Source organism: Eretmochelys imbricata, chromosome 4 (assembly GCF_965152235.1).
Source record: "Eretmochelys imbricata isolate rEreImb1 chromosome 4, rEreImb1.hap1, whole genome shotgun sequence".
In the NCBI taxonomy this organism is placed as follows: Eukaryota; Metazoa; Chordata; order Testudines; family Cheloniidae; genus Eretmochelys; species Eretmochelys imbricata.
This window is the reverse complement of record NC_135575.1, coordinates 112,076,362-112,615,317: the sequence shown is the minus strand read 5'-3', so window position 1 is coordinate 112,615,317 and position 538,956 is coordinate 112,076,362. Positions and strand designations below refer to the sequence as shown.

Sequence of the window (538,956 nt, the reverse complement as noted above, 5' to 3'; positions counted from 1 at the left end):
GCAGAAGAGGGGGTGCCCGTTTAGTGGATGGGAGAGGTTAAAATGTGAGAATCATGAAATCTCCTGACAATGTGTACTTTTATATCAGCATGTTAGCAAAAGAAGCATACAAAAAGTGTTTATCTACCCTTTTCCAGTATTAATTTTTTTGTAATATAAATGTTAAGGGGATGATAAAAATAGATTATTGATGGATAAATTAGTAATAATATGGATTTTTGTTTCTCTGAGTTCTAAACAGCTCTATACAGTATTCGGTTTCATTGAGAAATATTTATTGTATCAAAGTACATTGTACTTAACCTTTTTAGGCATCCCTTTTACTGTTTTTCAATGCTTTAATATATATTAATTTATATTTGTCCTGATATTTTTGTATTTTGTTTAAAAAAAAAAAGAAAGACTTAAAAATCAGGATTTTTTGCAATAGAACTAACATAGCATGTCATCTTGGGGTAAATGTGTTTGGTCTGTTTTTTTCTGTTTTGTTTTTGGTTTTGTTTTGTGTTAGCATCTCACCACTTGGTGTCTGAAACGGAAAGTGATAATAGTCTGCAGTTTTCACGTACAGCAGACAGTCAGGACACCTCCTGAGAACTTGTAACGTATGAGAGAAAATGTCTTTACACTAGATGGCAAATGTATAGAAGTGAATTTTCCCTATATATACAGTACTTACAGAAAATAAAATGGTGTGTAGAAAATGACACTAGAAAGTAGACCCTTTACAAATTAATATTCCTCCTGGACCCTCTTTACCTTTTTAAAAAAAAGAAAGAAAGAAAAAAGGCTGTACTATCACGGACTGTGACTTTTTCCAAATAATAAAACTACTTTATTGCCCTAATGTTCCCCATGTTACTATGTTGCTGCTAAATGACAATGTAGAACTGGTAATGATTCATAGTGGGTTGTATTCTTCTTTCAGTAAATCCCAGGATACCCTGTAAAAAATGCAGATGTTTTTTCAATTTTATTTTTTTTTATATTTTTTTTTTTTACAGAAAAAGTTAGATGTACATGTGTAATGCAGTGTGCTTTGTCTTATTTGGACTGATATCAGTAATACTACTGATGTTTGTAAATTAAACAGATATTTACTTCATTAATAGCTCTTCCTTGTGTTCTTCTGAGGAGTTAAATTGTTTAACAGCCTTTAATTAAACATCTGTCATTGCAAAGAATATTTGGGGAGAAACAAAGTAAAACCCAACACCAATCTAGTGTGTTAATTGCTATGTATTCTAATTTAATAGAGTGCTATGTGTACGCAACAATCGAGACAAAGTTCTTGCCCCACAACCATGCAATCTTAATCAGACTGATACAATACAGAGTTAGTGTTAAGCACAAGAAGCCTGTATTTTGATCAGCAAGGAGACCTGAGGTGAAAAGGGTTTTTGTTTGTTTGGTTTGTTTTTTGGGGTGGTTGGTTTTTTTTAAAAAATAAGTAAATTTGAAAGTGGACCAGGGAAGTGAAGGTGTATGGCACAGAAGAAACAGAATGCTGTTTTACGGTATGGCCTGAGACAAGACAGCATAGGAAGTAGTTATGCAGAAGACTAAGAGCAACACGGAGAGTAGGAAAACAATTAGGAAGCAATGAGAGCAGAGATGTGCAAAGACTGAAGTTTGTCCTCGGCTCCAAGCAAAACACTTGAAAATGATGTACACAAAGGAAGGAAGCCAGAGAAAGGTCATGGGAGAGAAGGCATGATTCTGAGCAACTAGAGAATTAAAAGGTCCTGGTTTTATATCTTACTAGGAAAATATCATAGGTACATAGATTCTAAGGCCAGAAGAGACCATTGTGATTTTCTAGTCTGACCTCTTGTATAAAAGAAGGACTAAAACTTCCCCAAAATAATTTCTAGAGAACATTTATTTAAAGAAAATTAAATCTTGATTTAAAAATTCAGTGATGGAGAAATTATTCCAATGGTTAATTACTCTCTCTGTTAAAAATGTATGCCTTATTTCTGATCTGAATTTGTCTAACTTCAACTTCCAGCCATTGAATCATGTTATACCTTTCTCTGCCAGATCGGAGTGCCCATTTGAAAATATTTGTTCTCCCTGTGGATACTTAGAGACTGTAATCAAGTCACCCCTTAACCTTCCCTTTGTTAAGCTAAATAGATTGAGCTCTTTGAGTCCATCACTATAAGGCATGTTTTCTAAGCCTTTAATAATTCTCATGGCTCTTCTCTGAACCTTCTCAAAGTTATCAACATTCTTCTTAAATTGTGGGCACCAGAAATGGACACACAATTCCAGCAAAAGTCACATCAGTGCCAAGTATAGAAGTAAAATATCCTCTCTATTCTTATTTGAGATTCCCCTGTTTATGCATTCCAGGATTGCAATAGCCCTTTTTCCACTGTGTCACACTCAGAGTTCATGGTCAGCTGATTATCCACCATGACCCCCAAATCTTTTCAGAGTCACTGTTTCCCAGGATAGAGTTCCCCATCCTGAAAGTATAGCCTACATTCTTTGCTTCCTTGATTATATGGGGGGTTTAGCCATATTAAAATGCATGTTGTTTTCTGGCTCCCAGTTTACCAAGAGATCCAGAACACTCTGAATCAGTGACCTGCCCTCTTCCTTATTTACCACTCTCACCATTTCTGTCATCTGCAAACTTTATCAGTGTCGATTTTGTTTTCTTCCAAGTCATTAATAAAAATGTTAAACAGCATGGGGCCATGAACTGATCTCTGCGGAACCCTCCAAAACACATCCACTTGATAATTCCCAATCTACAATTCTGTTTTGAGACCTATCTGTTAGCCAACTTTTAATCCATTTAATGTGTTCCATGTTACTTTTATATTGTTCTAGTTTTTAGTCAGTATCATGCTGTACCAAGTCAAAGTATATCACATCAGCTGTACTCCCGTTGTCAGCCAAACTTGTAATCTCATTTTTAAAAAAAACAGACATTAAGTTAGTTTGACAGGCTCTGTTGCCCATAAGCCCATGTTGATTTGCATTAATTACATTATCCTTCTTTAATTCTTTGTTAATCAAGTCCCATGTCAACTGCTCTATTTTCTTGCCTGAGATTAATGTCAGGCTGACAGACCTATAATTACCCAGATCATCCCATTTACCCTTTTTAAAAATTGGCATGACTTTAGCTTTCTTCCAGTCTTCTGGATCTTCTCCAGTGCTCCAAGACTTATTGAAAATCAACATCAACAGTCTAGCGAGCTCCTTAGCCAGCTCTGCTAAAACTCTTGAATGCAAGTTATCTGGATCTGCTGATTTACAAATATCATAAGAACAAAAGAACTCCCCTACTGAGTCAGAGCAATGGTCCATCTAACCCAGTATCTACGCTCTGGCAATGGCCAGTAACAAAGCTTCCAGAGGAATGTAGATAACAGGGCAATTTTGGAGAGATCCACCCATCTTCTCCTCCTGGCTTCTGCCGTCAAAGGTTTAGAGCATAGGGTTATATCCCTGACCATCTTGGCTAACAGACATTGAAAGACCTATCCTCCATGAACTTATCTAGTTCTTTTTTTGAACCCAGGCCATCACAATGTTCAATGACAATGAGGTAAATTCTCAGGTAAATTGTGCATTGTGTGAAAAAGTATTTCTTCTTGTATGTATTAAACTTGATGCCTACTAATTTCATCAGGTGTCACCTGTCTTTTGTATTGTGGAAAAGGGTAAATAACACATCTCTATTTACTTCTTCCAAACTATTCATGATTTTATAGGTCTCCCTCTGTCATATCCCCACTTGATCATCTCTTTTCTAATCTGAACAGCCCTAAACTTTTCATTGTCTCCTCATATGGAAAGCCATTCAATATCCTTGATCATCTTTGTTGCTATTCTCTGAACCTTATCCAGTTCTACTATATCTTTTTTAGAGATGGGGTGACCAGAACTGGACACAGTATTCAAGGTGTGGGTGCCCCATGAATTTATATAGTGGCTTTGATATTTTCTCTTATTTTCTAGCCCTTTCCTAATAGTACCTAACATTGTTCGCCTTTTTGACTGCGGCTGTGCATTGAGCTGAAGTTTTCAGAGAACTATTCATGACTTCAAGATCTCTTTCTTGAATGGTAACAACTAGTTTAGAACCCATCATAATATATACATATTATTTTTTCCAGTGTGCATTACTTTGCATTTATCCATGTTGAATTTCATCTGCCTTTTCTTGCTCTGTCACCCAGTTTTGTGAAATCCCTCTGAAACTTCACAGTCAGCTTTGGACTTAACTGTCTTGAATAATTTTGGATTATCTGCAAACTTTCCCACTTCACTGTTCACTCCCTTTTCCAGATAATTAATGAATATATTGAACAGGACAGGTTCCAGTACAGATCCTTGGAGGACCCTGTTTTCTTTCTGCTCTCCATTTTAAAAACAGACCATTTATTCCTACCCTTTGTTTCTGATCTCTTAACCAGTTACTGATCCATGAGAGGACCTTCTCTATTATCCCATGACTACTTTGTTTAGAGCTTTTCATTAGGTACCTTGGCAAAGATTTTTCTGAAAATCCAAGTAACCTGTATTGACTGGATCACCCTTATCCACATTCTTGTTGATACCCTCAAAGAATTCTAATAGATTGGTGTGAGCCAAGACTTCCCTTTACCAAAGTGGTAGGAGGAAAGCTATTCTAACCAGCCAAACATTCTCAGAGGTGAACAACCCAAGCATACTTACAAATCCTGGGAGGACCTTGGATGATGATTGGCTGCTGAAAAGGTAATAATTTATAGTTGACTTCTTATCATGGGAGTCCTGGTTATGTGAAGTGTTCAGTATTTTGCAGGATCAGTCCTTTAGATTTTTGTCTTCTGAGATGCCAAAGCAAAGACAGAAGTTCCAGGCTCCAAAAAAGCACAATAATTATCCACAAAGGAATAACTTTCCCAAATTGCAGAATGGGTTAGTATTTTACAAATAATATCTTCATCTGGGACATTTTACTACATGCTTGATAGAATCATAGAAATGTAGGACTAGAAGAGACCTTGAAATATCATTAAGTCTAGCCCCCTGAGTTGAGGCAGAACCAAGTAAACCTGGACCATCCCTGTGAGGCGTATGTCCAAGCTATTCTTAAAAACCTCCAATGATGGGGATTCCACAACCTTCCTTGGAAGCCTATTCCAGAGATTAATTACCCTTAAAGTTAGATTTTCCTAATATCTAACCTAACTCTCCCTCGCTGCAGACATGGAGAACAGTTGATCACCAACCTCCTTATAACAGCCTTTAACATATTTGAAGACTGGTATCAGGTCATTCCTCCGTCTTGAGTATTTAAGAAATTCTTGGTTTCTTGAAATAAACTATGATATACTGCAAGACGTATTTTGGAAAGTTAATCTTTAAAAACCAGCTTTACTGGTTAGTTTATTTGCATGATTTATTTTAAAGTTTCATTTAGTAGTACTTTGCTGCCAAAAAAGTGTTTGAAGAATGACATAGCATAATGCAGAAGAAGTCATTTCCTGTGATGTGGTGTGTTGTTCCTTTTCTTCTTCTTACTGCTCTGTGTGTGATTGCACAGGTGTTGCTACATTTCAGCAGTCATGCTTAGTTGCAGCCAATGTTATTGGAGACATTTCCTCTGCACAATATTTCCTCTATATTATTTAATGTGTAATCAGGAGTTAGAAACCCAATAGCAAGGTTCATTTCCATCTGGTATAGTTATCATGGAGATTAAACAATTAGCAATTTTATCAAGAATTTACATTTCTGTCCACAAGCATGGACTAAACAAGATTAACACACACACACATTTTCTGATCCTTTTCATTAGGATGCCAGAAAAATGAAACTTTAAATGAATTTTAATGAAACTTTGTTTGTAATTTCTTCTTAAAAGTTGTAAAAGAAAAAACAAATAGATTGCTAAAGGAACAATGCTGCCTTGCCTTCAAAGTTACTCCTCATGGCCTTCTAGGGATGCTGCCATTACCAGAATCATCCCATTTGTAGTGGCCTGATCCTGTGTCCTCCAGGGACTTTCTGCAGAATGTTCTATAGGTCCTACAATTAATATGAGGGTGCTCAGTGTACAGCCCTGTATCATGGTGTTTTTATGCAACAGCTTCATGGAAAAGTCATGTCATGAAGGCTGTTTATTTTTCTGGAAAGACCGAGAACACACTTTTTTTTTTTTTTTTACACAGCAGCAGAGACAACCTGAAACTCTACAATGGACCTGATGGGAAATCAGCAAAGGTAAGAAATCAGAGAATCATTAAAGGGGAAGATTGGAAGTCACCATGTCAATCTTGAGGAATCATTTAAAGAATGGAGCAGGATTGGGGATCAGGTCAAGTGACTAGCAGACGAAGTGGAGTGTTTGGGGAAGGAACTGGTTGTGGAAAAAGAGCTCAAAAGTTTTGTATAAGTATGTGTTAATGGCTTTTCATACTACACTTTCAGCCATCATTAATAGAATAGATGTATTTGTAAAAAGTCTCTCTGGCTACAAGGGTTCACACTTGACTTTCCTATATTTTGTTAACATAATTGTTTAAAGAAAAGCTTTTTATTGTAAGAGCCATTCACAACCATATCATTTATTGCCTTTACTTCTTTCTTTTCCTCTCTTTGGGTACTCTTACTGGTACTCGCATTCTTTCTGTAGTCATTAGGAATGTGAGAGTCAGTGCCTGAGCATGACCATCTTATAAGGAAGAACCTGGAATGTGTTTGCAGTTCTCATAAAATAAAATCCCTCAGTTGATCCATGCAAGACTCTTGGCTCTTAAAAGAAACATTTATACACCAAGTTTGTACCTCCAATCTACTTAAAATTCCTGGAGTGGGAATAAGAAACATCCTTGGTAGTTGTGACTGTGCAGAGGCTGTCAGGAGTAAAGTAAAATTAAAAGCCGACTCCTTTACTATGTACTGTACTGTCAAGGTTCCTCCCCCACTCTGAACTCTAGGGTACAGATGTGGGGACCTGCATGAAAAACCTCCTAAGCTTATCTTTACCAGCTTAGGTCAAAACTTCCCCAAGGTACAAAATATTCCACCCGTGGTCCTTGGATTGGCCGCTACTACCACCAAACTAATACTGGTTACTGGGGAAGAGCTGTTTGGACGCGTCTTTCCCCCCAAAATACTTCCCAAAACCTTGCACCGCACTTCCTGGACAAAGTTTGGTAAAAAGCCTCACCAATTTGCCTAGGTGACTACAGACCCAGACCCTTGGATCTTAAGAACAATGAACAATCCTCCCAACACTTGCACCCCCCCCTTTCCTGGGAAATGTTGGATAAAAAGCCTCACCAATTTGCATAGGTGACCACAGACCCAAACCCTTGGATCTGAGAACAATGAAAAAGCATTCAGTTTCTTACAAGAAGACTTTTAATAAAAATAGAAGTAAATAGAAATGAAGAAATTCCCCCCTGTAAAATCAGGATGGTAGATATCTTACAGGGTAATTAGATTCAAAAACATAGAGAACCCCTCTAGGCAAAACCTTAAGTTACAAAAAAGATACACAGACAGAATTAGTTATTCTATTCAGCACAATTCTTTTCTCAGCCATTTAAAGAAATCATAATCTAACACATACCTAGCTAGATTACTTACTAAAAGTTCTAAGACTCCATTCCTGGTCTATCCCCGACAAAGACCAGCATATAGACAGACACACAGACCCTTTGTTTCTCTCCCTCCTCCCAGCTTTTGAAAGTATCTTGTCTCCTCATTGGTCATTTTGGTCAGGTGCCAGCGAGGTTACCTTTAGCTTCTTAACCCTTTACAGGTGAGAGGAGCTTTCCCCTGGCCAGGAGGGATTTCAAAGGGGTTTACCCTTCCCTTTATATTTATGACATGTACATATTACGTTTCTGGGAGAGGGGGAAGGAGAGCAGACAGTAATGTTCATCCTTTCAAAAGCTTCTGAGAGTGGGAGATCTTGTACAAACAAGTTGTCTAAACTAGAAATGGGTGTCTCTGGTCTTTAGCCAGGTTGGGCTATGTATGTATACCCGAAAGTCAATCAACCAGGATCTTGGATACTAACAGTGTTAAAGTGAATAGAACTCATTCTGTTGCACAGCTTCTCTTCTCAGTCGCTACTTTGGGTTAATGCCCCTACCTGTGGAATTCGGAGGCAATCCAGAGTTGTTGCCGGAGATTCTAGCAGTAAGGTCCACCCATCAGCTCAGGCCACCAGATTTTCTGCCTCCAGCGGTGGAACAAGTTGGCGGCTAAGTTTCTGTCAGTCATTTTGTTATAAAACATTTTATTTTTATTTGTTTTCATGCATTTGTGATTTACAATCTTTCTCCTCCTCCTGCCCAGATCAGGTAAATAGGAGCGTGGTGGTTTTAACCATCTGGATCTGCCACTGCAGCGCCTTCTTGCAGACTCCTCTGCCCACACTGCAAACTGTCTTGCAAACACTGAGCTTAAATCTAAGCAGTTCCCTATATGAGGCAGCACTTACAGGCTCCACAGGGGGTGAATGATACCCTCACACTTCCAAGGTATGGGGCTTAGAGTCACACAGGCAGGTTGGGTCCCTACCCTGCCCCAAGGACCCATGACTCCAACACAGTGAAGCCCAATCAGGAGCTTCTGTGTTTTTGGAGAAAGAGGACAAGGAGGAAGCTAGCTGGCTTGTGCAGGGGTTGAGTCCTGCAACAGAACTGGATTAGAGTAGATTAGGGGAGAAACTCTGGAAAGATCCAATCTCTGCCTCCACTACCAATACTGAAGTGGGTCCTCTGGTTCCTGGGGAAGGAAGCAAGACTCCTACACAGCTCTCCTTCCCACCACTACGATTTAGCAGAGTCTCATGATACTCAGGTGTAGGTCCTGCAAATCCCAGAGACTCCCAAAAAGCTAAAGTAAGTGTGTCCTTTGCAAGGCAGTTAGTGAACATTGGGCTAAACCACTTCTCCTTTACCTTGTCCCTCTGCAGGAGTGTTTGTTGGGGCTTTTCTCCTGCACCATGTCTTTCTCTCTGTGTGTGCCCTGTACCATGACCACTACTCCTCCCCGACCCTGAAGCCTGTCTGGGCACACCAAGACACCCGTGTCTCCTATGCAGCCCTGCCTCAGGCTGCAGCCTAATGGAAATTGTGCCTGTCTGGGTCTCAGCCCTTGAATCTTCCCTCTGTCAGGGAAAGGAGGTCAGATTTCAGACTGCAGTGGAATGGAAGTTTTCTTATGGTCATCAGCCATAAACCCTGCTCTGCCAAGGAAAGGGGCTCAGACTCTGAAAGATGGGAAAGGGGACTTCCTCTCCATCCCACAGGCTCCACAGGTTGGCTCCACACTAAAGTCTTACAAGCACTTCAGTTCTGTGACCAGAACTAAGGCACATGAGGTTTCCCCTCCCCAAGAAGCTGCAGCTTCAGATTACAGAGAGGTATGTGAGCAATCCCTTCCCATGTTCAAAATGATCCAGATTTACTGACTAAGGCCCCAAGCAGTACAAGGTTGAGCCAACAGTACTTTGGTGCTAGCCATCCTGGGGAGCAGGCAGGCAGCCTTTCAGGCTCCCAGGGACATCTAGCAAGCTACTTCTGTGGCGGAGGTATGTGTACAAGTACTTCCCCTCATGTATGGTCCCCATGCCAGAATGAAAATGTACCTCCCCTCCCTGTGAACAGCCAAGGGAAGAAGTACCACACACGCCCCCTGCGTGCACACACACACACACACAAGACCAACATGGGACTTTTCCAGGCTGGAATGGCAGTCAGTGGCTTGCAAGGAATTAATTAATATTAATAAAATAGTTTAAGCATGATTAGATATGTTTTTCCATTAATGCCTCCTTTAAGATCTTCATAAGATCCAAATGAGGACATCGGATCAAACTAAAATTAAACTAAAATGTTTGTATAAAACCAAAGAAATTTCACAAATGTTGAGAGCCTAAGGTTGGTGCAGCAGTTGCTCCACCAATGAAAGACATTGTCAGACCTTCAGAAGGGGACTTCCTACCAAAAGAATGATGACACACTGCACACTAATTTCAAAGCCTTACCCATGGCCTTTCAGACCAAAGGTTTCATATATTTAGCCTACTTTGTAACAAACAAGTGGCTCATTATTTAGAGGTATGATCCTTGCTTAGAAAGAGATGTCTCAGGTTCTGTCTTGGCCTTCGTGTGTTATGTGACTAGCAACAGATTCCAACTTGGTGGCTCCAAGGAAGCCATGTAAGGGGAACAAAGAGGTTCTGGGGAATTATAGACCAGTCATCCTAACTTGGATACTTGCAAAGATACTGGAACAAATTAGTAAACAATCGATTTGTAAGCACCTGACGATAATAGTGCTAAAAGAAATAGCCAGAATGGATTTTGTCAAGAACAAATAATGCCAACGCAACCTAATTTCCTTCTTTGACACTGTTACTGGTGTAGTGGATGCGGGGAAGCAGTAGATGTGATGTATCTTGATTTTAGTAAGGCTTTTGATATAGACCTATATGACGTTTTCATAAGGAAATGCGGTCTAGACAAAATTACTATCAGGTGGGTACATGACTGGTTGAAAAGCTGTACGAAAGAATAGTTACCAATGGTTCGCTGTCAAACTGGAAGGGCATACCACGTTGGGTCCTGGAGTGGTCAGTCCTGGGTCTGGTACTATTCAATGTTTTTATTAATGACATGAATAATGGAGTGGAGAGTATGCTTTTAAAGTTTGCAGATGACACCAAGGTAGCACTTTGGAAGACAGAAGTAGAATTCAAAGTCAACTTGACAAATTGGAGAACTAGACTGAAACCAGCAAGATTAAATTCAAGACAAGTGCAAAGTACTGTACTCCACTTACGAAGAAAAAGTTAAATGCTCTACTACAAAGAGAGGAATAACTGGATAGGTAGTAGTAATGCTGAAAGAGGACCTGGGGGTTATAGTCGTTCACAGATTGAATGAGTCAATAAGGAGATGCAGCTGTGAAAAAGATTAATATAATTCTGGGGTACATTAACAGAAGTGTCATCTGTAAGACTCGGGAGGTAATTGTCCTGCTGTACTCATCACTGATGTGGCCTCAGCAGGAGCAGTGTGTCCAATTCTGGGTGCCACACTTTAAGAAACATGTGGACAAATTTGAGGGTGTCTAGAGGAAAGCAACAAAACTGAAAAATAAAGGTTTAGAAAACCTGATCTATGAGGAAAGGTTAAAAAAAATTGGGCATGTTTAGTCTTGAGAAAAGAAAACTAACAGGGTACCTGATAACAGTCTTCAAATATAGTGGGGGCCGGGTATAAAGAGGGCAGTATTCAATTATTATCCATGTCCACTGAAGTCCAACAAGAAGTAATGGGCTTACTCTGAGATTTCAGTTAGATATTAGGAAAAACTTGTGCAATACAAGGATAGTTAAGCTCTGGAATAGGCTTCCAAGGGAGGTTTTTTAAAAATAGCTTGGACAAACACCGTTCAGAGGATAGTCTAGGTTTACTTGATTCTGCCACAGTGCAGGAGGCTGGCCTTGATGATTTCTTGACTTCCAGCCCTACATTTCTATGATTCTATGTTATACCCATGAAAAGTCATCACGCATCCTAACCAGGTATCTTGTGTACACAAACTTGTAGCTGAGGAGCTACTGGGGGAAACACTTAAGAAATTAGCAGCTGAGATTGCTGAGAAGCCTCAAACTTCACTGTCAAAGCCAGCATAGCAATCTATTGGTTGCTACTAACACTACGGTTGGGACTATTGACTGGCAGAGGGAGAAAATCTAGAGCAGAAGCTTCCAAAGAAGCCTAGATACATTTTTTTTTCTCAACCAACAACATCCTCAGCATGACAAAGACAAAAAGAGCATGTGTGTCTGTGAGCTCAGAATTCCTGTGCAAGACTCTTCCTTCATATCCACCCTCTCCACCCAGAGTCTTAAGTGGCTGATGGTAGTCACAGCAAGAGATAGGTTGCCCATTGTGCACCTATATCCTTGCATAGACGACATGCCAATAAGTATGCTGTCAACAGAAACAGACCCATTCATAAATGAACAGTTGCTGGAAAGGACTCATAGCCACCAGTTCTTCAAAATTAAAAGCTTTAGATCCCAGTGCAGAAAATTGCTCACCAAAGATCAAGAAAGCCATTGGTCTGTCTGTAATTTTACCATAGTGGTAAAAACTTGCAAAGATCCAAAACTTCATTGCATCAATCATTTCCTGAGGGATCATGAGTAGCCATTTATTTTCAATGGCTAGATTTGGTGGTGCTATGCATCAGTTTCATCCCTGGAGTGTTAGGGAACTGGAAGTGAGTGGCTGGGCTAGTGATCAGAGTAGCCACTGGGAGAAGGGAAACAGACCTGAGGTCAGAATAATGGAAAAACAATGGAATCAGAGTCAGAGGCCGAATGGCAAAACGAAGGGTTAATCCAGAGCCAGAGCCAGGAATTTGAGCCAAGGGTCAGAATTGGATTATCTGCAGCCAGAGAAGGCAGGAACAGGGCTGGGTCCGAGGTAGGAGTGAGGCTGGGACAGGGCTGTGTTGCCTATAGGTATAGGTATTTGCTAGGTAAGATATGGGCATAAGTTAAGGCAGTAAAGCAATGAGCCTACAGACCTGTATCTTGTAATTTATTGGTTTAAGCTGTTAGCATAGGCCTTGAGGTCTGTGAATTGTGGCATAGTTAAATGGCCTGATAGTCATCTTGAGTTTTGGAGAATTGGGAAAGGTATGTTTAAGAGGAAGTTTATACTAGGCAACCACAAGAACATTGAACTCATACCAGCTTTTGGACAGAAACATCCGCAGATGTCTCACTACAAGTGAACCATGGCAATGAATTGATGTACATGATAATAATTTCAGATCATTAATACACTAACATATAGGATACAGGCACCTCACCGTTAGTAGGATGAGGAAATACAAATAAAGCAGAGGGGAGACACACTTACTAAATATGCATTAGACATAATGGCATCAGTATAACCCATTATAAAAGTTGTATCCCAGCCTGTGTTTTTTGGGGAGGTAGAGATGTAGAGGTGCCAGGATGGTGGTCATTGGTGATGGTGATGAGGAAGATAATGGCCAACATTTCAAATTGTTCTGCAAAGGATGGTATGAATATATGAATGTTCAAATGTACATTCTGTATGATCTCTATCTACCTTCCTGGGTTACAGTGTTAGTGACTTTGCTAACTGTACTAATAAAAGCTATTACAAATACAAAAGGATTTTCCTAAGTGTGAGTTGTTCAACCGTGCACATCGGGGTTCCCAACCGAACAGTAATTTTAATAATACTGGGCCTGATCTTGAGACAAGAACCTATCAAACCTTAGTGTGTTAACTGGGAATTCATAAGTAATCAATATAATAATACACAATCCATAGATCTGGCAATAGCTGGAACAAGGCAGGAATGGGACTGGAACAAGACATGAACAGAAGTTAACACAGCTGTGGGTGAATGCTTTGAGCAGCCAGCACTCTACTAATACTGCTTGTATTGGTGTAAAAGACTCAGTTCTGAGTCTGTGACCACCAGATGCTGGATTTCATGATATACAGTTACATTCTCTCTCTCCCCACTATTTTAAAAAAATTATAATATTACTTCTTAATGGTGTCCCATTCTCCTAATGCTCTTACCAGGTATTTTAATGTAAACTTTGTTGCTTTTAGGTGTCTGAGTTTCTCATAGGAAATCCTCTTATCAGTATCACATCTTTCCACTCCCAGAGGATGTGATCAACTATTTATTTGACCTTGTATGGCTCACACAGCCCATCTTTGTGTTTGTTAATTAAGGCAAAGTTACTATTTAAGCCACAGAATCTGGTAGAAGTCGGAGTAGAGCTCAGTTACCTCACTCTCTCTTTCAGGTTCTTGCAACATTTTTAGAATTTTTTATTCTAGGACATGCATCTGAGCATTGGCCTGCTAAACCCAAGGTTGTGAGTTTAATTCCTGAGGGGGCCATTTAGGGATCAGGGCAAAAATTGGGGATTGGTCTTGCTTTGAGCAGGGGTTTGGACTAGATGACCTCCTGAGGTCCCTTTCAACCCTGATATTCTATGAAATGTGATTCTATGAAATCTTTTCTCCCTTGTTTCATTTATCCATACGTCCTGCCGCTCCTTTCTTAGCTCATTTTTAATTAGAGCTTTAAATTCCTGTTTACTTAGAGCGATCTGTGTGTCAGTTTTCATTTTGTAACAACATTTTTGCTTCTTTGTCAGCCACCTCATTTCCTGCTATCCCAACATGCACTTGGAGCCATGCTATTTCAATGTTTACTCCCATCCGTGCCAGTTCTGTAGTTAGTAACCATATATCATTCATTATATCATTTCTGCTCTCTGAATTTCCATTTTTGATAACCAGTAGTCCTGATAGGGAATCCGACAAGATGACAGTGGAGGTAGGTCACGTATCCAGTATAACACCAATGTTATTCCTGCTAGTTTAGCCATCATAATGGCTAAAACATTGATAGTTTTATGGATTTCTTTATTCCAAGTGTTGGGATGCAGAATGCTGTCCCCACTCTCCTGGGTTGTTGTTTTTTTTTTTTTCTTTCATCTTTAGACCCATCTGTAAATATTTGGCAATGTTTTCCCCATTTATCACATATATATCAATTTGCTAAAAAATACATTTAGCTCTTCTTTTCCCCCTTTTAATTTCATTATATAGCAGGGGTGGCCAAACCATGGCTTGTGAGCTGCATGTGGCTCGTTTACCATTAAAGAGCAGCTCGTGGAGCCCTCCCCATTCTCCATTTAGCAGATCGGGATTGGGGGGAGCTTGGGACCTCTGTCTTGCAGCAGGGTGGTGAGGTAGGGTTTTCTGCCCAGTGGGGACCAGGGTCTCAGGGCTTCAGCCCCGTGAGACACATCTGCCAGGGCTCCAGCAGGAGTGGGGCTGAAGCCACAAGCCCTGGCAGGTATACCCTGGTTCTTGAACTTCTGAAGATTGTTGTATGCAGCTCGGCGGGTCTGTAAGTTTGTCCACCCTGGTTATATAGTTCCACATTTACATGAGGGGTTGTGATTTTTCCACCCATAATGCAATTTCCCATGGTGATTTATGCTCATTTCTTTTGTCTTTCTTTTCTCTGAGCTCCTTTGTCCACAGTTTAATCCTATTGACATGAAGCATTTTGAGGGGCTTTCCCCACAAGTTGTCCACTGAATTCCCAGCATTCTTTGTATATTTGTTTAGTGTTTCCACCTTCACTGTTTCCTATAACTTTTGCCCAGCAGGTGAAGTCCAATAACTTCCTTCTTAACACTACTGGCATCTCACCAGCAGCTGTCTGCATTACACAGGTGTTGTGATGCAGGCACCACATGCAATGTGTAATGCCAGGGTTTGGGTTGAGTCTAGCTTCCTTAGGATTCTTTTGATGCTGAACTAAACTCTTGGCATCCATACTCAATATCTGGTATTATTAATGCTCTATAAAGCATTACCATTGCTTTCTTATCCATGGCCTAAATAGTTCTGGAAATACTTTTAAGTAGATTGAGTTTACTTTTACGTTTATCTCTAGTATTTTCAGTGTGATCCTTACATGTTAGTTTGCTATCAAATGCCACACCCAGGAATTTGTAGGTTTTAACTATATCTCTTTGCTCTATTTTTTCTTTTTTTATCCATAGAGAGACAGTTTATGCTCTTTTTTAATTTTTCTTTTAGTGAATATCATTCCTTTAGTTCTGAGAATTGAAAAGTTGAAGTCCCACATGTTTCCCCACTCTACACTTTTCTAAGTGCTTCATTAATTTGCTTCTCGCCTGTTTTCTGGTTTTAGCCCATAAGGCACAATCATCTGTAAATAAGGATGCACCTATTCCTGCACTCATTCTTTTTGGAAGATCATTGAATAAAATAGGTAGTGCCATTTGTGATTGTATATATGCTAGAATAGACTTTCCCTTCTCTTACCTGTGTAGTTCTTTTACTTAAGAAATCCTTTATCCACCTATACAGTCATCCTTTTATGCCCAGGGAAGCTATTTTATGCAATAATCCCTCTGTACATAACTTGTCATATTCTTTTTCAATATCTCAGAAAGCTATTATATATTTTTTATTTCTCATACATCTCTGTGCCTTGGTCTCTAGTCTTACTATATGATCCAGTGTACTCCTTTCCCTCCTGAATTGTCTTTGCCAATTTTGTCTATAAATCCCTTTCTCTCTAGATTTGTTCTTAATCTTTCAGTCACCACTCTTTCCACGGCTTTACTCATGATGTAAGGGTAATTGTCCGGTATGCCTCAGGGCTTCGTCACAGCTTCCCTGGTTTCCATACTGGGACTACAACCACATGTCTCCACTCCATTGGTAACTCACCTGGTCCCCATGTACTGTTTTATAGGTTTACTAGTATTTTCAGACTCTCTTCATCCGGTTGTTTTAGCATTTCATTGCATATGCCATCCTTGACAGTGCAGCGTTTTTCCTTTTATCTGTAGCTTTTTTGAAGTTCCCTCATCTAGAAGTTTTTGTTTAATATTGTAGCCTCTTTTTCCTCCCACCTCTTCCAGATCTTATGATTCTCTTTAATATTTTTCCCCTCAGATGGATTTCTATATTCTGACTTTCATCATTAATAATGTGGTGGAATATTTTTGCTAGAGCTTCCACTTTTCCTTCATTTCAGCTTTTTAATCCCTTGACCTTCTATAATGAAGCCTGGTATAGAATTGCTGTTACTCGGTATTCCATTCGTTTTCCGAATCTGCAATTTCCCTTGATGTTTTAGTAGCTTTATTTTCCCACAGTACTTTCTCCAGTTTTCTTTTCTTCTTCTTTTTTTTTTTTTTTTGCTTTTTTAATACTCTTTGCACAATTGCCTTGTTTCTTTTATATTTCATTAAGTCGTCACCATTGATTATATATTTTTTTCCTTTCTTATTGTTGTATTTGTTCCTTTCTTTAATTACTTATTTACACTCTTCATTCCAGCGTTGTATATGGTTTCCACTTGTGGGGAGATTTGATACCTTAGGTATAGCTAACTTTGCTGCCATCACAATTCCCTCAGATATAGTGCTACTAAACTCCGATGTGTCATTATTTATACATTGTTCATTAATATTTTCATTACATTTGCTTCTAAACAGTTTCCAGTTTGCTTTTTCCATATTCCAAGTAGGGGAATTCTCCATCTCAAGCTTGCTTTTACCTTGATAAACTATAAGTACTGGGAAATGTTCACTTTCCATTCTCTCCGCTTTACTGACTTCCCAGCTGCATTTGCTTGCTATACTACTTGACACGTTTCCGAGGCCTAGACAGGAGAGATTTCCATTGGCTGCATTAAACCTAGTGGGTGTACCATCATTCAGTATTACTAAAATTTTTTCTTCAATTAATTGTTCTAGACATTTGCCATTCTTACCATTTTTTCCACGTCTGCTCAATCTCTTCTGGCTGTTTAGGTCTCCACATATAATATATGGGCCTGTTGCATACTCACCTATATCTGTCAAAACTTTCATCTCCAGTTTTCCACTGGGCTTGTGTATGTTCAGATTTATTCTGCATTGGAATCTTGATAGCGTTATACTCTACATTAAGTTTCTTCACTTCAATTTCAAGATAATTTAGGTTTTCCTTAAGGAATGTACAAACTTCCTCTCCCCTTCCTACTTCTCTGTCTTGCCTATAGATGCCATATTCTGGGATTCTGAAATCTAGTTTTCTTATTAACCATGTTTTCTGTATGCAAATGATAACAGATTTAGTATCCTTATCAAGAATATTTTTCTTTACTTTCTATCCATGTGCTATTAGATTATATGCATTCCAACAGTCAATAATTAGTACTATTCTATTTATCTTTCAGGATTTCCTTCACTTAAAAAAAGCATGGAGTCTCTCTACTCATAAGTTGCTAACACTTAGGTACTTTGCTGCTACTTGTACTTTAAGTACAATTTTCATTTTCTCTGTTTTTTTTTCTGTCTGTGATGGGAAGTTTTATTACTTCAACCTCTCTTTGTCTATACACAGTGTCTTCTATTTTCATTGTATCACTCATATTGTCCTTTGATTTATTCTGTTGTGTATTTAGCTCTTTCTCCTTACTGAGTTTCCTTTCCTTATCTCCTTTTAGTCTTAGATGTCTCCCAGTGGCTTCCACATATGATATTCTATTTGAAATTTTTGTTTTTTTGTAACGCTCTTGCTTGTTTTGCTGCTATAAAACCTCCAGATGCTGCACTGTGCTTTCCTCCACAATTGCTACATTCTAATTCTGTCCCTTCCACACAATCGTCACAGGAGTGCTGTTCTCACCATTTACTGCATCTAATGTTCCCTTTATATATATATCTTCCACACAGCCAAACCTTTGGCATCTGTAGAACCTCACTGGGGGTGAGATATATGGTTTTGTCAAAAAAAAAATCTGATATCCTATTGTTACCCTATCTGTAAGGGTTTCTCCTTTAAATGCAATTAACACAACTGTTGATGTCTCCCCCCCCCTTTTGCTAATTAGCTAATTAGCATATAATACCTTATCATCCCGTAAGCCTTCCTTTACTTCATTTTCATTCATTTTGTATGGCAACTCATATACAACTTGTCTTGTCACCATAAACTACTTAAGCAGTTGGCCGCTTAATTTCAGTTTTCTTAGAGTATGTCTACACTACGAAATTAGGTTGAATTTATAGAAGTCATTTTTTTTAGAAATCGGTTTTATATATTCGAGTGTGTGTGTCCCCACGGAAAATGCTCTAAGTGCATTAAGTGCATTAACTCGGCGGAGTGCTTCTACAGTACCAAAGCAAGTGTCGACTTCCGGAGCGTTGCACTGTGGGTAGCTATCCCACAGTTCCCGCAGTCTCCGCTGCCCATTGGAATTCTGGGTTGAGATCCCAATGCCTGATGGGGCTAAAACATTGTCACGGGTGGTTCGGGTACATGTCGTCAGGCCCCCCTTCCCTCCCTCCCTCCGTGAAAGCAAGGGCAGACAATCGTTTTGCGCCTTTTTTCCTGGGTTACCCGTGCAGACGCCATACCACGGCAAGCATGGAGCCCGCTCAGCTCACCGTCACCATATGTCTCCTGGCTGCTGGCAGACGTGGTACTGCATTGCTACACAGCAGCAGCAACCCATTGCCTTATGGCAGCAGACGGTACAGTAGGACTGGTAGCCGTCATCGTCATGTCTGAGGTGCTCCTGGTCGCCTGTGTGAGGTCGATCAGGAGTGCCTGGGCAGACATGGGCGCAGGGACTAAATTTGGAGTGACTTGATCAGGTCATTCTCTTTAGTCCTGCAGTCAGTCCTATTGACCCATCTTACGGTGAGCAGGCAGGCAATACGGATTGCTAGCAGTCCTCTTGTACCATCTTCTGCCGGGCAGGCAAGAGATGAGGATGGCTAGCAGACCTATTGTACCATCTTCTGCCAAGCAGCCATGAGATGTGGATGGCATGCAGTCCTTCTGCACCGTCTGCTGCCAGCCAAAGATGTAAAAGATAGATGGAGTGGATCAAAACAAGCAATAGATCAGATTTGTTTTGTACTCATTTGCAACCTCCCCCCATTCCTCTAGGTCACATTCCTCATTCCTCTAGGTCACACTGCAGTCACTCACAGAGAAGGTGCAGCGAGGTAAATCTAGCCATGTATCAATCAGAGGCCAGACCAACCTGCTAGTTCCAATAAGAACAATAACTTAGGTGCACCATTTCTTATTGGAACCCTCCATGAAGTCCTGCCTGAAATACTCCTTGATGTAAAGCCACCCCCTTTGTTGATTTTAACTCCCTGTAAGCCAACCCTGTAAGCCATGTCGTCAGTCGCCCCTCCCTGCGTCAGAGCAACGGCAGACAATCGTGCATCTGAGTTGAGAGTGCTGTCCAGAGCAGTCACAATGGAGCACTCTGGGACAGCTCCCGGAGGCCAATACCGTTGAATTGTGTCCACAGTACCCCAAATTCGACCCGGCAAGGCCAATTTAAGCGCTAATCCACTTGTCATGGGTGGAGTAAGGAAATCGATTTTAAGAGCCCTTTAAGTCGAAATAAAGGGCTTCATCGTGTGGACGGGTGCAGGTTTACATCGATTTAATGCTGCTAAATTCTACCTAAAGTCCTAGTGTAGATCAGGGCTTAATAATTTAATCTTGAGTTTTCCCATTTGTTCTTTGCTTTTACGTTTGATCAAATGATCTCCTCCATATAGCTTTCTAGCTCTTTCTATTTCTCCAGCACTTTTTTAACCCACTCTGCCACTTTCAGAGGGTTTATATCCCCTAGATTCACATCCTTGACAAGTGTTTTTATTATTATTACAGTTAGATTTTTCTCTTTACTCTTTCCTGTCTTTCTGCCTGTTGTTTCTTTGTTTAGCTCTAGCATGTCCACCCTTTTCTTTTTCCTAACCTGTGACCAGTCTTCTCCTCCGCTATTTCTTTCATCATTTTCTAGACTGGTTTCAGTATTCTTCTTTACATCTTCCATCTCCTTCAGACTGAGCCAAGCCCAGCCAGCACACTGCTGCTGCTGCTGCTGTTGGTTTTAATAGCAAGTCTGCTGATCCCCTCAGCCAGTGAGGTGGGTTGGCTAATCAGGCAGCTCAACTGGGGCGTCGTTGCACTCATTAGACTGCCTGGGGGGGTTAAGTTTGCAGGTAAGCACACTAGCTGCAGTCCTTACTTCTAACATTGAGTTGGATTTTCAAAATGTACCTGCTGAAAGTCCTTCTGAGGACCTAGAACTATGCACTCGGTGCAATACAAAATTAGGCATCATTCTCATACAACACATAAATACTTTTTTGTGGGCGAGTAAGTTTAAACTACATGCTGAAAGCCAACCAAATTTCCACTCTAGAGCCTTGCATACGCTCTATGAAGCAAGCATACTTAGAAAATATGCAAAATTTCACAATACACATCCTTTCACTTCATGTCAACACACCTCTGTCAGGGCATGTCTTAAGAAAAACAAAACCCCACAACCATGCACACAGGGGATCTGACTAATTTGCCATCTAGTCCAATATCCTGTCTATGACAGTGACCATTATCAGCTGTATGAGTAAAAGGTGCAAGACACCCAAGTAGTGGGCAATTATGTTGCTTTCAGAGAAGTTTCCTTCTGCTTCCCAATAGGGGTTGGCTAATGACTGAGGCATGAGTGTTTATATTTCTTCCAAAACCTAGGAGTAACCCGAGGTCAAACCTTTGCCATGGCAATGGAAATAATGTCCTGGTAGAAAAGAATCTGCCACCTTTCAAGACAGTTCATATATAGCAGCCGTAGCTTGTGAGCCGCATGCAGCTCTTTAAGGGATCAACTGCGGCTTGCAGAGCTTGAGGTTTTTCCCCGTGGGGGAGGAGAGGAGATGAGCCGGCACTCGCGGCTCCAGCTACATGGTGGCAGGGGGTGAGGATTGGGGTTTCCCCCTGCAGAGGGGCGAGCCACTGTTCGTGGCTTCAGCCCCTTAGCAGGGTGGCAAGAGTTGGGGCTTCACCCCTGTAATGGGGCACCAAGACTAGTGTGTGATTCATTTCAATTTTTGGTACAACATACTGCTGTGAATTGCTGTACTCTGTGATGAAGTTCGTAAAATCGAAACATCGTGCAGTCCTTATAAATCAACATCCAAACGAGCTCCTCCATACTGCCTTGACAACATATCAACCAGATTTCCAAAGACTTTTTACCAGGATGGAGACCCACAAGGCCTCTAGTTCTAGCAGTAATTAGCCGTGATACAGTAAGTAGGATGTTAATATTTTTTTAAATGCATGTGTAAAGGTTGTTTGTGTCTTGCAGCTCTCAAACTTCCGAAGATTATCATATGCGGCTCAGAGGGTCAGTAAGTTTGGCCACCCCTGATATATAGAATACAGAAAAGAGGAAAAGGGAGAGTTGTTGTCCTCCTTTTAGTCCTCCACTGGCCCAGAAGGCACTTTGGACTTGCTAGACAACCAAGGATCCCAGGTTATACCTGAAGAAAACAAAGACCTCTTGAAGAAGGGACTCTGTCATCCAGACTGGGAACACCTACAGTTAACAGCCTGGGCATTGGAAAAGAAGTGTAGTTCAGCATGGAGTCTCCATTAGCCTGTCATATAATTTGGTATCCAGACAGAACCCAAACAGGATTTCATTCATTGATCTGGTAAAATTTACATTTCAGGTGTGAGAAGAAACAAAAAACTCATTGCAGTGCCCAGCAAAATGGGGGCCTGGTCATGTTTAATCACAATGACAAATTAGACAATAAGATGTGGCTGGCCTTTCTAGTTGCCGTTACCTCCAAAAGGAACATTTTGGAATTAGCTTCCATCATCTTACAAGAATTTCACTGCCTTTGTATACAGAAAAGGTTATTCATATAGCTCCAGAAACCTTTCTCGTCAAGATAAATTCCTCTTTCCACAATTCCTGGAAAACAGTTCTCCAGTCATTTTGGTCTAACTCTTGGAAGGTTGTGGCATAAGTGGACATTCTTAGAGCTCTAAAGAAGCATCTCAAGCATATGGAATACATATGCCAGTTGTATCCTATTCATCTCATTCTATCCAAAATGCCAAGGCCTTATGGCCTCAAGGTTGCTGATAGCAAGATGTAAAAATCATACACCAGCTGGCATGCTAGGCATCTGGGAAACTATTCACAGCAGTCCTTAGAGTCACCGGAAGAAAAAATATATGAGCCTGATCAGACAACATTTTGTAAAGTTACCATTGTTCTGCAAAGGCATCCTTTGATAGGAAGGTGCTTCCAGATTCCAGTTCCCACATAACTCCTTAGTTTACAAAGCTCTTGCTTTATTTGCGGGGGGGAGGGACTTCCATTCCTGCCTATTATTGTAGTATAATATTTAAACTCTGATTGTCCTTTCCCTCCCTACTTCCAGATTCATTGCTTGCTTCTTCCCATGGGTAATGAAAGAGGAGTAAAACTGCAACAGAATGAGAAATATCTTGCCTGGTAATTTTTTTTCTTTTAGCACTTCTCTCTGAATTCAACCCACCCTGATAGTCTGGTAAATGATCACAATAGAAAATTTCTTGAAAGGGAGAATTATATACAGTTTTGCATAGTGTTTCTTCAGCTACAATCGAGCTCTTCTGGTAGTCTGAGCTGAAGGGAGGAGCCTCCAGCAACAATGGACTGCCTCCGAATTCCACAGTTGGGGGCTTTAGTCCATGAGTAATGAAATTGGGAGAAGCTGCTAAAAAAGAAAATTATCAGGTAAGAAATTCCTCACTCCAGTGTAATAAAACACAGATGGGAAAAAGCAACCCAAATAGAGAGTTAACAGCTATATTCACTATTCTCATGAGATTAACTCAGGGTTGCAGGTTCCTGCTGCTTCTGTTCTGGCCAGTGTCCATGGGGTGATAGCCAGCAAAAGAACATGTCCCCAGGAAACTTATTTGGTCAGTGCTGAAAGCCATTTGTCAGTCTGAGAAAAAACTGTCATCCCTTGAACGGCACCCCGACCTGTGGCTTTCTAGCATTCCCACAGAATTGCTCCAGGTCTGCAGAGTGATACCCATGCTGCAGGAATTCTCACCCCTGAGAACAGGCTTCAGAATTGCTTCCCAGGTGCATAGCTTCATTTCAGCATGCTGATCTTTTCAGTGTTTTCTGCCCTCTAAGTTTTGCAATGTCTTTACATTTCATTTTGCCTCAGAGGTAAACCAGCCAATGAGAGTGCTGTACTGAGCCTCCCTGTTTAATTTCATTAGCTGCCTTACAGTAAATTCAGGACGTCCAGCAAAAGCAGTAGAGACTTTTATTTATGCTCTTTTTCCAGGGTGCACTACCATTTAGGGAACAGAGGACTTACCTTGGGGCAGGGGGAAGAGAAGGAGTGCATAGCTCAGTTGACCCTCAGTTCCAGCTATGCACAGTAGCAGATAACATGTATAATAGACTAGAATTCTTTTTCTTCTTATAACTAGGAAGGCAGTATATTAACTCTTTCCCAAGCATTTTATTTGTGTCTATCAGTGCATATTAATATATTTAAAAAGCAAAAAAACCAAAATGTAAAGTCCTACAGCTCACCAAGATGCTACCTCTCGTTATTGTTTCTCACTATTCATTAGGAGTCTCTCCCTCAAAGTCCTTACTAAGTCTACTACTCTCTTCCTGAATTTTATTAAGAAGGCATAGCATTGATTTGGATTCCCCAAAAGATTTTTTCCATTTTGTAGCACATGTAGTTTAGCTGTGGAAAAATAAGGAGACTTCCAGAACTACTTCTCAAAATTGCCTTTTTTGCAGCACCTAGTTTGTATCTCCTGCCTGTGCACTTGTATCAGGGAAAATTTTGTTCTATGCCCCAATATATTAAATCCCTTTTCTGTTTTTAGCTTTGTTACGTGTTTTCCCTATCTTATAAGTCAGGTAAAGATATAATTCATGTGCTGTGATTGCTTATTCTCTCATTAACGTCAAACACAGTCAAATACATTCTTTATATATGGGCATAAGGAATAAAAACCAAAAAGTGAAACAAATTATGGGTACCCACTACAGATCAGCAGGAGAAAAGGAAAATGAGAATGGGGGAAAGAGGTACACACTCTAAAGATACTTCAAGCTACTGCATACTGTACTCATGAGGGAATTAACCACCAGGCTAGCTGTTGGGTAATAAATACAGCCAAAGAGTTCCAAGTTATGCAAAAGGCAATTTTGTTAGGTTTCAGAAAATAGCACCCTGAGGAGAAGCCATCCTAGATCAACTTTATATTGATTGATCAAGAATAGAGAAATTAAAGGAACACTTGGAACTAGTGACCACAAGCTATTTGAATTCCACAAGGTAATTAATAAGCTCATTAAATACAGAGGAACCAGGGTATTAAGAACAAGGAAATAAGAAACCTAGGGTCAGATTCACTAGCCATACTCAAGCTGCTTTGAGCTGCTCCAGTGATGCAAAGCAGCTATGAACCCAGCTTAACTTGCCAGAAACCACTAAAGTTTCTGTGTGCTAGAAGCTGAGTTAAAGTAAAGATTTCAGTGTATACAACTGTATGCTGCTCCTCCTGGTAGGGTTGCCAAGTCTCCAGGATTGTCCTGGAGTTTCCAGGAGTTAAAGATTTAATCTTTAAAGATTATGTCATGTGATGAAACTTCCAGGAATATATCCAACCAAAACTGGCAACCCTACCCCCTGGGGATCCTCAACTGAAGATCTTTTTGTTGCTCCACTTTCAGAAGACTAAAGAGGAGGATCATGCTATCCCCCGGTCCTGGGGTTGCCTAAGATCCCAGGGAAGCGAAAAAAAGAACATGCTTCAACTTTGTTGGTCCTTTCCAAAGGAGTGAAGAGGTTTTTTGGTGTCCTGCTCCAGGAATAGGGGTCAAAACGACACTAAATACTAGAGCAACTTTAAGGGGAAGTGAGGGAGGGTAAACAGACTCTACTATAGTGAAATTGCTTATAGTGAGGTCATTTTTTAAAAATTAAATAAAAAAAGGACTTCACTGTGATTCAGTAATAAATGGTTACAGAAAACAGATTGTCCTTGTAATATCATAACTCTCTCTAGTTATATTCATATCAGGGTGGAATGTTCACATTTATTTTTCCAGAAGTGAACTTTCATGCTTTTAGATTTCCCTGAGTAGGTCTGAACAATAGCAAGTATGATTAGATATTCAAGATAACTAGGAGTCCGGAAGTTTTACCTAATCCATCTTGACTGTGCAACATTTCTGTGTAGAACACACTGTAGTTCACGCTGGGTGACAGCATATCTATTTTAGTTATATAAGGGATCAAAACTGTGTAAAACCTTCTGTAATGAATGAAACTTGAAGACTTGTGTAATGAAACTAATCTAAATTCTCTCCTGATTTCAAGCTTTGCTATAAACCTGAAACTTGGGCCAAATTTGTCTATATTTGCAACCCATTTGATGAACCTGGAATGATTTATGATTTCAGTTGAAAAACAAAAAACAAAACAAAAAAGGTTTTGCATGGTTTAGACTCAAAAGCAGGTATAACAGTAGTTTCGATTTAGTTTCACTTTGGCTTTTTAGGTTTGTTCAAATCCAAAACTCTAAGCAAACTTCAGCACATCTGAATTAAAACAAAATATGTCTAGCACAAGTAACTCTACAATGTAAAATAGTCTCACAGAAAACCTCCCCATCTTACATTTTCTGAATTTAAATTTGAATTTAAATTACAGAAATATGAGGAGTTTGGAGAGAGGGAAAAGTAAGAATAAATGTAGTAAAAAACTTAAATATATTCAAATATAGTAAAAATCTTAAATTAATCAAACTGTACCATAAAATCTCTATGGATAGAAGTTCCATGCTTCAATAATAAGAGTATAGAAGTAGGAATATACTACCAAACACCAGGGTGGTGACAATGACTGTGAAATGATCAGGCTGAAAAACCAGTAATGGGGGATTTCAACTACCCCCATATTGACTCGGTACATGTCACCACAGGACGGGATGCAGAGATTAAAATGTCAGGACTCTATCAATGATTACTTCTTGGAGCAACTAGTCCTGGAACCCACAAGGGAGAAGCAAATCTTGGGTTTAGTCCGAAGTGGAACACAGGATCTGGTCCAAGAGGTGAAAATAAGTGAACTGCTCAGTAATACCTATCATAAGGTAATTAAATTTAACATCCTTTGGGGGGGTAAATACCAAAGAAACCCACAACAGTAGCATTTAACTTCAAAAAGAGGATCTACACAAAAATGAGGAAGCTAGTTAAATGGAAATTAAAAGGAACACTCACAAGAGTGAAATGCTTGCGAAGTGCATGGACACTATTTTAAAATACTATAATAGAGACTCAGATGAAATCTGTGCCCCGATTCAAAAAAAAAGTAAGAGGACCAAAAAAAAGTCACAATGGCTAAACAGCAAAGTAAATGAGGTGGTTAGAGGCAAAAAGGCACCCTTTAAAAGTTGGAAGTCAAATCCTACTAAGGAAAATAGAAAGGATCATAAACTCTGGCAAGTCAACTGTAAAAGTATAATTCAGCAGGCCAAAAAAGAATGTGAAGAGCAACTAGCAAAAGACACAAAAACTAACTACCAAAAAATGGGTTAAGTGCATCAGAAGCATGAAGCCTGCCAAATAATCAGTGGGGCCAGTGGACTATCAAGGTATTAAATAAGCACTCTAGGAAGATAAGGCCATTGCAGAGAAGCTAAATGAATTCTTTGCGTCAGTCTTCACTGCAGAGGATGTGAGGGAGATTCGCACACCTGAGCCATTCTTTTTGGATGTCAAACTGAGGAATTAGCCTGGATTGAGGTGTCAATAGAGGAAGTTTTGGAACAAATTGATAAACGGTACAAAGGATAACAGTCAATAGGACCAAGGTTATTGAGGTTATTATAAAACCAAGAGTTCTGAAGGAACCCAAATATAAAATTGCAGAACTACTAACTCTGGTATGTAAGCTATTGCTTAAATCAGACTTTATACCAAATGACTGGAAGGTAGCTAACATAATGCCGATTTTTAAATAAGGCTCCAAAGGTGATCTCGGCTATTACAGGCCAGTAAGCCTAACTTCAGTACCAGGAAAAATTGGCTGAAACTATAGTAAGGACAGAATTGTCAGACATATAGATGAACACAATATGTTGGTGAAGAGTCAACATGGCTTTTGTAAAGGGCAATCATGCCTCACCAATCTCTTTGAATACTTTGAGGATGTCAACAAGCATGTGGACAAGGGTGATCCGGTTGATCCAAGTATACTTGGACTTTTGGAAAACCTTTGACAAGGTCCCACATCAAAGGCTCTGAAGCACAATAAGCAGTCATGGAATAAGAGGAAAGGTCCTCTCATGGACAGGTAACTGGTTAAAAGATAGGAAACAAAGGGTAGGAATAAATGGTCAGTTTTCACAATGGAAAATGGTAAATAGCAGCGTCTCCCAAGGATCTGTACTGGGACCTAAGCTGTTCAATGTATTCTTAAATGACCTGGAAGAGGAGGTAAACAGTGAGGTAGCGAAATTTGAAGCCAAGGTGCAGTGGCAGTCAAAAAAGCTAATAGAATGTTAGGAAAGGGATAGGTTATAAGACAGAAAATATCATGATGTCACTATCTATATCCATGGTATGTGCACACCTTGAATACTACATGCAGTTCTGGTTGCCCCCATCTGAAAAGAAGAGAAGGGCAATAAAAATAATTAGGGGTATGGAACAGCTCCTATATGAGGAGAGATTAAAAAGATGGGGACTGTTTATCTTGGAAAAGAGATGACTAATGGGGGATATGATAGAGTTCTATAAAATCATGACTGGTGTGGCAAAAGTGAATGAGGAAGTGTTATTTACACCTTCATGTAACACAAGAATCAGGGTCACCCAATGAAGTTAATAGGCAGCAGAATTTAAACCAAACAGAAGGAAGTACTTCATTACACAATGTGCAGTCAACCTGTGGAACTCGTTGCTAGGGGATGTTGAGAAGGCCAAAAATATAGCTACATTCAAAAAAGAATTAGATAAGTTCATGAAGGATAGATCCATCAATGGATATTAGCCAAGGTGGTCAGGGAGGCAACCTGATTGCCTGGGTGTCACTAAACCTCTGTCTGCCAGAAGCTGGGACTGGATGACATGATGGATCACTCAATGACTTGCCCTCTTCTGTTCATTCTCTTTGAAGCCTCTGGCAATGGCCACAGTTGGAAGACAGGATTCTTGGGTGAATAGACTATTTGTCTAACCCAGTGTGGCCATTCTTATGTTCTTATTAACAACATTCTCCTCCATGTTCTGAGAGCTAAGAACATTGTTCTTTGTTAAGAAGATAGAGAAATAAAATCCATCAAGTAGCATTTTATTCATGGTATTCATAAGCCTATTAATTCTCATTTATCAGTTCTTAAAATGGTGATGAGAAGCATCACTAGAGAGCCAGTTTACTCAAAGGAGGAGTAATGTTCAGATAAATCAATTTTGAGTTGTAATTGAAGATAAGCGAGAGTGGCTGAAAATACTGCATGGAAATGTCAGCTATCGATTACAGTAGCAAGGTTTCCTACCTTCCCATTTTCCTGCCACATTTTTTTTGAATCAGTTTTAAAATCTAGAGATCATGGATGCTGGATGTCATCTCCCACAGAATAATAGTGATTGCAAAGAGCTCTCTACATCATGGTTCTGTACACTTGGATGTTTCAAGGAATGCCTTTTGATTAGTTATAAGGAAATTTAGTGCCAAGTTTTCCTCCACCTCACTCCCTCAGACTTCTTGATAGTTCTAGATGTAAAGACCATATTCTAATGCAGATGCACAAGGGAGCAGAAATACTGTTGTGTCAGCAACCTTAATTTTGTACCTCAGCATGCAGTAAGATGGGGTGCAGGACAGAAGTGGGATAGAGCTGATGAATCTATAGTCACACTGGTTCATTCACCATTCCCCAATCCCACAAGAAAGAGTAGAGTAGTGGCTGCTGAGCAGATTCAAATGGGAGGAGGGTTCCCATACAGAGATCTCTGCTGAGCACCTTGGACAGTCAACTGATTCCAGGACTTGGCCATAAAGAATGATGTAAACATTCTAAACCAGATTATTTTTAATGTAGGATTTGGTTTGGTTTTTTTACTCTCCAATCTGTGAGAATATTCACTGAGACTGCAGTAATTCTTCTGTAGATGAAAGTCTTCTGTATACACAAGTGTGGCCTCTGAAATTTTGGCCTAAAAGCCTGAAAACAATGTCACACCTGATTACTTTATCAAATTTTAATTAATGGACTAATGCAGGGGTTCTCAAATGGGGTCATGAGGTTATTACATGGGGGTCGTGAGCTGTTCGCCTCCATCCGAAACCCTGCTTTGCCTCCAGCATTTATAATGGTGTTAAATATATTAAAAAATGTTTTTAATTTGTAAGGGGGAGTTGCACTCAGAGGCTGGCTATGTGAAAGGGGTCACCAGTATAAAAGTTTGAGAACCACTGGACTAATGGGACTACCTGTACCCCAGTACATGAGTATTCAAACACTGAACTGATTTTTGTATTAAACAAGAGATGGGTGCTCATATGCACTAGGAAATGTTTTCTATTTTTATCAACTATATATATTGTCAGTGTTTAAAATAGACTCTGTTCAGGCTAAGCTAGCTAGTCCTAAACCCCAACCCCAGCCAATAACAGCTAGATCATGCATAAATCAGTTTGGGCTACCTATTTAAACACTCATGAAGCTTTTCATTTCACTCTAGATTAAAATGCTGTTCTCCTCCATCCCTAGGATAAAAGTATATCTAAGAGGTTCTGAAAAGTGGCTCATAATTATCCTGGTTGGATGTAGAGTTTCTTACTATCTTTGATCTATAATGTAGTAACGTGTCAGCCAGACCAAAGTAGTTTTATGTGTAGTAAATAAGACAAGCTGAGTAGCTTTATGGTTAATTGATTAAAATGTTCTAAAGAAGGTGCAAGATCAAAGAGCAACTTAATGGTTTTATGTTACTTTAGAGAACTGTCAGTCCACTGGTCTGACAAGGGTGACCTTGGGCAATGAGGTAACAGGCAATTTTTAAAAAGTCCCAAAACTCATATTGTGTTTATTTAGCTTTGGCACCCTTATTTCCTTTAGAGGAATATGTGTGTTTTGTTTTATTGCACCAATGCTGTGTGACAGGTTACATTTCGTTATCATTTTAGGTGATGCAGCACAAAAATACAATGAACAAGACTGGCCACTTTCCATATGCTTTCCCTGACAAAATCAGATTAACAAGCTGCCTCATCATTAGTGGAAAACAGTTTTTAAAAAAACACAGCTGAGGGGCAATATCATCATACAGGGCCTGATCCTGTGAGTTGTTGAGCCTTCTCAACCAACCCCATTAGAATCAGGCCCATAATGAAGAGTACTTTGGGGAGAGGGAGATGCCCAAGGGTCATTTACTTGCTGAGCATCAAAATTCAACATGCTTTAATGGCATCATTCTTTGGCTCACGGATCTGAATATTTTAGGGAGGAAATTGTTAAAATAGCTCAAAAAAAAAAAGGAAATAAAAGAAAATCACCTAAAAATGTGTCTACTTAGCTACTTATCTGACTCCCATCATTATAGAACATGAGCACCTCACAATCATTATTGGATTTTGTCCTCACAACACTGTGTGGTAGGGAAGTACTATCCCCATTATACAGATGGGAAACTGAAGCACAGGATAGCTTAAGCGACTTGCCCATGGTCACAAAGGAAGTCTGGGGCTGAGCCAGGAATTTAACATATGGTCCCAGGCCAGTTCCTATCCATTTGACCATCCTACCCTCAGCCAGTTCATACTTTCCTATCAACATGAAGGTAAGCAGATATATAGTTAAGGCACAAGATGGCTTTCTACACCAAAACAATATAGGACTCCATTCCTACTTAGTGTTTCCCATGCTTGGGTTTCTCAAAAACTGCACTTCCTTGCTGTCAAGTCAAACACACATACCCTTCTTAGCATCTGTGTTACTAAAATAACACACTTCAAGTATCAACTTAAATGAGAAAATGTCTTGTTCTGACTCTACAGTTTCTCCAGCCCCTTGTTGAGGTCAGCCTTTTTTTTCCAAACTCCTGGTCCTGCTGCCTCGCATTTCCACAAGCCTCTTTCTCTTAAATAGGGTGACCAGAGAGCAAGTGTAAAAAATTGGGATAGGGGTAGGGGGTAATACGTGCCTATATATGAAAAAGCCCCCCAAATCGGGACTGTCCCTATAAAATCGGGACATCTGGTGACCCTTCTCTTAAAGCTCCTGCCCCTCACTGCAGGTATCTCCAGCGAGGCCTTTCCCTCAGTTTTCTCTAACCCAGGATTCCCTTCAGGTCTCTCTCCTCCTCAGTGATGGAATAGACTCCTCACAGGAAATCCAGCCCTCCCCCCGCAGCTATTATCAGGAGATTCCGGTCATCTGACCCACCCACCCCCCAAGCCTAAATTCATCATTTGGGGCTGGAAAATGAGGCATGGGTGGGACTGATCCCTATTCCCTAAAAGCGTGAGTCCTCATTGGTACAGGCACCCATGAACCTCTCCAGCACTCAGATCCATAGTAATTAGAGCTATCCCCCCACTCTTGGAAAATTGAGCAGTCTTCCCAATCACACATGGCTGATGATCGTGTTCCAGTCTTAGTATCATACTTTGACTAGACTCTCTTCTATTTATGTGAAGATATCCATCTCAGTTCATCAACTAGCCAGATCTTCCTGTCACTCCACACTTAAAAAGAAAAAAAAAGGCTAACATCCCACTTCATTGCTGCTCCTCCCACTGAGACCTTCATGCTGTAGCACAGTGGTTCTCAAACTTTTGTAGTGGTGACCCCTTCCACTTAGCAAGCCTCTGAGCGCGACCCCCCTTATAAATTAAAAACACTTCTTAATATATTTAACACCATTATAAATGCTGGAGGCAAAGCCAGGTTTGGGGTGGAGGCTGACAGCTTGTGACCTCCCATGCAATAACCTCGTGATGCCCTGAGGGGTCCTGACCCCCAGTTTGAGAACCCCTGCTGTAGCACAAATAAGGACCTAATGCTTTCCAAGGTAAGAGAAAAACAGCCTATTTGAGCTGACCCATTGGAAGCTTTGCTATGTAACTGATCGTCTCTCTTTCCTGGGGTCACTGTGAACTAAGAACCTTTGAGTAAGGGGAACTGCTATGTTCTGGGATAATGCCTTCTGAGACACTTCCAGGTAGGCCTTTGTTTGGAAAAGAAGAGTTTTATTCATAGTCTCAAGTCAAATAAAAACTCTTGGACAGTCAAATCAGAAAAAAAATAGTTTCCCTTGATTTTGTCAAGTCCCTTGGGATTTGTTTTACTAGAAAGGGTTATTGTACAGTAACTGAAAGTTGATTCTTCTGGAGACAATGTAATTTACACTACATGCAGAAAAACCGAGCTAAAACCTTTGCTATTCAAATAAGGACTTTGTCTTAGAAAATCTCTTTACTTCATACAAATCATAAATATGGCTTTTGGAGGTGTCAAGTCCTTATTTTGCTCTGTGGTTAGACTTTGGGACTTCATATTAGTGATTTATGGTTTTGAAAATACAAATAGCAAAGAATTGTGGTGATTTAATATTCAATGCACACACTCACTTTATTCAAGTACAAATGGTGCCTAGAGGTCCATAAAAATCACTGAATTAGGCCCCACAGAATCTGTTTTATTGCATTCTACCTTGAAGATACAATTACTTGCTTTAATATAAAATGGTCATACTCCATTCTTCAAGGTGATCAAGTGTAGTTTTGTGGACTGCAGGTTCCTTTGTTGCTAAGAACTGTATCAAAGCCTCTGGGTTTATCACCTTCCACTTTAATCACATTTTTTTTACTGAATGCTTTTTTCTCCATCCACTCTCCCCTATACAGATCTCTCAGTCACAATCCCATTTTGAGTGTTGGGCCCAATTTTTCCATTGCCTGAAATGGACTATAGTTAGCTCATTATGTGCAGTTTTCATGTTGTAAAGTATTTTTTAAAATAACTCACTAGAATTTGTATTTCATTGTTTATCTTTCCAAGTTAGGAGTGGTTCCCAGTTTATGTCCCATGTTCACCTATCAGAATGTGCTTACTGATCATTTGATTTCCATCTATATTATTGGTATTGAGTCTTTCTATATTTTGTAATGAATCTATGGCTATATATTTATCACTCAAGCTGTGTATACTGCATGTGACACTGGCAAATAGAACTGAGGCCTTTATCACTTTAGTTACAGGAGATTGCGGTGTCTCTCTATTTACATTTTTCTATACATCGCTTTCCAAATTATGCCTATCACCTTAGCAAGAGGTGCCTCATTACATAAACAAAAAAAAAAATAGGTCTAACAAAAAGGTCTATGTAACAATGTTCCCTTAAAATGATCAGGTGAACTAGAACTTTCCTGAACACACATACTTTATGCTTCAAACAAGGGCTGTGGTGGATAGCCCGTGAAAGCAGATTGAAAAAGCAAAGAGCTAAAGATATAAAAGCAAACTTCAAGAATTTCTTAGGTATATCACAAAACAAACAAACAAACAAACCAAGAAGCTTGCACAAGAATTGGTCCACTAAATCACCAGAAACTAAAAGGAAAAGTTAAGGACATTGATGGGAAGACCAAATGATTTATTTGCATCACTTGCACCATGGAGGATGCTGGGGAGATACCTGTTCTTTCCTAGTAATAAAGATGAGGTACTGTTAGAAACTGAGGGGTTGCAAGAAGAGGTACTAGAGCAAACTGATAAATTTAAAAAAACAGTAAATCACCAAACATAGATGAGATTACAGTAAAGAGTCTGCAGAAGTTTTAAGTATGAATTAGCTGAACTGCTAGCTAAAATAAGCAATCTCATTAAAAACAGCTACTATACTGGTGTTTTGATGAGTAATACAAATTGCACCTGTGTTTTAAAAATGCTCCAGGGGTAATCCAGGGAATTAAAGACTAGTAAACCTTACATATGTACCTGGTAAATTGGTTGAAACAATAAAGTAAAGAGAATAATAAAACATCTGGAAGATCATAATATGATAGGGTTTAACCAGCAGTTCCTGCAAAAGGAAATTCTGTCTGACTAATCTGTTACAACTCTTTGAATGTGTCAAGGTAGTGGACAATGGAGAACCAGTTGCCACTTATTTAGACTTTCAAACGGCCTTTGACAAGATCCCTCACAACAGGCTGCTAAAGAAACAGAGTAGAAAGAAAAGGAGTACTTGTGGCACCTTAGAGACTAACAAATTTATCTGAGCATAAGCTTTCCTGAGCTACAGCTCACTTCATTGGCTGCATTCAGTGATGTTAGCTGTAGCTCACGAAAGCTTATGCTCAAATAAATTTGTTAGTCTCTAAGGTGCCACAAGTACTCCTTTTCTTTTTGCGGATACAGACTAACACGGCTGCTACTCTGAAACCTGTCATTATGCAAGAGTAGAAAGACACAGTATTGTTTTTGGATCAAAAACTGGCTAAGAGATAGAAAACAAGGAATAAAAATAAATGGTCATTGCCTTTTCAACTTAAATAAATAAATTATTACATAGATTTCTAACTGGTAACGTCGTGTCGCCTCTAACAGTTGCAAGCCATCATACAATCAATTATGTAAAAACTTTCATTTTGTTGGACAATGATGCTGTAAATTACTTTCCTATTCATTTATTTAGATTTAAATAATAAAAAGATACACCTACAAGTCTCTAGACATTCTAATATATAATCAGTAATAAACAAAATCACAATAGCCTTAAAATAATCATTCAACAGGAATTCAGCCATGCATCTACAAAAAAAACTACTTTCTACTCCTTTACCATTCTTGGAAGTATACCCTCACCCCTATTAAACAGATATCTTTTGAAGAGTGCCTGGAAAATCACCCATGTGTTTCACATTTCATATTTAATTTACAACTTAGTTCAATCTTCATCAATTGCTTCACTTTACATATTTTAATTATTAATTATTTGCTGAATTCCAACTATTTAAAGTACAGGACAGAGTACCATTTGCAAGAATGATTTTACCTGATGGTTTACATGATGAGTTCAGAATTACATCCATTATTTTAAAATTGCTCCAGAATACTACAGATTGTGCTTCTGTGGTTTAGCTCCTAAACACCCACTTCAATGTAGTTAATGTTAAGTTAAACTGATAAGTCATGAATGGAAAAGTACTCAAAGGATCATTCCTTATTGCTTTTGAAACAATATGCTGTTAGTAGTACACATTGCTTAACTGACTGCACTTGTAATTACTATACTGTTCTCATTTATGTGGATGTAAATTTACAAATAAAACAGTTGATGTGAGAATACTTAGCAGAAACTCTTGGAAGACACCATCAGGGAGGAAGACCTTGGGAGACATCTTCTGAGTTGGCTAAAATTATTGATTGCACCAGAAAAATACACAACATTCATAATTCAGTATATACTGGTCAGGATTGTGTTGTATTAGCCATTTAGGAAAGACACCACCATGAACAGAAGTAAATTGTCAGCAAGATTTATCTAAGTTAATATTATGAATTGTGGGAGTAAAGTATGGAGATTTAAGGACAGAAATTCAAATGTAAATAGACAAGATGTCCCAGTGCAGTCAGGGCCAGAAATGGGATTTTGGAGAGGGCCAACAAGATGTGCCCTCATTGGTCCCCTCACCTAAAAACTAAGCTGGTTCCCGGTTATGGTGAAGGTAATGCCATTTCAGGAACATTTTCCTGAACTTGATTCTGATGTAGTGTAATTGAATTTAACTAGGGCTGTCAAGTGATTAAAAATATTGTGATTAATTGCACGATTACAAAAATTAATTGTGATTAATTGCGTTGTTAAACAATAATGGACTACCATTTATTTAAATATTTTTGGATGTTTTCTACATTTTCAAATATATTGCTTTCACTTACAACACAGAATACAAAGTGTATAGTGCTCACTTTATTATTTATTTTTATTACAAATATTTGCACAGTAAAAAACAAAAGAAATAGTATTTTTCAATTCACCTCATACAAGTACCATAGTACAATCTCTTTATCATGAAAGTTGAACTTAAAAACGTAGAATTACGTACAAAAAAATAACTTCATTAAAAATGAAAACAATGCAAAACTTTAGAGCCAACAAGTCCACTCAGTCCTACTTCAGCCAATTGCTCAGACAAACAAACTTGATTACAATTTGCAGGACAGAATGCTGCCTGCTTCTTGTTTACAATGTCACCTGAAAGTGAGAACAGGCGTTTGCATGGCACTATTGTAGCCGGTATTGCAAGCTATTTACGTGCCAGATGTGCTAAAGATTCATATGTCCTTTTATCTTCAACCACTATTACATAGGACATGTCAAATCTGCTGTGAAAGTGTTCTTAAAATAAACGTGAGCTGGGTCATGATCCGAGACTGCTATAACATGAAATATATGACAGAATGTGGGTAAAACAGAGCCAAAGACCTACAGTTCTCCCCCAAGGAGTTCAATCACAAATGTAATTAATGCATTATTTTTTAATAAGCATCATCAGTATGGAAGCATATCCTCTGGAATGGTGGCTGGAGCATGAAAGGGTATACAAACGTTTAGCATATCTGGCACATAAATACCTTGCAACGCCAGCTACAAAAGTGCCATGTGAACACCTGTTCTCACTTTCAGGTGACATTGTAAATAAGAGGCAGGCAGCAGCATCTCCTGTAAATGTAAACAAACCTGTTTGTCTTAGCAATTGGCTGAACAAGAAGTAGGACTGAGTGGACTTGTAGACTCTAAAGTTTTACATTGTTTTGTTTTTGAGAGCAGTTATGTAACAAAAAAATTTACATTTCTAAGTTGCACTTTCATGATAAAGAGAATGCACTACAGTACTTGTATGAGGTGAACTGAAAAATACTATTTCTTTTATCATTTTTACAGTGCAAATATTTGTAATAAAAATAATAATATAAAGTGAGCACTATAAACTTAGTATTCTGTGCTGTAATAGAAATTGATATATTTGAAAATGTAGAAAAACATCCAAAAATATTTAATAAATTTCAATTGGTATTCTATGTTTAACTGTGCGATTAAATCACGATTAATTTTTTTTAGTTAATCATGTGAATTAACTGCGATTAACTGATAGCACTAAATTTAACTCAATGCTGTTACTTGTAAAAATTACAGAGTATCTTTTCTAATACTGAAAAAGGAGCTCTATGATGACAACGCAAACATTATGTATATTGAACTATTCTCTCTTTCACGCTATCTTTGCTTCACTGTAGAGCTTCTTCCTAGAACCTTCCCCAGCTTCTCCTGTCTCTAGTTTTCTTCTACAGATTTAAAGAAACAGTACATAGTCCAGGGGTAAAAGTAACATAGAAGACTTACCAGTATGGGGGCCTGGCTCCAGGTCCCCAGAAGGGGCAGGGCCTCGGGCGGAAGGGGCAGGGTTGGGGGTCAGCCTCCCCCAGCCAGCTGCCTGGCCTTCCACGCTGCCTACCCCACACCACCCGGGGCTCCGGTGGCAATTTAAAAGGGTCTGGGGCTCCAGCCACTGCCACAGTAGCAGCAGCAGCAGCCCGGAGCCTCAGGCCCTTTTAAATCACCTGGCCCGAGGGCAACTGCCCTTTTTACCCCTCGCCCCCCACCCATTGCGGCCCTGCTGGTAGGGTCCATTAAACGTTAAAGTGCTGCCGTGGTAGCGCTTTAACATCATCTGCATACGGACTGGTGCCAGCAGCCACTTTCACCCCTGACAGCATCTCACAGTTGAAGGTATATAGTGTAAAGCCAGAGTAAGTGAAGTCAGAATAAGTTTCCCTATGTGCATATACTGGGGACTATGGCCCCATGAGGAAAGAGAGCTCCAACTTCATGAATCCTGGGGCCTCCACTCCCCTTGGAGGGTCAGCCCATCAATTTAGCTTCCTGTCCCCTATCCGGTGTCCCCACCTCACCATTGCTGTACTCTCTCATTAATGTTCATAGCAGCATGTATTTTGGCTAGTTCCCCATGTAGAAATACTCCTTGTTAGGCATAGGTTTGCCAACTGTCTAATAACGCAAACCCAAATGCTCTTGCCCCACCCACTGCTCCGCCCGTGCCCTGTCCCACCCCACTCTGCTCTGAGGTCCCACCCCACTCACTCCATCACCCCTCCCTGCATCACTCAATCTCCCCCACCCTCACTTTCACCAGGCTGGGGCAGTGGGTTGGGTGCGGGAGCGGGTGTGGGCTCTTGGCTAGGGCCAAGGGTGGTGCGGGTGCTGGCTCAGGGTTGGAGTTTGGGTGCAGGAGTGGGCTCAGGACTGAGGCAGGGGGTTGGGGTACAGGAGGGGGTGAGGGCTCCGGTCGGGAGGCACTTACCTCAGGCAGCTCCTGCTTGGCAACTCAGTGGGGCTAGGGCAGGCTCCCTGCGTGCCCTGGCCCCGCACTGCTCCCAGAAGTGGCCGGCACGTCCCTGCAGGGGGCTTGGAAGCAGGAGCCCTGCTGCAGCTCCTGGCCAATGGGAACTGCAGAGTTGGCATTCGAGGCGGCAGCAGCACCGCAGAGACCCCTTGTCCCTGCCCAGGGGCCACAGGGATATGCTGGCTGCTTCTGGCAGAGGCGTGGGGCCCGGGCAGGTAGGGAGCCTACCTTAGCTCTGCTGCGCTGTTGGACTTTTTGAGCCTAAAATCTCCCGGTTTGGTTTTAGTAGTCTCTGGGAGATAGAGCCTGATTCCGGGAGACTCCCAGCAAAACCGGGAGGCTTCGCAACCCTAGTTAGGCGGGGAAGCATGCCATGCAGAGCAACAACTTCCCTGCCCTGCTCACTTCCTGCCCCCAACATGCTATCTTCAGACCCAAGAGCCCTGGCCACATGGATTACTTCTAGCACTGGGGAGGGATGGGCTTTCATGGTCTCCTATGAATGGACAAAGCATTTATTTCCCTGTTTATTATTACTTGCATGCAGGGGCCATAAAGTTCAATGAGCCTGCCCTTAATCAGCATTTTATATGTCATATATGCTCTGTTTCCTGGTCTGGGATAAAATTGGAAAAAGATTTGTCAGTAAATAAAACAGTTTCTCGGGCAATTGAGCTAGGAAATGCATCTCCTTCCTATTCAGCAATCTCTTCTATTTTGGCACCTTTAATATGTGAATTAACAGTTTGGGGAATTGAACACGGAAAAAATAAAATCTTCTGACAGCAGCAGCAATAGAAGGATGAGCAATGGGTAATATTACACAGAGCTAGCACAGGAAAAGTAATGAACAAAAGACAGTGAATCATCACCACCAAGTGGACAAAATACAAAACTGAAAAAAAAGTACCTCTGTGGGCTACTTCTTTTTCTGGCGCTCTGTTAGAGAAAATGTATCAGACCAGACTGTACTCACACTATCAGCCTAATCACCAACTGTAAAGAGATTTCTATATCAGTTGGCTTAAGTAGTGTGTAAACTACATTCCCTCTGACGTCAGAGTATCAAGTTTAGAAGAATATAAGGGTGAATATGACAATTAAAAAAAACAGTCTGCAGTAATTTGCTAGTTAGAGCTGACCAGCTCAATCTTCAATAACTGTAGGAAAGTAATTTTACCCAACTAGTAAGTATATCAGATGTGAATACCTGCCTCTAAAGCATACAGCCAGCATCAAAAGCTGTTTGTGCTGCGAGTAACAAATTTTGTACTACCGAAATCTGTGGGAGCAGGATCAAAGGTAAAGTAAGCAGGTTTTTCCCCCCATAATATACTAAGGTATGTTCTAAAGTAACAAACCTCAAATTTGAAATAGCAATCAAGCATTTCTGAATGATCCAATTAGAGAAATGTGTGAGAGAAAACCAAGCATCTCTGAATGTGCAGACAATATCTCAGATAGTTTGATTAAACTAGAGAATTTGGAGTTGAGAACACTGGTTTCCTGTTCTTAGCTCTGTCACTAATTTGTTTGACTTTAGGTGTCACAAACCTTTCTGTATCTGATTTATTGTGATGACAGGCATAATCTAATCCCCCTGTGCCTCTGTTTACAAGGATTCTAATAATATCTGTGAACCTTCACAGGTTTGGTATAAGGCTGAATTAAAGAATGTTTATGAAGTGCCTTGAGGTCTCTGGATAAAAGGCACAATAAAAGTTAAAATACCATTATTGTATTACTATGGGTTTCTAGCTTATTTGTCATCAGGTAGCCACTATGTTACATGGGACCATACTAACAGCTAAAATGGTAGGGTGTTAGGAGTGCTTGATAATGACATACCTAAAGCTCACACATCTAAAGTATGCCACATGAAATGACTACATCTCAAGGGGGGAAGGTCCCAGAGCCCAGGCTCCAAACTGACCCTGGATGCCTACACTGCAGCCCAAGCCCCATGAGCCTGAGTCCGCTGCAATGTAGCCACACTACCTTAAGGCATAATGGCCAATCCTGACTAGTTTGCTGTTGCGAGGCTGAGGCAATTATTATGAGGTCATTCAGTAGCTCTTAGAACTGTTAGGATAGTACCATGCCATACCAAAATCAGAAGGGACATGCTATTGAATTTTAAAAACACAGACAGGACATCTCTTGTGCCTCTGGAGCTCCCTATTTTGGCTTCTAAGCAGGTATCACACTCCATCTATTTCGTTCCTGGAAGATTTCAGAGTAGCAGCTGTGTTAGTCTGTATTTGCAAAAAGAAAAGAAGTACTTGTGGCACCTTAGAGACTAACCAATTTATTTGAGCATAAGCTTTCATGAGCTACAGCTCACTTCATCGGATGCGTTCAGTGGAAAATACAGTGGGGAGATTTATATACATAGAGAACATGAAACTATGGGTGTTACCATACACACTGTAACCAGAGTGATCACTTAAGGTGAGCTATTACCAGCAGGAGAGCGGGTGGGAAAAAAACTTTTTCTAGTGATAATCAAGGTGGGCCATTTCCAGTAGTTGACAAGAACGTCTGAGGAACAGTGGGGGGTGGGCGTAGGGGGGATAAACATGGGAAATAGTTTTACTTTGTGTAATGACCCATCCCAGTCTCTATTCAAGCCTAAGTTAATTGTATCCATTTTCAAATTAATTCCAATTCAGCAGTCTCTCCTTGGAGTCTGTTTTTGAAGTTTTTTTGTTGAAGTATTGCCACTTTTAGGTCTGTAATCGAGTGACCAGAGAGATTGAAGTGTTCTCCGACTGGTTTTTGAATGTTAGAATTCTTGACGTCTGATTTGTGTCCATTTATTCTTTTTACTGTCCAGTTTGGCCAGTGTACATGGCAGAGGGGCATTGCTGGTACGTGATGGCATATATCACATTGGTGGATGTGCAGGTGAACGAGCCTCTGATGGTGTGGCTGATGTGATTAGGCCCTATGATGGTGTCCCCTGAATAGATATGTGGACACAGTTGGCAACGGGCACTAGTCCCTTTTTAAAGCTTTTGGCCCAATGCTCTACTGCATTACACCTTGTGTAGTCATGTACACAAGGGCAAAGTGAGTGTAAAACACTACTGTTTTGATTTGGCAGCATCCTCCTCTCCAGCCCCACCCCTCCACACACACTCTGCAGAACCAGCAGGAGGACGGACCAATGTGGGAGGAGGAGCACCTGAACACATGCTGCCTGCTGTTCACGCTCTGCTAATCAACTGGGCAGCACTTGAATTTCTCCTGGGTGGCTGCCCAAGCACGCAGCTTACAGGGAACACAAGTCTGCACTCCTGCTGGGATTTAACACCCCCCATTTGCTGAAGATTATAAAATCACATATCTCAAAAATCCTTATATAGATATTTAGATGCACAATCTGAGTATTTATCTTTAGCCTTAAATGCTCAGACTGTGCATCTAAATAATCTTCAGCACCACACTCATGAAATATTTTTAAAGCTAATTTTAAACTAATGTCCCGTAGACAAACATGTTCTGAGTAAATATCATAGCAATGCACAACTGTTTTTGTCAGTAAACTCAACAGCCCTTAAACTTCTCATTCAGATCTTAAATCTGTATGTGTGTCATACATGCATGTACATTTCTTAATTTGCCACATTGAAAGAGTAAAGTATCACTATGGGTCAATTTCCTCCCCAGGAATTTGCCTCCTGAGTTTTATAAGGGACTTTGATCCGCTAATCCAAAACTCTCGTAACATCTTAGCCACTCAATCAGGTCATACCAGCTATATTATTGAATGTTTTAGGCAATCTAATAATACCCAGGGACTCTAGTCATCTAGCATTGCTCAGCTAGAATGGCATTTTTCCTCACCAATTTTCCTTGAAGATTTATATTCATATTCACAGCTCCACAAATTTTGAACAGGTGCTGAACTGCTTGATACTGTGTTTAAAGATATATGTGCATCTAAACCTTTGCACAATTATGTGCCTATATTCTATTTTTTAGTCTCAAACTACTGTGTGGTTACTCCAGGATAACCATGGTGAGATGAGATTTGAATGTGACAAATAAAAATAGTGTTACATTTAAATCAATGCATGGCTCCTGAAGCTAGAGAGAATTTTTAACTAGGTTAAAAAAGTGTGTTTTCTCTATAAGAACTGGGGAAAAGAGAATCAGGGAATGATGGAGAGTGGTGGGAGTTGGGAAAACGTATTTGGCTCTGTTGTTCTGGTGCCTTGAGATCCCAAAGAGGTACTGAGGCCAAATTATGCTAGGTGCTGTCCAAGCAGTCTCTCCTCCCCCGACACAAAAAAATGTAACACATATGTAAATTCATATAAAAATGTTGTAAGCATATTTTAATGGGTGAGAAAATTACAAATAATTTTTTCCCATTGCCTTCATTCTTGATTGTAAAGGGAAGATGGGCTGATACATTTTCATGACAATTTTGCAAGGCTGGACTTTAATATGTGTTGTGTTACTTTTTCCCATTTTTTGTGTGTGTGTATGGAGAGGCTTGCAGGATACGTAACTTCAATAATTTTTGGAAGAAAAGTTGTTTTAAGGCTCTTTAACATAATGTGTAAAAATATAGTTTTAAATGGAGTATTACAAAATACTGTAACGCTTGACTCTTGCTAGTGAAATGCAGGCTGTGCTGTGCCTCCAACCCCACAAAATATGCTCAGAGAGTGGTAAAATGGCCAAGCTTCCTGTACTCTCTCTTCTGATGAGTGAACTGAAGCTGAGCCATCTTGGAAAGGAACATGGCCAGCACACCACAAGGATGTACTGATTCAGTATATCTCTCAGGTAATCTCCATTAGTGGGATTTTTATGGGTCCCTGGCTGTAAATTACTCATGTTTTTCCTTTGCAGAAGGTAGTTGTGGTAGTGCTTTCTTCAGTAGAAGACAGTGTATTGAATCCCCACTCCAGTGCAGTTGCCCTCATGGGTGTACAGGTTAAATTAAGAGCACATTTATTATTGATATTTGCAAGTTGTGTCCTTATTGACACAGTTTATTTCTACTAGAGCGAATGATTGTCTACGATTGTACTGTATAGGCAGTTATTGGTCACTTTAAGTCTGGCCAGATATCTTATTCATTATGAGAAAGCAAGTAAAGCATTAGCCTGCACAAAGTAAAGAGTTGTGTACATTAGAAGTGGCTCGCGTGCTGAGTTGCATTGGCATGACTTCTGTGTGCATGCATACCCCTTCCCCCCCAAGAAGATTACTTGCAATTATTCATATTCCCATCTTTTTTCCCCTAACTCATTCTCCTCAACTTTGCAGAGATATCTACCAACCTCAGTTAAATGTAACATTACCCACAGTGCATTCACATACCCAAATAGGAGCTTTTTTAGTTTGCATACTTTTCAATCAGAGAGACAAATTGCAGTTCCTCTGTCAATTGCTATATTTTGTAAGCTCTTCAAGGCAAAGACAGAGTCTTTGGAGTCCATCCTGCCCCTCCCTCACACCCTCACTCTTAAAGCAATGGCTCACAATTCCAACACAGTCCTCAATATACCACAGTAAAGATCATATGTGAAGAAACAAAATTGTCTGAAGGCATCCATGTGTGTCCTCCAAACATTTTTCTGATTCATGAAAAATAACATAGATTAGAAAAATATCCATAAAATATAATGGCTTTGGAATGCAAATGTTAAAGAATGCAGGTAATTTTATAAATAATTATAATCTATTCTAAAATGAGTGCAATAAGAATTCCCACATGACCAGAAAATAGTCATAGCACAATAGTTATCTCTAGCGTTGTTGATGAGGAAAGCTGTGTTGTGCTTTAGGCAGAACCTCAGTGATCCTTTAGATTTCCTAAACACGGGATTTTAATTGAAGTTTGCCTTGCCTTTTAATAAGCAACTTTCCCTTTGCAAGAGGGATTGTATACCTATAGATGGTAGTGTCACCTCAAGCAGCTGTTACAGAAATAATGCTGTTCAGAAATATATCACCAACACCAAGCAAAAAAGAATAATGGCTCAGAAAGGCAGCACTGGTGACTCTTAATGAGGATAAACACTTAAGCCTATATTTTCTAGTAGCAATTCTGGGTGTTCAAGTTGAGGCATTTTAAAAAAATCTAGTTTTCAGAGAGCAGCTGCTTACTATTTTTGAAAATTTAGGCGTCAACTTGAAATTTCACTAAATAATGTGGAGTCATGAAGCAGTTACCTGAAGTTATTAGACTTTCTGATTAGTTTCAACTAAACATTTAGGAATTGGAACTTTGGGATGGACCATTTTATTTTTATTTAGAATTTTCATCATCTCCCTCTTCTGTATAAAAACCTCTCCTCAGCCAGTGTGTTTTAAATGAGTTAAAAAGACGTGTCCCTATGTTTTTCTCTCCAACTTTCAGTCACTGGAAGATATAAATCATTTGTGTTGGATAAAGCTTATTCCAAAATGCCAGTGCTGACCAAAATCTAGGGCTTGTGTTAGTTGTCAGACAGACCATAACTAGGTTTCAGCATTGCTATTGCCTTTTCCCATCTATTACTTCAGAAAACCAACTGAATAGGTTGTCTAATCCAATTTCTTTTTAAGTCCCATAAAGTCCCTTATTGTGTATTACTGATGTTCAAAGGAATAACACACACCTTTCACAATTTAAGCAATAACAAAAAAAAAGTTTCCTATTTGGGGAATTCACTGCCATGTGTTCAAAAGAACAAATGTATCTCTTAAAGAGCAGTGAACATGCCATAGCTAATGAGGTCTGTTGGGAAAGAAAAATTGTAGTCTTCACTGGAAAGGTTACTCACTACACAGGCTTACCAGCAAATATTGTTTAAAACTTATAACTGTCAGATGTTGATACACTGAGAACTGTTAGCTGGAAGATAAAACTGGTGGCTCAGATAATATCTTTACTGGAATGTTTTTATTCAAAAGTACCTGCAAATAGAATGTGTATCCTGGTCTGCAAATTGCTACTCTGTAGCTAAAAAATAAAATTAAACTAAAAGCATTTCCCAGTCACTGGTGTTATCTTCTCTTCCTACTGGAGAAAAAATGGGAGCTTGGCTTTATCAGCCTAATTGAAGTTACAACTACATAGCACAGCACATGTTGAAAGTCTTCCTTTTTCTTTTCTTTAATCTTTCTTCCCATAGGTGTGCATCTACAAGCCGGAAGCCAAGTATTTAAGTTTTGATTTGTTCAAGATGCATCCTCTGTTCCTACATACCACACAGACTATGCTGACAGCTTGTGCCACACGCTCTCAAAGAAACTGCGGAATCACCTGATCAACATCCTCTACAGCAAACAGAGAAAGATTAAGAATGAGCTCTCAGAACTGGATACTCTCATAAAAAACCAACCTTCCACACAAACTTCCTCGTGGCTGGAATTTACTAAAACTAGACAAGCTGTCATAAATATAAAGGGAAGGGTAAACCCCTTTGAAATCCCTCCTGGCCAGAGGGAAAACTCCTCTCACCTGTAAAGGGTTAAGAAGCTAAAGGTAACCTCGCTGGCACCTGACCAAAATGACCAATGAGGAGACAAGATACTTTCAAAAGCTAGGAGGAGGGAGAGAAACAAAGGGTCTCTGTCTGTCTGTATGCTGGTTTCTGCCGGGGATAGACCAGGAATGGAGGCATAGAACTTTTAGTAAGTAATCTAGCTAGGTATGTGTTAGATTATGATTTCTTTAAATGGCTGAGAAAAGAATTGTGCTGAATAGAATAACTATTTCTGTCTGTATATCTTTTTTATAACTTAAGGTTTTGCCTAGAGGGGTTCTCTATGTTTTGAATCTAATTACCCTGTAAGGTATCTACCATCCTGATTTTACAGGGGGGATTTCTTTATTTCTATTTACTTCTATTTCTATTAAAAGTCTTCTTGTAAGAAAACTGAATGCTTTTTCATTGTTCTCAGATCCAAGGGTTTGGGTCTGTGGTCACCTATGCAAATTGGTGAGGCTTTTTATCCAACATTTCCCGGGAAAGGGGGGGGTGTAAGTGTTGGGAGGATTGTTCATCGTTCTTAAGATCCAAGGGTCTGGGTCTGTAGTCACCTAGGCAAATTGGTGAGGCTTTTTACCAAACCTTGTCTAGGAAGTGGGGTGCAAGGTTTTGGGAAGTATTTTGGGGGGAAAGACGTGACCAAAAAGCTCTTCCCCAGTAACCAGTATTTGTTTGGTGGTGGTAGCGGCCAGTCCAAGGACAAAGGGTGGAATATTTTGTACCTTGGGGAAGTTTTGACCTAAGCTGGTAAAGAGAAGCTTAGGAGGTTTTTCATGCAGGTCCTCTCATCTGTACCCTAGCGTTCAGAGTGGGGAAGGAACCTTGACACAAGCCATTTACAACGCACACTTTGCTTCTCTACAAAAGAAAAAGGACACTAAACTTTCTAAACTACTACATGCTACAAGGGGCCACAGCAATGGTTCCCCCAACCCACCCAGCAATATTGTTAACCTATCCAATTATACTCTCAGCCCAGCAGAAGAAGCTGTCCTATCTCGGGGCCTCTCCTTCTGCCCCTCCACCCCCACGAACATGATACAGTTCTGTGGTGACCTAGAATCCTATTTTTGACGTCTCCGACTCAAGGAATATTTCCAAAATACCTCTGAACAACATACTAATCCACAGAGGACTCCCTACCAACATTACAAAAAGAAGGATTCTAGGTGGACTCCTCCTGAAGGTCGAAACAGCAGACTGGACTTCTACATAGAATGCTTCCGCAGACGTGCACGGGCTGAAATTGTGGAAAAGCAGCATCACTTGCCCCATAACCTCAGCCATGCAGAACACAATCTCATCCACAGCCTCAGAAACAACTCTGACATCATAATCAAAAAGGCTGACAAAGGAGGTGCTGTTGTCATCATGAATAGGTCGGAATATGAACAAGAGGCTGCTCGGCAGCTCTCCAACACCACTTTCTACAAGCCATTACCCTATGATCCCACTGAGGGTTACCAAAAGCAACTACAGCATTTGCTCAAGAAACTTCCTGAAAAAGCACAAGATCAAATCCGCACAGACACACCCCTGGAACCCCGACCTGGGATATTCTATCTACTACCTAAGATCCATAAACCTGGAAATCCTGGGCGCCCCATCATCTCAGGCATTGACACCCTGACAGCAGGATTGTCTGGCTATGTAGACTCCCTCCTCAGGCCCTACGCTACCAGCACTCCCAGCTACCTTCGAGACACCACTGACTTCCTGAGGAAACTACAATCCATCGGTGATCTTCCTGATAACACCATCCTGGCCACTATGGATGTAGAAGCCCTCTACACCAACATTCCACACAAAGATGGACTACAAGCCGTCAAGAACACTATCCCCGATAATGTCACGGCTAACCTGGTGGCTGAACTTTGTGACTTTGTCCTTACCCATAACTATTTTACATTTGGGGACAATGTATACCTTCAGATCAGCGGCACTGCTATGGGTACCCACATGGCCCCACAGTATGCCAACATTTTTATGGCTGATTTAGAACAACGCTTCCTCAGCTCTTGTCCCCTAACGCCCCTACTCTACTTGCGCTATATTGATGACATATTCATCATCTGGACCCATGGAAAAGAAGCCCTTGAGGAATTCCACCATGATTTCAACAGTTTCCATCCCACCATCAACCTCAGCCTGGTCCAGTCCACACAAGAGATCCACTTCCTGGACACTACAATGTTAATAAACAATGGTCACATAAACACCACCCTATACCGGAAACCTACTGACCGCTATTCCTACCTACATGCCTCCAGCTTTCACCCTGACCAACCACACGATCCATTGTCTACAGCCAAGCTCTGCGATACAACCACATTTGCTCCAACCCCTCAGACAGAGACAAACACCTACAAGATCTCTATCAAGCATTCTTACAACTACAATACCCACCTGCGGAAATGAAGAAACAGATTGATAGAGCCAGAAGAGTTCCCAGAAGTCACCTACTACAGGACAGCCCTAACAAAGAAAATAACAGAACGCCACTAGCAGTCACCTTCAGCCCCCAACTAAAACCCCTCCAACGCATTATCAAGGATCTACAACCTATCCTGAAGGATGACCCAACACTCTCACAAATCTTGGGAGACAGGCCAGTCCTTGCCTACAGACAGCCCCCCAACCTGAAGCAAATACTCACCAACAACCACATATCACTCAACAGAACCACTAACCTAGGAACCTATCCTTGCAACAAAGCCCGTTGCCAACTGTGCCCACATATCTATTCAGGGGACACCATCACAGGGCCTAATAACATCAGCCACACTATCAGAGGCTCGTTCACCTGCACATCCACCAATGTGATATATGCCATCATGTGCCAGCAATGCCCCTCTGCCAGGTACATTGGTCAAACTGGACAGTCTCTACGTAAAAGAATAAATGGACACAAATCAGATGTCAAGAATTATAACATTCATAAACCAGTCGGAGAACACTTCAATCTCTCTGGTCACGCAATTACAGACATGAAGGTCGCTATCTTAAAACAAAAAAACTTCAAATCCAGACTCCAGCAAGAAACTGCTGAATTGGAATTCATTTGCAAATTGGATACTATTAATTTAGGCTTAAATAGATACTGGGAGTGGCTAAGTCATTATGCAAGGTAGCCTATTTCCCCTTGTTTTTTCCTACCCCCCCCCCCCCACGACGTTCTGGTTAAACTTGGATTTATGCTGGAAATGGCCCACTTTGATTATCATACACATTGTAGGGAGAGTGGTCACTTTGGATGAACTATTACCAGCAGGAGAGTGAGTGTGTGTGTGTGTGTGTGTTTTGGGGGGGGGGGGAGGGTGAGAACACCTGGATTTGTGCTGGAAATGGCCCACCTTGATTTTCATACACATTGTAAAGAGAGTGGTCACTTTGGATGGGCTATTACCAGCAGGAGAGTGAGTTTGTGGGGGGGGCAGAGGGTGAGAAAATCTGGATTTGTGCTGGAAATGGCCCACCTTGATTTTCATACACATTGTAGGGAGAGTGGTCACTTTGGATAAGCTATTACCAGCAGGAGAGTGGGGTGGGAGGAGGTATTGTTTCATGGTCTCTGTGTATATAATGTCTTCTGCAGTTTCCACAGTATGCATCCGATGAAGTGAGCTGTAGTTCACAAAAGCTTATGCTCAAATAAATTGGTTAGTCTCTAAGGTGCCACAAGTACTCCTTTTCTTTTTGTTAACGTAGCTTGACAGACAACACAATTAATGACAGGTTTCAGAGTAACAGCCGTGTTAGTCTGTATTCGCAAAAATCCTAACACGGCTGTTACTCTGAAACCTGTCATTAATTGTGTTGTCTGTCAAGCTACGTTAACAAAAAGAAAAGGAGTACTTGTGGCACCTTAGAGACTAACCAATTTATTTGAGCATAAGCTTTCGTGAGCTACAGCTCACTTCATGGGATGCATAAAAGTGGAAAATGCAGTGAGGATGTTTTTCTACACACAGACCATGAAAAAATGGGTGTTTATCACTTCAAAAGGTTTTTCTCCCCCCACCCCACTCTCCTGCTGGTAATAGCTTATCTAAAGTGATCACTCTTCTTACAATGTGTATGATAATCAAGGTGGGCCATTTCCAGCACAAATCCAGGGTTTAACAAGAACGTCTGAGGAACCGGGGGGGGGGGGGGGGGGGACAGGAAAAAACAAGGGGACATAGGTTACCTTGTATAATGACTTAACCACTCCCAGTCTCTATTCAAGCCTAAGTTAATTGTATCCAATTTGCAAATGAATTCCAATTCAGCAGTCTCTCACTGGACTCTGGCTTTGAAGTTTTTCTGTTGTAATATCGCAACTTTCATGTCTGTAATCGCGTGACCAGACAGATTGAAGTGTTCTCCGACTGGTTTATGAATGTTATAATTCTTGACATCTGATTTGTGTCCATTTATTCTTTTACGTAGAGACTGTCCAGACTGAAACCAGACTTAAACTGTGAGCAGTGTGTATTCCTTCTCCCCCAAATGTGGAGTTCCCCCAATCTCACACCTCCTGGAATACCAGTATGGGCAACACCCGTGACAACTTTTAAACTGTGATAATGTAGGTTTAGAAAAGTTGTCACGGGTGTTGCCCATACTGGTATTCCAGGAGGTGTGAGATTGGGGGAACTCCACATTTGGGGGAGAAGGAATACACACTGCTCACAGTTTAAGTCTGGTTTCAGTCTGGACAGTCTCTACGTAAAAGAATAAATGGACACAAATCAGATGTCAAGAATAACATTCAAAAATCAGTCGGAGAACACTTCAATCTCTCTGGTCACTCGATTTCTGATCTCAAAGTGACTATCCTTCAACAAACAAAATTTGAAAACAGACTCCAACGAGAGACTGCTGAATTGGAATTAATTTGCAAATTGGATACAATTAATTTAGGCTAGAATAGAGACTGGGAATGGTTGAGTCATTATAAAAAGTAACCTATTTCCCCTTGCTTATTCCTTTCCTTAAACCCTGGATTTGTGCTGGAAATGGCCCATCTTGATTATCATACACATTGTAAGGAGAGTGATCACTTTAGATAAGCTATTACCAGCAGGAGAGTAGGGAGGGGGGAGGGAAAACCTTTTGTAGTGATAAACACCCATTTTTTCATAGTTTGTGTGTATAAAAACATCTTCTGTATTTTCCACAGTATGCATCCGATGAAGTGAGCTGTAGCTCACGAAAGCTTATGCTCAGATAAATTGGTTAGTCTCTAGGGTGCCACAGGTAACATAATTAATGTATCTAAAACTGCAGGATAACTTCTAATGAGACATTGGGCTTTGGACACGGAACCAATGCGCACAGCAATGGCTAGTTGGTTCAACTAGCAACCTACCTTCATCCCATTTAAAATTGCCATCTGGTCTCGTGGAACAAAGTGGTGGGAATAAAACGAGAATCCCAGGCCCTGCGTTCACCCATTTTGACTTCCCAGCGGTTCTCGTTAGCGGCAGCCCAACGAGTTTTGCATGGGCACAGGGGCTCTTGCCCAGATCCTTGCAAGGTTAGGACCTCGGGGAGAGTATCCTACTGCCAGTGATTACGCTTAGGAGCCCAAAGGGGAGCTGCGAGGCTGGTGGGGAGAGGCCCGAGTCGCCCGACTGAGCGAGGTGCCATTAGCTGCCAAGGTCAATCCCCTGTGGCGGGGACAATGATTGCAATGTAACAGTCACAGCTGAGGAAAGGACACGGGCGCCCTATTCCCAGAGCCAGGCCAAGGCTTTGCTGAGCTGGTGGGGACCCTGCCCAGTGTAGACGGGTCAGCCAGACTGTGCCACGCAGCGATCCCCGGCCCCACCAGCACAGTGAGCGTGGGCGAGCAGCCCAGCCACGCGGCTACGACGGACGGGACTATAGCACAGAACTGGGGGGGGGGAGGAGATTCGTGACGGAACATCCCCCGCCCCGCGAATTGCCGAGTCCCCCCACATCCGCGCATGCTCCCCAGCCCCGCCTGCAGTCTCTTCGCGGGAAGTTTGGCCTTTCCGCATCCCGTAGACACAGCGGAGCTTCCTTAGCAACCGGCGGGACTGGAGGTGTCGCTGAGAGCCAGGCGCTGCGGAGCCCCGGCCTCTGACGGACCTGGTAAGAGTGGCGGCGGGAAGCCGGGAAGGGGCTGGGCTAGGGCGGAGGGCTACTTCGGCGGGCCGGGGGCTTCGTCCGAGAGTTCCTCCGCCGACAGGCTGTAACCGCCAGAGTTACGGACCGAGACTCGCTCCTCCTCGGACCTGGGGCCCCGCACACGGCCCCATAGACTAGAGCCGCAGCAACACCTCAGAGCCCTGCCGACGCCCCCCGGGGACTCGAATCCCGCCAATACCCCAGAGCCCTGCTGCTGACACCCCATCGCGGCCTGGAAGCTGCATCCCACCCAGAGCCCTGCAGATGCCGCCATGGACCCACGTCCCGCAGAGCCCCTTAAAAACTACTGAAGAAGTGAGGTTTTTCCCCACGGAAGCTTATGCTCAGAATATATCTGTTAGTCTTTTTAAGGTACCACCGGACTCCTTGTTGTTTTTTTAAAAACCTCCGAGGGACCCGAACCCTGCATCCTCCCCAGCCCTGCAAACACCCTCCATGGACTTGACCGCACATCTGCTCCAGAGCCCCGCAAACACCTGTCCACACAGACCCACTTCTAGGGTGACCATCTTTCCCAACGGGAAGGCGGGACGCCTCACGAGGCCCAGCCCAAGTGCCGCCCGTGAGGCTGTCCCAAGCTGTTCGCCTGAGCCCCGCCTCTGCACGAGTCTGGCGTTGCTGCTCGCCCAAGCCGTGACTCCTTCCCTGCGTGGAGCTGGTATCGCAGCTTGTCCCCCAGCACATTCCTCCACATCCCACCTTTTTTGACAAAAATGGGCATTTGTTTTGTTTGTTCTTGCCAGCTGATCAAGTTGGCAAGAGAAAACTGGACAAATATCCACCTTTGCCAAAAATTCAGAACGGTTGGAACAGGGCTTTAAAAAAGGGACTGTCCCTGCCAAAACAGGACTTTTGGTCACCCTACCCATATCCTACAGAGCCCTGCAAACATCCCCACAGTCCCAAATTCCATCTCTCTCCTGAGCCCGACATACATCCCAATTGGTCTGTACCCCACAGACCCCTGAAAATGCCCCTTATAGCTCTGTAACCCTGCATACCCCTTTAGAGCCCACACGCAGCCCATGGACCCATGCCACACATTCTCCCCTGTACCGTGCATACACCCCCACCTGCCTACATTTCCTATTCAACCCTGTACATAGAGCTATACTTTCCATAGAACCATGCAAAAATTTCGTAGACCTATATGACACATATGCCCCCAAAGCTCTGCTTACATTCCCATTGATGCCCTTGCTGATTTCCTCATATAACCCTGCATGTACCTCCCATAAATCTATAACACTCAAATATGGTGTATAGAGAGTGCGTACTCATTTCATAATCCCCTGTATGTGCACTCCAGAGACCTTAACTTCTTCATATGTTCTATATACCAATAGTCCCGCCTCTGTGCCTCCAAAGAACTATAATTCTCCACCTGACCTTATAGGTTCACTCCTCTGCATATACCACTCCTAGACAAAAAGCCCCACCTGAAGCATCCCCTTTCCATCTGATGAATCTTCTGTGGCCGATCAAGTGGGAGTCCTGCTTTGTGAACCACAGAAGGTTCTTCAAGTGGAAAAGGGTGGAAAGCAATACTGCTTCCCCCTCTGCCTCCACTTCATTTTCCTGAACTCCTGAAATCTTCCTTAACTTCCCTCACTTCCAAGATTATTAGGTTACTATTTATGAATAGGAATGAGGGTGTAGATAGCCCCTGTGCTAATGTTCCTCCTTCATATTTCTACAGTGTCCAGAATGTGCCTGAGAGTAGATTCCAACAGTTTTGTGGTAGCTCGCTAGAGCCTCACTACTACAATTCTGCTCAGTACTTCCTTTGGGTATTTTAAAGAAGCCAGTGTTGCTTGGGCCACTCTGTTCCTTTCTTTCTATAGCCTGGCTAATGGCTTCCAGTCCCCACTCGTGCAAGGAGAATTCCTACTTGTGATGGGTAAAGGAGCAAGTTGGTATTTGAAGCCCTGGATATTGTGATTCTACCTTTCCACAAGTCTGTGACTCTAACTCTCTCTTCTTCTGCTTTGAAACCTTTCCTCATGCTTGCTTGTTTTATTTCTGTTTAAGGATTTTTAATTTAGGTCTGTTTTCTGCCATTGGGATGCTTTTATTTCTAGTTTCAATCTTGAACATCACTTCTATGCATCTCACTGTACCTCTGCTCTCTGATCTCTCCTAAATGTGTGTCATTTATACATTTCTATTGTGCAGTCGACTCCTGGCTGCATGAATATCAAATTCAGTGGTAGACAGACTGAAGTCTTCTTGGGTAAAGTACTCCCCCTCCCCCCCTTCTTGTAATTCTAACTCTGTTACTGTCTTCTTTAACTCCTATCTTGATTTGTCCCCAGGTGCTGACATTTTTCAGTTATCCACAGCCACATATTTTATTTTAATTTTTGTTCCTCTTTGCTGGTAAGGTCATTATATCTGGAATATTAGAATTTGTTGTTGACTACTTTCTTCTCTGCTGAAATCTTTATCATGTGGCTTTATTAATTCTCAGAAGAGAAACTGATTTAGAGTGTCTTACTATGGATGACCATGCTAGTTATTACATTATAATATTTTTCTTCTAAAATGTGCTCTTCCAACAGTCTGTAAGCACATGTTCAAATGTTAAACTAATTAACAATATTAAACTAAATGATCTGTGCACTATATTAAAACAGATTGCAGATACTATATTTTCACTATGTTTGCTACCTAGTGGAACATAAGAATGGCCATACTGGGTCAGACCAAAGGTCCATCAAGCCCAGTATCCTGTCCTCTGACAGTGGCCAATGGCAAGTGCCCCAAAGGGAATGAACAGACAGGTTATCAAGTGATCCATGCCCTGTCACCCAATCCCAGTTTCTGGCAAACAGAGGCTAGGGACACCATTCCTGCCCATTCTGACTAATAGCCATTGATGGACCTATCTTCCATGAATTTATCTAGTTCCCTTTTGAACCTTGTTATACTATTGGCTTTCACAACACTCTCTGGCAAGGAGTTCCAGAGGTTGACAGTGTGTTGCATGAAAAAATACTTTCTTGTGTTTGTTTTAAACCAGCTACCTATTAATTTAATTTGGTGGCCCCTTGTTCTTATATTATGAGGAGTAAATAACACTTTCTTATTTTCTTTCTCTATACCACTCATGATTTTATAGACCTCTATCATATCCCCACTTAGTTGCCTCTTTTCCAAGCTGAAAAGTCCCTGTCTTATTAATCTCTCCTCATACGGAAGCCATTCTATACCCCTAATAATTTTTGTTTCCCTTTTTTGAACCTTTTCCAATTCCAATATATCTTTTTTTGAGATGGGGTGAACACATCTGCGCGCAGTATTCAAGGTGTGGGCATACCATGAATTTATATAGAGGCAATATGATATTTTCTGTCTTATTATCTATCCCTTTCTTGATGACTCCCAACATTCTGTTTGCTTTTTTTGACTGCCGCTGCACATTGAGTGGATGATTTCAGAGAATTATCCACAATGACTCCAAGATCTCTTTCTTGAGTGGTAACAGCTAATTTAGATCCCCTTATTTTATATGTATAGTTGGGATTATGTTTTCCAATGTGCATTACTTTGCATTTATCAACATTAAATTTCATCTGCCATTTTGTTGCCCAGTCACCCAGTTTTGAGAGATCCGTTTGTAGCTCTTTGCAATCTGCCTGGGACTTAACTATCTTGAGTAGTTTTGTATCATCTGCAAATTTTGCCACCTCACTGTTTACCCCATTTTCCAGATCGTTTATGAATATGTTAAATAGGACTGGGCCCAGTACAGATCCCTGGGGAACACCACTATTTACCTCTCTCCATTCTGAAAACTGACTATTTATTCCTACCCTATCTTTTAACCAGTTACCAATCCATGAGAGAACCTTCCCTCTTATCACATGGCTGCTTCTAATTATGTGAACTTCCTGAATACTTTGCTGAGGAAAATAAATTCCACATTTCTCATACTAAATATGGTTTCTTGTTTTATTGCTAATGTTACTTTTTAGCAAGAAGACCATCATTATGGCTGAATGTAGATTTTGAATTTTGGCACCAACAGCAATACTGAATTGTTTGCCTGACATATAGTATAATGTTAATCTTAAAGTTTGTTGTTTTACTATTTGGAGCTTTTATAATATGGAAACCATTCAGAGATCAATTATTCTGGCATTTGGAGAAATACATTAAGTAAGTATGATGTGGTAATAAGAAGTTTGGTGATAATAAATTTGCATTAGCAAGTTACAGTAGAATCTCAGAGATACGAATGCCTCTGGAATGGAGGTTGTTCATAACTCTGAAATATTCGTAACTCTAAACAAAACGTTATGGTTATTCTTTCAAAAGTTTACAACTGAATATTGACTTAATACAGCTTTGGAACTTTACTATGCAGAAAAAAAAATGCTGCTTTTAACTGTCATACATTAAATGAAACAGGCACAGAAACAGTTTCCATATCTTGCCAAATATTTTTTTAAACTTTCCCTTTATTATTTTAGTAGTTTACAATAAGTAAGTTAACACAGTAAGTAAGTAAGCACTGGCCTGCACTCCAAGCCCTGAGCCCCCCACACCCAAACTCCTGCTGCTGGTGCGTGGGGGGCCCACTCTAGACTACCCCAGCAGCAGCCAGTGTGACTGGCCCAGGGGCTGCTCAGGTGGCTCCCGGGGCTGCTGCAGAAGTCACGGAATCCGTGACTTCTGTGACAAACATGGAGCCTTAGTCATGGAATGCTACAGTTCTGAGGGGGGAAAAAAAGAAAAAACATGGAGGAGAATCCAAGGTGTAAATCAAGAATAGAATTGATTTTGATAAATGTTTTCTCAGTAGACAGTGACTCAATGATTGAGTCATTTAACAGTGTACACTGTGAGCAAGGGAACTTGGACTATCCTAGCAGGACCAACACAATTAATACAATTATTTAATTCAAAATTAATTTGTATAACTCATTCAATCATCTTAAATATTTTTGTAAAAAAACCCCACCATGTATCTCTGAAGAGCTTGTAACTCTTGTATCTTTCTTTAAGTATGAGGTGATATCTGAGACTGTATATCTTTCCTCAGTAGTAATCTGGGCTCTTCATTAAAGTTTCACACTGAAGATTTGATATGTTACATTACAAATAAAATTTCCCCTGTTAAAAGGATACTAGAGTTGTGTTTTCTGCATTATAACTATTTTTTCTAAACTTTGAATATTTTGTTTATTTAATACACTATATGTACATGTTTTCTAGTTGTTAGTTTTTAAAGTGTTCTGTATTCAAAAAGTTAAAACATTTGAAATCTTTTTTGAAATCTTCTTTTCATTTTCTGTTCTTTTCCCATTTTGTCTTTCACCCTATTTATTGTTCTCTGATTTTGCTCTATTTCAGAATATTTTTGATCACTCCTTGCACTTAAATTCTCTTTTTTCCCCATCTTTCCCATCCCTTCCAATATTTTGCTTCCTCTTCTGTTGTATTTGTACCCATCCTCTCTCCTTCCCTCCAGAGAACAGCTTTGCGCTTTAAGTGCGGCACTAGCAGCAGAGTGAAACTGACTAAACTCAATTTCACTTTACTGCAGGTGTTGCTCTAGCAGAGTGGTAAAGGACAACAATGCAGGAAACAAAGAGATGTGGAGGCGTGTGTTTGAAAAATGGAGTGATTGGTATTTACCCTGCACTGTTTTGGGTGTTCAGCAATACGTGATTTATATGCATTGGTTCATATTTCCTGCATTCCTTGCACAACCTAGAATGTGAGATTTGGGTACAACAAAAATCAGGATTAAAGTTCTTAATTTGCTGTCAAGCGGGAATGAGAACTCTGTTTTTAGGTTTGTTTGCTTTTTTCATTCTAGGAATTTATGATAAAAGAATGTCATCAGGTTTCCAAATAAAACCAAAGACTGCAATACAGAAAAGCAAGACATCTTCATCTCCTTCATCTAGTTCTCCAGATCTTGCGGTTAAGCCACAACCAAGGCCCAGTGATAAACTTAACCCCAAAACTATTGATCCGGTATGTAGAGATGGTATTTTTCTGTACCAGCATAAATGAGTAGGGCCAAACAGAAAGTGAGAGAGTCACAAAAAATATGGCATTCAATTGGGAGAACAGAAATCTTTGAGCACAGAAGATCTATGGTTTTCTAGGGCTTAGATCTTCTTTTATATTGTCCTATATTTTCCAGAAATTAAACTTTTTCAAATGTAAGTTGCAGGCCCTTCAAATTGCAGAAACAACAGTGGATCTATTTATGATATGAAGGTTACTAGGTCTTGTTCACCCAGCCTGAAAAACTTAAACCAGGGGTTCTTAGACTTTTGTACTGATGACCACTTTCACACAGCAAGCCTCTGAGTGTGACCTCCCCTTATACATTAAAAACACTTTTTAATATATTTAACACCATTATAAATGCTGGAGGCAAAGCGGGGTTTAGAGTGGAGGCTGACAGCTTGCAACCCCCCTGGAATAACCTCGTGACCCCCTGAAGGGTCCCGGCCCCCAGTTTGAGAACCCCTGACTTAAACAATTGTACCAAGATATGTTAGAAATTCCACTATTTTTTTTACTGGGTTATTGATTTTGAACATCACTACCAACATTGATTACTAGTTTGGTGCTGACCTACTGGAAATATCTATCAAATGTGTTTGTCAAAACTTGCTGGACATAATTGTCAAATTTTGACACTGCATTCTTTTCAGTTAATGTTCCTGAAGAAAGAGGTTGCCAATTCTGAACATACAAATAGTTGAAGTAATTGAATTTTAATACAGCTAAATATAAATGTGTACATCTAGACACAAAGAGCGTTGGCCATACTTTCAGGATAGGGGACTATATCCTGGGAATCAGTGACTCCAAAAAAGATTTGGGGGTTGTGGTAGATAATCAACTGAACATGAGCTCCCAGAGCGGTGGCCAAAGGTCTCATGCAATCCTTGGATGTGTACAAATAGGAATCTCAATTAAGAGTAGAGAGGTTATTTTGGCTTTGTTAGGCACTGATGTGGCCACTGCAGGGATACTTTGTCCATTATTCACTAAGAAGGTTGATTAAATTGGAGAGGGTGCAGGAAGAGCCATAAGAATGATTAAAGGCATAGAAAACATGTTTAGTCCTGATAGACTAAAGGAGCTCAATCTGTTCAGCTTAACTAAGAGAAGGTTAAGAGGTGACTTGATCACAGTCTATAAGTACCTACATGGGGAACAAATATTTAATAATGGGTTCTTCAGCCTAGCAGAGAAAGGTATAAAACAGTTCAATAGCGAGAAGTTGAAGCTAGACAAATACAGACTGGAAATAAGTGGACATTAATAGTTAGATTAATTAACCATTGAACAATTTGCCAAGATTCATGTTGAATTCTCCATCACCGCACATTTTAAAATCAAGATTGGATTTTTTTTCTGAAAGATATGCTCTGGGAATTACTTTGGGAAAGTTCTATTTTTCTTGAAGTTAGATTAGAGATTACTTTTTTGTTTTAAAGCAAAAAAGATGTAGTGCCAATATACTTAAGATTCTTGTCTTCACTGAACTGTCAGCATTAGACTGACTATAAGTGGATAAGAAACTATGATTTTTTTCTTTTAAAACCTTCAGCCCTGACTGTTCTGAGGTAGCATGAGCTAGAAAAAGTGGGCAAAGCTATTGTGAGTATCCGCATCATTTTCAAGACTTTCTTCTTCCTAACTTGAGAATTGCTGTAGAAAGCATTTTGTTCCCTAAAATATGTTTTCTATGCTTGGAGACACTTCATCTGATTTGTGAGTTTAGATTCTTAACTTTTGTTATTAATCATTCAGTCTCCAAGGTCTGCAAGACCTAATGCCTGAGGTAAACAGTATCTAATTCCTTATCCTTTTCACAAGGGTATTTGACAGCAATCTCTCCATTTCTAGGATTGTTTTTTCTATATAGAAATACTTCAGTTTTCACCTATTTTTTTTCCTTTTAAAAAATAAGATACACACACAGGCAAAGGGCTAAAGGGTTTTCAATACAAGGTAGTTGTCACTCCTTTTAAGAGGAGATGGGTCTAGCCCCCTCTGACTGATCAGCTGCCTCCCAGCTGAGGCAGAGATCAGGTGATAGCTGGAAGATCATCTAGTACTCATAAAAGTTGCTGGTGACAGTTGTCAGAAGCAGGAGTCCCTGGCAAGAGAATCCAGTTCATGTGAAATCTTCAGGTAATAGTCCTGTAGAGTGTAATCCTGCAAGGAGCAACGTCTGAATGAGATGGGAGCAGAGAAGCTTGCTGTGACTTGGTCATGGCATGGTTAGACCCCTGCAGAAGACTCTGGGTTAGTGGAGAGGGAAGCATTCAATATACTGAACTTATGTTGTTTTGAAGAAATAAAGCCAAAACCCTGAGGAAAAAGGGATTGAAATCTTGTGGCTGGAGACTGTTCTGTGGTGCGTGGGCTGATGAGTTAGCTTACTGGTTTGCAGTAGGTAACATCATAGGCTGAACGGAAAGCCAGTGAGAGACTGTAAGCATAATGCTTATGAAAGGTGCCATCTTGTCAGTACTAAAAATTGAAAGCTTCAGTCAACAAGGAACAGTTTTATTAAAACAGAATCTCTTTTTGTGAAAAAATATCATGGTTTCATCAATTCACTGTTATCCAAGCCAACATACAGTGAAATTACACACACAATTATGTTAAAATTTAATTAACATTGCAAAATCAAGCACTCGAGGTAGAAAATGGGAGACTGCAACCTTAATCAGACTCCTGATGTGTATGCTTTATGATACAATCTTTAATTACATGATTGCATACTATTTTTTTTCCCACAAGACTCCTGGTTCATTCAGTGCACAGAATGGATAGTGTCATTGAGTGAGCAGGTATTTGATATTACTTTTTAGTCTTGTTGTTAAACATGTGACACTAGACTTTCTCTATTCCTCACTATTCAAAACCCTGCTCTGAAGTAAAAATTACTAACTTTCTCAGAGACTTTTCTGTGGTTCTCATCACTATAGTATCTGAGAGATTCACAAACAGTAATTTATTTTCACAACACCCGGTGAAGTGGTATTATCCCCATTTTGCAGGTGGTGAATTAACCCCCAAATTTCACCCTACTTAAAAACTACTTGCTTACAAAATCAGACATAAAATAAAAAAGTGTGACACCACATTATTACTGAAAAATTGCTTTCTTTCTCATTTTTACCATATAATTATAAAATAAATCAATTGGAATGCAAGTATTGTACTTACATTTTGGTGTATAGTATATAGAGGAATATAAACAAGTCATTGTCTGTATGAAATTTTGGTTTGTACTGACTTTGCTAGTGCTTTTTATGTAGCCTGTTGTAAAACCAGGCAAATATCTAGATGAGGTGATGTACCCCCTGGAAGACCTCTGAGTACCCCCAGGGGTACATGCACTCCTGGTCGAGAACTACTGCTCTATATGATCAAAACACAGCCCCCATTAACTTTAGTTGCAGCTGTGAGTGTATAGCATTCCAGGGTCTCAGGTTGTGTACACATAATCAGTGAACACACTGTCAGTGAACATCTAGGAAAAGTTTTGGCTTAAGCGATTGGTTAGCATCATCATATAGGAACTCTCAGGAATAGGCAGGGATAGAATCCAGTTCTCCAATGTAGCATTCAACTGCCTTAACCGTGAGACAATCTTTTATCTTCTTCTAATCTTCTGTATCCTTCACTACATTTCTGAAAAAAATTAGGCAGGGATCCTACCTCCAGCCTCCTTCATTGCATAACATTGCTTCATCTCCACTGAAGGTCCGTTGTGTGTACTGAATGAGGCAGGGGTCATGTGGGGAAAAATTGTATCACAGCACATATGCACAAGGCGGCCAAATTATGGTTGCACAGCAACCCCTCCTCAATTGCTCAAGTCTTCTTGCCCAGCCGGTCCCAGTCTCCTCCCTGGCTCCTCATCAAGTTCGTCTTCCCACCCTCACTGGCTCCCAGTCTCCTTGTTCCAATATCCTCCTTCTCTTCTCCTCCCCACCAGTCCAACTCATATCTCCTCTTCAGTCAAGTCAGGCTTTGTGATGTCTGTGTGCCATCTGGGGGAGCCTGGAGAGCCCAGGAGCCATGCTCCCTCCCCACTTATGTGAAGAGACCCCTCCATCCCCATGGGGCCATCATTGACTTTAGTGGGACTACTTGCACGAGAAAGTAGAAAAATGGGATGGGAAATGAAAAGTTCATTAAGGATGAGCATATTTACTTATTTTTCTTAACAAAACAGTAGTAACATACTGCTGTGAGGTTACTTTATTATTTAATTAAATGTTAGAATTCTTTTTCCATCCAGTCTCTGCAGTATCTTTACAGTTGTTTTTTGATCACAAGATTGTTTGTCACATTTCTCTCTAAACTGCAATACTGAAGTACATTTATAATGGTTATAACTGAAATATTATGATAGTGAGTAAATAATGCATTTCACTTTTTTGTCCACCCAGTTTGGGGATCATTCAAAAGCTCCTTCTGCATTTTCTGCCATTTACTCTAAAGGTGGTATACCTTGCAGGTAATGAATTTTTAAAAACAATTTAACTGAATCTATTCAGACAGTAGTCTTAGGTGCAGTTAAATAGATCAAGACTCATTTCTTTATTACTGTTTGTGTAGGATGAAAACTATACACTAATTTGTATGTTCTCTGGCTATTTGATTTTACTGATCTCTGAAGGTGCCTCTGATATTTAATTCTTCTCAAAAGGAAGCAAAAACAACGAGGAGTCCGGTGGCACTTTAAAGACTAAAAGATTTATTTGGGCATAAGCTTTCGTGGGTAAAAAACCTACTTCTGCATCTGACGAATTTGTTCCGATGGAGTTGGGGTGTACTTCACTGGTGAAATTTTTGGCATTTTGCAATCTTGTGGTTTGCGACCCAATCAGCTGAACAGAGATTGGCTGCTGGTTCACAATCTGCATTTGCAGGGAAGTCCATCCTTTTAGAGTTCTCGTCCTTAGGATTGGACTTAAGTCTGCCCAGCCAGGCTCTGTTGTTCACCGCAGTTACAACCAGGGAATTTGGGGCCAGATGGGAGAAAAAGCCCTTAGCTCCATGCAGTGGGAAAAAGTGTTTCTCCAAGCGCTTTGTGGTAGGTGGTATTGAAGCTGATATGCTCCAAAGAACCTTTGCAGGCTCTAGGAGTGCATTATTAATAGGGAGGGCCACTCTCCCAGGGGCAGATGGCTGCAGGATATCCAACAACTTATGGGTATTTTAGAAACTCTGCCTGAATGCCTAGGGAAGCCACCACATGCTGCAACAGGTCCTGCTATGTCTTTAAGTCTAAAGGCACTGAAGGAGAGGAAGAGCCAGGCACTGCCAAATCGTCCAGGGACAAAGAAGAGGAGCCAAGGCCAGATCTTCCCCCTTGTGGACCCAGATGGGATGATTCCAGAGGCTCCCTGGGGAAGGGGAAGGCTCTCACTGGTGCCTGAATCTGTGGTGGATTGGCAGTTCCCGCCACCATTCTGCCCGGCGTTCTCACCTTAGAACGAGATGAGGAGTGCGACTCTCGCGACTGAGGAGCATCCCACGGATTCCATGGAGGCCACTGGCCAAAAGGATAAGGCATTAGTGGCCAACAGGTGCAGGGCCAACCTTGAGACAAGTGCCTATCCTGGTACTCATGGTGCTCCATGAACAGCCCCCCGTGAGCCAGGCAATGGAGAGCGGGAGAAAAAAGATCCTGACCTTGATGCTGAGGAGTCTCAGGTTTCTCGGGATAAAGGTGGAACAAGCCCTCAGGGGGTGAGCAACCAGTCCAACTCATCCATTGCCCAAAACAAGGGAGAGACTGGTGCCGACAGTGGGAACAATACCACAGGCACTGAGTTTGCCTCTGTTGTGCCCAGTGCCAGGAGCAATGTTGAACCTGAAGTCAGCGTTGGTACTGAAGTAGCTGATGGTCCTGAAGTGGAAGGTGGTGAAACCACCACGGTAAAATGGGTGGCACAGGATGCACTGATGCCGAGGAGGTCCCTTGCCCTGAGCTCAGCACCGACTCCACTTCCACTGACTGTGGAAGGGAAACATTGAGGTGTGGTGCCAACACAAAGGTTAGAATCATAGAATATCAGGGTTGGAAGGGACCTCAGGAGGTCATCTAGTTCAACCCCCTGCTCAAAGCAGGAACAAATCCCCAATTAAATCATCCCAGCCAGGGCTTTGTCAAGCCTGACCTTAAAAACCTCTAAGGAAGGAGATTCTACCACCTCCCTAGGTAACGCATTCCAGCGTTTCACCACCCTCCTAGTGAAAAAGTTTTTCCTAATATCCAACCTAAACCTCCCCCACTGCAACTTGAGACCATTACTCTTTGTTCTGTCATCTGCTACCACTGAGAACAGTCTAGATCCATCCTCTTTGGAACCCCCTTTCAGGTAGTTGAAAGCAGCTATCAAATCCCCCCTCGTTCTTCTCTTCCGCAGACTAAACAATCCCAGTTCCCTCAGCCTCTCCTCATAAGTCATGTGTTCCAGTCCCCTAATCATTTTTGTTGCTCTCCGTTAGACGTTTTCCAATTTTTCCACATCCTTCTTGTAGTGTGGGGCCCAAAACTAGACACAGTACTCCAGATGAGGCCTCAGCAATGTTGAATAGAGGGGAACGATCACGTCCCTCGATCTGCTGGCAATGCCCCTATCTATACATCCCAAAATGCCATTGGCCTTCTTGGCAACAAGGGCACACTGTTGACTCATATCCAGCTTCTTGTCCACTGTAATCCCTAGGTCCTTTTCTGCAGAACTGCTGCCGAGCCATTCGGTCCCTAGTCTGTAGCGGTGCATGGGATTCTTCCGTCCTAAGTGCCGGACTCTGCACTTGTCCTTGTTGAACCTCATCAGATTTCTTTTGGCCCAATCCTCTAATTTGTCTAGGTCTATCCCTACCCTCCAGCGTATCTACCTCTTCTCCCAGTTTAGTGTCATCTGCAAACTTGCTGAGGGTGCAATCCACACCATCCTCCGGATCATTAATGAAGATATTGAACAAAACCGGCCCGAGGACCGACCCTTGGAGCACTCCACTTGATACCGACTGCCAGCTAGACATGGAGCCATTGATCACTGCCCGTTGAGCCTGACAATCTACCCAACTTTCTATCCACCTTGTAGTCCATTCATCCAGCCCATACTTCTTCAACTTGCTGGCAAGAATACTGTGGGAGACTGTGTCAAAAGCTTTGCTAAAGTCAAGGAACAACACGTCCACTGCTTTCCCTTCATCCACAGCGCCAGTTATCTCGTCATAGAAGGCAATTAGATTAGTCAGGCATGACTTGCCCTTGGTGAATCCATGCTGACTGTTCCTGATCACTTTCCTCTCCTCTTCCTTGAGGACCTGCTGCGTGATTTTTCCAGGGACTGAGGTGAAGCTGACTGGCCTGTAGTTCCCAGGATCCTCCTCCTTCCCTTTTTTAAAGATGGGCACTACATTAGCCTTTTTCCAGTTGTCTGGGACCTCCCGCAGTCGCCATGAGTTTTCAGAGATAATGGCCAATGGCTCTGCAATCACATCCGTCAACTCCTTTAGCACTCTCGGATGCAGCGCATCTGGCCCCATGGACTTGTGCTCATCCAGCTTTTCTAAATAGTCCTGAATCACTTCTTTCTCCACAGATGGCTGGTCGCCTCCTCCCCATGCTGTGCTGCCTAGTGCAGTAGTCTGGGAGCTGACCTTGTTCGTGAAGACACAGGCAAAAAAAGCATTGAGTATGTTAGCTTTTTCCACATGCTCTGTCACTAGGTTGCCTCCCTCATTCAGTAAGGGGCCCACACTTTCCTTGACTTTGTTCTTGTTGCTAACATACCTGAAGAAACCCTTCTTGTTACTCTTAACATCTCTTGCTAGCTGCAACTCCAGGTGTGATTTGGCCTTCCCGGTTTCACTTCTGCATGCCCGAGCAATATCTTTATACTCATCACTGGTCATTTGTCCAATCTTCCACTTCTTGTAAGCTTCTTTTTTGTATTTAAGATCAGCAAGGATTTCACTGTTAAGCCAAGCTGGTCGCCTGCCATATTTACTATTCTTTCTACACATTGGGATGGTTTGTCCCTGTAATCTCAATGAGGAGTCTTTAAAATACAGCCAGCTCTCCTGGACTCCTTTCCCCCTCATGTTATTCTCCCAGGTTCACAAGGTTCAGCAGTCTGCCCAGCCAATGGGGCTATAAATGATGTAGCCCTGGTAAAGTCTTGGACCAAGGGAGAGGTCGGGAAGGAAAGGCAGAGGTGGTCCTTTGCTGCCTGATATGCTGTCAATGTGGAAACAGTCCGTACTGGCATTGTCCTCATTGATGCCGGACTCAACAGATACGCTGGGGCCAGAACTGGTGTTGACAGTACAGCGTCTCTAATCTTCCTGTGCAGTCCCGGGAAGTGGTTAGAGGCACCTGTGCCATCCTGCATGCTCTTTCTGGAGGAAGCAGAAGAATCTCCACGAGACTCTTATGTGATCTTTTCCTCTGTGCACTCAATGTGGAATGGCTCCGCCATCGTTTTAGAGAGGCCCTGACTCCAGAGCACAAAACGACAGCACTCTGAGAATCTAAGGATGACCTCTGATCCAGCATGGGCCTCAGTGCTGGAACAGGCCACATGGCCTGTTCGAGCAGATGTTGCTTTGGGAAAAGGTCTCTAGCCACCTGAGTCCATTTTGTGAATGATTTACAAATTGAACACCACTCCTTGACATGGGCGTTGCCCAAGCACAGCAAGCACTGGGTGTGGGGATCATTCTTGGGGAGGCCATCCCAAGGAAAATAATTAGCTAAATTAACTAACATTAAATTTAACTAATACTAAGGTTACTAACTAACTGTGACTTTTTTCTAGTTCTATATATAGAGAGAGATTGTGAGGTTAAGAACCACACAGAGCTCCAACTCTAGCCACGGAAGTAACAAGGAACTGAGGAGGGTCAAGGTGGTTCTGTCTCATATAGCCAGAGGAGGGGCTTTGAGCAAGAGGCGTGAACGCCGCCTTCTGCTGGTATTGCTAGGCAAAATTCTCCAGCTCTGGTGTCCTGAGTGCATGCACATCTAAGTGGAATACATGATTGTATCTACTTAAAGAAGAACCAATTAGATCTAGCATAAATACAGATAGACTTAGTTTAAAAAAAAAAGTTTGATCTTGTAAATATCCATATAAACAGAAAACTTTTGTTTTGATAAATATCAGTACATTAAGTATCAGGGGGTAGCCATGTTAGTCTGAATCTACAAAAACTATGAGGAGTCCAGTGGCACCTTAAAGACTAACCGATTTATTTTGGCATAAGCTTTCAGGGGTAAAACTCCCCCACTTCTTCAGATTCATGGAGTGAAAATTACAGATACAGGCATAAATATACTGGCACATGAAGAGACGGGTACCTCCACTTGTAAGGTAACTAACTCCCTTCTCTTCATGTGCCAGTATATTTATGCCTGTTTCTGTAATTTTCACTCCATGCATCTGAAGAAGTGGGGTTTTTTATCCATGAAAGCTTATGCCCAAATAAATCTGTTAGTCTTTAAGGTGCCACCAGACTCCTCGTTGTTTTTATCAGTACATTAAGTTTGCAGGAAAAACAGTTGGTGTTGATATATATATATATATGGGAAATACAATGTAATAATTATTATTTACAGCTATTTTATTTTTAGCCTCTATTTACAGGTTGTTGAAGAATTTAGATGTTGCCTTTTTCAGGAGTTGTAATGTTGTGTCAAAATGCTATAGCGTTCTGCCCAAATAGGGCTGTGCATTTCACTGGGAAGGCAGTGCATATTAGATGGGTATATATACCTTTATAGTGATTTTTTCAAAACATTTGTGGATCTTTTGGTATGACTAGCATGTTAAAGAAATTTACTGTTATATGCTGTTTGTTTCTCTGTACCATTTACTAACTTGTGTTCTGCATGATAGGTTGGTTCATGGCTCAGTAAAACACAAATTACAGTGGGAATGTCTTCCTGAAACTCTTCCATTTGATCCTCTTCTTATTACTTTAGCTGAGGTAAACTTGCTTTTCTTGAATAATTATAGAATAATACAAAGCTTTTTTGCCATGCAAAGGTCAAAAAATGAAATTGGCATGCATTATTCAAATAGGTGGGTAATTGAATGTTGATAACTACAATAACTAAAACAGTTGTTTACTTATTACTTCATATGTCAAGTGCCAACTCACGCCGATATCTAGAAACTGTCATGATTGGTGGTTTTCTGGAGACCCAAATTCAAATCTTACACAGATTACAAGAATAAATAATATTAAGATGTTGAGCATTTAAAGGCAAATCCAGTTCCCAGTGTCCAGACCAGCTGGATAGTGGGAACCTTCACGGGAAGAAAGATGGGGAGGAACAGAGGACCTGCATAGAAGCAGATACTTTGTAGTCCTCCAAACACCTCCAAGGAACTTGAACACTTATTTTACCCCTCTTAGTTTTATTCCCAACTGTTATACCTCATCTTTACCTCAGCGTGGAATCCAAAAAGTTACATTCCTTAGGGGTTGTAGCTAGTAGATCTTTCTGGATTACTGGATGAGCTGCGTCTGGTGGACATTCACTAGTCTCCTTTATCTGGATCCAATCATTGGATCCCAGGTGCTCGTAGGCAGGCTGAGACTGGAGAGAGTCTGGGTGTTGTCTATGCGCACTCTACGGTCCTTTTGCCTAGGCCCTGAATCTTCCAAGCCTCCCCCATAGCTTTTTCATGTTCCTAGAGTTGTACTGAAGTTGTGGATCCATTGGATTACTGTTCCCCTCTTCAGCAAATAGAGCACAGTGAAAGCAAGGGGCATACAAACTTTGCAACAGAATTGCTAAATCAGTTGTACTTTACTCACAAACAAAGCACATGAGAGACACCTCTATAGAAAATAAAAACTTTTATGCAAAACTCTCCTTCCAGTGCCCCCACCACTCCAGGAGTCCTTTGGTCAGTCCTTTCAGGGTCCCATTGTTGTCTTCTCCTACTCCCTCCTTCCCTGTCCGCAACAAAAGTCAGTGAGAGCCTTCCCATTATAAGGTTGCAGTCCCCCCTTTCAAGTGACTTTCCTCAGTGGCTTTGAGTTCCTCATCAGGTGATCTGATGGTTGGTTACAGACTCACCTAAGAGAACTAGTTACACTGGGTAGCAGCTAGCTTATTGTCTTAGGATGTTTCCATTTGAATGGGAGACCATCCAGATTAATGACTCTTGATTTCTGTGCTTTATTAGCCCTTTACTAACACTTCTGGAATCCCCACTCCGAGATGGAGTTTTGATATAGCTATGTACAGACATACACTAATCCATCACACCTTCCAAAGCGAAGGCCTAAGGGATAGGTTTTAGTGGCATCGGCAGAAGCCTTTCTCTCTATCCTTGGGCTTTGGATCATCTTGTCCTTCTCTTCATCTTCCTCCCAGCTCTCTTCTTTTGCATACTCTCTGCTACACTAACTAGGAAAGGCAGAGGGGAAAGAAGGTGAAGCACCTAATGGCTGCTGATTAGCAATTGCAACCAAAAATGCTAGTGGCTAGAGGGAAAACTTCAAGTAAAACCACCTTCCCAATCCAGTATGAAAGGAGAAGTGAAGCGGAACAGCTGTTCATTCTTTCTTCCTTTCTACCCTTTGCAAACATCACATGAATAGGATTCAGTCAGAGGGTAAATCAAGAACAGAAAGGACTGTTATAGTATAGCGTTTTTCTTGCCTATAGAGGGCTGTAGCTTTCCTTCCCATCAATCTAAGAACAAAAAATAAGCATGTTAGCTAAATGTTTCTGTGGAAAAGAACAGTAGTTAATAATAGTGGTGTTCAATTGTCATTATGTTTCAGAGGCAACTTCCCCTTGAATCCATTTGTCTTTGTTTTATCTGTATACAAACTCGGGAAGACAGGGATTTACTAGTTCTTATTTGGAAGATTTTCTTCACAATTATAAGGGCTAGAAATCTTAAATTGTGTACAATCTTATTCTATCGAGTTAAATTAATACATAAACTCCCAGCATATAGCCACATCTGGCCTATTTTGAGTATGATTTAGAGATTAGAGTCTGTATTTTATGCATTGTACATCAAATGGTGACAATGCTGTTCTGTAATCCGTTTAAACTCTCCTTTTGACCTTATATAGGCCCAATAAATACTTGTCCTAATAATGCTTTCTGAAGAACTGGAAAATTTCAGTATAGCTCTTTATGGAGGTTGTGATAATGTATTGCTCTATTTGAATAGTTTTGTGTCTTAATATTATTTTAAATTGTTCTTGGAGACATTTCTCCCAGGGAATGAGAACTCTGTGATGGATTTCCAGCAATATTTTAAGAGAATTAATATTTTGAAAGCGAGTAAGCTTTTAATAAACCCACATAGATATTGTAAAATGTCATTGTTAAAAGATAGTACATCCCTAGTGTGAAACAGACTTTCAGCTGAGGGGTAATGTTCAGCCAAAACAGTTATTTTTCAGTTATCTTATTACAATTAGTCACTGTCAGTTTCTATAGATATTTGTTTTTGAGCCCTCAAAGATCTCAAATTGGAGTGAATTACAGCTCCCAAGAAGCTAATCTAACTAAGTTACATTCCACAGTGATAAACATAGTATAAACAAAGATAATATTTGAAGATGGTCAATCAGTTTGAGCAGTTGAACATTTTTTAAAAATAATCTTCCTCTGTAATTTGGGTTATTGGAGAGAGTAATGGAAAGTTGCTGAACAAACAAGAACCAAAAAGATTTGTGGATTTTGCTGTTCATAATAATACTTTATTTTATTGGGGAGTGACCACTATAATTAAAGTTGCATAGGGATTTCAATTCAAATCCTGTTTTCAGTCCCTTTACAACCTTTCAGCACTTTCATTCTTAAGGCCTGAAATATTTCAGACTAGGGCTCTGTCCAGTGGTAAATTTTCTAAAATACTGAGCAAAAACATCCTAAAATTTCAGATGTTTACATCTGAAACCATGAAATTGACTATTTAAAAAATCCTATGACAGTGAAATTGAGCAAAATGGACCGTGAATTTGGTAGGACTCTAGAAGTGGTGGGTGAAATTCTGTGGCCTGTGTTGTGCAGGAGGTCAGACTAGATGATCATAATGGTCCCTTCTGACCTAAATATCTATGAATATAGCATTGTGGTGTGAAGAGGAAGGCCTTTGGCATATTTGCCAAAATAGCTCATCCAGAGCTGAATTTGGGTCTCAGAGCTCCAGCTCCTGTAGAGAATCCTTTATTCTTTTGTGGTTTCAGATATTCTCCTGTCAGTCACCAGTTTCCTGTGTGTAAATAAATTTAGGTCCATCCCAACTATGTAAAGAGAACCTTCTCTTCAGTGAGTTAATCTTACTCACTGGAAGTGGGGCCTTGTCAATCAAAATGAATTACAGTCAGTAAGCAGCCAGGAAACCTAGTCGAAAATTATGCTCAAATTTATCCTTACCTTCTGCTCTTTGTACTGGTCGCTATAAGTTACTTTGTGTCCAGTCTTATTTCCTGTTTTCCCAACATTTGGCAGGGAGTTTGCCTGAAAAGACATTCCAAGAATCTCTACAAACTTAAATTTAGGGCATCTCTACATTTGAAATTCTACAGCAGCACAGCTCCAGCGCTTCAGTGTAGACACTATCTATGCCGAGAGGAGGGGTTCTCCCATCAGTGTAGGTAATCCACCTCCCAAAGAGGCAGTAGCTAGGTCGACAGAAGAATCGGGTCAGTTTAACTACACCGTTCAGTGGTGTGGATTTTTCACACCCTTGAGTGATGAAGGTGGATAGACCTAATTTTTTAGTGTAGATCAGGTCTTAGAGTCCTGTATCAGACGTGCTAGGCTGAATCTGAGCTATGTTTAGATGCTTTTGAAAGAAAAAATAATCTCTTAATATTTGAAGTGGCTGAGGGACCTTCTCTCACAGAACAAATCAAAGATTTCTGCCATATAGATTGTGAGTTCCTGTGATTCAGGACATCACAAGCCTGCACCACTTTAAAGTGTCAGCCTTGTACTGCATTCTGTTTTTCATTAAGAGCAGGGGAAATCCCTTAGAAATGTCATCTATTTTCTGTTCATGGGGCTGTGGAGAAATTACTTTGGGAAGATGGAATGAAGAGAAAGAAGTACATCTGTTGATGAAAATGACCATATTAAAAGGGTAGAAGTATTCTTTCACGTATCAAGGAAAAAACCTGAATATTTAGTGAGCAGAGGTATACTCAATGAATCCACATGGTGGAGTAAGTGTGTTTTTATGTTTTTGAATGGCTGCTGCAATAAAACATAAGCAATATATTGCTACTAGAGGGAACTTTTTGATGTTTTAATGTAGTGTTGTGTTAAAAGTTACATATTAAGAAAAGATATTTTCCATATATAACAGGGACTAAGAGAGACAAAACACCCATATACATTTGTATCAAAGGAGGGCTTTAAGGAATTACTCTTGGTTGAAGATGCTACTGAAAAAGCAATTCCCTTGTTGCCTCGACTCGTTCCAGTGTTAAAAGCTACTCTGGTATGTTTCTCTTATTTTTCATTTATTATAGTCTTGGATTCTTTTCTTACAAAGAAAAAAAGTCACAGTTTGGTACACGTGTTGCAGATGGGAAACTATCTGAGTCCTAGGATGACAGAAGCAACCCATGAGAAGTGGGGCAGCTCTCGAATGACTCTTCAGGCTCTGAGAGAATGTCTACACTCAGTGTAAGCCTGTACTTGAGCCTGGGCTCAAGGCTGACCACTCCTTGCATCTACACTGCAATTGTGTTAGCCAAGGGCTGGGACCCAGGAGGGTCCAAGCTCAAGTCAAGCAGGGTCTGAGCCCTATTACTTTGCAGTGTAGTCGCTACCCCACTTGACTCAGGTCCTGGGAGTCATTTGGAAGTATCCCACAATTCCATGGGACATCTTCCTTAGTCCTCTCTATCCCAAGAATCTGCACTCTATTGAAAACAGAAGTCCCTTCCCTCCCTCCCCGTTGGCAAACGGAGGCAGCTCAGGTCAGCGTTAACTTATTCTGTTCTGAGCACCAATTTGCAAGCACATTATCAGAGAGCCTCCTGGGTGTGCAAAGGAGAGCAAGTCCATCAAGCCTTTTGCAAAGTGGGGTGCTTCCTGGTAATGTGCAGGGTGGGCAGTAAAGTTTTCCTCCAGTGCATCATGTTCCTAAGGCTAGAGTGACCACATTTTGGGAGGGGGAGTGCTCTAGGGACTCTGAGATATAATTACTTTGATATGGCTCTGCACACTGCAGTGTGAACACCAGAGCACTAGGTTCGAGCACAGGTCAGAAAATTCTTAACCTAGGGTTAAAATATAATGTAGACACTCAAGCCTAAGGTTCCCTAACACAGGTCAGCTAACTGGATTCCCATTAACCTTGGTCTTACGTTGCAGTGTAGACATACTCAGAGTGTGGGAAATAGGCACCAGTAGAACTTCAACATCATTGTGCTTTATGTATAATATGCATATAATCAAAGGTAAAGGGACATATGAGGTAAAATGCACAGACCCACAGCAAATAGATAAGACTATTTTATGGAAGGATTGAAATAAAATTAAAGGGGTTCAAAGGATGAAATGGAATAGATCAAGGGGGAAAGACGAATAACATTAGAAAATGGGACTAAGCATACTTTTTAAAAATGTGTATTACAGTAATTCATTTGAAGGAATTGAAAGGTTATGGCAAGGCAAAAGTCTTAGGTTGGAATGGACCTGTATGGGGACTCTTAATACAATGGCCAGATCTGAAAAGATGCTTAGGTACCTAAATTCCAGATTTAGGTTCCTTTGCAATCCCTAAAACCCCCCACTTGGCTGCCATCCAGCCCTGTAGGAACCTAAACTCAGTGCTGAATTTCCACTAAAAGTTCCTTAGGCATGTAAGTATCTGCCTCTGAGCAAGCACACTGCTGCCTCACTCTAGGTATCTGGATTCCTCTCTCCCACCTAAGCCTTATTGTTATCCATGAGCCAGGGGAAGATAGGCGGAGGAATGCCTGTTTTGTCTGTGGGGCCTGATCTGGTAGGCATGCTCAGAGGTTCAGCATTGCAGCACCTAGCTCTCTTTATGGATCTGTGTCCAGGTCTCTTTTCAGGATTATATTTCTGGTTTTCCCACTGACTTGCTGTGTGAATTCAGCCAAGTTAAATTATTTGTTAAATTACTTATTATTTTGCTGTGCCTCCGTTTGTTCACCTATAAAAGGGTAGTAATTGTTATTTACCCCATGGGTTTTATGGGGATGGATTAATACTCGAGAATTCTTTGAGATCCTCACGTTATGGGCACTACAGATGAGTCAAGTAATATTTATAGCCTTTATCAGTTCCCTGGGCCTATTCTGGTAGTTCTAGTTATTCAGACTTTTTCAAATTTTTATCCTTTTTGTCTGAACTTTTTCCCAGTTATCTTCTTACAATGTAATGCTGAAAACTAAATGCATTTCTCTAATTGAGGCCTAAGAAGTACTTCATATACATCCATTACTACTACAATCCAGTATAACAAATAGTGGATCCTTACACAGGACAGTCATTAGTGTTCTGTAACACATTTTGTTAATGATCCACAATAGATCCTGGCAGGGACCTCATTCAATATCTTCTTCCAACCTAACACTACCATTAATAGTTACTCTGGGTTTACCAATTTAGTAGCTAAAATTACTTACTATACTATAATTGCAGCTAATCCACGTTTCTTGAATGCTTTTTAAAAATGTTGTAGGGTAATGTAGTAAACACCTGACTAAAACTGAGATTCTGTAGATGGACTTGTCACAGTTTGAGTAACTGCACCTGTGTTCTATTCTTCATGTTTCACTTCAGGAGTGCCCAGTCAGGTCTCAGGTGTGCAGCCATCACCAGTCTCTGCGGGGGGACCCTTGTCCCACTCCCATCTGACATGGTGTTTTAAGCCTGCACATAGCCCTGCCTTATACTGGGATATCCCCAGCAAGCTAGTCTGCCTAATGGCCAGCACCGGTAAAATTAATTTCTCTCTCCAAGGGCTATGAACAATGTATTGCCAGCAGTGACAAGTTACCACACAGCTCTTTCTAAGCAAGCACATTTATTTTTAAGGTGAAAGCATTGCAGAGAAGACATAATGAAAACAACAAACTGATTTAAACACACATTAGACATACCAGGAGTCACCCATCAGTCTTATGGGGCCCTAATAGGCCAGAGTATTTTGTATGGTTCGGGCCCCTTTTTAATTTGTGAAGGAGCTGTGGTAACCCTCCCCCAGGAAGTAGAACATAATCACATTCCCTGTCCCACAGGTTACATAAATGTAATAAAATATGTTCCCCCAAAGATACTGCATGCTGTTACAATAACAGTCACATTACTATCGTTTCTTTAACTACCTAGCTTGCTCTCCATCAAATAAATAAATGATTAGTTGTCACACTACAGAATAAATTAAAGTCTGTTTCATTCTGAAAAACTTCTGAAACTTGCCATCAGCATCCAGTATTGGATGCTGTGTTGGGTGTGTTTCCCTTTTCCCCCCTGAAAATACATTGGCATTTAAATGACACATGCTTGATATTAACATATTCAATAATGCTGTACTTGTGTTTCTAAACCTCTTCAAACATTAGTTTCAGTGCTTTGAAAAGGTAAAGCACTGTGTAAGTACTAATTATTCTACTCAAGAGATTGCTGTTTTAGTGAGCTTGCACATTTGATCGAGAATTACTGTTTGACAGCAGTTTATTAATTTTCCCCCCTCCCTTACAAGGCCCATTCAAACAGTGAAGTATTTGAAAGAGGATTGAATGCTTTGGTACAGCTGAGTGCCATTGTTGGTCCTGCTCTTAATGATCAGCTGAAACATCTACTCACAAGCGTAAGTACAAAAAATTGACACAGTAACTGTGCCTCTTCATTTTTTATGTTACTTTTGTTTAGAGACTTCCTGTCATTTCACACAAAGATGATGGAACTTTCAGCTGTTCCATGAAAGGCATTTCTTGATAAGCTTTAGCAGAGAGCCATAGTCTTATTATAATATATGGTGAATTATAGAGCTCTAACATTCAGTATATGCTACTAGACCAAAAGAACAATTTGTACAATAAACCCCCCTAAAGACTGAGACATATTAGTTACTGTGTTTTGAAGGGACATTGTTTATTATAAAATTACCTGTGAATTTTAAATATTAATATTTAGTAACAAAACCCATTAAAGTTGCTGTGATGGGGAGGACTAGGTCCTGAGGCCCCCTGCTGGAGGTCTTATGTCCCTGCCACACCCCACCCCATAAAAGGGCAGTAGAGAGGTCTTCCAAGCTGCCTAGAGTGGCTTTGTGGGAAGCAGCCAATCAGGGCCCAGTAGGCTAATAGAAGAAGAGCTGCAAGGCCACACTGAGGAGAGTGGATGGTGCTCCAGGCTGGCTGCTGGGACTCCACGAGGACCAGACCCTGAGATTAGGGTGAAGAATGTGCGGGAGCACGGGGAAGTGGCCCAAGGAATTATAGCAGCAATGCAGTTTATTTAAAGGGACATTGCAGACGGCTGCTATCTATAGGGTCTCTGGGCTGGCACCCAGAGTAGAGGGCAGGCCCGGATCCTCACCAGCAGCTACTGGGAAAGTGGCCTGGACTTTGAGGCACCCCAGAAGTGGGATTGAACTGTAGTGGCCCAGCTGAAGAGCTGGAGCCAGAAAGGCCCTGAGAGGATGAAGACATTGCCTCCAGGGAAAGAGCTCTGGAGCACTGCTCTATTGCGGAACAGGGACAAACAGAGAGAGACATTACGGAGGGCACTGAGAGAGTACCCCAAAAGGGGGTTGCATTGCTTTTATCTCACAGACATACTGTGTATGACTTGGCTGGAGGGCTGAGTCAGTGAAGACCCACCACAAACGGAGAGAGAGAGAGAGAGAGAGAGAGTGCAGGCACACGCAGTTGGCCAGGGGGCACTTGCGAGAGGTGAGTTCAACCACTTTACACTGGTACCAGAAGTAGGATTGTTCGGACCAGCCCCTGCAAACAAGGGGACCATGGAAGAGCTGATAAGAGCTGTAGGCCAGCAGCAGCAAACTGTGGCAGCTTCAAAGCCTCAGCAAGCCACCCAGCAACAGCACGGCAAAACCCGGGAGGGGCTTCAACAGCAGCAACTCCAGGATCACCAGTCTTAGGCTTGGCAGGGAGCCTGGCAGCTAAAACAGCGTCTACCCAGGCCCGGCCGCTGCAGGTGCCACAGAGGAAAGAGTCAGAAGACACCCCCCGTGGAGCTTTAGGTAGTATGGGCAAGGGGGTCAGGTGAGATGGATTCAGCTTGATACAAGCCATGGTTGTAAGTCCAGCCCGGTTGCCATGAGGGCTGCTGGGACCAGTGAAGGCCAGGTGGATAAAGACACTCAGCCACGAATGGCTGAGGCCCAGGCTATAGTTAAGGCAGAACAGAGGACTGTCGGGACTCAGTTTAGGGCTTGGAAGGCTACCCACGGATAGTTTTGTTTCCATTGTGGGGAAATGGGCCACATAAGAAGGTGTTGCCCCCCCTAACTCAGGAAGTCAGTACTGGTACTATCATAGTCCCAGGACTCCCTGTAATTTGCAAACCTGGTAGACAAGGAAGGACTGAAGCCCATGTGATAGAAATGGGAAAGCAGTTGTGTGTCTTGAACAACCCTTTTTCTGAAGGGAAGACCCAGCCTGCAGTGTCTGTCCTGAGGGAAGAGAACATGGGGAATGTACCTAATGTGTTGCAGGAACTGAAGCAAGGCCAGGGCCCTGAAATGACTTCTGTGGAGAAGAGCCCAAAAAGAATCTCTGAGGGATAGCAGGGTTCCTTGACAGGAGGTGTTGGAGACCGAGGGAAACTTGTTTCACAGGGCCTGGGAGCTCAGAGAATGACGGATAGTCAGGACTCTTGGTTGGGCACCAGGCACCCCTGCAACCTGCAGAACCAGATGAATGCTCTCTGGTATGAACTAAATAACTGGCTAAAGGCTTATGAGACCCAGGTCCAGGGAATAGAACAGACCCGTTTTCAAATGGTGAAAGAGCTGGCCAAGGAGCTGGGGACAGACCAAGCAGGAGACAGCTGATCTTGAGAAGGTGAAGCTGGTGCTGGTGGCCAAATGTAAAGAGGTATCCAAGGCAAGCAAAACGTATCTGCCTAGTGAGTGAGACACTGGCTACACAAAAGATGATAGGCAGGTGAAGGAGGTGAGCTGAACCGAAACCTGGAGTAGGAAGTCTCCAGCCTAAAAGATAGAAGGAGTTGGAGCATCTGCTTGTTTTGGAGAGGGAATGCTCTGCCTATTATAGAGACCAGTGGGCCCATACAAAAATAGAGATACAGAAGAGAGAAACCCTCTCCTTGAGCAGAATTCTGAAAGAAAGCCAACAACAGAAGCTGACCCGAGAGAGGACCCAGCAAGCCTTAGAGGAGCAGCTTACCATACTGGGAAAAGAGCCAGAGACTAAGACCAGAGATTACCCCAAGGCTTGTGTGGATACCGGTGGATTGGCTGATGGGCTAGGCACCCAGAAAGGCCTCCTGAAAGGAGTGAGTAGCAGTCTAATAAAGAAGTGGGTGTCCTGTGCCATAAACAGTAAGTTCCCATGTACAACAGAGGCTGCAATAATAGCAGTAGCCCCTCAGCTACACAGCAGACCTCTACTGTAAAGGACTGGGATAAGCTAGAAGAGAAGGCTGCTACAGCTGATCGGAACAAGGCTGAAATCCTGGAACTACGGATATAGGTAGCTTAATACCAGCAGGAGCTGGAAGAGATCTGCTCTTCATGGGAAAGGATTGTAGGGTAAGCACTAAAATAGGAGCAAGAACTGACCCATCTCAAAGTTGAAAAGGAGACAGCGGACCAGCAGTGCTTACTACTGCAAAAGGAGCTGACCAAGCTCCAAAACCTGATCAAGGTCCAGCCAGGGTCAAAGTCCAACTTGGCTAAGGAGAAAGCTGGGGTTTTGTGGACTGAAGCCAGTACAGAAGGAAGATGGCTTGGATAGGGACATACAGCCACCTGATCATGCGTCTAAAAATCCAGGATCATGATATAGTGGCAAAGCAGGGCAACAACTGGACCTCTGCTAAAAAGAAGAGCTCTTCTTGGAGGAAAAAGGAAGCTAAAAATGGTCCTAACCTGCTGAATGTTATCCACACGATAGTGTGGGTATAGCAAGAACAAAAGTGAGTGTTGCTAAGCCAGGTATTGAAAGCAGTGGGCAAAACAGTACAGTCCCTGGTCTTTGGAAGTCCTGGGAGCGATCTGAGCTTGGATAGAGAGATCTTTTAACTCTGAAGGGTGTACGTGCAGATGCATTCAGAAGGACTCCTCTCCAGATCAGGAGGCCACAGTAAGAGAGTTTATTTCTGGGGAAATCCTGGCTTTGTTAACCAGCCTAGAGGCAGTAAAAGGCTTTTACCATCTGAATGCCCCCTATGTGGTAAATCATGACATGTCACTGACATGGAGGGTTACGTGCACTGTATGGGCTACCTACAAAAAGGGGGACCTCGGGCTATGGTCACTTCATATTTCTCTGAGGGAGATAAGGGTACTGCCAAGGACCTAGTGGACTTCCTAATGTCAGCCAAACAAGAAGTCCGTCCCCCTCCCCAGCTGAGAAACATGGCTAAAGGGTACCTTTGGTTGAGCCTACCTTTTGAGATTGGTTTGTTCTGAATAGAAGGAGCTCCCAGAGAGCCTGAACAATGAAAACCTCTCCAGACAAAGAGTTCTGAGAGGAACCCTAACTAGGGCAATGAGATATTAAAAGCTCTCCAGGTAGAGAGGCCTGGGAGAGAAACCCTGAGAACCAAGGCAGAAACTACCATGAATAGCTCTCCAGGTAGAAAGGCCTGAGAGGGAACCCTGCTAAAAAGGAGATAAGCCCTGCTAAAAGGATTATAAAAGCTCTCCAGGTAGAAATGCCTGGGATAGAAGTACTCTGAGGCAGCAGTGCAAAATTAATAGGTGTGTCACAGAGCTACTTAAGGAAGGAGCCTGAATTGGAAAATCTCTCCAGGTGAGAGAGGCCTGGGAGAGAAGTTCTTGAGCAATCAGGGCAGAAAGTGAATAACTCTCTGAGGTAGAAGACACGCATCCATTGAAGTGAGAAACTGCCAAATCTTTCCAGGCAGAGAGGCCTGGCAGGAAAACCCTGAGAAATCAGGGCAAGGACTACTAAAGCTTCCTGTGTAAGAGACCAGGGAGGGAGAGTTCTAACAAACAGGGGCACAGGCAAAGGAACTCTCTCCAGCCTATTCCCAACAACTGTTTCGTATTCCTCCTGGTACTCTTGTTTTGCATCAAAAATAAAAAAAACATACAAACATACAAACAAATATAAAAGCTATCTGTCTATGGATTTTATACTGCCACCCATCATTGCAAAAACTGGGCATTTCTGCAAAGCTATGTTTTTTGTTTCAGAAAACTTTGTCTTCCCCTTTTGCTTTTGACCATGTGTCTTACTTTGGCATTACCTACTATGCGTAAAGTAATGATTCTTTTTGCTTTCCCTTTCCTGAACTAAGGTGAAGCAGTATTCTAAAGCAAAAATAAATGTGGTCGGTTTTCATACATTGTACTTCAATCACCTTTTTTCCAAGTTATATTTATATTTATTTTATTCCAATAGATTTCAAAGAGGTTAATGGACAAGAAATTCAAAGAGCAAATCACTGTTGCATTACAAAAGCTAGAGCAGTATGGTGGAAAGGTGAGTTGAACAGATTATTCTCTGTATTTTACATTTTGTTAAAAAATATAAAAATATACGTGAATTTAAATCATGTCAAGAAAACTTTGATTTCAAGTCTCTGAATCCTTCAAGCTTTGCTCCTGCAAAGACTTATGTATGTGCTTAACTCTACACACTGGAACAACTGTGTGTAAAATTAATCATATGTGTAGGTTTTGCAGGGTTGGGGCCTAGTGGTGTTGTGTAGTGATTCATAATGTGAAAATAGCTTTATTTTTCCTGTATATGAATTGTGACACAGAAGAGAAATAGAATCTACTTCATGTAATACAGTCACTTATGGCCTTTTATTTTACATTTCTATAGAAAATACTTAAACACCTAAATTGTCAAACATCCTCACACTAATTTCTTGTGCTCCTTCATAAGAAACTTAGGTGCACACCTTAACATGACATTCCAAGGATCCACACCTACATAGGGATCCACACAGCAGGCCTCTTAGTCCCACACTGAGTCCCCTTCAGTGGGACTCCATTGAGAAGTAACTGCCTATCCACGTAGATGCCCTTTGCAAGATAAGCGTGTAAAACATTAAACTGTTTCTGCTAGGAGGTGTGTGCAACCTTACTGGTGAGACGGAACATTTGCTATTCTTTTCCTCCCTAGACACCAGAAGAGCTCTATAGTTCTACTTCCAGGACTTGAAATTTGTGAGGAAAAAAGTTTACCTACTGCAGTGACATGTAATGTTTTTAAAATACTGGCTTTGTTAGCTAACCTAAAGTATTGAAATGTCCGACAGTAAGCATCAGTTTGATCCATGTTCTATCTGTAGTAACATTTTGTCTTCCCAAACAAACAGGATTTTTTCCAAATCAATAATAAAACAATTACTAAGAAATACTAAAATTTTGTATAAAAAAGTAAGAGATATTTTATACATTTTTATATTCAACTTTCTGATATCCACTTCTCCCTCTCCTTCTTTTATCCTGTTTTCTACCCTCTCTTCCTGTCCCCTTTTCTTAAGAGAAATTCTTAACCAGTATTGCACCCTTCTTTAAGTTCTCTCATTCCTCCCTTGTTGTCTTTAAATGATCTCCTAACCCTTATCGAGGATTAATTCTGCCTTTGTCAAACACACAGCTTCTATTGATTTAATTGAGAATTACATACGTAAGAAGGCTTTCAAATTGGGCATTTGATTTTCTTTCATTCACCCTCCCACCTACCCCACCCTTCTTCGGTACTCACTTCAAATATTGAAGAGGAAAATAATGATGCCCCTTAAATGGTATTATTTAAAAACAATTTTCCCAGCAGAACACATGGCTTATGGAATTTTTAAACCCTGTATGTTTTTTCTGCGAGTGCCTTTTAAAAGAAAAAAAAAAATTATTCGAATGAGAGCAGCAAGAACTTAGCGGTAGTTAATAGATAACCCACAAGCCATTGGTACATAGAATCTACCCTCCTGTAGTTCTCCCATCTATTTTCTTCTGTTATTTTACCAGTTCTTTGCATGGTTTTTTTTTTTAAAGTTATTTGTCTCTGCTACTTTTCCTATGAGAGAGAGAGATCTGATCTCTCTCAAAATATTTAATGTTTTTCTGTCTTCAACTCTCTTCTTTTGATAGTTTAGTTTGCATGATGGGTGTTTAGATATGTATAATTATAAGGAAATGTTGTAACACAGATTGCCACTTGGTTGCCTTCAGAACTAAGTGCTTCTTACTGTGTAAACTTCATTTTTATCAACAGGAGAGTGTAACTATCATCAAATCTAAAATTCCAACCTATTGTTCCATCTCCTTTTGAATGAGAGAACCATATAGTCATTTACACTGCGTAGTGTCGTTGTGGGCATCAGAAGCTGACTGTGGATGCTGTTGGAATTTCCTTATGGTACAACTTATTCTAGTAAAACTAACCACAAACATTCTGTAATCTGCTTGGGAGAAAAAATGAAGATTAAGTGAAGTGTGCCCATAACATCTTGTGAAAAAGTGTAATTATGGCAAACAGTTAATCATTTTTATTAGATATCTTTTTGTGTATCCAGTCTTATGTTTACAGTTACAGTCAATAATTGGTTATCTACCATCCATTTTTTCAGCTGTAAACAAAGTAAATGTTAATTCATTTTTGCTGTACATTCCTATTTCCTTTAATAATTCTGCCACACTTACTGTGTTTATCAAATGTCACATAAAAGGTAGAATTTGATTGTAATTATTAATTAAGGAGTAACTAACTCACTGCTAAAGTGCATATACATATTTATTTTATACGATTTCTTTCCATGATGAGTGTTAGAGATGAAAATGTGAGTTTTCTGTTACAAAAGAACTGATTTCAAACTAGTTGTCCAGTGTTGCTCTAGTAGCGTAAATAGGATAAAAACACCAGGTGTTGATATTGGAATACTGTTTTTCATATTCCATCCCAGTAACCCTTCATTTTGAAAACTGTCACATTGGGAACTTAAATCTTAGCACAGTACTGAATTAACAGTTAATTTAGGATGCGTGTATTGAAACAGTAAATCCATTTGGTTAAAGAAATGCCTGTAGTCTAGTATTTTTTCAAAAAACAAAAACATTCTGCTTGTTTTTCTTTCTTGTATTTTATTTTTATATATATATATAATTTTATTTTATTATTTATTTATTTTTTTACAAAATGTGCACATTTAGTTTACGCAAACATGCTACAGCAAATTTCAGGTGTACATGTATTGTACTACTCTTATTCCTACACTGGTGATAGCAGAGCAGCCTTCAACATTCCATCTCTACACCAGAATAGATACCTGATTTATTTTTGCAAAAATAATGGTTGCAGCATTCTTTCTACGCCAGTAGCCCCTTCACATCCTTTGTGCAGAAATGTCACAATAAAGATTGGCATATCTTCAGTAGCGTTTCAAAGTATTGGCCTGGAATCACTCAAAACAATAGTACAATTTTTATTTCTTAATTGTGATGGGGAAAAGATAATCCATTTTAATCTTTCACATCTGTGCACTTATGGTTTTTTAGGTCCAGAATTAAAGCTGTTCCTACTTTGATAGAATTAATGTTCCTCAAGAATGTAATAGTAGTACTGCTTATAAACAACACTGGTGTATAGCTAAAGTTTCTGCTTCTTTTTTACTCCCTTTTCATAGTAAACAGACCATTGAAACAGATATTAGACTGTCTAGATATTACTGCATTCTGAGCACTGAAGTGAGATTGAAGCTTCAAAAGACCATTATCTCCTTTTTCCTCATTAAAACCGGTAAGACACATACTTCTGGAAATAATGGTAAAACTAGATTTTCTTCACAAAGAAATTTGAACTTAAAACCTTTTCAGGTCCTTAATTTTGAGCAGAAAACTTTGCTGACAGTCCAACCAGAATTACACATACAATATATAAGACTTCAGGTACTCATTTCATGAAAAATTCATAAATGCAGATTTATTAGGTAAGGATGATCTGTTTAATACCTACCAGTGGTACATGTCTATCTGAATCATAAAAATTTTTATTATAAAAAAGATTTCTTCCTCTTATGTAAGTTAGCTGGGCTTCAATCAAAGAGGAAAGAAAGCCAAATAAAATTGGATGTTGTTGTAGGAGATATGTATTGCTCATCAACTGTAGCAATATTTACTCAAAGTATTATGTAAAAATGAGCATTACACCATACAAATGTGAAAAGGAAATGCAGGATGATTTCTCTGTAAAAGAGAGGCTAAGACACTTTTTAAGGATTTTTAAGACACTTAAAATCCAGGGGCTGAATCCAATACAAACAAGTATCAAAAACAGCTATTTCTGATCTCCTTGTGTTAAAGCCTCTTTTATCTAGGGGTTGGAATGGTAATAAAGCTGTATAATGGCAGATGCTGTGCTGTTTTGGGGAGTTGTGGGGTAAAACCTAATACTTTTAGCATATCCCATTCGATAAAGGACAAATTATTACATCCTAACCTTTGGGAAATCATTTTTGGGAGGAAGGTCTTTATAATAAAACAAAACTTATTTGCATAATACATGTCTCAGTGTAAAGCTGAGCAATCCTACATATGGTAAATGTGGCAAATCCAGCTTTAAGTAATGTTGCAGAATAGTTCACATTTGTCCATTAATTGCAGACTAAACCACATTGTTAAATCACATTTTCAAAGAGCTGCATGGAACGCATTATGTTTTCATCCTGTAAGAAGAAAAAAAATACGTCAGATTATTTTATATTTCCTATACAGAAGTGTATAGAGGGGAAAAAAGTGGGTAGAAGTCACCAATGTTAGTTACTGACAGCAGCAACTTGTTTGGAAAAATTAATAAGTGATGATAAAATTTAACACTGAAACTGGTACTGATTTTAGAAAAAAATACCAAAACTATTAATAAATAATTACTGAAATTAAAAAAATTAAACTGAAAAGAGCATATTAAATTAATTTGTGTTTTTGTTGAAACTGTCTACACTGTTTTGGAGATAATCAATTGAACTCTTGAAACTCTGTAAAAAAAAAAAAAAAAAAAAATTAGTATATAAATATGTGGTAACTTCCTACGTGCAGTTTGAGTACAGTCAGTAATTTCCATATATTTGAAATTGTTGCTTGGCACAGCATATTCTCCCCAAAAAACCCTTTGGCATTATCGGAGACTATTTTGTAGATTCAAGAACAATTTAAAACTGAGTCAGCACGTGCATGCAGCACGATAATTCTCCCAAATACATTGTTAAAATTGTTGACTCCTCAGCTCAGATTTTCCCCACTGGCAGTACGACATAGCAAGTCTTCTCTGATTCTACTGCTTGTTGATATTAAATAGGGAACTAATTTAATCCATTTTTACTTAAACTTTTAGCAGTGCCCTTACACAGTTACACCTCTATCCCGATATAACGCGGTCCTCGGGGGAGCCAAAAACTCTAACCGCGTTATATCGAACTTGCTATGGAGGGCCGGGTAGGGAAGGCTGTGCCTCCCCAAACAGCCTGGCCCTGCCCCCTATCCGACCCCCCACTTACTTCCTGCCCACTGACTGACCCCTCAAAACCCCTGACCCATCCAACCTCTCCTATTCCCGGTCCCCTTAACACGCTGCTCAGAGTAGTGTGTCGGAGCCAGACATGCTGCCGTCCTAGGCGCCGACTCCGTGGGTGCTCCGGGGCTGGAGCACCCACAGAGAAAAATTGGTGGTCACGGAGCACCCACCAGCAGCTCTGCGCCCTGCCCCAGCTCACCTCCGCTCTGCCTCCTCCCCTCCGCTTCTCCCCCCTCCCTCTCTCCTTCCAAGGCTTGCCGTGAATCAGCTGTTTGGCGCGGCAAACCTGGGAAGGGGGAGAAGTGGAGCAGCGGCACACTCTGGAGAGGAGGCGGAGGTGGGTGGGGAGTGGTTCCCCTCCCCGCCCCGGGCCCTCCACGCCCACCCATCCCCACCACAGCTCACCTCCGCTCTGCCTCCTCCCCTGAGCGCGCTGCTGCTCGGCTTCTCCCCCCTCCCTCCCAGGCTTGCGCAAGCCTGGGAAGGGAAATGCTTTACCGTGTTATATCCGAATGTGTGTTAATCGGATCACGTTATATCGGGGTAGAGGTGTATCTCTCTCGAATCATCAGAATGTACTGGTCATCCCCCCCACTAAATAAATATACATAATAATGATGACTCACAGCTGTCACAGTAAAACTACCCCTTAACCTCCACCTCTAAGAAAATAATTTGGTCTTGAATTTAATACTACATCTTTCTCAGTAGTGAGTATCTTTTGAAGAGTGCTATCTCCTAGACCAAGGTAGCTCCAGCTCCTTTTCCACTGCTTATTTCAGCTGTGATCTCTCAAGTAATTAGGGCTCAAATCATTCAGGGCTTTCTTAATAGGTTAAAATCCTTGCCTTGAATTCCACCCAGAAGCTTACTGATGATAAACTCTCAGCATGAAACTCCACCTAATAAACTAGCCCATGTTCTTCCCTAGCTCTAGTTTCCAAGTGGTCTTGTCATGTAGCTAATTACCATAAACCAATCTCGAGGCCAACTGTAGCAAGGGACACATCGGAGTGAAAATGGTGAATTTGTCTCAGCAAATGCAGCTGGAAGAAAGTGTACTTGACCAAGTCCATAACCTGGGCATCTAGGAGCAATTGAGTATCTTCTTAAAACCACATGGTTCTGCAGCTGTATTTAACAAATGGCGTTTGTACTCTCTCACTGAAGGTTGTCTGTATAATCATATGGCTCCTTCCCCCAAACATTTTCTGTCTTATATGGATTGAACTGCAGCCAATAGATCCTCCCTCCACTCCCTTCAATAGATTATTCGTTCTACTCTATTAATGAGGTCAGATGTGATAAACAGTAGTAAAATACTTCATAACAAATCCAACAACAAAACCTATCTTCACATGATGTTCTAAACAGAATCAGTAAATACCAATTACCTACCAGCAAAAAATGTTTCCACTACTAGAGTTGTGATGCTGTGTGGAAGACTGTCCAAATTTCCTCTCTAATAATAGGATAGAACACCAGTCTTCGTAATGGTAGCAAGCCCATTTTTTACCCACTGGACTGTACACCTGTCCCAGTTCCTACAGTCTCTTTTCAGGAAAACTTTGGGCCTGACAGCTAATCATAGGTTTAGCCTGTGTTTTAAAAGCTTCTTTCAACATCTTTTTCAGTTCCAAAATAGGAAATGAATCTGTTCTTAGTCTTCCTATTCTATCAACAGTGTGATGTTGCTTTGTACTTCAACTATAAATCAGTAGCTGTTTGAAAGAATTTATTCAATCTGAGCTAGTAACAATCAGATATTGGGTTAGGCAACTGACATAGTGCTAGTATAGGTTTTTAGGTCAATGCAATTAAATCTACTGATACTCTTGGGCTCCCTTTACCCATTTTATCCTTTATGCAAGACCACAGACTCTGATATATTGGAATTGTAATCAGTGCTATTGGCCTTGGAAGCTACAGGGTTTTTTTTAAGTTCTAGTGTGATAACTAGTGTAGAAGGCTACTAACTACATTAGTTTCTTCTATGTACAATTATCCAACTACTAACTAGTTTGCAAGTGTAGCAAACACAATTACAGTACCAACTCCTAAATTATGGAAAAGTATCAGAAAAACTGCATTTCACACTGTGTGCATATTAATTAACATATTAATCTTGGTGATATGGGCTAATATATACACACACACACACACAAAACCATTTATAAATAAAACAAGGACCTGGTACTGGCATTTGAAGGCTGATTTTGATCCTGCAATAATTGTATTTCAGGAACACACTGTAGGAAACACAGTTACACAGAGTAATTTTGCGGAAGAGAATTTCTCTCAGCTTTTGGTTCATTTTATGTATTGTTTTATCTCTTAAATTGATGAATAAAAGATACCATAGTGAACCTATTGCAAGAAGTAGAATGAGCACTGAGAAATTCTATTGTTTGATAATAAAGATAGAATCTATTAAATTAAGTCTGGCTACAATACTGTAGATGTTATATACAGTTGGAAATTAAAAAAAAAAAGATGTTTTTTGGCCAAGCGTGATTAGATGCTTGACGTGTCATCTTCCACGTTGCCACCTGTAATTTTTAGTGTTGGCCTAAACAAAGTGTCCATATCTAACCCAACCATGCTTATCATTAAGCTCTCTTTGAGTAATCTGAAGCTCATCAATGTGGGTTTTTAAGGAGTCAGGGGAAAAACAAAACACTGAGAATATCTGCTTATAGTCTTGAAAGGCCAAGTTCCAGGCATTGATGCCCAACACACATGAACAGCCACGGCAAGATGTAGGAGATGAGTTTCCAAATCATTGGGTCCTGAAGTATGTAGGGATTTAAAGGTTGTCACTCATGCTATGAATCAGAGATGGACTACTCAGTGCCAACATATCTGATTACTCAGAAACAGCAAAGACTGTAACAGCCTGCTGAAGTTGTGAATCATTCTGGAAAAGAACCACATTGTAGCCCTTACTGCACAATACCCCTCCATTCCTATAGATGAATTTTCCTACCCATCTGCATCATTGCCAACTTGTCCAGATTCCATCTGTAATTTTACACCCAGACTTATCCAAATCACAGTTAGGCACGGAGGAAATAGCAGAATTGGCATTTAATAAGAGGGAGACAGATGAATGCCATCTGCCTACTGGTGATCCATCTGCCTGAGCAGCCTTCCAGACATACTGAACAAGAGAAGTGACAAAATAAAACCCTACAGCACCCTATATCGGCTCTCTCCAGGAAAGAAAACTTACTCAGCAACACTGCAATCTTAGTATTCTTTGCAGTGGATCCACTCCTGTCTATCGATACTATGGTCAATGGTATCCAAAGCTTATTAGCCACCATGAGAAGTGCTATTAAGAATAGTACATCATTGGCTAGGTCTCACTGTCTCCTTGTCTTTGATCCAACAGGAATTTCCAATGGAATACCTAGAGGTTCAAGTAAAAAAAACTGACAAAGTCCGTACCATCTTTTATATTTCCTGTGCAGCTTTCGGGCTACAAGGTGTTTATAAATTGTTGCTCATGGATAGACATGCTTTTCCTAGTCTTGCTTACCCATACCTGTATTGCGAATTCTTGTCTGCTGGCCCCCTTTTCATATATACCAAAAGGGCAAAACATTGACTCTTATTGTTGATTTTCCTAATCTCCTTTCCCCTATCTAAGACAATCCAAATAGAGCTGGTATGTCCATTGAAATCTACTGTATTTTACTGTATTTATTGTTAGACAGAATTGATGGTTTTAGTTTGAGAAAAGAACTGTCAATGGCTACAACAATCTGCATGATCTAATCAATTGTTGCTAGCCCTTTTTCCAGTTTGGATCTCAACACCTGATCTAATATAGTATGACACCCTCGGTATGTACCATGCTCCTCTAGTAGCTTGTAACCTTGTACAATGTACAAATAACAAGAAGCTTTGGTGTTTAATTTTTTCATAATAAAATTGCAGAACTTATTTTTATAAGGCTGTCTTGTCTAACTGTAGACAAGTTCTTAAATAATAGCTCATTCAGTTATCCTACAATGAATAAATGTGAATTCTGGCAGAGATATACCCAGCACAAGACTCAAATATTCACATAACAATTTGTCTACTACATGGTAGTTTTGCATAGGAAGAGACTATGCAAACACACTAGTGGAACAGGTGAACATTAGCTTTTCAAAAGCTATCACCTCTATGAATACAAATATTGTATATGTTCGCACATGTAACTGACTGTTTTGTAGAACAGGTCGCCAGACATACATTTTTGTAAAGGTGCCTAGAAGTGTAAGCTACATCTTTACACCCAAATCCTCTAATTGGTAGTACCATGTGACAACCATTTAGCCAGCTGATAGGAGTAACTAAATATCTTACATTTATCATTACTTACTTTTTGGCAGCTTTCAATGAATTCATCTATGGTAACTACCCCATCTTTATTCTTGTCCATTTTCTGTCCAGAAAGATAAGAACATTTGCTTAAATCATGTTAAAATCCTACTTAAAAACACTGAATTTATTTATTACTTATTTCAGAGTTATATTGCAGGCTGGTGGCCACCCAGGTCAGGGTATCATTTTACTAGACACTATAAGTACATTACTGTCAAGGTTCCTCCCCCACTCTGAACTCTAGGGTACAGATGTGGGGACCTGCATGAAAAAAAACCTCCTAAGCTTATTTTTACCAGCTTAGGTCAAAACTTCCCCAAGGTACAAAATATTCCCCCCCGTTGTCCTTGGACTGGCCGCTACCACCACCAAACTAATACTGGTTACTGGGGAAGAGCTGTTTGGACGCGTCTTCCCCCCAAAAATACTTCCCAAAACCCTGCACCCCACTTCCTGGACAAGGTCTGGTAAAAAGCCTCACCAATTTGCCTAGGTGACTACAGACCCAGACCCTTGGATCTTAAGAACAATGAAAAAGCATTCAGTTTTTTACAAGAAGACTTTTAATAAAAAATAGAAGTAAATAGAAATAAAGAAATCCCCCCTGTAAAATCAGGATGGTAGATATCTTACAGGGTAATTAGATTAAAAAAACATAGAGAACCCCTCTAGGCAAAACCTTAAGTTACAAAAAAGACACACAGACAGAAATAGTTATTCTATTCAGCACAATTCTTTTCTCAGCCATTTAAAGAAATCATAATCTAACGCATATCTAGCTAGATTACTTACTAAAAGTTCTAAGACTCCATTCCTGCTCTGTCCCTGGCAAAAGCAGCATACAGACAGACACAGACCCTTTGTTTCTCTCCCTCCTCCCAGCTTTTGAAAGTATCTTGTCTCCTCATTGGTCATTTTGGTCAGGTGCCAGCGAGGTTACCTTTAGCTTCTTAACCCTTTACAGGTGAGAGGAGCTTTCCCCTGGCCAGGAGGGATTTCAAAGGGGTTTACCCTTCCCTTTATATTTATGACAATTACAGTCCCTGCCTCAGAGAGCTTCCAGTCTATAAAAGTCTAGACATAACAGATCAGTTGGACGAGTAGGTTGGGATGGGGGAACAGGGAAGATAGAGTAACAAAAATAATAGGATGTGCCAGTGAAAACATGGGAGTTTTCTTGTAGACCATCCTTTTTTGTTGTCTTGCCCTACCTGGAAAAATGTTTCCACATGTTGTCTAGGAGCATCCTCTTTGAGAACAGGATAAGTGCATTTTCCCATCATATCATATATAGCTTTCATAATATCAAGCATTTCCTGAAGAGAAAAACATGTTTATGTAAATGTTTTAGAACATGCTCAAAATCTTTTGAGCATTTATAGTTTAGAAGAAATATTTAAGACTGTGCCACAGTCAAATTGTGATTGAACAACTTCATGAGTATAATGCACATGGATCACTTTGAAATTTAAATTAGCTACTGACGCTATGTACAGACACTCCCTGGGTTACGCAACCCAGACTTACGCAAATTCACTGGAAATAGGATTTTTGAGTTGTGAAAATTTTTGTGTAACGTACGGGTATACGTTTCTGACTTATGCAAAATTTGAGTTACACAAGGCTTTCCAGAACGATTGTGTAAGTCGAGGGGCGTCTGTAACTGAAAACTCTTAAGTAGATGCAGATTTATGCTTCTGAATTTAAATACTTTACGATATCTAAAAGTCCAATGATATTGTGGAAAGAAAGCTCCAGTGGATCAGTAAGTGGAAACAAACCAACAAAAATTTGTAGCAGAAGGTGATTGGGCAAAATCACATCGCCTTCCTGTGTGTGAGTTTCCCCAGCTTTTGTAATGTGCTTTGAGATATGTTGCTGAAAAGTGCTCTATAAGAATTATTATAACCATGTAATTCATCTGCCAATACGTTGAATAAAATGCTGTATTTTAAAAAAAACCAAACCCTTTGTAATCTTTATGTAGTGTCTTGCTGAAACTGTTAGTGCCAGTACCATTTACAGTAAACACATTGAGTCTGATCTTGCAAAAACTTATGTGCATGCTCACTTCACATTTGAGTTGTCCCATTGACTTTGATGAGTAAAGTTCAGCATATGCCTAATCCTTGCAGAGTAAGGCCCTTTAGAAAACAATAGCATTTTAAAGTGTTCACTTGCATTTCTGGATACACATTTTTATGTACAAGTACCCTACACAGTTCTTGAAATTCTGTGGGCAAATGTAGGTATTCAAAGGCATGCCCATTGTGCCCATTCCTTAAGAAATTTGGCCAGCTATGTCTTCTATGACTACTAATAAAATATAAATTTGTGGCTAGTTCTTTAAAAAAAAAAAAAGAGTTAAGTTTATATAAAATACATTTATTTTAAAGTTGGTGGGAAGAAAAAAAATTATCTAGTTGTTTGCTACCGAACTCAGTTTTGACAGCAGTTTCTCTAAAGCCATGTTCCTTTCAAACCAAACTCAAAGGGACACGTACATGCTGTGGTTTCAGTTATTGTGGCTACAAAATGAATTCTTACCTCTTTAGTTATGTATCCATCCTTATTTATATCATACAAATTAAAAGCCCAGTTGAGTTTTTCTTGTACTGTCCCTCGGAGTAAAATTGAGAGACCCATAATGAAATCCTAGAAAGAAAACAAAAAAAAACCCTAGGTAGTTTGAAGCTGAACTATATATTTCTAAATATGCAACTTTCAAATCCTGGACTCCAATGTGATAAATTCTCCAGTGTAATACCAGGCTGGAAAGAAGGACTGTTGCTTCGTCTTGTTTTTGGTAATTAGTCGTATGTTTTAAAAATACATCTAGACTTTTTAGGTAGTACTGCCAATTCATGGTGGATTGCTCTGTTATACAAGCAATAATCAGTTTTCTAGCCTCCTTCTGTTAATGGATTGAATGTACTGTAGCCTATGACTTAACCTTATAAAATGCTGCATGCAAGCCGTTCCTGTTGAGGTCAGTGTGGGGAGAAAACACATCACTGCTGTGCACAGGTCCAGAACAAAGTCTATGTACTTCTTAAACACATGATTTAGGGCTTAACTGGAATTTAAATGGTAATAACTTATTGTGGAATGCTACATGGGAGTAAATGTCACACACGAGAACAATAAGAAAGGTAATATTCTCAGCTGCAGAGGTTTTCTTCAGAGGCTGGCTGCTCTATGCATTGGAGCTCAAACAAAAAAAAGGCAATTATGAGAAAACTATTCATTAGAGAAACGTAACTTTATTTTTACCTCCTCTATATGAAACACAGTGATAATTGTAAATTAAAATATTGTAGAGAGAGTCTACAGAAGTAAAACAACAAAATCTGAATCCATTGCTTTGATCCTTGGTGGTAGAGAACTCTGACGCATTAACATGTAGTGAGCTTTCAGAGAATGAAATTAGTCAGGCTACATTACTTCCCTATAGGCCAAGAAGACTAACGATTAATAGACTCGTGTTACACTAGTCCTAGAACTAGAGTTGTGTTTCAGAATTAATATGGTTTTATAGCAACATGAACCTCATTCAAACGGAGAATTGACAAAAAATTTATTAGTTGTATTTCGTTCATATTTTTAAAGAGACTTGGTGAAAGCAGGGCTTTATCATTCCCAGTCCCTTGTTGGTCCTGACCTGATTTTGTGACATCATTGTTATTGCCATAGGGCTCATAACCAAACGTTGTTGTAAAGGCTCAAAGTCCTACCATAGCACCAAACCCATTGGCTACAAGGGTTAAATAATTCTGTACTGACACAGGCCAGGTTTACATGTTTATTCAGAGTTGAAAAAAAGCCAGTATTTTGGGGAAAACAGCCAATGGGGTTGCATCAGGGACAAAGAGGGGCTGATGCATCATGTTTTAGTTTTTTTTCCTGTATGGCCATTACAGTTACCCTTCCAAGTACCTACTGAGGACAAGCTCAGCTAACGCCGCACAGCTCTATTAAAGTCCTGTCTTTCTTGACTAGTGTGCCCTGGGGCTTGCTGACGTTGTCATAGTTTCCAGTATTAATGCATCAGTGCACTCGCCTCATGAGGCATCTTAAAGATATGAATCCTGAAAAACATTTTACTGACCTTACTTATAGCTTCAGCATCACAGGGCTAAATCACTATACAGCTCTTTGATAGCATACTGCCGAATATTAAACCATTATGCTTCAGGAAATTCAGAAAAAAATTGATCATATACTTTTAACAATCATCATTCCTATGTTGCTATTCTAAATCTTGATGGATCTTTTCCTGAAAAGTCTAATGCTGTAGTGTCAGCTTTCATGCTGGCATTTCCTCCCCATTCTACGCCTTTCTGGTGCTTCACCATTCTCTTGTTTGCGCTCCTTCACCGGCTGTACTCAAGCTACACTTCCTCAGAGGCCAAGCAGCAACATGGCTGATGACCAAATTAGCTATCCATTTTGGGAGCGGCAGAAAAATGTTCCTCTTGCTTTATCTTCCCATCTTAAATAGTTGTGCGTTCAAGGCTTAACGGCATATTTTGGAGCACCTCCTGCATGGGGCTGAGTGCACATTGAGCCTCACGGGTGTTGCCAAGACTCAGCTCTCAGGATGTGCTCCACATCGTACAAGATCAGCCCCTAGCTTGGCGTCATATTTTCAGCTCTATTACCCTTGGGACTAGTAGACACTACTGTGAAAGTAAATTGCTTTTTCGTTGAATGTTCACCTTGCCCTAAGGTATAAGTCCATCTCTGAACTGCTAATAAGGACTAACACTGGTAGGAAGTTGTGACGTGTTGCCTAAGAACCGAGTTTTTTTGCTATGTATATGATTGCTGTGTTGTGGCTATCTGAAATTAAAGCAAAGCCTAGAGGGATGAAAAAGCTGATTCATCTTTTCCATTTAAAAAAAGTATAATTTATCTTTAATAGCGTACATTTTTAGCCTGCTCATGCCAATCTTCACTGTATATATTATTTATTTATGTAGATTTCAGTCTAAAAACTTGAGGATGCCTATCCAAACTCTGGGTGCCCTTGACATACATAATATATGAGTTCAAAATATAAATCACTCAAAACAGTAGCATTTCTTCTTCCTGACCTTTCATCCATCATTTGTTCATGGAGGCCAATCCAGTTTAAAATTACTTCCTATTAGTTTTATTTAAATTGTGTGTATGCAAAATTTAGTGCTTTGGGAAGCAGCCAAGTTATGAGTGCTGGAACATGAAATCCATTATTAATCCACATAAGGAGGAATACAGGCATCCATGTAGCTCACCTGTGTCCTTGAGAAACTATTTTGGTAAGAAGAAACTCTCTCTCTCTCCACCTCCTTGGGTTTTCAATTAGTGCCCATCCCCATAGTATCTAAGCACTGTCACCACGCTAAAGCTATCAGCAAAAGTGCCAGCTGCGACTGTGGTCTTCTTGAGGTGAACCACAGAAATGGAAGAATACCATCTATAGACCACCAAACAAGTTCCTTTTGGGTATGAGCCACAGACACATCCTTGGAGTCAATTCTGCAGCCATTCCATGCATGTTATTTTTTTACATACAGTGGCTTTTTATTAGTATTATTAAGTGCCAGTGTTGCATTTGGCCCAGTGCCAGGTTGACAATGGCTCCATGGAACCAGGCCCATGCTCAGACGGGGCCCCAGCCTGCTCCACTTTTACTGTGCCCCAAGACTTTCCTGACTCCCCTGCCCACCACTTGCTCCTCTTGGCCTGTCCACTGGCTGGCCAAGGGTTCCTCTCTGCCCCCTGGCCCCATCCCCTGCTCCTCTTAGCCCCCTGGCCGGACCCCAGTGCACCTCTAGCTCTGGGCAGTCTCCGCTTCCACCACCTGTGGACATAGGAAGTCAGGGGGTATTGTGCAGGGAAGCTGTGTGGTGTGGCATGGGCCTGTCCCCGAGGGAAAGGGGCATGCTGGCAGCACAGGGCCGGGCAGGCCACTGTGCGTCTGGCAACTGCCGGTTTGTAAATAGGGCCCTCACATTGGGTGGAGCAGGGCCGCCCCTGCCATGCCATTCCCCATTGCCTCTCGCTGGCCCCTCGCTCCGGGGACTGACCTCCCTGCACCATGCTCCATTGCCCTCATGGGGGCCCACAAATATGTTTGGTGCCAGGCCCACAAAAGGTTAATGCAGCCCTGAACAAAATACAGAGGAAGACATGATTAGGAGCTTTACTTTTCAGTTCCCCTAATTTTGAGTTTATGTTAGCACTCTTAAGGGTGTTACTTAATTGATTAGTTCTCCTCAAGGAATAACTGAGACAAAAGCAATCAGAAAGTCATTGACAACTTTGTTAAGAGATAATTAATCATCTTTGGAAAAACAAATAAAAGTTAAGTTACTCATAGAGCATGCCCAAAGGCTTTAAACAGCTCTTTTGCAGGTAGGGCTAGCTCCACAAAGGGAAGAACTTTTAAGTACCCTATACAACATATAAGGAGCTATAGGTGCATAAGCATGGGAGCCATAAAAGCCAGCATGCTGAGCTGCCTAGGTTTTGACAAGAGAGGTTGGTCTACACCTGCCATTCTCAGGGAGATAAGCACCTAACTCCAGAGCTTCTCAGCCATAATCTTTCTCCTGGAGTTTGGCATGTTAGCAGTGCTTATTTCGGGGCTGAGGCCTGGCACCTCTACGCTGGGCAGTTCATAGCCCCAGCACCTCTGGGCTTATCGCGTCAGTTATGAAAGTTTTAAAAAGTTGCTTGACCACCCCCCCCCTTGCACCTAATTGCTCGAGCCCCAGCACCTCTTTCCTTACCAATTAAGCCCTGCGTGTTAGCTGGTTTGTTTGTTTGATTGTTTGGGGAGGAGGGAGGTGTTACAAGAAATGGAGATGGCGGCAGTAAACCCCTTACAGACTTTAACCCAGTGGTTAGGGCATTCACTCAGGATGTGGGAAATTCAGGTTCAATCCCCCCAATGTAGAGAAGGGATTTGAATTTGGGTGTCCCATCTCTAAAATGAGAGCCCTAACCCATGAGAGATGCTAGGATAGCACCCTCTCAGTCTCACCTGCATATTCTGGTGTGGGGCGTCTTCTGTTGACACAGTTCCACTGTCTAATTAACTATGCAATATGCCAAAGAGAGAGTCAGAATCATTCTACAGGCCAGTGGTTTGGGCATTTGCCTCAGAGGTGAGAAACCCAACTTCAGATCCCTTTACTACATCTGGCAAAGATGGGATTAGAACCTGTCTCTCCTAACTACTATACTAAGGGGGCTACCTTTTTCTCCCCATCACCTCCAGCAATTTTGTGAGGATTTAGGCCAGCTCTGAGCATACATAACAGATCAGGCCCTGCAGATCAGATACGCAGAGGGAGCCTACTTTGAGGAGCCCACTGGGGCTAAAATGTGAGATAGGCACCCAGCTTGAGGCAGCAGTGCCCATGCTCTCTGGCAAAAACGTATGCCGCTACAGGATTAGGCAGCGGTTGAGTGGGGTCTTGGAGAGTCTCAGTGTCACCTAAGGCTATGTCTACACTTAGAGTACAAAAACTGCACACACACCCTAGCATGGGTATAAACAGCGAAGTAGATGTATCGTTACTCTGCTCCCCTAAGCAGTGTCTCACCCCCAGAACCTACAGGTATGTACCCTACACAGCTTTCTACTCATCCAAGCTGTGCCTCCGATGGCTATTTTTAGTGCCCCACTGCTGCCTCAATGCCAGAGCCTTTCTCTGCTGCCTGCCCCTGCCCTGCCTCACCAGAGCCTTTCACTGCAGTGTCCAGCTGCATACCCTACCACATACCCTACCAACCACAACCAGTGAAGACCAGGCCACTGGGTACCCAAAAGGGCATTTGGCTACCTAAATCTTTGTGTGGATCTAGTGCACAACACCTCAGCCCTGCCAGTGATGAGTATTACTTGGAGGTTACTGAGTGATCTCAGTGCCCACTGGCCCAGATCCTGTAAGTTGCTGAGCAACATCGTCTGCCCATGAGGATGCTAGAAGTCATTCTAGGTCAGGAGCACTGACTTCAATAAGCATTGAAGGCGGGTCCTGATATTTAAAGGTATTTACGCATTGCTCTCCTCTGAGTTGCAAGGGCTAAGGCACGGATCCTCCCACTGGCACTTAAATACCTTGGAGAATCTGGGCCTAAGTGAATTAGACAGCTAAATCCCATTTTCAAAGCAATGTAGGCAATTAGAGGAGGCAAGTCTCATTGAAAACAATCCATGGAATTTAGGCTCAAAAGGTCCAGATTCATATAGGTACTTAGGCACCTAGGACCAACATTTAGACATCACTGACATTCGCAAAAAACCACTGCTCAGCCACCTACTGCCACAGGGGCATAAGGTCACTAGGTGCCAAGGTTTCTGCTGGTGGGCAGGTGCAAAGCTGCTTAAGTCAAAGCACACTACAAGCTCAGGCTCTACACAAAAGACAAAAATGGAGGGTGTATGCATACACCCAGACCTAATAGCTCAGTGTTTAGGCACTAGGCTGTGGGAGACTTAGGTTTGAATTCCCCTTCTATCTCATCCAGAGCAGGGACTTGAACTCAGGTCTTTCACCTCCCAGTGAATGTGCTAACCAGCAGGCTAGTCTGAGATGGGTATGTCTCAGTCTCTGCTATTAGTGCTGTTCCGCTTTGTATAAATAATTAAATATTCACTGGGCCAGTGAGAGAAGAGCATAGTTTCCTGTGACACCCAGGTTCCAGTCCCTGCTCCAATAAATACTTCATTATTTATACAAAGTGGAACAGCTTCAACGAGAGCATTAAAAGACACCCACCCCAGCAGTTATGTGGGAGGCAGTAGACCTAGATTCAAGTCTTGCACTATAGTAGGTGAAGTAGGGATTTGAACCTAGGTGTCTCACATCCTGGGTAAGTGGTCAAACCACTGGGATACTGGGAGTGCTTTTGCTAGCTGTGTTTTCTGCAGGGCCCAATCTGGTAAGCAGCCTCTGAGCACTCCTACCAGATTGGAGTCCATGGGCAAGCTAGATGAGGGGAATGCACAGTTAGTGAATCCCACCTGGGCTTAGGTATGAGGCACTGAGATGCTCAGAGGTGTCAGGACTTTGGCTGTACACATAACCAGCAGCAGAAATTCAGATGCCTAGGGGAATTTCAGGTGGCTAGGGCCTGAATGCTAGTGAAGCCTAAATGTTGGACTCAGGCATCTAAAGTGTTAGTTAGGCATCTAAGTTTCCCTTGTGAATCTAGCCCAAAGAAACTAATCTCAAGGAAGCAGAAAGGGTAGGCTCACTGCGCTCCAGGAAGTGGGCGGGCAGAGCCTGCCCACTGCTAAAGGCCCTCCCCCTAACCTAAGGATCCACAGGTCCAGGATTCCAAATAATTATGGGGGACAGCTAACGAGATAACAGGAATGGGAGTGAACAGGAACAGGGCTAAACGAAGGGAACCTGAAGGGGACACCGTGCAGAGAACCTGGACAGTGCGCACTGCTCCTCGAAGGTGTCAATGAAGCCAGCGGATGCCGCCTAGAAGAACTCTGCCTGGATGAATGAACGGAATAAGGAACGGAAATAGGCCCCACAGTCACAGGAAATCCCATCGGCCAACCTCTTCTCTCTGGTTTTGTAGATGGCCAGGAGGAGGTTGACAAGGAGGTCCCGTGACTTTGTGGGATCACGGATAGGGAGCGCGTAGATGAACAGGTGAGGGGAAAAGTGCAACCAAAAGCATAAAAATATATCCAAGAGGAGCCGGAATAGGGGCTGCAACCTGTCGCACTCCAGGTACACATACATCAGGGTCTCCCTTACGAGCAAAAGGGGCAGGTGTCTGGGAGGGGAGCGAACCGCGGCAAGTACATGCCCGTGCTCACAGCTCCTTGAAGGAGCTGCCAGCTGATGTCCCTGGCAGGCCTCGGCACTAGGGTGGAATATAGGCTGGCCCACTGGGGCTCCTCACCCTCCAGAGATGGCAGGAGGTCCCGCCACTTTGTGCCGGGGCAGGACGTGAGGGTGAAGATGTGAAGGGTGTGCAGCACGAGCATGCATAGATGTGTCCATGGCGCGGTCCAGAACCGAACCGGCTGCAACTCGTGCAGCTGGCTCTTGGTAAAGGGACGGGATGGCCGGTAAGGTCCACGGGGCAGGGGCCCAATGAAAAGGTCCAGAGGGCCTGGGTTGGAGGGTGGGCAGGGAGTGCCCTCTCACAGGACTCGGTTGAGGAAACCCTGAGCAGTGGGCGGTAAAACGGCCCTAACCTCCTGAAGTACGCACCAGGGAGTCTGAGGCCTGGAGAGCCCCATGCGCCGAGCGAGCATCAGGGGATCCAGCCAGTCTCCCTGGCTGTAGTCCAGGAGGTCTCCGGCTCTGGTGATTTCTGCCAGGACCAAGAGGCGGTTACTTACCTGTAACTGGAGGTTCTTTGTGATGTGTAGTTCCTATTTGTAGTCCAAATGTGAGCAAAGGAAGTTTTTCAGCAGCAGTGTCCTTTGACCCTCATGGCCGCCTGCTGTTGCCACATGTTCCCTGCAAGGTTATAAGAGGCCATGCAGGGTGACGTGCCTTTAGTCTCCTTCTTACCACAGCATAGAGCATCTGCATCAGAGGGAAGGTGTGTGGGCACTGAAATACAAATAGGGACTACACATCTTGAAGAACCTGCAGGTACAGTTACGGTGTCACACTGGAGTGCGCATAGCATTCTGTAATGCAGTAAGAGATCCAACTGCATGTGTGCTGCAAGGAGAGAGCCTGCCCTCTTGACTGTTCCGTGATGGCAACGAAGAGGCATGGGGAGGCACAAAAGGCACAAGTTCCGTCCTGCGGATGTCCAGGGAGTGCAGTGTGTTGTCCGCGGGAGTGGCGTGGGGTTTAGGATGGAAGACCAGGAGATGGATGAACTGGTTGAGATGAAACTCAAGATGCCCTTTGGGAGGAACTTAGGGTGAAGGTGCAGGGAGACCTTGTCTCTATGGAAAACGGGTCAGCCATCATGGCCACCAATTCACTGATCCACCGGGCAGAGGTGATGACCACCAGGAGGAGGACCTTCTTGATAAGTGGGCCAGGGAGCATATGGCCAGGGTTTGAATGGAGGCCAGGTGAGGGCAGACAGCCTGAGATTGAGGTCCTGTGGGGGCGGGGGCATGGTGTTAGTACCGGCAGGAAGCAGTATGTCAGGCCCCTCAGAACCTAGGTATTGGTAAGATGAGCAAATACCAACTGGCCATCCAGGGGAGGGAGGAAGGCGCTGAGTGCCACAAGATGGACATGGATCAACCTGAAAGCAAGGCCTCAGTTCTTGAGCTCCAGGAGGTAGTCTAGGATGATGAGAACAGAGACAGCATGGAGGGGGAGATGTCATCATTGTGCCCAGAAGGTGAAACACTTCCATTTTGCAGCATAGCATGCCCTCATAGACTCCCATCTACTCTGTGTAACAATACAGTGGACGGTAATGAACAGGCATTGTCTCCGGCTGAGCCCGATCCAAAAACCAGGCCGTCAGTTGGAGCAAGCCCAGGTTGGGGTGGAAAACCCTGCCATTGTCTTGGGTGAGAAGGTCTGGCCAGTTGAGGAGGCTGATCAGTGGGCAGGCCAACAGTCTGAGTAATTTGGGAAACCAGAACTGTCGGGACCAGCGCAGCGCTAGCAAGATGACTGTGGCCCAATCTCGGCAGATCTTGCAGAGGACCTGGTGGAAAAGTGAGACTGGGGGAAAGCATACCACAAGCTGCCATACACTATGGAAGAAGGAGGGCATCACCTCTGGAGTCCTGACCCCTAGCCACCCTGGAGAAGTAGAGCGGGAACTTGAGGTTTGCATGGGTGGCAAAGGGGTCCCATAGGGAGGTGCCCCAGGTCCAGAAGATGGCGTGGATCATGGGGTCATGGAGTTCCCACTTGTGGCTGAGGTACCAGGTTCTGCTGAGTGTGTTCACCAGAGAGTTCTGCACCCCTGGGAGGTATGCTGCATGGGGCACAATGTTGTGGCAGAGACACCAGTTCCAGAGGTGGATAGCCCCTGAGCAAAATGACCGGGATCTGGTGCCACCCTGTCTGTTTATGTATGCCATAGTGATGGTGTTGTCTAAGAGGATCTGAATGTGCCAGCCACGAAGAAGAGGCAGGAATATGTGGCAGGCCCATTGGACCGCATGCAGCTCCAGTGCGTTGATGTGTATGCACACTTCCCTGAGAGTCCACCTTCCCTGCGTGATGTGGCCTGCCAAGTATGCGCCCTATCCCACCAGGCATCTCTGGTGAGGATGGTCATGGGGACGGAGGTGGCAAACATGGTGCCTTGGAGCACTCTGGTAGGATTGGTCCACCAGGTGAGTGATGCCTGGACCCAGCTAGGAATGGTCAAGGCTGAGTCCAAGTGATTGATATGGGGCCTGCAGACCAAGAGAAGCCACAGTTGTAGGCAGCACATATGGAGGCATGCACACGGCATATGACCGAGGAGACAGAGACAACAGTGCACTGTCATGTGCGGGTTTTGGCGCAGGGTGCCGTGAGGGTGGCAAAGCGGTCTGCTGGATGAAAGGCTTGTACTGTGATTGAATCTATGTGCACTCTCATAAAAGTATTGAGTAAATGGAGATTGAGGATAGGGTGGAGGCCCCTGTCTTTCTTCAGGATGAGAAAGTACAGGGAGTCGAAGCCCCTGCCGATGAAGGGGGTTGGCAGCAGGGTGTGGTGAGCAGAGCTCCCGGGGGGGGGGGGGGAGGCGCCCTGGTGAGGTCGGAATGTGAGGAATTCTATCGAGTAGCTGTGTCATAGTATCTCCAATACCCGTCCATTAGTGGTGCTCTTCCACCATTGGTAGGCAAATACAGCAAGACAGACCCCAAAGATGCCACAGGGGGCTGCACGTAGTGACATGGGGGGTTCACAGCTCTTGACTGTCACATCAAAATTGGGCCTTCTGCTGGTGGCAAGGTCTGGCAGCGGAAGCAGATGGCCATGGGTGCTGGGAGTGAGGGCACCAGCGGGCCAGCTCTTGGTACCTAGTGTATGGGGGTTGGTATGGCGGGTACGGGCGCGGCCGAACTGTGGCTTAGATTGTCAGTGGTGGGGCCGGGGGTGTAGATCCAAAAGGACCAGAAGGTCACCCATGAGTCCTTTAGTGAATACAGGGCCTCATCCGTTTTTGTGGAGAACAGCTAATTCTTGTCGAAAGGGAAGTCCTCGATGGTGGATTGGACCACCCTGGGAAAACCAGACAACTGGAGCCACACATCACATCTCATTGCCACCCCGGTGGCCAGGGACTGGGAAGACATTTTTACCTCATCCACTATTGCCTGGAGGCTGACTTTGGCCATAATGTGGCTCTTGTCCAGCAGGGCCTGAAACCACTGGTGCTTGTCCTCTGGGGTGTCCTTTAAGAACTCTGCCAGCTTGGTATAATTGTTAAAAGTGTACTTCGCCAGCAGAGCTTGATAGTTAGACATGTGGAATTGAAGGGCCACAGAAGAGTAGACTTTGTGGCCCAGGAGATCCAGGCGTTTCACTGCCTTATCCATGGGGGTGGAAGTGGTGGAGTGCTGGCACTCCTGTTCAATGGCTGCATGCGTGACCAGCGAGGCTGGAGGAGGGTGGGAAAGCAGAAAGTCAGCCCCCTTAGCTGGCACAAAATACCTGCATTCTTACCTCTTGAGTGTCGGGGCACAGGATGCCAGTGTGTACCACACCACTCACGTGGGTTGCAGGTTGGCACTGTGAATGGGCAGAGCTACACGCATCAGGCCCCGGAGCTGCAGAATGTCCAGCAACTTGTCTGGTTGGTCCTGGACCTCCTCCAGGGGGGGCCCAAATCAAGGGCCACCCTCTGTAGCAGCTCCTGGTACTGATGGTGATTGTTAGGAGGCGAGAGGATCGGTGGAATCAAGGCCTCATCTGGAGAGGAGGGTGCTGCCGTTGGGACCGGTGGTGCCGGATTAAACTCCAGATCCTCCTTTTGGTCCTAAGTGATCAGAGCTGGCAGAGGGGTTAGGGTGGGCTGTTATGAGGCCAACTGATGATGGATATGGGCTCCAATAAGGGTCCCACGTGGGTCAGTGGTGCCATGAGGTCGATTCCTGATGGTACTGCAGGCCCCATGGATATGGGTACCACCCAGACTGGTGGGCCAGAAAAAGTGGGGATGCCCACAGTCCGCACTACGCTGGGAGACCAGGGAGAAGGACAACTCTTCTGTTGAGGAGACCTCCGAGTCTGAAGAAGCCTCCAGAAGTGGCAGAGCCATTGGTGCGGGTGGTACCGTGACCAGCAGGGATGGGTCACAGCTGAGGAGGAGTGTCTCATCCGCTGGTATAGGTGGGCCGGAGGCTAAAAGAAGCGGCAAGGGCAGGGACGATAGCTCAAGGTGGGATGTGGGGACCAGTGGATCCGTCTGGTCCAATGTCCAGGGCACATCACTTTGTCTGCTGCTCAGAGCAGAGGATATGTGGAGTGGAACCCGAAGAATCCTGCCGTGGCGGAGGAGTGCACACCAGCGGGCTGTCGGGATCCTCAGTGATTGCAGGAACCGGCAGTGCTGGTGGATCTCGCTTCTGATTCGCCTTGCCCCCTGCTTTAGAGGGTGGCCCAGTGGGGTCGTCACTCAACATCTCACCCAACTGAGCCCACCTCAGGGAGGAAACGCAGTGCATCACAGCGGTCTGCGATGGGGATCTGCAGTGGCGTTTGAGAGAGCACTTGTGACTGTCCTTGTGCACCTTCTCAAGTCTTGGTGGTGCCAATGGATCCAGGCGTGAAGTCAAGGGCAAAGCACTCATTGCCAGTGATGGGCAGTGAATCACCAGGCACCGGTCCGGGATCAGACTCCACACAGGGCCAGAGTGCCTCCGCTATGAGGCACTTGTGGCGGCACAAAAGTTGAGTGTCACAGATCCTTGACGGGAAGGACTTGCAGATATCTCAGTGGGTGACAAGGTGTGTCTCGCCTGGGCAGTACAGGCAACGTGTGTGCTCATCACTCACGGAGAATGAGTGAGGGCATGAGGCGCAGTTCTTGCACCTCGGAATGCGGGGCAGAATCCCCCAAAGGGGTCGGGAGAGGAAGAGGCTACTATATACACTAACGTATTACAGAAGTACAAATTAAAAAGGAAACAGAACTATCTACCATAGTTCTCGTAGAGTGTACGAGTGTAAAGGGAGGATTCCAACTCCGACCAGGCGGTAAGAAGGAACTGAGGGCACGTTGCCCTGCATGGCCTTTTATAACCTCGCAGGGAGTATATGGCAACATAAGGCAGTCATACAGGTCAATGGACACTGCTGCTGAAAAACTTCCAGCTCCAGTGCATGGTGCACATGCGCACCTACCTTTGGAATTCATATAGAGACCATCACTCGAAGAAAAAACAATGTTTTAGATTCTTGGTTTTGACTCTTGCACCTGTCATGAGCCCTACACTCATTTAAAACTTTGCAGGGTTTTTTTTTTCCTCTCAAATAAACTCTACTTGAACCTTTGGCAGAGCTCCAAATTGAAAGAATTCTAAAGGTTTACCACATGCACATTTTTTCTGGACACTTCAGACTTGTTTTCAGATGCATTGTTCAGGAGCTGAAGACAGGCACACACTGCTTTTGCTGGGCTGGGTTTGAGGCTTTGGGAAAGGAAGGCTATAGTTTGGTGCCTCGCCTTTGGGAGATAAGCCATGGCTATGAGACAAACCCAAAGTCGGATCAGGGCTGCTCACTCAGCTATAACTCAGACAATTTGGGCCCTAAGGCAGCACAAAATTATGCATGTATTTAATTTCAAGCATACAAGTAGTTCAAATGAGTTCAAAGTGACAACTCAAGGGCTTAAAATTTAAGCATGTACATAAACCTTTGCAAGACTGGGGCTCAAATGGGGTGTAATACATAGTTATGCCATATCCTCACTCCTCACTGCAGCTGCTGGTTGCAAAATGGAGTGAAAATGCCTAGAAAAAGTTGGAGCACACGATTGCTTTCTCCCTTCTCCACAATTCCAGCAAATCCATGTTTTTTATTATATTCTTACAAATTAGGTTGGTACAGGAGAACATAGCAGAAAGGAAATTGCACTTCTTCTGGCTCTTCCTATACCAATCCAGACAGCCTATTTACATAAAAGCCCATGTGATTTGTTCTTGATATGATGAGGTTATAGATAGCGAGCATTTTAGCAGTAAATACAGTTTACTATAGATGGTGACAAACGAGTATTTATGCTCCAGCTTTCTAGAGCTTTTCCTCTCTGCTTTCTTTACTGAATGGAGGACAGCCATACCTACGATATGAATCGGTATAGAAAAAACTTGGCAAAGTTGCAATTTATGAGTAAGAAAAATTATTCTTTCTAGAATCATTTCTTCACACTGCCTAATGAATCTACATGCTGTCTATAGTTAACTACTGGGTAATATGTTTAGAAATTGTTTACACTACTTTAAAGAATAAAAAGAATTACTTAGGTATTCATATTCTGCAGTTAGTTTGTAGGTATTATGCTGCTACATATTAAAAGAACGTTGGGCCAGTTTCCATTAACCGCAATAAAGCTACTCTGGTTTTAACACCAGTATAAATGAGATCTGGATCACTCTACCTAGGTTAATATTGTACAAAATTGAACCTGAAAACCTATGCTGGAAATGAACAAAACAGAACCTCATTTTTGTTTTTCTATTTCCTTTTTTCAAAGCCCTTAGTGTACATCGTACTTCCCTTAGGTGTGTTCAAATCCCCTACAACAGAGGTTCTCAAACTGTGGTCCGTGGACCACCAGTGGTCTGCGAGCTCCATTCAGGTGGTCTGCAGATAGTTCCCTCTAAGGTGCGTGCCTGGGTGGTCGCACACAAAAAAATGAAGGGCCACCCACCTAATAGTGGAGCCACGCAGGCATGGCTCCCCAAGGCCACCATCTCACGTTATATGTGCGTCTTCTCCAGGGTCCAGGCACCTAATTAGTTTGGAATTTGGGATGTGCAGGGCTGCAGCAGTCAGAGAAAGAGACGACCTTCCCCAGCTCCAGGGCTGTGGCTGCTGGGGAGAGATGGTCCTCCTTCCCAGCCCTAGGTTGGGGGCTGCCGTGGGAAGGGAGAGATGGTACATCCATCGCATTAGAAAGGTAAGAATACTGATATTAAAATATGAGTTGTGTGCTTTCATTTGTAGAACAAAAACATTAATTATTATAATTTTTTTTATTTAGCGCTTTTATCCAAAGTGCTTTACAATAGTTAGCTAACAGTATAAACAACATTTGGAAAGATCATTAAGTGGTCTGCCAGACCCTCAGCAATTTTCAAATGGTCTGCGAAAAAGAAAGGTTGAGAACCACTGCCCTAGAAACTATAACAGAATAAGGCCAGACAAGCCCTGCCTTTTTTAGGACTTATTTCATACATGATGAAAAAACAACAAAATGGCATGGGAGAGATGCAGGAGCTCCTTTTGCTGTGACTTTTTTCAACAAGAGACAATAACAGCAGAAATGTGGCTAGAAAATTGGTACAAACAATTCTTTGCCAGGGTTGTCTGTGTTGAATAATATTTGCTAATATTATAATATGCATTATCCACACCATATTAGTATACATTAAGCACAAATAGCATTAAGCACAAATATTATAGCAGTTATATTGCCTAAACTGGCCTATGATTTTTTTGAAACCTTGCTCACTTATAAGTTTTGCGTAACTCAACACATAGTCAACCTGTGGAACTCATTGCCAGGGGATGTTGTGAAGGCCAAAAGTACAGCTGGGTTCAAAAGTGAATTAGGTAAGTTCCTGGGGGATAGGTCGATCAATGGCTATTGGCCAAGATGGTCCGGGACGAAACCTCATGCTCTGGGTGTCCCTAAACCTCTGATTGCCAGAAACTGGGAGTGGATAACAGGAGATAGAGCACTTGATAACGGCTCTGTTCTGTTCATTCCCTTTGAAGCATCTGGCATTGACCACTGTTGGAAGACAGGATACTGGGCGAGATAGACCATTGGTCTGACCCAGAATGGCCATTTTTATATTCTTCCCTTGCATTCACTGAAATAAGTTTTGTTTTCAGCAAATAGGTAAGCTGTCAAGAGAAGGACAGATGAGTGCTTTACCATAGTAACAGAAAGGGAGTTACTCTCACAAGCCTGTACAGGAATGTCCCAAAGGAAGAGGACAAGACATCTGATTGTTCTACCCTAGTACAAACCGAGGCAGTGCCTTCATGTCCTTTGGTACCTGAAATACATGTGTTCAGAACAAAGAGATAAGTACACCATGGTACCAGAAAAACAAGATAGAAAGCTTATCGGTTAAATCTAGTTTCATATGATGTACATAGTTCTTTTTACTTGTGAACAGGTAGGGTATAAAAAGATGGCTTTAGGGGTGTAACCTGGGGAGTTCACCTTTTGTGATGTAAATGTAACAATGCAACATAAGAAAGCTTCCTAGAGACTGGCATCACATAGAACCTGTTTCCTGTACTATATTATTATTATTGGCTTATAGCAATAAAGCTGACTGACATGAGTTATTTGGTTTCTTGAGTATATTTCGTAAAGAACCAAAGTGTGGTCAAGCAAATGACTATGCACTATCAAAACCTCTTCTGTAGTCAGTTTGAGGAGAAAGGAGGAGCAACCCATCAGTCCATGGATCAAAGATACAGATTAAGGCCCTTGTTCTGCTATTGGCACTGCACAGAACCTCCTTGACTTCAGTTGACTGAGGTTCACCTCATGAATCCAGACGCAGAATAAGGGCCCATGTGTTTTCAAATAAACCTAAAGCCTAAACAAAATCTTGTTGCTGTTTTCTTTTTAAGTATAGGAAAATCCCAATGAATTTGTTTTTTACATACAGTAGTCACAGAACACCTCCTTGGCAAAGGCACCTGCTTCCATGTTATTCAGATTACAAGCACGCATCAATAATAAAAGGGTGAAAATATTTGTAAAATCACACATCATTGCCAGACTCTGAGAGAAATTATTCTCTTACAAACTTGCACATGTGAGAAATTTTAGACAAATTTAAAATTGGGCTTATTTTAGCTAATCATGACCTTAACGGTGAAGAGAATAGCAGCTCTCCATGACGGACGTGACATAAAATAAATACAGTCTTTAGAGGTGAATTGAAAGGCTTTTTAAATTCCATGACTAAGGTCATGGTTCTTGTTCAATATTTGATGACACACGTCACTACTGCAAAAAACACACCAGGGAGTTGTGCTCTTTACCATGCTGTTGATGATGTCATCTGTTGTGGCAGGCAAAGTGCAAGAACCTTGAAATCATGTGTCAGAATTCAAGCAGAGGAAGAGCTTATTTTAAATGCTTATGTTGTACAGTACATTTGCCATGAAGCCACATTTTATAAATATAAAGCTTGCTCCTGGAAACTTCTTGTGCATGCGAGTAATCCTTATTTATTTGAGTAGTCCCATTAACTTCAATTGGAGTTGAGAGCACTTGTCATCTCACAGGAGGCACTCAAGCAAGATCAGATGTTCTTATATGTCACTTGCATCTAATTCAGGTTGCCTTTTAAAAGAACATTATATCAGCAGCACAGTTTGAGGTACAATGCTGAGAGATGCCCTTCTAAAATAATAGTGGCTATTGCCAATGCATTGGAAAAACTTGAAATCTGGACCACAGCTAAAAAAGCTAACCTGGTGAGCAAGAGAGGAAAATACATTCAGTCCTAGAATTAAAAACGGATAAAAGCACTTACCTCAAAACTCACAGATCCATTGTGGTCAGTGTCGAATGCATTAAAGAGAAAATGTGCATAGGTTGTAGAATCTAAAATTTAAAAACAGAGTGTTCCTTAGTAAGTGCATTTTAAAAAATTATCTTGTACCGTAAAGCATATTTTCTTTAATTTTCTACAGTGAAAATTTTTAGCCACCAACAGAGCTAAACGTTAACTCCAGCCTTAATCAGGTTTCCCTTTTTGCAGGAACAAAATTGTTATTATTACACAAATAATCACACCCTCAAAAATAGTCTCAAAAACAGAGGCTATGTTCTAAAAATCTGGCTCAGACTATCCTTATGTACTCTCATCATCATAAGGGATCATTCACTGTAGTGTGACTTTATTGTGACTATACAATATGCTCAGTATTTACGAAAGAGTCTGTATTTGCTCAGGGCTCTGCTCATCAGATAAGGGACCATAACTGGGCTGCAGAAGAAGATGATGTTCACTTGTTCACTTCTAAGGAAGAAACAAAGTACAACTGTCATTGCATTTGGTGGGTTGTTTTTATTTCGAAGGGAACCATGTTATCCAATTTGTAACTGAACTTGCCAGCAGGCTTCTACATGAATGAGCACTGGAGATGGACACTGATTTTCTGGTGTGATCAGTAAGTTAAAAATATGACTGAGCATTCAAACAAGTGATCCATTTATTAAACAACTGTTTTATTCTCCCTGAGTTTCGTGGCTACTGCTAAATTGACACGCTTTGAAAAATAAATGTAGAAAACAATAAAAATGTGCCAAACCTCTCAATATTTACATATGGCTGTCTCCCGTTAGGGACTGCATAAGCTAAAAAGTGGAGATTGTTTTATTTGGAGGATTTTCTGTGGTATTTGTCGTCATAGCACCTGAGCACAAGCACTAAGGAATTTGTTCTGACAGCTTCTTTGTAACATAGGGTAACATCTTCCTCTTTTTATCAATGCAGAACTGAGGCACAAAGAGCTAAGAAGTCTCATTTTAAGAGATGAGCGCTCCTGTAGCAAAAAAATCAGATGATATGTGACTCAGTTTACCAGAGTCCTCGTCTACTGCCTTAACCATGACACTAGCCTTCCTCTCTCTGAGCTCCCAAGAGTTCTTTGGATTTCCGTTCCCACCCTAACACACACCCAAAACCTGTGCTAGAACACCATGCAGGTTAATACTGCCTGAGGTATTATTTACTTGCCCTACTTTCCTCTCCACACTTTATATATGTAATCCCTCCCTGCTTTTTGTATTTGCATTGGCTTTTCTATAGTGCTCATTACCTTAATAACTAACAACCTCACAAACTTGCATTAATTTTAGTCTCAGAAAATCCTTGCGAGACAAGGAAGTGTTATTATTTTATAGATGAGGAACTAAGGCAAAGAGAGCTGGAAGCTAATTGCCCAAGGTCATGCAGGGAAAACCAAAGATGAACATATCCTGGGTGTTCCTCTGGGAGAAGGGATGATCCTGCCTGAAGGTGATAAATTTCTGCGGCCTCATTGTGGCAGGTGCAGCTCATTAACTCCAGCCTGGAATAGGGTGAGTGGGGATCTTGGGGGAGAGTGGAAACTAGGAAGTTAGGATATAGGTCCTGGAGGAAACCCTATGGATAGCCACCTTAGGGAAGAATTTTAGGCTCAGTTTTATGTTGTTATTGATCCAGACATATCAGCGAGTGAGGACAGGCATAGGGATTGATTTTAAGCATCAGACCACAACTTTATTAAATACAGGGGATGGGCGTTGCACCCTCTGTCACCCAGACTCTCATAGTAGGCTTTTTACGTGGTTCCAGTGTGGGAGTTGCAGGGCTCCTACCATACAACCCATAACTCGAGGGAGACTCTTCTCAATCTACCCCTCAGATTAGCTTTCTCTACTGAATCCTTTTGCCCCCACTATCCCCAGGACACAGATAGAGGGAACTAAAAGCAGGGAAGGGACATGGGCCTGCTAAAGCCACAAGTTGTCTCCCTACTCCATGAGCACAAGGCCCATCAGCAAAATCCCATGTCTTTTACTTTGGGGAACTGGCCTTTTAACAGCACTAGTTCTGATCCTCCTTTGACACTGTTGACCATACTCTTCTTGAAATATTCTCCACCCTTGGCTTCTGTGACTCTGTCCTATCCTGGTTCTCCTCCTACCTCTCTAATCAATCCTTCAGTGTGTCTTTTCATCCACCCTTATAGGTTTCTGCGGGGTTCCACAGGGCCCTGTCCTTGGTCCTTTTCTTTTCTCCCTGTACACCTTAGCTCTGGATAATCTCACTTGCAAGCAGAAATCAACCACCATCTGTATAGGGATGACTTCCAGAGCTACCTCTCTACTAAAGACCTGTCTCCTTCTGTTCAAAGTAAAATCTTGGCCTCTCTTGGCTTTTGGATATTTCACCATCAGCTCAAGCACAACATGGTTGAAATTGAGCTCTTAAACTTACCCCCAAGTCATGCCTGCTGCCTCCTTTCTCAATCACTGTGGATGATAGCACCATTCTGTCTGTCACTCAAGCTTGTAACGTTGGTATCATCTTCGATTCAGACCTCTCCCTAAGCCCTCTCATCCAGGCTATGTCTAAATCTTACCAAATCTTTTTGCAGAATATCTCTAAGATATGGCCTTTCCTATCCAGTGACACAGCTAACATGCTCCCTCATCATGTGTCTTGATTTCTGCAATATCCTTTACTCTGGCCTTGACAAATGTAATCTTATCTGCTCGGATCCACTAAGGGTATATCTAAACTGCAGCTGAGACCATGTCTCCCAGCCCAGGTAGATACACTCGTACTAGCTTTACTCAAGCTAACACATTACAAATAGCAGTGCGGATATGTGGCATTTTGAGCTAGCTGCCTGAGTCAAAGCCTACCCAAACTCCTGGGTTCATGTTTGGGTAGTCCAAAGTGCCACCCAGGCCACAACATCCACACTGCTATTTTTAATGTGCTAGCTCAAGTGAAACTACTGTGATTCTGTCTACCCAAGCCAGCAGACACTCAGGAGCTGCCAGCTGCAGTGTAGACATATCCTCAGAATGCTCTTGTGGCCTGTCGCTTTAGACACCTGAACCCTTTGCATCCCTCCATTGGCTTCCCCTTCAAATATAAGCTACTTGTCTCATTTTCAAGGCCTTTCATGATCTATTACAGCCTACCTACCATGTCTGATTCACTATCAAGAGATTGACTCTTGCATCCAGTCAACCCATGGTTCCAGCCTCCATTATCCCACTTGTTAACTTTTCAAACAAGCCCATTTGCGCTTTCTTCTATGGTAGGCTGCTGGTGTGCTGAGACTATTGCCTATCATGCAGACCAATATTGTCTCATTGTTTCCTTATACTCCCCTGGTGGTGTGTCTGCATTCATCTGCTGTCTCTTTTCTTATACTTCAGTTGTGAACCAGGGACCATCTTTTTGTTCTGTGTTTGTGCAGCTAGCACAACGAGGTCAAGGTCCATGACTAGGTTATGACAATACAAGTATTAAATAATAAAATAACAAGAACATCTTGGAGTCTGTGTACTCTACTGGGCACAGGGTAGGAGCTCAGCTTGGGCACTCCCTCCCTCCAGGACAGAAGGAATTGTTAAGGACTGGAATTGTGTATGTAAGCAGATTGTAAAACTAAGCGATGGGTAAACTTGTGTCTGGTCAAGTACTGACAAGTTAGGGTGCTTATCAAAAGCTTATTCAGCCTCACTCCCAAAGGGACTTGCAAAGACTATGCAATCCTGTAAAAGCAGGATCTCCTCTACCTAATTTTGATCCAGCCAATCCAGAAATAGCACGAGGAAAGTGTTCTTTGCTGTATTTTGGTTCTTCTGGTCCTGGCAATAAAGTGAGTGCAGAGGCGTGCACCTTTTAATCACAGCTATCCAAAGTTTTCCAACTCCCAAATGATATTAATTTGGAGGGAATGTTCAGATTTTTATTTTTCATCTGCTCCACCTTGTTCATCCCTAATTAAAACCATGAGGGAGTTTGTGGAATCTCCATCATTGGAGATTTTTCAGAGCAGGTTAGACAAACATCTGTCAGGGATGCTCTAGATAATACTTAGTCCTGCATTGTGTGCAGGGGCCTGGATTAGAAGACCTCTTCAGTCCTCCGATTCTATGATAGTAACCCTCTACACTATTCTGTTACCCTCCTGTTTCATCACCTTCCACATCATATCACATCAGAATTTGTACTCCATGGCACATCTTCTGTCGTTAGTGGCAGCACTCCTGAGTGGCATGCTTACAGAACAACACAAGGTCTTATCAGGGAACAACCTTGTTACTGCCAGAGAAGTCCTTTTCTGTCTAGCAGGATCTACAGGGGACTAAACCACTGGCTTCTGTGTGCACTATTTGCATTCTGTGTTATCAAAATCATATTAACCTTGAAAAGCTGGTCACTATGCAGGGCCAAAACAATCTTCTTGCATTGGATCTATCAATGGCATTTTCTTTAGGCCAGGGGTTCTCAAACTTCATTGCACTGTGACCCCCTTCTGACAACAAAAGTTACTTCACGACCCCAGGAAGCCTGAGCCCACCTGAGCCCCACTACTCCGGGTGAGGGGGGCCAAAGCCTGATCCTCACCGCTCTGGGTAGAGGGGCCAAAGCTGAAGCACAAGGGCTTCAGCCCCAGTCAGGGGGCCTGCAACCTGAGCTCTGCTGCCCAGAGCTGAAGCCCTCAGGCTTTGGCTTCAGCCCTGGGCCCCAGCAAGTCTAAGCCAGCCCTGGTGATCCCATTCAAATGCAGTCCCGACCCACTTTGCGGTCCCGACCCACAGTTTGAGAACCACTGCTCTAGGCTGTATCATGCACTCCTAATAGAGGCAAAAATCCCATTTTGAACTAAAAATACTCGTGACTTTTATCTGAATAAGGACTGCAAATAGTCTTAGCCTTATTACAATATGTTAATTTGGTATTATATACATTAATTATTGTAAGAACAAACCCTGAACTGTTTGAACATATGTTACTAATGCATTTTCATTGAATTCAAAAAGAACATACTGTTGAGACACAGGAGACCACAACACTGGATGGATGGCTAAGTACCACCCACCAGTTAAATCCCCATTTTAATTTATTATTTCTTTATTATTTCTGGTATTGGAAGTTTGAAGACTCCTAAATAGATCTGAGATTTTAATACGCAAAATTTCTGGAATGTATTGAGAGAAGATTTGTTGTGCTGTGGAAGGTGCTATGGGAACTGTCTGCAGTAACTTTTGTTTATTACAGAATTATAATTGTACACTGTGTACAATGAACACTGATTATTTAATAAATTTTCTCACTATCATGGTAAAGTGTTCCTGTTTATTTACTGTCTGTTTAGAGTGAATATAAATGTGTTAAAGAAACGATTTTCTATGGTTTACAGCCTTGTTCAGACCACACATGGCTGAAGGGACACAATTCTATTTTTAATTCTCATTTGTATCAAGATATATGAATAAAAATAATCCCATGTTTGCAGAATCTTTTCTTTAGAGTGATCTGTTTGTATATTTAAAAGTATTCTTTAGGTCCCTGTTCCTGCAGTCCTTGTGCAGGTAAAACATTGATTGAGGATGACTGGAATTTTGCCTGAAAAAAGACTGCAGAGTGAGGTACTTTAATGTTTTAAGTAGAGCTACTTAATGCGATCTCTTTCCCACTAAATCTTGAATATTATTCACTGCAGACAGAGCTTGACTTTTTAATGAAATACAGTTTCTCTTCAATGCCCAGGAATCATAACTAGTAGGATACATTAACATTTTGGCAGGTTGCAGAAGGGACAGATATAAAAGTCATAATTTGTTTGAGATTCATATCATGTACCTTAAAACATCTTAATTATACAAACAGAAGGGGTAGCTACTATGCACCCACCAGCATCCCATTGAACATCAAGGGTAAACAATTTAATAATGGCCCAGTGAATCCACTGTTATCTGTGACCTGAAAGGTTAGGGATCAAGTCCTAAGTTATATTTTTGGTGGCATGTAAACACAACCGTTGAATTGAACATTGAATGCTGGGAGGCAGTGCGCCCCCCTTCCTTCACAAATACTGCAATGATTTTCCTATATGCTAGAGAATTTAATGCAGCTACCTTAATTGAGTGCTTTTATAATGTAAAAAGCTTTTCTGAAAACTATTTTTGCCTTATAAAACATGTTCATTTTACTATAGTTCTTCATCATCCATTTGTTATTCGGAACCCAAATCACTCTCTTGTCCCCTTTCTACCCCTCCTTCCCACTTCTCCTGCACTTTAATGAAATGACTTGCCTGGTAACATGTGAAACTAATGTCCTGAGGACTGGTGGAAGTTGCTTGATTACTGTACAGAGGAAATGTTACACCGTAGCTGGCTTCCTCAAATGGAATGGGATGATCTAACAAGAAGTTGTCTCATTTTTTGTATTGTTTACACCGGGATCGGCAACCTTTGGCACGCGGCCATCAGGGAAATCCGCTGGCGAGCCAGGAAGGTTTGTTTACCTGCAGCATCCGCAGGTTTGGCCAATCGCAGCTCCCACTGGCCATGGTTCGCTGTTCCAGGTCAATAGGCACTGCGGGAAGCGGCAGCCAGCACATCCCTCGGCCGTGCCACTTCCCACAGCCCCGATTGGCCTGGAGCGGCAAACCGCAGCCAGTGGGAGCTGCAATCAGCCGAGTGGGACGCTGTAGGTAAACAAACCATCCCAGCCCGCCAGTGGATTTTCCTGACGGGCCATGTGCCAAAGATTGCTGATCCCTGGTTTATACTATATGAGCTGCTGATGCACATAGCTACATATAATACAGGAATGATGATTTTAGGTGTATACCACACCTATTTCTTTATAGTTAGCTAATCAATGTATTCTTTTGAATAATCCGATATACATAAAAACAATCCAAGAAAATTTAACTGCAAACTAACTGAAGGTCTCAAATGTGGGGTTAGGAGGAGAGTAGGGCTCAGCAGCCCTGGGCGAAATCCCTTCCGGTTTATGTCTTATGTTACTAAAATCTCATGCTTAAGGGTTTCACAGTTGGTCATCTGCAGGAGTCAGGAAGGAATTTTTTTCTCCAGTGTATTCTCAGATTTTTTTGGTCTTCTTTCTGTGAAGCAGCAGAGAGGGCCACAGCTAGAGGTGGGACATTGGACAGGGTGGGATGGTTCTCTGAGATGGCATCCTGCTTTGGCTGGTTCTTGCTCACATTTAACTGATTGCAATATGTGGGGTTGGGAAAGAATTTTCCCCAAGGTCAGATGGGCAGTGACCTCCTCTGTGGGATGCAGGTCACTTGCTGGGATCATCGAGGTATAGCTCACTCAATCAATTCCCTGCCACTGCAGGGACCTCTGGCATTGATGCACCTCAGTCCCTCCCACGCTCTGCGTGTGGCACATAACAATTTAGTCTCCTGTGAGCTTTAATACTTGGTCTAATTTTAGTTGTTAGGTTTAGTGTGCTGGTGCTGGGTGGTGTTGGTGGCCTGTGATATGCAGGAAGTCAGACTAGATAATCTGGTGGCCCCTTCTTGCCTAAACCTCTCTGACTCTAAATACATAGACTGTTTTGGCGAGACTTTCAAAAGAGCTCAGCACCCAATCTCGCCCTTTGTTTAGGAGTTTACATCTGATAATCTGGATCAGTTTAAATGTATGCATGGTATCTGTAAATTATTGCACTAACAAGGCATCTTGAATACCTGAGGAGCAAAGAATTGACTTTAGTGTCAGTCCCACACAGAGAACTGCACAAGTCAACCCCTGCACCTGCACAGAGCCCAAATAAAACCAATGAACCTCCATGCAGCCCTTGTGGCTCTCTGAGTAGGATCAAAGTCTTTATTCTAAACTACTGGAAATTCCTAATACAGCTGAATGTTGTAATCCTAAGCCAAGCAAATCTCTGTGCAGTTTTCTGCCCGAGTAAGGATTACACTATCAAATCACTATTTTTTCCTTTGTATACTGATATAATTTAAAAAGAATGAAAATATTCTTTCACAACAAAAATTGAAAGGGAGGCATGAATTTGTGTTGTACCTGCTCTTCTAACATGCATAAGTATTTTATCTCTGACTAGAAGAATAAAGTTTCAGTAGACAGTCACTGATGAATAGTTCACTTTTTTAATACCAAACTACTTTTAAAAATAATAATTAGGACATTGAGTCTTCTGAATATACAAAATGTGAGTGTAAAGGGAAGCAAAATGATATTCTTTAGTATGTGCTTCTTGCAATGAAAATTTGGCTACATAACTGGCCTGACTTTTGTAAATGAGTGATGTTTCTGTTTGGGATTTTAAAAAGCAACTCTGCATTGGGCTAACTTGGCTCCCATTGAAATCAATGCCAGTTTTATCACTGGCTTTAATGGGAGCAGTTAGGTCAATGCTGGACACTTTTAAAAATTCCACCTGCCATGCACTGAAATAGGAACATATATCCCCAAATATGACTGACATATCGATCACTATCCTTCCTATATACTTTATAAGAATTACTTGAATCTTGCACGTTAACAATATGATAGCTCTAATGAAGAATACAATCAAGCATATTAGAACTGGGAACAATGAGTTTAAGGAAATTATGTATGTGGATGTGGTTTATAACGGAGCCACTATTAACAATGTCCTCAAAGAATCTTGTGGTCTCATTCATACATTTGAACCTCTGTTCAATGTGAAGTGCCCTAAGAAAAGAGAAACATCATGGGACAGATTCTGAGCTTATTGACATTAGTGCAAATCATAACTAATTCCATAGGAGTCAATAGAGTTACACTGATGTAAAACTGGTCTAACCAAAAGAAAAAGCAGGCCTTATATGCTATCTTCTCTCACAATCCCAATAGATCATATACTAAATTTATGGTGATAGCTGTTCACGTTTGAATTTTTTTTTAATTAATGTAATTTATATTCCTCCTGGTTCAAGGAGAATTATGAGCAGAGATATGAGAGGTAGAGAGTGGAGTTACAATCATGAAATTCTGATGAACTGCTATAAAAACCTCTGAAGGATAAACACATTATTAGCTCTCCATAACACCTCCTACTATTGATGAATGAATTCACTGGATTTGATACCTCTATATTTGTCCACATTAAAAGATGATATTAGTATATGTGGAGCCCCTTTGAGAAATATGTAGAAAAGAAGTTTCTCAATTCAGGAAAGCCTACATGCTATGGGTGAGAGCTTTGCCATTAACTTCAGTGGGGTCAGGATTTCACTCCATGTTCTTAAAATCATTTGGAACTGAGAATGCGCAGTGCTTTGCAGTAACAAGCCCTATATGGCTGTAACATTTGTTTCATGTATTTTACCAACATCATATGAAGCAAGAGTAAAAAAGGGTGAGTTCTGTTATATTGGTCTAGATTGGAGAATGCCTATTAGTGAAAATATGGAAGATAGGATGTTCATAGTTTCTTTCTTCTGTTGCTTTAACTTGCTAAAGCATGTGGGAAAAGCTACCTTTTACAAACCAGGATAACTTATAACTGATACTACAGTTTTATACTGATTGGAATAAAAAACTAGACAGTTAGACAATCATCAGGCAGTTCTACTCTTCTTAAATGTTTTGTTCTTCCTTTTGAATGTTCCTGCTTGCTGTGGGTTTCAACAGTGGTAACCCCTTTACTTGGGTTTACTACCCCTTTACCTTCTAGTTTTTTATTTAAAATAAAACTAATTGGGAGTTTTGGTTGCTACTAATTAAGGTTTTACATAAAAGTGAAAAGCAACAGCCATTGCCAGGTAGCTCCATGGAAATCTTCCACTCTCCAGCATTTTAGGAAGAGATGAACAAGGAGAACTGAATAGAAAAGAAGTGGGGAGGGAACAGTAGAAGGAAAGCAGGGGGGGGGTGGGGAATAAACACTAAAGGAAAATCTGAGGTTCAAGAAAAAACATTAGTCATAAGTGATTGTGTACTTTCATTTCACTGAAATATGGGGAAGATTGAGAAATTACTGAACATCACTGGAAACTATTTCACTGAATAAAGAGGATGAAAAAAGACCTGGAGTAGGGAAAGAAATCCCACTGACGTTAATGGGATTTCACCCTCTTACACTAGATTTGAATTTGGCCCACACATTTAAACTACCTCCTACACAAATTCCTATTGTGTAAGATCTTGGGGGGAGGGGACAAAGAGTAGCAAAGACATAGCTGCATTAAAGCTTACAAGGAGATGACATGCTGAGAAAATCCTGATTTTCAAAGATACTCAGATTGTGTATCACAACTATATCCTGACACCTTGTAAATACCTCCTCTTCTTGATTACTGTCATACATGCCTATGAACACTTCTATTCATTAAGATACTTACAATTCTCTACAGAACTTTATACAACAGTTTATTAATATGAACAATGGGCTGATAATCCAATTTAGAAATTCACAAGCGCAGTTCTCTGTAAATGCTAGCAATGCTAATTATGTCTGCAAAGTACTCACCTCCCTGTGGAAAGAACTGAGAATAAATCTCTTTGAAGGTCTCTTCATTAACAATCCCACTGGGACACTCCTAAGGAAAGTCACAGACAAGACATATGAATAAACTGTCCATTTACCTCAGTGCAAACAAATCAGTTGTTCATGAGATCATACAACCAAATGATAAAGCTGATATAGGTGAATCTGGGATATTAAAATACCAAAAAAACAAAATCTGATTCTTGCATTTTAAAACAAATATTAATAATTTATCACTTTAAAGCCACTTTTTAATGAACTTCCCATGGGATGAGGGTTCCTTCTATGCCACACCTAAACTTTTCTATTCACAGAGCTGGGTGACTGACACAAGCAGCACTAAGCTCTGCTGCAGTCCTTCCTCTATGGAGCTGTCAGTGTAACCTTTGGCCATAGGCTACCTCACAGCTGTAGACAGCTCTCATGCTGAATAGAAGCCAGCTACACAGCACTGAGGCAATATTTCCTTCAGACTGCACCTCAAGGATAAAGGATGTGGCCACTGAACTCAAAAGAACACAGCACAGAAGAGGAAAATCAAGCCCTGAAGATCCTCCTGTCCCATTATTCCTTGTGTGTGAACCAAGTTAGAGAGGGAAACAAGAGGACTAGAAGGCAGATTAGGAGGAAGGCAAACTAGGCAAGGTGAAAAAGAAAAATAGAATGGTGATTTTATAAAAATGATCACTGGAGACAAGAAATAGAAGGTAGATGGTGTTATCTATTGGCTAGTGCAGGCAACTTAGACCCGAGAGATCTGTGTTCAATTCCTCACTTTGCCAGTGACTCAGTGGCTGACCTTGGCAATTCACTTAACTTCTTTGTGGCTTAGTTTCTCCACCTATAAAATGAGGCTAAGAAAACTGATCCACATTGCTAAGATGTTTAAGATCCTTGGATGGAAAGCACTATACAAACACACAGTATTTTTATTAAACCGAAAGGAAAGAAAAGCAAAACTTTGACATTAACACATTTAATTTTTATTTATTCATGTGCCTACGATTTGGAGTGATGGGACATTAGGAATTCATAGACCTACACTAAGGAAAGGGGACATGTGAGGTATTGGAGGATGAGATGAAGGTCATGAACAACGTGGTTTTTCCTGTGGGCTCATAAAAATCAAAATGGAGAACACTGAATGCATTCATAGTTCTAACAATCCATCCTAGATAGCAAATACAAGTTCAACGATAGCAAATAGGAGTCTGTAAGCTGATTTCTCTCCCTTTTCTTTAGTTTATAGAGAAAGACATCCAGAGTAAGCCCTTTGCACTGAATGTGCAATCTGCTCTCTTTTTGGTAGTTCACAAGAGGCATAGTAAATATTAGCAACTCCAGTTACATCAGTCCTTAGGTTAGGCTAGACAGAAGTGTCAGGAATAAAACTGCCGTTTATGACAGCATAAAACTTTACATGTTAACTGTTACAAATAATGCTGTCACAGAGAAGATGATTCAAATGTACCCTGGAAAAACTTGTCTGAATTATATTTTATGTTAGCGCAATTATAAGTTAGCAACTGCCATGCAGCTTGGGTTTTGTGACATGAGTCAATTACCATAGATAACAGGATTTGTCCATGCGTTCTCTAAAACTGTGATACTTTGCTTTGACACTTAATGAATTAACGTATTAACACACCGGTTGAAAGAAATACTGTTTGAAAAACAATCCATTTTCATGGAATTGTTTAGCAGTAGAGCCAGTAATGACCACTTGGGTCACCTAATCTGACCCTCTTAATTTTGCTGGGCTCTTCACTACATCATTTCCATTAATGTCTTATTGCTTCTGTCTTTGGATATCTGCAGTAATGGCATCTTAAGCACAGCCATTCTACTGGCCAGTTGTTCTTGTTAAAAACTTTCCCTGTCAGGTCTAGCCTAAATATTCCTTTCCTTAGCTTAAGGCCACTTCTCCTTGTTCTAACATTCCCTGAGTTCGTGGACAGTTCTGTTCCTTCTTTAAATATCTTTATCTTGAAAATATTTATAGACAAAGATCATGTGCCCCCTGAGTCCTCTCTTTTCTAGACTTATAAATTTAGCTCTGTTGTGTTAAGGGGGTGTCTTTGACCCACCAAGGGATAAGTATTAAGAAGACCCTTGTTTACTGTTACAACATTGAATATGTCTGTGCCATATTATCGCTGGTTTATTCCCATTGTAACAACCACAATTAAAAATCTTTTAAACCTTTTATTAAACACACAGAAGGGGAAGGAAAACAGCAAAGCATTTGAAACTTAAGAAGTAAAAAAGCCTTTCATCTTAACGATTTCCTATATTCTGTTTCCCTTTAGCTCTAAGGACTTTTTTTATCAGAGAAAGCCTCTGTTTGATAGTCTTTTCAAATTGAATGAATGATGGTATTAACTGTTCCTTTTGGGGATAAAAGAAAGTTCATTCAAATGGTCTTGAGCTGTGGTCATTGAAGTCAAATCCTGTTTTCTTTAAAAGAAAACAAGATAAACTCACACAAAAGGGGAGACAAAAGAATAGCAGACATAGAAAATACAGCTTCTGTCTCCGACAATCACTCTCAATTGTGAAATTACAGGTACAGTTCATGGTCTTATCAGACACTCCTAAACCTGGCAAACTTTTATCAGTGTCAGGCCGTCTAAGGCATTGCTTTCAGCTGGTCTTTCTGGGCCCAGGCTCACAGCAGTGTTGTAAAAGGGGGAGTTGCCTTGTCCAACTAAGGCAGGCTCTTTTTAGCCAGAAGGCAAAAAAAGAAAGACAGAAAAGAGGAGAAATAAGGAGAGGAAAGAAAATGACACATGAACAAGGGCATAACAGTAGGCACCTCAGGTTCACATTTTAGATGTTGTTCAGGAGCTAGCCGGAGCTGGCGGAGGTGCTGATGCCATTAAGCTTCCCTCTCTATGGCTTTGTCTGGTTAGCACATCTTTCAGGATCAGGATAATAAAGGCCCAGTGGTGTTGTCATGGATCCTGGGGCCCCTAGAAGTGATAAGGATAATGGGAGCCATGATGATGAACTTGCTCCTTCCAGCCCACCCATCCCACTGGCCCTTTCAGTGGCTCCCAGATAAACAATATCAAGAATGATGGCAACCTCAGCCCAATAAAATTAATGAAGCCAAAAGCACTTCAGTGAGACATTACTTCCCATTTCTAGAATCTTTCAACTTGTTGCTAACCTAAAAAATCCAATTAGTACCAGTCTGTTTATCTCCAACTTTTGTTTACTTTTATAAATGATGGTATATGATTGGCTGAGTTGGACTTTGTACCTTGGATAATTTAACACAATGGCTCTCTCCATCTCTCCTCACGTGCGTTATTCACAAACCCTTGAATAATTTTGTTTACCCTGTTTTGTTTCAGGAATCTGTTCATGTCCATTTACTTAGAAGCTGTGCATGTTTAATTTGTTTCATCTTGTCCCTCTGTGTCTGTTTTCATTTTCACTGAAAACTTGAATTTAGTATATACTATTATCCCAAAATATAATGGAGAAACACCTGTATATGTCTTTTATTCTGATTCTTCAAATAAAAAAAATGAATTGGTTTCTTAGGGCCCAACCAACTCCTAATAAAGGCAATGCATGTTTTTCTAATGGAAAAACAGCTGTAATGGGAGCTGGATAAGATCTTTAGTCTGATACTTATAGGATGAGAGTTTAACAATGAACTTTCTTCTAATATCACAGATCAGACAAAAACTGGATCTGTCATTCCAGATAAACGATTAGTTATCAGCTTTCCAGCACAGATTAGCCCAGAGATACTTGCTGAAGCTCCATCTAGGACCTTATAAGCCACAGAAGGCTCTTAGAGACTTGTAGAGTCCACAGATCTGAATGTGGCTCCTATCAGGTGGAACACACTCTCTATGTTGCACTGATATAGATGGGGAACACTGATCAAATTCACCAGAGGCACCAGGTTCCCTACCATCCACCTAAGCAGCCGCGGGGGAAAATGTGTAGTTGAAAGTAGTAAAGTGAGAGGAAAAAATGTCCTTCTCAGAAGGCAGAAAGAAGTGAGGAACAGGACGGGAGAGAGGAGGAACAGTCTCTCCCGCCCATCAACCAGGTAGGTGTGAGAGGAAAGGAAGAGTGGGAGAGGGGTGATAGTGTTGAATGGAGTATATGAAAGTCACAGATAGACACATGCTGACATTCTGACATTGGTTTGTGCGATTTGTGAGCAAGCATCATCATGTACTGATGCAGAGCTGCAATGTCATGACTAAAACATTGCACCACCATATGGACACTGCACATCAAGTATTTTCCAGTTCTCTTTGAATCTTTTTGGCTTTATAATTGCTAAAAGTCACATGTAGCTGTTCTAACCAATGGGGAATCATGAAGGGGCTAATCATTAGTCATCTTTCTGTAGAAAATTCTTTAGGTGTTGGTATAAGTTATGAGGAGCAGAAGAGAGGAGAATAGGGGAAAAAAACTAGAGCAAAAATGATGATTAAGCTGCTTTTCAGCCAAGTGAAAGAAATCGATTTACTTAATTAATTCAGAACCACATGGAAGAGTATCACTAGAACTAATCTCCATAAAGTGCTGAAAGAGCCCAAACGAAACTTAAACTGAAAGGGAAAACTATGTTAAACAAAAGTAGATATTGCTCTGTGAATTATGCTCCATGGATCTTTGTTCTGATTATCCTTATAAAACAGTCCATTCAACACACTATTTGACACTTTACAGCAATGAGGGAGGAATGGAACTTGACCATTTGCAAAAGCTGTCCCGTTCACATTGGCTTTCCTATGCATACTTGTCCTGTACGGGATATAAATCTCAAACAGTTGAAATAAAATAAAATAAACTATGAAAGAATGTGCCAAAAGAAAAAATAATTATTCCAATATTGTATTACTTTATCAAAATATTTCATGTCGATGAGAAAATGTTTCACTGAATAGTCAGCTAAGAATCCAGGATGAGAAGAAAGGAGAAGGTTGTTATAAAGGACATGAGAGGCGAAAAAAAAGAACCAAAAGATAGAAATAAAACCTGTACCTTTTGCGAGAGATTTTTTTACAATTCAGGAGTGAAAACCAGCTCTAGAATATAGTATTTAGGGCTTGATCCTGATACAATTGAAATGAATAAGAGCATTACCACTTACTTCAGTGCAAGCAGGACTGGACTCTAAGCAGGTTACCAAAGAATGCTTAACTCTTGAGTCTTAACACAGAGCAAAAAGCCAAGCATGTCTGTCTCTATTTCTTTATTAGTCTTTCTCCCCTCACCCTCTATCCATCCCTGAACTGCAGTGCCTCCCTTCTTTTGTATCAAATTAGAAGTCTGCTCCAGTTCCCCCATACCTTATCTGCATTCCTTTTTGATCACTGCTACCGCATAGTTCCCTCCAGCTCTCCAAAAACCACTAACACAGTACTTGCCCATCTTTAAAAAAGGGAAGAAGGAGGATCCTGGGAACTACAGGCCAGTCAGCCTCACCTCAGTCCCTGGAAAAATCACGAAGCAGGTCCTCAAGGAATCAATTCTGAAGCACTTAGAGGAGAGGAAAGTGATCAGGAACAGTCAGCATGGATTCACCAAGGGCAAGTCATGCCTGACTAATCTAATTGCCTTCTATGACGAGATAACTGGTGCTGTGGTTGAGGGGAAAGCGGTGGACGTGTTGTTCCTTGACTTTAGCAAAGCTTTTGACACAGTCTCCCACAGTATTCTTGCCAGCAAGTTGAAGAAGTATGGGCTGGATGAATGGACTATAAGGTGGATAGAAAGTTGGCTAGATTGTCGGGCTCAACGGGTAGTGATCAATGGCTCCATGTCTAGTTGGCAGCCGGTATCAAGTAGAGTGCCCCAAGGGTCGGTCCTCGGGCCGGTTTTCTTCAATATCTTCATAAATGGTCTAGAGGATGGTGTGGATTGTACCCTCAGCAAGTTTGCAGATGACACTAAACTGGGAGGAGAGGTAGATACGCTGGAAGGTAGGGATAGGATACAGAGGGACCGAGACAAATTGGAGGATTGGGCCAAAAGAAATCTGATGAGGTTCAACAAGGACAAGTGCAGAGTCCTGCACTTAGGACAGAAGAATCCCATGCACCGCTACAGACTAGGGACCGAATGGCTCGGCAGCAGTTCTGCAGAAAAGGACCTAGGGGTTACAGTGGACGAGAGGCTAGATATGAGTCAACAGTGTGCCCTTGTTGCCAAGAAGGCCAATGGCATTTTGGGATGTATAAGTAGGGGCATTGCCAGCGTATCGAGGGACTTGATCGTTCCCCTCTATTCGACATTGGTGAGGCCTCATCTGGAGTACTGTGTCCAGTTTCGGGCCCCACGCTACAAGAAGGATGTGGAAAAATTGGAAAACATCCAGCGGAGGGCAACAAAAATGATTAGGGGACTGGAGCACATGACTTATGAGGAGAGGCTGAGGGAACTGGGATTGTTTAGTCTGCGGAAGAGAAGAATGGGGGCGGGGATTTGATAGCTGCTTTCAACTACCTGAAAGAGGGTTCCAAAGAGGATGGATCTAGACTGTTCTCAGTGGTAGCTGATGACAGAACAAGGAGTAATGGTCTCAAGTTGCAGTGGAAGAGGTTTAGGTTGGATATTAGGAAAATCTTTTTCACTGGGAGGGTGGTGAAACACTGGAATGTGTTACCTAGGGAGGTGGTGGAATCTCCTTCCTTAGGTATTTTTAAGGTCAGGCTTGCCAAAGCCCTGGCTGGGATGATTTAGTTGGGGATTGGTCCTGCTTTGAGCAGGGGGTTGGACTAGATGACCTCCTGAGGTCCCTTCCAACCCTGATAGTCTATGATTCTATGCCCACTACTTCCTTTCCATGCTATCATTCATCTGCAGGCTGAAGAAAATTATAGAAAGACTTTGTACTTTTAAAGTCCTTTCCATTTGAGGACTTCAATGTGCTTTACAGATTAAGCCTGACAGCACCCCAGTACAGTAGATATATTGGAACATGGTTTATCAGTGAAGCAACAGAGGTTAGCATCTCACCCTTACGTGACACAGAAAGTCTGAGACTGCACTGTGAACAGAACACACATTTCCTGGCTTTAGTGTTGTGCCTTATCATAAAACTATCCCTCCAGCTGTGTGAGTTGAAAGAAACTGAAAATAACTGGGTATTGTCACAAAGAATAGCAATGTTGAGTGTAGAAGAACAGGTGAAATCTTTATGATCCTAGAACCTCTGCCTTTAACTATATCACTGGTTCATCTATAGGAGTAAGGTTTGTAGAACTGGCCCCTTAATTAACTGACTTCAGTTAACTGGGTTCAGTGGGACTACTCACATGCATACATCTTCATATCTGGTCCTTACTTTGTTCAACATATTGAAACAGTTTGTAGGAATGATGCTATATGTAATAAAATAGGATTAGATATAATTTATATTCAAGATAAAATATAATCTCAAATAGTAATTTTTGTAAATTGCAATTTAAAAATTATCAAGAATTTGATCCTGACTGATGCTGCACATCTATCATTCAACTCCCATTGTAGTCACTTATTAAGATCAGGCACTTAAGAGTTTTCTACAAAGATGTGATACCCTCTGATTGTATAGATACAACCAGATGAAAGAATCTGAGCATGACTTAATTAGAGACAGAATTAGATGAATATTTTTTGTATACTCAAACTTCATTTGTGGACAGATCTGTTCATGTAACACTCTTTGTCTGTCTTGTCTATTTAGCTTAGAAGCTCTTTGGGGAAAGGTACTATATAGCACTTAGCCCTGATATTAGTTGGAGTCTCTGGTTGTTACTCTAATAACAACAATACACAACATCTTTCATTTAAGAGTGAGGGATTTTTTGTTTGCTTGTTTGAAACTCTAATCTCCTCTTGTATGCAATTTCACAAAACTAACAGCTTTTTTAACATCTTTAGTAATGTTAAATACATATAATTGAGCAGAATTAGATTTTATTAATTTATATTTCTGTCTGATGTGTATTGCTATTACCTGGGGAGCCTGCTTTAGCTGAAACTGATATTGAAAATATATCACCATCAAGGTTAAAGACCCAGTGGTTTACATGAAAAGATAATTAAAGTCAACTTGATTATTATATTTCAGAGTAGCAGCCGTGTTAGTCTGTATTCGCAAAAAGAAAAGGAGTACTTGTGGCACCTCCAGACAGCATTTTTGCTGTACCTTTAATGGTTTTATCGTGCACATCCTTCTAGGAACTGGCATTAACATAAAACATTATGTTGTATAACTGTGTGCAAATATCATAATGGAGTCCAAAATGCTGCTTGAATACAAACTTCAGATTTGAGAATAGTGAGCTGGAGTTTAGTTGCAGTACAAGTGAAATTACAGTCACACAGGCTGAAGTGACCAAGATGACTACAGGAATAGCATTATAATTTATCACTGTGACAGACTGGATTCAAACACCTTGTTCGACTAATTGTATATGGAATATCATTCTATCTCATCTTAGCAGGGAAATCTCATTCTAGTGTCAATTTAAATGGGGAGACAGGGTACCACCTTTTAAATGTGCTCTATATGAAACATTGATGAAGCTGAATCAGAAATGGTATTGCTAAAGGTTGCCTCTTGCTGGAATGCTCTTTTTCTATAACAGTGACATGTGACAATCAAAAATGTGCAAGTGACAATACTCAAACGATCAATGGGACTATGCAATCCATCCGCCATGTAAAGGCCAGTTTCTGCCCTTGTGCATGCAGGTATACCATACACATCAACTGGAACCCTGTGGGAGCATACTCAAGGGCAGAATGTGGCCTTCTTTTGTTGTACACTCGGATATCCAATATACTCTTACTTATTCTTAAATAGATCCAATACAAGTCTAATTCTTCAACTCTCCTAAAACTTGGTTCACATGGATAGAATCTGTTTTAGAAACTTGCACTGGATAAGCAATACAGATTTACTGGAGGTAAGTACAAATAACGATGGGGCAGGTCCAACCTCTGTTTTCTCCTGCGGGCAATCTTTAAATAATAATGCTGCGACAAGACAGCAGTAATGTGTTCAGTAATGGACTTTTTTCAAGAGTGTCCGGTTCTAATTTCCATTAGTCTAAGAATTTATTACTGCCACATATACTCTGTAAGGCAATCATGATCTAGCAATCCCATCTTAGGACAAGTAGTTCCAATATGAGCTTTTGTACACTAAGTACTCATGATAAGATACTATCTCACCTAAATAACTATTATCTATTCCCTCCTTATCCCTTGGCAGTGTAACTTTAAAACTCCCAATTCTAAATGCTAATGAAAAGCTACAGTAGGGACTGGTCCTGCAAAGGGCTGAGTGCCACTTTTAATATGCTGAATACCTTTAGATTCTTGTAGGAGGTATTCAGCTCACCATAGCATCACAGAAATGTAGGGCTGGAAAGGATCCTGAGAGGTCATCTTGTCCAGTCCCCTGTATTGAGGGATCATCAAGTACACCTAGACCATCCCTGACAGGTGTTTACCAAACCTGTTCTTTAAAACCTCCAGTGATGAGGATTCCACAACCTCCCTTGGTAGCCTGTTCCAGGGCTTAACTATCCCTATAGTTAGAAACATTTTCCTAATATCTAACCTAAATTTCTCCTGTTGCAGAGCAAGCTGATTACTTCTTGTCTTACCTTCAGTGGACATGGAGAAGAATTTATAGCAGCACCTAATATATTGGAAGACCATAATCAGCCCCCCCAATCTTCTTTTCTCAAGACATGCCCTTTTTTTAACCTTTTAATATTGCATGATAAGGCTCTTAGGGCCGGATTTTTAAAGGTATTTAGGCTCCTCCCATTAAAATCAATGGGAGTTAGGTGTCTAAAATACTTCAGAAATGTGGCTCTCAGTCTTCAGCAGTAAGGAGTGACAGATGCATCAACACCACAGGCACACAAGTGCTCGGATACTACAGTGATGTGATATTATTTTTTCCCCAACAAATAACTAGGAACAGTAGCATGGTCTCCATAGAAGTCTGCAGACTACATTCTACAAGTCGAACTCTGGACATTCGCTTGTCTCTGATGACTGGCCCTTTACTCTGGCCTCATCCCCCTCCCGCCCCACATGGCTTTCCACTGCCAGTCTCACTTTCCCTGCCCTACATGATCCTCTCCAGCTTCCTTCCATCCTTCCTTCCCTCACTCCTCTCCCCCTTTTTCCTTCTGTCCCCTTTCCTCCTCCTCACTTAATTTCTTCCTTCCCATTTCCTCCCTTTTTTCCTACTCCCATGCTGTTCTCACCAGATTACTTAAACACACCACATTAGTACAACCTTTGCTCTCCCTTTCTTTCCCCTTCCTTCCTAACCTGTGTCACACTTATTGCTGTGTCTTTTCTTCAATTAGGTTGTATGCTCTTTGGGATAGGGACAATGAATTCCTATGTGATTGAATGGTGCCTAGCAGTATGAGACCCCAATCTCGGTTGTTGCCTTTGGTTGCAATTGAAATATAAATAATAATAGATATAAAGCCAAACCTTACCTAGCTTTACTGCTGTGGATTTTGATGAATATAAGTACTTGGTCTTCAACATCAAGTCCTTATTAGAACCTGCCCTTCAATGCTCATATTCTATACCAATGGCTAATAAGTTAATATAGGGAGCCAGTTTAAGTTTCAGTGACTATAGCAGCGTAAGTATTGCTATACCAGAATGAATTAATGATCTGTCAAGTCCAATATCTCAGTTCATCTGGACAATATGGAAAATTGCACAAGAAATTATAACCCTCATCCAAGTCGTTCAAATGGCTCAGCAATACTTTTCTCAAAAGTTTTCAACCAAAAAATTTTCCCATTGAAAAATAAACTTTCATTGGAAACTAATTTTTTGTGGGAAAATATTTTGACAAAAATTTTAAATGGGAATTTCTGAATGAAAAACTTTATTTTGAGTTAAAATCTTTTTTTTAATAAAAAAAAACCTTTTTTGAAATATGGTTATTTCAAAAGTTTAGATTTTTGTTTTTTCAACTTTTCCTCACTGGATGAAAAATGACATATATGGAATATTTTTCCACTTTTTCCTTTTTCTCTTTTTATTTTAATTTTTCCTATTTCTATTCTATAACTTCTCAAAATTTTTCCAACTTTGGAGTTACAGAGTGGCAAAAGGAAAAATTGAAAACTCTGTAACTTTGCCACTTTAACTTTTCAAAAGTTAAGGAAATAAAGAAAAGTTTGGATAATCTCTAATTATATTTTTATACCTGCAGTGAATTTTTTGTCTTCGCTTCTCCCAAGGACTGGTTTATCTCATAAGAACATAAGAACGGCCATACTGGGTCAGATCAAATGTCCATTTAGCCCAGTATCCTGTCTTCCGACGGTGGCCAATGCCAGGTGCCCCAGAGAGAATGTCGCCCATTCCCCGCTTCTGGCAAACAGAGGCTAGGGACACCATCACTGCCCATCCTGACTAACAGCCATTGATAGATCTATCCTCCATGAATGTATTTTGAACCCTGTTATAGTCTTGGCCTTCACAACATCCTCTGGCAAGGAGTTCCACAGGTTGACTGTGCATTGTGTGAAAAAATACTTCCTTTTGTAGGGGTAAAGATCAACTAAGTAGTCCACAAGTAAAGACTCTAACTCAGTTGGGAAAGGTGATCATCTTATTCCTTGAATTAATAATATTGATTTTGTTATAAGTGGTGACCTTAAAGGCTATAAGAAACAGTGGGTCTGAGGCTTGAGACAGAGGAGCCTGTGGTCTGTTACTGAGAGGGATCTTGTGCTTGGTTACAGTCTTTTAAGCTTTTTCATGTTAACTAGACTCAGCTTTGAATCATGTGTTTCTAAACTTCCAAATCTGCATGGTTCAGGTACTTGCTATATCTGAAATGCTTCAAGAGACTAGAGTAATGATAATTTGTATAATTTTCCTTCCACCTCTGACTAATTTGAATGAAATACAGATGCCCTCATGATTTTTATATTTGCAATATACTGAGCCAAGTGATAATTTTTCTATTCACAGAACTTTCTTACTACACCAAATTCATCGTCCAACTAGGAGTTACAATATTAATTTTTATTTTCTGATTAAGCATCCAACTCTAATTTTGCTCAGAAATAGACTGTTCTGAGTTTAACTGGTCTACCTTTGCATCATGGTAAATTTGCATTCAGATTCCATGGTGAAGGATCAGTGGCTGTTTAGGAGAATAATTATCCTCAGCAAACCATTGGTCAAAAGTTTCTCAAAACTTTTCTCCCTCCCCTCTCCCAATATCTGATTCCAGTAGCCAAACTATTGTCGAACTGTCTCTCTTCAGAGATAAAAAAAACAGAACTGTGTGAAAATGGGAGCACACCAAAGCCAGAATAGCACATTTTATCTTTTAACTGATTTAATGAAAAGGCAAAAATTTGGGCTTTTTGTAGGGAAGAATTTTTTGTCAATTCACTTCAGATAATAATGTCCCTTCTTCCCACTATCTCTAATAGAGGTCATGGCTTTGCAGGACTAGTCATGTTTCAATTTTGAAAATATAGAAAGATGAGATCCTGACAGCAGAAGGCAAGTAGTGAGAAAGGAAGAAGAAGGATGGGGAAGAGGGAGGAGTTAACCTGACATCAGATTAAAAAATAAAGTGGGGTTTGCTTTGAGTTTTAGCCATAATTTTATTAGATACCCAGAGGCATTTACATGAGGGTGCAATAGATCTAAATATTATTATTGAGGGATGGGTGTAAGATGACTCTGAGTCTTCCTGTTTCTGAGGCAATCTGACCTTCAAAACTGTGCATTCTCTGTATCCAGATGAAATTGTTAACTACCTGACCTAGTGAGTGAAGTTATAATGCATGAAGTTAAAGTTTAAATAGGAAAAATGGATACTGAAAAGTTCAAATACACAGAACTAGAGCACACATTAAAAGATTGTTTGTTACTGCAGTAATTTGTCAAGATTTCTGGAGTGTTCCATTTTTTTTCTTTCATCATGGACATAGTAGAATCTTGACTCATCTGGTGTCAGACTCTGCAACCACCTCAATTTCCTTCCTTCATCAAACAAAATTACTCTCCCTTCTAGGGTCTGGTTTCTTAACATAAAATAACAGTTCCACTCAAAGCTAGACTATCCTAGCCTTCTTTTTCCATATACAGCATTCCATTATGCCCCTCTTGGGCTCCTAATTCCCTCTGAAGCGTTTTGCTCTTGACCCTGGCTACAGGCAGCTCCAGCCATGTCTTTCCCTCTGCCAGGGGAAGGAGAGCTTCACTCCTGGTCTCCTCTGACCCTCATTCCCCTCTAGGTGCCTTCTTGCTCCCTGAAGGAATCTCTCCTTTGCACCTTTGTATCAGAACCCCAGACCTCAGTTCCCCAGGTCCCTTTGAGGAGGGGTGCTCTACCAGGCCCAGTCTAGGCATCTCCAGAGAGGTCTCTTCCTGGTCTTTCCTAGAAACAAATCTCCCCCTTGCTTACAGAGCAGGCTTCTTCTTTTAGGAAGCCCCATCCACAGGCTACCAACACGTGATGCCAGGTCACCTGACCCACTCACAAGCCCATGCTAAAATCCATGCCATCACACGATGCCAGGTCACCTGACCCAATCACAAGCCCATGCCAAAACCCATCACCTAGGAGGCAGATAACTAGGCACAAGCGGGGTTGAACCCATCTGTCCCTAAAGGGCCGCGTCTACCCTGTAGCATTCTAAGAATCCTCTTTTGCATCCTTATTTGAGTCAAATCCTGCTGTCTGGGTGTAGAACGCACAAGGAATGTTGCATAGAGAGCCTCTTCCCTGTCCACTGTAGCAGAGCAGGATGCAGCATGTGAGGGAGCATTAGTAAAACAGACTCACACTAGTGATGCTCTACAGTCCCACAGTGTGCAGCAGGTCAGTCTGTCCAGTCACCATCTACCCCATTTGCTAGCCAGGAGGGAACTGTTTATACTAACTAAGCAGCTTCCCAGATCACTCTACTGAATCCTACACCAGTCAGCAGGATCTCTCAAGCAGAGGAAGCACTGCTTAGCATTCCTTCCGGTGCCATGGCAGGATTTCACTCTTTATGAATTTCACTCTATACACTCTTCAGTTATGAACACAGCTGGTTTACAGATGACAAGGCATGAAATTATCTATTCACCGAGTAAGTCATTCAGAGAGTTTCCAAGTCTCAGGCAGGATAAAAAAACTAAATGCAAACGAGTCAGTTAATAAGCCAATCATGCAACATAGATTAACTCATGGTTAGTTAAAGATTTTTGCACTTCAAGACAACACCCTTAAAGGTATATTCCTCAATACTGTATTAGGTTTATAAGGGTATTAATGAGATACTTGTCAAGTACTTTAAGCTCAAAATTTGATGTTCCTTAACACTGTAAAAATCTAATAGAGAATGTCCGCCAGATTCTAAATACCTGATATTTTTAATCCACTACTCTGTTAGCTATATATTACAGCCTTTGCCTCAGTAGTTTTGTCTGGGAAAAGATATGTTGCTTGCTCCCCTTTAGGATAGCGATACTGTGTGGGACTGAGATATTGGAGGTGGAGGAGGGTGACCAGATAGCAAGTATAGCAAGTATGAGAAATCAGGACAGGATGTGTTAGCGGGGAAAGGCACTTATATAAGAAAAATCCCTGAATATTGGAACTGTCCCTAGTAAGTGGCAAATCGGGCAAATCGGGGAAAAATGTTTGAGAAACTTTTGACCTCTGGTTTGCTGAAGATAGTAATTCTGCTACACAGCTGCTGATCTGTGGCCATGGAAGCTGAACGTAAATGAGCTGTGATGCAAAAGTGCACCCATTAAACTCAGAATAGTATATTTCTAATAGTGTAAAAGTAGAATTGGCTGCTTAATCAGAAAATAAAAATTAATATTGTATCCCTTGTCAATACTGCCACATTCTTGGGGTAACGGCTTGGGTCATGACATGGATATTATCAATAGAAGATTAGAATACAGATCAGAAGCACAATTTTGAAAGAACATCAAAAGGCACATAGGTGCTGGAACTAGAAGTGTTGGGGACTGCTGCCGCACCCGCTGGCTGGAAGTGGTTTCCATCATACACAGGATTTACAGTTTGGGTGAATGGCTGTCAGCACCCCCATTATACAAATTGTTCCAGCACCCTGAAAAGGTAGGAAAAGAAACACCAGAGAGTACAAGAATGATAGCATCCTGGAGATAGTAATTTTGAAAAGACATTAGGGAAATCATGGTTTATTATTATTAGAGAAGAGGATATTTTGAGGTCAAGGAAGTATAGAGGAAAAGAACATTTAGTCTGGATATAGGGAAAATTACCTAGAAAGGAGATTCTATATATCACCTGTACAATAACCTCTCAAGGAAAGTAATAGAAACGCTATCTCTTGACACATTTGGTTGAACAAAACACTAAAACATACCTTCGCCTTTGCTTTGTCCCATTAGTCACAGCCAGCAGCTCTTGTGCTCCATCTCCAACCATTCCTGTTGAGTGCGTCTTCCACAGGTGACTGGTAACTGCTGATGGGGGGGAGGGGCAATGGCACCCTCCCCCACCACCACCACAGCTACAGTCAACTTCCTGGTGACTGCCAAGCAGGGCTGGCTCCAGGCACCAGCGAAGGAAGCAGTTGCCTGGGGCGGCCCATAGAAAGGGGCGGCACTCCGTCAGTTATTGGGGCGCCACGTCCGGGTCTTCAGCAGCAAGTCCTTCATTCCCTCCCTTCCATTTTGGCAGCAGCTCAATAATTTTTCTTTTCCCCCCTCCCGCTTGGGGTGGCAAAAAAGCTGGAGACGGCCCTGCTGCCAAGGCACCCTCTAGCAACACCTTCTTGACCACGACATGCCCCAACCATGGTACACTGGGAGGTCGCCCGCATTGCTCATCCTTAAGGCCAGCCTTGTCAGGGTCAGCCTTAGGGAAAATGACACCCTGGCAAACTTGTATTTTGGCACCCTGCCCCCTGCTGCTTCCCTGGTCTCCCAAGCCGCTGGTGCCTCCCCAGACCTCCACTCCTCCCCATCGCCCCTGGCTCTTGAGGCCTCCCCCAGTTCCCTAACTGAGGCTGATCTTTCTTGTGCCTGAGGGCTGAACCTTGGGTAAGTGCAGGAGGTAGTCAGGACCCTCCTGTTCCACTTGCCATTCATGAAGTCTGGTGTCCATCTGGATATGTAGGTCCATAAAGACTTCTAGACTGGTGGGGGAGGAGTCCACCTGTGCCAGCTTATCTTTTAGTTCTTTGCAAAGACAATTTTGAAACTGATGGAGAAGAGCAGCCTTGTTCCCGGCAGAATCTCTGGCCATGGGCCTGAACTAGGAGACATAATAAGGGGCTGATCCCTGGGTTTGCCAATACTTTCATAAGGCAGTCTCTACCATGTGGTGTTTGTGAGGATAATTGAAAATAGTAGCAAATGCTGGTAAGAATGAGTTCCAATTAGTCAAAAGGGGTGACCCTACTCTAGAAGGGGAGAGGTCCATGCTAGGGGGTTCCCAGTAAACACAAGCGCTGTACCAGCCCCACCTTAGCTTGTTCTGTGACATAGTCCTGTGGCTGGAGCATAAGCTGCATTAGGTAAGGAACCAAGGAAACTTACTGCAAGAACCATCATATCTTTCCAGTAAAGGGAGTCTGGGGCTGAGCAATACTGTGGGCCTGGGTTCAAGATCCATGGCTCCTGACATGCTTCCACATTGTGGTGAGCCTCATGGGAATGAGCTGCTCCCTCTACAAAAAACTCATTACTCAGCCTGATGTGCTATTTCTGCAGTGCTATTTCTGGTGTAAGATCAACTGCTTCAGATGCAAGTGGTGAGGTGTGCAGCAAATGACCACACCTTGGGACTCATAACAGCCTTCTATAGAGCGGTGGTGTGGTTGAGGATGCTGCACAACTACTAGATGACTGCTCATCTTGTGCTGGACTTTCCAGACTCCACACTGCAACCCCAAGGCTACTGAATGACTAAAATGTATGATGCCTACCTAAGCCCCTTTGGCATTTTTCTTCCTTTTTGACTTATAAATCTATGTTCTACCTCCCTACTTTCTATTTTGAACTTTTTTCCATCCTTATTGTACCACTTGTTCCTTCACTAATAATCATAATCATATCACAGAGGATTCCTGTCAACTCCCACCTTTTGCACCAACCACTCTTTATGCGACTCCTAACATCCATATCCACATTCCCATCATAGCTCAACTCTGAACCAAGGTATTTAAACTGTCACATAGACTTTAACTCTGTACCACTTAGTTTTACTAGCTTCTCTTTGTCCCTCCCAAAGAAGCATCACATGCATTCCATCTTTTGTCAGTTTATTCATAAACAATTTTCTTCTAATGTATTTTCTTCTAAAGCACTAAAACATATAATCTGTGAAAATTAATTCTCCATTGGGAAAGGGATGAACACAAAACCACAAATCCAAACACAGATGCCCTGACTTATTGAGTTCTGTGTGATGGAAATGGCGGCAGGTCAGATTTGGGGACCTGGAGTATGCTGACCTCTTGTTGTATTCTAAGGGCATGTCTACACTTACCGGGGATCAATGCTGTGGCGACTGATGCACCGGGGGTCTATTTAGCCGGTCTAGGGAAGACCCGCTAAATTGACCAGAGATCGCTCTCCCATCAACTCCGTTACTCCACTGGAACAAGAAGCACAAGGTAACTCTATGGGAGAGTGTCTCCTGTCGACCCAGCCTGGTGTAGACACCACAGTAAGTCAACCTAAGGTAAGTTATTCACCTAGCTGGAGTTGCGTAACTTAGGTCGATTTACCCCTGTAGTGTAGACAAGGCCTAACAGACCTTCCTAGGCATGCTGAGGTGTTACAAGAAGATCGTACTTTTCTTAGACTCCCATTTTTTGGCCAAGCTCCAAAACCCTAAAGTGGGTAATAGACCTAGAGGGCCAGATCCTGAGTTACTGTAAATCAGCATTGTTCCATTGACTTAATAAGGCTATGTCAATTTACACCAGTTGGAGATATAGCACAAACACTTCTTTATCTCCAAGAGAAATAGGATAGGTAAAATATGTAATGTCATATGATCTTTTTTGTATCTGAAAACACACAGAAGGTTTGCAGTATAAATACTGCACTTCTCCAAGATTGCTAGCAATGTTTATGTACAGAAAATACATGCTGTAGGAACAGGGATTATTATACATAACCAAAAAAAAATTAACATGCAATCATCATACTTAGATTTCCCTTTCCACTCCCTGCTCTAATTCTAGAAAAGGTAGTAAGAGAAGAAGACATGGTTTTACTGTTATACACATATAACTCCATTGTAATCAGTGGAGTTGCACCTGTGTAACTGTGAGCAAACTTTTGTCCATCATATTTAGAAGTTAATAAAACTTAAATAAGTTATTTCTCATCAGCATCAGAAGTATCTACCCTTTTTCTTCCTTACAGACAGAATTTTCTCTGAACTCTCTCTTTGAATATACCTTTCCATGTACTTGAACTGCTAACATTTGGTCCCTGAGTTTAACACCTCTCTTTTTGAAGTTAAATGCACAAGAGAAATATTTAATTTCCTTTTTCTTGACAGATCTTTCAACTCTTCCACATCAAATAGGAGTTTTGAGGATGATCTGGAAAAACTGGTACATGTGTGAGGTGGTTGCAATGACTGTAAAAGAGGTTTCTGCTTTTGCTTTTCTCATAAGTCAGTTATATTACTTCCCCATCCCCCTGTTTTTACGGAACTTTTCTAATTGCACTCTATGGGCCTGATTCCTAGTTGTTCCCAAACTCCACTAAGTATGTGAGTTATATCTTTATGCCATCTTTACATCTCCCAAGAGCAGCCTCAGCTCTTCCATTATGTGCATCTATCTACCTATGGCTATAAGGAGCCCCTAAGGCAACTGGAGATGACTGTCACAGAGAAGTATGCAGGCTGCTCTCCTTACTCCAGTCATGCCCATACACTAGAGATTGGGGGCAACTCAGACACAGAATAACTATGCTAGAGGAATTCCCTAGTAGCTATTTCTGCTTGATTTATGGCCCCCTTGCACTGGAAAATATAGCGTACAAAGGCAGAAATGTAATGGTGAATCAGACCCTGTATTCTTGCCCTGAGTCTGTGAAAATAAATGCCCTAGAGGAAACTAAATCATTAAACTTCTTTAATATAATATAACCAATAGGCTATATTAATATTTTATGAAAACCCTACAAATCCCAAATGCCTGTTCTTTCAAAGCTAACAACAACTATTAGAGTTAGTTAATGATTCCAGGCCTGCTGGAGGTTTTGGTCACTGTGTATCTCTTCAATGTAATTTTGATCAAAATGTTTAATGTTTGTTTAACATAAGGGATAATTGCTATTGCTAGACCAAACACCACTGTATATAACAGAGCAAGTATAAGTCACATGACCAGCTAAGAATTTGCACATCTTACTGTTTTTATTTGCTAACCCATCTCCCCATCTTATCATGGTGCATTTGTTCCATCTACTTGCATTTTGCCTCCTGGACTGTAAGCTATTCAAGATAGGGACTATTATTTATTATATGTCTGTACAGTGCCAAGCACAATGGGGCCCAACCTAGTTGTGGCTTTTAGGTGTTACCATCATACACGTTTAATGATGATGATAACTTCTCCAATAGAGCTTTTATCTGTGTAACCTAGGCAGTATTTGGGAAGAAAGACCTTCAGTAAGTGTCCTAACTTACAATTTTTATAGAGCCAGAGGCAAGAGGCAGGGCTAGGAACAGGACTATCCAAGACACACGTTTCCCTACACTCCCCAAGTCTCTGGTAGCCCAGAGCTCTAGAGGTCCCAGAAATTTGTTGGCTGGGCAGGGGAAGATGAGGAACAGCCTGTAATAGAGGAAAGAGAAGCTGTCTTATTCTTCAGTATGGTAGCTGAAAGTACAGTTTCCTATGGGAAGCTCCTGCACCTTCTGGCTGATACTTCAGATATTCAGGGGACCCTGCTGGGAAGAAAGTCATCATGGCTGTTGAGAAGTCACATCTTCCAGCATACAGGATTAATGCAAAATTAAAGAATTAGAGTTAGTTTAAGTTTGGTTAAGAAAATATATGTGTTGTAAAGAAAGGCCCTGACTAGCAAGTAAAAGGAAGCCCTTGATGACAATGAATTATATGGCCAGAAGGAATGAAGCAGGGAGGATGTCTGGTTCAAAGAATGAGACAAGGGAAAGTTTCTAAAAGGAAGACCTCTGACTGATAGGGATGACTGCAGACAGTTTTAAATAAAACAAAGATAATCTGTCTTAAAATGAGACAACGTGGCCCTTCCCAACCCACATACCCATGTTAAAGCCTATGTGAACCCAGGTGCAATGAAACAACTGTTGGTGAGCAAGGAGGAGGGGAGGAAAGGCCTTGGGCAGACAGGAGGTTGTAAATCGTATCTGGAGTAAGACTGGAAATAAGGAAGAACTGTCTCAAATTGGTTTTTAGCTGAAGTCAGTAAGTGGCAATGACATCACTTGTTTGTTGAAGGGTATAAACATAATACCTTAAAGGGTTAATTGCTAATACCTGCCTGACCACTTTGGAGCTAACCAATATGGGTCTGAGCAGCTCTGAGTTTAGCTTGTTTGTAAGTATCTTGATCAAATGCTTATAAATGTTTTGTTACTGTATTGGGTGCAGTGACTGCTTATTTTTAGGCTGTTAGACACATTTAGAACAATTGTAGAAATACCATTTAGCATTTGGATTTAATAAAGGAATTTATGGTTAAATTAATGTTGTGGTAATACCCTGCATAAATATTAATAATTCTAACTCACCAGGACTGCTGAGACACCATTCATCCGCTACCCAGATCCTCTCCTTCCTCTCACCCCACTTCTCCCTCACTTTCCTGTTCAACCCCAGCCAGATCTGCTTTTAACTTTGTGTGCCACCAGAAATGCCCTTCTCCACTCCAGGAACTAATTATGGTACCTACAGAGGTAGCAGGTATCTATATTGCTTAGGATGTTGTGGGTAGGATAAGCAGCAGTGCCATGGAGCACTTAAGATTTATTATTGAAGGATAGGCAGTTTGAAGTTGTGCTTTGGGCCAATACATGAATCAATAAATCATCCCAAGGTATGCAGCTGCACAGGGACCTCATCTTCCAGGCATTCCACATAACACATAGCCCTAATCTACCAGCCAGAGCACCTCACCCAATGCCTTATCTGCAGTCCTGTCTAACTCTGGACACAGCTTGCCCACCTTCCCTTCTCAGCTCCCTATTTGTAAAATTATGCTTTGCATTCACTTCTGGCTTTCCATACGGGTCACCAGAGGTCACAGAGCTTCAAACAGATTTGGGGTGGTGATGTTGAACAGGTGACAAAATGAGAATCATAGGCACACAGGAGGTGGTATTGGTATATAGGAAAGGTGAAAAAGCACACAATCAAAGCTGGAGAGAGAGCTAGATGTACCCACCACAACATGCATCACTAACAACCACCATATCTCCTCCCACTTGCTGGACTTACCTACATCTAAATTGAGCCTAACTCACTGTTGTCAAGCCCAATCACAAATGTCCAATGTCCAAATACTTTCCCCAGCAGTGCCAGTCCCAACACTCAGCGGTTGAACTCATTCACAACCCACCTGCTTTCACATTTCACTGGTGATGCTGAAAAATGCAGTCCTGTTGTCTATATGGTTTATAAGCTTTTGCTGAATTTCAGCTTTGTACAAATCCACTCTCAACCTCTTTCCTCCAACCCACCCAGTATCTCCCTCATTCCCACTCCTCTTCCCAGCTGGAACTGTGAAAGGTCTCGAGCCTCATTATGTCCCATTGTTGGAACAGGTAGACATTACCATGACTAGCACTGATGTATTTGGAATGGCTGACCTGTAGTATTCTTTCATATTTTATGTTAGTGTCTAATGGCCTATCATTGACCTCCTGAGAGCAGATAAGAAATGAGACACTTTAAGGGCTATTGAATGCTCAGTGAATATTCACAGTAGATCAGTGCAAAGTTCCTTGGCACAGATGCCTAATCACGTCTAATACAGTCCTCTAATTATGATTTATTTGAAAAATCCACTGTTCAATGGCCCTCTAACACTTAATTCCACTTCCTGCTATAGATTTTTATGATGAATTATGAAGTTTTTCAAGAAGCAGAATTCTCACCATGAGTGTTTTATGGTAACATGCTCTTTCACAGAAGTGAAAGTAGATCAAGATAGGAGAGCGAGTTTTTGTGTCTGTCATCACAGGTCTTGACATCATGAGGTTATGCAGCATTGAAGAAAGTTACAGAGGTGGGATTCAGCAAAAAGGAAAAATGGGGCTAAAAGAAAAAAAGTCAAGCATGCCAGGTAAAACTAGATGTATGTACAGAAAAATCCTTGGTTATTTCCCACCCCTCCCCCCATTTCTACTAGGATTGAGAATTTGATGAGGATAAGGAATCTGTATTGATGCAAAAACAAATACAATTGTGAGGTCTCAAAGGTTGTTTTTCTCCCTTCTAAAATTTTTGAAATACCCCATAAAAAGTCATGCACATTACAAGATTTTAAGACAAAACAAAAGGAATATTACATAATTTAGCTTCTCACCCTCACATTTCCAAGAGAGAAGTGGGATACTGGGAAGAAGGGGTTGCTATTCTTCCCCTCTCCCCCGAGTGGGGATGGATTCCAGCGTTAAAAGATCTGACCCCCATCCTCCAAAGAGAAGGTGAATAGGTTATTACCACCTGGGACACTCCTTCTCCCATGAGATACCGCTGTGTTCCATCTACTAGAAGGAACTAATGGGAAGCCCAGAAACAACTTGTCTGCTCCGATTTATGATTCCCTCCTTATTGAGTCCTCATTGTACCAGCTATGGATGAGCACGAGTTCTAGGGAAATGAGTTCCTCCAAGCCAAAAGAGACAGGGAGGGCAGCACTCTCTTTGCTTTTAGAAGAAGAGAAGCAGTTGTGCTCTTCCATACTCCCCATTATTTTAACATTTGCTCTTTTGAAAATAGGGCCAGATTCAGCCCGACTGATACATACCTAGGGGAGGGCAGGTGATGTTTCTATTACAGATTTCTTTTGGAGTTTCATGCCAGGAGAACAGCTTTAGTTTCTCTCCACAGCAACACCACCAATTTTTGAGGCAGTTTTGAACCCTAGCAAGTAGGGAGATGTGGACACTTAAACTTACTGCAGTCTCTCCTTTGGTGGACTTTCCACTTATAGGGCTCTGTACTGCATTTACACCTACAGAAGCAGACAATCTGGAGTGAATCTGGCCCCTTGTCTTCAGACATATCTGCCCTAACTTTTCAAATATGTATAGTGATTCTGGGAGCCTAAGTTTTTGGATGCTCAGTGTGAGACACCTTAAAGGAGGCCTGATTTTCAGAGGACAGGTACTCAGCAATTTATGAAGATCAGGCCCCTTTCAGATATCTCAGTGCGAGCACCCAAAAATCAGCTGAAAATTCAGGCCACTTATTCAGAGAGGAATGCTATATTTCCTAACTGGTACAGAGGTTAGTAAGCTAGTAGCCTGTGCTTCTAACTAAATATAAGTAGTACTATATTCAAGTAATACTTAATGTGGCAAGGGTGAGAAATTCCTACTAGTGCATACAACATTCCAATTTACCAACACAACTGTTAGAACAAAGTTTTCCAAAAACCTCTTCACTTGGTTGCAAGTTTGTGAAATTGGTTATTTCATCTACTACTCAAGTAAATAAGCTTTCTTGATTATTTAAGGTTTACCTAAACTTGATAAGGATGTCTTGGATGGTGGAGAGTAAGTATATTAATTTAAGCCATCATGAAAACAATCCTATAGTTTACTACTAATCACCACTGTTCTACCAGTGCTCCTTCACAAAGATATGAGAGAGCATTGTAATTTAAGTGGTACCTTCTTGTCAAGAAAAATATAATCATCCACACAGTGGAATCCATCCTTGTAAAATGACTAAAAGTTCTGGGACTGCTGAACTGAGTACAGGGAATGCTTCAGTATTTTCTTTAAAAGGATTTAAAGGGCATGGTTAAAATCACAATAGGACTTTTAATTCAAAATTGTTGGGTTTTTGGGAAGAAGGTGATAGAGAAGGGGCTGCTGTAGCTATTTCTTTTGGTAAATAGAAAAATATTACTTACCCTTACAGTAACCATGGTTCTTTGAGATGTCTTGTCTGTGCATGCAAGTTCAGAACTTTTTAGAAAGCGGCATCTGTTGGGGCAACACCTGTTCCCTACACATCCTCACCCTCCCTGTGACAAGGGCATAAAGGACCCAACCAACTTTCAATTCCCTTGCTAATTTGGAATCCCAGAATAAGGACTCCAAAGGAACAGAGCTGGTGATGGAGGGTGATATGTGGGATCTACATGGACAAGACAGCTAGAAGAATCTCACTGTAAGGTAATTAACCATCCTTTCTGCTTTGAGTCTTCGTCTATATGGATCCCACTATTGTATCACTGCTTGCTAGTCACCACACTGGAGGGAGAACTGAGAAGTCTTATCTAAATAACTACGGAAGATTAACTAGTCAAAGGGAGAGTTGAAGAAAGCCCTTCTAAACCTAGCATCAGGTCTGGCAGCCAGGTCAAAGGCAGTGGTTAAAGAAAATGTATGTGGAGAGCTCCACATAGCTACTTTACAAATCTCTGACATGGGAATGTTTCTTGAGAACTCTAAGAATGGTTGCCTGAGCCCTAGTTGGATGAGCCCTAATTCCCAGAAGAGGCATATCTGTCAGTTTGTAACAAATAGACATGCAGTGAGTAACCCACTTGGAGAGGAACTGATGCAGATAGCCTGACTTTAACTGCTTACTATCTCCCTCTCAGCCCTTTTTGAGGTTGTAGGGATTGAGGCCTGTGTCTACTATAAGTTATTCCCTGGCTCTAAGGGGGAGGGATAGCTCAGTGGTTTGAGCATTGGCCTGCTAAATCCAGGGTTGTGAGTTCAATCCTTGAGAGGGCCATTTAGGGATCTGTGGCAAAAATTGGGGATTGGTCCTCGCTTTGAACAGGGGGTTGGACTAGATGACCTCCTGAGGTCCCTTCCAACTATGATATTCTATGATTCTACGAACACTATATAGACAGCCAAGACCAGTCTTGGCTGGTATCTGGAAGTGGAGAATGTTGAAGAGCTTATGGGGTCTTTTCTGTGTCTTGAGTGTCTCAGGTATTCTCCCAACCAGGTCCTGGAAAGTCCTACAAAAACCTGAAGGTGGAACTGGAGTTGGCGAGACTGTCTTATCAGGAGCTGATGAAAAACAAACCACTGCTTGCTCTGTCACTGCATCTCCAGGATGGCTGGTGGAAGCCTCTTCTTCATATTCAGGCTCTCACTACAAGTCTTTCTGTGCTTGAGAGAGGCTGATCTTTGCAATGAAGGGGATCTTGATCTCTCTTTAATTGAAGGTGCAGGGGAATGAGACTTAGATGTGCACTTGGTAGGTCCCTAGCATGCCCAATAAGGCCACGTGGGGTAGAAAAACTGAGAGGGTGGTGGAGAGCCCAGGGAGGAGTGTTCCAAGCCTTTCAAACCTATAATTGGGGAGGGAAGGTACTTTTCCCTAGGGTAGACTGGGTTGATAACCTTACCTGGACTTTTAAGGGCGGGGGAATGCTCTCTGCTGGAAGCTGAGGAGAAGGAAGGGACTCGGGAGGAGGTGCTGATGGAATCAGTGCTGGGGAGATTGGTACCAGGGAGGAAGGGGGTCAGCACCAGAGTCCCACATGCGAGCTGCAAGCAGCACTAGGATGATGTCCCCAAGACAGTGTCAATCTTGAAGAATTTTATTAGTACAGCAAATCAGAGCTCAAGGAGTGGAGTGGACTGTCTACTCATAGGACCACTGGGGTACGTTGGCTTGGGAACACTGTTTGGAATTCAGGGAAGGTCTCTTGGACTCTGAGGTACCCCTCATGGACTGTTCTAACAGGTACAGCTTTAGGGGAGATTCCCTTGACTTTCTGGTCCAAGTAGGAAAGGACCTTACAGATTGAACCATGATTGGAGATATGGGATTCCCTCAAGCAGAAAAAGCATCTGTTATGGCCATCAATTAAACAGATCAGTTTGTCACAGTAAGGCAGGGCTTAAAGTCTGCCTTGGGGTGGTGAGGTACAAATGCCTGAGGAGATTCACCGGCATAAAAAGGGACAGGACAAGCTGCCAAAGGGGCAGAAAAATTGCTAACTCACTATAAAAACTACTAATCTAAATCTATGTATAATCACTGATTAAAAAAAAAACACCTGTGTGACTAGTCACAAGTGAGAGGACTTGTGCAGAAAGGACACTGCAGTTCCAACTCACTGCCATGGGAGTTAAGAGGGAACTGATGGTCGATCAGGTCTGTGTGTCCCTCTTTGTCCTCAGCTGGGGGGGTATGAGGATGTGCAGGGCATGGGCATAGCCTGATTGGGCATTGCTTATTAGAAAATTCTGAAATTGGGGGAATTCACACAAAAAGTGAGATCCTCATAGACAAGGACTGAAAGAACATTTGAGGCTACATTCTTGTGACCCAGGAACAACTGTACATTTTATGAAATCTCATTTTTTAATGTCGGATATTTTGCAAAGCTTTCCCCCTTGCTTCACTAGAAAGACACAAAGCACACAGTTTAAATGGGGGTGAGCCCAGCCTCCTCTCCTCTACTAGAAGAAAGAGAGAGCTCCCTGTCTTCACCCTGGCCTGAATAAGCAATATGCTCTACAGCTTCATCTCCTCCTTTACTGTTGCAGTGAATGCTTCCCCTCCTGTTTCAATCTACTTTAAGCAATGAACACAGCTCTATGTTTGCCACCACTGATCCATCCATAGAATGTGCCAGTTGATTTTCTCAGCAAGGGAAGGAAGGGCAGAGAGAAACTCCACAGCCAATTTCAGAAACATGTTTTCTCTGTACTACCCATTTATGAGATTTCCTTAGATAATTTTCTGTGCTTTTTCTAACTTACCTAATTTATATTTAAATTATTTTCAACATTTAATTATATACCCTCTAAACTCATGAGGTTGGTAAACGGTCTTAAAAAATGCTCAGTGAGATTATTCTCAGGTGGGTTGATGCACACACAGAATTATCTTTAAAGCTAATAGCTGGTAGGTTTTGGTGTGCAAGATATGCAGTTTTGGACCCCAAGTGGACTTTTGTTCAGATGCAACAATGCTAATTTCACAGTTAAGAATCCTCCTAAAGACCCTGGGCAGATCCCCACCTGGTATAAATCATCCAATTTATGAGATGTCCCATAAATCATCTGATTTATACCAGCTGATGATTTGCCCCTTTATAGCCATGTATATTTTATCCTGTAATATTATTTTATTATATTATTATTATAATATTATATTATTATTATAAACTTATTATGATACCATAATTCATGCCCCCTAATTATATTAATGAGTCTATTTAAAGGAAAATGTATCCACAGACTAGCAATTAAAATGTAGTTACAGCTGAAGGGATTTCATTGAATTTTGTATTGCTAAAGCAGCTTCCTACTGTAAAAATGAAGATTACCTAGAATATTAGCAAAGTACTTCCCTGCTTCACAGGAGCCCAGTTCATTAATGTGTGTAAAATACACTGAAGTTCTGAAAAGGAAGGAATTATATAAGTGCCGAAATATTAATTTTTATTACTTTGTTGCTTTAAATAATGCTCCTGAAGTTTGTAATTATAAGACCAGCATTAATATTCTTTTCAACAGTGTGATGTTATCCCAGCGATGTATAAGTATATACAGTATATATGAGAGTGTGTTTATAATGATCTGGCTCTATATTGATGGATTTTCACTAATTCTCCCTCTTGAATAATTTGTGTTTGATTCAATTATGTTGTAAACCATTGGTGTTTTTAATTTCAATTAAATTCTACTTGGAGTGTTATCAGGAGCAATAGAGCTATTAATTTAATCTCCTGTTTAAACTGAATTATTTCTTGTTTTCTTCTTTCATGTTATCTTTGCCAAGACTGGGATCTAAGGAAAGCTTTAACAGTATCTTTGCTTTGCCAAAGGGTTCTTGTTTTTGATTCTTTTTTTAATAAACTGTGCAATCATTTGGAAAGATGCTTTATTGCTAACCTACAGAGCAATGATGAGCACATGGACTCATAGAAACATGTTTGGCTGGTCAGAGATACACATGGTTTGAACCAATACCACTGTAGACTATGGGCTAAATGCTAGCCCCACTGAAGCTAATGTCCAAATGCCTCTTAACTTCAATAGGCCAGGATTTCATCCCAAAAGAGCTCTGCCATTGTCTTCAGGAGATACAGGATCAAGACCGTAATTTATAGAGTGCTTTTTACATATTTTCCAACAGTCTATTTTCCATTTTAAAGTATTATGTGCTCATTATGCTTTTTTTCCCCAGAGATGTCCCATATTTATTCAGAACCCCGTCCTCTGCTATCTCCCTAATGCCGAAACGACCATTTTTATCTGATACCAATGCTTATTTCCCACAGTATTGTTACATGAATACACAGAAGCAGAGAATTTGCAAGTGAGGTGGCTTGAAACAGCCTGAAATTAATGAAAGTCTATGCCTTCTCATAACCTCACTGTCTGCTTAACCCTCAGAGGAAGTAATCTGTTCTTCTTAAGCACATTCCCACCAAAAAGGTCCTCCAGCAGATCATCACTGAGCTGCCTGAGGACCACCAGCTTCACCATCCAGGCAGGCCCCCCCGCCGCAGGGCAGTATCTCTTTCAGGCCACCTTTTAAAAGTCCCCATTCTTCTTGAAGAGCTGTAAAGAGTCCAATCAACCTGTAACGGGGCTTGCTCTATTCACTTGGACTCACTCTCCATTCATCACCTATTTGGACTAATGAGCGCCCCCTGTCCCATCTCCACTGGTGTTTCCATTCTCCTTATTGCCCTTCTCTCTCCACTTCCCATGTCTGTACCCATCCAGCCGTTCCGCACCTTCATCCCAGCTCTCCTACCCTCCATCTTCAGCCCCTCCCCTCCTGCTCTCATATTCCCCACACAAGCCCCCGCAAAGAACTCCCCATCCTATTTAACTAGAAAATACATAAATGTATTTAAAAACTTAGATAAGAAAGTGGAACCAATAATATTTGTCTATCCTAAAACCTAAGCAGAGACATTTCATGGTTTTCACCTTAATCCTCTCTTCCTCTACCTCCTTATTTATGGCTTTCTCCCTTCATGTTATACACAATGTCTGAACTGACACGTGAACCTTGAAATTGGATAAGCTAATGCAGTCCTTTGTGCCTCTGCAGAGTTCTGCTGAAAGTCACTGAGGCAGAACCTCAGCTATGACAATTTACACCATCTGAGGATATGTCCCAATATGTCTGCACGGATATACTTGCAGACCCACATGCAGGATTGGGGCCTTACACTATAAACTCTTCAGGGCAGGGAATTAAATATATATTTTTGGTTACTAAACTACTAATCATAAATAATAATGAGAGAAGTCAGTCTTGTATGTAAAGAGATAGTAGGATGCTTTGACTTCTGTTTCACCCCATCTCTCGCTTCAGAGAATTGGTAGTATTCTTTTGTGAGGGCTCTTATGTTACTGTAATTGAACCTTCTGCAACAGACTGCCAGACTCCTCTTAAAGAGAAGTTTATTTATCTTGATTTATCAAAACAGGAATGTACACAGACACAGAAGAAAAATGACCAACAAAAGAAATATAAAACCAAAGGGAAAGTAGTACAATGTCTGCTTAGTCCAGGGATTAGCTAAACGGGGTTGGGGTCTCCATTGCTTTGCACCTTTTAAATATTCATTTACGTCAGTGGAAAATGTGTATTAAATATTGCAAAATCTAAATAGTAGCATTTTATACACACTTTGCACTGCTGTAAGCGATCGTTCCAGGTGCAGGTCAATAGTGAAGTTCACAGCTCTACCACTTATAATTTGTGTGATTCTGAGCTCACAACATTTATACTACTCTGACAACAGTATAAATCAGCAGTAACTTAACTGAAGTTAATGGAGTTACACTGGTATAAATGAACCATCCTTCTTCTCAGACCACCATCCAGCTGTGAAATATTTTAAATAATTTTGTCCAGGTCCTGTGTCTCCCTGGCTAAGCCCCAAAACTTCTCTGTGCCTCCTTTTATCCCTCTGTGTAACAGATATAATAATACATCCTGGAATACGGTAAAGATGCATGTAATATTAGGACAGGGTTTTGAACCTTCCTATGCAAGGCATTATTACATATAGAAACCTGCTCCCACCCACTACTAATGACTACAAAAGCCTTCTACAGTCTCAAACCAAAATAAATAGTAACAAAGGAACTGGTTCACATCCATCCTGTGTGACTTGATGAACTAAATAACAATTTTAACAAATTGGCTACAGGTACCAGCAATGTTTTAAATCTGTGTTGCTCTTTATGTAGAAGTGCAAGCCAATTAACGCAATTTTAGTTACCTATTATTAGCGATGGCACTGAAACAACTGTAATCAATTTGGCTTACAATTTGAATTTAAACCAAAAAACCCCCAAGCCTGCCAAACTTTGTAGGCAAATCTATGGGATCCAAATGGTACTTGAAATTTTTGTGCTTGCTCAGCAACACAGGAGGGGATTCTATGACACTGACTTTAAGAACAGAAAGATAGGCAGGAACTATTATTAAGTTTAATGTAGCAAAAACAAGGCTCCCAATGGATTATGTGATTGTTTCTTCTGTAAACACATTGCTAGTCACAGGCCACTTAGCCTCAGGGGGAGGGGAATTTGTACTTGATGCTAACAATTCAAACACCTAGAAGATAATAAGGTGATAGGTAACAGTCAACGTGGATTTGTCAAGAACAAATCATGTCAAACCAACCTAGTAGCTTTCTTTGACAGGGTAACAAACCTTGTGGATAGGGAGAAGTGGTAGATGTGCATATCTTGACGTTAGTAAAGCTTTTGATACTGTCTCGCATGACCTTCTCATAAGCAAACTAGGGAAATACACCCTAGAAGGAGCTACTATAAGGTGGGTGCATAATTGGTTGGAAAACCATTCCCAGAGCAATTTATCAGCGATTCACAGTCAAGCTGGAAGGGCATATCAAGTGGGGTCTCATAGGGACCAGTTCGGGGTCCAGTTCTGTACACTCTCTTCATCAGTGATTTAGATAATGGCATAGAAAGTACACTTATAAAGTTTGTGGGTGATACCAAGCCGGGAGGGGTTGCAAGTGCTTTGGAGGATAGGATTAAAATTCAAAATGTTACCAAAAAAATAAAAGCAAACATTATTCTGGGATGTTGTGACATTATCTGATTATAGAATCATAGAATATCAGGGTTGGAAGGACTCTCAGGAGGACATCTAGTCCAACCCCCTGCTCAAAGCAGGACCAATCCCCAATTTTTGCCCCAAATATGACCATGCAGATCATAGTTGCTACCACTGTTTGTATAATTGCAACAAATCTTGTATGAAGTATGTCATGTAAGAGGTCTATGGAGTAGTTATGATTTGTTGAATATGATTATGCTATTTGCATGCATATATCACTTTTTGTACCTGGAGTTATGAATATTGACTATGTACCTGTATTTCAAATGTGTTTGCTCCTGAGTAACACCCACAAGGTATTTAGCTTGCACATCATGAAGGGACTATTCAAGTTAAATGGCCCATCAGGGAACACTTAACTCACAATGGAGCATGGAAGATGCCCATCCATACCTGATGGACTTTCCTGTGATGTTCTAACTGGAGTAGGGGTAATGGCCTCTGCTATGAGGCATGCATGGACATGTGACTTGCCCATGTGACAGCAAACTCCATCTTGTTACCTGTAATTTCCCACAAACTAGAACAATGGGTTTCCCTTCACTTGGCAGAAGCTATAAAAGGTGCTGGAAACATCTCCATTTTCCCTCTCTCCTGCTCAAACCTCTGGACTATGGACTTATACTAATGGGAACATTCTAACCAAAGGACTGAGGGCCTTCCAATGATTTGGAAGCAACCAGAGACTTAACAAGCCAGAAGTTTATTCCACCACTGCTACAAGTCTGATCCAAGAACCATGCATTCGTTGTATGTATTTGATTCCTTTAACCAATTTTAACTCTCACCTTTCTTTCTTATAAATAAACCTTTATATATTAGATACTAAAGGATTGGAAATAGCATGATTATTGGATAAGATCTGAGTTATATATTGACCTGGGTATGTGGCTGGTCCTTTGGAATCAGAAGAACCCTTTTGTTTGATGAAATTAGTTTTAAATAATCATTCAGCATTAAGTCTACTGTCTGGGCGTTGAATCTAGGACTGGAATACCTAAGGAGGCTGCAATTCTGACTTCTTGTTAGCCAGTGCAGTGAGACAGAAGTTGACTTTTGTTGCTGGATTGGTATATTTTATGGGAGAATAACCACCAGCTTTGGGGTGTGTCTGCCTTATTTCTCAGCAGTTTGTCCTGAATTTGGTATTCTCAGTTGTGACCCACTGAGAAACAGTGACAGATATGTTAGCAGGAGTGCTGTAAGTAAGACACAAATAGTAATTCTTCCACTCTACTCCACGCTGATTAGGCCTCAACTGGAGTATTGTGTCCAGTTCTGGGCACCACATTTCAGGAAAGATGTGGACAAATTGGAGAAAGTCCAGAGAAGAGCAACAAAAATGATTAAAGGTCTAGAAAACATGACCTATGGAGGGAAGATTGAAAAAAAATTAGATTTGTTTAGTCTAGAGAAAACAAGACTGAGAGGGGCAATGATAAGAGTTTTCAAGTACATAAAAGGTTGTTACAAAAAGGAAGGAGAAAAATTGTTGTTCCTAATCTCTGAAGACAGGACAAGAAGCAATGGGCTTCAATTGTACTAAGGGCGATTTAGGTTGGACATTAGGAAAAATTTCCTGTCAGGGCAGCTAAGCACTGGAATAAATTGCCTAGGGAAGTCATGAAATCTCCATCATTGGAAATCTTTAAGGGTTTATTAATCAAACACCTGTCAGGGATGGCCTAGAAAACACTTAGTCCTGCCATGAGTGCAAGGGACTGACTACATGACCTCTCAAGGTCCCTTCCACTCTTATGATTCTATGTTTCTGTGGCATTCCGTTCAAACTTAGCCCTTAGCCTGAATGCCTCCTGTTACTCTTTTATTAGAAAAGTGAGTTGTAGGTTGGGAGCTTAATTGGTGTTTTTATTTTAGTTTGACTAGCTCTATCTCTTGCACTATTTTAAATGAGAGTGGACAACTCACTAGAGAAAAGACTGTAGGGAACAACCCTGCATGGAACAGGCAGAGAAGTTGTAGAGAGATGGCTTCATTTTTTAGAGCTGTCAAATGGGCACTTTTTATTATGAACACAAATCCATATCCACCTTTTGAAAAGATCTTCCCCATTCAGCACAATGTGTTTCCTAGAATGATACTAAGTGGATCATTGTTGGCAATTACAATGGTGGTTTTTCTGATACAGACATCGGTGTACTAGGAACTAGACAGATGCAGATATTTGTTTGTTTTTTAGGATTTAAAACAGAAATAAACTGAAAGTGTTATATACTATCTAAAATGTTGTTTAGGCTTTTTGTATCTGGCAGACAAACATATGTTAGTAGCTGGAGTTGCCACACTGAATTCAAATTTTATCATTTCAATCCTGAAATACAAAATACAATGAACAGGCAATTCGGGTTTAATGAACACATCTATATTTACAAAATGTTTGTTTTGAAATTGTGCCAGTGACAGAGTCTGGCTATTATCATCCTCATGTTATTTCAGAACGTTTCAAAGAGCAATCATTCTTTGTTTCTCAAAGAAGTTCATTGGTAGAGGAGGAAAAGTAAGTATTTAGTTAAATACTAAACATGAACAAATACAATTAGGAAGCGCAGCTGTTAGAGAATATAGTCAACTTGCACAAATGAAAAGAATAAAAACCAATCCCTTTGGGAAGAAAAGGGAAACAGAGTTAAAACTATGCCATAGGGCTCGCAGTTTCAATATTGTACCAATTATTTATTCAAAGATAAATGTCCCAAGTATAAATATCAGACATAAAGCACTCCTCCTCCTCAGAGCTCCTAGAAACATTTCCTTTGAAGAGCAAGGGCTTGATCCTGTAAACCCATATAAATGTGCAGGACTTTAAACATGCAAGTTACAGAACTTAGCTTGGAGTTAGCACTTATAGGTGTAAACTAGAAGTAACTGAAAAATATTGAAGTCAGTGAAGTTTGCGTCAAATTGGATGGAGAAAAAGAGTGGACAATTCCAGCTGTCATAAAGAAAAATAATTCATCATCCAGATCATATATGATCAAGACCAACAGTGGAGAGTTCAACAGAAACTGTTGACATCTAGTTTGTTCCTCAGAAAAACAATCAACGAAGGAAACTCTACAGACGTGGACGCAGAACAAGACGACGACAACTCTTTACCCCACCCAGTGGGTGAGATGAACTCTGCAGATGAACCTCTGAACACTAGGTCTGCACTGACCAAGGACAGCAACTGTGAATGGGGTGAAGAGAAGTGTCGAGCATGTGAAAGGGACTTTTGGGTTGCTGGACTTAAGAACCTGAGAGGAAAAGGATACTGCCAAACCTACTTGGGGGTGGATCTTTTGGTCATGGTTTATGTTTATGAACCCTGTTTGCGGCGTTTTCCCAAATTAATGTCGAGTTACTTCCCTCCTTTAATTAAACGTTTCTTTTCTATATTCAGACACTGTGCTTGAGAGTGGGAAAGTATTGCCTCTCAGAGGCACCCAGGGTGTGTGTGTAAATTTCGCAGATTACCAGGTGGGGGCGCGAGCTGGTTCTGTGTTCTATCAATGGAAAGGAACCCCTAGATATTGAACCCGGCCCTGGTTGCTGCTGGCTCCACTGGCAGAAGGGTTACTTTTGAATTACAGTAACACTAACTGAGACCCCAATGGGTTGGACACTGTAGAAATACTTACTAAGAGATAGTTCCCTACTCTAAAAACTTTACAATCTAAATAGACAAGGTGGTGTGTGTGTGGAGGGGGAGAGGCGCAGAGAGGTGAAATGGCTTGTGCAGAGCCAGTAACAGAACCCAGGTCTTCTGATGCCAAGTCTGTCCCACGTACTACAGACCATATTTCCTGGTCAACTAGAGCTAATGCTTTCCCCTTTGCAGCAGCACTCCTCCCCACCAAGATCTAACTGTCTAATCTTAGGCAAAACTAATGCACTCACAACTTGGTATCTACATGCAATCGATAACAAATAAAATGCCAAATGCAAACACTGCTATAGCCAGTTGTTGGTGAAAATTATTCTTGATCACTTTTAGACATTTACATATAATTTGCATAATACCACATAAGGGGATATAATTACAAAGGAAGAATCCATACCTGTCAAATAGAAGAAAATGTTAATTGAAGCAAAGAAAGGTTAAATATCTTGCTTAAGGTCCTACAGTTTATTCATACTGGTACTTGTGGTACATACTCATCACTACAGACTCTCCCAAATACTTAAAGACAGAAATAATAATAATGAACGCTTTCTTCTTTCCCAGCCTGTATGAAAGTAGCTGCATTAGCTTATTGTTAATTTTTATATTATAAATGATATAAAATTTAATATATGTGTATGTGTGTGTGCGCATGGGTGAGAGTCAGAAATTTATTAAGGGAAAGCAAAGATAAAGACCTGAACTTTTATTTAGTTCCTAGCACAATGAAGTTACTGTTCATTCTTTTCTCTTGCATGTGTGAAGATACTGGTATAGATCCTGCTGCAAAGAAAGTTCTGTTTCCCATGCTCACAAGTGTCTCTCTGTTGCGCAACAGAGGAATATAACCATCATGGGAAATTGGATCTCAGTTAGCTCAGGCCAATCTCAGGGAGGACTTTAAATATCAGGACAGAAACATTATATTAGACTCTGTTGTCAATGGAGAATCAGTGCAGAAAGCGGAGAACCCGAGTAATGTGCTCATGGCCACTTGTGCTGCTGGACAGATGGTAGGCTTTGTTTTGTGCCAGCTGGATATTTTAAGGTGTGTGGCAGGCCATAAGTCAGTGGCAGAGTAAGTAATAGAATCTACGTCTTCTGACTCCTAGTCCTATGCTCTATGGATGTAAGCAGAGTCAGGATGAGCTCCACCCTGACATCTGGTGGTGAGGTGTGGCAAGTTGTGGAAAAGAACTTCAGGGCTGATCTCATTTGCATAGGCACACCCACCCCGCCTAGAATGAGGCCATAGCTGCCCAAATGGTCACTTTGGCTGCTGTGGAATCCCCAGTGTCTCTGTTATTGGGCAGGAATCCCCCCCCTCACAGGCACATTTTTAGCCAGACTGGGGCGTAACACTCTGCAGATGAACTTTTGAACTCTGGGGCTGGACTTTGGGGGATTTTTTGGATTGCTGGACTCAAGAGACTTTTGTGTTGTGGGACTCAAGAACCTGAGGGAAAGGATGTGGCCCAATTTGCTGGGGTGGGTCTTTGCTCATGGTTTAGTTTATGAACACTAGTTGTGGTGTTTTCCCAATTTAATGCGATGTCGTTTACCTCATGTTATTAAAGATTCTCTGCTACACCGAGACCTTGTGCTTGCGAGAGGGGAAATATTGCCTCTTTGAGGCACCCAGGGGGTGTGTAGGATTTTCCCAGGTCACTGGGTGGGGGCTCGAGCCAGTTTTGCATTTGCTTTGATGAGAGGGAACCCCTGTGTACTGAACCCGGCCCTTGCTGCTATCAACTTGGCCTGGCAGAAGGGTTACATTTACTTGATCATACTGTCTCCTGAGTTTATTTGTTACATTATTATAATCATCCTGTTCAGGCGTCTATAAATTTATTTTATGATGTGATGTTAGTTTTGGATAAATGTGTTAACTTTAAAATTGGTCACATGCAAAGAAATGGAACAATATGAGAATCTGAATGTAACAAAAGTTGAGCAAAGAAATGAGGAATAGTGGATCTGTATCTAACAGAGTTCTGCGGTTTTAGATTTGCACTCGAGTGAATCCAGGTTGGCTCAATACTCGAGTGATACAAGTGTAGATCCTGGGGCTTTGGAACTTAGGGCTTGCTTGTTTATTTCACTATTTGTGTTTTTCTGTATTTATTTTTAATAGAAATGCAGAACAACTAGAAAGATCCTACCTGACAGTGTTTTTGTGGAATTCAAGAAAAGATTCTGTGAGGAGGGCTTAAATCCTTTATGAAAAAAATTGAGATGTATTTGGCTTTGATTAAATGAGATCAAGCTTTGACGAAGACTCCAAAGTTTCTTAGAATTTCCAGTAATACATAGGCACTGATCCTTGGGTCTGGTAGAGCTGCGCTTAGCCCATAATCCCAGGAGGGGGAGAAGGTGGTGCTAAGCCACTTTTGCATTTCTCAGTTGTCAGAGACAATTTAGGCCACATGCTCTCAGTTACACCAGCCACTCAGGGATTACCACAGCCCAGGCAGTGCCTTAGTGATGAGCAGACTGGTATCAAGATAGTTCCCGTTAATAATAAAGGGTTTATGTGCAGAATGAGATAACAAAACTTTCTACAACTCTGTGTAGCTGCAGCCTCTGCCTGCCCCATCCTAGGCTTTCTTGTTCTGCCCCAGCAAACCAAAGACCTGCCTCTATGGTATACAGGAAGTGGGTCATCTCTGCGTTTGCTGGAGGACTTACTTTTTAGCACAGTGCTTCTCAAGCTATCTGATGTAGGGGACTGGCAATTTTTTCTCTCACTGTGCGTGCAGACTGGCAGCCGATGTCTCGCAGGCCAGCACCGGTCCCCCACTTTGAGTAGCACTGCTCTAGCACACACAGTACACACCTGCCTAGGCTGTATTATCTTTCCAAAGTAACTTCTGTAAGTCTGGTGGGGAAAAATACATGTGCCCTAGCAGCATCAGACTATACTTCCCCACCTGCATAGATCACAGAACCACAGAGTGCATTCTGTATGGTACTGAATAGGGTGAGGTATCACAAAAGGAACTGACCTCATCCTTCCTGTGTGACGCTGGGGCGGCTCATGAATCTGAGTGCATGAATCTGGGAGGCCTAATGCAAGTCAAGGTGTGTTCGCTCTGTTTTAGTGTATAGAGTTGATCATCCACTCCTGCTTCTATGGATATAGCCCAAGGATGTAGACTAGTGGTTTCCAACCTGTGGTCTGTGAACCCCCAGGGATCTGCAGACTACTTCTAAGATTTTCAAAGGAGTCCACACCTCCCTTCAAAAAATATTAGGGGTCTGCTAATGAAAAAAGTTTGAAAACCACTGATGTAGACTAAAGCATGTATATGTGTGTGTGTAGATGGTGAGAGAACTCCTTCCCTTCCTTTCTCTCCCTCCCCCCACCCCTTCTCTGCACAAACCTGATTGACTGGGGGAGACTGTCAATCAAACACACAGAATTAACTCTGATCTTGGGAGGGTATGAGCAAATGAGCAGAGAGGATAGGAGTGAGATTCCTATTGGGCTAGCTGGAGGGAGCCTCCCTCGTGGAGGTGCAGACCTGGTCAGATGACCAGAATACTACCAAAAATATTTTTAAATGTCTACTGTGATTTATGGACTCCTGCCACTTTCCCACAGATGCAAGAGTTCTTTGCTCAAGCCCAAAAAACTACTGAGAGACTCGGGGACTTTGCCAATAGCCTGCCCGCCCACCACCCCCACCCCCCTTTTTTTGGGCAAACAGGGGCTGCTAACAGAGAGTTTTGAGAGGGAGTTCTCCAGGTGAAGGAGGAACAAATACAGGACCCTTGGGGTAAGTGGCTGCCTCTAGTGTGTGTTTGTATTTGGGGGTTACATGCTGTGCTTGTCTGTCTGAAGTACTGTGAGCTGCGGCCGGCTGTTGAAAGCTGTGAGCTTCTAACCAAGGTTTGAAATCTAGAAGTATCTGTTCATTGGCTGAGTCTTAGTCGGGGGCGGGGCTATCAAGGAGGCCAGGGATTTATAAAGCCATGAGCCAGCCATGAGAAAGCTTTGCGAACAGGAACTGCTAACAAGGAGTTTCAAGAGGGAGTTGGGAAGGGGACAAGGTACACTTGCCATTCTTTAAAGCCTTTACACTAAACTATAATCAAAACTTCTTGATTTAAACAAAAACCCTCTCATTAACCTAGATAACTGTAGGAGAAAATGCAGACAGAAGCCCAGTAGCAGAGTGGGGGCTATCCTGTTTATTGTGCTCAGTGTAGCGTGTATGATTACCTGGCCTGTGGCGTATGTGTGCACTTGGTGCAAGGAGCTTCTGGCCCTCAGAGACCATGTACGGGCTTTGGAGGCCAGGGTGGCGGAACTGGAGGAGCTAAGGAAGGCAGAGAGGTATGTTGAGGCTTTCCGGGACACTGTAGATTTGTCCCACCTCCGGTCAGACAGCCCCTCTGCTGTTAAGGAGGATGAAAGACCCAGAGAAGGAGAGCAGTCAACAGGAACAGGGGGAAACCCTCCCATAGTTGGGATCCTCCTTTAAGATGATGTTAGGGTATCCTCTCGCACTGAGGTTACCTCCCTGGGGAAGGGAACTCCAGTCATTAGGAAAAGGCAGGTGTTAGCTGGATTTGTGATGACCGGAAGAACTGTATGGTGACTTGCCTGCCTGGTGCGAAGGTTGGGGGAAACTCTCCAGCATCTAGATAGACTTATGTGTAGTGCTGGGGAGGAGCCAGTGGTCGTAGTACATGTAGGCACCAATGACACAGGGAAGGGTAGGAGAGATATCCTGGAGGCCAAATTTAGGCTGCTAGGAAAGACTGAAATCCAGGACCCCTATGGTGGCATTCTCAGAAATGCTACCAGTTCCACGCACAGGGCAAGGTAGGCAGGCAGAACTTCAGAGTCTCAGTGTGGAGAGGAGAGGTTTAGATTTATTAGCAACTGGGGAACTTTTGTGCTAGGGGGAGCCTATAGAGGAAGGATGGGCTCTGTCTAAACTAAAGTGGATCCAGACTGCTGGCACTTAACATTACAAAGGTTGCAGAGCAGTTTTTAAACTAAGAGATGGGGGAAAGCCGATTGCTGCAGAGGTGCACGTGGATCGCACAGAGACTTGTCTTAGAGGAGTTTATTGATAGAGATTCTCTAGGTTTTAGTCAGGAGGAGGGGATGAAAGAGGACAAAGTATGGGCCAGATCAGATGAGAAACAGTCGCATGAAGAATCTGACACATCAGAAAATGGCAGACAAACAGTGACTAGTTTTTAAAGTGCTTGTACAGAAATGCTAGAAGTCTAAATAATAAGATGGGTGAACCAGAGTGCCTCGTGTTAAAGGAGGATATTGATATAATAGGCATCACAGAAACCTGGTGGAGTGAGGATAATCAATGGGACACAATCATTCCGGGGTACAAAATATATCAGAAGGACAGAACAGGTCATGCTGGGGGAGGAGTACTATATGTGAAAATGTAGAATCAAATGAAATAAAAATCTTAAATGAATCCACATGTTCCATAGAATCTCTATGGATAGTAATTCCATGCTCTAATAAGAATATAACAGTAGGGATTTATTATTGACCACCTGCCCAGGACAGTGATAGCGACAATGAAATGCTAAGGGAGATTAAAGAGGCTATCAAAATAAAAAAAACCTCAATAATAGTGGGGGATTTCAATCATCCCCATATTGACTGGGTACATGTCACCTCAGGACAAAATGCAGAGACAAAATTTCTCGATACTTTAAATGACTGCTTCTTGGAGCAGCTGGTACAGGAAGCCATAAGGGGAGAGGCAACTCTCGATCTAATCCTGAGTGGAGCGCAGGATCTGGTCCTAGAGGTAACTATAAACAGGACCACTTGGAAATAGTGACCATAATATAACAACATTTAACATTCCTGTAGTGAGAAGAACACCTCAACAGCCTAACACTGTGGCATTTAATTTCAGAAAGGGGAACTATGCAAAAATAAGGAGGTTAGTTAAACAGAAACTAAAAGGTACAGTGATTAGAGTGAAATCCTTGCAAGCTGGACGGACACTTTTCAAAGACTCCATAATAGAGGCTCAACTTAAATGTACACCCCAAATTAAAAAAAAAAAACCACCACACAGTAAAAAGTAAAAAAGAGCCACTGTGGCTTAATAACCACGTAAAAGAAGCAGTGAGAGATAAAGGCATCTTTTAAAAAGTGGAAGTCAAATCCTAGTGAGGTAAATAGAAAGGAGCATAAACGCTGCCAAATTAAATGTAAAAATCTAAGAAAAGCCAAAAAGGAGTTTGAAGAACAGCTAGCCAAAAACTCAAAAGGTAATAAAATGTTTAAGTACATCAGAAGCAGGAAGCCTGCTAAACAACCAGTGGGGCCCTTGGACAATCGAGATACAAAAGGAGCACTTAAAGATGATAAAGTCATAACAGAGAAACTAAATTAATTCTTTGCTCCAGTCTTCACGATTGAGGATATTAGGGAGATTCCCAAACCTGACCTGTCTTTTGTAGGTGGCAATTCTGAGGAATTGCCACAGACTGAAGTGTCACTAGAAGAGGTTTTGGAATTAATAGAGAAACTTAAGAGTAACAAGTCACCGGGACCAGATGGCATTCACCCAAGAGTTCTGAAAGAACTCAAATGTGAAATTGTGGAATTATGGTTTGTAACCTGTCCTTTAAATCAGCTACTGTACCCAATGACTGGAAGATAGCTCATGTAATGCCAATATTTAAGAAGGGCTCTAGAGGTGATCCTGGCAATTACACACCAGTAAGTCTAACGTCAGTACCAGGCAAATTAGTTGAAACAATAGTAAAAGAATAAAATTGTCAGACACATAGAAGAACATAAATTGTTGCGCAAAAGTCAACATGGTTTCTGTAAAGGGAGATCATGTCTTACTAATCTATTAGAGTTCTTTGAGGGGGTCAAACATGTGGACAAGGGGGATCCAGTGGACACAGTGTACTTAGATTTCCAGAAAGCCTTTGACAATGTCCCTCACCAAAGGCTCTTATGTAAGTTAAGTTGTAAGATAAGAGGGAAGATCCTTTCATGGATTGAGAACTGGTTAAAAAGACAGGGAACAAAGGGTAGGAATAAAATGGAGAGGGGTACCCAGTGGTGTTTCCCAAGGGTCAGTCCTAGGACCAATCCTATTCAACTTATTTATAAATTATCTGGAGAAAGGGGTAAACAGTGAGGTGGCAAAGTTTGCAGATGATACTAAACTGCTCAAGATAGTTAAGACCAAAGCAGACTGTGAAGAACTTCAAAAAGATCTCATAAAACTAAGTGATTGGGCAACAAAATGGCAAATGAAATTTAATGTGGAAAATGTAAAGTAATGTTGGAAAAAATAACCCCCACCTATAAATACAATATGATGGGGGCTAATTTAGCTACAAATAATCAGGAGAAAGATTTTAGTGTCATCGTGGATAGTTCTCTGAAGACTACGTCCACGCAGTGTGCAGCGGCAGTCAAAAAAGCAAACGGGATGTTAGGAATCATTAAAAAAGGGATAGAGAATAAGACGGAGAATATCTTATTGCCCTTATATAAATCCATGGTACACCCACATCTTGAATACTGTGTATAGATGTGGTCCCCTCATCTCAAAAAAGACATACTGGCGTTACAAAAGGTTCAGAAAAGGGGCAACTAAAACGATTAGAGGGTTGGAACGGGTCCCATATGAGGAGAGATTAAAGAGGCTAGGACTTTTCAGCTTGGAAAAGAGGAGACTAAGGGGGGGATATGATAGAGGTATATAAAATCATGAGTGGTGTGGACAAATTGAATAAGGAAAAGTTATTTACTTGTTCCCATATATAAGAACTAGGGGCCACCAAATGAAAATAGGTAGCAGGTTTAAAACAAATAAAAGGAAGCTCTTCTTCACTCAGCACACAGTCAACCTGTGGAACTCCTTGCCTGAGCAGGTTGTGAAGGCTAGGACTATAACAGGGTTTAAAAGAGAACTGGATAAATTCATGGAGGTTAAGTCCATTAATGGCTATTAGCCAGGATGGGCAAGGAATGGTGTCCCTAGCCGGTTTGTCAGAGGGTGGAGATGGATGGCAGGAGAGAGATCACTAGATCATTATCTGTTAGGTTCATTCCCTCTGGGGTACCTGGCATCGGCCACTGTTGGTAGATGGGATGCTGGGCTAGATGGATCTTTGATCTGACCCGATATGGCCATTCTTATGTTATGTTCTTCAAGTGATCTTCTGCTCCATCAAAAGATGACTGTCCCTGGTTCAGGACCTGGCACAATGATTGGCAGAAGGGGCCTGTGATCCTGTTGCTCAGCTGGCTTTGCACTCCCTTCAGGTCCAATACCCCGATATGGGCATTGAGAACTTTAAAGAGAAGGCTGTAGATGCAGTTGGGTCACAAACACTTGAGAGCCAGGGCTGGACTGCCACCCACATGCTGGGCTTGGGTTACCTGCACCTGACCCTTGGGGCCTGATTGGGGATGGACTGAAGTTTCCCAACCAGCATAAAGACCACATCACCATCTCACAAGACACAGAGGCAGTGGTGGTACAGCTTCCCACACTGGGACTAGCGCTCTCCCCTCCACCTGGACCTGGGACCCACTGGCCAAGGGACCTATTGGCCAAGTTGTCCAGACACAGAGGAGTTGAGCACACAGACAGTTTGTCTGAGGAGATGCTCCCAAGGGACAGTGGCTTTTAACCTGGGGGCCTCAAACCCCAAAGGGACAACCAATAGGTCCAAACCCTTGACTGGAAATTATCCAGATTCATCAAGTGCTCGTTCGTTCCCATCATCCTCCATGATGTGTAGATGGATGCCTTGCTGGACACTGGTTCCCAAGTGACTACTATCCAGAAAAGGACATTTCTCTGGCACTGGTAGCTGCAGGACTTACTGAATCCTTCCAACAACTGGATCCAGCTAGCTGCTGGGAACAGGCTCAGCAACCCGTATGCTGGGTACATGCTTGCTGACATACAGTCCAGGGCTCCAGGACCCTTTAACAATAGGGGATCGTTGTAAGCAACACTGATGTTCTGCCCCCTGTTCTAGGCATGAATCTGCTTCAGCAATATTAAGATGATGAACTTCTATAGGCACAGTGGGCTCACAAGCCTCAGTTACTTCCTCAGGGGAATAGAGCGTGCACACCACCATTAGACAAGTATGCAAGTACCAGTGCTTTGCCAGCACTCACAAGTTCCAGGACACCGGCTGTCTGTGGATAGGACCGAACCCCAAGACCATCATCCTGTGTAAGACAAAAATGGTCAAGGATTGTACTGTCCATACCCTGGCACTGTGCAAGCCTGATCGTGGTGGCCTGCAGCTTGGTCACTACCAGGAGAGTAGTGTTGCCAGTGAAAGCCCTGAACCACACCCATCAGCCCATATGGCTGTACTGCAATCACATCATTGCATGGCTCCTCTACTTTGAGTGGAAAGATGTGGTGATCCCCACAGGGAGACCAGACACCAGGAGTGCCCCCATTGCCTTGCAGAGCAGTGTTAGTGAAGGCTTGGGAGAGGCCAGCTCCAGGAAATAGACATAGACTGTAGTGTGCAGATTACTACAGAACAGAGCGAGCATCTGACCCAGCTGATTTGAAAACATTCTGTCACCTTCTTCCAGCACTAGGCTGACTTCAGGTGTGAAACCCCCATCCAGCATCACATCACCACTAATCATGCCCCGATCAAAGAGAGGTTCTGGCTAGTCCCACCTGCCTTATCCCAACCAATGGAAGATATAGTCAATTAAATGAAGGAAGCAGGTGTCAGAGAAAGCTAGAGTCCATGGGCAGCTCCCATTGCCCTGGCAAAGAAAAGAAAAGATGGGAAACACCACTTCTTTGTGGACTATCAGAAACTCAACCAAGTTACGCATAAGGATGCATATCCACTCCCCTGCATGGAGGAGGCATTGACTGCCCTCCTTATTTTCCACCATTGACCTCGCTAGTGAGTATTAGCAGATACCAATGGGGCTGGAGAACTGGGAAAAAAGGGCTTCATCACACCCATGTATGTGTCTTTTGGCCTCTGCGATGCTCCAATGACAACTTTGAGATGGTTCTCCTGTATCTGGACGACATCACTGTATATCTGAAGACATACGAGGAACACCTGAAACATCCAGACTTGGTGTTCACCCAACTGAATAAGGTCTGAAGATTAAACCTTCCAGGTGCCCCTTGCTAAAGGGGCAAGTGGTTTACCCGGGCCAGAGAAGGTGCAGGTTGTTGAGACGCGTCTGACACCAACCACAGTACAAGACATCAAGAACTACCTGGAGTTTGTTGGATACTGTAGATGTTGCATAAAAGATTTGGCCAAGCTAGTTGCATTCCTACATGCCCTGTTATGAGGGCTGTCCAAGGAAGGGGCTGTACAGAAGGGTATTCTGAACTAGGATGCAGGTTGCCAGAGGGCCTCTGAATGCTTGAAATCTGTCCTGGTAAATGCACCAACAATGGCCTATCCAGACCACACCCTCCCTTTCAAACTGTATACAGAGGCCAGTAACCAGGGGTTCAGGGCTGTACTCTCTGAGGACCAGGACAGGCAGAAGAGGATGATTGCGTATGCCTGCTGGGGACTGAATGGAATGACGAGCATTACAGCTCCTTCAGATGAGAATTCCTGGCCCTGGTCTGGGCGATCACCTAGAAGTTTAAGGGCTACCTGGCAGCCATTTCCCTCATAGTGTCCATGGACAACCACCCCAGGAGTACACCAGCTCTGCCAAACTGAGACCACTAGAACAATGCTGGCCATCAAGACTGGCCAGCTACAACTTCTCTGTGGAATTCCAGTATAGCCAGAGCAACACCAAGCTAATGCCCTGTCCAGGCTGCCAACAACAGACCCAGAAGCACCTGATGACAGTGAGGAATCAGAGATGCTACCATTTATGGCCATCCCCATGGAAGTGGTCCAGGCATGCTGCCAGGCAGCTGCAGTCACCCCTGAGGCTCATGAGGAACTCCTGGAAGGTTTGAAGAGGGTGAGGCATCTGGGTCCAGATCCAGGGACACACAGTCTTTTATTTGGAGAGTATTGGAAATCACCAGGCAAGGCACTAGGCTTTCCGCCATGGACTGGAGTGCTTTCCCCCGGAGAGTAACCCAGCTGCTGAAGCAGTGGGCCTATCTATGTGAGGAAGAGGGCAGACTTGTACATAATACCACAGACCCTGGGACTAATGAAACTATCACCCAGATGGTGCTGCCCCAGACAGCAGGCGAGATGGTCCTCCAAGCCTACCATGATGTTTTGTGCTACTTTGGGCCCCAAAAGACTGACATGAATGTCCACAGAAGATTTTACTGGATGGGGATTGCCCAAGCCATGCAGAAGTGGTATGACAAGTGCTTGGTTTGCACCATCAGAAACAACCCTGAAGTAGGGGACGGGTCCTGCTCCAGCCAACAGAGACAAACGCACCACCCTTGGAGTTGGTCTCACTGGACCACTTGAAGGTGGAACCAAACCAGAGCAGTGCATCCTACATCCTGACCATAGAGGATTATACCAAATTCTGGTCACTTCACCACTCAGGGAGATCATGGCTAGAGCAACCACAGAAGCAAAGTAGTATGCAGTCTATAGGACAGCCTACAACCCAGCAGGCAATGGCCTCTGTGAGCGAACCAAACAGATGTTGCTGGAGGGACGGAAGACTTTCTACCTGCTGGAGCTGATCTATCTATCTATATAGAACACGGTGCACACCACCATGAAGTACACCCCCCTACTTTCTGATGTTCTGCAGGCATGGCCAGCTGCCAATAGACAAGACCCTGGTCATCTGACAGGGGATCTCAAGGAACCAGGGTACTGGGACCCCAGAATGGGTCCATGATCATCACCGACGTCTCCATGAGACAGGCTAGACTGTAGCCTTTAACATGGGCCAAGCCTGAGACAGACAAATGGAGCTATGACAGACATGCTGGTGCCAAACCAATAGCATGGGGAGGGGAAAAATCAGGTCCTACTCAAGCAGCAGAGGCACTCCAAACTGGACACAGCCTGGAGCCCTGAACAGTCCATTATCTTGGGCTTCTGACCTCCAAACGGCTGGTGTACAAGATCTTAGCAGGGGCGCCATTTCAGATTTTGGTTGTGGGGTGGGCAACTTTAACCATGATTCCAGGGGCTACTTAAGCATCTGAAAACTTTGTTTTTTCTTTTCCCCAGGTAATAACTTAGAAATTGGCTGATGGAGCACTGTATCTAATTCCTATATATAAAAAAAGAGAATTAAATAAATATTACTATTAGAGCTGAGTGGGTCTAACATGTTCTCATGTCTTGTGTCAATTCACTTGAGAGACAATAGTTAGGTTTAAAATTTTAATGTATATTCTTCCTTTGTTACTAACTCCTGAACACAAAAATTGAAACAATTGTAGAAAAATCTAGATTACTTTCTATCACTTTTTTGCAGTTCAACAAGTTTGGAATAGATCATTTAACTTTGGAAACATCCCACCAGGGCAAGGCTCCATGAGTTTTTACTGCACATGCCTGGGGCTGTAAGGGTTTTACCTCACTACAAATAATAGACTAGAAACAGACCTTAAATAGGAGTGAAGCTGACATTTTGAAGTCACTTTGACTGTAGTGCCAATCCCAAATGTTCAAAAATCATGGATCAGGCACACCAAAAATCATCCAATTGGCTTTAAAATCCCAAGATTATGTAAAAACAGATTTGGTGTTCTTTTATTTGCCTTCTGCTTTTTGAGTCACATTTTGAAGCTTTCTCCACAGCCACAAGGACTAGAAACATCTTTCCTCTTTAAGAATGAAGGCTAAAATCATCAGATATCCACTTGACTCCACGAGCTGGGGTTTTAAGGAACATAAGTATCATGAGACTCATGACAAATCATGAGAGTTGGCAACACTGCTTTCACTTCTGTTTAAAAGGCTAGTTACTTTCCAGGAGGCTCTTAAAACACAACACTACAATTCTCACAGGAGAATATTTAAAACCAAACACCAAGAAAATTCCACATTTTAAAGTTGAGAAAAAAAATTGAGACTTCTGCAGTATATCAGGGCCACTGCAGGCAGGAAAGGAAACCAAACAGGCACAGGAGCTCCGGGCAGCTCTTCCACTTGAAAGAAACTTGGAGGGTCAAATCTTCTAGTCTTTAATCCAGTAAGACTTCTATTGCTTAATAACTATACACTTCATACTTAAATATCTGAGCCATCTTACCCAGGGCTACACATTTTTATACACATTGGCTCAGGGACTACGTTTTCTGGCATATTCTCAACAGTGCTGAGCACACAGATGGTGCCTAGTGAGTTATACAAATCATGACAATAATTGTTGACTTTATGGACTCTGTGGATGCAATTTCTGTTCTTTGTTCTGGAATTGTCCTGGATACAGCTGAAACCCTAAGCATTTGAGGCATAAACACATGTGATACTAAGAAAGTATCATAGGACTCCTTTCTTTTTGCCAGCTCAGAACAAAAAAATGACAAAACAAAATGGTTTTCAGTTAAAATATAAAATGGCACAGCAGCCATTGCTCTACAACCCAGCACGGTGCAGAACCTGCCACCTCTTGGGAGTTAAGTGATCTCTTCTCATCTGCCTCTCAGTCTCCATCCTTCCTGACCTCTGTGCTGCTTTTTATGGTGTCAACCATGACATCTATCCCAACCTCCTGGGACGGTTTGCTGAAGTCTCAGAGAACTGGCTGCCTTGCTTTTGTTCCCATCTATCAGAGTTCTCTTTTTTTGCAGCATGCAGCTGAGAGACTAGTCTGCTGGATAAGGAGCTAGCCCTGAAAGATCTGGGTTCTACTCCCCACCATGGGCTTTCTGTATGACCTCAGGCCAGTGCCTTAAAGACAGAGTTTCAAAACCTTTTAGGCACCCAAAGATGCAGCTAGGCATCTAGTGGGGTTTACAAAGCACCTAACATTCTAGGCACTTTTGAAAATTCTACTGAATTCTACAAAGGTGCCTAAATACCTTTGAAAATCTGGCTTTTAGTCTGTGTGCTTCAGTACCCCATCTGTACAAATGGGGATAACAGCACTGAGTCTCCTGTGTTCTATCTAAAACAACCCCTCCTCCCTCCCCGCCTCCACAGAGGGATTTCTGTTTTACACAATAAACTTCCAGATCCTTAATTTAATCACAAACCCCTTCTTATTTTAACCACCCTGCCTCTGTTTGTAAACATAATACTGACTTCCTGTCCCGGGGCACCTCTCAGCTGCAGAACTTATATTTCTCACTAACGCTGTGCTGTAATTAAGACCTCCATCTGAGAGCTCCACTTGGGAGCTTGCACACCTCCTATATGAAACTCGGGCGGGGTGGGGGCTTCTGCCCCCATGCCCTCCCTAAATGACACCCCTGCTGAGCAGAGAGATTGCAGATAGACTAGAAAAGGCAGTTCACCAGAACATACTCAGGCCTTGCCACTTTGAGCCTGAGCCACAAAACAGCATGTTTGTGTGTTGTGTGGGTGGGGTGGGGAAGGAGATTCTAGTCCTGGTAGCCAGGAGGCAGGGCTGGAACGAGTCACTGGGCTCCCACTAGTGGGGTGGATCAGACAAGGGAGATCCCCACCGGAGGCACCCTACACTGGTCTTGGCCCCAAGGCAGAGGAAAGGCAGAGTGAGGGGATCAAGGGACACATGGAGGAAATACCCAAGGCAGGCCCTGAGGTGGGGAAGGAGCAGAGCAGGGAGGAGGCACCCAAACCTGACCCTGGAGGGCAGGGACACACAACAAAGAGGCAGGATCACCCCAATGTTCTCAAAGGCTGAAGGGGGAGTTCCCCCTATTGGACTGATACAGCAATGCTGAGAGTGGCCAAGCCATGGGGTATGCCCGCTACCTGGGGACAGGTGTGTTTGCATGGTGGTGGACGTGGAGCTGGTGAGGGAGCTTCTTCTCCCCCTCCCAGCTACTCTGAACCACCCAGATTGTCTGGCAGTCCCACCCAGCCAAAGATACAGAGTTAACGCTGACCGTTGGGAAGGTAGAAGCGAATGAGCAGATGGGGGACTGGATGGAAGACCAGTCCAGGAAATTTGGAAAGAAAGCAAAAAAAAAAAAAGAGAGCCCGGAGCAAGGAGATAGGGGAAGCTGCTGGGAGGAGAGGAGCTTGCAAAAAGGGACTCTTGTAAACTCTCAACCTGGAAGTGACAGGACAGCTGAGACCACGTAACTGACACGCCATTTTGAGTTCAGACCAGCACCAGACCAGAACACACGGATAATTGGACTGACCCAAAGGATGGAGGGGATTGCACAGGTGTGGGGCAGAGTCTGCGTGTGCCTGGCCAGGCATGAAGTGCGGAAGAGCTGTTTTGTTGTATGCCATCCCAGGAGTGAGAGAGTTTGTGTACCCCCTGCTAGAGATCTTGGCCTGGGTCAGTTCCTGGCTCTTCTTGGGCTAGATACAAGTGTTGTTCTTTTATTAAGTGTGGTGCTTGTTTCAGGGGTTAACCCTGACCCCACTAAGAGGGAGGGTTGGTATTTGTGCTGAGGCTGAGATCTAGGCTGTGCTGAGATCTAAGATCTCTTCCCCAACCATGGGAACCCCACCTGACCATTGTCTTTTCCTCTCATTTTGTGAAAGGTTTGTTTGTTGCTGTTTTTATAGCTGTAACAAATGCTAATTTAAGAAGGCAGGATAGAGACTCACCCTCAAAACCTGTGCCTAGAACATCAGAGGAATTCAACCTCTCTAGCATCATTCATTTTTATTTTTCCTCTAACAGTCAAATGCCATTTTCCCTTGTTATGATCAGCTTTTAGCATTTGACAAATATAATGCTAAGGGACACATTCTCTATTTATACTACAGTACATAAATTCTACTCAAGAAACAGATAGTCTTGGAGACCACACTCGAAAGGGAGAATGAAAATTATTGCCTATTAATCACTGGTCAGAGTGGTTATACAAACTGAAAATTGCTTTAAGGGTGAAAGTCACCCCTGTGAAGAGGAGAAACATAAAGCCTATGTACCACTGAAATCTCACTTATGTCATCAAAATGACTCTACCCTGGGGAGAATTTCACTCTAGAGATGTAAAAGAAGAATTAGTTGATCCTAAAATGTAATGGACACAGATCAGATTTACTTTTTACCTTAAAAAAGTATTCGAGATAATACAAACAAATGTGAAACTTAAACCTTAAAACTTCTGTAGGGAGGTTGAGGTATTTTTCTGTCCACAAAAAAAGGACACTGTATAGACTGCCACCCAGACATCAAAAAGTTCACACCAGATTCCAAATATTAGGCACACACCTCCACCCCCAATCCTCAAAAAACAAAACAACCCCCCCCCCCACACACACACACAGAGAAGAGGAGACAGAACAGGAGAAAGACTTTATACCTGTTAAAAAGAGTATTTTCATCACTGGTGACCCCATCTTCTTACCTCTGTACTGCTACTTTAAGTCCTTCTGTCCATTTTTTTCCATTTTATTTTCTTTAAAGAAGGAAAGATATTCCCTTTTTAAAATATTTTGAAAACTTCTGATGTAAAACAATGACCCAACTTCAGGTGGGACATCAAAAAACGCCGGTTGTTAAGAAAACATGGAGGCCTAAGCCCTATTCTTGGCAGATAGTTTCAGGAAGAATTGATTTTCAAACATTTTGTTTTAAACTGTAACTGTATTTGTAATATTTGTATCTATGCATGTATATTCTGCTAACGTTAGAGATATTGTTTTTCTTTAAATTACAAATGCTTCACTGGTTACATTTAAGGGGTCATGTTTCAAATTCTGGTACACATGTAATCTGTAGGTCACCTTGTCATTGATCAAAAAGGAAACACTGAATACATGTATCTAGGTTCTTATAATGCTGCCCATCACTGTAGCGTGAGGGCACCATTAATAAGCTATAACTGAAATCACAATAGATCAGTGGTCTAAGGACAAGGCACCAAAAGAGACTTACACCAACGTGGGACATAAAAGGCAAGAAGAAGAAGGTTTTATAAATACATTAGAAGTGAGAGAAAGGCAAAGGAATGTGTAAGTCCACTATGTAGTGGGGAAGGAGAGCTAACAACCGATAACGTTAAGAAGGCTGAGGTGTTTGATGCCTATTTTGCTTCTGTCTTCACTAAAAAGATTAATGGTGATCAGATATTTAATAGTATCTTTAAAGCAGCAACAAGGGGAAAGAACACAAGCCAAATAGGGAAATAACAGGCTAATGAATATTTAGATAGTGGATAAAGCCTGATGAAATTCATTTTATGGTACTTGTGAAATTAGCTGAAGCAAACTCGGAACCATTAGCAATTATGTTTGAGGATGGGTGAAGTTCCAGAAGACTGGAGAAGGTCAGATATTTTACCTATCTTTTAAAAAGGGAACAAGACCTTGGGAATTATATACTAGTCAGTCAGTCTAACTTTGATACCCAGAAAGATACTGAAACAAAATTATTAAACAAAATCAGTTTGTAAGCAGCTAGAGCAGGAGTTCTCAAACTTCACTGAACCACAACCCCCTTCTAACAACAAAACTTACTACATGACCCCAGGATGGGGGACTGAAGCCTCAGCCCACATGAGCCCCACCACCCCAGGTAGTGGGGCCAAAGCTGAAGCCCAAGCCCTGCCACCTTGAGTTGGGGAGGCAAAGCTGAAGCCTGAGCCCTGCCACCCCAGGGGCTTTCACCCCAGGCTGTGGGGCTTGGGCTTCGGCTGTGGCCCTGGGCCCCAGCAAATCTAACACCAGCCCTGGAGACCCCATTAAAATGGGATTGCAACCCTCTTTGGGGTCCCAACCCATAGTTTGAGACCCACTGAGCTAGAGGATAATAGGATTATAAAGAATAGCCAGCATAGATTTGTCAAGAGCAGATCATGACAAACCAGCCTAATTCCCTTCTTTGAGAGAGTTACTGGCCTAGTGGACCAGGGGGGAGGAGTAGACATGATAATCTTGATTTTAGTAAAGCTTTTGATACAGTCTCCCTTGAAATTCTTATAAGAAAACTAGGGAAATGTACTCTAGATGAAATCACTATAAAGTGGTTGAAAAACATTCTCAAAGAGTAGTTTTCAATGGTTTGCTGTCAAACTGAGAGACTATCTTGTGGGGACTCACAGAGGTCAGTTCTGGGTCCTGTATTAGTTAATATTTTCATTAATGACTTGGATAATGGAGTGGAAAGTATGCCTATAAAACTTGTAGATGACACCAAGCTGAGAGGGGTTGCAGGCACTTTGGAAGACAGGATTAGAATTCAACAAGTTCTTGACAAATTGGAGTATTGGTCTGAAAAACAAGTGCAAAGTATTTAGGAAGGAACAATAAAATGAACAATTACAAAAACAGTGAATAACTGGCTATGTGGGAGTATTGCTGAAAAGGATCTGGGGTTACAGTATATCACAAATTGAATATATGAGTCAACAGTGATGCAGTTGCAAGAAAGACTAATATTCTGACATGTATTAACAAGAGGGTTTATATCAGACACAGGAGGTAATTGTCCCTCTCTACTGAGCACTAGCAAGGCCTCAGCTGAAGTACTGTATCCAGTTTGGGGCACACCACTCTAGGAAAGATGTGGAAAAATGGGAGAGAGTCTAGAGGAGGGAAAAAAAAATAAAAGGTTTAGAAAATTTGACCGATGATGGAAAGTTAAAAAAAACTGGACATGTTTAGTCTTGAGAAAAGACGACTGAGGATGGACTTGAAAACCATCTTCAAATATATTAAAGGCTGTTATTCTCCATGTCTGTTGAGGGTAGGACAAGTAGTAATGGACTTAATCTGCAGCAAGGGAGATTTAGGTTACATATGAGGAAAAAAAACTTTCAAACTATAAGGGTAATTAAGTTCTGGAATAGGCTTTCAAGAGAGGTTGTGGAATCCCAATCATTGGAGGTTTTTAAGAACACGTTGGACAGACACCTGGCAGGTCTTGTCCTGCCTCAGCTCAGGGGCTAGACTTGATGACCTCTCGGTTTCTTTCAGCCTCACATTTCTATGATTCTACATCAAACTGGATGCCTGGCATTAGGCAACAAAGATGTAGCTGAAAAATTCTTCATAGTCATCTAAGATTTGAAGGGTCTCTTCCTCTGCTGAGATTGAGAGGAGGAGTGTTGCTGCTGCTGGCATGGTTATGTTTTTTTGGTGTAGTAGGAAGAGGAAGTTGGATAGGACTTCCTATGGAATCTAAACATTTGGTCTGTTACAACCTTTCAGAAAGAAGTCACCTGCCCCTACGATCTAGCAGTAGACAGTTTCTTTTTCCCCCTGAAAATTTCATGAGTTTTAGCACTGAATAGATCATCCCCTTCAAAAGAAAGGTCCTCTATTCTAGACTTTGACTCTAGAGATAAACATGATCTTAACCATGTATGCAGACAGATGTATTGGGGAAGCTACTGATCTAGAAGCTGTGTCTATCATCAAAAGATGCTCTAAGTTTGTGCTTAGCAACATTCTGACCTTTTATGAAGGGCATTAACTAGCTCCTCTGGGAGATTTTTGGTGAAAAGTGATAACTTGACCACGTTTGATAATTGGCCACTTTCATATTCAGAAAAGCTGAAGAAAAAAAATCTCATCCTAAAGAGTCCAACTTTTTCTGTTCTTTTTTATAAGGAGTGGAATGTAAATGAGCAGACTTAAATCTTTGGACTGTTGCTGCCACAGAGAACTGGGCAGAAGAGGAACATGAAAGCAGGAAATCCCTTGTAAGGGCTCAGGTATAATTTGTCATTTTTCTTTGAAATTGACATTAATATGTATTGGATCATACTGCTTTAGCTGGCAGCTAAAGTTCTTCTAATATTGGCAAAGATACTTTATTCCTTGAAATCATGCATCAGATATCAAAAATCAGGTGGGTGGCTCTTCCCAAGTTACTGATGGTAATTTTAGTATGCCACCATTCTGTAAGTGCATCCTGTACCGATAGGGAAGTGTTCTCTGTTGGTTCTGAGTGTTTAGGAACCGATCATCTTGGATCTGTAGATTTGGGTTTTCATATGATGTGGAACCAGAGTCTGTTTTTCAAGAGTGGTAAAGATAACTGAGTTGGCCACTACTGCCAAAGCATCCAAGGTGGCATGTACCAATCTCGCCACTTACTCCATTCCAAGCTTCATAAGCTTGATGAACAGGAAGTCTCCAGGTGTCCATTTGAGAAAGAATACCTTGCCACAAAGGAAGAAGTTGAACTTCTGAAATCATTTCCAAATTTGGTTTCCCTTCAGAATGAGGAACTGACTCCAGATCCGATAATGAAACATTAGGTGAAATATCAAAGCTGGAATTTGAAGGGATAATGGCAAATAGTCTTTTTAGAGAACCAGTTGCAGTCCTAACTGATGGGAGTACAGTCTTTGGAGACTTATCTTGCACAGCCTCCCATCTGAGCCTCGTCAGGAAGAAAAGAATGAGAGGGGATGTACCTTCATTAGTTGGATCTAAGATGTGTTGCAGACCAATATGAACCTGCACCATAACTGCACAAGTTGAAATACTTGGTTCATTTGACTTCTTTGGATTTGCCACTTTAGAATGATCTAGAGTTTTTATATCCTTAGGTCTCAACTCCACAGAATAATCTGAATGATCTCTTGAATCACCCAAAATATTTTAATTTAGCCTCTTTTCCTTAAAACCAAAAGTAATTTGTTCCAGCATGTCATCTGGTGCTTTAGGTTCCTGAGTTGGAACTGTCTTTGATAAGAGGTCTTAAGTGTCTCGGAGCTGGACTGCAGGAGTTAACTACTGAAAGTTCAGTTGACGTGGGTCTGGAGCTCAGTACTGAGGTGGAAGCCTTCAACATGGTAGTCCTGTTAGAGCCAATACAGGTGTCCTATCTCTTCCTCTGTATTGCTTAGAAACTTCTGATCCCAGAAGTTTATCAGACAGAGCCTCCTATAATAGGAGGGCCTGAAGTCTATTTTGTCTCTCCTTATGAGCCTGAGGAGTCAAAGTGCTACAAACAGCACAATGTGAAGGGTAACATCCTTCCCCATAACATTTAAGGCACCTGGCACATGTATCCAGTGCCAGAAAAACTGCAGGGTATGATGCACATCTTTTAAAGCCAGGTTTATTTCTGTTTGGATCCACCATCAATGACAGTACCTAGGTTTTGTAAGTATTTTAAAGCTACTCAAACAAACCTGATACCTAACTTTCGTAACAGTTGTTCTTTGCGATGTGTTGCTCATGTCCATTGCATTCTAGATGTGTGCGCCCCTATGTGCACAGTCGTCAAAGATTTTTGCCTTAGCAGTATCTGTAGGGTCAGCAATGGCGCTTTCTCACGCGTCAGTATATTGGGCGCTACCAGACCTACGCCCTCTCAGTTCCTTCTTGCCAGCAACTTTGACAGAGGGGCAGGAGGGTGGGTAATGGAATGGATATGAGCAACACATCTCAAAGAACAACAGTTATGAAAGATAGGGGACCGCTTTTCTTCGAGCGCTTGCTCAAGTCAATTCCATTCTAGGTGACTCACAAGCAGTATCCATGGAGATGGGCTCCGAGCTCACAGTCATATGGGTCGCAACACTGCTCTACCAAAGCTAGCATCGTCTTGGACCTGCTGGGTAAGTGCCAAATGAGACTTGAACATGTGAATGGACGATCAGATAGCGGTCCTGCAGATACCTTGAATCGGCACTTGGGCCAGGAAGGCCACTGACGAGGCTTGCACCCTAGTTAAGTGGGTGGTTACAATCGCCAGTGGAGGCACTTTCGCCAGATCATAGCAAAAAACGGATGCAGGCAGTGATCTATGATGAAATCCTCTGGGCAGACACTGGAAGACTTTCCATCCTGTCCTCCCCTGTGACAAACAACTGTGTTGATGTACGGAACGGCTTGGTTCTTCCGATGTAAAAGGCTAGCTCAGATATCCAGAGAGTGTAATTTATGCTCCTAATCCAATTTATGAGGCTTTGGAAAGAAGACAGGTAAGTATATGTCCTGGCTTGTATGAAATTGAAACAACCTTGGAAAGCAGAGTGCAGCTGCAGCTGAACCTTGTAAAACACTGTATAGGGTGTTAGAATATAGATATTCAGACCTGCCTGTAAAGGCCTATACTTTAAGAATTTAGGTGTATTTTTATCATTTAGCTAGTTATAGAGGTATTAAAAAAAAAAAAAAAGAATCAAAAATCACAAGTCCGCCTGTGTATCAGCCTTCTCTCACTAGGATAGTTGAGGCCTTGGGCTAAGTAGCAGGGGCAGCCATAAGCTGGGAAGCAGGTCACATCCTCACATCCCAAAACAGTCACATTGAAATAAGGTGGTATTGGGCTGTTAGGAAGATGATCCTGTCCTGATAGTGCCCATCACCACCAGATAAAGAAAACTTAGTTTGATAGCATTCTGTCTGGCAAGAAATCACTTATCAATGGTTGTGAAACCCTCATTTCTGTATTGTTTTATCTTTATGGCCCTCCCTTTTCTATAGTTAAACTGTCTGGTTCTCTAATTGTTTGTCCGCTGCATAATTAATTTTGCTAAGTGTAAGTTAATTAGGGTAGTGGGATATAATTGGTTAGAGAATTATGTTACAAATGTTAGGATTGGTTAGGTAAATTTCAGTAAAATGATTGGTTTAGGTATAGCTGAGATTACTACTATATAAACTGGGGTCAAAAGAGTGGAAGGGAAATTGGAATCATACTAAGGGGAGGTAGGGATGGGACTGAGGAACAGTGACACAGGCAAGGCTCTGTGGTGTCAGAGCTGGGAAGTGGGGACATGGGGTAAATGCTCTGCGGCATCAGAGCTAGGAAGGGAAAACTGGGAAACAGACTATTGGCATATAGAGATGAGCCCGACTGCTGTGAAGGGCTTTGGAATATGCTTGCGTGGAAACTAACCCCAACAAACATCACACTGTCTGCAGTTCGGACTTCTGGTCTTTTGCTGCTTGCTGTCTGCGTGACAAGAACCCAGGAAGTGCGGGGGTGAAGGGAAAGCCCTCTAACATAAGGCGGCTCCAGGGTAAGCACCCTAATCTCAGAGACCCTGTGGGCAGACATTATCGCCATCTGGAATGAGACCCTCTAGGAGAGTAGAAGAAGGGAGCAGGAAGCCAGAGGCTCGAAGTGGGGACCCAATGAGCTGCGCCAGCACAAGATTCAGGTCCCAAGGAGGGACAGGGTCACGGATGTGGGGATAGATTTGCTCCAGACCTTTCAAAAGCCTGACTGTCATGACATGAGGGAATACTAAACTGGCTTGGAATGGAGGGTGGATGGCCAAAATGGTGGCTAAGTGGACCTTAATTGATGAAAGAGACCGTCCCTGGAGCTTGAGATGCAGAAAGTAGCTCAAGATGGATGCAGCGAAGCCTGCTCGGGCTGGATACCCTGGTCTGAGGCCCAGCACATGAACCGTTTCCATCTGGTCAGGTAGGTCACTCTGGTGGAGGGCTCTCTGTTGTCCAACAAGTCCTGTTGGACATGGGCCAAGCACTCCTGCTCCTCTGCATTCAAGCACACAGCAGCCAAGCCGTCAGTTGCAGCGCTACCAAATTTGGTTCGTTCTTGGATAGCAGATCCGCCCAGAGCATACATTAGAGCCCCTGACCATAGGAGTAAAAAGGCGTCTGACAGGAAGCCTCTCTCGATCCCCCGAATCAAGCAGAATATGTGGCACTTCCTGTTCTGACAGGACATGAACAAGTCCACCTAAGGAGTTCCCCACCTTTAGAAGATCATGCTGACCACCTCCGGTTGGAGTGACCATTCGTAGTGAGATGAGAAGAACCTGCTGAGGTGATCTGCTAACATGTTCCTGGCCCCGGGCAGGTGCGCAGCCCCAAGATTAATGGTATGCTGCACACAGAAGGCTGGAGAGTTTCTTGGCAAAGGGCTGACCTTGCTTGTTGATGTAAACCATTGCAGTGGTGTTGTCCATCAGGATATGTACCACATTGCCTTTCAGGTGGGGCAAGAAAACCTGGCAGGCCAAGTGAACCACTCTGAGCTCTCTGACATTTATGTGGAGTCTAGCGACCAATGGCCTTGCGTGCTGAGATCACCCAGGTGGGGTCCCCAGTCCAGGTCCGAGGCCTCAGAGATTAAAGGTCAGCAATGGAGCTGGGGCTGCTAAGGAAACTCCCTCAAACACCGATCCAGGGGCCAACCACCATTCCAGGGATGTCTGTATATGATCCAGCACCTTGACTAAATGGTCCAGATCATGCCTGTTGGAGAAGTAGATCGATGCCAACCACACTTGCACGGGTCTGAGATGCAGCTGAATGTGACAGACCGCGCAAGTACAGACCCCATGTGGCCTAACAACCTCAGCAAGTTTGAATGGTGGTGAGTGATCAGGTGTACCATGCCAGGTGTGACATGGCTTGGAAACGGACTTCCAGAAGGAAGGCTCTGGCCACATGGAGTCGAGGACAGCAACAATGAACACTATCCATTGCACTGGTATTAGGGCAATTTCTTTTAATTTATTAACATGCCCAGATTGTGGCAGATAGAATGTATTAGATTGAGGCTCATTTGTACCTGATCCCAAGATTCGCCCTTGATAAGCCAGTTGTTTATGTACAGATAAACCTGGACACCTTGATGCCTCAGGTGAGCGGTCATTGTGACCATGCATTTTCTGAACATTTCCAGGGCTGATGAGACCACAAAGGGCAGTGCTGTGAATCGGACATGGCACCGGCCCACCATAAAAAATGGAGGAACCATCTGTGCCCTTGGAAAATGGAGACATGAAAGCACGCATCCTTCAAGTCAAGGGTGTACCAGTCTGCGGGATCCAGGGAGGGAATGATGGAGGCTAGGGAAACTTCTTGAGATATTTGTTGATGCTTCACAGGTCCAGAATGAGTCTTAGGCACCTTTCAGGATTAAGAAATAGTAGGAGTAGAACGCTTTTACCCTTATTTCCCAAGGGATCTCCTCCACTGCCCCCAGCTGTAGGAGGTTTTCCACTTCCTGAGTGAGAAGTTGCTTGGGAGAAGGGTCCCTGAAGAGGGACAGGGAAAGGGGGTGAGAGGCAGGGGCAGCTGAGAATTGCAGGGTGTAGCCCAGAGATATTATGCCACTCAGCCAATGATCCGAGGTTACTCGTGACCAAGCCAACCAGAAGGGATGCAGGTGGTTGAGGAAGAAGTAGGGTGGATCCTGAAAATTGGCTGGGGTGCCATCCTCAAGTGCACCTTAAAAACAAGCACTTCTGGCCCCCTTGTTTCACTGGGCCAGGCTGAGCTGGTGAACTGGAGGTAGAGGTTGCAACAACTGAACCCAGTGTCTCAGTCCCTTCTCCTAGAGGAGCCCTGACAGGGAGGCCAAGACCTAAGAGGCAGGGGTGGCCTGAACTGCTTCCTTGATTTTGTGCTGTACGTAGGCCTAGCAAGCAGAAGGTGGCTCGAGTGTCCATGCAGCCTCACATTTGTCTGCTCGGAGAAGAGTCTGCTCTCATCCAACAGGAGGTGCTAGGTAGAGGACTGCATCTCCTGGGACAGACCCACAAACTGAAGCCAGGAACTGTGCCTCATTACCATGGCCAAGGCTACAACCCTGGCTGCCAAATCAGCCACCATCTAGAGGGAGCTCCTCACCACTGCGGTACCCTCCTCCAAGATGGTAGTGAACTTTTATGTCAAGTCCTGGGGCAGCGAGTCTTTAAACTTTTTGAGGGAGTCCCACAGATTAAATTAAATCTCCCCAATAAAGCCTCACAAGTTTGACACCCTAAACTGAAGGCTGGCCGTCGAATAAACTTTCTTCCAGACTCTTGGCATCTTTATTTTTTGGGGTAGAACTCGTTTGTTCTTGTCTGCCCCTCTCATTAGCTGAAAGATACAACCAGTGACCCTTGTAGCTGGTGGGTATAAAGGGACAAAATACTTCTTTTCAGACCACTTGGAGATGGGTGGGATGGAGGATGGGGTTTGCCAGAGGGCCTTGGCTATCTTTAGAACCCCGTTGTGCACAGACAACGCGACCAGCAAGCAGGCTGCCACCGACAGCACGCTGAATAAATAGATGCTCTGCCATTTCTTCCACCTCCAGATCCAATTTCGAAGCCACTCTTCTGAGCAAGGCTTGGTGCTCCTTAAAGTCATCAGATGGATGGACGGACGTGTGGGGGCCCCACTACTCCATCGTCTGGTGATGAGGACTGGACCACGAGGAGAGAGCCTGGGACATTGTTCCCCATGGGGGAAGGTTCTTTTGGAGTGGACATCCGCTCCTCTACTCCAGTATCTAATCCTGCTCCGCCAGAAGTTTGTGTCTGGCGGCTGACTGTAAATGGGGGAGAGCAATGCCTCGAATAGGAGGACCAGGGCCTTCCCAAAGACTGGTGCTGGAGGCTGGGAATTCGGTGCTGTGCCAGTGACCAGTCCCATATTTGAGGGGAATGATGCACCGACAGAGATCATAGAATATCAGGGTTGGAAGGGACCTAAGGAGGTCATCTAGTGCAACCCCCTGCTCAAAGCAGGACCAATCCCCAAAATAAATCATCCCAGCCAGTGCTTTGTCAAGCCTGACCTTAAAAACTTCTAAGGAAGGAGATTCTACCACCTCCCTAGGTAACGCATTCCAGTGTTTCACCACCCTCCTAATGAAAAGGTTTTTCCTAATATCCAACCTAAACCTCCCCCACTGCAACTTGAGATCATTACTCCTTGTCTTGTCCTCTTCTACCACTGAGAATAGTCTAGAACCATCCTCTCTGGAACCACTTCTCAAATCCCCCCTCATTCTTCTCTTCTGCAGACTAAAGAATCCCAGTTCCCTCAGCCTCTCCTCATAAGTCATGTGTTCCAGACCCCTAATCATTTTTGTTGCCCTTCGCTGGGCTCTCTCCAATTTATCCACATCCTTCTTATAGTGTGGGGCCCAAAACTGGACACAGTACTCCAGATGAGGCCTCACCAATGTCGAATAGAGGGGAACGATCACTCGATCTGCTCGCTATGCCCCTACTTATACCTCCCAAAATGCCATTGGCCTTCTTGGCAACAAGGGCACACTGCTGACTCATATCCAGCTTCTCGTCCACTGTCACCCCTAGGTCCTTTTCCGCAGAACTGCTGCCTAGCCATTTGGTCCCTAGTCTGTAGCGGTGCATTGGTTCTTCCGTCTTAAGTGCAGGACCCTGCACTTATCCTTATTGAACCTCAGATTTCTTTTGGCCCAATCCTCCAATTTGTCTAGATCCCTCTGTATCCTATCCCTGCCCTCCAGCGTATCTACCACTCCTCCCAGTTTAGTATCATCCGCAAATTTGCTGAGTATGCAATCCACACCATCCTCTAGACCATTTATGAAGATATTGAACAAAACCGGCCCCAGGACCGACCCCTGGGGCACTCCACTTGACACCGGCTGCCAACTAGACATGGAGCCATTGATCACTACCCGTTGAGCCCGACAATCTAGCCAGCTTTCTACCCACCTTATAGTGCATTCATCCAACCCATACTTCTTCAACTTGTTGACAAGAATACTGTGGGAGACCCTGTCAAAAGCTTTGCTAAAGTCAAGAAACAATACATCCACTGCTTTCCCTTCATCCACAGAACAGTAATCTCATCATAGAAGGCGATTAGATTAGTCAGGCATGACCTTCCCTTGGTGAATCCATGCTGACTGTTCCTGATCACTTTCCTCTCATGTAAGTGCTTCAGGATTGATTCTTTGAGGACCTGCTCCATGATTTTTCCGGGGACTGAGGTGAGGCTGACTGGCCTGTAGTTCCCAGGATCCTCCTTCCCTTTTTTAAAGATTGGCACTACATTAGCCTTTTTCCAGTCATCCGGGACTTCCCCCGTTCGCCACAAGTTTTCAAAGATAATGGCCAATGGCTCTGCAATCACAGCTGCCAATTCCTTTAGCACTCTCGGATGCAGCTCGTCCGGCCCCATGGACTTGTGCATGTCCAGCTTTTCCCTAACCACCTCTTTCTCCACAGAGGGCTGGCCATCTATTCCCCATGCAGCGATGCCCAGCGCAGCAGTCTGGGAGCTGACCTTGTTAGTGAAGACAGAGGCAAAAAAAGCATTGAGTACATTAGCTTTTTCCACATCCTCTGTCACTAGGTTGCCTTCCTCATTCAGTAAGGGGCCCACACTTTCCTTGACTTTCTTCTTGTTGCTAACATACCTGAAGAAACCCTTCTTGTTACTCTTGACATCTCTTGCTAGCTGCAGCTCAAGGTGCGATTTGGCCCTCCTGATTTCATTCCTACATGCCCAAGCAATATTTTTATACTCTTCCCTGGTCATATGTCCAACTTTCCACTTCTTGTAAGCTTCTTTTTTATGTTTAAGATCCGCTAGGATTTCACTGTTAAGCCAAGCTGATCGCCTGCCATATTTACTATTCTTTTGACACATCGGGATGGTTTGTCCCTGTAACCTCAACAGGGATTCCTTGAAATACAGCCAGCTCTCCTGGACTCCTTTCCCCTTCATGTTAGTCCCCCAGGGGGACTATGTCAAGGGGTTGGCGATCCACGCCGCATCAATGGTGACCGCAAGTGCGGTGCTGGCGACCTGGGCCATCTGACAGCCCAGGTTGCGGAGTTGGGGATCTTGGCTGTGGAGACAGGGTACACTGTCTCTGCTTCGGGGACTGACGGCATTCTGCTGTCCTCTGAGGAGGTCTCATGGCTGGCTTACCCCCTGGGAAGCCTTAGCTGGATTCAAAGCCATACGTGGCACTGGTGGTGCTGGGAGAGGTCTCAGATCCTTGGCTGCCAGGAGGCCCTCAGATGTCTACATCGCTGCCAAGTGCCTGGGTCCCCTACTGCTCCCGGGAGTCGGAGGCAGATCCCTAGCAGGGCTGGGGGGTCCAGCTGGGGAGAGATACCCCCTTGTGGCTCCGGAGTGGGTGGGCGGCCTGAACAGGGTCTTTTGCTCAAAGCCCCTTAACCCTTCTTGCTCAGTACCGGGGAGTCTCGTTTCTTCACAGACACTCTTGGGCACCAGTGAAGGGGAGCAGTGCCGGGTGGAGCCCAATGCAGCGGTACACTCTGCACTGATGCAGAGGTGCTGGGCACAGAGTCGGAGAGGGAAGGCTCTGATGCTGGGCGAAGTGCAGCCTCCATGAGGAGGGTCCTTATATGAATGCCACACTCCTTTTGAGTTCTAGGACGAAAGTTCTTGCAAATGAGACTCTTCACATGCGACTCCCTCAAGCACTTTAAACAGCTGCTATGAGGGTCGCTAATGTGCATAGGCCTATTGTAGGCAGAACAAGTCTTAAAACCCAGGATCGGGTGTGCCCCATCCCAGGGCTAAGTCCCTTCTGGGACACTAACTTACTAACACTACTTAACATCTACTTACTTACTGACCAACTACTGTAAACCAACTCACTCTCGCTGTTAGCGTTGTATATAGAGAACTGCTGTCCACTTGTGAGGCAAGGGGAAAAGGTGCCTTGACCAACCATCAGGGCAGTAAGAAGGACTGGAGAGGGCGTAGGGAAGGCGCTGCACTCCAGAGCGAGGCATTCCAGAGGGTACCACTGCCAACCTGACGGACACCGCTAAGGCAAAAATCTCCAACAGCCCTGCACATAAGTGTGCACGCCCCTAAATGGAACAGACATGAGCAAACACTTGAAGAAAAGCCTAACACAAATTAAAATAAAGCACTAACACTAAGTAATCTAACAAACAATGTTAGAGTAAGGCACTTGGGTCATGTTGCCACCTCAGTTCCTTCCAACCGTAGCAATCAGACAGATCTAGACATCTCCAGATTTCTTGGATCCATAGCATTGACCAGTGTTACAGCCACACCTTCAGCACATGCTCGAATGCTGAGGGGAGAAATTGATATTTATTTATTTAGCATGTGCTTAGTCGTCTAGCCAAGGAATGGCATCTTCAGTGGTGTGATGCAGTTCTTCTAGTCCACCGCTGAACCTAGTGAGCAGGCATTCATCGACAATGCGTGTCATCTGTATTGTGCCACAGGTGCACAAAGGGCAGTCACGAAGGCCCCAGCAATAGTGGTTGGCTGCACAGAGACCTTGGGCAGTCCGGAACCTGTTCAACAGGAACCACTGGCGACAGGGCAGGTCAAAACCAGGTGGGCAAATTGTGGGGTCAGCGATGAGGGACTGGTTAGGGATAACAACAGATATCCATTTCTCTCGCCAGAGTTTTTCTGCCCTAACATCCTGGCATGGTGAATGAGACCATAATGGGCGATGTGATGGCAAACGTTCAGCTGGTAGTTTAAAAAGGTCATTGTGCAGCAGCAGGCTTGGGTTTCTGCAGTAACTTGCTACTGGCAACCTCTCGTCTGATATGAGGAGGAGCAATATTGCTCAGAACTGGAAGCCATGGGAGTGGAGTCAGATACAGGGTGCTGGAGAGGATACACATGGCGGCATGTAACTGCGTATCCACCAGTTTGGTGTGTGTGATGATCAACTCCAAACTGGTGCGCAGTACTCTGCCACCGAATATGAGGTGGCAAGAGCTGACGTCCGTAAAGTTGGAGCACGAGTACCCCATCACGAACCTGACAGTTTGCTAAGAAGATTGTTGCATGTCTTAACTTTCTCTGCTGTCTTCTTCAGGTGGTCATAGTAACTCAGTGTGTGGTCTAAAGTCACACTTAGACTGGTTCTACTTCATGCTTCACCTTCTGACCATTCAGATAAACATTCAGTTCTTGGGTTGCGCTGGTGTGATGAAGATGGAACAAACTGGGGACTGTTTTTATGACGCTTGGCTGGAGGCCCCAAGTCTTACAGCAGAGTTGTTGGGGAGAGGCGTTACAGAGGAGTTGGTGGGGCGCAGGAGCACTCTAATGGGCACTGCTATCAGCAAGGTTGCACCAGGATGGGTGGGGGGGCGCATCCACATGCTTTTGAATCTTTTTTTTTGGGTGTGTACAAGTTAAATATTTTGTATTACAGTAGAATTTACACTATGTTGAATTTCAACATATTGTCTGTGTGCTTGATTTATATACTTACTAACAGCAATATGCGCACTTTGAATGAAAAGGTGTCTTAAATTCCCGCCCCCCCCCCATCAGAAAATATAAATACATAAGGTGACTATTTAAATCTTCCTCATTCATAAAAGTGTCCCCATTCACTTCTAAGGAAATTTTTAGTGGTGGATAGTTTCAGAGACAAAGGAATCAATTCACACTTTCCATGGTACAAGGATGGGGGAGGGGGTATGTGCCCCTAACCTGCATATGTGTTTCAGTGCTGACACACACCTTAAAAAAAAAAAAAAAAAAAAAAAAATCTATCCACATTTCCCTGAACATCTGTTAGTTTTCTGATATATTTATTAGTACAACAGAATTTACGATGAGAACAGACCAAATTAAAGGGTCATTCATGTTTAAGTTTTGCACAGGAACCTCCTTTGTGTGATGAAGGCATCATCTAAGATTATATCTACACTTAAGCTGCTATAGCAGCACAGCTGCAGCTGTACCATTGTAATGCTTTGGTGTAGACACTCACTACAGCAATGGGAGGGGTTCTCCTGTTGCTGTTAGTAATCTGACCTCCCCAAGAGGCAGTAGCTAGGTTGATGGAAGAATTCTTCCATAGCGCAGTCTACACCAGGTTTGGCTGGCGTAGCTCTCTCTCAGGGGCGTGGATTTGTCACACTGCTTAGAGACATAGTTATGCAGATGTAAGTTTCCAGTGTAGACCAGCTCTAAGTATTTTTTAAATAGAAACGTGCAGTGGCTTAAAGCTGTGAGAGACTTAATAGACAAAAGGAAAAGCAAGTCCACATGCTGAGTGCATGCTTGATAGTCTAGGCAATTCACTGTGAAGTGCCATTTGTACTAGGCATGCCACAGAGCCATTGGTTTGAAAGGTTAATGATTGCAGCAATCACAATTTCGATTTACAACAAATGGGATGACAAGAAGCCAAATAGAAAATGGAGGGGTCCCACTGTGACGGTAGCTGAGCAACAATTCATCAACAACACTCCAGGAAGACTGTGAAGCCAGAATGCTGGGGAAAATCTTTGGAGCCTGGAGAGGCCTGAGACTTCCATTAAGCCCATTTTTCAAATAATAATGGGAAAGATTTACAATTTCTAAATTACCGAACACAAGCCTAAGTCCTCCCATAGTGCTTATCGTTTTCATAGCTGTTAGCTCATCTGAAGGATCATCTCCTACCCCCTCACATAACATTTCCTTTCATCTCTTGCCTCTCGTCCTTTAAGTGTTGCCCTAGCAGCCATGGCCATGACCCAAACAACCCATCCCCATAAAGCTAAATGAGTGCTTCTAGCTCCTTTTCTACAATCAGCCTCTATTTCTCTCTCCCGAACATTGCAGCAGAGGTGATGTTCTATCAGGGTAACCCTCTCTAAAGCAATCCAAGCAGCCACATAAACTCAAAGACTCATTCCTTGACTTTCTGCTTCTACCGCATGAACTATTCTGTGATGGGTGCTGTGATGGTGAGAATGTCAACTCGGCCGATCATCGTACCGCCCAATGTAATTTGCTTGCATAAGGAAATCCAATTGATTAAAATGTCTTTGAAGGCTTACTTAGTTTTTAATTAAACAACAACAAATTGCTCAAACCTCTTAAATGTCATGCACATTACAAAAACACTTGATTCAGATAACATCTTTCTCATCTACACTCAAGCAGAACTATGGAAGTAGCTTGCAGGCATACACTGGGCATAATTATACAGGATATCACTTTTTATTCCTTTAATGATTGAGACCCAATGATGTATTCCCTCCTGTGTCATTCGGATAAACAGAAATACAAGAGAGAACTGATTAAGTTGGCAAGAGCAAATGGGACAAATGCCCAACTTCATCAAAAAAGTGATGTGTGGAGGAACATGCAGGGGGGGCCCAGGTGATGCCAGCCCCGTATCACCTGAGGAGGTGGGGGGGGGGGGGAGAGGCAAGTAGGGCTCGAGCGAGCAGTAATGTCAGCCCCAGCCTTGCACAGGAGTGGGGGGAGGCAGAGTGCGAGCAAGCAGCGATGCCAGTCCCAGCCTCGCCACGGGAGGTGGGGGGCAGAGGGAGGAGGAGGATGACAGGCAGAGCTTGGGAGAGCAGTGACACCAGCCCCGCATGGGGAAGCGGGGGTTGGGGTAAGGGCTCAGGCCAGCCCCATGCAGTGTCCCATTTTCCCTTTTGGGAAATATGGTCATCCTAGGGTTGGATCTCAATACAGCTTCCTATAATTTTACAGAAGTCAGTGGGATTGACATTGGGAAAACAGTATAAAGGAAGACTTGCAGATCGGAGGCCAAATGTCTTTGTGAGGTGTATTATTACATCATTGAACTCAAGATAACTAGCTGTGGGCTCACACACGATCACCAAGATTTTTATTCTCTTATTTGACGTTGTTTATGTGGTACAACTAAATGTTTTATTTAACTCTCACTATAATACCTAGGGTGGGCCTATGAGGAAGCAGAAGATGGCGGATTATCAGAAGTCCCAGTCCCGGTATTTATTTTGTAAGGGACTAGGCACCGTGATACATTCTTCATGTTAAAGAAAAACAAGAAATCTCTAGTCAGTAATGTTAGTCTCACTAGGGAACACTGTAACTGCTGTGCTGTAATAGTTTATCTTTAGAATGTTACTCATAAAAAGGAATTTGAAATTATTAATTGTGTGTGTGCATAATTGTCTTATGGTAAAGGCTGGTACTGGATTCCTAAGAAAAAGACAGTAAATCCTATTATAATTTCAACTTTTTGTATTTAGAAGGTTCCTATAGTAAATCAAGCTCTTGCCAGGATAAGAATTCATGGTCTCTGCAAATACTTTAAGCCAGAAAGAGGGACTCTGTAGCACAGAATTGTTAAGTAAATTGACTTACCTCCTCTCTATGTAGGGTCCACAAGCAACATAAATTAATCTGAAAAAGGAACCATCTCCTTTTTATAAGAATAAGAGTCTCCACTGGGGAGGGGGGTTACATTGGTATAAGCTAAGTTGTGAATTTAAATTCACATAATTATACCAATATAACTTTCCCAGTCAGACAAACCCTGAGTATACACAACAGACAAGGCGTGGGGGAAATGAAAAGAACCAGCGTGATGGTTCACAAAAATCATGTTAGCGCCACATTTGTGTGTGTGAGTTTGAGAGTGTAGTTTTGTTGGGAGGAGATTTGGTAAAGGGAGAGACAAAGGAAGGGAGTTAGGTAAGGGGGATTGGGCAGGGAAGAAGAGGGAGACAAGAAAGGAGGAGAGCATGGAGGGCGACAACGACTGTGTGGGATGTAGTTGGAACAAACAGCCAATCAGCACAGGGGCAAAAACATCCAGAGTCAAATCTGTAGAAAGCATTCTGACTACAACATTGGTGTCCTGTACCTGCTAAGGCTGCTTGAATTCCATTTGATAAAATGTGTAAGGATGATAGAATAGACAGACTAATATTTGTGGCTCAGTACATGTGAGATATCTGTGTAGTAGAGGTGCATTTGACCCACTCATGCTTCAAGAAAGTTGGGGATCTTTGGCCCTAGCACCAAACTTTGCAGCTAGAATTTATCACTGCAATATATAAAAACGAAACCCCAGATTCAACTGTGAACTTTGGAAAGAATCCAGTTCTGAATTCTGTGGCTTGGGCTAGCTTCTGTTGCTGTGGCAGATGTTACTTTCCTAACAGTCTGTAAGATTGAAACATCCATTGCAGCAGTTTTGGAGACAACTGATCAGTTTACCACGATAAACTGAATAAAGAAAAACTGCAGCTCATGCTCATTAACTCCAGATATTCAAAACTTGCATCTCTTGGATTATCATGGACGATAAGGGAATGAAACATCTGAGGAAGGCTGTATTACCATGATAAAAACATATGATGAATCTTGGAATGTAAAAGAGGAAAATAAGTATAAGGGATGGAACTCCCATTTTAGGCTTTACTGAAAAGCTCATAATATTTCCTTATTAGCAACACTTTCTACATACATGTTTACATTCAAGAAAAATATTCAGATCCAAAAAGAAAGCTAGAAAGTGCTCTTTTGGTAACATACAGGAAGCCTCAATTTGCTCACCTTACAGTTCTTAAAACCTTTCCAATTATGCCTTAGATCAGTGGTTCCCAAACTTGTTCCGCCGCTTGTGCGGGAAAAGCCCCTGGTGGGCTGCGCCAGTTTGTTTACCTGCCGCGTCCGCAGGTTCAGCCGATTGCGGCTCCCAGTGACCGTGGTTTGCTGCTCCAGGCCGATGGGGGCTGCGGTAAGTGGCGCGGGCTGGGGGACGTACTGGTCGCCACTTCCAGCAGCTCCCATTGGCCTGGAGCAGCGAACTGCGATCGGCCATACCTGCAGACATGGCAGGTAAACAAACCGGCCCGGCCCACCAGGGGCTTTTCCTGCCCAAGCGGCAGAACAAGTTTGGGAACCACTGCCTCAGATAGAGAACATTACCTCAGGATTTGCAATAGCTAGAGAATACTGTGAAGAACAAGGAAATGTTTTTTAGTTATCTAAAGAAGTTGGAAAGCTTGTAAGAGCAAGCTTGTAGAGCACTACAATACCAATGTCAGATACCCACTGGTGTCAGAAATGATATTCAGTCAGGATGCCCTGTACAGGGTCTGACTGTATTTTATTTGTATTTGGATTTTTCAGTGAAAATTTTGTTTAAGAAGACATTTCAGCTAGACTTCTTTCATTACAGATTATATGAAAGCTAAAAAATCTAAGTTTACTGTTTCTTCCAAGTGCCTGCCATTAAAGAAAAATTATACTACATTTTGTCATTGTGCTATCAGTATGCTCTTAGTGGTACTACATCTAACTTCTTATATTTCATTTTTACAGTAAATGCCAAGTGAAGGTCAAAAGAAAAACTAAATTAAAAGGGTCATAAAAGAAGGCTGCATATATTTTTGCATTCATCTAAACACAGGACTCAGCTCAGTGACTGGAAATTGCTCACTGGTGAACAACTCCAATTCATATTATTCAAGCTCATTCAAAATCAACCATCTTGGCTCAATGTTAATTGCATATAATGCCATATAAAAGCATTAATAAAATAATCCAAAATAAAAAACCAACAAAAAAACACCTCTTGATACTTTCTGGTAGACACACAAGGGTTTTGATTCAGAAATAACTGTGGGACAATAACTGCTTTCAGATGCACATGTAACTCCCTCTGATTTAGTTTGTGCAAAATATTACCATTTTAATTTGATGTTGTTTTATAACCACTTTTGTAAATGATAAACCAGGTTTAAATGATAAAATAAGGTGCAAGAAGATAGTGGAGAAACAAGCCTTATGTCTTTGGTTAAAAGTGACTCATTTGTGCATGTTAAAATAGCTAGTAGTAGGATAGTTTATGTAATCCAGTGAATGTAAAAGAAACCTATTTGAAATTCACAAAGAAACACAAAAAATTGTTCATCAGAGTTACAGCCACTACCCGTTTCATACTACGGTTTACAACAATTTACTATTTAGGAACAATAATAGAAGTTTGCACTTACATAGTGGCTCATGTAAGAATCTCAAAATGATTCACATACATTAAATAATTAATCCTCACATTACTTCTCTGAGGTAGATATTATCATCTTGCTAAGTAAACCGATGAAAACAGACGTTAAATAACTTGCTAAAAATAACACTGCAAATCAATGGCAGAGTTAGGAGAACAAGAATATGAGTCTATGGTCTAACCACACTTTTTTCCATTTTTGTCTCTAGATCAGTACATCTATTAAACTTTGAGATGGGCTTAAGGTGCACAGTTTAGATCCAAAACCATTTCCAGACTTTCACACAGTTTGAAGACGTTCAGATTTAGGTTTGTGATTTAGTCTATTGTAGAGATAAGAACCATAACTTGGTGCCGGAGCCAAATTTGGATCAGAACTTCCACAAAATTCTGATGTTTTTCTATCCAGAGTTTGGCATGGACTTATTTCTCATTAAGCAAGCTTTTGTATATCTAGAGCATATCTATCAATACTTAACCATAAACAATAAAAGCCTCTTACAAATTGAACAGTTAAGATGTTCAATGTATGCATAAGTTTATCTTGTTTATGGCAAACCAGTATTTTTTTATTTTACTAAATTGACCATGTACATAATATCTTGTTATTTAAGCCCACAAACACTTTCATTATGCATTCCATTCATATACCTTTTCTGATTTTGTTGTGGGTTGTGTGCTACTTAAGGTGACAATAAAGTCAGAAAGAAAGTGCTTACATTCTTGAATCCTCTATACAGGATCTGAAGTTCCTTCTTTGTGAATTTGCTCTGTGCTTCCAGCAGTTCAAGAGCTTCAGGCCGATGACGCACAGTGGCTATTTCCATTTCATCTTCTACGCTGTCTACAGAACAGAAAGAAAGCTCAACAAGAATATATGTGACACAAATACCTGCTCATTGCATAAATAGAAATATTAAATTAGACTCTTTACGAAAAAGGCATTTACAGCATTGAGGAAAGATGACATTGTCAGCTCCTCGGGGCAGGGATTGTGTCTACTTCTATGGTTGGACAGCACCTCATACAATAAGGACCCAATCCTGATGAGTACGCTGGGACTATATAAATATTTTAAATAATAAGAATGCACAGCAAGAAAGAATCCTGCAAGGTTATGCATGACCTCCCTAATAGGTCTTTTTCTGTCTCTAATGCTTATGATTTTAGGATAGCAAAAATAACTCAAGTTTCACAAAGTAGCATTGTCACCAGGATCTAGTTACAGTAATCTTCTAACCCATTGATTAGTTAATGAATGGGGGTTTTCAGCTTTGGGCTGGAGCATGTACGTGTTGGCGTTTCATAACTGAGGTAGACCTCACCACTGTATATAGGTACAAGGTAGCCTCCTGGGTAATCCTGTCTTTACACGGGGGGGAAGCTAGTTGGGGGTTTGCCAACTTGAGCACTTGTAGACCTTCAAGGCTTCCAGTAGAGCTTGAGATTACAAGCAGTGAGAACTGGCAGATAACCGTTTGATTAACTTGTTTGAGTTACAATTTTACAGTAAAAAGTTCAATGAAGTTGCAGAAAAGGCCTTTACATGACAAATACTGTGCTGAGAGTTATACTGTTGCTTCATGCCTCTGATCCCAGCAACAGACATACTTAAAAAAATTGTTTCACAATATTTTGAAATAATCACAGCAGAGTGTTATTTCTGTAGTGCTCTAGGGACAAATTTATTAAATTCACTACCTTGTTCTAGTGTAATAGTTGATCCCTCTATAGATACGTAATCTGAGCCAAAAAACAAACATACATAACAATTCTTAGCTCACAGAAAGCACAAAATGCAGAGACATCGTTGTTTCAGAAGGCCCATACAGTATTAGTGGGAAATTTTAATAAATCTATTTTTCCCATGATCAAACATTTTTAAACACATTACTTTAGTATTGTTACACTTTAGGAAGCTCTCACTGCCAGGCCATTTTTTGTTCTGACATTTGCTACAACAGTGACTTCCAGTTGCCAGGCTGAAAACTGACATTAGGAGGTTGATTTCAACCAAACAATAAAAATGAAACCCAGTTTAAAAAACAGCCCATCCCCTGTAATACATAAACACACACAAGATGACTGTAAAGTCAGCTGCACCGCTTAACGTAATTGCGCTGTGTTGCCCAAGCCTTCTGGCAGAAAGATGTTGCTCTGGCACTAGAAGAGAAGATCTAACTTTTAAAGAAGAATTTGGGAGAAGGAAAGAAAAATAAAAAACGTGCTTCAAAAACGTGAATAGTTTTGGAAATGTTTGGTGTCCACCAGAGGAAGGATGGTCCAATGGGTAAGGCACTAGCTGAGATCTTGGGAAATGAGGGTTACATTCTCTGCTTCACTGCAGACCTTTCTGTGCCTCAGGCAAGTCACTTAGTCTTTCTGTGCTTCAGAAACCCATATGCAAAATGAGAATACTTCACAGGGATATTATACATTGAAGATTAAGGTTACCATAGCAGCTGAGCACCTCATAGACAGAGCTGTAATACCAGCGTTCACAACATTAGTTCACATTTCAAACAGCTGATCATTCCAGCTATGCTCATGCCCTCTTTTCTCCACTGTTCTGGAACATTTGCATGGACAAATTTGCATTCACTGTACTTAGGGGAATGGCCGTTCTTCATATAAACTGCCCAGCATTATCACGGAAATAAGGATATTTGTGAGCAAACAAGAGTATACATTATTCACTGCTCATCATTATTCCTCTGCTTAAACGTTTCAGTCATCCAGTCATGAAGTAAAAATAATATTATGTGATTTAGGTGACAATGTCTGAAGTCTTTAGTGACTACCTACAGTTAAAGAATTAATTCACAGAAATTAAAATCCTTTCAAAATGACAATCCTGTCCAGAATGATTCACAAGGGTGACCTTCATTAGATAATTGCTTGCAAATAAATTGTTTATCCAGCTCTAGTTCCCAAGATTCCTCTCTTTTTGCATCTGGTTATTGCTGTCTGGCTTTTCGGGTCATTTCCAGAATTGCTGCCTCAAAGAGATATTTAAAAAAAAAAAAAAAAAAGGTTTTGTAACATCAGACATGACTCTTTTGGTGATGCCTTGGAGGGAAGACTTATAGCAAGGGTAGCTGAAAGGCAGGTTCCAAGCCCAAATCCAGCCAAAAGATACCATGTACTATGTGGCCACCAACATCTGAAATATTGAAATGAGGCACACACAGACTAAGGCTTTCAGGATACAATGATACATCTCATTCTGAGCAGCCTCTGTTCAGATCAAGATGGACTACTGTATGCTGGAATCTGCAGTGTCTCTGCAAACCGCATTTCCATAACAAAGATGAGGATGATTGCAATTTGCTCTATTTTAAGCAAATTAGTTGTTATGCTCAGACTCTTTGCAAGTTGTTGAGCATAATGCCAAATCAAGTTCTGCAGTTTCTGAGGGCTACCGGCTACAGTAGCAGTTGGATCTAGGATTTGGCTCATTGGGTCTATACCTTTACAGTCATTGGGCTTGCATAGAAGTAAATGAAGGATGATTTTGGCCTTTTAAATTGTGTGATGCTAGGAGTACCCAGTTGTGTGAGATATCTAAGGTGATAATACACCTAGAATAAAGAGTTACTGCATCAGTAGTTTTTTTTTTTTTTAGGAAAGGAATTGTATTCCAAAATATAACTCCAGTATTTTAGAATCCATTATTATCATGATGGTGACAAAGACTTTTTCTAGACATTGTGATTTGATTCAAATATGTTGTCAGTGATGCAGGACAGAAACGGTATGGGACATCAAAAATTGATTCTCATAAGCTGTTTATATCTTCACTGTAGCCTGCTCCACTGTTCTCCTGTCTGTATCCTCTATTCTCTACTAACTTTACATATTGAAGATGCTCATGTCAAACTTTCCAGTTCTCATTGTATGCAGAAAGATTTATCATGTTAAGAAGCAAAGAACTGTTCTACTTAGATCACTTATTTACAGATGCCATTATATCCAGTTAGTGCAATAATATGCTACTCTTGTTTATGACAATAATTATGCATGGCACACTGAAGATTAGAATATTCTCAATTAAAAATTAAAGGCTTTTTTCTCCCCCATACAATTCAAATCTTTTAATTTGCATTTGAAAATTAAATCTTGCATTCTTACAATACAAGAAACAGTTAACTCCGCCATTCAGTATTCAGGAGTTTGTAGGCACTTCCATTACAAACCCTAATTTTCCTCGATAAATGGCCTGTGAAAATTTGCTGGAACTTGCCATGCAAGGTCTAAGCCTAAGTTATACATTTTTACAAAAATCAAATTTTATTTACAGTGGTTTGCAGTATGAAGATTGTGCACAGGAATTACTTCAGCAAAAGGACTTCTAGGGCCTCGTCCTTCTTGCATGGAAATCAATGTCAGTTTGATCATTAAGGGTCTGACTGTCAAAGGTGCTGAGCAATCACTGACTTCAGTGGAAGTTAAGGGTGCTGAATATGGCTAAGGATCACATGATAAGTTCCTGAGAAGCAGGACTTTTGTATTCTTCCAGTGGCATAATAAAACATGACTGTATCAAACAGCAGATCCAGTCTATTCCTAAAAACTCCCACATTTTATAACGGGACCCTGAGAAGCATGTGTTTGGGTTTCAGGAATCTGCATTTTTGGTTTCTCCAAGCCATTACTTATCTGTGTCAGCACCGCTACACAAAAGTGTCTGTAAAGGGAAATGAACAGTTACACAGTCATTCAAATCTACAGAAAGAATTTTGCTACACAACAAATGAAAACATCACCCTGTTTAGATTTAGCCAACATACTCAAGTGAACACCCTAGTACCAAGGAATCTTCAGTGAACACAAGTGAGTAGGGTATGCCTCGATTTTACTTTTCATCAGGAAGATGGAATTATCAACAACATGGTTCCCAATTGTCCCATTCTGGGGCATTTTACTCAAAGAAAAGACACAAAAATACTTCTTGCAGCACCCAAGGGTTTCCTTAGAGGTTTACTCTGCTACTTATTACTCTTACTGTTCATAAAGTTTTATAAGAAATTCCACTTTGCAGCCTATCATCAGTGTAGCTAACTCATAATTTTATCATAAGTCCGATGATATGTGGTCAATTTCTTAAAGCCCCAGTTCTTGGAATCATGGGATTGAATGAGAACTTCAGCTTCCTTTTTCAAACAAAGTTTCTAGTCCTCATGGTGGCACAGAAAAGCTTTAAAAATGAACCCTAAAAGATGGGGCTGGCACATAGCTGGCCAAGGAATGGAGAACATAAAGGCTACTTTTGTGCCTCCCCATCCCCAACTACAAGGATTTAATAGTGAATATTATAATTTCGCATAAAAACAAATCTTTCCCTTATATGTAAAAATTTACCTATACTGTATATGAATGGTATATTTACTAAGTATTGCAGTGGAAGAAGAGGCCCAGGCCTTAAAGGTCACCTTCATTCACACTACTGAAATCTTCCACTAATTGCATGTCAAATTTAGTGTTTAGATTAACTGACTAAGGAAGCAACCTGAGAACAAGCAACTGTTGAAAAGTTACCAGTACTTTATGTCCTGATTTACACATTTAAATGGGCCATACCTTAGGCAGTTACAGACTTTTGCCAGAAATGCACACTCTAAGCAGCTATTTGTGAACAATTTGCCAGCCTAAAGAGACTTTACTAGCTTTAATACAAGATAAATTAATCCATACAGTAAATGGTAAGGCAAGAGGCAAACACAGACACTGAAATACTGAACACTGTCTGGGTTCTTCTTTAACACTAAAACTGTATATTGCATTTTAATGATTTATCAAAATATAATTTTGACAATAGTGTGGTGATGGGCTCTATATTAATAAGAAATTTAGTCGAATACACTTGTCACATTGTATTTCTGTATTCTTTTATACTAATAACTTCTCAGTACTCAGTTTTATACTAGTAACTTCTCACAGTGAGACTTCTTTATAAAGAACAAATTACACTGATTGGAAGTGTTGTATTTCAGAAATATTACTTATCTGGTGTTACATTTAGTATTCAGTATCTTTTTTTTGGGGGGGGGGGGGGGGAGGGGGCATATGTTGGCTACAGAATCACACAAATTGGAGTCTGAGGGCACTTAAACACCTAAAACACTGCAGCGGTGCAGCAGCACTGTTGCACCTGTGCTGCTTTAGCGCTTCCGTGAAGACGCTACTTAGCCCTCCTGTTGACACTGTGCTGTCTACACTGGGCGTGAGGTTGATATAACAGTGTTGCTCAGCGGTGTGGATTTTTTGCATCCCAAGCAACGTAGTGCTACCGATGTAAATTTAGAGTGTAGACCTGGCCGGAGGCAGAAAACCTACATTCTTAAATATGCAGTGAAAAGGTGTGAAAGTACATGTATTTATATACAAAGGGCTCACAATTTTAGTGGCATTAATAAAAGTTAAAACTGCCCATATCAATTCTCTAGATTCTAGAGCATAATGTCTTAAAGTATTTAATTGGTTTTTGTACAGGAAATGTCAGGGTACATATTAAATGACCTAAGAGAGAGAAACTGGCGCACATTTACCACTTAAAGTTTTATGTGAAGTATTCTTACAGTTGTAATGCTCTTCTATTTTTAAAGTGGTTTTTTACACTGGTTTCAGAAACTATCTGCCAGATGAACTATGTTTTGAAAATTTTTCAGTTCACCAAATGAGGGAAAAGGTTAACAGTAATATAAAACACAAACTTAGTCTTTAAACAGTGGCATTTAGAGAAATATTTCCAAAAGCTGGGCAATAAGTTGTGCCTCCCAAATTACATATGCACACATTTGGGTACATAAATCTAAATGTGTATATTGCTATCAAGTAACTGCATGCACAAAAACTATTGATTTTTGGTACATTTTTGGTCCCAATTCAGTCAAGCATTCAAGCACAGGTGTGATGCTAGCAGACCAGGTGCCAGCTCATGCCAAGTCCCTGGGCCTCCCTGAATATTGACAGATACATAGCTGGAAACCAATCTGTCCCACCTGTATGTTAGTATAATTAAAATAGATATCATGTATGTATTGTGGCAAAGTACCTTGTCCTCCTCAGCAGACTCAGTCCTTTTTAGCCTTTGAGACACCGACTTAGGCAAGGCAAAATCCTTACAGGTAGCACAGGATCCGGTTATTCCTTTCCCTGATCAGTCGCTTGTGTTTGTTTTCCTTCCCTTCCGGCAAGGGAGTGCAGCCTCCCCTCCTGGAAGGATTCAGTGTCTTCCTACCCTTAGCCTACTGGCAGCTTCTCTCCCATTCTGCCCTGGGGAGGGTTTAAAAAGGTCTCCAGCAGTTGGAGCCAGCTGAACCTAATTAGCTCCCTAGCAACCCCTTTTGCAGCTGAACCTTATTTCCCCCTGTTAATCTCCTCCATGGCCAGGGAGAGGCCTTTTAATCCCCTGGGACTAATTACTACCCCTCTCTTTTTTTGTAGCTGTTTGTCCTGGGTTTACCACAGTATTTAATGTTTAGACTTTATGGAATGAGAGACTGCTGAATTGGAATTAATTTGCAAACTGGGTACAATTAATTTAGGCTTCAATAAAGACTGGGAGTGGATGTGTCATTACACAAAGTAAAACTATTTCCCCACATTTATTCTCTCCCCCCCCCGTTCCTCAGAGTGCTGGAAATGGCCCACCTTGATTATCACAACAAATGGTTCCCCCCCTCAACCCCTCCCCCCGCTCTCCTGCTGATAATAGCTACCTTACCTGATCACTCTCGTTACAGTGTGTATGGTAACACCCATTGTTTCATGTTCTCTGTGTAAATAAATCTCCCCACTGTATTTTCCACTGAATGCATCCGATGAAGTGAGCTGTAGCTCACGAAAGCTTATGCTCAAATAAATTTGTTAGTCTCTAAGGTGCCACAAGTACTCCTTGTCTTTTTGCGGATACAGACTAACACGGCTGCTACTCTGAAACATATAATATCTGTATCCCATGGAATAGGGGAATACTTAATGTTTGCTCTGTAACTATAAAAATGGTTGTTAAAACTATAAGTACCCCACAGTCACAGGAGAAGAATTACCAAGTGTGAAATACCAGTTCACCACAAGAGGTATTATCTCTGAGGTCTACAGACATTAGAGAAGCCATTGTGGACAAAAGACTTCATTGATTGCTTCCTCCACAGCCCTGAAGAAGTTGCCATCACAGCTTGAATACTGTGGGAAGGAAATAAAAATGTCATTTGAAGACAGCTTATTATTCCTATGCGGCTTGAATTCATAAGCATAAACAAGGATTCCCCAGCTATTTAGCTTGGGTTAGCCCAAGACATATAAAGTTTGCTTATTATAGAAGTTCAATCATCATTTAGAATTTAAAACTAACTCATTTGTGTGTGTGTGTGTCTGTGTGTGTGTGACCTGCTTTAACCTTGTAAATAACTAATTTATTTTCCCCTGTTAATAAACCTTTAGTTAGTTTGTTACAGGATTGGATACAAGCACTATCTTTGGCGTGTCATCAAAGGTGCGAATTGACCTCAGGTAAGTGACTGGTCCCTTGGGACTCAGAGTAACCTCAGAGTATTTTGAAAAGGAGTACTTGTTGCACCTTAGAGACTAACTAATTTATTTGAGCATAAGCTTTCGTGAGCTACAGCTCACTTCATCGGATGCATACTGTGGAAACTGCAGAAGACATTATATACACAGAGACCATGAAACAATACCTCTTCCCACCCCACTCTCCTGCTGGTAATAGCTTATCTAAAGTGATCACTCTCCTTACAATGTGTATGATAATCAAGTTGGGCCATTTCCAGCACAAATCCAGGTTTTCTCACCCTCCGCCCCCTCCCCCCCACACAAACTCACTCTCCTGCTGGTAATAGCCCATCCAAAGTGACCACTCTCCTTACAATGTGTATGATAATCAAAGTGAGCCATTTCCAGCACAAATCCAGGTTTTCTCACCCCCCCCCCTTTTCCAAAAACCACACACACAGACTCACTCTCCTGCTGGTAATAGGGAGACTGGTCACTTTGGATAAGCGTTGGATCACCGTTGCGGAGAGTGGACCAGATGATATGTCTGGGGCGAGAAAGCAGAAGGAGACTCCGCTGGTTGGAAGGCATGAGATGCGATGTCCTGAGGTTGGGGGTTCCACGACCACCGCTCCCAAGAGGAGAAGGCGGGTGGTGGTGGTCGGGGACTCTCTCCTCCGGGGGACTGAGTCATCTATCTGCCGCCCTGACAGGGAAAACCGAGAAGTCTGCTGCTTGCCGGGGGCTAAGATTCGCGATGTGACGGAGAGACTGCCGAGACTCATCAAGCCCTCGGATCGCTACCCCTTCCTGCTTCTCCACGTGGGCACCAATGATACTGCCAAGAATGACCTTGAGCGGATCACTGCGGACTACGTGGCTCTGGGAAGAAGGATAAAGGAGTTTGAGGCGCAAGTGGTGTTCTCGTCCATCCTCCCCGTGGAAGGAAAAGGCCTGGGTAGGGACCGTCGAATCGTGGAAGTCAACGAATGGCTACGCAGGTGGTGTCGGAGAGAAGGCTTTGGATTCTTTGACCATGGGATGGTGTTCCATGAAGGAGGAGTGCTGGGCAGAGACGGGCTCCATCTTACGAAGAGAGGGAAGAGCATCTTTGCCAGCAGGCTGGCTAACCTAGTGAGGAGGGCTTTAAACTAGGTTCACCGGGGGAAGGAGACCAAAGCCCTGAGTAAGTGGGAAAGAGGGATACCGGGAGGAAGCACAGGCAGAAATGTCTGTGAGGGGAGGGCTCCTGCCTCATACTGGGAATGAGGGGCGATCAACAGGTTATCTCAAGTGCTTATATACAAATGCACAAAGCCTTGGAAACAAGCAGGGAGAACTGGAGGTCCTGGTAATGTCAAGGAACTATGATGTGATTGGAATCACAGAGACTTGGTGGGATAACTCACATGACTGGAGTACTGTCATGGATGGTTATAAACTGTTCAGGAAGGACAGGCAGGGCAGAAAAGGTGGGGGAGTAGCACTGTATGTAAGGGAGCAGTATGACTGCTCAGAGCTCCGGTACGAAACTGTAGAAAAACCTGAGTGTCTCTGGATTAAGTTTAGAAGTGTGTGCAACAAGAGTGATGCAGTGGTGGGAGTCTGCTATAGATCACCGGACCAGGGGGATGAGGTAGATGAGGCTTTCTTCCGGCAGCTCACGGAAGCTACTAGATCGCATGCCCTGATTCTCATGGGTGACTTTAATTTTCCTGATATCTGCTGGGAGAGCAATACTGCGGTGCATAGACAATCCAGGAAGTTTTTGGAAAGCGTAGGGGACAATTTCCTGGCGCAAGTGCTAGAGGAGCCAACTAGGGGGGGCGCTTTTCTTGACCTGCTGCTCACAAACCGGGTAGAATTAGTGGGGGAAGAAAAAGTGGATGGGAATCTGGGAGGCAGTGACCATGAGTTGGTTGAGTTCAGGATCCTGACGCAGGGAAGAAAGGTAAGCAGCAGGATACGGACCCTGGACTTCAGGAAAGCAGACTTCGACTCCCTCAGGGAACGGATGGCCAGGATCCCCTGGGGGACTAACTTGAAGGGGAAAGGAGTCCAGGAGAGCTGGCTGTATTTCAAGGAATCCCTGTGGAGGTTACAGGGACAAACCATCCCGATGAGTTGAAAGAATAGTAAATATGGCAGGCGACCGGCTTGGCTTAACGGTGAAATCCTAGCGGATCTTAAACATAAAAAAGAAGCTTACAAGAAGTGGAAGGTTTGACATATGACTAGGGAAGAGTATAAAAATATTGCTCGGGCATGTAGGAATGAAATCAGGAGGGCCAAATCGCACCTGGAGCTGCAGCTAGCGAGAGATGTCAAGAGTAACAAGAAGGGTTTCTTCAGGTATGTTGGCAACAAGAAGAAAGCCAAGGAAAGTGTGGGACCCTTACTGAATGAGGGAGGCAACCTAGTGACAGAGGATGTGGAAAAAGCTAATGTACTCAATGCTTTTTTTGCCTCTGTTTTCACTAACAAGGTCAGCTCCCAGACTGCTACGCTGGGCATCACAAAATGGGGAAGAGATGGCCAGCCCTCTGTGGAGATAGAGGTGGTTAGGGACTATTTAGAAAAGCTGGACGTGCACAAGTCCATGGGGCCGGACGAGTTGCATCCGAGAGTGCTGAAGGAATTGGCGGCTGTGATTGCAGAGCCATTGGCCATTATCTTTGAAAACTCGTGGCGAACTGGGGAAGTCCCGGATGACTGGAAAAAGGCTAATGTAGTGCCAATCTTTAAAAAAGGGAAGAAGGAGGATCCTGGGAACTACAGGCCAGTCAGCCTCACCTCAGTCCCTGGAAAAATCATGGAGCAGGTCCTCAAAGAATCAATCTTGAAGTACTTGCATGAGAGGAAAGTGATCAGGAACAGCCAGCATGGATTCACCAAGGGAAGGTCATGCCTGACTAATCTAATCGCCTTTTATCATGAGATTACTGGTTCTGTGGATGAAGGGAAAGCAGTGGATGTATTGTTTCTTGACTTTAGCAAAGCTTTTGACACGGTCTCCCACAGTATTCTTGTCAGCAAGTTAAGGAAGTATGGGCTGGATGAATGCACTATAGGGTGGGTAGAAAGCTGGCTAGATTGTCGGGCTCAACGGGTAGTGATCAATGGCTCCATGTCTAGTTGGCAGCCGGTGTCAAGTGGAGTGCCCCAGGGGTCGGTCCTGGGGCCGGTTTTGTTCAATATCTTCATAAATGATCTGGAGGATGGTGTGGATTGCACTCTCAGCAAATTTGCGGACGATACTAAACTGGGAGGAGTGGTAGATACGCTGGAGGGGAGGGATAGGATACAGAAGGACCTAGACAAATTGGAGGATTGGGCGAAAAGAAATCTGATGAGGTTCAATAAGGATAAGTGCAGGGTCCTGCACTTAGGACGGAAGAATCCAATGCACCGCTACAGACTAGGGACCGAATGGCTAGGCAGCAGTTCTGCGGAAAAGGACCTAGGGGTGACAGTGGACGAGAAGCTGGATATGAGTCAGCAGTGTGCCCTTGTTGCCAAGAAGGCCAATGGCATTTTGGGATGTATACGTAGGGGCATAGCGAGCAGATCGAGGGACGTGATCCTCCCCCTCTATTCGACATTGGTGAGGCCTCATCTGGAGTACTGTGTCCAGTTTTGGGCCCCACACTACAAGAAGGATGTGGATAAATTGGAGAGAGTCCAGCGAAGGGCAACAAAAATGATTAGGGGTCTAGAACACATGACTTATGAGGAGAGGCTGACGGAGCTGGGATTGTTTAGCCTGCAGAAGAGAAGAATGAGGGGGGATTTGATAGCTGCTTTCAACTACCTGAAAGGGGGTTCCAAAGAGGATGGCTCTAGACTGTTCTCAATGGTAGCAGATGACAGAACGAGGAGTAATGGCCTCAAGTTGCAGTGGGGGAGGTTTAGATTGGATATTAGGAAAAACTTTTTCACTAAGAGGGTGGTGAAACACTGGAATGCGTTGCCTAGGGAGGTGGTGGAATCTCCTTCCTTAGAAGTTTTTAAGGTCAGGCTTGACAAAGCCCTGGCTGGGATGATTTAACTGGGAATTGGTCCTGCTTCGAGCAGGGGGTTGGACTAGATGACCTTCAGGGGTCCCTTCCAACCCTGATATTCTATGATTCTATGAGCTATTACCAGCAGGAGAGTGAATTTGTGTGTGTGTGTTTTGGGGGGGGAGGATGAGAAAACCTAGATTTGTGCTGGAAATGGCCCACCTTGATTATCATACACATTGTAAAGAGAGTGGTCACTTTGGATGGGCTATTACCAGCAGGAGAGTGAGTTTGTGTGTGTGGGGGGGGGGGGCGGAGGGTGAGAAAACCTGGATTTGTGCTGGAAATGGCCCAACTTGATTATCATACACATTGTAAGGAGAGTGATCACTTTAGATAAGCTATTACCAGCAGGAGAGTGGGGTGGGAGGAGGTATTGTTTCATGGTCTCTGTGTATATAATGTCTTCTGCAGTTTCCACAGCATGCATCCGATGAAGTGAGCTGTAGCTCACAAATATGCTCAAATAAATTGGTTAGTCTCTAAGGTGCCACAAGTACTCCTTTTCTTTTTGCGAATACAGACTAACACGGCTGTTACTCTGAAACCTGTCAGAGTATTTTGTGATCTTTGGTGTAAAGTGACCATCTAAATCAGCTTCCGCACCAAGTGACTGGAGGACAGCTAATGTGACACCAATTTTTAAAAAGGGCTCCAGAGGTGACCCTGGCAATTACAGGCTGGTAAACCTGACTTCAATACTGGGCAAACTGCTTGAAACTATAGTAAAGAACAAAATTGTCAGATGAACATAGATGAACATAATTTGTTGGGGAATAGTCAACATGGCTTTTGTAAAGGGAAATCATGCCTCAGCAATCTATTAGAATTCTTCAGAGGGGGTCAACAAGCATGTGGACAAGGGAGATGCAGTGGATATAGTGTATTTAGATTTTCAGAAAGCCTTTGACAAGGTCCCTCACCAAAGGCTCTTAAGCAAAGTAAGCAGTCATGGGATAAGAGGGAAGGTTCTCTCATGGATTGGTAACTGGTTAAAAGATAGGAAACAAAGGGTAGGAATAAATGGTCAGTTTTCAGAAAGGATAGAGGTAAACAGTGGTGTCCCACAGGGGTCTGTACTGGGCCCAGTCCTATTCAACATATTCATAAATAATCTGGAAAAAGGGGTAAACAGTGAGGTTACAATATTTGCAGACGATATAAAACTACTCAAGATAGTTAAGTCCCAGGCAGACTGCAAAGAGCTACAAAAGGATCTCTCAAAACTGGGTGACTGGGCAACAAAATGGCAGATGAAGTTTAATGTTGATAAATGCAAAGTAATGCACATTGGAAAGCATAATCCCAACTATACATGTAAAATGATGGGGTCTAAATTAGCTGTTACCACTCAAGAAAGAGATCTTGGAGTCATTGTGGATAGTTCTCTGTAAAAACATCCACTCAATGCGCAGCGGCAGTCAAAAAAGCAAATAGAATGTTGGGAATCATTACGAAAGGGATAGATAATAGGACAGAAAATATCATGTTGCCTCTATATAAACCCATGGTATGCCCACATTTTGAATACTGCATGCAGATATGGTCGCCCCATCTCAAAAAAGATATATTGGACTTGGAAAAGGTTCAGAAAAGGACAACAAAAATGATTAGGAGTATGGAATGGCTGCCATATGAGGAGAGATTACTAAGACTGGGACTTTTCAGTTTGGAAAAGAGACGACTAAGGGGGGGATATGATAGAGGTCAATAAAATCATGAGTGGTGTGGAGAAAGTAAATAAGGAAGTGTTATTTACTCCTCATAATACAAGAACAAAGGGTCACCAAATGAAATTAATAGGCAGCAGGTTTAAAACAAACAAAAGGAAGGTTTTTTTCACACAACGCATAGTCAACCTGTGGAACTCCTTGCCAGAGGACGTTGTGAAGGCCAAGACTATAACAGGGTTAAAAAAAGAACTAGATACATTCATGGAGGATAGGTCCATCAATGGTTATTAGCCAGGGATGGTGGCCCTGACCTCTGTTTGACAGAAGCTGGGAATGGATGACAGGGGATGGATCACTTGATGATTACCTGTTTTGTTAATTCCCTCTGGGGCATCTGGCATTGGCCACTGTCGGAAGACAGGATACTGGGCTAGATGGACCTTTAGTCTGACCAGTATGGCTGTTCTTATGTTCTATCACAAAGTCAAACTTGCCTGAGTGGCAAGATAGACCAAAATGCCCCTGGGGACTGTCTGTGACTCCATGTATATTGCCTGAGGAGTTTACACTTGTTACTTGGTTGATCAAATCTAAGTAGAAAACTCACAACTAGTTTGGGGTTTGTGGCCTGCTTCTTGACAGACTGTCCTGAGGTTGGTATTCTTGCTTGTGAGCCTCTCCAGACAGCATGCACAAAAACTATCTATTCTCTGTACATCATCCCTCAATTTGGTCCCAATTCAGCAATGCATTTAAGCACGTACTTAAGTCATTCAGCAAAGCACTTAAGTACTGCCAATCTTAAGACCCAAAAATTCATAAAAAGAAAAGGAGTACTTGTGGCACCTTAGAGACTAACCAATTTATTTGAGCATGAGCTTTCGTGAGCTACAGCTCACTTCATCAGATGCATACCGTGGAAACTGCAGCAGACTTTATTTTGCATTTGGAAAGGAAGATGATGTCTGTCTGTATCTGTGCAAGTTTTTTCATGCAGTTGATAGATTTCCACTCCATACGGCTAAATGCAGTGCCTTGCATAATGACAGGTTTCAGAGTAACAGCCGTGTTAGTCTGTATTCGCAAAAAGAAAAGGAGTACTTGTGGCACCTTAGAGACTAACCAATTTATTTGAGCATGAGCTTTCGTGAGCTACAGCTCACTTCATCAGATGCATACCGTGGAAACTGCAGCAGACTTTATTTTGCATTTGGAAAGGAAGATGATGTCTGTCTGTATCTGTGCAAGTTTTTTCATGCAGTTGATAGATTTCCACTCCATACGGCTAAATGCAGTGCCTTGCATAATGACAGGTTTCAATCTATCAACTGCATGAAAAAACTTGCACAGATACAGACAGACATCATCTTCCTTTCCAAATGCAAAATAAAGTCTGCTGCAGTTTCCACGGTATGCATCTGATGAAGTGAGCTGTAGCTCACGAAAGCTCATGCTCAAATAAATTGGTTAGTCTCTAAGGTGCCACAAGTACTCCTTTTCTTTTTGCGAATACAGACTAACACGGCTGTTACTCTGAAACCAAAAATTCATAAGATTTTTTAAAAGGAAGACTATCTTGTAGTTTTGTTTTGTTTGTTTTTTTTTGGGGGGGGGGGGCGGGAGGAAATCTGTCTTGATTTTGAACTCCCCTACCTATTCCCAATGTGTGACAATTCACGTGGCTCTCTCTCCCAAATGTACTGGGTCAGATGATTTTGGCCCCTGCTGCAGAAGCAATCACTCCCACATTTACCCATCTCCTATCCAGCCTTCACCCCATTACTTCAGCCCACCCATATTAGTTCTACTCCCAGCATCAGTTCAACTTCCCCAGTCTCACTTCTGCTCCTCTCCGATGCCTGGGAGAATGGTGCAGTGGGATCTTTTCTCCTTCTTCTAGGCTGTTGGCAGCTCCCCCAGCTTTTCATTCTGCTCCTGTGGTTCTCAAAGCCGGTCCACCGCTTGTTCAGGGAAAGCCCCTGGCGGGTCAGGGCCATGTCCGCAGGTTCAGCGGAATGTGGCTCCCACCAGCTGCGGTTCGCCGCTCCAAGCCAATGGGGGCTGCAGGAAGAGTGGCCAGCACGTCCCTTGGCCCACGCCGCTTCCCGCAGCCCCCGTTGGCCTGAAGCGGCGAACCGCAGCCAGTGGGAGCCGCAATCGGCCAAACCTGTGGACGCGGCAGGTAAACAAACCAGTCCGGCCCACCAGGGGCTTTCCCTGGACAGGCAGCGGACCGGCTTTGAGAACCACTGCTCTACTCTACCCCTTCCCAGACAGGGTGCTGCAGGGAAGGGGAGGGAGAGGGTCAGAGTAGAAGCACTGGTTGGTCAAAGGAGGAGGAAGGGAAGGAAGGAAGGAGAGCCACCCTGAGCTGGCTGGGCTTATTTTGCTCCCTCTCTGCTCATGTGAGAATACTTTGGGTTGCTATAGGGAGGGAGAAAGCTCTGTCTACAGCATCTCCGACTTCTTACTCTGCCCTAAGAGGCCAACAAGTCCATCAGAGGGCTGGAGCTTCTTGGGTCATTGCTAGAATGGCTCCAGCTCCATCCAAAAGCATGTCACTAGCGTAAAAATTCAGAGAGTTGGCAAGGATGTGTACTTAACTTTAAACCTGGGTTTAGGTTGCATTAAAGGTAATGAGAATTAAGCACATAGCTAAAATAAAGCACATATTTAAATGTTTTGCTGAACATGGATAGAATGCTGAATTGGGGCCTTTATGCATGCAAGTACCTATCCATTTTCCATGCAATATTATCTGAGTTGAGCAAAGAAATTAAGATTTAATGCACATAATTGTGTGCATGCCTGTTTTTATGGTCATCAAGTACTTGTTTTGAAATTATATCCCTTACAGTCACTTAAGAGTTCACAATATACACAACAAATTATGTTTTGGTAATGCTCACTTTCTTTCTAGTACTCTGAAATGCTGTCTGGCCAAACCCAATAGCAGTTATGTCAAAAGGTGATAATAAATAGTGATGATGAGTGTCTTCAATTGCCTTGAAACTTAAAATTAGTGCTGTATTACTGACTAAAGCACAAAGAAAGATACTGACTCCAAGTTCCCTTTTTAATATTCTGTTCCCAAATATAGTTAACTTTTATCAGAGTAGCAGCCGTGTTAGTCTGTATTCTCAAAAAGAAAGGGAGTACTTGTGGCACCTTAGAGACTAACCAATTTATTTGAGCATAAGCTTTTGTGAGCTACAGCTCACTTCATCGGATGTGAGTAAGTAAGTTTTAAGTTATGTAAGTTTGACTTCAACTTACCTTACTTGGTGTACAACACCACTTATTAGCAAGCAAGTGCAAGTATCATGCTAAAAAATTCTTTCTAAATACTTTTTTTATTGTTTGTGCAACAATCCATTTTATTGGTGGGAGGGCAGATTACTATTACTTGTATATAGGGTTTATAATTTTACGTTTTAACTGATAAATATTGAAAGACACCCTGATACAAAAACGCCCACCAAAATCGATATTTATCCAATAAACACCAGAAAAACACTGGAAATCATTACTTGTACCTAACGGTTGGTCTCCATGGAGCAGTATTGTGAACTAGGGGAGTGTGATTCTAAAGCACACTAACATATTACTCATTAATTGGTCTATGTAGACCCTGCTAGACACTAAAGGTTCTCTAGTGCACTTTAACATACTGCTTTTTGAAATAGTACATGCTAAACCACACTAGGGAACATTACAAAGAGATTACTCATTACAGTATATACAGAGAAAGCCCCCAAACTCCCTGATTTTTTGACATTTACAAAAAAACCTCAAAAATTGCTAAAAATAACCCCTGAAAAATGAAATTAATAAACCCTGAAAAACAGAAGCCTAGCCTAGCAAGAAGCATGCTAGGCTCTTCACAGGTATACAGAAAGGTTGCTTTCTTAACAGCTTAAATTGCAAACCTATAGTCATGATTAATACTAATGTTCAGTTATTTTCAGTTTTAGATCACAAAGCATTTTGTAAAGATGGGAAAGTATCACAGTCTCCTACTGGCTTTTGTATGTTACCATATAAAACATATATACAAAAGCCAGTAGGAGAAAACTTCAATCTCCCTGGACATTCAATAACACATTTAAAAGTAGCCACCCTTCAACAAAAAATACTTCAAAAACAGACTTCAAAGAGAAACTGCAGAGCTACAATTCATTTGCAAACTTAACACCATTAATTTGGGCTTGAATAGGGACTAGGAGTGGCTGGCTCACTACAAAAGCAATTTTCCCTCTCGGTATTGACACCTCCTCCTCAATTATTGGGAGTGGACCACATCTACCTTGACTGAATTGGCCTTGTCATCACTGGTTCTCCACTTGTAAGGTAACTCCCTTCTCTTTATATAATATACACACTTATATGCCTCTATCTGTAATTTTCACTCCTTGCATCTGGTTTTTACCCACAAAAGCTTATGCCCAAATAAATTTGTTAGTCTTTAAGGTGCCACCAGACTCCTCATTGTTTTTGAGCAAAGAATAAAACCCAAGTCTCCTGATATTCAGATTAGGCCCTATCCATTGGACCACATCATCTCCTCTTGACTTAAATGGGACTCCTCAAGTGAGTAATACTCTTCAGGATCAGTCGGTAGTGAGACAACTTATGAATGAATACAATGTAAGAGGTTTTCTAACACACTGTATTCAACTCCAAACCTAATTTCATAGAATCATAGAATATTAGGGTTGCAAGAGACTTGAGGAGGTCATCTAGTCCAATCCCCGGCTCAAAGCAGGACCAACACCAACTAAATCATCCCAGCCAGGGCTTTATCAAGCCGGGCCTTAAAAACCTCTAAGGATGGAGATTCTACCACCTCCCTAAGTAACCCATTCCAGTGCTTTACCACCCTCCTGGCGAAACAATGTTTCCTAATATCCACCCTAGACCTCCCCCACTGCAACTTGAGACCATTGCTCCTTGTTCTGCCATCTGCCATCACTGAGAACAGCTTTGCTCCATCCCCTGTGGAACCCTCCCTTAAGTTAGTTGAAAGCTGCTATCAAATCCCCCCTCACTCTTTTCTTCTGCAGACTAAATAACCCCAGTTCCCTCAGCCTCTCCTAGTAAGTCATGTGTCCCAGCTCCCTAATCATTTTCGTTGCCCTCCCCTGGACTCTCTCCAATTTGTCCACACCCCTTCTGTAGTGGGGGAACCAAAACTGGACACAATACTCCAGCGCCGAATAGAGGAGAATAATCACTTCCCTCGATCTGCTGGCAACGGTCCTACTAATAAAGCCCAATATGCCATTGGCCTTCTTGGCAACAAGGGCACAGGGCTGACTCCTATCCAGCTTCTCATCCACTGTAATCCCCAGGTCCATTTCTGCACAACTGCTGCTTAGCCAGTTGGTCCCCAGCCTGTAGCAGTGCATGGGATTCTTCTGAACAATTTCCACTTTTAATTGTTCTTAACCTCCACCTATTTTTCCTTCTCTTTGTATTAAACCTCCAACTATTTTATCCTCTCTTTTTGGTTGTTTTGACTGCCTCTTTTTATTTATTTTTTGTTATTTTTCATCCCTGTTCTGTTTTCACTTTTTTCTTTCTTTCTTTCTTTCTTTCTTTCTTTCTTATTTATGGTTTTTAACCTTTGCTTATTTTCACTTGATTTTATTTCTCTCTTTCCTATTGTCTCTTGTCTGTTTCCTCCAGTTTGTTTATAAACTTTCTATCCTCTCCAATTATACTATTTAAACTCCAATTGAGTATCACCCCCTCTCCAATTGTTGGTCTTAACCTTTCCTCTCCATTCTGACCCTTAGATTTCTTACCCAAGTCCCATACAATAGTCACACAGCCTGTGATTCTGTGCTGCATTCCAGAAACTTTGTATTATTCCTATGGCATAAAGGGGCAAGAAAGCATCCCAGCACCCTCCAGCTGGGAATTCCACCCATCACAAAGGGTTCTCCTAAGTGACACAGGACTAGCATAATGGCCTTCCCCAGTGTAGGGGAAAGCTCTGTGTGTGGGAGGAAGCACAGAGAGACTGCCCTGTGCTCCAGCTATTTTGGGCTGCCAGAGTAGCCCATTGGTGGCTGTGGAAATCTATTATAAATTGGAATAGCCCCTGAGGCTGCTTACAATTACACCAGGGACAGTGTAGGTGCTCTGCAAGTCTCAAATTCTGGGTGTGGCTAAGGGGACCCCCAGGTCTACACTTCTGGACCACTCACAACTGGGGCCAAAAAGTTACTCTTAAACCCGTTATTATGTTGACCAATTTATAGAGGAAGATCCAATTGTTGTTAAAGTGGATTTACCTCTATTCAATTTAGCCCATATACTATACCAGGATGAGGTGATTCAGAGCAATTTAGTCTTTCACAGATAGAGTCACAGTACTTCTTTTTCTCTTTCTCTCACACACGCACTGTAAAGTGTTACCTCCAAAGCACTTCACTGGTAAGTAGTTACAATTCCTTTTCCCCAGAACCAGTTATACTGGTATTGTTCTATGGGATGGCCATAAATGGCAGTTGAAAAACCATAACACCTTTGTCCCACACACAGACCAAGCATTTCATTTATCCAGTGAACTAATTCTTCATTGTTTATAGGGTTGGTGCAACTGTGTTAGTCCCAGGATATTAGAAAGAGTGAGGTAATATCGTCTATTGGACCAACTTCTACGGGTGAAAGGAGGATGATTTCAAACTTGTAAGCACGAAAGCTTGTCTCTTTCACCAACAGAAGTTGGTCCAATAAAAAGTTATTACCTCACCCACCTTGTCCCTCTAATTCTTAATTAGCTTTCAGAGGAAAAATACACAGCGGCTACCCACGGCAATGACACCTTGACGTCAATGTGAGCAAAGAAAAATGCTGGGAGTCGACATACCCCTCCAGAATTACCTCTTAAACATCAGGAGATCGTGTGAGTCATTAGCAGATATCTTGTCTCCCGAATGAGCAGTTAACAACATCATTTTAAAAAGTATAGCTTGTGACACATGCAAACCTAAAAACAAAATCAAGAGAAAAATAAAACTTGCTTTGAATATCGGGAGATGTCGTTTTGGCAGCCGAGCAGGGCAAGAGCTTCATAAGCCGCTCTTTAATGCTGCGTTTGGTACTGTTCTGAGCGTAGAGGAAACCTAGAAGATATATTATCAGGACTGTTAACATGGCCTTAAGCACAGCTTATGTGCATGCTGCAAAACTCATCATGCCAAAATTCTGGTGGGTAAAAGGGACAGATAGCAGAGGGACAATTCCAGCTTGTAAAAGGCAATCAGAAATATTGAGCAGGACAACAAAATTGCTTGTCTTTGCATATTTTCTATCGGGGCATTTTTCTGAGCATGCCCTTCTTTAAAAGTGTTTGTCTAGCATAATAAGGTGCAAAATGTAGACACTAACTCATGTCTTTAAAAGAGAACAAGAACTGTGGGTGTTTTTAAAGATTTAAATTACAAAATATTTACAAGCACTTCACTTTATTGTAATTATTTTAATTGCCATGTGATTCAAATATGAAAAAAAAAACTGTTTTGTTGTCCCACGTAAAGGTTCTCCAGCTCCACAAATGAGTTTGCATCAAATGTTTGGACCATATAATTCATTTAGCAACTGTGATCACCAGCTGGCACTTTTGCCTTTCCTGAAAATTACAATGCTACTCCATACCCAGCCATTCCTCCGTTCTTTGTTCTTTGACATATAAATAATTATAACTACTCATTACACATTTTTATATATAAATGACAAGAAATGAGGATATGGCTATTTAGTCAAAATAAGTGTTAAGAAATGAGGAAGATTATTACTGGCATGAATGTTAGCCTGCATTAGTGGAAAAGGAGTGGCCAGAATAGATATCTGCGACTTCAAGCCCCTTGGGTACATGTTAAACAAAATGTACAACACACACAGACAATCTTCTAGACTGATGTTTAAGGCAAGAGACAGAGTTAAGCACTGTAAAGCAGATAACTGATTTATCTTCCTGAGCAAGGTAGTGCTCAATCTGGGTATTATGCAATTCCCACACTTCTCATCTCTACCACATTCAGCTGACAAAGGGCAGCACTTTTCCTGAGAGTTCCTGTTCTGGTAGCAGGGGTGAAGAATGAGTGGGGAAGGAATGAGGTGTGGTGAAGCCCATTGATGGTTCTGGCAGGACAGCTGCTACACCCTAGTGAACTGGATAATTTTGGGGTGTTCCAGCTGGGGTTCTGTGCTTGTGCTGAATGCTTGAGTGGAAAGTGTTATGAAGACAAGCCATGTAACTTCCTCTCGTCTCCTGAATCTGAGTGACTAGAACACAGACTGTCCATCCTACCACCGCCAGCAAGCAGAAACAGTCTGTGGAGCCTGCAGTGCTATCTGAGGAAATGAAAGTATTTTTAAAGGTTGATCTTTTAAAAAGATTTTAAAAATTAAAAACAAACAAAGAAAAAAGTTGGGAAAATGTTTTTAAAAAGTTGAAAGAAGTGAGGAAAGAAGGAAAGGCTTTGGTGGGGAGTGATGGGGGTGGGAGGAGGAAGGGAGGGAGAAGGCAAAAGATGCAAGTCACAGTCCTGAAGGGAAAGCAGATAGGGGAGAAAATCTGAGGCAATGTCAGCTTTTGTGAGTGGCTGGGGGGGGGGGGGCGGGGGGCAGTTTCAGCACAGGGCCAAGGAAGTCTGAATTAACTCTTGGGGAATCTATTTTGAAAAACTGTTTAACAACAACAATTAATGCATTATTATTTGTATTACTGTAGTGCCCAGTGGCGCCATTCAGGATAGGGACCCCACTATGCTAGGCACTGCACAGACCCATCGTAACAGACTGTCCCTGCCTCAAGGAACGGCTCAAGCTTCAAAGATTATTTTGAATATAAAAGTGACCCATGAAACTCAGGTTTTCTTTTGACTGGCAGAGTAGCTAGGCTGTCTAACAACTGTGTTGTGAGCTAGATATAGATCTAGCTTGCTGAAGAGTCTTGTTTTATCTTTATTATTTTGTTTTGTGTTACTAATTCTGGAAACAATGCATTCCAGTGAAACTTAATCCTAACTCATCAACTTTATTACTATTTACTATCTATATAGTTCTGCAGACGTGTGAGGTATTTTACAAAACCAATAAAAGATGTATTCCTTCTCCTAAAGAGCTTGCAATCCAAGATCCTGGATTTGCTACCCTTGTGCCCATAGAATTCAATGGAGTCCATGTGGGCTTAACTGTAGCTCATCTACTTGCATCATCAATGCCAAAGGTAAATTGAGAAAAACTGGAAGAGATGACAATACAAGAAGGGGTAAACAAGAGGTAGAACAGCATAATTTTGTTCTCACATTGAAGACTACTGCATATATCTTCATGGTTACAAAGAATATTTTTGTTTATAAAGATTTTACACTAAGAATGGGTATAAAGTAAAGGGGTTGGCCAATCTTCTCATAGCACAGTGAATCAGCAAGCAAGCTTATACCCTCTGGTGGCTGCAATGAGTTCATCCTGGGATTATACAGGCATCTGTGATGCTACAGCCACCCAGTACAACCCTTGCAACCTCCAAGGAATCTCCACCCACATTTTGTGAATGCTTAACCTGAAGGATTGCTTCCCTAAAACATTGAGATGACATACGGAACAGTTTTCATGAAGAAGCGCAAGTCCGTACCCTCAGAATGGAGGATGGGGACTGTACATACAGGAAAATTTAGGTGTCCAGCTCCATAACTACAGGTCAGTGAGTTCAATAAGTAATTATAATGGACAACATGGTAACCATTTTTAGTATTGTAGAGGAAAATGTAAAGTGTCTAAGTTAGTAAATTTTTTAGAAGAGAATTTAGTGCTGGTAAAAGTTGACAGAGTGGCCATTATTTATTCACAGAATACAGTACAAATTCCTCACACTGCCCAGCCAGACATAACATAACCTGTAGGAATCTAGAAGATGACAGAGCAAGGTTGTTCACTGCCCTACCATGTGCCCTGACTCTTCAATGAAAAGCACAGTAGAATCATTATGGGTCAGATTATGAAACTCACTCTTTCACCTTACTTCATGAGTAGCTCCATTGATTTCAATGGATCTGTTCATAGAGTAAAGTACTATTCAACACAGTATGTCAATCTGGCCATATGCATGCTCAGTTTTTTAATCTCTGCTGAGACTGTGGGGGAAAAAAAACCAGTTAAGGCCAAATATCGTAGTATTTTGTTGTGAAATACTGTAGACATCTGCCCACTGTGAAACAGGCTGTGAAAACTGAAGTGCTAGTAGATAACAACAGTATTACTTAGCATATCTATAATGATTCATAGGCCTGGTTTTCTCAACTCTTCTTGGTTTGGTTTATTTAAGGGCTTATCTTCAATGCAAAGTTAGCTTGGGTCTTACTCAGGGGTTGCCTCAACCTGGCTCCCATCTATACACAAACCCTCTGGCCTGATTCTGGTGCACATTTATACCCAAGCTAGCTAGCCTTTCCTAGGGCTAGGCTAAAGCTCATGTGCTGCTTACACTTGGGCTGATAATTCACCCACTTTGCAATGAAGATACAAGCTAAACCACTGGAGTGCTGATAGTCTACCAATGCCTCCCCACAATTCCTCCCATGTGCCCAGGACAGACAACTTCTTCCACAATTCACTAGGAAAGAATCATAGAGCAGTTCAGCCTCCTGCAGGACTAGAGAACCATATGACTCCAGAAGTCCTAATGCCTGACTCAGTAAGTACTATACCAGTGTGGACTCATTAACTCAGATGGCTTCGCAATGTGGCTGGTCAGACCTGAGCAAGGCTAACCCAGGTACTGATCACCCAGGTTAACTTTACTATAAAGACATATTCTAAGAGTGGCTTTGTTATTTACTATAAACCATATTCTCTTACAATGGCATAACTCCAAAGGTCAACGGAGTTATTACAGATTTACACTGGGTAAGAGCAGAATTTGACTCTATGATTATAAGTAGGGCTGTCGATTAATCGCAGTTAACTCACGTGATTAACTCAAAAAAATTAATCGTGATTAATCACAGTTTTAATCACACTGTTAAACAATAGAATATCAATTCAAATTTATTAAATATTTTTGGATGTTTTTCTATATTTTCAAATATATTGATTTAAATTACAACAATATACAAAGTAGACAGTACTCACTTTATATTGTTATTTTTTATTACAAATATTTGCACTGTAAAATGGCAAACAAAAGAAATAGTATTTTTTCAATTCACCTCAAACAGGTAGTGTAGTGCAATCTCTTTATGGTGAAAGTGCAACGTACAAATGCAGATTTTTTTTGTTACAATAATTGCATTCAAAAACAAAACAATGTAAAACTTTAGAGCCTACAAGTCCACTCAGCCCTACTTCTTGTTCAGCCAATTGCTAAGACAAACAAGTTTGTTGACATTTATGGGAGATAATGCTGTCTGCTTCTTATTTGCAATGTTACCTGAAAGTGAGAACAGGCGTTCGCATGGCACTTTTGTAGCCAGCATTGCAAGGTATTTATGTGCCAGATATGCTAAACATTCATATGCCCCTTCATGCTTCAGCCACCGTTCCAAAGGACATGATTCCATGTTGATGATGCTCGTTAAAAAAATAATGCATTAATTAAATTTCTGGCTGAACTCCTTGTGGGAGAATTGTTTGTCTCCTATGCTGTTTTACCCACATTCTGCCATATATTTCATGTTATATTATCATCAGATGATGACCCAGCACATGTTGTTTGTTTTTAAAACACTTTCACATCAGATTTGACAAAACACAAATAAGGTACCAATGTGAGATTTCTAAAGATAGCTGCATCACGTAACTCACGGTTTAAGAATCTGAAATGCCTTCCAAAATCTGAGAGGGACAAGGTGTAGAGCATGCTTTCAGAAGTCTTAAAAGAGCAACACTCCGATGCAGAAACTACAGAACGTGAACCACTAAAAAAGAAAATCAACCTTCTGCTGGTGGCATCTGATTCAGATGATGAAAATGAACATGCATCGGTGCACATTGCTTTGGATGGTTATTGAGCAGAACCTGTTATCACCAAGGACACATGTCCTCTGGAATGGTGATTGAACCATGAAGAGCCATATGAATCTTTAGTGCATCTGGCACATAAATATCTTGCGACACTGTCTACAACAGTAGTCTACACTGTCTACAACACTGTCTACAACACTGTCTACAACAGTGCTATGTGAATGCCTGTTCTCACTTTCAGGTGATATTGTAAACAAGAAGCGGGCAGCATTATCTCCTGCAAATTTAAACAAACTTGTTTGTCTGAGTGATTGGATGAACAAGAAGTAGGACTTAGTGGACTTGTAGGCTCTAAAGTTTTACATTGTTTTATTTTTGAATAGTTTTTTGTGTACATAATTATACATTTGTAAGTTCAACTTTCATGATAAAGAGATTGCACTACTGTACTTGTATTAGGTGAATTGAAAAATACTATTTCTTTTGGTTTTTACAGTGCAAATATTTGCAATAAAAATAAATATAAAGTGAGCACTATACACTTTGTATTCTGTGTTGTAAGTGAAATAAATATAGTTGAAAATGTAGAAAACATCCAAAACTGTTTAAATAAGTGGTATCCTATTATTGTTTAACAGTGCAATTAATCGTGATTAATTTTTTTTAATTGTGCCATTAATCATCATTTTTTTAATCGCTTGACAGCCCTATTTATAATCCAACTCAAAAACAACTCACCAGATGACATCAAGGCAGTAATGGAAGAAACAAAACCACAAAACCTCAGGTGGTTCTCCCTTTAGTGGTGGTGATAAATTAATTACAGTACCTTGAAAATTTATTCACATGGTTAGCCAATATCATATAAGGTAGAACTCCATTTATCTGATCCTCCATGTTAACCACAACCAGCGGCACACTGGTCCATAAGGGGGCAAACTCTCCTGTGGTCACTAGATGGCGCTGCAACATTGCACTTTTCCGTTCTCCGGTTTATCTGGATTTTTATTATCCGATCTGGTCCTGGTCCCAGTCCCAGTTAGATCAGATAAATGGGATTCTGCTATACTTCTAAAAGTTATACTATACTTATACTATACTACATGCCATACTCCCAAGTATGCTTTGCAAATCATGCCAAGCATATAGTGGAAATATATTTGTAGTAAACCGTGCGCAATCTCTGTTTCTTGTACATGTAGAAACTGGGAAAAACAAGATTTGATAAATATGAGCAGTGCTAGTTATATGTTTTAGGGATAACAGGTATAAGATGCCTTTGTGATGTGCAAAATAATTGGGAACTAGATAAGAACAGGTATTTAAGGTCTTTAATTAATCAAGTAGAATTTTCTATCTGTTGTAAACAGCTGAGGTATAAAAAACAGATAGTAATTGTAATAAATTTGGAATAATGAAGACTGGGTAAATTATCAACTCCTTTTCTATTGTGCTGATTTATATAATCTGATTGAACCAAGTTATCTGACATCTTATCAATAAAGAATTGAACCCATTGGTATCAACAATGTTTTCTACATTCTTTTTTCCTTAACTTTCCTCACCTCTCCTCTCTTTTTGTAGGCTTCATTTACCATCTTAACATTGGCAAAGGCTGTATGTGAGCAGCTCCCAATTACAATCCTGTTCCATTTTTCACTTGGCAGTAGCTGCTGTCACCAGCTGGTGAGGGCAATGTTCTCAACTTTCTGTGACCAAATCCATAGCTAAATTGCCCTCTATTTCTGTCCACTTCACAGGTTTCAAGTCACCTAACCAGCAAACCAGTTGCCATTGCCAACGCATTACCAGCCTAGCTTAAAATATTAATTACAGGTTAAGTACATAAAGGAAAACAAATACAAAAGCAAATAATGAGAAAAAAATCACATAAAATAAGATTAAAGATAATAGTTGAAAGGCAGAAAGAAAACACATTGTTTCAAAGCATCAAGAATACATTTCATCTTTAGAAACCTTGAAATCAACCTTGAAACCTGAAAATAAATCATAGATTCATACATCTGTGCTGCTCCATTTTAGACCCTCCAGAAGAGAATAGTGTTACAAGCATGTAGTCATTTTTCTCTCGTGACACACACTCTCTCACACCAAGGATGCTATTACATATAAATGTCAGATAGCAGCAGCAGAAGATGAGACATGAATTCTGGGTGAAGTGAGCATTGATGGCAATAAATGTTTTTTCACAGGAAAAACATTATCGAAATTATAATTATGGTCCCTTTCTGCCTTTATTTCTCTCAGTTTCAGTCTGGAAAAGTTGTGTATGGAGTAATCTTTCTTACTTATTTTCCTGGGCAGAGAAATCAAGCAGAGTACTGTTTCATAATTTACAGCCCTGTTTAGATCACAAGTCACGTTTTTGAACTATAGTTACTGTTTTTCTTCCTGGCATGTAAGTCTACAGATGGCAAGTGAATAAAATAGCAAATAATATTTTCCCTTAGACATTATGTCTCCTCTGGATCAATAATTATCACAAAGTCATGATAGGTGGGGGAGGCAATGAGGCTCAGGGTACATCCCCTTTTGTACCAATGATTGGGTCATTTTTCTTTGTAAGGAGGAAAATCCCCATGCTCTAACACTCCCAAATGTGATTTTTTTGGAGGATGGTTAGTACAAGTCCCATAAAACCAAGCAATTAATGAATCATGCCTAGCTGCACAGGTCACATTTCCAAATTAATATTTTACAGGTGACAGTCTTGTACAATAATTAGATGAGTGGTGTCTCATGTAGGCACCTTGTAGTGGGCTCAATTTCAGCTGTACAACTCATTTTCTCCCAAAGTCAAAACAGCTGGCAGTCCCAATATGGTGGTCAGGGGTAAGCTCAGATGGAGAGGAGATGGGGACAAAAGAAAGTTTAATTTCATTTTCACAGTTCATGACTTGTGCAGGCAGCCAAGGCATAATCCTCACAGGGACTACTTATGTAACCAAACTGGACAAGCAATATAATAGTTTACAACATAATCATCATGCCTGACCAGCCAAATCTCTATGGTAGAGGCAAAAACAGAGCTCCTAGAGCTGTCAGCTGGCTGTTCTTTATAACTATGGCCAGCCTAAGCATTTTTTGCCAGGCCTGCAAGTTACCACCAGTTATATATCCCCTGTATTTTTTTAAAAAACAATTCCTGTCCTCTCCTCCCCTGCCAGAAAACTAACAATGGTTGCACATAGTATGTCCCCATCAGCTTCATAGAATGCAGAGTTGTGTAAACCCCAGAAAAATCTGTCACCTGAAGGAGCCACTAAGAAGCTGAATTGATTAAACTAATGGCAAGATGGGCAAACATATGCATTTTAGGAACCATCGCAGAGATTGGTCATACTACACTGGAGTTGCTCTCCCACCCATGAAACCTGTCTGTGTGCACCCACTTCAAATCAGCCTTCTATAAGAGTCACAGTCATGTGCAGTCTAAGACTCTGGGCATTGAAAGGCAAGCCTACAGCCAGCACAGCTGTACAATGCTGCTACTGACCTAGATGAGAGACAGGCATCCACTTTTCTGCTCACCTTCACGGAACTATAGGTGAGAATGAGATGGTGTGGGGCGGAGGGCTTGGAAACAAAGATTATGTGTGGGTTGAGAGAAAGGCCTGAGAATTACTAAATGTGCCAAACAGAGGAAGTGGGAGATATGAGGGTTTGAATTAGGAAGGCAAGAGGAAAAGGGAAATGATGGAAGGAGAGAGGACGAAAGAAGGCATGATAAAGATGAAGAAACGGAAAAAAAGACAAAGCACAAGAAGAAGTTACTCACCTTCTGCAGTAATGATGGTTCTTCGAGATGTGTCCCCCTATTGGTGTTCCACTGTAGGTGTGTCTGCATCCTTGCGCTGCTGATTGGAAAATTTTGGTAGCAGTGTCTGTTTGGCCCCTCACTGAAGGCTGGGGCTTCGGAGTCAAGTCTGTTATGGATGATGGTACCGTGGTGCCAAATTTGGCATCTGCAGCAGAGTCCCCCAGGATGGCATAGTGTTCTGGAAAGGTATGTGCCGATACCCAGGTAGCTGCTCTGCAGATTTCTGATATAGGGATACCCTTGAAGAAGATGATGGATGAGGAAACCGGTCTCGTAAAATGTGTGCAGACTGTAGATGGAGGTACTAAGTTGGAACCTGGTAACAGAGTTTAATACAGTTCAAGACCCATTTAGAGAGTCTTTGAGCTGAAATCACTGTGCTTTTGGACCTGTCTGAAATGGAGAGGAAGAGTCTCAAAGATTTTCTAAAAATTCTTGTCCAGTGCAAAGAAAAGACCAATGTTCTCCTTACATCTAGCATATCTATTATCCTGCTTAGGCTTAGGATAAAAGGTTGGCAGGTGAATGTGTTGGTTCACATGAAATCCTTGGGGGTGAACTTTGGATGTGGTCTAAGCATAACTTTGTCGGGGAAGAACACTGTGAATGGGGGATGTGCCATCAGGGCCACTATCTCCCCTATCCTTCTTGCCGAGATGATGGCAATCAGGAATGATATCTTCACGGAAAGGCGAGTTAAAGAACAAGTGGCCATGGGTTCAAAGGGGAGTCTAATCAGTCATTGTAACACTGGATTGAGGTCCCATTGTGGGGTAGGAAGCTTGGGTTGGGGAAAGAGGTCCAACTACGCCTTTGAGAAACCTCTTTGTAATCAGGTGGGGAAAAAATTGAGTACCCTTCTAGAGTCCCAATTTCTTGAGATCCAACATATCGTCTAGGACTATGGGTAGGGTAGCCATATCTGGTGTGGCCATATCTTTTGGACTGGCATCAGATCTGGAACCTAGTCCAATTCTGTAGATAAGTACGACCTGTAGTCATTTTCCTACTGTGTAATAATACTTCCTGTACCTCTTCAGAGCATGATGTCTCTATGAGCTAGAACCTGAAGACTCTGAGGCTATATTATCCACAGGTTGGGATGGAGAGTGCATCTCTTGTTCTGCAAGAGGAGGTAAGGAATGATCAGAAGAGTCATTGGTGGATACAGAGCTATTTGTGACAGGTAAGGGTACTATGTCTGTCTGGACCAGGTGGGAGAGATCAGTAGGATGTTTGCTTTTTCTCTTTTTTACTTTCAACAAGACTTTCAGCAATAGAGGGAATGAGTGAAAGGCATAAAGGAGGCCCTTGTCCCATGAGAAGCGGAGAGAGTCCCTCATGGAATGCTGGCCAATACCCACTCTGGAGCAGTACAGTGGGCATTTCTTGTTCCAGTAAGAAGTGAACAAGTCTATTATCGGTGGCTCCCATCACTGGAATATGTTTTGAAGTATCACTGAGTCCATCTCCCACTCATGGTCATGTAGGAATTTGTGTCTGAAACAGTTCACTATCATGTTATGTACTCCTGGTAAGTAAGCCACTGATATTGTAACATTATGGGAAATGCACCAACTCTATAGCTTTAGTGCTTCCATACAAAAGGAGGGTGAGCTGGCACCTCCTTGATGGTTTATGTAATACATATAGGCTATATTGTCTGTCATGACCTTTGTGTGTGTACCTCTGATCATTGGCAAGAAGTGAGCACAGGCATTCCTGACTGCTCTGAGTTTGAGTAAATTGATGTGAAGGCACGTCTTGGATGGAGACCATTTGATCATTGAGATGTGCAACCCATCCTATGAGGGATGCTGTGGTGGTGAGAATTAGTGATGGGGGAAGTTTGAGCAAACTGGATTCCCATGCAAGAGTTTGCTGGGTGTTTCCACCAATTCAGGGATTGTTTGATTTTAGTGGGCATCAATAGCAGTTTGTCTAGGTTGTTCTTGTTCATTCTGTAAACCGAACTGAACCATGATTGCAGGCATCTCATGCAGAATCTGGCATGAGGTATCACCAATGTGCCCATGGCCATGAAGTTGAAGGCAATGTCTGGCTGATATTTGGGGGCTGGATTGCACTCTAAGCATGGAGAAACGGAGGAATCTGTGTGTAGGAGGAGCGCTCTTGCTCAGACAGAGTTGAGGTCTGCTCCTATGAATTCTAGTCTTTGTACTAGTTTTAATGTAGATTTTTGTGCATTGATTTGCAGACCCAGGTTCTTGAAAAGATCCAGGGTAGTCTGAGTAACTCACTGGGCTTCGGCAAAAGAACGCACCCAGGGGAGGCAATTGTCCAGGTAAGGGTAAATCATAATGTCCTGGGAGCGTAAGTGAGTCACCACCATGAGAAGACCTTTGAGAATACTATGGGGGCCAACAAGAGGCCAAAAGGGAGTACTCTGTACTGGTAGTGGTCTTGGCCTAGTATGAATCTGAGGTATCATCTGTGTCTCGGAATGTCTGACATGTGGAAGTAAGCATCTTATAGGTCAAGTGCCGAGAACCAGTCTCCCTTTTCTAACGCTGGAATAATTGTCGCCAATATGACCATCCTGAACTTCTGAGCCTTGACAAATTTGTTGAGCGCTCTGAAGTCTAATATGGATCTCCAATCTCCCTTTTTCTTGAGTATCAGGAAGTAGTAAAACCTTTGCTTCTTAAATGTATGAGCACCAACTCTATGACTCCCATGCTGAAGAGACGGTCTATCTCTTGTAGCAGGCTCTTATGAGAAGGGTCCCTGAAGAGGGATGGGGAAGGGTGAATGGGTGGGGGAGGGACGTGAATAATCTCCAACCTCCATTTGTCAGAGGTTATCTGGTCCCAGGTGCTGCAGAACGCGGTGAGACGGCATCCATAGGGATGAGAGCGGTTTTCCAGCATTGGATGTTATTGAGGAGAGTGGTCTGTGGGGACCTCAGCCAACCTGACAAAACTGTCATTTTTAAATGGATGGCTGTGAAGAACTAGGTTAGAGCCCAACAGTTTCCATTTGGGGATTTCTTTCTCTGGGGTTCATATGATCTCTGAGATGAATATTATGGTGAACAAGGTCTGAATGAAGGCTGAGGATTATATTTCTCTTCTGCCCAGATTCTGAGCCATCAAGGAGTCTTTTAAAGTGTGAAGAGAAGTGTCCATCTTGGGAGGTAACAGTTTTGTACCTTCAAAGAGAAGGTCCTCCCCAGTTGTTTGCACCTCTTTGGGGAACCCAGATAAGTGCAGCCAAGAGGCTTGTCTCATCATGATGGCAGTCGAGATGGAGCATGCCACCATGTCAACTGTGTCAAGTGTAGACTAAAGTGATGTCTTTGCCGCCAGTTAGATTTAATTAACAATGGCTTTACATTGCTCTTTGTGCAACTCTGGGAGCTGCTCAATAAAGGAATTGAGTTTTGAGTAGTTTAAGAAATTGTATTTTGCTGTTAAGGCTTGATAGTTTGCAATATGGAACTGAAGAGTGGCTGATGAATATGTTTTTCTCCCCAAAAGATATAGATACTTCCAGTCCTGGTTGTAGTGAGTGGATTTGAAATGTGCTGGCAGCCTCCACGTCCATGATGATCAAATTGAGAGGTGGGTGGGAGAAGAGAAATTCCATGTCTTTTGCTTGGATGTAATACTTTTTGTTGGCCTAATTGCATATTGGCAGGACTAATGCAGGGTTCTGCCATATGAGTTTGCCAGGGTCCAAGAGGGCCTTGTTAATAGGGAGGGCTACTTTGGACAAGGTAGAAGAATGTAAAATGTGCACTAGTTTGTAGTGTGACTAGTTACCTCCTGTAGTGCTATCTGCAGTGCCTCTGCCACTCACTGGGCCAGCTCCTGAAACATCTTAAAGTCATCTACCAACGATGGTAGAGGGGGCATCACCATCTCATCTGGTGAGGACGATGAGAAATTAGTCAGGTGGGGGGTAGCTTCCTCTTTGACTTCAGCCTCTTGTTCCTCTCAATTGTTCAGGGGGTTTGCATGCCCTTGATGCAGCAGCCAAAGGAGAATGTCTCTTTGGCTCTTTATAAGCCACACTAGAGCCACGGGAGGCATGGTGCCTGCCAATGGTCTCAGTAGGGCCACTGAGAGGGTAGGAAGGGGCCTGGTGCTTGGTACCATGGCTGCCCATACCAAGGAGGCTGGGTGGTGGGATAGTACAACTGAGGTCCATACTGGAATTGGGTGAGAGAAGAGGCAAGAAACTATGTCTTCTTGCTCACTATCTGACTCAATGGATGAAAAAGTGGGTGTACAGCATGATGTTACCAGCAAGTCTGGAGTTCCGGGTGGACTCGATACCGGGGCCCTGGTACTGAGTAAATGTGAATCCGGTGCATCAGACACCAAAGGTTTGTCACGTACTGGAAGTCCGGCGGTGTCAAAGGTGTCAGCACTGGTGGTGGCTGTCAGTGCACAGATGTCTACATCAAAGGAGTCGGTGATTTGGACCTGATAGTACGGTCCCCCGGTACCTGGCAAGCCAAAGACAGTACCGACACCAATGTCTGTACCAAAGGAAACTTCCCCAGGGTGGATTCTCTGAATTTCTCAAATCCAGTCACTATTAATGATTCCTTGTCCATGCCCACTAGGTACTTTGGCAGGCCAACATGCTTAGGTGGGGTGGTACCACGCAAGCCTAGGTACTAGACTTAGACGGCTTCAGTGCTGTTGGTACCGATGAGACTGAGTGAGCCAGAGATCATTTTCAGCTCAGTCAGGGCTTGCTGGGGGACTCATGGCCCTTTTCTTAGAGGCCTTATGTGAATGGCTCATGGGCATCTTCTTGGGCTCACCTCCCTTAGAGTAGAGGGTTGTGGTAAGGCTTCCCACCATCTGGGGTCTTGGAGTGGCTCAGAGGGTGATTCAAAGGCTGCCTCCCTTAGGAGACACTTGAGTCTCAGTTCTCTATCCTTTCTGGATCTGGGCTTCAGTTGTTGGCACAAACCACACTTCTGTAGAATGTGGTTCTCTCCTAGGCAGCGGACGCACCAAGAGTATCCGTCAGTCACCGAAATAGATTCCTTGCTTCTGAGACATTCCTAGGAACCCGGTGAACCAGGCATACACCATCTCGGGGGGGGGGGGTGTCTCCAGATGGGGTGTGTTTGTGTGTGTGTGTGCCAAAGAAAAACAAAGTCTAAAATAAAGGGGGATTCTTTTGGTAATAAAGATAAAGGAGTAAAGTAAAGAAAGGAGAGCTCCAAAAAGGTAGCTAAAATTAACAATTCTGAAGAAGTTAATGATCTGCGCTAATGGACAGCTAAAGCTCCAACTCTAGCCAGGGGCAATTGAGAAGGAACTGAGGAGTGTTCGACTGTGCAGCATTGGTTAGCCTCATGGCAGAGCACGGGGGAGGGCAATGCATGAGCAGACCAAACAGACACTGCTACCAAAATTCTCCGATCAGCAGAGCAGGGACACAGAGACACATCTAAAGTGGAGCACCCATAGGGATACTACTCGAAGAAGAAGAGGGAAAATGGCTACCCTTGTTGCCTTCCCTTCTCCTGTGCAAAACTCCCTAACCGCCTTCTAACTATACCACATAGTCCCCTCCTACCATGGACAAACATCCAGTTTTTAAACAGGAAAATCTGGTCATCCTATAAATAAACTATTAATATTTTTGAACATAAACCCCATCTCAAAGTATTAGAGATGTTTCCAGTCACTTGAACTTAGGCAGCTGAGAGTTTAAGAGCGATCACTAAGTAAACAGTTGAGAAATGTACCAATGCCCTGATAATATGGGATTCATTTTATCACACACACAGAGCATGTGCATAAAATTAACTGGCTTATTATGGCAATGGCTATATTTAATCAGCTTAACCTTGGAAGTCTAGTTTGAATTAAATGTGAAGTGGGTGAGCAGGTGGCGAGGTTCACATTGGACCAGACTGCATCGAATTAATCTTTTGGACATTGTAGTAGCATCCAGTTTCATCACCTTCTGCTCCTGGTAGGAATTGGATGAATATAAAGCAAGCTATTCAACCAATTGTAATAGATACAAATCATGACAGACCTATAAAAACATCAAGAAAATTCTCTCAGGGGAAGGGGAGGAGGGAGAAATAGACTTAAGAAGAAAAAGAAGGTTCCAAATTAGAGGTGAAATTGCAATATGAGACAAAAGTAATCTTGGGAGAGCAGGGCGGTAGGCATGCAATTTTAAAAACTGTAAAAGTAACTTATGCCCCTATAATAGTTTCAGGGCAGGTTCCTTTTCTGAAGCTTCTCCAAAGCAAAGTAATCTCCATTTTTCATTTTCAGTCTGGGATGCTCAAAGGCATTCTGGGGAAAAAACCTGAAATACTGAACTAGAGAACTTAATAGCCAACAATCCTCTGAATATAATGCTCTTTCTCAATAGCCTGAGACAACTACATAGCCTACTTTTCAATTTCTGCTCTGACTGGGACATAATTGTACTGTATTTCTGAAAAGAAAATATTTAAAAGTAGACTTCTTTTGAAAGACAAACTAGTGAAAACAAATGTCTGGTAGAATCAGGACTCCCTGATACCAACCATATCAGATAGTTTTATTTCATATTCAGGAATGCCCGCTTTCCCAGAAGAGGACTGTGATAGCTTTATTCCAGCACTTCAACATTTTACAGAAAGGATGCATGATACAGGTATAGATAAATATAGTGGGATAAGATGGGTCATTTGCCAAATCACACTCTGACTCATTAAAGATAACTAGAATATTGTAGTTCAATATACAGTAGAACAGCTTTAATAGCATTTTCATTGCTACCCTCTACCTAGAGAGTTCCTAAGCAACCAATGGAGGTTATATAGTTAAGCATCAGTCCTCGTTTTTCAGAGTGGGTAAGGATCACTTATGACCTCTTGATATTTAAACTTGCCATGGACTTTGTCCAGCTTATTTCACAGAAATTCTTTCTATTTTATTCTCCACTCCCGAAACTCACCTCCATCCCTCCACACAATCTCGTCACCAATGGTGTGATACCCTTCTCCTACATAATGATGCTATCTGTAACTGCCTTTCTGTGTTTTTCCTTTCATCGGCTTTCTCTCTCATTTCTAAGATTATCTCAAAATAGCTTTTGTTCCTTGCTTTTTATTGTGCTCCCCTGTGTTATTATTATTTAACTCTTGAAAGCATTTGGGAAATATTCTATCACATCATCCCAGTACTTGAATTGAGGTAACCTGTTTTGTTTTGGTTTTTTTGTATATTCACATAACGTGTAATTGTTTCTTTTTTTAAAAAAAAAGCCCTAAAGAATTCAGCTTCAATATGAATTTTGCTAAAACAGTGAGAACGGCAAATGGCCTTGATGATGAAGCTAAAATTTAAAGCATTATTAAAATTGACCATAAAAATGCAAACTACTCCTATTGGCAAAAAAGATTCCCAAATGGAAGGGTATAATATAATCAAAAAATTGGGAGCAGAGAAGAATTTGCTGCTGAGAAAACTATTTCTTATACAGGGTATAGTAAAGACTTGAAGTAGCTAATCTAGATGGAATAGTAAAAGAAAAGCAACAAATGGACATAAAGAAGTATGTTCTGCAGAGAATTTGAAACATTTCTTCTGGTGGATAGTAGAGAAGTAAAGGCAACAAAAAAGTGGAAACAAGAAAAATAAAACAGGCACAATGATCCCTTTGGCTGTTTCACCTTGACTTAGTTTCTGACGTTATTTATTCTTTCATGCAAAAATGCTTGCTGCTTTAATGATCTGATTCAGTAAAAATGACCATTCGTTATTTTATTTAATTAGATAGTGAAGGCTTGATTTTTCAGAGACTTACACTGTCAGCTATACCTGTGCAAAGTAGATGCTGTACCATCTCAGTGCAGAATTGTGCCCTTCAGGTATAGTCCAATTAAAAAATACTTTTTGTGGCTTCTGAATCGTATGGGATCCTCAGACATAGACAAGGGCCAGAGTCTGCCACCATTTACACTGGCACAAAATGGATTAAGACTATTGAATCCATGAAGTAACTCTGAATTTACACCATTTACACCATTAAGTGATGACAGAATCTGGCCCTAAGTCTGATTGCTGAAGTAAGCATTCTGGGCCCAATTCTGCAGTGATGAACCATGCTTTAAGTTAAACAGCAGGAGCGAGTTGGTCTGAAAACAGAGGTATAAATGACAAAGCATAAATTGCATAGATTTGGCATTCAATGTGCAAAACATGAGGAACCGCATGCTGAAGGAGTTTAGCAGAAGAAGCAATTAGGCAGGAGAGTTTTAGATAGGGTGTGAAAAAAGCACAGATTCATAATGATTTATCAATATGATGATCAATTATAATGATACTCTGGATGTCATGGTTTTAGGAAAACTAGGTGTCACCATAGAAGAACTTCACTGAGTGAGTGTCTAGAAATCCCTCAATATTCTATCATAGGTTAAGCCCTTTCTAAGTTGATATAAACAATGCATGATGGTTATTTATGCCCACTGGGAAAATTTCAGTATGAAAAAATAAAGTCTTAAACGTAGGGAAACTCCCAACTCTGCCAACAATTTTAAATAGTGTTGAAAATGTGTAAGCCAGAACACAAAGCCAGTCTCCTACCTCCTGTCTTCCCCTCTGTAAAAGAGCCAGTCACTACAACTGACATCTACCAGAGGAGGAAAGTAAAAGGAACACAGCAGAAGGAGCAGTCTGATCAGTTTTGTTGCTCCCATCCCAAAAAGTGTCCAAGCTTCCAGGAAGGAGAGATCCCTCATTCCCAGCCAGCCACTGCAGCAGAGTTGAGGAGCAGCCAGGGAAACCTGACGTGGCCACTGCTGCCACCCCAGAAAGTCCCAAAGCCACCAGCAGAAAGAGAAATCATGAAGAGGCCTTGGTCCCAACCAGAGTCAGCCATCAATTCTCTCTCAGGCATCATTCCTTAGATGGGGAGGGAAACAAAGAGCAGGTATAGAGTAGGAACTTTGATCTGCTAGCCTCTTGCTCAGCTTCAAAGCAGGGACAGCAATGGGAGCTCAGGCAAGAGCCTGCTCTGCACAATGCCTGAGACCTCATGGGCTTAGCTTGGGGAGGTGAAAAGGATCAAGTTGGAGCTTTGATCAATGTCTTACAAGGCTCGAGCCCTTGGAGCTTTCATTAGCCCAGATGTTTGAAGTCTCTGAGTGGTTAATTGCTCCCTGGTGATGAGGGGTGAAGCTCAGATGGGCGAAGCAGGGAAGATTTGGTATAAAAAGTCAGTTGCTAGGCAAACTCAAGAGTCGTGAAGAGAGGCAGCTAACAGAACAGTTTTAGAAGGAGTTGAAAGAGAGTGAGACAGGCTCAGTGCAACCTGTGATATCAAGATAGCCAGCGATAGAACAGTACTGGTGACCTGGTGGATATGCCATATTCTCTTTCCTGCTTGAAGTCAGAGGGGACTTCTTGTGCATGAAGGACAAGTTGGTGTTTTTTAAGAACACCTTAACAGATGCCCAAAAGCCACAATCCCACAAATTGAGGGAAAAGATTGCACTGGTGGTAGGAAAAAAACTGATTTAGTTTAGTGGGGAAGTGAAGACAGCTGAAAAAAAATGTAACAAAGGGAAGAAAGGGCAAGTTGATAGCACTGAATATAAATCAAGTTAGGAATTGTAGAAAATTGATAAGGGAAGCCAAGGAACACAAAGAGAAAACTATGGCCAGCAGAGTTAAGCAAAATAAGCAAGAGTTTTAAAAATATAGTAGGAATAAAAAGAACAATGACTATCATATTGGTTCATTACTAGATTGAAATGGTAGAATTATCAATAATAATGCAGAAAAAGCAAAAGTGTTCAATAAATATTTCTGTTCTGCATCTGGGGGATATTATATACTCTCATCATATGGTCTCATCATTCCCTCCCACTAGTACTTCTGGAAGGTGTTAAACAGTAGCTACTAAAGTTAGACATTTTAAAATCAGCAGTTCCAGCTAACTTCTATCCAAGTGTTTTAAGAGAGCTGACTGAGGAGCTTGCTGGTCGATTGTTGATTTTCAGTAAGCTTCGGAGCACTGAGGAAGTTCCAGAAGACTGTAAAAAAACCTAATGTGCCAATTTTTTTAAAAGGGTAAACAAGATAACCTGGGTAATTTTAGGCTTGTCAGTCTGACATCAATCCAAGGTAACAGAACAGCTTATACGGGGACTCGATTAATAAAGAACTAAAGGAGGATAATGTAATTAATGCAAATCAACATGGGTTTATGGAAAATAGATCATGTGAGACTATCTTAATATCTTTTTTTGATGAGATTACAAGTTTGGTTGATAAAGATAATAATGTTGTTGTAACATCCGTAGACTTCTGTAAGGCACTTGATTTGGTACTGCACAATATTTTGATTAAAAAACTAGAATGATATAAAAGTAACATGGCACACATTAAATCAATTAAATACTGGCTGAGTGATCAGTCTCAAAATTTAACTGTATATGGGGAATCATCATTGAGCACATCTGTATCAAGTGGGGTCCCACATGGATTGGTTCTTGGCCCTACGCTATTTAACATTATTATTAAAGACCTTGAAGAAAACAAAATAATCACAGATAAAGTTTTCAGATGACCAAAAAAATCATGGGAAAGGTAATAATGAAGAGGACAGGTTATGAATTCAGGGCAATCTGGATTGATTGGTAAACTGGGCACAAGCAAACAATATGTATTTTAATACAGCTAAATGTAAATGTATACATCTTGGACAAAGAATGTAGTTCAGGATGGGGGCTAGGTCCTGGGAAGCAGTGACTCTGAGAAAGATTGGGCGTCATAGTGGATAATCAACTGAATATGAGCACACAGTGTGGGACACTGTGACCAAAAGAGCTAGTGAGATCCTAGGATGCATAAACAGGGGAATCTCAAGTAGGAGTAGCGAGGTTATTTTACCTCTATCTAGCACTGCAATCCACTGGAATACTGCTTCGAGTTCTGGTGCCCACAATTCAAGAAGAATGTTGTTAAATTGGAGAGGATTCAGAGAGGAGCAACACAAATGATTAAAAGATTAGAAAACATGCCTGAGAGCAGGGGTTCTCACAACAAAAATTTTGGTGGCCTCAGAGTGTGGCCACCAACTCTTTTTGGTGGCTGCTCTGACAATTTTTCCTAAAATACTTAATTAGCATTAGGAAAAACAAATAAACATGCACATATATAGGTCCAAATCAGTATAATTTATTTATGTAGGGTTTTTGGCAGACCTAATAATAAAAATAATGTACAGTTGTCTCTATTCTTTACTTGACCTAAACAGAATAGAAACACTAATAAGGTGCTTTGTATGTTCTTGTCTTTTGTTGGGTGGGTTTTAGGGTTTTTTTTTTTTTTGCTTTTTTTATTGCTTTTTTATGACTTGCTAGATAGTAAGTCTGCTTCTATGAAAAGTGATATTTGTATGTTTGTTAATATCACTTTTCACAGCAGCAGACTTGATAGCTAGAAGGCAGTGAAAAGTGATATTAACAAACATACAAATACCACTTTTCACAACACTTACTCAGCCCTGGTAAGCCGGAGGACAAATTAAACCCTGGTGGGGAACTCAGACTGCCTGTGTGCTCCTCTGGTGTTTGTGGCTCCGCTGCTTCCTCTCTACCACCCCTCCCCCGAATCACCACCCAGGAGGCTGTTGTGGCCACAAGAAGAACCCCCAGTGGCCGTTTGGGGCCACAGTGGCCACATTTGAGAAACGCTGCCTTAAAGTGATCGCCTCTAGAAGTTCAGTGTATTTAGCTTAACAAAGAGAAGGTTAAAGAGTGACTTGAATAGTCTATAAGTACAACAAATATTTAATGATGGGCTCTTCAATCTAGCAGAGAAAAATATAACATGATCCAATGAGTGGAAGTTGAAGCTAGACAAATTCAGACTGGAAATGAAGCATACGTTTTTAATGGTGAGAGTAATTGACAATTGAAATAATTTATCAAATGTCATGGTGTATTCTCTACCACTGACATTTTAAAAATCAAGATTAGACATTTTTCTAAAAAGTATTCTCTAGGAATTGTTTTGGGAAAGTTCTGTGGCCTGTGTTGTACAGGAGGTCAGACTCTATGATCACAAGAGATCCCTTCTGGCCTTAGAATCTATGAAAGTTCTGACCATCCCCCATCCCAGTCTGGGCAGGAAGGTGTAAAAGCATCCTTGTGCTATCTTCCCTTTGGTCTGTGGTAGTGGTAAAAATGTTCTCAGTGTCTCTCTCCTGGCTTGAATAGGGAGGTGAAGATGCTCAGTCTCTGTGCTGTTTCCCCTGGCCTGACAGGCAAGAGAAGATGCTAGCACCACTGCACCCCAGATTCAGGTAGTGGTGATTATGCTTTCAATGGCTCTCTGACTCACAGATGAGAGGGAAAGGACCAGAGATGTTCATTATGACTCGCCTCCCAGCATGGGAAGAGGGAGAAAGAGAAGTGGAGGATGGCGTAGCAGGCAGCCACCACTACAAATCATAGTTTAAGGAAAACCTGCAAGAATATGGGAATGGCTAGATGTTAACAAATTTGATTTGGGGTCAAGAGAAGTGACTTGAGCTTATTTGGATTGGAGGTACTGAATTTATATTTTCTGATGGGGACTAACTGATTCATATCTTAATCGGAATGAAGGGCCAGCACTGCTTAGAAGAGTGAGTTTGTGATGGAGCAAGCATGTTAGGGGATTGGAAAAGAGGAGAAAAGAAAGCATTGTTATAGAAAGACAAGAAAGAGCAGTTGAACAGAAAAGTAGCACCAGAGTGAGTGGTGGTGAGGGCACCACTGTGTCTGCACCTGGAGAGTGAGTGAAAGAGATGGAATGAAGTGAGACAAGTAAGACTAAATGGAGTGAGAGAGTGAATGAGAAGAGTGGGATAAAGAAAAGGAACTGATTGATAAAAAGAAGTTGGAGAAAGGGGGACCAAGGTTAGAGAGGAGGAACAAATTAAGGTGAAAGAATGAATGTGAAGGAGGAACCAGGAATGAAGTTTCAGAGGAGAGCGGGTATGACCATATTTATTTCCTCCATAGATAGCGTTTATTTAATCATATGTGTGGGGGCTGGGAGCATGTCCGTTTCTGGACATGGAGATGTCCACTACTGGTTTTGCTCTTTGGCAATATTACTGTATTGTATCAAGAATTTATCATGCTTCCTCTGAAAACTGATAGCAGTGTTCTTGATCTTAATGTCAAGTCTTAACACTTCTATTTGTGGGTACTAAGGTATTGTCTGATTAATTAATCAGATTCAAAAGTTGTCGGGTGGAGGAGAGTTCATCCCAATGACCTTCCTTTGAGGATCAATGTAGCTGCTGAGCAGACTTATTGATCTCTCAGCTGCATGAGTCAGCCAATCATGGAGTTAGGAGACTTGACCTTCCTAGGCTTTGGCAGTCACGTGTGACACAGAAGGCTATGTATCATTTTTGTTGACTTGAGCCAATGGTGAGTATCTTTGAGATGTATAGTTAATCAGCCATTTGAGTATGTGGCTATCTACAGTACTATTTTTAATTGAAAAACATAATATACATTTAAAATAATCTAGCAGGTTAACTCCCATCATTATTATTGTACTTTAAAAAATATAGATCTTCATGGTCATTAGAAAATTGAGATAAAACCACAAAGAGTTCATGAATAATTTGTGGAGTTTTTCTCACTAGCTTTCAAACTATTATTCAATGATTTTAGATGGAAATAATTAACCTGCAGTGCTCTAGGCTATTATTTAAACGTATCTGTGTGAATTTAGCTCTCATGAAAGAGCCTTAATTGAGAGCCCTGAAGACTTTCACAGAAGAGATACAGTGAAGGCAATGCCAGTGCACCCTTGTCCACTTTGGATATAAGTTGGGCAGTGAGACTCAGCCCCACCTAAGAGTATCCATCAGGTGATAGCTCAGTCTCAGTGCTTACTTAGAGTCTGATCTTGCACTCAGTGAAGTCAATAGCAAAACTCGCACTAATTTCAGGGTGCAGGGTTAGAATAATAAAACCATGGAGATAGAAGGGACTGCAAGGGACATGTAGTCTAACCCCCTGCCAAGATGTAGGATTTGTGGTGTGTAAACCATCCAAGACAGATGGCTGTCCAGCCTCTAATGGTCTTATTCTTCACCTTCCTGCTAGGGCTGCCAACAAGGTTGTTTTTTTCTGTGAATCTTGGTTGTGATTTGTGTAATACTGACACTTGTCCATATGGAATTGTATCAACGCTAAGAACTAATTTTACACGGGTGACCAAAATGGTTTAGATGAAAAACATTAAAAATTATGAAAGTTTTTCCTGTTGTTCAACTAACTCAAAAAACAAGTACAGTGTGGGTGGTGCTTAGTTTTCCAGTACATCATTAAAGAGCTGGGTGATTATAGAAAATTTAATTAGAACAGCAAATAGACAGTGTACTATTCATAATATCATAAAAGTACTGAGATAATATTTTTCTTACTCCAATGCAGTAATATTCTGGTGACATGAAGAAAAATACATGATTCCACAAATGTGCATATGCATATTTCTGCAGATCTTACAGTGACTAAGCAGTGGATTGCAATTTTAGTTACGTTATACACTACAGCCTTAACAGGTATTCAGTTAATAAAAGAGTAACTAGCATGTTAAAATACATTTTTGGAGGCTAACTGTCAAGGTTCCTTCCCCACTCTGAACTCTAGGGTACAGATGTGGGGACCTGCATGAAAACCCCCTAAGCTTATTTTTACCAGCTTAGGTTAAAACGTCCCCAAGGTACAAACTATTTTACCTTTTGCCCTTGGACTTTATTGCTGCCACCACCAAGCGTCTAACAGATATATAACCGGGAAAGAGCCTGCTTGGAAACGTCTTTCCCCCCAAAATCCTCCCCAAACCCTACACCCCCTTTCCTGGGGAATGCTTGATAAAAATCTCACCAATTTGCATAGGTGAACACAGACCCAAACCCTTGGATCTTAAGAACAATGAAAAAGCAAGAATTTTAATTGAAGAAAAAGTAAAAGAATCACCTCTGTAAAATCAGGATGGTAAAAACCTTACAGGATAATTAGATTCAAAACATAGAGAATCCCTCTAGGCAAAACCTTAAGTTACAAAAAGACACAAAAACAGGAATATCCATTCCATTCAGCACAGCTTATTTTATCAGCCATTTAAACAAAACAGAATCTAACGCATATCTAGCTAGATTACTTACTAAATTCTAAGACTCCATTCCTTTTCTGTTCCCGGCAAAAGCATCACACAGACAGAGAGAACCTTTGTTTCTCCCCCACGCCAGCTTTGAAAGTATCTTGTCTCCTCATTGGTCATTTTGGTCACGTGCCAGCGAGTTTATCCTAGCTTCTTAACCCTTTACAGGTGAAAGGGTTTTCCTCTGGCCAGGAGGGATTTTAAAGGTGTTTACCCTTTCCTTTATATTTATGACACTAACTATGACAGTTTTTCAATTACATCTTGCAGGTATGTCAAACACTCTGAAAGAACCACAAATGTAATTAATTAGTCTGATGATGACACCATGTTACATGGGGAGCTTCAGCTTAGAATTTTCTAGTCTACCTGGATTAGTGTTGTTGTCTGAGACTAATAAGTAATCCCAGATAAATTTATGAAGTAATACAGTCTGCCACTGTCACTGAGGAAAATAGATAAGAACAAGATGGAAATATTGCAGTGTATTTCAGGTGTAACTTTGTTCACTTTTCAACTTTCTTTCTGGAAGTCAGCGTTAGGGAAGTAATTTTGAAACAAGAAATTCTAAAGTATAGGACACAAACTCTAAAGGAACAACCTTGAAGTGGCAGGGGGATGGGCAGGATGACTCATAGCTGTTTGAAAGATGTTTATCAAGAGAAATGTTTATAGTTTACAAAGTGATAGATTAAATAAGGACCAGTTCTGAACCAGACTTAAAAACTGCATCTCTAATCGTCTCAAGTAAATCCTAAAGTTTCAGGGGTTCCCCCCGTGAAAGTATTTTCTTTTTAACATTTTTAAAAAATGAATAAAAAGATTTCCTGGTAATATAAAGCCAAGGAAAGAAGTTTAATTTATTCAAACCATTTTCTTAGATTTAAAAATTGCTTTTAAAGTTGGCATTGTTCACAAATGTTTTGAAAACCATCTTATTTATTTCAGCTGGTTGGTTGTGAATGCTTCTTTTATTGTGCTGCTTTAATGTATAATTTCTAAGTAAGTTAATAGGGTTTTACTATGTCTTATGTATTGTAATGTATTCGTTCTTGCTTTATTGAATGTATTGTAACTGATTATTTCCTTTAAAACAAATGATCCTTTGTTTTCAAATAATTACTGCTTGAATATCAATCCTTTGAGCAGAGTGCTGTATCTGAGTCCTCCAACAGGTTAGCAGAATTAATCTGCTCTGGGGAGTCCCCTTCAGGTCAGAGAGAAACCCCCCAGTAAAACCCTGGCAATTCCTCTAGAGCAGTGGTTCCCAAACTTTAACAACCTGTGAACCTCTTCCCCAAAATGTCAAGTCTCGCAAACCCCCTCTTAAAAATGAGCATTTCCATGGATTTTCTCCTTTAACGGAGTATAAATTATAAAACCAGTGATATTGGAAACATAAAATTTGTTTTTATGACATGATTATTGCACACTATTTATTATTATTATTTATCATTACAGTATTTTTATTACATTATGAAAATGGCAACACTCTTCCAAGATTTCACTTTCGTAGCTTGTATCATTTTGAATAAGCCTGTTATAAGACAAGCTCCTATGTTTCATCAAGGAGTATCAGATGTGAAACAGCATGAAGGTATTTAAGAAGCCAACTCAAAGAGTTCCTCCTACACAAGCATTCAGGTCTTGAGCAGTCCAGGCAAACAATGTGTGTTACAACAAAGCTTAAACTTGTTCTTCATAATAATTTTAAAAACAATACTAGCTGACTATTTAATTTTAAAAACAGCAAAAAATATCCACCTCCCTTTCCATTTCTTGTAAGGAGTCTTGAAGTTTAAATCTCCTCAGTGTGATAGATATGCTTGCTTTAATCTGCTTAGCTCTTGGAAGTCCAGGAGCTCCAGGCTGCTGGCCCCATGCTGCCCAGGGTCCCTAGGGACAGCTCTGTAGGGAATTAGGGAATTTTTCCCCGAGAACCCCCTGTAACATTTCTCAAACCCCCAGGGCTCTAGGGCGAGCCACCCCTTATTATCCATTTGGGCGGAGTAAATTGACAATCAATTTATGGTTATAGGCAAGCTAGTATTGTGTGTGCCTTGGGTCCAAATTTTTGGATTAACACATGGACAGAATGTATGTTTCCATCAGCCTAAAGTCATAGGAGTGACATATAGGTAGTGGTGGAATTTCCCATTTCCAATCTTTTCCAACATATAACTATTGACATTAAAAATGACCCATATATAATTAATAGTTCTCTGTATATCTTTTTTACACATTATGATGTTAATTCAACTCAGTGAAGCAACTGTTTGATTTTATGAAACAAAATAATCCACATTCTAGGTGATTTCTAATTTATAGCAAAATTACAGAACATTTTGCTTTGGCGTGCTCTACTGATAAATCATCAATCATTATCATTCATAGTCAACTCACTATCATCATTTCTGAACACAGAATACATTAAAACCAGTCCCTGCCTGAAAGATCTTACTGTCCAAGATGTGACTCCTGCAATTGGATACACGTGGGCAAATACTTGTGTCTGTGCAACTGAAGTTTATTTGTAAAAGTGAAGGTGTGGAGCCTACTCTAATTAAACTGGGCACTATCCAGCTCACCAACTAATCCAGATATCCTCAAGCTTTTCTATGTTGTGGACCAATGAAGAAAGTGAAGAGATAGGAAGAACGCATTAGCTCATCTGGTTTGGGCACAATGGGAAAAGGTGAGTTTTCAGAAGTGAATTAAAAAGAAGGAAATGGCTTGGCAAACCAGAGTAGAAAGGCTTTTTTCATGTGAAAAAGGCATCTTGCCCACTGGGGCAAGTTTCAACAAAATAAAGACATCTCTAATGGGTGATGAACTGCCCATTAAGAAAAGGAAAGAACTGTTTAACTCCACTATTCTGCCAGCAATAATATATGCAGTAGAAAGCTGGTCAACGATGAAATCAGAGGAAGAAAAATTCGCTGTCACCCAGAGAGCAATGGAAAGCTGAATGTATAAGATATTGCTCTGTGATCACATACCGAATGAGGAGATCAGAAGGCATAAAGAGATGACCGAGGTAGTGCAGGCGATGTATGATGCAAAGCGAAGACGGGCGTGTCATGTAGTCCGCAGGCAAGACAATAGGTGGACAACCCTATTGTCCCGGATGACTGGAAAAAGGCTAATGTAGTGCCCATCTTTAAAAAAGGGAAGAAGGAGGATCCTGAGAACTACAGGCCAGTCAGGCTCACCTCAGTCCCTGGAAAAATCATGGAGCAGGTCCTCAAGGAATCAGTTCAAAGCACTTAGAGGAGAAGAAAGTGATCAGGAACAGTCAGCATGGATTCACCAAGGGCAAGTCATGCCTGACTAATCTAATTGCCTTCTATGACAAGATAACTGGCTCTGTGGATGAGGGGAAAGCAGTGGACGTGTTGTTCCTTGACTTTAGCAAAGCTTTTGACACTGTCTCCCACAGTATTCTTGCCAGTAAGTTAAAGAAGTATGGGCTGGATGAATGGATGATAAGGTGGATAGAAAGCTGGCTAGATTGTTGGGCTCAACGAGTAGTGATGAATGGCTCCATGTCTAGTTGGCAGCCGGTATCAAGTGGAGTGCCCCAAGGGTCGGTCCTCGAGCTGGTTTTCTTCAATATCTTCATAAATGATCTGGAAGACGGTGTGGATTGCACCTTCAGCAAGTTTGCAGATGACACTAAACTGGGAGATACGCTGGAGGGTAGGGATAGGAAACAGAGGGCCTTAGACAAATTAGAGGATTGGACCAAAAGAAATCTGATGAGGTTCAACAAGGACAAGTGCAGAATACTGCTTTTAGGACGGAAGAATCCCATGCACCGCTACAGACTAGGGACCGAATGGCTCGGCAGCAGTTCTGCAGAAAAGGACCTAGGGGTTACAGTGGACGAGAAGCTGGATATGAGTCAACAGTGTGCCCTTGTTGCCAAGAAGGCCAATGGCATTTTGGGATGTATACATAAGGGCATTGCCAGCAGATCGAGGGATGTGATCATTCCCCTCTATTCAACATTGGTGAGGCCTCATCTGGAGTACTGTGTCCAGTTTTGGGCCCCACACAACAAGAAGGATGTGGAAAAATTGGAAAACGTCCAGCGGAGGGCAACAAAAATGATTAGGGGACTGGAACACATGACTTATGAGGAGAGGCTGAGGGAACTGGGATTGTTTAGTCTGCGGAAGAGAAGAATGAGGGGGGATTTGATAGCTGCTTTCAACTACCTGAAAGGGGGTTCCAAAGAGGATGGATCTAGACTGTTCTCAGTGGTAGCAGATGACAGCACGAGGAGTAATGGTCTCAAGTTGCAGTGGGGGAGGTTTAGGTTGGATATTAGGAAAATCTTTTTCACTAGGAGGGTGGTGAAACACTGGAATGTGTTACCTAGGGAGGTGGTGAAATCTCCTTCCTTAGAAGTTTTTAAGGTCAGGCTTGCCAAAGCCCTGGCTGGGATGATTTAGTTGGGGATTGGTCCTGCTTTGAGCAGGGGGTTGGACTAGATGACCTCCTGAGGTCCCTTCCAACCCTGATATTCTATGATTCTATGAACCCACATCAGTGACTGGATCCCCAGAGCTCACAAGAGACTGCTGGGCTGACCGAAAACGCGCTGGGCTGATCCCATGACAAAACTCTTTGGCTAGAAATGGAAAGAATGTGGTCGCAACAAAATAGAATGGTGTAGCTTCGACTTACGGTCGTGGAGGGATGGATGAGGACAAGTCGGATAAAGGTGAAAAAAGCATTAAGATGCTTGTGGAGAAAACACAAAGGCTCATGTCATTGACAGAGCAGAGAAGTGGGGGTAATATAAGAGATCACATTGGCAAATTCCTTGCAGGTCAAAGAGCCTCTCATTTCCAGGCTGGTACAAGATTTGGCCCAATTACTGTTGCACATCTCACTACCAAGACACTTAAAAATGTCAATAATGCTTCCTTTATCTACTGGGAAGTGTGAAGGTATATAAGAGATTGCTCTGGAGTCAGAGGGCTGCAGCTGCTGACTAGCTGATTAGTCCCCCTCTGCACCTCAGAGAGACCTGGACCTTAATTAGCTGACCCTAATGAAACAGGGCAGCAGGCAGCGGAGGAGGGAATTGTAACACTCCCAGAAAGCTGAAGGGCCGGGGCAGTGTTCTCAATGGACTGCTACTGGAGCTACTGCAGAGAGGCATTGCTCCAGAAGCCAAATGGACAGAAGGGAGACTGTGTGGATCCTTTACTGCTGAGGGTCTGAGGTAAGAGTCAGGAAATTTTGGTTACTGGAGTTACCGGCATAAAGGATAGACTTGGGGAAGGAACTGCTCAGCCTGCATGTACTTTGAGGGGAAAATCTGCAAGGTTTTGTTTGTTAAGAAGGTTTAAATAAAACAACTAACCCTGCTGGAAACTGCTTCCCTAGATTCCTTGAGAAAGGTCAGACAGAATTAGCCCAGGAAGTGAGCTGACTCAGTAAGATCAAAGCCAGATCTGATAGGAGGAGGTTGCTATAAGATAGACCCTTATCCTTTTGCAGGAAGTAAAAAAGAATAGGTGTGAAGCATGTACACAGGCACACTGCAGCCAGGCAAGGGTCTGATTTCAAATCCATATTTTATCTGCAGCTCATCAAGTATTATTCACAGACAATACAAACTTGAAAGAGAAATACAGAATTAATTAGAATTTATCATCAGTAATATGGAGGAAAGTTCTTGACCTAGTACTTCAATAATTTAATTCATATCCATGCCATTAGTGCAGCAGTGACAGATATCCATGACCGGTATTTGTAGCAGGTTACCAGAAAATGGGCTTCAATTTCAGGTGACTATTGTGACAGGTTTATAGTTTTATATTCTCTGGCTTATCAATTTTAATGAAAAGAACACTACTAGGAGGCTTTTTTAAAATTAAAAAATTCTTATTTAAACCAGACATAAGACTTCTGATTTTTCTACAGAATACTTAATTCAATAGATTTCAAAGGTCATCTGATGAAGTGAGCTGTAGCTCACGAAAGCTCATGCTCAAATAAATTGGTTAGTCTCTAAGGTGCCACAAGTACTCCATTTCTTTTTGCAAATACAGACTAACACGGCTGTTACTCTGAAAGGTCTACTAACAAATTCTTAATGAATAAACTGATGGTACATTAAAGGGACACCATTGTAATGATCATAGGAACTTCTGGACTAGGAATCAAAGTTACCCATAGTGTTGTAAAGAGGGAATCATTATGTAATGAGCCTTATCAGCAGAAGCACATTGATAGCACTTGGGGAGCCAGGCAGGCAAGCCAGCAGCACCTGTCTGTACAGTTCTCAGCAACAAGTTAAGTAAAGTGTTTACAATTACTTTAAAAGTCTCCGGCATCTTTTCTTATGATTTAATAGCTGGTTGGCAACAGCTATTACATGGTGTCAAAACAAAACTAAAAGTAAGAAAAGATTAGAACAAAGCAAGAAAAAAATGGACCAACTAAAGCCTCCAGGAAAGTTATTGTTTGAAGAAAAATGGAGAAAGTGGAAGCAAAGATTTGAGCTATCTAGCAATGCATGTGGCACAGAAAAGAAAAAAAAAAGAATGTCTGCAAACAGCATTATTTCTTCATGTGGCAGTTGAACAAACAAGAGGTATTTAATACTTTTCAATTTGATGATGCACCAGATAAAGGAAAAAAAATACAGGTCTTAAAGAATAAGTTTGAGGCAAACTGTCCACCACGAAGAAATATCATGTATGAGAGGCACAAACTTTTCACCAGAATTCAAACAGATAGGGAGAGTACAGATCAATATGTAACTGATTTAAAACTGAGAGCACAATTTTATGAATATGGAGAACTGTGTGAATCCCTCTTAAAAGACCTCTCGTATGTGGTATTGTGTCAGACGCAGCATAAGCTAGGTTACTGAGGAAGACTAACCCTTGAACATGATGTGGACATATGTCAGGCAAATGAAATGACTGCAAAACAATTGAAAGCGCTGGTGTGATGTTATCAAATTAAAATATGACCATAATGATCATTGTTGCAACCACTGTTATATATTTGCAACAATCTTGTATAAAAATGTGGCATGTAAGATGTCTATGGAAAGGTTAGGATTTGCTCAATAGAATTATACTCTTTGTATGCATGTATCATTTTGGTAGTTGAAGTTATGAGTATTGGCTCTATACCTGTATTTCAAAATGTTTGCTCCTGGGATAATGCCCACAAGGTAATTAGCCAGCACACCTTGAAGGGACTATTCAAATTAAGTGGCTCAAAAAACATTTAACTCACAATGGAAGATGCCCATCTTCCCTGCAGGAACTTTCCTGTAAATGTGCTGTTTGATAATAGCTTCCTACTATGTCTCAGTGGAATCATGCATGGACATGTGACTCCAAATACTTTCTTGTCACACATAATATTCCACTAGCTGTGCTGAGGGCTTTGTTTGAAACAATGGGTTTTCCTCCACATGGCAGAAGATGTAAAAGGCCCCGGAAATCCCTCTATTTTGCCTCTTTCCTGCTCAAACCTCTGGACTTACACGAATGGGAGCATTCTAACCAAGGGACTGAGGTCCTTCCAATGATTTGGAAGCCACCAGAGACTTGACTTAAGGCCGCAGTTTATTCTATCACTGCTACAAGCCTAAACCAAGAACTTTGCAAATACTGTATGTATTTGATTCCTTTAACCAATTTTAACTCACCTTTCTTCTTTTTTTATAAATAAACCTTTAAATTTCTGGGGTAAGATCTGAGTTATATATTGACCTGGGTGTGTGGCTGGTCCTTTGAGATTAGAAGAACCTTTTATTTGATGACACTGGTTGTAAAGACAGGTTTCAGAGTAACAGCCGTGCTAGTCTGTATTCGCAAAAAGAAAAGGAGTACTTGTGGCACCTTAGAGACTAACCAATTTATCTGAGCATAAGCTCACAAAAGCTTATGCTCAAATAAATTGGTTAGTCTCTAAGGTGCCACAAGTACTCCTTTTCTTTTTGGTTGTAAAGAACCACTCATCTTTAAATCCAGTGTTTTTGAAGGAGATACAAGGATTGGAATACCTAGAGAAACTGCTTTTATGACTTCTTGTTAACCAGTGTGGTGAAACAGAAGTTTTCTTTTGTTGCTGGTTTGGTATATCTTATGGAAGAATAACCACCAGTTTTGGGATATGTTTGCCCTATTTCTCAGCAGTTTGCCCTGAATTTGGTATACTCAGTTGTGACCCACAAAGGCACAGTTACAGCTGGGTGAAGCAGAAAACCTCGTGCACACATTGCAATAAAAGTCTGTCTGTAGTAAGCACCCGGACTTGCAGTCATGGACTAGGGGGTGTCCTGCTGCTAATAAAAACCTGTGAGCAAAAGAAGTGAAAAAGAGCAGTCAGAGCAACTAATGGTTGTTATAAATGTGGCCAGATCCATGCCGTAAGGAATTATCCTGAGTATGGGCAAGAATGCCAAAGATGTGGCAAATCATCACTTTGCCAAAATGTGCAACTTTGGAAAGGAAAAGTCCCAGGGGAAACACGTTTACCCTCACAGGAGGAGATGAGCACTCGCAAGATCTGTTCCTCAGTATGACAAGTGTTATGTGGATTTGCTCATTAACCAGGAGTTTTCAAACTGATAATGGAGCACAAGTCAATGTGATGCCTTTAAAGTTATACAACACTACAAGGGCCAAACCACTTCACAGCTCAAATATCCTGGTGATAACTTATTCAGGGGAAAGTCTGCAAGTGTGTGGTGAATGCAACTTGGACAGAGTATCGGGATAAGAAACCATTGCTGGGATTTTAGGTGGGCTTACAAGACTGACAAGCTTACACTTGGTACAAAGAGTCAATATGTTAAAAGGAAGAACCAGAAGGTGACTGGGATATATTTAAAGAATACAACGATGCACTTGAAGGTTTAGAGTGCTTGCCAGGTGAGCACACCATAAAAATGAACTCACAAGTACCTCATAAATCTTCTGTGGTATTAAGGGACAAAGTTGAAAAAGAATTGTACTGAATGGAACAGTTGCAAGTAATAACAAAAATGCAAGAACCTGCAAAATGGGTCAATTCTATAGTAACGGTTGCCAAACCAGGTTGAAATGAAATAAGAATATAGTTCCAGGAGATATTAAGGAAGTCATACAAAAGGAACATTTTCAATTGCCTACAGTAGAAGAAATCACCAGCAAATTAGTGAAAATTGTAGCTTTTGCTGTCTTAGCTGCCAGAATGGATTCTGGCAAAGCTGGATGACAAAAGTTCTAGATACTATGTTCAACACACCATTTGGCAGGCATAGGTTCACTTTTTGGCATCTGTTCAGCTCCAGAAGTGTACCAAAGAGTAATCCAACAAACTTTTGAAGGTCTGAAAGGTGTTGAGTGTTAACTAGATGACATACTGATGTGGGGAAATACCAGATGAGAACATGATGAAAGACTCGAGTGTTTTAGATTTGTGTCATAAAAGGAACCTTGAACAAGAGCAAATGCAAATTGGCTCTGACAGAGATAAAATATTTGGGGCCTCACTTGACAAAAGAAGGTCTAAAACCTGACAACTAAAAAAATTGCTGCAATGGAACAAACAAACCTGCAAGGCTGAATTGCAAAGATTTCTTGGAATGGCTACTTAGCTTGGGAAATTTGTCCTGCACAGGTCAACAGTAGTGACTCTATGAAGACAACTGTTGGGAAAAGATGTCGCGTTCTCCTGGATGCCAATACATGAGGTAGCCTAAGAACACCTGATAGAATTTCTTACAAGGGTACTGTGACAAAGTTCCTGCTCTACCTTGGTGGGTCTTGCACTTATTGGAGGATTTGCTCGCCTTGGAGTATCACGGCAACCCTCAGCTTGGCCGTTTTTCTGAATTCACAGTCCAGGTCAACTCCTCCTGTATCTGACCAGGAGTTGGGAGGATTTGGGGGGAACCTGGGCCCGCCCTCTACTCCGGGTTCCAGCCCAGGGCCCTGCAGAATGCAGCTGTCTAGAGTGCCTCCTGGAACAGCTGTGCGACAGCTACAACTCCCTGGGCTACTTTCCCATGGCCTCCTCCCAACACCTTCTTTATCCTCACCATAGGACCTTCTTCCTGGTGTCTGATAATGCTTGTACACCTCAGTCCTCCAACAGCCTGCATTCTCACTCTCAGCTCGTAGTGCCTCTTGCTCCCAGCTCCTCACACGCACACCACAAACTGAAGTGAGCTCCTTTTTAGCAGCTCTTGATTGGCTGCAGGTGTTCTAATCAGCCTGTCTTAATTGTCTCCAGAAGGTTCCTGATTGTTCTGGAACCTTCCCTGTTACCTTACCCAAGGAAAAGGGACCTACTTAGCCTGGGGCTAATATATCTGTCTTCTATTACTCTCCTATAGCCATCTGGCCCGACCCTGTCACAGTACCCATGCTTAAGTACTTTAGTGTACTAAACTAACCAGTTACTGTTGTTAGGATATAGATATTCAGGCCTGTCTGCAAAGGCCTGTACTTTAAGAATTTAGGTGTATTCTTATCACTTGGCTAGTTCTAGAGGTATAAAAGAAAGAATCAAAATCACTGTCTGTTGGTGTAAGGGCCTTCTCTTACTGTGACAGTCTGAGGCCCTGTTTTTAGGCTAAGGCCTTTGGCTAAGCAGCAGAGGCAGCCATAAGCTAGGAAGTGAACAGTCATCCTCACATTCCAAACTAGTCACATTGAAATCAGGTGCTATTGGGCTGTTAGGAATACAATCCTGTCCTGATAGTGCCTATCTCTTCCAGAGAAAGGGAAGTGCCTAGAAGATGTAAAAGGAAACTTAGTTTGATAGCATCCTGTCTGGCAAGAACTCACTTATCAATACTGGGATGTGAAATCCTCATTTCTGTATTGTTTTGTCATTATAGTTCCCACTTTGCTATTGTTTGTCTGTATAATCTCTGTCTGGTTCTGTGATTGTTCCTGTCTGCTGTATAATTAATTTTGCTGGGTGTAAACTAATGAAGGTGGTGGGATATAATTGGTTACATAATCATGTTACAATATGTTAGGATTGGTTAGTTAAATTTCAGGAAAACGATTGGTTAAGGTATAGCTAAGCAAGTTTTACTATATAATCTGTAGTCAATGAGGAAGTGAGTGGGTGTGGGTGGGAGGGGGTGAGTGGGGGTGGGGGAGATGGGAACAGGGAATGGAGGTGAGGAAGTTAGAATCATGTTTTGCTAAAGGGGGAGATGGGAACAGAGAATGTGCGTAAGGAAATTGGAATCATGTTTTGCTAAGGGCAGGAATGGGAAAAAGGACACAGGTGTAAGGCTCTGTGGTGTCAGAGCTGGGAAGGAGGACACTAAGGAAGGAAACGGGAATCATGCTTGCTGGAAGTTCACCCCCAATAAACATCAAATTGTTTGCACCTTTGGACTTCGGGTATTGTTGCTCTCTGTTCATGTGAGAAGGACCAGGGAAGGAAGCGGGTGAAGGAATAAGCCCCCTAACAACTGTGTCAGTGGATTCAAGTTCTACCGGATTAGGGGTTGTATTGCTGCAAAAGGGAGTGCTGGCTGCTTATGCCTCTAAAGCTGTGACAACTACACAACAGAACTATGCCCAAATAGAAGAAATGTTGAGAATAGTGTTTGGCTGTACTTGATTTCATCACTTTATCTACAGGAAAAGAGTAGCTATGAAACAGACCACAAGCCTTGAGGTCATTTGCAGAAAATCTGTACATAGTGCTCGACTAAAGATTCAAAGATGGTTGCTAACACTCCAGAAATATCAGCTGGAATTTGGATACAGATATGGGAAAGAGTTAGTAATTGCTGATGCTTTATCCAGAGCATGCATGTTGCATGGTGAAGGAATACGTTCAGGAAAAGCTGAGGTTGCAATATATCTCATAATGTCTTATTTGCCTTTTTCAGAATAGATATTGAAGAAATTTCAAACAGCTTCAGGAAACGATGTTGTCCTGCAAACCTTAGGATAAACTATTTGGCAAGCATGGCTAGACCAGAGACCTGAAGTACCAAAGGATATCCGTACTTATTGGTCATATAGAGAAGAACTGAGTGTGTAAGCTGGACTTGTCTTTAAAAGTGACAGAATCATAATACGGGAAAGTCTCAGAAAAGAGAGAGAGTCTTGAGAGTCTAAAACCTCTCCAACGCATCATCAAGGATGTACAACCTATCCTGAAGGACGACCCATCACTCTCACAGATCTTGGGAGACAGGCCAGTCCTTGCTTACAGACAGCCCCCCAACCTGAAGCAAATACTCACCAGCAACCACACACCACACAACAGAACCACTAACCCAGGAACCTATCCTTGCAACAAAGCCCGTTGCCAACTGTGCCCACATATCTATTCAGGGGACACCATCATAGGGCCTAATCACATCAGCCACATTATCAGAGGCTCGTTCACCTGCACATGCACCAATGTGATATATGCCATCATGTGCCAGCAATGCCCCTCTGCTACGTACATTGGCCAAACTGGACAGTCTCTATGTAAAAGAATCAATGGACACAAATCACACGTCAAGAATTATAACATTCAAAAACCAGTTGGAGAACACTTCAATCTCTTTGGTCACTCGATTACAGACCTAAAAGTGGCAATTCTTCAACAAAAAAACTTCAGAAACAGACTCCAACGAGAGACTGTTGAATTGGAATTAATTTGCAAACTGGATACAATTAATTTAGGCTTGAATAAAGACTGGGAGTGGATGGGTCATTACACAAAGTAAAACTATTTCCCCATGTTTATTCCCCCCCCCCCCCACAACTGTTCCTCAGACATTCTTGTCAACTGCTGGAAATGGCCCACCTTGATTATCACTACAAAAGGATTTTTCACCCCCGCTCTCCTGCTGGTAATAGCTCACCTTACCTGATCACTCTCGTTACAGTGTGTATGGTAACACCCATTGTTTCATGTTCTCTGGGTATATAAATCTCCCCACTGTATTTTCCACTGAATGCATCCAATGAAGTGAGCTGTAGCTCACGAAAGCTTATGCTCAAATAAATGTGTTAGTCTCTAAGGTGCCCCAAGTACTCTTCTTTTTATATAGTAATTAGAAACTTTAAAAAACATTATATATGCATAGCTCATGCACAGTGGAATATCGATCCTGACTGAGGTATTTGGGGCACTACTACTAATATATATATATATATATATATATAAACAATACTATATATATTTGTTTTCCAGGCTATTCCTAGTGAGAGGTTTCTCATCCGTTGAGCTTTCAGGCCTTTGAGCTGAGCTAAATGGATGCAAGTATTTTTAATATGTGATCTAGTAGGCCATACATATTATTCAAGGAACCACTCTTGTCTGCTGATGATAATTTCAAGGTTACATGTAAAAGGTTCCTACTAATTGTCACAGTTAAAGTTACTTCAAAAAAGGGATCTTTTTAACATTAGCTATCATTTATATTCAGGAGATTACTTTCTCATACAGATAACCCATTCTTAGCTCTTGAATTCAGAACCAAATGATGGTGGCAGTCATCTTGTTAAAAATATTTATTCTTTTAATGCTGGCAGCATAGAAGGTCCATGATTAAAGCTATATGAAAGCGATGGGATTGCAGGACAAAATTATCCACTAAAGTTTTTGCTCTCGTATTTTCTTCAGGAAATGTTAAACACCTGAAATTTCACTTTTCCATTGAAGTTCTTCAAAATGGTTCTCCTCACAACAGAAACATGCAAATTATGTATTTTCACATTGTGTATGAATCATGGCAGACTTTGAACCATCATTATTAAACCATTTGTGCATCTTCCAGGTCCTACACATTTCTGCTTGGCCAACATAATTGACTTTCTCTTATGTCGATATCCCTGTTCTTCTCTGCTCCCCCAATGATACTACTTGACATGACCTTCCTTCTTTCTCTTAGTCCCATTTACATGCCTTTTTAAAATTCTTCTCCATGTAGAGAATGACCTTCCAAATCATGTTTGCAAATCCACTGTCAAGGTTCCTTCCCCACTCTGAACTCTAGGGTACAGATGTGGGGACCTGCATGAAAACCCCCTAAGCTTATTTTTACCAGCTTAGGTTAAAACGTCCCCAAGGTACAAACTATTTTACCTTTTGCCCTTGGACTTTATCGCTGACACCACCAAGCATCTAACAAATATGTAACAGGGAAAGGGCCTGCCTGGAAACGTCTTTCCCCCCAAAATCCTCCCCAAACCTTACACCCCCTTTCCTGGGGAAGGCTTGATTAAAAATCCTCACCAATTTGCATAGGTGAACACAGACCCAAACCCTTGGATCTTAAGAACAATGAAAAAAGCAATCAGATTCTTAAAAGAAGAATTTTAATTGAAGAAAAAAAAGTAAAAGAATCACCTCTGTAAAATCAGGATGGTAAAAACCTTACAGGATAATCAGATTCAAAACATAGAGAATCCCTCTAGGCAAAACCTTAAGTTACAAAAAGACACAAAAACAGGAATATCCATTCCATTCAGCACAGCTTATTTTATCAGCCATTTAAACAAAACAGAATCTAACGCATATCTAGCTAGATTACTTACTAAATTCTAAGACTCCATTCCTTTTCTGTTCCCGGCAAAAGCATCACACAGACAGAGAGAACCTTTGTTTCTCCCCCCCTCCAGCTTTGAAAGTATCTGGTCATTTTGGTCACGTGCCAGCGAGGTTATCCTAGCTTCTTAACCCTTTACAGGTGAAAGGGTTTTTCCCTGGCCAAGAGGGACTTTAAAGGTGTTTATCCTTCCCTTTATATTTATGACAGCTACCCTCCTCATTATTCTCCTAAAATGTCATTTATTCAACAATGCCCTGAAATTCTGAGATCATAACTCATAAATTATTCTCTCCTCAAGGTTGTCTAGAGTCCGCCTTTTTATACTGTAAACTCTTTGGGTCAGTGACTTCCTCTGTCTTTGTGTCTTGTAGAGTGTGGAACACATTGCCACTAAGCAAATAAAATACTAACAGTGATTTTGAGTTAAAACCCCCTTTGCTGGAAACTGTGTGCAATAGTATAAAAGGAGTAACTGTTATCAGGGGATATGTTTCCTTGCAAAACTCTCCCAAATGACCATACTGTGATTCTAAAAGATGTAAGATTATTAAACAGCTCACTTTCCAGGCGGTAATATAAATGAGAGCATTCTAGCCTAGGGGATTGTGCAAAGGCCTCTACCAGGAGCACATACTAATCTTGTGTGAAGTTACAAAAGAACTCAGATCTTTCTTGATATCCTCTTGCAAAGCTATATGAATCTGTTTTAGAAATCTCTAATAGTTATAGAGTTTACAAGGCAGTTCCTAGGCAGTAATGGCCGAGAGATTTCCAGAAGAGAGGAAAACAAACATAGGCAAGTGTAAATCTCTGCCTGCACACACTACTTGCTCTCTGATTTCCTTTCAGAGAACACTTATAAAATAAGACAAGAGTAATACAAGACCAACAACAACAAGCTAGCACTTCCCACTAACTGAGGGAATTAGAAAAATATAAGAAATGTTAGGCTACTGCCTTTCAGAGTCTGAGAGACAGACATGGAGGAGTTTTTTCTGACTTTTCTTTATAACTGAAATCTTAGACAGCACACCCAAATAGTCTGAAAATGTGGGGCCTGATATTGCTCTCACTTACATATGGGTAAACCAGGAGTAACTCCACTAAGTTAAAAGACTTAGACTCTGTAAAACACTGTAAGATCAGAATGAGGCCCATGATGTTCAATTTGGACAAAAACTGTGCCAAAAACAAGAACTTTTCTAATGAAACCCTTACATGGAAGCAGCTTGAGGTCATTTTGAAGGGCTTTTCAGTTTTGGGTTGAAAATTTCACACAATGCTACCCACAATATAAATTGCTCCAAAGAGAGGAGTGACTTATACAAGCAAGTCTGCTGCAGAGGGCATGAAATTAACAATCTAAAGATTTAAAATAGATGGAGATAATGAAGCCATGTAGGTCAAGAGCAATGTGGTATTATCAGGCTGATATTTCACAAGAAGCTTGAAAAAACGATTTACAGAATGAGGTAACCAGGATCATACTTTCTCCCTTAGGTAAGTAAATAAGCCATTGCATTTGGTAAATTCAAGATTACACACAGCAGAAACAGAATCTAGTCATACAGTGCTGCAATTTATAGTTAAAAAAGATTGGAAAAGCCATAGATTTCAAAATGTGGCCGAATGATAGCCCTGTAGTAATTTAACAGTTTATGTGCTGAATGACAAGAGTGGGATTTTTTGATGAAAGGCCCAATACATATTTTTTTGAAACATACATAGCTCATATTCCATAATTGCTAACAGAAAGAAATAGCACCAGAGGCACATCCTGTGCATGGATTTCCTCCCAAACGCGTTAGCGGCAGCCACTAATACTACTCTGCTATTTTTCTATATCAAGTAATACATGATATATGGTACAATGTTCTTCCTTATCTGTTCAAAAATGTTTCTGATCTATCTATGTAACAGTTGTGATAACACAGTTTGGTTCCAGCCCATCTCTGTCCTTGTCTAGCACCCATCATAAATATGCAGAACTGATATTTATTTTATTCTTCTCCTTCCTCACATAATGGGCTGCTGGCATATCTGCCTGTTTCTAGCTGTGAGTATAACCAAGGGGATATGTTCAAAGCAGCTAACTGCAATGCAGATTTTAGAGCTGTAAAGACTGTAGACTCTTCTGTGACATGCTTATCCCTCCATTGGCCGATTGCCTAAGAATTTGCTAATCTACCTTACACTTTGCTTCCAGTAGGTAGCAGCACTGATACCTTGGAGAAAGAATGAATCACCTCTGCAGTGATACAGCCTTTACTGCAGACTGGGAAACATATGATGAAATCAAATAATGATCTAAAACAGTGGTTTTCAGCCTCTGGTCTGTGGATCCTTGGGGGTTCGCAGACTATGTCTAAGATTTCCAAAGGGGTCCACACCTCCATTTTAAATTGTTAGGGGTCCACAAATGAAACAGGTTGAAAACCACTAATCTAAAATGTCAGAGGCATATGATGCATTAAAAAGATGATTTAATCAGAAGAGCGTATATCATCACTTGGGACTCGATTTTGCCAGATACTGAGCACTGTGGCCTCAGTCCACCAACGGATTAAAGCATGTGCTTAACTGAAATCAATGGGGTTATTCATCTGCTGAAGCCTTTACAAGTTCAAGTCCTTGAGCACAAATGCTATTTGATATACAGGTTGCAGAATCGGGCCTTTAAACTTTTCTCCATTTATAATATTTGTTCCTATCTGTAAAATGTGGATTATAATAATTCTCTCCATCATAGGGGTGGTAAGGAAGCTTAAAGTTTAAGTGCTTCAAAACCAGAGAGGAAAGATGCTATCTATGTGCATAGTGGCAATATTACTAGAAATATAATCTGGAAAACAATCTGGAGTTGGCAAATCAATTGACTTTCCATTTCTAGTTCCTATTATTCACGTTTAGATAAATCACCATGCCAACTAAAGTTTTAACTTTCATCTTCCACAAACTGAACAGGGTTCTGGGATAATTTCGAGATACGGGGAGCACAGGCTTGGACTTTTATTTTTCCCAGGTGGTGCTCTACCCCATCTCTGCCCCATTGCACTCTGCCCCTTCCACGAGGCCATGCCCCTGCCCTGCCTCTTCATCCCCTGCCCCGCCCCGAGGCCCTGCACTCACTCCACCTCTTTCTGACCCTTCCCCCGAGTGCCTTCTGCCAGCTGCTGAACAACTGATTGGTGGCCTGCCCCAAGGCCACCAAAAAGCTGTGTCTGGTGGGTGCTCAGCACCCCTTCTTTTCTTTCTTTTTTTTTTTTTTAATGGATGCTCGAGGCCTGGAGCACCCACGGAGTCAGCACCTATGATGGGGAGTATTTTGCCTAATTAATTTTAGAACCCCCTTTTCAGAGCCCTGCATGGATATGTAATGGGGTGCACTCACCTCTTGTAAGCACCCCCTTGACCGAGTGCGTGTGCCCGCTCTATCTCTGTGGTGTGTCTTAGGTGACTCAGCCCTCCGGCTGAATCACACACAGTCTCTGCGATGAATGCAGAACAAAAGCCCTTCTGGGGTAAAGTCCAACAGGAGTCTTTTTCAGTGCCCCCTGTAATGTCTCCCACAAGTTGTCCCTGCTCCGGGATAGAACAGTGTCCCAGGGCTCCCTCCCTGGTGACAAAGTCTTTGCCCTCTTAGGGCCTTTCTGTCTACAACTCTCCAGCTGGGCTGCTGCAGTTCAGTTCCCTCCCTCTGGCGGTACCTCGAAGTCCAGCCCATTTTCCCAGTGGCTGCTTATCTGGGCCCACCCTCTACTCTGGGTCCCAGCCCATTGACCCTATAGATAGCAGCCATCCGCAATGTCCTTTTAAATAAACTGCACTGCTGCTATAATTCCCTGGGCCACTTCTCCGTGGCTCCCACACATTCTTCACCCTTATCTCTGGGCCTTGTCCTCGTGGAGTCCCAGTAGCCAGCCTGAAGCACCGTATCCACTCTCCTCCAGCTCTTCCTTGCAAGGCACTGCTCTCAGTCTAACCCTGCAGCTCTTCTTATACTAGCCTGCTAGGCCCTGATTGGCTGCTTCCTACACAGCCACACTAGGCAGCTCGGAGGGCCTCTCTACTGCCCTTTTCTGGGGTAAGATGTGGCAGGGCTGCAAGGCCTCCAGGAGGGGGCCTCAGGACACAGTCCACCACATCACAGGATACAGTATTTATATCTGTGGATGCAGATATCCATCGATATAAAGTGGATATCCACGGAGCTGTAGGGCTCTACCCAGAACCGCAGTGGTGAAAGCAGCAGCATGTCGGACCACTGCTCACAGGAGCCAGTGACCAGCCCTGGCAGCTCCTCTGGTGTAGCTATACCACCCTATCATAAATATAAAATTTAAAGACATTTAAAATCCCTCCTGGCCAGAGGAAAAACCCTTTCACCTGTAAAGGGTTAAGAAGCTAGGATAACCTCATTGGCACCTGACCAAAATGACCAATGAGGAGACAAGATACTTTCAAAAGCTGGGGGGAGGGAGAAACAAAGTCTCTCTCTGTCTGTGTGATGCTTTTGCCGGGGACAGAATAGGAATGGAGTCTTAGAACTTAGTAAGTAATCTAGCTAGATATGTGTTAGATTCTGATTTCTTTAAATGGCTGAGAAAATAAGCAAAAAGAAAAGGAGTACTTGTGGCACCTTAGAGACTAACCAATTTATTTGAACATAAGCTTTCATGAGCTACAGCTCACTTCATCGGATGCATTCTGTGGAAAGTGTAGAAGATCTTTTTATACACACAAAGCATGAAAAAATACCTCCCCGCTCTCCACCCCACTTTCATGCTTTGTGTGTATAAAAAGATCTTCTACACTTTCCACAGCATGCATCCGATGAAGTGAGTTGTAGCTCACGAAAGCTTATGCTCAAATAAATTGGTTAGTCTCTAAGGTGCCACAGGTACTCCTTTTCTTTTTGCAAATACAGACTAACACGGCTGTTACTCTGAAACCTGAGAAAATAAGCTGTGCTGAATGGAATGTAGATTCCTGCTTTTGTGTCTTTTTGTAACTTAAGGTTTTGCCTAGAGGGATTCTCTATGTTTTGAATCTAATTATCCTGTAAAGTATTTACCATCCTGATTTTACAGAGGTGATTCTTTTTACTTTTTCTTCTATTAAAAGTCTTCTTTTAAGAATCTGATTGTTTTTTCATTGTTCTTAAGATCCAAGGTTTTGGGTCTGTGGTCACCTATGCAAATTGGTGAGGATTTTTAATCAAGCCTTCCCAGGAAAGGGGGTGTAAGGGTTGGGAGGATTTTGTGGGGAAAGATGTTTCCAAACGGACTCTTTCCCAGTAATATACCGGTTAGACATTTGGTGGTGGCAGTGATAAAGTCCAAGGGCAAAAGGTAAAATAGTTTGTACCTTGGGGAAGTTTTAACCTAAGCTGGTAAAAGTAAGCTTAGGAGGTTTTCATGCAGGTCCTCACATCTGTACCCTAGAGTTCAGAGTGGGGAAGGAACCTTGACATACTCCCAGCCCTGCCCACTGGGACAGGCACCAAGCTCACTGGCAGGACTCACTTCCATGCAGCGAGCCGCTTGCACACACTAGCGCGACCAGGGACAGCTGCTAGTGAGCCTGCTGCCCACACTAGTGGGCAGGGCTGGGGGCAGTACAGCCATGCCAGAGGAGCTGCCCAAGCTGGGCACTGGCTCCTGCGAGCAGTGGCCCAACATGCTGCTGCTTTCACCGCAGCAGTTCTTGGGAGAGCCCTGCAGCTCCGTGGATATCCACACCTGTGAATATAAATTTTGTATCTGCATAGGGCTCTACCCATATCTTACTAAAGCTCATCATTATTTCCAGAAAATTTACCATTAGAGATATGGGGATTTCAACAACAAAGAGAATGTCCTCTGCATAAACAGGTTTTTATGGGAATTTTCACCAGTTAGTAAATCTAAATGCTCAAAGCTGTTCCTGAGCAATTTCAATATCAGTTGCAAGGATAAGCAAACAAAACATCCTTGCCTGTATATAAGTTTATAGACAAAGACTTCAATGAATTATTAAAGACTCTAGCTGTGGTTTATGTATTATACTATTTAAAGCAAAAAGCAATGGTGTGAATATATAGTAAAATATCCCATTCAGTTCTATCAAAGGCACTGGAAACAGAAAATATTATAGTGGCTACTAGAATGATTGCATCTTTCAGTTCCAAACATATATGTAAAACCCTTCTTAAAAACTGTCTATTTCTTTGGTCCCTAGAACAAAACCTACCTGGCCAAGGCAAATCACTAACTTTACTTAAACTGGTAGTGATCAATTTAGTAAATTCGTTATAGGCAATAATGAGTAATGAAATATGCTTATAGTTAATTGATTTTTGTAGGATTGTCTCTGGAGAACAGAAGTGCCCTATTAATAAATACCATCCCTTTTGACAGAAAGTATTTAAGACTAGCAGAATTTATTTTAAAAAAAACAACAACTTTAGTTAAGTAAGAAAATTATATGCTTTTGTACCATCTATGAAACTTTCCCAGTTCACATCATTCACTGGGTTTTTTGCACAATTACCTCATCCCTTTTTGTACTTGGTACTTTAATAAGCATAACAGCATAATATCTGGAATGAAAATGTGCCACTAGGAACATTTCATTAAAATGTTCTAATATTGGGAGAAATAACTTAGGAATAGTGGTAAATTTACAATACTGATAAAAGCTGAAACCCATCTACATCGTTATTCACCAAGTGAAATCATGACTCAGAACACGTGAATTTTTATAAGCATACCAAACACTAAATCATATAGACAGAAACTATTGTGAGAGGCATAGGAAGCTGAGCTTTGAATCTTGATGATCTCATTAAAAAGGATTTGTACTTTGCCAAGTTTTAAAAAAATTATTCAAGTTCGTATATAGGAAGATACAGGCCCTGATTCCAGTTGCATTGGATTGGTATATATCAGGAGTTATGCCCGTTTTATGCCATTGTAGCTCCGCTGCCAGTAAAGTTGCTCATGATTAAGGCTACATTTTAGTCACGGGTATTTTTAGTAAACGTCACGGACAGGTCATGGGCAGTAAATAAAAATTCACGGCCCGTGACCTCTCCATAACTTTTACTGTATACCCCTGACTAAAATGGGGGAGGGGGCTGCCCGGGGGCAACGGGGGAAGGCAGTCCGGGTGCTGGGAGGGCGGGTGGTGGTGTGCGGCCAGGGACCCCCTCTAGTGCTGGGGGAGGGGGGTGTGGCGGGCCCAGCAGGTTCCCTACCTGGTTCCTTGCCTCCCCCCACAACAGCAGCAGAGTTTGGGTGTGCAAGGGGGCAGGAGGTTGGGGCATGGGACGGGGTGAGGTGGGCTCCGGGCAGCGCTTACCTGGAGGGCTCCCAGGAAGCAGCAACATCTTCCTCGCTCAGCTGCTAGGCGGAGATGTGCCAAGAATGCCAGCTTCGGAGCTCCCATTAGCCGGGAACCAATGGGGGTGGTGCCTGCAGGTGGAGGCAATGCACAGAGCTGCCTGGCCATGCCTCCACCTAGCAGCTGAGCGAGGAGGATGTTGCCGCTTCCAGGGAACTTCCCAGGTAAGCGGCACCCAGAGCCCACCTCACCATGTCCCGGGCCCCAATCCCCTCCCACACCCTAACTCTGCTGTTGCTGTGGGGGAGTGCGGTGGCCCGAGACTGCCCCTGAGCCAGGTGCACCGGCCGCTGCAAAAGTCACAGAAAGTCAAAGAATTGGTGACTTCCATGAACTCCCTGACAAACTCGTAGCCTTACTCATGATGTATACCTGTGTAACGACAGATGGGGATCACAAACAAAGGAATTGTTATGTAGTAACAATTTATATTTACATAAAAACAAAGGGTGAGATACTCAGCTGATATAAACCAATATAGTACCACTGAAATCAAACTCTTCTGATTTGCACCAGTTTAGGATCTGGTCCAAATTGTATTTTCCAAAGTTCAAAGCTTTGAAAAGTTAGACATTGTGCCAAAGAGAGGTAAATATCACATTACAAGAGGATTTAACAACATTGTCTTTGTACCCACTTCCCTTTAGCAGAAGCAAGTTTTATTTTCACAAAACAAACTGTTTTACAACATTTAATGTAACCTGCAAGACAACAAATTTTAAAACATAAGTAAATAACGATACAAGGCATTTTCTTGGGATTAATGGACCAGCTGAATGGAGTAGTTAATGGCCTAAAGAATCCAGTTTAACCATTCAGTAGCCAGGTGTCAACAAAAGAAGCTATTACACATCTGTGATCTGACCTTGTACCCTTCTGCTTATTTAGCTCTTTAGGGCTTGTCTACACCATGGGGCATTGAGCACCAGAGGAGTGTACACTGTAGAACATTCTAAAGATTTGCTCTCTAACTGCCCCATGTAGACCCTGCTGACACACACTAAAAGGTTCCTAGCATACAGTAACATGGTACTGTTTGAAATGGGAGTACCTCAGTGCATACCAGGCACCTTTTAGAGTGCATCAGCTAGATCTACAGACGTTGAATTGCTTCTTCTGACACCTGGTTATTGATTGGGTAAACTGGATTCTTTAGAGTATTCAGTACTCCAATAAGTCAGACACTACCACATTCAATGAGACAGCATTTTTTCAACTTCAAGCATAAGTACCAAGTGATAGTCCTGAAGAGAGGTATGCTAGGTAGTTGGAACTTCTCCAATGATGCATGTTTGACAGTATCACAAATATCCACAAGATACATACATTTGGGCAGATTTGCAAAAGAACAAAACAAACAAACAAAAAATACCCAAACACCACAATTCCCCTTAATATGAATTTCTGATAATAGAGAAAAATAGTAAAAGCAAAACTTAGAATTCCCAACTACCTTCCAGGCTAATTAAATCATAGCACATATACTTATGTAAGACTGAGTACATGATGTCAGTTATTAAAATTACATTCCTTTGTGACTGAGAAAAAATAAATGTTGGCTTCCTTTGGAGCAAAGGCTGGCGAAAGCAGTTATTTACTATCGTGTCTGAGTTTAATGTTTCTCTTTAGCAGGCTGAAAATCTAATTTCCTCTAAACAGGATCTGTGTTATCATCCATCACATCCCTTTTGTGCTGGCTCCGTAGTGATATTGCTCATAACAGCTTGGCCTGATAGGACAACTGTGGTGTGAGGCTACAGTATCTAACAACAGATGCTTGCACCCTAATCAGATACACGCTAATCAAACAGTATGTGTTAATATATACCAGTAACATACCGCTGGTTTTCTTCTGAATCCTTCTCTTCTTACTTTCATGAAAGGCCTTCTTTATGTAATACTACAAAAATCTTGGGGTGCAGCTCCAGCACTGTATTATTCTCAGTTTGGGGCCAAATAATTAAAGGGACTGCCACCAGATGTGTGCATCTACACCATCAGTTCGGTGTGCAGAGTCAGCAGAAGGCATAAATATTAGCATTTCAATGTCTCATTGCTCTATACCAGTTGCAAGACAAAGTCAGCTGGTTAGACACTGAAATGCAAATATTTATGCCATCAAATGATTTTAATTGTACAAGCAAAATTTAGACATTTGAAAGCTGTAAAAGCACAAAATGCATGGGATCCAAACCAATTCAAGTTAGCATCAACAGTTGCAAGTTCCACAGCAAACTAAATCTATAAAAAGAATTTCCAGAAAAAGAAATTTATAATATCACTGTATATAAAATGTATGGCACAAACTTGTGGTACAATACGTTGCACCAGTTTGCTTCCCACTAGCAATACATACTAGTCAGTGCTTTGTTGCTCTTATAGTAACCTTCTCCAAGAAGCTGCAAAAGCAATACAAAATGGTGTAGGGCAGACTTGCTGCTAACTCAAACTGGGTATTTTTAAACAGTTTATTGGTATGGTCCACCTTAGTGCAAACACTGTCCGGAACCTAGGAGCAAACTCCAATTTTCCCTCCTGAGTGGGCTTTTAACGGAACCACATGGAAAAGGTCACCCTGCTGCTGAATCCAGAAAAAAATGTGTATTTTTAAACAAATATTAATTTTAGTAGTTAAATATAAGCTGGTGGAACCCAAAAGGTAGCCTTGTAGCTGTTGGGAACCACGTCCTAAGTCAGCCACTAGTCAGATGGTTGCTATAGGATATCCTAGTAGCTTGCCAGCAGAGATAAGGGTCATTGTGGATGGCACCCCGTCTACATCTTCACTGCATTACCATTTCCCAGCAATTCCAGTGCCTCATTTATATCTGTTCAACCCTGATGGCCTGCACAAGTATTCAGAATATGACTATCAACAAAAGAGTTCAAGAATAGCACTGTGAAGATTTAGGGGCACATTCTCAAAATAGTGAAAGGAAAGCTATGGGGAAAGGAATGTGCTTTTGTAATAAATATTGTATAGATATATGTTCCAATAAAAAGAGCATTAAAATTGAAAAAAGTGTTAAATATGAGTTAAAAATACTTATGAAATATTCAAGATTTACTGTGTCTGGGTGGACCACTCTGACCTTAGAGCACAGAAGCTGCCCTTCTTTTCAGGCAGGGAAACTGGTGTTTCTCTCATCATCTTCTTGAGTACCTGGACTCTTCTGGCCAAGACCAAACTGCCTCGTATGTAACCATTTCACAGCTTCTTCTTTCCCATCACTAAACTTCATCCTTGAGGCTTGCATCCTAGCTATCCACCAGCCTGACCTCACCCATGGCATTCAGCTATCGTAATGAGAGACACCAGTTAAGAACAAACAATCGTCTTGCAAGAAACTACGTGGATCCTGGCAAATCTTCAAACCTGTACCATGGCTCCTCCCATGCCTCCTCGAACCAAGCATCCCAGCTTTCCTTCAGAGGGTCTTTCAGATCTCACTTTTTGTGGCTATTCTTGGCAAATACCTAGGTCAGCTATCAGAGTAGGCTTGGATCCCCTCTCCACTCCTGCAAGCTTCCTTTTCTCTTCTTCTCTATGGTGCCAGAATAGCTCTGGCTTTCTGGTGGGGACAAAGAAGAGATGAGCACTGGATACACTTTGAAGGGAAAGTGTAGTGTGTTATATGCTGGGAATGTGGAGATGTGATTAGTCAAGGTGGAGAGGAAGAAGAGGAGAGAAAAGCATTTCCTATTGCAGAAAATGGCAGGTTTACCTCTTTGTGTTAACCAGTATTACTGTGAAGATGAAATCCAAGTCCATTGTTTTCATACTAGCAGAGATGAAAAATTTAAAAAATTCTTCCTTTGATTTCAGAAGTAACACTAAAAACGTCCAATTTAAAGCCAACAAAGATCAATTTTATCTCAGACAGATGTGAAAGAGAAAAATAGTTTTCTTCCCATACCACATATTTTTAACTCAAATGGATGCAACTAAAAAGTTACCATTAAAAGTGCCTCAATACAATATTTCTGTAGTTTAGTCTTCTTTTTTACTCCATTAGAAAACACACCTTGTTTGAGATTTTTATACATTTTTTACCTACACCTCTCCCCACTCAGCTGCACATACCTGCCCTCCACACTCCCAGGTTAAAAACTACCAATATAATTGTTTATATGTATGATAACATTGGTGGGGGTATTATTTTATGAAAATATAAATAAACTACCAATATGATTATGTACACACCCACCCACCACCACCACCAATTATATTGGTGGCTTTTAATCTAGACAGGAATTTGCTCTAGCAGTCACGGCCACAGTAAAACATAATGTGTAATATCACCCTAGATGAATGAATATTCTACCATACAGCTGACATTAGAGAACACCCTAGTTATTTTCTTATTACTGTTCAGTCCTCATCCTGCACACTGATCTATTTTAGTAGATTAGATCCTTACACTCACACAACATCCCATTGAAGCCAATGGGACTCCGGGTAGGTACAAACTTCCACGTCATGGATTACTTTGCAGGATTATGTCCTTATTTAGCTGTTTTCTAAATGACTTCTCTCTTTACAGCATATTTTAAAGAATCATTGTCCAGTGAAATCTGCTAGCCATCTGAACAAAGGGAATTATAGCCACAGGAAATGAACATTAGGAGGGGCAAAGTTCAAAATCTATGAAATTTGAATCAGTAAAAATAATTAGCCTATATTCCACTAAAGAATCAAATAATTATCTGAGAACACTTTCAAAACCTTTAATTTATCACATCTGAAAAGCAAGTAATTTCTTGCTGATACAGTAGATGGGAATTGTCAATTTCAAAACAAAATCAGTATTTAAAGAATACTAGAATACACTGGAATCTATTAGCCTATTAAAGAATACTAGAATACACTGGAATCTATTAGCCTATTAAATCCACAACAATTTCCTAGCAACCAATTTGGGGAGGTGTGGTTGCACCTTGCTCTCACCCACCATTATATTTAACTAACACCAAACACCAATTCCTGGCTTTTGTAAAAAAGTGCATTAAGAAATGTAGGGGGAGATTTTTAAAAGCACCTCATGGATTTAGGAGCATAAATCATTACAATTCAATGGCATTTGTGCTCCCAAGGCACTTCTGAAAATCTTTCCCCTACCCCTCACTGCCTAGTAATTTGACAGATTCTTCTAGGGCTTCATGTACTTTTCCTGAGGATTCGAAGTGCAGATAGCTAAAGATACTTTTTCATTCCCAAACTGAATCCAAAATGTGAGTTAAGGGGGAGAATGGTGAGGGGGACTTAAGGAACAAAATTCTATAACATATCCAAGAAATTAGACACAAAAACCCTATATTACAAAAACAACAAGGAGTCTTTGTGGCACCTTAGAGACTTACAAATTTATTTGGGCATAAGTTTTCATGGGCTAGAACCCACTTCATCAGATGCATGGAATGGAAAATACAGGAACAGGTATAAATACATGAAAAGATGGGAGTTGCCTTACCAAGTGTGAGGTCAGTCTAACAAGACAATTCAATTAACAGTAGGATACCAAGGGAAGAAAAATAACTTTTGTAGTGGTAATGAGAGTGTCCCATTTCAAACAGTTGAAATGCCACAAGGATTCCTCGTTGTTTTTGCTGATACAGACTAACATGGCTACCACTCTGAAACCTATATTACAACAACATTAAGGTTACAAAGTCAAGTGCTCCAATGTTAGGAAATGTCATAATTAAGGTTGCCTTTGCAATCTTAATTCTGCCCCTTGTGTGTATGCATTATGACACAATCTTTAATTATATTATCACATATTAATTTGCACACCATCCTGCCTCATTTAGTGCTCAGGCTGGACCTGCTCTGGCAATAAAGATTTTGAGCAATGACAATAAGATTGCATTTCCAGTTTACTTTAGTGGGAGCTACATTTGTTCAACAACTCTGAATATCAGTCTCTTAGCATGTCTCTCAAATGGCTCACCCAAAATTAAGAGGCACTCAAAATTAAAGGAATTGTTTTCTGTGTCCTCAGAGCCTCAATTTACCTATATGTAAAATGGGGGAATTATATTTTCCAGATTAAATCTGAAAATACATAGCATTTAAGATCTCTTCAAGCAGAGGTACTTAGATAAATATTATCATCCCTATTTTACAGATTTATAAACTGAGGCTCAGAAACCATTAATCTATCTTGAAAACAGGCAAGTTTAACTGAAAAGAAGAAGACATATAATAAATGTTTCACTTAGCTTGTGTGCTCTCAAAGACTGAAATAACTAATAAATGCATTGTTTGGGCATAATAGGCAGACCGACATTCGGGCATGGGCAGTAGCCAATTTATTTGCCTAAAATATCTCAACATCAACTGTCCATTTTTTCCTTCGGAATTTGGAAAATAGAAATTATTTAAATATAAATGAAATAGCTACAGGAGTCTGGGCTTGGTCAGCCTACAGCCCTGGAAAAGTTCTGTAGCAAGAACCTGCTGTAACATCGCTAGTGAGTGTTACTATGGAAACAAGAAAAAGGAAAGAGAAAGGGAACCAAAACTTAGTGATAAAAAGATGAAAGCAGACCACAAAAACAGTACCTCAACAGAACTATCCCCTTGGTAGCTTGCAGTCAAAATCTAAAATAGCAGAACTTCCTGACAGATCTTTCTGTGATCTGTGCATGGAAGAGACCCTCTCCACCCAATCTGGTCCTTCCCATGCTGAAGGTTTGCATTTTGGGACAGCTGCCTTTCCAACATTATCCCCCCTTCCCAAAAAGAGCCCTCCAAGGTGAGACCAAAACTGCATGTGGAGTGGGAGAGGGGGTTTGGTATGGAGCTTTGAGGAATGTACATTATCCAATGGGGCTGGGAGACCCTAATGCTGGCATAGAGGTATTAGGTGTCTCCACTGATGACTCAGGGACTTGCCAGGTTTGAGGGTAAAACCACAGCCTGTTCCATCAGACGCAAACCTTGCCCTCCTGAGACAGTGATTTAGATGACCTCCTGCAAAGGAAACCTCCCCACAAGGGCTCATCCTTTGGTTATTTTTATGTGCTATGAAATGTGTGCTGTATCAAGGTGGTTTACCCATCTCCTGCCAGTAGGACATTTTTTCTCCACAGTATATTTATGAATACTTTGTCCAACGTAGCTTTAATTTACTCAATGGGGCTTCCACAACTTCCTCCCCTCGCAAGGCTAATACACAGGCCTTGTCTACACTACAGAGGAAAGTCGATCCAAACTACGCACTTTGAGTTACATGAATAGTGTAACTCAAATTGACGTAGCTTAGATCTATTTACCGCGGGGTCCATACTATGCAATGTTGACGGAAGACGCTCTTCCATCGACTCCCCCTACTCTTCTCAATCCAGTGGAATACGGGAGTCAATGGGAGAGTGATCTATGGTTGATTTAGTGGGTCTTCACTAGATCCACTAAATTGACCACCAATGCATTGATTGCCATTCGTCGCTAAATGTAGACAAGCCTGACGGATTAATAGTCCATCCTGTTTACTAGCAACATTTATTGATATTCAGAGTGTGTCTGTTCATGAAAATTAATCCAAAACAGGGTTGGGTGTGAATTTAAAGTGGATTAACTCCATGTGTGGGTGCTCTTATTAAAAAAAAGGTTGTGCTAGTTCTCCTTTCCTTACTTCCATACCACTACCTTTAGCTATAAAAATCCTCCTCCCCTCATTTTTGTAGCACCCTAAATAATCCCCATATGGCCATTTACATCCTTCATATATTTGCACGTGATGATGCAGCTGCCATTTCGCCAAACTATATATTTAGTTCTCATACTCTTTCCTCATCTGTCACTGCTCCTTTTCATCTCTGAATTCCATTCAATTTTTCAACAAAATACCTATTTTCTCCATTTCTTCTCTCCCAGATGTTATCATGAATACCATTAAAATTCTCTGGCAATTTACAGAATGAAATAGTTTCTGAAAGTGGAAGGAAGCAATGCCATGGAAAAATGGATTGATATGATATTCTGTCAGAGGATGACAGGGACTGTGGAGTGAGAGAGGCATAGTCTACATCTCTGCAGCTGAGTACGCAAGAAGAGGTGCCCAGACTTTATCAGACAAAGATTTAGGAAGTGTCTTCTATTCTTCAAAGTCTTGCCTCCAAAATGGAAGTAAAAATTATTGCTGCTGTATTATCTCATTGGCTCTTAGCACAACTTATTAAGGCTGCCCTGATTGAAGATAAAAGCCTCTGGCTGGCACCTAATCTTATAGTAATTGTTGTGAATTTGGAAAAATTGTTGTGAACTTGTGAAAGCAGCCTGAAGGTACACCAGACCCTCGCTAGAACGCATGTCTATATAGCGCAAATTCACATATTATGCGGTTACAGCCATGGATCCCAAATTTAATTACTTTAATTGCAATTCATTTTAATGCAGTCCCCACTATAATGCAGTCCCCGCGTTAACGTGGTACCACGCATGGATCCCAAATCTCGCGTTCTAGTGAGGGTCTGGTGTACTTGTTTTCTAAAGCAGCCTTCTCAGGAGACTGCACAGTGAAGGGTTAGTTTCTTGGGCAACTATTAACATTGTGAACATATTCCAAAACAACTTGATTTCATATTTCATTTTGTTGCTGTTTGTATTTTATAATTATTGCAACCTAGAAAAAATATTTAAAATTAATTCAATTGTGAATGCTAATGAACATTTCTACATTGTGCTCTAGTGGGTAATTGAAGCAAATCCACACCATATGCTTAGAATATACCTAACATTGGTCTTCTGTCAAAAAGAGGCCCAGAAAGACATCGCAGATGCTGTCAAGAACTTACCTTTTGATAGGGCATTCTTTATGAGGGGTCTTTGTCTCTGAAATACTCCTTTTTTAATCCATCAGGATTTAGTAACCGACCAGACACAGCAACTCCCATCATTTCATGAGTAATAGTTCATAAGCAGAGGGGTTGGAGTTTGAAAGAGGGTTTATGATACAGCTGAGTAAAATGATGTTAGTAAGTCCTCTTACAAAAACTAATTTGAAAAAAATGTAACTAGGAACTAGTAACCTCAAAATACTGTACTGAAATATTTAAATTTGTTAACTCTGTTTTAAATTTGAGGAAGTACCTGGAACTCTGTAAAGATACCACAGAAATCAGAAACAACACACAAAAATAAGCTCAGAACTAGACCAGTTTTGTGACTTGTGTGTGTATAGCCTATGGTGTGAACATATATATTACATATAAAGCTACAAATGGCTTGAGGAAAGCTAACTATCATCATATATAAAAGCCTTCCTCAAGCCATCTAAATCTTGTTAGGAATAAGCTGAAGTGAGCCACATTCATCCCTGGTACAACTGCATTGATTTCACTGACTGATACTGACAGCATCCTCACGTGCACACCATGGCTACTTTGTGTCCAAACTGTGCCTGCATCATCTGCAGAATCTTGATTCTTATTCACTTATACCTGGTTTTGTGCTTTATGCTGAAAAACAAAGGAATTATCTGGCTATTTTGTGCAGGGAAACTGTGCTTTGGAGCTCTAGGATACCAACTGTTATTAATAGAGGGTTCATCCAACCTCCATTTCCCAGTGTCCAGAGAAAATGCCAAATATTGATCACCTGCTGTTCTTAATAGCGAAGACTTGCACCTATAACAATAAGTCTGTTGTAAACAGCAACAAGGAAGGATTCTAACTATTTCACACTATATTTAATGGCATCACAGCTTTTATTTTTTTCAGCTGTATTCAGTGCTGAAAAAATGACTCTCTCTTAAACAACGCATCAGAGAAGTGAATTTACTTTTGGCCATTCAGAATGAGAACACTTTTGATTTACTCTGTAAACATATTGTGTTGCATATTGATAGGTGAACCTCTTAGAGAATGAGGCCCTCATGAATTATTTTGAGTTTGCCAGAGTTAAATATAATTCAAGTCCACAAACCTTTTTACCTTCAGATCAAACCCATATTTTTACAGGAAATATACCAATAAAATTAAACAAACCAAAGAGAACCTGGTTCTATGAGGGATACAAGATCTCCTTTACTCTACCCATCCCCACACAGCTATGCTGGCTGCAGGTGAAGGCCTTTACAGAATATGCTCTGTCTTACACTCAAAGCACCATTGTATATGTGGCAAATTTCACCTACATAATGCATCCTGGAGTCCATAACTACACATCAGTGACCCAAGACAATATGCAATCCTGCTCCCCAAATGCACTCCCCATCATCGTTCCCTTCCAGTCCAATCAGCATAGTACTGCCATTGTCAGGGGCTAGATATCATAGGAGAATGATGTAAAGGGACTCGGGGACTGGAGTGCACCTTTTGTTAACCTGCAAGGCAATGTTTAAGCTGGCATAGCCCATACGAAAATGCATGAGAGTGGCTGAAAAGCTGGTAGTATCAGGGACCTCACACCCTGCTGCTGCAAGAAACCCAATGTCTCCAGCCCTGGGAGGGTGACACACGGTCCTGGATGCTCTCAGTATTATCATGGGAGGTGGGTCACTGGAGCTTTGTCAGACTGCAGAATGCAGGACTGCTCTGCCCAGGGAGGCATCCTAGGCACCTACTTGCCTCAGAGCACAGTGTTTTGTGAAGATGTGAACCGAGCTCCTTTTGCTAACATCAGTGATGCGTACATCCCAAAGGAAAGCTACTGAGGCTGCCTGAGCTATTGTCAAGTGCACTTTCAACGTGCTCTCATGTGGGATCTTGTTCAGCTCATAGGAAAGTACTATTAAGACCCATTTTGACAGCCTCTGAGCAGAAATGGCCTCAGTACAGATGTGGGGACCTACATGAAAACCTCTTAAGCTTACTTTTACCAGCTTAGGTTAAAACTTCCCCAAGGTACAAACTATTTTACCCTTTGCCCTTGGACCTCCACTGCCACCACCAAACGTCTGACCAGGTTTATTTTGTTAGGAAAGAGCCCATTTGGAAACGTCTTTCCCCCCAAAATCCTCCCAACCCTTGCACCCCACTTCATGGGGAAGGTTTGGTAAAAATCCTCACCAATTTGCATAGGTGACCACAGACCCAAACCCTTGGATCTTAGAACAATGAAAAAAGCATTCAGTTCTTACAAGAAAAATTTTAATAGAAGAAACAGTAAAAAAGAATTACCTCTGTAAAATCAGGATGGTAAATACATTACAGGGTAATTAGATTCAAAACATAAAGGAAACCCTCTAGGCAAAACCTTAAGTTACAAAAAGACACAAAGACAGGAATATCCATCCTATTCAGCACAGCTTATTTTCTCAGCCATTCAAAGAAATCAGAATCTAACACATATCTAGCTACACTACTTACTAAGTTCTAAGACTTCATTCCTGTTCTGTCCCCGGCAAAAGCATCACACAGACAGACTCTTTGTTTCTCCCTCCCTCCAGCTTTTAAAGTATCTTGTCTCCTCATTGGTCATTTTGGTCAGGTTCCAGCGACGTTATTCTAGCTTCTTAACCCTTTACAGGTGAAAGGATTTTTCCTCTGGCCAGGAGGGATTTAAAGGGGTTTACCCTTCCCTTTATATTTTTGACACCTCCCCTTTCATCTGTTCGAAATGACACAAACAGTCTTGGCGACTTCCAGAAAGGATTTGTCCTTTGCAGGTAAAAGACAAGGGCCCTACATACACCCAATGTTGCAACCTTGCCTCCCCTTAGCCAGCGTGTGGCTTAGGGCAGAACACAGGTAAGTGGATGCTTTGGTTGATGTGGGAGGCCAACACCACCTTAGGGATGCAGCATAGTGGAAACTTTGTCCTTGTGGAAGATTGTTTAGGGAGGGGTCTGTCATGAGCTCTCCAACCCCCTTGATTGCCACAAGAAACCCTACCTGCCTGGACAGATGCAGCAGAAAGCACAATGCCAACAGCTAAAACAGTGCTCCCATCAGAGACAATAAGACCAAGATCAAGTCCCACACCAGAGCTGGCCTCTCCATTGGCAGGAATGTCCTTCAAAAACTGCACCGTAATTGAGCATCTTGTTAGCAATCACAAGGTTTGATGACAACTTCAGTTTAGGATTAAGTTTGTGTGTGATTTGAAACGATTGATGATGAGTGTGTGTGTGTGTGTGTGTGTGTGTGTGTGTGTTACTGCATGTGTGGACACGCATGCATTAATCTGATGGGAAGGGACTAGCCACTAACTAAAGCAAACAGAATATATCATTGCAACTCTTCATGGCAGTAGCTTCTTTATCAGATATCATCTGTATTTTTAAGTCCATTTATAAACAAGAGATCATTACAATAGATACTGAGCTGAACTGAGATACACCCTCACCAGGTCTGTATATGACCAACTTTTTAAAAATTATGGGCCTGATCCTCTTCCTATTATGGGAAATTCACTGCTGCTCTGCCTCTCTGTGTTGGCTATACCTGCAGAAAGGGACTATTAAAACATGCACAAATCCACACCCACCCCTCAGCCCTCCGCTCCCAGAGAATACTCTGGCACAAGAGGCCCACTTGTGGGGGACATAGAGCTTGACCTATGATCTAACCTCTTACCCTGGCAGCCCAGGGTAGCACTTCGCACAGGGTGTTCCCCAGCTGCCACAAGGCTTCCCTATTCATTTGTAGTGACTCCTCCTACACATGACAGCCGATAACATAAGGAAATCTGCTTTAAGGGAACAAGGTGCTATCCTGTCTCAGGAACACAAGCACAATGAGAACAGAGTTGATGAACTGAAAAATTGCAGGTCTCCAGTACTACTGAAGTCTAATAACAAGCAATTCCCATTTATCTATCCAGGGGGATGGATCTAAATACTGGCAGTTGTTATGGCTCTGCCCACTTACCTTTGATGAAAAAAGTTTAAGTAAATTAGGTTTTGCCTTTAGACACCTGGCACATTGTACCTTTTGAGTGACCCTGAATGAGGATAACTCACTTCTCTTTTGATGGATGAGTGTTCCCTGGCTCACTGACAACTGCAACTGATAGAATCTTTTTTTTTATATAGCTGTTTATTTGACAGTCAAGATAGTTCTAATTCTGCAACCCAAACTAGGGTCATCTCCAAGCCTGAAAAACGTAGTTGTGGACTGCTACAGAGGAAGATTTAATGTGCCTTGCCCTCTATGCACTTCTGTGAAGCTTTAGTAACATTCTTAAAAAACAAAGCAGGAATAGATTCCATGGGAAAGTTGATTTCTTGCTGAATCAACCAAACATTTGAATAGCCAGTTTTCTATGGGCTTCCTCACTACGAAGCTGGCAAATATTTGAAGAGAGTAGAGCCTTACTTTGGAACGAACTGCTCTCGATCTTCAGTCAGTAAGCAGCTGCCCATCAGTTTGTAGCTCTTATGTAACTATTAAACACATCACATATACATCTGGAAATTATTACATTTACACCACATATTATAATCACATTATTTTACAACCTTATTCGATCATATAGGCACCTATTTAGTTTTATTTCTGCAATGAACATTTGTAAAGAAATTATACCATCTTACAAATCAATGTGAAGAATTTAAAGATTCCTGCATAGTTACTCTTGTCACAACACCAGTTGTTGCTGTAACAGAAATTGGCTACTTATGCTACAGATAGCAATTCTCCATATTCATTTTTCAAAAGAGTAGAAAAACAACAAGAACATAAAAGACAAGATTCAGCAATTCTGAAAAACAAGTAAAATCTTATAATGAAAAAGGTTTCAGTTCAACAAACATCTACAGCTGGACACAATATCTCCCGAAATGATAAAAGATCCAATATGCCCTTGAGAAGCATATCCACGGAGTTCTCCCACACACTCCACATACTTAACAATCTTGGTGAGACATGAAGAACCACTCTGATATGTGACAGCTATTGCTCATCCACTTACTTTGGGATACTCTGCAATCAATTCTGGGTGTCTGGAACTGGTATTATAGCAAGCATTTTAAAATTCTCCATACATTATATAATATCTATGTCACTATGTCAGATAAAAGGGGAAAAATGAAAAGTGCACTTTTTTCTGACATTGTCCTTGGGCCCTTATTTTAATTGCTGTGTTATATATAAAAATAGAACTTTTAGTAACATTTTCTTTATTTATGGTAGCTCTGGTAGTGTATTACTGATGTTGCCAGACACTTCTCAGTATAAGACTCTATTTTCAGTTGTTTATAACTTTGCCAAAGGTTAACCCTTTGAGCTTGATTTTTACATGCTGGGTGTTTGCCTTTTTTTGGAAAATTTCAGCCAAAATAGTTCAACTGTTTCAGAAAACAAGTTGAGGGAAAGACATTTTGCCCATTAAAAAATTCTGGGAAAAATTAAAACCAAAATCAATTTGTTAGGGGACATATGGTTGTAAGGACTTTACCAGCAATTCATACAGTTCACCAATTTGAGAGGAATTCTCAGACTTAACAGATATGTCTCTGAGAAATCTAACATCAGAGTCCTCCAATCACTCGGATAATTTGTCATGAATGTCATGAACTGTAGTCTTTTACAACCACGTTATTCCAAAGGGTTAAGTAAGGTGTTTTCGACAGGCTTTGATGACGTAGCAAGTATTTCCATAAATATTTTTGTAGTTGTGATAAAGATTAGAGGTCCAGTTTTGTGAAATGGCATGTGCCATATTGTCTTGCCATGCTGCATTCAGTGGTATGTGGCTTTTAAAAGCAATTATGTCCCATCTTTAGTCTTGATTTTTAAAAAGATTAAGACAATGGTGAAAATGTTAATGCAAATTCAGCTGCATTTTCATAAGATGAGAAACAGAGGGCTGTTAAAACACAATTCTGTTAGTTTTATTCAAGATGACTGGCAGGCGATCAGGAAATGATTATAAGACATTAACTGGTCAGTGGGGAGTAAAATCAACTGAACAGTTTAAATGTGTAGCAAAGTCTGAGGGAAAAATGAGTTGTGTCTTCCATAGAGCAGCAGAGACTTATGATTAGAATTACTTTATTATTACTTTATTATAAAATTAGATTACTTATGATTCCTTGTTAGATTAACCTTCTGCTTTCAGGGAATGCATGAGGAAAATCCTGATTCCTTCCATCTATTGGCCTAGAGGACCCAGGATGTAGAAGAACTATAGTTCCAGTTCAATTCCACTGTGGAAGGAGAGAAACAGGAAAGTAAGGGAGGCAGTGTAGGTGCACAACCCTTGTATGGCCCAACCCTGCAGAGGATCCCAATGTACTGAAATTAAGAGAGTGGAGTGGGTCTGGGGAAGAAACTATATTGATCCACGGGCATTGCCCTCCACAAAATGTGTGCTGTCAGTGCTGTAAGCCAAGTTGTGCTTTAGACCCCTTGTAGCCCCTCTTGAGTGTATTCTTCAGGTGACAGACCTGACCTTTCTCAAAGGGTAGAATCTTGTGGCCCAATCAATTTTGGGCTGGATCTTGGGAGTGGCAGCCCCCTTAGTTTTCCAACAATATTAGTATGACAGACCTAACTACATTTGGCACCTCTAAGCCCTTTTCCTCCAGGAGCCTGTGACCAGTGAGCTGCTTAAAGTGACTCAAAGATAGCTTTTTAAAAAAAAGATCAATACTTATTTCTTACCCAATGTATATAACAATTAGAGACAAGGGCCTACATGATTATTTTCTCTTATCTAAACCTTACCCAAGCCCTCAAAGAAAGTTCTCCTCAGTTAAGTTCCATTCAGCCCAGTTACGTGCATCTCTAGGCTGGAAGAAGCAAACTGCACAGCTGCAGCATGCTGTGTGTGCCATTCTGTCAGAGAATCACCTCTGATTGTTACTGCTGACCACTCAATCCCCACTTCCCACCTCAGCTAGGATCCTTCACTTTTGGTACCCCTTTAATCCTACATTTGGCCTGTGATGAATAAACCCTGCTAGCCTAACTGAAACCAGGGCAGAGGCCCAATTGATAGCTTCCCAATTGTTTCCCCAAGGCCCCACAGTATTAGATATACTTTATCTTTTCATTGTTCTGTTTCCTCTTGGTTTCTCCCTTACAGCCTCATTTGATTTATGCAGTTATATAGGATAATATCAAATTGGTAAACTGAGGTGCACATGATAATTATAAAAATAATATTGGTATTTCTCTCATTCTCCACTGATGCTTAAGAATCACAGAAACTATTGAAGCCTTTATCCAAAGGAGAGGGAGAGCTGCCCATCTAGCTTAAAAGGGTATATTTTCTCTCCAATCATCACTCAAACTCCTTCCCACACTGGTCAGCCACAGCAGTTTACTTGGAGAAAAATTTCCTCAAAATAAAGATGATTTCATATTATTAGGTCTCCTGGAAAAACAAGCCACTAATGTTTTACCATGATAAAAAGTCTCAATTCCAAAACTTAATTTTGGCAACTGGGAATTTTTCATGTCACTAGACACAAGAAGAAGAATAAAATTGCCACTGACATTTCAGTGTCTCTCTGCCGCTCCCTCCTCCTAAGTTGTCTCATCAGAGATGGATCTTGGATCATTAAACTAATTCTTAGCAATAAGAGAGCAATTTTACCCTGGGGGAAAAAAAGGCAGATAAAAGTAGACCTCTGCAAATGGGTAAAACTGCAATTTGTTCACATATATGAACCATATTATCTTTTTATTTTATATCAATATCTATATAGATATAATCTGAAGGTCATTGTTTTGCGAACAACAATAAAAGGCTCAGATTCTTCATTCTTGCACATCCAAATCTCTTACTGACTTAAAAAATGAATGTTATTGTCAACAGTACTTCATGGGGAGCAATGTATAGAAGAGGCATACAGGATGGGCCGCAAATAGCCCTACATAATGAATGCATATCACAACTATCCAAATTACTTTCCAGTTAAAAATAGCTTTCAAATGAAATAGCTATTCAGAAAAAAATGGCATAAGGTTCACTGCACTCATTTAAATATGACAGGTAAAATGCCTCAGTGTGTATTAACCTAATTTAAAATAATATTGCGGGAGAAATTGTACGAGTTAGATTTTTTAGCCTAATGTTCCTTCAATTATAATGTAAATAGTATTCTTAACAGTATGTGGTCTGATGTTTGCTCCAGAGGTCAGGCTGATGCACAGCCCTATGCATCACAAAAGCTCTGCATCAGGACTGAACAGAGGCAGAGGTCCCATCTCCTGAGAAGTGCATCCTGTGCACACCATGGTCACTATGCCAAACCCACATAGGCCATTGCTGGAGATCACACGAGTCAGTGGCAGGCCAGGGGAGGGCGCCACCTACACATGTTTACACAGATTCAGGCGCCCCGTTATCATATGCAACCAGCAAGAAGAGAGTGTGGCCACTACTCAAATCCAGCAGCTGGAAGAGTAGCCCTAGACAACCTCACATCCTAGCCCTGAGCTAGATGGTGGTAGGTTTCATCTCCTCGACAACCTTCTACTACAGAAAGGCCCAAATACTGGAGCTCTAGGTATGAATGGGCTTTCACCATAAGTAAAGCTAAGATAGACAAAAGAAAGAAAAACAAGAGAGTAGACGAGACCTAAAACCTCTGGTTGTATGGATACTATGTGATAACGTACTCTTATCTTTGATTCTTAAATGAGTACAGTGGCACCTTGTCATTAGACAAACTAATGAGAAAGTGTAAGAAGTCAGTGCAACACTGTGCAATATGTGAATCCTGGAGAACACAGACAAGTGTAATTCAATAAATATTGACAGAAATTCTTCCTTTTCAATCAGCTTTGACAATGACCTTTATTCTTCATTTAAATGAGTTTAGCCCTAGAGATAAATAATTAGTCATAGGTTTTGGCATCTTTGTTACATGATGTTTCTTAATTAAAGTCCCCAGTGGGGCTGTAAGAATTTGTAAGCAAGTACTGTGCTTGTGATATATCTTCCTTCAGGCGAACATTTTAAATATTTACAGCATACGTGATCTGGGAGGCTTTTCGATTTTTCCCCCTTGTGTTATATTCTACTTCAACAACAAACCCTGGAAAGCTAGTAGGAATAATCCTGAATGAACCTACTGTCAATAAATGCTTAACTAGTGACATTAACGTACCTCTAAAATCATAGGTAATACCTAGGTTTTGTCTTGCTAATATGTTATGCTGCAGTCAGTGCTATGTAGTTGCACAGTGACTTTGATAGACATGCATTTGTTGAGTTTTTACTTCCTATATTGGTTGACTATACATCTCACCTACTTTTAATATCTCTCTATCTGTTTCAACATGATTTAAATGTATTCACCACCATTGGTTCAGGAAATTGGAAGGGTCCACCCTTCACTTAGATGCTTTCCTGGGATTTCACTGAGGGAGCAGTTTTAAACTCCTGCAGGATCGCCACAGTGACCTTGCTGGCAGAGGTTACAGTGGAGCTGAGCTCAATCAGAGCATTCTCTGTGGTTTCACTTTTTTGAAAATCAGAAATAAATACTTCAGAAAGTGGAAGCATGGGCAAATTGCTAAGGATGAGAACAAAAGAACAGCACAAGCATGTAGGGACAAAATCAGAAAGGCTAAGACACAAAATGAGTTATAGCAAGCAAGGGACAAAAAAGGCAATCAGGAGTGAACAGGCTGGACAAAGGAGCTCCCGCCAGGAAGCTACTGAAGAGCTGACCAGAGACAACAGCCCAGGAGGGGACGAACTGACCGATAGGCTAGAGAGCCTGCAGAGACCCAGGGGAAGGTAGGAGGCTTAGGACACTGTCAGAATCAAAGAATGCTTATCTTGCCTATCTTGCTTGAGGACCCTGAACTGGAACCCAGTGGAGCAGGTGGGCCTGGGTTCCCCTACTAACCACCTGATGGACTTGGGAGCGAAGAAAGCGTTTTCAGACTCCCAGGCACCAGGAATAGATTGACAGCCTCGTTAGGCTATGTGAGCCCAGGTGCTGCCCAGATACTTGGGCAGAGGAGGTGCCATTGCCTCACAGTACCAATGTAGAATGTAAACACTGAATTCATCTACAGCTTTAGCAGTGTTTTATTCTGTAATATCCTAATAATTTAGGAATGGAAGGAAACTGATCGCAGAATGTATGTGCATCAAAGCTGCTATTTTTATTTGTTAAACATAAAATCCTACCTGCTTCATACCACCAAGAATCAGAGCTGACCAAAAAAAATATTTTAGTAATAGCTTGGCCTTAAACTTAATATGCCAATCTAAACAATAGAGAATACTAATAAAAGCTAGTGCAATGGTGCTCCCCTCCCCATCTCTCGTGATTCACAGATATTGCTTTTCTGAGAACTACAAAAGAGTGGTTTTCAACCTCCGGTCCACAGACTTCTGGGGATCCGCTGACTATGTCTAAGATTTCCAAAGGGGTCTGCACCTCCACGTGACATTTAAGGGTCCACATATGAAAAAAGTTTGAAAACTACTGCTGCAGAATATTTGTGATTTTAAACCAACAAGGATTATAACCTTTGAATCAGATTCCATAGTTATGAATTCAGTTATGTACTTTCTCTCAATGAATCTCACTGTTACACAACATACAGCTGATCAGCACCAAACACATGCAGACTTGACAGACATGAGATGGAATATTCAGAGTAACAGCCATGTTAGTCTGTATTCGCAAAAAGAAAAGGAGTACTTGTAGCATCTTAGAGACTAAAATGCTCAAATAAATTGGTTAGTCTCTAAGGTGCCACAAGTACTCCTTTTCTTTATGAGATGGAATAGTTACTGAGCATTTAGTAGTTATTTCCTCCCACAAGGTAATCCATAGCACCTCACTACTAGCTAAAATGGTTATAGAATCTTAAAATCTTTTGAAGTCAAAGAAATTTTACAAATAAAACAACTTTAAAATTGCCTGCACAAATAAATGTTGTTTGACATTTTCCTCACAGATCCAAAGAGCATAATCATAGAATCACAAATTCTTCACCATAGTATAAATATGTTCTCTCTAGTCTGTTAAAAATATAAAGTTGCATCATTCATATTATATACCTGATGGGAATTAATGTTGAGAGTTGCTATTAAGAGGAAGGTTAATGATTTCCCTAAATTGTACCCATCAGGAACTGCTTTTAATTGTCTTGAAACTACTTAACATGCAGTTATACAAATTATCAAAGTTGCTCTCTGCTGTCACCACCTAATGATGTTTCAGGAGTGGAAGAACTTTCTTTTAAGGGTAGAAACAACTTTACAATGGAAGGAGTTGCTGGCAAACACTGCATTATGCAATATCTAATTGGGTGAAATTCAACTCTGCAAAGAAGGCTTATGCACCACTTAAGCCCCGTTATGAGGCCATAAGTGAGATTTAAATTGTGCATAGGTCTTTTGCAGGCCTTCTGCAGTGGGCTGAATTTCACTCACTGTAAATTTAGAGGTCATGTTTTCAAAAGAGCTCATCACCCAGCAACTTCCATTTAGGCAGCTGAATAAGTGGAGATTGTTTCAAAGAGCTCAGCTCCCACCTAAAGCTTCTCCACTGGGAACTGCCAGGTGGTAAATTCTTTGAAAATCTAGTCCCACTTGGGAATTGCTGAACACTTGAAAATCAAGTCTGGCATGATAGGAGGTTTATAATGATATAATTCAACTACCTTTCCCAATCTACTTAAGGCAAGTGCTAATTACTTATGTGGGCTAACAGCATTCATTTATGTTATAACAGAGAAAGGTACTAGGAGAAATGAATTTAATTCCCTCAGCCGCCCCATTTCTACATGAAAATACTGTTACTTAGCCACCTTTCACTGAGCTTTGAAATTCTCAGCTGGAAAGCACTATATACATGCAAAATATTTATTAATGAACAATTTTAAGATAGATGAAGCTTGTCCGTATTTCCCAAACTCACCATTTTAGTTCTACAGATTGCTGAGTTCCATTATTCTGAAATATTTTTCCCCTATCACTTGTAGTTTATGTTTGCGCGTGTATAAAATCTATGTTTTACACCGCCCCACACACCTCTTCTGGCAAAAATTATATTTATACTATATAAAGCACGAAAGGTGCAATATAACCTATTTCACCCCATTGCAAAATGGCTGTGACTTAAGAAAGAGCAGTAAATATTATTGCTATTACTTTTTGTTTACCCCCCCGCCAAATTCTAAAAGGCAGAGAAAGCACTTCATTTTCTCATTCACTTATAGAATTAAACTCTCTTAATCACCTTGAAATCATCTTTAAGCAGAGAGTGATGCCCTATTTTATTAATTTAATTATAATGGGCAGAAAGTAATAAAGCCATTATTAGGTTCATTTTTCCTCAGAAATGTACAATTTTGTAATCTAGAAATAGTACAATATGATTTGTTTTGTGTCAAATACAGCCTCTAAGTACCTGCAGGGTAAAGCTTTGGTTTTATTGGAATAAGAGTGAGAAATTATTCAAGAGGCAAGACAATAAAAGTTCTTCTCTCTGTATGACGTGGCTTAAAACAGGGTCCTGGATACTTGAGTCCACTTTTCTCCCTCTGAATATCATGGTATTTGGGCTTACTTGAAGAGCTAGAGGCAACAGCTTCCTATGCTTTAACTGGAGGACCCCGTGGCTGGGCATTCTCCGTGATGGACAGTCTTTGGCTGTGGAGTTTAATTCCCCAACAGGTTTGCCAGAGCTCGGATCAGAAAAGGAGGGGATAGATTGATTTGTAATCTTTTTTTAGGGCCTGGTAAAGTTTGGTAGATGTATGAATTGAATAACTAAAGAGAAGTAAAAAATATTTACCCCACTTGAACTACACATTTTGAAATGGCAACACAAAGAGAAGAAACAAAGTTCTGTTGAGAACAGACATTGCACTCAGAACCATCAATATTTACACCACATTTTTACACTTGGGTACCTAAATTTGGACATATAAATCCATATTTAGTTACCTAAATCAAAGTGGCCTCATTTTCAGAAATGCTCCCTGTGGAAATCAGGCCACTTACTGTGTTCCTGTGTGATGCCAACCTCAACTACCCATCTGATCATTTCCCCCCACAAGCACTGCTCTACCTTCTTCCATGCAGCTCCTTACACCATGGACACCCTCCCCAAATTCTTCCACCCTCTCAGTCAAATCTCTATTCAAGAAACCTCTGTTGTGACACTTATAGGGAATCACCCAACTAATGATGATTAGATAGAGGGCACATGGAACACTCAATATTTACTTAATCTTTTATGCTCCATAAAGGGAAATAAATGCATATACAGTGCACTCTTTTTATAAGGATCATATCCATCCCGGATTATTTGATTCTTATAAGCAGTTGATTCTTACAAGTGAAATTGCAAAGAATGGATGAAATCTAGCGTTACGTTTTAAACAACTGTTTTTTTTATTTAAATGAGAATCATCTCATTTACCATAACTAAATTCTTTAGACTTTAAATATATTCAACATGGAACAAAATCATACCAATATTCTAACTGAGCAACAGGCTATTAATTTTATTATCACCACCAATTATTTGGCTGGTTCTTTTATTCAAGGCAATAATTAATACCGTACGGAACGTTACAACTTTACACAAAGTGTAAGTTAGTGGAGCTATTTACCTCTTAAGGATACAAAGATACAAATTTTAAAAGTCTGTCAAATAAACTGCAACAAACATAACATATAAAAGTGCATTAAACTGATTTTTATAGCATAAATATGAATGTAAAACAACAAAACCCACTGTTGAACAGCATTGACTCACATTAATGTTTATTTTGGAGTGTCACCATCCACCGTCTGTCACTGGAGTTGCATGTCTGGCACTGTGAATTCACAATGCAGTGACACAGTCACTGTTTGATTACAAACTTGTCCACTGTTCCCTGGATCATTGCACAATCCACAACATTGTCAACCTCCCTTTCAAGGTGATACAGGAGGTTAAAATAATTGAAGCCCCTCTACAATAGGTCATTTGTCAAAGTTTACATCACATCCTTTATTTGGGTCGAGGATGGGACAATTACCTCAGCATTAGAGTTAGTCTCTGCATCATTTTCGAGTTTCACTTCAAAGTTGTCTCTGATATCAGTCACAATGTCCTCATCAGAGACAAGTTTCCACAGCAGTAGTATTGTTGTTCTCATCAATGTGGTACAACACCATGTGAGCCATTTGCTTGCGAAAGTACACCTTGACAGTTCTGATAATTCCCTGATCACATGACTGAAGGATGTCATGACTGAAGGATCAGGCAGGACTTGAAATTAAATTCCACTTTTATCTGTATTCCAAATGTCTTCTTCAGCGAAGTCATGTCTTATTTCAATTCACTCATTTTTGAACCGTTCTTCATCTGACCTAATGTCCACATCTTGGGCTTCTCCATGCATTTTCTTAAAAACAATCCCCTCATTTTTTAAAGCGCTCAAACCAGCCAGTGCTGCCAGTAACATCCAGGACCTCCGGCAGTTCTTCCACTTTCTGCATCACCAATGTCCTCTTAGGGCGTCAATTCTCTTTCTGGCATTTCTGATTAACTTCATAAAAACCACCTCGAACCTAGCTGCCTTGCCTGACCACATTCTTTCCTTCATTCTGTATGTTGCTCTCCCTGTCTTTGAGAATATTATATAATGAAGGTTGTTAAATGCCCAATTTCTGAGCTGCATTTCTTTGGCTGGTCTTGGGAAGACTACTGTAGGACTCAAGAATGTGGTGTATTTCATCTGCAGAAAGCATCTTTCGTTCCCTGATACGTCAATTCACACATAAACAGCACAAATTGTTTTTTCTACACAGGCATTATACATTATACTATATGCCTAACAACATGAGATATTATCAAATTCAAAACAGCTTTATTGGCTTATTATGTGTCATTGCACTTGATTGAGTATTGTATTATATGTAGTCAGTTTGCCCTGAAATGATTCTTATAAGCAGAATATTTTAGCATGGTTAGTATAGGAATGATTTTGATCACTATATATGGTCCCCATATCTACTCTAGCAGCACCATCAGAGGACCCAACCACATGAGCCACACCATCAGGGGCTCATTCACCTACATGTCTACTAATGTGATATATGCCATCATGTGCCAACAATGCCCCTCTGCCATGTACATTGGCCAAACCAGATAGTCTCTACATAAAAGAATAAATGGACACAAATCAGACATCAGGAATGGTAACATACTAAAGCCCATAGGAGAATATTTCAATCTCCCTGGAGATTTAAAAGTAGCCATCCTTCAACAAAAAACTACAGAAACGTACTTCAAAGAGAAACTGCAGAGCTACAATTCATTTGGAAATTTAACACCATTAATTTGGGTTTGAATAGAGACTGGGAGTGGCTGGCTCACTACAAAAGCAATTTTCCCTCTCTTGATATTGACACTTCCTCATCAATTATTGGGAGTGGACCACATCCACCCTGATTGAATTGGCCTTGTCAACACTGGTTCTCCACTTGTAAGGTAACTCCATTCTTTTCATGGGTCAGTATATTTATGTCTGCAGCTGTAATTTTCACTCCATGCATCTGAAGAAGTGGGTTTTTTTACCCATGAAAGCTTATGCCCAAATCAATCTGTTAGTCTTTAAGGTGCCACCGGACTCCTCGTTGTTTTTGTATATTATGATTGTTCCCGTGCCACTCATTTATCATTTTAGAGACTGACTGTGGCCCATCCTGCATGTAAGGTGCCCCCATGCTCCCTTGTGCTGGTATGCCACCTACTTCTTCCTAGATGTAGGGAAAAGCTGTCTTTGTAGAACCTCTATATCCCTCTCCTCTTGCAGGTTGGTAGGAAAGGGCATTGCCTTTAATTTTTTCTCCCTAACTCCAATGCTCCCAATGATGTAGTTATGCAGACATTGTCAGAGATCATATGCTGCTACCGATGTCGTTCTGTTGCCGTTTATCCCCCCTCCAGAGCCACAAGGAGACCAAGAGAGAGACTGTGACCTTTCTGAATCATAAACTCCATCATGGGCTGATCCCGGAGCAGTGCAATAAAGCAATTTAGTATAAACTAAAGGTAGCGTTTGGACTATACATTTTTTGAGGCAGGAATTTGTGTCTTTCTGTATGTTTCTAAACCACCTACTATAATGGGCCTGATTAGAAACTCTGGGTGCTACTGTTATATAAATATTACAAAGCAACAACAGCGACACATAGGGTAATATCCTTGAAAGACCTAATTGTATCAAATTATGTATTATTGTGGGATGGGATTATATGCAACTCTCTATGGGGGGAAATGTAACACATGTGAGGCCTGGAAGTTCAAAAGACTACACAGAAAATATGCCAGACAAGTATCAACTTTTGAGACAATAAGTGTTAAGTGGATTACCTAGGGAATGCCTAGGGAGATGTTAATGCAAATTCCCTAACTCCCATTCTACAAAAACTCAACCTTCTGAAGCAATGCCCTGAAGAGGGGGTATTGTTTGCAGATTACCTGTTACAGAAGGCCAAGATCAAAGGCCAGAGCTGTATAAAGATATTACTGATCAGCCCGGCCTTTTTTCTGGATCTGAGAGGGATGAATTTATAACCATGGGGAAACACAGATGTGTTTTTTCAAGGACTGAAACCTGCCAGAGCCCTAGGTTGGAGCTGGGGATGACCTCTGGTAAGCTTTCTAGTATGTATGCAGGCTTTTATTGATTTAAATGTTATCTCTGTAATGCTTTTGCCTTAAGAATAAATGTGCTTGATTAGACGGATCTAAGTGGTAACTTATAACTGTGGGCAATACACTGGACTTAGCCTTCAGAGAGAAAGCAAATCACAGGCATTGGTCTACTTAGGCAATCTGGCTTGCTCAGGCTATCACAGTGTAAATCCAGGGAGCTGTGAACCTGAAAACCCCTGGTCAGGAGAGAGTGAGATGCAGTTCTCTGCCAAAGAGAGATAACAGCTGGGAGTAGGAATCCTTTAAGTGGGGATTCTTGAGGGACCATGGAGGAATACAGGTGAAGTTACCATGAAACTGTGACAAAAGCAATTGAATAAAGCCCATAAAAGCAAGGATTTGGGACTATGGATTTGACTTGATCATGATTCTTCAGCCACTTTTATTTAAACATTTTTCCATGAGATATAAGTTTAACCTGGTGAAAAAAATTTAACTGAAAGTCTTAGCACAGTATTTTTAATAATTTCATCCCCATTCAAACTTTAAAACAGGATACATATAAATGTCAAAAAGCTAGTAGCCTAACAGTACAAAATGATAATATAAGAGTACATGTAGAAATATCCATTTAATCACTAGTATTCTGGGGTGCTGCTGCTTTGATAGAAATAAATCTATACTTCTGTGTGGGTTGATTACTTTACTATGAATACTGCCGTCTTGTACACAATATCCTGCTAACGGATTAAAATGGTCGACACATACAACCTCTAAAGAAATTAGCTTTGCTCTTGTACAGTGTTGCTCATTGATTTTACTCATCTGAGAAGTTGAAATTCTATCATCGTACAATATGTGAGAATCAGGGTGGAACCCAAATCCCAAAATGATTACTGTGAATTAATTGACTGCGCTCCATTTAATGTCTTTAGTAAGGAGGATGAAAGGTTGCCCAAGAAAAGGAGGAAAGGCTGGGAACAAAAAACTTCTGCTGCAACTTAAGTCAGATAATTATTATTCAAAGGACACACACACAAGTGTACATAGGTAATCAACTTACTGTATACAATATTTTCTTTTGGAATTATTTTTTGAAAATGTTATTTACAAAATTAAAGGAAAAGTAGTGATATTTTTTCAAAATGTTAGAATCATATAGCGTGTCTAAAATATACATATTTTGCAAATGTATGCAAGTTCACCCATTGCACTACCATTTGAAAAATTGTTCTTAGTCTGCGTATATGTAAATTAGGTTTGTATGTTAGCAAAAAAGAACTCCACACAAACAAGAAAAAAAACACCCAAGAAAACACACCATAGCCATGAAAAGAGCTAAGGCATACCAAACGATGAAAGAAACAAGGTTAGCTTTGATGCCAAAGCCCCAATCCTACAGTTCCAATCAATTCAAGAGTATAACAAGCTATTGGATTGCTCCCTTTGTGCCTTCCACCGCAGTTATAAATATGTACATGGGAAACAAATATTTGGTAATGGGCTCTTCAATCTGGCAGAGAAAGATATAACACAACCAATGCCTGGAAGTTGAAACTCCACAAATTCAGACTGGAAATAAGGCATACACTTTTAACCATGAAGGTAATTAATCATTGGAACAACTTACCAAGCGTGTGGTGGATTCTCCATCACTGACAACTTTTAAATCAAGATTGGATCTTTTTCTAAAAGATATGTTCTAGGAAAAATGTTGGGAAAGGTCTATGGCTTGTGTTATACAGAAGGCCAGACTAGATGGTCACAAGGGTCCCTTTTGGCCTTGCAGTCTATGAGTTCAACAACAAGAAACATTTTTATAGTGGTTACATTATAAAGTCAACATTTGCCAACATCTGGGATATCACAAGCTTTCCCTATTCTTAAGGGAGGAAATATTTATGGTAACTTGGAAAGAAATGGCAAATGTTTACTTTTTAATGGCTTTTCGGTATTCTTAAATACTGAGCAAGCAATGAAACACTGAAGGAGGAGCATGGCAATGGTGAACTTGTCCATATAATACAGGGTCAAATTGAGGGCAGAACCTGTGCATGTTTGCAACACAAAAAGAGCTCCTTCTCCAACTTGTACCTGCAGAAGGGCAAAGTATAATTAACAAGTCAAGTTACAGGAATGTTTAAAAGGGTTGTGTTTTTCACGGAAATTAATGCCCAGGTTCTACAAACATGTACAGTACATGAATAACTTTATCTGTATGACAGACCCACTGAAATCAGTACGACTACTCACATGCAAAAGGGTTTACATGATTAGGGCCTATGCTTTGAAGTGTTTAAAAAGGGAATACAGATTGCTTGTGAACTGGTATTTGCATTTGCAACATCTGTGCTAAACACATTGTTCAGAAAGAAGAGAACGCTCTGTTCCACTAATGATGTTATTTTAAAAAAATTAGGAATAATAGGCAGATTGCTCATAGCAACCATGCAATGAAGAAAGTAGTACACAGATCAAAGTCTAATGAAGGCTTAATGCAATGGTTAAATAGAGGGCATCTATGGCTGGAGGAGGTACAATGGAAAATGAAGGTTAGGTTACAGAAACGACAAAACTATTAGTATATGATTTACTTCACAGCAGCTTTTTGTAACAACTTAAAATAAGGCCACACACATTTTCTCTGCAGCAGCAGAAATACTGCAGGTAAAAATTAAAAACCCTCAGAGGGTGATAATGATAGCAGGCAAGTCCATGATACACCAACCATGAAAGAGCTGCAAACTAATAAGTTTTACACAGTAAACTTCAAGAGTATCAGCTTTTGTTTTTTTATTGGTCACTACATCTAACACACATAGCACAAGATACAAGACTTTGGTATTATAACATACTCGTTATATGGATGGTTGAAGCACTGTTAGAAGACCAGCTGACAGTATGTTATCCCCAATGCCAAATTTACTTCTGGGTGCAATTTAAAGTGTGTATATATTTGTTTATCTGTAATGCTCAAAGCAGGTCCTGGCTACAGGAGATACATCTCTCCCCCTGTTGAGATCAGATGAAATGCTTGAGCTGGTAATCTCCTGGTTTCCATGAAAGTTTAAATGGAACTCCATTTATCTTAGGTACCTATATAAGCCCCATTATCTGAGCACCTCAAATATAATGTGTTTATCTTTACAACACCCCTCGGAAGTAGAGAAATATTATCATTCCCATTGCACATATGAATGACTGAGACAAACAGAGACTTGCATACTGGAAGGGAATCAAACCCAGGTCTCCCAAGTCCCAGGCTCCCACCCCAAATACTGGACCATTTTGGTTATTCTTCCTCCTGCTAAATGGAGTTATTCCTAATTTATACTTGTGAAACTGAGGGCTTGTCTACACTTACCAGAGGGTCAATGCTGCGGCAATTGATGCATCAGCGGTCCATTTAGCGGATCTAGTGAAGACCCACTAAATCGACCGCTGATCACTCTCCTGTCAATTCCTGTACTCCACCTGATCGAGAAGAGTAAGGGGAGTTGACGGGAGAGCGACTCCTGTCGATGTCACATAGTGTGGACCCCGCGGTAAGTAGATCTAAGCTATGTTGATTTGAGTTATGCTATTCACATAACTCAAATTGCATAGCTTAGATCAATTTTTCCCTTTAGTGTAGACAAGGTTTGAGAGGAGAATAAGGCCCACCTTATCTAGAGCCCTGTGGATATCCGCTTCCTATCCATGGACAATTTTTGCAGATAGTGGATTGGATGCCAATACACCCACAGATGGATCTACTCACCTGTGGCACCTGGCCTCCAGTGTCTGGCCTGGTGGGCACATATGCTCGGGGCTGTCAGCCAGTGGCTGGGGCTGGGCAGCAGGCCAGAGTCAGCTGTCCAGCACCTGGTCGCTGAGCTGGTTCCTGTCCAGCGGCTTGGGCCCCTCGGGCAGCACCAGCATCCCCACCATGCAGCAATGGCTGCACTCCTGGCCTGCCGGCTTCTGGGCAGCAGAGTCTGCTCCCGACGCAGGAATTAGAGGGGGTGGGGCCCTGTTGCCTCACCTCTTCTCCCACTGTGGTGCAACACACACTACCGTTGCCATTGCTTGCGAGACCCCAGGAGCAACACACAATGTGCCACCCCTTCCCCTGCAACCCCTGCGCTGCCCCTCCTCCTCGAGACCCCACCCCGCACCACCTCTTCCCTACAAGACCCTGCCCCGCTCACTCATCTCCTCTCCCTCCCCCTTTGCTAGTCCTTGTGACATGGCTTGCTGCTGTGGATGTGGATACACATAAAAGACGGCTAGCGGATCACTGGTTGGATCATGGGTTGATTCTGGCAGATTTTTGTATCCGCTCAGGGCTCTAACTATATCCAGTGGAAACTACATAGGGAATTTAGGGAAGCTGAATGTTACTATCTACAATTGAATTTGCTTAGGATTCTAGGGTTAACCCTACTCTTATAAGTGCTACAGGACTTTAAGTGACCATCTGTAGCTGGGTTCTACATTTCATCCTAAAGATAACGTCTCCAATAAAACATCTAACATCATGCCAACCCCCTCTTTTCACTACTGATTCAGAGGGAAGAATCCTGACTAATGATACACAAAAACACTTTCTATGACCCACATCCAAGTACTGGCCTACCCTGCCCAATGTTGTGTAACTCATGAAACCTGGTGAGATCACAGCTCAAGGTGACATGGCTACAGGTTGAACAGTTGAAAACTCAGGAATTCACTGAAACAGCAATCAACCTACAGACATATACAATGTACAATACATAGGTTTTAGTTAAAACATACTGGCAGGATTTTCCAAGTTTCTGTTAATTCGGACTTTAGAAATTGTAAGGCTCATATCCAGCCTTAATGAACCTGCGGTTCCTATCCCTTGCAAATTCCAGTGTCCTGTTCCCACAGCTGTGTAAACTGTTCCCAATCAGCTGAAAGGGGTCTCTTTAGTGACTATGGAATGCCACATTCTCCAGCTGCTCCATTCCCAAAGGTGTGTGATTTCATATAATCCTAGACAACCCAGCTCATGGGAATTATATAAACAATTCTCTGAGCTTCTGTCATGAGTTCCCTGATTGTCAGGATGGGGTTCCTCCTTGGCTTACACGGATGGTTAAGCTAGTAACACGTTAAAAAACTAACAATATTATCATGGCACAAACTAGACTATCTTTATTCCTGATCCCCATGCAAGATAACCATATAGGAAACAGCCACATTACCTCTAGGAGCTCCACAAAAAAATTAACTGAACTGTCAGATTTTCAGCTAGGCTTAAATTATTCCTATTAAGTCCTTTACTTCTAATGTTTTAAAACCATTTCATATGCACCATTATTTATTTGATATCATTTATTTGTTCTTAAAGTGAATAAAGCAAGGTTGAAAATAAAATATACATACACAACATGTGCAGCTATCTGCTGCAAATATGCATGTTTGTTTATATACTTATTCAAAAACAGACAAATACACACATGCCAACAACCCTTTTACAACCAAATAAAATTTTAATATCTTTTGAATGGATTGCAATTATAAGAAGGTACCAGATTCTTATTCAGCAATTATGGTTTGTTTGTTTGTTTTGCGAAACCACCACCAATGGAGTAATTATAGATAAAGATTTTTATATACTGTAAGTGACTTACTGAGAACTATAATAATTAAAAATACATGTATACACTCACACACACACACAGAGTAATTACGGTAGCATAACAAAGCTACCGCTGCTGGAGCCGGAACCCACGGAAGACTTCTGCTGCCCTGAGGACACCTCCCCGGTACTAGGACTGCCGGACCTGCCAAACGCTGAGGAGTTGCTGGGATTGCCACTGGCAGCATACCCTGGGGAGACGGAGGATGACCCCGGGGTTCAGGTACACCCGGAGGGCAGGGGAGGAAGGAGCCCAGGGATAGCAGACTGGAGTGTGGCTGAAGGGGCATCCAAAACACAGTCAGCGTATTGCAGTGGCATTCCCTGCTGATCCAGTGGCAGACCACTCTGCCACTGTTAGGTCCGTGGGCTGGGATGCAGTGGAGTCATGGGCCTGTGTCACCCTACCCCTTGGGTGGCAGTACTCCTCCTCCTTAGGGGAAGAGGCCTGTGGGTGTCTGTGGTCCACCAGAACCAAGATGACAGACTGGGTTGGTGTTAACCCCTGCTGGCCCCCCTAGACTGTTTGCTGGGTGCCATGCCCTGATTGAGAGCCTGCCCACCCCCCAGACCACTCGCAGCTAGCCTGCCTAAGGGTTAAAGTCTTAGGCCGTGTGGTGCCCCACCCTGGATGAGGGCTTAGAGACACAAATAGTTCAGTGGCCCACCGTGCCTAAAGGTTGGAGCCAGAGACCACTAAGTTCCCCCGTTACTTAGACTGTGGTTTCAGAAGTGTGCCAGCAAAGGGGCATGGCATCCCTCAGAGACTGACAATGAGGAAGAGCCAAACCCACCTACACGCTTATAATGTACTAAAGGAGTATGTTGGATAATAGGATATAATGGATTTTTTAAATCTGTTATGGTTCTCGTATGGAACTGATTCAACTGATTTACAAACCTTGACATTTATTTATAGATCTGTACATGACCAATTCAGGCATACAAGCCCCTACATAATCCACATGCTGAGCAGTGTCCATGTCCTCTTTAACATCACATATCCCAAAGACTACTATGGAGAACGGTGTCAATGACACACTAGATAAATTAAGAAGTCACAGACTAGAAGTGACTAATAATATGGAAAACTTTTATGATCAGTCATTCCACCATGGGCCAGCTCATAACAAGTCCAGATGCAGGTGGTGATCCAATTCGAAATTCTTTGAGAGGACATCGGAAGGCCCTTCATGCTGTCAGCTATCGTGATAAAGAGCTGCGTCAATCTGCAGAAGGTAGAACCCCAGGGCACGCCTGACATCCAGAGTGTGCAGCCGCCTCTCCTTGTTGGTGGAGCGAGGCTTTGGACAGAACACAGGGAGGAAAAATATTCTGGTTGACATGGAAGTGCAACACCACCTTAGACAGAAAAGTCGGATGGACCCGCAGCTGGACTTTGTCTTTGTAGACTACTGTGAATGGGGGGCTCCAAACTGAGCAAGCACTCAAAGAAGAACAAAAACGTAACGAAGTACTTCTTCACACAACTCTCAGTCAACCTGTGTAACTCGCTGTCAGGGGATGTTGTGAAAGGCAAAAGTATAACTAGGTTATAGATAAGATAAAAAATAGATAAGTTCATGGAGTTCATTGTACATCAATGACTATTAGCAAAGATGGTCAGGGGTACAGTCACAAGGTCTGGCTGTCTCTAACCCTGTGACGGCTAGAAGCTGGGACTGGATAACGTGGGATGGATCACTTGATAATTGCCTTGCTCTGTTTATTCCTTCTGAAACATCTGGCATTGGCCATGGTCATAAGACAAGATACTGGCCTAGATGGACCATTGGTCTGACCCATATGGCCAGTCTCACGTTACTTTTTGGTGGAGTATTTTCAGGGGTATGCTGTGGCTTTGTTTTTGTTGGACAGTTACTTTAAATAATGTCCAATGTGCCTGGAATAGTAGGTAAGGGCCTTTTTATCTTATTATAAATGGTAGTAATTAAATAATCAATAAAGTGCTAGAGTTCCACAGTAAAAAGAAAAGGAGTACTTATGGCACCTTAGAGACTAACAAATTTAATTGAGTATAAGCATAAATTTGTTAGTCTCTAAGGTGCCGCAAGTACTCCTTTTCTTTTTGCGAATACAGACTAACAAGGCTGCTACTCTGAAACCTGTCATTATGCAAGTTCCACAGTGTGGATAGATTAAGAAGCAGTGAGGCAGGTAAAGGGACAGCAAAGACCTTTTCAGCTACATGCAGACGGGGGAGAGGAGAGAGAGTAAGCTTGGGGAATTGGTAAGTGTATGATTGACTGTTCCAGGAACTGTGCAAATTCACTGATCTCAAACAGAAAGGAAGGATAATTTTGTGGGTAAACCACTGGGCTGAGACTCAGGAAATCTGATTTCTGATCCCACCCCTGGCACAGACTTCCTGAGTGAGCATAGCCACGTCTCTCCGGGGCAGACCATCAGCTGGTATAAACTGTCATGCATCACTGTCATAATTTCATTGAGTTCAGTGGAGTTATGACAATTTACACCCGCTGAGGTTCTGTGTTTCAAGTTCCACAACTGTAAAATAGAAATAAAAATGCTTCCCTATCTTCCAGTAGTGTTGTCAAGACAAATTCATTAGTGTAGGTGGGATGCTTATACCTTACATTGATGAATGCCATAGGAAAGCCTATAAATATAAACAAATACAGGGCTGCTGCACTGGCCTGCTTGTGCAGGTGCCTCATGCCCTGCCTCCTGGTTGCAGGATCTGGGGGGTAGTCCTTTATCTTCCATTTTGATCTAAACACACAATCCTTCTTATCTTTTGTCCAATGCATCAGTATTTGGCTATTAGGACCTGATCCTTGTCCCACTGAAGTCAATGACAAAGCTGCAGTGAATGCCATTAAGTTATAGATGTCCTGCAAAGCACTCCTTATTAATTTCTTACACGGGCAAAATTCCTATTAACTTTAGGGGAAGTTTTGCTGGAGTAAGTGATAAGTGAAAGAGCACGAAACAGGCCATGATGGAGTAAGAAATCCTGCTAACTACCGCTGCTCTTCAAACTAGTAATATTTATAACGTTTTTGCTGTGTTTTATAATGTTATTGTTTTTCTACTGTACAGATCTGTCAGTTCCACGTTGCTGGGTGATTTTAAATACAATTATTATATTATGTGAGGAAATATCATGACACTATTGGTTGGAGTTAATTACATAATTATAGTCCTAACCCTGAATAGTTATGCTTCCTATTGTATATCACACTGCACTATTTATTTCTTACAGGGTTGGTTTGTTACTAGCAGATTTTTTTAGGGGGATTTACTGCATTTGCTGTACATATAGAAGATTTTCTCAAAACTTAATCACAATATGATTTTGTGAAGAATTAAGGAAAGGGACAAACTCAGAATTGCTCATGAATTCTGTATTTTATCCTTTTTCTATAAATACTTTATTGTCATCAATTATAAAGCTGGAGTTGTCATGCAATGAAGCAAGATGAAAGTTTAAAAACACTGAATGTTTATGTGCAAATCTACACAGCCCAGAGTTTAAAAGAAAGAAATGTGAGTATTATGAGGGACAGATTAACCTGTAGTTTAGAACTTTGAAAAAGAATTTCACACTTCCATAAAAAGTATTTAGTAGCAAGTTTTCCTGTTGCCAGATGTTGTAAATTCTCACATGCAGTTTTAAGGATGATTTATTTAAATAGTTCAGTAACTGTAAAAGTGCTAGGTTAAATATTTCACATTTCATCAGTACATTGAACAGTTTTATGGGGTGATTTTTCAAATCTCCATGAGTCTTTTCCCACTATGAAGAAAAAAAAGTATGCTTCAGAAAATTAGTGTGTTCTTCTTAGATATCTGACTGTGACCAGAAAGTGGCGAAGTTACAGTGAATATCTGGTATTTGCACAGCAACAAAATCAAGCCTTAGGCTGTAAATTGTTTTTGTTTACTACAGCATTCAGACAGGAATTAGAGTAGATGACAGTATAATTTGATTTTTAGAACTAAATTTAATTAGCAACGTGAAGTTAACATATTCAGTATCATGAAACAATGCTTAGTATCTGTACCAAAGGTCTGCATTGTGCCACTGAGTTTTAAACAGAACCTGGTATTGAAATTAATAGGACGTTCTGTTTATAAACAGATGGCATGTTATGGCCCTATATACATAGGGAACAGACAGTCTAATCAAACAAACAGGTTACACACACACACACACACCCCCCCCCCAGAATAATTATTTTTAGAACATATATCAAAGCAGAGGAGCACTCAGTTTTATGAAACAAACTATGATAAATCTCGATGTATTAAGTTTTGATATTAGTGAGCAGCTTTCAAAGGTTAGTGTAACTGATAGATACATGTGTTTTCAACCTTTCCAACATACTTCAATGCAGACAGGCTGTAAAATGTAATACACTATATAATAAACCCTATGTTAGATTCTACTTCTGTTTTAAAATATCAGATACAGGAAACAGAAACAAAAACAAGATTTCAGAGTCCACAGGTTATTCTCACTTTTTCAAGCATTTTCACGTTACAGGTTTTATACCAGACTAGCAGTCTGTTTTACGTAGACAGCTTTTAAGCAGACTAGATACTACAAACAACACAAACAGTGATTGACCACTTTACCTTCTGAAAAATCAATCAGTCCCAGCAAATGAAGCAGCTTCAGAGACGCAAATATAATCACAACAATACCCACTGTTTGCAGTCCCTCCGACTCCCACTCTAACGTCAACATTCTTCAAACAAACAAATCATTCCAGTCTTCAAGCCAGTTCGTGATTAGAGGGAAATTAGAGGATTTTACCAATATTTTGTTTTGAAAAAAGTTGCAAAGGTGAAAAGCAACCTTGTGCTGTACTGCGGAAATTAACTGACCACCCTAGTTGAGGCAAAATACTAGCTAAAGCCCTGCATCTCATGCTTCTCTAAGCATTTGATTTCATTAGCAGTGAGTCCTCTTAGAACGCTGAGGTGGACCACTAACCCCTTGATATGACATTGTATCCAGCAAGTAAGGTTACTTCAGAGCTGCTGGAAGAACATCTGTTTCAGAACTGGAGACTTTGCTGTGTCAGTTCAAAAAGAAACACTCCCAGGAAACTTGCAGTAGGGAGCACACTGCTACGAGCACTGTGCATTCTAATGCTCCTAGACTCATGCTTTAGGATTCTACCCAATAACCTATTTTAACAGTTTTTTTTTCTTTTTTGGGTGTTAAATTTGACAAATGCCAGTTTACTGAAGACATTTGTTTTCACGTGTCAAACTCTGCATATCAGAAAAATACTGTCCTTTGCATCTTAGTGCATGGTATTTACAAATGCCATGTTCCTTCTTCTTGAACACCACCAGAGCCTAGTTAGAATTTCTAATGAAAATGACAATGAAATTAAAGGATAACATTTTGACATGATGATTTAGTGTCCCTGCTTAATAAAATGTAATGTTATAAAAGGGGCATGCCTTCCCAACCCCCAATTTTTGCAACATAGGTACAGTATGTCTTTTAGAAACCAGAAGTGCTTCTTTTTTGACTAAGGGCTTGAGCCTGCACTTTCGCAGTTTTTAATTAAATTTAACGATGCTCAACTTCCATGAGGAACACAGCAACTTCCAGGATCAAACACGAACCACATATCAAGAAAAAGGCTCTTCTGTGACCATGGCTGCTTTATCATTAGGCTTTTATAAAATTAATCTATTCAGTGTTTCAAATGAATAGAAATAAGGTATATAACGTACAGTGCATGCTGTAAGAATTATTTATGCAGAACCAGCCTTCTCACATTTTAAGGCTGGGCCTGTGAAACAATTACTTCCACTTCCACCCTCCAAATTTAACGAAGTCTTGTCCACTGGGATACAAGGCAACACAATAAGGATCAAGGGAAGGCCCATAAGGCAAATCTTGGACCATCCTCAATAATGTCTTATTATATAATAAAATTATCAGGGTCTGGTAGTGACCCCTATATTTCGGTTGTCTAACAACATTCACTAGAAAAGATTCTTGCTAACTTTTTTGAGAAGTTCTGACACCCATTGTTTGCAGGAAGTCGCTGAAAATTTAACGAAACAATCTATTCAAGTTGTTAGATAATAAAAGCACAGGTTTCAGAGTAAACAGCCGTGTTAGTCTGTATTCGCAAAAAGAAAAGGAGTAGTTGTGGCACCTTAGAGACTAACCAATTTATTTGAGGATAAGCTTTCGTGAGCTTCCGATGAAGTGAGCTGTAGCTCACGAAAGCTTATGCTCAAATAAATTGGTTAGTCTCTAAGGTGCCACAAGTACTCCTTTTCTTTTTGCGAATAAAAGCACAGGGGAAGATAGTCTTCAGGCTACCACAGTCTCCTTTGCTGCAGGAAAAAGGAGTCTGTCACCTCAGACTTAACGCTATAGAGAGTCGCAATTTTAAAAAAAAACCCATCATTTTTCCCCTCCATATAAACCAGAAGTTTAGGAGCTGAAGAGTTCATTCACTGAAGAATTGTGTGCATATTCAAGTTAATTTAAAGTTATCTTCTTTGGTTTTGTTGAGGGTGTTTTCCTCCAACAGTTTAACTATAGAATCCAGAGTATTCAGCCGTAGTCAGGTAAATAAAATAGCTATACTTTTCATTCCCCCCCTAACTTAGATATAGGATATCTGCAGAAGAAGCACAATAAAATAGTGGATCATAAATAAACTAAATTCACTAATGTGTTGTGTGCATCTTCTTGCTTATTCTAATCTTCCTCGTATTTATCCCCTTTAGTTCTCATTGTCCATAAATGATCCATTTGATCCATCTCCGTATTCATTTTCTATTCTTTCTCATGTCTGTGCACTGTTTTTATTCGCTAGCTCTTCTTTCTTTGAAAAGTAGCATCTCATTCCCTCTCTCATTTTTCTATTGACCCCTCTTTGCTTTCCACCCCTTAGCTTTCTCCCATTTCACACAGTTTCCCATTCTTTTGCCTCCATTACCTTTGCTCTCCTTATTTTCATCTCTCTGGCTTCTTTGCTCTCTCTTCTATCCCACTGTCTCTTTGGGCTTCTCCCCATCTTCCTCTCTCTTTCAAATAATGCTTAACATTTAGTTATGGTCAGATTTTCAAAACTGCTCAGCACCTAACATACTGAGTCCCAGTGAAAGCTGAGCATGTTTGAAAATGTGACCCATAGTGCTCTAAAGACATTGACAAACGAATCCTAACATTCTGCAGCCCAAGAGATAAGCATTATTATCTCCACTAATTAGTGTTAGACACACTATTAGAATAAAGGATTCTCCCACTCTAAGTTCTGGCTTAGTCTCCTAGATCATGCCACCTCATGTTATTGAGTTTCCCCTAAATGGGACCAGAAGCCCCACCACTTGCTCAGCAGATGTGCCAGAAGAGAGGGAGTGCAGTTACCAGCAGCCCAGGTAGTACCTTACTCTCTTGTTCCCACGTCATCAAACTGATCTGGAGTCCCTCTAAAAATTTGAGGGACCAAAAGGCATGTATTTCATGGGTCCCACTGATCAGCCCTGGCAGCTGTGTGAGAGTGAAAAGAGACTCTTTAAGAAAACAATCAATCACAAAACAATCACAATTCTACAGAATGATAGAAGGGAAACAGCAGAATAAAGACAATGGATTTCAAGAAGGCAGACTTGAGCAAACTCAGGGAGTTGGTAGGTAAGATTCCATGAGAAGCAAGTCTAAGGGAAAAAACAGTTCAAGAGAGTTGGCAGGTTTTCAAAGAGACATTATTAAGGACACAAGAGAAAAACTATCTCACTGCATAGGAAATATAGGAAGTATGGCAAGAGACCACCCTGAATTAACCAACAGATCTTTAATTATCTGAAACTCAAGAAAGAGTCTCACAAAAAGTGGAAAGTAGGTCAAATTACAAAGGATGAATATATACCAACACCATACACATTCAGGGACAAAATTAGAAAGGTCTAGGCTCAAAATAAGTTTAAACTAATAGAGACATAAAGGGTACCAAAAAAACATTCTACAAATACATTAGAAACAAGAGGAAGCCCAAGGATAGGGTAGGCTCATTACTCAGTGAGGGGGAAAAGACAACAACAGAAAATGTGGAAATGGTTGTTTCAGTTTTCACCAAAAAGGTTACTTCCGATCAGACATCAAACATAGTGAATGCCAGTGAAAATGAGACAGGATCTGAGGCTAAAATAGGGACAGAACAAATTAAAAATTAGACAAGTCAGAGATCTTCAAGTTGGCAGGGCCTGATGAAATACGTCCTAGAATACTTAAGGAGCTGATTGAGGAGATATCTGAGCCATTAGCGATTATCTTCAAAAACTCATCGAAGACAGGAGAGATTCCAGAGGACTGGAAGAGGGCAAATATAAGTGTCAATCTATAAAAAGGGGAATAAGGACAATCTAGGAAATTACAGACCAGACAGTTTAACTTCAGTATCCGGAAAAATAATGGAGCAAATAATCAAGCAATCCATTTGCAAACACCTAGAAGATAATAAGGTGATAAGTAACAGTCAGTATGGATTTGTCAAGAACAAATTGCATCAAGCTAATCTAACAGCTTTCTTTGACAGGGTAACAAACCTTGTGGATAGAGGAGAAGCAGTAGATGTGGTGGTCTATTGTGATGTTAGTCAGGCTTTTGATACTATCTCGCATGACCATCTCAGAAACAAACTAGGGAACTACAACCTAGATGAAGTTCTATAGGGTTGGAAAACCATTCCCAGAGTGTCATCATCAGTGGTTCAAAGTTAAACTGGAAGGGAATATTAAGTGAGATCTTGCACGGGTTGGTCCTGGATCGGGTTCTGTTCAATATCTTCATTAATGATTTAGATAATGGCACAGAAAGTATGCCTATAAAATTTGTGGATGATACCAAGCTGGGAAGGGTTGCAAGTGCTATGGAGGATAGGATTAAAATTCAGAATGATCTGGACAAACTGGAGAAATGGTCTGAGGCAAACAGGATGAAATTCATAAAGGACAAATACAAAATACTCCACTTAGGAGGGAGCAATCAGTTGCAGACATATAAAATGGGATATGACTGCATAGGAAGGAGTACTGCAGAAAGGGATCTGGGGGTCACAGTTAATCACAAGCTAAATATGAGTCAACAGTGTAACACTTGCAAAAAAAAAAGCAAACATCATTCTGGGATGTATGAGCAGGAGTGTTGTAAGCAAGACAAAAGAAGTGATTCTTCCACTCTACTATGCACTGATAAGGCCTCAGCAGGATTATTGAGCATCACATTTCAGGAAAGATGTAGACAAGGGGCTCTCAAACTTCATTGCACCATGACTCCCTTCTGACAAAAAAAATTACTTTACAACCCCAGGAAGGGGGACCGAAGCCTGAGCCCACCCAAGCCCCATTGCCCTGGAAGTGGGGGGCAAAGTCTGTGCCCCACCGCTCCGGGAAGAGGGGCCAAAGCTGAAGCTGAAGGGCTTCAGCCCCTAGCCAGGGTGCCTGCAACCTGAGCCCTGCCACCCAGGGCTGAAGCCTTTGGGCTTTGGCTTCGGCCCTGAGGAGTGGGGCTAGGGCTTCAGACCTCGGCCCCAGAAAGTCTAAGTGAGCACTGGTGACCCCATTCAAAGGGGGTCGGGACCCACTTTGCGGTCCTGACCCACAGTCTGAGAACCGCTGATGTAAACAAACTGGAGAAAGTCCAGAGGAGAGCAATAAAAATGATTAAAGGTCTAGAAAACATGACCTATGAGGGAAGATTGAAAAAATTGGATTTGTTTAGTCTGGAGAAGGAAAGACTAGGGCGGGAAGGACATGATAGCAGTTTTCAAAAGGTTGTTACAAGGAGGATGCTGAATAATTGTTCTTGTTAACCTCTGAGGATAGGACAAGAAGCAATGGGCTTAAATTGCAGTAAGTGAGGGTTAGGTCGGACATTAGGAAAAACTTCCTAACTGTTAGGGTAGTTAAGCACTGGAATAAATTGCCTAGGGAGGTTGCAGAATCTCCATCATTGGAGGTTTTTAAGAACACTTGTCAAGAATGGTCTAGTTATTACATAGTCCTGCCATGAGTGCAGGGGACTGGACTAGATGACCTATGAGGTCCCTTCCAGACCTACACTTCTATGATTCAGTTCTAAAAATCAGTTTACATCTCCAAGGCGATCTCCACAGTAAAAAGGGCTAGACACATACTTTTTTTGGCTATTTTTAAAGACAGTTACAGTTAGTATTGATATTCTCAAAGTCAGGGGGCCCAGAGCCATGGACTTGGTGAGCCTCAAAGTCCCTGCTCTGCAAATTAATGCAATATGGACATGACACAAAAGTGCATGCAGGTGAAAAGAAAGCACATTATATTTAATGCACCATGCAACACTTTCAACTGTGGCATTAGTATATGCTGAATTCCTCCTGTAAACAATTCATTAAAAATAAATAAGAAGTGAAAATTTCCTGCCTCATAGCATTTGAAAGTAAAGTAGAATTTGGGCAAGGTTATCACTCAAGTACAGCCACTGTTTGGATTTTGAGCACTCTTAGAATCCACAACCAAGTGTGATTTTTCTCTCTTTTTTTACATTCTGAGAACCACTTAAGAAACATTACTATATGTCTTTATGGGAGTGCCTGTACGAGCACTCCAAGCAAAATTTAAAAAGTCTTATTTTCTAGAAAAGCAGACTTCTAGGCACCACCACAAAAACACTTAGTAAAATATCCAATAAAAAAAACAGAAACTTCTCTGCCTACACTTCTCTGCCCGCCACTGGGAGCTGCGGGGGGCCATGCCTGCGGATGGTCAACGTCAGTAAAATGTCTTGTGTCCCACAATCAGATTACCCTGATGAGTCACATGCAGCCCGCGGGCCACAAGCTGGCCACCACCAATCTAACACCTGAACAGAATTTTCCCCAAGTAATTCCTGTTTGAACTGGAGCACATTATTTAAAAAAAACCTCCCATCATGATTTAAAAATTGTCAGTGATGGGGAATTCACCACAATATTTGGTTAAGCTGTTCTAATAGTTAATTATTCTCACTGATAAAACTTTATGCTTTATTTCCAGTCTGAATAGGTCTGGCTTCAATGTTCAGCCACTGGATTGTGTTATATACACCTTTCTTTGCTAGAAGTGGGTCCCGACCCCCTTTGAATGGGGTTGCCAGGGCTCGCTTAGACTTTCTGGGGCTGAGGTCTGAAGCCTGAGCCCCACTCCTCAATAAATTACTTCTTAAGCTTCTCTTTGTAAAGCTAAATAGATTAAGCTCCTTGAGTATCATCATAAGCCATGTTTTCTAATCCTTTAATCATTCTTGTGGCTCTTCACTGAGCCCTCTCTCTGATTTATCGGCATTCTTCTTGAATTGTGGGCATTGGAACTGGCATAGTATTCCAGCAGTGGTCGCACCAGTGCCGAACAGAGAGGTAAAATAAGCACTTTACTCCTACGTGAGAATCTCCTGCTTATAAATACAAGGATCACTTTTTAAAGCAATTAAAATTACTACTAAGCACTGCATATGCAGGTACCTAATACCAGTCTGATCTGGGTTTCACAAACTGGTATGGGAGTCTTTAAAAGTCCACTCTGCCTGGAAAAACTCCTATTAGTATCCTTCCAGATTACTCTTAAAATAATTTATGTACATTAAAAGTAGCACAGGACTAAATTGTTCTTTCCCCTCACAGGTGTGCAAGGAGGGAGGGTAGGAAGGCTGCATGTAAGTGCCAAGCCCCAGGGCTGTGTAAACCTAGCATTACTAGCAGAGCCAGAAACCCCAAAAAGGGTCAAGAAGAGGTGATTGAGGTGTTGATCCTGCCCCACCCTCCTCCTTCCCTGTAGGCTAGAGCAGTTGGTTGGTCACACAGGAAACACAAGATTTTCCCTCTTAATAGTACCATGGAGGCACCTATGTGTCACAGTTCTGGAGGCAGCAGCATCTCTCCTGAGGCACAGTGCCTCTTGGAGCTCCCATGTAGTGTTGTGGTTCTGTACCTTCCCCAGTAGAGGCAGTGTCTGTTGGACCAATCCAGCCCCCAAACTCCTACATGCACTTTTTTCCACAGAAAAAAAAAACATTCTTCTTTTTCAATATACTACTTATTTCTATACATATTAGAAGTAACATCATTTATGTCATGTGTAAAAAGGGTGTATTAGATATTAGACTGGACTGTGTAGAATGCAAGCACTTAAATCTTTGTTGTGTGCATGCATGTATGGTACCTAATGCAATGGAGTCCGTACCCTTATCTGGTCTTCTACGGTATGTTTACATGCAAAAAAAAAAAAAAATCCCTGGCAGCGAGTCTCAGAGCCCAGGCCAACTGACTCGAGCTTGTGGTATGGGGCTAAAACCCCCTTCCAGTTTCAGAGACTGGGCTCCAGCTCGAGCAGAGCCATCTACACTGCTGATTTTAGCTCCATAGGGTGAGCCCAAGACAGACTCTGAGACTCACTGCTGTGATTTTGATTTGATCTGTTTTTTTTTCTTGCTTTGTAGATGTGTCTCTAGATGTTACTGCAAAACAAACAACAAATGTTAACATGTTAATCAGGATTTTTGCCCCCCAAGTGCATTGTCTGTACAGTTTGGAAGTAGAAAACCAAAACTGAAAATGGTTTCAATTATGTCATACAACTGAAGTGGAGCAAGAAGACAGGAATTGCCATATTGGATCACAACAGTTCTCCAGCTAGTCTAACATCCTATCTGTAACCGGTAACAATTGCTCCAGAGGAAGGTATAAGGAATCCTGAAGCAGATAATTATGGCATAAACAGCTGATAGAAAGTAACTGCCCCGAGCCCAATCAGTTAGTGGCTGATTTATTCCCTGAAGGTTTATAAGACCACAGAATTTCTTTGAAAATTATATCTGATGTAACTGTGGACATTCTCATTATCCATATAAACATCTAATTCTGATTTTTAATCCTACTAAACTCTTGGCTTCAATTTCAGCTTGCAGTAGTGAGTTACACACTAATTATATAGTGTGTACATATATTTTCTTCAATCAGTTTTAAAATTTATTATTAGTTATAATTATTACCACCACCACAGCACCCAGGAACCCTACATAGACAAGGATCCCATTGTGCTAGGCAGTGCTAGGCAACATAGGAGAAAAAAAGATGGCATTCCCCCCAAAAACCTTATAATCCAAGTTATACAATTTACTGCTTTTTAGTTACCCCTTGTTCTTGTGTTCTTATGAGAAAAGGTAAATAGGAATGCTCAACTGTTTTTCTCTATATCATTAAATATTTCATATCTCTCTATCATGTCTGCTTTTATTCATCTCTTTTCTAAACTGAACAGTTGCAGTCTTTTCAATCTTTCCTGAAATAGAAGTTTGCCTGTAATCATTTTCATTGTTCTTCACTGGATACCTCCTATTTTTGCTATATTGTTTTGAGATGGGGTGACCAAAACTGAACACATTTTTCAAGGTGAGAGCATCTATCAATATACATATAAAGACATTATAATTTTTCCTAAGTGATGGAATCTGCTTAGTGTTATAACTAATTTAAGGAAGAGACATAATTGACTAGTAAGGAACAGTCCTTCATTAGAAACTGGCTATTTGATTTTTTTCCCCAAACGTAATTAAAAAAGGAAATTGCTGATGAGTTAGAAAGAGAGACAAAAGTTTGGAGGGATTTAATTAGCTGCCCTTCTTTCTGCACTCTGCTTTTCCACAGGGAAATGTCAGTCAGCCAGAAAAGAACGAAGTTTTTAAGTAAACATAGAAAAAACCTAAGTATAATACATACTGAACTGCTTCTTGTATTTGTTTTGAGTGCCAGATCAGAATTTATTATAGAAGTTCTGGAGCTGGTAACGACCTTAGCCTTCCTGTTAGATTTCTGGTAAAGATTCTATTCATCAGTAATAATCCACAGTTTTATGCACATGGAAAACTGACTGGGGATCTTAGATTTGCAGCAGAAAACTTGTTCAGTAGAAAGTATGGCTGAAACCCAGGGAAGTAATTTTCTTAATTATGCAGGTCCAGACAAGGATTATCCACAGAGGAAATGAATTCATATTTCTGAATACAACATCCCCTGTGTACTCTGCTACTGATAATCGTAGAATATCACACATTCATCCCAAAGTGGTTAAAAAAACAAGAGACGGATACATAGGATCCTTTGTTCATCTCAGCAATATGGCAATGATTTAACAGCAGAATACTACATTAGAAGAAAAATATATTCAATCAAAATTGCCAACAGTCTTTAACTAGGTAGAATTCAATTACCTGAGCTGGAAACAAGAAAACATGGTTTGCCCCAGTTTTCAAGTTGTGGTCTTTTTGGTTGTTGTTGTTGTTGTTGTTTTTAAGTAAATTACACTGAAATATTGCTGTGGCTTTGATTGTCTAAAGATTTTTTTTCTGCACTGAGCTATTATACCAGAGTTCTTATTTTTATTCTTCTGTTTCTGATTTGTCTGACTCTTACTTGGTCTTAAACGTTTACTTTTGACCTTCCTTGAACATACATTAAAATGCCACAGCTACCACCAGTCTGAGATCATGATTTAGAACTCTGACTGTATAATAATCTACTTCAAGTTCATGTAAAAATTCTAATGCATAAAAATATAAAGGGTAATCATTCATCTGGTTTGAAATCTAGAACTGATCAATACACAGTGGCACTAGACTAGTCCTCCACTAGAGCTGCCTGATGTTGTTGAATGCTTCTTGTGACTATGTCCCTGAATGCATTTTGTGCATGGTCTCCCTTCAGGTCAGGCAAGAATAGCTTGAAAGGGGAGGAAATCATGTATTCTTGAGCCATTCACTTGTATTTGGATCTAGTATCTGTGGGACATCAATTCTAAACGTTGCTCCCTCTCATTTACGAGAGAACTGCCTTCATAGGAAAGCTTCTCAGGTTTTCCGCAAGTTACAGAAACATTTCATTTTTCTAAAACAAAACCTCTGGATAGTTATACCTTTCCTAGAATTTTGGAAAGTGTATGTCCAAATTACTCATATTCCTCAGCATATACTTTAACTTTCACTTGGCCCAAATCCCGATGCATTAGTCTGCCGATTAAGGCAGATTCAGGGTTTTTTTTAAAGCAACCCCTCCACCCCCAAATGCTCCTATGGGGTAGTTTGAGGTACTGCAGCCAATTCTTTTTAAAATAATTTGTATATTGTTTTTATACCATTATGTTTAAAATAGCGGATAAGACACAAAGTGGTTTGCAAATTAAACTGCCTCACTCAGGAATCAGTGGTGAAATTTGCACTTTACAAGGCTAATACAAAGTATTACAAAAAGGCCAGCTCCTTCCTAAAATCATATTAAATGATGTTTTGCAGCAGCAGCTAATAATCAAAGTGTAGTTTATTTGCCTATAAAACCCACTTGGTTGGCAAATTATACTGTCACTTCTGGCAAAAATACTATGTTTGAACTAATTGGCAGTGGGTTATAGTGCACAAACCTTACTCTCCCTTTTGAAATCAAATCAAACTGGGTCTTGCAATAGCAAAAGCTGCTGTTGCTAAATTTGCAAGAGTAAAACTTGCCACACAACCTATTCTGGATGGCCCAGAAAATTTACTGTTCTTTGCCTTTCTGGCAAAGGTATTGCCTTTGAACTATGTGAATGCAGATCAAAAACCCAGACTCAATTTCTCCCTCTGAAGAGGTCTATTTACAGCACTAAAGAACAACATAATCCTCCACCCGATTCTTCTGACTCTCTTCCCCACCCCAAGGTCTATTTAGTTGGTTTGCTTTGCCAACCCCCAAGCCCTGATTCACCCACAATATCTGCTTCCTCCACTTCTACTCTTGTGCTGAGGAGAGAGAGACTGGCAGAAATGCTGGGGTCAGGCTGACTTCTTCCACTACAAATTAGTCTCTCCTTCAGTTCTTTCTTGCTTGAACAACGCTACTTCTCCAGCTCATTTGAATTCCATGCCCACAATCTCAGCTGCCTTTTTGCCACCATTGGAAAGTTTGAATGAGTCACTCTTCCTGCCTCCATTTCTTTTTCTGACCAGGATCTCACCAAATTCTTCCTACAGAAAACTGACAAAATATTTCATAACTTTCCCTCTCCTCTCAGCTTGCCTTCCCTTCTCCCTTACCCCCCACAACTCTTGACTCCTACCCTGCCACAGACCCTTCAATTGCTGCAGTGACCCCAGCCATCCCATCTCCTGATCTCCCTTGCAATCATGCTCATATCCTTCCTTACTCTTCTCTCCAACCTCTCCCACAGAGTTTCCCCCTCAAAATACAAAAAAAAAAAAAATCATCCTAGACCCACTCTTATCCAGTTTGCATTTCTTGCACTCAATTGAAACTGCTCTTGCCAAAGTCTTGAATTACCTCTTCCTAGCTAACGTGCAGAAACCCAGTACTCCCTTCTCATCTTCCTTGACTTCTCAAGCTGCCTGTGCCACCATGGACCATGCTCCTCTTCTTGAGATCTCGACCTCCCTTGGATTCTGTCACTATATTCTCCCCTGGTTCTCCTCATATCTCTCTAATCACTCCTTCCAGTGTCCTCCTTTTGCCCTCCAACTTTCTGTGGCAGGTTCCCACAGGTCTCTGTCCTTGGTCCCCTTCTCTTCTCCTCTATACCTTATCTCATATGCAAACATAATTTCAACTACTATCTCTATGCTGATGACTCTCAGAACTACTCCTCTGCGACAGAACGGTCTCCTTTTATCCAAACCAAGTTCTTAGCCTGTCTCTCTGGTGTTACCTCATGGATGTATAGCTGTTAGCTCAAGCTCAACATGGCTAAATCAGAGCTCCCAATGTTCCCTCACAAGCCCTCCCTGTTACCTTCTTTCTTCATCACTGTGGACAACATCACCATCCTGCTTGTCACTAAGGCCATAACCTGTGCATCATCTTCAACCTGAACCCTTCTCTAGGTCCTCAGATCCAGACTATGTCTAAATCTTGCCAATTTATAGTATCTCAAAGACATGGTCTTTCCCATCTATCCACACAGCTAACACTCATCTAGCATCTCGATTCCTACGACATCCTTCTCTCTAGCCTTGATAAATGCAGATTTGCCCCTCACAGGATGCTGTCACAAATATAAATCTCATAGCCCATCATTTTGTCCATGTCACTTCTCTCTTTTTATCCCTCCATTGACTCCTCTTTTATCACCACAAACATGAACTGTTTATATTCATATTCAAAGTCCTTGATGGTCAGTCCCCTCTCTACTTATCTGTCATTTGCTACTGAGCTGATGACACTTGCCTCCAATCAGACCATGCCAGCTTCCCTTGCCCACTGGTTAAATATACAAACAAGTACCCTCATTCCTTCTCCCATGCTGCCCCTCATGCTTGGGAGGAACACCCCATAAACATCTGCAAAGCTATGTCATTATCATCCTCCTAATCCCTCCTCAAATGCTCTCCTTTGTCTAGATCCCTACCAAAAAAACAAAAACAAAACACCTTGACATTGGTTAGGCTGCGGGTGTGCTGAGACCACTGCCCATGAAGCTGACTAATATTATCTTATTTATGTTATCTATTGTCTCATATTTACCTACATTGTAAGCTCTTTGGAGCAGGAGCCATATTTTTGTTGTGTGTTTGTACAGCATCTAGCTCAATAGAATCCTGATCCATGACTAGGGTTCCTAGGCAGTATGGTAATACAAATAATAAATACAATTCCAACAAAGGCTCACTGAAGGCTTATCAATATATTTCTATTCCCACCCCTTCTCTCAAGATGTAAATTGTATAGCCAGCTAGGCCTAACACTCTCTTATTAGCTATTCTGCTCTACTGAATGTCTGAGTTGCTCTTCCCATTGCCAGCATGATACTATTTTTCTGCTTCCCTTCTCCACCTTTAAGCATTTAGTATGACCAGGGTACACAACACTGCCTGAGCTCCCAATGCAACGCTGGGTGCTATTTTTGTAAATATCCTATTGAGTTAGCTGATATTTATCATCAATTATATTCCTTACATATGCAGGAGTTCAAGAGAAATCTACAGGAACAAATTGGCAGAAGAGGTAGAACACAGAAGCAGAATAGTTAACTCCACGTTCAACTGCAAAGCTGAATTAGGTATACATTCATAGATTCTCAACCACTCATCTTAACAGCTACCTTTTTGTGGACTGTGCAGGTGTTGAGGACCCAAAATGAGTTCCCATAGGAAAAAAGACATGTACCTGAGCCCAAATTCTCTTGCTTAGATTATACAATACAGTAATTATACAATAATTACTTTGAATATATTTAACAGTCATATTGATTTGACAACAGAATTGCATTATGCGATAATAATACATAAAAATGTAATATTCAGAACTGCTTTGTAGCATCTCCTGCATGGTCTAATATTTATTTGATTTATTAATAGCTGCTAAAGCATACATCACTGTCTAATTCTTACCTTACAGAGACAAAACATCATTTATAATATTTTTCAGTGAAACAGCATCTTCAAAACCTTCCTGAGTATGACATTTTAAGGAACTCTAACTTACACGTTGTATAATATGAAAACATGCTTCACAAATGTTTATTTTTTTTAGGAAAACAATTTTAGGTTTAAACCGCATTTCAGCCCTCCTTACTGTAAAAAAACCAAACAATTACCTACCTTTTGTAACTATTGTTCTTTGAGATGTGTTGCTCATGTCCATTCCATTCTAGGTGTGTGCGCGCCCGTGTGCACAGTTGTCAGAGCCTTTTGCCTTACCAGTATCTGCAGGGTCGGGCGTGGCACCCCTTGAGTGCCACACTCATGTGTCGGTATATTAGGTGCCACTGACCCTACATCCCTCAGTTCCTTCTTGCTAGTGACTGCAATAGAGGTGTGGGAGGGCAGGTAATGGAATGGACATGAGCAATGCATCTCAAAGAACAGTTACAAAAGGTAGGTAACTGCTTTTCCACTGAATGCATCCGATGAAGTGAGCTGTAGCTCATGAAAGCTTATGCTCAAATAAATTGGTTAGTCTCTAAGGTGCCACAAGTCCTCCTTTTCTTTTTGCGGATACAGACTAACATGGCTGCTACTCTGAAGCCTGTTTTTTCTTTGACTGCTTGCTCATGTCGATTCCATTCTAGGTGACTCACAAGCAGTACACTCAGAAGTGGGCTTGGAGTTCACAGTTTAGCAGCTTTTAGTACTGCCCTATTGAAGCTAGCATCATCCCGGGCCTGTTGGGTAAGTACATAGTTGGACGTGAGCTTATGGACAGAAGACCAGGTGGCTGCCCTACAGATATCTTGGACAAGCACTTTGGCCAGAAAAGCTGCCACAGAGGCCTGCGCCTTGGTCTAGTGGACCATTACAATCGTCAGGGGTGGCACCTTCGCCTGATCATAGCAGTAGCAAATGCAAGCAGTGATCCAAGAAGAAATTCTTTGAGAGGACAATGGGCGACCTTTCATCCTGTCAGCCACCGCGACGAACTGTGTTGACTCAAGGAATGCCTTGGTCCTTTCAATGTAGAAGGCTAATGCCCTACTGATGTTTAGGGAATGCAGCCTATGCTCCTCCTTCAACTTATGCAGCTTTGGGAAAAAGACAGGTAAGAAAAATGTCCTGGCTTGTATAAAACTGAGAGATCGCTTTGGGCAGGAAAGCCGAGTGTGGCCCCAACAGGACCTTGTCTTTGTAAAAGACCGTATAGGGCAGTTCTGAGTTGAGAGCTCTAATCTCAGAGACCTGGCAGGCAGATGTTACTGCAACCAGGAATACAACCTTCCAGGACAGAAGAAGGAGAGAGCAGGAAGCCAGAGGCTCGAAGGTGGGGGGCGGTGGTCCCATGAGCTACGACAGCACCATGTTCAGGTCCCACAGCGGGACGGGGTCCCTGACATGCAGATAGAGGCACTTGAGGCCCTGACCATCATGTTTTGGGCGAAAACTGATGTACCCTCGAGCGGCAGATGGGAATGCAATGCATTGGAAATGAGGGTCACTGATGGGGATGGAGCTGTGAAGGGGACTCCTTCCAACACTGATGTAGGATTCTACCACCAGGTGAATTGCAGGGTGTAGCCCGAAGAAATTGTGTCGAGCACCCAATGGTCCGAGGTTAGCTGAGACCAGGCCAATCAGAAGGGGCAGAGGCGGTTGAGGAAAGAGAGGGAGGGTGGATCCAGTGAAGTGACTGGAGTCTCATCCTCGAATGCACACTCAAAATGACTGCTTCTGGCATCCCTGGTTCCCTAGAGGGTCAGATTGAGCAGACAGACAGGTGTTGCTGCTTAGACCCGTTGTCTCTATCCTTTCTCCTGTAGGAACCCAATCGGAGAGTTCCCCAGGACCTAAATTGTGGGGGTGGAGGAGGTGGAGGACAGAACAGCTTTCTGGCCTCCTGAGGAGCATGAAGGCCCAAGGAGCAGGGGGTGACCTGGGAGTTTTTAAGGCCATGGACCCTTGCGTCCATGAGCTTGCAGAAGAACCCCACCCCCTCAAACGGGAGGTCCTGAATAGTGGCCTGCATCTCTTGGGACAACCCGGAGGGCTGCAACCAGGAGCTGCACCTCATAGCTACTGCGGTGGTGACCGCCCTGGCTGCTGAATCAGTAGCATCCCAGGACATTTGGAGGGCTCCCCTTGCCACCGCTGTGCCTTTGTCCACCAAAGTGACGAACTCCTGGGCTCGATCCTGTGGGAGGGCCTCTTTGAACTCATTAAGGGAGTCCCACAGGTTAAAACGGTATCTGCCTACCAGGGCCTGGTGGTTAGACACCCTGAATTGTAGGCTGGCCGTCGAATAGATCTTTCTGCCAAATAAATCAAGTCTCTTGGCATCTTTATTCTTTCGTGTGCCACTAACGTGGCCCTGCCTGTCCCTTTCATTCACAGCAGACATGACCAGTGATGCTGCTGGCGGGTGCATGTAGAGGTATTGCAGGGATGTAATACTTCTTTTTCGCCTTATTAGAAGTCAGCGGGACGAAAGAGGGGGTTTGCCACAGAGATTTGGCAATTTTAAGGACCCCTGGGTGGACAGGCAGCATGACCCAGGCTGGGATAGTGGACAATATAACGTTAAGGAGGTCGGACTCTTCCACAATCTCCTCAATCAAGATAGCAGCCACCCTTTTAAGGAGGGCCTGGTGCTCCTTGAAGTCATCGGGGGTGGGGGAACTTCCTGTTTGGGAGGGACTCGCCACCTCTTCATCTGGGAATGACGCCGATGACTACACCAGCTATAGAGGAGCAGGTTTGTTTTTTTCTCTCTCTCTCTCTCTCTCCCTCCCTCTCTCGGTGCTGGGGTTCGGTGCACTGCCCGGTGTGGAATTTGGCACCGCATTCTGACTCCAGTGCTGGTGGTACCGGGGCTGGTTTGTCCAAGGTGGCCAGGGAGGGCTGATGGGAACATGGGACCGGTGTTACTCGTATGTCGTACAATACGACTACTGAGTGGACCACTGTGCCTGCTGCCACATTGTCAGTGTGGGTGCCCCACCACTCTCATGAGTTGGCAGCGAATCACCCCTTCTTTGCGAGGGGCTGAACTCCCAGTTCAACTCCAACCACTGTCCTTCCAGTGACGAGGGTGGAGTCATCGAGGCCTGAGTCTGCCAACTGACTCTGGTTGGCGAATAGCGAGGCGAGGGTGAGAAATAGTGCCTGCCCGACAAATGGTAATGGGGGGAACTGGACCAGTGCTATCACAAGGAGTGTTCCCCGCTTGGGCGGGGACCGACATCTGTGAGACCGTCTGGGCAAAGATGACCTGGGCCGTGGCTATCTCTGATGGGAAGCTCGCTAGTACTGGTGGTATGGTGACCAGCATCTTGACTCCGGTGTCCCATGTCTTGTAGATGGGGAGTGCGTTGAGGACCTGGGCCTTCTAGTAGGAGACCTAAGATACAGTGCTGGGATCCACGGCCATGGAGATGGAGACTTGCGCCTGTGGCCTTGTCGCAGCCTGGACTCTAACTACCAACTAACCTAACACTTAACTTAATGGCTACAAACGATATACAAAGAAGAGAACCAAGGCTATAAAGAACCACTAATGCTCTTGCGATCTGCAAGACAAGGTGCTCCAACCAACCATCATGGGCAGTGAGAAGGAACTGAGAGGGTATAGGGTCAGTGGTGCCTAATATATCGATGTATGAGCATGGCACTCAAGGGGCCGTCACAACTGACCCTAAGGATACCGCTAAGGCAAAAGTCTCCGACAACTGTGCACATGGGCACGCACACACCTAGAATGGAATCGATATGAGCAAGCTCTCGAAAAAGAACTTTTAGAGCCAGATCATGCTCTCAGCCTGCAGAGAAGACACTCTGCATTAAGGGCTTTCTGTGGATGCATGAATTCATGAATGGGATGGGCACAAGTAGATAGCTGTAGGGACCAGATGGAGGCCAGGGAAGTAGCCAGAGAGATGTACATCTTCCACTTCACACACACAACATCAAAGGGAAGAGAGGCTGTATCAATTTTCATGCAGAGGTTCTTGTCCATTAGTAATCTCAGGAACTTCTTAAAGGGGATCTCAGGGACAGTTACCGCTTGAAGATTCCCTGGAAAATGTAGATGAGGCAGAGGATAGAGGGCCCAGAGCTAATGCAGAGTTTAGGAACTCCATATGGATCTCAGGAGATTCACATGTTTGTGGGTGGGTGTTGTACTTGCCACAGTGTGTGAGGACTGTGTGCTGTAAGGAATACAGGATAATGGAAATCCCACCCTCCAACAATGGGGAACACATATTTAATAATTAGCTCTTAAATCTAGCAGTGAAAGATGTAAAACGATCCAATGGCTGGAAGTTAAAGATAAACAAATTCGAACTGGAAATAAAGTGTTGAATTTTAACAGCTGGAACAATTAACCATTGGAACAATTTATCAAGGGTGATAGTGGATTCCCCATCACTGAAAACTTTTAAATCAATATTGGAAACATAGGAATGAATAGTACAGGATTGTTCCTGACAGTCCATTTGCTTGTACGTTGTCCAGTCTAGTTAAGTAAGCCAAATGATGGGTCTTTTGACACTTCTCGTGGGAAATTACTCTAGAGTCTAATAGGCCAAATTCATCTGTATGTCTCTTCTGATATACAGCCTGGGCTCAAGTCGCTTCATGGCCACAGGAGGTGTAGACAGAACAGGCAAGTAAAACTCCTTAACTCCCCAACAAGTCTCCAAAAAGGTACCACATTTGTTTGGAATAGATACTATTTCAATAACCAGCTCCTCTTCCTCTCTCTTGTTATATCTCTGCAGAAATTACCACAAACACTAAGGCTATAGTTTCTGTGGCTATAGTGCAGGATGCAGTGGGCTGCTTACGTGGATGTGAAGCTCATTTTGATGTGCTCCTTTACATTCCAAAGAGTCTGCACCCAACTCCCTTGGAAAAAACACCCCTTTCATACCCTATTCCACACTAGGACAACTATTAAAAGAATGGCTGGCCTAGTTCAACACTAGTTCAACAGTGGCAGTAATGGGATTACACAGCTGTTTTTACCATTTCATTAGGGTCCAGGATTTGGTCCTTGGTGTTTAATTTCAAATGCTCTCACAGTTATTTCCCCCATTTATCATCTCTTATCCAGACTGCGCATTTTAACTCCTCTAACCTTCTCATAAGCCATTCCCCCAGCTTCCTAAATCATTTTACTGTTCCCTGAACTCCTTGCAATTAGGCAATAAATTATACAAAAATAAATCCCTCAAAAATAATTATATTTAAATTTCACCTTAATATTATTAGTCAGTCTGATATTTTAAACAAATAAAAGCAAAAAACACTATTTTTCTGATTTCTTTGCAGCATTAGAAACATTATACAGTACACTGAACGTGCACAGAGTTTGTGGACTATCGGAGCTCTACTCTATTGAAAGTGCACCCCCCATAATCTGAATTGAGGAAAAACTGTGTTTAATCCAGTGATGTTTATTTGTAATCCTATTCTTCTCAGCCTCTCTTTGTTGATAACAGCAGCAAGGCCAGATTGCGATTCGCTTCGACTTCACTACTTATCCAGCCCATCTAAGGAGCAGTGCCTACCTGTGCTGCCTCAGAAACAGAACAGGACTAAAGTGTGATTGAGAAGTCAGAGTCTCAGCCCTTCTCTCCCTCTTGCTCTGTGTGGTGTAAGTCTTACCTACCACACTGCAGTGGCTTAGTCGTGCTGTCTGGCACACAGACAGGGTAGAGCCAAGGCTTTGCTCACTCCCCATCCCCTGCCTACCAACTAAACATCATCCACATGTGTGGGAAGAGAATAGTACCCAGGCAGCAGTTGCTCTCCCCACCACAGTTTCTGATACTGCAGGCTGCCCATGTAGTAGGAATACGGGAATACCTTATACCCCATTATTCCCCTGTACAGGCTACCAGCAAGATTGATGATTGAGCCCAAAGGATCTGGCTCATACAGGCAGGATATTTTATTGAAGTGTTTTGGTAATTGATTTTTTACAGAAATCCAGTGTTCCAGCACTAGAGAGGTGTCTTTGAACGTACACAGGACAAGCTAAAGGGAAACTACATCACCAGCAAGAAACACTAAAAAAAAAAAAAAAAAAAAAACCAGTTACTCAGAATTGCATCTCTGGGTACAGGGGCATACTTGTAGAATCATAGAATATCAGGATGGGAAGGGACCTCACGAGGTCATCTAGTCCAACCCCCAACTAAATCATCCCAGACAGGGCTTTGTCAAGCCTGACCTTAAAAATAACTAAGGAAGGAGATTCCACCACCTCCCTAGGTAACCCATTCCAGTGCTTCACCACCCTCCTAGTGAAAAAGTTTTTCCTCATATCCAACCTAAACTCTCCCACTGCAACTTGAGACCATTACTCCTTGTTCTGTCATCTGCTACCACTGAGAACAGTCTAGATCCATCCTCTTTGGAACCCCTTTTCAGTAGTTGAAAGCAGCTATCAAATCCCCCCTCATTCTTCTCTTCTGCAGACTAAATAATCCCAGTTCCCTCAGCCTCTCCTCATAAGGCATGTGCTTCAGCCCCCTAATCATTTTTGATGCCCTCTTTCCAATTTTTCCACACCCTTCTTGTAGTGTGGGGCCCAAAACTGGACACAGTACTCCAGATGAGGCCTCACAAATGCTGAATAGAGGGGAACGATCACAACCCTCCATCTGCTGGCAATGTTCCTACTTATACAGCCCAAAATGCCATTAGCCTTCTTGGCAACAAGGGCACACTGTTGACTCATATCTAGCTTCTTGTCCACTGTAACCCCTAGGTCCTTTTCTGCAGAGCTGCTGCCTAGTCACTCAGTCCCTAGTCTGGCATGGGATTCTTCCGTCCTAAGCAGGACTCTGCACTTGTCCTTATTGAACCTCATCAGATTGCTTTTGGCCCAATCCTCTAATTGTCTAGGGCTCTCTGTATCCTATCCCTACCCTCCAGCGTATATACCACGCCTGCCAGTTTAGTGTCATTTGCAAACTTGCTGAGGGTGTAATCCACGCCATCCTCCAGATCATTAATGAAGATATTGAACAAAACTGGCCCCAAGACCGACCCCTGGGGCACTCCACTTGATATCGGCTGCCAACTAGACATGGAGCCTTTGGTCACTACCCGTTGAGCCTGATGATCTAGCCAGCTTGTGCCCTGCTTAAACTGACTGAGCTCTAACCCACCATGAGAATTAGATTATGTTATTTTTTTTTATACTAACAAGGCTTAATACAACAAAAAATACAGAGATGATAACCTATTCTGAGTCTCAAGCTAACTATAGCTATCTCTGTACCACCAGGACAGGGTTGTTTTATTTAATTTTAATTGTTTGGGGAAGGGGAGTGCCACTACAGTATAAACCAAGCTACACTTGCCATCTTTTTTATTCTTGTCAGCTGTATCAAGCCTCCCATTTAGCTGTATGTGGGAAATCTCAAAATTTCCAAAGAAGGCTGTTCAACAGTATTCACAAATTACTTCTGAGTCTCCGTCTGTCTGCAGAGGAAAAACAAAAACCAGTGCCAAGTATTTTTCTCCTCACTCCAACCCTCCACACACAATATAGTTTCTGGAAAGGTCTTCTGCCTTATAGTTCAGTCATTCCTCTTAACAAGTATCTATTTAGTTTGGGCTTTGGGGGCTTTCAAATGTTTTCCTTAAAAACATTCAAGACACTTTCTGCTTTGCATGTAGCATGTTTTATAGCCTCTCTATGAAGTAGGTTAGAAACAGATAAACGTACTCTACTCTGGGAACCTCAGAAGAGTTGGTTTACTAAACAAATGAAAATGAGGCAGAGGCATTACACTGTTTAAAGTTGGACTGAATTTCAGGATGATCCCATAAAATCTGGGATGGGGAGGGGAGAATTGGGGTGGTATGATGGCTGACATGAAAAAGCCAGCATTTGCTGGAGAGTTTCAACAGTTTCCACGGGATCATTTAAGTAGAGAGGGAATCTGTGTTGCCACATACCATTGTTGCAAAGTGAAACGCTCTAAAAGTTTAGAAATAAAATGTTTTTGCAACCTTAATTCTGCACCATTAGGATAAAATTTTTGACTGCACTTGAGATACTGGGAAACCAGGTTCCAGATTATGTCGAAGACCCCATGCCTTACTTGAAATACATAATTGGAATTAGTTTGGCTCACCTGTGCATTAGTATTGTTAAAATAGGTTTTAGAGTTCTAAAATGTGCCTTTACAAGTCTTTATTGAATGCTTGTAAGTTACTGCATATATTAATCTCACTTATAACATCTATATCCCACATTGTAAAATAATATTTGAGCATTTGTGTTTGTAATTCCTGTTTGGTGATTTACACAGTTACAGAGAAGAAGACATGAATTCATGTGAAATACTTGCCTCCAACAGAAGGTGTTTGGGCCTTTTCTGTTGGGCAGGACCTTCAACAGAAGAATAAATATTGCTGAACATCAGAGAACAAAAGACTTTGTTGATTGCTCTCAGTTGCGTCCTCCCCACCACGAAGAAGAGACATGCAAGTGAATTCCTCCCATCAGCTGAGCTGGCAGCTCAGAGAAGTGGGGGGAAAATGACTAAAAATCTTTATGTTGCTTGGACCCTGAAGAACAAGGTTTTCTAGGCATAAGCAAGAGATTCATCTGGGTTAGCCTTATGGGACACGTAGAGCTTGCTTGTTATATTACTGTGATGTTGCACCCTATAAGGCTTTATGGAAATATGCTTATAAATGTATATATGACATCGCTGGAATATGTTTTAAGCTACATATGCCAGGTAACATATCTCTGTAAAGGGTATGATCTACTGAATCTATTCATCCTATTTGTATGCACGTATCATTTTTGTATTCGAACTTATGAATAGTGGCTGTGTACTGGTTTGATTTTAAGTAGCCTTAGTAAGGCATTTGGGCAGCTTATTTAGAAAGGAATTTGCAAGTTAAGTGTCCAATCAAGAAACACTTAATGGATAATTCAGAGTAGCAGCTGTGTTAGTCTGTATCCACAAAAAGAAAAGGAGTAATTATGGCACCTTAGAGACTAACAAATTTATTTGAGCATAAGCTTTCGTGAGCTTTCAGCTCACTTCATCGGTTGCATCACGAAAGCTTATGCTCAAATAAATTTGTTAGACTCTAAGGTGCCACAAGTACTCCTTTTCTTTGAATGGACAATGGATCTTGGAAGGATCCAATCCACATAAGAAGTCTACTTGAGAACGTTCAAGGAGGTATATGAAGCATGGCTGCTACCTGTAAGTTCTGAGTCATGCATGGACATGTGACTTGCCCATGTGACTCCAAAACTCCATCTTGTAGCTGGAATTCTACACAGAGGAAGGAGGGGTATCCACCCATAAGAGAAAGTCTATTTAAATCCCTGGGAGACCCCTCCATTTTGTCTTCAGCTGGCTCAAGAGATAGCATCTCCACCCCCAAAGGATACCTGAAAGAAACTGGAACAAAGGACAGTAACCCCGGGGGTTTGAGTGATTGCTGGACCCAGACTAGAAGGAGGCTAGTCTGTAAAAGAATCTTACTGGAACATCTCTGAGGGTGAGGTTTCATCTGTAATCACTTTCTTACTATATTAGGCATAGACTTGCGTGTTTTATTTTATTTTGTTTAGTTTGGTAATTTACTTTGTTCTGTCTGTGACTACTTGGAACTACTTAAATCCCACCTTTTGTATTTAATAAAATCACTTTTTACTTATTAATTAACCCATAGTATGTATTAATACTGGGGGTGGGGTGGGAGAAACAGCTGTGCATATCACTCTATCAGTGTTATAGAGGGTGAACAATTTATGAGTTTATCCTGTATAAGCTTTATACAGGGTAAAACAGATTTATTTGTGGTTTGGACCCCTTTGGGAGTTGGACATCTGAGTGTTAGAGACAGGAACACTTCTTAAGTTGCTTTGAGTTAAACCTGCAGCTGTTAGGGGATGTGGTTCGGGTCTGGGTTTGTAGCCAGCAAGAGTGTCTGGCACAACCAGGCAGGGTTCTGGATTCCCAAGCTGGCAGGGAAGGCAGGAGTAGTCTTGGCACATCAGTTAGCAGCCCAAGGGGGTTTCTGTGATCCAACATGTCACAATTACCTTTTAAAACTTAAGACTTTAAATCGTTTGTGTGTGTATGTATACCTGCTTTAACCTTGTAAATAACTCTCTAATTTCCTTTTACCAATAATAAATCTTTAGACAGTTTATTATAAGATTGGCTACAAGCTTTGTCTTTGATATGCTGTAAGATGCAATTGACTCAGGGCAACTAACTGGGCCTTTGGGAATGAGAGTAACCTGAATATTACTGTGATTTTTTTGATGTAAGGGATCATCTATCACAAAGGCAAGATTACCTGGGTGGCAAGATAGACCACAGTGCCCAAGGGACTGTCTATGACTCCATGTTAAGGCTGCTATAGTGCTGAGGAGTTTACTCTTGATATTTGGTTGGTGAAATCTAAGTAAAGAACTCACAGCTGATTTGGGGTTTGTGCCCTGCTTTGTGTCAGTCTGCCTTGAGGTTGATACTCATGGCCTTCAGCCACTGCAGGACAGCTTGACATCATCACACATACTTTTTCTCCCTGCAAACACCCCATCCTCATTCAGGATAGAAGAACAAGAGGACAGAATTCAGATGAGACAGGGAAGTTTAAAATTGGCATTTCCTAACTTTCAAGTGCTTGATTTTGTAATCTAACATTTTTGTAGATGCAATATTACATAAGACAAACACAATCAGCTTGGATATTTCTAATCAAGAGCTTACTCCATTTAAGGTATGATACAGTTCAGTGAGAGTATATAGTTAAACTGTCTTTGTCTAAAGTACTTTCTTTTAATCATGTGAAGATGTGACAAAGATATTGTGGAGTATATCATTCAGACAGCTGCAACCCTGGTAGTAAATAATGCTCAAACATTTTTCTCCTACATAGTGTGTAAGTAATACATAAAGTGGGCAATGTGAACCATGAATTAGAAATGACAAAAAAAATTTGTTATTAATATACAATACTCCAGAGAAATGATGTGTAAGTAGCACAGAAAACCTTTAGCCCGCTTGTGTGTGCCTTGTGTGGTACACAAGGTGGAACACAGTTGAATCATTACTTCAGTGGGAATTGCATGTACTCTGCAGCTCTGAAACTCAGGATATATGGGTCTTAAAAAGTTGGGCACTTAAAAACACGAGGCACACAAAATTAGTGAAATGTGACCTTAGTCATTACTTCTTTTCTCTTGTACGGTTGGCACTCAATAACTTCATCATTTCTATAGGAACTATCATGTGATCTCACAAACAGAGTTACAGCAGAATATTTAATATGTAAGATATTAAATCAAGATTAGTATTCTTAAAGATGTAGTAAAGATTGCATATTGAGTGCTGTTAAATGTAGCAGGGCAAACAAAGGAAAGGTTTTCTACTGTATGATCATCCTTAATGATGTAAGAGTTTAATTTTTCTTGCATTTACTGACAAACACCAGTGATCTAGTTTACAACAATAGAAAAATAATCCATATTAACCAATGCCTTTTTTGTACAAGATGTAATCAAAGCATCTGTTAAACATCAGTGAAGATCTGTTTGCATAGGTTACAAAGGACCGAACTGAATACTTTTTCTAATTTCTGGAATATTTCCCAATTGGAGAACAAAAAGTCAAACAAGATTTATATTTTAATTGTATTGAAACTGCTCAGGAATCTAGACACATAAGCAATTGGCAATACATAAAAGATGACAGACTGATGAAAGGGTTATCTGATGTTTACATTTTCCTTTAGAATTAATAGCAAACTCTGTCATCCAAGCTGTAGTAGCTTTTACTGTGCCTGCAGTTGCACTATGTAACATCTTAAGTTTGCTATGTCTCCATAATGCCTTTTTGCCAATTTGCAAATCCACTTATAATGAATACCATGTATGAATCTTAACTTGTAAAGTCAGATGAAAAATCCTCCATTATATTGGGTGATCAGAAATTTTTCCCTCCATATTTTTCTCTGTTAGCCAGTCATCAATCCAATTAAAACTTTCCAGCTAACTGATCAGAGCACCCTTGTTTTCCATTCTGCACCATTGCAGTATCACCAGCCATGCCAGCTGCTCCTGCTGATGCAGTCAGCAGTTCCATTTATTCCTCAACATGTTTAATTCCATCATTTGCTTGTGCAGCATAGTGAAGACAAGCTGGTTGTGCTGCCTCATGTGCTGATCATGAAAGACAAAAAGAAACCCATCTTCAGACAGTTCAGGTGTGTAAGATCTGACAGATTAACCCAACCTACGAGATAGGACAAATGTGTCACATAATTTATAATCATCTTTATCAGAGAGTAAGATTTCAATGGTGTTCATCACCTCCATATCTGAGCGCCTTACAAACACTAGCGAATTAAGCTTCAGAACAGTATCTTGGGAAGAGCGGAGAATAAAACCCAAGTCTCTTGACTCCAAAACCTGTGCCCATACTCATTCCTCACCTCCGAGATACATTGGTTGCCAAACAACAAGTGAATGTGCTACAAACATTCAGATTCACAGGGAAAAAAAAACTCGAACTGCTTTTTAAGAACATTTATATTGTTATGGCAAAGTGCTAATGGCTTGCACATTAAGGATACCAATGTTTTCAGTGAAAGAGTAAAGATGTCATGCAACAACTGTCCGAAGAGTGTATTAAGGGTCACATGAGACATTGCAAACCATCTAAACCATAGGCTGCAATTCCCATGGTCTCTCGCAGACGAAAGGATGCCAACAATCTAATGCATAACTAAACAGTGAAAACTCCTAAATGGCTACAAGCCCATGATTATGCCTTATTCAAATTAAATGTTTTTCTTTTTTCTAATTAAAAGACTTACACTAAAAGTGTGAAATCATAAAGAAAGTAATTTATTTCAAATTTAAGACAAGTGAAAACCTGCAAATGGCATGGAAGAAATGCCTTGCCTACATGAACACTTAGTTTGTGGCAAGCTGGAATGTAAATCTACCTTGCACTAGCCTGCTGCATGCTAAGGTTATGCCTATACAGCAATTAAACACCATGGCTGAAGCATGAAGGGATATACGAATATTTGGCATGTAAATACCTTGCAACACCATCTACAAAAAAGTGCCATGCAAATGCCTGTTCTCACTTTCAGGTGACACTGTAAATAAGAAGCAGGCACCATTATTTCCTGTAAATATAAACAAACTTGTTTGTCTTAGTGATTGGCTGAACAAGAAGTAGGACTGAGAGGACTTGTAGGCGCTAAAGTTTCACATTGCTTTGTTTTTGAGTGCTGTTATGTTACAAAAAAAGCTACATTTATAAGTTGCACTTTCCTGATAAAGAGATTGCACCACAGTACCTGTATGAGGTGCATTGAAATATACTATTTCTTTTATCTTTTTTACAGTGCAAACATTTGTAATGAAAATAATATAAAGTGAGCACTGTACACTTTACATTCTGTGTTGTAATTGAAATCAATATATTTGAAAATGTAGAAACAAAATATTTATAATATAGTTAAATTGGTATTCTATTAGTGTTTAGCAGTGCAATTAAAACTGTGATTAATCATGATTAATTTTTTTTAAATCGACTTAATTTGTCTTGAGTTACTCCCTTGAGTTAACTGCAATTAATTGACAGCCGTAGTGCTTATACTGATACAGGTTATTTTGCTTTGCTGAAAATCTACTGACATAATGCATCCTATACAAGTATAACTGTATCTACGCTAGGACTTTTATCAGCTTAATTATGTCAGGAAAAAAAAATCACACCTATAAATTTCAAAGTTATGCCATTAAAACATTAAGTATAGACCAGGCCTCATCAGGATAGCTGCTCCTTATCAAGGAAAGTTACTTCTGTATATAGCAGACATTAGCATTGAATACTACACTGTGGTGTTTCTGCTCTAAAATCATTAATTTTGGTCAACCAGTTGCGAGAAACTTCACCCTCTTCTTTTTCCTCCCCCTTTATTTTTGTATGAGAAGATCCTAAGAAAATTCTATCCAAAAATCTCAGCCAAAGCAATATTATTTGCACAATTAAATCACACAGAAATTAGAAAATGCAAAGTTACAGTTTAACATTGTATCTAATTTTCAGGGAGTAGTAAAAGAGATGAGCATCTGATGGGCCAAGGAGAAAAAGTTAGGAATAAGAGAGGAAGAAGCTGAAGTTGTGAGGGAGGCATGAATGGGAGAAGAGAAATAGTGGAGAGCATAGGAAGGAAGAGGAAAGGACCAGGAGAGGCAGATAGCCTGGGAGATACTATGATTGGACCACTGTAACCCTTTGTACATTATACATACTCCATGTATCCTCCATCACGACAATGGAACCATGTCCACTCTAGCTGGTACTTCTAGAAATCATGATATTGGCATTCAATATGAACAAACTGAAAACAGTATAAAATTAGCAATTGTCAATTGTTAGTATCTGTAGAACATACAAACAGAGATAAAAGGCTATGCTTGTTGTGTGGGTGAATGAAAAGGACATCAATTAATGGCCTACTGGGATCAGTGTCAGTCACTCAGATTTATAAAAAACTAACCACCATCCTACATGCCACTCTCTTGTTTATAGATGTACAGAGAAAACTGAAAACACCGCATCTGCCCCTTAGAGACCTGAACCATCTATAGCCTCAAAATGTTTCCCTGGCAGCCTAATGAAGAAGAGTAACCTCCCAAGACACTTATTTACAGGAACATAGTTGTGCATTTGTGTTTTGGCTCTCTAGGAGCAGCCATCTTCTCTTAGCTGGCAGCAGCATGCATTGATTTAAATCAAAGTGACTAAAATCACCCATTCTAAACATGATTTAAATCAGTAAGCAGGAAATCTTAATTTAAATCCATTTTAATCATGCTTTGCATTCATACTGTTTAGTTATTTTTCCTAAAGACAGATTGGTTGATTGAGTCTTATTATTGAGTTGATTTTCAATTAAATAGAGTCTTTACATCAAATTTAATACTTAAAGAAAAACCCACATCTATACATATTTATTTAGGCAATTATATAGCTTACCTTATATTTATTCAAATTCTTAATTTTTACATTTCTATTAGGATAGAAAATGGTGACTAATGCATTTCTTAGTTACTGATGTAAGCAGTGTCAGGATGAGCTCCACCCTGACATCTGGTGGTGAGGTGTGGCAAGTTGTGGAAAAGAACTTCAGGGGCCGATGTCATTTGCATAGGCACACCCACCACGCCTAGAATGAGACCATAGCTGCTCAAATGGTCACTTTGGCTGCTGTGGGATCCCCAGCGTCTCTGTTATTGGGGCAGGAAGAATAAATTGTTATTACCCTGATTATGGGAACTGTGCTTGGAACTGTACGTGGCCTTTTGTTATGATGGAGGGATTCACCATCAACTAAGTAGCACTCGCTAGGCAAGGGTCATGGGTTCCAAAACTGTGTGAATAGAGAGAGGCTGGGGACAAGTATTAATACTTGGTGGCATGGGCCCCTTGGTGAGGGCCTTACATGCTAATTGCACTTCCTTCTCTCTTCACTGTGGAATATCAGAGCTAATTTTGATTTCATTAGAAGTCTAGTTATAGGCTGCTGAGCTCACTTTGGGCTGACAGTGCACCAGCACTGGGGCTCCCCTACTACAAGCTGAATTCACCTAAGAGCTGAAATCACTGAGTGTTGTGTTAAGTAGTGGGGGAGCCTGAAGATATATTGTGGAGCAGTTTGTGGCACGGCTGGTGAAGCAGTTCAACGCGGAGCAGTGTGTGGATGGCAGGAGCTGCTTGTGGGTCGTGGAGCTGAGCGAAGGAGTTCGTGGGGCAGCTGGTGGAGCGGAGCACAGCTGAGCGAAGGAGTTCGTGGGGCAGCTGGCGGAGCGGAGCGCAGCGGAGCGAAGGAGTTTGTGGGGCGGCTGGCGGAGCGGAGCGCAGCGGAGCGAAGGAGTTTGTGGGGCGGCTGGCGGAGCGGAGCGCTGCTATGGAGCTATGGGGCGGTCAGCTTCAGATCATGTAAGGTGCCTCTTACCCCCGTCCCATTTCCACCCAGGTTGGGAGGTAAAGCTCCGCAGATAAACTTTCGAACTCTGGGGCTGCCCTGACCAGGGACAGAGACTTTTGGGGCATTGGACTTTTGGGACTTTGGGTGATTTGGGGTTGCTGGACTCAAGAACCAAAGGGAAAAGGGCATGCCCCAATTTGCCTGGGGTGGGTTTTTTTTGCTCATGGGTTGTGTTATGAATCCTGTTGGTGGTGTTTCCCCAACATAATGCCACATTGTTTCTCTCTGTTATTAAAAGGCTTTTGCTACACTCAGGCTATGTGCTTGCGAGAGGGGAAGTATTGCCTCTTGGAGGCGCCCAGCGGGGGTGGTATATATTTGTCCCAGGTCACTGGGTGGGGGCTCGAGCCGGTTTGCATTGTGTTATTGGAATGGATCCCCTAGATATTGAACCCGGCCCTTGTTGCTGCCAACTCTGACGGGCAGAAGGGTTACACTATGATGATTAAAAGTTTTATTTGGGATTTTGTGCCAAAAGTCTATTTGGATGGAAAACTTAATTCAGTTAATGCACAAAAACATTTTAAAGTTGTTTTTATTAATTAATACTACTGTAAATGTGTTGGATATATAAGGAAAAAAGGTTTATCAAAACATGTTTTGCATTTAAAACTGATTTACAAAACGAAGGAAGTACTATCTGGAGGAAGTGAACTGATCTGATTGTTTCTCACTAGCGGGTCCTTCAGGAGTTTAGAACTAATAGATCTCATCCTCATACTTAGTTTTATTCACAGACTGGAAGAGGAAAACAAACTTTCCTAACTATTCAGGTCCCAATGATCTCTTGATTTTTTCTGTGTCTGCACTGTCAAGACTATACCTGCATAGCTACACCAGCACAACCCCATAGCATACATGCAGCCTACACCAATGGAAGAGGTTTCTCTGTCAGTACAGAAACACTATCTCCCTGAATCAAGTTAGCTACATGGACAAAAGCATTCTTCCATTGACATAGCAGCATCTAGAGTAGGGATTAGGTTGGCATAGTTATGTCAGTCAGGGGTGTGTTTTTTCACACCCCTGACCTATGTAGTTATATCCATCTAACATTTAAGTTTACGCCAAGCCTTTGAATGAAGAGAGGGTTATTCACCTTGTGCAGTAACTGAGGTTCTTTGAGATGTGAGTCCCTGTGGGTGCTCCAATTTAGGTGTTTGTGCGGCCTGCACCTCTAGTCAGAGAATTTCGACAGCAGTACCTGACTGGGCCACACATGCGCTCTCCCCGTCTCGCACCTGGAGCAGCAATTAACTAGTGGAAATGGTCCTGTTCCAGTACGAGCCAAATAAAATTCCTGTGCCTAGGGTGTACAGTAATATAAAAATATGACTCTTGCAGGTTGAGGGCTGCAAACCAATCCTCTTGTTCCAGTGCTGGAATGATTGGAGCTAATGTAACCATCCTGAATTGTTGTTTAGCTTTGTTTAGCTTCCTGAGATCAAGGATGGGTCTCCAGCCTCCACACTTTTCGGGTTAAAAAATAATGGGAATAGAAGCCCTTCCCTCTGATGTACCAGAACTGGATCTACAGCACCAAGTTGTAGGAGATGCTCCAGGAAGGGCTTGTGAGAGGGGTTCCTGAAGAGAGACGGAAAGGGAGGGTGGGAAGGAGAGGAACTCTGAAGCACAGCTGGTCTTGATGATTTCCAGTACCCATCTGTTGGAAGTAATGGTCCGCCAGTTTGGATAGAATGGTATCAGATGATTGGTAAAGGGATGGTTGGTGGGAGGAAATGTTAGCAGCAAAAGTTGGTGGAGGTCTGGCAAGCCCTCGACCAAACCTTCAAGTCTGCTGTTTATGGGTTGATTGTTGAGATATTGTGTGTTGGGAAGAGCTTGGTCTGCATCTGGGAGGTCTCTGTCTATGCCTCTGGTTATTATGTTTTCTTGGCCGCTGTGTGTACAGGGCCTGTCTGGCATGCTGTGATGTATAATACCTACTCTGTTTTTATTTTGTTGCAGGTGTATAGATGCCAAGAGACCTGAGCATGGCCCTTGAATCTTTCAATGAATGGAGCAACTGGTCAGTCTTGGTGGTGAACAGTTTTGGACCTTTGAATGGATGGTCCTCTACCGTGGCTTGGACCTCCCTAGGGAAGCCCGACAGGTGAAGCCAGAAGGCCCGGCACATTACTATGGCAGTAGTGATGGTACTTATTACCATGTCAGCAGAGTCCAAAGAGGCTTGGAGGGCAGTTCTAGCCAAGAGGTGGCCCTTGAAAATAGAAATGTAAACTGCTCTCTTTTGTCCTCTGGTATGTAGTCAAAATTAGAAAATTTGGAATAGTTTATATGGTCATACTTCACCATAAGTGCTTCATAACTAGCAATCCAGAAGTGTAGCGTCACTGATGAACAGGGCTTGCGGTCAAGTCCAGTCTTTTCCACTCTTTATCATAAGGGGTGGTCCTTGAGTAATGCTGTTTGTCCCATTTGTTAACTGCATCGATTACCAATTATTTTGTCTGAGGGTGTGTGACAAGAAATTCCATCCCTTTTCAAGGGACATAATGTTTTTTGTCCACTCTCTCTCTCTCACATGTGGGTGGGATGATTGCAGGGGACTGCCAGATGTTTGTGGTGGGTTCCATGATTGCTGAGTTAATCGGAAGGGCAACCTTGGAGGAGGTGGATGTGTGAAGTATGTCCAAGAGTTCGTGACGTGACTCGGAGACCTCCTCTAGGGTTATCTGGAGCATCTCTGCTATTCTTTTGAAGAGCTCCTGGAAAATCCTGAAATCATCTCCAGCAGTAGGTATAAGGGGCATAATAGTCTCATCTGGAGAGAATGAAGTGCAGGAGCTGTCTCCTGAGCTAAGACTTTTTCTGTCTCCTCAATGCTCTGTTTGGGAGGGACAGCTGGTGGCACTGTGGGTCATGGTGCAGCGTGCCAATGTACCTCCATGGTTCCACTTAGGGGCCCTAGTTTAAAATGGCCTATAAGCTGCCCATGGATCCCAGAATACCCACTGAAGTGGGAAGGGCATAGTGGGGCCCCCCCAGCGGTGACCATGCCACCCTTGAAATTCAGACCTGGAAGGAGGCTTAGCGCACTCCTGATGTGCAGACTGAACACTGCCTTGCACAGGTGAAGTGTTGGGAGGAGAAAACCCCCACTTTGTCATTTTCATCCTCCCCGGTAGAGAAAGGAGAAGTGGCTGTCGGTGGTGGAGTGAGCAGTAGCGAAAGTGCTGACGTAGTATTGGTACTGAGGAGAGGTGATTCTGGTTCCAGGGCAGTTTTCAGGTCCTTCACAGCAAGAAACTGTTGAGGCTGTGGTATCAATGGAAGTTCCTGTGTGAAAGGCAAAATAGGAAACTGTGGCGGTACCAGTAGGAAAGGAGCAGACAGAGAGCATGCCAAGGATGGTGTGGCAATCTGAGGTGCAGTGTCTGTGCTATTCAATGTAAGGCCAGCAGCTGGTGCTGTTACCTTTTGTACTGCAGAGTCACTCTGCTCAGAGCACTTTGTCTGTGCTGCAGGTGCCAAGGTGGAGGAGGTGGTCTTCTGCCTGCCTTCCTTCTTAGAGCCTGCCTGCCTACGGCCTGCGGCTGTGACGGTACCGCCGATACTGGAGGTCCCTGCTGACTCAAAGGTACTAAGCCGAGGCACAGTCAGTACCGATGTGGTGGACAGAGTCCGGGAATGTTTCCTCTTTGACGTGATCTTGGTAGGGGGAGCGTTAGCTCACCTCTTTCCACGTCCTTTAGGAGACAGGTCCTTTCCTTTCAGGGTGAAGGAGTGGGGTCTGTCGGAAGCTGCCTGTGTTGATAGGGTGGCAGGAGAAATTTGCGAGCTTGGGTCTGAGGTGGGATAGAGGGACTTCTCCATTAGGATAAGTTTCAGTTTTCCTTGTGTGGGTCTTAAAATTGTGGCAACGGGTGCACTTCTGGGGCACAGGAGTTTCCCCCAGGCACCGGACTCATTGCAAGTGTCCATCAGACAGCAGAATCACCTCACGACAGGAGAGGCAGCATTTAAAGCCAGGCGAACCTGGCAATCTGAGGAAAAGTAACATCCCTTAAGGGGACGAAAGGAAAAAAAAAATGTCTTCTTAAAACTTAAAAGGGGAGAAAAAGAAATAAAGGGCTCTTAAATAACTAAGCTAACTACACTTAACTAATCTAACTAAAATAAATCTCAGGTAAAGTGAGCGAGCACACCGCTGGAGCTCTGACTCGGACCAAGGGCAGTTGAGAAGGAACTGGGAGATGAGGGGGCCGCACGGCACTTGTTAATTGCCGCTGCAGGTGCAAGACAGGGAGAGTGCATATGCGGCCCAGCCAAGTACTGCTGTCAAAATTCTCTGACTAGAGGCACAGGGTGCGCAATCACCTAAAGTGGAGCACACACAAAGACTCCACTCAAAGAAGAGCTAAACTAGTTGAATAAATTTAAATGAAGAAAATGCTCTTTCTGTACCTGCAGAAGAGGCTACTGCTGTCAAAACCTGGTTTAGCACTTCAGCAAACTCCTGGAGCTCAGCCAATGACTTCCACTAGTTCAGTGGTTTGATTTTCTTCAACATTTCAGCAACAAGTACTGCATATTTTTTTTAATTTAAAGTGATTTTAATATATTATAGTGAGTTTAGGCCTTAACATAGGTTGTCAAAATTTAATTTTAAATACAGGTTTGTTTTTAGGGTAAATCTACTTTAAATTAAACAAAAATCCAATTCAAATTTTAAAAAATCCATTTTATTATAATTATAGACTTTTAATCCACCCTTGCTGGCAGCCAGAGGAACATCAGCCATTAACAGCACCTCCTACTCTTATAAGCAATTTCGGTATTCTCCACCAGGGAAAGTATGAGCAAGCAAAGAACTCTACCATGTGATTCAGAAAATAAATGAGATGAAAGAATAGTGATGTGGTTGTTAGTACACAAAGAAACACTACAACTATGACCATTTAGGTTGCGGAGAGAAGCTTGAGGATCTAAGAAACATTCTTGGTGAGCATTAGGGTTAGGGTTAGTGTGCAACAAGAGTGATGTAGTGGTGGGAGTCTGCTATAGACCACCGGACCAGGGGGATGAGGTAGATGAGGCTTTCTTCCGGCAGCTCACGGAAGCTACTAGATCGCATGCCCTGATTCTCATGGGTGACTTTAATTTTCCTGATATCTGCTGGGAGAGCAATACTGCGGTGCATAGACAATCCAGGAAGTTTTTGGAAAGCGTAGGGGACAATTTCCTGGCGCAAGTGCTAGAGGAGCCAACCAGGGGGGGCGCTTTTCTTGACCTGCTGCTCACAAACCGGGTAGAATTAGTGGGGGAAGCAAAAGTGGATGGGAATCTGGGAGGCAGTGACCATGAGTTGGTTGAGTTCAGGATCCTGACGCAGGGAAGAAAGGTAAGCAGCAGGATACGGACCCTGGACTTCAGGAAAGCAGACTTTGACTCCCTCAGGGAACGGATGGCCAGGATCCCCTGGGGGACTAACTTGAAGGGGAAAGGAGTCCAGGAGAGCTGGCTGTATTTCAAGGAATCCCTGTTGAGGTTACAGGGACAAACCATCCCAATGAGTCGAAAGAATAGTAAATATGGCAGGCGACCAGCTTGGCTTAACGGTGAAATCCTAGCGGATCTTAAACATAAAAAAGAAGCTTACAAGAAGTGGAAGGTTGGACATATGACCAGGGAAGAGTATAAAAATATTGCTCGGGCATGTAGGAATGAAATCAGGAGGGCCAAATCGCACCTGGAGCTGCAGCTAGCAAGAGATGTCAAGAGTAACAAGAAGGGTTTCTTCAGGTATGTTGGCAACAAGAAGAAAGCCAAGGAAAGAGTGGGCCCCTTACTGAATGAGGGAGGCAACCTAGTGACAGAGGATGTGGAAAAAGCTAATGTACTCAATGCTTTTTTTGCCTCTGTCTTCACGAACAAGGTCAGCTCCCAGACTGCTGCGCTGGGCATCACAAAATGGGGAAGAGATGGCCAGCCCTCTGTGGAGATAGAGGTGGTTAGGGACTATTTAGAAAAGCTGGACGTGCACAAGTCCATGGGGCCGGACGAGTTGCATCCGAGAGTGCTGAAGGAATTGGCGGCTGTGATTGCAGAGCCATTGGCCATTATCTTTGAAAACTCGTGGCGAACGGGGGAAGTCCCGGATGACTGGAAAAAGGCTAATGTAGCGCCAATCTTTAAAAAAGGGAAGAAGGAGGATCCTGGGAACTACAGGCCAGTCAGCCTCACCTCAGTCCCTGGAAAAATCATGGAGCAGGTCCTCAAAGAATCAATCTTGAAGTACTTGCATGAGAGGAAAGTGATCAGGAACAGCCAGCATGGATTCACCAAGGGAAGGTCATGCCTGACTAATCTAATCGCCTTTTATCATGAGATTACTGGTTCTGTGGATGAAGGGAAAGCAGTGGATGTATTGTTTCTTGACTTTAGCAAAGCTTTTGACATGGTCTCCCACAGTATTCTTGTCAGCAAGTTAAGGAAGTATGGGCTGGATGAATGCACTATAAGGTGGGTAGAAAGCTGGCTAGATCGTCGGGCTCAACGGGTAGTGATCAATGGCTCCATGTCTAGTTGGCAGCCGGTGTCAAGTGGAGTGCCCCAGGGGTCGGTCCTGGGGCCGGTTTTGTTCAATATCTTCATAAATGATCTGGAGGATGGTGTGGATTGCACTCTCAGCAAATTTGCGGACGATACTAAACTGGGAGGAGTGGTAGATATGCTGGAGGGGAGGGATAGGATACAGAAGGACCTAGACAAATTGGAGGATTGGGCGAAAAGAAATCTGATGAGGTTCAATAAGGATAAGTGCAGGGTCCTGCACTTAGGACGGAAGAATCCAATGCACCGCTACAGACTAGGGACCGAATGGCTAGGCAGCAGTTCTGCGGAAAAGGACCTAGGGGTGACAGTGGACGAGAAGCTGGATATGAGTCAGCAGTGTGCCCTTGTTGCCAAGAAGGCCAATGGCATTTTGGGATGTATAAGTAGGGGCATAGCGAGCAGATCGTGGGACGTGATCCTCCCCCTCTATTCGACATTGGTGAGGCCTCATCTGGAGTACTGTGTCCAGTTTTGGGCCCCACACTACAAGAAGGATGTGGATAAATTGGAGAGAGTCCAGCGAAGGGCAACAAAAATGATTAGGGGTCTAGAACACATGACTTATGAGGAGAGGCTGAGGGAGCTGGGATTGTTTAGCCTGCAGAAGAGAAGAATGAGGGGGGATTTGATAGCTGCTTTCAACTACCTGAAAGGGGGTTCCAAAGAGGATGGCTCTAGACTGTTCTCAATGGTAGCAGATGACAGAACGAGGAGTAATGGTCTCAAGTTGCAGTGGGGGAGGTTTAGACTGGATATTAGGAAAAACTTTTTCACTAAGAGGGTGGTGAAACACTGGAATGCGTTGCCTAGGGAGGTGGTGGAATCTCCTTCCTTGGAAGTTTTTAAGGTCAGGCTTGACAAAGCTCTGGCTGGGATGATTTAACTGGGAATTAGTCCTGCTTCGAGCAGGGGGTTGGACTAGATGACCTTCAGGGGTCCCTTCCAACCCTGATATTCTATGATTCTATGATTAATAAAAACTAACAGTGTGTTACTGTTGGCCTTTCAGATAAAACTGGAATTAATATTTTCTCATAGCCAGTTCCACACAGGCTCCCAGAAGTGGTTTAGCGAAAATAAATGGAAAACAGGAGAAGACTGACTATATGACGAACTGTTCAAAAAGAATCTTCCTACAGGGGTAAAATTATTTCTTAATAAGTAACTTCTCAGGACCCAAGAAGTACAAAACTAATAGATTTAACGAATGTTAAAAAGAGTGCATACCCGTAAGCTCTCACTTCCCTTGACATAACTTAAAATACAACTCAAATAATATGGTAAGTGCAGCAGTACTTAGCTATTGTCCTGAATAGGTCAAAAGGGAATCAATTTTTTGTGCTCATCACTTACTCTTTGTAAGTATAGTAGGGTGATCACCCACGCTGCCCGGAAGGGCTTAAGACAGCCCAGGAGTGGACTGTGGCTGGGGGCAAGTAGCTCCCAGGCCAATTGGGGGAAGTAGGCACAGCTGTGGCCACACCCCAAACAGACCACAGCTGGCCCTTATAAAAGGGCTGTGAGCCAGATGCTTAGACAGCATCTTCTCTAGCTGTGGAGAGTACCAGGGTACCTGAGGTGAAGCAGGGCTGGGGAAGGCTAGAGGAGCTGGGAGGCTCCAGGCTGGAAAAGCCCCAGGCTGCAGGCTTAAGACAGGGTACTGGGGTTGTAACAGGGCAACTCAAGTGTATGGGGACTGTTGCCCCCTTACTAACAATCAGTGGGGGTTTTTTAGTTGCTAGCTACCAGTACTAAAAAGGGGGATGGGTTGATGGGGAATCAGGACCCTGAGACTGATAGCCTGCAGGAACAATGGGGAAAGGCCAATACTCCAGGTCAGCCTGAATGACATGGCGGGCAGGCTAATCAGGGGAGTCAGGAGGCTAGGGAGGTCCTGTCCTCCTTGTGAGCTGGATTTGCCTGGGTCAGACAGAGTGGGGCTGAGCTAAGGAGAAAGCAGGGTCCAAAGCTAAGCCGGGGAGCAGAGCTGTGCCAGATCCAGAGGGATCAGAAAAGCAGCCCAGAGAGAGCAGACCTAGTCCTGGGAGCAGAGCTGCAGCCCCAAAGCCAGAGGCACAGCCCAGAGAGAGCAGACTTGCCCTGGGAGCAGAGCTGGAGCAACCAGAGGCAGAGGGGCTAAAGAAGCAGCCCAGGGAGCTGGAGGCAGAGCAGCAGCAGTGCTGAGACAGAGTGGTGGAGCTGGGGCTGGAGCAGTCTGGAGCTGGGTGTGGTGAGCAGCTGGGGAGATGCCTCAGCCAAGAGGCTCTGCAGGCCAGGCTTGGATTGTAACCCCAACAGGGCAGGGGTGACACTGAGAAGAAGGGTCCTACCACCTAGAGCCTGAGAGTGTGTGGCCACCACCAGAGCAAGTGTCCAACCCACAGCATCCCTACAGCACAGCCCGGGCCTGAGAAGAAGGCCTGGGACTTACAAGGAACAGACTGTGAACTGCCCTGACATTCCAGACACTGTTTGTGATGTTCCCTGCCACAGAGCGGGTTGATGTGTTTCCTTTAACCTTTCCCATTTTTCCTTATTCTTTTTAAGATTAATTGTTGATAAAATAACTTGCATTTGCTTTAACTTGTATGTAATGGTCAGAGAAGTGCCCAGGGCAGAGAGAGTACCCTGGAGTGGGGACACCCTAGCCCCTGTCCTAGTGACCACAGCAGGGTTGGGGGGTTGAGCCCCCCCAGGAATCCTGGGCCCAGCCTTGTTGGGTTAAGAGGACTCCGCCAGACAGAGTGGAAGGGGAGTCCTCAAGTGGGAGTGAGGACTCGGATGCTTTCGCTGGCCCACTTCACCAGGGTAGTGCAGAAACCAGGAAAGTTCCCCACAATAGCAGGACTATTCCCCTGCTTACACAAGGGTAGGCAAAGGCAGCAGGTCCAAACCCCCCTTGCCTATGATGAGTGGCACTTACACTGCAGTCAGCCCCTGGGAAGGGGGGCTAGGTGATAACTAGTAGTGGCCATAGACTGAGGCAAGGTGGGGGTAGAAGGCTGGGGGTTCCCTGGGGAGGGGAGACCCAGATCTGGGCGGGGTACTGAAGGTGGCAGCACCCTGGCGTGAAAGGGAGTACTGGAGTCCAGGAGGGACTTGAGGCCCAGTAGCAAGTGGGACACTGGCCTGCAGAGGATGCTCTGGAGGCTGGAATGCTAATTCCCTGGATGACCAGCAGGAGGCACCACAGGGGTGAGTCCCATATGGCTGCAGTAAGCAATAGGTGACACTGGAGTTAGAGAAGTGGAATTAACGGGCATTAGTAGCTCTACTTGTATATTGCAGACTGTTACATTCAGTTCTACTTGTCTGGAACTAAATTTTGCATGAAGGGCTGTGCAGTTAAAGCAGAAATAATCTATTCTGTTCATGTTACAAGTGACCTTTTGAGTATTTTTTTTTAATCAAACTGGGTTTTAGAGAAAATCAGAAGTGGAGGAGTTCCAATCCTACCAGCAAAAAATAGAATCTAGTTCTCATATAGCACTTTTCATCTATAGATCTCAAAACCATTTACAAAGGAAGTCAGTGTTCTTATCCCAAATTTACAGAAAGAAAACAGGTACTGAGACACAAAATGACTTGCCCAAGGTCAGATAGCTGGCCAGTAGCAGAGCCAGGAAAAGAATCTGTCTTCTGAGTCCCAATCCAGTGTTCTATCCAACGGGCCACCATGCCCATCAAAAAAGAAAACTCCTCACCAATGTGGGCAGAAAATCTGGCTTTATTTTGAATGTGCAATATCCATGTTGGCATATCATAGGTTTTTTGACTTAGCCAGCCAGATGTAGATCACACATATGCATAAAAGTTAGGTGTACAAATGCTCATGCACTTAAAGATAGACCCTAGCTATTCTCTGTAAAGTTTGTTTAAATTATATAACCTTTTCCTAATTTTTCAACTGCCAGGATGAAGTCAGGAGGATTGTTATGGTATTCCCAGGTCTACCAAAGACTTCATGACCTTGAGGAAGTTGCCTTTTCTACTTTCCTCAGAGCACAAAGTGGAGGAAAATAATATTCACATATTTGACAAAGAATTGTAAGGCTTAATTTATTAATATTTGTGAAGTGATTTCAGATCCTTTAATGGAAGCTGCTGAAATGTAAACTATTGCTATCTTGTCATCTGTATCACCACTTCCTAATGTTTCCAGTTCCAACGTGGTCTGAACAACACACTTATTTCTAAGCAATTGTTATGAGGAGTTGTACTGGGGCTCTTTTGTTTTTTAACCTCATCCAGAGTTCTCCTTCTTTATTAAATCTTACCTTATGCCTGCTTAAAAGTGATTAACCAAAAGAGTGGAAGTCATGCTGATTTTAATACAAGTGGTTTGGTTTATAGGTTCTCATATTAAACTGACTGAATTAAGTGGAAAGCAACTGTATATTATAGTGCTTTTGTTCTTTTATGATGAAGTGTTTATTCATAGCATATTTTAGATCATTTTATAACTGATCTATTCTGGTCTTCAAAAGAAATTTCTATTCATTTGTATATTCATATTACAATTGATGGATAAAATTAATGTTTCACAAAAACATTAAAGTGCTGTTGAATTTTTTAAACAATTAAAATGAGTTCCAAATTTAAACTACTGTACATGAATTTAACAATCCTTTATCAGAATCCTGAATTTACTGCCACACATTTATCATTCATAAATCAACAGTATTCTAGTGGACTCATTAAATTAGTAGCAAAAAGACTAATCAAAGATTAAGCAGACATCAGCTAGTACAAGGCACAAAATTAACATTAACTTACTGGATTAATTAATTTTCCCCACACCGGTTTCATGAATCAAATAAGAGGCTGGTGATTTAATGATAAGTGTTTGATATACAGTATTCATGACTCCCATATGATTTTCAATTTCATGTAGGCATGTAAATTGGAGTACTCTTGAAACGGTTTTAAAAAGATCAATAGAAATTCACTTATGTAATGAAGCCTTAATTTTTGCAAATTCTAGAAAGAGCAGTTTAAAATAATCAGTTTAATTTAATTTAAACTATTAATAAATAATTAATAATTAAAAACAAACAATTTAAACAAACTATTCAATCAAATCACATTAGTGGACCATATCTACTATATATTCTAATATACTGGTCACATTCAAGTCAATGGCAAAACTCCCATTGACTAGAACAGTGTCAGTATTTCGCCTATAATGTGTCATTTACAATACTGTACATATTTAATGAATTCAAGTGTTGATACACAGTGCATCATAACAGTAGTATTCCTTTAGCTTTGAAACAAATGCTTTACAACATTAAAAATTGTTAATAAATAAAGGCCCAGTGATTTATAATTGAAGGAGCAAGACATTTCTTGTATTGTTTGTGGAAAATCTCAATGTTATCAGTTGACAGGCACTGAATGTCAAGTTGCCAAATACTGCCCTTGGTACCATGATTCCACCTATTGTATTCAGTACAATAGGGTTCTGTAATTAGACAAAGCCATTCACTGTTATTTTCATGACTTTTTTTTAAACGCACAATAAATGATAAACTTGGAACCAATTGTATATAAAGTAAGGAAACTAAACTATTAATCTGTGAGTAGCCTTTTCATTTGACACTGATTATTGTTTATAGTATTAATGGTTTAAGTTTTCTAAACAGTATGATGTATCGATGCTTTTTTTGCCTTGGTCTTCACAGACAAGGTCAGCTCCTAGACTGCTGCACTGGGCAGCACAGTGTGGGGAGGAGCTGAGCAGCCCTCAGTGGTGAAAACACGTTAAGGACTATTTAGAAAAGCTGGACATGCACAAGTCCATGGGGCCAGATACAATTCATCTGAGGATGCTGAGGGAGTTGGCTGATGTGATTCCAGAGCCATTGACCATTATCTTTGAAAACCTGTGGTGATCAAGGGAGGTCCTGGACGATTGGAAAAAGGAAAATATAGTGCTGATCTTTAAAAGAGGGAAGAAGTCTGGGAAACTACAGACAGCCTCACCTCTGTCCCCAGAAAAATCATGGAGCAGGTCCTCAAGGAATTCATTTTGAAGCACTTGGAGAAGAGGAAGGTGATCAGGAACAGTCAACATGCATTCACCAAGGGCAAGTCATGCCTGACCAACCTTATTGCCTTCTATGATGAGATAAGTGGCTCTGTGATTATGGGGAAAGCGGTGGATGGGACAGATCTTGACTTTAGCAAAGCTTTTGATACACTCTCCCACAGTATTCTTGTTAGCAAATTAAAGTAGTATGGATTGCATTAATGGACTATAAAGGAGGATAGAAAGCTGGCTAGATAGTTGGTCTCAATGGGTAGCGATCAATGGCTTGTTGTCTAGTTGGCAGCCAATATCAAGCGGAATGCCCCAGGGATCGGTCTTGGGACTGGTTTTGTTCATAATCATCTTTAATGATCTGGATGGTGGGATGATTGCACTCTCAGCAAGTTCGCCTGTGTCACCAAGCTGGGGGGAGAGGTAGATATGCTGGAGGGTAGGGATAGGGTCCAGAGTGACCTAGAGAAATTGGAGGTTTGGGCCAAAAGAAATCTGCACTTAGGACAGAAGAATCCCATGCACTGCTACAGGCCGGGGACCAACTGGCTAGGTAGTAGTTCTGCAGAAAAGGACCTACAGTGGACAAGAAGCTGGATATGAGTCAGTGTGCCCTTGTTGCCAAGAAGGCTAACTGCATATTGGGCTGCATTGATAGGAGTATTGCCAGCAGATCAACGGAAGTGATTATTTCCCTCTATTTGGTACTGGTGAGGCCACATCTGGAGTATTGTCCAGTTTTGAGCTCCCCCATTCAGAAACGTGGACCAATTGGAGAGAGCCCAGCAGAGGAAAACGGAAATTATTAGGAGTCTGGGGCACATGACTTATGAGGAGAAGCTGAGGGAACTGGGCTTATTTAGTCTGCAGAAGAGAACGGGGGGGGAATTTGATAGCAGCCTTCAACTACTTGAAGGGGAGTTCCAAAGAGGATGGAGTTTGGCTGTTCTCAGTGGTGGCCCATGAGAGAACAAGGAGCAATGGTCTCAAGTTGCAGTGGGGGAGGTCTTGGATGGATATTAGGAAAAACTATTTCACTAGGAGGGTAGTGAAGCACTGGAATGGGTTAGCTATGGAGGTGGTGGAATGCCCATCCTTAAAGGTTTTTAAGACCCGGCTTGAGAAAGCCCTGGCTGGGATTATTTAGTGGGGGTTGGTCCTGCTTTGAGCTGTGGGTTGGACTAGATGACCTCTTGAGGTCTCTTCCTTATGTTCCCTAATCTTCTATGATCAGTGTATTCTTTAGAGAAGACAAACTATATGCAGTTATTTTCTGACCTTTGTTTTACATAATTTGTGAGGAGCATTTTCCAGCCTCCAGCACTTTTCTCCACATTCACCTTTTACCTAAACAGCTTGTGACCAACAAACTTCTCTAGCTATGGATGGTGAGACACAAAGACAGTTTTTACAACTGATTGCAAACCAAAGGTTGTCCATTGAAATGTTAGGTGTTGCTCTCCTAACTGGGATCTGGATGTGTTGTTTCCACAATGTTATCACCACCTTGTAGGCTCTGGAATCAAGGTCAGCCCCCATCCTGGATCTCCAGCTGGATGCTTTGAGCTAGCAGTAAGTCACCAAACAAGACTCACATTTTTGTAATCTTTAAAGATATTTTCCTACTTCAACTTTTAAATCCATCTGACAACTACACAGTACCCTGGGGCTGTATACACCATTTCAAATTAATTATTCTGCACCCAAACCATCAGAAAAACGTTTTGCCAAAATGGTGCATGTCAAATACCTATATAAATGTTGTGTGGCAAGATTTTTCTTTTACACACACATACATTTTTAAATGATCTGAAGCCATCAAGTTACACAACAGCTAACCTATATGAATGTGTGATATTATTACCTTCTCCTTGTCTTTCCTCATATTGTTTGTCATAATCACTTGAGGCACCTAGTTTCAAATTATACGGTAAGCTCTTCAAGGCTTTTTCTTATGTTTGTTTATTTGTACAGAGCATAATACAAATGGACTCCCAATACTGACTGGGTTTTTGGGTGCTACCACCCCTTATGACAAGTAAAATAATAGTTAAAGCCTTCCCTCTCTGGTCTCATTTACTGATAAGCTTCTTTAAAAAGAATCAACATAAACACCAAAATTTAGATGATATTGCTACTCCAGCTGAATACAAGACTGGCATATTAACCTTCTTTTGACTTAATTTGTGCCATAAAATAGCTTGAAAACACTAATATTTATTAAAATTTGAATCAGCTACGGATAGAAGACCACAGGGCCTGCAGTGTGTTGCTTTGTCACTTTGAGACTCTCTGAATCTTTTATTGATTGGAGATAATTTTGCACAAATCCAATGGAACAGCGTGCAAGTCTCTTTCTGCCTTCAAGATCAGTGTATTTTCTGGGGGGGAAGTTCAAATATCAATCTTTTCATAGAATTGAACCAACCTGGATGTAGTGAAGTGGAACATAATTCAGAATAATTGCAACAGACTCTCAAACGGAAGTTCTCTTCCCACTGCCACTTTGATTTTCTCCCCTTTGTCAGTAGGGTTAAGAGGGGAAGCTACATAAATATTTTTCTAAAGTCAACCTAGTAATCCTATTAACCACAACATTTCCATTGGATTTTATATTATTTGTCACTGTACTTCAGAGATGTGGACACAGGGGCAAAGTGAGGGCAGAAGCATGCATGGAATTAAACAGCAGGCTGCAACTTTTATTAAGCTTTTAACATGAGGGAGGGGAACTACTCACCCATACTCCCCTAGACCAGGCATTTAATGGGATCTAGTGCAGGAATTACAGGGCTCCTCACCATATAAACTGTAACTGGTGCCAGGGTTACAGGGCTCCTCACCATATAGGCTCTCCTCAGCCAACTCCCCAGGACTCAGCTCCCTACCCCCCCCCCCAAAAAAAAAAAGGGGGACAGTGCAGCAAGGTAGGGACCTTGGCCCTATCACATGAGCCTAAGGCCCATTACCAAAATCTCACATCTTTTACCTCTGGGAACATTCATTGAATTCTCTTAACTGCACTGGAACCTGGCCACCAGTTGTGATGAGTAAGCTACACCACCCCAATATCTTGGTTTGGTACCATGCACTGTGGCTTGCAGATGCTGCAAGGAAGGCAAAAAACACCTCCCTGGTCCTCTACCAACTGACCCATGGGGAAAAAATTCCTTCCTGACCCCCTAAACAGTCAATCAGCTAGACCCCACAGCATGCGTCAGGCTGAGTTCCATTCCCCAGTTGGGTGGGTTGGATGAGCTGCTGGAACAGAGCTGAAAGAGTTCCACATGGCCCCTATGCTGGGCTAAATCCTGGGACCCAATCAACACCCCTCTCACCCACCTAGATAATGGTTGCCAGACACTCCCCTGAGAGGACCTCTCCATTGTCCCTTGGCAAGTGCCTCCCTCCCTTGCTACTAGGGCTGGTCCCCTTTCATCGCTGGTCCCATATGTTTCCCGCAAATGTTGATGTGGGTGGGTTGCATTGTTTTTGTCTATTATTGTACATTCTAAAAAGGTAGTAATATTCAGTGCTTTTACTTTAGAATGAAAAAATTAATCTTAATATGATCTATGAAGAAAGGATATTTTCTCACCACAGTATATTAAATACAGAAATGCATTTAGCATTCTAGCTAAACCATTGCAGTGCCAACAAACAAAAGATAAAAAGTGGAGAAAGACTATGGTTGTAGGAGAAATGTTTCCCTTTGGTGCCTGGGTATATTGGGGTCTGGTATTTTAGAGTGTGAAGCAATTCCTCATCTCTGCAACTTTAACCATTACTAAGCCATTATGCAGAAAACCCATGATAGAATTTTTGAATAATCAACCAAGAAGATGATTCTGTGCCCTGTACCCCGCAACTTAATTTATAATAATGAATAAATATATCCACGAACCACCCTCTGCTTCAGATTCACAGAAGTCCTGTAACAAGCTGAGATTTGGGATCCACCCACTAGACCCCCCCACACACACATCCACTAGAGGATTTTGTGTACATCCAAGTGCATTTTATTCAGATATCATTTCTGTCTCTTCTACAGTTACTTAGCATTGAATCCAGAGTGATCAATACAATAGAGTAGATTTCTCAAAACAATTACTTGAGGGAGTTGGGTGTTTCTTTTTCCCCCTTTGCAAATTATCAGCAAACAGACTTAGAATGTACCACAGTATCTGTTAAGCTACAAGTATGCATTACGTGAATAAATGCTGTATTGAGGCTTCTGGGACAGGAATCCCATCCAACACTTCACACTGTAGTGAACAGAATTCTAACTGCACTGTTTCAAGTGTCCTTTTCCACTACTTTGTATCCATATTGCTATTAATGTAACAATCTGATTAGATAAGAGTCCAAATGCAGACCCCCTCCCGCTGCAGCAATCTGTTTAAGATTCTAAATGATTACCATTTAACCCTTAGAATCAAGATAAATTCAGCAAATGTATAGACACATTTGTTAAAATACATTTGTCCTGTACATTTACACTGTACCTTATCATAGAATATCAGGGTTGGAAGGGACCTCAGGAGGTCATCTAGTCCAACCCCCTGCTTGAAGCAGCACCAATCCCCAATTTTTGCCCCAGATCGCTAAATGGCCCCCTCAAGGATTGAACTCACAACCCTGGGTTTAGCACACCAATGCTCAAACCACTGAGCTATCACTCCACCCAATAATATGTATTAAAGTCCATGTTTGCTAATAAATTGAACATAATTGACATTACATTCTTATTGACAGAAAAATCAGATGAATGAAGAAATTACCTTTTTGTGCCCTTCTGCAGCCCTTTGACTACAGTGTATTACTAAATTCAGCAGTGCCAAGAGAGTTCATTTGTATTTCACAATGCACTGACATATACACATTCATAAAATAAATAATTTCCAGCCCTATCTCACACACATCATATCTCTGTGGATCATGCTTGATAAGAGAAGTCCCATGCTGAGCTGTCGAGTTGGAGAAGAGAAATCACTGTTGGCAGAGCTATTTTCAAAGCAAGTAGAACAAATAAATATTGCATGTCCGTTATTGATGCACTGTTCTTTAGAAAAAATCAAAGCTTCCAAACATGGCTTTTTGCTAAAGAACTATTGGCAATTTCACAATAAACCCAAAATTTAGAGCTTTATGACTCATCCATTTAGCTTCCTCTAGTCTGAAGAATGGCATACAAGATATAACCAGGGAGCAAGAACTTTCAGTGGAGAAACTTTAGTGGAAAAAAGTTTAAAAGGCTATTTTAACTAATAGGAGTACAAAATAAAACAGAAGTCATTTGCTCTGGACATTTCTATGCCTACAGAAAGCCAAAAAAACACTGATTTACAGAATAAAAAAAATAAATAAAATTTTAAGTTATTAGTCTGTGATAGGATCTGTGAACAGATCCTGGTTCTCATGGGGGACTTCAATCACCCTGATATCTGCTGGGAGAGCAATACAGCAGTGCAAAGACAATCCAGGAAGTTTTTGGAAAGTGTAGGGGACAATTTCCTGGTGCAAGTGCTGGAGAAGCCAACTAGGGCCAGAGCTTTTCTTGACCTGCTGCTCACAAACAGGGAAGAATTAGTAGGGGAATCAAAAGTGGATGGGAATCTGGGCGGCAGTGACCATGAGATGGTCGAGTTCAGGATCCTGACACAAGGAAGAAAGGAGAGCAGCAGAATACGGACCCTGGACTTCAGAAAAGCAGACTTTGACTCCCTCAGGGAACGGATGGGCAGGATCCTCGGGGAGAATAACATGAAGGGGAAAGCAGTCCAGGAGAGCTGGCTGTATTTTAAAGAATCCTTATTGAGGTTTCAGGAACAAACCATCCAATGTGTAGAAAGAATAGTAAATAGGGCTGGCGACCAACTTGCTGATCTTAAACACACACACACACACACACAAAAAAAACTTACAAGAAGTGGAAGATTGGACAAATGACCAGGGAGGAGTATAAAAATATTGCTCAGGCAATTGTTCAATATCTTCATTAATGATCTGGAGGATGGCATGGATTGCACCCTCAGCAAGTTTGCAAATGACACTAAACTTGGAAGAGTGGTAGATACGCTGGAGGGTAGGGATAGGATACAGCAGGACCTAGACAAATTAGAGGATTAGGCCAAAAGAAATCTGATGAGGTTCAACAAAGACAAGTGCAGAGTCCTGCACTTAGGACAGAAGAATCCCATTCATTGCTACAGACTAGGGACCGAGTGGATAGGCAGAAGCTCTGCAGAAAAGGACCTAGGGGTTACAGTGGACAAGAAGCTGGATATGAGTCAGTGTACCCTTATTGCCAAGAACGCTAGCAGCATTTTGGGCTGTATAAGTAGGAGCATTGCCAGCAGATGGAGGGACGTGATCGTTCCCCTCTATTGGACATTGGTGAGGCCTCAGCTGGAGTACTGTGTCCAGTTTTGAGCCCTACACTACAGGAAAAATTGGAAAGAGTCCAACCCTGATACTCTATTTTTTTGAAGAATATCTCAAATCATAATCTAAGAAAAATTTCTGGAGATACTGGGTGAAATTCTGAACTCATTGAAATCAATGGCAGTTTTTCCATTGACTTTTAAATGGGACCAGGATTTTATCCATTGTAGTTTTGGGTCTGACATAACAACCATTAAAAATCTAAAAAACATGTGTTCTTAATATTGCACCCATACACCCACTTCCCACTGTACTTCCCATCACCCCACTTCATTTATTGGTAGTCTTGTCACAGAATAGAGAATTTTAGAGCCCAAGCCTGCAAATATTTACCAATGGGTGTAGTACTTACTACATACAGTAGCCACATTTTCTCCAATGAGTGTACACACATTTGTACATTTCTGAAGGATTAAAGCCTTTAGATTGTGAACTCTTCAAGGTAGAAAACATAACTTCTCAAATATTTCTCTAAAGTGCTAGCATACTTTGAGGTGCTGAGAAAGAAAATGCTAAGGGTAGGATTTTCAGATGTGCCTACATGAGTAGGTGTCTAATTCCCATTGACTTTCAGGTTTCAGAGTAGCAGCCGTGTTAGTCTGTATTTGCAAAAAGAAAAGGAGTACTTGTGGCACCTTAGAGACTAACCAATTTGAGCATAAGCTTTCGTGAGCTACATGCATCCGATGAAGTGAGCATCTTTTCTCATTGACTTTCAATAGAAGTTGGGCTCATGAATCACTTAAATGGCATTAATTTGTTTCCTCAACCCCCAAATCTAATGTGTTCCATGACATTTTAAGTCCAGGTTGGAACAGTACTAGAATAAGTTCATAGATTCATAGATTCATAGATATTTAGGTCAGAAGGGACCATTATGATCATCTAGTCTGACCTCCTGCACAACGCAGGCCACAGAATTTCACCCACCACTCCTACAAAAAAAACCTCACACCTATATCTGTGCTATTGAAGTCCTCAAATTGTAGTTTAAAGACCTCAAGGAGCAGAGAATCCTCCAGCAAGTGACCCGTGCCCCATGCTACAGAGGAAGGCGAAAAACCTCCAGGGCCTCTTCCAATCTGCCCTGGAGGAAAATTCCTTCCCGACCCCAAATATGGCGATCAGCTAAACCCTGAGCATATGGGCAAGATTCATCAGCCAGATACTACAGAAAATTCTTTCCCAGGTAACTTGGATCTTACCCCATCTAAAACCCATCACAGGCCATTGGGCCTATTTACCATGAATATTTAATTACCAAAACCATGTTATCCCATCATACCATCTCCTCCATAAACTTATCGAGTTTAATCTTAAAGCAAGATAGATCTTTTGCCCCCACTACTTCCCTCGGAAGGCTATTCCAAAACTTCACTCCTCTGATGGTTAGAAACCTTCGTCTAATTTCTAATCTAAATTTCCTAGTGGCCAGTTTATATCCATTTGTTCTTGTGTCCACATTGGTACTGAGTTTAAATAATTCCTCTCCCTCTCTGGTATTTATCCCTCTGATATATTTATAGAGAGCAATCATATCTCCCCTCAGCCTTCTTTTAGTTAGGCTAAACAAGCCAAGCTCCCTGAGTCTCCTTTCATAAGACAAGTTTTCCATTCCTCGGATCATCCTAGTAGCCCTTCTCTGTACCTGTTCCAGTTTGAATTCATCCTTCTTAAACATGGGAGACCAGAACTGCACACAGTACTCCAGGTGAGGTCTCACCAGTGCCTTATATAACGGTACTAAAACCTCCTTATCCCTACTGGAAATACCTCTCCTGATGCATCCCAAGACGACATTAGCTTTTTTCACAGCCATATCACATTGGCAGCTCATAGTCATCCTATGATCAACCAATACTCCAAGGTCCTTTTCCTCCTCCGTTACTTCTAGTTGATGCGTCCCTAGCTTATAACTAAAAGTTCTTTGCTTGGTTATTGTATGACTATATTAACTGAAGGCTAGATTTTACTAAATTCTGCTATATATCAGATCCTCAGCTGCAATGCTATTTCATATCTTTTAAATGATCTTTTAATTATTACAATGCTAATCACTTGTTAATTGTTAACTGTTAAAAATGTAGTAACTATAAAATTTGTTCAAAAATCATCTGCAGTATATATGCAGTACTGTTCCTTAATTAAAATATTTTTGATAAAGGTATTTGCTGTACAAACTATAGCATGCATCCTAAATATGTAATTAGATGAATGAACAGAATGCTTCCTTCTGGTCTGTTGCATAATTTATATACTTTTTGACAATATTTGTAAACAGAAATTTAACTGCTTGACCAGAGAGGCTCTGAAGCAGATGGTATGATATACTAGATATAGAAAATACAAGATTTAGAAAACACAGGGCTGAGGTTGTACTGGCAGAAGTAGTGAAGAAGTGAAAGAAACATTGCCCCCTCAAGGAGAGAAAATTCTAATATCACATTTTTTTTGGACTTTGCTCCTATCCAATGGAGATGCATTACATTTAAAATATATTCTCAGTATCAATACTCAGTATCTTCAGTCAATATTTTTGTATAGATGCAGTGGGGATTGTAAAGTATACTGCTTTATTCACACAGAAATTTTGCCTTGGACAGAGGGTGGAATAAACCCCTAAATATAATGGATATATTTCTGATATAACCTCAAGACCATGCAACCTGTTAACTTTATTCTAATTCAGATAAGATTGAGATAATACTAACTCACTCCCCAGAGATTCCTTGTTTCAGGTCACCACTGGGAAAACAAAGTATCACATCATTTGTGTGATGATAGTACGACAGTTAGCCGTATGTCATCTGGGCATAATTGTGTATTCTCTGCTCATGGCATCAATTTACATACATTTTGAACAGGAGAGCTGACACAACAAAAACCCATGGAAAGCTGCCCAAGAAATGCTTGGGGCAGACAAGCAACTCACTGTTGGGGATCTCTAAGGGAAGAAAGTGGAATCTATCACCCCCCAGCTTCGGTGCGTCAACAAAATGTTGTTACTGGTACTGAAAGCTGCTGATAAACCTATTAGGATTAGCCTGGAAATGTGAATCTATAATAAGAGAAGAACAAACCAAGCTAACTTGTGCATGCACAATAACAAACTAAGGCATAAAACTGGAGTAAAAAGGTTCAAGGAAACTACAAATTATGCCATAGTTGCTTTGCTACAACCAACTCAATATTCACCCAAAAAAAAAAACACCCCCACAATGGAGACACAACATCATTGATAGATGGCTTCTTGAGCAAGGGCCTACAACTTCTAATCTGAGAGAGGTTGGCAACCTCCCTCCCATAGGAAGGCATTAACATCTGCACTAAGCCATGGACCAGTGTCTCCCCACTCAATTGTGCTACCCTGGAGGGGCATAAATCCACAGACAAAGATTCAGTCAGTTTCCAGGAAAAGACAGTGCTTCTCACAAATGGATCTGCCACCACAAAAGCAGCTAATCAGATCCAAATCAACCTAGTGAAGTAACTAGAAAATTCCTCATTAAGACAGAGGTCTGAGCCTGAGTGGAGTCAAACAAAGCATCCACCCTCCAGAAGAATTTCCATGCACTGGACTTCAAATGTTCCGTGATGGAAGAGTTGGACAGAATTCCTCCTGTGGCAAATAAAAACCTCCTGTAAACCATTCCAATGCATGGAACGATACCAAGGGCATGAATTTGGCTAGAGAAAAGGCTTCAGGATTGGGACATCTGTACCTACCCAAAAGATAAGGAGGGGTTTTTTGTTTTGTTTTGTTAAGATGAATGACTGTTTGCACAAGTGAACAAGTATTTAAACACAGTAGCTGCACCCAGTTACTATATTTCACTTAGTCAACTATTTGATGAAAAAATACTAGAGTAAACAAACTCTATAAGTAGTGCTAGAGGATCTGCACACAGTATTCAAGATGTGGGTGTACCATGGATTTACATAGAGGAAACATCATATTTTCTGTCCTACTATCTATCCCTTTCTTAATTATTCCCAGCATTCTGTTGGCTTTCCTTTTTAAAGCGCACACTGCTGCTGCACATTGAGTGGATGTTTTCAGAGAACTATCCACAATGTCTCCAAGATCTTTCTTGAGTGGTAACAGCTAATTTAGACCCCATCATTTTATATGTATAGTTGGGATTATGCTTTCCAATGTGCATTACTTTGCATTTATCAACATTAAACTTCATCTGCCATTTTGTTGCCCAGTCACCCAGTTTTGAGAGATCCTTTTGTAGCTCTTCGCAGTCTGCCTGGGTTTTAACTATCTTTAGTAATTTTGTATCATCTGCAAATTTTGCCACCTCACTGTTTACCCCTTTTTCCAGATCATTTATGGAGATGTTGAATAGGACTGGTCCCAGAACAGACCCCTAGGGGACACCACTATTTACCTCTCTCCATTTGGAAAATTTACTATTTATACCTACTTTGTTTCCTATCTTTCAACCAGTTACCAATCCATGAGAGCACCTTCCCTCTTATCCTGTGGCAGCTTACTTTGCTTAAGAGCCTTTGGTGAGGGACCTTGTCAAAGGCTCTGAAAATTTAAGTACACTATATCCACTGGATCCCCTTGGTCCACATGCTTGTGGACCCCCTCAAAGAATTCTAGTAGATTGGTGAGGCATGATTTCCCTTTACTAAAACCATGTTGACTCTTCCTCCACAAATTATATTAATCTATATGTCTGACAATATTGTTTATTATAGTTTCAACTAGTTTGTCTGGTACTGAAGTCAGGCTTACAGGCTTGTAATTGCCGGGATCACCTCTGGAGCCCTTTTTAAAAATTGACATCACATTAGCTATCCCCCAGTCATCTAGTACAGAAGCTCATTTAAATGATAGGTTACAGACAACAGTTAGTAGTTCTGCAATTTCACATTTGAGTTCCTCAGAACTCTTTGGTGAATACCATCTGGTCCTGGTGACTTATTGCTGTTGAATTTATCAATTTGTTCCAAAACCTCCTCTAAGGATACCTCAATCTGGGACAGTTCCTCAGATCTGTCACCTAAGGGGATCTCCTGCACATTCTCAGCCGTGAAGACCAATGCAAAGTTTCTCCACAATGGCCTTATCGTCCTTGAGTGCTCCTTTAGCACCTCGATCGTCCAGTGGCCCCACTGGTTGTTTAGCAGGCTTCCTGCTTCTGATGTACTTAAAAAAATTTTTGCTACTACTTTGAGTCTTTGTCTAAACTGTTCCTCAAATTCTTTTTTGGCCTTCCTAATTGTATTTTTACACTTCATTTGCCAGTGTTTATGCTCCTTTCTATTTTCCTCACTAGGATTTAACTTTCACTTTTTAAAGGATGCCTTTTTGCCTCGCACTGCTTCGTTTACTTTGTTGTTTAGCCACTTTTTTGGTTCTCTTGCTATATTTTTTAATTTGGGGTATACATTTAAGTTGAGCCTCTATTATGGTGTCTTTAAAAAGTTTCCACGCAGCTTGCAGAGATTTCACTTTTGGCACTGTACCTTTTAATTTCTGTTAACTAATTTCTGTTTAAAATTTCTGTTTAAACCTCCTCATTTTAGTTTCTGTTTAAACCTCCTTTCTGAAATTAAATGTTACAGTTTTAGGCCACTGTGATGTTTTTCCTGCCACAGGGATATTAAATTTAATTATATGATGGTCATTATTACCAAGGGTGCTGGGTCTGCAAGCATATTAGTAGTGTGGACATAAATGCTCCCTGCTAGATTCACATGGAGCCTGCTACTATCTCTGCAGTGAAGTGAAGTTCCCCCACCAGAAGTTCCATTTGCTTTCTAACTAATAAAAAACGGGCCTCTAAGTGTTGATGAATGGACTAAGAGGAAAAATGTGGCACTAAGATGAAACAGTTTTCACCAGCTCAAGCTGCTCTGCTTTCATCTCTTCCCATGGAAACACTGAGGCCAACAACAAACAATGGGGGGAGCACAGTCTAGTACAGGGGTGGGCAAACTTTCTGGCCTGAGGACCGCATCAGGTTTTGGAAATTGTATGGAGGGCCGGTTAGCAGAGGGGTGTGGGGCCCAGACCCCACCCCCTATCTGCCTCCACAGGACTCCTGCCCCATCCAACCCCCCCACCCCCTGTTCCCTGACAGCCCCTCTGGGACTCCTCCTCATCCAACCATCCCTTCTCCCGTCCCCTAACTGTCCCCTGCCGCTGCATCCAACCCCTCCTCTCATTCCCGATGCCCCCCCCCAGGACCCCTGCCCCATCCAACCATCCCTTCTCCCATCCCCTGACTGCCCCCGGAACCCCTACCCCTGACTGCCCCCCCGCCACTCCATCCAACCCCACCCCTCCTGACTGCCCCCCCAGGACTCCTGACCCCATTCAACCCCCCTGTTTCCCACCCTCTAACCGCCCCAACCGCTATCCACAACCCCACCCCTGACAAACCCCCTAAACTCCCCTGGGCTCTGCAGCTGCACTGCCCCAGGAGCTCGCCGCCCAGAGCATTGCGCCAGCAGCGCAGTGAGCTGAGCCTGCAGGAGAAGGGCCAGGGGTGAGCTTCCCGGGCCAGGAGCGGCCCGCGGGCCGTAGTTTGCCCACCTCTTGGGTCTCGTAAATAAAGAACTCGACTAATATTCAGGAGACCTGGATTCTATTTCCAGATCTGCCACCGGCCTGCTGCGTGACCTTGGCCAAGATGCTCCTCCCGTCCTCCCCATGCACCAGTTCCCCCAGCTGTATAATAGGGATAACAATCCTCACTCGCTTTTTAATGTGCTTTGAGATCTAGGTATGAAAAGCAAGTTAGGTATTATATTCCTGGTTCTGCTGCTGACCTGCTCTATGGCCTTGGAGAAATCACTTCACCTCAGTTTCACCTTCCAATTCCATGCATGTCTTGTATATTGAAGTCAGTGGGAAAACTGCCTTGACGCTAAGTTCTGAGTTAAGCAACTGGGACAGGTCCTGCCCCTTAGCAGGTGTTTGCACAGTGCTTAGCACAATGGGGCTTTGATCTCTGTGCTACTGGAACACAAATAAAAATGCTAACAACAATGGCAAAACAAGAGAATTTTAACTTTTTTTTTCTTAAGCGATCCAAAACACAGCATCCCTTAAGGTTTTGCACAAAAAGCATTTCAGATATCTCTGGCGGGCGCTTGAGCGATAGCAATAAGTGGGAATATTCTTGGAATTAAAGTATCTAGAAAGGGAAGGTTTCAGAGTAGCAGCCGTGTTAGTCTGTATTCTCAAAAAGAAAAGGAGTACTTGTGGCACCTTAGAGACTAACAAAGGTATCTGAGCATGAGCTTTGAATGCTTATGCTCAGATAAATTTGTTAGTCTCTAAGGTGCCACAAGTATTCCTTTTCTTTTTGAGAAAGGGAAGTAAATTACTAAAGATTTTATTTTCCCTTGTTTGTGCAACAATTTCTCAAGTAAAACTAATCTTGAATAGTTCTATATGGGCTGTTTCATGCTAGCTTTTTTAATAAAATGCTTGAACAGTAAGATGCAGAGTTCACTGTGATACAGTATTCTGTAGATACAGACCTTTGGAAAAAGTAAATCAATAGAATTTTGTTTTACTGGATGTCATAGAAGTTAAAGGCTGGACTGGAAGTGATAAAAGTATAGTACAGAACGTGTTCTACTAAGCCAGGGGTTCTCAAACTAGGGGTCGGGACCCCTTGGGGGTCATCAAGTTATTACATGGGGAGGTTGCAAGAGGTCAGTCTCTACCCCAAACCCTGCTTTGCCTCCAGCATTTATAATGGTGTTAAATATATAAAAAAGTGCTTTTAATTTATAAGGGGGAGGGTTGCACTCAGAGGCTTGCTGAGTGAAAGGGGTCACCGGTACAAAAGTTTGAGAACTACTGTACTAAGCCTTTCTGAAAGTATCCATTAACTCAAATTAATGAGCTACAAAATTAGTAGCTGGTGCAGCGTTTTAGATTTCATTTGTCTCAATCTCAGTGATTAAGGAAGTTTGCTGTGTTTCTATCACATTTTCCTTGAGAAAAACAATAAAATATTCTTTTTACAGAGGTTTGATTCAGCAAACCCTTATTAAATTCAAGCAGTTGATACACACATGAAAATTTGGGGCCCTATTCTTCCTTTGCAGGAAATGAGCAACTTCCACTGAAACCAACAAGGCCTTGCGGTAGGAGAATCAGACTAATTTATTGGCGTATCTATGGAACTCATCCCCATAGTATCCAAGCACAACACAAGCATTAAGAGCCAATATTGTGTGACTCTTACTCATGCTGAATATCATGCATTCACGTGAGTATTCCCAATGAAATCAAAGATATTATTCAAGAGGCGTCTGCTAGTCAGTTTATGGGGTACAAAATCTGGTCCTAATGAATTAAGAACTGTTATAAAATCCATTTAAGTTTATGGAACTGCACCCACTAAAAAAAGAGGATAAGTAAGAGGTCACATAGTAAGTTTGCAGAAATACAAGCCAGATTTCCTGCCACCCAGGCATGTACCTTAATCACAAGATTATATCTTTCCTCCCATATTTACCCAATTGGGCTACTATACACTGAGCCCTCTCACTGTTTCTTGGGGATCAGATCTCCACCAAGGAGACCTCAGCAGGTAAGCCCCTCTGCTGCTGCTCCTTCCTTCAGCCCTCTCCGGAGCTCTAGCATTCCGTCTCAGAGCCAGCATGCAACTCCCTCTGCTCCCTCCCTGGCTCGGTAACACACCTCTTGCTCCTCTTCTGCTTTCAGCTCTCTCCCAGGAATCAGCCTTTGTCTCTGGCAGCTCTCATTACCTGCCCTTCTCCTGACTGACTTTTTATAACCCGCCAGGTGCTGCCAAGCCCTCTTAATTGACCCAGCTGGGAGCAACAGGACTGGAACAGGAGAGCTAAGCCCAGTTTCATTTAATGGGCCCATCACTCTGTTACAGCCACACTCAAATGCTCCTATTGACTTTAGTGGGTGTGCCATGTGCAAAATAATTACAGGACTTACCCAGAAAAGTAGTAACCATAAAACTAGTGAAAAATTGTTGTTTTCATTTGAGCAAGTATCGACTGAAACCTCAAATAATATACTTGTATTCTGACAGAGAAAAAGAGGCCAGCTATTTGGGAATAATAGGAAATAATGCTTTTAATAACATGAACTCAGTAGTTCATACTTTATTTGCATGAACAATAGGGAGGAATTCTGCATGTGCTTATGCAGGACCTCTTATGGACACCAAAAAATAGGTCTTGCACACTAGAGTCTGACCCATTTGCTGTGGCCCAACAAACCTCTAATTTTTTCTCAGATCTCTAAAATAACGGAGATGTGACTCCAACTAGCAGTAACAATTATTAGCTGAGCTTGTAAAGGCCTTACACTCAACCTGTCTGTCTGTAATGCAGTAACTTGTGAATGCCGTATTCAATAAATTCCAAAACTTCAGGGAATTTTCTAGGCATTAGTGGCCAGATTTTAAGGGAAATCAGAAAACTGAAAGAGGGAAAATGAAGGTTTGTCATAAATATAAAGGGAAGGGTAAACTCCTTTAAAATCCCTCCTGGCCAGAGGAAAAATCCTCTCACCTGTAAAGGGTTAAGAAGCTAAAGGTAACTTCGCTGGCACCTGACCAAAATGACCAATGAGGAGACAAGATACTTTCAAAAGCTGGGAGGAGGGAGAGAATCAAAGGGTCTGTGTCTGTCTGTATCCTGCTTTTGCTGGGGATAGAACAGGAATGGAGTCTTAGAACTTTTAGTAAGTAATCTAGCTAGGTATGTGTTAGATTATGATTTCTTTAAATGGCTGAGAAAAGAACTGTGCAGAATAGAATGACTATTCCTGTCTCTGTGTCTTTTTTGTAACTTAAGGTTTTGCCTAGAGGGATTCTCTATGTTTTGAATCTATTTACCCTGTAAGGTATCTACCATCCTGATTTTACAGAGGTGATTCCTTTACTTCTATTAAAAGTCTTCTTGTAAGAAAACTGAATGCTTTTTCATTGTCCTAAGATCCAAGTGTTTGGTTCTGTGGTCACCTATGCAAATTGGTGAGGATTTTTATCAAACTTTCCCCAGGAAGTGGGGTGCAAGGGTTGGGAGGATTTTTGGGGGAAAGACCTGTCTAAACTACGTTTCCCAGTAAACCCAGTTAAAGTTTGGTGGTGGCAGTGGAAATTCCAAGGGCTAAGGGTAAAATTAATTTGTACCTTGGGGAAGTTTTAACTTAAGCTGGTAAAAGTAAGCTTAGGAGGCTTTCATACAGGTCCCCACATCTGTACCCTAGAGTTCGGAATGGGGAAGGAACCTTGACAAGGCTGCATGGAACCACTACCAGCCACAGTCAGCCTCAAGCGCCTCTGCTGTTGTAAATAGATAAAACAACTGGTTGATGGCACCTATTAAGATACATACTACTACCTAGCTATTACCTGGCTGTTTTCATGAATAAATCTAAAAGTACAGGTCACTATCTTTACCCTTGTTTTACAGATGGGGGAAACTGAGGCAGAGAAGTAAAGTGATTTGCCCAAGGCCACCCAGCAAGGCTGTGTCAGAGTCAGAAAGAGAAACTAGGTTTCCTGATTTATAGCTCAGTACTTAAGCCACACAACCACATTTACACCTTCCAGCATAACAACTCTGATCTCAGCTCTGGCTATCTTCCCAATAGAGTTTAATCTGTTGGCACCCTGAATGTGTAATTTCCCAGACACAAAGAATAATGTGGGAAAGGGGGAGTATGTACAGCCCTGGCATGAAGTTGTGGTGGGGAGAATGGGAGACACTGGTATGTGGGGAGAAGGAAATAGGGCAAAAAGCAGTGGGGGAGAATACAGGCACACATTGAGCCCCTGCCAAGGAGAGGGGAATGAAGGAAGGGGGCACATAAAGCTCCTGGCATGGGGTGGGGGTAAAGAGGAGACCAGGATACACAGAACCTCTGCCATGGAGGTGAGGAAGAGGTATCTGGGAATAAGAGCACACAGAACACTTGGGGCAGAGGGAACGATTAGGGGAACCTGCTATGAGGAAAGGGGCTCACATAGATATGTCCTTGCCATGGAGACAGAGTAGATTGATTGATTGAAAATCAAAGTGATTTAACTCACCAATTTTAATCATGAGTTCAACGGACAAGCAGAAAAACCTGATTTAATCTTGTTTTGCATTTGTATTTTTTAGGTGTTTTCCAAAAAAAAAAAAACACCCCAACCCAACTTGATTCCCATTGGTTGATAATCATTAAAATAAGCTGAGTTGCAACTAAATATGGCCTTTACACTAAATTTGGTGCTTCTTTCTGCCAACCCGGAGGACGCACACTATCTATGCACATTTATTTAAGCAATTATATGTCTTAACTTGCATTATAAAAATTTAAGAATCTGAATAAATGTTAGAAAAGTCAGCATTGTTTATTTACTAGTTGATGATTAATGATTCATTGTTATTTGTGTAAAGTTCGATTTGAATTGAAATTAAAATTAAATTAAAATGCAGATTTTGTGCATTTTAAAATGTGCTGGACGCATAGAAGGTTAATCAGAAAATTTATCAAAACACATTTTGCATTTAAAACTAATTGATTTATTAAACTAAATAACTTATCTGTAGTTAGTGAACTGAACTGATTGTTTCAAGTTAACATGTCTTTCAAGATTGTAGAACTAGCAAATCGCGTACTCTAACTAGGTGTTTTTCATCGATTGGAAAAAAAAACATGCTTTCCTTCTTTTTCAACTCTGAATGAACTAGTCTATAAACTACCTGAATAAACTATAAACTACCTGAATAAACTAAAATGAAGATAATATTCTCTCTGCACTTGTAGAACAGGCTATTGCTGTCAGGTGCTTAGCCAGTGACTTCCACCAGTTCAGTGGTTTGGCTTTCTTTAAAACATTAAGAACAGTCCTGCTTCGTCACATCTCTCCCTCCTTCGAGACCGAACCGAGCGGGGTCACTTTAGCCGGTGACCTGGGGAAGTTCGAAGCCACCAACGTTCCCATGGATGCCCCAGCATCTCTCCCGTTCCTTGGTGAGAGTTACACCAGGCCCTTCCAGTTTCATGCCCTCCCTTAGGTCGGGGGTGGTTGATAGCACTCGCATGCCGCATGTGGGAAGGTTTATGCAGCCCTTGCCCTTTTGCCACCCCAAAGCCCCTGGGGGTCAAACTGGGATCAGGTCTTCTCCCAGCGCTCCAGTCTGGAGGAATGCAATTCGGGCTCTCTTGGTTAAGAGCCCCTATCTTGACCTGGGCCACATACTGTTTACTTACAGAACTAGCATGGAGACATTCCTCTCTCAACAACCTTGTCTCCCCAACAAGCTGGCCAAACACAGCCACTTGGTTATAGGACTGTTTAACTTTCTTAACAGCTTTCACTCCATCTGAGATCTTCTCAAAGCTATCCACACTGGATCTTTCAACAAGAAAGTCAGTGGCTTCATTCACAACAGAAAATTTCTAGCTGTTAGGAACTGAAATTTTCTTGATTAAATCACTTTCACACCCTTCAGTTGCAGTAAACTGCTTGCAAAGACTCCATGAGGATTCCTTTCCCTACGGGCTTTTCTATGCAACAATTCACCCTTCACAGAAATTCTGCCCTTACCCTCTTCACCTAGGGCTTGCTCTAGAGGAACACTTTCCTGAGCAACAACAGACTCTTTCTGGGTCTCACTTACATCCAGAATCACCTCTGGCCCATGAGGTGGATTCCTACACAATTCCCCTTTCAGGCAAACTTACAGACTTCCTAGATAAAAGGTTAGAAGCATTCTCCTTCCCTTTGCCACACACAAGCTCAGGAATCTTTTCCTTCTTGCTACACACCCTCAGTAGGTAACACAATCAAATCACCTTTCTGCTCTCCTTGTGCCCTGGCTAGGATCTCACCGTGATTAGACAGAGTTGCTACACCCTTTCCCAACAACACACTAGCAACAGGCAAAATACAAGCACCAGAATTGTCTGGTCTCTGGGATTGTGCATAGACACTAACTGGATGCGACCTAGTTACATGCCATTCTCCCTAGCAGACACAAACTTAGGACCATTCCCTTCCTGGGCTTTAGCTGAATCCAGAACCAACTCTGAGACAACTGCACTATTCTCAACCAGCACAGGCTGAAAGGTCCCTTCTGTCTGCTCCACAGACAAAGAAGAACCAGAAACACATTCTCCTTTCCCAGACACACAGCCTGGGATCTCATTCCCCTGGTCCCAGCACACAGGGCTGTTCACAGACAACTGCTTGGAGACCGGGGTAGCTCCCTCCATAGGCAAGTCAATACCCCTGACAGACACAGGCACATATCCTTCACTGTCACAATTCTCTACCCAGCTAACAGGTAAGGTATAGGGACACTCATCTTCCACTATCCTCACCTTCTGCTGACTAAACAAAGCCACAGCTCACAAGGCTGCCTAGGCCTATCCAAACTTTCCTTACCAAGCACCTTGCCACTCCCAACAGATACCCTACCCTGCGTGTGTCTCACCGCAATCAGCTGGGGTCTCAGCTCCCACTGTGCTCAGCGCTGCCCTTGCTGTCCCAGTGGGGGTAGGCAGTGATCTCGCTGCTTTCCTCACTGCATCAGAGCCAGCGTGAGCCCCCTCTCTGGTGTGCAAGGGGCGGGGAACATCTCTCTGTCCCACCCAGCCCCAGGGGTCTGGTTACAGGCAGGCAGGTAGCCTAAGCCTAGCAGCTCCTCCCCCCTGCCAGCTAGGTCTTCTGCATTTTTACTGACCATTTCCCTCTCTGCCGATTGGTTCCCTGGATTCAAATTCAAATCCTTGGTCATTACAGGAGCCTGGATCCTGTCCCAAAGAGACACAGTCACTCCCCATCAGGTTCTCACAGCTGATATCCTGGAGAACCCCAATGACCAGCCAGCCCCACCCCTCCTGTGTCAGCACAGGGATCTGGGCCATAGGCAGGGCGAGGGGCTTCATCCGTGGGACTCTCACCCAGATCACACAGCCCCTCAGCATTTGAGGCTGCACCACCAGGGGCCTGACAACAGTTCTCTCTGTCCCAGGATCTCACCATCCCAGGAATGTCTCCCCATTGACCATCACCTTCCACTCCCACTGGGGGTCCGAGGGGCCTGACCCCAGGAGACTCTACGCAGATATATAGGTTGGGACCAGGAGTGGGAGCCTGTCCACCTCCCCACCCATCTGGCTGACGGAGTCTATGGCCTTGGGACCCAGCAAGGGAGCTAGACACCGGGGCTTTTCCGCAGGGTCCCCCTGGTTCAAATCGCCAGCCTGCTCAAAGGCAGTGAGGTGGGCATCCACATCCCCCCGCCCCTTAACCAGGAGCAGCAATTTAGTCTCGAGGTTTCCTGCGGAACTTGCATCCTGGGATCTATCCCCACTCACCCCGGGGAGGTCCCCTATGCCTCTCTGCTCCACCATCGTCAGTTCCCGCTGCTGCTTCTGCAGCTTTTTCTTGGACTCTCACTGTCTCTCACAGTCCTCTTGCTCTCTCGAACTCAGCTCCAATCCCGTGCATCTCCGATCCTGTCAAGGTTCCTCCCCCACTCTGAACTCTAGGGTACAGATGTGGGGACCTGCATGAAAACCTCCTAAGCTTACTTTTACCAGCTTAGGTTAAAACTTCCCCAAGGTACAAATTAATTTTATCCTTTGCCCTTGGAATATCCACAGCCATCACCAAACCCTAACTGGGTTTACTGGGAAACGTAGTTTGGACACATCTTTCCCCCCAAAATCCTCCCAACCCTTGCACCCCACTTCCTGGGAAAGGTTTGGTAAAAATCCTCACCAATTTGCATAGGTGACCACAGAACCAAACCCTTGGGTCTGAGAACAATGAAAAAGCATTCAGTTTTCTTACAAGAAGACTTTTAATAGAAATAGAAGTAAATAGAAGTAAAGGAATCACCCCTGTAAAATCAGGAATGGTAGATACCTTACAGGGTAAATAGATTCAAAACATAGAGAATCCCTCTAGGCAAAACCTTAAGTTACAAAAAAGACACACAGACAGGAATAGTCATTCTGTTCAGCACAGTTCTTTTCTCAGCCATTTAAAGAAATCATAATCTAACACATACCTAGCTAGATTACTTACTAAAAGTTCTAAGACTCCATTCCTGTTCTATCCCCAGCAAAAGCAGGATACAGACAGACACAGACCCTTTGATTCTCTCCCTCCTCCCAGCTTTTGAAAGTATCTTGTCTCCTCATTGGTCATTTTGGTCAGGTGCCAGCAAGGTTACCTTTAGCTTCTTAACCCTTTACAGGTGAGAGGATTTTTCCTCTGGCCAGGAGGGATTTTAAAGGAGTTTACCTTTCCCTTTATATTTATGACAGATCCTTTGATGGGGAACCCGATCATGGAGACCCCCGTCTGGTAGGGGACAGGAGTCTTGGGGATGCCTGGCTACCATTCCAGCTGCTCCCAGATCCTGCTATAGCCCCATTTGGGTCAGGAATCTGCTCCTTAGAGTGATCCTCCTCCTCCAGCTGAACGATTAACTGTGCTTTGGTGAACTTTCCAGTGCGTAACCCTCTCTTTTTGCACAGGGTTACAATGTCCTTCTTAAGGAGATGGTGATAGGCCATCACTCCGCTCTTCCCAAGTTGTTGTGGACTCACAGGCCTGTGTGCTCTCAGCTCCCCACGGTTTCCAGGGAGAACCCCTAGTGTGCCAGCCCTTCTCGAGGTCACCACCTCTTTGCCAGGGTCGAGCTGCAGACTCCTCTGCCCCTGGAACTGCTCGCTGCATTCCCCAGGGGAACCCTGTTACTGCAAAAGTCCTTCGCTCCCCAGGGCCAAGCCGCAGGCTCCTCCGCCCCTGAGACTGCTCACCGCAGTCCCCAGGGGGACCTGATTACTGCACAGTCTTTCTCACTGGTCACGCACTCCCAGGGGTTAACCACCCCCCGAAACCACTCCTCTCTGAGCCTTCAGCACACCTGGTCCTCGTCAATCCCCCTTCGATTTACTGCTCCCCAGTCGCTTACTGCAGGAAGCGCCACCCACGGGGTGCAGTACATCCCACCACTGCCACCAGTTGTCACAGAGTCCCTGGGCAATACTCTGGAACTGCTCCCTACGAAGCCAGTCAGGACTCTGGGAAAGTCTCCTTTCTGTGAGCAGACTGTCTTCAGGACACACAGCTTCCACCTTCCTGGGTCTGACCTCGGAGCATTCAGCATCCCCTGCCCCTCCGTGTGCTTCCCACAACAAGTCCGCTCAGGGCGGGTCCTGGGGAAGCCAGAGGGTCCTGCACCCCAACTTCGCAGTCAGACGTGACTCTCAGCCAGCCAGTAAAACAGAAGGTGTATTAGATGACAGGAACATGGTCTAAAACAGAGCTTGTAGGTGCAGAAAACAGGACCCCTCAGCTGGGTCCATTTTGGGGGGCAGTGAGCCAGACAACCCCGTCTGCACTTCACTCCTCGTCCCCAGCCAGCCCCCAACTGAAACTCTCTCCAGTCCCTCCTCCTCTGGGCTTTGTCCCTTTCCCGGGCCAGGAGGTCACCTGATTCCTTTGTTCTCCAACACCTTTAGCTCTCACCTTGCAGGAGGGAAGGGCCAGGCCATCAGTTGCCAGGAAACAGGGTGTTGGCCATTCTCTGTGTCCAGACCGCTGCACACACCTGCCTTCTAGGGCTCTGCAATGTTCATACACCCTTATCCCACCACCTAGATACTTAAGAACTGCATAGGGGAAACTGAGGCACCCCCATACTGCTCAGAGGAAACATTAAGAACAGTCCCGCTTCGTCACACTTGCCATGGAGACAGAGTAGATTGATTTAAATCAAAATGATTTAACTCACCAATTTTAATCATGAGTTCAACGGACAAGCAGGAAAACCTGATTTAAATCATCAATCTTGTTTTGCATTTGTATTTTTTAGGTGTTTTCCAAAAAAAAAAAAAACAAAACACCCCAACCCAACTTGATTCCCATTGGTTGATAATCATTAAAATAAGCTGAGTTGCAACTAAATATGGCCTTTACACTAAATTTGGTGCTTCTTTCTGCCAACCCAGAGGATGCACACTATCTATGCACATTTATTTAAGCAATTATATGTCTTAACTTACATTTATTCAGATTCTTAATTTTTATAATGCTAGAAAAGTCGGCATTGTTTATTTACTAGTTGATGATTAATGATTCATTGTTATTTGTGTAAAGTTCGATTTGAATTGAAATTAAAATTAAATTAAAATGCACAAAATCTGCATTTTAAAATGTGCTGGACGCATAGAAGGTTAATCAGAAAGTTTATCAAAACACATTTTGCGTTTAAAACTAGTTGATTTATTAAACTAAATAACTATTATCTGTAGTTAGTGAACTGAACTGATTGTTTCAAGTTAACATGTCTTTCAAGATTGTAGAACTAGTAAATCACGTCCTCTGACAACTAGGTGTTTTTCATCTATTGGAAGAGAAAAACCAGGTTTCCTTCTTTTTCAACTCTGAATGAACTAGTCTATAAACTACCTGAATAAACTAAAATGAAGATAATATTCTCTCTGCATTTGTAGAACAGGCTACTGCTGTTAGGTGCTTAGCCAGTGACTTCCACCAGGTCAGTGGTTTGGCTTTCTTTAAAACTTGTCAAACATACACTACTTAATATTATTTTAAATTAATTAAGTGATTAATAGATTGCAGTAAATTTAGACTAACATAGGCTGTCAAAATTTCAAATTTATTTTTAAATGGTTTATTTTAAAAAAATAAACCTTTAGTTGATTTAAATTTAAAAAATCCAATTTAAGTAAAATAAATCTGATTTTTCTATTTTTGTAAAATATAATTGATTTTTAGCAATCCTGCACGGCGGGCTTGTGGGAGGGGAAATGTGGTGCACATAGAGCCAGTGGCCTGGGAGGAGAGGGGATGGAGGACACACACAACTGTTGGAAGGAGAAGATTGCAGGGATTTGAAGGGAATCCCTGACAAAGTGGAGGAGAGGAGGGTGGTATATAGGGAGTTTGGTGGGGGAATGGAAGAATGCAGAGAACCTCTGGTGAGTGCACTGAGCTTGGCCTACACAAGCTACAAAATGTGTGACGCCATATTAAGTTAAAATGAGCACTTTCTTGAATCTTAGTACAGCTTAAGTGAAATTCTGCTCTTACTTTCTAGTCAGTCCCACTGACAGGGTGCAAGTCAGGGAAGAATTGAATTGGCCCAATGGAAAGATACCTGAAATCAGACAAATATCATTTGTGTGAGAGACTGCAGAGAATTACAGCATAGTACATTAATTCTCTTTTAGACTTTTCCCTCCAAATTATCAATGCCTGACCAGATCTCTAAAATTTATCAGTGAGTATTGGGGGGGAAAAATTGGGAAATTGAATCACAAATCCCCCCCAAGTTAGGTTTAATCAATTTTCACCTTTATTTGTACAATTTCAGACAGAATTATTGTCACTTATAGTGTCTGGACATACATTTATGTCTGACAGATAATAACTGTCAAGAGAGAATTGGTAAATGTGCTTAAGTTATGATCCTAGGGCACCAGGAAGCTCTTCCACCATCCATGATAGTCATCACCTTCTCCGATTCCTTGATCTGTTGTTTCAGTCTCTTTCCTCAATATCTGGTCTGGTGTTTCTCCAATTTGGGCCTATGTTCACTTAGGTCTTATATACATTATAGATTATTTAAACTTTACCCAACTGGCTTTTAGTACATCAAGCCTAGAGATTTTAGGTAACCAATATATAATGCCTACACAAGCATCAATTACCCACTTTGATATTTTTCCTGTGGTCTGAGTTTCTGGGTCACGTTGTTTTGTGTCATCCTGTCTTGGGTCTTTCCAGAAAAAAGGTTGTATTTTTTTAATCTATTATTATATGTTTGCACAACATGTTACCTTTGTTCTGTCAGCAACAACATTTTAAGCATATTAGAAAGACTATATAAAAGAACTGGCAAAAAAACACTTATGCCAGCAAAGCCTTGGCCTAAGTGTTACCTCATCTGTACTCATTCACTATACATAATTACAAATCATTAAAATATAGCTATCAAAGCTCCTAATCTGACCATTAACAATTCTTCATTTTATATTTCAATGCTACGGATTAGTGTATGTTATTCTGTGCTACTCTTAATCTATTAGAAAAGGGGAAGGGTTTTATAAAAAATATGATGATTCTTTAATGTCCATATTTCCGATCTTCTTTAAACATGGGTTTTTCATTCAAAGTTCAGTTTTGCTTGTGATTCATTACAAAGAAATGTCATTAGCAATTTTCCTGTGAATGCATTTTGAGGGGTATCTCAAATTCAGGGCTTTGATATTCGATAACTTTTAATGGTACCCCAACAGAGTTCTTAAACATGGGAACACCTTGCTGGTGGTTACCCATTTAAGAGTGTTTCTATATATTAACAAAGAGCACTTAAATAGTGGTCACCATTAAAAAGTTGACATTTGCCAATACAAATTTCAGATGTACAGCTAAGATACTACTGTAGGGCCAGGGACCCATGTTGCAAGAATAGGTAGGTAAATTGGCAGGATGGGGGGAAAGTATTATTCCTTCACTGGCCCAAGGAAATACCGTCCTCCTCCCTTCCTACCCCTCTGAAAGTTAATTCTGCCCTAAACTGAATCATTTTTCCTTGGTCCCCGCCATTGCATATGGGAACCTTCCTTAAAGGGAACCCTGGAGATAGCCACTAGATGTTGCAGTCATCCTGCTAGGGAATAATGAGGATGCCGAGTTTTCATGGAGCCTTTGATACAACAATTGGGTACAAATCTCTAGACTATTTAGGTTTATACACATGACCATAACCATGGTATCTCCTCCTTATCCGTTGGGAAACAATCAATCATTATTGTTAACTTTTCTCTGTTGATAAATGTTGACTTCTCCATGGCTCTTCCTATATGTAAACTAAGTCGTTAAAATCCTTTATTTTCCTGACACTGTATTAGCAACAACATATATTATTATGAGCATGATTTGTAACAAATATTCCTTAATTAATTATTGGTACAGCCTTATTACTGCTTCTTTTGTTGGTCTATAAGTAACTCCTGACAAACTAGCTGAAACTGGAAGCAACCCTCCACTGGTTTTCATCCTAATTTATTCTTTTTCTAGTTAAGCATTCAGTGCTTTCCAGACTGACATAATGCCAATATGGATATGAGAGTTTCATCCAAAGCATTCTCCACAGAGTTGTTGTTTCCTGTGCTACCAACTGAAAAGATTCTAAGAACGTTAATTTACCCTGAGCAAGTGTCCCAATAATCCAGGGAGTCACTAGATGGAAAGCACTACTGTCACTGAAAAAATTTATGGAAAGCTTTAAACCCGTGTTTTTCAAACCGTGGGTCGCAACCCACTGGGTTGCAGCGTATAAGGTGCTGGGTCACGGCGGCTCTGGTCAGAACCGTCAACTGGGACATTAAAAGTCCCGTCGGCAGTGCTGCCCAGCTAAGGCAGGCTAGCACCTACCTTTTCCGACACCACGCTGCACCCCAGAAGCGGCCAGAAGTGGGTTTGGCTTCTGGGCAAGGGGGGCCACAGGGCTCTGTGCACTGCCTTGCCCTGAGCACTGGCTCTGCACTCCCATTGTCTGGAAACCGGCCAATGGTAGCTGCGGGGGTGGTGGTGGTGGTGCCTGCAGGCAAGAGCTGCGTAAAGCCACTGTGTGCCTCCGCCTAGATTGGAAGGGACATATTGTGCACATCTCTGCGGATCTTAATTATGGTTTTTGGAGCTTAGATACCATGGAGACAGACGCACATGTACCTTGCTTAGATTAGAAGAGAGGCAGTCTGTTTCATAATTGCTCTCCTACTGCAAGCCTGTGAAAATAATTAACTGCAGGTGTCAAAGCAACAGCGCAAGCCTGCTTTTCTGCTACTTTGCAATTTGCACCCTGAGTAGTTTCTACACCTGCAGAAAATGAGTGCAAGGTAGGTGTAAAATACTGCCGAAGTCTGTGTCCCCACTTTGAACAGGTGCCAATGAATACACAAGTTGCAAGGGAGTGAGAAACCAGGCCCTGTGGCTCTGCTCTGACCAGGGCCAGCTCTAGCTTTTTGTCACCCCAAGTGCAAAAAAAAAAAAAGGGGGGGAGGGCAGAGTGCTGCCCCTTGAAAAGCGCCGCCCCAAGCATATGCTTGGTTTGCTGGTGCCTAGAGCCGGCCCTGGCTCTGACTCAAGAGTCTGGTAATTCTGAGTTAGGATAGGATTCAGTCAGAGGCAGCATGGACAGCTAGATAAGGGGAGCGACATGCATTCAAATATTTCAATGAACTCTCCTTGGCAGGGTTTCTGTCTCTTTTGTGTTCACTTTCTACTACCATTTGAGCCACTAAGTTTGACTTGCATGGTGGCAGAAAGGGACTTTTTCAAAGGACAGAATATGCGACGATGCTGCAGTCAGTTCATGCATTTTTGCATCAATAGAAAAGAAGCTAGATTTGTTGTGTAAACTATGTATCTAATTCAAAGGCACACTGCTTCATACTGGTACCTATTACCTTGTCAAAATGCTGTACTTCAACCAGGTGGTGAAGTTTTCAAGATTCATATTCTGATCTGCCTCACTATTCCAGACCTGTCTCCTTTCTGTCCAAATTAAAATCTCTTCAGACATCTTCTTATCTCGAGGATGTCTGGCCATCAGCTCAAACTCAAAGAGGCTAAAACAGAGCTCTGAATCCTCCCCCTCTTAAATTATCCTCCCCACACCTCCTTTCACGATCACTCTTAGCTGACAAGCCCTTAGTTAATGTCCCATGGGTTTTGAAAGAAAGGTTCAATTGATGAAAGTTTGTAAAGCAATGAATTCTTGGATGAAGAGGTACCATGTAAGTGCAAAATATTATTATTATATGAAAGTCAGGGTAGAAATGAATAAAACACATCATATCATGTATGCTAACTAGAATTCCAGTCATGAAGATTCAGAAGAGTTCTTACATTAATCAAATCAAATTGTCCACGCTCCCCACTGTATGGGCCAAATTTTAAAGTCGGAAGCTCAAATTCATTCAGTAAATACTGCAATAAAAGTGTCCCGCTGATTGAATGCTCAGTTATTGTGATATACATGCAAATTGACTTAAAATGGGGGTATTCATAATTGTCAGCACCTTCGAAACATAACCCCCAGTGAAGATCAGTGGGACTTGTGCTCCTAAGTTATTTAGGTGCTCTTGAAAATCCTACCTTTATACAAAAGGCTAGTTGTGTCCTTAATTAGCTATCTGTATGGGCATTTACTTATTTATAGACCCAACACATGGGCAAGACCCTCAGCTGACATAAATCATCTTAACTCAATGGAGCAATGTCAATTTACACCAGGTGAGGATCTGCCTCCACAATAGTCATGCATGCAGATAAATAGCTTCCACCCTTCTCTTCTTTCATAGAGAAGTTTTTAAAAAAGGATTTATGATAAGATTTAGCACCCACACTGTGCTGCTGCCCAGGAGCTGCCAGAGGTAAGCTAAATTGCTTTTCTGATTCACCCACTCCTGTGGGAGACTAAGATTTTTGCACAATTTTTGATAAACACCAAAAAAGCTGGAAAATATGGATCATTTTGGAAGAAAAAGTAGATTGGAAACACAACCATCAAATCCATCAACATCTATGAGGGAAAGAGTAAGTACGTCATGCACAACCGAAAATTCTAGCAGTAAAAATGAACAGGCTGCTTCCACTTCATCTGAATAGCGAACTAAAATGAAAAAATCATGGCCAAGGCAGCACAGTGTTGATTTCTTGAAATATGGCTTCATCAATTGTGCTAAAGCAAACCAAGAACCAAAGGATCAATGTGTTACTTGCACTGAAGTGCTTGCAAACAAGAGTTTAAAGCCATTGAAGTTGATGAGACATTTAGAAACAACCCATGGATAAACCATTGGACTATTTTCAAAGGAAGCAACGGGAACTTAACTTATCAGGTCAGGTTCTCAGCTGGTCAACCACCTTGAACAATAAAGCACAACTGGCATCATATTTAGTTGCATATCGTGTGCCAAAAGAGAAAATGGCCCATACAGTTGCTGAAAAAGTTATTCTTCCAGCATCTGTGGATATGGTGCGGACAATTTTTGACGAGAAGTTTGCTGAAAAATTGAAAAGTATTCCTCTCAGTGATAACACAGTGTCCCAGTGAATACATGATATTGCAGAGAATTTGGAAGCTCAACTTGTAGTGCGGTTACAGTCAGGTGGGGATTTTGCTACACAACTTGACGAAAGTACTGATATTTCAGATTGCACAATGCTGTAGTTTATGTGAGGTTTGTATGGCACGATGATTTTAAGGAGGATTTGCTGTGCCGTCTGACCCTACCAACGAATACAATGGGGGCACAGATATTTAACGCACTGAATGACTGCATAGTTGGAAAATACAAACTGGAATGGGGTACCTGCAAAGGAATAATAAGTGATGGTGCAGCAAATATGATCGGAAAGAACAGTGGAGTTGTGAAAAAAATCTGTGAGGCAGCTGGCAATGACATTGTTTGGAATCATTGTTTCATTCACCGCAAAGCTTTGGTGTCCAAGCGTATTCCTCCTGATCTTATGGCAGTACTGAAGGAAGCAGTTGAAATCATTCACTTCATTAAAGGGAGCTCACTTAACAGCAGGCTCTTTGAAGTGCTATGCTGGAAAACTATTATTTTAGAAACCTGAGTCATATTACAAAAAGATAAAACAAGGGTAAGAGGTAAAATTCCATCTATTCGAAATGCCCATGACTAAAATAAAATGGATTGACACTCTTTACTAAACATATATGCAGCTGTTTTTGGAATCACAAACTGCATTTTCTTCCACTAAAACTGTAGTAAGAAGTATCTGTAACACATATTTGTCATCGATTGGATAATGTGAATAATGCAATTCAGAAACCTATAATGTACTTCGTTACCTAAAAAGCAGGTCAGGATGAACAGACCAATTAGAGAGAAGTTTCCTACCTTTCTCCAAAACCCCTCAAAGTCTGAAAGAGCCCACCAGAGAGTGCAAGTGGATCTGGGAACCAACCAGAACTTTTCCCACCTCTTTTCCAGTTCAGACATCTATATTGTATTGTGGACCCAGGACCCAAAGATCAGAGTTGTGAACCAGAATTGCTGAAGTTTTGTTTGTGTTTTATAACAGGTTCATATAGAGCACTTTTAACATAAGAATCTTAAAGGACTTCCCAAATGTTTATTAAGTCTTACTACCTGCTAAAGTAAGGTATTCATCTTAAAGAGGGGTAGACAGAGATACCCAGATGTTAAGTGACGTGTCCAAGATCACATAAGAAATCACTGGCTGAGTAAAATATAGAAACCAGGCATTCTGGCTCCAAGTTTCATGTTCTAACCAATCAAAAACACCTCATTAACTAAGATGACGGTAGTATTTTACAGCAAATACTCTTACGTAATCTTTTATAGGAAGTGATACTTGAATAACAGATTTCAGACAATCTCTCAAATTAGATCAATTTATTATGAAGTTGCTACTATATTTAATCTGTACATGGCCTCATTATCATATAATTTCATATATAAGTATCAAACCTGTCAGTTAATTATTTCCTCATGGGAGAGATTTATTTTTAAGTAACATAACTATAGACAGGCATATTTATCAAAGATGACTTGTAAATGAACTTGTATGGAATGCCAAGTAATATTTCAGTCAGTACTTCTAACGGTGTTAAGATTTACTGAGCCCAGAATTTTCTGAAAATTCTTTTGACTAAACTTGGCAAACAACTAGTATTTTGACTGCAGCAAGCAGTTTTGAGGATAGAGTTTCAAAGAGATTAGAATGTAAACCTCATTACCACTGACCTACAACCTACAAGCCTACAACCACTGACCAATTATTTAACGTCACATCACAATGTATATAAAATTAGATTATATTGTAAACTGACTGGATAAAGTTCAATAAAACGTTTATATATAATGGAATGAATTGGATTCTCCAAATTTCATGTCCGTCTAAAATATACATAAAACAGAGTATGTGAAAAAATAATTATAAATATTGTACATCTGTTTCTCTGACAACTCATACAACAGTAGAGGATTATTCCTAAAAGAAGAAAAACAAGGCAAGTGATCATGAGCAGGCAAGTGATCAGGAATTTTATTCTTAGGTTCTGTATGCCTATAGCTAACCAAAAGTTAATTGCAGCCAAATACAGAGGAGTGCCCAGATCACATTTATTGAACAAAAAAATGAAAGCCTCCTGCATCACATGATACTGAACCCCCCCCCCCAGCTCTAAGGGAGTAAACAGATCACATTATATACATATTTCTTAGATGACTACTTTTTATCTTAATAAAGCATATTTATGATTTGACAACCAATAGCTCATCTGACATCAATTTACCAAGGGTTCAACAAAATTTGAATCTGAAAACAAAAAATTTCTTGAGCAGCCACCAGAGTTTTTGAAATCATAGGACAATAAACAATGCCATACCCACGTCAGCTTTGAAGGGAAATGTTTTATATGGATTATCACTGCAGTAAAAAATGCTGCCAGTGACCTTTTGCATAAAAACGGGATTATTTTTCATTTAAGTTTCAACTCTGAATTCACCTATCACTATCAGACAATTATATCAGTTTAACATCTGGCATGTGTTTAAAATAGATTAGATTATCTGGAGAATATTCAATTTGTTTTAGCATTTTGATAACAATGTTGTTTTGTGGGAAGCCAGTTATTAAATTCACTTCTCCTACTCAGTGCTGGATCGGGGTTGTGAATGATCAGAAAATACAGGTAATATATACTGCCCATAGCTATAATGTAATGGGAAAAAGGATCCTTATCAAATTCTTTTCTATACTCACAGTTCACTCAAATTTGCCATCTCCAAGAGTCCCTTGAATAACTTTCCACATTAGGGCAGAATAAAATCTCCCAACATATATTCCATGGCATTTTATTTGCTAATTTTTTTAGAGGACATTTTGTGCCATCAGTCTCAAATTCAAAGCAAGCGAGACCAAAAAGCAGCTCTATGCAGCTCTAAATAAAATGAGCAAAATACAGTTCAGTGACCCAGTGTTCACCCCACACTCAAGTGGAAGGGGTTAATGGAGGCCTGGGGGTCCTGCCACACCCCGTCCCAGAAAGGAGCAGGGGAGGTGAGTCCTCCTAGAAGGCTATGGAGCAGGTGGAGGAAGCAACCAATAGGAGGGAGGCTTCATGGAGAAGCCAATCAGGGCTTAGTGGGCTAGTACAAAAGGAACTACAGGGAAGAGCAGAGTGAGTTGCTGCAGGAACATAAGAATATTAGAACGGACATACTGGGTGAGACCAATGGTCCATCTAGCCAAGTATCCTGTCTTCTGACAGTGGCCAATGCCAGGTGCTTCACAGGGAATGAACACACAGGTAATCATCAAATGATCCATCCCCTGTCATCCATTTCTAGATTTTGGCAAACAGAGGCTAGGGACACTTCAGAGCACAGTTCTGCATCCCTGCCCATCCTGGCTAATAGCTAGTAGCCCAAGGATGTAGGACTGTGTTCCTAGCAGGTTGCAGCAAGGGTAGCACCTTGGACAGAGCAGTTGCTGGCAGGGGTGGGGGTCAAACAGGGAGCTCCTAGCTGACTAGCCGGAGAAGAGGGTGAAGAAGGTGCTGGGGCCATGGGGAACTGACACAGAGAATTGAAGTAGCATTGAAGGAAGTTAAGGAGACATAGCAGGAGGCTGCTATCTATCGGGTTCCTGGGTTGGGACCCGGTCGGGACCCAGAGTAGTGGGGCAGGCCCGGGTTCCCTCCCATTTGCCACTAAGGAAGTGGCTCGACCGTTAGACATTGATACCTAACCCTGGAAGTGGGAAACACAGGTGGTGACAGGGCTGAAGGGCTGAGTCATGAAGAGGATGCTGAGGTACTTGGACTGAGGTGTGTCTGCAGGTAGAAAAGATGACAGCAGAGGCACCACCTGGAGAAGGCACACTGTCTGGCAGAGCTAATCCCCATGATGGCCAGCAGGAGGCGCCGCAGTGGTGAGTGGACGCATTACGCAAATAATAAATAATATTATGAAAAAGAAATGGTTACTTACTGTAACTGTTTTTCGGGATGTGATGCAGATGTGTATTCCACTTAAATGTGTCCGCGCCCAGCATGCCGGAGCCAGAGACTTTTGCTAGGCAGTACCCGTAGAGGGGTGGCCCTCGTACCTCATGGCTTTGGCCTCTCTCCTGGCTATATGAAGTGGCACAGCCCTGACCCCCCTCAGCTCCTTCACATCAAAAGCCCATGAGAGAAGATTCCGACGCAGAGGGAACGGATGATGAGTCATGGAATACACATCTGCATCACATCTCAAAGAACCACAGTTACAGTAAGTAACTGTTTCTTCTTAGAGTCAGTGCAGATGTGTATTCCACTTAACTAACTCATGAGTAGTACCCCAATCTGGAGGTGGGGCTCAGAGTCTACTGAAATAGGAATCACAGGACTGCTCTTCCGAGGCCTGCATCTACTCTGGAAGATACAGTAATAGCAGAATGGTCTGTAAATGGATCATGGATGACCACATGGTTGCCCTGCAAATATCCACTAAGGAAATGTCACTCAGGAATGCTATCAATGTCATTCTCATGGAGTGAGCCCATATCTGCTGAGGCGGTGTAACCAAAGCTATCTCATATGCAACCTTGACTCAGTATGTTACCCATCTAAAGATGGTCTGTGCAGAGACTGCTTTTCCTTTCATGAGGTCTGCAAATGACACAAACAGGCTAGGCAAAAAATGAAACTGCTTAGCCCTCTGTAGATAAAAGGCTAGAGTGTGGCTTAAGGAAAAAACACAGGTAACTACAATGCCCGATTCAGATGAAACTGAGAGATCACCTTCACTAAAAACTTTGCATGTGGTTGTAGGGTTACCTTGTCCTTGGACAACTCAAGGTAAGGCGGCTCAGCCATTAGGGCCTGCAACTTGGGGATGAAGGGTTTGGGCTGTGGGAGGGGCACAGGGCTGCAGCAGTCGGTCGGGGTGCAGGGGTGAGGGCTGTGGGGTGGGGCCAGGAATGAGGGGTTCAGGGGTGGGATGGGGCTCAGGGATGGGGCAGCGGATTGGGGCATGGGAGGGCGTCAGGGCTCTGGGCTGGAGGTGCAGGCTCTGGGGAGTGGTTTGGGGTGAAAGAAGGGGCTCCAGGTTTGGAGGGTCTCAGGGCTGGGCAGGGGGTTGGGGTGCGGGAGGGGGTCAGGGCTCTGGGTGCAGGTTCTGGGGTGGGGCCGGGAATGAGGGGTTTGGGGCAGGGGCTTATCTCTGGCGGCTCCCAGTCAGCCGCGCAGCCTGGGTGCAGAGGCAGGCTTCCCACCTGCCCTGGTATGAGGACCACGCTGCACCCTGGAAGCGGCCAGCAGCAGGTCCGGACTTTTAATGGCCCCGTTGGTCGTGCTGACCAGAGCCACCGCAACCCAGTGCCTTCCATTCTTCGCCCCACTACTGGGTCGCAACCCACAGTTTGAAAACAGCTGCTCTAGAGTTATACCAGTGTGCAAGTCAAATCAGAATGTAGCTGACAACATGTAGCAGGAGACAGAGAAATAGCATCTGAAAAAAAAAAGTCCAATGCTAGTCCCATGTGAAATAAAAGTGCAGTATTTGGGAAAAAACAGGTTGCTTAAAAGTGCATAAGAGAAAAGGAGAGAGGAGTTCAGGAAACACTATTAAGTCCTTGGAGGCAGAAACCAGAGGGGGTATTGTTTCCCTATCTGATGTGCACGTAGCTGTGAGAATTTTTTTATTAAGCCTGCCCACCCAGGGCACAAATCTCTCCAAAGCAGCTGAAAAAGTGACTCAGTGACCCAGTGAAAACATCAGACCTGACCAAGTGGGAACTTCTAGCACAAAGGAACAACAATAACAGCAGAAGTACTGAACCAACTTATTCTTCTTCATTTGTAAATTCTATCCTTTCTGTACTTCAAGAACCCAAGATTCAGTCACTGAACAAAACAGTGGTTAAGCAAAACCAACTCTGCTTACTCAGAAAAACTAGGGGTAAACATCAACCAATATCTAGGACAAGGGTGGGCAAACTTTTTGGCCTCAGGGCCACATTGGGGTATGGAAATTGTATGGCAGGCCATGAATGTTCATGAAATTGGGGGTAGGGGTATGGGCTATGGCTGGGGTGCAGGCTCTTGGGCGGGGCCAGAAATGAGGAGTTCAGGGACAGGAGGAGGTTCCGGGTTGAGTTGCGGGGGGGAAGGGCTGGGGGTGCGAGCTTTGGATGAGGGGTTGGGGTACAAGAGGGGGCTCTGGCCTGGGATTGAGGGGTATGGATGATGGGAGGGGGATCAGGGCTATGGCAGGGGATTGGGGCACGGGGGGGAGGTCAGGGGTGCAGGCTCCAGATGCTTACCACAAGCAGCTCCCAGAAGCATGTCCCCCCTCCAGCTCTGAGGTGCGGCCAGGCAGCATTTCATACTGCCCTGTCCACCTGGCCACACCTCCGCGTACTAAATAGGAGCCGGAGGTGGATCATGCCAGCTGCTTCCTGGGAGCTACGTGGAGTGGGGCAAGCCCCCGATCCTGCTCCCTGGAGGGAGCTGAGGACCAAATTAAATGGTCTGATGGGCCAGATGTGGCCCATGGGCTGTAGTTTGCCTACCCCTGATCTAAGAGAATAGTATATCTGAATATCAAAAGATTCAGATAGACATGCATATGGGTGTAAAACATACAATAAATAATATCACTTTGCCATTCTATACAATGTCTTTCATTTAAGAATCTCAATGCAAATGTGAATTAATTAAGGTTGAGGACATCCTTGTGAGGTAGATTATTATCCTCATTTTACAGATGAGGAAACTGAGGTGCAGAGAATAAAGGTGAAATTCAGCCATGGTGTGAAAGGCCAGCACAAGACCCCCTGCACCAATTAACCCTGCACTGAGGCAGTGGGGGAACTGAGAGAGGAACAGATCCACATCTCCTGTGCATTGTCAAAAGGAGGTCTCAGCAGCAGTTTTGTGGAGACCAGCAGAGAAAGAAGTGTGCTTATGGGTAAACCAGGGTCGAGACCACAGAATCTTTATTTTCATGGAATCATTGGTCCTGATACAATAAGCAAGTGATTAAGAAGTACAGTACCTACTACTCCATCCTATGCTAATGTAGTAGCTCTGGAAGAACTATGCTGCTGCCCTGGGCCCTGACGCAGGGTGGATTTCATCTCTGCACTTTAAATTCCCACCTTTAGGGCTTACACATTAATTGCATTAGTTAGAGCGCATTAAACCCTGTTCGGATACACTCATTCAGACATAAAGCAAAGCTCAGTTTAGCTTAATTCACTGAATTAAGACCACTTTACTTGTGAATGAAAGTGCCCACACAGGGGCTTAATGCACTTTAACTTATGCATTTTAAAATTCACACCTTTAGTTAATTTGGCTTAACTTTCCTGAGAGTATAGACAAGCCTTATGTGCTGCAGGGGAGTGACTACTTTTACTATATGTCTGCACAGTGAGGCCCAACACTACTCTAATACAAACAGTAAATATTAATAATGAGTTAGGACAACTAAAGTTCTGAGCTCTTGTTTCTGTGAAATTGTTGTGTAACCCTATTTTGCATTTCTCCTTGACAGGATCCTGAAGACATACCTACTGTGCAGACCAATGTTATGGTGTTCTGGGACTACATACCACAGTAGCAATTTTCTATAGTTCATTTTATTTAATCATGCCCATGGCAATAAACCAATTGAACAAGAATTCAAAGCGGTGATGAGTTATTGGTTTTATTAAAAGCTCACTTTCTCCCTTTAGGAATTACAGCCCAAAGTCCAAGGAGTTTGAAGCCTGCATTGCATTTGATGAGCTTGGAATGTATCCCCAGAATAACAAAAGTCTACTGTTGATCAGTTAAAAGTGGATTCAGTCAAAGGATAATATGAACTGAATTAGTGCAAGACAAGTCATTTTCCCAGGAGCAGCAGGCAGGGCTAATCAGGCAGCCAACTACAGGCCTCTGACCTCAGAGGAATGATATTCCTTATACCTTCACAGACCCTTGTAGTGCTAGGTGCAGCAAAAGCACAGTAAGAGAAAGTCCTGCCTTAAAGAACTTGCAGCCCAAGACAACAAAACAGACAACAGCAGAAAAGGTACAGTCTAAATATTTAAGGTGATATTAGGAACATCTTAACTTCTCTTCCCTCCCACACCTCCAAAATTCTGTCTCTTGCCTCTCCCACATCCACTCTATCACAAGTTATTTGGGGCACTGGGTCATTGCTGCCCCAATGTGCCCTCCTTATCCCACGGCAACAAGGGGGATGGAAAATCCCCACAGTCACTCAGAAAGTGTTTGTGTGTCTAATGGCAGACATCTGGTGAGCTCTTGGGGTCAGGAGAGATCCCTGGGGTTTCAATGACCCCAAAGTCTGTAGTAACTCCCTTAAGTATAAATTTAAGTACCTGATGGATTCAAAAAGGATGGATTCTAAATAAAACCAGAAATAAAGTACAGTAATGCCATGAGTTACACAAGCTGCACCATCTGCAATGGAAGAGACCAGGATAATGATGAATGGATCAGATTTTGATATCAGTTACAGTGGTGTAAACCTGGAATAATTTCACTGACATTACACCAGATTTACACACTGATGCAACCGAGATGAAAATCTAATGCAAACAAGTGGGGAGAAAAATGGAAAGAAAACTTCAGAAGGAAGTTAGATACATACAATACTCTTTTCTAACCATAGTAAACACTTATTTGGTCCTTTTGGATAAAAAAACATTGATAATGGAACCCACTGATGCAGAGGTTCAACCAAATTTAAAAGCAAAAATCAGACAGCACTATTTTTCTACAAAATAAAAACAGACCTACATTCTGAATGTAAAGCATTGAAGTAAGGCAAAATTATTACTTTCAAAATGATCTTTGCTGTAATAGTTAAGGTTGTCAAAGGAATATATGAGTGCATGTTCCAGAATACTTTGTTCTGCCATGGCAAATTTATTTTTCTGTGACTGTTAGTAAGATGGCAATTTCATTATTTTGCACCTGATTGGTGGTAAGAAATAGTCTATGCTAGCCATAGAACTCTGACAATGATAAAGCTCATCTATAAAACACATTCTGACCCTGTGTTCTCTCTTTTGAATAAGAGGTTCAGAAATAGCCTGCCTGATTAACTTAAACTAATGATAGTAAAATTGAAGAGGTGTAGCTCATCTGCTTGTAACATCTCATTCTTCATTACACTTTGCTCTGCCTTGACGATGGCTTGAGAAGACTAATGAAACAGCACTCTTTACAGAGTACAGTATAAAAGGTAGGGAATACACCAAATTCAGCTGACGCTTTGTCAGCATCTCAAAATAATATTTGTCTATGAAAAACAAGCATCAGTTCATGGGCTGCTTCTCCCCGCTTATAATTTAAACCCAAGTATGGTTCAGATAAAAGCTACTGGGAAACCAAATGACCCAACAGCAAGGTTGAAATGTGGATGCAGGGGTGTAAGTGCTGCAACTATTGGCAAATCTTGCCATACCTGGTGCTTTGGGACCAGCCTATTAGGGCTGAGCTAAGCAGAAGCAGAGCGCCAATAGCTCAACTGATGACTCCTGTTGCTGTCCTCTCTCCTTCCACTGCTGTCTCCTGCTAGATCAAGGCTTGCTTGCTCTGTGCTCTCAGGAGGCCATTGTCCAACAGCATCTATCCTGATGCTCTATCTTTTACTCTCCCACGCCTAGGAGTGTAGCCAGAAGCTCACTGGGTAGAAAGACTGGCTCTGGAGCAGCAACATCCATCAGCCCTCTGCTTGGCTTACTATGCACGCAGGAGTGCATGAATTCATATGCTTCTTCAGGTGCGAGTATGTGCACACAACTGCATGTGAAAACATCTGAAAAAGCATGGATGGAAAAAGAAGCAGATCCAGCCTGAGCTCAGTAGGGGAGCAGAGGAAGCAGCTAAGAATTCCTAGGGAGCAGTATGTGTGTGGGCAGAAGTGTGTTGAGCGAGGGGGGGGGGGGGGCAAGGAGAAATGGGTTGGTTTTTTTTTTGGTTGGTGCCAATTCTTTTTTTTCTTTTGCATTTATAACAATACCCCTAGAGTTGGTTAGTAAGCAATGCCATGGGATAGGATATAAGCTTTTGTACCCCTGACTCATGCAATATGACTTGGATCAAGAAATAAATGATTAATCCCATATCCGCACTCCGGTATCACACCCTTATTGCAGGAAGTAAGCATGTGTGGTGGGAGAGGTGTAGCAGTGGGGTATGTTATGGAAAGAATGGATTAATTTGTTGTGGTGACCACTGTACTCGAGTGGATTCCAATTCTATAGTGAAACTGGTCATAGATGAACACAGAAAGTAAAACTTGGTTGTTACAGAGTGGGTCTTCTGATGATAATGGAGAAGAATTGTACTAGAATTGCTTGGGAGGACTTTCAAGTGTTCTCTTGAGATAGTAGGTTATTGGAGGTCACAACGGAATTTTAGACAAAATTTTACTCTTTTTTCACACACTGCCCTATTTAGAATATAAACCCAACAAAGTTTAAGTTCAAGCATAACTTTCAAATCCATGTTGCACATGTTTGTGCAAAACCAGTTCATCCAGACTCTATAAAGCCTGGTTGCTCTGGTTAAGAGTTCATAGAATCATAGAATATCAGAGTTGGAAGGGACCTCTGGAGGTCATCTAGTCCAGCCCCCTGCCCAGAGCAGGACCAATCCCCAGCTAAATCATCCCAGCCAGGGCTTTGTCAAGTCTGACCTTAAAAATTTCTAAGGAAGGGGATTCTACCACCCCCTTAGGTAACGCATTCCAGTGATTCACCACCCTCCTAGTGAAAAAGTTTTTCCTAATATCCAACCTAAATCTCCCCCACTGCAACTTGAGACCATTACTCCTTGTGGATCCACCTTTCAGGTAGTTAAAAGCAGCTATCAAATCCCCCCTCATTCTTCTCTTCTGCAGACTAAACAATCCCAGTTCCCTCAGTCTCTCCTCATAAGTCATGTGTTCCAGACTCCTAATCATTTTTGTTGCCCTTCGCTGGACTCTCTCCAATTTTTCCACATCCTTCTTGTAGTGTGGGGCCCAAAACTGGACACAGTACTCCAGATGAGGCCTCACCAATGTCGAATAGAGGGGAACAATCTAGACACTCTATGTCTAACAAATTATGGGGCAAATCCTACCCTCCAGTACAGGATAAAAACTGAATCCTGCTGAAATCAAAGGAAGTTATGCAGGTATCCAGATGCATTTGATCCATATAAATTTATAGAACTGGAAGGGACCTCAAGAGGTCATCTCGTCCAGTCCTCTAAACTCAAGGCAGGACTAAGTATCATCTAGACCATCCCTTACAGATGTTTGTCCAACTTGCTCTTAAAAGTCCTCGATGATGGAGATTCCACAGCCTCCCTAGGCAATTTATTCCAGTGCTTAACCACCCTGACAGTTAGGAAGTTTTTCCTAATGTCCAACCTAAACCACCCTTGCGGCAATTTAAGCCCATTGCTTCTTGTCTTAACCTCAGAGGTTAAAAAGAACAATTTTTCTCCCTCTTCCTTGTAACAACCTTTTATGTGCTTGAAAACTGTTACGTCCCCTGTCAGTCTTCTCTTCTCCAGACTAAGCAAACCCAGTTTTTTCAATATTCCCTCATAGGTCATGTTTTCTAGATCTTTAATCATTTTTGTTGCTCTTCTCTGGACTTTCTCCAATTTGTCCACATCTTTCCTGAAATGTGGCTCCCAGAACTGGACACAATACTCCAGTTGAGGCCTAATCAGCGCCGAGTAGAGCGGAAGAATTACTTCTTGTGTCTTGCTTACAATACTCCTGCTAATGCATCTGAGAATGATGTTTGCTTTTTTGGCAACAGTGTTACACTGTTGACTCATATTTAGCTTGTGATCCATTCTGACCCTCAGATCCCTTTCAGCAGTATTCCTTCCTAGGCAGTCATTTCCCATTTTGTATGTGTGCAACTGATTGTTCCTTTCTAAGTGGAGTACTTTGCATTTGTCCTTATTGAATTTCATCCTATTTACTTCAGACCATTTCTGCAGTTTGTCCGGATTATTTTGAATTTTAATCCTAGCCTCCAAAGCACTTGCAATCCCTCCCAGCTTGGTATTGTCAACAAACTTTATAGGCGTACTCTCTATGCCATTATCTAAATCATTAAGGAAGATATTGAACAGAATCGGACCCAGAACCAATCCCTGTGGGACCCCACTCATTATGCCCTTCCAGCAAGACTGTGAACCACTGATAACTACTCTCTGGGAACGATTTTCCAACCAGTTATGCACCCACCCACTCCATCTAAGTTGTATTTCCCTAGTTTATTCATGAGAAGGTCATGCGAGACAGTGCGACTAAAGTCAAGATATACCATTTCTACCGCTCTCCCCGTATCCACACGGCTTGTTACCCTGTCAAAGAAATCAGGTTGGTTTGACATGATTTGTTCTTGACAAATCTATGCTGACTGTTACTTATCTCCTCATTATCTTCTAGGTGTTTGTAAATTGATTCCTTAATTATTTGTTTCATTATCTTTCCGGGTACAGAAGTTAAGCGGACTGATCTGTAATTCCCCGAGTTGTCCTTATTTCCCTTTTTTATAGATGCGCACTATATTTGCCCTTTTCCAGTCTTCTGGAATGTCTCCCATCTTCCATGACTTTTCAAAGATAATTGCTAATGGCTCAGATCTCTCCTAAGTCAGCTCCTTGAGTATCCCAGGATGCATTTCATCAGCCCCCGGTGATTTGAAGACGTCTAACTTGTCTAAGTAATTTTTGACTTGTTCTTTCCCTATTTTAGACTCTGATCCTACCTCAGTTTCATTGGCATTCATTGTGCTAGACGCCCAATCGCCACCAACCTTCTTGATGAAAACAGAAACAAACAAGTCATTAAGCACCTCTGGCATTTCCACATTTTCTGTTATTGTCTTAGATTCATTGATATTAAGGTCTGAAGGGATCATTATGATCATCTAGTCTGACCTCCTGCACAATGCAGGCCACCAAATCTCACCCATCCACTCCTGCAATAAAGCTCTCACCTATGTCTGAGCTATTGAAGTCCTCAAATCATGGTTTAAAGATGTCAAGGTGCAGAGAATCCTCCAGCAAGTGACCCGTGCCCCATGCTACAGAGGAAGGTGAAAAACCCCCAGGGCCTCTTCCAATCTGCCCTGGAGGAAAATTCCTTCCCGACCCCAAATATGGCGATCAGCTGAACCCTGAGCAAATGGACAAGATTCACAAGCCAGATACCCAGGAAAGAATTCTCTGTAGTAACTCAGATCCCACCGCATCTAACATCTCATCACAGGCCATTGGGCCTATTTACCATGAATAGTTAAAGATCAATTAATTGCCAAAATCATGTTATCCCATCATACCATCTCCTCCATAAACTTATCGAGTTTAATCTTGAAGCCAGATAGGTCTTTTGCCCCCACTGCTTCTCTTGGAAGGCTATTCCAGAACTTCACTCCTCTGATGGTTAGAAACCTTCATCTAATTTCATAACTAAACTTCCCAATGGCCAGTTTATATCCATTTGTTCTTGTGTCCACATTGGTACTGAGCTTAAATAATTCCTCTCCCTCTCCAGTATTTATCCCTCTGATATATTTATAGAGAGCAATCATATCTCCCCTCAACCTTCTTTTGGTTAGACTAAACAAGCCAAGCTCCTTGAGTCTCCTTTCATAAGACAGGTTTCAGAGTAACAGCCGTGTTAGTCTGCATTCGCAAAAAGAAAAGGAGTACTTGTGGCACCTTAGAGACTAACCAATTTATTTGAGCATAAGCTTTCATGAGCTATAGCTCACTTCATCGGATGCATACTGTGGAAACTGCAGAAGACATTATATACACAGAGACCATGAAACAATACCTCCTCCCACCCCACTCTCCTGCTGGTAATAGCTTATCTAAAGTGATCACTCTCTTTACAATGTGTATGATAATCAAGGTGGGCCATTTCCAGCACAAATCAGGTTATCTCACACACACCCTTTTTTTTTCCAAAAACCATACACACACAAACTCACTCTCCTACTGGTAATAGCTTATCCAAAGTGATCACTCTCCTTACAATGTGTATGAAAATCAAGGTGGGCCATTTCCAGCACAAATCCAGGTTTTCTCACCCTCCACCCCCATACACACGCAAACTCACTCTCCTACTGGTAATAGTTCATCCAAAGTGACCACTCTCTCTACAATGTGCATGATAATCAAGGTGGGCCATTTCCAGCACAAATCCAGCTTTTCTCACTCCCCCCCCCCACACACAAACTCACTCTCCTGCTGGTAATAGCTCATCCAAACTGACCAGTCTCCTTACAATCTGTATGATAATCAAGGTGGGCCATTTCCAGCATAAATCCAAGTTTAACCAGAACGTCGGGGGGGGGGGGGGGGGGAGGAAAAAATAAGCCTATTTCCCCTTGTTTTTTCCTACCCCCCCCCCAGACGTTCTAGGTAACCTCCCTCCAGCCTGACAGTTCACCTTTCAGTAGGACCCACTGTAGTCTCCCCTTTAACCAGTTCCTTATCCACCTTTCAATTTTCATATTGATCCCCATCTTTTCCAATTTAACTAATAATTCCCGTGTGGCACCATATCAAACGTCTTACTGAAATCTAGGTAAATTAGATCCACTGCATTTCCTTTGTCTAAAAAACCATAGAATATCAGGGTTGGAAGGGACCTCAGGAGGTCATCTAGCCCAACCCCCTGCTCAAAGAAGGACCAATCCCCAATTTTTGCCCCAGATCCCTAAATGGCCCCCTCAAGGATTGAACTCACAACCCTGGGTTTAGCAGGCCAATGCTCAAACCACTGAGCTATCCCTCCCCCCCAAAAAAGTTCATCCCTTTCGTTCCGCAGCGAGCAGGGACAGTAAAATCTGTTACTTTCTCAAAGAAGGAAATCAGGTTGGTTTGGTACGACCTACCTTTTCTAAAACCATGTTGTATTTTGTCCCAATTAGCATTGACCTCAATGTCCTTAACTACTTTCTCCTTCAAAAATTTTTCCAAGACCTTGCATACTACAGATGTCAAACTAACAGGCCTATAGTTACCCGGATCACGTTTTTTCCCTTTCTTAAAAATAGGAACCATGTTAGCAGTTCTCCAGTCATACGGTACAAACCCTGAGTTTACAGATTCGTTAAAAATTCTTGTTAATGGGCTTGCAATTTCATGTGCCAATTCCTTTGATATTCTTGGATGAAGATTATCTGGGCCCCCCAATTTAGTCCCATTAAACTGTTCGGGTTTTGCTTCTACCTCAGATATGGTAATATCTACCTCCATATCCTCATTCCCATTTGTCATGCTACCATTATCCCTAAGATCCTCATTAGCCTTATCAAAGACTGAGGCAAAGTATTTGTTTAGATATTGGGCCACGCCTAGATTATCCTTAACCTCCACTCCATCCTCAGTGTTGAGCGGTCCCACTTCTTTCTTTGTTTTCTTCTTATTTATATGGCTGTAGAACCTTTTACTAGTGGTTTTAATTCCCTTTGCAAGGTCCAACTCTTGACTTTTAGCCTTTCTTACTTTATCCCTACATGTTCTGACCTCAATAAGGTAGCTTTCCTTGCTGATCCCTCCCATCTTCCACTCCCTCTATGCTTTCTTCTTTTTCTTAATCATCTCTCTGAGATGCTTGCTCATCCAGCTTGGTCCAGCTTCCCCCCCTCATTGAGTAACAGGCCTACTCTGTCTTTGGTCTTCCTCTTGCTTATCATGTATTTGTAAAATGTTTTCTTGTTTCCTTTTGATGCTTTCAAACATCTTAATTCAAATAAAACAAGCACAGAACCAGTTTTCTTACCTTGTCAAATCTTTTTTTAAAAAAAATCCCTTCATTTTTTCATAGTTTATGTTTAACACAGTGATGTACTGTTAGGTATTTGCTTTTTTGGATGCCTGATTGCATACTTCCGGTTCCAAATGAGGTGTATGATTGACTGGTCAGTTCATAACTCTGGTGTTCGTAACTCTGAGTTCTACTATAGTAATAGTAAATAAAATGGTGGTAAGTGTACAGTTACAGACCTGATCCTGTCTTTGTATGGCCAGATCACTAGCTATTGCCTAAAACCGCAGGGCTCAGCAGGGCTCCATATGGGGCCCAAAGTCTGCCTGAGGTGACTCAGTTGCAAGATTAGGAGCATAGTTTAATAACTTAACAGCACTCCTCAAAACACAGTGTGGTCTGGTAAAGTGTCTAACCTTTGCCTCAACTTGCTTTAGCCAAGTTTTTGTTGCAGATGTCTTGCTAGCAGTTTGGGTAATGAATTTTGATCTTCATTTTTTTCATTTCATAGTTCATGAGATCCACTGTCCTTTAAAATAGTGTTGTCTTTGAGTACGCAGAGAAGTTTCAAGGGCACAGAGTCCTTATGCTATTTGTTCTGAGTCATCTAGTCCAACCCCCTGCTCGAAGCAGGACCAACTGGGAATTGGTCCTGCTTCGAGCAGGGGGTTGGACTAGATGACCTTCAGGGGTCCCTTCCAACCCTGATATTCTATGATTCTTCCTATTACAATTCTAGTTCTTTTTCTCTTGCACATATGCAATCATCTGAAGTTACCCAGAGTGCATTTCTAAATTATGGTATAGCTGTAGGTGGACTGCAGCATCAGGCCTATGATTATATTACAGATACTTGTGTGCCACCATAGGGAAAAAAAACATAATAAAATATAGGACTAATCTTCAGTTGGTATAAATTAGTGTAGATCCCTTGCAATGAATGGTGTTATGAACATTGGTACCAATTGAGTTTTTAATTCAATTAAAATTCATTTAATTCAACCAGTGTTTTTAATTCAATTTAATCATAAATTGCTGTTTTCTAACTTGAATGTAACTCATTTAGAAGGACGTATAGTGTACCGTAAAGACATACTCTAATGTTTTAAGATTTGTTTAATACAATCTTAGGTACTTTAACATAATCTACCTAAAATATACTTGAGAAAAATTGGTTTTCCTTCAGTGTCTTCCTCTTTACATGACACTTATTTACTCTTTAAAAACTATGTTCATATTCAAATGGTAGAATATCTAACAGAACATGTTTAGTCCATCAAAAATATATTTTTAAAGAACTGCATATAAAAATGTTTAATTTGAAAAAATATCTGCAAATGTATGAAAAATAAGAAGACAGTTTTTGACCAGTCTTTTTCCCTTTTTACAGTGGCATCTTGCAGCAGATGGGCATATGCGCAATTTTTATTCCAGTAATTGCAAGTATTTATTAAATAGCAAATTACATCAGTGGCTGCTCAATTATATGACAGAAAAAATGTGAGTTCCTTCTTCTCAAAGGCACCAAAAATCAGCAGAGATATCCCATGGGGTTTTATAAATGTAAATCGAAGTGGGGTACTGACCAGGAACAGATTGCAATCACAGGCAACTATCATGAAGCACAGCAGTTGTATATTTTCATCAAGCTTTGAAGGGTACCACCAACTAGTCACATTCTTAAAAAGTGGCTCAAAAATGAAATACAGAAGGATGGAAGTTACTTTTCAGTGTATCTGGAGATGCAAGTTCAAACAATTCCTACAGCAACAGTGTGCTAAGATTTGATAAAAATAAATCACTATCAGAAGAGAACAAACATTAGAAAACATCTATTCATTTGGATGGTAAGTTCAGAAGAGTGCTATCAAGCAAATTTTACTTATTCAAAATACTGCAAGTGTACCATTAATTGGGTATGAAACTTTTCTCTGTTGCTTGCCTTTTTTAAAAGTTAATTTCCTGTTCATATATGCTGATCTTCTCTGAGGACTTTACACCAAATACTGCAATCATCTATATTATTTCACACTCACTATAAATGGACAACAAAAAATCTGGTGTAACAAATCTAATTGACATGAGTAGCATTAAAGTAGGAATGAAGCTGGGCCAAAGAGAAATAAGCCTTATGGAAAAAATCATACAGAACTTAAAGAATAATCTTTCGGCAGAATTTTTAAACCAAGCTTTAGCAGGGTTAGAATTTTCTGAAAAAACCTTCAGAACTCATTATTTAGTTATACAGTATTTTAGAGTAATTTATAAAGAACCTGATTTAATTTATTCTGGTTTCCACTAAATACAAATTTCTGTACAAATTTTTCATAAGGGGAAAAAAGTTGATCTGACTGATTGATTTCAGTCACCTTGTTTGACCAAACTTAATTCTTCCTACTCCCCTCCTAGGAGCTATTAAACCCTTCTATTAGTTTTGGTGACTTCCACTCACACATTTGGATTATTTTCTTGTCCCCTCAGAATCTTCAATACCATAATGCCTAATCAGTGATCACCTGGGTTAGATAGCTTTCTGTTCCACATATCCACTTATTTATACAGGTTTCAGAGTAACAGCCGTGTTAGTCTGTATTCGCAAAAAGAAAAGGAGTACTTGTGGCACCTTAGAGACTAACCAGTTTATTTGAGCATGAGCTTTCGTGAGCTACAGCTCACTTCATCAGATACATACCGTGGAAACTGCAGCAGACTTTATATATACACAGAGAATATGAAACAATACCTCCTCCCACCCCACTGTCCTACTGGTAATAGCTTATCTAAAGTAATCGTCAGGTTAGGCCATTTCCAGCACAAATCCAGGTTTTCTCACCCTCCACCCCCCACACAAATTCACTCTCCTGCTGGTGATAGCCCATCCAAAGTGACAACTCTTTACACAATGTGCATGATAATGAAGTTAGGCCATTTCCTGCACAAATCCAGGTTCTCTCACTCCCTCACCCCCCTCCAAAAACCCACCCCCATACACACACAGACTCACTCTCCTGCTGGTAATAGCTCGTCCAAACTGACCACTCTCCAAGTTTAAATCCAAGTTAAACCAGAACATCTGGGGGGGGGGGGGAGGAAAAAACAAGAGGAAATAGCCACTCCCAGTCTCTATTTAAGCCTAAATTAATAGTATCCAATTTGCAAATGAATTCCAATTCAGCAGTTTCTCGCTGGAGTCTGGATTTGAAGTTTTTTTGTTTTAAGATAGCGACCTTCATGTCTGTGATTGCGTGACCAGAGAGATTGAAGTGTTCTCCGACTGGTTTATGAATGTTATAATTCTTGACATCTGATTTGTGTCCATTTATTCTTTTACGTAGAGACTGTCCAGTTTGACCAATGTACATGGCAGAGGGGCATTGCTGGCACATGATGGCATAAATCACATTGGTGGATGTGCAGGTGAACGAGCCTCTGATAGTGTGGCTGATGTTATTAGGCCCTGTGATGGTGTCCCCTGAATAGATATGTGGGCACAATTGGCAACGGGCTTTGTTGCAAGGATAAGTTCCTGGGTTAGTGGTTCTGTTGTGTGGTATGTGGTTGTTGGTGAGTATTTGCTTCAGGTTGCGGGGCTGTCTGTAGGCAAGGACTGGCCTGTCTCCCAAGATTTGTGAGAGTGTTGGGTCATCCTTTAGGATAGGTTGTAGATCCTTAATAATGCGTTGGAGGGGTTTTAGTTGGGGGCTGAAGGTGACGGCTAGTGGCGTTCTGTTATTTTCTTTGTTAGGCCTGTCCTGTAGTAGGTAACTTCTGGGAACTCTTCTGGCTCTATCAATCTGTTTCTTTACTTCCGCAGGTGGGTATTGTAGTTGTAAGAAAGCTTGACAGAGATCTTGTAGGTGTTTGTCTCTGTCTCTCTGTCAAGCTTTCTTACAATTACAATACCCACCTGCGGAAGTAAAGAAACAGATTGATAGAGCCAGAAGAGTTCCCAGAAGTTACCTACTACAGGACAGGCCTAACAAAGAAAATAACAGAACGCCACTAGCCGTCACCTTCAGCCCCCAACTAAAACCCCTCCAACGCATTATTAAGGATCTACAACCTATCCTAAAGGATGACCCAACACTCTCACAAATCTTGGGAGACAGGCCAGTCCTTGCCTACAGACAGCCCCGCAACCTGAAGCAAATACTCACCAACAACCACATACCACACAACAGAACCACTAACCCAGGAACTTATCCTTGCAACAAAGCCCGTTGCCAATTGTGCCCACATATCTATTCAGGGGACACCATCACAGGGCCTAATAACATCAGCCACACTATCAGAGGCTCGTTCACCTGCACATCCACCAATGTGATTTATGCCATCATGTGCCAGCAATGCCCCTCTGCCATGTACATTGGTCAAACTGGACAGTCTCTACGTAAAAGAATAAATGGACACAAATCAGATGTCAAGAATTATAACATTCATAAACCAGTCGGAGAACACTTCAATCTCTCTGGTCACGCAATCACAGACATGAAGGTCGCTATCTTAAAACAAAAAAACTTCAAATCCAGACTCCAGCGAGAAACTGCTGAATTGGAATTCATTTGCAAATTGGATACTATTAATTTAGGCTTAAATAGAGACTGGGAGTGGCTAAGTCATTATGCAAGGTAGCCTATTTCCTCTTGTTTTTTCCTACCCCCCCCCCCAGATGCTCTGGTTTAACTTGGATTTAAACTTGGAGAGTGGTCAGTTTGGACGAGCTATTACCAGCAGGAGAGTGAGTCTGTGTGTGTATGGGGGTTGGTTTTTTGGAGGGGGGTGAGAGAGTGAGAGAACCTGGATTTGTGCAGGAAATGGCCTAACTTCATTATCATACACATTGTGTAGAGAGTTGTCACTTTGGATGGGCTATCACCAGCAGGAGAGTGAATTTGTGTGGGGGGGTGGAGGGTGAGAAAACCTGGATTTGTGCTGGAAATGGCCTAACCTGAGGATTACTTTAGATAAGCTATTACCAGCAGGACAGTGGGGTGGGAGGAGGTATTGTTTCATATTCTCTGTGTATATATAAAGTCTGCTGCAGTTTCCACGGTATGTATCTGATGAAGTGAGCTGTAGCTCACGAAAGCTCATGCTCAAATAAACTGGTTAGTCTCTAAGGTGCCACAAGTACTCCTTTTCTTATTTATACAGTTATATTTAACATGTTGCTTATGTCTCTATCAAATAGAATTTCAGTAATAGAAGTTAAGCACTGCATGCAATCCCTAACCACAATGATGCAAAAGTACTTGCTCCTGTCACTTCCAACAATGCCTTCTCTTGAAAAAGTGAAAGTGCAGTTCTTGACAATTTACAAAGAATTAGATGCAGCCATTAGCTGCAAGGATGAAACAGGAAAACAAAATTGGTGTTCTTATAAATACTGCTGTTATAGTAAACTGAGTTAGGTGCCTGGCCTACACATATAATCACGAGAAGTTTATCTAAACAAGCCACATAAAACTTCTGTAGGGAGGGAAGGCCACAAAAAATACTGACATCCCTTCTTTTTCAGAACAAATTGTGAACTTGACCATTTCTTCTTGTAAATTAGTAATAAAATCTAGAGACTATGTTTATTCACGTGAATGTTGCAGGTCTTACTGATAACTGAGCAACTTCAATTTTCCCTTTCATTTGCAAACTGGATTATCCTCACCATTTAAAAATCTATTCAAACATGACAAAAAGCTGCAAGGTTGTCATGAATTTGTTAAAAACCTACTGGAAAAAATGTGTGCATATTTTCATAGTTTAATTTCAAGTAATTTTTGACTCAATATTACTTTGTGAATTTTTGCAAAATGAAGTTTAATACTGATAGATAGAAAATGTAAAGTATTTGTGTTTTGACACAAAATTAATCTTCTCTAAATAAAATTTCCAGTTTGGAAAGTTTTACTAAGAAATAGCACCATTTTTAATTGAAAACAGGCCCATCTTTCACATCTATAATTCTTTCCTGTTTGAATCTTTCCAGTGAGTCTTTTCTCTTCCTCCGCTGCATGAAGTTCAAAATTCTGGTCCTTGCTTTCAAGGCCAGCATACTTCTGATCCTCTCTACATCTCGGTCATTGTCTCTTTACATGTCATTCCCCATCCCCTCCATTCCACCAACAATGCCAGCCTTGACCTAGTATTTGTCTGCTTCTTCATCAAACATCTCCATACCTTCTTCAATATTATCCCCTTATGAATGGAGAGCTCTTACTCCTCATTCAAATCGCTCCTAAAGATCCATATCTATTCTCATATCTACAGGCAACAACTGTAGTATGGTTGAAGGCTAATTGGGGCTGGTCTACGCATTCACACATTAAATAACTGTATCTTTTTATCAAATAATAATTGCATATTCAAATTTTGTATGAGCAGGATATGGCCAATCACCTCTTGTCCATCTTGCTTGGTTGTTGCTCATTTCCCCCCATTCTTTGTGTTTTGCTTGTTTCCATTTTTTGTTGTTTTTTGCAGTGTAAACTTTTTCAGAAGTGTGGTGCCCAGAACAACTGAAGCTGCACCAGTACCAGGTAAAGTGGGACAGTTGCTTCCTGTGTGTTACATATGACAGTTCGGTTAATATACCCCCAAGTGATATTACAATTACATGACACTGGTGCCTCATATGCAATTTGTGATCCACTGTAACTCCTTTTCAGCAGTACTACCACCTATCACAGTAGTACTACCACAGTTATTCAGCAGTTGTACTTGGTCTTTACTGAATTTCATCCTGTTGATTTCAAACCAATTCTCCAATTTGTCAAGGTAGTTTTAAAATTCTAAATTCCATCCTCCACAGTGCAAACAACTCCTCCTGCTCTCCGCTCCATTAACCAAGTCATGAATGAGAATATTGACTAGTACCAGATTCAGGACAAAGTCCTCTGGGTTTCACTAGTAATGACCCCGCACCCCAGTTTGACAGTGAATTATTGATAACTACTCTTTGATTATACTCTTTCAATCAGTTGTGGCCTACATTAAGATGCATGCATATTTCCCTAGTCTGCTTATGGGAACATGATGTGGGACTGTGCTAAAAGCCTTACTAAAGATAAACACATATCACATGTACAAATTCCCTCCTGTTCACAAAGCCAGTAACCTGTCAAAGAAGGAAATTAGGTTGATTTGCCATGATTTCTTCTTGACAAATCTATGTTAGCTACTGCTTATTACCATATTATTCTTTAAGTGCTTACAGATTGATTGTTTAATAATTTGTTCTGGTATCTCCCCATGTATTGAAGTTAGACTTACTAGTCTACAATTCCCCAGATCCTCTTCGTTCCCCTTTTAAAAGATATGGACTATGTTTGCTCTTCTCCAGTCCTCTGGGATTTCACTTGTCTTCATTGAGTTCTCAAAGATGATTGCTAAAGGTTCCGAGATTGCATCAGCTAGTTCCTTTAGTACCTTTGGATGAATTTAGTCAGGCCCTGCTGACTTGAATATATCAAAATTACTTAAGTATTCTTTAACCTTGGCTTTTAACCCAAAATGGTTCTCTGTATACCAGCAGTTCTCAAACTGTGGGTCGTAGCCCCATTTTAATGGGGCCGCCAGGGCTGACAGGCTTGCTGGGACACAGGGCCAAAGCCTGAGCCCCACTGTCCTGGGCTGAATTAGAAGGCTCAGGTTACAGGCCCCCTGTCTGAGACTGAAGACCTGGGGCTTTGGCCCCCGGCCCAGGGTGGAGAGGCTAGGCAGGCTCAGGCTTTGGTCCCCCATCTTGGGGCCGTGCAGTAATTTTTGTTGTCAGAAGGGAGTTGTGGTGCAATAAAGTTTGAGAACCCCTGCTATATACTATGTCTATAAATGCACTTAATAAATAAATAGCAGAAACATGCACACTGAGTAATAGCCAAAGAAATTGCAAGTGGTGATTTGCTGTGTCCAGAGGCCTGATGGATCAATTATGTCCTTTACAGGCTGAAGCCAAAACTCAATTCCTCTCTTAAAAAAGAGATACATGGATCAAATAAATAAGCCCCATGTTATTTACATGCGAGCACAGCTCATATGAAGAAACATTGTGACCTCAGGCATTATTTAACATTATTTAAACATTGTGACCTCAGCCTTATTTCCTGTCTGCAAGATACGATCTTACTCATGTGAAAGGTTATGATAAAGCTCCTCAAGAAATGCAGTCAATCTCTGTATACATACACTGCAACAATTCTGTTTGTAACAATGACTGATAGAATTAAAAAACCCTTTTAGAATGACTAATACTGACGTCATTCAAAATGTTACCTGTGTAAAACCTGTAAATGAAAAAAAAATTGTTTGCAGTGACCAAAAAGTTAAAATAAAAATGGTAAGATATGAGGTTTTGTTTACCTTTTTTCCCCTTAGATTTGTTTTCGTCTCTCTCTTTGTGCTCTCATTTTTACAGGTTCTCAAAGGAATCTACTTTTCTCATGCAGAACGTCAATGAAGGACAGACGAATAGTAATGATTAGAAATCAATGTTTTAGAACATATTGCAGTATATTTTATTGTGATCCACGTGGGATTATCTATAGTACCTCCATTAGGAATTTGTAAAATGACAGTTCCCTATCACTGTCATATAAAAATGTGAAATTCACCCCATGCAAGGGCCATACACTGCTTGTTTCACATATTAGCCAAAACAGAACTTAAGTGGTGCACAGGCTTTCTCCTGGCCCCTCTGCAAATGGCTGTATTCCTCTCTAAGTGCTGAATTCACTTTGCATCTGTCAGTAGGTATTTAATAATAAGTAGTGCCCTTGAAAATTCATAGTCCATTTTGCTCAATTTCATGGTTATAGGATTTTAAAAATAATACATTTTATGATTTCAGATATTTAAATACGAAATTTCATGGTTTTGTAACTGTAGGAGTCCTGACCTAAAAGGTGGGGGGGGGAGGGGAGGTTGCAAGGTTATTGTAGGTGGGGGATCATGGTATTGCCACCCTTACTTCTGTGCTACTACTGGCAGTGGTGCTGGGTGGCTGCTGGTCAGGAGACCAGCTCTGAAGGCAACACCATCACCAGCAGCAGCGCAGAAGTAAGGATAGCCTGGTATGCTTTTGCCACCCTTACTTCTGCGCTGCTGCCTTGAGAGCAGGGCCCTCTCTGGCCCAGCAGCCCCCACTCCTGGGTCACCTAGCTCTGAAGGCAGCAGTGCAGAAGGGTGGAATGGTACGGCAGCGCTTCCCTTACTTCTGCACTACTGCTGGCATGGCACTGCCTTCAGACCTGGGCACCTGGCCAGCAACCGCCACTCTCCAGCCACCAAGCTCTGAAGGCAGCACAGAAGTAAGGATAGCAATACCGTGACGCCCCTTACAATAACCTTGCTCCCCTCCCATGACCCCCTTTTGGGTGGGGACCCCCAGTTTGAGAAACACGAGTGAAATCTGTATAGTATAGGGTAAAAGTACACAAAAGACCAGATTTCATGGTCCGTGACACATTTTTCATAGCCATGAATTTGGTATTGCCCTAATAAGAAGAGATGTATATTAACCCATTTATGTTCATAAAAAGTTGGTCGCAATTTGGCCTGTAAGATGCTAAGGAAAAAAGAGGACATACTTCCATGCTAATAAGGCTCGTTAAAAAAAAATCCATTAATTACCTTTGTGACTGAAGTCCTTGGGGGAGAATTGTATGCCTCCTGCTCTGTTTTACCCGCATTCTGCCATATATTTCATGCTCATAGCAGTCTTGGATGATGATTCAACACCTGTTGTTCTTTTTAAGAACACTTTCACTGCAGATTTCACAAATTGCAAAGAAAGTACCAATGTGAGATTTCTAAAGATAGCTACAGCACTCAACCCAAGGTTTAAGAATCTGAAGTGCTTTCCAAAATCTGAGAGGGACAAGGTGTGGAGCATGCTTTCAGAAGTCTTAAAAGAGCAACACTCCAATGCAGAAACTACAGAACCCGAACCACCAAAAAAGAAAATCAACCTTCTGCTGGTGGCATCTGACTCAGATAATGAAAATGAACATGTGTCGGTCCACACTGCTTTGGATTCTTATCAAGCAGAACCCGTGATCAGCATGGACATATGAATCTTTACCACCTCTGGCATGTAAATATCTTGTGATGCTGGCTACAACAGTGCCATGAGAACACCTGTTTTAAACTTTCTAGCAACTAAAACTTTCAGGTGACCTTGTAAACAAGAAGCAGGCAGCATTATCTTCTGCAAAATTGTAACCAAACTTGTCTGTCTGAGCAATTGGCTGAACAAGAAGTAGGACTGAGTGGACTTGCAGACTCTAAAATTTTACATTGTTTTATTTTTAATGCAGTTTTTTGGTACATAATTCTACATTTGTAAGTTCAACTTTCATGATAAAGAGATTGCACTACAGTACTTTTATTAGGTGAATTGAAAAATACTATTTCTTTTGTTTTATTACACTGCAAATATTTGTAATAAAAAATAAATATAAAGTGAGTACTGTACACTTCGTATTCTGTGTTGTAATTTAAATCAATATTTGAAAATGTAGAAAACATCAAAAAATATTTAAATAAATGGTATTCTATTATTGTTTAACAGTGTGATTAATCGCACAATTAATTTTATTGCTTGACGGCCCAAGTAATTTTTTAACTGTTAGTACAATTGTCACATGAATATAGTTTATGTTTATACTTAGTTTTGTCATTATAGAAAAAAACTTTGCAAGTCTTATTTTAAACTGTAGGATTTAGATTTTTGAAGCAGTCTTAGGAAATTTTGACACTGCTTCCATTTAAAATGAATGGAACGTGTTCTTAAGTCCCCGTGGTGCGAGTAAAATTTATTTCTTACCGGTACGCTGCGCATAGGTGACTCATGGGAGGGACACAAGGGAAGGCACCAGCTAGAGGGGGGGCATGTGACCCCCCCAGTGACTCCGCCCCGCCCCCAGCCCGGGGCCCCTGCGCTCTCCCCATCCCACGTTACCTAGGCGGGGGGCTCTGTCCTCCCGCTGAACTGGATGCAGACTTCTGAACCACAGGGCTCTCCAGAACTGCAGCAGCAAAAGGAGCAGACCATGGGGCCACCAGACGGCCCCATGCCGGCAGCTCCTCCAGCACAGCAGTACTGCCTCCAGGCCTTCCACACAGCTGCATTTCCTGTCTAGGGCCCATACAGGCCCGCTGGAGGAGCTGCCAGCGTGGGGCCACTGGGCAGCCCCACGTTCTGCTCCTGTGTCTTTCCAGTATGGTGTACCAGCAATAAATATCTTACTGGTATGGCGTACCGGACCAGACTGCCCTGCTTGCACCACTGCTAAGTCCCCAGGACTGCTTTCAAAATATCAAACTAATTTGGGAGGAAACTGAAAAAAGAACAAATAGTCAAGTTGCCAGCCATCTCCAAATTTATTTATTTGCCCATGCCCGGTCTATAAGGAATTAATAATTGCACTTGTTCTAACTAACATTAAAGACAACCATTGGTCACATAATCAGTCTGTATGATTTCACAGACAAATCAGTATTATCAATTCACTGTTGAAGAACAGAAAATTTCCTTCAGTGCAAGTGTTAGTAGCCTGTTTTGGAGATGAAGAGCTACAATTTTGTAAATCGGACATAACTATGAAAGTCAAAGCCTTTCCCCTCTCTTTTCTTAATGTACCTTGATTTGTTATTCGATCATTTGTCTTACAGTATTTCAAGGGTACAGCTCTGAAGGAAAGGCAGATTTCAGGCCTCTTGTGAGAAGCAGACAAGGGGAAAAAAGTACCTATCTTGGAGCACCTAGCTGAGGCAACCCTTAAGGTTACATTTACAAATGGAGAATGAGTTATTGCTCACCTAAGAAGAAAAAGAGGGTGTAGCACAAGCCATAGTTATGATTAGTGGTATGGCCTTAATAATAATAATACTTCACACTTGTGATGCTGGCAGACCAGGTGCCAACTCTTGTCAAGGCTATAGCCATCATCTGAGCACTGACAAATTCAGAACTGGAAACCAGACCAGCTCACCTATATGTTAGTATTGTTCAAAATAGGTATTAAACTTACAAAAATGTGTTTACACTCTATGGAATACTTGTAAGTTACTGCATGCTTAAATTGTACTATCTGAAGCCCATGCTATAAGGTGATATATAAGTTTTGCCTTATAACTGTAAAAATGCTTGCTCTGAACCTGTGAACGCAGTCGGGAGGAATGGTTCACTGCCCATCAAGGAGAGTTATCAAAACTAAATGGGCCATTGTAGAATATCCCAATACAAAGACTACATTAACCATAATGGCCCTCCCAAACCCATGAAGGTGCTACATAGAAGAAAGCTTGTGCCATCAGCTTGAATTCTAGAAGAAGACAATACAGATAGGTGACATGAAAATGTCTCATCTCTATTGCTCTCTGAACTCACAGGGCTGGAGCTGGGAAATAGAAACAGAGATCCCCAGGGTCAACCTGGGTTAGTAGCCCTAAAAGACATTTAGTGCTGACAGATTACTACCACTCTGCCACTTTTTGTAACCATAGACTGTCACTCATTTATGTATATATGTTGCCTGCTTTAACCTATACGTAACATTTCTTTTTCCTAGTTAATACATCCTTAGTTAGTTCAGTACAGGATTGGCTACAAGAGTCTTTGGTGTGAGATTTGAGGTACAAATTGACCTGGGGTAAGTGACTGATTTCATGGGACTGGAAGGAACCTGAATCTTTTGTGATCTTTGATGTATGGCAACCAATGAGCATTAAGTCCAACTTGCCTGGGTGGCAAGATAGACTGGAAGGCTCAAGGGATCTGTCTGTGACTCCACTGTACGAATGTTATGGTGCTTCGGGCATTCACATTTGTTACTGGATTGGTTAAATCTAATTATAGAAGACACAACCAATTTGGACTGTCTGCCCCGCTTTTTGACAGTCTGCCCCAAGGCAGGCACTCATGGTCACAAACCACTCTAAACAGCGCAACAGCACTTACACAGCATCTTTCATCCTAGGAACTAAAGACACTTTAAATTGGTATCCAAGTACGGTTCTTCACCCCTCACTTATAGATAAGGAAGCTGAGGCACAAATTATGAGGCTTCTTCATTGTCAAATAGCATGAAAGTGCCAGAGATTGGGTGTAGAACCCACACCTGCTAACTCCCAGTCCTATATTCTAAACAAAAGACAGTGTTGTCTCTGATGCAAACTGCAATTTGATATTATCTGATCTTTGTTCTTTAAAAGCAATTTTTGATTTAAAGATTTCGAACAAACCAAGCAATCCATTCCTCTACATGGCAACCGCTATGTCCTATATTTAAAACAAGGAAGCTAGCATGAAAGTTAAAACTCCGATTAAGATTTAGTTACTACTACCAAATCACTGGGCTATTTGTTAATATTAAAACATAAGGTAGCAGGAGTGCCTTCAAGCATCATTTCTTTATTATATGAGCATTTTGAGAGGAACAAGCTTGCAGTATGCAGCCTAGGTGGTATTGCATGTCTTTTGGGCAGTAGAGGATATTTATACTCAATAAGAGATTTTAGTGTCATTATCATCAGCATGCTCCTTGAACTCCCTCCAACAGTTAATTTTGGCCTCAAGGAAGTAGCATGTGGCACCATTATAGTTATGGTTAAAATTTTTTCCTGTAGTGTTATACTTTCTTTTCATCATCTTTGTTAGGTAGGTCTGCAGAGAAAATTGATCTATGAAGTCAAGTGTGAACACAGAATGCCACTTACAAAAGAAATAACAAAATTGGTTTCTAGCCGGTAATGTATGAGGGGTTTTTCCCTTTAATTAGCACATTTTGTACAGGCAAAGTTGTGATATGTTAAAGGGTGAAAAATGTCTAAGTAAAATGTAAAGTACTGGGTTATCATCATCAGGTGTCCTCTGAAGCTTGGAAGAGCAGAGAAGAGGGGATAAGAAATATCCCTCCCTGTATACTAGCTCTTCTGCCTTCCAGAGATCAGTGGGTAGCGTGGAGAATTTCAGGCTACTTAGCAGAAGCATTTTCTGCAGGGAAAAAAGTAGAATTTAAAAGAAAATGAGAGAAATGAACAAGAGGAATAAAGTCCTGGATCCTCCATGAGAAGGAATGGCTCAGTAATCTAAATATCACATTTAAAATTTATTCTCCCCAGAGCAACAGATAAAAATCTATGTACAGCTTGAAAAGGCAGAACCAATCTCAAGGCTGAAAAACTGAGTCCCATGCCGTTTACTGGGAGGATTTTTCAGAACTCATCTTGGTAACTGAAGCCCCGATCTGTTCTTTGTGGATGTTAGAGGGATGATATGTTTTGTAGAAGTAGAGACTGAGCACAGGACCAGAAGCCAGGACTGCTAGCTCCCAGAATTTAAGGCCAAAAAGGGTCATCAAAGTAATTTAGTCGGACAGCCAGCATAAAGTAGGCCACAGGACTTCACTAAGTGAATCTTGTGTTGACTCCAATAACTTGTGATTGAATTACACTGCTTATTTTAGAAAGGCAACTGATCTTGATTTATAGACCTCAAGTAATGGAGAATCCACTGTTTCTCTTGATAAGCAGTTCCAATGGTTAATTATCCTCACTGGGCAAAAAATTGCCCTTATTTTCATTTTGAATTTTTCTTGTTTAATTTTTCATCCATTTGAACTTCCTATGTTTTTATTTGATAGGTTTAAGAATTATTTTGTGCCATATCTTCTGTTTATAAAATTGTGATTCAAGTCAGCTCTTAACCTTTCTTTGGTCAGCTAAGTAGACTAAGCTTTGTTTTTTTTCTTATTTTAACATGTGTTTTCCAGTACTTGAATATTCTTGTAGCTCTTCTCTAAACCTTCTCCAATTTTTCAACATCCCTTTTCAAGTGTGGATGCCAGAAGTCGATACAGTGTGCCAACAGGGTGTCAGCATTACAGAAGTAAAACCACTGCTCTAGATTCACAGAGGCTAAGGCCTGAAGCGACCAGCGCGATCATCTAGGCAGACGTTCTGAATAGCAAAGGCCATAGAACTTCCCCAAAATAATTCTTAGAGCATATCTTTAAGATAAACATCCAATTTTGATTTAAAAATGGTCACTGATGGACAATCCACCATAACCCTTAATAAATTGTTCCAATGGTTAATTATTCTCCATTAAGAGGATAGACCTTATTTCCAGTCTGAATTCATCTAGTTTCAACTTCCAGCCATTGGACCATGTTATACCTTTCTCTGCTACACTGAAGAGCCCATTATTAAATATTTGTTCCCTATGTAGATACTTTATAGACTATAATCAAGTCACCCATTAACCTTTTGCTTGTTAAGCTAAATAGATTGATCTCCTTGAGTCTATCACTCTAATGCATGTTTTCAAATCCTTTAATAATTCCTGTAGCTCTTCTCTGAACCCTCTCCAATATATCCACATCCTTCTTGAACTGTGGTCATCAGAACTGGACAAAGTATTCCAGCAGCGGTCTCATCAGTGCCAAATACAGAGGTAAAATAACCCCTCTACTCCTACTCAAGAGTCCCCCATTTATGCATCCCAGGATTGCATTAACTCTTTTGGCCACAGTGTCACAATGGGAGCTCATGTTCAGCTGATTATCCACCACAACCCCCAAATCTTTTCAGATCATTGCTTCCAAATATAGAGTCACCCCCCCACCTGTGTAAACATGGCCTACACACACACACATGGCATATGAAAAGACATATTATGCCAGCATAACCAACCAAACTTGTAATCTCATTTAAAAAAAAAGAAAGATGTCAAGTTAGTGTGACAGGATCTATTTTCCATAAACCCATGTTTGTATTAATTTGATCTGTATTAATTACATTACCCTCTCCTTCAGTTCCTTATTAGTCAAGACCTGTGAAGGGCCAAAATCCATTAATGTGTATGTAAGATCTTAACCTCAAGTCTCTGTTAAGAACTTTTCGCATAGGCCTAAATTCCACAGCTTTATCTGAGCCCTGGGGCCTAGCTAAGAGAGAATAATAATGGCTAAGAAAAACTGGATAAACAGGAGACAACCTTGCTTTGTTTCTGCTAGATAAGAAGAGTCAGCAGAACTCCAAATGGGGAGCAGTAACTGGGTGTTCTTATCATGAATTACAGACACACAAAGCACTGAGAAGAGTCTCAAAGTTTACACCCCCAGTGCAGGAAGGGGATAGTGAATACCCTCCCCAAATGCCTACTAGAGTTCATGGAGAGGCCCAACATGTCAGTATGAGATATGACATCCTCCCACTTCACAGATGTATTCTCCTTCATAGATGCTAACTCTAGTTCTCAGAAACACAATGGTGACCCCTAAAAAAATTGCTATTTGATATATACTTTTCACTGTCTTTTGCTTTAAACCCCCAGGAACGTACCTGTTGGACAACCGGAAGAGCTACCTCATTCCTATGGACCCCAAAATCAGGATTTAACCTACACATTGCAATAGGAATAGTTTGAGGGAAAACACCTGTATATTAGCAACATGTTAACCTGAGCCATGGGCGGAGCCATTATGTAATCTTTTAGACTACTGGTTTATTGTGCTAATCTTGTCTTGCTGCTAGAACCTATCTAGGGGCTCGGGACCTCCCACACTGTCACTTCCCTCCGCCCATGAACACCCTATATAATCTATTGTAATCAATTGTTTGGCAGAGCCTAATAAGCAAAGTGACACTCCGCCAGTGCTGTGCGTAATAAACCCTTGTGCTTGACTCTAAACGGTGTCCCTTTCTGTTCCTTCAACCTGTAACAGCTGCTCCATCATCTTGCCCAGGATTGATATCAGGCTGACAGGCCTATAATTACCTGGTTCATTCTGGTTTCCCTTTTAAAAAATTGGCACAGCACTGGCTTTCTTTCAGTCATCTGGAACTTCTCCAGTTCCCCAAGACTTATTGAAAATCAACATTGATGGTCCAGCAAGCTCCTCAGCTAGTTCTTTTAAAACTCTTGCATGCAGGTTATCTGGACCCGCTGATTTAAAAATGCCTAACTTTAGTAGCTTTTCTTCAACAGCCTCCAGAGATGCTAGTGGAATGGAATAATTCTCTGTTCACTCTTATTCACTGTTCCCATGCTCACACATCCAGGAATGTTAGCCTTCTGATCTTGGGAACTCATGTTTAAATGGTTATTTACCATGACCCCAAGTTCTTTCAGAGTCACTGCTGTCAGGATATAGTCCCACGTCCTGTACGTGTTCATAGATGTCCAATTTTGCATTTGGCTGTTAGCGTTTTGTTTGATTATGCTCAGCTTGCCAAGTAATACAGATCATTCTGTGTAATTGTCCTGTCCTCTTCATTATTCACCATTTGACCAACCTTCATGTCATCTACAAACGACATTTTAAATTTTCTTCCAGATAAAAATACTGTTATTGGGCTCAGAACTAACTTTTTGAGGATTCCTCAAGAAATATATCCACTCTTGGAAGATTACCCATTACCAATTAAATTTTGTGGTGTATCAGTTAACCAGTTTTTAATTTATTTATTAGGTGCATTTTGATTTGTATAGTTCTAATTTTTTAATGAGAATGCCACAAGGTCAAATGGCTTACAGAAGTCTAAGTCTGTTACATCAGAGTTACATTGACCAACCAAATTTGTTATTTCAGAGGAAAGTATTTCTTCTAATGCAAGCTCTGTCACAGATTCTCTGTGTAGCCTTGGGAAATTCATCAGAGGAGAGTGGAGAATGACTCTTCCATTTTGCAACAACTGTCAAGGTTTAAAGATCTGTTTTTGTTCCACAATGGAAAGAAAACAGTTTTTATGGTTTTCCAAAAATGGAATTCTGTTAAAAATTCTGTTAAAACATTTTTAATTCCGCTTTCCTCCACCTCCCCCACCCCCATATCCACCTGGACCTCAGAAACCCTCTCATCAAAAACTTCACTGATATCTATGCAAAATGTTTTGACTTTGACAAAACAAAAAGTTGCATTGAAAATGTTCCTAGCAGCTCTAAAAATCACTTCACCTTTGCATCTTAGTGTGCCAATCAGTAAAATGTAGATAATATATATAAATGCCTACTCCACAGGGACATTGTGAGGATGAATTAATGTTTGTATAGTCCTTTGACTGGATAAAGTATAACAGTGTAACAGACTGTCAATTTTCTGCAATATCCTGAATGAAACTTAAATTATGTTAAAACTAATTCAGAGAGGTTTAACTTCTTTAGAGTTCATTGTATTAAAAATGCTGTTGTGTGTTATTCTATGTATTTTCATGGAAAGGGTAAATAGGAGAATAGCAGGGGGTGATTAGGCAAATAGTTGTAACATCTCCAGAGAGGCCATCCTCCAGGAGCAGTACATATATACGAGCTCATACTGGATTCTCCAGGGACCAACAGACAAAGATAGGGCTTTTGGATAAATAACCTGGTTTCAAACTGCCTCATGGTCTTCTTCCTGATTCAGCAATCAGACAGGACCCCTGGTCCACAGAAGGGCCCAATCCTTAGAGTAAAGTGGAAGGATTGGGCCTGCCAGAATCTATGTTATGGTTGGGGTTAATTCTAAGAAGTTTATTACCATGTGTGTAGGTTTTAATTGTTTTTAATGTGATTTCTCTGTAATGTTTTTTACTTTGAGCATAAAATGGGCTTGCATTGGAAGAACTATGTGGTATGCAGGGTAGGTACATCTCATCACAGGGTGTCAGGTGATGTATGCGCAAAAGAAAGGGAAAGGCTATACTGCAGCTGGTTAGGTACTATGCTGGTGACCCTTACTATAAAATGTGGTAGTATGGCCTCGTGGCTGGAGTCAACAGAATGGCTTTTCCACACTGAGCTGTGTGGCCAAATGGCCGGGGTCAATAGAGCAGCCCGTCTGCTCAGGGTAGCGTGGCTCAATGGCTGGAGTCAATAAAGCTGTGCACCTCTGAGTGGCTGTGTTGGCCTCTTGGGCCACTGGGGAAATGGGGCACCAACTAGGGGTGCGTGGTGCCCAGAGTACGGAGACTTGGGTGCTCCCTGCTCCTCTGAGTCCCAGCCCACGGCCCTGGCAGTGGCGAGGATGTTCTCCACTGAGACAGCGTGGATCCTCCCAAAACAGGTTGACCTGTTCCCTGATTCCCCAATCGGAGCAATATCTAAGTCCCCACAGCTGCTTCCTACCCATCTTCAACAGCGATGAACCACAGCTCCTGACAGCTCAGTCCCTTCTCTGGATTCCGCAGGCAGTCTGGAATCTGTCTGGGACTCAGCATGTCTTGACTCTGCGGTCGGGGCCTATAGCATCTCTTGGGAGAGAACCTGCTGTCTGCATCCTTCCCCTTCAGCAGCCTACCCAGACTGAAGCTGGGCTGCTTCCTTTTATATTTTGCCTCCAGGCTGAGCATGCCCAGCAGAAGCAGAGGGGCGTGGCTTCCTCAGCTTGCAATGCGCAGTTAACATGCAGTTAACCAGTACATCCTGTCACAGATACTTATAACTGGAACTATTACAACTGTTAACCGTTTCTGAAGAGAAAGCAAGCAGATATCCTTACGCAACCTTCTCTGCTGGGAATAACAGTGAACTGTACATCTTGGAAATACCCAGGGCTGGATTACCCAACAGACAGCCTAAGCACATGCTTAGGGCACCAGCAAAAAATTTGATATTTGATATTTCAAAAAAAAAAAAAGCATCGAAGTAGTAATCATGAGAAAAATAAGAAATTTGTTAGACTTCCTTACACTCCACTACACACTCTTCCCCTGTTTTTCTGTTCTCTTTTTATTACTTATCCCCACCTAAACCAGGGGGGCATCCTACTAACGTATATCAAAATAATGCGAGGAAATCAGATCGTTCCAAAACCTGTAGGTGTTTCAGAGACTGACCCTTCTTCTATTGATGAAACAAACACCATTCCAGAACATGTGGATGTGTCAGAGACTGTAACTGATCATCCTACTCCTGGTGGTAAAACGGACATTGTTCTAGAAGGTGTGGATGTGTCAGAGACTGAACCTGCTCATGCTGTAAATAATAGGAGAAAAGATCCTGGTATGTGGGTTGATTTCAGTACCGATGATGTAGCTGACTGGATAGATTGTGGACCAAATGACTGTCAACACCACACTGGGCCATTTGAGAAATCATGTCAGACTTTTACCAATGGCAAACAAACAAGATATTGTCCACAAAAAATATTTTTCAGAATGAAAGCGAATGGTGAGAAATACACTCGAGAATGGCTACTGTATTCACCATCACACCGATGGGCAGTTCTTAAAACATATTTGGGCAATAATCGTGTGTTGAAATCTCTTTCTAATACTCACTGGGAGGCACATGCAGTGGCAACAAGTGCAATTCTGGAGTCCTACTCCAAGATTGTGGATGCATTAGAAAGTGTAGCTGAAGGCCAATCACAAAAGAGAGAAACTATACGAGAGGCAGAAAACATTGAAAACAAGATGCAAGAACTAGAGTTTGTATTCATGTTGACCATGTGGAATGAAATTTACAACACTTTTACCACACAAGTCAAGCTCTCCAAGAAAAAGAATTGGTTTTGAAAACATGCGCAGACCTCTGTCAATCATTAGCAGATCACTTACACACTTTGAGGAATGATTTCGAAAGTTTTGAAGACATATCAAAAGATATCTTGCCTGATACTACCTACAAAGAAGCCCAGTCCCGCAAGTGAATCAGGAAAAAACAAGCAAATGATAGCAGTGCAACAGAAACAGCATTGAATCCTAGAGACAAATTTCACATATCTATTTACTACGCTATAACTGATACACTTGAAGCTCATATAAAGAGGAGAGGTGAAGTGTACAAAGAAGTATCAAGTAGATTTTCTTTTCTAAACGATATGGACTTATCTGATGAAAAATATTCACAAGGTTCCCAAAAGCTAGTTGACTCATACCCTGTTGGCCTGAACATGAAACTCTGTGGAGAAGTACAGCAGTTCCACTGTTATATGGGTGCAAAGTTTAATGAAACAGGAAAAATGAAATTCAGTCACATTGATCTTCTTGACACAATATTGAAAAACAGAATACAATGTGTATTTCCAAATGTAGAGATCGCACTACGTATTTTTCTAACATTGATGATTACTAACTAACCCGCAGAACACACTTTTTCTCAACTGAAAAGAATAAAAAACCCTCAGAGAACAACAATGTGTCAGGACAGACTTGATTCACTTTCCCTATTGTGTACGGAAGTGGACATGTCGAGTCAGCTTTGATGAACTTATCCAGAATTTTGCAATCAGAAAATCTAGAAAGAAGCTATTTTAATTTCAGCATACATGTAAGTTTTGTGTCATTTTGAAAAATAAAATTTTATTTTACGGTATAGTATTGTTTTTATTTTGAATTACATATGGGGGGGCACCATAATCTTTTCAGTGCTTAGGGCCTCTAAAGGTCTTAATCCGGCCCTGAAAATACCCCAGTTGGGATTGAGAGATACACACGTCTCCATCCAGAAAGCCAACAATTAGGGAACTGACACCGCTTGCTGAAGGACTGAAGGGAACCACAGATGCAGTTGCCCTGAACTGGTACTTGGCACTTACTGTATCTGCTTTGCAGATTATGTGGCAAAACATTCATTTGAGCCCCATTTACCATGCTACAGAAACAGCACTAGAACACAGGTTGTTGCTATAGTTTCCACCAGGGTTTCCCTGATTAGTGTAGGCAAGGCCTAAGTCACACTAGCAAATAGCAAGTCTATAAAGACCCATTAATTCTGAAATCTGCTATACAGAAGCATTGTAGCTTATCCATGATATTCTTTTTTTTAAATTTTTTTTAAAGCCAACATTGCTAGTAATAAGAGGTGCTTTCCCATTTTTCCTGATGCTACTTGTTTCCCAGGTATACACTATGAAGTTTCTTGCACCTCGCACTAAAGCATCTGATACTGGTCACCATCAGAGACAGGACACTAGACTACCTGAACTATGGCAGGTCCAATAACTGTTTAGGCTACTGTTAAGCCAGTGGAAGGTAATTTGAAGATGCCTTCAGAAAGATTTTGATCCCTCGGACAAGCGTAAGCTATGCCTGCTTGTTGCGGCACTCTGTCTCTCTCTAGTGGTGGACAGGACAACTAGAGATTGAGGAATCTGCTATAGAACCTTGTTAACATAGCCGGGGGTGAAGTTAGCTCAGATAGTAGTGGTTCCTCAGTTAAGATCCAGAGATCCCCAGTTTGATCCTCACTGCTGATGACCCACCCAGGAGTGTCAGCAAGTTATACAAGTACAGAGAGCCTGGCAAACATCAGATGAGAAAGGCACTATTCGTAACTAGAACAATGTGTTGCTTTTATCAATCCAATTTGTCTTTACTTTTGAATGTGATTATAATACATGTATGCAGTGTGATATGTTTGCAGACTTGCATCTCCAGCATTTTCTATCTACAGTGACAACAGATGGAGCATCTCAGGAGTCCAATAAGATGTGTTGAGGATTATGTCTTGTAAGAACCAGAAACCGACAACTTGCAAATCACTGCTGTCTAAAACTAAAACAGCTCTTTTAAAAACTGCTCACTCCTCACTCACATGAGGAGGATATAGCAGAGAATGCCAATTTAGGCAGCACAAAAGAGAAGGGAATAGGTGCTTCTGCCCCCAAGTCCTGCATGTGGAAATCAGTTACAATCTGACCCAGTGAAAGTGGTATGATTTCCCAAGCAATAGAACCCCAATGTCTGCAGTATGGTATGTAAACACAAAGCTTAAGTAAATGCATTAGATTTGTGACAGGACATAACATCAAAACATCAAGTTGGGCTTATTGACCATGTCTGATTACACATTCCTAAGTGCCTTGTTACTGTCAATAAACTGCATGTGAAGAGAGATGACATTAGGACAACACCACTTATTTCCAGGGAGACAAATATATAAACTGTCGTCAATGAAATTTTAACCTAACACTGAAGCTATTCTTTGAGTAATCAAGGACATAATTCTCCTATATATTCACTCTGTTACTGCTTTCTGTTTAGTATAAAGTATTTAAACAAATCCTGCTCATTTTACTTAGTCATGCAAAATGAAAGATTTTAAAAAGTAAGAGAAATTTAAAAAAATGGAAAGAAAGAATGGTTTCAAGTTGCATTTCTGGGCCTCCTTCTGAAGACATCATTATAGTGTAACTGACAGACTTGGCATACCTATGGCAAAGAGGTCATTAAAGTGGCTACCACCTTATGAACTATGCACTACAACATTGATCCTGGAGAAGACACACCACTGTTAGCCAGATGAATTCTATTTGGCATAGTAGACTGATTGGTATGTTCCAAGACTGTCCGAGCCTGTGTTCTTTTGAGTTCAGCATTGGAAGTGCAGAAAGGACTGCCACAACAGCCTAGGGACTTTTCCCTGAACTGAAAAGACTAAAAATGCTGAGACCTTGAAGGAAGTTCTATTTGTTGGTTGTGTTTTCTTTGCACTGTCTTTCCTTTTCTTTATTTCCACTCCAAGTCTAATTATTTAAAGTCTACTGAGCATATGGACATGGTGTTTCTTGAATCTAACAACATATCATACACAGTCCTTGTCTATTCACCTCACACTTGTAAAGAGAAATACTACATATCATCTGAGAATCGGGCCTTCTCTCATCATCCAGCCATCTAAAATTTAGGGGAATCAAAAGGAGACATACTGCCTACTTGAGAAAGGAATTCTGTCTTTTTTTTACCCGGAGGTAATAACAATAACCACCACTCATGAACCATTTGACTATAAACAAACATTATTTTCTCCTAATACGTCCTTTGACCCTCCTATCTGTTCCTTTGTTTAAGTGTGTTCACTTGGTTTTTTGGAAACTGATTTGATAAAAACAGCAGCTGTTAAGTGTAGGATTTTTTGGTTATAACCCAATTAATACTTTTTATCACAATACAAAAAGGGTTAAAACAGCTTTTCTCATTTGCAATTTTTCCTGCCTATTTAAATAAATGCAGAGAGAAGTTTTTAGCACTAGCCGTGGGGTGCACTAAGTAACATCTCATTAACCCATAAACCATGACAGTTCCCTGAAGACTTTGAACATTAACACAGTTTTTCTTCTGGGTGTTAAAGCAGCAGCAAAGTAGGATTGAAATTACCTTATAGAAGAGAGATGCCTGAGCTTTAAAATTTGGTTTTGAGTTTAGATCCAAATCCAAACTTCCCTGAAGTTCACTGGTTACTTGATTTGGTGTTCCAATTTAACCCATTTTAGAGAAAGTGTGAGGAACAAAAAGTTTGGATCTGGATCTAAACTACCTCAAAATTCAAGAGGGTTCAGACTTTGGCATCCAAAGTCATGGCCATTTCAGTTTCTGACCTGCAACACTGGGCTCCCCAAAGTAACACAAATGCTTTTAGCACTGCACAGAAATATCAGTTGTAATTATAAAACATATTTTCAAATATATTTAAATACATAAAGAAGTAATAGTTGCTCCTACTGCATGGATTTTCAGATAGCTTGGCTGGTCTAATAGAGTTAATCTTTATCAGCAATTCTTATCACAATAGATCACTAAAACAATACAAAAATTCAAAAAAATAATGTTTTTATAGCAAGAACTTTTTGAACTCTTAATCCTAACTTTTATGCTGATAAAACCACATGGCATTTTATTTTGCAGAGTGTAAGTTTGATTATAATAGGGTACTTGATATGTAATTTTGTGTTAACTTCAATATAACCCTAAGGTAACTAAAAACTAATTTCACCTTGTCAGCATCATAGTGCTACGACTGCAAATTTTCATATTCTATGGTAGTTAGCCCAGCTCAAGTAGTGACCAAAAATTATTACTGTCTGATGGCTGTTCAGTGATTTATCTGAAGTTAATTGCTGATCTTAATCCAGATTCTAATGGACAGGTGTCTACATTCATAAGAAACATTTCATTTGATTATTCTTACTAGCAATCACAGAGGTCAGAGGGAATGGACATGAACACCAAACTACCTTCTTACTCTGGACCTGATCCAAAACCTAAGAATATCTTTCTAATGATCTCAGTGGGCTTTGGATCAGGCAGTCTGAGTTATTCCTTCAAATCAGAGCCATTCCTTCAAAATAAGAGCTAGAGGATTTCATCTTCAAGGATGCCTTTCTGGAACTTTTAGAGATAACAAATTCATTTTCTTTAAAAAAAAAGTTTATACTGCAAAATTTGTGGGACCTCAGGGTATAAATTCAGTAAATCTGCTTAGAATATAGTTACTACATATATATATATTTCCCTTGTAGCTCCAGATAGTTAAAAGTATTCTTCCTCTCTTGCCATCTACAGCCGTGTTAACGTTGCTGTGCACTGTTACACAGCTGTCAAGTTTCACTTTTGGATAAAAGTGATCACCATCATTATCACAGTCAAAGTTTTACTGTTTAAATGCATAAATCTAACTTTAATACTGAAGTCTTCGTGAGAAAAACAGGAGAGTGTGGAAATTAAGTTCCCCTAAAATATGAAACATTTAATATGCTATAAGAAAAGTTAACCCTTTTCCTGCAATCCTCTCCCACACCTCTCATACTTCCTTCATCTATTAATATTTGTTCAAAAGCAAAGGATATTAAGGTACACCCAACACAAATGGTGCTTTCTACCTTGATACAATGGGAATATCCCACATTCAAGTGGTTAATGGGAGAAAGTTTACCGGGGTTCTAATTTAAAAAAAAAAAAAAACTAAAACATTAAAGCCTGTCATTCCCCCATCATAGCAAACAGCATAGATCTGTGCATAATTACAGTTTTAAACATACTTAGGCCAATACCCTGAACACACATTCCTAAAACTAAATTTGTAGAAGTGACCAGTGAAACCATGGGCTTCAGTTTTTGGCTGCTCAAATCGAGATACCTCAAAAGTACTGACACCCACTTTGGATAGTCAGGCCCCCTTTAAAAGGTGTCTCAAGTTGAGCAGCCAAAAACTGATGCACCAAAAATCACTAGTCATTTAAAAAACTTTAGACCGTAAGTCCTGGTTTTCAAATGCAAAGAGTACCCAGAAACTAAAGTTAGTTAGACTGATAGGTGCTAAGCACTTTTGAAAATCATGCCAACTATTCAGATGACTAAATATAGATTTAGGGCTGAGATCTTCCAATCCACTAAGATATTTAGACATACAATTATCATTAATTTCAATGGGAGCCATATGCCTTATCTGCCTTCAAATCCCTCCTCAAAGTTTTCTCTTGCCATGATGCCTACAAAAAAACTTGACCACAGTTTGGCTATTGACATGCAAAGACCACATCTATCATGCTGACCAGTATTGTCTCATTGTTTCCTTTTACCAGTGCTTCTATATCATGATGCCAACTTTTCCCAACCTAGCGCTAAAAACTTCCCAAATGTGGTGAAAAATTCCCAGATTCTGGGAATTTTTTTACCAGTTTGGGAAATTTTTGGCGCTAGCCAATACTTCTATATCCTGGGAAATTTCCCCAAATCTGGGAATTTTTGAGTAAAATGTTTCACCTTGGGAAATTGCAGGGCAAATTGGGAAACTGCAGGGCACATGCTGTTAAAAACCTCCCAGATTTTGGGAAATTTCCCAGGATATAGAAACACTGCCTTTTACTCTCCTGTATCCATCAGTTGTCTATTGTCCCATACATAGATTTTAAACTCCTTGGGAAAGAGATCATCTTTTTGTTCTGTGTTTGTATAGCACCTAGTACAATGGGTTCTTGGTCCATGACTAGGGCACCTAGGTGATATGGTAATATGCATAATTAATAATAATAATGGCTGCACCTCCCATCTCCTTTAAAAAAACTCACTCTAGCAGAGTTACTTTAGGTAACCATTTTTTAAATCTTGGCCTCAACTAATTAGAGCTTTGATTTTTTTGTACAAAGTATATATTCAAAAATAGTGTTGACAAACTTTTTTTTTTTTTTTTTTGCAAAAGATCTCATCTGACCAGTATTTTCATTTTTCCAAAAGTTTCAAAATTAAACATTCCTAGAAAAACTTGTCACTAATTTCTACCAAAATATTTTGAAATGAGGGAAATGTATACATTTGCTCAGTTTAATTTTTTTACTTAGAGAAGCAGGAAAAAAGTTTTGTAAAAATGCTAACAAGTAACACTTCAATTTTAAAAAGTAACACTTGCTCTCACATTTCAAATGCTCTAAGTAAGAGAAAGTAACCTGGAGTTATTTTCCAGTTGGAAAGTGTGAGTGAGTGTGGAAGAGCACTTCTCAAAACTTTCTTATAATTTTCTAATTGTCAAAGTTTAGAAAACAGTAAGAAAGTAGAAAACTAGATTTTTTTTTTATACTTCCCTTGTTCTGGAAAACAATTATTTTTTAACAGAAAAATTTGAACTGGGATTTTTCATATGAAAGTTCCTGTGGAAAGCAATTACCATTTGCTGGCCAGCTCTACTGCTGATTACAATAGCCAGCAATTTATGAGTGAAATGAATGATAACCAGCAGTTTCAAACACAAACACAGAAAAAGTCTTCTGCCAATCTTTCTATGTACACAATGAATAGGACTCATTCAGTGTTCCCCAATCAAATTGACATGGAATCAACTGTTTAATAAATTGCAATTAATATCCTCCTTGGAATGAACATACTATTACACTAATCTAAAATTTATTTGTAGACATCAGACATCTGTGATTGTTCCAAGTATATTATCTCCTTACTACTATAGAATGAATAAAACCCAATTAATCTTCATTGTTATAGTCAAATGCCATTAACCTAGACGAGAAGGCTGTGAAATTAGTGTTCAAAGCCGTCATGAGTTTCAGTAGGATTGTTGGGGGATCAAGATAACATTTTAGCAGCAGAGCACAAGTTAATTGCTGAGAGAGTTAAAGATTTCATTTTTTCCAGATTAGTTAACCTTTTAATTTATTGGCATTAAATAAGGTGTCTTTTAATCCAGTTATTTAATTTTTTCCAGCACTTCCTTATTTTGGCATAACATTTGCAATTTAACTAAATGCTAATATGAAGAAGTATCACTCATATCACCTTCCATCCAGAATGTGGGTGGCTCATTTACTTCAGAATTTTTCAGCTCACTGGAGTAGTGAAGGGCAAATGGAAACTTTTCCACATTTCTAAATAGCAATTAACACAGAATTTATATCACAGGAAAATACTGAACATTCTGTTTTACTCTGAAAATGGTGCATTTCATTAACTAAAGCAACAAAATGGATACACCATTCCTTTTGATGGCAAAAACAAAACAAACTGACTACTGATTAGAGATTATCTTTTCAAAACTATATATCGCAGCAATTTACTACGCTTAAGAAAATGCACACTTAGATGTTCTCCTCTGTTCTGATTTTTTTCAGATTCACATTTTGAGCCACATTTCTTAGAGGGTATGTTAGAACAAGGAACTGTAATTATGTTTTTCTTGGTGCTGATTGTTAAGTATCTATAGTAAACACACACAAAAAAGCAAACAGGATAGCTCAAACCACTGAAATGTTACAGATCCCCCTACATGTTTTCAGCTGAATTATGAGTAGGCATAAACAAAGTACTTCTAGTTTTATCACGAGAGCTTCATTATGGCACTTAAGCCAAGGAAGAAAGTATGAAGGAAAAGGCCCCAAGGGAAGTTTTACATTTCTTTATTTCACTTTTCCTACCCCATTTTCAGACAAAGAATCTTTCATACATATAGTGTGATTATCTGTCAGAGATACACAATTATTAAAAGGCTTCCAACCCAGTTACTAATGAGTTATGACCTACAGTGGTGACAGCCATCAATGAAGATTTTATGAAGCAACAATGCTGTATTACTAGTCATTTGTATTGTGGAAGTGCTCTGGTGTTTAAACCTGAAAACCAGATCTCAACTGTCATGGTGGTAAATACAGAGAAAGACAGTCTCTCAAATTGCAGGACCTATAGCCAAATAGGGCTTGATGCCACTGCCAAACCTATCCCTCTCCACTATTTTTGATCTAAGCTCCATTTTGCTAATTGACATACAAAGCCTTGTCAGAGCAGACTAGCATGAAAGGCAACACAACAGAACAGGGCTAGCACTATCTGTGCTCTCCACATTGCTGATAGTAACGGCAGCCGACACGACAACTCACTGCCAACTGCAAAGCATCCCCATGGACATTTTATTAAAAACTACAATAAGCTTATTTCTTGTGAGTCACCAAGGATCCCGCTAACATAGGTCAGCCCTGGAAATTATTTGTCATACCTTCCTCCCCTGTAGTCCTGCATTTTACCGTAAGTCATTCTTTCTGTTGTATACCCATAACCAGGATCCTTGACCACTGACAGCTGGATGAGAGAATGCCCTGCTAAAGCAGAAAGTCTATGAACTGATCCATAAGGCCACTTCCATGCTCTCTTACAAATCCCTCCTCAAGATCCATTCCTTCTCTGGTGCCTGAGTAGGTATTTGTAAGAGAAGATGGTAGTGGCCTTAACCGATGAAACTGGCCAACAAATAATGGGTACGTTGTGGAGTTGTCAGAGATGTTTAACTCCAGAGAGGACTCAAGTTATCACTACAGAACTCAATCACCATGAAGTAGTGCATATTCATGCAATGTGGCTGCAGAGCATGAGCAGCAAACGTCACACTGGAATTTTAGTCTGTTTCTAACGTGGTGACGCTGAAATATGGCAGCATTGTCTGAACCAGCTCTGACTAGGAATCCCCAAGCCATGAAAATGAAATGGTACAAGACTCAGAAGAGGACGATGACAACAACTCTACACACACACAAATTTACCTAGAAAATAACTGTTTCATAAAGAGATATGTTAAAATCCTTATTGGCTATAATCCACTCAAACCTACTAAGAAATCTAATAAGCAAATCATTGGATAAACCAAAAACAAAGATTCACAGCTGGAAATTTTAAAAAAGATGTTCTTCCAGAAAACCACAGTTTTACGATCAAAATAAAAATGTAGACTACAGCACTTTAAATGGAGGCACTGTCACCAATAGAGTGGATACGGTAAATATTCAACCCACTGGCAGAGTTACAGACCACTTTTAAAAAATGATGCACAAGACAAAGGTCAAAAATATTTCTCAGACAAAACAAAAACCTTCAAATGATGTCTGAATGCACAGATCAGCAAAATAGAGAGAAAGAAAATATAAAAAGTTATAATAAACTCACAAAAAAACTGAAAGGCAGAGGAAACAATTAGAAGATAAACGTTTTAGGCAGATTCACAGCCAACACTATGTGAATTTCACAGAGCACAACCAATATATTTTAATAAACAAAATATACATTTACAAAGACTCAGGATGTGTAACAGAGGGTGAACAGAGCAAAAAAGAGAGGAGGTTGGAGCTATGGGGCATATTAAAAGTATTGAGAGAGATGGGAACCTGAGAGAAAAATGTAACAGGATAGGTTACCTCCTGAGCACTCCCTTGTGGCCTGGGGTGGCTCTGCAGCTCCCTGCCTTAGTTTCCATTCTTGGACCCCTCAATAATTCACAAAAAGACTTTCTCTGATCAATAATACCCTCCCCAAGGTCTGGCAAAAAGATCAAAATAAATACAAAAAGTCTTCCCTCCAGCCTTAAGTTGGGCACAATTCCTCCTCCCTGGAGTACTGTCTCAAAACTCCCCTGGTGATTCGGTGTCTTCCCTGCAGGAGCTTCTCTCACTCTCTGCCACAGCTTCCTCTTCCTGTTTACTGCTGGCTCTTTATAGAGAGACCAGCTGCCCCCTATGGGCATCCTCTGCACCCTGTGCCTCACTAACAGCCTCTCAATGGGGCCTGATAGGATACATGTACACTACAAAATAACAAAACAAAAAATAGAGAAACCCACAGCAGCAAGTTTCTCAGACCAGTTCCACTGACTCAGGCTTGCACTATAGGACTAAAAATTCATAAATCCTAAGGCCATAAGTGACAATTGTGATAATCTAGTCTGATCTCCTGAACAGTACAGGCCATAAAACTTCCCGTAAAATAATCCCTAGAGCATATCTTTAAGAAAAACATCAAATCTTGATCTAAAAAATGGTCTCTGGTGGAGAATCCACCATGTTCCTTGGTAAACTGTTCCAATGATTAAGTACTCTCACCGTTAAAAGCGTACACCTTATTTCCAGTCTAAATTTGTCTAGCTTTAACCTTCAGCCATTGGATCACGTTTACCTTTCTCTGTTAGACTGAAAAGCCCATTATTAAATATTAGTTCCCCATGTAGGTATTTTAGACAGATGACTAGGGAGGAGTATATAAATATTGCTCGAGCATGCAGGGGTGTAATCAGGAAGGCCAAAGCACAATTGGAGTTGCAGCTAGCAAGGGATGTGAAGGGTAACAAGAAGGGTTTCTACAGGTATGTTAGCAACAAGAAGCTGGTCAGGGAAAGTGTAGGCCTCTTACTGAATAGGGGAGGCAACCTGGTGACAGATGATGTGGAAAAAGCTGAATTACTCAATGCTTTTTTTGCCTTGGTCTTCACAGACAAGGTCAGCTCCCAGACTGCTGCACTAGGCAGCACAGGATGGGGAGCAGGTGAGCAGCCCTCAGTGGTGAAAGAACAGGTTAAGGACTATTTTGAAAAGCTGGACATGCACAAGTCCATCAAGCCAGATCTTATGCATCCAAGGGTGCTGAAGGAGTTGGCTGATGTGATTGCAGAGCCATTGCCCATTATCTTTTTAAACTCATGGTGATCGGGGGAGGTACCGGACGATTGGAAAAAGGCAGGTCGAAACAAGAATTAATTTCCTGTGTACAGAAATTAAGGAGAGGAAGGTGATCAGGAACAGTCAACATGGATTCACCAAGGGCAAGACATGCCTGACCAATCTGATTGCCTTCTGTTATGAGACAATTGGCTCTGTGGATATGGGGAAAGCGGTGGATGTGATATATCTTGACTTTAGCAAAGCTTTTGCGATGGTCTTCCACAGTATTCTTGTCAGCAAGTTAAAAAGTATGGATTGGATGAATGGACTATAAGGTAGATAGAAAGCTGGCTAGATCGTCGGGCTCAACGGGTAGTGCTCAACGGCACGATGTCTAGTTGGCAGCCGGTACCAAGCGGAGTCCTGGGTCCGATTTTGTTCAACATCTTTTTTAATGATCTGGATGATGGGATGGATTTCACCCTCAGCAACTTTGTGGATGACACTAATCTGGAGAGGTAGATATGCTGGAGGGTAGGGATAGGGTCCAGAGTGACCTAGAGAAATTGGAGGATTGGGCCAAAGAGGATGAGGTTCAACAAGGACAAGAGCAGAGTCCTACACTTAGGAAGGAAGAAAGAAACCCATGCACTGCTACAGGCTGGGGACTGACTGGCTATGTAGCAGTTCTGCAGAAAAGGACCTGGAGATTACAGTGGATAAGAAGCTGGATATGAGTCAACAGTGTGCCCCTGTTGCCAAGAAGGCTAACGGCATATTGGGCTGCATTAGTAGGAGCATTGCCAGCGGATCGACAGAAGAAATTATTCCCCTCTATTCGGCATTGGTGAGGCCACATCTTGAATATTGCATCCAGTTTTGGGCCCCCCACTACAGAAAGGATGTGGACAAATTGGAGAGTCCAGCAGAGGGCAATGAAAATTATTAAGGGGCTGGGACATATGACTTATGAGATGAGGCTGAGGGAACTGGGTTTATTTAGTCTGCAGAAGAGAAGAGTGAGGGGGGATTTGATAGCAGCCTTCAACTACCTGAAGGGGGGTTCCCAAAGAGGATGGAGCTCAGCTGTTCTCAGTGGTGGCAGATGACAGGACAAGGAGCAATGGTCTCAAATTGCAGTGGGTGAGGTCTAGGTTGGATATTAGGAAAAACTATTTCACTGTGAGGTGGTAAAGCACTGGAATGGGTTACCTAGGGAGGTGGTGGAAAGTCCATCCTTAGAGGTTTTTAAGGCCTGGCTTGACAAAGCCCTAGCTGGGATGATTTAGTTGGGGTTGGTCCTGCTTTGAGCAGCGGGTTGGATTAGATGATCTCCTGAGGTCTCTTCCAACTCTAATCTTCTATGGTTATAAACTGTAATCAATTCACCCCTCACACTTCTCTTTGTTAAGCTAAATAGATTGAGCTCCTTGAGTCTAATCACCCTAAGGTAGCAGTTCTCAAACTATGGGAGGCACAGGAATGTGTAAAAGGAGGCAGGAGCTGTCAGCTGGAGCTCATACACAAGGGCCATGCACACTTGAGGGGATGTGGTAAAGGAAACAGCTGGAGCTCCAGCCCACCCCACTCTGACAGGGAGCTGCAGGGTTCTTCATTAGTCCCATGCTGGACTCTTTCAGAAACTGTAACATGTCAGACACCCATTGCCTATTTCCTCCTCCCCACCCCCCCGCGAAGAATTTAGGACTGGTCTACGCTACCGCTTAAGTCGCTGTAATTTACACCACTCAGGGGTGTGAAAGCAACACCCCTCTGAGCAATGTATGATACATCGACTTAAAGCAGTGTCCACACTGCTCTGTGTCGGCAGGAGACACTCTCCTGTCAGCGTAGCGTGTCTTCACCACAGGTGCTATATTGGTGCAGCTAATGAATTGGAGAGGGTTCATAGAAAAGCCACAAGAATGATTAAGGGATTAGAAAACATGCCTTAGAGCAGGGGTTGTCAAAATTTGTCATTGTGAGCCTCCCTGAGCTATGAAAAAAATGACTGTGCAGCTGCATAGTTTATTAAAACCATATAACAAACTGAAAACCCCTGTACCTTGCAAAAATGAATAACAAGTAGAGATTTGATCAATTATAGATCAGTATGAGTTTCAGAAATATTAATTTTAAGTTCAAAACGAGTACAAATGGAAGCAGCTAAAATAAAACTTCACAAAAACATTTTAGGAACCATGACATCAACCAATGATATATATTAAATGAGTATAATATCCATCAGTCCCATCTTATCAGACCCTCCCCTCCTCCCCTCTACTTTGGCGTTGCCACTGGTTGATTCTGAGGTCGAGAAGGGTCTGAGGGATAAATGCCGGCGCATGCTGGGTGGAAGGCGAGGGGCAGCGCGGGCGGGATGGACTGCTATTGAAGTTCTCCGATTGACAGTGCGGGGTGCACACACCTACAGTGGAGCACCCACAGTGACAGTATTCGAAGAAGAATCAGTTACCTGCCAATCAGTGAGGATTTTTGCCAGTTTTTAATCCAGGGGTCCCCAACATGGTGCTCGAGGGTGCCATGGCGCCCACAGGGGCATTTTTGTGCACCCACAGGACACCCCACCGCTGAAATGTCGCCGAGAAGCGTTGCCGTTTCTCGGTGGCATTTCAGCGGCAACGCTTCTTCTCGCTGCTGCTTTTTGGCGGCGGCATTTCAGCGGCAGGGTGTCCGGCACCCGCCACAGTCTTCTGGGAATAGCAATATGTTATTCCCACAAGAAAGGTTGGGGACCACTGTTTTAATCCATTTAATGTGTGCTATGTTAATTTTATATCATTCCAGTTTTTTTTATTAAAATATCATGCTGTACCAAGCTAAATGCCTTACAGAAGTCTGAGTATATTATGTCATCACTATTACCCTTATCAACCAAATTTATAATTTCATTAAAAAACAGAATATATCGTTAGTTTGACAGGACCCATCTTCCATAAACCCATGTTGATTTGTATTAATTACCTTCTCCTTTAGTTCATTATTAGTGAAGACCTGTCTCAACTACTCTATTAACTTGCCCAGGATCCATGTCAGGCTGAAATGCCTATAATTACCTGGTTCATCCCATTTACCTTTATTAGAAATTGGCATTAGCTTTCTTCCAGTTTTCCGGAACTTCCTTAGTGCACTATATATAAATTCCCAGTATGTTTTAGTACTGGCAGCATGAGACCTCCAGCATGTGTTACTCAAATTGAACTCCCCCTGTGATCACATAGCTTTTTCTCTGACACATTGTAGATTGGCTGCTTCCTTATGCACTTTATTGTTCCCTCGTGTGATTTGGTGGCCTGTATCAGACAAAGCAACTAGTACCCCCCATCTTGTCCTTTATCTGTTAGGACACTGATCCATCAGCATTCAAGATCATTTTCTGCTGAGTTATCAGTGACTCAAAGAAATATTGCCATTTTTGACAGAGTGCCATTCCCCTTCTCCTTTTGCTTACTTGATCCTTCCTAAATAGGTTATAACCATGGATTTTAACATTCCAGTTGTATGAATTTTTTCCCTCTGTGTTCTTTAGTTCCTTGGTATTTTGTTCTCAACATCTTGATTTTGTACTGTGTGCTAATATCTTCCATCTTCTTACCCTACCCTTTTGCTACTAGTTTAACCCCTCCTAACTATTCCAGGCAGCTTGTCACCAAAAGGATTGGTCCCCCTTCTACTGAGGTGGAGGCCATCCAAACTATACAACCCTCTCTCCCCACAGAAGGTGGGCAAGTGGTCCACAAAACCAAAGCCCTCTACCCTACATCACATATGTAGCCAGTGATTCACTTCCAAAACCATATGCCTTCTGTCTTCCTTTGCTCATGAAACTCTAAGGATGTCAAATAAGATTGTCTAGAAATTCTTCTTCAGCACATTTTCAAGTTTCCTGTGGTCATCTATGATTTGCAAGATATTCTGTGACACAGCATCATTAGTACTAATATGATGTACCAATGAATTCTTGCCCATAGACATCAGAAACCCAATCTTAGAGGGATGTCTCGTGTCTTCGGTTTAGGAAGGCAGCACATTGTATTGTTGTCCACCTGTCCCTTGCAGAACGTTCTTTCGATTCTTCTGAGTATTGAACCTCCAATAGGATCAGAACTCCCCTTCACCACATTTCAGAGCCGAAGCAGTAATGTCTACACTATTATTTTTTGTCCCATAGCGTGAGCCCAAGTCAGCTGACCCCACCTGCCATGGGGTTGGGTTTTTTCAGTGTAGATGTACTCTATGAGGCCCCACTGAGAGTCTGCTAATGAGACCAGCTCCCTTTCAAAGGACCCAGTCCAAAGGATAAAAAGAGAACACAATGAGGCAATTGTACAGGGACAAAGAGGAAGGCCAGAATCTATATCAGTTTGTGCATTTGCTCTGAGAGATGCTTATTTTGCTGACTCTGATCCTATCTAAAATATCTGCTCTTCATTGCTAAGCCATTTTCTTTCTTGTTCCTTTTATTCACATGCACACACACACCACAATTCTCTTCCACTTCCGTTAACATTCAATCTTTCCTCCTTCCTCTGATCTTCCCCAATTCCAAATGAATCCTTCAGTATCTCCTCACTCTCCTTCCCTGATCCTTTCTTTCCCTTACATTCTCCCATCTCACTTTGACCAATCAACAGTGGTTGGATTAGCAGAGAAATCAGATTAGTGTAGTTGATGAGGAGTTGTAATTTGTGCTGCTACGTCCACACTGTATCATTAGTTTCAGCATCGGCAACACTTGAGTGTCAACCCAGCCACCCTAACGAGTTAGTGAGTTTGAGTTTAAAGTACTACTTAATTGGAACTAAAGATTCATGGAAATGCATGGGATTTGGGTAACTCAAGTCACAGCTTGAACTAACAATGCTGTGAAGACAAGCCCTTACATACTGCCTGCTGACTCCTATGTATTGACCTCACTAGAGTCAAATGTCCACGTTTTAAAGGATTTTAGTTTGACTCAAAGAGCTCTTGAACTTTGCCATTTAGCAAATTTGTCAAGTTACTTGCTACAAGTTATTTTCTCAGCTCTACACAGCTATTACCTGCAATAAGTATATGGAAATCAGGTGCCATCTCATGTACCATTGTATAGTAATGGTGGGTAACGTAAGTGTTTTTATGGCAACCACTGTATTAAGTAGTACCATCTACTACAGAAGGAACTCAATGTTTATTCATAGTATCCTCAGAACAAAAATTAAAGCCACAAGAAATGTATTTTTAAAAAAATCCCTGGAGTCTGCCTCTTTCTTCTCAGGTATTATTACAAAAATGGCAGTGATATTTTAAAGCCTATTTTCGCAGTCAGAAAAAAACAACCATCAGAGGTGTACATAAGTCACTTTGCAAAGTTGATATTCAGTGAAATAAAAAAGAAGAATGCCATTGAAAGATAAATAATATTCAGAGAAAGACTTTCATTAGATTACTGAGAAGATTTCTTGTACTTTTTGTTTTCACCAACCTTGCCCATAATTAGATGATCGTCTTTTCATGTCCTTCCAAACATCATAAGAGGAAGCCTACTTTCACTGGTTGCTTTGCTATAAAGTATTTTTGTTTTTCTGAACATATGATTTGAATGAATTTGCTTTTATATATTTTAGAATTTGCTTTTAGATATAGGATTTTCGATCGTAAAGTAATTAGCAAAGCAGTAATACCTCTGTGCTTATACTCTGAAGATCACCTACATGAAATAAAATGAGATTAAGGGAGAGATTACAATTTGCATCATCTGTGGATCTGACCCTTTATATAAAAACAGAAATATGACTACACCACACACACAGATCCCTAAGACTTTTTTATAAAACTAAGAGGACTTATCTAACACTCAGCATCAACAGTCAAGAGAACACCTCAAACCAACAGTATGAATAGAATTTATAAAATGTCAGCGTTGTGAGACTTTGCAGACTGTTTTATTGCTTGAATTCATACAGGAGGGCTTATAGGGATACACGGCTCTCAGAGAGAAGAGTTTTGGTGTATACAGTGAAAAACAAAATTCAATACAAATAATGAAAAACAGATAAGTAACGCTCAGAAATTAAGTGCAACAATCCTCATACATAATGTATACTTTCTGTTGTCAGAATATGTATAAACAGATACCAAGTTTTCTGCCTACTTTCCAAGCAAAACCATATCAGAATCACTATAAAAGCAAATGAGAATGAAACGCATCTATTTATCTCCCTAATCTAATACTCCTGGTGCTGCTGTTTATGGAGAAATGACAGTGACCTCCTGAATAAATCATGGCAGGGATGATGTTCTTCAAGATATTTAATTATAGGGAAATGGTGATGGATCCTTATTTTCTGATCTGTTTTACAGGTCTGATTTTTACGGTCTTTTCCTTATTTTGTCTGTTGATTCCCCTAAGCCACAACATACTGAAACATTTCTGCAAAAGGTCTCTAAACACAATTAACTCTTTGGATGTGAAGCATCCGAGCAACCTTACCAAAGAAGGACAGCGTATGAAATAGAACAGTTCTGTATAGCAATGGCCAGAGACAAGGACAGAAAGTTGTAGGGATTGAAAAAAATACAAGAACTGCGGGCTTTCACAAAGAAAAATGCTGCATTCATACCAACACAGGTAGGGAAGAAGAGACTAAAAGTTGGTCTCTAGGTAAAGAAATAATATAGAACAGATGCTTTGAATTTTATATGAAGAGCATAGGCCTTTTGAGAAATAGGTATTTGTACAGAATACACATCTTCCAAAAAGCCAAACATCCACCATAGCTGTCCCTCTTAACTCTAGTAACCTACTGATCTTCAAAGGACTGATGTTCTTCTCTTATCTTAATCAATACAAATAGCTGAATCATCATGTAAATTGTTTTTTCTATCTCACATTCTTCTATGTGCCTTTTATTTATAATGATCATGTGCATTTCTATATGTGACAAAGGGAGACATTTCAGCTATGGACTCAGAGAGCACAATACAAAAAACAACTGCAATAATGAACAGAAATAACTCTAGATATGCACAGTTTCTTATCCCTCCTGTGCAAAAAAGTGGGGTTGTCCACCGCTGTAGCACCATATCCACATGCCCAAGTCTCTAAAAAATATCCTCCATAAGTATGGGGCTTTGCACAATGAGATGGTGGGAAGACGCACACTGTCCCATCAGCACCTAGTAGAAACTCCACCAAAGGTAATATGGCCACAAGGAGAAGGTAAGAGTTAGAGGACACTAGAGCCAGCATAAAAGGCTCTTATCCCCCTGGCTCCAAGATCTGCAGAGTTTGGAGCACTACAACCTCTGCCTTCTTCTGAGGTGTTCACATGTGAGGAACAAAATCTCATCTTCTCATGCCACCTCCTCTAATCGAACAATTTGGAGGAAACTTGGTGAGGAAAACCAAAATTTTCTGGTCCACTGATCTAGCTTCATATAATTAAGTGCTGATCCTTTAGTAAAATTCAGAGAGTCAAAGTCTGAAGTCACTTAATAATCCCACAAAAGTAAGTGGGGTTGTGGCAGTATAAGTGAAGCTATCCGTGTGAAAACAGAGTGACAAATTATATTGTGTCTGTGTTATCTCAAGTTGATTTTTACAGTACTTGTCACATTTCCAAGACCAGGGCACAACTGACGGGGTTGTATATATTACTGCCTTTTCTGTGTACTTGGAATGACAAAGCATTATTTAAAAAGGGTATATATAAGTGATTTTAACATGATTTTCAATTAAAGGAAGAAAGCATATTTTAGGCTTTTATTATGTGAAATAAAAGTCAATGAAATTCACTCATGATAGACAATGAAGTGAAACAAATTAATACAATGCACTACCAGTCCTTTGATATACTATCCATTCAAAGTAGACATCCTTATCTGGGTAGACCATGAAGATAAATTAAACAAGTTTCCATAAAGCTTTCAACAATTCCTATTCTACCTTCAGAATCAAAATGGGAAATGTAAGAGAAAAGATCAGTTTTCTCAATCCTACAATTACTGTGTACTTGGGGAAATTAATATATCCAATCACAGACAGCCAAAAGATTTTTTTTAACTACTACACTGCATAGGTTATACTAAAATGGGTTGTTATCTTCAGACAGAATCACAGATGTTAGCATGTCTGTTCAGAAATGAAACTAATATACCTAGATAACTGACAGAGTGCATTAGTCCCAGGAGGCTTAATCACGCAGTTTGGCCAGCATCACTCAGATGGAACCAAGGGACAATATTTTATAAAATTAGGAATGATTTTGGGTGCCCAATCTGACAACTCTTGCAGAACCTGGATTCTGAAAATGAGGACCCTTTAAGATGTCTCAAATTGGGAACCCAAAATCTGATGCACCCAAAAATCACTAGCTAGTTTTAAAGATCTTGGCAAAGATCCACACATCCATTTTCCTTAGCAGGTGTGCAGGGAATATGGAACCATAACAAAGAGGTTAAGTGGCTGCAAAGCAAAATTAATGGAAGCTTGTTAAAATTACTGAGCCTACAGACACCAAATAGAGCAAGAGGAAAGAAAGCTAGACCTCAATCAGCAGTATCCATCTATTCATAAGCTACTTAAAAATCTATGCTCCACAGGCCATGAATCAGACTCTAGGGTGGAGAGGGCAGTCTCAACAGCAAGGCCATGGCATTAGAGCAGAACACATTCACCTCACCATAAGTGATTGTTCTGCTCTAAATGGAAGGCTTAATCTCTTCATTTAAGTTTCTTTTGTAACAGCATCTCCCACCATTACTATGGTTACCAACTTTCAAATTGCAGAAAACCGAATACCCTTGCTCTGCCCTGAGGCCCCACCCCTTCTCCAAGACCTCACCCCCCGCTCACTCCATCCCCCCTCACTCCGTCGTTCACTCTCCCCCACTTGCTCTTTTTCACCAGGCTGGGGCAGGGGGTTAGAGTGCAGGAAGGGGTGAGGGCTCTGCCTGGGGATGTGGGCTCCAGGGAAGGGGGTGTGGGCTCTGGGATGGGGCTGAGGGATTTGGGGAAAGGAGGGGGTGCCGCGCTGAAGTGTCGGCCGAGAGGTTCGTAGTGTGGGAGGGGGCTCTGGGCTAGGACAGGGGGTTGGAGTGCAGGCTCTGGCTGGGGGTGTGGGCTTTGAGATGGGGCCAGGGATGAGGAGTTTGGGATGCAGGAAGGGGCTCTGGCCTGGGTCTGAGTGTTTGGAGTGTGGGAGGGGGTGTACAGTGCGGGCTCTGGGAGGGACTTCGGGTGTGAGAGGGGGTTCAGGTGTGGGCAGCACCTACCTCAGGTGGATCCCAAGAAGGGGTGACATGTTTCTCCGGCTCCTAGGTGGAGGCACGGCCAGGAGGCTCCGCGCACCACTCCCAGGTGCCAGAACAGCAGCCAATGGCAGTTGTGGGGATGGCACCTGTGGGCGGGCCAATGAGAGCTGCAGAGCTGGTGCTCAGGGCAGGGGCAGCATACAGAGCCTCCATGGCCCCCCCTATGCCTAGGAGCCAGAGAGACATGCTGGCCACTTCCCAGGAGCCACGCAGAGCCAGGTAGGGAGCCTGCCAGCCTCATATCAACCGGACTTTTAACAGCCCGGTCAGCAGTGCTGAGCAGAGAGACCTGGGTCCCTTTTCAACTGGGTGTTCCGGTTGAAAACCAGACACTTGGCAACCCTAACCGTGACCAGTACACAATTTGTGGGGAGGAAGAGGGAACACACGTAGAAAAGAAGAGAGATAAGAGAAAGTGAAAATACACTGAGAATTGAGAGACATTAAGCATCCCAAAAGGCATTCTGTTCACTCAATGATGTATTTAATTTTGTCTTGTGCTTAGAGACCACAGTAATAAGAACATAAGAATTCCCATACTGGGTCATGCCAATGGTTCATTTAGCCCAGCATCCTGTCTTCTGACAGTGGCCAGTGGCAGATGCTTCAGAGGTAATGAACAGGTCAGGGCAATGATAGGAATACCCACGTTGCTATATAAATCAAAAAGATAAAACAGATTAAATATATAGTCGTGGACACACTCCAGGAGTGGGGAGGCTTGTACCATTACTTAACCCAATAAACTAGAAGAACCCCTCCTCCATCTCAGAAAGTCAAGTATAAATTCTAACATCTTCCTCAGCCAATGAGACAACTTTTCATGAATACATAGTTCTTCAAGTCTAATTGATTGCCCCAGGTCCTTTAAATATGAAAAATGCAGTTCTTTCGACGATTCCTTAAAGCTTCTACGCTTTTGCCAATCCTGGGAAGACTGCCAAGCAAACAAAAAGCGGTATCTTTCCTTGTAACATGTAGTTTTGTAAAATAGGAAACTGCTGCTTATATAAAGGGGTTTGACATGCTAATTTTCGAGAAATCAAGTTTTCATATATCTATGTAAATGTACTTTCTTGGTAGGAAAGGTAAGTATGAAAGAAGACAAACACCCAAACACACACAAAGAAAAGGAGAACTTGTGGCACCTTAGAGACTAACCAATTTATTTGAGCATGAGCTTTCGTGAGCTACAGCTCACTTCATCGGATGCATACTGTGGAAAGTGTAGAAGATCTTTTTATACACACAAAGCATGAAAAAATATCTCCCCCCCCACCCCACTCTCCTGCTGGTAACAGCTTATCTAAAGTGATCACTCTCTTTAAGCTATTACCAGCAGGAGAGCGGGGTGGGGGGAGGTATTTTTTCATGCTTTGTGTGTATAAAAAGATCTTCTACACTTTCCACAGTATGCATCCAATGAAGTGAGCTGTACCTCACGAAAGCTTATGCTCAAATAAATTGGTTAGTCTCTAAGGTGCCACAAGTACTCCTTTTCTTTTTGCGAATACAGACTCTGTGTTACTCTGAAACCAAACACATACAAACCACTATAAATACATTTGATTAATCTTAAGAATATACAACTGCTTCTGATATGAGGCCAAAAACACAAAAGCTTCTATTAAAAGGAAATAAATTAAAAGCATATAAAAACGAATCTGTAAACGTTAGCCAGTAACCATGCCAGAATAGGATAGTCCTCATACTTAGAATGATTAATCTAAGTCTGTGCAGGAAGCCATATGAAAGTGGTCTCCTCCATCACAGTATGGCAAAGTATATTACTTGAAATCAGATTCACAGTCATATATATTTCAGAGTAACAGCCGTGTTAGTCTGTATTCGCAAAAAGAAAAGGAGTACTTGTGGCACCTTAGAGACTAACCAATTTATTTGAGCATAAGCTTTCGTGAGCTACAGCTCACTTCATCAGATGTAGCTCAAGAAAGCTTATGCTCAAATAAATTGGTTAGTCTCTAAGGTGCCACAAGTACTCCGAGTCACATATATTGTAATTCAATTGAGGGAAACTACAGGACAACTCATTTTCTTGGTAAATTCAACCAACTTAGTTGGGGGTTTTCTTACTTTTTTTTTTTTTTTTTTTTTTTTTATAATCTCCATGGGATACAAGAGAGGTTGTGGGCCTGTGGAACAGATGAAGGAATGCATGGAACAATGATCAGAAGACCATTTTAAAGAGATGCCATGTCCCAATTTACTGTATCTATATTTGGAAGATTTCTGGATCTATTAATTTGTCCTTGTAATTGGATTTATAATAATCCAATCCAAACTACTTTGGTACTAGAAAATACTCTGGGAGTCAGTTCATGTGGTTTAATTTCAGTAAACAGCTAGGAGATGACAATAAATCATAGAATCATAGAAGATTAGGGTTGGAAGAGACCTCAGGAGGTCATCTAGTCCAATCCCCTGCTCAAAGCAGGACCAACTCCAACTAAATCATCCCAGCCAGTGCTTTGTCAAGATGAGTTGTAAAATATTAAAGATTTTAAGTGAGAAAAAGTACTTAAAAATCAATTCAAAATTTCACTGATGACCAATGAAGGGATTTCAGGACCACAGTAAAATACAGTATGACCACATAACTGGCATACAGTGAGAACTGTAGCATCAGCTGAAGTTTTTTTAAAAACATGCACCATCATAAAAATCAATAGGAACAGAAGAGATATTCAGTAGCTAATGTTGAGATCCTGTCAAAAGTCATTTAGACATCCCAAAGAGAAGTTATCAGACATCAGTCATTTAAATCCCAAAGATTTCTCGCATAAATCTTAAAATAAGATGGTTTCAGAGTAACAGCCGTGTTAGTCTGTATTTGCAAAAAGAAAAGGAGTACTTGTGGCACCTTAGAGACTAACCAATTTATTTGAGCATGAGCTTTCGTGAGCTACAGCTCACTTCATCAGATGCATACCGTGGAAACTGCAGCAGACTTTATATATACACAGAGAATATGAAACAATACCTCCTCCCACCCCACTGTCCTGCTGGTAATAGCTTATCTAAAGTAATCGTCAGGTTAGGCCATTTCCAGCACAAATCCAGGTTTTCTCACCCTCCACCCCCCCACACAAATTCACTCTCCTGCTGGTGATAGCCCATCCAAAGTGACAACTCTTTACACAATGTGCATGATAATGAAGTTAGGCCATTTCCTGCACAAATCCAGGTTCTCTCACTCCCTCACCCCCCTCCAAAAACCCACCCCCATACACACACACAAACTCACTCTCCTGCTGGTAATAGCTCATCCAAACTGACCACTCTCCAAGTTTAAATCCAAGTTAAACCAGAACATCTGGGGGGGGGGTAGGAAAAAACAAGAGGAAATAGGCTACCTTGCACAATGACTTAGCCACTCCCAGTCTCTATTTAAGCCTAAATTAATAGTATCCAATTTGCAAATGAATTCCAATTCAGCAGTTTCTCGCTGGAGTCTGGATTTGAAGTTTTTTTGTTTTAAGATAGCGACCTTCATGTCTGTGATTGCGTGACCAGAGAGATTGAAGTGTTCTCCGACTGGTTTATGAATGTTATAATTCTTGACATCTGATTTGTGTCCATTTATTCTTTTACGTAGAGACTGTCCAGTTTGACCAATGTACATGGCAGAGGGGCATTGCTGGCACATGATGGCATAAATCACATTGGTGGATGTGCAGGTGAACGAGCCTCTGATAGTGTGGCTGATGTTATTAGGCCCTGTGATAGTGTCCCCTGAATAGATATGTGGGCACAATTGGCAACGGGCTTTGTTGCAAGGATAAGTTCCTGGGTTAGTGGTTCTGTTGTGTGGTATGTGGTTGTTGGTGAGTATTTGCTTCAGGTTGCGGGGCTGTCTGTAGGCAAGGACTGGCCTGTCTCCCAAGATTTGTGAGAGTGTTGGGTCATCCTTTAGGATAGGTTGTAGATCCTTAATAATGCGTTGGAGGGGTTTTAGTTGGGGGCTGAAGGTGACGGCTAGTGGCGTTCTGTTATTTTCTTTGTTAGGCCTGTCCTGTAGTAGGTAACTTCTGGGAATTCTTCTGGCTCTATCAATCTGTTTCTTTACTTCCGCAGGTGGGTATTGTAGTTGTAAGAAAGCTTGACAGAGATCTTGTAGGTGTTTGTCTCTGTCTGAGGGGTTGGAGCAAATGCGGTTGTATCGCAGAGCTTGGCTGTAGACGATGGATCGTGTGGTGTGGTCAGGGTGAAAGCTGGAGGCATGCAGGCAGGAATAGCGGTCAGTAGGTTTCCGGTATAGGGTGGTGTTTATGTGACCATCGTTTATTAGCACTGGACACTACCCCCCCCCCCGATGTTCTGGTTTAACTTGGATTTAAACTTGGAGAGTGGTCAGTTTGGATGAGCTATTACCAGCAGGAGAGTGAGTTTGTGTGTGTATGGGGGTGGGTTTTTGGAGGGGGGTGAGGGAGTGAGAGAACCTGGATTTGTGCAGGAAATGGCCTAACTTCATTATCATGCACATTGTGTAAAGAGTTGTCACTTTGGATGGGCTATCACCAGCAGGAGAGTGAATTTGTGTGGGGGGGTGGAGGGTGAGAAAACCTGGATTTGTGCTGGAAATGGCCTAACCTGACGATTACTTTAGATAAGCTATTACCAGCAGGACAGTGGGGTGGGAGGAGGTATTGTTTCATATTCTCTGTGTATATATAAAGTCTGCTGCAGTTTCCACGGTATGCATCTGATGAAGTGAGCTGTAGCTCACGAAAGCTCATGCTCAGATAAATTGGTTAGTCTCTAAGGTGCCACAAGTACTCCTTTTCTTTTTAAAATAAGATGATCACTCCTAAATTAGCATAGAGGTGGAAGCCTACTTGATGCAAATAAGTTACTGTACAAGGAAGCATCCACTATATAAACCGAAGTGATACTAACTTAAAACAGGAATTGTGGGAGGTTATGGAGCATGGGAATATCATTGCTAACACAGGACAAACATAAAAACCATGATTACCAAATGTACTACAGGGCTTACCTAAAATGAGATTTTAACAAAAGTAAAACAGTATTCTTAACACAGGATAAAAGGCAATTCAACTCAACACCCTGATCAAAGGCAACCAAAATATTCAGAAGGATCCAGACAAATTCAACTTTATTTGTTGGTTATGGGCAAACTTCAAATAGTTCAAAGATTCAGTACGGATCAGATAAATGTTCTGTAATGTAGATAAAGCTTTTCAGAATCTTCTGAAGTCTCCTCCTGTCTCCCAAGTCATCAGACCCTTCAACTCCATTATTCCAATTTTTCTTGACCCATCTATCTCTGATTCCAGAATTCCCTCTCCTTGTCTTCTTATAGATAAGCTAAACACAATAATCCCCTATCCATAACTATCAGATTCTCCTGATATCACCTGGGAGGAAGGTCTCTTCAGGTCTCTATAATGCGGCTCCTGCACGTTTTAGTGTGTCCCATAATCCACTGCCCTCCTTTTTACCATACATGTACTAGATCTCATGAGATCGACGGACAACTGCTGGCCCACTAGAACATACTAAATCTGCTAAGAATCTATACATATATACAAGTAACCTACCAATATCCAAATTATTTCCATCCTAAATAAGGTTCAGTCTGGTTTAAGATTGGGGTTGTTTTTACTTCTTTGGAAGAAGGTTAAGTCATCCCTTCTTATTAGCAAACAACTTTGTTAAATATGGTTTAGACTGCCTAGCCGATCTAAAGAAATGGGGCCTTCATAGATCTAGGGCAGTGGTCCCCAACCTTTCTGTGGGAATAGCATATTCCTATTCTCAGAAGACTGTGGATCAAAAACCCCACCGCCAAAATGCCGCCGAGAAACAACAACGCTTCTCGGCGGCCTTTCGGCAGCCAGATCTCCGGCAGCCTTTCGGCGGCACGGTGTCCTGCGATCGCACACAATTCCCCCGGTGGGTGCCATTGCGCCCACGGGCACCGCGTTGGGGACCCCTGATCTAGAGAGTGGTAAGATCTAAACTAGAATTATGTAGTCTGTCTTATTGGTTTTTTAAGATATGTTTGCACTGAAGTACTTTTGTTACATATAAAAATACTTTGCTTTCAGCAGGCTTTAGTTGCTGATTACCACTGTTATTTCCTCATAGGGAACAGAATTGGGCCTGAAGTCAGATATTCTGAGGCAAACAAAGTTAGTTCCAGGGGACTGCAACGTGGGTGGGGGCCTAAGAATGGGCGAACCTCTTGATTCCTTTCCGAGTGAGATGATGGCTCAAGGCCTGGGAAAGGGACATCTTCACTAAAGGCTTGGTATAAATAAGTTAGTGATGTGTCCAAGAGAAGCATCATAATATCAAACTATTTCAGGAACAAACCCTGTCACTGTGAATATGGAGCATAAAGACAATGTGAGCAGTCTGAGTATTCTGAATTTAAGTAGTGAAATGGGAGTTTTGCCATTGATTTCAATAGGATCAGAAATTCACCCTGATATCTGGAATCACAGAACTAAAATGGCCAAGCGTACAGGCCCACAAAGTTAGCTGTAAGAAGTAACCGAACAGGACATGTTTTCCACTAGGTCTGTCAATTAATCAGAGTTAACTCAAGCGATTAACTCAAAACAAATTAACTCAATAAAAATATTAATTGCAATTAATCACAATGTTAATTGTACTGTTAAACAATAATGAAATACCAATTTAAATTTATTATAAATATTTTGGATGTTTTTCTACATTTTCAAATATATTGATTTCAATTACAACACAGAACAGAAAGTGTACAGTGCTCATTTGATATTATTTTTTATTATATTTGCACTGTAAAAAAGAATAGTATTTTTCAATTCACCTCATACAAGTACTGTAGTGCAAACTCTTTATCATGAAAGTGCAACTTACAAACTTTTTTTTACATAACCGCACTCAAAAACAACAATGTAAAACTTTAGAGCAGGGGTAGGCAATCTATGGCACGCGGGCCAAAGGTGGCACGTGAGCTGATTTTCAGTGGCACTCACACTGCCCGGGTCCTGGCCACCAGTCCGGGGGGCTCTGCATTTTAATTTAATTTAATTTTAAATGAAGCTTCTTAAACATTTTAAAAACCTTATTTACTTTACATACAACAATAGTTTAGTTATATATTATAGACTTATAGAAAGAGACCTTCTAAAAATGTTAAACTGTATTATTGGCACGCGAAACCTTAAATTAGAGTGAATAAATGAAGACTTGGCACACCACTTCTGAAAGGTTGCCGACCCCTGCTTTAGAGCTTACAAATCTACTCAGTCCTGCTTTTTGTTCAGCCAATCGCTAAGACAAACAAGTTTGTTTACATTTATGGGAGATAAGGCTACGTGCTTCTTATTTACAATGTCACCTGAAAGTGAGAACAGGCATTTGCATGGCAGTTCTGTAGCCGGTGTTGCAAGGTATTTACATGCCAGATGTGCTAACCATTCATATGCCCCTTCATGCTTCAACCTGTAGTTGCACTTTTATCTTGTTTTGGGTGCAAATATTTGTAATAAAAAATAATATAAAGTGAGCACTTTACACTTGTATTCTGCATTGTAACTGAAATCAATATATCTGAAAATGTAGAAAAAATCCACAAATATTTATAATAAATTTAAATTAGCATTCTATTATTAACAGTGCGATTAAAATGGCAATTAATCATAATTAATTTTTAATCTTGCAAATCATATTTTTAATCATTTGAGAGCCATATTTTCCACACACAAAAAAGCAACATCCATGGTTTTCTACATTTCTTCACATTTTAAGTGCCTGAAAAATAAAGTTTGTGGTACTGTAGCTCTGAATGTCCATACTCTCCAGCATTTGGGCTTTTTTTTGTTTTTAAAAAAAATTACCTACCTTTTTGTAACTGTTGTTCTTCGAGATGTGTTGCTCATGTCCATTTCATTCTTGGTGTGTACACGCCCACGTGCGTGATCATTAGAGATTTTAGCCTTAGCGGTATCTGTAGGGTTGGCTGTGGCGCCTCCCTGAGTGCCACGTTCATGCATCGGTATATCAGATGCTGCTGGCCCTATGCCTTTTCAATTCCTTCTTGATGACAATTCCAATAGAGGGGCAGACGAGAGGGTAATGGAACAGACATGAGCAACACATCTCGAAGAACAACAGTTACAAAAAGGTAGGTAATCGTTTTTCTTCAAGTGCTTGCTCATGTCGATTCCATTCTAGGTGACTCATAGACAGCGTCCGCAGAGGTGGGCTCGGAGTTCACGATGGTCTTGCAGTACTGCTCTGCCAAAGCCAGCATTGTCTCGAGCTTTCTGGGTAAGTGCATAATGAGACACCAATGTGTGGTCAGATGACCAGGTAGCAGCCCTGCAGATCTCTTGGATTGGAACTTGGGCTAGGAAGGCCGCTGATGATGCCTGTGCCCTAGATGAGTGTGCCATCGTTATTGCCAGCAGATGCATGTTTCCCAGCTCATAGCAGTAGCGGATACAGGCAGTGATCCAGGAAGAAATCCTTTGGGCAACCTTTCATTCTGTCTGCCACTGCAACGAACAACTGCGACGACTTACGGAACAGCTTTGTCCTATCTATGTAAAAGGCCTGATGTCCAGGACGTGCAGCTGTGTTCCTCATCAGACGCATGAGGTTTTGGAAAGAAGACAGGTAAGTATGCCCTGGCCAGTATGAAACTGGGAAACTACTTTGGGCAGAAACACCGGGTGCGGTCGCTCTGGTGGAGGGTTTTCTGCTACACAACAAGACCTGCTGAACCCAGGCCAAGCATTCCCATTCGTCCGTGTTTAGCCATGCAGTAGCCATGCTGTCAAGTATAGTGTCACCAGGTTTGGGTGCAGAAGGCTGCAGTGGTTTTGGGACAGCAGATCAGGCCAGAGGGGCAGCTGCAGAAAGGTCTAGCAGCGTGCCGAACCAGTGCTGGCAAGGCCACATGGGGGCTGTTAGGATAACCTTTGCCCTGTCCTGTTTGATCTTCACAAGGACTCTGTGAATCAATCAATGACACTGGCAGGATGGCGTACATCAGAGCCCCCGACCACAGGATGAGAAGCGTGTCTGACAGGGAGCCTCTGTTTATCCCCTAGATTGAACAAAACAAGTGGCATTTCCTGTTCTGCCTGGATCTGAATAGGTCCACCTGGGGAGTCCCCCACCTCTGGAAGACTGTACAGACCGCCTCTGGATTGAGCAACCACTTGTGGCAAGACGAGAAGGTCCTGCTGAGGTAATCTGCTAATACATTCCTGGTCCCAGGCAGGTGCATGGCTACCAGATGAATGGCATGCCACGCACAAAAGTCCCAAAAGGTGGAGAGCTTCTTGGCAAAGGCCTGAAGACCTCGCTCTGCCCTGTCTGTTGATGTAGTACATCACAGCCGTATTGTCTGTCAGGACCTGCACCACCTTGCCCTTCAGGTGGGGAAAGAAAGCCTGGCAGGGCAGGCAAACAGCTCTGAGCTCCCTGATGTTGATATGGAGGGCTAGACCATCCATCACCCAGGTGGGCTCCCCAGCTCAGGTCCGAGGCATCGGAGACCAGTGTCAGCGACAGGGATGAGGCCATGAAGGGAACCCCCTCCAACAGTATCCCTTGGTCCAACCACTAATCCCGGGATGACCGGATTTGATCATGTCTAGGTCTATGTTGGGAATGTAGACCAATGCCATCCATGCTGCCAAGGCAACACCATAGAAGTCGACGTAGCCTCCTGCCCAATCACGCCGGCGATGCCTTGGAGAGGGGCTAAATTGCCTTCTGTGCCAGATTACCACTGTGGAGCTGTCGATGTGTGTGTTTGTCAGCTGACTGGCACCGCTGGAGATCAGCACTGTGAATGGGAGGACCAGTGCCAGGGCCAGAAGGACTGTACCACAACAGAGATCATTCCCATAGAGTGGGTGACAGGGACCTGCACCGAGAAGACAACCAGTGGGAGGGTGAATGGTGCTGGTAATACAGAGCCTAGCACCTCCCCCTACGCAAACCACATTGAGAGGGTGGAGACCGTGAACATGATTCCAGTGATCTAGGGCAAGCCGGAGATCTGTGGTGCGTGATCAGAGAGCGCTGCCTCAGCTCAGGAGATCAGCAGTGCTCAACTGCCCTCTGGGGGGTCTTGGCAGCTGGCTTGCCCTTGTAGGGAGCCTTTGCCACTTCCTGTGGCAAACACAGTGCTAGCGGCGCTGGTAAAGGCCGAGGAAGGTGTCAATCCTGCCAAAGTCTGGTTCCCCTACTGCTCCAGGGAGTCAGCAGTGGATCCTTTGGAGAGCTAAGGGCTCCAGTGTGGACGGGCAGCCCAAACTGAGTCATTTGCCTGATACCTCATGGCCTTTCTTGCCTGGTGCCGGGGAGCCAAGTTTCTTGGTCTTCTTTTTGGGCACCGGCAACAGAGAGCGGTGCTGGGCAGAGCCCGGCGCCAGGGGTGAGCTATGCACCAAGGCAGAGGAACTAGGGATAGAGTACGGCCAGGACAGCTCAGAAGCCAGCCAAACGGCAGCCTCCATGAGGAGAGCCCTCAAACAGATATCATAGAATATCAGGGTTGGAAGGGACCTCAGGAGGTCATCTAGTCCAACCCCCTGCTCAAAGTAGGACCAATCCCCAATTTTTGCCCCAGATCCCAAATGGCCCCCTCAAGGATTGAACTCACAACCCTGGGTTCAGCAGACCAATGCTGAAACCACTGAGCTATCCCTCCCCTCACGCTCTTTCTGGGGCCTGCAGCAAATTTTTTACAGATACAACACTTGTCCTTCACATGTGATTCCCCCAAGCACTGCTGTGGGGGTCACTAAAAGGTATAGGACAGTTGTAGTCTGAGCAGGGCTTAAATCCCAGAGACCAGGGCATGCTCCACCTGGGGCGAAGTCCACTTATGGGACTCTAACTTCTAACTATATTTAACCACTTAACAGTAACTACTATAAACAAACTATTTACAAGACCCTAAGACTCAAAGTCAGAACAGACAAAACTGCTAGCTCTTGCTATGCAAGGAAAGGCGCTCTGACTAACCACCACGGGCGGTTAGAAAGAACAGGGGCTGTAGGGCTGGAGGTGCCTGATACACTGAATCATGAGCGTGGCACTCAAGGGGGCGGCACAGCTGACCCTACGGATACTGCTAAGGCAAAAATCTTTGACAACCATGCACGTGGGCATGCACACACCTAGAATGGAATTGACATGAGCAACCAGTCGAAGAAGAATGGAAAGTTTTACTTTACAATTTTCACTTTTCATTTTTATAATTTAAACGTTATTTTAGTTTTTTTAATTCTTAAATCCTCGGGATTTTCTTTTCAAAAGTGCTCAGTGTTGAAGTCAATGGGATTTGACCATCAACTTAATTGGAGCAAGGTTAGATCATTTTTTAAATCCTGTTTATTATGTATTTACAACCTTAATTTCACTAAACTGAAGTTTCCTCTTTGAGAATGTGTTCCAAACTACGTAGCTAGATTAGCACTTCCGATTCACATCACTTCCAAACAACTTCTTCCATTTTACTAAGTTATCTGCCTAAGTATCTTGCATCTCATATCTTCTCTATAATAGTTAGCTATACATTTTAGTAAAAAAAAAAATACATGGTTAAACAGCATTTGCCTTTTCTTTTCATCATAATTTCTTTATCTTTTTCATAGATTTTAAGACCATCATCATCATGTAGTCTGACCTCCCACATAACATAGGCCATATAATTTCATCCAGTAATTCTTAAACCCATAATTACTGGTTGAACTAGAGAACATCTTTTAAACCTTGCTAAGTTGTCCCAATAATTAATGATCCTCACTGTTAAAAAACTACATTGCTTTTGGACTTTTATTACGGATAGGAGCAAGAAGTCCTTTTCTATTTGTCCTCACACTGAAGTTCACACTTAAGTTCCTCTGAAGTTTTTCCATTTCTACTATGAACTCATGGTTTTACTGTTTTTACCAGGTATAATCTCATAACATTCCAGCAAAGCCATATGAAAACTATGCCTCTACTCAAGGGGACAAGTAACTTTAGATTCTCATTATCCTCCTACAACCAATATTTACCAGAAGAACAAGAAATATCCTAAAATGAAATTCTGTTGCCATTCAGTATCAATCACGCTTTATTTGAAGAACCAAAGTTTACTAAAAGTAGCATAGATTTGCCTCTGCTTAAATTTGACCTTCAAGTGCAAGGTTTAATAGGCTGGGGATTAAAGTTAATCACTGTGGCTTGTTCATTCATCTAGGTTAGAAAGAACTACAAGAAGGAATTAAAACAATATAAAATAAAGCCGGAAGGCAAAAGTAGTCTATAAAAGAGATAAAGCAAAGTGTGCGTGTGAAAGAGAAAAGGTTAGAAACTAGGTAAAAGAAAAATGAACCAAAAGATTTTAAGATTTCACTGCTTTTTTTGTGCTGCGTATCAGATGATTAAGGCTACGTTTTAATCACAGGTATTTTTAGTAAAAGTCATGGACAGGTCATGGGCAGTAAATGAAATTCATGGCCTGTGACCGGTCCATGACTTGTACTATAGACCTCGACAAATTGGGAGGGGGGGGGGGGAGAAGGACATACGGGCCTGGAGGTGCCACAGGTGCTGGGGGGGGACGGACATGGTGGTATGCAGCCTGGGACCCTACTGGTGCTGGGTGGGAGGGCAGCTGGCAGAGCTGGCAGGCTCCCTACCTTCCCAGAAGCAGAGACATCCCCCTCCATCTGCTCCTAGGCGGAGATGTGGCCAGGCATCTCTGTGCACCGCCTTCACGCCGAGTGTCAGCTCCACAGCTCCCATTGGCCAGGAACAGCAGCCAATGGGAGCTGCGGGGTGGTGCCTGCAGGCAGGGGCAGTGCACAGAGTCCCCTAGCTGAGCCTTCCCCCAGGAAGGAAGGGATGTCACTGCTTCTGGGGAGCCGCCTGAGGTAAGAGCCGCCTGGAGTCCTTACCCACTCCAACACCCAAACCCCCAGCCTTGAGCCCTCTACCACATCTAAACTCCTGCTGCTACTGGGAGCCCAAGACTGCCCCAGCAGTGGCCGGTGCAGCTACTCAGGCAGCCCCTGGGCCAGGTGCACCAGCCTCTGCAGAAGTCACGGAAAGTCATGGAATACGTGATCTCCATGACAAACTCGCAGCCTTGCAGATGAACATACAAACTGTTGTCTAAAGGAATTAGGCTATACTTGTATACAATATAAGCAAATGACACCTCCAAAACTGTACAATTTGCAGACTCTTTGCTGATTTTAAGCAACTCGTTTCAATGAGAAGATCCAGCCTTACAGATAGAGAATGTTTTATATCACAGTATATGTCAGATTGCCTCTCAATTCAGAACACACTGACAGAGCTGTGACCAGTGGAAGTGCTAATGCTAGATTGGCCTTGATATAATAGAGAGGGGGCAGCTTGCAAAGGCATTCTCTGTAAGGGCCTAGGACTCTGGAGTGTCCTCCCAAGCCTAGTCCGAAATGGCTGAGATTTGCTGACTTTCAGGACATACTGCAGAGCCAATTTGTTTCTGCTGGTCTTTGAAGAGAAGCAGAGAGAGAGAGGGATAAAGGCTGATGAATGGGGGTGTTAGTATTATGTTATGTTCTACTGCCTGCAGAAAGGGTGATCTGATTCAACTGGATTTAGTTTTTGTAATTTTAAATAATCTGCAAGGCTCTCAGATCCTACACATGGGCCCTTTTTATATCTTCTAAATCAAAAGAAAAAACCGTTTTCTCTGCTGAATTTACGTAATAAGGACAAACAGACAATCACATTTCCAAAAAATGGACACTAATATACATAGTTTCCAGTTCAGATTCGGTCAGCTCAGGTATTTTGTTCAAAAATTTATTCTTACCGTAAACACACTTTGAACAGTATCAGGTTTTAAAACTACAGTTGGTATCTCTGAATTTAGGACGCCAACCATCTAGCTGTAAGGTGACAATTTGTATAGGAAGTGGATCTGGCACTGCTCATATTGAAATCAATGGCAAAAGACAAGATATAGGAAAAATTGAATCAGGCCTTAGGCTGGGAGCCTTTTGTAGAATGCTAACTACCTCACTATATGCTCTCATGTGATAATTATCTTGATTAAGCAGCTACTGCTGCCAGTCTATCACATCTGATAAAATATATCTGCTGTTGGCTTTTATTAATTCCATGCCATAAAATCTATGTGAGTACAGGCAACCTAGACACACAAGGTGGGAAGGTAACATCTTTTATTGGACCAACTTCTATTGGTGAAAGAGACAAGATTTCAAGCTTGAAGACGACCTCTGTGTAGTTCAAAAGCTTGTCTCTTTCACCAGCAGAAATTGGTCCAATAAAAGACGTTTCCTCCTCACCTTGTCTCTCTAATATCCTGGGGCCAACAAAGCTACAAGAACACTGCAGCCATCCTACTTACACCCACTTCTTTATGAGAGAGATGTGACAGATATTGCAACCACATTCAGCATCTCTGGGAATCAAACTGTATATTATGTTTAAACCACAAAAACCTCAAAAAGCCATTATAGTGAAATGAGCCAAATAGCATGATCTGCAGAATATTCAGATCCTTTATCAATACAGGTGATGTGTATTTGTGTGTTTCTGCTCACTGTGGGGTGTTTCCTGAAAAATCTGGGTGATTAGTGCAAACTCCCAAGGCCAGCTTTGAAGCTTGCCCTCCTGGACAAAAAACTCAGGGCTTCTTTCTGATCCAGCAAATGGACATGAACTTTTGTCCTAGGGCCCCCAATCCTCCTTAAGGGTTTGAAAGGCTTTGGCCTACCAGGGGCCCATAATACTGAAGCATGATTTCCGGTACATTTAGTAAGCATGCAGGATTCCTTATTTAGTTGTTGGTTTTTTGGTTATGTTTTCTACATGATGCTTTTACCCTAAGAATAAATGTACTCTTCTGAGAAAGAGCTGTGTGGTAACTGGTAAAAAGGCAGTCATTGTCCTCAGAGAAAAAACACAGTACAGGTGCTGGCTGTAGGCAGACTGGGGATATCACAGTGTATAGCAAGGGGCTGTGGAGCCTTATAACCCACAGTCAGAAGGGAATGGGACATGGGTCCCTGCCCAGAGACAGGTGACAGCTGGAGGCCTGAGACCTGACCGGTCACTGTTGGATAGGACCATGTAGATGAGATATAGGTGCAGTTACCCGAAACTGTGACAATAGCTTTTTATTAATTTCTTTCCATATGATCTATGAGAGTCTATTATGCATGCATGCATACACACGTGTGCACGATGGTATACCCCTACATAAATGTTTAAATAAGACAGACAAGGTAGGTGAGCTAATATCTCATTGATCCAATACATATCAAATAAGATATATTACCTCACCTACCTTGCGTCTTTCATATCCTGGGACTACCCGGCTACAATACCACTTCAAACAAACAGATGTTTAGTTAGCAGGAGGTTAAAATGGCCAACTTAACTGTTCATGTCTGAGTATACATGTAAATGTAGAAGCTGTTAAAACCAACAGCAATAACTGCAGACCTAACTAGAATCTGCAATACTACCTCCATCTTTGCTATTTTGAAAAATTAAGCACAAACATATTAAATTATACAAAATTGTAGGACTCCAGAAAGTTAAACTTTCTTGTAGTTTCACTAACTCACTCATCAACCAAAATTATGCAAAACTGCCTAGAAAGGTAATTGTCAAGCTTTTATTTTTATTAAAATTCTCAGTTGTCTTAGATAAAAACAAATAGCTATTCTGCAAATGCTTGAGAATGGTCACAAATATTTCATAAAGTTTGTTATGAAGAACATTATATATATGCTTATAGTTCTGTAATTATTTGTTTTCCATATAGTTTCCTTTTGCTTATTTCAAGGTGAACAGTATATCAGAAACTTATGAAAAGCATGAGCATCTAACGAATGTCTTACTGAGTTTTAATACTCAGTTGGGAATGGGCCACATCCACCATGACTGAATTGGCCTCGTTAGCACTACAAAAAGTAATTTTCCCTCTGTTGATATTCACTCCTCTTGTCAACTGTTGGGAATGGGCCACATCTACCGTAACTGAATTGGCTTCGTTAGCACTAACCCCCCACTGGGTAAGGCAACTCCCATCTTTTCATGTGCTGTATATTTATACCTACCTACTTTTTTTCACTCCATGCATCTGATGAAGTGGGTTATAGCCCACGAAAGCTTATGCCCAAATACATTTGTTAGTTTCTAAGGTGCCACAAGGACTCCTTGTTATTTTTGCTGATACAGACTAACACGGCTCTCATCTGAAATACTCAGTTTGATTCTTCCGCAGTGAAAAACAGGGTGTTTATTTTGTACTGTATTTTGGGACTGTATTTAACTGATCATTATATTAAAAAAAAGTTATTTCAAGGTTAAAGACAAACTAAAACTTGTACTGTAAAATTGGAACACCTTGATGGATGACTGAGGCCAGTCCAGTGCAAACACTATTATTAGACTTTCTGTTGGGGGTTTGTTATATGAAAGCATAATAAAAGACTAAAACAAAAATCCAGCATAAGAGAATGTTATATACATTCTATGCCATTATCCAGCAAAGAGCATTTGGCAGATGTACCATGTGATTCTGTACCTTTAATAACCTTAAGCTTTTCTTATTGTATATTTTGTAAGGGTTTTTATAATTTAGTTTAGCTCTGTCTTCTTGCTTACTAGAGTTTACCTCATACTGTACCTTAAAATGTTGAGTTTCATGTTCTGAAATTATCAAAACTATTAAACCAACTTTATTAAAGTCTTTTCTAATAAATTTAAAAAGCAGAGAAAAATGTTAACATAAATTTGGTTGCTTTCATCAGTTCACAATAGTGCCAAAAATAAAGACTTAAGAAGTATAGGCTACAGAAGGGCTTCAGTGCACAAGTTTTTACCTTCATTGTGTTAAGCAGTGTCATTAGGAAAAATACAAGTTGTCACCTTGGCTAAATAAAAAAGAAAACCAGAAACATTATGTAAGCAGAGTCAGGATGAGCTCTACCCTGACATCTGGTGGTGAGTCATGGTGGGCTGTGGAAAAGAACTTCAAGGGCTGATCTCATTTGCATAGACTCACCCACCCTGCCTAGATGGTCACTTTGGCTGCTGTAGGAGCCCCAGTTTCTCTGTTATTGGTGGTATATATTTGTCCCAGGTCACTGGGTGGGGGCTCGAGCCGGTTTTGCATTGTGCTATTGGAATGGAACCCCTAGATACTGAACCCTGCCCTTGTTGCTGCCAACTCTGATGGGCAGAAGGATTACAATTATATTAATCTTACATTTGATATGGTATCACTAAACACTCAGTGATGTCACATCAAATACAACGATCAATATCAAATGGCCAAAACTCACCTTAGCAGACTTGGACAAGTGGTGGGTATTGACTGACTAGAATACCATCATGGATTTTGAAGTAAAATTATACCTAGTTCTGAAACTCTGTAATTAAGAATTAATAATTGATAACAGTTCCTCTTCAAAAGAAGTTACAAACCAATGAGCAGTGATGGGTAAACTGCCCAAGTGTTAGAGTTGTGATTTGGCTCCAGTATGCAAGATATATTAATATATTAATATTACCCACTTTAAATCCTCAGATACTTATCCAGAATACAAGATCAGCTAAACTGGTTTGGAAATCTCATGAGAAAAATCTCTGAGATTTTTCAGTTCTCTCAGAGTACTGTCAGAGCAGCAGGAGGCAAGAAAATCCCGTTTTACGTAGTTGGACATTTCCTTTTCTCGTTACACCTCAGAAGTGTGCGGCTATGAGCAAAACCAAGCAAATAAAAAGTAAACCAAAATGGGAAAATGTTAATTTGGTTCAGTTCAACATGATTCTCATTTTATCCAAACTGCTTAACCCATGGCTTGCCCTACATTCATAGGAGTCCTCTGCGAAGTAATGTGACAGAGCCATATTTACTTCCTGCCTGAGCCATTCTGGCTAATTGCTATTTTTGGTCTCTCCACAGTTTGGGCTTTAACACTCCAAAACTAAATTTAAAATGGACCCATTTACTCAGCCTAAAAGGTAGGAAGGATCTCCACAGGTGCACATAGTGAGTTGCAGAGGTTCACGGAAGAATGTCTTTTACCAAGCTGTGAGAGGTCTCCAACAAGTGAGAGTGCAAATGCTGATGAGGCACCTCCATAAAGTACATGACTTTTCAAAGCATTGAGTTTAGGGACAGTCAACCCTATTGTTCCTCCTGGAGATCAATCTGGATGCATTCACCGTACTAATGGATTTTTAAAATGTCAGCAATTACTCAGTCTCAAAAGCCTTTAAACAAAGACAGAACCTAAAGTACAGTAGGCTACAGTAAAACTGCCTTACGGGTCTAAATGACGCTCCAAAAAGCAAGAAAATTCAGAAATAAGGCTAAAAATCTGGGCTGACAGTCCGTGAAGTAATCATTCTGTTATTTAGATCTGTACTGCATCATATACAACATACATACTGTACACAAACTGCTGCAAAATGTGGACATGTTACCCTGATTATCAGTTAACATTTTTATACTCAACTCTAAAATTATTAATGAGATTTTACATCATAACATTGACCACCAGCTCAAGAAATAAAGAAACCCCTGGGAGAGCCACAGAAACTCAAAACCAGCAGGAGATGCAGAGGAACAACCCAACACAGACCTTAAGATATATGTCTTACTGGTTTCTACAGCTTTTAATCTCCCCTGCACTGCTTGCTTCTCTCTCCGAGCCCCTCCCCCATGCCAAAACTGTGCCTTTGCATTACTTTACTTGCCCCTCCAAGCTTCTCTTCTTTCATCCCTTTACTCCCCTTACATATGCTCTACCCTGCTCCCCTTTCCTTCTTTTGTCTCTGTTTCGCTAGTCTCCTCTGAACAAAACCTCACTTCAAAAATAAATTTTAAAAGCCCCCAAAATATGCTGGAACATAGGTGTTGGAACTAGGGGTACCTGAAGTGCTGCCGCACCCCCTGGCTTGAAGTGGTTTCCATTATATACAGGTCTTACACTTTGGTTCAATGGCTCTCAGCACCCCCACTATACAAACTGTTCGAGAACTACTGTCCTGGAATCAATGTGACATTTTCAGACTACCACACTATTCTGCCTGCTTGTAAGTGATATCTCTTCTTCCACACTCTTTGTTTGTGTTGTCTATTTAGAATGTAATCTTTTCAGGCCAGTGACTGTTTCCTGCCTGATGATTTTAGACAGTAAGGTCCTGATCTTGATTGGAGCCCTTAGATGTCACCCTCAAACAAATCAGGGAATAATTACATAATTCTGTACAGGTTTCAGAGTAGCAGCCGTGTTAGTCTGTATTCGCAAAAAGAAAAGGAGTACTTGTGGCACCTTAGAGACTAACAAATTTATTTGAGCATAAGCTTTCATGAGCTACAGCTCACTTCATTGGATGCATTCAGTGGAAAATACAGTGGGGAGATTTATATACACAGAGAACATGAAACAATGGGTGTTTCCATACATACTGTAAGGAGAGTGATCACTTAAGATGAGCTAATACCAGGAGAGCCGCGTGGGGGGGAGGGGGGGGTTTCGGAAGAAAACCTTTTGTAGTGATAATCAAGGTGGACCATTTCCAGCAGTTGACAAGAACGTCTGAGGAACAGTGGGGCGGGGAATAAACAGTCGCAATATTACAACAAAAGACTTCAGAAACAGACTCCAGTGAGAGACTGCTGAATTGGAATTAATTTGCAAATTGGATACAATTAACTTAGGCTTGAATAGAGACTGGGAGTGGATGGGTCATTACACAAAGTAAAACTATTTCCCCACGTTTATTCCCCCTTCCCCCCACTGTTCCTCAGATGTTCTTGTCAACTGCTTGAAATGGCCCACCTTGATTATCACTACAAAAGGTTTTCTCCCCGCCCCCCACCGCCACAGCTCTCTTGCTGGTATTGGCTCAACTTATGTGATCACTCTCCTTACAGTGTGTATGATAATACCCATTGTTTCATGTTCTCTGTGTATATAAATCTCCCCACTGTATTCCACTGAATGCATCCGATGAAGTGAGCTGTAGCTCACGAAAGCTTATGCTCAAATAAATTTGTTAGTCTCTAAGGTGCCACAAGTACTCCTTTTCTTTTTATAATTCTGTATCTACATTACACTATAATAGAATAACTGTTAAACACATTAAGGTTGCAATGTCAAGCACTCAAAAGTTTGGCATTCCCCAACAGTTCTGGCTGAAATTAAAAAAAAAAATAAAATAAATCAGCATTACACCCAGCATAGAAGATTTCAGCTGAAATTGCTTAAGTCTGGCAGAGTTATAAGGGCCTGAAAACAGGTCTTATAAAGAGAAATGTTGAGTAATTTTAATAATAAAGCAGTACTACCAATCTCATCTATAATTCTGTGTTATACACCAAAGGTGAAATCCTGGCCCCCACTGAAGTCAATGACAAAACTGCCAAATGGGTCAAGATTTTACCCTAAGCATCTAAAATATTGATGCTGCCAAACAAAAAGCAGGAAGCCTCCATCAGGAATGCTTTTGTTTAGTGTGAATACCACCATCTGCAAGAAATGAGGATGACATAAGAAGCACTTTAAATAAAATAGCTAGCTCATCTTTAGCACTCTCACATAGTCAAAGATACTAATAGAGAGACAATTCAAATTATTTTCAAATGAAGCAGAAGTACAAATTACATTATCAGTACCCAGGTTTTGGCAGCTAGTGATTAAATTATAATAAAAAGTGTTTTCAGTAAATACATATTCACGGCAATCATATAAGATATTTACACCCAGTTTAGAAGCTGAAATTTCAGGGACAGATTGCTGAAAAGTTTTGCAAGGGTAGGCTCAATATTAGGTCATTATAAAGTATATCATTGCTGCTCTCTGCTGGTCAAAAGGGGGGAAATACAGTATATGCATATCTCACGTGTGAACAGGAACAGGAAATATTTTTGCAGTTATACCGCAGTCTCAGCCATAAAATGTTTTGTCTAATGTGATTTTTTCATGATATAGTGTTCATCAGTATCCTTCAGACCAACAACATTAATAAAAAATGCAATCAATCAGTGACCTGTGCATACATACTATCACTATGTAGCTTACTGGCTGCCACATTTGCACGATTTATCATCAAATAGTAAGTGGTGTCAACTCAGGTTCCAAATCTACCTGTCCCAAAATTCAGATTCACACACAGCATTAAATCTCTCAAATCAGGTTGTATGAGTCCCTGGTTTTTACAGAATTCCAAGTTTTGGAGGATGTAAAAACATGGTATCCAAAATTAGATAATTTTGATTGCCTAAATTTAGACATGATTACTTGAAGGTAGAGTAGAATATTGGAACTGAGGCTCAATCTGGAGATCAAAGGGCAAAATTTTGTCTATTTTAGGTTCTTAATATTCATTGAAATTAACCGTTTTAATAAAAAAACAAACTGGTTCCTCATTTGCACACCATGTCCTACCATATAAAACATAAGTCCAATCCTACATTGAGGTTCTCTAGCACAGACTCTTGCACCTCTATGGTATTGCACCAAAGTCAAAGCAAAAATTGCTTTGTTTTCTTATAACATTTTATTGTTTTTATTTGTATGTGATTTTAAAATATGTGGCTTTATATTTTATTTATATTCAGATAGCTGATTTGTTTCATTTGGCTGTGTGAAAGAAAAATGCTTTTGTTTTCAGTATTTTTATGTTTACTTAATCTTTTAAAAAACACAAACAAGTAATCAAGAGTGCATTTATAGAAATAAACATGAACTGACAAGGGAACTGAAAAGAGAACTGTTCAGAAACCAAATCAGAGTAACCAGCTGAGTATTCCTAATTTGTATAAATTGCATATAAAGTATCCAGAATTTGAGAATGAAAATCATTGCAGACCTATAGAATTCAGGAACTGAAAGGAACCAAGATTGCTTCCACTGAAGCAAGACTGGGTTCATGGACTCACAAACTGTAAAGAGCAGGAAATGAAGAATTAAAAGATTTAAGACACAATTAGCACAGGCTGTAAAGTGAATGGAAGAAACTTTTAAGGAGCTTGGATTTGGAAGAACCTGTGTTGTCTCTAGATTTGACATCAGGGAATTAAGAGTTGATTGATTCCTAAACCTTAAAAGATTGGTATTGTTGGAAATATGAGAGACAATTATAGATTTACCAGACCAGGCATATCGCAAGGTAAAATATCTTGGCTTGAAAGTCTGTAATTTTAACTGATTCTTTTTACTTGCAACTCTTTGCCAGTTATTAAAGTTCAAGATGCAGCACTCCTAGTGGACATTTACTTCTATTAATAAAGGACACATGCGAGTAACCAGAAAATCCTAAACCTAGAGAAAGTAGGTTCCAGATTTAAGGAAGTCAAACCTTAAAATAGGCTGAACTAAAAAGTTTCTCTGTTGAGAAGTATCCTTCTCTGTCATAGCTTGACTTCTGACCGATCTTTACATCAGAAGACTCCCTTGCCTGGGGCTGGTGAGTGAAGATGAAAAATTTCAAGGCTACTGTTTTGGGAGAAATATAAAATGTTTTGAATTTCTCATTTCTGAGCCAACAATCATTTGGCTTTTACTTTCAAGTGCTTCCTTGAGACCAACATGAACTTTGACTCCAACAAGAAACTTGCCATCTAAGTATGGTGAAGTACAGAGACATTTTGAGATAGCTGCTGCCATTTAAAAAAAATTATATCTATATGGATTATTTTTTCATCCCTCCCTACCTTTGTATGTTGCTTTTCTTGTTATTTTGTAAGTTCTTCAACACCAAGACTGTATATGTTTGGACAATGCCTACTGCCTTGTGGTACTAACGGAAATAAATTATTAGTAATAGCTAGTGCTGACAGCACCAGAAGCATAATAGGCACTGTACAAACACAAAACAAGGCACACAGTTCCTGCCTCAAAGAGCTTTCAAACTAAAAGACAAAATAGACAGACCGACGTTAGGGGATGGAGGTGCAAAGTGAAAATAAAGTAGTCAAGCGGGTCACTGGATATGTTTTGAAGATGTATGATAAAAATCATCCTTTGTGTTTGTTAAGATGTATAGGATATTTCCAATTTTGCCTCAACCTTATCATCATTAATCTACAGTTTTTTGTTTTCTTTCTTGTCATCAGAGTTGAACTGGGTCTTCAGGAGGGATTTTAATGTGGCTTTGTGGACCAACTGAGGAAAGGGTATTATACTTTCAAGGAGTAGTCCAGAAGTATACGTGGAGGCAAATGTGGGTGAAGTTGACAGATAGCATGAATGTGAAACAAGAAGCTTGATCTGTGTGTAGTGGAAGGGCAGCCAGTGGAGGGATTTCAAGGATTGAAGGTGTGTTTAACATAGTTGAAGTGACAGACTATAAAGAGAAGGGAGGAATTTTTTAAGGAACTAGGACTTGGAACAACATGGCCTGCGTTATGTCCTCATGTGACTTCAGGGAATTAAGAGTTGATCTTTTCCTAAGGCTCAAAGATTGGTATTGTTAGAAATATGAAAGATTATCTTAGTAGCAGCATTTTGTATAGGTTGAAATGGGCAATCTAAGTATTAAGGAGCACATAGAGGAAGCAACATAACAGGATTTCTGAGCCCTTACTCTGTCCCTGTCTCACCTGTTTAGGATCAGCCAAACCCTGGCCCTCTTTATATTGCTGTACGCTAGAAAGCTCTCTGGTGTCAAACATGACACATTTTAAATGATACTATTTCAAATATATTTTGTTAATATCTGGTCATTCAAAAGCACAAATAAGGCCAAAAACAAACTGAATCCTAATTTTGGCCAAGTAACTCTTTGTGACGGAAGAGTAAGCTGACTCTTGTAGGAAGTAATACCCATTTCACCTCAGTCCCCCATTCCTTTGGGCTACTGAACATCCTACTGAACATCCTATGTCCAAGCATCTGTACTATGACTTCCATTACTCCAAATCAACTCTCTGACACCACATTCTACAGGCCATTACCCTCTGACCCACTGAGGATTACCAAAAGAACCTACACGATCCGCTCAAGAAACTCCCTAAAGCAGCACAGGAACAAACCTACACTGACACATACCTAGAGCCCTGACCAGAGGCATTCTACCTGCTACCCAAAATCCATAAACCTGGGAATCCTGGATGCCCCATCATCTCAGGCATTGGCACCCTAACAGCAGGATTATCTGGCTATGTAGACTCTCTCCTCAGGCCCTTCGCTACCAGCAGAACCAGCTATCTTCGAGACACCACTGACTTCCTGAGCAAACTAAAATCCTTGAACCATCACCGGTTCATTCACCTGCACATCCACCAATGTAATATATGCCATCATGTGCTAGCAATGCCCCTCTGCTATGTACATCGGCCAAACTGGACAGTCCCTACGTAAAAGGATAAATGGACACAAATAGGATATTAGGAATGGCAATATACAAAAATCTGTAGGAGAACACTTCAACCTCCCTGGACACACAATAGCAGATTTAAAGGTAGTCATCCTACAGCAACAAAACTTCAAGACCAGACTTCAAAGAGAAACTGCTGAGCTTCAGTTCATTTGCAAATTTGGCATCATCAGCTCAGGATTAAACAAAGACTGTGAATGGCTAGCCAACTACAAAAGCAGTTTCTCCCCTCTTGGTGTTCACACCTCAACTGCTAGAAGAGGGCCTCATTCTCCCAGATTGAACTAACCTCATTATTCCTAGCATGATTCTTACTTGAATATGTATACCTGCCTCTGGAAATTTCCACTACATGCATCTGATGAAGTGGGTATTCACCCACGAAACCTTATGCTATAAGACGCCTGTTAGTCTATAAGGTGCCACAGGACTTTTTGCCGCTTTTACAGATCCAGACTAACATGGCTACCCCTCTGATACACTACAATCCTTTGATGATCTTCCAGAAAACACCATCCTAGTCACTATGGATGTAGAAGCCCTCTATACCAACATTCCACGCAAAGATAGACTACAAGCCATCAGGAATAGCATCCCTGATACCATCACGGCAAACCTGATGGCTGAAATTTATGACTTTGTCCTCACACACAACTATTTCAGATTTGGGGACAATTTATACCTTCAAGTCAGCAGGACTTCTATGGGTACCCGCATGGCCCCTCAATATGCCAACATTTTAATGGCTGACCTAGAACAATGCTTCCTTAGGTCTCGTCCCCCAGCGCCCCTACTCTACTTGCGCTACATTGATGACATCTTCATCATCTGGACCCATGGAAAAGAAGCCCTTGAGGAATTCCACCATGATTTCAACGATTTCCACCCTACCATCAACCTCAGCCTGGACCAGTCCACACAAGAGATCCACTTCCTAGACACTACAGTGCTAATAAGCAATGGTCACAAACACCACCCTATACCGGAAACCTTCTGACTGCTATACTTACCTACAGGCCTCCTGCTGTCATCCAGACCACATCACATGATCCATTGTCTAAAGCCAAGCTCTAAGATACAACTGCATTTGCGTCGATCCCTCAGACAGAGACAAACACCTACAGAATCTCTATCAAGCATTCTTAAAACTGCAATACCCACCTGCTGAAGTGAAGAAACAGACTGAAAGAGCCAGAAGGGTCCAAGAAGTCACCTACTACAAGACAGGCCCAACAAAGAAAGTAACAGAATGACACTAGCTGTCACCTGCAGCCCCCAACTAAAACCTCTCCAGCACATCATCAAGGATCTACAACCTATCCTGAAGGACGACCCCTCACTCTCACAGACCTCGGGAAACAGGCCAGTCCTCACTTACAGACAGTCTCCCAACCTGAAGCAAATACTCACCAGCAACTACACACCACACAACAAAAACACCAACCCAGGGACTAAACCCTGCTACAAACCCCTGTGCCAACTGTGTCCACATATGTATTCAAGGGACACCATCATAGGACCTAACCACATGAGCCACACCTTCAGGGGCTCATTCACCTGCACATCTACTGATGTGAGATATGCCATCATGTGCCAGCAATGCCCCTCTGCCATGTACATTGGCCAAACCAGACAGACAGTCTCTACGCAAAAGAATAAATGGACACAAATCTGACATCAGGAATCATAACATTCAAAACCCAGTAGGAGAACACTTCAATCTCTCTGGTCACTCAGTAACAGACCTGAAAGTGGCAATTCTTCAACAAAAAAACTTCAAAAACAGACTCCAATGTGAAGCTGCAGAACTGGAATTAATTTGCAAACTAGATTCCATCAGATTAGGCCTGAATAAAGACTGGGAGTGGTTGGGTCATTACAAAACCTAACCTAATACTAATTTCTCCCCACTGTTACTCACACCTTCTTGTCAACTGTCTGTAATGGGCCACTCTCTTACAACTTCAAAAGTTATTTCTCCTCCCTTGGTATCCTGCTGTTAATTGATTTATCTCTTTAGACTGACCTAACACTTAGTAAAGCAACCCACATCCTTTCATGTATTTATACCTGCTCCTGTATCTTTTATTTCATACATCTGATGAAGTGGGTTTTAGCCCACGAAACCTTATGCCCAAATAAATTTGTTAGTCTCTAAGGTGCCACAAGGACTCCTCATTTTTTTTGCCAAATCAGAAAGCATCTCATCAGCTAATACTGGTCAGAAAACTTTGTACATATACAGAATCTTGATAATTTCCAAATTCAAACATCTTTAAAACCCTGGTGTACTGTTTGCCTTTAATTTCAATTCTCCTTTATATAAAAGGCTTAGTTATGGAATCCTAAATTAGTTAATTTAATTGATTAGTCCTAATGGGCAAGTATTACTCAGAATGAGTTAAAGTTGCAAAATCAGGCCCAAAACAAGGCAATCAAATTACCACATGGTGAAAACTATGTCTCTTTCACCAAAGCATTTAACTGCAAAGTGGGGCACTTTTACATTCTGATATCTGCCCCAATCAGTATTTAAAAAAAAATATTAAACATAGAGCTCCTTTGACAAGTCACATCAAGATCTTTACCTAGAAGGAAACTGAGCTCAATTTGTTTAATTAATAAAATCAGTTTATTTTGTATAGTACAGAAATATGAATAATTTATGCCTTGATTCAAGCCTCACATTTTTCCTCAATGGAAAATCTCAGCACATATAAAATGACACATCTAGATACAGCCTGGGAGTACACACATTGAACTGGCTTTGAGCATGTTGCATTAAAAGAATTGTCATCTAAAAAATAAATTCCCAAATGGCTTAAGGAGCTTCACTTGAGGTCACAGAAATCCATTTAATACAATCAAAATAGGATGCAAAAAACCATTTTGTGATTTCTGTGCCTATTTTCTTAAACTCCATGTGAAATTAAGGAGATTATAAAGAGATACTGGAATATCTGAGCTAATGGCTGATGCATCGTTGCAATGGTAAATGTCCATATTTTATATTACAAAGTAAACTCAGTTTCAGTTGACTGTACAGATCATTAATGGATTATTAAAACATGCTTGTCTACAGTGAATAAAGATTAATATTTTCTTCTTGCAATCAAGTGTTTTGGTGTAGTCTCAAGACATGGAAGCCTGATTTTCAAAACTTGTTTCCTGAAAACTGCCTATTAGTTATTTTCAAATTTAATATTAGCATCAAAACCCAGATCCAAACATTTCTGAACTTTGAGGTGTGAAGGATTCAAAGTCTAAACAGGATCAGGGTCCAGCTTTGCAATGCGAAGCACTAAAACTCTGGGTCTGAACACCACAACAGTTTAAAGCCTTCGTAGTCTGGATTAAAGAGTTACAGCTCAGGTCTGTCTCTTTTAAATAACAAAGGTACTTGAGGTGACTTCCAGTTTTCCAGAAAGGAGCTCTGAATAGATTTTACTAGCACTTACTAGTTGCCATAACATTTAAGCAAGTTAATTTCAAACTAAGTCAGCAAAGAAGCTTATTACTGTCATCCCTGTCTTTTCATCACCTCTTTTTGCTCCCATATCTAAAATTAAATTGGAAGCTCTTTGGGACATGGACCATAGGTTGAAACATCTAGCACATTTTAGGGTGCTGAAAAATAAAAAATAAGAACAAATACTTGCAGTTCTCCAATACCTTTCATTCAAATATCTGAAAGTACTTTCCATTCTTACAGAGATGTTGAGCAGCAAAATATCATCATATCAATTTGAACTACAATGAAATGGAGACAGAAGTTACTCAAAATTTCGAAAAAATGACCATTGATTTTGGGTGCCTAACTTGAGACAATTTGGCCTTGATTTTCAGTGACAATGAACACTCACTTCTCCAATTCTCATTTACTTCAACTGGGAGATGTGGGTGTTAAAAGTGGAAAATCATGCCCAAGGTATATCTAGCAGGGTACCTAAAAACCTGAAATAACCGAAAATCAATGGCCCCTTTTTGAAAATATTAGCCAAAGCGACTTACACATGGCTAGAAATAGTGTGTGAATGCCAAAGCTGTTAATTAAAATTAACAATCCTCTTAACTCTCTCCTCTACAAACAAAGTACAGTGCAAATGGAACACAAACATCTGAATGCAACATACGGTAAATAACGGGGAGTCCGGTGGCACCTTAAAGACCAACAAATTTATTTGGGCATAAGCTTTCATGGGTAAAAAACCCACTTCTTCAGATGCATGGAGTGAAAATTACAGATGCAGGCATTAGTATACTGACACATGAAGAGAAGAGAGTTACCTTACAAGTGGAGAACCAACGTTGACAGGGACAATTCAATCAGGTTGGATGTAGTCCACTCCCAATTGATGAGGAGCTGTCAATACCAAGAGAGGGAAAGTTGCTTTTGTTGTAAACCAGCCACTCCCAGTCTCTATTCAAGCCCAAATTAATGGTGTTAAATTTGCAAATGAATTTTAGTTCTGCAGTTTCTCTTTGAAGTCTGTTTTTGAAGTTTTTTTGCTGTGGTATGGCTACTGTTAAGTCTGTTACAGAACGTCCAGGGAGACTGAAGTGTTCTCCTACTGGCTTTTGTATGTTACCATTCGTGGTGTCCATTTATTCTTTTACGTAGAGACTGTCCAGTCTGGCCAATGTACATGGTAGAGGGGCTGGCACACGATGGCATATATCACATTAGTAGATATGCAGGTTAATGAGCCTCTGATGGCGTGGCTGATGTGGTTGGGTCCTCAGATGGTGTCGCTAGAGTAGATATGGGGACAGAGTAGGCAACGGGGTTTGTTACAGGGATTGGTTCCTGGGTTAGTGTTTCTGTGGCGTGGTGTGTAGTTGCTGGTGAGTATTTGCTTCAGGTTGGGGGACTGTCTGAGAGGACTGGCCTGCCTCCCAAGGTCTGTGAGAGTGAGGGATTGTTTTCCAGGATAGGTTGTAAATAGTCAATGATGTGCTGGAGAGGTTTTAGTTGGGGGCTGAAGGTGATGGCTAGTGGCGTTCTGTTATTTTCCTTGTTGGGCCTGTCCTATAGTAGGTGACTTCTGGGTACCCGTCTCGCTCTGTCAATCTTTTTCCTCTCTTCCCCAGGTGGGTATTGTAGTTTTAAGAATGCTTGATAAAGATCTTATAGGTGTTTGCCTCTGTCTGAGGGATTGGAGCAAATTTGGTTGTATCTTTGGGCTCGGCTGTGGACAAGGGACCATGTGATGTGTCCTGGATGGAAGCTGGAGGCATGTAGGTAAGTGCGGTGGTCAGTAGGTTTCCGGTATAGAGTGGTGTTTATGTGACCACTTATTTTCACTCTAGTGTCCAGGAAGTGGACCTCTTGTGTGGACTGAGGTTGATGGTGGGATAGAAATTGTTGAAATCTGGGTGGAATTCTTCAAGGGCCTCCTTCCTGTGGGTCCATATGATGAAGACGTCATCAATGTAGCGCAAGTAGAGGAGGGGCGCTGGGGGACGAGAGCTGAGGAAGCATTGCTCTAAGTCAGCCATAAAAATGTTGGCATACTGTGGGACCATGCGGGTACCAATACCAGTGCTGCTGACTTGAAGGTATAAGTTGTCCCCAAATCTGAATGTTTGTGCATGAGGACAAAGTCACACAGCTCAGCCACCAGGTGTGCCGTGGCCTCATCAGGGATACTGTTCTGGACAGCTTGTAGTCCATACTTGTGTGGAATATTGGTGTACAGAGCTTCTACATCCATGGTGGCCAGGATGGTGTTTTCAGGAAGATTGCTAATGCATTGTAGTTTCCTAAGGAAGTCAGTGGTGTCTTGAAGATAGCTTGGAGTGCTGGTAGCGTAGGGTCTGAGGAGAGAGTCCAAATAGTCAGATAATCCTGCCAGAAGAGTGCCAATGCCTGAGATGATGGGGCGTCCAGGGTTTCCAGGTTTATGGATCTTGGGTAGCAGATAGAATACCCCTGGTCGGGGCTCTAGGGGTGTATCCGTGTAGATTTATTCTTATGCTATAGCAGGGAGTTTCTTGAGCAGATGGTGTAGTTTCTTTTGGTAACCCTCTGTGGGATCAGAGGGTAATGGCCTGTAGAATGTGGTGTTGGAGAGTTGCCTGGTAGCCTCCTGTTCATAATCCGACCTGTTCATTATGACTACAGTACCTCCTTTGTCAGCCCTTTGATTATAATGTCAGACTTGTTCCTGAGGCTGTGGATGGCGTTGCGTTCTGTATGGCTGAGGTTATGGGGCAAGTGATGCTGTTTGTTCACAATTTCAGCCTGTGCACGTCTGCAGAAGCACTCTATGTAGAAGTCCAGTCTGTTATTTCAACCATCAGGAGGAGTCCATGCAGAATTCTTCTTCTTGTAGTGTTGGCAGGAGGGTTCCTGTGGGTCAATGCACTGTTCAGTGGTGTGTTAAAAATATTCCTTGAGTCGGAGACGGCGAAAGCAGGCTTTCACATCGCCACAGAACTGTATCATGTTTGTGGGGGTGGTTTTTGTGGATATAGACTAAAACCGCTACCCCTCTGATAATTGATACGTTAAATAGGACATACAAAAATAAAATAGGTAATACAAAAATAAAAATGGCCGAGTTTAGCCTTCACTGATGGGTTTGTGACTGAGAACTGTGATTTTAGAGATCTTCCAACCACTTGCTGCAGAGACTACTGCAACTCCCTTTGTGGTTCAGATCCAGTTTCATTGCCTTTTATTTAAAAAAAAAAGCCACAAAAATAATTTTGATTACAGTGGCATTGTGGACAACACACCTTATCTCCCTAATGTTTCTTTTTGCTTTCCCAGTGTGTAACTGAGGTATGGACTGAGATGGAAAGCTCAGGCTCAATCCAGGTAAAATGAAGGGTATGCATTTTAAGGAACTGTCCAGGGATCTGACCTCAAACTCAGCTGAGGGTTTCTGTCCTCTGTTTGTCAAGGTGGTTTGCAATCTTACATTCTTCCTGAAGTCATCTCTGTTCCTGGCTTCTCAAATAGCAGTAATTTCCAGAAATGCTTGCCCCCATTCTTCAGATGGTCAAAATGATTGCACCCCTTCTTCTCAATGTACTCCTTACCTTGATCATCTATTCCTTCGTCACTTTCAGAACATTTCAGCAAACTACATTTGGTATTATCCTGAAGTCTCATCAGGAAGCTGCAGCTATTGTATAAAGTAGTGGCCCACCTTCTAGATTTACTAGGCCATTGAAGGGATAGCATACTACTACTCTAACTTCACTGGCTGCCAATTCACTTCTGGATGTAAGACAGGGTCTTGCTCATGGTCTCTAAAGCCCTAAATAATCTGGGACCCATGTACCATGGCCCTGGTCTACACTGGGGGAGAGGAAAATCGATCTAAGTTATGTGAATAACGTAGCTGAAGTCGACGTACTTAGATCGACTTATCATGGTGTCTCCACTGTGGTGAGTCAACTACTGCCGCTCCCCCGTAGACTCTGCCTGCGCCTCTCGCAGCGCTGGAATACAGGAGTCGACAGAGTGCTCGGGGGTCGATTTATCGCATCTAGACTAGACATGATAAATCAATCCCCGCTGGATCGATCGCTGCCCGCCGATCCGGCGAGTAGTGAAACATACCCTCCTTATGACTTGATAGGGCTGGTGATAGGAGCTTATCTGGAATTTACTCCTGAGATGGATTAATCCAAGCTGCCTGTTTCATCAGCTATATGCACATGAAATAACTTAATCCCCATTTGGATGAACAAATAAGAAAGGGTTCTATCCACCATACTGATAATTAATCCTCACTTGCTTACCTATCCACCTTTAACCTCGTGCCATCTAGTGTGGAATTGCAATGGGAGGCTGAAGCTTGGCACGTAAGGAGGAGGCTGCGTGAAAAGCATTGTACTGTGGGTTACATTCAGTATAGGGAGTCCTCGGATTTACGATGCCCAATTTACGTCAGACATCACTTATGACGCTTTCCAACTGACTGCCCATTTCGCCCCTATGACGCTTGTTTCGCCCCTATGACAAAAGCTGACTAGGGAGAACAGCACACATCACATGCTGAGCCTCAGCCAACTACTGATTTCACTGTTCAAGCTTTCTGACTGGCTTAGCCTGGGGCCAGGGGCCAGGAGCCAATCAAAAACAAATGGCAAAGCTACCCGGCAACAAGCTACCCTGGCTGTGGACGCCAATCAGACAAGTGACTGCAAAGGATCCCCTTCCAGCTCCATTCATTATAACGCGACCACGAAGTTATTTACAAGCAACTCTGTAAAAAGCAAGCCCAATTCTGTGTAGTATCTTGCTGGCATTCTGAGCAGCTGCCTGCCTTGCTGCCTGTCTCCCTGGCATTCTGCCCAGCCTGACTTAAGAAGCCCAGTTGCTGTTCTTTGTGGTTCTAAAAAAAAATTTTAAATGGCAGAAAAATGTAAATCCAGTACAGGTGACGTTTCTTCTTCTAAGAAACACAGAACAATTACTATAGAAACAAAAATGGATGTCATTAAGAGATCCAGAGACAGCAATTGTAATCAGCAGAGCTTTGGATATCCCCCGAACGACTATCGTGACCATCCTGAAAGACAAAATTAGAATTCAGGAACTTGTCAAGGACTCAGCTCCTATGCAGTCAACTGTGATAGCTAAGCAGCATGTTAGACTCATTGCTCACGTTGAGAAACTGTTAATTGTTTGGCTGGAGGATCAATATCAAAGCAGCACTCCTGTGAGTTTAGGCATAATTCAGGAAAAGGCTAGGAGTCTTTATGAAGAGCTAAAGAAACAACAGGGGGAGCTCTACTCATGAGCACTTTAATGCAAGCAGAGGCTGGTTTATGAGTTTTAAAGCCAGGACCAATTTGCACAACATCAGGGTCTTGCGAAGCTGCCAGTACTGATGAGGCAGCAGCTTGTGCTTTTCCTGACACATTGGCTAAAATCATTGAGGAGGGTGGCTATTATGCTCATCAAGTTTTTTAATGTTGACAAAACTGGGCTCTTTTGGAAAAGAATGCCATCAGAACCTACATAGCCAAAGAGGAGAAATCCATGCCAGGGTTCAAAGCTACTAAGGATAAGCTCACTCTTTTGCTCAGTTCAATTGCTGAAGGTGACTAAACGCAAACCCTTGGTTGTTTACCGGTTGGAAAACCCCAGGGTTTTCGAGGGATATTCCAAGGCATTTCTCCCAGTGATATGGAAATACAATCCTAAAACATGGGTCAATAAAAACATTTTTGAGGATTGGTTTAATCATTATTCATGCCAAGTGTCAGGACCTATTGCAGCATTTAAAGCACTGTTAATCCTCGACAATGCTATTGGTCATCTAGCCATTCTTGATGACATGCATCCTGACATCAAAGTGGTGTTTCTGTCTCCCACCACCACTTCATAGTTGGAACCCCTGGTCCGGGGAGTAATCACATCCTTCAAGGCCTACTATCTCAGGAGCACATTTTCCCAGGCCATCAGGGCAACTGAGAAGCAAGGTAGACCAACTCTGAAGGAATTCTAGAAGGGCTTCACCATGCAGTTAAGTACATTGGTGAGGCATGGAATGAGGTGAAACAATCCAATTTGAATGGAGTTTGGAAAAAGTTGCGTCCTGACTTTGTGTCTGATTTCCCAGGATTCATAGACACTGTTGATGACATGACCCAAGTAGTTGTTGAGATGGGCAAAGAACTCAACTTAGATATTGCATCAGTGGTGGTTGATGAGTTCCTAGCACCACATTGTGAGGAATTAACTAATGAGGACCTCACTTAATTGGAAAAGCAGAAGGTAGCAAAGAAAGAAAATTATGTGCCCACTTCTGAGACTCCAGCCCGTAAAAATCTTGACAACGAAAGTGTTGGCTGAGGCATTTCAACATTTGGAAGCTGCCATGTCCCTCTTTGAGGAACATGACCCCAACAGTGTATCTGTGAATAGGCGCATATCCAACATGTACAGCTGCTACAGAGAAATTTACAAGGAGAAGAGAAGAACATCTGCTCAAACTTCCTTGGACACTTTCTTTAAGACTCCAGAGAAACCTGCAGCCCAATCTTCAGAGAAGACCCCAGCCAAGAGCCTCCAACCTCAAAAAGTTCTAGAAAGTCAAAGCATATGTGATTTTATATGTTTATTTGAATGCTGTTTACCAAATAAATACATTCATGTTGCTACATTAGTCATGTATAATTCATTTAGTACAAAAATCTGGGTTATTGTGGTGAAAATAGTGTATCAAGCCTTGGGTTCAGCAACAAATCCCCCCTTTATACCATTGATTCCTATGGGAAAAGTGGTTTTGACTTACAATGTTTCGACTTACAATGCAATTTTGAAGAATGAATTGTGTCATAAGTCAGAGGACTCACTGTAGTTTTACATGAATAACCCAGGGGACATTATGAAAGAACACAAATGAGCGCTTTTTACATTATCATTCTCTAGACTCATTAGTTCCATCTTATTAGAGATGTGCTAACTCTCTCAAGGCCCTATATGAAGAGAAATAAATGTATGCAAACAGACAAACGTGGCAAAGGGACATGGAAGAAAAGGAAAAAGTGAATGCTATGTGGCATGATTCACTCCTTTTCAAAACTGACAGCAGCCCATCCACGGCTTCTCCACATCTCTGTGCCTCCATTGAATTTTGAGGGAGCAGCTAAATGGTGGAGGACAGTAAGTGAGAGGGGTATCTGAAAACAGGTGGCAATTTACTCAAATAGATTTATTATTCAATTACTTATTTGTGATTTTTATGTATTGATTTTGACTATTTCTCTGTAAATCAGAAATATTCCCAACCAGGGCTTTTGACACTATCATACTGGTAATACTAATAATGAAGTTGTGAAGGTTGCTTATAATGGAGCAAATGAGACTCATGGTACTGGTTAGATGAGCACAAAAGCACGTCTAGCGTGAATACTCATTAACGCAAATTTTTAAAAAACACTTTTGTTTCCACTAATACACGTGCATGCAATCTTGAAACTTGGATTCTGTGAACATTTATGCCAGTAAAATTTCAATGCTACTTTGGATACTGAACACAAGAGAGACAAACATGGCCACAAAACTTTCTTTTAAGAAGACGTGAATGAATAGTCACTGAAAGGTTTTTTTGTTTTTTTTTTTGCAGAATTCTCCTACTTAGCATTTGTAAATCTCTTTGAAGATGTAAAGGATTCTACATGCCAAATTGTATCATTATCTCCTGCTATCCCTAACACTTGCATTATCGACTGAACTACACTCTTAAATTCTTAGTAAGTTAAATGTTAAATTATTCTTCAAAAAGCACAAAATCTCACAATCCATTGTGAGAGACCATTTCTAATGATGTAGGATCTAAAAGACAAATAGTCTAAGATAAGTAGCCAGAAAGTATGGCACACTATCAGCTCAAGCACTGGCAACTGCAAATGAAAGTTTATTCATGTCTGCATTTGTTTCTGGTTTCTGATTCACCAGTTAATAAACAGAGCTGTGCAAACTCTGCAGAGTTTGATTCTGAAGGGAAACTAACTGCCCGCAGATTCATCTGGTGATTCACGATAGATTAACTCTCCATCAGGCTTTCCTTAAAGCATCTCATCAAGAGCCGTGATGGCATGATGCATATTCACACATTTGCTTCCCACCCTTGCTTCCCAATAGTACAACACTAGCACAAGCTCTTCCTAAACCATCTCCTCTCCCAACTCTCAGTGCTAGCTGGCTTTGTTGAACAGAGGATGACAATAGCTCCGTAAAATCGGTAGCTAAGAAACCCTGAATCTAGGAGAGAAACCTTAACCCTGGTATGCGGTTGATGAGAAACCAAAATGGTTCCTTATCTAGAGCCAGCTAGACCCAGGAGGAGCAAGCAAGAAGGGGGCAGGCCACTTTCATCCCCCCCTGAACTGACCAGAGGTATTAATGTAAGAAGAGGCAGTCTTGAGGATTACTGGAAAGTGAGATGGCTGTTGGAGGACAAAAGAAGTGAGTTTCTTGCATTTCTTAAGTGCACACAACCTCAGCTCATAGTTACTTGCAAACTGTCACAAGCATAGGATAAGATTCACAAACAAAAGCATTATCAAATCCAAGGGTCAGGCTGAGGTGGACTGAAGTTAAATGGGAATATTTCACACCACTCCAATAATAAAGCCTGAAACACTTCAGAAGTATCAAAACACATCTAAGTATAAGAATTGGGCATAGACAGACAATATTAAAATGAGTAATCTTGTTTATCTTGAAAACAAATTTGATCCTGAATTGTTATTAATTCATTTACACACACTAAGCAGAGGCAATGCATCCGATGAAGTGAGCTGTAGCCCATGAAAGCTTATGCTCTAATACGTTTGTTAGTCGCTAAGGTGCCACAAGTACTCCTGTTTTTTTTGCGGATACAGACTAACACGGCTGCTACTCTGAAACCTGTAATTTGTCATTGAACTCCTTATTTATTGCTTATTTATTTAATATCCAGTGTTTATTCACAGCACTATTTAGGATACAGTGAAAGTGAATGAAGCTTTTTTCTTTTAACTGCTTTCTGGTATCCTGGGCAGATAATAGAGAATAAGGGAGTCATCTGTATTATTTTTTATGACTGTCTTATTTACCTGCTTGATAATATCCTGCCTGTCTGCATGGAGCTAAATCAAAGGAAGCTCTTAGTAGGGAAACAGCACATGGGGTAAACAACTTAAGGGAGTTAAAATAACAATGGCTAGGCCATTAATGGGGAAGAGGCTTTATTCAGGCACCAGAATTATGTGAAAGCCTAAGTATTAAAAAAAATATCATAAATAGACCCTCTAGGGAAAAAAGAAGGGTGAGTGAGTTTTCAGTAGAGCTGGTTAGAAATTTTCCAACAAAAAACAGAATTTCATCAGAAGAATGCCAGTTCACAGGAACTGAAATGTACCATAAAAGTGAGTTGCGTTCAACCAAATTTTGTCAAATCACAAGAATGCAAACCTGCCTGGCCCTCTACTAGCTCTCCTGAAGGGCTGCTGGGGAGCCTGGACTCTGAGTAAGAAGATTTAGAGTTAAAGATTAAAATTTACCTTTAATTCATTCCATGGTAGCCATGCTTTGCGTCAACATTGATTTTTTTCATACCAATCTATTTAAAAAGCCTCCAAGTACACTCAGGCAGAAGAAAGAAAGTCCTGGGCTTAGTGTTGATTTTAAGTGATTTACTATAGCTTTTGTATACCATACTCCATGAAATAACGATTAAAACCAACTACTTACCGAAAAATATTGTTGCCAAATAAATTCTACAGATTTAATACACTCTAAACAACTAGGCTTTCAATATTGAAAGCCCAAAAAGGGCTACTGAATTAAAGCTACTTTTTGTAACTTTCTAGGCAGAAATCCTTTCTAGTACAGAACAGGCTCTTATCAGGTTTCAGAATAGCAGCCGTGTTAGTCTCTATTCGCAAAAAGAAAAGGAGTACTTGTGGCACCTTAGAGACTAACCAATTTATTTGAGCATTGTTTTTCAATTTCCATGTCAAGGTTCCTTCCGCACTCTGAACTCTAGGGTACAGATGTGGGGACCTGCATGAAAACCTCCTAAGCTTACTTTTACCAGCTTAGGTTAAAACTTCCCCCATGTACAAACTATTTTACCCTTTGCCCTTGGACTTCCACTGCCACCACCAAACTTTATCTGGGTTCCTGAGAAAACGTTGTTTGGAAACGTCTTTCCCCCAAAAATCCTCCCAACCCTTGCACCCCACTTCCTGGGGAAGGTTTGGTAAAAATCCTCACCAATTTGCATAGGTGACCACAGACCCAAACCCTTGGATCTTAGAACAATGAAAAAGCATTCAGTTTTCTTACACGAAGACTTTTAATAGAAGTAAAAAAGAATCACCTCTGTAAAATCAGGATGGTAAATACCTTACAGAGTAATTAGATTCAAAACATAGAGAATCCCTCTAGGCAAAACCTTAAGTTACAAAAAAGACACAGAGATAGGAATATTCATTCTATTCAGCACAGCTATTTTCTCAGCCATTTAAAGAAATCATAATCTAACACATACCTAGCTAGATTACTTACTAAATTCTAAGACTCCATTCCTGTTCTGTCCCCGGCTCTTATCAGTTATATATACTCAGTAACTACTGGTCATCTTTGTTTTGGAAACACCATGAATTGGTATTTCTGAAACTATTTGAGAATATCTAGTTTGCAGGAAATTTTAGAAAAATTGCTTTCAATCTATACTGAACCAAAACTAAACTAAAATTTAAAAATCTCAAAGTTTCTTGCGGACCAAAAATTCTGAGTTTCAGTCAGCTCTAGTCATCAGTAACTGCAGGAGGAGAGACTGACAGAGAGACACTGAGGCTTCAGAGACAGTCTGTCTCTTCCAGGCAGAGATTGAGATAACTTGTCTGAGTACAATCTACCAAAGCTTTTGAAGGAAGATTGAAGTTTAGATAAGAGGAAGTCTGCATTTAGGCATTTATTGTTGTAACCCTTTTCTCTGTTTGATATGTACCTTTAGGTGAATAAATAATATTTTGTTTTAAATAAGCTGTTTTTGAGCCACTTTAAAATCAGCCATTCCCCAGAGGAAGATGCCAAACACAACTGGGCTTTTTCTGTTAACATAGATGGGAAACAGTGGGGCTGCCACCCAGAGATCCAGTCCAATAGTGGTAGAGCCTCAGGGTTCCACCAATGAGAGAGGTAAAGGAAGCTAAGCCTATCACCTGAAGGGTGCATGTGAAAGGACTAAAACAGGTCTAAAAATACAACTTGCCTGTAACCATGACACATGCAGCAGTTATGCAGCCATTTGCCTGAGGAAGGTTACTTTTTTGTTTCTTTACATGCTGCTCTGATGACAAGAAATCATTAACTGGCACTCTTGTAATCAAGACATTAAGCACTTTAGAAAAAAAAACATGACCAAATTAACAGTGAAATATTTACAGTTAACAGAGTCAGCTTTCATTAATGTCACAGTCCTATCATTAAAGATCCATCAAGCTTTCCATTACAAACTCTGATTTAACAGAAGTTAATATCTTTGCGACTGTAAATCGGAGAAGGCTGTAAAAAGGTGTTAAGGCCAAATGCAAGTGCCTTCCCAAACCTCCTTAAATATGTACCAAACAGTAAGATCATCATTTACATCTACAGCTTCTAATGGGCTAGGGCTCAGCCGCAACCTTTTCCTAATCTGAGCAGCCTCCCTCTGAAGGAAATTAGGCTACTCATACAAGTAAGGACTGTTCACATGAGCAAGGGTGTGTAGTATGGCATCTATTACTTTTGAGTTGATTTAAACACATGTTCAACCTACAAAAAAAATCTTTAAAGTAAACTGTACAGGCATGTTCCCATTCATTTGTAGGCTTTTGCTTAGATTTGTACAGAAAATATTTAATAAAGTCACAATTCTTAATTTAAAAAACAGTATCAAATATGAAGAGATTTAAGTATAAATTTTATTGATTGTTAATATTGTTTGAATATCAAGAAACATTATGGATCCTAAGCTGGCCCAGTCCTAGAAGCTGCTCCATGCCAATGAACCCCTGCTTGGAGTGTTATTGAAATCAAAAGGATTCTGCAGAGACCCTTGCAGAATCAGGACCTAAATCTTTATTTAGGCAGCTACATTGATATTCAGGTGCCTAACTTTAGGCATCCAAGTTCGATTATTGGGCCTATGATATTGAAGCCATTAGAAATCTCCCAGATTGATGTTCTCTTAGGCTGCTCATAGTGAATTCAAATTTTAGGTTGTTGATATCTTGGACACATCTTTTGTTTTTACTCTAAGTGAATTCTAATACTCAGGAAGAGTCCTAGCTTATTGGAATTGAGGGGAGTGGCCACAGAAACCAGGAGGCAACATATTGTAGGAGACAACAAATGAAAAAAAGCAGAGACAGGAGTGAGGGTCAAACATTCAAAATAAGGATACTGGATGGGGACCCTGAGCAGAGTGCCCGGGATGTCACACACAGTTTCACAATTACCCAGGGGAGCTATGTCCAGATGCATGAGACAATGAAGGAATAGAACTAGCCCCCCGCCCCCACCCCGCCTCAGAGAACACCATCCCCAGCCCACCCCACTCCACTCCCCATCAAACTTCTTCATGCTGGAAGCATGGACTGCCATCTTGGTCAGTGCCACGAGAAACTAACAAGCAGGTTTTGGACTTTTGGGGGCGTAAATAAGGAGATATGTAAAACAAGTACAGCCAGAACCTCTGCACTGGGTTCTGGAGTATCTGAAAGAGGGGTTACAACCTGGGCACACTAGACAGAGACCAGGGTTTCCCTCTCAACACCAAGAAAGATACTAGGAATAATTGTCCTCAAGAATGAAGTCCTGGATTTATTCCCAGAATAGATAGATATAGCATAAGCTGTAACCTTAGAGAGATGAATGCTAATGATAAGAGGGTGGTTTGGTCCCCATATCCATTCATACCATGGCTTCTCTGCAGAGACTAGCAACAAGATTTCTCTTTATTGCCAACTATGATATGGGCACTTACCCATTGGAAACTGAATTGACACTATTAATGTTGTTGTAGCCTTGGTGATCCCAGGATAATAGAGAGATGGGGTAGGCGGGTGAGGTAATATCTTTTATTGGACCAGTTTCTGGGGATGAGAGAGACGCTTTCAAGCTTACACAGAGCTCTTCTGCAGGTCTGGGAAACTTACTCAGTGTCACAGCTAAATACAAGGTGGAACAGACTGTTTAGCATAAGTCAGTCGCTCTCACCCAAGAGTATGTGTACCTCTGGTGGTACACAGAGGCCTTGCAGGGGGTACATAAACTCATCTAGAGTTGTGTTTTTCAACCCTGAGATGTCACACTCCAAGGGGGGGCAGGGGGGCATCGCAGGACAGGTTTAGGGGTTTGTAGTGCCAGCATTAGGGAGCGGCAAGCAAGGCAACTGCCTGGGGCCCCATGAAACTAAGTTACATACTTCAGCAGCAGGGCTCAGGCTTCAGACTCCTGAAAGGGGTACAGTAGTGTGGAAAGGTTGCAACCTACTGGCATAAATAGTTAACACATTTTAACGGGCCACTTCACTTTCAATGGTCTCTTAGCACCCCGCCAGCCATGGGGCAGGGGGGTTGTTAATGGGTTACAGATTGTTGTAATAAGACTATTATCCTATTAAATGTCATCTGTTTCTCATAGTTCAAACGCCCTATTTATTTTCATAGGCTCGTGTGATACAATTATAGTGCTGCATAACTGCTGTTTTTGAAACTTACTATGCAACTTACTATACACTGAAGAGATTCCATTGAATTCAGAATTACAGTAGTGTAAAACAGGTGTAAGGAAGGGGCAAATAAGACCGACCATTTTTTTTTAAATTAAGTCTGCCCATTGTGTGATTGTGAAGAAAGCCTTCCAAATGTAAGTAGCACTGTTTTCCTGAACGTGCATTTTTACTCTGAATGGAATTGGGAGGAATATATAAGAACAAAAGACACTAGTTTGAGAAGCTGAACAGAACTATATTGCCATATGACTGCAAGATGACTATAACTTCTCCTTGTTTCTCTAGGCAGGGACTCACTTTCTGTACAGAACTCTTGGAACTCGGATTTACCCTGAATTCCCTTTGGAATGGATTTCTCTCACTCTCCAACATTAAATGGAGAAGTCTTTCCCAGTCATTTTGAAAGAACCAGTTGCCTCCTCACCCCTGCACTGTCTCCCCACCTTTACTCTTCTTTTTCCTTCCCTGGCTTGCTTTTTCTGTCCCATCCTACTTTCTTACTTCCCAGTGTGGTACTGTTGGTCTGCCAAGTAGGAACCATGACAAACAGCTCTCCACAATGGTCCAATTTGGAATTATGCCTTCCATTTTAGTTTTCCCTTTGAACACTCAGTTTAATTATATTTTAAACACTCTCTGAGGATAGAGACACAATACTGAAAATAGGGCTGCAAAAGGTTCCTTATTGAGTTTTGCTTCTGAGTGTAATAAATGACACAAATAGAATTTCACATGGCAATCACTTACATTTTAAAAAAATATTCTTGAAGACTGATTTATTGCAAATGCATTCATCCTTGTAAACCATGATTCTCTTATATGCTAGGACTGAACTTGTTCTCTGTTTACGGAAGGATTACTAGTGACAAAATCCAATACTGCTTTCCCAATATTTCTTTTTATTCATCAATCCTATATAAAACATTTCAAACAAAGCAGAGAACAGTGAAAAAGCAGCTGTATCTTCTAAATGTAATGACATTTTTAATTTTTTTAGGATTAGAGTGGGTAGAGAAATATGTAAACAAATGCTTTCTGTATTAAAGGCCATTGGGTGTTTAGTTTCTTAATAGTACTCCACATGACTTACACACACAAAATCTTGTTACTTTTTTAACTTCCGTAATGGTAACTTCACATATGGAACCAAAACAAAATATTGGGAGAAGACCAGGGAATGCTGGAAATTATACTTGTTTTCTTAAATGAAATACCTTGGGCCAAATTCATCCTCAATTTCACAGAAGATAGCCAAATTAATTACTAGGCTATCTTTTCAAAAGGCAACACTTTTCTCTTTTGTATTAGAATGGAATGTGTACTTCCAGACTGTGTCCATTATCTCTGGGGACTGTCTTCCTGACATTCAGCTCTGCTACTAAATACTAGAATAATAAATGTCAAATATTCATATAACTAATTTGAATTAGGCTATCATTTTTGCAGAAGTACTCAAAGCAAGTACATGGTGAGAAAATAACTCATACATTTCACTTTTTTAAAAAAAGTGCAACAGGACAATAATCATTCTCAAGACAGGAATAAAATTCTGCAGTTAATATTCAGGCAAAAATCTTCGTTTCAATGGCTTTGGACAGCTAGGTTTGGCCCATGGTGATTAAAAGTCTGAATGCAGATCACTAGACCTTTATGCCTTCATACTCTTTTAAGTCCCAATGCTGACTTTGTAGATTTTTTTTCCATTACATTTTCTTGGTGGATTATTCTAATCTAAACTTTTTAGAAGCACTGAATGACACCAACTCAATAGTTATTTTCAGAGGCTTGTGATCCCAACAAAGATGAAAAATACGTTTGAAAAAAAATCACATTCTTTGCACTTAATGTTGAACTTATAACACAATATATTAAAGGAGATGTACGTAGTTTGCAAAGATAAAGCTGACTGATTTCTATGGAGTTACACAAGAGATATGTTTGGCCCACTGATCTTCCTTTAGCATACTAGATATTGACTCCAACCACTTCAATTACTGAATTTGTAATCAAGGCAAATCTATAACATTTTATTTGAATTATTTTTAAGGGGCATGCAGGTTATTTTAGCCAATATTGTCAGCTCTTTGCTTTCCTCTATGCAACTATGAGTTCAGTCTTCAGGGTTTTTAAAAACTTATATTTTCAGGGTTTTTAAAAATTTTATTTGATTTGCCATTCCACTTGTGTAAAGGCAGGCTAGGTAAGGTAGTTTTTTTAAGGCAGAATCGCTAATATATGGCGCTGTGAATTCTGTGGATGTGAGTGAAAGATATAGATAGCATAGAAACAAACTGGAAGTATAAGTTTTATTGGCTTTGGCATGTCTTTCCTTTGGAGCTTCAACTAAATAAATGAGTTGCCGTTTGCCAGAGGAAGCTGAAACATAAGAAATTGTTCATTGCACCTAAAGCCAAACATCTGGAGCTTGGGAAAAAATTGAAGTGATCTACTGTACAATATGTCTGGATGCTTATTTCCAAAACCTGGTGTTTGATTATGTAAGGTACAACTTTCCTACTGCCCTTCACAGTTTAAGGGCAATCCTGAGCAGTGTGATGGAGATTTGAATGCTATTTGAGTCTTCGTCAGAGCTCCAGAGATGGAAGCACTTGTCGCTATACTGGCTGTTATGTAACAGAACACAGTGGGCCTGATTCTGATCTTGCTCACACTGGTATAAATCAGGAGTAACTCCACTCAAGTTAGAGGAGTTTAAAGGATGCATGTAAAACCAGCATTGGTGAGAGCAGAACCAGCCCCCTGGTACCTTTTTATTTCAGGGGTGCTGAAACAAATTGTATAATGGGGGTGCTGAAAGCCATTGAACCAAACTGTAAATCCTGTATATGATGGAAACCACTTCAAGACCAGGGAGATTGAGAGATGGGGAAGGTTTGTTTTAAGCCACCTGGCATCCTTCTCTCCAGCATAAAGCACAGCTCTTAGCCACTCTGCCTTATACCAGGTGCCCCAACACCCAAGTACTCTCAACCTAGGAGCCTAGTTGAGTTCTCGGCAGGGTGACCAAATGTCCTGTTTTTAAAGGGTCAGTCCCATATTTAAGCTCTCCAGCAGGGGTCCCGACTTTTTCTTTAAAATGGGCAAATTGTCCTGTATTTTCTCCCCCCCATTACCACTGGCTGTTCCTGCTGCTAGCTGGATCCCTGCTCGCCAGCCACAAGCAGTGAGTGTGTATGTGTATGTGTGTGTGGGGGTGGGGGCGGGGGGGTTCAGTGGCTGACAGTGAGGGTGGGTGTGTGTCATAAATATAAAGGGAAGGGTAAACCCCTTTAAAATCCCTCCTGGCCAGAGGAAAAATCCTCTCACCCGTAAAGGGTTAAGAAGCTAAAGGTAACCTCATTGGCACCTGACCAAAATGACCAATGAGGAGACAAGATACTTTCAAAAGCTGGGAGGAGGGAGAAAAAACAAAGGGTCTGGGGCTCTCTGTATGCTGCTTTTGCTGGGGACAGAACAGGAATGGAGTCTTAGAACTTTTAGTAAGTAATCTAGCTAGGTATGTGTTAGATTATGATTTCTTTAAATGGCTGAGAAAAGAACTGTGCTGAATAGAATGACTATCTCTGTCTGTGTGTCTTTTTTGTAACTTCAGGTTTTGCCTAGAGGGATTCTCCATGTTTTGAATCTAATTACCCTGTAAGGTATCTACCATCCTGATTTTACAGAGGTGATTCCTTTACTTCTATTAAAAGTCTTCTTGTAAGAAAACTGAATGCTTTTTCATTGTTCTCAAATCCAAGGGGGTCTTAGAGAGAAGGTTTGGGTCTGTGGTCACCTATGCAAATTGGTGAGGATTTTTACCAAACCTTCCCCAGGAAGTGGGGTGCAAGGGTTGGGAGGATTTTGGGGGGAAAGACGTGTCCAAACTATGTTTCCCAGTAAACCCAGTTAAAGTTTGGTGGTGGCAGTGGAAATTCCAAGGGCAAAGAGTAAAATTAATTTGTACCTTGGGGAAGTTTTAACCTAAGCTGGTAAAAGTAAGCTTAGGAGGTTTTCATGCAGGTCCCCATATCTGTACCCTAGAGTTCAGAGTGGGGAAGGAACCTTGACATGGTGGCAGCGTGGTGGGATTAACCTGAAATCCTTTTGAGACCAATTTGAGATTTTTTGAACCAGAAAAACAGATTTTAAAAGGAAATATTTTTTTTCCTTTGGGGCTGCAGGAAAGCAGGTCCAACTGAAAGCAGCTAGTTTTTTCTCTGCTTTGGGCAGAGCAGAGACAAAAGGGGATTATCTTTGTGAATTGCAGGTTTTCTTTGCCTGGAGGCAGAATAATTAATTCCTGCAGGGAAATTCACAGTCTTCGCAAACCAGAGGTTTTTTTTTCCCTAAATGTAAATAGGGGGAGTATTCTACCCATTTGCCTGGAGAAAAAAGTGGCAGGGTTTTTTTTTTAGGATTTTGTATTTTTTTTTTTTTTTTTTTTTTTACACAAGGAGCACAGGTTTGAAAGGATTTTTTTTTCCTTTGGGCTGGTTTCCAAGTAGTTGGAGGTTTTTTGCTTTGATTTGGGGCCAGAGCAGAGACAAAGGGAATTGTCTTTTTCTGTAGGCTGACAATCACTAGCAGAGAATAGGTATCCTATTCCAGCACAGCAAAATTTTACAGCCAAGTTTTGTTTGTTTATTTCTAAACCTCGGGTGTAAAGTTAATTAAAAACAGAGAGGTTAGGATGACAGAATCCACGGCTCAACAAAAGCTGGAATTAGCCAGATTTCAGGCTGAGGAAAAACAAAAGGAACATGAAAAACAGACAGAACTCATGCGGCTGGAGAAGGAGGTACAGGAGTCTGCCCACAGGAGGGAAATGGAGGCAAGGGCCAAAGAACTGGAGGAGAAGGAAAAAGAGAGGAAGCATGTGGAGGAGATGGAGAAGATAAAGGCTCAGCAGAATATACCAACAAACCCTAGCAATCCTTCTCCAGGTACCACTTCGCATCCCAGAAAGTTCCCCACCTACAAGGCAGGCGATGATACTGAGGCCTGCTTAGAAAACTTCAAAAGGGCCTGCCTTGGGTACAGCATCTCTACCGACCAATACATGATAGAGCTGAGGCCGCAGCTCAGTGGACCCTTAGCTGAGGTGGCGGCTGAAATCCCTAAAGAATACACGAACAAGTATGAACTGTTTAAATCCAAGGCGAGAGTCAGAATGGGGATAACACCCGAGCAGTCTCGTTGGAGGTTCAGAGCCCTAAGGTGGAAACCAGACGTGTCATTTACCCGACATGCCTACCACATTGTGAAACATTGGGATGCCTGGATATCAGGAGCAAGTGTTGAATCTCCAGTAAATTTGCCCTTCCTAATGCAAATGGAACAATTCTTAGAGGGTGTTCCTCAGGAAATAGAAAGATACATCCTAGATGGGAAGCCCAAAACTGTAATCGAGGCAGGAGAGATTGGAGCCAGATGGGTGGAGGTGGCAGAGAAGAAGAAAACTGGTCGCAGTTGGAGCGGAGACCAGAAAGGACAACCCCAGACCACACCCTATTACTGGGGGCCGCCCAAGGCCCCAACTACCTCCCAAAGAAACCTCCAGACACCTTATCATCCCACCACCCCGTTCTCCAGCAACCCGCCTCGCCCCAGTGACCCGTCAGATGGACGATGTTTTAAATGTAACGAGCTGGGGCATGTAAAGGCCAACTGCCCCAAGAACCCCAACAGATTACAGTTCATTGCACCGGAATCACACCAGAGGTCTGCAGGCCCAGATACCTCCCAGATACCCTTGGAGCAGATGGAAACTGTGAGTGTGGGGGGGAAGAAGGTCACCACGTGGAGGGACACCGGAGCACAAGTGTCAGCTATCCATGCTTCCTTAGTGGAACCCAATTTAATCAATCCAGAGATCCAAGTGATGATTCAACCCTTCAAGTCCAACTCTTTCAATTTGCCTACAGCCAAGTTGCCTGTCCAGTACCAGGGCTGGTCAGGAACATGGACTTTTGCAGTCTATGATGATTATCCCATCCCCAGGCTGTTGGGGGAAGACTTGGCCAATCATGTGAAGCGGGCCAAGAGGGTGGGAACGGTCACCTGCAGCCAGGCCTAGCTCTGTTCCGGAAACTTGTATCAGGACCCGGTCAGAGGTGATGGACCCGGACCCCAGGTCAATGTCTGCAACAGCAGTAGTGGATCCAGTCCCAGAGACCCAGACGGAACCAGTCCCAGAACCGGAACCAGCGGAACAACCAGCACCAGACCATTTGCCAGCACTGAATCCAGTACTTGCAACCTCAACACCAGAGGGCTCCACCGAACCTGAACCGGCAGCAGCCCATAACCCTACACAAGAGGCTCAGCCGGAGCCTGAATCCCAACATAGCGTCCCAGCGGAGAGCGGTTCACAGTCAACGGAAACAGCCCCATCCCCTACATCGCTTCCAGAGGGACAAACCATAGGTCCACAATCCAATGAGGAACTGATGTTTCCAGCATCAAGGGAACAGTTCCAAACCGAACAGGAAGCAGATGAAAGCCTCCAGAGAGCTTGGACGGCGGCACGGAGCAACCCACCGCCTCTCAGCTCTTCTAATTGATCCAGGTTTGTTGTACAAAGAGGACTTTTATACAAGGAAACTCTTTCTGGTGGACACCAGGAAGACTGGCATCCTCAGAGACAGTTGGTAGTTCCAACTAAATACCGGGCCAAGCTCTTGAGCTTAACCCACGATCACTCTAGTGGCCATGCTGGGGTGAACAGGACCAAAGACCGTTTGGGGGGGGTCATTCCACTGGGAGGGAATGGGCAAGGATGTTTCTACCTATATCCGGTCTTGTGAAGTATGCCAAAGAGTGGGAAAACCCCAAGACCAGGTCAAAGCCCCTCTCCAGCCACTCCCCATCATTGAAGTTCCATTTCAGCGAGTAGCTGTGGATATTCTGGGTCCTTTTCCGAAAGAGAGGAAAAGCAGTACATACTGACTTTCATGGATTTTGCCACCCAATGGCCGGAAGCAGTAGCTCTAAGCTACACCAGGGCTAAAAGTGTGTGCCAGGCACAAGCAGACATTTTTGCCAGGGTAGGTTGGCCCTCCGACATCCTAACCGATGCAGGGACTAATTTCCTGGCAGGAACTATGGAAAACCTCTGGGAAGCTCATGGGGTAAATCACTTGGTTGCCACTCCTTACCACCATCAAAGAAATGGCATGGTGGAGAAGTTTAATGGAACTTTGGGGACCATGATACGTAAATTCGTAAATGAGCTCCAATGATTGGGACCTAGTGTTGCAGCAGTTGCTCTTTGCCTACAGAGCTGTACCACATCCCAGTTTAGGGTTTTCCCCATTTGAACTTGTATATGGCCGTGAGGTTAAGGGGCCATTACAGTTGGTGAAGCAGCAATGGGAGGGATTTACACCTTCTCCAGGAACTAACATTCTGGACTTTGTAACCAACCTACAAAACACCCTCCGAACCTCTTTAGCCCTTGCTAAAGAAAACTTACAGGATGCTCAAAAAGAGCAAAAAGCTTGGTATTATAAACATGCCAGAGAGTGTTCCTTCAAAGTAGGGGACCAGGTCATGGTCTTAAAGGCACTCCAGGCCCATAAAATGGAAGCATCGTGGGAAGGGCCATTCACGGTCCAGGAGCACCTGGGAGCTGTTAATTATTGCATAGCATTCCCCACCTTCAACCAAAAGCCTAAGGTGTACCATATTAATTCTCTAAAGCCCTTTTATTCCAGAGAATTAAAGGTTTGTCAGTTTACAGCCCAGGGAGGAGACGACGCTGAGTGGCCTGAAGGTGTCTACTACGAAGGGAAAAGTGCTGGTGGTGTGGAAGAGGTGAACCTCTCCATGACCCTTGGGCGTATGCAGCGACAGCAGATCAAGGAGCTGTGCACTAGCTATGCGCCAACGTTCTCAGCCACCCCAGGACTGACTGAACGGTCATACCACTCCATTGACACAGGTAATGCTCACCCAATTAAAATCCAACCTTACCGGGTGTCTCCTCAAGCTAAAACTGCTATAGATCAGGAGATCTAGGATATGTTACAGATGGGTGTAATCAGCCCCTGTGGAAGTGCATGGGCATCTCCAGTGGTTCTAGTTCCCAAACCAGATGGGGAAATACGTTTTTGCGTGGACTACCATAAGCTAAATGCTATAACTCGCCCAGACAACTATCCAATGCCACGCACAGATGAACTATTAGAGAAACTGGGACGGGCCCAGTTCATCTCTACCTTGGACTTAACCAAGGGACTTAACCGTACCGCTAGATGAATCCCCCAAGAAAAGGTCAGCCTTCACCACACATCTCGGGCTGTATGAATTTAATGTACTCCCTTTCAGGATGCGAAATGCACTTGCCACCTTCCAAAGACTTGTAGATGGTCTCCTAGCAGGATTAGGAGAATATGCAGTTGCCTACCTTGACGATGTGGCCATATTTTCGGATTCCTGGGCAGAATATTTGGAACATCTACAAAAAGTCCTTGAGCGCATAAGGGAGGCGGGACTAACTGTTAAGGCTAAGAAGTGTCAAATAGGCCTAAACAGAGTGACTTACCTTGGACACCAGGTGGGTCAAGGAACTATCAGCCCCCTACAGGCCAAAGTGGATGCTATCCAAAAGTGGCCTGTCCCAAAGTCAAAGAAACAGGTTCAATCCTTCTTAGGCTTGGCCGGTTATTACAGATGATTTGTACCGCAATACAGCCAAATCGCCGCCCCACTGACAGACCTAACCAAAAAGAAACAGCCAAATGCCGTTTAGTGGACCGAAAAGTGTCAGAAGGCCTTTAACCAACTTAAAGCGACATTCATGTCTGACCCTGTACTAAGGGCCCCAGACTTTGACAAACCGTTCCTAGTAACCACAGATGCGTCCGAGCGTGGTGTGGGAGCAGTTTTAATGCAGAAAGGACCTGATCAAGAATTCCACCCTGTAGTGTTTCTCAGCAAAAAACTGTCTGAGAGGGAAAGCAACTGGTCAGTCACTGAAAAAGAATGTTACGCCATTGTCTATGCCCTGGAAAAGCTACGCCCATATGTTTGGGGACAGCGTTTCCACCTGCAAACTGACCATGCTGCACTACAGTGGCTTCGTACCGCCATGGGAAATAATAAAAAACTTCTTCGGTGGAGTTTAGCTCTCCAAGATTTTGATTTCGACATCCAACACATCTCAGTAGCTTCTAACAAAATGGCTGATGCACTCTCCCGTGAAAGTTTCCCAGAATCAACTGGTTAAAATCGTCCTTGAGATGTGGAAAATATTGTTAGTCTTTATGTACTTGGTAGTATATTTAGAGGTGCATGTGTCTTATTAACTCTGTCTTTCCTAGAGCTCCAGAAAGAAATTCCAGCCAGCGTTTCACCCTAGCTGAGATTTGGGGGGCGTGTCATAAATATAAAGGGAAGGGTAAACCCCTTTAAAATCCCTCCTGGCCAGAGGAAAAACCCTCTCACCCGTAAAGGGTTAAGAAGCTAAAGGTAACCTCATTGGCACCTGACCAAAATGACCAATGAGGAGACAAGATACTTTCAAAAGCTGGGAGGAGGGAGAAAAAACAAAGGGTCTGGGGCTGTCTGTATGCTGCTTTTGCTGGGGACAGAACAGGAATGGAGTCTTAGAACTTTTAGTAAGTAATCTAGCTAGGTATGTGTTAGATTATGATTTCTTTAAATGGCTGAGAAAAGAACTGTGCTGAATAGAATGACTATCTCTGTCTGTGTGTCTTTTTTGTAACTTCAGGTTTTGCCTAGAGGGATTCTCCATGTTTTGAATTTAATTACCCTGTAAGGTATCTACCATCCTGATTTTACAGAGGTGATTCCTTTACTTCTATTAAAAGTCTTCTTGTAAGAAAACTGAATGCTTTTTCATTGTTCTCAGATCCAAGGGTTTGGGTCTGTGGTCACCTATGCAAATTGGTGAGGATTTTTACCAAACCTTCCCCAGGAAGTGGGGTGCAAGGGTTGGGAGGAAAGATGTGTCCAAATTACATTTCCCAGTAAACCCAGTTAAAGTTTGGTGGTGGCAGTGGAAATTCCAAGGGCAAAGGGTAAAATTAATTTGTACCTTGGGGAAGTTTTAACTTAAGCTGGTAAAAGTAAGCTTAGGAGGTTTTCATGCAGGTCCCTACATCTGTACCCTAGAGTTCAGAGTGGGGAAGGAACCTTGACAGTGTGTAAGGCTGATGGCAGGGTAAAGATGCAGCGTATGGGGCCAGCCACTTCTGTGCTGGCTCTCAGCCAGCAGGGCCCCACCCCATCCCATTTCCGGCTGGAGACGGCAGATGAATGCGGGCAGGCACCACGCAGCGGCCAGTTACGTGTAAACCCTGCTGCCCACCCATTAGCCATTCACGTGCTTCCCCTCTCACTGTTCTCTCCCTGCTTTGCTCCTTCGCCTCCTCAGCTCATCAGATGTTAATCAAAAGACAACAGCTCACTGATAAAGAACTTGACATTTTATTTAGAGTATATATGTGGATGAGCATCAGAACAACAGTTCAGTGTTGAACTACTCGATTTCAAGTCAAATACAAAGCTCTGATTCAAAAGGAAGAATGGAGAGATGTGGTATCAATGTGTGACTGACCCTTAAGAGGATGTAGAAATGTTGTAAGTAGAAGCTTTTATAATATGGAAAAGAATATGGTTTCTTGCCTGTTCATGAGCAGATGGTATGTTCACAAATTGAGTTTAATTTACATATGTTCATGCTCATAAAGAACCCAATCAAGAAAGGTATTGAGTACAGGTGAACAAAGGTTTTTGGCTAAAATAATTTTTCCACTGAAAAATGAAGATTCAGTTTAACTGAAATGCTCTGCGAATTCACATCAATTTTGGCAACTTGTTTCAGTCCAAGGAAAGGAATTCAGATATGTCAGAACGGTTCATTTGGCATTTCTGAAGCAAAATGTTTCAATTTTTTGGGCCAGATTCACAGGGGGAGTTAAAAGCACTACTCATAAAATGGTGGTGATGTTTTCCCAATATCCATATCCCAGTGGTTTGTGCACTCACCTGGGATGTGGGACACGCAACTTCGGAGCAGGGACTTGAACACAAGTCTCCTTTATCCCAAGTGAATGCCGAGACCCTATTAGCTCTTCTGGCATGGGGTTCTCACTCTCCCCTGTTGAAGCTATTTCACTTTGCATAGTAATTAAATAGTCATTGGGACAGAGAGCAAGAATGACTTTCTAAAGTGGGAGACTTGGGTTCAATTCCCTGCACCACAGTGGGTATTTAAATCTGGGGCTCCAATGTCCCAGGTGAGTGCCCTAACCATTGAGCTATACAGGTGACAGAAACTGCTTCTCTTTTGTGAATGGTGCTCATTTCTTTTGCTTTTATTAATAAGATGGGCAAAGATGCCCAAAATCGAAAGGAATTGTTTTGCACAAACCAAACAGAATATCTTCCAACTTCTTGATCTGCTGAAAATTTTTAAAAAATGGTTTCAGGTTGACCAGAAATTATTATTTTTTCAATTTTTCAAAAGATACAGTGAACAGAAAAATCCATTGTTCACTCCATCCTAGTATGAACATGTCCTTTTAAGTGTAGAACACCCTCACCTTTTAATAAATGTTAATTGACTGGGCCCTCAAGTAGTAGTCAGTAGCTACCACTTTTGTCTTCTTTTAAAACACAAATACAACGGTACAAGAGAAGACAATCAGCTTAATATATCACTGACAAACACTTCACTCTGATTTCATTTCCTTACCTAACGCACCCACTTACAATATTTTAACCGAAAAAATAGATTTTCCACACAACTATTGGCTACAGTCTGCAATTGGTATCCATTAAAATGAATACATATTCAGTAAACTTTTACTGCATACTGTCTAATAGATAAATAATATCTGCCTAAGGAAAACAGAAGAGGGAGTAGAGTTATTACATGTATTACAATAACCTACTGGCACCAACTGCAATCGGGGCACCACTGTACTATGCACTGACATATGGTAAATCATAGTCCCTACCCCAAATAATTGACAAGTCTTTTTTTAAAATTAGATTAACAAGAGGAGGGGGAGGGATAGCTCAGTGGTTTGAGTCTTGCCCTGCTAAACCCAGGGTTGTGTGTTCAATCCTTGAGGGGGCCCTTTAGGGATCTGGGGCAAAAATTGGGGATTGGTCCTGCTTCAAGCAGGGGGTTGGATTAGATGACCTCCTGAGGTCCCTTCCAACCCTGATATTCTATGATTCTGAGAGGGCATGTTTAGACTATCTTAAACTCTTTTTTCTAGTGTTCTAAAGTGGGTGCTGCTGTAGGTCCCTAACAGAGATCCCACATCTGCCCAAAACACTTCACTCTCCCACTTCCCTGGTCCTTCTCACATGAACAGAGAGCAACAATACCCGAAGTCCGAAGGTGCAAACAATTCGATGTTTATTGGGGTGAACTTCCAGCAAGCTTAAATACAAGTTCCTTTTCCTTATTTCTGAATCCCAACTTACTTCCTGTTTGCCCCTAATTTATATAGTAATATTCTTAGCTATACCTTAACCAATCATTCTACTAAAATTTAACTAACCAATCCTAACATATTGTAATATGATTATGTAACCAATTATATCCCACCACCTTAATTAGTTTACACCCAGCAAAATTAATTATACAGCAGACAGGAACAATCACAGAACCAGACAGAGATTATACAGACAAACAATAGCAAAGTGGGAACTATAATGGCAAGACAATACAGAAGTGAGGATTTCACATCCCAGTATTGATAAGTGAGTTCTTGCCAGACAGGATGCTATCAAACTAAGTTTTCTTTTACATTTTCTAGGCACTTCCCTTTCTCTAGAGGTGACAGGAATACAATCCGGTCCTGACAGTGCCTAACAGCCCAATAGCACCTTTTTTCAATGTGACTAGGTTGGAATGTGAGGATGTGACCGTTCGCTTCCCAGCTTATGGCTGCCTCTGCTGCTTAGCCAAAGGCCTTAGCCTAAGAACAGGGCCCCAGACTGTCACAGTAGGAGAAGGACCTTACATTGGCAGACAGTGATTTTGATTCTTTCTTTTATACCTCTAACTCGCCAAGTGATAAGAATACACCTAAATTCTTAAAGTATAGGCCTTTACAGGCAGGCCTGAATATCTATATCCTAACAGCAACATTTCCCCTTTCTGAAACAAGCAATATTATGCTTATATTGTATTTCACATACAGCCTAAGTAGACACAACTATACAGAGAATGAATCTCAATGTTAGATCAGAAACATGATGAAATAATGCATACAAACAACTCACAAAATATTATTTTTGAGTCAGTGGGTACAGTGGACAAATACTAATCAATGAACCACCATAACTCACATTAATAGCAAAGAGTATACATCTGTTTCTGCTAATCCACTTACTGAGATGTTGACGGTGTATCTGAGCTTTACATTGTATACCAGCATCAATATGAACATGGAATACTCTATGGCTTATAAAGCCATAAAAATTATTTTGTATTCTAAAAAGTTATTCATCCCAATACCAGCAAAAGCCTGCTGCTAAGAAGAGAAAGAATACGATTAATGACCAATCCCCAAAAGAGTGCAAATAGCTACCAAATCCAGATCCATTTATATAATAATAATTTTCAAATATGAGAACTTAAATTTCTTCTCTTATTCAACATCAAAAATGGTTGTGATTGTTCTATTTGTTTTAGTGACAGCCAATTTTTAGGACCAATTTGCTAATTGCTTGCTTTATAATTGCATTTGCTATTTTTAAACTTTTTGTATGTTACAGCTGTGAACATAAACAAGAAAAGATTGCTCTTAAATTCCCAAACCCGACTGTATGTAAAATATACTAATGACTGTTTTTAAGTTGTTGCAAAATGGTTTGAACAGTGCCTTCCTTAAAATATAGTTGGTCACAGGGCTACATAAAAAAAAAACCTCTCACCCACCTACAGAAGCCTAAGTTTCTTTTGAATGAGGAAGAAACAGTGTGCCTTTATTGTGAACAGAAGGAATTACTGCAGAGTGAGGATGAGGCATGTGATGGTGGCAAACCAGGTGCCAACTCTTGCCTATATTGTAGGCATTAGCTAAGAACTAACAAATTCCTAGCTGGAGACCACACTAGTTCACCTGTATGTTAATTTTGTTCAAAATCGATATTAATCTTATCAGAATGTATTTAGAGCTTAGACTCTAGGAAGTGCTTGCAAGTTGCTACATGCATTAATCTCATTTGTAGTGTCAGTATTCCATACAATAAGTTTTGCTTTATAATATTGAAAATGGATGCTCTGACCTTGTGAACCCAGGCATGAGAATCATCCCTCCGCTCATTCTGAAGGGCTATCAAAATCAAATGGAACATCACAATACAAAGGATTGGTTAATGGCCCTATTGCACCTTGGATATGAGAACCGGTAAATAACTCGAATTTCTTTTTCCTAATAAATAAACCTTTAGATAGTTTATTACAGGACTGGCTCCAGGCATTGTTTGTGGTGTAAGATCTAGGATACCAATTGATCTGGGGTAAGTGACTGGTCTCTTGGGACTGGAAACAACCTGAATATTGTGTAATTTTTGTATAACTGACCATTTATCACTAAGTCCAGTTTGTCTAGATAGCAAGGGAGACTGGAGAATCTAAAGGAACTGTCTGTGACTCCATGGTAAGATGGGTATAACGATCCAGGAGTTCACATTTGTTATCCAGTTTGAAAATCTAATAATAGAACATACCACCAATTGGTGGTATCTGTCTTGAAGTAGGCACTCATGATCATGAGCCACTCTAGACAGCGTGACAAGGCAAAGGATGAGGGAAGGGGTGACACTGGGATCAAGTTAGTCCAGGAGTTGGGAAGAGCAGGTAAATGGGAAGTGGAGAGATAAGGGGAGGAGGATAAGAAATTTTGTTGTGGGTAGCAAGAGAAGAAGAGACTGATGTGGATGAGGAAAGAAGTGGTTATGTCATAGTGCGTTAACATTCTGTTCTTACAATTATGACTGCGTAACAAACCTTATGGAATTAAGTTAACCCCACTTCAGTAAGGTTTAGGTGCTTCAGAACTCACTGTATTAAAAATACAGATGTTTACATGTTATTGTGGAATCGTACGTATGAGCTTCAAAGGACTCTCAGAACCAAGGGCTAAAACAAGAATAAACCATTGGGTAGGTTTCCAGGAAATACTTGGTCGGGGAAAGCAAATGTCCCACTTCCAAATCCAGACTTTTGAAGCTACACCTTGAACAGTGGATTCATGGTCTCTTCAAAAGGACCAAACTAGTGACTCTCAAACTCATTAGGGTTCTTGTTTTGAGAAACCATCGAAAACCCCATGTGGGGGTTTGAAGGACTGCTCCCCTGCCACATTTCAAATTTAAATTGGGGTGATCTCTGGTAATCTTATTAGCATTAAGAAAAGGAGTACTTGTGTCACCTTAGAGACTAACAAATTTATCTGAGCATAAGCTTTCATGAGCTACAGCTCACTTCATCTGATGCATTCACTGTACATGCTCTTTAATTGTTTTTAATAGGTTTCTCTCTGTAATGCTTTAGATCTTAAAAGCAAATGTGCTTGCTTAGAAAGAACTGTGTGGTAACTTGTAATGGTGGAAATTACACAGTTAGACTGCAAAAGAAGCTGGCGTAGGCAGCTGTCTTTTGCTGGGGATGTCACAGGATAGTCAGGGAACCGTGCACCCTGGAAATAGCCTGGTCAGAAGGGAGAGAAATACACGTGTCTCCACTCAAGTGAGGCAACTGCTGGGGAGCTCAAACCATATAGTGGGTGCCCCTGCTGGACCACAGAAGGGAAATACAAATGAACAGGCTGTATCTGTGTTTTTATATCATGCCCATCACAACATTAACTGAATACCTTGGTCCTGACCCCAACTTCATTAAAATGAACAGGAGACTTTCCTTTAACTTTAATAGGATTTGGATCAGGCCCATAGCCCTAGAAATATGCAATTATTAAATAAATATGCTAATCTCATCATGGCAAAGACACCCAATGTATGTGCCAGTCTGCTGTACTCAGATGTTCAATCTGAAAATGCTGCCTTAACAGTGCTCTGAGAGTAGGTATTGCAAATGCAAAGTAGCGATGGCATGGTTAGCCTTTCTGTTCAGTAACAAGTATCCTTTTTGAATTTACTGTGCCCAGGCTATCTACTGTCCCAACCTCAGCTATATTAAAAACATGTTCTATGAGCGGGAAGGCAGCTACAGCTGGGGCCATGTCCCAACCAGGCCACAGCTGGCCTTATAAAAGGCTGTGAGCCAGGAGCTCAGGCAGTCTCTCTCTCTCTCTAGCTGTAGAGAGAGACGGGCCTGGCTGCTTGGGAGCTCACGAGGGTACCTAGAGTGAAGCAGGGCTGGGGAAAGGCCAGAAGAGCTGCAGAGCTCCAGGCTGGAAACCCCCCAGCCTGAAGGCCTTGCTGAAGGCCTAAAGCAGGTACTGGGGGTTGCAGAGGAGCAGCCCAGGGTTAGGCAAAGGCAACAGGTCCAAACCCTCCTTGCCGATGAGGAGTGGTTTACAGACTGCAGTCTGCCCCAGTGAGCAGGGGCTAGATGGTGACTGGCAGTACCCACTGAGGCAAGTTGGGGGTTCCCTGCGGAGGGGAGTCACAGAAACTGTGGGGGTATTGCAGAGGACAGAACCCTGATGTAGAGGGGTATTGGGGTCCGGGAGGGACACGGTGGCCTGAGGCAAGCGGGACACTGGCCTGCAGAGGGCGCTCTGGAGGCTGGAGAGCTAATTCCAAGGACGACCAGCAGGAGGCACTGCACGGATGAGTCGCACCTTGCTACAAGGTGGTGGAGAAGGCAAGGACTGGGACTATTGCCAACCAGGGAAGAAGAGGGGTGATGGATCCCCAATACATGGAGGGTTCCTGTGCTGTTCCAGGCTGGGCTCCCGGGTCTGGTCCCCTGAGGAAAGGGGCAGTCCGACAGCTGGAGAGACTTACCAGAGACAGTGGGAGGTACAGTGGGCCTTGCAAGCACAGTTTGGGTGGCTAGCAGAGGAGCAGCAGGCCCTGGGGAAACTCCTGCGGAGGGAGTTCCCAAAAGACCTCCGAGACTGGTGGGAGAAGCCCAGCGCTGGGGCCAGGAGGCCCAGGGCAGAGCACTGGGTGTGTTACACCTGTGGGTGGCACAGACATGTACAGGCGAATTGTCCCTGCTGGGATGGGGGCAGGGAGCCTCACCCAGGATGGGGGAAGGGACAAGCCCCTATGAGAGGCCACCTGGCAAGGGAAGTCAGGAGGAAAAGAAGGTGCTGGGTCTGTGGGCGGTGGGGGCACCTATGGAGGGAGTGCCCTGTCCTAAGGAGCACGGCCCAGGACAGCCCAGGGAGGGCTGGCCCTGAGAAGGACAAACAGAAGAAGCCGGGGCTCAAGGCAGCAAAGGGGCGGTGAGCCCGCTTTGGCCGCCGGGAACCGGGCCATATTAAGTGACACTGCCCCCTCAAAGGCAGGGTGGAGGCAGCAGAAGTGGGGGCTGACTGGTCATTAGGCCACTCACGAGACGGGGTGGAGGTAGCGACGAAGATGGACGCAGGCGGTGGTAGAGCAGGTAGCAGTGGGAACCCAGACCCGGAAGGAAGAGGGCCTGGGGGACCCTGACCTGCGGGCACGGTTGGAGGCCGCGGAACTGTCCTGCTGGAAGGCAGAGGCCCATGCCTGGGAGATGGCCTGAGGCTGGGAGGCCTCACAGATGAGGCAGGCAGCCCTGGAGGGCCGGTCCTGAAGAGGCAGCTCTGGGGAGCCCAAGACAACAGTCCCCCCTACCCCAGGTGGGGGGGGGGCTGTAGTGGGGTGGTCACCCGCTCTGGGCCTGAAAGGGTTACAGCCAGCCCTGGGAGAGGGCTGGGGCTGCGAGCCAAAGGCCAGGCTGATGGGGAAAGCAGCCACAGCTGGCCTTATAAAAGGCTGTTAGCCAGGAGCTCAGGCAGTGTCTCTCTAGCTGTGGAGAGAGACGGGCCTGGCTGCTTGGGAGCTCACCAGGGTATCTAGCATGAAGCAGGGCTGGGGAAAGGCCAGAGGAGCTGGGGAGCTCCAGGCTGGAAAACCGCAAGCCTGCAGGCCTTGCTGAAGGCCTAAAGCAGGTACTAGGGTTGCAGAGGGGCAGCCCAGGGTTAGGCAAAGGCAGCAGGTCCAAACCCTCCTTGCCGATGATGAGTGGAACAGATCTGCCCCAGTGAGTGTGGGCTAGATGGTGACTGGCAGTAGCCACTAAGGCAAGGTGGGGATAGAGGGTGGGGTTCCCTGGGGAGGGGAGGCCCAGAGACTGTGGGGGTACTGCAGAGGCAGAACCCTGAGGGAAGGGGCACTGAGGTCCGGGAGGGACACCAGCCTGCAGAGGGCACTCTAGAGGCTGGAGAGCTAATTCAGGATGACCAGCAGGAGGTGCCTCACCGGTGAGTCATCGCTTCGCTACAGGGATCATCATCAAATGTATATATTTTGTAACAGGATCGGGCCAGATGGCTATAGGAGAGTAATAGAAGGCAGATATATTAGCCCCAGGCTCAGTAGGTCCCTCTTCCCTTGATAAGGTAACAGGGAAGGTTCCAGAACAATCAGGAACCTTCTGGAGACAATTAAGACCGACTGATTAGAAAACCTGCAGCCAATCAAGAAGCTGCTAGAATCAATTAAGGCAAGCTAATCAGGGCACCTGGGTTTTAAAAAAAGGAGCTCACTTCAGTTTGTGGTGTGCATGTTAGCAGCTGAGAGCAAGAGGCACTAGGAGCTGAGAGTGAGAACGCAGGCTGTTGGAGGACTGAGGTGTACAAGCATTATCCTGGTGGAGGAAGGTCCTATGGTGAGGATAAAGGTGGTGTTGGGAGGAGGCCATGGAGAAGTAGTCCAGGGAGTTGTAGCTGTTGCATAACTGTTCCAGGAGGCACTCTAGATAGCTGCATTCCACAGGGCCCTGGGCTGGAACCTGGAGTAGAGGGCGGGCCTGGGTTCCCCCCAAATCCTCCCAACTTCTGGTCGGGCACAGGAGGAGTCGACCTGGACTGTGAATTCAGAAAAATGGCCAATCTGAGGGCTGCCGTGAAGCTCCAAGGCGAGCAAATCAGTCAATAAGCACAAGACCCACCAAGGTAGAGCAGGAACTTTGTCACAATTTCTAGGGGGGTACTGCAGGTATCAGTTCTTGGCCCTATGCTATTTAACATTTTTATGAATTACCTGGAAGGAAACAAAATAATAATAAAGTTTGCAGATGACACAGATTGGGGGAGTGGTAACTAACTAATGAAGACGACAGGTAAGCTAGGCACAAGCAAAAAAATATGCATTTTAATATAGCTAAATGTATATACATCTGGAAACAAAGAATGTAGGCCATATTTGGAGGATCAGGGACCCTATCCTGGGAAGCAATGACTGAAAAAGATTTGGGAGTCATGTTAGATAATTAGCTGAACATGAGCTCCCACTGTGATGCTGTGGCCAAAAGGGCTAATGCGATCCTTGGACGTGTAAACTAGAGAATCTCAAATAGGAGCAGAAAGGTTATTTTACCTCTGTATTTGGCACTGGTGGTACCACTGGTAGAATGTGTCCAGTTATGGTGCCCACAATTCAAGAAGGATGTGGATATTTTGGAAAGGGTTCAGAGAAGAGCCACAAGAATGATTAAAGGATTACAAAACATAGCTTCAAGTGATTGAACTCCTTGAGTCTGTCTATTTAGTTAAACAAAAAGAAGGTTAAGAGGTGACTGGATTACATTTTATGAATACCTGCACGGGGAACAAATATTTAATGGGCTCTTCAATCTAGTAGAGAAAGGTATAACATAATCCAATGGCTAGAATTTGAAGCTTGACCAATTCAGACTAGAAATAAGGTGTAAAATTTTTTTAACAGTGAGTAACAATTGGAACAACTTACTAAGGGTGGTGGTGGTGACTTCTCCATCACTGACCATTTTAAAATCAAGATTGTAGAAAAACATCCAAAGATATGATCTAGGAATTATTTTGGAAAAGTCCTATGGCCTGTGCTATAGAAGAAATCAGAATGGATTATCACAATGGTCGCTTTGGGGCTTGGAATCCATAAAACTTTATTAAACTATCTAGATTTAAGTATGGATGGGAGAGTTTATTGCAGGGGAAAAGGCTTAAACTCCTTTTACCCCCACATATTCATGGGTCTCTACAATTTTTGATTCTGGCTGGATTCAGAAGTAAGTTTGCCAAAATACAAGAAAGGCTATACTTATGGTACACTACTGCTAGCCTGCCAAGCATCAAGAAAGCAGAACACTCACCACAATGGTGTCTCTTTGCATGGTTCCAGCCCAATATTGCAGATTTGAGAGAGTCAGGCAGCCAAGCTAAGCACCAAGACTTTGACTGAGCTGGGAGCCTTCTGAAGTTTCCCTTATTGCTTCTTAAAAGAGATCAAGTCTTCCTGGGGTTTGAAGCATCTCAGTGCAGTTAGGTGTACTCTCTTGAGTAACTGCCACTATAACTATTTGTTATGCTGGATGTCCCTAGTTTACTCACTCAGTCAACCGGGGAGTGGAGCACCCAAAGACACACATCTTGAAGAACTTCAGTTACTGCAAGGTGAGTAACTTTCTCTTCTTCTTCGAGTGCTGTCCCTGTGGGTGCTCCACTCTAGGTGAATGTGAAGCAGTTGGTGGGATTTTGGAGTTGCGTGACGGACAATGATAGACAGTACCATATGGTTGACTATGGTGTCTGCCATGGCATCCTGTGTGATGGCATAATATTTGGCAAATGTGTGGTCAGATGTCCACGTGGCCACCTCACATGTCTGTAATAGGTACGTTGTGAAGGAAGGCAATGGATGTTGACATTGCTCTAGTAGAATGAGTCCTAACACTCTCTGGTGGTTGAACATTCTGGGTCTGATAGCAGGACCTGATGCAGTCAGAGATCCACCTGGAGAGTCTTTGCCTAGAGATAGAATGCAAGAGCCAGTTGGACGTCAGGGGTAGGTAACCCTGTTTCCTGTCGAGTCGTGTGAGGCTTGGAATGGAATACAGGTAAGTGTATTGGCTGGTTAAGGTGGGAGGTAGACACCACCTTGGGGAGGAATTTGGGGTGGGGTCACATAGTAACCTTGTCTTTAGAGAAAATCGTGTAGGGAGGGTAGGTCATCAGGGCGCTTATTTCACCAGCTGTTCTTGTTGACATTATGGTAACCAAGAAGCCACTTACATGGACATGTGTAGCAGGGATGAGCACAGAGAAGTAGGTTGAGACTCCAGGAGGCTACTGGTGAATGAATCTCAGGGTAGAGATGCTGCAGGCCCGTGAGGAAGCGTTTAATGGTGGGGTGGGCAAAAAGTGAATAGCCGTCCAGAGTGTCATGGAAGGTGGTAAGGGCTGAGAGATGTACTCTGATAGAACTGAGTGAAAGCCTGTCTTGTTTTAGTCCGAAAAGACAGTCTAAGATGTCAGGGAGGGTTGCAGTCTGAGGTGTCAGGCGTCTGTGGAAGCACCAGATAGAGAAGTATTTCCACTTTTCCAGGTAAGCCTTACGAGTGGAGTCCCTTCTACTGTTAAGGAGGATGTGTTGGACCTGTTCTGAGCAGGCTAATTCAAGGGATTGAAACCATGAAGGAACCATGCCATCAGATGAGTTTCCGGAGCTGTGGATGAAGAAGCCAACCGTGGTTCTGGGAGAGGAGATCTGGTCTGTCGGAGAGAGACCGGGGAGGACGGATGGACATGCATAGCAGGTAAGGATACCATGTCCATCTGGGCCAAGCTGGGGCAATAAGTATGACCTGGGCCTTGTCCTCTGTGAGCTAGCATAGAACCCTGTATATCCGTGGAATTGGTGGAAAAGCGTACCTGAGGAAGCTGTTCCAAAGAATGAGGAACGCATCCCCTAGAGATGCATTTCAGAGTCCCGCTCTGGAGCAAAATAGACGGCATTTGCGGTTTTGAGGAGTGGCAAACAGGTCTATAGATGGAGTGCCCCAGTAGGAGAAGAACTGTCAGAGTATCATGGGGTGTAATTCCCATTTGTGTTCCTCGGAGAAGTGTCTGCTGAGTGTAAGATTGATGTGCAGACGCGTCTTGATAGGGACCAGCAGTCCTGTGCCTTCTGGTCACCTAGGTTTGCTCCCCAACCTATCAGGGAAGCATCCGTGGTCAGCATGAGTATTGGGGAGTGTGGATGGAAGGTAACACCCGTGCATAAGTTCTCTGGTTTTGTCCACCAATGTAGGGAGGTCAATACGTTCAATGGTGGAGTCTGTGTTATGCAGAAACTGTATCTGTTGGGTTTGTAGTTGGAGTTGAGCCAACCCAGCCTGGTGTATTTGACCACGAAGGTGGTGGCTGCCATGTGACCAAGAAGCTGAAGGCAGGTCTGTGCCTGTATTCAGAGGCAAACGGAGATTGTGTGTATGAGATGCATAATAGTGAGGAATCTGCTGTGTGGAAGCGAGGCTCTGGTTTGAATAGAGTCCAGGTGAGCTCCAATGAACTCTATCTGCTGTATAGGTATTAGGGCGGATTTTTGGAAATTTATTTGCAAGCCTAGACTGTGGAAAAGGGAGATGGTAAAGCGTGTTAGTTTTAAGTTAGTTAGTAGGAGCTGGGTTTGATAAGGCAGTTGTCTTAGTAGGGGAAAAGTATAATCCCACGTTTGTGGAGGTGGGCTACAACTACAGCTAGGGTCTTGGAGAATACCCAAGGTGTTGTGGAGAGACCGAATGGAAGTATTCTGTATTGAAAGTGGTCGTGTCAGAGTATGAATTGCAGGAAGCGTCTGTGTGCTGGATGAATAGATATATGGAAATAGTAGTCTTGTAGGTCGAGGGCTGTGAACCGGTCCCCTTGTTCCAGCCTGGGTATTATTGTGCCGAATGTGACCATCTTGAATTTTTGTGCACATACAAACCAGCCCAGTTGGCATAGATCTAAAATAGGTCTCACCTACCGCCTTTCTTTTGGGTCAGAAAGTAGTGGGAGTAGAACCCTTTTCCCTGATGGTGCGTCAGTACAGGCTCAACTGCTCCAGAGAGGGCAGAGAGCTCCACTGCAGCGCCAGCCGAGGCTGAGAGTTCAACCCCAGCCAGTTCCAATTTCTCAGCCTCTCCCCCCGGCCATGGCCCTGACCAAGCTCTCCACCCCCCCTGTCAGCTGAGATCAATGAGCAGGGACGTGACCTCAGCCAGAAGAGGTGGGGCACGGGGCTGGCCTCCCCCAGTAGAAGCTTCACCCACTGCACATGAGCTTATTATATTAAAAATACACAAGTGTTCATGGGTTACTGTGGGATTGTATGTAACTTCTCTAGGAGATGTGACTAATGCAAACCTTAGGAAGTGTCATGAGCTTCAACAGATTCTTTGAAACAAACTCTGTGCTAGACAAACAAAGTTAAATTGGGTGGAGGGGAAAGCAACTTCACACCTCTGAATGCTTTGTTTTTTAAGTTGTGCTTTGAGGAGAAACCCATTGTCTGCTTATTGCCTGTTACATGAGGACTTGACCCAAATTGGATAGAAGAGTGACTCTCGGATTCATGGGTGTGCTGGTTATGAACTTATGACCACAGAAAAATCCCTGGGTCAGGTTTGAAGGACTGCTCACCTGCCAGAGCCCTTGCCTGAGTCAGTTGGTGATCTTGGGTAGGCTTATTAGAATGCATGTAGGTTCTTTTATCGTTTTTAGTATGTTTGTAATGTAAGCCCTTTACCTTAAGAACAAAGGTGCTTGCTTAGAAGGACTGTATGATAATTTAACTCAACTGTGTGATAATTACACTGTTTATAGCCTCTGAGAACTGGCAGGTGGAGTCAGCCTGTATTGCTCCAGCGATTCACAATATAGTCAGAGAACTGCGCAGCTTGGAAAAACCCCATGAAGCAGAGAGCAAGACACATGGTTCTCTCACCATAGAGGTGACAGTTGGGGAGCTGGAAGTCTGGGAATGGACCACAGAAAGGGAATGCAGTTGCCCTGAACTGGGAAAATAGCCACTGAAGGCAGCCTGTGTGAACTGTGAGGTTGAAAGTAATTGATGAATCTTGGGACAGCAATCAACACTGGAGCAGAAAGTGGGCAGACACACTCCTTGGCAAGGAAGAAGCCTGGAAGATGATCCAGAGGCAGAGCAGGCAAGGACAGGAGATCTTTAGATGAACCTACCCACCTGCAAGGAAGAATTAGGCATCCAAAAGTCAAGCAGCAGGACAAGTAGAACAGTTAAGGGAGCTCTTATACAGATTTCATTTGTAATGTCCTGCAAAAGCCTGTAATATCATTTGAAAGTCCTGTTCTATTTCCAAGTAGGACCACATTTTCACTACTACCTACAGAGCTTGCATATGCAATCACTTTGTGTGCAGAAATTGCATAACTATACAACAGTACCAGATTTGCACATGCAAAGGGCTATTTGATTCTGTGATCTGTGCATACAATCAGAGAACATTAGGGTTGGAAGAGACCTCAGGAGGTCTTCTAGTCCAACCCCCAGCTCAAAACAGGACCAACCCCAACTAAATCATCCCAGCTCGGGCTTTGTCAAGCCAGACCTTAAAAACCTCTAAGGATGGAGATTCCACTACCTTCCTAGGAAACCCATTCCAGTGCTTCACCACACTCCTAGTGAAATAGTTTTTCCTAATATCCATCCGAGACCTCCCCCACTGCAACTTGAGATTATTGCTGCTTGTTCTGTCATCTGCCACCACTGAAAACAGCTTAGCTCCATCCTCTTTAGAATCCCTCTTCAGGTAGTTGAAAGTGGCTATCAAATCCCCCTCACTTTTCTCTTCTGCAGACTAAATACGCCCTGTTTCCTCAGCCTCTCCGCGTAAGTCATGTGCCCCAGACCCCTAATCATTTTTGCTGCCCTCCACTGGACTCTCTCCAATTTGTCCACATCCTTTCTGTAGTGGGGGGCCCAAAACTGGACATAATACTCCAGATGTGGCCTCAGCAGTGCCAAATAGAGGGGAATAATCACTTCCCACGATCTTCTGGCAATGCTCCTACTAATGCAGCCCAATATGCCATTAGCTTTCTTGGCAACAAGGGCACACTGACTCATATCCAGCTTCTCAGGCCACGTTTAAACTACTCGCTGGATCGGTGGGTAGTGATCGATCTATTCGGGATTGATTTAGCACGTCTAGTGTAGACGCGATAAATCGATCCCCGATCACTCTGCCGTCGACTCCGGAACTCCACCACAGCAAGAGGTGGAAGCAGAGTCGACGGGGGAGTGGCGGCTGTCGATCCCGCGCCACAAGGACGCGAAGTAAGTGATTCTAAGTCGATCTAAGATAAGTCTACTTCAGCTACGCTATTCTTGTAGCTGAAGTTGCGTATCTTAGATCGATCCCCATCCCTAGTGTAGACCAGGCCTCATCCACTGTAATCCCCAGGTCCTTTTCTGCAGAACTGCCACTTAGGCAGTTGATTCCCAGCCTCTGGGAGTTCATGGGGTTCTTCCGTCCTAAGTGCAGGACTCCACACTTGTCCTTGTTGAACCTCATCAGATTGCTTTTAGCCCAATCCTCTAATTCGTCTAGGTCACTCTGGACCCTATCTACCTCCCCTGCCACCCCTCCAGCTTAGTGTCATCTGCAAACAGATATAAGGTCTGCAGCTTTATAAATGCAGAAATGTGAGATTTTGCAGTGTCAGCTGCAGTTTTGCAGACCAATTGAAAAGCCACTTTTGAAAATTTGGCAGATTACACAGCAGATAAATTCCCCCAGAAATTTAGGCACGTTATGCTGTTTTGCGTAACAGTTAAAAAAAATTTTGGGAGAAAAATGGGAACCGAAGATGCACTTATTTTTAATCAAAGATGCAAAAAGATGAAAGAATTTAACTTTAAAAATCACCTAAAAAGGCTTGTGGTTTTTTCCCCCCACTTTCTTGGTTAATAATTTCCATTTTTACAATAGGTGCTTGTTGAATGAACTTTTTGGAACCCTATCCACTGGTGACCAACCACTGTCACTTTGTCTTGCTACGCCTCTGGAAAGATGCAAGTGTTAAAAGTGCCAAGTCTTAGCAACTGTGTGTCCCTGAGGCCCAAGGTTGATACATATTAAACACTACAGCAACAAAAAGACAATAGGCGCCAGAGAGTAGCAGAATGGGAAACACATGCTTGAGGATTAAAATGTTGTTATATGCAGGAAGACTATTCAGGCTTTCCCACAGACGACAGTAGCTGCTAAAACTTTGGAATTTCCATGAATTATATAATTTCAGGGCGGTGTGAAACTAGACAAGATTACCTCAAGCACTTGCATCCATTGCTACAATATGTCCCTTCTATTTTGAAAGCATTTTAAGTATTTCAGGGGCCAGGTCCTCAGCTGGTGTAGGTCCAATGACCTCAGTGAAGCTATGAAAATGTATGGCAGTTGAAGATTTGATCCCAGGACTCAGAATAAAGTGTTTTCAGGAATACAGGCATGTTGAAAATTTTGCGTACTAGATCTGGTGCTAAAAAGTAGGATCTTAAAGGAAAAAAATCTTGACATGCTGCAAACAGACCTGAGCTAGAAAGTATGGCATTGAAGGTGTAGGATACATAATGGAGATGTAATCACAGCAAAATAGGATGGATCAGACTGTTTGAGCTTTTCTTTCCATATTTCTGTTACAATTCCTGTAGGCCAAAATTTTCAATTCAAGTTGAGCAACTAAAACTAGGGCAAAAATTCCCTCTGCAGTACACATTCTAGATCTCCTATTTTGCATTCATCCTGCTTGTGTGACACCAAGAACTTCCCCCTACTTTGTATTTTCCTTCCTGATACACTGTTTACCATATGTTATTTTACTTCCTCTTTGTTAAAGCTACTCTATTGCTCAAGGCTATGACATTGAAACACAAGAAGATAATTTTATTAACATTAACTTCTACATATCAGGTTTCATGGAAATGGATTAAAGTACTGATCCCACTAAACTCAGTGGGAGTTTATCTAATTAGGAAGACGACTGGGTGTAAAATGAGAAGGCTGGCTCCTTAAATACAATCCATATCATAATTGATCAAAGTATACAAGGTAAATAGAGACCAGTTTCAGACATGAGATAAATGCAAAGTATTACTAATGCCATGCACCTTTGGAAATACCTACCCGATTTGGGGAAGAAGGGAAAGAAGGGGGAACTTAATCTGCCCTCGCTAACACTGGCTTCTGACTATATTACCCAGAGCATGGAGCCGCTGCAACGGAACTTTACACCACAAGGGATGTTACAGGGTCATCTGCTTCTATCCCCACTGCTTGTAAGGGCCTAAAGCTAGTCAGTGCCACCTCAATCAATGGGTGTTACTGGCCCTAGTGGGGTCATAACCAGACCATCTGGAAGATCTGCTAATTCCATGGGTCTCCCAGGCAGAAGAAGCTTCTAGCAGAACTGCTAGGGGAAATCCCAGCCACAATTTAAAGCTGCCTCCCTGATGAAACTTTCCAACTATCACCATCATCTCCAGGTTGCAGCTTCTCTGTTAGCACAGGGCTTTACAGTTGGTGAAAGTGGAGATGAATAAAATCCTAAGTCTGCATTACTGACAACATCTAGAAAATGCAAAACAAAGCAACACTTCAAATGTTTGAAAACCCTTTACTTTTTCTACTCTGAACTTCAGGGTCTGCAAAATATTTTGCCTTGCTTGAGGCAGTAGAACAGACGGTCCAGGCTCCAACCACCATTATATGAGAGTTGAATGGAAACAACTTTCTGCAAATATCAGACCCATTTCAGGTCTTGCACAAATTCAGAGTTACCATAAAAGTTAGGGTGGCTCTGAGATGGGGAAAAAGGGAAGCCACACCAGCTAGGTCTCCAAGAAACTAGCAAATTTCCTCATTCCTACCTGCTATGCCCCCTTTTCCAGTTCCACAGAAGACAGCAAAGGTGCATTCCCCCACATCATCACAGGGCAGGGACCATCAACATTACCTGCCTTTCCTCATTCCTCCTTGCTCTCTTACTTCTCCCCTCCTCAGCCAAAGTGCAGGAGCCCTTGAGTTAAAATGCTGCTGTGGGTAACTGCGTGGCACAAGGTACAAAATATCAGCCCACCTACAACCCCAGTTCTTCAGGACCAAAGATTATTATTTTTCCATGATATACCACTTGAATGGCACTTGTTACTTCTAGTCCAATATACATCAGAACTTCTCATATATATAACATTTCCAGGTAGCGAAGCTCTTAACTCACATGGGGGGAAAAAAATCTCTGTTCTGAAACCAAAGATCAAGGATTCTGTTCCTGAGACATCATGGGTGTGGACCCCGATTTGAAAGGTTGGTTTTGGAATTCATATTGCCTTCTTACAGAATGTGTTTGTATAAATATTCAGCTGACTGGTGCAAGGAAAAGAGCTGAAAACAAGAAATAGTCAATAGAAAAAGAAATTTGAAAAGAGGGGAAGAGCTGTTTCAATAGTCTCATTTATAATAGATAAAGAAAGGGAAAAGAACATCTGGTGACTAGAGAGCATAACTCATGATGGCCTTGAATTGTTCAGATTGGCAACTGAGCCCTGAATTCTGAGGTACCCACACACTCTGCAACCATCTTAAATTTGCATTTGTACATGATGTACTGGCTAGTGGGTTTGTATACTGCTTCCCTTCAGATGGTGTCATACTCCCTCACTTGCATGTATCTATTGGACAGGTCATGCTAGTTAGCAAACACCTGCATTTTAGCGGAGGAGGGTCCTAAGTTTTATTTCCTAAAATCTGTGCTAATTCAGATATTGTTCCTGACATTACAGTACTAGTACCATAAGAGATACAAAATGAATAGATGGGTGTGGCCCAGGGTTATACTGTAAAGGTACCAGCAACTGGGAAAATACAGTAACTCCTCACTTAATGTTGTAGTTATGTTCCTGAAAAATGCGACTTTGAGCGAAACGATGTTAAATAAATCCAGTTTTCTCATAAGAATTAATATAAATGGGGGGGTTGGGCTGTAAACGGGAGTTTCAGTGGGAGTTCTGTTGGAGGAGAAAGTATTTCTATTTGGTTTTGTATTTGAATTATTTGTATGTGTAGAGGCTTGTAGGGGCTTTGTGCTGGGAGAGAAGCTGAGCCCTGATTAGGGGGTGGGGCTTCTCTGAGTAGGGGGTCCTATAAAGGTAGTCAGTCAGGCAGCGACACAAACAGCTGCAGCGGCACAAGAGCCAGCAAACAGAGCTGTAAACAGGGGAGTTTGAAAGGGGAGTTTGTCTTGTGGTGCTCGTTTGGGGTTTGTTTTTGCTGTGGGTGGTGGTGTATTGGTGTGGTTTGTGTTTCCCAGATTAACAGGGTTTAGGTGGGAAGGCAATGACAAATACAGAGGCAGCAGTGGGAGTGACCCATGTAGTGGAAGACAACGAAGATGACTGGATGTGGAAGCTGTGGTATGTACATGATCCTGGAGGGGGTACCTGAAAAGAGTTTTGTCTGCATGAAGTGCCGTCTGATAGAGCTGATGGAGGAAAAGATCCAAGGATTGGAGATGCAGCTGGAAAGTCTGGCTGAGTTTAGAAGGGGGTTCAAGCGGATGATGGAGCAAAGACATGAGGCGGCTGAAGGGAAAAGCTCAGACTTGCGGATGGAAGCAGGACCGAAGAACTCTTGAGGGGAGACTGCTGGGTGAGGAAAGTGGACAGTAGAAGCATGTGACGAGGAGAACCAGGCAGAGGAAAAGACGGGCTAGTGAAGGAGAAAGAGAGCTCAAGAACAGGTTTGCAGAGTTGGAAAATGAAGGGGCTCAGCAGGTGGTCACTGAAGGTGGAAGAGCAAGGAAGAAAAGAGCGGCTAGTCCCATAGGAAAAGGGGAAGACTCAATGAAGACTATACCAAATATGAGTCCCAGGAGGATACAGGATGGGTTGAAGAGGATTACAAGGGAGAATAGGAATTGAAAGAACTTACAGCCAGAGGGAACAGGGGATAGACCAGAGAATCGCACTGTCACTAGGAAAAGGCAGGTCTACATGATCGGGGACTCCTTACTGAGAAGAATGGACAGGCCTGTAACCAGAACTGATCCAGAGAATAGGAGGGTGTGCTGTCTTCCAGGTGCTAAGATACGGGATGTGGACCTCAGGTTGAAGAGGCTCCTAAAGGGAGCGGGAAAGAATCCACTGATCGTCCTTCATGTGGGAACAAATGATACCGGTAGATTCTCGCTGGAACGTATCAAGGGAGACTATGCCACGCTGGGGAAGACGCTTAAGGAAATCAAGGCTCAGGTGATCTCCAGTGCAATTGTGCCTGTTCCTAGAGAAGGGCAACAAAGGTGTGACAAGATGATGACTATCAACAGATGGCTTAAGCAGTGGTGCTATAAAGGAGGGCTTTGGGATGTATGGCCACTGGGAGGCATTCATGGACAGAGAACAGTTCTCTCGGGATGGACTTCATCTGAGTAGGGAAGGAAATAGACTTCTAGGATGGAGGCTGGCACAACTGATTAAGAGAGCTTTAAATTAAGAATTTGGGGGAGATGTCCAGGTAATCTCCACACTCGATTTTAACATAGAGGGGGAAGAAAACAAAGTAAAAGGATACAGCTGTGGGTAGGAGAATGGACAAAAGGAGGAAGGGCAGTATGGATACCAGTCTAATAGGTCATACTGGCTATAGAATGTCCGTACCTAATCAGGCAAAGAATGTGAGCGAGGCCAAACAGCAAAAATTAAGATGTTTGTACACCAATGCGAGGAGCCTAGGTAACAAAATGGAGGAACTAGAGCTACTGGTGCAGGAAGTGAAACCAGATATTATAGGGATAACAGAAACATGGTGGAATAGTAGTCATGACTGGACTACAGGTATTGAAGGGTATGCGCTGTTTAGGAAAGACCGAAATAAAGATAAAGGTGGAGGAGTAGCATTGTATATCAATGATGAGGTAGAATTTAAAGAAATAAGAAGTGATGGAATGGATAAGACAGAGTCCATCTGGGCAAAAATCACATTGGGGTAGAAAACTACTAGAGCCGCCCCAGTGATAGTGCTTGGGGTGTGCCATAGACCACTGGGATCTAATTTGGATATGGATAGAGCCCTCTTTGAATGTTTTCAATGAAGTAAATTCTAATGGAAACTGAGTGATCATGGGAGACTAAGTTCCCAGAGATAGACTGGAGGACAAGGGCTAGTAATAATAATAGGGCTCAGATTTTCCTAGATGCGATAGCTGATGGATTCCTTCATCAAGTAGTTGCTGAACCGACTAGAGGGGATGCCATTTTACATTTGGTTTTAGTGAGCAGTGAGGACCTCATAGAAGAAATGGTTGTAGGGGATAATCTTGGCTCAAGTGATCATGAGCTAATTCAGTTCAAACTGAATGAAAGGATAAACAAAAATAAATCTGCGACTAGGGTTTTTGATTTCAAAAGGGCTGACTTTCAATAATTAAGGAAATTAGTTAGGGAAGTGGATTGGACTGAAGAACTTATGGATCTAAAGGCAGAGGCGGCCTGGGATTACTTTAAGTCAAAGCTGCAGAAGCTATCAGAAGCCTGCATCCCAAGAAAGGGGAAAAAATTCATAGGCAGGAGTTGTAGATCAAGCTCCATGAGCAAGCATCTCAGAGAGGTGATTAAGAAAAAGCAGAAAGCATACAGGGAGTGGAAGATGGGATCAGCAAGGAAAGCTACCTTATTGAGGTCAGAACATTTAAGGATAAAGTGAAAGGCCAGAAGTCAAGTAGAGTTGGACCTTGCAAAGGGAATTAAAACCAGTAGTAAAAGGTTCTATAGCCATATAAATAAGACAAAAACAAAAAGAAGAAGTGGGACCGCTAAACACTGAGGATGGAGTGGAGGTCAAGGATAATCTAGGCATGGCCCAATATCTAAACAAATACTTTGCCTCAGTCTTTAATAAGGCTAAAGAGGATCTTAGGGATAATGGTAGCATGACAAATGGGAATGAGGATACGGAGGTAGATATTACCATATCTGAAGTAGAAGCGAAACTCGAACAGCTTAATGGGACTAAATCGGGGGGCCCAAATCTTCATTCAAGAATGTTAAAGGAATTGGCACATGAAATTGCAAGCCCATTAACAAGAATTTTTAATGAATCTGTAAACTCCGGGGTTTCACTGGAGAACTGCTAACATAGTTCCTATTTTTAAGAAAGGGAAAAAATGTGATCCGGGTAACTACAGGCTTGTTAGTTTGACATCTATAGTATGCAAGGTCATGGAAAAAATTTTGAAGGAGAAAGTAGTTAAGGACATTGAGGTCAATACTAATTGGGACAAAATACAACATGGTTTTACAAAAGGTAGATCATGTCAAACCAACCTGATCTCCTTTGAGCAGGTAGATTTTTTTAGACAAAGGAAATGCAGTGGATCTAATTTTACCTAGATTTCAGTAAGATGTTTGATATGGTGCCACACGGGAATTATTCGTTAAATTGGAAAAGATGGGGATCAATATGAAAATTGAAAGGTGGATAAGAATTGGTTAAAGGGGAGACTACAGCAGGTCCTACTTAAAGGTGAACTGTCAGGCTGGAAGGAGGTTACCAGTGGAGTTCCTCAAGGATCAGTTTTGGGACCAAACTTATTTAATCTTTTTATTACTGACCTCGGCACAAAAAGTGGGAGTGTGCTAATAAAGTTTGCGGATGATAACAAGCTGGGAGGTATTGCCAATTTAGAGAAGGACCGGGATATCGTACAGGAGGATCTGGATGACCTTGTAAACTGGAGTAATAGTAATAGGATGAAATTTAAGAGTGAGAAGTGTAAGGTCATGCATTTAGGGATTAATAAGAATTTTAGTTATAAAATGGGGATGCATCAGTTAGAAGCAACTGAGGAGGAGAAGGACCTTGGAGTATTGATTGACCATAGGATGACTGAGCCGCCAATGTGATACAGCCATGAAAAAAGCTAATGCGGTCTTGGGATGCATCAGGCGAAGTATTTCCAGTAGATATAAGGTGGTGTTAGTACCGTTATACAAGGCACTGGTGAGACCTCATCTGGAATACTGTGTGCAGTTCTGGTCTCCCATGTTTAAGAAGGATGAATTCAAACGGGAAGAGGTACAGAGAAGGGCTACTAGGATGATTCGAGGAATGGAAAACCTGTCTTATGAAAGGAGACTCAAGGAGCTTGGCTTGTTTAGCCTAACCAAAAAAAGGTTGAGGGGAGATATGATTGCTCTCTATAAATACCGGAGAGGGAGAGGAATTATTTAAGCTCAGTACCAATGTGGACACAAGAACAAATGGATATAAACAGGCCATCAGGAAGTTTAGACTTGAAATTAGATGAAGGTTTCTAACCATTAGAGGAGTGAACTTTTGGAATAGCCTTCCAAGGGAAGCAGTGGGGGCAAAAGACCTATCTGGCTTCAAGATTAAACTCAATAAGTTTATGGAGGAGATGGTATGATGGGATAACATGATTTTGGCAAGCAATTGATCTTTAACTATACATGGTTGTCATAAAAATAAAGGAAAGGGTAACCATCTTTCTGTATACAGTGCTATAAAATCCCTCCTGGCCAGAGGAAAAACCCTTTCACCTGTAAAGGGTTAAGAAGCTAAGATAACCTCGCTGGCACCTGACCCAAAATGACCAATGAGGGGACAAGATACTTTCAAATCTGGACGAGGGGAGAACAAAAGGTTTATCTCTGTGTGATGCTTTTGCCGGGAACAGATCCGGAATGTAGCCTTACAACTCCTGTTAAGTTAGTAAGTAATCTAGCTAGAAATGTGTTCTATTTCCTTTTGTTTAATGGCTGGTAAAATAGCTGTGCTGAATGGCATGTATATTCCTGTTTGTGTCTTTTTGTAACTTAAGGTTTTGCCTAGAGGTATTCTCTATGTTTTGAATCTGATTACCCTGTAAGGTATTTACCATCCTGATTTTACAGAGGTGATTCTCTTACCTTTCCTTTAACTAAAATTCTTCTAAGAACCTGATTGATTTTTCATTGTTCTTAAGGTCCAAGGGTTTGGGTCTGTGTTCACCTGTACAAATTGGTGAGGATTCTTATCAAGCCTTCCCCAGGAAAGGGGATATTGGGCTTGGGGTGATATTTTCGGGGAAGATATCTGCAAGTGGGCTCTTTCCCTGTTCTTTGTTTAACATGCTTGGTGATAGCAGCATACGGTTCAAGGACAAGGCAAAGTTTGTACCTTGGAAGTTTTAACCTAAGCTGGTAAGAATAAGCTTAAGGGGTCTTTCATGCGCGTCCCCACATCTGTACCCTAGAGTTCAGAATGGGGAAGGAACCTTGACTCCGGTAAATAGACCCAATGGCCTGTGATGGAATGTTAGATGGAGTAGGATCTGAGTTACTACAGAGAATTTTTTCCTGGGTATCTGGCTGGTGAATCTTGCCCACATGCTCAGGTTTCAGCTGATCGCCATATTTGGGGTTGGGAAGGAATTTTCCTCCAGGGCAGATTGAAAGTGGTCCTGAGGGTTTTTTCCACCTTCCTCTGCAGCATGGGGCACAGGTCACTTGCTGGAGGATTCTCTGCACATTGACGTGTTTAAACCATGATTTGGTGACTTCAGTAGCTCAGACATAGATGAGAGGTTTATTGCAGGAGTGGGTGGGTGAGATTTGGTGGCCTGCATTGTGCAGGAGGTCAGACTAGATGATCATAATGGTCCCTTCTGACCTTAATATCTGTGAGTCGGAGTCCAGAGAAATTTTTTTCACCAGACCAAAAAATTATATTTTATATATACATAGACACACACAGAGTAAGTTTTAAACAAGCAATTTAATACTGTACACAGCAGTGATGATTGTGAAGCTTGGTTGAGGGGGTGAAGTTAGAGGGTGGAAGAGGGTGGGATATTTCCCAGGGAATACCTGACTGCTAAATGATGAACTAGCATTTAGCTGAGCCCTCAAGGGTTAAGACGTTGTTAATGTAGCCTCACTCTACAAGGCAGCACAAATTGAGGAAGGAGAAACAGCATGGCAGACAGAGACACACCCCCTCTGTGTGTGGGAGAGAGAGAGAGAGAGAGATGCACATTACCCCTTTAAGTACACTGACCCCATGCTAAGTACACTATTATCAGGAAGTTGAGACAGCAGCTGCAGCCAGCAAGCTCTCTCCATCCTGAGCCCTGTCATGTCCCCACCCTGCTCTATATGGAGAAGGAGTAAGCAAGGGGGCAGGAGCAGGGTGGAGGGGGACACCCTGACATTAGCCCCCTTTGCTCCCCCTGCACAGCAAGCAGGAAGTTCCTGGGAGCAGCTTCAAGGCAGATGACAGGTGCAGCACATGGCAGTGGGGGAGGGACAGCTGAACTGCCAGCAATTGATAGCCTGCTGGGTGGCTGCCTCACAGGGAACTTAAGGGAGCAGGGAGCTGATAGGGGGGCTGCCGGTCCACCCTGGTTCCAAGCCCCCACCAGCTAGCTGCAACAGGCTGCTCTTCCTGCAAGCAGTGGACAAAGCAGGCGGCTGCCAAACAACATTATAAGGGAGCATTGCACAACTTTAAACAAACATGTTCCCTAACTGATCAGCAATGTAACAACAAAACAACGTTAACCAGGACAACTTTAAGTGAGGAGTTACTGTACCACATCTGGCTCATTTAAAGGTTTCATCTTTCCAAGTAGAGGCTTTCCTCACCCTGACCACATATGAAGATTCAAGCTTTAATCAGTCTGATCCAACATGGGAGCAAAATGCCAAACAAAGGATAGCTTGGTTCACCAAGAGAAAACTGAAAAGAGAATTATACAGCCCTTAACTGAGGGGCTTTGGTGAGCAGCAGCATTTCCCTTCTGGGTGGGTAAGGCAGTCGCTTTCCCAACATCTGCTTAGTCTGGAAGCTTCCTGGCTAGTTTCTTCCCTGAACCAAGAGAAAAAAGTAAGCCCTTCCTCCTTTCCTCATGGATCTGTCTGTACAGCAGAGATGCAAAGAAGATGGTGTTAAAGGACTCAGATGGAAGATTCTTCATTTCTTGGGAAAAGGATGGGGCAGGCCCTCTGTATGGTTTTCTTTTAGACAGTCAGTTACCCCAAACTAAGGTCAGTGAGGAAGGGTTATGTGCAAACACATCACAGAAAGGTCCTATATATCCCATCCCAGCCTCCCCCAGGTAGTAATATGAATGCCAAGATCAGGGTCACACTGTATTTCAAAGTGACAGGCTGGATCAAAATAAGAAGGCAGCATTGTAAGCATGACTTTAAGAAAGGGGGGAAAAATCTTACACATGGAAGTGGACTGATTTATGCTGCAATAAGTCTCTAAAGAGCATGAAAACTAATAATATAACTTAGAAGCCAAAGAGTCAATAAACTGCAATTGAATGATTGGCAAGTGTGTGATGACAAACCTCAAATGTACCCACAATGGGGTTTAGAGAAAATTTAAGTCCTAGTCTTCCAAAACTATTAATTCCACCAGCTATGTGGAGAAGACAGGACGACACATTCAGCCCTATTTAAGAGTCTCCAGCTCAGTTTTCTTTGGCAAAGTCAACAGTAACTAGGACTAATTCCAGTTAGAGCATTTTAACTACAATGTTCTGATTATGATATTGTACTGACATAGCCTAATAAAATGCTAAAGAAACAAACAGTAGCAGTGTTATCACTATATTCATTTTGTGCCTTTCCTCTCAGGACTTTCCCTCTTCTAAAAAAAATATTCATAAGAATCATACTGACAATCTACTTCTAAACCACCACCAACCAAAAAAAAAGAAAAGAAAAGAAAAATAGAGGAATTTAGGAATAACAAAACAACCAAAGCAAATAAAAATTCTAGAGTTTTACAGTTTATTTTTTGGTTCACCGATGGTTCTGAAAAAATAATAAATCAGTTCAAGTTGAATCATAATCTGAAAATTCCGAAAAATTTCAAACAAACTAAAGAAAGTCAGTATTGGGTAAATGTTTCACTCCACCCAAAACATTTTGGTTTGGGATGTTTTTCAAAGTGCTAGATTCATACAAAGGCCAGAGTAGGTGGTAGCAACCGTGACAGCAGAGTTCCCTTATAAGCTTTAGGTGAGTTGTTAGGGCACTTAGCTGGGATGTGGGAAACCCAGGTTCAATTCTACCCTCTCCCTAATGTGGAGAAGGGATTTTAAATGGGTCCCTCACATTGCAGGTGAAGTGCCTAACTAATGGATTAAATCTTATAAAGGGACCCATCCCTACCTCCTTCTATTCTGACTCTTTTGCAAATCTAGCCCTTTGAAAACACACAGAAACAAAACATTTAAAGTGCAACACAATATTTAGTTCCCTCCACTTTCAATGGACTGTTTTGATTTGCTGTAGTTTTTTGGAATTTTTGAACATTAGGCTATGGATAGTTCAGAGTGGGTTCTCACAATCTCACCTGTTCCACTCTATATAAATAACCAATCATTGGAGCACATATGTAAACTTGGGCCTCTCAGCTCCCAGGTGAGTGCCTGACTGGGCTATAGAGTCATTCTCTCTTTGGCCAAATGACTATTTTAGTATTTACATAAAGGAAGAGAGCTTCAACAGGACAGATTGAGCAAGACCCACCCCAGACTACTCTGTAACTTAGATACACTCTTCTGCAATATGGGAGATCTAAGTTCATGTGTACTCTCCACATCAAAGGGAGGAACTGACCCCAGGTCTATCCCACTCAGCTGACTGCCCCAACCATTGGGCTAAGGCTTATAAGGGAGACAGCATCTCCTCCTCCGCCCTTTTGTAAATTGTGCCTCAGTATAAAAATGTTTTTGGTTGTATCTGTTCAGCAAATTGGTGTCCAATTCACAAATAGTTTCAGTTTGCTGAAAAATGCATTTTAGATGACTTTTCTATTCACCAAAAATATTTTCCCAGCTCTAATTTGGATCCCAAAAAGGAAAATGCCAGAGACTCCATGAAGTTCACTAGGGACTTGGCTTTTGGATTTATGTGCAATGGTAATGGGCAGGAGTGAGGGGATAGAGGTCTCAAAGCGTTCAAATATTATTATTATTTTCAGACCTGTGATTAGTCAAAGGTCTTGTCTTTTCCCTACTTCACAGTGACACATACACATTTGGTACCTCTCATGGAATGAATGGGGACATATTATTTAAACTTCACAAGAACCAAACGTTTACTTTGTCACAAAGAAGAGCAAATGAATGTTAACGTAATTAAAACCCATGAAAAAAAATCAAAGCACAGATCAATGTCAGAACAAAGGAGTAGTATCCTTGACTTGAGAGTCATGCAGAGACACATTACTGAAAAGAGCCACTGTAACAATGTTAATTAACAAGCCTTCAGAGGTCAACCATCTATCTAGTTCATTTTTTAATCACAAAGTTAATGTAGTTTGTAATATCAAGAATGCTTTGAGCAAAAAAGTTTGTGCATGGCAGCTACACTGATCTGGCCAGATAAAAATCCCATTTATACAGATACACTGCTTTCCCTGCTTACACTGCAGTTTAAGCACTATGATTGTACAAGGCACTGTGCAAATGCTGAACTATGCTGAATCCAAAACAGTTTCCAGCAGTAAAAAGCAGATAGACCTCCTAGTGGCACTGGTGAGAGTACAAAACAATTCAGCCTCAGTAAAGAACAAAGACCACAGTGACATATGGTCATTATAATTGGAATGAGTCATGGTTCAGTTGAGTTTTTAACTTTTGGAAAAAGGAGAGGAAGATGGTTGGCATTTATGAATTGGGAGGGTAATCCAAATGTAACGCCTGATTTGAAGAAGATGCCACCAAGATTAGAGTTGCAGAAGACAAAGGGAGCAAAGAGGAGCGAGGCATTGGTGGAATGTACAAAGTAGAATGAGCGTAGGAGGTATAGGTAGGGAAAGGGCTAAGTGGTGAAATCCTGGCCCCACTGAAGTCAGTGGGATTTTGGCTATTGACTTTCAGAGTCAGGATTTCACCCACGGGGTTCATTTGAACCTGAAGAGGGGAAGCTTGAATTTGATGCAGAGAGAGAGAGAGAGAGAGAGAGAGAAGACAGTGCAAAGATTCGGGAATTGGCGGGGCGACCTTCAAAGAGCAGCAAGAAGCCAACATGACCTTGGCATTGGAGTTTCAGTGGAAGAGGATGTAGGAGAGAAGGCCCTTTCTGTAGTCTTTCCCCTTCAACTCTTGTCACTGCTGCAGAGTGCTGAGGTCCCCTCCCCCCGATTTTTTAAAGTTTGGGATAAAGTAGGAAAATGTAACCATCCATGATGTCATGATAATCACCAGGAAACCATGAGAAGGTAGGAGTCAAGAAAGCACACAGACGCTGGTTCTCTGCTTTCTCAGTTTTTCCAAGGTATGTACACATAAAAGGATGGATGCTAGATTGATCCTGAGAGAGGAACAAATCCAACCTCCCCACACACAGAACAATTCAGAAGAAACTGTGTGGAAACTCAGGGTACATACTCATGCTATCCACATACAGATATGTGAAACTAGCGTTAAAATAAAGAGAGCTTGATTCTCTACTGCCTGGCACTTTACATAGCTATTCATACCTCAGCAAAATCTAGAGCAAATTGTAATTTTTCTGATGGAACATTTTGTGTCAGAAAATGCCAATTTCTAGAAATCAAAGCTTTCTGTGAGAACATGTCAACACTGCCTTTATTATTATAATTATTAAAAAGGAAAAAAAATTGAAAATGGTATTCTGATAAGGTCCAAATGTTCCATTTTGACATTATTGAAGTGGAATGTTCTGATTTTTTTGTTCTGAAATTATAATATATAAAATTTTAAAAAGTCAAAGTTGTTTCAGTTAAGTTGAAATGAAATTTTCAAAAATTTTGTTTTGCAAGAAATATAGAACATTTTGTTTCAATTCAGAATGAAAAGATTTCAAAATATTGGAATTTTCCATAGAACAGAAATTCCAAGTTTTGCCCAGCCCTAGCAAAATACTATTTTCCATTCACCATACGCACATGAAAAACAAACAGCACAAGGCGGTCTCTGTGGAGTGTGAGGAAGTAGCATGTCTAGCAAGCATTTGTCTTTTTGTACTTGCTATGTCATGCAGCATCAAATCCATTTAAGTCAATAGTAAAACTCCTATTGACTTCAACAATGCCAGGATTTCACTCGGAGTACTTATGAGCAGGGATGGATTGAATTTGAAGAGACATCATATACTCAGACAAACATGTTAACAAAATTTAATGGGTCACAAAACCTCACTCACCAACTCGTGTAATAGACTCAACCTCTGGCTGAGTTACTGAAATCCACAAATCATGGTTTGAAGGTTTCAAGTTACAGAGAATTCACCATTTACACTAGTTTAAACCTACAAGTGACCCATGCCCCACGCTGCAGAGGAAGGAGAAAAACCTCTAGGGTTTTGGCCAATTTGACCTAGGGGGGAAAATTCCTTCCTGACCCCAAATATGACAATCAGTTAGACCCCGAGCACGTGGGCAAGACCCACCAGGCAGATACTATCGAGAATTATTTCCCAGGTAACTCCGAGCCCTCCCCAGCTAGTGTCCCATCTCCGACCATTGGGGATTTTTGCTATTGGCCATTACCAATGGGCAGGGCTTAAATTCAGCTGGAGCCCACTGCAGCAGAGCTCCGGTAAATATTTTCAAACCTGCAGGGCTGAAGCCCCAAGTTCCTGCGCCCCATAGCTGAAGCCCAGATCTTCAGGTGGGGGCACTCCTGAAAATAATCTCTCTGAATTTAAATCCTGGCGATGAGCCACATGCCATCGTGGGCAGTCCCACTGTACCATCCCCTCCATAAAGTTATCAACTATGGCTGATCTGATTTTTTAATTATCAGGTAAGTCCAGCATCTGTAATTAATATACAGAAAGACTAAAAAGACTTTAGATTTAGCTTTTAGAAATTAGGAGTTTGTTTTATAATTCCAGTGCCAATCAGAAGCTGCAAATGTGCTTTAATAATTATCAGAGGGGTAGCTGTATTAGTCTGTATCCACAAAAACAATGAGGAATCCAGTGGGCACCTTAAAGACTAACAAATTTATTTGGGCATAAGCTTTTGTGGGTAAAAAACCCACTTCTTCAGATGCATGGAGTGAAAATTACAGATCAATATAATAATGCCTGCATCTGTAATTTTCAGTCCATGCATCTGAAGAAGTGGGTTTTTTACCCATGAAAGCTTATGCCCAAATAGATTTGTTAGTCTTTAAGGTGCCACCAGAGTCCTCGTTGTTTTAATAATTGCATCATTCATTTACTGATTTGGGAATAAACCTGAATTTCAGAAGTATATTATTTATCTGTGAAAGAGATATTTACCACACCATGGTTGTTGACTTAATAGAAGAACTACAATAAATGTAACTACTTTGGGTGATGAATATTCATGTTTTAAATGGCACCCAGTGTACATACTGTAAATGATACCCAAAAAGTGCATGTATTTCCTAATCAATATGACAGTGGTAGCCATGAATGTCTAATCATTTTGTTCTATCTGGCTTTCACTGACTATACTGTAGTGCAATAAACGCCCAATATCTGATTTCAGGCAGCACTCAGTTGTTCATCCAGGATTTTGCATTTCTTCTCCTGTCCTCTTTTATTGATATGAGCTTTTTCAGCTGTTGCCCATGGAAACAGAGTGGAAATCTGACCACTAGTTTCAGTGTATCAGATACAAAATTGAAGAAAACCTTATTTATTTCCTTATCCTCCAGAAGGAAGTTGTCCTAAGTATCAACTGGCTTCTGGCTCAAAGAAAAAAAGTTGCTTGATTGGTACTAATGAGAGGACATAGGACACTTGTTTGTATGGCAGGCTTTATATGTTTGGTACAACTGCACAACATTCAAATAATAAGCAACAATGTACTTAGAGATGGTCCTGACTCAAGAGCAACTAGCAGAAAACCTTCTTGAGCTTTGGGAAAATTTGGAGCCAGATCACGATTGAGTGTCATAACTTGGGCTTATCTCTACATGGGACGGAATTTAAAAACACACAATTCATGGGGCTACTTGGAAAATAAATGCAAAGACAGCTCTCCACTTGATGAATACAACAAGAGAGATTTTGAAAGGAAGCTAATGATCTGGTCACTCCCAGTTGTCAATTTTGGGCTATCCCCAGCATAAAATTGCTTAATACGCTGATGTGTAATTTTCTGAAAATTAGGAGTGGTACAAATGTCTTTGATATTAAAAAAAATCAACATTTGCCCGTCAGTTTTCCTTTCTAAACCAGCTTTAAGGGTGAATACTGATTAGACTTCAAGTTAGTAACTCAACCAGGCTCTCAGCTGTAATGTTAAAGACACTAGATGGGGCAGACAGAAAAAAATACATCCTGATAATCCAAGTATTTTAGGGAATTTCTAGGGCCTGATCCCCTACTCTGCAAATACCTTTCTTTGGTGCCAACTGTGCGGGACCTACTGAATGTTACTTCCCTGGGTTCTGAGGAGCCCAAAGCAATACTCAACAATTCTATCGGTATCTTTTCCCACACACGGGCAAAACATACCAGACTTACTTTTGGTGTTGTCATGGTTCCTCCCCCACTCTGAACTCTAGGGTACAGATGTGGGGACCTGCATGAAAAACCTCCTAAGCTTATCTTTACCAGCTTAGGTCAAAACTTCCCCAAGGTACAAAATATTCCACCCGTTGTCCTTGGATTGGCCGCTACCACCAAACTAATACTGGTTACTGGGGAAGAGCTGTTTGGACGCGTCTTTCCCCCCAAAATACTTCCCAAAACCTTGCACCCCACTTCCTGGACAAGGTTTGGTAAAAAGCCTCACCAATTTGCCTAGGTGACTACAGACCCAGACCCTTGGATCTGAGAACAATGAAAAAGCATTCAGTTTTCTTACAAGAAGACTTTTAATAAAAATAGAAGTAAATAGAAATAAAGAAATCCCCCCTGTAAAATCAGGATGGTAGATACCTTACAGGGTAATTAGATTCAAAACATAGAGAACCCCTCTAGGCAAAACCTTAAGTTACAAAAAAGATACACAGACAGAAATAGTTATTCTATTCAGCACAGTTCTTTTCTCAGCCATTTAAAGAAATCAATCAATCTAACACGTACCAAACTAGATTTAGAACTTTTAGTAAGTAGACTCCATTCCTGGTCTATCCCCGGCAGAAACCAGCATATAGACAGACACACAGACCCTTTGTTTCTCTCCCTCCTCCCAGCTTTTGAAAGTATCTTGTCTCCTCATTGGTCATTTTGGTCAGGTGCCAGCGAGGTTACCTTTAGCTTCTTAACCCTTTACAGGTGAGAGGAGCTTTCCCCTGGCCAGGAGGGATTTCAAAGGGGTTTACCCTTCCCTTTATATTTATGACAGGTGTGAATGTTAATATTGTCTAAGAAGCCTCCTAAAGTGAATCTGCAAAGTATTCACATAAGTCACTTAACATGAACAAACAGGTCACTGTGTCCAAGCAGAATAACTACCACTTTAAGTGTCCATTTGGGAGCACAAATAAGCAAAGAGCCCTGCTCGAATACAAACATTTGGATCTGCATCCAAGGTAATTAACTTGTATCTGACCCACGATCCACACTCCACCACCTTTTATATGTATCTGCATCCACACCCATACTAGCACCCTAGTTCACTGTTAGAGCCATGCACGGATACAGAAATTTGGATCCACACCCGATCTGCAATCTGGAAAGATGGTAAACATTACAACCGCATCCTTATCTGCGCGTATAAAGTAAATATCCACGGATTTGCATGGCTCTACAAATAAGCATTTGCATGCACAAATATAGGGGTTTGTACACATGAACTGCTAGCTCAGAAATGATGCAGGCAAAGTTTAGGTGGCTCTGGAGAATTTGGCTCAGACATACTAGAAGGTTTTAATACACATTTCTACAGTCTCTATAATCATTTTAGTGTGTATGGTGAGCTTTTTTTAAAAAAGCGGTAAACTCTTGTTAATAGCAAAAAGAAAAAGGAGTACTTGTGGCACCTTAGAGACTAACAAATTTGCCTAATTAGCCACAGTCAAATATCAATGTATCCACGACAAAGTCCTAAATATTTCCTGTATCAGAAACATATGGTTTCAGCAATTCAGCCATTAGTTACTGACCTAATGTGGAATATTTTTAATGACAGATTTAAAGATTATCCATGAAGCAACTATAACAGGTTTTGAGAAATCTTTTGACAGATGGTTAATAGTGAACTGCTGATCACCACTTGCAATGGCTTGACAGCTGACAGATCGCTTGTGTTTTGCCAATTTGGCAACGTCGCCTGGACCGGTGCAGAAAAGCATTTACAGCTTTCAAGATTGTTTTTATGTTCCTCAGATGGAAACTAACTGAAATTCTTTATGCACATCAAAACGCACCCGCGCAACCATGAATAGAGACATACTAAAACCCCAGTGCAGAACTGCTACATTGTCAACAGCACTGAGCACCTTCCAGTGAACTAAGTAATTCCTAAATTGCTTTACAGAAAATAAAGTTATGGGGGAAAGCCCTGGGAGTAAAGACGCAGCCTGTAGAGTTTGGGTGGAGTCAAGAATATTTAGCCTTTTGTAAGTAAAAATAATCCTGATAGTTTTTGTTCCACAGTGTTGTTACAACTACTGTTTAACCCAGTCATCAATGCCAACATAGCAGCAGGAAACATGTACCAATATAACCCTTTAGTGAGTGTGTTTTCTTACACAGGACTCCATTTTTTACTCAGCATGGACAAATTTAGCCAGCATTTTTGGTAAAGTGAGATTTGGGTTTTATTAATTAAAAGAATCCACAATGTGATGCTAATTATTGTCAAAAATCAGGTAAAGTTATTTCAGTCTATCAACTTCAAGGGAAATAGGTACAGATCCAGATTCAGCTTACAAAAAAATTCATCCATCCAATTTGTGGCTACTTTTTAAATACCACTGCAATACACTTCACTATGAATATTACATGTTTAGTTTAATTTAGTCAGCTACTGTATCTCACAGTAAATACTATCATGAATTCTATCATCAGTAAATGTTAAAGGAAGGTTGAATACAAAAGCATTCATTTGTTATTATGAGTTGATTGTATTTATAATGTTCCGCAAAAAAAAAATTATATATCCATCCCAGAGAGGAAACTGGGTCTCCAGTTCAGTTTTCTAGCAGATGAGCTACAGAATTTTAATTCCACCTCAACCTTGACTGACTCAGTCTAAAAATAGCCTTTTTGATGTGTCACAAGACACTCAAGTTCTGGTTTATTTGAACTGATTAACATATAATCAGCCTTTGGCACAAATGCTTGATTAAAACTCACATTCAAAGCTGGATGTTGTTAAAATCCTGAAACAAAACACTACATTTTATAAATAATTAATACATTTTTCCCATGTTGTTTTTGTAAAATAATCTCACTTGAGACCGCCTGATCTGAACGTTGAATAGCTTTTACTGAAAATTAAGCACATCTCAAAAGCAAACAATTTTAACTATTTCAGCTTCACTACTTTTGATGAAATAGAATCAAATACAAGAAGATTTTAGAATACATTTATGTCTTCTGTTAGGATCATATTGAAATTACTTGCAGTCTCCAGTAAAGCCTATCACATCAACCGATTATTTTTCTGAAGATTCCCCCTCCCCCCGCCTCTCTCTCTCACACACACACACACACGCCACCTTCCCCGTTCCCTCCCCCGCCCCAAGGAATAAAAAGCCAACTACTGATTCTAAAAAAGAATTCTAACTTCACAGCTGCTTCTGAATAACTGTCTACTTTTTAACACCCTTTCTGGTTTTCAAGTTATTGAATGGGTCACTTAGAGCCATAGCTTGCTCAAAATCAAATTAAGTTTGTGCACCAAAATATAAATTGCTTATGTACCTCTTTAATGTTCCTCTTTCATATTCAATCAAATCAAATGGCAATAAAGTGTTGCTCTGAAGCAGATAATTCCATACAGTCAAAAAAAAAAAAAGATAGGATTGAACATGACAACTTTGAACTATTGCACTTTACTACACCCCCCATCAAAAAAACAAACAAACACACACCCCACAAACACACCTTACCCAAATGTCCTCATGTTTTAAAACAACAACAAGAACAGGAACCTGACAGAAAACACTGTTCAACATACAAAAGCACAACACTAAAAATACCCAGTTTCCAGTGAGTCTGAACAAAAGCAATAGATTTAAACATCCCCCAACTTTGGTATAATTCAGATGCAGAGATGAACTTTGGGGCTGCCCCCCTTGTCTGGGTTGAAATAAAATCCAAACATACTCAAACTTTGGAAAAAACAAAACTATTAAGCTCTGCAGTTTAGTCCATATGCAAATAGCTACTATCCTGGTCTCTTTAAGAGCCCTTCTTAAAGCCCACCTTTACCAAGATACCCCATCTCAAAAAAGGAAGAGTGGTCCAGTGGTTAAGGTACTAACCTTAGACTCGGAAGATCAGGTTGCATTCCTTCTGCTGCCCCAGACTTCCTGTGACATGCTGGACAACTCACGCAGGGTGTCTGCACAGCAGCTAGATGTGGTGTCCAGCTGAGGTAGACGTACATGCATTAGCTCTGTTTGAGTTAGCACAAAAAAGTGGCAGTGGCAGCTCGGGCTAGCCACCCAAACATGTGCCAAAGCGGTTGGGCGCCACTGTAGTTGAGTGACTAGCGACTAGCTTGTGGGCATGGCGGCGCACTACATTTTTAGGCACTGGTTCAAGCTGAGCTGCGGCCTGTACGTCTACCAAACTGGGAATTACACTTCCCCATTGCTTTGTAAATATACTCTGAGTCTCGGTGTACCTCAGCTTCCCATCTGTGAAATGGGGATGTACAGTATTTCGATACCTCACAGGGGTGTTGTGAGGTTAAAGCATTGAAGATGGTGAGGCTTTCAGAAATTATAGTAATGGAGCCAAATAACTACTTTAGCAGTTAGTTATCATTGCTAATCTGCCTAATTATAGTGGATAGGCAGTGGCCTGTAAAGGGATTCATTATCAGCTCACTTTTTTAAAAACTGCAGATAGCATATTCAGCCTTGTGTTCTGTTCTTATTACTGCCACCCATGTCTTTCCCCTACTTGGTTGCTGCATAAAACAAGGAAGAATCTCTCTCAATCCAGCAAAATCTTTCACAATGGGGAAAAAAAATTAAAACTTCAGATAGTGTACATCTAGCAAATTTGCAAAGGTCTGTTTCCTGCAGCTTTAGCCAAACATTCTGTGTGTGGCGGGTTCACTGAATTGAGCCCTAACATGCTATTTGTTTTCCATATTTAGGGCAGAGTTCAAGCTTGGGCCCATCCCACAGCATTTGACTTTTTTTTTTTTTTTTTAATTATTCCTGGAGTATATAGTATGTTCTACATCCCACATAAAAAGGCCTACAGCAAAGTCATAATGGCTGTGACAGATATTGCAACTCCTTGTAGTATCTTCAGGGTCCACTGTCTTAAGTGTATGGTTTATGCATGATTATGTTCTTTGTCATGTGGGAGGATTACCACAGCTCCTCCAGGAACTAAAGACAGTGGGTGGTTAAAGCAAATCGATCAGGTTGTAACTCTCCCAGGGAGGTATCCTTTACGGGGAGGCTCACATATATTACTTCTGATTAAATTCTCCAGAGACCAGACAGACAAAGAAAGGACTTTTGGATTAAGATCTTGAGTTTAAGCTGATTGAGTGCCTTCTTTCTGATCCAGCAAATGGACAGGACCTTCTGTCTGAGTGAGAACCCCAATCCTTGTGAAAGGGAAGGACTTGGCCTACTAACACCCCTGAATATTAATGTGATCTCTGTTAAGCTTTTTAAGCATGTATATAGGAACTTATTTGTGTGCATTTGATCTCTAACGCTTTTACCTAAGAATAAAAGTGATTGCTCAGAAAGAGCTATGTAGTCACTTGTAACTACCAGCAACACACTGGTCATAGCCCTTGGAAAGAAAGCAAAGTGCTTTAAAATTATACTAACTGAAAATAATTTCAAAGCAATAATAGAAAATAATTTCATCTTAAACAATACTGTTTTTTGAAAGTTAGCATTCAAACCTGATCAATGAGCCTTTTATTTTAATTTCACTTTAGCATTAACTTGAGCATGGATAGATTCCTTAGATTAAATTTAAGATAAATGCATGCTAGTGCGGTTCTATTACTGTAACTTATCACAATCTTGCCTTGTCAGCTCCTGGCTGATAACGTATGGGTTGAAGTCTTACCCAGAGACAACAATGGTATGGAGTATGTCAATGGTGAATGTCTTGGAGGAGACAGTCTGTCTAGTAAAAAGAAAAGGAGTACTTGTGGCACCTTAGAGACTAACCAATTTATTTGAGCATAAGCTTTCGTGAGCTACAGCTCATTTCATCGGATGCATTCTCACAAAAGCTTATGCTCAAATAAATTGGTTAGTCTCCAAGGTGCCACAAGTCCTCCTTTTCTTTTTGTGAATACAGACTAACACGGCTGCTACTCTGAAACCAGTAAGTCTAGTGTAGCTCTTTGCTTCAGGACATCTTAAGTATATGAGTGCACAGATTGTAGTCTATTGTTCATTAGAAATTGTTAATTTGCTACTTTAAATTTCAGGATACAACTATGTACGGTAGCCACAACTTGTTTTCAATATGTGGTAATAGTCTTCTAGTTCATGCTTACATATGTCCATATTTGTAATTTCCTGAGGATCTTCTACATTGTTTGCTGCACTCTTCCTTGTGTAGTTCTATCACAGAGTGCTAACTAAGGTAGTGCTTTGCTTTATTGTGCGTTATCTCATGAATATATGTGATCCCTTGATTTATCATGTCAGTATTTTCAACTTTCACATACAAAGTGGAAATGGGTGGGCTATATTGGGGAGATCAGTTTTAAAGTAGGACTCTCAGCTGATTTTAATAGGAAAAGGGTTGAAATCAATATGGTACATTGCTTAAAAGTTGTGGTCACAGTTCCTAACTTCACTATATATAGATTTATTCACAACAAATTTAAAATAGGACATATGCTGTACTTCCCTCCACCACCTCTAAATATGCAGAGTAAATCCAGAGAGAAGAGCTAAAACTGGACCAATTTCCAAAACTCAGAACACTGCTTCTATTTCTATTGAGAAAATACTGAGTTCTTCTGCCACAGCTGAGGCCTTAGTCAGAACACTATTTAATTATATATTATGCATAATAAATCCAAAATGCATAGTTTACCAGAAAGCTCTCATGCAAATGTTATTTATTCACAACACCAGGTCAGCTTTTGTAAATGGCAACAAATGCCATTTATATATAATAAATGTGAGTGGAAAAACTAAACAGAAGACGACCAGACATGACATTCTCATAATTACACTGAGCATGAAAACAGAAGACAAATTAGAACCTGGCTCTGTGTAAACTTGCAGAATCTTTGTAGAACAGAATACAGGGAGAAACCTAATCTGTTGATTATAGTGCTAAATTGCTGTAAAATTATGTGTACCTATGGTGGTGGCGGTGGTGGTGGGGGAAACAAAACAAACAAAACCATACCAACATGAGAGATTGCTGAAAACAAGAGCTATAACACACCATACAGAGTTTGATAATGCTAAAGAAAGGACAGAAAAGGAAATTAACAATTAAAAACCAAAGTATCGTTTAGTAACAGTATGACTAGAACAGTCTGGAAAGTGCTTTTTGTGATTATGTATTCATCTACTCTAGGAAGATATTCCATCATGAAGTAATTCCTTTAACATACATCTCACATTACATACCAGGGGGGAGGGGGAGGGAACCTCCGCTTTTTCACATTGATATCACCACCATACTGAGCAGTCACCAAAATACTGTCCACAGAAATTAATGCAAATAAACTGCTGGCTTACAAGATCCCCACCGTTATTTGCTACTTGCAATAAATTGAAGTTATCAGGGAATATTGTGTTAGCTTTAAATCACTATGTGGGAAATGCCTGGATTTTAATGGGAACCACTTAATTATGGAGCCAAAAATAGCATCTCCATGGGAAAGCTAGTTGCAGCTTTAACATGTTAGGATATATTTTGATGTACAAGAAGGAGTCTTTTCTTCCTGAGATTTGCCAGAGGCTCTCTTTTTGTTTGTCAGACAAGCCATTTTGAACAGAGAGATGAGATGTTGGAGGGGGGTTGTTTCTCTGTATGTTTTTATTAAATGAGAGGTTTTACAACTTCTGGAAAGTTATTTCCTTGGAACATTCTGTTTCGTAGCTCCAATTTTGTTTTATCCATTTATTCTTACTGTGAAATCATATTTTGAAGTATTCTTAAAAAAGATGGATGGTTAATTGAAGGATTTCAACAAGATGGAGACCAGAGGGAGGATATAAATGCTACTATTGTTGACAACTGAGGGAGACTATGCTTTAGCTCAGTTAACTTATGCACTGCATCTACTGCAGGGATCGGCAACCTTCGGCATGCAGCCTGTCAGGGAAATCTGCTGGCGGGCCGGGATGGTTGGTTTACCTGCAGTATCCATAGGTTCAACTGATCGCAGCTCCCACTGGCTGCGATTCAGCGTTCCAGGCCAATGGGGGCTGTGGAAAGCAGTGCGGGCTGAGAGATGTGGTGGCCGCCACTTCCCACAGCCCCCATTGGCCTGGAATGGTGAATCGCAGCCAGTGGAAGCTGCAATCGGCCGAACCTGCGGATGCTGCACGTAAACAAACCGTCCTGGCCTGCCCGCGGATTTCCCTGACAGGCTGCATGCCAAAAGGTTGCCGATCTCTGATCTACTATTTTTGAATCATTCAAATGGTCTCTGAAAAGGCTTCCTTACACTAGCATAGAGAAATGGAAAATAAGCCTTTGGGGGAGGGAGGAAGTGCTATCTCCATAATGCTCCCAGCCCCAGATGACCTTCTACAGATCACAAGACCAGAAATCAAAACCCAGGCTTCTTGCATGGCATTGGGAAGCCACTGGACAAACATCCCTCCCTCTGAACTGCTGGATTTTGTTCTGGAAAATACTTTCCCCATCTGTTAAAGAGCTGTGTCCTATTCCAATCAAACTAGACTTTCCTGCTGGTTACTCGCTACAACAAAATAACCCTGTTACTTTACTATGATGTTGAGCAAGGCTACCTAAACCATAGCTTGCTGATTAATGTTACTCACTAAACCACCTGAAGTACACTTTCTAAAATATTGTGTATTCATGACATAGTCTATACCGCTACTGTTTACACCAATATTCATTTAGTGGCCACCCACAACTTTATAGAACTTAGATTTCCTTGAACATGGTAGACTTCTGGTTCATCTCTCTACAAAGACTGCCCTCATCTGAGTTAGGAATGGTGGTGATAGAATCTTCTAACTTCAGGGAAGGTGCCACAGTACAGAGCCTTTGAGAAGGGAGAGTAAAGAAAGAAGTGAAGGAAAGTGTGTTCTCCAGTGAGGATGGGGGGGGAGGGAAGAGTCTGTTCACCAATATTCAAAATTGCCGTAAGAGAAGATTCTCTGAAAAGTAGTTTGAGAATCCAGTCTCAAATGGGAGAGTATTTTAAAACACCTCTTCTAACTCAATGCTTTATTTCACCTTTCATGGTATGATATTTAGCAGGTTAATTTAAATTCCTTTTAAAACGGATAAAAAGCTGAACATTTGTATTAATCATATCAGATTTCACGTCAGAAGGTCACACACTTAACACTGAATTTTTCCATTGAAATTACAATTACCAAAGATTTCATAATGGGCTCTGCTAAAGAAATAATGGAATCTGAACTTCTCCACCGCTTTGCATAGAAACAATACATACAGACATATTTTACATGAAAATGTAAAGACTGACAATCCTTGGGTGCATTAACACAGAATTCAGTAGTAGCAGGGTGGTGATATTACCTCTGTGTATTGGTATAGATGAGACTAGTTTTAAGGCTCCTGTGCAGTTTTGGTGTCAACACTTTAAACAGAAGGTTGAAAAACCTGAGGAGAGTTCAGAAGAGAGCTTAAAGGGTGATGAGGTCTAGAAAACATGCCTTAAAATAAAAGACCACTAGAGCTCAAATTATTTAGTTTATTGAAGAGAAGGTTAAAAGGTGGCTTGATCCTGGTCTAAAACAAACTTACAAAGGGAGGATATCTGATGCTACAGAGCATTTTAATTTAGCAAAGACATAGTAAAATCCCCTGGTTAGAAAATGAAACTAAAATAATTTAAACTGAAATATGGCTCATGTTTTTAGTAGCAAAGGTAATTAACCATTAGATCAATGTATCAAATACTGTAATATGATGGATTATCCATCACTCAAGTTTTTAAATCCAGACTGAGCCTCTTTTAAAAAGAAAATGCCCCAGTTTTAATTAATTATTAGCTTGAGCTAAGAATTACTAGCACCCAGAAACCATTTTGTTTTACTTGTTTAGATTGGTTAAATCTATTCTCAAAGAGAGGGCAGGTAAAGAAACAGAAGGACCAGTAATATTTCAATAAGGTTTAGCAGTAGAACAACATTTAAGAGTAATATAAAAATGGCACCCTCTCATGAACAGATTCACTTCCCAGTTGCAGAAGAGACTCTGAATACAAGTTTTAGTGACAAAAAACAACCCACAAACACACAACTTGTTTTAGCACTACAGAGCTGTGGTAGAATGAGCTGGATTCTGTTTCTTCTCAATCAGCACTGTTAAGTAAGCTTCACTTGCAGAGCTATAATTCACCCTCAGTTACACATGTGGCACCCCACTGATGACAGTTATTTACACCTTTGTAATCCAATTTACCTCAGAATTACCCAGGTTTAAAAGAGCCCACAATCTGAAGACAATGAGTTGTTGCTTCTCTCTGCCGGTGATATTTAATGAGACAAGAGAACCCAGCTTCACCTTCACATCCTAGCTGGACTTTACAAATGTGGCACTTAATTTTCCATCTCCAGCATGACCCCATAAATGGAGAAAATTGGATATGGAAATCATTGACAAGCACAGAAGCCCACAATGTCATTTTTACAGTCATTTGTCAGACTGAATCATACCTTTGGCAAAACTCCTATTGACTTCTATGGTGCACAATCAGGCACCTGGGCTGTAAAATGACATCCAGTACTTCAGGTTAACTAAAAACTATGGATGATGCTGTTGTAGTTGCTCCTTTTGAAATAAATTCTGTATTAGACTATAAACACCTCTCCCCCACCTCAGGTCACAAAATGGAGGAAACCAGGCCTTTGACTGGTTGTTCTTCTGCTGCTTCTTCCTCAGGGAAGAAAGGTAAGCAGCAGGATATGGACCCTGGACTTCAGGAAAGCAGACTTCGACTCCCTCAAGGAACGGATGGGTAGGATCCCCTGGGGGACTAACATGAAGGGGAAAGGAGTCCAGGAGAGCTGGCTGTATTTCAAGGAATCCCTGTTGAGGTTACAGGGACAAACCATCCCGACGTATCGAAAGAATAGTAAATATGGCAGGCGACCAGCTTGGCTTAACGGTGAAATCCTAGCGGATCTTAAACATAAAAAAGAAGCTTACAAGAAGTGGAAGGTTGGACATATGACCAGGGAAGAGTATAAAAATATTGCTCGGCATGTAGGAATAAAATCAGGAGGGCCAAATCGCACCTGGAGCTGCAGCTAGCAAGAGATGTCAAGAGTAACAAGAAGGGTTTCTTCAGGTATATTGGCAACAAGAAGAAAGCCAAGGAAAGTGTGGGCCCCTTACTGAATGAGGGAGGCAACCTAGTGACAGAGGATGTGGAAAAAGCTAATGTACTCAATGCTTTTTTTGCCTCTGTCTTCACTAACAAGGTCAGCTCCCAGACTGCTGCGCTGGGCATCACCGCATGGGGAGTAGATGGCCAGCCCTCTGTGGAGAAAGAAGTGGTTAGGGACTATTTAGAAAAGCTGGACGTGCACAAGTCCATGGGGCCAGACGCGTTGCATCCGAGAGTGCTAAAGGAGTTGTCGGCTGTGATTGCAGAGCCATTGGCCATTATCTTTGAAAACTTGTGGCGAACGGGGGAAGTCCCAGATGACTGGAAAAAGGCTAATGTAGTGCCAATCTTTAAAAAAGGGAAGGAGGATCCTGGGAACTACAGGCCAGTCAGCCTCACCTCAGTCCCCGGAAAAATCATGGAGCAGGTCCTCAAAGAATCAATCCTGAAGCACTTACATGAGAGGAAAGTGATCAGGAACAGTCAGCATGGATTCACGAAGGGAAGGTCATGCCTGACTAATCTAATCACCTTCTATAATGAGATTACTGTTCTGTGGATGAAAGGAAAGCAGTGGATGTATTGTTTCTTGACTTTAGCAAAGCTTTTGACACGGTCTCCCACAGTATTCTTGTCAGCAAGTTAAAGAAGTATGGGCTGGCTGAATGCACTATAAGGTGGGTAGAAAGTTGGCTAGATTGTCGGGCTCAACGGGTAGTGATCAATGGCTCCATGTCTAGTTGGCAGCCGGTGTCAAGTGGAGTGCCCCAGGGGTCGGTCCTGGGGCCGGTTGTGTTCAATATCTTCATAAATGATCTGGAGGATGGTGTGGATTGCACTCTCAGCAAATTTGCGGATGATACTAAACTAGGAGGAGTGGTAGATACGCTGGAGGGCAGGGATAGGATACAGAGGGACCTAGACAAATTGGAGCATTGGGCCAAAAGAAATCTGATAAGGTTCAATAAGGATAAGTGCAGGGTCCTGCACTTAGGACGGAAGAACCCAATGCACAGCTACAGACTAGGGACCGAATGGCTAGGCAGCAGTTCTGCGGAAAAGGACTTAGGGGTGACAGTGGACAAGAAGCTGAATATGAGTCAGCAGTGTGCCCTTGTTGCCAAGAAGGCCAATGGCATTTTGGGATGTATAAGTAGGGGCATAGTGAGCAGATCGAGGGACGTGATCGTCCCCCTCTATTCAACATTGATAAGGCCTCATCTGGAGTACTGTGTCCAATTTTGGACCCCACACTACAAGAAGGATGTGGATAAATTGGAGAGAGTCCAGCGAAGGGCAACAAAATTGATTAGGGGTCTGGAACACATGATTTATGAGGAGAGGCTGAGGGAACTGGGATTGTTTAGTCTGCAGAAGAGAAGAATGAGGGGGGATTTGATAGCTGCTTTCAACTACCTGAGAGGTGGTTCCGGAGAGGATGGTTCTAGACTATTCTCAGTGGTAGAGGACAGGACAAGGAGTAATGGTCTCAAGTTGCAGTGGGGGAGGTTTAGGTTGGATCTTAGGAAAAACTCTCTCACTAGGAGGGTGGTGAAACACTGGAATGCGTTACCTAGGGAGGTGGTAGAATCTCCTTCCTTAGAAGTTTTTAAGGTCAGGCTTGACAAAGCCCGGGCTGGGATGATTTAATTGGGGATTGGTCCTGCTTTGAGCAGGGGGTTGGACTAGATGACCTCCTGAGGTCCCTTCCAACCCTGATATTCTATGATTCTATGACACACCTATTATCCTTCAGGTCTTTCTTAGATCTGCAGCGACAAACATTTTGGAGAGCACACCACACATTTTTCAAATATAATTTAAGTTTCAGACTTGAGGAAGGAATCAACACAAGCAGCAGACTCTGCTTTTATAAACATTTAGAAATATGCCCTATGCCAGAGTAAGACTTTCACAGCTGTGTCAAATATATTTTTGATGAAAAAAATACTGGAGGACAATCATATGAAGGATAGACAGACTGGTCAGATTTAATCTACTAGAAAACCCAAAGAATTAAGGAGAAAGAGGTTCTCTCCAAGCCTCAAAAAGCAGACTGGAAGTTAGGAGGCAATGCAACCTTGTGGATACAGCACTGGACAGACTCAAGAGACCTAGGTTCTATTCCTAGCTCTGCTAGGTGACCCTGGGCAAGTCACTGTACTTCTCTGTGCCTCCTTAGGCTGGATCTTGAAGCTAGATAAATTCAGACTGGAAACAGGGCATAATTTTTGTTTTTTAAAAAATAAATAAATAAGAGTGAGAATAATCAATCATTGAAGCAATTTACAAAGGCTCATAGTGGACTTTCCATCACTGGCATTTAAGTCAACATGTGAGGTTTTTCTAAATGATACACTGTAATGGATGTAATGTTTTATTTGCAATTCTTAACTATTTACTTAAAAGATTAAAATACAAAGGATTAAAGATACAAATAAACATTTGACAGGTTTTAGAGTAGCAGCCGTGTTAGTCTGTATCCACAAAAAGAAAAGGAGGACTTGTGGCACCTTAGAGACTAACAAATTTATTTGAGCATCAGCTTTCGTAAGCTACAGCTCACTTCATCGGATGCATTCCGATGAAGTGCACTGTAGCTCATGAAAGCCGATACTCAAATAAATTTGTTAGTCTCTAAGGTTCCACAAGTACTCCTGTTCTTTTTGCAGTTTATTTCTGCTTATCCAAGAAGAGTCAGAAGTGGCTTGATTAAAGTGTACCAATTCCATCACTGGGAGAAAATACTGGGTTCTAAAAAAGCTCTCATCTAGCAGAGAAAGTCATAACTTGAATTTCTGACTTCAGCTTCCAGACAAGTGAGAAATTAGGCAGAGGTTTTTAACAATGACTATAACTGGCGCAAGCTACCAGGTAAATGGTGAATTCCCCATTTCTTAAAGTCTCCAAAAATCAAGAGACTCAATGCATTTCTTGAAGATATGAGTTAGTCAAACAAGTTACTAGGCTCAATACAGGGGTAACTGGTGAGAGTTAATGATCTGTGATATACAAGATCTAACTAGATGACCTAGTGTTCCTTCTGTTCTTAAAGTCTTTGAATAAATCAATGAAAGCTACTTAGGCTAACTGAAACGCAGGACTGGATGGGAGCTCGAGAGGCTATCAACTCCAGCCTCCTGCACTAAAGAAGGACCAAGTAAACCTAGACCATCCCTGATTGGGCTTATCCAACCTGTTCTTAAAAAGCCTCCAACAATGGGGCTTCCCATAACCTCCTGGGAAGCGCATTTGAGTGCTTAACTCCCCTTATAGTTAGGAAGGTTTTCCTAATATTTAATGTAAATCTCCCTTGCTATAGATAAATCCCATTACTTCTTGTCCTGCCTTCAGTGGACAGAGAAAAAGTTATGTTCTTTTAAAAACAGCCCTTAACATATTTGAAGACTTAGCAGATACTCCTTCAGTGTTTTTTCTTAAGAAAAAACATTCCCAGTTTTTCCCTGCTTGCATCACATTTTCTATACCTTTTATCATTTATTGTTCTCCTCTGGACACTCTCCAATTTATCCACATCTTTCCTACAGCATGGCACCAAAACTCCAGCTATGGCCTCACCATTGCTGAGTAAAGTGGGACAGTTAACTCCTGTGTCTTACATACAATACTCCTGTTAATACTCCCCAAAATATTATCCTCTCTCACAACTGCATCACATCACTGGCTCATACTGGATTTTGATTCACTATGATACCCAGATCCTTTTCAGCAGTATTACTGCCTAGCCAATTATTCAGCCAAGGTTTACTGGATAGGAGAAGTGCTGCAGATGTGATATAGCATTTTGTAGTTTTTCATTTGGGTTTTTTCTTTCTAAGTGAAGTACTTTGCACTTGTCTTTATTGAATTTCATCTTGCTAATATCAGTCTAACTCTCCAATTTGTCAAGGTCATTTTGAATTCTAATCTTGTCCTCCAATGCGGTTACAACCCCTCCTCTTGGTGTCATCTTCAAGTTTTAAGAATATTCTCCAGGTCATTAACAGAGTTATTAATGAAAATATTGGCTAGTACCACACCCAGGTCTTACCCCTGCAGGACCCCACTAGATATGCCCTCCTATTTTGATAGCTAACCACTGATAACTACGGTTTCTGATCTTTGAGCCAACTGTGGACCGGTACACTGACTTCATCTAGACTACCTTTCCCTGATTTTCGTATATGAATGTCATGTGGGATTGTGTCAAAAACCTTACTGAAAAAAACAAGATACTTTATGCCTACTCCTCCCCTCCCCAATCCACTATGTCATAACAACATTATGTTGGTTTGGCATGATTTGTTCTTGACAAATCCATGCTGGCTATTCCTTATAACCCTATCAACCCCTACTTACAGATTGTTGAATAATTTGTTCCAGTATCTTTCCAGGTATCTGAAACTGATGGGTCTATAATTCCCTGGGTCCTTTTTCCCCCCCTTCCCCTTTAAAGAGAGGTACTATGTTTGCCCGTCTCTTGTCCCCTGGGATACAATCCTGTGTGGAGGTAATCACTAACAGTTCTGAGATTGCTTCAGCTAGTTCCTTAAAAGTACCCTAGAACGAATTTCATTAGGCCTTGCCAACTCGAATGCATCTAATTTATCTAAGTATTTTTAACCTGTTCTTTCCCTATTTTGACTTACAATTAACAAGGGGGAATGAATTTATGCCACCATTAACCTTTTTATGGAAGACTGAAGCAAAATAGGTATTAAGTACCTCAGGCTTCTCAATGTCATTGTAGACTCAAAGAATATTAGGGTTGGAAGAGACCTCAGGAGATCATCTAGTCCAATCCCCTGCTCAAACAAAAAAAAATTTCCCTGGGGGGAGGGATAGCTCAGTGGTTTGAGCATTAGCCTGCTAAACCCAGGGTTGTGAGTTCAATCCTTGAGGGGGCCATTTAGGGATCTGGGGCAAAAATTGGGGATTGGTCCTGCTTTGAGCAAGGGGTTGGGCTAGATGACCTCCTGAGGTCCCTTCCAACCCTGATATTCTATGAAAGCAGGACCAACACCAACTAAATCGTCCCAGCCAGGGCTTTGTTAAGCAGAGTCTTAAACACCTCTAAGGATGGAGATTCCAACTACCTCCCTAGGTAACCCATTCCAGTGCCTCCTTCCTAGTGAAATAGTTTTTCCTAATATCCAACATAGACCTCCCCCACTGCAACTTAAGATCACTGCTTCTTGTTCTGTCATCTGCCACCACTGAGAACAGCCTAGCTCCATCCTCTTTAGAGCCCCCCTTCAGGTAGTTGAAGGCTGCTATCAAATCCCCCCTCACCCTTATCTTCTGCAGACTAAATAAACCTAGTTCCCTCAGCCTCTCCTCATAAATCATGTGCCCCAGCCCCCCTAATAATTTTTGTTGCCCTATGCTGGACTGTCTCCAGTTTGTCCACATCCCTTCTGTGGTGGGGGGACCAAAACTGGACGCAATACTCCAGGTGGCCTCACCCAGTGCCAAATAATCACTTCCCTCAATCTGTTAGCAATGCTCCTACTAATACAATGCAATCAGTGGAGAAGGAGAGACAATAACTAAGCAGAGGGCCTGCACTTTCCTTCATCTTTCTCTTGTTCCAACAGTACTTAAAGAACCTCTTCTTCTTGACTTCTCTCTCTTCCTAGATGTAACTCATTTTGTGCCTTAGCCATCTGTACATGCTTGTGCATTTTTTTTTTTGCACACTGCTTCAGTTTCCTCACCTGTAAAATGGGAATAATGGATATTTACATTCCTTTGTTAAGCACTATGAGATCTATAGATGAAAAGCACAGTAAGAACCAGTAGTAGTAATAATAGATACTCAATACTAGTTAGAAATATGACGGGATTACACTACTCAGATTAAAATTAATCTGTTAACTCAAGGTGAGTTACAGGACAATTTCTCTTTCACCACAACTATACTCTTATCATATGAAAAAGTTACTGAGCTATTTTACCCACTATACTGTAAACTGAAGAATGACTTATTAAAAACTGGATTTAAAAAAATCCTCAACAACCCATTACTCTTATTCCCTCTAACAAAAATAATGAGGAGTCTTTGTGGCACCTTAGAGACTAACAAAATTTATTAGTCTCTAAGGTGCCACAAGGACTCCTCATTATTTTTCTGATACAGACTAACATGGCCACCACTCTGAAATCTAACTAACAAGACATTTATATTGTGTCCATTTAGACAGCTACTACTGGAATTAAAGATAAATATGCCTTCCCAAAAAATGGTACAAATCCAACCCATCTTAGCCTGTGTCAACCACATGCATTGACAAAATAAGCATCCAGTGGCTGTAGTCCAAGACTAAGAAAAAATAGTCAGTTAAATACGCCTTACAAATGATCATGAAGATTTTCGTCAGAATGGAATTCAACTTTGCATATAGGAAGCAGAAGTGTGTGTTCACATGACATCCTCTGCCTACAGTGCCCTTTGGCAGCAACACATCTGGGACTAGAATTAATAGTTTTGTCTTTTGGATTACAAAATGTAAGTGCTATATTAAGTAACACAAGAGTACAGCTCTACCCCAATATAACACGAATGTGGATATAATGCGGTAAAGCAGCATTCTGGGGGGCGGGCCTGCGAGCTCCGGCGGATCAGTGTGTCAGCATGTCTGGCTCCAACACGCTGCTCTGAGCGGCGTGTTAAGGGTGCCAGGCCGAGGGTCAAGGGGTTGGATAAGGGGCAGAGGGTCTCAGGGGGTGGTCAGGGGACGGGGGGGGGTTGGACGGTTCAGAGGCGTCAGTCAGGAGGCGGGGAAGTGACTAACAACAACAGAAATGCTCGAGGCCAAAGCAAGTTCGATATAACCTGGTTTCACCTATAACATGGTAAGATTTTTCAGCTCCCGAGGACAGTGTTATATTGGGGTAGAGGTGTATAAGCAGCAGCCGCCTCTTTGCTGAGACAGTAAGAATTCTGCAGGAAGTTCTGCACCCTTCCCCTTAAAGATATTCTCATTCATCTCTTTTAGAGCAAGTGAGACTGACACTGAGCAATATAAAATGATGGGGTCTAAATCAGCTGTTACCACTCAAGAAAAAATCTTGGAGGTATTGTGGATAGTTCTCTGAAAACATCCACTCAATGCGTAGCAGCAGTCAAAAAAGCAAACAATGTCGGAAATCATTAGAAAAGGGATAGATAGTAAGACAGAAAATATATTGCCTCTATATAAATCCATGGTACCCCCACATCTTAAATACCGCATGCAGATCTTGTTGCCCCATTTCAAAAAAAGATATGTTGGAATCAGAAAAGAGCAAAAAAAATGATGAGGGATAAGGAACAGCTTCCATATGAGGAGAGATTAATAAGACTGGGACTTTTCAGCTTGGAAAAGATGACTAAGGGGGGATATGATAGAGGTCCATAAAATCATGCCTGGGGAGAATGTAAATAAGGAAGTATTATTTACGCCCTCTCATAACACAAGAACTAGGGATCACAAAATGAAATTAATAGGCAATAGATTTAAAACAAATAAAAGGAAGTATTTCTTCACACAACGCATTGTCAACCTGTGGAACTCTTTGCCAAAGAATGTTGTGAAGCCAGGACTATAACAGGGTTCAAAAGAGAACTAGATCAGTTCATGAGGATAGGTCTATTGATGGCTATTAGCCAGAATGGGCAGGAATGCAAAACCATGCTCTGAAGTGTCCCTAGCCCAGGGATCTCAAAACTCAAATCGCTACGAGGGCCACATGAGGACTAGTACATTGGCCCGAGGGCCACATCACTGACACCTTTTCATATAAAGATACAAAAGCCCCATTCCCCCGCCCACCTCCACTCCACCTCTTCCATACGTCCCCATCCTGCCTCTTCCCACCCCTTCTCTTCCCCTATTCCAACCCCTTCTCCAAATCCCCATCCCTGCCCCGCCTCTTCCCCTAAGCGCGCGGCTCCCTGCTCCTCCCCCTCCGTCCTGGAAAGTGCTAAGCTGAGAAGTGCCTGAAGGTAGGCAGAGGACCGGAGACACAGCACGCTGGGGGGACTGTGGGTGAGGGGAGCTTGGCGGCCACAGGAAATAACTCCATGAGCCGCGTGTTTGAAACCTCTGCCTTAGCCTCTGTTTGCCAGAAGCTGGGAATGGGTGACAGGGGATGAATCACTTGATGCTTACGTGTTCCGTTCATTCCCTCTGAGGCACCTAGCATTGGCCACGGTTGGAAGACAGGATACCGAGCTAGATGGACCATTAGTGTGACCCAGTATGGCTGTTCTTATGTGCTTAATAGAATCCTAGTACGCTTTTCAGAAGATAACCCACCCCTTCAAAGATTGCGGATTGAAACTCAGGTGTTTTATGTTCACAGACTTCCTTTGCTTAAGGGGTGGATAGCCACATTCTTCACTAACTGAAGCTTTCCACTGTATACCAAAGCAGAGCACCTTTCAATAGTTCAGCTGTAATGTGGTCTATTTTGGGACATCCTGAAGAACACATGGAATTGTTGCAATGGCCATATCAGAGGAAAGGTTGCAATCTCCAGACCTAGTGGATATGTTAGAAGGAACTTTGAATATTATCAGCATACCATATTATCAGTGGGACAGGATAAAACCATCTCACAGGAGATCACTCAAGGAATGCATTATTTCAATCAAAACTGGAGAGAGAGAGGATCAGGAGTCAGAACTGACCAGAAGCTGGGGAGTGGCAGGTGGGAGATATACAGAAGAGTCTTAGCTTGTAACACCATCCTCTCAACATAATCAATAAAGCGCTATTTCTTTCATTTGTATCTGTTTGCTACATCATTTACTGTTAATGAAACAAGGAGGATAGCAATTGTCATTCATAACTGAATTCTCCCTGAAAAGAGCCACTACCTTTCTTTGGAAGGCACTAAACAGTAATTATGACTCTCGCCAATGGGTTTAATTTTCATCTCATTAATTATAAACTGTACAAGGTTGTGCTCTGTTCCATACCTTGTAAGTCAACCTTGCAAAATTCCACTTAAGGCCAATACATTTTTGAAGGATGAGTAAAACAATAATATTAAAATCCTCACAATAGTGAGAGATAAACTGATTTAGTATGCATAACACCTGCTTTTTTGGTAAAGATGTCTGAATACAGTTTTCAAGTTACGAGTGCCCCCCAAAACAGGGCTATTTGGAAGCCTTTGAATAGATCTGGTATTATGGACACCTACTCAATCTCTGGACTATAGGCTACTTTAAGTGTGCTATTAAAAATGATGGCACACACTGGATACAAAGCAATCCAGATAGCTTGGTAATCTGGGTGCAAGCAAACAATATGCACTTCAGTGCAGTCAAATGTGAAGTCACACACCTAGGAAAAAGAATGTACAATGTACTTACAAGAGGTGACTCAGACTTTGGGGTCATGGTGGATAATCAGCTGGATATAAGCTCCCACTGTGACTGAAAGGGCCAGTAGTATCCTTAGATGGATGAACAGTGGATAAGGAGAAATAGCCTCCATACTCTATTACCTCTGTTGAGCATCAGTGCCACTGGAATACTGTGTACAGTTCTAGTTTCCATAATTCAGGAAGGAGGTTGATAAAAACTGGAGAGGGTTCAAAGGAAAATTTGGAGCTATGAAAGCAATTAAAGGATTAGAAAACACGTCAGAGTGAAAGACAGCTAGTTAGTTACCTTAAAGAGAAGATTAAAGGGTGACTTGACAGTTTATAAGTACCTACATGGGAGGAAAAAACTGATCAGCTGTTTAATCTAGCAGACAAAGGTATAACAAAAGATCCAATGACTGGAATTGGAGCTAGATACATTCAGACGGGAAATAAGGCACACATTTTCAACAGTGACGATAATTAACCACTGGAATAGTTTACCAAGGTTTATGGTGGATTGTCCATCAATTAGAAGATGGGATGGGTTTTAAAAGATATCCTGTAGTTCAAACCCAAAATTAATTCAAGGAATCTCAATGCCTGTGTTATTCACGAGGTCTGACTAGTGGATCACAATGGTTCCTTGTGGCCCAAGAATTTATGAATAGTTAGTGTCAAGCAATTGGTATTACTCAATCAGTGGTGCTAGAACAGTTTGTACAGTGGGGGTGCTGAGAGCCATTGAACCAAACTGAAAACCCTGTATATGATAGAAACCACTTCAAGGCAAGGGGTGCAGCAGCACCCACAGCACCCCTCGTTCCAGCACCTATGGGCACTATTATGTTAATTCAAAATACTTTTAGAAACTATAATTCTAGTAGTGAAAGAAAAAAAAATAGATTCTCCCAGTATCCACATGCATATGTGAAAGTTGTTATTGACAGTCTACATATCAGCTTGTGATGAAGTCTGTTTTAATGCCTTCTCATTACTTTTTGAAGATTAATTTTAAATATTTGGCTTTGTGAAAGGCATCAGGCTAACAGCACAGGAGCTAAATGTTCTTTATGTACCGTCAATTACATGACAATCGCTGTGTAAGTATCCTGATGTTTTTCTATCAGTGTGCATCATTTCTAATAGGCCAGCCCAGTCAATTATGGGTGACAGAGTGGTGCAGTCTCCATACATATTAAACCCTTGCAGTATTTGCCGAAGCCATCAACTGCAATATTTACCCATGTTTGAGATCTATGGATGTAGCGCACTAAAGAAATGCAGAGTATCATCTTCAAAAGTAGCAATTAGTCCCAGGAGCGAAGTTCTTCACTGGGCATTGAATTGAGGCCACTAACACATTTCACAAAGGCAATTGAACAGCTGTCAGAAAGTAATGACTCTCAGCCATTATGTTAGTCATAACAATGAACTACAAGTTAAAGGATTATTATTAATTTCCTGGGTTACCTAGCCCCTCTTCTTACACTTTGCCCATTTCTAGTTTTCAGACATTGTACTCAAAACTTTATACCTCCATTGTGATAAATATCTGAAATGTACAGATGACCTATTCTTATTGTGTATGGAACAAAGACAGTACAATTTTCCTTGACTGAATATATTAGATTTCCATCTACTTGCACTGCAGCTATTGAGTATTGTTAAGGGGTTTGCTTTAACAGCTATTGTTCAATTTCTCTTGAAAAATCTGAAGATATAATGTAGGAACTATTTCTAAGCGAGTAACCAAAAATGCCAATTTTAAAATGTCCAAGATTCCCGCCCCCCCCCCTCCTTCCCTAATGACACATTCAGCTAGGTCTATTCACATTCTAATTTAGGACCGTATTTTAAAACATCCATGCATGCAACACCATCTGACATCAAGGAGAAGTTTACAGTATAATTCCTAAGAAATGCAAAATGGTGCACAACTCTGTGTGTTTGTTACAGGCTAGTGCTCATCAATAATAATTGTTTGATGTGACAATCCCCCACCACCACCACACACAGGACATCACAATGAAGCATGATTACGCTGAAGTTCCCAGCAGACTGCAGTTTGGGTCACAAAAACAGGTTTAATAGCTGCTGTTTTCAGAGCAGAACAAAAAAAGCAGCCACAAGTAACTCAAGAGACTGTCATTACAAGTCACACATAGTGCTTGTTAAAAAGAAAGCACTAGGACATCACTCAGCAACACCCTATATATCCATGGTCATGCATGATTTTCCAGCTGAAAGCAATTCATCAAAATACCCAGCATTAAGACTGGGTTAGAAACTTTGGCATATTACAGCAATCCACTGATCCAGTGGATTTATCTACATTATAATGATTTCAGCTGTAAAGTTCTGTGCAACCTACTGCTGCCACTCTCAGGGCTCATGAGGAAGTTTTTGAAACTGTTACTGCTATCATGAAATTAACATTTTAGAGCCAGGGCAATTATAAGAAACAAACCATGTTTCAGTGTAACATTAACTACCCTTTATGCCAGCTTTTATGTCTTGGTGAATTTTATTAGTGTCAACTTATTGCTTTGAGCGGTATCTATTGCTATGTGTGTGTGTGTGTTCTCACTCCACATCAACCCTCAGTGTATATTCTATTATTTATCTGACTGAACAGGGTCATTTCACAACCTTTTATTATACATTTAGTTTTAGAAAGGAGATTCAAATTCTGACAACATACTGTTAAGAGAAAACTACTTTAAATTTTTGTAACTGAGAAGGGGTTGATCTCTTTATAAGGCACATCAACTTTATTCTTACGTATTCATTTTAAAAAGCTAGATTAGATCACCTGAACTTTAATAATTTACCCACAGTAATGAAAATGCAGAGAAAATATTTAAAACTTTCTGTACCAGGTTAATTTGACTAACTTGTACACAGATTACCACCTTTCATAAGAAAACTACAAACATTATGAAATATAAACTGATATTCTGACGACTGTTATACCTTAAGATTTTAGAATATTTTGATTTACTTGTTCTTCTCTAACAAGCCTGTCTCCCCTCTCCCCCAGAGGATCAAGAACATCTCAAACTTCAATTTGTACCATAGTAAAACATTAAAATGTTTCCAATATTGGTGTATCAATACAGTAGATACTCACCTTTGAAAAACCACCAATAAGGTACACTTAAGCAGGACAGTAGGCACCTGTTCAATTCACAAGCAACTGAAGAGTCATTACAAGTATCAAGTTCTGTGATCTGTATAATTATACTGTTGTTTTTCCCTTTAATATCAGTCATACATTTTTAAAAACACCTTTCCTTTTACTTTGGAAATACTCCTACTATAATCACAGCAGAATCTTTCAGCAACTGAGGATGATTGGAAAGGCCCATTCAAAATATCCAATTACTTGAGTGCAGCAGGTTGGAAAATAAAAAAAAATATTCTGATTCTGCCATTACAATACTTCATTTTTGCATACAAAAAGAACCTTAGTATTGAACTACATTTAATGCATAATGGCATGTATTCAAACATTGCATAGTAAATAAATACCACAATATTGAGAAAGATACTGAATAATGCATATATTTATATAGTTAAAGCTAAATCAGAATCCCGATTGAATAAATGGAATTTTGCAGTTGATTTAAATTGGGTAAGTATTTGATCCTTCTAGATTAAGTAGCTGATTGAATCACAAAATCACAAGATCCAAGCTTCCTCAAATTTGAGGGAGTTCAGATCCAAGGGTTGGTTTTGTTCCGTTCCATCTGGAGGAGCGAACTCTGAAGTTCAAATATGGTTCTGAACTTCAGAGTTAAAGGAGTGTTTGATTTGGTGTCCTAGTTTGGATCCATAATTATTGAATTTAAAAGTAACTTCCAGACAGATCTACAAAAAAAATATCTAAGGACACAGAACAACTCTTGGTGTTGTGAAAAGAAAGCCTACAAATGTCAATCAAGGTGAGCTATTGGTTTTCTATATAACATGCAAGGAGATCTAAGTAGGAAAGTTGAATCTTGGAGCACAGAAAAGGGAAAGAGATGTCACCTAATGAAAGCTGAATCGATGCAATACCACAAAGAATAATATTTTAAGGACACCACCAACATTTTTAGAAAACCATATAAGCATCATGAATGGGCTTGTAACGGTGTATGATTTAATTTTTTTAAAATGTTCTAAGAACTTTTCAGCACTTACACATGTAATGTATGTATCACAAAGGAGCATATGTGTGAGAGCACAGTTAAATAGATTTTATCAAAACCATCTCAGACAATTGTTTAAATCCCCCTAGTAATACTGCAAAAAAACAAAAACGAACCACCACACTAATTTCTCTCTTGCTTCATTCAAAACCTTCATTTTCCAGGTCTGAGAAATATGCAGAGAGTAAAGCTGCAGCTCATGAATAAACCCAAGACATCCATTCATCCTTTCTGTGTAAGCCCTGTTTTTGTGTATTTCATCATTTATAAATCTAATGAGCAATTTCAATAAAATATGCATTTATTCCATACATATTGTTGCCGATAGCACTTTGAATACCACGAAGCAATAAGTTTTATATTTTTTCCCTTATGATTTCAGCTGACATTCTAGAAAGCTTTGTTATAAGGGGTAAAAACCAAACAGATTGTGTGCATATGCAAATGGCCAGTTCTCCTTGAACTCCAGAATTTTTGTAACAAAGTAGTCAGCTGTTCTACAAACCTATCTATTTTTCTTACAGGAATTTTATAGACACTGGGAAGCAAGTCTACCCCCACAGTCTGTCTCCCAATTACCACCATTATATATAAAATAAATAATAATTAAAAAAACACACCAATAGTGGATTTTACCATAGAAACTCACTAGGGTACAACAGTTATACCTAAACAGACCATATAGAAATATACCAACTAAACAGACTGTAGATGAATATAATGGTAAAAGTTAAGTAGAAGTTGAGATAAATTTGTTAATTACAAAACTGAAATAAGACAAAAAACAGGTTCTAATAATATATTCAAAAGTATAAGGTCTCAGTTATGTATACCAATAATAATGCACTCTCATGGACTCTACAAACCATCCAAAACAAGCTTTAAACAAGAATACATCTGATAACATATCTGTGGGAAACACCATAGTTTTCAGGAGCTGTAATTAAGTCTACACATTTCTAAACATATATAGCATGAGAGAAAAAAAAACACAGTTTTCAGGGAACACTCTTAAAAAGATCATTTGAAGAAAAGAATGAGTTTCTCTAAAGGGTTACACACACAGGATTACTTTAAGCCTGGTCATAATGGCAAATATATTTTGCTGAGATTTGTTTTACTTGTTAGCCTATAAAACCATAATCTGCTCATAGACAGAGTTCCCAAATGTGTATAAGCACATGTATATTGTCTAAAATGCAGGCTTACAGGAATATTTAAGAAATAGATTATCTCAGCCAAAGACCTTGTAAAATTTTGGAAAACAATATCTGAATATTTGTGTACTACATTGCAGCCAGCTTCCTGGGTAGAGTAAAAACTTAAATGGAAAGAGTAACTATGCTTTAAGAACAAGATCACAATAATCAAATGGTTTACTAAGATGCACTCAGAAAAGCCATACTTAAGAAATGCAAGCACCTGATTTCCTTTGTTTACTGTTTTATATACAAACTTTATTGCTAATAAGGATAAGATACAATTGTCTACGATAAACAGCATCAAGCAATACAAACTTGCAAATACACTTGGCTACCTTAAGTGAACGTTAGAGTTGTTCATTTGAATCCAAGGATTGCAGTTATTTCCTCCAGACACATTGTTTTACTTTGATAATGAAGGATATTGTAATCAGATTGGCAAATGTTATAAAATATGTATAGCTGGTTACAACAGTCCCAGCCCAGATGATGTTCTTATAGATATAGATTATAAAAATATTTGCATGTTAACTATTTTGAAATCTGATTTGTGATCTAATACTACTACAACTATAGATTATAAACATGAATAAGGAGTTAAAATCTGAATGTCTTTGCTAAAGATCTAGTTTTATATTTGTACAGTACTTGAAAGTATTTTAATGCAATTTTTGCTGTAAAAAGACAAACCATCACTACAACTTGTAATGTTTAAGCCACAAAGCTCCTGTTGTGCATGTCGATCTCTGGGTGACTCAGGTAGTATCTTACATCTAGTTTACAGGTGCCCCTTGCATTGTTACAAGAGATCATAACAAAAATATTTTAGAAGTCACTGAAATAAACTCCCTTACCTTCTACACCTGCTTCAATCAGCCCAAATTGTTCCAACACTTTGACAAAAAGCACAATCACGATCAAAACTGCTATCATTTCAAGCCCTTCCAAGTTCATGGTGAGAGGTCATGATCCGACCACAGCCACTGAGAAAAGTGCTCTCTGCCTGGCTTTGTAAAGCCATTAAACTACATTAAGAAGGCTACTGCAAGGGAAGGGGGGAAGAGAGAGAGAGAGAGTGAATACATCCTGTCTACACTAACAGAGGCCAGGAGTGGCAGACAGATAAACTCAGGCCTGTCAGGTTTATCTGTTTGCTCGTTATCACTCTTACACAGAAAGACAGGCATGCATGAAGTAAAGTGCCGATCACCCAAGGACCCAGGAGGTCACAGAGTAAATGTCCCCTGTAAAAATGATATGCCTAGAGTGACAGCTAGACATCTGGGAATATGCTGCTTCTTGTGCCAGTGCTGCTGGTACTGTAGCATTGTTGTGGATATTCAGTTGCCTAGGTAACAGAAGCTAACTAATATGTGGACTCACATTGGACACTACGGGACAAAAAGGCCTCATATCAAAATAAGAATGGGAACATGAAAATAAATCCTTCTGATTATTATTAAATCTGAATGGCTTGAAATGTGTGTTTCTAGAAAACTAGTATTATATAGTCTCCTGCAAATTAATCAAATTGTAAACAGATATTGTAGCTTAAGACGACTTTTCAATTAGTTTCTCTTGTCAAAAAGAGAGCCTGAGGATTATGAATTCACTGCTCTACCTATCACGTATATTTATATTTTATTCCTGGAGTGTAGAGAGAGAGAATCATTTTTGTACTTTAAAAAACCAAGTACAAACCTGTTCCATTTTGTCTGTTTATCTTTTTCAGCTTTAGGTCCAACTTTGTGAGATTAAAGAAATTAAAAAGAAAAAGGATAAAGGGAGCATGAAGGGGGGAAGAGAAGACTTCACTAGCAAAGCTTTTAGTAAAAAAAAATGTTTTATTTATTTTTTTATTTTATTTATTTATTTATTTGAGATTTAGCTATACAAAGTATTTTCTACGTGGTCAGCAGCAACATAATACCAGTGTGTTAACCATAGGACAGAATTACAGTGCTTCCACAGCAAAAGATATGGTGGTCCATTTTTATTACATCTTACCATACTGGCATTGTCGCATACAGTATAACTTAAGCATGCGTCAGAAAAACTTGGGGCTGTATTACAGCACCATGGGCAACAGTGCCTGGGCTGGAGCTGCAATAAATCTAAGCCTGCTGGGTGAAATCCCAGCTCCTGTTGAAGTCAATGGCAAAACTCCCATTGACTTCAGTGAGACCAGAATTTCATCCCTAGTTTAGACAGGATCAAGGATTTTTTAACATTTTGTTGTGAAAATGCTTAAGACAGGTAAACCGCTGTTAGCAACAGTATAAGAACTAGTGTATCACCAATGCAACTGCATTAATGGTGGCAAATTATATGATATGAGTACTAATTTTCTCTAATTTACACAAAGCCTGATGGTTTGATGAGCACATATCACTCTATGTTACTGCCTGACAAGTATTATCTGCTGGAGAAGATCTCCTCTCCACCCTCAGAATGGTAAAGAGAAAAAAAAAATTATGTGGAGAATCCCAAGGTACAGAGAGCTCCCTCTCAAAGGGAATTCACATGAGAGTCTCACTGGTTGTCTTAAAAAATGCTGCAAGGCTTAATGATTTTGCAAACCTTATCTTTGACTTTTCAAGCCACCTTTCCCCAAGTTATTTGTATATCCTTTCCCCACCCACCCTTTTTCTCAGGGCAGGTGCTTTTCTAAAGATGTTCCACTTATGCTAAAGTTTTCTTCTTCCAGGGCGCCCTACTAATGGACAAAGAGGTCACAGACCCAACACTTGCTGAATGTGGGCTTGTAATTTGCCAATCCACCAGTTTCAATAACACAACCCTTGTGGCTGTGTGTGCCGTGCATTAAAAAAAGATAGGTACAAAGTTATTTTGGATGCATATGAGATAGACAAGGTGGGTGAGATAATATGATATTCCCATATATGAATTAGTCTATCCATTCCCATGAATTATGTAATTAAAATGTGGCTGCTGAAATGTTAAAAATTTTGTGAAAAATAAGAACATTATTTTTAATGAACTATCTTATTATGGGTACCACCTGAAAGCCCCAACCAAAATTGAGTCCATGTTGTGCTATCCATTGTACACAGGTATTAAGAGTCTTTGGCCTGAAGAGTTTTGTTGGTCTTGTCTAAAATTGATTGTAAAAATGGAAGAGATAAAGGAAGAATTATCCCCCATTTTACAGATGGGGATCTGAGGGACAAAGACATTAAGTGACTTGCCCAAGGTCACTCAAAGTCTGCAGGAGAGCTGGAAACTGAACCCAGATCTTCCAAGCTCAACTCCAGCAAATTAATGGCAACACCATCCTTGCTTATTTGTCCTTCACTCTTATGATGAATCAAAGTATCACCAATAACAAAATATATTCTAGTAATTTTTTTTTAAATTAAAACCTCAGGTCCTCACTTTAGTGTCTTATAAAAATTGATATTTCTGATGTTAAAAAACCAAGGAGGCAGATTTCTTTCCTCCTATAAAAGATATCCTTTACACAGCAGAAGGAGTGGTAGAGGGGCAAACATACAACAGGCTAGGCTGTTCACTTTTGAGACTCTTGCTAATTCAGCTACATCTGTTACTTAAACTTATCCATTTGCATAAAAAGTATAGCACACACAACACAGGATGCAGTTTTTTAAAATATAAAAATTTGAAATCCAGTAATAGTTCTAGCTTTAAAAAAACCTAAACCAAAACCATTACACTACCAAATGTTTATTTGCAAAAAGAAAAAGAGGACTTGTGGCACCTTAGAGACTAACAAATTTATTTGAGCATAAGCTTTCGTGAGCTACAGAATGCATCTGATGAAGTGAGCTGTAGCTCACGAAAGCTTATGCTCAAATTTGTTAATCTCTAAGGTGTCACAAGTCCTCCTTTTCTTTTTGCAGATACAGACTAACGCGGCTGTTACTCTGAAACCTGTCAAATGTTTATTTGTATCTTTAATCCTTTGTATTTTATTCTTAAGTAAATAGTTAAGAATTGCAAATAAAACATTAAATCCTCTGATGCAGTCAATCATTATGAGATTTAAGACTTTACTATGGGCCAAACCTTACTGTTTTTACTCACAGCCACCTGCTGCCAGCATACATGTTAGGAGCTGCATCATCCAGAGATTTCCCCGTCCTGGGAAATCTTCCACTCGCCCTTTCAGCCAGATTTAAAAAGCAACTTTCCATTGCAACCTGTTGTGAGAACAGCTTGATCATTTGCAAAAGCACAGGCTCAATCTAGGCATATATTGCTTTAAATGGTTTATTAACTATCCTTTGGAAAAGCCTGTGCACCTGTAGTGATGAAGAGCTTGTAACGGCATGCTATCACGTGAAAATGACACAACTGTGGGTGTACAGAAAGTAGACTGTGCCAGGGATGGTGTTAAAACAATTTTGGGGAAGAGGAATCTGTTTTACAACATGCTTTCATTTTGTCTGAGTGATACATAACTTCAAGTTTTGAGTTGTCAGTATGTTGCATAGTTATGGGAGGCTAGGTGTCCTCATGTGCTCTCAAGCCAATTAGTTGACCATGTCCCGCTGGGCCTTTTAGTGCACCGTGGCCCTTATTAACTGGAACCTCTTCCTAGTAAGTGCTATTGTATGGGTGCACTATGGCAAGGAGCTGAATTTGCCCCATACTCACACATAAAAGCAAAAATATATGAATTGCAGTCTCTACAACAGACATAATATAGGACACCAATGAAGAGCTGTTTGAAAGCCAAATTTCAAAGTGATTGAGAACAAGGGATCTAGCTTTAACTGGACTAAATAAGCTATTTAAGAGCTCTGTAGC

General features: G+C 41.6%; 2 protein-coding genes across 4 annotated transcripts; one reads left to right on the top strand and one right to left on the bottom strand.

Annotated features, from left to right (window-relative positions):
• Positions 1-52,408: 52,408 nt before the first annotated feature.
• Positions 52,409-89,912, top strand: PACRGL (parkin coregulated like). Of its 2 annotated transcripts, XM_077814615.1 has the most exons (10): positions 52,409-52,502; positions 58,387-58,547; positions 63,008-63,075; positions 68,483-68,573; positions 72,938-73,072; positions 76,316-76,423; positions 81,195-81,275; positions 83,022-83,165; positions 84,430-84,542; positions 89,707-89,912. In XM_077814615.1, the coding sequence occupies exons 2-8, from the start codon at positions 58,404-58,406 to the stop codon at positions 83,076-83,078; spliced, it is 684 nt and encodes a 227-aa protein (XP_077670741.1). In that variant the 5' UTR covers positions 52,409-52,502; positions 58,387-58,403; the 3' UTR covers positions 83,079-83,165; positions 84,430-84,542; positions 89,707-89,912. The 2 variants fall into 2 exon arrangements, with proteins under 2 accessions (XP_077670741.1, XP_077670742.1); XM_077814616.1 differs by lacking the exons at positions 52,409-52,502; positions 81,195-81,275; positions 84,430-84,542; positions 89,707-89,912 and having other exon boundaries at positions 58,395-58,547; positions 83,022-83,241.
• KCNIP4 (potassium voltage-gated channel interacting protein 4) lies at positions 85,420-535,119 on the bottom strand. 2 transcript variants are annotated; one of them, XM_077814618.1, is made up of 8 exons: positions 535,020-535,119; positions 193,084-193,208; positions 120,865-120,934; positions 110,377-110,447; positions 93,234-93,341; positions 91,898-92,002; positions 90,685-90,747; positions 85,420-85,467 (listed from the first exon to the last, which is right to left on the bottom strand). In XM_077814618.1, exons 1-8 carry the CDS (start codon positions 535,117-535,119, stop codon positions 85,420-85,422), a joined length of 690 nt encoding a protein of 229 aa, XP_077670744.1. The 2 variants fall into 2 exon arrangements, with proteins under 2 accessions (XP_077670744.1, XP_077670743.1); XM_077814617.1 differs by lacking the exon at positions 535,020-535,119 and adding an exon at positions 295,339-295,450.
• Between the last annotated feature and the right edge of the window lie 3,837 nt (positions 535,120-538,956).

What these genes read in the sequence shown, in the direction of transcription:
- PACRGL (XM_077814615.1), top strand. Translation starts at nt 58,404, where the DNA reads ATGTCATCAGGTTTCCAAATAAAACCAAAGACTGCAATACAGAAAAGC. An exon ending in ACCCCAAAACTATTGATCCG is followed by an intron (nt 58,548 to 63,007) that starts GTATGTAGAGAT and finishes TTGTCCACCCAG; the next exon opens with TTTGGGGATCATTCAAAAGC. An exon ending in AAAGGTGGTATACCTTGCAG is followed by an intron (nt 63,076 to 68,482) that starts GTAATGAATTTT and finishes TCTGCATGATAG; the next exon opens with GTTGGTTCATGGCTCAGTAA.
- KCNIP4 (XM_077814617.1), bottom strand. Translation starts at nt 295,450, where the DNA reads ATGTTGACGTTAGAGTGGGAGTCGGAGGGACTGCAAACAGTGGGTATT. An exon ending in TGTATAGAGGATTCAAGAAT is followed by an intron (nt 120,935 to 193,083) that starts GTAAGCACTTTC and finishes GACTTTCCTTAG; the next exon opens with GAGTGTCCCAGTGGGATTGT. An exon ending in TCATTGAAAGCTGCCAAAAA is followed by an intron (nt 85,468 to 90,684) that starts GTAAGTAATGAT and finishes TTCTTCTTACAG; the next exon opens with GATGAAAACATAATGCGTTC.